Here is a 543,272-nt window from a genome sequence, read left to right on the forward strand (position 1 = left end):
CGCCCACTAAATCGGACCGCGAGTGGCCCCGCCCACCAAATCGGACCCAGAGGTGCCCCGCCCACCAAATCGGCCCCTGAGGGGCCCCACCCACCAAGTCAGACCCAGAGTGACCCCGCCTACCAAATCGGACCTAGAGTGACCCCGCCCACCAAATCTGACCCAGAGTGACCCCAACCACCAAACCAGTGCCTGAGGGGCACCCAAGTGTGAAAGTCTTGCAGGGGCAGCCCGGGCACCATTCCAAAGCACTATCTGTAGTTCCTTCAGGAAATACCCATCTAGTTATAGTGCTTTGGGACAAAGCACTATATTGTTATTCCACCGTAGTCAACTTATTCTTCTTATTATTATTCAGTCCGCAATTAATGCGGCCCGAACCGCTGCACGCACAGACTCCAGTGAGGTGTCATTTCGAAGCCAGCGTTCCTGGCAGGTGTGCTAAGTATTTTTCGTGTCGATCGGATTTGTAGTTTTGGCGCAATTGGCGTTTGAAAATTTCGTCTCAATGCATTTCAATGGGAAATTGTTCCAACAATAAGGGATAATGGCTGATTTCTGAGGCAATTTCAAAATAACTGCCAACTGCCACCTGGCTGATTAGCTCATTGCGATGTGCAGTCAGACCCAGTTACTATGCCAACGCCTACGAACTCTACATGACCCCACCAGGACACAGTTTTGCCAGATAATATCAGCTCTTAAAGTGACCCGCGCACCAAATTGGCACCTGAGGTGCGCAGCCCACCAAATCGGACCCGAGTGGCCCCGCCCACCAAATCGGACCCCGAGTGACCCCGCCCGCCAAATGTGACCCAGAGTGACCCCGCCCACCAAATGTGACCCAGAGTGACCCCGCCCACCAAATGTGACCCAGAGTGACCCCGCCCACCAAATGTGACCCAGAGTGACCCCGCCCACCAAATGTGACCCAGAGTGACCCCGCCCACCAAATGTGACCCAGAGTGACCCCGCCCACCAAATGTGACCCAGAGTGACCCCGCCCACCAAATGTGACCCAGAGTGACCCCGCCCACCAAATGTGACCCAGAGTGACCCCGCCCACCAAATGTGACCCAGAGTGACCCCGCCCACCAAATGTGACCCAGAGTGACCCCGCCCACCAAATGTGACCCAGAGTGACCCCGCCCACCAAATGTGACCCAGAGTGACCCCGCCCACCAAATGTGACCCAGAGTGACCCCGCCCACCAAATGTGACCCAGAGTGACCCCGCCCACCAAATGTGACCCAGAGTGACCCCGCCCACCAAATGTGACCCAGAGTGACCCCGCCCACCAAATGTGACCCAGAGTGACCCCGCCCACCAAATGTGACCCAGAGTGACCCCGCCCACCAAATGTGACCCAGAGTGACCCCGCCCACCAAATGTGACCCAGAGAGACCCCGCCCACCAAATGTGACCCAGAGTGACCCCGCCCACCAAATGTGACCCAGAGTGACCCCGCCCACCAAATGTGACCCAGAGTGACCCCGCCCACCAAATGTGACCCAGAGTGACCCCGCCCACCAAATGTGACCCAGAGTGACCCCGCCCACCAAATGTGACCGAGTGACCCCGCCCACCAAATGTGACCGAGTGACCCCGCCCACCAAATGTGACCGAGTGACCCCGCCCACCAAATGTGACCGAGTGACCCCGCCCACCAAATGTGACCCAGAGTGACCCCGCCCACCAAATGTGACCCAGAGTGACCCCGCCCACCAAATGTGACCCAGAGTGACCCCGCCCACCAAATGTGACCCCGCCCACCAAATGTGACCCCGCCCACCAAATGTGACCCCGCCCACCAAATGTGACCCCGCCCACCAAATGTGACCCCGCCCACCAAATGTGACCCAGAGTGACCCCGCCCACCAAATGTGACCCAGAGTGACCCCGCCCACCAAATGTGACCCAGAGTGACCCCGCCCACCAAATGTGACCCAGAGTGACCCCGCCCACCAAATGTGACCCAGAGTGACCCCGCCCACCAAATGTGACCCAGAGTGACCCCGCCCACCAAATGTGACCCAGAGTGACCCCGCCCACCAAATGTGACCCAGAGTGACCCCGCCCACCAAATGTGACCCAGAGTGACCCCGCCCACCAAATGTGACCCAGAGTGACCCCGCCCACCAAATGTGACCCAGAGTGACCCCGCCCACCAAATGTGACCCAGAGTGACCCCGCCCACCAAATGTGACCCAGAGTGACCCCGCCCACCAAATGTGACCCAGAGTGACCCCGCCCACCAAATCGGACCCAGAGTGACCCCGCCCACCAAATCGGACCCAGAGTGACCCCGCCCACCAAATCGGACCCAGAGTGACCCCGCCCACCAAATCGGACCCAGAGTGACCCCGCCCACCAAATCGGACCCAGAGTGACCCCGCCCACCAAATCGGACCCAGAGTGACCCCGCCCACCAAATCGGACCCAGAGTGACCCCGCCCACCAAATGTGACCCTGAGTGACCCCGCCCACCAAATCGGACCCTGTGGGGCCCCGTCCACCGAATCGGACCCAGAGTGACCCCGCCCACCGAATCGGACCCAGAGGTGCCCCGCCCACCGAATCGGACCCAGAGGTGCCCCGCCCACCGAATCGGACCCAGAGGTGCCCCGCCCACCGAATCGGACCCAGAGTGACCCCGCCCACCAAATCGGACCCAGAGTGACCCCGCCCACCAAATGTGACCCTGAGTGACCCCGCCCACCAAATCGGACCCAGAGTGACCCCGCCCACCAAATCGGACCCAGAGTGACCCCGCCCACCAAATCGGACCCTGTGGGGCCCCGTCCACCAAATCGGACCCTGAGGGACCCCGTCTACCAAATCGGACCCTGAGGGACCCCGTCCACCAAATCGGACCCTGAGGGACCCCGTCCACCAAATCGGACCCTGAGGGGCCCCGTCCACCAAATCGGACCCTGAGGGGCCCCGCCCACCAAATTGGACCCTGAGGGGCCCCGCCCACCAAATCAGCACCTGAAGGGCACCCAAGTGTGAAAGTCTTGCAGGGGTAGCCCGGGCACCATTCCAAAGCACTATCTGTAGTTCCTTCAGGAAATACACATCTAGTATTATTATTGTAATCCGAACGTGGTAAACTTATTCAGTGTTTTTCCGCAATTAATGCGGCCCGAACCGCTGCACGCACAGACTCCAGTGAGGCGTCATTTCGAAGCCAGCGTCCACGAGAGGTGTGCTAAGTATTTTTCGTGTCGATCCGATTTGTAGTTTTTTTTAAAAATTGCATTTTTAAAAAAAAAAAATTCCCATAGGAAATAATGGCGAATTTCCATTACCCCCAACTTGACCTTCCAAAGATGGCAGCTATGCAAATGTATGGTGTCCATTTAAGGACATGATCATTTATCAAAGTCAAACATCAGAATAATGTGACTATGACACCCTCTCATCCCATGTGTGAAAAGTAAGTGCACCCCCGGTCCCGTGGGTGAAAAGTAAGTGCACCCCCGGTCCCGTGGGTGAAAAGTAAGTGCACCCTCGGTCCCTTGGGTGAAAAGTAAGTGCACCCCCGGTCCCGTGAGTGAAAAGTAAGTGCACTCCCGCTGCCATATGTGAAAAGTAAGTGCACCCCCGATCCCGTTTGTGAAAAGTAAGTGCACCCCCGGTCCCGTGGGTGAAAAGTAAGTGCACCCCCGGTCCCGTGGGTGAAAAGTAAGTGCATCCTCGGTCCCGTGGTTGAAAAGTAAGTGCACCCCCGGTCCCGTGGGTGAAAAGTAAGTGCATCCCCGGTCCCGTGGGTGAAAAGTAAGTGCACCCCCGCTGCCATATGTGAAAAGTAAGTGCACCCCCGGTCCCGTGGGTGAAAAGTAAGTGCACCCCCGGTCCCGTGGGTGAAAAGTAAGTGCACCCTCGGTCCCGTGGTTGAAAAGTAAGTGCACCCCCGGTCCCGTGGGTGAAAAGTAAGTGCACCCCTGGTCCCGGACCTAGAGTGGCCCCGCCCACCAAATCGGACCCAGAGTGGCCCCGCCCACCAAATCTGACCCAGAGCGACCCCGCCCACAAAATCGGACCCAGAGCGGCCCCGCCCACCAAATTGGCCCCTGAGGGGCCCCGCCCACCAAATCGGCCCCTGAGGGGCCCCGCCCACCAAATCGAACCCTGAGGGGCCCCGCCCACCAAATCGGACCCAGAGATGCCCCGCCCACCAAATTGGACCCTGAGGTGCCCCGCCCACCATTCAGATCCAGAGTGATCCCGCACACAAAATTGGCCCCTGAGGGGCCCTGCCCACCAATTCGGCCTCTGAGAGGCCCCGTCCACCAAACCTGCACCTGAGGGGCACCCAAGTGTGAAAATCTTGCAGGGGCAGCCCGGGCACCATTCCAAAGCACTATCTGTAGTTCCTTCAGGAAATACCCATCTAGTTCTTCTTATTCTTATTATTATTAGGCTTTTTTCCGCAATTAATGCGGCCCGAACCGCTACACGCACAGACTCCAGTGAGGTGTCATTTCGAAGCAAGCGTCCATGAGAGGTGTGCTAAGTATTTTTCGTGTCGATCGGATTTGTAGTTTTGGCGCAATGTGCGTTTAAAAATTGATTCCCCCTCATTGGAAAGCATTGCCGCTATGCATTTCAATAGAGAAATTTTGACATAAGGTATAATGGCTGATTTCTGAGGCAATTTAAAAATAACTGCCAACTGCCACGTGGCTGATTAGCTCATTGATATGCGAAGTCAGATCCAGTTACTATGCCAACGCGTACGAACTCTACATGACCCCACCAGGACACAGTTTTGCCAGATAATATCAGCTCTTAAAGTGACCCGCGCACCAAATTGGCACCTGAGGTGCGCAGCCCACCAAATCGGACCCGAGTGGCCCGCCCACCAAATCGGACCCCGAGTGGCCCCGCCCACCAAATCTGACCCCGAGTGACCCCGCCCACCAAATCGGACCCCGAGTGACCCCGCCTACCAAATCGGACCCAGAGTGACCCCGCCCACCAAATCGGACCCAGAGTGACCCCACCCACCAAATGTGACCCAGAGTGACCCCGCCCACCAAATGTGACCCAGAGTGACCCCGCCCACCAAATGTGACCCAGAGTGACCCCGCCCACCAAATGTGACCCAGAGTGACCCCGCCCACCAAATGTGACCCAGAGTGACCCCGCCCACCAAATGTGACCCAGAGTGACCCCGCCCACCAAATGTGACCCAGAGTGACCCCGCCCACCAAATGTGACCCAGAGTGACCCCGCCCACCAAATGTGACCCAGAGTGACCCCGCCCACCAAATGTGACCCAGAGTGACCCCGCCCACCAAATGTGACCCAGAGTGACCCCGCCCACCAAATGTGACCCAGAGTGACCCCGCCCACCAAATGTGACCCGGAGTGACCCCGCCCACCAAATGTGACCCGGAGTGACCCCGCCCACCAAATCGGACCCAGAGTGACCCCGCCCACCAAATGTGACCCAGAGTGACCCCGCCCACCAAATGTGACCCAGAGTGACCCCGCCCACCAAATGTGACCCTGAGGGGCCACGACCACCAAATCGGACCCTGAGGGGCCCCGACCACCAAATCGGACCCTGAGGGGCCCCGACCACCAAATCGGACCCTGATGGGCCCCGACCACCAAATCGGACCCTGAGGGGCCCCGACCACCAAATCGGACCCTGAGGGGCCCCGACCACCAAATCGGACCCTGAGGGGCCCCGACCACCAAATCGGACCCTGAGGGGCCCCGACCACCAAATCGGACCCTGAGGGGCCCCGACCACCAAATCGGACCCTGAGGGGCCCCGACCACCAAATCGGACCCTGAGGGGCCCCGACCTCCAAATCGGACCCTGAGGGGCCCCGACCACCAAATCGGACCCTGAGGGGCCCCGACCACCAAATCGGACCCTGAGGGGCCCCGACCACCAAATCGGACCCTGAGGGGCCCCGACCACCAAATCGGACCCTGAGGGGCCCCGACCACCAAATCGGACCCTGAGGGGCCCCGACCACCAAATCGGACCCTGAGGGGCCCCGACCACCAAATCGGACCCTGAGGGGCCCCGACCACCAAATCGGACCCTGAGGGGCCCCGACCACCAAATCGGACCCTGAGGGGCCCCGACCACCAAATCGGACCCTGAGGGGCCCCGACCTCCAAATCGGACCCTGAGGGGCCCCGACCACCAAATCGGACCCTGAGGGGCCCCGACCACCAAATCGGACCCTGAGGGGCCCCGACCACCAAATCGGACCCTGAGGGGCCCCGATCACCAAATCGGACCCTGAGGGGCCCCGACCACCAAATCGGACCCTGAAGGGCCCCGACCACCAAATCGGACCCTGAGGGGCCCCGACCACCAAATCGGACCCTGAGGGGCCCCGACCACCAAATCGGACCCTGAGGGGCCCCGACCACCAAATCGGACCCTGAGGGGCCCCGTCCACCAAATCGGACCCTGAGGGGCCCCGACCACCAAATCGGACCCTGAGGGGCCCCGACCACCAAATCGGACCCTGAGGGGCCCCGACCCCCAAATCGGACCCTGAGGGGCCCCGACCCCCAAATCGGACCCTGAGGGTCCCCGACCCCAAATCGGACCCTGAGGGGCCCCGACCACCAAATCGGACCCTGAGGGGCCCCGACCACCAAATCGGACCCTGAGGGGCCCCGCCCACCAAATCGGACCCAGGGTGTCCCCACCCACCAAATCGGACCCAGGGTGGCCCCGCCCACCAAATCGGACCCAGGGTGTCCCCGCCCACCAAATCGGACCCAGAGTGTCCCCGCCCACCAAATCGGACCCAGGGTGTCCACGCCCACCAAATCGGGCCCACGGTGTCCCCGCCCACCAAATCGGACCCAGGGTGTCCCCGCCCACCAAATCGGAGGCCGAGGGGCCCCGCCCACCAAATCGGAGGCCGAAGGGCCCCGCCCACCAAATCGGACCCAGGGTGTCCCCACCCACCAAATCGGACCCAGAGTGGCCCCGCCCACCAAATCGTCCCCTGAGGGGCACCGCCCACCAAATCGTCCCCTGAGGGGCCCCGCCCACCAAATCGGCCCCTGAGGGGCCCCGCCCACCAAATTGGCCCGAGGGGCCCCGCCCACCAAATCGGACCCAGAGTGTCCCTGCCCACCAAATCGGACCCAGAGTGTCCCCGCCCACCAAATCGGACCCAGGGTGGCCACGCCCACCAAATCGGACCCAGGGTGGCCCCGCCCACCAAATCAGACCCAGGGTGGCCCCGCCCACCAAATCAGACCCAGGGTGGCCCCACCCACCAAATCGGACCCAGGGTGGCCCCGCCCACCAAATCGGACCCAGGGTGGCCCCGCCCACCAAATCGGACGGAGGGTGTCCCTGCCCACCAAATCTGACCCAGGGTGTCCCCGCCCACCAAATCGGACCCAGTGTCCCTGCCCACCAAATCGGACCCAGAGTGTCCCCGCCCACCAAATCGGACCCAGAGTGTCCCCGCCCACCAAATGGGACCCAGAGTGTCCCCGCCCACCAAATCGGACCCAGAGTGTCACCGCCCACCAAATCGGACCCAGAGTGTCCCCGCCCACCAAATCGGACCCAGAGTGTCCCCGCCCACCAAATCGGACCCAGAGTGTCCCCGCCCACCAAATCGGACCCAGAGTGTCCCCGCCCACCAAATCGGACCCAGAGCGTCCCCGCCCACCAAATTGGGCCCAGAGTGTCTCCGCCCACCAAATCGGACCCAGAGTGTCCCCGCCCACCAAATCGGACCCAGGGTGTCCCCGCCTACCAAATCGGACCCACGGTGTCCCCGCCCACCAAATCGGACCCAGGGTGTCCCCGCCCACCAAATTGGAGGCCGAGGGGCCCCGCCCACCAAATCGGAGGCCGAAGGGCCCCGCCCACCAAATCGGACCCTGAGGGGCCCCGCCCACCAAATCGGCCCCTGAGGGGCCCCGCCCAACAAATCGAAACATGAGGGGCCCCGCCCAACAAATCGGAACCTGAGGGGCCCCGTTGTTATGGCTGGTAATTCAGTACCACAATGGACATAGAAGTCAGAGCACATACAGTCATCTGACAATAACCCAAAAACAGAACGAGCTCTGAGATGTGGGAACTCTGCTGACCGCAATCCCTAATCCTCTCCAACCACACTAGAGGCAGCTGTGGATTGCGCCTAATGCTCCCTATGCAACTCGGCACAGCCTGAGAAACTAGCTAGCCTGAAGATAGAAAATAAGCCTACCTTGCCTCAGAGAAATACCCCAAAGGAAAAGGCAGCCCCCCACATATAATGACTGTGAGTTAAGATGAAAAGATAAACATAGAGATGAAATAGATTTAGCAAAGTGAGGCCCGACTTTCTGAACAGAGCGAGGATAGGAAAGGTAACTTTGCGGTCAACACAAAACCCTACAAACAACCACGCAAAGGGGGCAAAAAGACCCTCCGTACCGACTAACGGCACGGAGGTACACCCTCTGCGTCCCAGAGCTTCCAGCAAGCAAGAAAAACCAAATAAACAAGCTGGACAGAAAAAACAGCAAACAAAAATGACACAAGAGCAACTTAGCTATGCAGAGCAGCAGGCCACAGGAACGATCCAGGAGGAAGCAAGTCCAATACTAGAACATTGACTGGAGGCCAGGATCAAAGCACTAGGTGGAATTAAATAGAGCAGCACCTAACGACTTCACCTCATCACCTGAGGAAGGAAACTCAGAAGCCGTAGTACAACTCTCCTCCACCAACGGAAGCTCATAGAGAGAATCAGCCGAAGTACCACTTGTGACCACAGGAGGGAGCTCTGCCACAGAATTCACAACAGTACCCCCCCCCTTGAGGAGGGGTCACCGAACCCTCACCAGAGCCCCCAGGACGACCAGGATGAGCCATATGAAAGGCCCGAACAAGATCGGGAGCATGGACATCAGAGGCAAAGACCCAGGAATTATCTTCCTGAGCATAACCCTTCCACTTAACCAGATACTGGAGTTTCCGTCTTGAAACACGAGAATCCAAAATCTTCTCCACAATATACTCCAACTCCCGCTCCACCAAAACCGGGGCAGGAGGATCAACAGATGGAACCATAGGTGCCACGTATCTCCGCAACAATGACCTATGGAATACGTTATGGATGGAAAAAGAATCTAGAAGGGTCAAACGAAAAGACACAGGATTAAGAACCTCAGAAATCCTATACGGACCAATGAAACGAGGTTTAAACTTAGGAGAGGAAACCTTCATAGGAATATGACGAGAAGACAACCAAACCAAATCCCCAACACGAAGTCGGGGACCCACACAGCGTCTGCGATTAGCGAAACGTTGAGTCTTCTCCTGGGACAAGGTCAAATTGTCCACTACATGAGTCCAAATCTGCTGCAACCTGTCCACCACCGTATCCACACCAGGACAGTCCGAAGACTCAACCTGCCCTGAAGAGAAACGAGGATTGGACCCAGAGTTGCAGAAAAACGGCGAAACCAAGGTAGCCGAGCTGGCCCGATTATTAAGGGCGAACTCAGCCAAAGGCAAAAAGGACACCCAGTCATCCTGATCAGCAGAAACAAAGCATCTCAGATATGTTTCCAAGGTCTGATTGGTTCGTTCGGTTTGGCCATTAGTCTGAGGATGGAAAGCCGAGGAAAAAGACAAGTCAATGCCCATCCTTGCACAAAAGGCTCGCCAAAACCTCGAAACAAACTGGGAACCTCTGTCAGAAACGATATTCTCTGGAATGCCATGTAAACGAACCACATGCTGGAAGAACAATGGCACCAAATCAGAGGAGGAAGGTAATTTGGACAAGGGTACCAAATGGACCATCTTAGAGAAGCGATCACAAACCACCCAAATGACTGACATTTTTTGAGAGACGGGAAGATCTGAAATAAAATCCATAGAGATATGTGTCCAAGGCCTCTTCGGGACCGGCAAGGGCAAAAACAACCCTCTGGCACGAGAACAGCAGGGCTTAGCCCGAGCACAAATCCCACAGGACTGCACAAAAGAACGCACATCCCGCGACAGAGATGGCCACCAAAAGGATCTAGCCACTAAATCTCTGGTACCAAAGATTCCAGGATGACCAGCCAACACCGAACAATGAACCTCAGAGATAACTTTATTCGTCCACCTATCAGGGACAAACAGTTTCTCCGCTGGGCAACGATCAGGTTTATTAGCCTGAAATTTTTGCAGCACCCGCCGCAAATCAGGGGAGATGGCAGACACAATTACTCCCTCTTTGAGAATACCCGCCGGCTCAGATAAACCCGGAGAGTCGGGCACAAAACTCCTAGACAGGGCATCCGCCTTCACATTTTTAGAGCCCGGAAGGTACGAAACCACAAAGTCAAAACGGGCAAAAAACAGCGACCAACGAGCCTGTCTAGGATTCAACCGCTTGGCAGACTCGAGATAAGTCAAGTTCTTATGATCAGTCAAGACCACCACACGATGCTTAGCTCCTTCAAGCCAATGACGCCACTCCTCGAATGCCCACTTCATGGCCAGCAACTCTCGATTGCCAACATCATAATTTCGCTCAGCAGGCGAAAACTTCCTGGAAAAGAAGGCGCATGGTTTCATCACCGAGCAATCAGAACTTCTCTGCGACAAAACAGCCCCTGCTCCGATCTCAGAAGCATCAACCTCGACCTGGAATGGAAGCGAAACATCTGGTTGACACAACACAGGGGCAGAAGAAAACCGACGCTTCAACTCTTGAAAAGCTTCCACAGCAGCAGAAGACCAATTGACCACATCAGCACCCTTCTTGGTCAAATCAGTCAATGGTTTAGCAATACTAGAAAAATTGCAGATGAAGCGACGATAAAAATTAGCAAAGCCCAGGAACTTTTGCAGACTTTTCAGAGATGTCGGCTGAGTCCAATCATGGATGGCTTGGACCTTAACAGGGTCCATCTCGATAGTAGAAGGGGAAAAAATGAACCCCAAAAATGAAACCTTCTGAACACCAAAGAGACACTTAGATCCCTTCACAAACAAAGAATTAGCACGCAGGACCTGAAACACCGTTCTGACCTGCTTCACATGAGACTCCCAATCATCCGAGAAGATCAAAATATCATCCAAGTATACAATCAGGAATTTATCCAGGTACTCTCGAAAGATGTCATGCATAAAGGACTGAAACACTGATGGAGCATTGGCAAGTCCGAATGGCATTACTAGATACTCAAAATGGCCCTCGGGCGTATTAAATGCAGTTTTCCATTCATCGCCTCGCTTAATACGCACAAGATTATACGCACCACGAAGATCTATCTTGGTGAACTAACTAGCCCCCTTAATCCGAGCAAACAAATCAGATAACAGCGGCAAGGGGTACTGAAATTTAACCGTGATCTTATTTAGAAGGCGGTAATCTATACAAGGTCTCAGCGAACCTTCCTTCTTGGCCACAAAAAAGAACCCTGCTCCTAATGGCGACGATGACGGGCGAATATGCCCCTTCTCCAAGGACTCCTTCACGTAACTCCGCATAGCGGCGTGCTCAGGCACAGATAAATTAAACAGTCGACCTTTTGGGAATTTACTACCAGGAATCAAATCGATAGCACAATCACAATCCCTATGCGGAGGTAGGGTATCGGACTTGGGCTCATCAAATACATCCCGGTAATCAGACAAGAACTCTGGAACCTCAGAAGGGGTGGATGACGAAATAAACATCACCATGTACCCCCTGACAACCCCAGCTGGACACAGACATGGATTTCCAATCTAATACTGGATTATGGATTTGTAGCCATGGCAACCCCAACACGACCACATCATGCAGATTATGCAACACCAGAAAGCGAATAACCTCCTGATGTGCAGGAGCCATGCACATGGTCAGCTGGGTCCAGTATTGAGGCTTATTCTTGGCCAAAGGCGTAGCATCAATTCCTCTCAATGGAATAGGACACTGCAAGGGCTCCAAGAAAAACCCACAACGCCTAGCATACTCCAAGTCCATCAAATTCAGGGCAGCGCCTGAATCCACAAATGCCATGACAGAATAAGATGACAAAGAGCAGATCAAGGTAACGGACAAAAGAAATTTTGACTGTACCGTACCAATGGTGGCAGACCTAGCGAACCGCTTAGTGCGCTTAGGACAATCAGAGATAGCATGAGTGGAATCACCACAGTAGAAACACAGCCCATTCTGACGTCTGTGTTCTTGCCGTTCAACTCTGGTCAAAGTCCTATTGCACTGCATAGGCTCAGGTTTATGCTCAGATAATACCGCCAAATGGTGCACAGATTTACGCTCACGCAAGCGTCGACCGATCTGAATGGCCAAAGACATAGACTCATTCAGACCAGCAGGCATAGGAAATCCCACCATGACATCCTTAAGGGCTTCAGAGAGACCCTTTCTGAAAATAGCTGCGAGCGCACCTTCATTCCATTGAGTGAGTACGGACCACTTTCTAAATTTCTGACAATATACCTCTATCTCATCCTGACCCTGACACAGAGCCAGCAAATTTTTCTCTGCCTGATCCACTGAATTAGGTTCATCGTACAGCAATCCGAGCGCCAGGAAAAACGCATCAATATTACTTAATGCAGGATCTCCTGGCGCAAGAGAAAATGCCCAGTCCTGAGGGTCGCCACGTAAAAAAAGAAATAATGATCCTAACTTGTTGAACTGGGTCACCAGAGGAGCGAGGTTTCAAATCCAGAAATAGTTTACAATTATTTTTGAAACTCGAAATTTAGTTCTATCTCCAAAAAAACAAATCAGCAATAGGAATTCTTGGTTCTAACAGAATTCTGAACCACAAAGTCTTGAATATTTTGTACTCTTGCAGTGAGCTGATCCACACATGAAGACAGACCTTTAATGTCCATTGCTACACCTGTGTCCTGAACCACCCAAATGTCTAGGGGAAAAAAAAGGCAAAACACAGTGCAGAGAAAAAAAAAAGGTCTCAGAACTTCTTTTTTCCCTCTATTGGGAATCATTAGTACTTTTGGCCTCCAGTACTGTTATGGCTTGTAATTCAGTACCACAATGGACATAGAAGTCAAAGCACATACAGTCATCTGACATTAACCCAAAAACATAGAACGAGCTCTGAGACGTGGGAACTCTGCTGACCGCAATCCCTAATCCTCTCCAACCACACTAGAGGCAGCCGTGGATTGGGCCTAACGCTCCCTATGCAACTCGGCACAGCCTGAGAAACTAGCTAGCCTGAAGATAGAAAATAAACCTACCTTGCCTCAGAGAGAAATACCCCAAAGGAAAAGGCAGCCCCCCACATATAATGACTGTGAGTTAAGATGAAAAGACAAACGTAGAGATGAAATAGATTTAGCAAAGTGAGGCCCGACTTTCTGAACAGAGCGAGGATAGGAAAGGTAACTTTGCGGTCAACACAAAACCCTACAAACAACCACGCAAAGGGGGCAAAAAGACCCTCCGTACCGACTAACGGCACGGAGGTACACCCTCTGCGTCCCAGAGCTTCCAGCAAGCAAGAAAAACCAAATAAACAAGCTGGACAGAAAAAACAGCAAACAAAAATGACACAAGAGCAACTTAGCTATGCAGAGCAGCAGGCCACAGGAACGATCCAGGAGGAAGCAAGTCCAATACTAGAACATTGACTGGAGGCCAGGATCAAAGCACTAGGTGGAGTTAAATAGAGCAGCACCTAACGACTTCACCTCATCACCTGAGGAAGGAAACTCAGAAGCCGCAGTACCACTCTCCTCCACCAACGGAAGCTCATAGAGAGAATCAGCCGAAGTACCACTTGTGACCACAGGAGGGAGCTCTGCCACAGAATTCACAGCAACCCGCCCACCAAATCGGACCCAGGGTGGCCCCGCCCACCAAATCGGACCCAGGGTGGCCACGCCCACCAAATCGGACCCAGGGTGGCCACGCCCACCAAATCGGACCCAGAGTGTCCCCGCCCACCAAATCGGACCCAGAGTGTCCCCGCCCACCAAATCGGACCCAGGGTGTCCCCGCCCACCAAATTGGACCCAGGGTGTCCCCGCCCACCAAATCGGACCCAGAGGGGCCCCGCCCACCAAATCGGAGGGCGAGGGGCCCCGCCCACCAAATCGGAGGCCAACAGGCCCCGCCCACCAAATCGGAGGCCGAGGGGCCCCGCCCACCAAATCGGACCCTGAGGGACCCCGCCCACCAAATCGGCCCCTGAGGGGCCCCGCCCAACAAATCGGAACCTGAGGGGCCCCGCCCAACAAATCAGAACCTGAGGGGCCCCGCCCACCAAATCAGACCCAGGGTGGCCCCGCCCACCAAATCGGACCCAGGGTGGCCCCGCCCACCAAATCGGACCCAGGGTGGCCCCGCCCACCAAATCGGACCCAGGGTGGCCCCGCCCACCAAATCGGACCCAGGGTGGCCCCACCCACCAAATCGGACCCTGAGGGGCCCCACCCACCAAATCGGCCCCTGAGGGGCCCCGCCCAACAAATTGGCCCCACCCAACAAATCGGAACCAGAGGGGCCCCACCCACCAAATCAGCACCTGAAGGGCACCCAAGTGTGAAAGTCTTGCTGGGGCAGCCCGGGCACCATTCCAAAGCACTATCTGTATTTCCTTCAGGACATACCCATCTAGTATTCTACAATGTGACTGCGGCCAGTGATTGTCAGCAACTCCTCTCCTGCCTGCTCCATAATATTCTACAATGAGACTGCGGCCAGTGATTGTCAGCAGCTCATCTTCTGCTTGCTCCATAATATTCTGCAATGTGACTGCGGCCAGTGATTGTCAGCAGCTCCACTCCTGCCTGCTCCAGAACATTCTACAATGTGACTGCGGCCCGTGATTGTCAGCAGCTCATCTCCTGCCTGCTCCATAATATTCTACTTTTGGGGTCCATTTTCTCCTGTTACCCTTTGGTAAAATAAAACAAATTGGAGCTGAAATAAATTTTTTGTGAAAAAAAGTTAAATGTTCATTTTTATTTAAACATTCCAAAAATTCCTGTGAAGCACCAGAAGGGTTAATAAACTTCTTGAATGTGGTTTTGAGCACCTTGAGGGGTGCAGTTTTTAGAATGGTGTCACACTTGGGTATTTTCTATCATATAGACCCCTCAAAATGACTTCAAATGAGATGTGGTCCCTAAAAAAAAAGGGTGTTGTAAAAATGAGAAATTGCTGGTCAACTTTTAACCCTTATAACTCTTTAACAAAAAAATTTGGTTCCAAAATTGTGCTGATGTAAAGTAAACATGTGGGAAATGTTACTTATTAAGTATTTTGTGTGACATATATCTGTGATTTAAGGGCATAAAAATTCAAAGTTGGAAAATTGCAAAATTTTCAAAACATTTTGCCAAATTTCTATTTTTTTCACAAATAAACACAGGTAATATCAAATAAATTTTACCACTATCATGAAGTACAATATGTCACGAGAAAACAATGTCAGAATCATCAGGATCCGTTGAAGCGTTCCAGAGTTATAACCTCATAAAGGAACAGTGGTCAGAAGTGTAAAAATTGGCCCGGTCATTAACATGCAAACCACCCTCGGGGGTAAAGGGGTTAACCTGCAAAGGATGTACCTTGCCATATTTCCCAGCAAAGCCCGTTTTGGTTTCATATTAATGTGTTTTTTGTGGCACCGGGAAAAATGGCAGAATCTCGGAAAAAATTGATTAAAGCTGTAAACTAGGAGTCAGGAATGCTTCCAGGGGCGATCCCCATGATGTTCCTGTGTCATTTGAGCAGTGTTTCCATCATTTTCAGATGTTTTTAGACCTTAAAGGGACCCCCGGGGGACCGCGGTAAAAATACTCAGGTCTCCCATAGACTTACATTGGGCTCGTTGTTCTGGCCGAGTACCCAAGTATTCCAATCTGCTCGACCCGAGCAACGAGCACCCGAGCATTTTAGTGCTCGCCCATCACTAGTCCTCAGTCCAGTGTACCAAGTACAGGGTAGCTGTGGTCCGGCCAGCTTAGAGGCAATAAGACATCCCTTTACCAGGGGAGGTCCGTAAGCCTTTCCTGCTAGCGCCTTTGAGTAAATTAGGTCCCTGCTGCTTGAAGCTCAGTGCAAGTCCTCTCTCTCCTGTCCTAAGACGGATGTCTGTATGATAGGCAGTTTGAGCCTATCTATAGGGTCTCTTAGATCAGGGGTCCCCAACTCCAGTCCTCGAGGCCCACCAACAGGTCATGTTTTCAGGATTTCCTTTGCATTGCACAGGTGATGCAATTATTACCTGGGCAAGACTAAGGAAATCCTGAAAACATGACATGTTGGTGGGCCTTGAGGACTGGAGTTGGGGACCCCTGTCTTAGATGACCCGGCTCTCACGATCACTGCTACACCTCAGACTTGTTTCGGGCAATTGACATATAGTGCTTTGCCCTCCTATTCTGTTGTGCGTCCAGCAGAACAACACGACCTCGGGCTCCTGGTACCCGGCGTCTACGCTCTGACTCTGAGGGTGTCCTTCCTCTGTTCCCCTCCTGAGCCCTTTCCTCCTCTATGCTTCTTTCCTCTAAGCTCCTCCACAATTCAACTGTACTTCCGCTTGTCTTTCCAGGGGTAGCAGCTCCCTTGTGGCTGTTCGGCCCCCACGTCTGCTCCAGACGTCCTTCAGCTACTGGAAACCAACAGTCTCACTCCACTGTCTTTCTTAGACTCCCTGAGACTGACTGGCTCCTCCTCCAGACCAGGATACATAAAGTGTAAGGGAGCTCCCTGGAATCTGGGTCCTGAGCTCCCCCTCCTGGCCTAGATTCAGATTGTGTTGAATGCAAGTGCCTTACCTGATAGGATCCCCTTTGCCTCCAAGCGTGACATCACCCTCCTCGAAGGGAAGGCAACATCACTGCAGCAATCCGTTACCTGGGGGTGCTGCATCTTCCTGCAGCCAACACCCGCATGTGTACTAGCAGGACTTGTGGTGATGTCACAATCATGTGATCATCACATGGTCCTGGCTAAATCCCTGGACATCTTACAGATGTGCCATTTCTGGGGCGGCTGGGAGCTGGTATTTGTAGCCGGGGTATCCAATATCCATGGCCCCTCTCTAGGCTATTAATATCAGCCCGCATCTGTCTGTATAGCCTTTCTGGCTATAAATTATAGGGGGGGACCCTACGTCATTTTTTGGGGGGTCCCCCCATTTTAATAGCCAGTAAAAACTAAATATACAGCTGCAGGCTGATATTCATAGCCTGGGAAGATCCATGGGTATTAACCCCTTCCCAGGCTATAAACATTAGCCCCTGGCCATCAGCTTTTACTCTCTGGCGCAGAAAATTGCACGGGAGCCTACGCCATTTTTTTTTCTTTTTTTTTAATAAAAAGATATTGCGTCTAATAACGCAGATTTTGTGTGTGTCTTTATTCCGGTGAAAAAAGTAGTAGATTTTATTCAGACCAACATGTCTGGGCAACGTTTCAGCTTCTACTGAGCCTTTGTCAAGCAGTGGGAGTTACAAACAGGTGTGCTTTATAGTCATATTCAACAACACATGCATCTACAATAATGTGTATAAAATTTAAAAAGTGATATTTTTCAATACATATGTGATTTTGCTAAAAAGAGACTCCATATCTTTGTCATCTTATATAAAGTGCCTTTGGGCCAAAGTGTCACAGATATTTATCTACTATATTGTTATCATGTGATCAGTGCAATCTAATCAAAATATTACACTATTACAGCTGCGTATCTAATGTTTATAGTGTCTTACTGAAGATCACACGTTTCACAAGCAGGACGCCATTATCGCTGTTCTCAGCGTTCATCTATGCCTATTGTGCGTGTTCATTAACATCTCATAAGCTATCGGCCAATCAAAAGTAATGTGTGGCATTTTCTCGGGCCGCGCATGTGCACTCCCGTTTTACCGAAAAGATGGACGGTAATCCAAAATTTAAAATAATTAAGGAGATTGAACATTTCGAGCCGCCATGTAGGTCTGAATTAAACCACTTTTTTTTTCACTTTAATAGTGGAGTGCTGCCTTCTTTTTCTGATTTTGTTGGATTTTTGTCATACTGGATTGATTGTTGTGAAGGCTTGTGCCCCCATCAATAGACATTGTGCTGTTCCATTTTTTTTACTTAGATCGATATAGATAGATAGATAGATAGATAGATAGATAGATAGACACATATAGATAGACCTATAGATATATATCTATACATCTATCTATACATCTCTGTGTGTAAACATTATTCTTCAATGGAGTATGTAAATAAAGAGGTTGGACAAGAAATGACATCACAATTCTTTTATTTGTTCAATAATAGATCTTTATTAAGCTTTCAAAAACGCATACAAATCTGCATGAAAAAAAAGCATTAAAAAACGCATCATATCTGCACCTGCGTTTTCTGCCAAGAGAGGAAGAATCTGCAGAAAATTCCACAGGCAAATCTGCAACGTGTGCACATACCCTAATAGAAATCCCCTTTGAGAGCATTGCCATGGACTTGGTAGGCCCCCTAGCTAAATCTGCATGCGGCGATCAATACAACCTAGTGGTCATGGACTACACGACCCTCTATTACATGTGACCCCTCCCCTATTATATATGTGAGGATAATGTATAAGTTTTACTCTCATTACCAGCACCTATAGGGTGGGCGTTGACTGTTGTGAATTCTGTGGTCAAGCTCCCTCCTGTGGTCACAAGTGGTACTTCGGCTGATTCTGTTTATGGGCTTCCGTTGGTGGATGTGAGTGGTACTGCGGCTTCTGAGTTTCCTTCCTCAGGTGAGAGGTTAAGTCGTTAGGTGCTGCTCTATTTAACTCCACCTAGTGCTTTGATCCTGGCCTCCAGTCAATGTTCTAGTATTGGTCTTGCTTCCTCCTGGATCGTTCCTGTGACCTGTCTGCCCAGCATAGCTAAATTCTGCTTGTGTTACTTTTGTTTGCTATATTTTCTGTCCAGCTTGCTTTATTGTTTTTTCTTGCTTGCTGGAAGCTCTGAGACGCAGAGGGAGCACCTCCGTACCGTTAGTCGGTGCGGAGGGTCTTTTTGCCCCTCTGCGTGGTTGTTTGTAGGTTTTTGTGTTGACCGCAAAGCTATCTTTCCTATCCTCGGTCTATTCAGTAAGTTGGGCCTCACTTTGCTAAATCTATTTCATCTCTGTGTTTGTATTTTCATCTTAACTCACAGTCATTATATGTGGGGGGCTGCCTTTTCCTTTGGGGAATTTCTCTGAGGCAAGGTAGGCTTATTTTTCTATTTTCAGGGCTAGCTAGTTTCTCAGGCTGTGCCGAGTTGCATAGGGAGCGTTAGGCGCAATCCACGGCTACCTCTAGTGTGGTGTGATAGGATTAGGGATTGCGGTCAGCAGAGTTCCCACGTCTCAGAGCTCGTTCTATGTTTTTTGGTTATTGTCAGGTCACTTTGTGTGCTCTGAACTTCAAGGTCCATTGTGGTTCTGAATTACCTATTCATAACAGTACTGGAGGCCCAAAGTACTATGCTTCTCAATAGAGGGAAAAAAAGAAGTTCTGAGACCATTTTTTTTTCTTTGCACTGTGTTTTGCCTTTTTTTTCCCCTAGACATTTGGGTGGTTCAGGACACAGGTGTAGTGATGGACATTAAAGGTCTGTCTTCATGTGTGGATCATCTCACTGCAAGAGTACAAAATATTCAAGACTTTGTGGCTCAGAATTCTATGTTAGAACCAAGAATTCCTATTCCTGATTTGTTTTCTGGAGATAGAGCTAAATTTCTGAGTTTCAAAAATAATTGCAAACTGTTTCTGGCGTTGAAACCTCGCTCCTCTGGTGACCCAGTTCAACAAGTTAAGATCATTATTTCTTTATTACGTGGCGACCCTCAAGACTGGGCATTTTCCCTTGCACCAGGAGATCCTGCATTATGTAATATTGATGCGTTTTTTCTGGCGCTCGGATTACTGTACGATGAACCTAATTCAGTGGATCAGGCAGAGAAAAATTTGCTGGCTCTGTGTCAGGGTCAGGATGAAATAGATTTAGCAAAGTGAGGCCCGACTTACTGAATAGACCGAGGATAGGAAAGATAGCTTTGCGGTCAACACAAAAACCTACAAACAACCACGCAGAGGGGCAAAAAGACCCTCCGCACCGACTAACGGTATGGAGGTGCTCCCTCTGCGTCTCAGAGCTTCCAGCAAGCAAGAAAAACCAATAAAGCAAGCTGGACAGAAAATATAGCAAACAAAAGTAACACAAGCAGAACTTAGCTATGCTGGGCAGACAGGTCACAGGAACGATCCAGGAGGAAGCAAGACCAATACTAGAACATTGACTGGAGGCCAGGATCAAAGCACTAGGTGGAGTTAAATAGAGCAGCACCTAATGACTTAACCTCATCACCTGAGGAAGGAAACTCAGAAGCCGCAGTACCACTCACATCCACCAACGGAAGCCCATAAACAGAATCAGCCGAAGTACCACTTGTGACCACAGGAGGGAGCTTGACCACAGAATTCACAACAGTTGACCCCCCTTTACTTCAGGGTTTAGCTTTTCTTTTCAATGGGTGTAGAAGAGCTTTTATTGCTTCTTGCTGCAAATTCCTGACTTTGAGCAACTTACTCCTCATGCCCCTCCCAAAAGAATTCTTACGATCGCTGGTGTCGGCTCAAACCTTCCTCCAGCAGAAACTGGTCTGATCTCCTTCTTTAAAGGCAAGAAGTTCTTTGTTCCATTATAGTGAGATATTGGGCCCACGGTTTAGGCTAGGAAAATAATAAGTCCAGTTTGTGAATCTCCATCAACACATTTATCAGCCACGGTAAGCGCGGGCTTCTAGTTCAAACAGGGACAGAGTATGGATTTCTCTGGAACTATGCATCCCTTCAAGCCCAAATTTGGTCTCATTACAACGCCAATGTTAATACAAGATGAATGCTGGGTGTGTTATGATTCTGACATGTTCTGTAGCGATGATACAGGCATTAGACAAACTTGTGTGAAATTTAGTAAGACTGAAGAGATAAGAGGGTCTGAGGAAACCAGCCCTGTTAGTGATGTCACGAGGCTGTGGATATTTAAGTGACTCCACTTTACCCAGCCTTCAGTCTTAGTCCGAGTCTTACCAGAGGAGCCCTCACTGCCAGTCCTGATGCATTGGGACATTTGGGAGTTCCGCCCACTAGCCTGGTTCTGCCTGCCATGATCTGAACACATGCAAGTGTTGATTTTTTATTTAATCCCTGTTATTTTTATAATTACCTTTGTACATATTTTCAATTGTCTCATATTGTAACATCTTTATATGCCTTTTTATAAACACTGCCTTCTTTCGGAGTAAAATACATAAATTACTAGTTTTTGTTCTTCCTGCTCTAAAACGTACCCTAAGTCTTCTGAAGGGAATTACGCTGTTTTGGGTTAGCTTCGGACTCGTTTAATCGAAGCTGGTGGCAGCATACCGTGTGCTGTGCCTTTGGGAGTCGTTGTAGCGACTGCGGCGTTGATAATGATTGTTCCTGCCTGAGTGGGAGTAGTTAAATCGCCTCACTGCAGCGTGCCCAATAGCCAGTACATAGCAGGCAGCCTTTCTGGCGACTAATTACCCTAGGTGCAGTACCGAATCTGACCTGCAGGTAAGGGGGGCACCAGAGAGCTGCAAGTTCAAGCGGAACTGTAAAGCGGGATAGTGGTTAGTCACAGAATCCAATAAAAAATACTTTTATTATAAATTGATCTAAAAGTTTACATAGAAAAAACCAAACAGATAGTGTACAATGAAACTAGCAGATGACACAACTCATGCCACAGGCAACATGAAACAAGCAGTCGCCCAAGGTATGGTAACCCAAGCAATGGTCCAGATACGACCAGCAGGCGTATAAAAGCAAACCACATGTCAACTACCTACTGCTCTGAGAATAACAAGCAGCGCTGCCATATAGGGCCAAAAGTATCCAAGGCAATTACCAGTAATATGGCAGCAGACATGTGAGAAACAACAATCCACTATGCATATTACCTGCTGCAGTAGATCTGGGCCAGCGCAGGGGACACCGGACCACCCCGACGCGCGTTTCAGTAAGTGTACCTTCCTCAGGGGACGTATAACAGCATATGGGCATAGCACAGCTATTTATAGCGGACCATTTGTATGAAAAAAGCGCTCAACCGTACAGCGCAGCTTCCGTCCGCCCAAACGCCTAATCAGCCAAAACCGGAAGTACGCGGGGCCCCACACAATCCGGAAATGCATGACCAGTGGCCGGGGCCGACAGAAAGCAAGCGGCGCATGCGCAAATGTGCATTGAATGTACGGCGGCCATATGTAAAGTGGGCAGGGAAGAGGGCAGGAGCATATGAAATACAAATAAACGAGCGGACACCAGATAAAGTGCAGCAGCATAAATCAAACGGCCTGAATGGACCCAAGGGCACAGGGTACATATAGAGATACAATTAAAATGTACATGGCTAAATATGTTTTCGTTGCTGCATAACAATATGTGAGAAGTCCCCTTATGGCGGTATATAGGTGCACAAAAAGACTAGCCCTGATTCGAAAGTTCGTATATATTACTAATTGCACTGCCCGTAATCTCAACCGTAACCATACAGCATAAACATAATATATCTAATAGAACACCTAGTGGTCAAACATGGTAATAACAACATGGTCACAAAAAGTAAACACAGGAACATGTGCAAGTAGAACATATGCTAAATGGGACATGTTACAGACATCAAAAATTGATTATATATAGAAAATAAAAAAGTAGGAGTTCCCACAGAGTTTTCATGACCGCTTGAAGTTCCGCACTTCTTCCTTCATAAACTTGCCAATTCCATACGAGCAACCAACATTCAGAATACTAGTGTATGGGAGTACAGGTCCTAAATAGCAAAAGAATAAAACAAGAATTAAAATCTAATAAAATGTCATGATGCGGGGAGGCAAGGACAGGCACAGCAGTGTGACGACTACAGAAAAGGAGCATAACTTATGTTCTCATTTAAGCCCAGTGGATGCACTGTATTTAGTGACCAAATCCAGCGCGTCTCTAATTGGCCGAGACGCTTAAATAAATTCCCCCCGCGGATATTGACATTCAACATGTCAATACCGCGGATCCTAAGCAACGAACTATCACTGTGATGTAGGGCTAAAAGATGCCTTGGAATAGTTTTCAATAGGGATGTATCGTTCTGGGTAGCAGCCGCCTCAATCCCCAGGACATGCTCCCTAATCCTGACCTTAAGTTGCCTAGAGGTCATCCCGACGTAGATCAATCCGCACGGGCAGGTAGCATAATAAATTACATATCTGGAGGTGCATGTAATGCGTCTCCTGATAGTATACTCTTTGGACCCACTAGAATTCAAAAATTTATCACACCTATCCATGTTAGGGCATGCGACACAGCAGCCACACGGGGCAGAGCCCCCCGGGGCCGGTATGTCATCTAAAAATGTTCTGAGTCCCTGCCCAGCATAGTGGCTCTTAGTTAAGAGATCTCTCAGGTTCTTTGCCCACCTAAACGTAAGGAGAGGTCTCTTCGGGAGAAATTTGCCAATGATGGGGTCGGTTTGAAGGATAGGCCAGGCTTTAGTGAGTGCCGATCTCACTCTATCAGCCTGGGGATTGAACGTTGTAATAAACCGAAGCTGATCACCACCATTAGTCCTATCCTCACCCTGGGGTTTATATAGCAGACGATTCCGCGTGGAATATTTAGCCCTATGATAGGCTTTTTTTATATTATGTCTGCTACAACCCCGTTCAGTAAACCGAGTAGTAAGTTCCATAGCACGTTTCTCAAAGTCAACATCTGTTGAGCAGATCCTCCGTAATCGGAGGAACTGCCCAACAGGTATGGAAGATACCATGTGCCGGGGGTGGCAAGATGATGCATGCTGTTGTGAATTCCGCCCTTGGGCTCCCTCCGGTGGTTGTAAGTGGCACTTTTGTGAGTTCTGCTCTTGGGCTCCCTCCGGTGGTTTTAAGTGGAATGGCTGCTCCTTGGATTTAGCAGTCTGCAGCTGCTTCCACTGATTGTCTTTCTGCTCGGCTATTTATGTCTGGCTCTTCCCTTCAGCCAGTGCCACTTGTCAATGGTTCCTGGTTGGATTTACATCTTTGCTTGGATTTCCCTGATATCCTGACCAGTTCAGCAAAGATAAGTCCTTGCTTTGCTCTTTTCTGTCCACATGTTGTGGACTTATTCGTTCTGTGCATTCTATGTTTTGTCCAGCTTGTTAGTATGGATTAATTCAGTTAAGCTGGAAGCTCTGGGAAGCAGAGTTACCCTCCACACCTTTAGTCAGGTGTGGAGATTTTTGTACTACAGTGCTACATCCTGGTTTCATTCTGTGTATGTCTTTTCCCTCTCCACTCACAGTCATTACTTGTGGGGGGCTATCTATCCTTTGGGGATTTTCTCTGAGGCAAGATAGTTTTCCTGTTTCTATCTTTAGGGGTAGTTAGTTCTCAGGCTGTGAAGAGGTGCCTAGGGAGTGACAGGAGCATCCCACGGCTACTTCTAGTGTTGTGTTGAGCTTAGGGACTGCGGTCAGTACAGGTACCACCTCCTTCAGAGCTCGTCCCATGTTGCTCCTAAACCACCAGTTCATAACAGTACAAGTGGCCAAAAATGAATTAAATGCATCTCAAAAGAAGGAAAAAACAATTCTGAGCCATTTTTTTTTCTGTGCTCTGTTTTGTCTTTTTTTTCCTCTTGATCTCTGGGTGGTTCAGGATTTATGCTCTGGCATGGATGTTCAAGGTTTTTTGTCTCGTGTGGATCAACTTGCTGCAAGAGTACAGAGTATCCAAGATTATGTTGTCCAGACTCTGGCTTTGGAGCCTAAAATTCCTACTCCTGATTTGTTTTTTGGGGACAGATCCAGGTTTTTGAACTTTAAAAATAACTGCAAATTGTTTTTTGCTTTGAAACCCCGTTCTTCTGGTGATCCCATTCAGCAAGTTAAAATCATCATATCCTTGCTGCGTGGTGACCCTCAGGACTGGGCATTCTCTCTTGAATCAGGGGATCCGACATTGCTGAATGTAGACGCATTTTTTCAAGCGCTCGGATTATTGTATGACGAACCTAATTCTGTGGATCATGCAGAAAAAACCCTGTTGGCCTTGTGTCAAGGTCAGGAAGTGGCAGAATTATACTGCCAGAAATTTAAGAAATGGTCTGTGCTCACTAAATGGAATGAGGATGCTCTGGCTGCTATTTTCAGAAAAGGTCTTTCTAAAAGCCCTTAAAGATGTTATGTGTTGTGAATTCTGTGGCTGAGTTCACTTCTGTGGTCACAAGTGGTATTGCAGTCTCTGGGCTTCCTCCCTCAGGTGTTTTGGTGAGCTCGTTGGCTGCCTTGCTATTTAGCTCCACCTGAGTCTGTCTTCCTTGCTCCTTGTCAATGTTCCAGTGTTGGATCTGAGCTACTGCATCTTTCCTTGGGCCTGCTGCTCTGCTAGATAAGTGCTTCTAGTTTGTTTTCTGTTTTTTTCTGTCCAGCTTGCTATTGTCTTTTGCTGGAAGTTCTGAGAAGCAGAGGGGTGCACCGCCGTGCTGTTAGTTCGGCACGGTGGGTCTTTTTGCCCCTTTGCGTGGTTTTCGTTTTAGGGTTTTTTGTAGACTGCATAGTTCTCTTTGCTATCCTCGCTCTGTCTAGAATATCGGGCCTCACTTTGCTGAATCTATTTCATTCCTACGTTTGTCTTTTCATCTTGCTAACAGTCATTATATGTGGGGGGCTGCCTATTCCTTTGGGGTATTTCTCTGAGGTAAGTCAGGCTTGTATTTCTATCTTCAGGCTAGTCAGCTCCTCAGGCAGTGCCGAGTTGCATAGGTAGTTGTTAGGCGCAATCCACTGCTGCTTATAGTTGTGTGAGGATAGATCAGGTACTGCAGTCTACAGAGATTCCACGTCTCAGAGCTCGTCCTATTGTTTTTGGTTATTGCCAGATCTCTGTATGTGCGCTGATTACTGCACGCTGTGTTGCCTGATTGCCGGCCATAACAGTACAAGGAGCCACACCAATGATTCCCAATAGAGGGAAAAAAGAAATCCTGACATCATTTTTTTTTCTTAGCTCTGTCTTCAGTCTTTTTTTTCCCCTAGACATTAGAGTGCTTCAGGACACAGCTGTGGACATGGATATTCAGGCTCTGTGCTCCTCAATGGATAATCTCGTTGTAAATGTACAAAAGATTCAAGATACTATTGATCAGAAATCGATGCTAGAACCAAGAATTCCGATTCCTGATTTGTTTTTTGGTGACAGAACTAAGTTCCTGAGCTTCAGAAATAATTGTAAGCTATTTTTGGCCTTGAAACCTCATTCTTCTGGTAATCCTATTCAACAGGTTTTGATTACTATTTCTTTTTTGCGCGGCGACCCACAGGACTGGGCGTTTTCTCTTGCACCAGGAGATTCTGCATTGAGTAATGTTGATGCATTTTTCCAGGCGCTGGGATTGCTTTACGATGAGCCTAATTCAGTGGATCAGGCTGAGCAAAATCTGCTGGCTTTATGCCAGGGTCAGGATGATGTAGAAGTATATTGTCAGGAATTTAGGAAATGGTCAGTACTCACTCTGTGGAATGAATCTGCACTAGCGGCTTTGTTCAGAAAGGGTCTCTCTGAAGCTCTTAAGGATGTAATGGTGGGATTTCCTATGCCTGCTGGTTTGAATGAGTCTATGTCCTTGGCCATTCAGATCGGTCGTCGCTTGCGCGAGCGTAAATCTGTGCACCATCTGGCGGTACTGCCTGAGAGTAAACCTGAGCCTATGCAGTGCGACAGGACTATGACTAAAGTAGAACGGCAAGAACACAGACGTCTGAACAGACTGTGTTTCTATTGTGGTGATTCTACTCATGCTATTTCTAATTGTCCTAAACGCACTAGGCGGTTCGATAGCTCTGCCGTTATTGGTACTGTACAGTCCAAATTCCTTTTGTCCATTACCTTAATGTGCTCTTTGTCATCGTATTCTGTCATGGCGTTTGTGGATTCAGGCGCTGCCCTGAATCTGATGGATTTGGATTATGCTAAACGTTGTGGATTTTTCTTGGAGCCTTTGCGGTGTCCTATTCCGTTGAGAGGAATTGATGCTACACCTTTGGCCAAGAATAAGCCTCAGTACTGGGCCCAGCTGACCATGTGCATGGCTCCTGCACATCAGGAAGTTATTCGCTTTTTGGTACTGCATAATTTGCATGATGTGGTCGTGTTGGGGTTGCCATGGCTACAAACCCATAATCCAGTATTGGATTGGAACTCTATGTCGGTAACCAGCTGGGGTTGTCAGGGAGTACATGGTGATGTTCCATTTTTGTCTATTTCGTCATCCATTCCTTCTGACATCCCAGAGTTCTTGTCGGACTTTCAGGATGTATTTGAAGAGTCCAAGTCTGATGCCCTACCTCCGCATAGGAATTGTGATTGTGCTATCGATTTGATTCCTGGTAGTAAATTCCCTAAGGGTCGTTTATTTAATTTGTCCGTACCTGAACACACCGCTATGCGCAGTTATGTGAAGGAGTCCCTGGAGAAGGGACATATTCGCCCATCGTCGTCACCATTGGGAGCAGGGTTCTTTTTTGTAGCCAAGAAGGATGGTTCGCTAAGACCGTGTATTGATTACCGCCTTCTTAATAAGATCACTGTTAAGTTTCAGTATCCCTTGCCATTGATTTCTGACTTGTTTGCTCGGATTAAGGGGGCTAGTTGGTTTACTAAGATTGATCTTCGTGGTGCGTATAATCTGGTGAGAATCAGGCAGGGAGATGAATGGAAAACGGCATTTAATACGCCCGAGGGTCATTTTGAGTATCTGGTGATGCCGTTCGGACTTGCCAATGCTCCATCTGTTTTTCAGTCTTTTATGCATGACATTTTCCGTGAGTATCTGGATAAATTCTTGATTGTTTACTTGGATGACATTTTGATCTTCTCAGATGATTGGGAGTCTCATGTGAAGCAAGTCAGAATGGTTTTCCAGGTACTGCGTGCTAATTCCTTGTTCGTGAAGGGATCAAAGTGTCTCTTCGGTGTGCAGAAAGTTTCATTTTTGGGGTTCATCTTTTCCCCTTCTACTATCGAGATGGATCCGGTTAAGGTTCAGGCCATCCAGGATTGGACTCAGCCGACATCTCTAAAAAGTCTGCAGAAATTCCTGGGCTTTGCTAATTTTTATCGTCGCTTCATCTGTAATTTTTCTAGCATTGCCAGACCATTGACCGATTTGACCAAGAAGGGTGCTGATTTGGTTAATTGGTCTTCTGCTGCCGTGGAAGCTTTTCAGGAGTTGAAGCGTCGTTTTTGCTGTGCCCCTGTGTTGTGTCAACCTGATGTTTCTCTTCCGTTCCAGGTCGAGGTTGATGCTTCTGAGATTGGTGCAGGGGCGGTTTTGTCACAGAGAGGTTCTGGTTGCTCAGTGTTCAAACCATGTGCTTTCTTTTCCAGGAAATTTTCTGCTGCTGAGCGTAATTATGATGTGGGCAACCGAGAGTTGCTGGCCATGAAGTGGGCATTCGAGGAGTGGCGTCATTGGCTTGAGGGTGCTAAGCATCGCGTGGTGGTATTGACTGATCATAAGAACTTGACTTATCTCGAGTCTGCCAAGCGCTTGAATCCTAGACAGGCCCGTTGGTCGTTATTTTTTGCTCGTTTTGATTTTGTGATTTCATACCTTCCGGGCTCTAAAAATGTGAAGGCGGATGCTCTGTCTAGGAGTTTTGTGCCCGACTCTCCGGGGTTATCTGAGCCAGCGAGTATCCTCAAGGAAGGAGTCATTGTGTCTGCCATCTCCCCTGATTTGCGGAGAGTGTTGCAGAAATTTCAGGCTAATAAACCTGATCGTTGTCCGGCCGAGAAACTGTTCGTCCCTGATAGGTGGACTAGTAAAGTTATCTCTGAACTTCATTGTTCGGTGCTGGCCGGTCATCCAGGAATCTTTGGTACCAGGGAGTTGGTTGCTAGATCCTTCTGGTGGCCATCTCTGTCACGGGATGTGCGTGCTTTTGTGCAGTCCTGTGGAATTTGTGCTAGGGCTAAGCCCTGCTGTTCACGTGCCAGTGGGTTGCTTTTGCCCTTGCCGGTCCCGAAGAGGCCTTGGACACATATTTCGATGGATTTCATTTCTGACCTTCCCGTTTCTCAAAAAATGTCGGTCATTTGGGTGGTCTGTGATCGCTTTTCTAAAATGGTCCATCTGGTGCCCTTGGTTAAATTGCCTTCCTCCTCTGATTTGGTGCCTTTGTTCTTCCAGCATGTGGTTCGTTTACATGGCATTCCTGAGAATATTGTTTCTGACAGAGGTTCCCAGTTTGTCTCGAGGTTCTGGCGAGCCTTTTGTGGTAGGATGGGCATTGACCTATCTTTCTCCTCGGCCTTCCATCCTCAGACTAATGGCCAGACCGAACGAACCAATCAGACCTTGGAAACATATCTGAGATGTTTTGTTTCCGCTGACCAGGATGATTGGGTGTCATTTTTGCCGTTGGCTGAGTTCGCCCTTAATAATCGGGCCAGCTCGGCTACCTTGGTCTCTCCATTTTTCTGCAATTCTGGGTTCCATCCTCGTTTCTCTTCAGGACAGGTTGAGTCTTCGGACTGTCCTGGTGTGGATTCTGTGGTGGACAGGTTGCAGCAGATCTGGACTCAGGTAGTGGACAATTTGACCTTGTCCCAGGAGAAGGCTCAGCTTTTCGCTAATCGCAGACGCCGTGTGGGACCCCGACTTCGTGTTGGGGATTTGGTTTGGTTATCTTCTCGTCATATTCCTATGAAGGTTTCCTCTCCTAAATTTAAACCTCGTTTTATTGGTCCGTATAGGATTTCTGAGATTCTCAATCCGGTGTCTTTTCGTCTGACCCTCCCAGACTCCTTTTCCATACATAATGTATTCCATAGGTCGTTGTTGAGGAGATACGTGGCACCTATGGTTCCATCTGTGGAGCCTCCTGCCCCTGTTTTGGTGGAGGGGGAATTGGAGTATATTGTGGAGAAGATTTTGGATTCTCGTGTCTCTAGACGGAAACTCCAGTATCTGGTCAAATGGAAGGGTTATGCTCAGGAAGATAATTCCTGGGTTTTTGCCTCTGATGTCCATGCCCCAGATCTTGTTCGTGCCTTTCATGTGGCTCATCCTGGTCGGCCTGGGGGTTCTGGTGAGGGTTCGGTGACCCCTCCTCAAGGGGGGGGTACTGTTGTGAATTCTGTGGCTGAGTTCACTTCTGTGGTCACAAGTGGTATTGCAGTCTCTGGGCTTCCTCCCTCAGGTGTTTTGGTGAGCTCGTTGGCTGCCTTGCTATTTAGCTCCACCTGAGTCTGTCTTCCTTGCTCCTTGTCAATGTTCCAGTGTTGGATCTGAGCTACTGCATCTTTCCTTGGGCCTGCTGCTCTGCTAGATAAGTGCTTCTAGTTTGTTTTCTGTTTTTTTCTGTCCAGCTTGCTATTGTCTTTTGCTGGAAGTTCTGAGAAGCAGAGGGGTGCACCGCCGTGCTGTTAGTTCGGCACGGTGGGTCTTTTTGCCCCTTTGCGTGGTTTTCGTTTTAGGGTTTTTTGTAGACTGCATAGTTCTCTTTGCTATCCTCGCTCTGTCTAGAATATCGGGCCTCACTTTGCTGAATCTATTTCATTCCTACGTTTGTCTTTTCATCTTGCTAACAGTCATTATATGTGGGGGGCTGCCTATTCCTTTGGGGTATTTCTCTGAGGTAAGTCAGGCTTGTATTTCTATCTTCAGGCTAGTCAGCTCCTCAGGCAGTGCCGAGTTGCATAGGTAGTTGTTAGGCGCAATCCACTGCTGCTTATAGTTGTGTGAGGATAGATCAGGTACTGCAGTCTACAGAGATTCCACGTCTCAGAGCTCGTCCTATTGTTTTTGGTTATTGCCAGATCTCTGTATGTGCGCTGATTACTGCACGCTGTGTTGCCTGATTGCCGGCCATAACAGTTATGGTGGGCTTCCCTACGCCTGCTGGTTTGAGCGAATCTATGTCTCTAGCCATTCAGATTGATCGGCGTCTGGGCGAGCGCAAAGCTGTGCACCATATGGCAGTGTCCTCTGAGCAGAGTCCTGAGCCTATACAATGTGATAGGATTTTGACTAGAACAGAACGGCAGGAATTCAGACATCAGAATAGGCTGTGTTTTTACTGTGGTGATTCTGCTCATGTTATTTCTGATTGCCCTAAGCGTACTAAGAGAGTCGCTAGGTCTGTTACCATCAGTACTGTGCAGCCTAAATTTCTTTTATCTGTGACCCTGATTTGCTCATTGTCGTCCTTTTCTGTCATGGCATTTGTGGATTCAGGCGCTGCCCTGAACTTAATGGACTTAGAATTCGCCAGGCGCTGTGGTTTTTCCTTGCAGCCTTTGCAGAGCCCTATTCCTTTGAGGGGCATTGATGCTACACCATTGGCCAAGGATAAACCTCAGTACTGGATGCAGATGACCATGTACATGGCTCCAGCACATCAGGAAGATTGCCGTTTTCTGGTGTTGCATAACCTGCATGATGTTGTTGTACTGGGTTTTCCATGGTTACAGGAACATAATCCGGTGCTGGATTGGAAAACTATGTCTGTGACTAGTTGGGGTTGTCAAGGGGTACATAGTGACGTTCCTTTGATGTCAATTTCCTCTTTCCCCTCTTCTGAGGTCCCTGAGTTTTTGTCGGATTTCCAGGATGTATTTGATGAGCCCAAGTCCAGTTCCCTTCCTCCACATAGGGACTGTGATTGTGCTATTAACTTGATTCCTGGTTGTAAGTTCCCTAAGGGCCGACTTTTCAATCTGTCTGTGCCAGAGCATGCCGCCATGCGGAGTTATGTTAAGGAGTCTTTGGAGAAGGGGCATATTCGGCCATCTTCGTCACCATTGGGAGCGGGTTTCTTTTTTGTTGCTAAGAAGGATGGCTCCTTGAGACCCTGTATAGATTATCGTCTTCTTAATAAGATCACGGTCAAATTCCAATACCCCTTGCCTTTGCTTTCTGATTTGTTTGCTCAGATTAAGGGGGCTAGTTGATTTACTAAGATTGACCTTCGAGGGGCATATAATCTTGTTCGTATTAAACAGGGTGACGAATGGAAAACTGCATTTAATACGCCCGAAGGCCATTTTGAATACCTGGTGATGCCATTCGGGCTCTCTAATGCTCCATCTGTGTTCCAATCTTTCATGCATGATATTTTCCGCAATTACCGTATATACTCGAGTATAAGCCGACCCGAGTATAAGCCGACCCCCCTAATTTTGCCACAAAAAACTGGGAAAACTTATTGACTCGAGTATAAGCCTAGGGTGGAAAATGCAGCAGCTACTCGTAAATTTCAAAAATAAAAATAGATGCTCCATACCGTTCATTATTGCCCCATAGATGCTCCATATACAACTGTGCTATATAGAATGCTCTGCGCCGTTCATTATGGCCCCATAGATGCTCCTTATAAAGCTGTGCCATATAGAATGCTCTGCACCGTTCATTATGGCCCCATAGATGCTCCTTATAATGCTGTGCCATATATGCTCTGCACCGTTGATTATGGCCCCATAGATGCTCCTTATAATGCTGTGCCATATATGCTCTGCACCTTTGATTATGGCCCCATAGATGCTCCTTATAATGCTGTGCCATATATGCTCTGCACCTTTAATTATGGCCCCATAGATGCTCCTTATAATGCTGTGTCATATATGCTCTGCACCTTTGATTATGGCCCCATAGATTCCCCTTATAATGCTGTGCCATATATGCTCTGCACCTTTGATTATGGCCCCATAGATTCCCCTTATAATGCTGTGCCATATATGCTCTGCACCGTTGATTATGGCCCCATAGATGCTCCTTATAATGCTGTGCCATATATGCTCTGCACCTTTGATTATGGCCCCATAGATGCTCCTTATAATGCTGTGCCATATATGCTCTGCACCTTTAATTATGGCCCCATAGATGCTCCTTATAATGCTGTGCCATATATGCTCTGCACCTTTGATTATGGCCCCATAGATTCCCCTTATAATGCTGTGCCATATATGCTCTGCACCTTTGATTATGGCCCCATAGGTGCTCCTTATAATGCTGTGCCATATAGAATGCGGCTGCAATAAAAAAAAAATCACATACTCACCTCTCTTCTCAGGACGCCGGCGCTTTCAATAATTACCTGCTCCTCTGCGGCTCCGTCTCCAGCACTGACGCTCAGCAGAGGGCGCGCACTGACTACGTTACAGCGCCCTCTAACCTGAGCGTCACTGCTAGAGGACGCTGCAGACGGAGCCGCACCAGAGCGAGGAGCAGGTAATTATAGCGCTGCGCTCCCCTTACCTGCTGCGGCGCGGTCCCTGCAGTCCCTGGCTTCTCCGGCGCTGCAGCTTCTTCCTGTAATTGAGCGGTCACATGGCACCGATCATTTACAGCAATGAATATGCGGCTCCTCCCCTATGGGGGTGGAGCCGCCTATTCATTTCTGTAATGAGCGGTGCCATGTGACCGCTCAGTACAGGAAGAATCTGCAGCGCCGGAGAAGCCAGGGACTGCAGGGACCGCGCCGCAGCAGGTAAGTATGACTACACAGCCCCCGCTCCCCCTCCCCTGCCGACACCCGGGTATATGACTCGAGTATAAGCCATGAGGGGGACTTTCAGCCCAAAAAAATGGGCTGAAAATCTCGGCTTATACTCGAGTATATACGGTATCTTGATAAATTCATGGTTGTATATTTGGATGATATTTTGATTTTTTCCGATGATTGGGAGTCTCATGTGAGGCAGGTCAGGATGGTATTCCAGATCCTTCGTGATAATGCTTTATTTGTGAAGGGGTCTACGTGCCTATTCGGAGTTCAGAAGGTCTCTTTTTTGGGTTTTATTTTTTCTCCCTCTTTAATGGAAATGGATCCTGTTAAGGTCCAAGCTATTCATGACTGGATTCAACCCACATCTGTGAAGAGCCTTCAAAAATTTTTGGGCTTTGCTAATTTCTATCGCCGTTTCATTGCCAACTTTTCCAGTATGGCTAAGCCCCTTACTGATTTGATGAAGAAAGGCGCTGATGTGACGAATTGGTCCTCTGCAGCTGTTGAGGCCTTTCGGGAGCTTAAACGCCGATTTACTTCTGCCCCTGTGTTGCGTCAGCCGGATGTTTCTCTTCCTTTTCAGGTTGAGGTTGACGCTTCGGAGATTGGGGCAGGGGCCGTTTTGTCTCAGAGGGATTCTGATGGTTCTTTGATGAAACCGTGTGCTTTTTTTTCCAGAAAGTTTTCGCCTGCGGAACGCAATTATGATGTCGGCAATCGGGAGTTGCCTTTACATGTGAGGAGGGGTAAACATAATAAAAACAAGTACAATAACCTTAAACAATACAAGTCATAACTGGTACAGGAGGAGGGAGGACCCTGCCCGCGAAGGCTCACAGTCTACAAGGGATTGGTGAGAATACAGTAGGCGAGGATAGAGCTGGTCACGCAGCGGTTTGGTCGATCGGTGGTTACTGCAGGTTATAGGCTTGTCGGAAGAGGTGGGTCTTCAGGTTCTTTTTGAAGGTTTCGATGGTAGGCGAGAGTCTGATGTGTTGTGGTAGAGGGTTCCAGAGTAGGGGTGATACACGAGAGAAATCTTGTATGCGATTGTGGGAAGAGGAGATAAGAGAGGAGTAGAGTAGGAGATCTTGTGAGGATCGGAGGTTGCGTGTAGGTAAGTACCGGGAGATGAGGTCACAGATGTATGGAGGAGACAGGTTGTGGATGGCTTTGTACGTCATGGTTAGGGTTTTGTAGTGGAGTCTCTGGGCAATGGGGAGCCAGTGAAGGGATTGACAGAGGGGAGAGGCCGGGGAATAGCGGGGGGACAGGTGGATTAGTCGGGCAGCAGAGTTTAGAATAGATTGGAGGGGTGCGAGAGTGTTAGAAGGGAGGCCACAGAGCAGGAGGTTGCAGTAGTCAAGGCGAGAGATGATGAGGGCATGGACTAGGGTTTTTGCAGATTCATGGTTGAGGAATGAATGGATTCGTGAAATATTTTTGAGTTGAAATCGGCAGGAAGTGGAAAGGGCATGGATATGTGGTTTGAAGGAGAGATCAGCATCAAGGATTACCCCGAGGCAGCGAGCTTGTGGGACCGGGGAGAGTGGGCAGCCATTTACTGTAATGGATAGGTTCGTTGGGGGGGTCGCGTGAGATGGGGGAAAGATGATGAATTCTGTTTTGTCCATGTTAAGTTTCAGAAATCTAGCGGAGAAGAAGGATGAAATAGTGGACAGACATTGAGGGATTCTGGTTAGAAGGGAGGTGATATCGGGTCCAGAGATGTAGATCTGTGTGTCATCAGCATAGAGGTGATACTGAAAGCCATGAGATTCTATGAGCTGTCCCAGGCCAAAGGTGTAAATGGAGAAGAGCAGGGGCCCAAGGACTGAACCTTGTGGGACTCCGACAGATAGGGGGCGAGGTGAGGAGGTGGTGTGTGAGTGGGAGACGCTGAATGTCCGGTCTGTTAGGTATGATGAGATCCAGGATAGGGCCAAGTCTGCGATGCCAAGGGATGAGAGGGTCTGTAATAGGGAATGGTCCACTGTGTCAAAGGCAGCCGACAGGTCGAGGAGGAGGAGGAGGACAGAGTAGTGTCGCTTGCTCTTGGCGGTTAAGAGGTCATTGGTGACCTTAGTTAGGGCAGTTTCAGTGGAATGGTGTGACCAGAAGCCAGATTGTATGCGGTCAAAGAGGGAGCAAGAAGAGAGATGGGAGGACAGTTCAAGGTAGACGTGTTGTTCCAGTAGTTTGGAGGCATAGGGGAGAAGTGATATAGGGCGATAGCTAGATACTGAGGATGGGTCAAGAGAGGGCTTTTTGAGGATAGGTGTGATTGAGGCATGTTTAAAGCTTGAGGGGAAAACACCAGTTGTTAGTGATAGGTTGAAGAGATGGGTTAGAGTTGGGATGAAGACTGTGGTGAGGTTTGGGATGATGTGGGAAGGGAGTGGGTCAAGTGCACAGGTGGTGAGATGTGATCTTGAGAGTAGAGTGGAGAGTCGATCTTCTGTAATGGTGGAGAAGTTGGTTTTGGAGGTGGAGGGCTGGGAAGTCAGGAGGAAGGGCTCTGGGGGTTGTTGACCAAAACTGTCTCTGATGCTATCAATCTTCTGCTTGAAAAATTAGGCAAAGTCTTCAGCGAAGATGAGTGGGGAGGGAGGAGGTGCTGGGGGACGGAGGAGAGAATTGAAGGTGTTGAATAACTGTTTAGGGTTGTGAGACAGAGAGGATATGAGAGATGAGAAGTAGGTTTGTTTAGCTGAGGCGAGTGTGGTCTTGAAAGTAGTGAGGGACTGTTTGAATGCGATGAAGTGCTCGTTAGAGTGGGATCTTTTCCATCTGCGCTCAGCAGCCCTGGAAGCTCGCCTCAGTTCTTTGGTCAGGCTGGTGTGCCAGGGCTGTCTGTTGATTTTGCGAGCTTTGGTATGTGTAAGTGGGGCAGCAGATTCCAAGGCTACAGCTATTGTGGTGTTATATAGAGCGGCAGCGTCATCCACATTGTGTATGGAACTTATGTCTGTGAGAGGGAAGAGGGATTCAGAGAATGAATGTAGGTCAAGATGTTTAAGATTTCTGCGAGGGTGTGAAAGTTTGTGGGGTGGGGATTGTAGACATGGAGTGGAGAGAGATGAGAATGTGAGAAGGTTGTGGTCAGAGAGTGGAAGAGGTGAGTTAGAGAGGTTAGATAGAGAGCAGAGGCGGGTGAAGATGAAGTCCAGTGTGTGACCATCTTTGTGAGTGGCTGCAGAAGACCATTGAGTGAGGCCGAAGGAGGAAGTGAGAGTTAGAAGTTTAGTGGCAGCTGAGAGGGAAGTGTCAATGGGGATGTTGAAGTCACCCATGATGATAGTGGGGATGTCCGCAGAAAGGAAATGAAGTAGCCAGGTGGTGAAGTGGTCAAATGATGCCTCCATTCTTTGAAAGCCGCAATAATAGCCAGCAATTCCTTGTCTCCCACGTCGTAATTCTTCTCTGCTGAGGTTAGTCTACGGGAAAAGAAAGCACAAGGATGTAGCAGATTCTTCTCTCCAGTTCTTTGGGAGAGAATAGCCCCCAAAGCATTATCAGAAGCGTCCACCTCCACAATGAAAGGATGTGTTGTATATGGGTGTATCAACAGCAGTGCTGATGTGAAACAGATCTTCAGCCGATCAAAAGCTTCTTGAGCCTGTGATGACCACTTAAAGGGTTTTTCCTTCTTTGTCAAGGAAGTAATGGGACGGACAATATCAGAAAAATTTCAAATGAAACGTCTGTAGAAATTTGCAAAACCAATAAAACGTTGGACCTCCGTTCTTGGGTGCCGGCCAGTCAATGATAGCCTGAATCTTACCAGATTCCATGTTCAGCCCCTGGGGAGAGATGATATAACCCAAGAACTGTATCTCAGAACGATGGAACTCGCATTTTTCCGGCTTGATATACAGTTGGTTCTCTTTCAGATGTCTTAAAACAGTTTGGACATGTTCTTCATGTTCCTGTAGAGAGTCAGAAAAGATTAGTATGTCGTCCAAATAGATCACCACAAACTGGTCCAACAAATCTCTGAAAATGTCATTAACAAGGTGTTGAAATGCTGCAGGGGCGTTACAAAGCCCGAAGGGCATCACAGGAGATTCAAAGTGTCCATACCAGCATCTGAATGCTGTCTTCCACTCATCCCCTGGATGAATACGCACCAAATTATAAGCCCCACGAAGATCCAGTTTAGAGAATACCTTAGCGTGGCGGACTCTTTCCAGTAATTTGGGAATCAGAGGCAAAGGGTAATGGTTTCGTACGGTTACCTTATTGAGTTCCCGAGAGTTAACACAGGGTCTCAGGGTCCCATCCTTCTTCTTTACAAAAAAATGGGTGCCCCTGCTGGTGAGGAAGAAGGACGTATAAAGCCTTTGGCCAGATTTTCATCAATATACTCCTTTAAGGCTTGAAGCTCCGGTGCCACCAAAGGGTATACGTGACCAAAAGGAATATCTGCCCCAGGAAGCAACTCAATGGAACAGTCATAGTGCCTGTGTGCAGGAAGTTGATCTGCATTCTTCTTGTCACAGAGGTCAGAGAACTCTTTATATGCTGGAGGTAAAGAAGATACCTGTACATGTGGTTCCGTAGCCGTGGACTCCGGGACAGCTTCTGTTAACGCTGAGTTGCTCCTTGTTGGAAAGATAATCTCCTTTGTCTCCCAGTTGATAATTAGGTTCTGAGAACGCAACCAAGGAATGCGTAAAATCACAGAAAAATGAAAAGAAGAAATTAGCAAGGAAGAAAGTTGCTCCTGATGATTAGGCTCCAACAAAATTTCAAGGGGTACGGTCTCCTGATCCACAGGCCAAAGATAAAAGGTGACCCATCCACTGTTTCCATGGTAATTGGAGAGGCTCTTTGCTGAATTTTAATACCATGTTCCTTGGCAAATGCGATATCCGTGAAATTGCCACCTGCACCAGAGTCAATCATAGCTGAACTGGAAATCCACTTTCCTGAACACAGGATCTTAATAGGGAGAGAACAGTGAGAGTTCTTTTCCTTCAGCTCCTTGGGGGGTGAAGTCATAGAAAGTGAATGGAATACAGCGTTTAAAGGCAGGCTACATTCAGAGATGTCAGCCTCATCATCACAGTTGTCATACTCCCCTACTGCTGCTAGCACCTTGTTAGGCTGTCTAGAACACTTAGGACAATTGATCAAGAAGTGGTCAGACTGGCCGCAGTAGAAACATAGACTTTCACGAAGGCGATGCTCCCGGCGCTCATTGATCTCGCGTCTCTGAACAGAATCAATTTGCATGGGCACCTCCTCCACTTCCCGAGATGTTTTACCTACAGGCGCTTTGGAAGGAAGGGAAAAGTTAGAAATACGGTTATACGGCAGCAAATTTCTCCTGCCTACGCTCAGTAAGGCGAATGTCTATGCGCACACAATGCTGTATAAATGTCTCTAGTTCTTGTGGTGACTCTGAGCGGGCTAGTTCATCTTTTATAATACTAGACAAACCCCTCTTAAAAATAGGCAATTGTGCATAACTGTTATGATTAGGTAATTCAGAACCACAATGGACCTTGAAGTTCAGAGCACACAAAGTGACCTGACAATAACCAAAAGACATAGGACGAGCTCTGAGACGTGGGAACTCTGCTGAGCGCAATCCCTAATCCTATCCAACCACACTAGAGGCAGCCGTGGATTGCGCCTAACGCTCCCTATGCAACTCGGCACAGCCTGAGAAACTAGCTAGGCCTAAGATAGAAAAACAAGCCTACCTTGCCTCAGAGAAATACCCCAAAGGAAAAGGCAGCCCCCCACATATAATGACTGTGAGTAGAGATGAAAATACAAACGCAGAGATGAAATAGATTTAGCAAAGTGAGGCCCAACTTACTGAACAGACCGAAGATGGGAAAGATAACTTTGCGGTCAACACAAAACCCTACAAACAACCACGCAGAGGGGCAAAAAGACCCTCCGCACCGACTAACGGTACGGAGGTGCTCCCTCTGCGTCCCAGAGCTTCCAGCAAGCAAGAAAAACCAATTAAGCAAGCTGGACAGAAAAAGTAGCAAAACAAAAATAACACAAGCAAAACTTAGCTTATGCAGAGCAGACGGCCACAGGAACGATCCAGGAGGAAGCAAGACCAATACTAGAACATTGACTGGAGGCCAGGAGCAAAGCACTAGGTGGAGTTAAATAGAGCAGCACCTAACGACTTCACCACATCACCTGAGGAAGGAAACTCAGAAGCCGCAGTACCACTCGTGACCACAGGAGGGAGCTCTGCCACAGAATTCACAACACATACAGTGGGGCAAAAAAGTATTTAGTCAGTCAGCAATAGTGCAAGTTCCACCACTTAAAAAGATGAGAGGCGTCTGTAATTTACATCATAGGTAGACCTCAACTATGGGAGACAAACTGAGAAAAAAAAATCCAGAAAATCACATTGTCTGTTTTTTAACATTTTATTTGCATATTATGGTGGAAAATAAGTATTTGGTCAGAAACAAAATTTCATCTCAATACTTTGTAATATATCCTTTGTTGGCAATGACAGAGGCCAAACGTTTTCTGTAAGTCTTCACAAGGTTGCCACACACTGTTGTTGGTATGTTGGCCCATTCCTCCATGCAGATCTCCTCTAGAGCAGTGATGTTTTTGGCTTTTTGCTTGGCAACACGGACTTTCAACTCCCTCCAAAGGTTTTCTATAGGGTTGAGATCTGGAGACTGGCTAGGCCACTCCAGGACCTTGAAATGCTTCTTACGAAGCCACTCCTTCGTTGCCCTGGCGGTGTGCTTTGGATCATTGTCATGTTGAAAGACCCAGCCACGTTTCATCTTCAATGCCCTTGCTGATGGAAGGAGGTTTGCACTCAAAATCTCACGATACATGGCCCCATTCATTCTTTCATGTACCCGGATCAGTCGTTCTGGCCCCTTTGCAGAGAAACAGCCCCAAAGCATGATGTTTCCACCACCATGCTTTACAGTAGGTATGGTGTTTGATGGATGCAACTCAGTATTCTTTTTCCTCCAAACACAACAAGTTGTGTTTCTACCAAACAGTTCCAGTTTGGTTTCATCAGACCATAGGACATTCTCCCAAAACTCCTCTGGATCATCCAAATGCTCTCTAGCAAACTTCAGACGGGCCCGGACATGTACTGGCTTAAGCTGTGGGACACGTCTGGCACTACAGGATCTGAGTCCATGGTGGCGTAGTGTGTTACTTATGGTAGGCCTTGTTACATTGGTCCCAGCTCTCTGCAGTTCATTCACTAGGTCCCCCCGCGTGGTTCTGGGATTTTTGCTCACCGTTCTTGTGATCATTCTGACCCCATGGGGTGGGATTTTGCGTGGAGCCCCAGATCGAGGGAGATTATCAGTGGTCTTGTATGTCTTCCATTTTCTAATTATTGCTCCCACTGTTGATTTCTTCACTCCAAGCTGGTTGGCTATTGCAGATTCAGTCTTCCCAGCCTGGTGCAGGGCTACAATTTTGTTTCTGGTGTCCTTTGACAGCTCTTTGGTCTTCACCATAGTGGAGTTTGGAGTCAGACTGTTTGAGGGTGTGCACAGGTGTCTTTTTATACTGATAACAAGTTTAAACAGGTGCCATTACTACAGGTAATGAGTGGAGGAAAGAGGAGACTCTTAAAGAAGAAGTTACAGGTCTGTGAGAGCCAGAAATCTTGATTGTTTGTTTCTGACCAAATACTTATTTTCCACCATAATATGCAAAAAAATTGTTAAAAAAACAGACAATGTGATTTTCTGGATTTTTTTTTCTCAGTTTGTCTCCCATAGTTGAGGTCTACTTATGATGTAAATTACAGACGCCTCTCATCTTTTTAAGTGGTGGAACTTGCACTATTGCTGACTGACTAAATACTTTTTTGCCCCACTGTAACTGTCCCAATTGGTATCTAATCTCCTGAATTCAGTAGCATACTCAATAACAGAATGTTTAGCCTGGCGTAAAGACAACAAAGCAGATTCAGCGGTTGCACGGCGATTAGGGTCATCAAACATTAATGCCATAGCGGCCAAGAAATCATCCAAGTCATTTAACCATGAGTCACGAGACTCAATCATCGGATTCGGCCGGGCGAGTGCTCGTGAGGTCAGTAGCATTATTACACACAATACTGTGGATCTATCAGTAGGAAAACGGTCAGCATGCACATCAAAATATAGCATACATTGATTCACAAAGCCACAAAATTTGTCGCGATCACCATTAAATCTGAATGGGGGCAACTTAGGTGGGCTAGCTGGTGGCGGTTGCCCAGAGGGTAAGTGTTGTGAATTCTGTTGTCAAGCTCCCTCCTGTGGTCATGAATGGTACTTCGGCTGGTTCTGTCCATGGGCTTCCACTGGTGGTTGTGAGTTGAGCTGCGGCTTCTGAGTTTCCTTCCACAGGTGACGAGGTTAATTCGTTAGCTGGCTGCTCTATTTAACTCCACTTAGATCATTGCTCCATGCCACCTGTCAATGTTCCAGTATTGGTCTAGTTCTCTCCTGGATCGTTCTTGTGACCTGTCTTCCGAGCAGAAGCTAAGTTCCTGCTTGTTTTTCTCTGGTTTGCTATTTTCCTGTCCAGCTTGCTATTTTGATTTTTGTCTTGCTTGCTGGAAGCTCTGGGACGCAGAGGGAGCGCCTCCGCACCGTGAGTCGGTGCGGAGGGTCTTTTTGCACCCTCTGCGTGGTCTTTTTGTAGTTTTTTGTGCTGACCGCAAAGTTACCTTTCCTATCCTCTGTCTGTTCAGTAAGTCGGGCCTCACTTTGCTAAATCTATTTCATCTCTGTGTTTGTAATTTTCATCTTTACTCACAGTCATTATATGTGGGGGGCTGCCTTTTCCTTTGGGGAATTTCTCTGAGGCAAGGTAGGCTTTTTTTTTCTATCTCTAGGGCTAGCTAGTTTCTTAGGCTGTGTCGAGTTGCATAGGGAGCGTTAGGAGCAATCCACGGCTGTTTCTAGTGTGTGTGATAGGATTAGGGATTGCGGTCAGCAGAGTTCCCACATCTCAGAGCTCGTCCTATATTATTAGTAACTATCAGGTCATTCCATGTGCTCTTAACCACCAGGTCCATTATTGTCCTTACCACCAGGTCATAACAGTACAGGTGGCCCAAAGTATTAATGCATCTCAATAGAGGGATAAGAGAAGTTCTGAGACCATTTTTTTTTCTTTGCAGTGTGTTTTGTCTCTCTTTTCCCCTTTACCTCTGGGTGGTTCAGGATACAGGTGTAGATATGGACATTCAAGGTCTGTCCTCTTGTATGGATAATCTCACTGCAAGGTGTTGTGAATTCTGTGGCTGAATTCACTCCTGTGGTCACAAGTGGTACTGCAGCTTCTGAGCTTCCTCCCTCAGGTGTTCTGGTGAGCTCGTTGGCTGCTTTGTTATTTAACTCCACCTGATTCTGTCTTCCTTGCTCCTTGTCAATGTTCCAGTGTTGGATCTGAGCTTCTGGATCTTTCCTGTGGCCTGCTGCTCTGCTTAGATAAGTGCTTCTTTGCTTTTGTTGCTACTTTTTCTGTCCAGCTTGTCATTTCGTTTTGCTGGAAGCTCTGAGACGCAAAGGGTGTACCGCCGTGCCGTTAGTTCGGCACGGTGGGTCTTTTTGCCCCCTTTGCGTGTTTTTTTGCTTTAGGGTTTTTTGTAGACTGCAAAGTTCTCTTTGCTATCCTCGCTCTATCTAAAATATCGGGCCTCACTTTGCTGAATCTATTTCATCCCTACGTTTGTCTTTTCATCTTGCTAACAGTCATTATATGTGGGGGGCTGCCTTTTCCTTTGGGGTATTTCTCTGAGGCAAGTCAGGCTTGTTTTTCTATCTTCAGGCTAGTCAGCTCCTCAGGCTGTGCCGAGTTGCATAGGTAGTGCCAGGCGCAATCCACAGCTGCCTTTAGTTGTGTTTAGGTTAGGTTCAGGTATTGCGGTCTACAGAGATTCCACGTCTCAGAGCTCGTTCTATTGTTTTTGGGTTATTGTCAGATCACTGTATGTGCTCTGATTGCTGGCACACTGTGTCACTGGATTGCCTTCATAACAGCAAGGGTACAAAACATTCAAGATTTTGTGGTTCAGAATCCGATGTTAGAGCCTAGGATTCCAATTCCTGATTTGTTTTTTGGGGATAGATCTAAGTTTCTGAATTTCAAAAATAATTGTAAATTGTTTCTTGCTTTGAAACCTCGCTCCTCAGGTGACCCTGTTCAACAAGTGAAAATCATTATTTCTTTGTTGCGTGGTGACCCTCAAGACTGGGCATTTTCCCTTGCGCCAGGAGATCCGGCATTGCCTGATGTTGATGCGTTTTTTCTGGCGCTCGGATTGCTTTATGATGAACCTAATTCAGTGGATCAGGTAGAGAAAATATTTGCTGGCTCTGTGTCAGGGTCAGGATGAGGTAGAGATATATTGTCAGAAGTTTAGGAAGTGGTCTGTACTCACTCAGTGGAATGAATGTGCCCTGGCAGCAATTTTCAGAAAGGGTCTCTCTGAAGCCCTTAAGGATGTCATGGTGGGATTTCCCATGCCTGCTGGTCTGAATGAGTCTATGTCTTTGGCCATTCAGATCGATCGACGCTTGCGTGAGCGTAAAGCTGTGCACCATTTGGCGGTATTATCTGAGCATAGACCTGAGCCTATGCAATGTGATAGGACTTTGACCAGAGCTGAACGGCAAGAACACAGACGTCGGAATGGGCTGTGTTTTTACTGTGGTGATTCCACTCATGCTATCTCCGATTGTCCTAAGCGCACTAAGCGTTTCGCTAGGTCTGCTACCATTGGTACGGTACAGTCGAAATTTCTTTTGTCCGTTACTCTGATTTGCTCTTTGTCATCCTATTCTGTTATGGCATTTGTGGATTCAGGCGCTGCCCTGAATTTGATGGACTTGGAGTTTGCTAGGCGCTGTGGTTTTTTCTTGGAGCCCTTGCAGCATCCTATTCCATTGAGAGGAATTGATGCTACGCCTTTGGCCAAGAATAAGCCTCAGTACTGGACCCAATTGACCATGTGCATGGCTCCTGCACATCAGGAGGATATTCGCTTTTTGGTGTTGCATAATCTGCATGATGTGGTCGTTTTGGGGTTGCCATGGCTACAGGTCCATAACCCAGTATTGGAGTATGTCTGTGTCCAGCTGGGGTTGTCAGGGGGTACATGGTGATGTTCCATTTTTGTCTATTTCGTCATCCACCCCTTCTGAAGTCCCGGAGTTTTTGTCGGATTACCGGGATGTATTTGATGAGCCCAAATTCAGTGCCCTACCTCCTCATAGGGATTGCGATTGTGCTATCAATTTGATTCCTGGTAGTAAGTTTCCTAAGGGCCGACTGTTCAATTTATCTGTGCCAGAGCACGCCGCTATGCGGAGTTATGTAAAGGAATCCTTGGAGAAGGGTCATATTCGCCCGTCGTCGTCACCATTGGGAGCAGGATTCTTTTTTGTGGCCAAGAAGGATGGTTCTTTGAGACCTTGTATTGATTACCGCCTTCTTAATAAGATCACAGTCAAATTTCAGTACCCTTTGCCGCTGCTGTCGGATTTATTTGCTCGGATTAAGGGGGCTAGTTGGTTCACCAAGATAGATCTTCGTGGTGCGTATAAGCTTGTGCGTATTAAACAGGGCAATGAATGGAAAACAGCATTTAATACGCCCAAGGGCCATTTTGAGTATCTGGTTATGCCATTCGGGCTTTCCAATGCTCCATCAGTATTTCAGTCCTTTATGCATGACATCTTCCGAGAGTACCTGGATAAATTCCTGATTGTATATTTGGATGATATTTTGGTCTTCTCGGATGATTGGGAGTCTCACGTGAAGCAGGTCAGAATGGTGTTCCAGGTCCTTCATGCGAATTCTTTGTTTGTGAAGGGGTCAAAGTGTCTCTTTGGAGTTCAGAAGGTTTCATTTTTGGGTTTAATTTTTTCCCCTTCTACTATTGAGATGGACCCTGTTAAAGTCCAGGCCATTTATGATTGGACTCAGCCGACATCTGTGAAGAGTCTGCAAAAGTTCCTGGGCTTTGCTAATTTTTATCGTCGCTTCATCAGTAATTTTTCTAGTGTTGCTAAACCGTTGACTGATTTGACCAAGAAGGGTGCTGATGTGGTCAATTGGTCTTCTGCGGCTGTGGAAGCTTTTCAGGAGTTGAAGCGTCGTTTTTCTTCTGCCCCTGTGTTGTGCCAGCCAGATGTTTTGCTTCCGTTTCAGGTCGAGGTTGATGCTTCTGAGATTGGAGCAGGGGCTGTTTTGTCGCAAAGAAGTTCTGATGGCTCGGCGATGAAACCATGTGCCTTCTTTTCTAGAAAGTTTTCGCCTGCTGAGCGCAATTATGATGTTGGCAATCGAGAGTTGTTGGCCATGAAGTGGGCATTCGAGGAGTGGCGTAATTGGCTTGAAGGAGCCAAGCATCGCGTGGTGGTCTTGACGGATCACAAGAATTTGACTTATCTCGAGTCTGCCAAACGGTTGAATCCTAGACAGGCTCGTTGGTCGCTATTTTTCTCCCGTTTTGATTTTGTGGTTTCGTACCTTCCAGGCTCTAAGATTGTGAAGGCTGATGCCCTGTCAAGGAGTTTTGTGCCCGACTCTCCGGGTGTTTCTGAGCCGGCGGGTATTCTCAAAGAGGGGGTAATTTTGTCTGCCATCTCCCCTGATTTGCGGCGGGTGCTGCAAAAATTTCAGGCTGATAGACCTGACCGTTGCCCAGCGGAGAAACTGTTTGTCCCTGATAAATGGACTAGTAGAGTTATCTCTGAGGTTCATTGTTCAGTGTTGGCTGGTCATCCTGGAATCTTTGGTACCAGAGATTTGGTGGCTAGATCCTTTTGGTGGCCGTCTTTGTCGCGGGATGTGCGTTCTTTTGTGCAGTCCTATGGGACTTGTGCTCGGGCTAAACCCTGCTGTTCTCGTGCCAGTGGGTTGCTTTTGCCCTTGCCGGTCCCGAAGAGGCCCTGGACGCATATCTCTATGGATTTTATTTCGGATCTCCCTGTCTCTCAAAAGATGTCGGTCATTTGGGTGGTTTGTGATCGCTTCTCTAAGATGGTCCATTTGGTACCCTTGTCTAAATTGCCTTCCTCCTCTGATTTGGTGCCATTGTTTTTCCAGCATGTGGTTCGTTTACATGGCATTCCGGAGAACATCGTTTCGGACAGAGGTTCCCAGTTTGTTTCGAGGTTTTGGCGAGCCTTTTGTGCTAGGATGGGCATTGATTTGTCTTTTTTCTCGGCTTTCCATCCTCAGACAAATGGCCAAACCGAACGAACTTAATCAGACTTTGGAAACATATCTGAGATGCTTTGTTTCTGCTGATCAGGATGATGGGGTGTCCTTTTTGCCTTTGGCTGAGTTCGCCCTTAATAATCGGGCCAGCTCGGCTACTTTGGTTTCGCCGTTTTTCTGCAATTCTGGTTTCCATCCTCGTTTCTCTTCAGGGCAGGTTGAGTCTTCGGTCTGTCCTGGTGTAAATACTGTTGTGGATAGGTTGCAGCAGATTTGGACTCATGTGGTGGACAATTTGACATTGTCCCAGGAGAAGGCTCAACGTTTCGCTAACCGCCGGCGCTGTGTGGGTCCCCGACTTCGTGTTGGGGATTTGGTTTGGTTGTCGTCTCGTTATGTTCCTATGAAGGTTTCCTCTCCTAAGTTTAAGCCTCGTTTCATTGGTCTGTATAAGATTTCTGAGGTTCTCAATCCTGTGTCGTTTCGTTTGACCCTTCCAGCTTCTTTTGCCATCCATAATGTATTCCATAGGTCATTGTTGCGGAGATACGTGGCACCTGTGGTTCCATCCGTTGATCCTCCTGCCCCGGTGTTGGTTGAGGGGGAGTTGGAGTATGTGGTGGAGAAGATTTTGGATTCTCGTATTTCGAGACGGAAACTCCAATACCTGGTCAAGTGGAAGGGTTATGGTCAGGAAGATAATTCCTGGGTCTTTGCCTCCGATGTTCATGCTGCCGATCTGGTTCGTGCCTTTCATTTGGCTCGTCCTGGTCGGCCTGGGGGCTCTGGTGAGGGTTCGGTGACCCCTCCTCAAGGGGGGGGTACTGTTGTGAATTCTGTTGTCAAGCTCCCTCCTGTGGTCATGAATGGTACTTTGGCTGGTTCTGTCCATGGGCTTCCTCTGGTGGTTGTGAGTGGAGCTGCGGCTTCTGAGTTTCCTTCCACAGGTGACGAGGTTAATTCGTTAGCTGGCTGCTCTATTTAACTCCACTTAGATCATTGCTCCATGCCACCTGTCAATGTTCCAGTATTGGTCTAGTTCTCTCCTGGATCGTTCTTGTGACCTGTCTTCCCAGCAGAAGCTAAGTTCCTGCTTGTTTTTCTCTGGTTTGCTATTTTCCTGTCCAGCTTGCTATTTTGATTTTTGTCTTGCTTGCTGGAAGCTCTGGGACGCAGAGGGAGCGCCTCCGCACCATGAGTCGGTGCGGAGGGTCTTTTTGCGCCCTCTGCGTGGTCTTTTTGTAGTTTTTTGTGCTGACCGCAAAGTTACCTTTCCTATCCTCTGTCTGTTCAGTAAGTCGGGCCTCACTTTGCTAAATCTATTTCATCTCTGTGTTTGTATTTTTCATCTTTACTCACAGTCATTATATGTGGGGGGCTGCCTTTTCCTTTGGGGAATTTCTCTGAGGCAAGGTAGGCTTTATTTTTCTATCTCTAGGGCTAGCTAGTTTCTTAGGCTGTGTCGAGTTGCATAGGGAGCGTTAGGAGCAATCCACGGCTATTTCTAGTGTGTGTGATAGGATTAGGGATTGCGGTCAGCAGAGTTCCCACGTCTCAGAGCTCGTCCTATATTATTAGTAACTATCAGGTCATTCCGTGTGCTCTTAACCACCAGGTCCATTATTGTCCTTACCACCAGGTCATAACAGTGAATCCTCCAAAAACAATGGACAACTGGCACTGACTAAAGGATCAAGCAGGACTTAAATAGCTGAGTTCAAATTGCAAAAAGTGAACACACCAGATAGATGCTGTGATCCACAGACAGCCGCACTACCACTCATAACCACCGGAGGGAGCCCAAGAGCAGAATTCACAACATATGGGCATAAAAGGAGATAAACTCATGGACTGGCCACCATCATCCCCTGACCTCAACCCTACAGAGAACCTTTGGAGAATCATCCAGCACAAGATCTAAGAGGGTGGGAGGCCGTTCACATCAAAACAGCAGCTCTGGGAAGCTATTCTGACTTCATGCAAAGACGTACAAGCAGAAACTCTCCAAAAACTCAAGAATGCAAGATTTGTGAAGGTGATATGTTTCCACGTTCAGGAAACGCTGCTTTTTTGATGTGAAGGTATGTTTCCACGTTCAGGAAACGCTGCGTTTTTGACGCTGCGTTGAGCCGCAGCATCAAAAACGCAGCGTCCAGATGTTACAGCATAGTTGAGGGGATTTAATGAAATCCCGTCTCCACTATGCATTAAAAGACGCATGCGGCATACCCGCGGAAACGGACATGCGGCGCGTCTTTTAAGAATGCAGCATGTCCTTGCATTGCTGAAACAAGCAATTGCTGAAGACAATGCAGGTGACCTGCCAGTGACCTCAGGTGCAGATTTGCTCAGGATTTTACCTGCATAAAATCCTGACCAAATCCTGAGGCAATCCTGAACGTGGACACATACCCTTAGAAGGAGGGATCGGGGGAGAGTCAGGTTAGTGAGTTGAGGTGATCGGCTTGTCTAAACAGATGTGTTTTTAAAGCACGTGTAAAAACTTGGGGACTAAGTATTAGTTGGATCGTTTGGGATAGTGCCTTCCAGAAATCTGGTGCAGCAAATGAGAAGTCTTGGAAATGGAGGTGCAAGGTTCAGATTATGGAGGATGTTAGTCTTAGGGCTCCTTTCCACTTGCGAGATAAACGTCCGTGTCTCTCATGTGAAAACCAAGCTCTGGCGCTGGCACTTGGGAGCGGAGCGTGCGGCTGCATGTATTGCTATGCAGCCACACTCTCCGCTCTGGAGTGCCGGCACCACAACTTGGTTTTCACATGCGAAACACGGACGTTTATCTCACAAGTGGAAAGGAGCCCTTAGATCAGTTTCAGGATGGAGGGCACAGGTAGGGTGATAGACAGAAATGAGGGAGTAGATATAGGGCAGTGCAGAACTGTGGAGAGCTTTGTGGGTGAGAGATGAGTTTGTATTGTATTCTGTAGCAAGTGGGTAACCAGTGCAATGACTGGCACAGGGTAGAGGCATCAGTGAAGTGGCTAGACAGGAATACGACCCTGACTGCTGCATTCAGGACAGATTGGAGAGGAGTTTGGTTAAAGGGAGACCGACCAAAAGAGAGTTGCAGTAGTCCAGACAAAAATGAATAAGAGCAACAGTAAGAGTTGTTGCAGTTTCAAAGGTGAGAAAAGGTCGGTGTCACGATATGTATCGACCAAACCGGGGGGTCAGTCAGTGGACGGCACGACACAATGGGATGGAACTGGGGAGAGGAAGGCCCTACTGATAGGGATGGACACCTCCTGCTCAAACCTGAGCCTGTCCCTGCACTCCCCTAATGCCCTAAGTGGGTCCTTTCCCCACCGCCGTCAGGAACCTCATCCTTCACTGTCACCTAGCAGTGCCCTGGCTAGTGCACTGGCCGGCAAGGATGCTAGCCTTACCACTGCAGATGGAACAACACGAGGGGGTGACACACACGAGAAAAAAACTTAGCTTAATAGCCTTCTCTGCTACAAAGCACCGACAGCAGAAGAAAGGCACCCAGTAGTGATGAGCGAGTGTACTCATTGCTTGGGTTTTCCCGAGCACGCTCGGGTGGTCTCCAAGTATTTGTAACTGCTTGGAGATTTAGTTTTCATCGCCTCAGCTGCATGATTTACAGCTGATAGCTTGAATACATGTGGGGATTCCCTAGCATCCAGGCAACCCCCACATGTACTCAGGCTGGCTAGCAGCCATAAATCATGCAGCTGCGTCAACAAAAACTAAATCTCCGAGCAGTTACAAATACTCGGAGACCACCCGAGCGTGCTCGGGAAAACCCAAGCAATGAGTACACTCACTCATCACTAGCACCCAGACTACGAACTCCACAAAACCAGCTGATTCACCACAGCAGCCAGAGAGCTCCTTACTCCAGGCTTGGTCAACATAGTTTGCGCTATCACTGACAGACGATGCATTAGGTGACTATTTAAAGGATGGTGAAAGTGGCCACCAGCCAGATCAGCTGACCTAGCCACTCTGCAGTTAAAAAAAAGATTGCCAGCAAGGGAAACTGACATTAAATCCCGCTTGGTCTGAAAGGAAAAACTACCTTTAAAACATAGTGGAACCAGAGCTGCCACAAATCCAAAAGTGGATCGTGACAATCAGATTCTGGAGATATTTTTCAGGTGCAGGTGACACCAGAGAGTGAGAAATCGGATAAGGGAATTAAAAGAAAGTTCTCTATTAAATATAACCCCAAGACAGTGGGCATGCTGCTGCGAGTTATGGTTGAACCCGTCAAGGTAATTTTAATGTCAGGTCGAGTAAGGTTAGTAGAAGGAAGAAACACAAGAAGTTCAGTTTTGGAGAGACTAAAGTTTCAGATAGAGGGAGGACATGATGATAGAGACGGCGGGCAGACAATCCCTAGTATGTTGTATTAGGGTGGGGGTGATAACAGGAGTAGAAGTGTATAATTGGTGTCATCAGCATAGAGATGGTACTCGAAACCAAATCTGATGGTTTGTCAAACAGTGGTAGTATATAGGGAGAAGTGAGAGGGCCTAGGACTGATCCTTGAGGAACCCGTTGGTATTGTGAACATTAGAGGAAGAGAAGCCAGCAAAATATACCGTAAGGGAGCGGTCAGAGAGGTAGGAGGAGAACCAGGAGAGAACGGTGTCCTTGAGGCCAATGGAGCGGAGCATAGTGAGGATGAGCTGATGATCAACAGAGTCCAATGCTGCAGAGATTCAGGAGATCACCAGGTAGCAGGGACCATTAAATTTAGCTGTTAGTAGGTCATTAGAGACTTTAGTGAGGGCAGTTTCAGTAGAGTGTGAAAAGTGAAAAGCGGATTGTAGAGGGTCAAGAAGAGAGTGATCTGAGAGATAGCAGATTAGATGGGAGTGGACCAAGCGTTCCAGGAGTTTAGAGATAAAGGGAAGATTAGAGACAGGTCTATAGTTAGCAGCACAGTTTTGGTCGAGGGATTTTTTTTAAGTAAAGGGGTTTTCATTGCATGCTTATTTAACCACTCTTCTGGTATCTTTCCTTCCTAATTTAGTTACTTGAGTGGTGGCAACTGGTGAGAGAGACTGATGGAGATGCGAGAGAATAGGGTCAATGGTGCAGGTTGTAGGCCAAGAAGAAGAGAGGAGCTGGGTATCTTCTTCTGTAACAGCCTCAAAGATGGCAAGTGAGCTTGAAGTGCAGCAGGGAAGGGGATCCAGGCTCTGCGGAGATTGGGCAGAAATGTCCTGATGGATGTGGTTGATTTTTTTTAAAGAAATGAGTAGCCAGATAATCACCGCTGAGGTTGGTGACAGGGGCCTGTGCTTTAGGGCTCAGGAGGGAGTCTAGGGTTCAAAAAGCCATTTTGGGTTGTTGGATAGTGAAGTGATGAGGGTGGTGAAGTAGGATTTTTTGGCCAGATGAAGGGCAGAGTTATAAGTTTTGAGCATGAACTTATAGTGGATGAAATCCTCTGCTAAAAGCGATTTTCTCCACTGACGCTCAAAGCACCTTGAGCAACACTGTACAAAGCGTGCTTGCATCGTGTGCCAGGGTTGCCATTGTCTGTGTCGTGTCTTTCTGTGTGTAGCAGGTGCTGCTTAATCCAGGGCGTTCTGCAATATATTATTGTAGTATGACAATGGTAAGTTTGTATAGGAGACGGATGAGATGGGAGCTAAAGATGTGTAGATTGTCCATAAGCTGCTGGGTATTAATGTATTTCTATAAGTATGGTAAGTGGAGTATCCCGGGTGGTTCTTGAAGGAAAGAAGGTTGTGGTCAGAGCACAGGGAGAGGAGGCGGGAGAAGACCAGGTCCAGAGTATTCCCATCTTCATGCGTAGGAGAGTAAGTAAACTGTGAGAGGCCAAATGAGGAGGTTAGAGAAAGTAGATTAGAGACAGATTGGGAGACGGGATGTTACTGAACTGCACCAAGAATATGTTGTGCAGTTATATGTATGTATAATAGGTTCCATGTGAGATGCATGTCCCTAATGCATCAGCCCACAGGCTGCACCCTGGGCAGAGGGGACACGATATTCCCCTTTTGTCCTCCCCCCCACCTTTGTAATTCCCACAGTAAATATCGGCAGGCTCCGGCCACCTGCGGCTATTGTAATGTATGTCTGGCCTGCCGCTTTTCTATTGGCCTGCCCTCTGTATCTGTGTGATATATTCTGTGTCCTGTGAGTAAAGTGTTGTCAGACTGGAAATACATGGAGAAGCAGTGATCTTTTATATGCGCCCATGTAACCAAGCAATTCCAGCCAGCGTCCTTCATTCAGACTCCAGCCAAAGCACAGTGGACCTCCTGAAACACGGGGTGGTACTGAAAGAGGCACCCCAGCTAGGTAAACCCCGTTACAGGGATCATCTATGGGGATATTCACCCCTTTCTGTCCTCAGACGGCATAGTACGTCTGAGAACAGAACCCCCGCTTTGATGCGCGCTCCGGCGGTGAGCCCGCATCAAAGCCGGGACATGTCAGCTGTTTTGCCATCGGGCCGGAGATGCACGCATCGCTGACCCCCGTCAAGGCATGACAACCAGAGGTCTCCTGAAGACCTCTATGGCTGTTGATGCCAGATTGCTGTCAGCGCCACCCTTTGGTCGGTGTTCATAGCAATGCAGCAATTCTACTACATAGGAGCGATCTGAGCATCGCTCATATGTAGCAGAGCCAATCAGGCTATGCTAGCTTCTAGCCTCCAATGGAGGCTATTGAAGCATGGCAAAAGTTAAAAAAAATGTTTTAAAAAATATGATAAAAATAAAAAAATATATAAATCACCCCCCTTTCGCCCCATTCAAAACAAAACAATAAAAAACAAACATACACATATTTGGTGTTGCTGCGTTTAGAATCGCCTGGTCTATTAATAAATGGCCATATTGATGGAAAAATAAAAAAGATATGGCTCTGGGAAGAAGGGAAAACGAAAATGCAAAACAGAAAAAGGCTGGGGTCATCAAGGGATTAAAGTCTCTCATGATGAGACTGGGAATGCCACAAGATAGAAAGTGAGAAAGCACGGTGGGAAAGTGATCCAGGAACTGACGGGAGAAGCCCAGAGGGCGATACATAACCACAACTCGCAGGGAGAAGGGTTTGAAGAGTCCAACGGTGTGGACTTCAAAGGAAAGAAACATAAGTGAGGGTACCGGTGGCGGTGGTGGGGTTACCTGGAAAGCACATTGTGATGAAAGGAGCAGCCCAACACCTCCATCTTGTGTGTTCTCAGGTCTGGCGGTATGAGAAAATTTCAGCCCTCCAAACAAGAGAACAGCAGCAGGGGCTGTAGCGTTCGACTGCTGGATCCATGTTTCTGTAAGAGCCAGAAAGTTAAGGGAATTAGGAAGGAAAAAATTATGAATGTAAGTTAACCCTGCTGTTCTGTTCGGGTCATAGTGACCCGAACAGACTTTTTGCGGCCCTGTAGATTTTTTTCTGTAAGTCTATAAAACTTGAGACTCCTTGACTTTTCCTCATTTGGGGGGTCCTACCTATGAGTATTTTTTTTTTTTTGTTTTCGTTTACTTTTTGCTACAAAAAAAAGTTACACTTGTTGTGTTCGGGTCATAGTGACCCGACATCGTTTTTTACAGCTTTGAGGCCATATTTTCAGTGAAATAAAGGAGTTATAACCTCAGTTGGGTCTATTTATTGCATCTACTATTGTATATCAATTGATTTATTTCCTAAATTATTTCAATGGGGTCGTACACGCGCTCTACCGGGGGCATGCATTGAGATCTGCGCACCATTAAAATGACTTTATATTGATTATTTTTGGTGCGCAGTCTATTCTAAAATGTAGAGTGCATCCAGAGAGATCACTAGGTGTGCACTACACGTGTATATTATGCGCAGAACGGACTGCTCAGAACGCGCTGTCTAAGACGTTTTTTTTTTGTAAAGCTGAGCTGTAAAGTCTTGCAAATAATTTTTTTTTGCTAAGTAAGTCTGTCTTCCTGGCTTATCTGCTTGTATTCAGAAGGGTTCTTATCTTCTCTGCTCTTATCAGTACACATATGCTAGCCCAGACATGTTACCTTTCAGTTTCTTTGGAGAGCAGCTGTGTGCTTCTACCCCCATGGCCTCTTCCGGCATCAAAAGAAAAAGATGCAGCTATTGCCCTTCTACTTGTGACAACAAGACGAGTATAACATGTTCTGGCTGTAAAACATTTCTAGGCAAAAATCATGTGTATTGTTTTTCATGCAAGAATCCGTAAATTTATATGATCATGTAAATATATTCACATTGTAATGTTTATTATCTTTAACTTTTTATCACAAAATGTTTGATTTGATTTTTTTTTTTTTTACAAAATATGTGTAGTTTTCTATTTCTAAAAAGATTTCTAGTTCATTTTTCTTTTTTTTTTACTACCAAACATGTTCACAAACAGTCTAGTAAGCAAAAAGTATAAAAAAAAATGGAGTTAGAGTGTCTAAAATCAAGGTTTAATAAGCCGGGTCATAGTGACCCGGAACACTACAAGTGTATAGTAAATGCGAACAAAACAGCAGGGTTAATTACATACTGACCGTGCGTTCCAGAGGCCGTGCGATAGGCGAGGGCATGCACTGAATATTAATAAGATTAGCAGGGCTTCTATATAGAACTGAAAGAGAATTATGCATACTAGTGGAGGGAGGACCAGAATTGGGGGAGATATCACCAGTGACTAAGAGAAGGAGAAAAAAGAGAGAGTAGGTGCTGAAACTATTATTATTTATTTGATTCCATGGCACTGTACATGAGAAGGGGTTACATCAAAATATAAATATCACTTACAGTAGACAAATTAACAAAGGTAGTCTGGTACAGAGGGGAGAGGACCCTGTGGGGCTTACAATCTACAGGATGATGGGGATGATGGGGAAGGAGACAGTAGGTTGGGGGTTGCAATGGTTCCAGGTTGAGGGTGCAGCGGGGTCATTGCAGGTTGTAAGCTTTCTTGAAGAGATGGGTTTTCAGGTTCCATCTGAAGGATCAAGTGTTGTGGATAATCGGATGTTTTGGGGCACAGAACTCCAGACGATGGAGGATATTCTGGAGAAGTCTTGGAGACGATTGGGTGAGGAGCGAACATGTGTGGTAGAAAGAAGGAGGTCTTGGGAGGACCATAGACATCGATGAGTCTGTTCTCTCTCCGTATTACCCCAGGACCATAGACATTGATGAGTCCGTGCTCTCTCTATATTACCCCAGGACCATAGAAATCGATGAGTCCGTGCTCTATATAACCCCAGGACCATAGACATCCTCAGTCCCTGCTCTCTCCATATTGCCCCAGGACCATAGATATCAATGAGTCCATGCTCTCTCCATATTACCCCAGGACAATAGACATCGATCAGTCAGTGTTCGCTTCATATTACCCGAGAACCATAGACATTGATGAGTCCATGCACTCTCCATATTACCCCAGGACCTTAGACATTTATCAGTCCATGCTCTCTCCACATTACCCCAGGACCATAGACATCGATGAATCCATGCTCTCTCCTTATTAGCCCAGGACCACAGACATCGATGAGTCCGTGGTCTCTTTATATTACCCCAGGACCATAGAGATCAATCAGTCCCTTCTCTCTCCATATTATCCAAGGATATCGGAAGGAGATATAAAAGGGGAGACAAGGGGCGCAGAGTCTAAGTGTAGGTGTATATTCACAGCAAGCGATATATATTGTTGCACTCACCCTTTGGATGTCTTGTATGTACATTCAATTGATCCGTATGATGGATCCACGCCTTATAATATTCCGGTATGCAGCACTATTGCAGGAACTATGCCAGCCTTGATCCAAGGATTGCACGTGAATACAATGGTTAGAGAAAAAAAATTCCTTTCTTGGCGCTTCCGGAAGACAAGGATAGTTTGAAGGTTGAGATAATTTGCTCAGTACCAAATTTATTAGGACACTTTAATAAGAACAAAACAACGCCGTTGCCGTTGTGGGCTGAAACGCGTTGTTTTGTTCTTATTAAAGTGTCCTAATAAATTTGGTACTGAGCAAATTATCTCAACCTTCAAACTATCCTTGTCTTCCGGAAGCGCCAAGAATGGATTTTTTTTTCTTTCTCTAACCATATTATCCAAGGACCATATATATTGATTAGTCTGTTCTTTCTCCATTTTACCCCAGGAGAAAATGTTAATTATGGTTATTTTGTGATAACCATCGAGGCATCTCCCTTCTGTCCACTGCAGGAAAGATATTGGCTCGTCTCTTGCTCAACCGCCTGCTACATCACCTTGAGCAAGGCCTACTACCTAAAAGCCAGTGTGGTTTCCGTGCTAAACGTGGAACAGTAGATATGGTCTGTGCAGCACGTAAACTCCAGGAAAAGTGACAGGAGCAATACAGTGATCTTTTCGTGAATTTTGTTAATTTGACCAAGGCTTTCGACACAGTCAGTAGAGACGGCCTGTGGAAGATCATGGCAAAATTCAGCTGCCCAAGCAAGTTCATCTCAGTCATCCGGCAGTTCCATGATGGCATGATAGTGAAGGTTCTGAATGATGGAGACGAATCAGAGGCTTTCCCAGTAACAAACGGCGTAAAACAAGGCTGTGTGCTTGATCTCACCCTGTTCAGTATGCTGTTCTCTGCGATGTTAAGTGATGCCCCTTTAACAACTTTGAAGATGGAATTCAGGTTAGGTATAGGACTAATGGCAAGCTATGCAACACAAAACGATTGAAGTCAGTTACGAAGGTGCATGAGATCGTTATCCGTGAATTATTATTTGCTGATGACTGTGCGCTTATGCTAGCACGGAACAACAGATGCCGCATGAAACGGACTGTTTTTCTCAAGCCTGCGACAATTTTGGTCTCGAGATCAACATTAGAAAAACCAAAGTCATGTATCAATCTGTTCCAGGGAAACCATATAAGGCTGTGACGAGGTGTCTAGGTTTTGTTAGGTACATCCCACGGCTACTTCTAGTTGCGGTGTTAAGATCAGGATTTGCGGTCAGTATAGTTACCACTTACTCCAGTGTAGGTTCTCATGTTTGTTGGCATATGCAACAGATTAGGACTTATTATAGGTGAAATGAGGACTTTATACTAACCAGACAGCAGATGGCGATAGTGTGTAAAGTTATATACTTGCTGTAATGTGGGGAGGGAAGCTCTCAGTCGTTGGCTGTTTTCTTACTTTCGGTTTTGCTTTTCTTCATGAATGTGTTGTCTTCAGTGCACGGACTGTGTGACACTGAATTGTATCTCATGTTTATCCAGTATGAAGTAAATACTGTTTACTCAAGATATCTTGCTGATTGAAGCTCTCCTAAGTACAGTGGTGACTGCAAGAAGACGCACTCTGCAACAGGTTATGGGCCCAGGCATCCCAGATAAGCCCAGGCAACCCCAGATAACCCCAGATAACTCCAGGCAACCCAGGCACCCCAGACACTACAGGTCTGCACTACAAGCTCAGGCAGAAGGATCCTGGTTTATATCCCAGATAACGGAGCACACAGGTAAGCTCTGTAAACAGAAGGAACTGAATCCAGATACAGAGTGACAGAGGAATTCAGCATCCCAGGAGCTGGATATAATTGCAGAGAATTCACAAGACATACAGGAGAATATCTTCAGTACAACTCTCTAAACAAGTAAGACTATATAAAGATGATGAGTAACACAGAACTGAAATTTACAGTAGCTAAACTGAATAGTGAAAATTATCAGTTATGGAAATTCAAAGTAGAGATGTTGTTATCTAAGGATGATCTATGGGAAGTAATTGTTACAGCAAGACCAGATCAAGATAATCAGACATGGGATAAGAAGGATATACAAGCGAGAGCCACCATTAGCTTATTAGTGGATGATGCTCAATTAATACATATAAGAAATGAAGAAACAGCTAAGGGAATGTGGGAAGCATTAAGAAAACTGTATGAAAGACCTAGCTTGAATCACAAGTTATTTTTATTAAGAAAGCTGTACAGTATGAGATTGAGTGCAAATGACGATATCCAGAAGCACATATTCTCAATGATGGAAGTGATATCACAGCTAAGATTTATTGGTGAAGATATTAGAGAAAGTCATGTAGCAGCTATATTGTTGTGCAGTTTACCAGATTCGTATACAGCCTTGATAAATGCCCTTGAGACGAGACCATAAACTGACATTACATTAGATTTTGTGAAAACAAGACTAATAGATGAATATCAGAGAAGAAAAGAACAAAGAAATGATTCTTCTACTGAAAAGGACAGTGAAAACGCTCTTAAAGCTACAGAATTCCAAAAACCCTATAATAAAGAGACAAGAGAATGCTTCAGATGTAAGAAAAAAGGTCATTTAAAGAAAGACTGTACCATATGGAAAGCAGAACAACAAAAATTACAACATAAAAAGCATACAGAGAAAGTAAAAAAACACAATTTCCGATTCATGTGAGAATAATTGGAATGGCACATTTAAAGTAACAGACAAGAAATCATCACTTGGTTGGTTTATTGATTCAGGAGCAATGAGTCATATGACAAGTGACAAGAATTTCTTTACTGATCTTGATTTAGATAAGAAAGAAGCCATTTATCTCGCAGATGGAAGCAAAATAACCGCAGAAGGTATCGGACAAGGTATGCTAAATTGTTCAATCAAGTTCGGGCAAGATTCAAAGATACTTGTACAAGATGTGTTGTATGTTCCAAAATTGGAAGGCGGATTATTATCTGTGAAACGTTTAACAGCAAAAGGACTTACAGTGAAACTCAAAGACAATGAGTGTGCAATTATTGCAGGAAACAAAGTGATAACCAAAGTCAAGGCAGATGAACAATTATATCATTTTGACACACCATAGGAACAGATGAAGGTTTGTGCACATGATCACAAAAACTGTATTCACATGTGGCATAGACGTCTAGGACATAGACACCCTGACAGTATAAGGGAACTACAGAGAAAAGAATTGACAAAAGATTTAAAGATATCAGATTGCTCAATTACCATAAGATGTGATTGTTGTATAAAATCCAAAGCCACAAGGATATCTATTCCAAAAGAAAGTGAGATGAAAAGCGAAAGACCACTTGATTTGGTGCATACTGACGCATGTGGACCCATGAAAGTGACTACATCAGGAGGCAATAGATACATGTTGACTTTTATAGATGATTACTCAAGATACACAGTCACATACTTAATTAAAAACAAAAGTGAAGTTTTTGATAAACTTGTAGACTATGTAACAAGATCAAGTAACAAATTTCAAAGGAAGCCAATTGTCATCAGAAGTGATAATGGAGGTGAATTTACAAGTCACAGAATAGAAGACTACTTAAGACAAAATGGGATAGAACACCAGAAAACTGTTCCATACACACCTGAACAAAATGGAGTAGCAGAAAGAAAAAACAGAACTCTAAGGCTGGGTTCCCATTGCGTTATGGGACCGCGTTTAACGGACAGCGTTGCACGGCGAAATTAACGCCGTGCAACGCGTCCGTTAACGCGCCCATTGAAGGCAATGGGAACGCGCTTCACTAGCGCGTGCCATGTTCGGCACGCGCTAGCGACGCGCCGGTGATTCCTGGCACCCGCGGTCCGTTCTCCGCTCTCGCAGATCGGGGATCTGCGAGAGCGGGGACGTTACCGCGACCCCGACCGCAGCCCCATAGAAAACATTGCGTTAGCGCAATCCGCTAGCGCTAAACGGATTGCACTAACGCAATGTGACCCTAGCCTTACAGAGATGATAAGATGTATGCTGACGGATTCCAAACTACCAGAGAAATATTGGGGTGAGGCAGCAATGACAGCTACTTATCTACAGAACCGACTTTTTTGCAGAAAACTGACGAAAACTCCATATGAACTGTGGCAAGGTATGAAACCAAGTGTCAATCATTTAAAAGTTTTTGGATGTAAAGTTTTCATATTCATTCCAACAGAAAAACGTTCCAAACTTCAAAACAGATCTATGGAAGGAATATTTGTTGGATATAGTGAAAATTGCAAAGGATACAGAATCCTAGATCCCAAAACAGACAGAGTTACGGTGAGTAACAGTGTGACATTCATTGAAGATTTGAATGAAGACATTATGATTTCAGTTGAAACAAAAAATGAGAAAACCAATAATGACACAACTGAAGAAATATCTGATGAGAAAGAAGTAGAAATTAATGAAGAACAAAATACTGAAAGTGAAGAATCACAACTACAAACAGACACAGAACCAAGACGTTCAATGAGAGAGAACAAAGGAAAACCACCAAAACGTCTCTCATACAAGACAAGCACAAGAAAAATCTATGAGCCTACTTCTTGGGAAGAAATATCTAAACTGCCTGTAGGAGAAGACTATGATGAGACATTTGCTCCAGTTGTCAAACACACTACAATAAGAACTTTACTTACAGTTGCAGCAAGGAAACAGATGCAACTGAGACATCTGGATGTAAAGACAGCTTTTCTGAATGGAGATTTAACAGAAGACATTTATATGGAACAACCTCCAGGATTCAAAGATGAAAGAAATCCAAACAAAGTTTGTAAACTACAGAAAAGCATATATGGTTTAAAGCAAGCAGCTAAAGCGTGGAATGACAAAATCACGGAAGTACTTACAAATGAAAAATTTCAAAGAAGCAAAGCTGATCCATGCTTATACACAAAAAGGCTGATTAATAGATGGATTTATATACTCATATATGTAGACGATATTTTGATTTGTTTTGAACAAGAAAGGGATAACGAAAACATTCTAAAAATCCTGAAGCAACATTTCGAAATCAAAGACTTGGGAAATGTAAAACAATACCTAGGAATACAAGTAGAAAGAGAAGAAGATGGAAGTTTCCTACTGAATCAAAATCACATGATTCAAGACATAACAGAAAAATTTGGATTAAAAGATGCAAAAAACAGTAAAGTCTCCAATGGAAACTAATTATCTCAAAGAGATGAACAGTGAACAAAATATGCTACCAAATAATGAAGAATACAGAACAGCAATAGGAAAACTACTGTATCTAGCAACCGTTACAAGACCAGACATCGCAGCAGCAGTAGGAATCCTTAGTAGAAAGGTATCAAAACCAAATAAAGCTGATTGGAATGCCGTGAAGAGAGTAATACGTTATTTGAAAGGAACTAGCAATGTTAAACTGAAATTACCCACAAGCGATGATTGCATTTTAACAGGATATGTTGATGCAGATTGGGCTGGAGATCCAACTGACAGAAGATCTACCAGTGGACATATTTTTTTTCCTCTCAGGTGGACCAATAAGTTGGACAAGTAAGAAACAGTCAATTGTGACACTATCTTCAACAGAAGCAGAATATGTTGCAGCAGCACATGCGAGTCAAGAAGTACTGTGGTTAAGACAATTGTTGACAGAATTAGGACAACCACAGTTGGCACCAACAAAACTAAAAGAGGACAATCAAGGATGTCTTGTTCTTGCTCAGATGGAAAGAGTCAATCCAAGAACCAAACATATTGATGTGAAATATCATTTCTTGAGAGATCATCAGGAACAAGGAGTCTTGAAGTTAGAGTACTGTCCTACTGAAGAAATGACAGCAGACATTTTCACGAAGGCGTTGAATGCTGATAAACATCAGAGACTAATAAAAAAGTTGGGTTTGATTGAATAAGTCCTTACTGTTGAGAAAGGGTGTTGGCATATGCAACAGATTAGAACTTATTATAAGTGAAAGGAGGACTTTATACTAACCAGACAGCAGATGGCGATAGTGTGTAAAGTTATATACTTGCTGTAATGTGGGGAGGGAAGCTCTCAGTGGTTGGTTGTTTTCTTACTTTCGGTTTTGCTTTTCTTCATGAATGTGTTGTCTTCAGTGCACGGACTGTGTGACACTGAATTGTATCTCATGTTTATCCAGTATGAAGTAAATACTGTTTACTCAAGATATCTTGCTGATTGAAGCTCTCCTAAGTACAGTGGTGACTGCAAGAAGACGCACTCTGCAACAATGTTGCTCCAAGGTCACCGGATCATAACAGAGAACTATCCCGTGGTGCTCAGCAGGGAAGGACTACAACACACAGGCGCTAGTAGGTAGGCACTGATTTCCACCTGCAAAGGGAACTCTGGATGTGCCTTCGGACCGGCCGATCTCAGCCAGCCCTGTTAGCAGTGCTCTGGATTGCGGATCCCGAAACCTTCAGTAAAAAGGTAAAGAGACTGCAACCCTGTGTCCTCGTTATTCCTCGTGTCTTGCACCACGCACCAGCACCTCTCATTGGACGCCCCTTAGCAGGGTCACGGACCGGGTCTAGCCACCGTGACAACCCCAGGACTGAGACAGAGAAGGCTCGGTACCGAGTACCCCGCGGCCCTGCGTCTGGGGGCGCTCCAACATCATGGATGCATCCAAGCTCGAGGCATTGGCATCTTATTGATTGCATCATTGCCAGAAAAAGGGATTAGATGGACTTTAGAGTGACAAAGGCCATGTGTGGTGCAGACTGCTAGACTGACCATCGCCTCATTGTGTCTAAGTGCAGGCTCCACATCCTGCCTGCAAGGAGACCCCAAGGGCACAAAACTATAAAGAGGCTAAATGTCTATAAGCTGCAAAATAAAAGAATTGCAGGGGAATTTGCCAATGACCTTGATGGCAGACTGTTATATATACACTGCAGGCAGAGGAGACCGGCGTTGAGGAACAGTGGACAATTCTGAGAGTTGTTGTTTACAATACTGCCCTGGAGCATCACGGATCAGTAGCCAGAAATATCCAAGACTGGTTCCATGAAAATGATGAGGAAATAAAGACACTCCTACAAGAGAAACATCAGCGGTACAAGGTGTATCAAAATGACCCCACGTCCCTAGCTAAGAAAGATGCCTTTATCAACGTAAAAAGAAAGGTACAGGTCAAGCTACACGAGATGCAGGATAACTGGTTTAGCAAGAAGGCTAGTGAAATTCAGGGCGATGCAGGTACCCATGACCAGAAACGCTTCTATGATGCGCTCAAAGCTGTATATGGACCCCAGTCATCAAGCTCTTCATCTCTGCTTAATGCAGATGGAACTAAGCTGCTGACAGAAAATAAATTCTGGAACGGTGGGCTAAGCACTTTAATAATATTCTTAATCGCCCTGCCAATATCAATGATGAGGCTATTGCTCGCCTGCCCCAGGTAGAAATCAACAAGGAGCTTGATGTTCTTCCAAGTTCCAAGTTCCAAGTGCATGCTCGCAAACGCCAGAAGCCTGACAAACAAGATGGAAGAACTAGAAGCAGAAATATCTACAGGTAACTTTGACATAGTGGGAATAACCGAGACATGGTTAGATGAAAGCTATGACTGGGCAGTTAACTTACAGGGTTACAGTCTGTTTAGAAAGGATCGTAAAAATCGGAGAGGAGGAGGGGTTTGTCTCTATGTAAAGTCTTGTCTAAAGTCCACTTTAAGGGAGGATATTAGCGAAGGGAATGAGGATGTCGAGTCCATATGGGTTGAAATTCATGGAGGGAAAAATGGTAACAAAATTCTCATTGGGGTCTGTTACAAACCCCCAAATATAACAGAAACCATGGAAAGTCTACTTCTAAAGCAGATAGATGAAGCTGCAACCCATAATGAGGTCCTGGTTACGGGGGACTTTAACTACCCGGATATTAACTGGGAAACAGAAACCTGTGAAACCCATAAAGGCAACAGGTTTCTGCTAATAACCAAGAAAAATTATCTTTCACAATTGGTGCAGAATCCAACCAGAGGAGCAGCACTTTTAGACCTAATACTATCTAATAGACCTGACAGAATAACAAATCTGCAGGTGGTTGGGCATTTAGGAAATAGCGACCACAATATTGTGCAGTTTCACCTGTCTTTCACTAGGGGGACTTGTCAGGGAGTCACAAAAACATTGAACTTTAGGAAGGCAAAGTTTGAACAGCTTAGAGATGCCCTTAATCTGGTAGACTGGGACAATATCCTCAGAAATGAGAATACAGATAATAAATGGGAAATGTTTAAGAACATCCTAAATAGGCAGTGTAAGCGGTTCATACCTTGTGGGAATAAAAGGACTAGAAATAGGAAAAACCCAATGTGGCTAAACAAAGAAGTAAGACAGGCAATTAACAGTAAAAAGAAAGCATTTGCACTACTAAAGCAGGATGGCACCGTTGAAGCTCTAAAAAACTATAGGGAGAAAAATACTTTATCTAAAAAACTAATTAAAGCTGCCAAAAAGGAAACAGAGAAGCACATTGCTAAGGAGAGTAAAACTAATCCCAAACTGTTCTTCAACTATATCAATAGTAAAAGAATAAAAACTGAAAATGTAGGCCCCTTAAAAAATAGTGAGGAAAGAATGGTTGTAGATGACGAGGAAAAAGCTAACATATTAAACACCTTCTTCTCCACGGTATTCACGGTGGAAAATGAAATGCTAGGTGAAATCCCAAGAAACAATGAAAACCCTATATTAAGGGTCACCAATCTAACCCAAGAAGAGGTGCGAAACCGGCTAAATAAGATTAAAATAGATAAATCTCCGGGTCCGGATGGCATACACCCACGAGTACTAAGAGAACTAAGTAATGTAATAGATAAACCATTATTTCTTATTTTTAGTGACTCTATAGCGACAGGGTCTGTTCCGCAGGACTGGCGCATAGCAAATGTGGTGCCAATATTCAAAAAGGGCTCTAAAAGTGAACCTGGAAATTATAGGCCAGTAAGTCTAACCTCTATTGTTGGTAAAATATTTGAAGGGTTTCTGAGGGATGTTATTCTGGATTATCTCAATGAGAATAACTGTTTAACTCCATATCAGCATGGGTTTATGAGAAATCGCTCCTGTCAAACCAATCTAATCAGTTTTTATGAAGAGGTAAGCTATAGGCTGGACCACGGTGAGTCATTGGACGTGGTATATCTCGATTTTTCCAAAGCGTTTGATACCGTGCCGCACAAGAGGTTGGTACACAAAATGAGAATGCTTGGTCTGGGGGAAAATGTGTGTAAATGGGTTAGTAACTGGCTTAGTGATAGAAAGCAGAGAGTGGTTATAAATGGTATAGTCTCTAACTGGGTCGCTGTGACCAGTGGGGTACCGCAGGGGTCAGTATTGGGACCTGTTCTCTTCAACATATTCATTAATGATCTGGTAGAAGGTTTACATAGTAAAATATCGATATTTGCAGATGATACAAAACTATGTAAAGCAGTTAATACAAGAGAAGATAGTATTCTGCTACAGATGGATCTGGATAAGTTGGAAACTTGGGCTGAAAGGTGGCAGATGAGGTTTAACAATGATAAATGTAAGGTTATACACATGGGAAGAGGGAATCAATATCACCATTACACACTGAACGGGAAACCACTGGGTAAATCTGACAGGGAGAAGGACTTGGGGATCCTAGTTAATGATAAACTTACCTGGAGCAGCCAGTGCCAGGCAGCAGCCGCCAAGGCAAACAGGATCATGGGGTGCATTAAAAGAGGTCTGGATACACATGATGAGAGCATTATACTGCCTCTGTACAAATCCCTAGTTAGACCGCACATGGAGTACTGTGTCCAGTTTTGGGCACCGGTGCTCAGGAAGGATATAATGGAACTAGAGAGAGTACAAAGGAGGGCAACAAAATTAATAAAGGGGATGGGAGAACTACAATACCCAGATAGATTAGCGAAATTAGGATTATTTAGTCTAGAAAAAAGACGACTGAGGGGCGATCTAATAACCATGTATAAGTATATAAGGGGACAATACAAATATCTCGCTGAGGATCTGTTTATACCAAGGAAGGTGACGGGCACAAGGGGGCATTCTTTGCGTCTGGAGGAGAGAAGGTTTTTCCACCAACATAGAAGAGGATTCTTTACTGTTAGGGCAGTGAGAATCTGGAATTGCTTGCCTGAGGAGGTGGTGATGGCGAACTCAGTCGAGGGGTTCAAGAGAGGCCTGGATGTCTTCCTGGAGCAGAACAATATTGTATCATACAATTATTAGGTTCTGTAGAAGGACGTAGATCTGGGTATTTATTATAATGGAATATAGGCTGAACTGGATGGACAAATGTCTTTTTTCGGCCTTACTAACTATATGTTACTATATGTTACTATACAAGTGGAGATGAAGTCAGGAAAGCAGTAAAACAACTTTCTTGTGGAAAAACACCCGGAAATTATGCTATACCTGCTGAGGTATATAAAGCTGGCGACCCTGTTCTGATGCAAACGGTGACCAAACTATTCCAATATATGTGGACAAAGGAACAGGTTCCACAACAGATGAAAGATGCCAGCATAATCCACATATACAAGAGGAAAGGTAATCGCCAATCTTGTGATAACCATCGAGGCATCTCCCTTCTGTCCACTGCAGGCAAGATATTGGCTCGTCTCTTGCTCAACCACCTTTTACATCACCTTGAGCAAGGCCTATTACCGAAAGCCAGTGTGGTTTCCGTGCTAAACGTGGAACAGTAGATATGGTCTGTGCAGCACGTAAACTCCAGGAAAAGTGACAGGAGCAATACAGTGATCTTTTCGTGAATTTTGTTAATTTGACCAAGGCTTTCGACACAGTCAGTAGAGACGGCCTGTGGAAGATCATGGCAAAATTCAGCTGCCCAAGCAAGTTCATCTCAGTCATCCAGCAGTTCCATGATGGCATGATAGTGAAGGTTCTGAATGATGGAGACGAATCAGAGGCTTTCCCAGTAACAAACGGCGTAAAACAAGGCTGTGTGCTTGCTCTCACCCTGTTCAGTATGCTGTTCTCTGCGATGTTAAGTGAAGCCCCTTTAACAACTTTGAAGACGGAATTCAGGTTAGGTATAGGACTAATGGCAAGCTATGCAACACAAAACGACTGAAGTCAGTTACGAAGGTGCATGAGATCGTTATCCGTGAATTATTATTTGCTAATGACTGTGCGCTTATGCTAGCACGGAACAACAGATGCAGCATGAAATGGACTGTTTTTCTCAAGCCTGCGACAATTTTGGTCTCGAGATCAACATTAGAAAAACCGAAGTCATGTATCAATCTGTTCCAGGGAAACCATATAAGGAGCCACGTATCACGGTGAAGGAGCAAAACCTCAAAGCAGCTGAATAATAACAGAATTGCCAAAGCCAGTGCCACCTTCGGAAGACTGCGTAAGAACGTCTGGGAATGAAGGGGACTCAGCCTTACCACTAAGTTGAAGGTCTACTGCGCGGTGGTTATCACCACACTTCTTTATGCTAGCAAGACCTGGACATTCTACAGCCAGCATGCCAAACAACTTAATCATTTTCACATGAGCTGCCTCTGTAGACTCCTCCATATTAGGTGGCAAGACAATGTCTTGGACACTGCAATTCTGGAACAAACTGGGCTCTGCAGTGTTTACACTCTTGTACTGAAAGTCCAAGCCAGGGGGGCTGGACATGTGGTCATAATGCCTGATAGTCGACTACCAAAACAACTGCTGTATGGAGAACTGTGTCAAGGAAAGCGAGCAGTTGGGGGGCAAAAGAAGCGCTATAAGGACTGCCTTAAGGTGTCTCTCAAAAACCTGGAAGTTAACATCAATGAATGGGAAGAGCTTGCCCTGGATCGTCCAGGTTGGCGGGACAGGATCACCTCAGGAGAATGTGCAGCTGAAGCTAGGAAAATCCTGGACACAAAAAGAAAGCGTGCTGTCTGCAAGGCACCAGCAGAATCCAGTGTACTGACAACATCTTCTTCCTTATGTCAAGCATGTGGGCGAAACTTCAGGGCCCGGATTGGCCTCATCAGCTACCTCCAGACTCATAACTATTAATTCTCTTTTAATCCTGAAGTCACGGTCATCTTTGACCACGAAGGACAAACTAACATCATCATGTGGTAAAGGTATTATATCCACTTGAGCAGCAGTTAGTTGGGACAGGGTTAACTGTAGCTGCCAGCTCAGTTTGGGAGAGGGAACTGAGTGTTAGTGGCAAGTGCAGGAAGTGATAGTCAATCTGTGTGAGGGCAACAGTGAGTAATGTAGCAGGGCTGGGCTGCTAGGGACAGCATGAGCCTAATATTCGGAGCAGTGGATTACTGAAAATACGCTTCCGTGTGATTCCGTCCAAATGGCCTGGGGCAACCTTGAGATGGACGTCAGGGACCTGGGGCACACTCAGCTTGTGAAGCTACGGGGAAAGATGGACTCAGACTACATGGGATGGAAGATATTTCAATCTGAATATACTGCTAGAGGTGAGGAAGATTCCCTAGGGCTAGGAAAACGAGCAAGAGAACATGCCACCTATGCCAAGAAATAGGGCTGAAGTTGTATCTGGTACCTGTGGAAAAGATGACAACTTGTTGGGCCGTATCCTCTTTATCTACCTGTAAATACTGTGCAGACTTCCATTCACAAAGTAAACGTTTGGTTGTTTTTATGAACCTCGTGTCTTCTGGATTAATTGCTGCCCTGTTCCAGTAGAAGGATTCCTGGAGTCACAAGAGGCCTGCAGGCCAAAAGTAAGTGTGATGCCCGCACACACAGCAGCAAACCGGGACTGGGACACAAGATGTCTGTAGGATGTCAAAACGAGAGGGAACAGAAGCTCGCCCACGACTACCTCACTTGGGCATCTTACAGGGCAATATCAGATCAGTACGGGTCCAACACCTGGCAGCACCAACCAACATGTATTGGCTCTGGCGGAGGACCATTATTCGGAGTGTACAGAGTTCCATTCTCCGTGTAACGAACGCTGCCGGGCACTGCAGATCAGCATCTATTCAGTGCAATTCTCAGCAGGGAGAACAGAAAGGCACAGAACCTTGCGGTCTTGCTCCATACACTGTGCATCTCGCCACCACTGAGGCTGAAAGCCGAGTGTCGGAGCCGCTCTCGTCTCAGATGATTGATTACTGACCCTTAGGGCTCATACCCATTTGCGAGAAATACGGATGAGTGCAATCCAATAAAAAATCGGATTGACCATTGTTATTCTATGGGTTACATCCCATCTGCGATTTTTTTCTCAGCCGAAATCGCAGCCAATGTAAGTCAATAGGTGCGAGAAAAAAAAAAAAAATCACAAAGCACTCTCACCATGGGAGTGTTGTCCGTTCTTTACACACCGGTGCCCTTTGAAAAGCTGGCAATTCATATGCGGCTACTGTAAAATCAGGGTCTTGGGAGGACCATAGACATCGATGAGTCTGTTCTCTCTCCGTATTACCCCAGGACCATAGACATTGATGAGTCTGTGCTCTATATAACCCCAGGACCATAGACATCCTCAGTCCCTGCTCTCTCCATATTGCCCCAGGACCATAGATATCAATGAGTCCATGCTCTCTCCATATTACCCCAGGACAATAGACATCAATCAGTCAGTGTTCGCTTCATATTACCCGAGAACCATAGACATTGATGAGTCCATGCACTCTCCATATTACCCCAGGACCTTAGACATTGATCAGTCCATGCTCTCTCCACATTACCCCAGGACCATAGACATCGATGAGTCCATGCTCTCTCCTTATTAGCCCAGGACCACAGACATCGATGAGTCCGTGGTCTCTTTATATTACCCCAGGACCATAGAGATCAATCAGTCCCTTCCTTCTCTCTCCATATTATCCAAGGACCATAGATATTGATTAGTCTGTTCTTTCTCCATTTTACCCCAGGACCATAGACATCGATGAGTCCGTGCTCTCTCCATATTATCACAGGACCATAGACATCGATGAGTCAGTGTTCGCTTCATATTACCCGAGGACTATGGACATTGATCAGTCCGTGCTCTCTCCATATTACCCCAGGACCATAGACATCAATCAGTCAGTGTTTGCTTCATATTACCCGAGAACCATAGACATTGATGAGTTCATGCACTCTCCATATTACCCAGGACCTTAGATATTGATCAGTCCATGCTCTCTCCACATTACCCCAGGACCATAGACATCGATGAGTTCATGCTCTCTCCTTATTAGCCCAGGACCACAGACATAGATGAGTCCGTGGTCTCTTTATATTACCCCAGGACCATAGAGATCAATCAGTCCCTTCCGTCTCTCTCCATATTATCCATGGACCATAGATATTGATTAGTCTGTTCTTTCTCCATTTTACCCCAGGACCATAGACATCGATGAGTCCGTGCTCTCTCCATATTACCCCAGGACCATAGACATTGATGAGTTAGTGTTCGCTTCATATTACTCGAGGATCATAGACATCGATGAGTCCGTGATCTCTCCATATTATCAAAGGACCATAGACATTGATCAGTCCGTGCTCTCTCCATATTATCCCTGGACCATAGACATTGATCAGTCCGTGCTCTCTCCATATTACCTCATGACCATAGACATTGATGAGTCCGTGCTCGCTTCATAGTACCCCGAGGATCACAGACATCGATGAGTCCATGATCTCTCCATATTACCCCAGGACCTTAGACATCAATGAGTCCATGCTCTCTCCATATTGCCCCAGGACCATAGACATCAATGAGTCCATGCTCTCTCCATATTATCACAGGACCATAGACATCGATGAGTCCGTGCTCTCTCCATATTACCCCAGGACCATAGACATTGATGAGTTAGTGTTCGCTTCATATTACTCGAGGATCATAGACATCGATGAGTCCGTGATCTCGCCATATTATCAAAGGACCATAGACATTGATCAGTCCGTGCTCTCTCCATATTATCCCTGGACCATAGACATTGATCAGTCCGTGCTCTCTCCATATTACCTCATGACCATAGACATTGATGAGTCCGTGCTCGCTTCATAGTACCCCGAGGATCACAGACATCGATGAGTCCATGATCTCTCCATATTACCCCAGGACCTTAGACATCGATCAGTCCATTCTCTCTCTCCATATTATCCCAGGACCATAGACATCAATGAGTCCATGCTCTCTCCATATTGCCCCAGGACCATAGACATCAATGAGTCCATGCTCTCTCCATATTATCACAGGACCATAAAAAAATATTTAGAATTGTAAATCCTCAGTGGTTGATACCTTTTAATGGCTAACTAAAAAGATGGTAACAAATTGCAAGCTTTCGAGACTACTCTGGTCCCTTCATCAGGGATAGACTAATAGAAATTGTGAAGAATCACATATTTATGCACAACACAGCAAAGAAAAATGCCATAGATAAGACAGGTGACGTGAAGCAGAACTGTTATGATGCGGTGGTCTAGGAGCAACATGGAACGAGCTCTGAGGGAAGTGGTAACTGTACTGACCGCAGACCCTAAGCTCAACACAACACTAGAAGCAGCCGTGGAATGCTCCTAACTCTCCCTAGGCACCTCGTCACAGCCTAAGAGCTAACTACCCCTGAAGATAGAAGCAGGAAAACTATCTTACCTCAGAGAAAATCCCCAAAGGATAGATTAGCCCCCCACAAATAATGACTGTGAGTGGAGAGGGAAAAGACATACACAGAATGAAACCAGGATGAGCACAGGAGGCCAGTCTAGCTTGATAGATAGGACAGGATGGAATACTGTGCGGTCAGTATAAAACACTACAAAAATCCACGCAGAGTTTACAAAAAATCTCCACACCTGACTAAAGGTGTGGAGGGTCACTCTGCTTCCCAGAGCTTCCAGCAAGACAGAAAATACTTCAAACTGATAATGCTGGACAAACAAAGAAAGCACAGAATGGATAAGACCACAAACTATGGACAGAAAAAGTAAGCAAAAACTAAGCTTTGCAGAACTGGTCAGGATAACAGGGAACTCCAAAGAGATGTGAATCCAACCAGGAACCATTTACAAGTGGCACTAGCCGAAGGAACAGCCAGGCTAAAATAGGCGAGAGAGGAGATGATAAATGGAGACAGCTGACCACAGCTAACTCCAAGGAGCAGCCATACCACTTGAAACCACAAGAGGGAGCCCAAGAGCAGAACTCACAAAAGTGCCACTTACAACCACCGGAGGGAGCCCAGGAGCAGAATTCACAACACAGAACTACCATTATGTGAGTGATAAACAGTTATGTCCATAAATATTGGAACAGTTCATAGATAAGGAGCGTGAATGTTTTATTGTCCTCTGATTGGGGTCTGGTTCTATGTTATGATGCTCCTACATGGTCTGAAGAGCAAATTCCTTAGTTGATGTAAAAAGACATAAACCCATGCGACACATTCATGCCTGCACAGAGAGTGTCAAAGGTCATCATCAGCTTAAATTCCCAGACTCTTCTGTCTCTCTAAGATTAGAAGTTACCTTTTAATACAAATAATTTCATGTCCATAATGCTATGATCAGGGAGACAAAAATGTATTGCCACAGGTAGATCCATTCTTTTTTCTCTTATTGTATGGCGATGAGAGTTCATCCTTGTTCTCAGTTTCTGCCCTGTCTCCCCCACATACAGACCCCCAGTTGGACACATTTAGTACAAATAATTAGGTACACCACATTAGATGTGATGCAGCTGAAAGTTCCTAAGATCTTGTAGTCCTGATGTGAATTGGGGATCTTTATCTTGTCCGTGGTCATTATAAATGGACAGCTTTTAAATTTTTTCGGGTTGCAAGGAAGGGTTCCTGCAGCTGTTTGAGAGGACAGGGAGCTTCTGACAATGATACTTCGATACTTCTTAGATTTGGGGGCTGCCTAAAACACAGTAGTGGGGGGTCTGGAAAAATGGATTGTAAGCAGGCATCTTTTTGTAGTAAAGGTTGTAATTTCCATGCAGCTCCCCTTAGCAGAAGCTCCCTGTCCACTCAAACAGTTGCAGGAACCCTTCCTTGCAACCAGAAAAAAATGTAAAACCTGTCCATTTCTAAAGACCACGGACAAGATAAAGATCTCCAATTTACATCAGGACTACCATATCCCAGGAACTTTCAGCTGCATCAGATCTAATGTGGTGTACCTAATTATTTGTACTAAATGTCCAACTGGGGGTCTGTATGTAGGGGAAAAAGGCAGGAACTGAGAAAAAGGATGAACTCTCATTACCATTCAATAAGAGAAAAAAGAATGGATCTACCTGTGGCAATACATTTTTGTCTCCCTGATCATAGCAATATGGACATGAAATTACTTGTATTAAAAGGTAACTTCAAATCTCAGAGAGACAGAAGAGTCTAGGAATATAAGCTGATGATGACCTTTGACACACTCAGTGCAAGAATGATTGTGTCGCATGGATTTATGTCTTTACATCAATTAAGGAATTTGCTCCTCAGACCGTGTGCATCAAAACAGAACCAGACCCCAATCAAAGGACAATAAAACATTCACACTCCTTATCTATGAACTGCTCCAATATTTATGGACATAACTGTTTATCACTCACATAATGGTAGTTCTGCTTCACGTCACCTGTCTTATCTATGGCATTCTTCTGTGCTGTGTTGTGCATAAATATGTGATTCTTCACAATTTCTATTAGTCTATGCCTCATGAAAGGACCGGAGTAGTCTCAAAAGCTTGCAATTTGCTACCATATTTTCAGTTAGCCATTAAAAGGCATCAACCACTGAGGACTTTCAATTCTAAATATTGTTCGATCCACTGGCTAACACAGTACCAAGACACAGGACCATAAACATTGATCAGTCCGTGCTCTCGCCATATTACCCCACGACAATAGACATCAATGAGTCCATGCTCTCTCCATATTACCCCAGGACCATAGACATCGATCAGTCCGTGCTATCTCCATATTATCACAGGACCATAGACATCAATGAGTCCGTGCTCGGTGCCGTTGTGCCCAGGAGATTTGACATTGAAGACTCGCTCTCCATTGAGGCCACCAAATCTCATTGAAGCTTCAGGGTGAAATGTTCCTCTTGTGTCTGCAGATTGTATGTCACCTCACATGTGATTGTGCAGTCTCTGTCCGTCTCTTGTGCAGTGAAGGTGACTGTGGAGGAGCTGCCAGATCCCACCGTCATGTTCTGGATCTCACCATCAATAGGAAACATCCCTTTACTCCAGGAGAATACAGAATCAGCCACGCAACATCCGTCCACATAGCATGTGAGAGTGACGTTCTCTCCCACCCGGGGACTCTCCGGCAGGCACTGGATGCCTCTCGTCTTCACTGTGGAAAGAAGATAATGGACAATAAACTGCTTCATGTCCTCATTATTGCACAATGTTATTATTGAGCCCACACCCTGAAAAGCAGAGACTCCCCAACAAGTATAAATCCTTCACACAAGATCTTCATCTTTTGACAGGTGTGTGACAGTCCTGCGAGAACTACATGTATGGCCTAAAACCACTTCCATCATTGGAGATTTCTATTGTGCGACCATCATGGTGCATTGTGTGGACTTTCCCTTTAATCATAGACCTGTGGTTTCTTTTCTGATTATCTCTTCATGTCTGTCTGAAAAAAGCCCCAGAAGTTGAGTAATAGGTGAACTCTATATTTTATGAAATTCTGCTGCTGTCCCTCACATAGGTCCAACAGATTGAGGATCTAAGCTTATGGCTTCTTCCTCTCCCGACTCCTATCTGTTCAGTGATTTCAGTGACTCTGATGGCGCCTTCCAACTGGTCGCGGCTATGTCATTGTGCCCAGATGCCCGTCACGTACCGGAGACTGGAAGTCTGGCAGGAGGATGTCGTTCGTGCTCAGAGGTCCTTCCTAAAAACAGAGCAATGTGAGAGAAGTGTTATTGTACCTGAGCAGAGTCAGTCGGTGGCTGTACAGAGACATTGTGAGTACACAGCGCTCTCCAGGACCTCATGTATGTCTCGCGAGGGAGTCTCGTACCTGACAGGCGCAGGGTGTACAGCTGCTCATACACTTTCTTAGTGACAGAATGTGTCGCCTCACAGCGGATGGACGTCAGATGGTCACTGTCCTGCGGAGTAAACTTCAGGCTGCTGGGACAACGACATAGAAAGTCCTTCCCAATCTCAGGATCTCTCGTGGTCACGACATCACTAGGAAATGGGATGAATTCTTTATACCATTTCACGCGAATGTCTGGTGTGAATCCAGATATCATTGTTGTAAATATAGCTTCCTTCCCGGCGACAAGTGTCTCCGGCAGCACCGTTATGTCTGAAAATGCCGGAGCTTTATCTGCAGAAGAAAGCAAGAAAGAGGGAAATTACTCAGATCCCTGTGCACCATGCAGAGCGGAGACCCCACAAGCTTCCTGGACCCATCTGGCTGCTGCCAGCTTCATACATCATTCGTTCACTCATTGTATAGGACATAATTCTCATACGCCTCATACTGTATTGTAATCTACTGCACCTCATGTATTGTCAGTAACATAGTTAGTAAGGCCGAAAAAAGTCATTTGTCCATCCAGTTCAGCCTATATTCCATCATAATAAATCCCCAGATCTACGTCCTTCTACAGAACCTAATAATTGTATGATACAATATTGTTCTGCTCCAGGAAAACATCCAGGCCTCTCTTGAACCCCTCGACTGAGTTCGCCATCACCTCCTCCTCAGGCAAGCAATTCCAGATTCTCACTGCTCTAACAGTAAAGAATCCTCTTCTATGTTGGTGGAAAAACCTTTTCTCCTCCAGACGCAAAGAATGCCCCCTTGTGCCCGTCACCTTCCTTGGTATAAACAGATCCTCAGCGAGATATTTGTATTGTCCCCTTATATACTTATACATGGTTATTAGATCGCCCCTCAGTCGTCTTTTTTCTAGACTAAATAATCCTAATTTCGCTAATCTATCTGGGTATTGTAGTTCTCCCATCCCCTTTATTAATTTTGTTGCCCTCCTTTGTACTCTCTCTAGTTCCATTATATCCTTCCTGAGCACCGGTGCCCAAAACTGGACACAGTACTGCATGTGCGGTCTAACTAGGGATTTGTACAGAGGCAGTATAATGCTCTCATCATGTGTATCCAGACCTCTTTTAATGCACCCCATGATCCTGTTTGCCTTGGCAGCTGCTGCCTGGCACTGGCTGCTCCAGGTAAGTTTATCATTAACTAGGATCCCCAAGTCCTTCTCCCTGTCAGATTTACCCAGTGGTTTCCCGTTCAGTGTGTAATGGTGATATTGGTTCCTCCTTCCCATGTGTATAACCTTACATTTATCATTGTTAAACCTCATCTGCCACCTTTCAGCCCAAGTTTCCAACTTATCCAGATCCATCTGTAGCAGAAAACTATCTTCTCTTGTATTAACTGCTTTACATAGTTTTGTATCATCTGCAAATATCGACATTTTACTGTGTAAACCTTCTACCAGATTATTAATGAATATGTTGAAGAGAACAGGTCCCAATACCGACCCCTGCGGTACCCCACTGGTCACAGCGACCCAGTTAGAGACTATACCATTTATAACCACCCTCTGCTTTCTATCACTAAGCCAGTTACTAACCCATTTACACACATTTTCCCCAGACCAAGCATTCTCATTTTGTGTACCAACCTCTTATGCGGCACGGTAGAGGTGTACTTTGGAGGGTGGCAAGGTGCCCAGCACTGCCCTGTGGACAGCCTTTTATCTATAGTGTGGTGGGAGCTGATGGATTGCTCCTTGACACTTAAAGGTTAAATGTATTTGATACTCATGTATGTGGTGTTTGGAGTAACTAGTTAGAGATAGCACCTCTGATGGAGGGCTTGCCGTGTCCTTTCTGTACAGCTCTTCCATCTTTGGTCCTCCTCTGATGCCCACTTCTCACCTGTACCCCCTGTGATTTTTAAGGGTTTGCCTATCCTGCATGCGAAGACTGGATATAGCATACTGTGCTTAAGAAACCATTCAAGATTCAACGGACAGACATTAAATTCCCAGTACAGCGTTGTGGAGCTCTGAGAGGGCACAGAGAAGCACATCTAGGATACTGTTGGCCATCCACTGCACCCTGACCTATCTCCAGTTGTCTCGCCTAGTTCTTGCCACTGGGGCACAATAGGTACGGGCAAGAGAGTGAGGTTGACGATCTGCGCAACTCTTCCTCACTTAAATCCAAGTCAAGCGCAAGTCGTGACTTCAACCACTGCGTGTCTAAAATCCTGTGGCAATGGGACAGTGGCAAAGAAGCAGGTGTGGAGTCACTGGAAGCTGTAGTCACGAACCTGCACGCAGGTGGCCCAGGCCATATGGTCGCTCCCCACTGGACCGAAGCAGCAGTGGAGTTTGGCAGCCTCCTGGGTGTCTGAGCAGTCCTCTTTAGGATCACTCTGCTCACCTCTATCGAGGACGGGGCTAGAAAAAGTGCTTTAAACATAGTCTGCTTCATTTCATCTGGCCAGCCTACCAGTAGACACGCAATAAAGAAAAAGAAAACGATTGTACTCAACCTTGGTACATGGAATGTGAAAACTCTGCTGGATAATACTAAGGCAGACAGACCAGAGAGAAGAACGGCATTGGCTGCTCGGGAGCTAGCTCGTAACAACGTTGATATAGCAGCTCTCAGCGAAACACGCCTGGCAGACAAGGGTCAATTGACAGAGCATATTGGTGGATATACATTTTTCTGGAGTGGTCGAGGCAGCACTGAAAAACGAGAAGCAGGAGTGGGATTTGCTATCAAAACTCATCTTGTTCGTAAACTTACCAGGCTTCCGGAGGGCATCAACGACCGTCTGATGACATTTCAGCTTCCACTTACAAACAAGAAACATGCAACTTTGATCAGTGCCTATGCCCCCACTATGACTAACCCGGATGACATTAAAGATAAGTTCTATGATGAACTTGACAAACATGTTTCAGCGATCCCACAGGCAGACAAGCTCATCATACTTGGAGACTTTAATGGCAGAGTGGGAACAGGCCGTCAAAACCGGGAAGGGGTCATTGGGAAACACGGCACTGGCAAGTGTAACAGTAATTGCCTGCTGCTCCTCAAGATGTGTGACACACATGACCTTGTCATCACCAACACCCTATTCCGTTTACCTACACGCAAGAAGACATTGCAGCGCCCCAGAGTCCTGGTCGTTGCAGTAATGTCGCTCTGCCACTAAGGGGAGTGATGTTATGTCTGATTGCACTAAAGGAGTTCACCTGACCAGGTATCACAGTCACACATCACACTTCACACTCCGGCCACCAGGGGGAGCAAAAGGCACTATGTACTAGGCCACTCCTCACACTCTGGTAAAACTGGGGGTTGGACAGGTAGTTAAGGAGAAGTAGCCTGGGAGAGCTCCAGGGAGGACCTGTCAGGGGTGGGTTCCTGGCAGGTACCTGAGAGAAAGGACAGATCGTACGGAGCCACGCCTGCACTACCTTGCGGCGGCATCCCAAGAAAGGACACTAAGCATAGTATATTGTGGAGAGGTGAGCAGCGAGATCGTAGCACAAAGGAGATAGAGCCAGTAGGAGCCATGCCCGAGATCGGCAACATCGAGGAAGTAACAGGCTTCAAGCATTACTTCAGACAGCGGCAGGACAGTTAACTACAGGTCGGCTGTCCGACATAAATCACCTAAGCGGACATAGGAGGCAATCGTGGGAGAGGGGCGTCTCTAGGGTCCCAGAATAACTCCAGGCCTACCTGTCATATGGGTGCGTCCCAGCCACATCATCTGGGGGACGGAGAGAGAAAGAACAGATACGAAAGTTGTGAGAACTGTTGTGAATTCTGCTTCTGGGCTCCCTCAGGTGGTTGCAAGTGGTAATGCAGTTGTGCCTGGGCTGCAGTCCTGGACAGGTGTATCTGCTAATTGCAATTCTGACTGGGGTATTTAGGTTTGCTGGACTCATTAGTCCTTGTCAGTTGTCAATGTTCCTTGTGAAGTGTTGGATACCTGTTTGGCTTCTCCTGCTTGCTGCCAATTCAGCAAAGATAAGTGTCTGTTTCTTTTTCCATGGCACACAAGCTGTGTGCTTGTTTTTTTATTGCATTCTTGCTCTGAGTGTATTTTTCTCTGGAGTTGCAGATATACGCCCCACGTCTTTAGTTGGATGGTGGGATTTTTGTATGTTCTGCTGTGGATATTTTTGGAAGGGTTTTAATACTGACCGCACAGTACTCTGTCCTATCCTTTCCTATTTTAGCTAGAGCGGCCTCCTGTGCTAAATCCTGTTTTCTGCCTGTGTGCGTCTTTTCCTCTCCTACTCACAGCCAATATTTGTGGGGGGCTGCCTATAATTTGGGGTTCTGCTCTGAGGCAAGATAGTTTTCCTATTTCCATCTTTAGGGGTATTTAGTCCTCCGGCTGTGACGAGGTGTCTAGGTTTTGTTAGGTACATCCCACGGCTACTTCTAGTTGCGGTGTTAAGATCAGGATTTGTGGTCAGTATAGTTACCACTTACTCCAGTGTAGGTTCTCATGTTGCTCCAAGGTCACCGGATCATAACAGAGAACTATCCCGTGGTGCTCAGCAGGGAAGGACTACAACACACAGGCGCTAGTAGGTAGGCACTGATTTCCACCTGCAAAGGGAACTCTGGATGTGCCTTCGGACCGGCCGGTCTCAGCCAGCCCTGTTAGCAGTGCTCTGGATTGCGGATCCCGAAACCTTCAGTAAAAAGGTAAAGAGACTGCAACCTTGTGTCCTCGTTATTCCTCGTATCTTGCACCACGCACCAGCACCTCTCATTGGACGCCCCTTAGCAGGGTCACGGACCGGGTCTAGCCACCGTGACAACCCCAGGACTGAGACAGAGAAGGCCCGGTACCGAGTACCCCGCGGCCCTGCGTCTGGGGGCGCTCCAACATCATGGATGCATCCAAGCTCGAGGCATTGGAATCTCATTGATTGCATCATTGCCAGAAAAAGGGATGAGATGGACTTTAGAGTGACAAAGGCCATGTGTGGTGCAGACTGCTGGACTGACCATCGCCTCATTGTGTCTAAGTGCAGGCTCCACATCCTGCCTGCAAGGAGACCCCAAGGGCACAAAACTATAAAGAGGCTAAATGTCTATAAGCTGCAAAATAAAAGAATTACAGGGGAATTTGCCAATGACCTTGATGGCAGACTGTTATATATACACTGCAGGCAGAGGAGACCGGCGTTGAGGAACAGTCGACAATTCTGAGAGTTGTTGTTTACAATACTGCCCTGGAGCATCACGGATCAGTAGCCAGAAATATCCAAGACTGGTTCGATGAAAATGATGAGGAAATAAAGACACTCCTACAAGAGAAACATCAGCGGTACAAGGTGTATCAAAATAACCCCACGTCCCTAGCTAAGAAAGATGCCTTTATCAACGTAAAAAGAAAGGTACAGGTCAAGCTACGCGAGATGCAGGATAACTGGTTTAGCAAGAAGGCTAGTGAAATTCAGGGCGATGCAGGTACCCATGACCAGAAACGCTTCTACGATGCGCTCAAAGCTGTATATGGACCCCAGTCATCAAGCTCTTCATCTCTGCTTAAGGCAGATGGAACTAAGCTGCTGACAGAAAAGAAACAAATTCTGGAACGGTGGGCTAAGCACTTTAATAATATTCTCAATTGCCCTGCCAAAATCAATGATGAGGCTATTGCTCGCCTGCCCCAGGTAGAAATCAACAAGGAGCTTGATGTTCTTCCAAGTGGAGATGAAGTCAGGAAAGCAGTAAAACAACTTTCTTGTGGAAAGGTATATAAAGCTGAGGTATATAAAGCTGGTGGCCCAGAAAGGCCGTACTGGGCCTCTGGCCCTTGGGGGAGGCCGCCATGATAGGGTGACGTGGGACAATAGGGAGCTCATAGGAAGTTGGGGGGTTATAGGGTTAACAGAAGCTAAGGGGAGGGACGGAGTTTTTTGAATTTGAAAAAGGAAGGAGGGGTCGGAGACAGGGCAGGGGGGGCGGCTATATAAAAGGGGGTGGCCACGTGGAGGGGGCAACCATTTGGGTACTCACCAGCCACAGAAGAGAAGCTCCTTGTACCCAAGCGATGGATGTTGAGGCCTTGCTTCAGCAGCTCCGGGTGGAAGCAGCCGCCCAAGGAACAGATTGGCTGCAGGCTTCAGTGAATAGCCTGCTTCAGGGGTCGGTAGCCGGAGCCTCCATCGCCCCTCCAACAGGACTCCGGCCGCGGAGGTCCCGTCCTCCGGCGCGCCTTAGCCCTGAGGCTACCCCCCGGGTCCGGCACCGCATACGGAGCCCCTCCAGGGACCCTCCAGCCAGGGCCGGTGGACGCGTTCCCCCTGCTCCCCGCCCGCAGGCTGGGAGGAATCCATCTCACAGGCGGGACCTACAACAGGGGCCGGGTTCCCCCCCCCCGCGGCACAGAGGCGACGGAGTTCCGGACCAGGAGCGGCGGGTGTCGGCGTCCCTGCAGGCCCCGCTCGGCGTGGAGGAGCACGAGGAGCCAGGGGGCGGGCCCCTGTGCGGCGACAACCCAGCGGCCGGCAGCCGGCCGGCCTGTCTTCTGGCACGCCGGATGGAGCGGCGCATCGCCGATCTTCAGCCCAGGGGGCGACTCCGGTGAGCAGCGGGCAGCGTCCGGCTGCCTCGGTCGACAGCGCTGCAGCGTCGCCACCCACCCGGGACTTCTTTCAAGATGGCGCCGCTGCAGGAAGTGTGGCGCCGCATGCCACAGGTCTCCGGCAAGATGGCACCGGAGCTGGGAGTCCGGCGCCTGCGCACCAGCATCGAGGACTTCATCAAGATGGTGGCGCCCTGTGGAGACCTCCCCAAGATGGCGGCGCCCTGCAGATCACGGCGGCAGCTCCGAGGGGCCCTGCAATTCTTGCCGGTTCGCCTGCTTCTGGCGGTGGGCAGCCGGTGAGGCAGGTTGACCCGGGAGCTGCGGAGCCACCAGCAGACAGAGCCAGCATGGGACCAGCGCTCATCCGTCAGGACCCAGGACCTTCGGCTGCTGGGTTCACAGCGCCCAGGCAGCCAGGGGAGAGCCGGCAACTTTCTAATTTTAACCCCTTCGTAGCTTCCAGTGAGAATAGGGAACGGGAGTCATTTATGGGGGAGGCTAGCGGGGGGATGGGCCTAATATTGCATGGCCTTAGAGACTTAGCGAGAATATGGTACGGGGGTCCTCAAGGGGGGGGGGTCACCTTCAGCGGCGTGGTTAGGAATCGCGGAAGGGCCAGCGGGGATAGGCGGGTTAACAAGGTCTGAGGTAGTGTCGCAGTGTGGGGGCCAGGGGACAACGGTCTCAGCTGCGTCAGGGGGGGTGGCAGTGAAGCAGGAAGGGGGACGGGGTCAGCCGACGCGGGAGGCCATAATGAGGGGGCTAGCAAAGATAAGGAGAATGAGGACACGGTGCGTCTGGATGATTCCGCTAGGAGCGAAGTATACGTTTGCTTTGAGGGACCGCTGGGGTCTCACTTGAGGGAGGAGGTGAAGGAAAAGATCTGGAAGGGGGATTACGTAGATATTTTTTCATTATTACCGTTGGAAAGATTTAATCTGGATAGGTTAAGAAGGGACGATTCCAAAAAAGATGACGAGGAGAGGAGGAGGTACCGTCTGATCCCTCGTTCATTCTCCAATTGGTTGCAGGCGTTTGCTATATTAGCGAGTGTGATAGGCGAAAAGGCACCTGAAAATTGTTCGGGACTTTTTTGCTATATGGACGCAATTGGGGAGGCTTACAGGGTATATGGCGGTTTGGGATGGTTAAGGTACGACGAGCAGTTCAGGCAGCGCAAAGCGGTACGTCCAGGTATACATTGGGATCATAACGATATAGCGTTGTGGATGAGAGTTATGGCACCGGTTAGAGCGAATCAGAGAACCCAGCCATTTCAAGGGGGCGCCGGGAATTCAGGACAGTCAGGACACTCGGTCGCAATGCAGAAGGGACTGTGTTTCTCCTTTAATGAGGGGACATGTAGGTTTGGGAGCAAGTGTAAGTTCAAGCACGAATGCTCAAGTTGTGGGGGCACACACGGGGCGGCTAGATGTTTTAGAGGGGGAAAAACGAGAGGGGGAGACGGTGCTGAAAAAAGGGGAGACGCCGGTGCGGCTGGACGCGATGGAAGCGTATCTAAATAGATACCCAGATGTAGCAGCAGCATCACTTTTGAGAGAAGGTTTTGGTCATGGTTTTAAAATTCCGTTTATTGCGCATGATGTTTGCTTGTCTAGAAAGAATTTAAAATCGGCATTGCAGTTTCCTAGTGTTGTTTCTGAAAAATTAAAAAAAGAGGTGGATCTGGGTAGGATGGCCGGACCTTTTCCAGCGGCTCCAATCAATAATTTGAGGGTGTCACCGCTGGGAGTGGTTCCGAAGAAGGAGCCTAACAAACTTAGGCTTATTCATCATTTATCCTTCCCAAAAGGTCTGTCAGTAAACGACGGTATTGATCCTCAACTGTGTGCAGTTTCTTACATGTCTTTCGATGCAGCGATTAATCTGATACGGTTGTGTGGTAGGGGTGCTGTGATGGCGAAAACGGATATCGAGGTGGCGTTTCGCCTGTTACCAGTGCACCCGGAGAGCATGCACCTGTTAGGCTGTTTTTGGGATGGAGGTTTTTTCATTCATCGTTGTCTTCCCATGGGCTGTTCGCTATCATGCGCCTATTTTGAAACGTTTAGTACATTCTTGGAATGGGTTGTTAAGGATGTATCTGGTTTGAATTCTTCTTTGCATTATCTTGACGATTTCTTGTTTGTAGGCCCGCCACAGTCCGCGGCTTGCTCGATTCTACTGCACACAATGGAGAGGGTAGCAAAAGGTTTCGGAGTTCCATTAGCGGCTGATAAAACGGTTGGGCCGGTGACGACACTAAGTTTTCTAGGCATAGAAATTGATACCGTTGCAATGGAATGTAGATTGCCTGGTGACAAATTAGTTGCTTTTCGGGAAGAAGTTAGAAAAGCAAGTATCCAGCGCAAGATAACGCTGCACGATTTGCAATCTTTATTGGGCAAGCTGAACTTTGCTTGCAGAATGATGCCGATGGGCCGCGCATTTTGTCGCCGTCTATCTTTGGCGACGGTGGGGGTAAATTCTCCCCTGCATTTCATCAGACTGACTAAGGAGTTGAAACAGGATTTGAGGGTGTGGGCTCTTTTCCTGGAAGAATACAATGGCCAAACCATTTGGATTCAAATAGTTGAAAACGCAGTAGATCTAGGTTTTAGCATTAACGTGATTGAAAAGCGTGGTTTCAATTTGCTGTATCGCGGTCAGGTGTTGGTGGCGGAGTGGCCACTCAATTGGCGCGAACGAGGTTTATTACAAAACCGGGTCCTACTACAGTTATTTCGAGTTGTGGCGTTGTCAGTGTGGGGCGAGTCAGTGATGAATAAAAAGATCTGTTTTTCTTGCGAAAATGTGACTGTCGTGGAAGCCATCAATACGCTGTCTGCAGCGTCTCAAGAAGTAGTTAGGGTACTGCAGCACTTGGTTTTCTTGGGGCTAAAGCTTAACTTGTGGATTGTAGCGGATTGCAAGGCAATTGAGCTTACTCATGCTGATGATGTCCTTTTCCATTCACAGTGGCATCAGTCTCAAGGGCCGAGGCCCTACTTGGACTCAGCGTGCCGGGAATGTCCAGTGGAGCTGTGGAACCTGCTATTTGCTAGATCACTGTCAGAAAGGTCTTGGCTGCAGTACGAGCAGGCCTGGAGTACATGGGAAAGTTGGAAGGTGTCTTACGGGTCCGGTATGGACGACGAGAGCAAGCTGTTGTTGCTAGTAGGTCATGTGAATCGGGTTGGTCGGTGTCCAAAGTGAGTAAGTTTCTAGCTGGTTTAGCATTTGGTTTCAAGGCTAGAGGTTTAAAGGATGAGACGAAATCATTTATGGTAAAGCAAGTGGTAAAGGGTTTGAAAAAAGGGCAGAAGTCGTTCGATGGTAGACGACCGGTCTCCTTTGAGGTGCTGTTAACAATCGGAAGGCAATTACGAGTGGTTTGTTTTTCGGATTGGGAGGTAATTTTATTCCAAGCGGCTTTTGCGTTGGCGTTTTTTGGGGCATTTCGCTTGGGGAGTTGGTTAGCCCTTCAAGATATAAGGGAGGGGGATTACGGAGAGAAGACGTGGATGTTACGTCTGACAAGGTGGTGGTGTTTATTAGGTCGTCAAAAACGGACGTAACTGGCAAAGGGTGCAAATTAGGCTACGTTCACACTAGCGTTGTGCGCCGCTGCGTCGGCGACGCGACACACAATGCACCGAAAAACGCGTGCAAACGTTTTTCGACGCGTGCGTCGTTTTTGACGAAAATCGGACGCAAGAAAAATGCAACTTGTTGCGTTTTCTTGGTCCGACGCTAGCGTAAAAAAAGACGCACGTGTCGGAAAACGCAACAAGCAAAAACGCATGCGTCCCCCATGTTAAACATAGGGGCGCATGACGCGTGCGTCGCCGCTGCGTCGCCCGACGCTAGCACGACGCACACTAGCCAAACGCTAGTGTGAACGTAGCCTTAGTGTTATTTCAAGTTCCAAATTGTCCATTGTGCCCGGTAATCTGCGTGGATAGGTTGATGAGAAGAGGGGGTGTATTATCCGACCCACTGTTGGTTCATGCAGATGGTTCGTTCTTGTCGCGCTACCAATTTGTTTCAGTTTTTCGGAAGTGTTTGGAGACAGGGGGGATTTCGCCAGCGAAGTATAGCGGCCATTCATTCCGGATAGGGGCTGCAACGGAAGCAGCCAGGAGAGGGTTGGGGGATGAAGTGGTTAAAAGAATTGGGCGGTGGGAATCAGAAAGGTTCCGGTCTTATGTTCGCCCGGATCTGGTTTAATTTTTACATGGTCACGTATTCGATGGGTTTTCTCGAAATGATCGGTGTTAATGTTTATTCTCTTACAGAACACGATAGAAGGCTGGTGTGGATAATGGGACACTCGTTCGTGTTCTGGGCTGCGGAGAGGGCAGCGGTTCGCCCGGATGGCCGCCAATTGGGTTTTTCGCAGGACGTCGCAACGCTGAGATGGATCGGGAAAAGGGGAATGACTTGGAGTCAATTTTTACTGGAATTCCATCGTTTCGTGCGTTGGGACCAGGTCCCACAAATTTTAGTTATTCACCTAGGGGGTAATGACTTGGGGAAGAGGCCATGCAGGGAACTTATAAAAGATATTAAGTTCGACGTATTGAGGTTATGGGCGATGTTTCCAAAGGTCTTGGTGGTTTGGTCGGACATCGTACCGCGGAAGGTTTGGCGGGGTGCTAGGTCACCAGAAGGGGTGAACAGGGCAAGGATTAAGGTGAACAAAGCAAAGGCAGATGCCAAATGGGACCTAGTACAGCCAGACAATTTCTATTTACTATCTATCTTTGAGAACTTACACAAAGAACTTCAGAGAAAATAATATATTCATTGGTGGAGAGGCCATGGTGCAGTCAAAAACAAGTAATTTTAATATCAACCTGACAGGTTGGTCTAGAAATCTGACCTCCAAGTTAACTCTATATATTATGCCTGTACACATAGAACATTGTTCACAGACTGAGGGACAGCCAAGCTGATGTGTTCCATTCCATATTCGTCCCCCCCTCAAGGAGCAGAAAGCAGACTACAAAGTTAGATATTTCTGTAAGTTTTCTCCCGTTTATTTTTATAACTGATTTGAAAATATGTCTAAGTAAGCACTGAGTTGAACCTTGTAGAACTTGTGCACTCCTCGCAAGATTACCAATTCTTTAGTACAGGGAATAATTGCTTAAACCATGCACTAATGCTCTAATAGAAATAATTCTATCCCACCGCTGCCACCAATTTGTCACGTACCCGCTCCTCGGCACGTGACTTGGAGTTGCGCCTGCAAGTGATAATCTATCTCCTCTCTCTCAGTCCAGCATTCAACCTCTGTCCTATGCTGTAAAGGGAGCATAAATCACACCCCGACACAGTCCACACACCCCGCTTATACACGCTGCCACCAATCACCGAAGACACAGGCGATGAGTTCCGGAAATATTACTACTACTGTCTGCCAATCAAAAGGCTATGGATTCTTTTAGAGCATACAAGGTTCAAACTTATTAAAGTTTTAAGCTTTCAGAGAAAAGGTACAGTGCTTACAATAAAAATGGTATAAAAATATGGGAATAAAAAGTGACAAACAAATATGCAAAACAGTTATAAAAAAAACGGGAGAAAACTTACAAAAGTATCTAACTTTGTAGTCTGCTTTCTGCTCCCTGAGGGGGGGACAAATATGGAATGGAACACATCAGCTTGGCTGTCCCTCAGTCTGTGAACAACGTTTTATGTGTACAGGCCTAATTTATAGAGTTAACTTGGAGGTCAGATTTCTAGACCAGCCTCTCAGGTTGATATTGCTTGTTTTTGACTGGACCATGGCCACTCCACCAATGAATATATTATTTTCTCTGAAGTTCTTTGTGTAAGTTCTCAAAGATAGATGGTAAATAGAAATTGTCTGGCTGTACTAGGTCCCATTTGGCATCTGCCTTTGCGGCCTCTGAGGTGTTAAATGTTTCCAATTCTGTCTTTCCAGGAAGGCCCCCCCTGTGGTCTGAGAGCAGGAAAACTACCTTTTCTCAGGATAACACATATTATTACCTTGGTGAGACCTGCAGCTTTCAGGACAGATGTTAAATTACTGCTAGTCACACATTCATACCTATACGTATATTACAACAGGGGACCCCCCAAAAAATGACCTGGGTCCCCCTATAATTAATAACCTGCAAAGACTATGCAGACAGCTGCGGGCTGATATTAATAGTGCAGCGCCCCAGAGTCCTGGTTTGTTGCAGTAATGTTGTTCTTCCACCAGGGGGAGTGATGTTACGTCTGAAGGCAATGAAGGAGATCTGCTGTCCAGGTATCACAGCCACACACACACTTTACACGCCAGTCCACCAGGGGGTGCTAAGGGTTCTATCTATTAGGCCACGCCTCACATAGGGTAAAACTGGAGGGTTGGTTAGGAAGTTAGTCAGTATCAGAAGGAGGAGAGGAGAGTTCCTGGCTGGGGACCGACGAGGAAAGGTCTCCCGGTCGAGCTGGCTGGGGTGATCCCTGGTCAGATCCAGACTGAAGTCTGAGTAGGAAGGAAAGAAGGACACGGAGCTGCGCCTGCAACCCATGCGGCAGCATCCTAAGAAAGGACAAGAAAGGAATAGTGCTGTAGTGAGTGAGAAAAGAAGTCATAGCAACAGGAGTGAAACATCAGTGAAAGACCAGCTAGAAGCAGGCTGCCTCCATCTGAAGCGCAGATCCGGTGGCCAGAATACCGAGGGAGTAAAGAACTCTATGCCGTTACTTCAGATACTGGCAGGGCAGTTGATTCCAAGTTGGCTGTCCGACCTTTATACTTAAGAAGACACAGTGGCAACTTGTGGGGATTGGGCATCTCTAGGGTCCCTATAAACAAGCCTCAGGCCATCAGTCACACGGGTTTTGTCCTATCCGTACCATCTGGGGGACAGAGAGAGAGAAGTAACAACAGTGAGGACCTTATGGTAGCTTATGCAAGTAGGGACCTACTACGCTACTGTGCACAAGGGGAAGGCTATTGAATTCCTCCTGGACAAGGGGACTCTGGATTTGCCTTCAGACCGGCCAGACTCTGCCTACCCTGTGGTCCCTACTCTGGACTGTGGATGCTGAACCTTCAGTAAAAGGTAAAGAGACTGCAACCCTGTGTCCTCGTTATTCACTGCGCCTTGCACCATCCACCACCTACACTCTGGGAAGCCCTGGGGACATACTTCACCTGTAGGAAGGTATAGCATCTAGCTGCCATAACATCACCCCAGCGGACCACTAAACAGCATTGGTCACCATGACCGAATACCAAAGGTGGCGTCACGAACACTATCTCTATAAACTGTCCACCTTATATTGGACGCCCCTCAAAGGGCCACGGACCGGGTCAGGCCACCGTGACATCCCATTCCCCGAACCGAGGGACCCGGTACCGAGTGCCCCATTGCCCTTACCCTGGGGGCGATCTAATAGCCTAGGAAGGGACCATGGATATTGGCATCCTCCCCCGCTAAAAACATCAGCACTCAGCCACCCCAGAAAAGGTGCATCTGTAAGATGCGCTGATTCCAGCACTTAGCCTCTTCCCACTTGCCCTGTAGCGATGGCAAGTGGGGTAATAGTTTGGGGGTTAATGTCACCTTTGTATTGTAAGGTGACATCAAGCCCGTCTTAGTAATGGAGAGGTGTCAAGAAGACACCTATCCATTACTAATCCTATAGTTGTTACAGGTTAAATAAAGAGACAGCTAGAATAAAGTATTTTAATTAAATAAAACACTACACAGTTTCCCATCTTTATTGTACTCCTAATTCCTGTGACACCCTCAATCTCCTGTAATAAACATAAAATAAAAAAGCAACAATATACCATACCTGTCCGTCACTGTGTCCTACGCCGTAATCCATATCTGGGGAATATACAGTTTACAACCAGGACCGTGCCAAGATGCGACCGCCCCAGCTGTAAACCACTGATGAATGAATGAGATGCTGGGAGCGCAGCTTCAGTGACTGACGCTGACGTCACTGAAGCTGCGCTCCCTCACAGCCTGGCCCGCACTGAACTCTGGAGCGTGGGAAAATTAACTGGTAATCGCAATGCACTCGGATGTAAATCGGATGCTAGGTGTGAAAATCACATTGTACTGACATGACACTCGCTTGGCACTCGTCCGTTTTTTCATCCCAGATTACGGGTATGAGTCCTTACAACTATTCTCTGTATTTATATAAAACGTTACCTGCTGTAAGCATAGCAATCGCTCCTGATGTCGATGTCCAGGCACCTTTTACTCTACCTAAGATGTGCATACAGTAGTTTAAGACCCTCCCTTGCAGATTGGTGAAGTGGTGCTTATGACAAGATCTTAGACACAGTATGGGGAGAGGAGAGTGGATCCTGGCAGCACCAGCCACATTAGAGACCACCATGTTCACTGCGTTCCCAGCCAATGTTTAGGCCACGTTCCCATGATGAGTTTGTGGTGAGTTTTTTATGCTGTGTATTTTCAAAAAAATCAGGTAACCTATTTTACTTAATAGGTGTAAAAAATCTGCAACAACAAAAGCTCATTGTGAGAACATAGCCTTAAGGGAATTTTTCTGAACAAACTGTCCTGTGTGTGCACTTGAGGAATGACAACATTTCTGGACATTATGTGACTGGTCTTTTCTGGACAAAATAATGTAGTTACTAAGTTAAATGTTTGTTAAACTGCAGGTCACCATAAGTTTCCTCTGCTTGTCCACCTTTACACCTCTGGGACTGCTATCTGATACCACACACAGGCTCAGCGCGGGCGTGGCACCCTTTACAGTTGGGAAGGTGTAATGTCCATTGTTCTATCATGTATTAGATTCCATCTCTGAGCGATTTCTTACCTGGGAGCGGTAGGTAATGGCTCTTCTTCAGGGTCACGCTCTGGTAGGTCACGGAGCAGCTGTAGACTTTGCCGTAGTCCAGAGCTGTGGCCGTTATCTGGAGGGAGCAGGATATTGACCCGTCCATCTCGGTGATTTGCTTCTGGATTCCTGCTCTCTTCTCCAGAGGTTTCTCACCCTTCAGCCATGTCACCGTTATGTGTTGAGGATGAGAGTTGGTCACCTGGCAGCGCAAAGTCACAGGCTGTCCATAGCGGGGGACACTGGGTTCGCTGAGGAGGTCACCAAGGACGGGGAGCCCTGAGGATGCTGAGGAAACACGTTATGTCATAATGGGACAACTGCATGAAACATCGAGGAGTGTTATATAAGGGCCGTTGATTCCTCTGGACAGAACATTGGAGGTTACAGATTAATGAGTGATAACGTGGAGAATCGGTGGAGAAAGGTGGACCTCGATGTAACTAGGAGTGTTCCCTGAATGTTACATGGCTGCTGCTCCTCACCCTGCCTGAACACATGGCCCATTCTTACTGACTGACAAGATGATGGGCTCCAGTGAGACGGACATTCTCCTCATGAGAAACAAGAGTGGTAACAGAGGTTAGGATGGCTTGTCGGAGGGCAGTGACAGAGGGCACACAGAGATGGCTAACCGGCAGCGCCGTATCCAGCTCTATTGTGCTACTTTTTTTTTTTTGTATCTGCCTAACTATTTTTCAAATAAAAGTGATCCCCACACCCTGCCTTCATTGTATGTAAAACACATTCAATTTTGAATCTTCAGTAACATAGTAACATAGTAACATAGTTAGTAAGGCCGAAAAAAGACATTTGTCCATCCAGTTCAGCCTATATTCCATCATAATAAATACCCAGATCTACTTCCTTCTACAGAACCTAATAATTGTATGATACAATATTGTTCTGCTCCAGGAAGACATCCAGGCCTCTCTTGAACCCCTCGACTGAGTTCGCCATCACCACCTCCTCAGGCAAGCAATTCCAGATTCTCACTGCCCTAACAGTAAAGAATCCTCTTCTATGTTGGTGGAAAAACCTTCTCTCCTCCAGACGCAAAGAATGCCCCCTTGTGCCCGTCACCTTCCTTGGTATAAACAGATCCTCAGCGAGATATTTGTATTGTCCCCTTATATACTTATACATGGTTATTAGATCGCCCCTCAGTCGTCTTTTTTCTAGACTAAATAATCCTAATTTCGCTAATCTATCTGGGTATTGTAGTTCTCCCATCCCCTTTATTAATTTTGTTGCCCTCCTTTGTACTCTCTCTAGTTCCATTATATCCTTCCTGAGCACCGGTGCCCAAAACTGGACACAGTACTCCATGTGCGGTCTAACTAGGGATTTGTACAGAGGCAGTATAATGCTCTCATCATGTGTATCCAGACCTCTTTTAATGCACCCCATGATCCTGTTTGCCTTGGCAGCTGCTGCCTGGCACTGGCTGCTCCAGGTAAGTTTATCATTAACTAGGATCCCCAAGTCCTTCTCCCTGTCAGATTTACCCAGTGGTTTCCCGTTCAGTGAGTAATGGTGATATTTTTTTTCATTTTTTTCATTTTTTTTCCCCCACTAAAATGTACTAGACTCAATTTTTTTTCCCAAGGGGTACGAGAACACTATGCACCCCACCATCTGTTTTGCATTGGCCAAGTACAGCAATACTCTAAGGCTATGTGCACACGTTCAGGATTTCTTGCAAAGATTTCCTGAGAAAAACCTGAAATTTTCTGCAAGAAATCTGCATGCGTTTTTACCGCGTTTTTGGTGCGTTTTTTTGCGGATTTTTCTGGAAATTTCCCAATGCATTATATAGTGGGAAATCCGCAAAACATCTGCAAAATTAATGAACATGCTGCGTTTTTTACTGCGATGCGCTTTTTTCGCAGAAAAAAAAGCATCATATGCACAAAAATTGTGGAATTCATTCTAAATGATGGGATGCACAATTTATGCTTTTTTTGCAGTTTTATAGCATTTTTATAGCGAAAAAGACACGAAAAATCAGCAACGTGTGCACACAGCCTAAATGTAGTCAGGAATACATCCACCTGGGGTGTGAGCATTTTGATGGATGGATGTCCTGAATTGGAATTTGTTCTTTTTCCACAAATACACCACTTAGGTGTCTAATTTCTTTGTTTGTTTTTCTTTTTATGAAATTTGTTAAAAAAAAAATGTACCACTTAAAAGAAAAAGAAGAATCTTTTGAAGTCTAGTATCGCCCTAATCTCATGGACCTGGAGAGTTTTATTACCGGCTACTTTTTCTGCACAATCAATGCCATTAAAAATAAGCGCCAAAATCCCTATGGTAGAATTACCGTACTTTCTTTTTCATCAATTCATCCCTGTTGGATTTTTTTCTCATTTGTCTGTACATGACACTGACTGTGACCAATGGATGGTCAAAAAAAAAACTATCACTCATCCCAGAAAAAACAAACTTTTAGGCCGGCGTCACACTACCGTATTTTACGGACGTAAGAGAGGTATAGAAAATACGGATTGCATATGGTACAATGCTTCTCTATGCCCCTGCTCCTGTCAGCCGTATTTTACTGATCCGTATTATACAGTCTTCTACGGCCGTAGAAAATCGCAGCATGCTGCGTTTGTCACCATATTGCGCAAAAAAATCGCCAATGAAAGTCTATGGGGGCGAGAAAAATATGGATTACACACGGACCAGCAGTGTGACTTGCGAGAAATACGCAGCGGTGTTAGAGAGAAAAGCCGGCAATTCAGTGCGGTGTACAGTAAAATCACACTGACAGGTTACAATAGAATAGCTAAAATAAATGTGTACACATAGAATAGGTGTATATATATATATGTCAGTAGACACATATATGTATATATATTATTACTTCAAACAGTGCTAGATAGCTTTAAAGCCGGTAATTCAATTGCCGGCTTTTGCTTTCTCCTTCCTAAACCCGACATGATATGAGACATAGTTACATACAGTAAACCATCTCATATCCCCATTTTTTTTTGCATATTCCACACTACTAATGTTAGTAGTGTGTATATGCAAAATTTGGCCGTTCTAGCTAGTAAATTAAAGGGTTAAATGGCGGAAAAAATTGGCGTGGGCTCCCGCGCAATTTTCTCCGCCAGAATAGTAAAGCCAGTGACTGAGGGCAGATATTAATAGCCTGGAGAGGGTCCACGGTTATTGGCCTCCCCCGGCTAAAAACATCTGCCCCCAGCCACCCCAGAAAAGGCACATCTGGAAGATACGCCTATTCTGGCACTTGGCCACTCTCTTCCCATGTAGCGGTGGGATATGGGGTAATGAAGGGTTAATGCCACCTTGCTATTGTAAGGTGACATTAAGCCAAATTAATAATGGAGAGGCGTCAATTATGACACCTATCCATTATTAATCCAATACTAGTAAAGGGTAAAAAAAATACACAAACACATTATTAAAAATTATTTTATTGAAATAAAAACAAAGGTTGTTGTAATAATTTATTCTATGCTCAATCCTTCTGAAGACCCTCAATCTGTAACAAAGTAAAAATAATAAACCAACAATATACATACCTTCCGAAGATCTGTAAGGTCCCACGATGTAAATCCATCTGAAGGGGTTAAAATATTTTACAGCCAGGAGCTCTGCTATAATGCAGCTGTGCTCCTGCCTGTAAAACCCTGGGGAATGAAGGTAATGTAGGTTAATGACCTGTAGTTACCTTCATTCGCGGTGATGCGCCCTCTGCTGGTCAGATCAACGAAAGGTATGTATATTGTTGGTTTATTATTTTTAATTTGTTACAGAGCGAGGGTCTTCAGGTGGATTGAGAGAGCAATAAAATATTAAAACAAATTGTGTGTTTATTTCATTAAAATACTTTGTAATAATGTGTGCGTTTGTGTTTTTTAACCATTTCATACAATTGGATTAATAATGGATAGGTGTCATAATTGACACCTCTCCATTATTAATCTGGCTTAATGTCACCTTACAATAGCAAGGTGACATTAACCCTTCATTACCCCATATCCCACCACTACACGGGAATGGGAAGAGAGTGGCCAAGTGCCAGAATAGGCGCATCTTCCAGATGTGCCTTTTCTGGGGTGGCTGGGGGCAGATGTTTTTAGCCAGGGGGGGGGCAATAACCGTGGACCCTCTCCAGGCTATTAATATCTGACCTCAGTCACTGGCTTTACTACTCTGGCGGAGAAAATTGCATGGGAGCCCACGCCAATTTTTCCCGCCATTTAACCCTTTAATTTAATAGCTAGAGAGCCCAAATTTTGCACATACACACTACTAACATTAGTAGTGTGGAATATGCAAAAAAATGGTGATATGAGATGTTTTACTGTATTTAATCATGTCTCATATCATGTCGGGTTTAGGAAGGAGATAGCAAAAGCCGGCAATTGAATTACCGGCTTTAAAGCTATCTCGCGCTGGATGAAATATTAATATATACTGTATACATATATGTGTCTACTAACATATATATATATATATATATATATATAGACAGTATATATGTTTTTATGATTTTTTGAGCCCATGGATGCATTGTATGTCCGTATGTCCGTTTTGCAAGCCTGCGAGAAAAACACACAGTACGGATGCCATACGGATTACATACGGAGGATGCCATGCGCAAAATACGCTGACACACCCTGCCTACGGAGGAGATACGGACCACTATTTTGGGGACTTTTCTGCGTATTACAGCCGTAATTTACGGACCGTATTTTTATACGCTGAGTGTGAGGCTGGCCTTATACAGCAATGTACGGAACTCTAAAAAAAAGGCTTAGGCGTTAATAGAAGAGGATGACAACGCAAAGGTGCAAAAAACAAGGGTTGTGGTGGTGAATGTCTTCTGCAGTTGGACCCCGGCGCTGTGCGGGGAATATCACCTGTGTGTCCGACACCACAGGACCGCACAGTCCATGGCTACACAGCTGATGGTCTCGGGGTGGCTGTAACCTTGTGGCTGATCAGAACATGCATTTCCCGACATTCCAAGGACACAACCACTCGGGTAATTACCTCCCAGGATCAGTCTGAGATGCTTCTCAATGGTCTTTCCGCAGTGAATCAGCTCCAGGCGGAAGTTCTCCTGATGACAGGTGTGATCAGCAGTAAAGTGCAGCTCTATGGCTCCCCAAAATGTCGCCGACTCCAGATCTTCCTGAAAAGTCTCCTTCCACTTGTTTGATGGCAACTTAATCCGACCTTTATACCACTGAACGGTGCATTCTCTGGGATACAAGTGACTGACGTCACAGGATAAGGTCACCGCCGAGCCGGACTCCGGAGTATGAGGACGACAGCGAATATCAGAGACCTGAGGTTCAGACACTGCAAGACAGAAGGTAGAGCTGTATGAACAGTACAAGAACGTGTCATATACTGTACAAGGACGTGTCATATACAGTACAAGGACGTGGCGTATACAGTACAAGGACGTGTCATATACAGTACAAGGATGTGGCGTATACAGTACAAGGACGTGACGTATACAGTACAAGGACGTGACGTATACAGTACAAGGACGTGGCGTATACAGTACAAGGACATGGTCTATTCAGTACAAGGATGTGGTGTATACAGTACAAGAACGTGTCATATACAGTACAAGGACGTGTCATATACAGTACAAGGACGTGTCATATACAGTACAAGGACGTGACGTATACAGTACAAGGACGTGGCGTATACAGTACAAGGACATGGTCTATTCAGTACAAGGATGTGGTGTATACAGTACAAGGACGTGTCATATACAGTACAAGGACGTGGCGTATACAGTACAAGGACGTGGCGTATACAGTACAATGACATGTCATATACAGTACAAGGACGTGTCATATACAGTACAAGGACGTGGCGTATACAGTACAAGGACGTGGCGTATACAGTACAAGGACATGTCATATACAGTACAAGAACGTGGCATATACAGTACAAGGACGTGGCGTATACAGTACAAGGACACGGCGTATACAGTACAAGGACGTGGCGTATACAGTACAAGAACGTGTCATATACAGTACAAGGACGTGTCATATACAGTACAAGGACGTGTCATATACAGTACAAGGACGTGGCGTATACAGTACAAGGACGTGGCGTATACAGTACAAGGACATGGTCTATTCAGTACAAGGATGTGTCATATACAGTGGGGCAAAAAAGTATTTAGTCAGTCAGCAATAGTGCAAGTTCCACCACTTAAAAAGATGAGAGGCGTCTGTAATTTACATCATAGGTAGACCTCAACTATGGGAGACAAACTGAGAAAAAAAAATCCAGAAAATCACATTGTCTGTTTTTTTATCATTTTATTTGCATATTATGGTGGAAAATAAGTATTTGGTCAGAAACAAAATTTCATCTCAATACTTTGTAATATATCCTTTGTTGGCAATGACAGAGGTCAAACGTTTTCTGTAAGTCTCCACAAGGTTGCCACACACTGTTGTTGGTATGTTGGCCCATTCCTCCATGCAGATCTCCTCTAGAGCAGTGATGTTTTTGGCTTTTCGCTTGGCAACACGGACTTTCAACTCCCTCCAAAGGTTTTCTATAGGGTTGAGATCTGGAGACTGGCTAGGCCACTCCAGGACCTTGAAATGCTTCTTACGAAGCCACTCCTTTGTTGCCCTGGCGGTGTGCTTTGGATCATTGTCATGTTGAAAGACCCAGCCACGTTTCATCTTCAATGCCCTTGCTGATGGAATGAGGTTTGCACTCAAAATCTCACGATACATGGCCCCATTCATTCTTTCATGTACCCGGATCAGTCGTCCTGGCCCCTTTGCAGAGAAACAGCCCCAAAGCATGATGTTTCCACCACCATGCTTTACAGTAGGTATGGTGTTTGATGGATGCAACTCAGTATTCTTTTTCCTCCAAACACGACAAGTTGTGTTTCTACCAAACAGTTCCAGTTTGGTTTCATCAGACCATAGGACATTCTCCAAAACTCCTCTGGATCATCCAAATGCTCTCTAGCAAACTTCAGACGGGCCCGGACATGTACTGGCTTAAGCAGTGGGACACGTCTGGCACTGCAGAATCTGAGTCCATGGTGGCGTTGTGTGTTACTTATGGTAGGCCTTGTTACATTGGTCCCAGCTCTCTGCAGTTCATTCACTAGGTCCCCCCGCGTGGTTCTGGGATTTTTGCTCACCGTTCTTGTGATCATTCTGACCCCACGGGGTGGGATTTTGCGTGGAGCCCCAGATCGAGGGAGATTATCAGTGGTCTTGTATGTCTTCCATTTTCTAATTATTGCTCCCACTGTTGATTTCTTCACTCCAAGCTGGTTGGCTATTGCAGATTCAGTCTTCCCAGCCTGGTGCAGGGCTACAATTTTGTTTCTGGTGTCCTTTGACAGCTCTTTGGTCTTCACCATAGTGGAGTTTGGAGTCAGACTGTTTGAGGGTGTGCACAGGTGTCTTTTTATACTGATAACAAGTTTAAACAGGTGCCATTACTATAGGTAATGAGTGGAGGAAAGAGGAGACTCTTAAAGAAGAAGTTACAGGTCTGTGAGAGCCAGAAATCTTGATTGTTTGTTTCTGACCAAATACTTATTTTCCACCATAATATGCAAATAAAATGTTAAAAAAACAGACAATGTGATTTTCTGGATTTTTTTTCTCTCAGTTTGTCTCCCATAGTTGAGGTCTACCTATGATGTAAATTACAGACGCCTCTCATCTTTTTAAGTGGTGGAACTTGCACTATTGCTAACTGACTAAATACTTTTTTGCCCCACTGTACAGTACAAGGACTTGGCGTTTACAGTGCTAGGACATGGTATATACAGTACAAGGATGTAGCGTATACAGTACAAGGACATGTCATATACAGTACAAGGACGTTTCGCATACACAGTAAAAGGACATGGCATATACAGTGCTATGACATGGCATATACAGTACAAGGACATAGCGTATACAGTAAAAGGACGTGGCGTATACAGTACAAGGAAGTGTCATATACAGTATCACGATTCACACCGTGACCTTCACCCCCACGTCACGGATTGGGGTGACTTTAGGTCAACAGACGACTATCACATGTGCAGGGGGGCTTATCTTAGTTATCCCTCCACTGCTACAATGTGATGAAAAAAAACACACAAGGCTATGGACCGCTTAGTTTACAGCAGGGGCGTATTCTAGGTATCCCACTGCTCTTCAATATACCACGAACTGCACGGATTTATGTATATCCCGCTTTACAGTTCTGCTTGAACTTGCAGCTCTCTGGCGCCCCCCTTACCCTCAGGTCAGATTAGGTACTGCACCTAGGGTAATTAGTCACCAGAAAGTCTGCCTGCTATGTACTGGCTATTGGGTACCCTGCAGCGACGCAATATAACTACTCCCGCTCAGGCAGGAACAATAATTATCAACGTCGCAGTCGCTACAACGACACCCAAAGGCACCGCAAACGGTGTGCTGCCACCAGCTTTGATTAAACGGGTCCGAAGCTAACTCAAAACAGTAGCGTAATTCCCTTCAGAAGACTTAGGGTACGTTTTAGAGCAGGAAGAACGAAAACTAGTAATTTATATATTTTACTCCGAAAGAAGGCAGTGTTTGCAAAAAGGCATATAAAGATGTTACAAAAGAGAGAATTGGAAATATGTACAAGGTAATTATAAAATAAAGGGATTAAATGAGAAAAGGTAAAACTCACATGTTCTCAGGTCATTTCAGGCAAAACCATGCTGCTGGCAGAGCTCCCAAATGTCCCAATGCAAAGTACAGCTCCTCAGGCAAAAAAAACTCAGACCCCTCGGCTGGGTTAAGTGTGGGGGCTTATATACTCCAGCCTTGGGACATCACTAAAGGGCTGATTAATGATATTCACTGAGGTCAGAGATCTTTACGTTTTCTGACCCTGGAGACAAAGAAATTCCTGACTGAGAAGGGAGGGACCACAGGTGGCTTTGCAGGATTGGTCACCTGCAGTTTTAAACCACACCCTGCTCACACACTAGCTTCAAATTACCCAGTGTCTGCCATAGGGCTGGTTTGTTTTATTCAGGTGGGGGGGAAGAGAGGGGAGTTTTACAGCTGCCATGCTTTTGGGACCATGGTCAGAAGTGCAAAAATCCCTCAGCTATGGTTTTTACATTATCGTGACATACATTTTCCTCACATACAGTACAAGGACATGTTGTATACAGTACAAGGATGTAGCGTATACAGTACAAGGACATGGTGTATACCAGGGGTGTTAAACTGCATTCCTCGAGGGCTGCAAACAGGTCATGTTTTCAGGATTTCCTTGTACTGCACAGGTGATAATTTAATCACCTACACAAATAATGAGTTGGTGATTAAATTATCACCTGTTCAGTACAAGGAAATCCTGAAAACATGACCTGTTTGCAGCCCTCGAGGAATGCAGTTTGACACCCCTGGTGTATATGGTACAGAGCGAGCAACGTCATAAACAGTACAGTACAGGGATATGACGTATACAGTACAAGGGTGTGGCATATACAGTACAAGGACGTGTCGTATACAGTACAAGGACATGGCGTATACAGTACAGAGCCAGCAACGGCGTAAACAGTACAGTACAAGGATATGACGTATACAGTACAAAGGTGTGGTGTATACAGTACAAGGACGTGATGTATACAGTACAGAGCCAGCGACTGTGTAAACAGTACAGTACAAGGACATGATGTATACAGTACAAGGCAGTGTCATATACAGTACAATGATGTGTCGTATACAGTACAAGATTTTCTCTTTATTTTTCTAGAATCGTTGATCTTCCACTATATGTCTCTCTCTTGGCACTCCGTGCTTTACACGGTATAGTATATTAGTCGCTATGGTTTGTATTATCATTTCACACCCAGTGCCTCCCCTCAATCACGCATTCACATCTTGGCACTATATGTACTCCACCCATTTGTTTAGTGCTTTACATATTACATCCCTAGGATCCGGTGCGCAAACTTATTAAACATTTTTACCCCTCCCCGGGGTTTCTTAGTTATTTCCCACTATGGGCAGGCCCCCAGGACTGAAAATGTCCACTACGTAGCCGCTGTCTTAGTACACAGCTCCCTGCTATGTTAGGTAACTCCGTACTGTGGGCAGGTTGCCAGGACTTAACATGTCCATTACAGAGCCGAGATCTCAGTGCACAGCTCCCCGCTCACATGACCGCAAGGAAGTGCGGCGTCACGTGATGCACGATCCCCTTTATCAACCCGGAAGTAGATTCCGGCTTGTCAGTGCATCTGTCTCTCTGGCGGAGTACCACCGCTCTCGCTGCTTCTCTTCTGACCGGTAAGCTCTTATCTCATTATCCTGCAGCGGTCACGCTCACTACATTGATAGTGAGTTGTTTTTTTTTGACATTCTGCCTTTTTACCATGTAGAGTTTGGGCCACAGCCTTCCATAGCAAACCAAGTTTGCCTAGGAGCCCTCGCACCAGCATATTGGTAATCGCCTCTTTCCCTTTTTGGACACCTAGCGTCCTTTCAGTGTATTCTCCTAGTACTTACACCATCCTTGTTTTTTGCCCCTTACAGTACCGCCCCACAGCATTACTTCAGTAAGGTGTTTTTTCGCCTCCTACTTTGTTTTACTCGGCAACACCAGGTGAACCTATATATGCCTCATTACCCATGTAGCATACAGCACCATACTACTCCTAATTAGGCTGGTAACACCTCCACTGGGTTTTATTATTTTCCATCTACTGTTATAGCCATTGGTTGTTGATTGTGTGCATCTCAACACTATATATGCTTTTTTCTTCAGGCACGTTTCACTGAGCACTAGCACTTCTTATGTATTTATAAGGATGAACTCCATCGTCACCTCAACTCCAACCCACGTGGGAGCTCCACCTTCCTTTTTTTCCAGGATCACATATATCCTTTTATTGCATAGCACATACTATATCCGCACAACTCATTTTTTCTTTTTCCTTTAAGTCCATACAGTGGTATATAGGATACTTACCCCCTGGATAGATTCAACCACTGCGGTAGTGCCCGTATAAATTTTCTATATACTCATTATGCAACCTTTGTATATACTTCTTTTATTTGTGTATTGAGACACTTTATGTTTTCCTTTTGATGTGATGTTGCAATTGTACTGTGACACCAGACAGAGACTAAAATATTTGTTCTGTATTCTCTCTTGATATTTCTGTATCAGATAAAATGGAAGAGCCAGCGACTGCTTAAACAGTACAGTACAAGGACATGACGTATACAGTACTAGGACGTGACGTATACAGTACAAGGGCATGACGTATACAGTACAAGGGCATGACGTATACAGTACAAGGGCGTGACGTATACAAGGTCGTGAGTGGTGACGTATACAGTACAGAGCCAGCGACTGCTTAAACAGTACAGTACAAGGACATGACGTATACAGTACAAGGACATGACGTATACAGTACAAGGGCATGACGTATACAGTACAAGGACATGACGTATACAGTACTAGGACGTGACGTATACAGTACAAGGGCATGACGTATACAGTACAAGGGCATGACGTATACAGTACAAGGGCGTGACGTATACAAGGTCGTGAGTGGTGACGTATACAGTACAGAGCCAGCGACTGCTTAAACAGTACAGTACAAGGACATGACGTATACAGTACAAGGACATGACGTATACAGTACAAGGGCATGACGTATACAGTACAAGGGCATGACGTATACAGTACAAGGACATGACGTATACAGTACAAGGGCATGACGTATACAGTACAAGGGCATGACGTATACAGTACAAGGGCATGACGTATACAGTACAAGGGCGTGACGTATACAAGGTCGTGAGTCATGACGTATACAGTACAAGGACATGACGTATACAGTACAAGGTCGAGACGTATACAGTACAAGGTCGTGAGTCGTGACGTATACAGTACAGAGCCAGCGACTGCTTAAACAGTACAGTACAAGGGCATGACGTATACAGTACAAGGACGTGACGTATACAGTACAAGGACATGACGTATACAGTACAGAGCCAGCAACGGCGTAAACAGTACAGTACAAGGTCGTGACGTATACAGTACAGAGCCAGCGACTGCTTAAACAGTACAGTACAAGGACATGACGTATACAGTACAAGGACGTGACGTATACAGTACAAGGACGTGACGTATACAGTACAAGGACGTGACGTATAAAGTACAAGGACGTGACGTATACAGTACAGAGCCAGCGACTGCTTAAACAGTACAGTATAAGGACATGACGTATACAGTACAAGGGCATGACGTATACAGTACAAGGTCGTGTCGTAGTGTAGAGTACAAGGATGTGGTGTATACAGTGCAAGGTCGTGTCGTATACAGTACAAGGACATGACGTATACAGTACAAGGACATGACGTATACAGTACAAGGACGTGTCGTAGTGTACATTACAAGGACATGACGTATACAGTACAAGGACGTGTCGTAGTGTAGAGTACAAGGATGTGGTGTATACAGTGCAAGGTCGTGTCGTATACAGTACAAGGACATGACGTATACAGTACAAGGACATGACGTATACAGTACAAGGACGTGTCGTAGTGTACATTACAAGGACATGACGTATACAGTACAAGGGCATGACATATACAGTACAAGGACATGACGTATACAGTACAAGGACATGACGTATACAGTACAAGGACGTGTCGTAGTGTACATTACAAGGACATGACGTATACAGTACAAGGACGTGTCGTAGTGTAGAGTACAAGGATGTGGTGTATACAGTACAAGGACATGTCGTATACAGTACAAGGACATGACGTATACAGTACGAGGACGTGTCGTAGTGTACAGTACAAGGACATGACGTATACAGTACAAGGACATGACGTATACAGTACGAGGACGTGTCGTAGTGTACAGTACAAGGACATGACGTATACAGTACAAGGACATGACGTATACAGTACAAGGACATGACGTATACAGTACAAGGACGTGTCGTAGTGTACATTACAAGGACATGACGTATACAGTACAAGGGCATGACGTATACAGTACAAGGACGTGTCGTAGTGTAGAGTACAAGGACGTGACGTATACAGTACAAGGTCGTGTCGTATACAGTACAAGGACGTGACGTATACAGTACAAGGACATGTCGTAGTGTACATTACAAGGACATGGCGTATACAGTGCAAGGACATAATGTATACAGTAGAAGAACGTGGCGTATACAGTACAAGTACATGTAGTCTACAGCACAAGAATGTGGCGTATACAGTACAAGGACATGACGTATACAGTACAAGGACATGGCGTAGTGTACATTACAAGGATGTGGCGTATACAGTGCAAGGACATAATGTATATGAGAAATCGCTCCTGTCAAACCAATCTAATCAGTTTTTATGAAGAGGTAAGCTATAGGCTGGACCACGGTGAGTCATTGGACGTGGTATATCTCGATTTTTCCAAAGCGTTTGATACCGTGCCGCACAAGAGGTTGGTACACAAAATGAGAATGCTTGGTCTGGGGGAAAATGTGTGTAAATGGGTTAGTAACTGGCTTAGTGATAGAAAGCAGAGGGTGGTTATAAATGGTATAGTCTCTAACTGGGTCGCTGTGACCAGTGGGGTACCGCAGGGGTCGGTATTGGGACCTCTTCTCTTCAACATATTCATCAATGATCTGGTAGAAGGTTTACACAGTAAAATATCGATATTTGCAGATGATACAAAACTATGTAAAGCAGTTAATACAAGAGAAGATAGTATTCTGCTACAGATGGATCTGGATAAGTTGGAAACTTGGGCTGAAAGGTGGCAGATGAGGTTTAACAATGATAAATGTAAGGTTATACACATGGGAAGAGGGAATCAATATCACCATTACACACTGAACGGGAAACCACTGGGTAAATCTGACAGGGAGAAGGACTTGGGGATCCTAGTTAATGATAAACTTACCTGGAGCAGCCAGTGCCAGGCAGCAGCTGCCAAGGCAAACAGGATCATGGGGTGCATTAAAAGAGGTCTGGATACACATGATGAGAGCATTATACTGCCTCTGTACAAATCCCTAGTTAGACCGCACATGGAGTACTGTGTCCAGTTTTGGGCACCGGTGCTCAGGAAGGATATAATGGAACTAGAGAGAGTACAAAGGAGGGCAACAAAATTAATAAAGGGGATGGGAGAACTACAATACCCAGATAGATTAGCGAAATTAGGATTATTTAGTCTAGAAAAAAGACGACTGAGGGGCGATCTAATAACCATGCATAAGTATATAAGGGGACAATACAAATATCTCGCTGAGGATCTGTTTATACCAAGGAAGGTGACGGGCACAAGGGGGCATTCTTTGCGTCTGGAGGAGAGAAGGTTTTTCCACCAACATAGAAGAGGATTCTTTACTGTTAGGGCAGTGAGAATCTGGAATTGCTTGCCTGAGGAGGTGGTGATGGCGAACTCAGTCGAGGGGTTCAAGAGAGGCCTGGATGTCTTCCTGGAGCAGAACAATATTGTATCATACAATTATTAGGTTCTGTAGAAGGACGTAGATCTGGGTATTTATTATGATGGAATATAGGCTGAACTGGATGGACAAATGTCTTTTTTCGGCCTTACTAACTATGTTACTATGTTACTATGTATACAGTAGAAGGACGTGGCGTATACAGTACAAGTACATGGCGTATACAGTACAAGGACGTGTCGTATACAGTACAAGCTGTTAGGATTGGCGGAACGCACCGAATATATTTATTAAGTAAGATTGGTGCGTTCGCCAGCCGGGATCCACCGTGCAGGAAAGAACCTGCTGCTAAGTGAATGGCGGCACTATATGGTGGTACAATGTGATTACACACATGGGTTAACTCCACCCTGTGTGAAGGAAGCGATCCCTGTTAAGTCACAGGGTCGCGGTACCGCACAGAGAGCGCAAGCAAGAAACCACAGAACTCTATCCCAGGACACAGGATTAGAGTTAGTGTAGACCTCTTGCGATCGACACCACAATAGGGGCATCTGAGGTAACTATTATGCACAGAAGTCTATGCTGTGCCACACTAGCGGACGCCACTAACCACCCAGACTTGGGTAAGGTAAGCGCACTAATAGCGCACGGCGCTGCACTGGCGGTCACAGCAGTTAGACGCTGCTTCGTGTGTTTAGGCTGTGAGTTCGGCCGGGCGCTAGATTGCAACCATACACCTTACGCGAACAGTCATACACAAGGGATGGGTTTTTTAAGGAACGACTTGCACTCATCAACACACACACACACGATAACAAAAGTATACTAGCGCATGGCTGAGCGGTCATGCGAAGCTTATATAGCTGCAGCACGTTCAGGACCCTTCAAAGAAGGACCAATGGATTTGCAGCAGTACCTGAGCATGTGACCCTAGATCTCCATTGAGAGATCTTGCCCTGGGCATGCTCAGTGTGTGCAAAGCAGGACTAAGTCCTAGTACCTACAGGACCTTCCTGAGCATGTGACCCTAGATCTCCACTGAGAGATCTTGCCCTGGGCATGCTCAGTGTGTGCAAAGCAGGACTACGGATCGAGATTCCCCCTGTGCAGCAGAGGAAACTCGACTCCTAACAGGGCCCCCCCGAGCCCCACCACGCTCAAAAGCTGCAATGAGCAGCGAAGCCCGAATGTGCTCCACAGGCTCCCAGGTTCTATCCTCTGGGCAGTGACCCCTCCAGTCCACCAGATAAAATTTCTTGCCACGTACCACCTTGCACCCCATGATAGCATTCACCTCAAACTCATCCGTGGATGAACCCGATGTCCCGGCAGATGACTCAGAAAACCGGGACAAATGAACGGGCTTTAAGAGGGAAACGTGAAAAGTATCGGTGATACCAAGGCGTGGAGGAATAGCCAAACAGTAGACCACAGGGTTGACCTGTTCCAGAACCTTGAACGGGCCAATGTAGCGAGGCGCAAACTTAGTGGACTCAACTCGCAGCCTGATGTTACGGGCGGAGAGCCACACTAAGTCGCCAGGAGCAAAGGTCGGAGCGGGGCGCCGATGTGTATCAGCCGAAACCCTCATTCTCTCCTTGGAGGCCCGGATGGCATCCTGAGTGCGGTCCCAGATGTCACTTGCCTCCACCGCCCAGTCTGCCACCCTAGAGTCGGTGGATGACACGGGCATGGGCACAGAGACACGCGGATACTGGCCGTAACAAGGAGAAAAGGACTCTGACCAGTGGAATCAGCTACGGCATTGTTCAATGCAAATTCCGCCCAAGGTAGCAAAGATGCCCAGTAACATACATAGTAACATAGTTAGTAAGGCCGAAAAAAGACATTTGTCCATCCAGTTCAGCCTATATTCCATCATACAGTAATAAATCCCCAGATCTACGTCCTTCTACAGAACCTAATAATTGTATGATACAATATTGTTCTGCTCCAGGAAGACATCCAGGCCTCTCTTGAACCCCTCGACTGAGTTCGCCATCACCACCTCCTCAGGCAAGCAATTCCAGATTCTCACTGCCCTAACAGTAAAGAATCCTCTTCTATGTTGGTGGAAAAACCTTCTCTCCTCCAGACGCAAAGAATGCCCCCTTGTGCCCGTCACCTTCCTTGGTATAAACAGATCCTCAGCGAGATATTTGTATTGTCCCCTTATATACTTATACATGGTTATTAGATCGCCCCTCAGTCGTCTTTTTTCTAGACTAAATAATCCTAATTTCGCTAATCTATCTGGGTATTGTAGTTCTCCCATCCCCTTTATTAATTTTGTTGCCCTCCTTTGTACTCTCTCTAGTTCCATTATATCCTTCCTGAGCACCGGTGCCCAAAACTGGACACAGTACTCCATGTGCGGTCTAACTAGGGATTTGTACAGAGGCAGTATAATGCTCTCATCATGTGTATCCAGACCTCTTTTAATGCACCCCATGATCCTGTTTGCCTTGGCAGCTGCTGCCTGGCACTGGCTGCTCCAGGTAAGTTTATCATTAACTAGGATCCCCAAGTCCTTCTCCCTGTGAGATTTACCCAGTGGTTTCCCATTCAGTGTGTAATGGTGACATTGATTCCTTCTTCCCATGTGTATAACCTTACATTTATCATTGTTAAACCTCATCTGCCACCTTTCAGCCCAAGTTTCCAACTTATCCAGATCCATCTGTAGCAGAATACTATCTTCTCTTGTATTAACTGCTTTACATAGTTTTGTATCATCTGCAAATATCGATATTTTACTGTGTAAACCTTCTACCAGATCATTAATGAATATGTTGAAGAGAACAGGTCCCAATACTGACCCCTGCGGTACCCCACTGGTCACAGCGACCCAGTTAGAGACTATACCATTTATAACCACCCTCTGCTTTCTATCACTAAGCCAGTTACTAACCCATTTACACACATTTTCCCCCAGACCAAGCATTCTCATTTTGTGTACCAACCTCTTGTGCGGCACAGTATCAAACGCTTTGGAAAAATATAGATAGACTACGTCCAATGACTCACCGTGGTCCAGCCTATAGCTTACCTCTTCATAAAAACTGATTAGATTGGTTTGACAGGAGCGATTTCTCATAAACCCATGCTGATATGGAGTTAACAGTTATTAAACAGATACAAAATGTCACAAGTAAGTCACCAGAGTCTGGTTGGTTCTCTCTACCAACCCATTCGTCTCGGGATGATATGCAGAGGAGAGATTCAGCTCTATGCTGAGTAAACGGCAGAGCTCTCTCCAAAACCGATACGCAAACTAGGGACCCCGGTCGCTGACAATTTTATCAGGCATGCCATGTAAACGGAAAATATGTTTTATGAACAACACCGCCAAGGCCCGTGCAGAAGGTAACCGTGGAAGCGGCACCAAATGCACCATCTTAGAAAAATAATCGGTGACTACCCAGATAATGGTGCAGCTACGAGACTTGGGTAAGCCCACCACGAAGTCCATCCCGACCATCTCCCAGGGCCTGTCTGCCACCGGCATGGGGTAAAGCAACCCAGCAGGCCGTTGCCGAGGAGACCGATTCTGGGCGCAGGAGACACACGCCCGAATATAGTTCCCGACGTCACGGGCCATATGCGGCCACCAGTACGTCCTCTGTTATGAAAGGCAATTCAGTACTACAATGGACATAGCGGTCAGAGCACATACAGTGATCTGACAATAACCCAAAATCATAGAACGAGCTCTGAGACGTGGGAACTCTGCAGACCGCAATCCCTAAACCTCTCCAAACAACACTAGAGGCAGCCATGGATTGCGCCTAACTCTGCCTATGCAACTCGGCACAGCCTGAGAAACTAACTAGCCTGAAGATATAAAATAAGCCTACCTTGCCTCAGAGAAATACCCCAAAGGAAAAGGCAGTGCCCCACATATAATGACTGTAAGTAAAGATGAACAGACAAACGTAGAGATGAAATAGATTCAGCAAAGTGAGGCCCGACTTTCTTAACAGATCGAGGATAGAAAAGGTAACTTTGCGGTCTACACAAAACCCTAAAGAAAACCACGCAAAGGGGGCAAAAAGACCCTCCGTACCGAACTAACGGCACGGAGGTACACCCTCTGCGTCCCAGAGCTTCCAGCAACAAATTAGACAAGCTGGACAGAAAAAATAGCAAACAAATAGCAAAGAAGAACTTAGCTATGCAGAGCAGCAGGCCACAGGAATGATCCAGGGAAAAGCAAGTCCAACACTGGAACATTGACAGGAAGCCAGGATAAAAGCATTAGGTGGAGTTAAGTAGAGAAGCACCTAACGACCTCACCAGATCACCTGAGGGAGGAAACTCAGAAGCCGCAGTACCACTTCCCTCCACCAACAGAAGCTCACAGAGAGAACCAGCCGAAGTACCACTCGTGACCACAGGAGGGAGCTCTGCCACAGAATTCACAACAGTCCTCGCCAAAAGCTCAGATGTCCTCTTGGTCCCAAAATGTCCACCCACTCTGGACGAGTGAGCCCAAGAGAGAACCTCCGGTCGCAAATTCGCTGGCATGAAAATCTTGCCCGGGGGCACGGACTCAAGCGAAACCAGAGCCACAGTTCTCAGGCTCTCAGAAGGGACAATAAGCCGAGGCTCCTCCTCCTCAGATGACACTACGGAGCGGGAGAGAGCATCGGCACGAATGTTCTTCTCCCCAGAGAGAAAATGGAGAGTAAAATGGAACCGGGAGAAGAACAGGGACCATCTAGCCTGGCGAGAATTCAGCCGCTGGGCCGTCTGTATATATACCAAGTTCTTGTGGTCAGTGAACACTTGGAAGGGAAAGCGAGCTCCCTCCAAGAGATGTCTCCACTCAGATAAAGCCAACTTCATGGCTAGCAACTCCCTGTCCCCGATGGAATAATTCCTCTCCGCTGGTGTGAAGGTCTTGGAGAAGAAGAAGCAAGGATGCTTCCGACCTTGAGCATCCTTTTGGAAAAGGACTGCTCCAGCACCAACGGATGAGGCATCCACCTCCAAGATAAATGATTTATCTACATCGGGGCGATGTAGGATGGGAGCACTAGCAAAGTGTGACGTAATCGAGAGAAAGGCTTTGGAGACCTCCTCTGACCACAACTTGGGATTTGCTCCCTTCTTGGTGAGGGCAACCAAAGGAGCCACCAAAGTTGAGAAGTGTGGAATGAACTGGCGATAGTAATTAATGAACCCCATAAAGCGCTGCACCGCTTTAAGAGAATGGGGTTCTTGCCAGTCCATCACAGCCTGTAGCTTGGCAGGATCCATAGCCAATCCCTGGGCAGAGATGATATAACCTAGGAAAGGCAAGGACTCCTGCTCAAACACACACTTCTCCAACTTGGCATAGAGGGAGTTTACCCGTAAGAGGTCGAAGACTTTGGGAACATCTCTCCGATGGGAGTCAATATCTGGAGAGTAGATGAGAATATAATCCAGATAGACTACGACCGAGGTGGTGAGCATATCCTGGAAAATGTCGTTCACAAAGTCTTGGAAAACGGCTGGAGCATTACAAAGCCCGAAGGGCATCACCAGATATTTATAGTGCCCATCCCTGGTGTTAAAAGCCGTCTTCCATTCATCCCCCTCACGGATGCGAATCAGGTTGTAGGCACCCCGCAGATCTAATTTTGTAAATACCCTTGCTCCCCATAGCCTATCAAAAAGCTCAGATATCAGGGGTAATGGGTACTTGTTCTTAACGGTGATGGCGTTAAGACCCCTGTAGTCTATGCATGGACGTAAGTCTCCAGTCTTCTTCTGTACGAAGAAGAACCCAGCCCCTGCAGGTGACACTGACTCCCTAATGAATCCTCTAGCCAGATTCTCTTGAATGTACTGAGACATTGCCTCCATCTCCGGGAGAGATAACGGATAGACTCGACCCCGGGGAGGCTCAGCACCAGGCAAGAGGTCAATAGGACAGTCGTAGGGGCGGTGAGGCGGAAGAGTCTCCGCAGCCCTTTTGGAGAACACGTCTGCATAGGGCCAATAGTGCTTGGGGAGAGAGGAAAGATCTGCGGGTACCTGTGTTGTAGCAACCTGAACGCACTCCCTCTGACATCTACCCTCGCAGGATTTACTCCATCCCAAAATTCTCCCTGAGGACCACTCTATATGAGGAGAATGATAACGTAGCCATGGTATCCCCAACAGGACCTCATCAATTCCCTCAGGAATGACTAATAGGGAGATAATCTCCTGATGTGATGAAGACACAGAAAGCGTGATAGGAATGGTTTGGAGGGTAATCTGTGAGGGTAGTGTCGACCCATTTACCAATCGAATGGTTACTGGCTTGGTGAGCATCACCAGGGGTATTGCATGACGCTGGGGGAAAGCGGATGACATAAAATTACCCTTCGCCCTAGAATCCACGCATAGCTCTACCATAAGAGTGGATGGGCCTATGGTAATTGTCCCCTTGAAAGACAACTTTGAGGCAAACGTCGCCGTGTCTAGTGTACCTCCTCCTACTGCCACTAGACACTGACGTTTCCCCGACCGCTGAGGACACTTGGAGACAAGATGTCCTGACTGCCGGCAAGCATGACAAACCATATGTAACTCGGATGCCTGGACTGGGGATTCCAAAGGTTTGGCGAAGGTGGGAGCCAGCCGAAACCTCTGCCTACACTGGGCTCGCTCCAACCCTTGCTCGTGAAAACGAAGGTCTATGCGAGTTGATACAGCTATGAGCTCCTCCAGTGTAGCTGGAATCTCCCTAGTGGCCAAAGCGTCCTTCACATGGTCAGCCAGCCCCCTCCAAAATACGGGAATGAGGGTTTTGTCTGGCCATTCCAACTCAGACGCTAATGTCCAGAAGTGAACAGCAAAATGGCTGACCATGGTTGAACCCTGGAGGAGCGCTGTATCATGGGTGACTTGAGGTCCTACAAAGACCTGTTTCAGAGTGTCCAGAAACCGAGGAATACTCCGTACCACATGATCGTTGCGCTCCCACAGCGGCGTAGCCCACTCCAACGCCCTGTCCGACAAGAGAAATATTATGAATCCCACCTTTGCCCGCTCTGTGGGAAAACGTGCAGCCAGGAGCTCGAGGTGTATACCACACTGGCTCACGAAACCCCTACAGGACTTACTGTCCCCAGAGTATTTCTCAGGCAAAGGGAGGTGAGAGAGAGTCGGAACAGGGGTGGCAGTGGGCAAAGCTGCTGCAGCCACGCTAGCAGCCTGAACAGCAATTGCGGTAACATCCACCGCCGAGGTTGCACGCTCAAGAGACGCCCACCTGCCCTCCAGCAGCTGGATGTACCCCTGCAATCGCTGTTTATCCGCCATTACTTAGCCAGATCCTGGCGCTAGTATAATGTTAGGGTTGGCGGAACGCACCGAATATATTTATTAAGTAAGATTGGTGCGTTCGCCACCCGGGATCCACCGTGCAGGAAAGAACCTGCTGCTAAGTGAATGGCGGCACTATATGGCGGTACAATGTGTGTTACACACACGGGTTAACTCCACCCTGTGTGAAGGAAGCGATCCCTGTTAAGTCACAGGGTCGCGGTACCGCACAGAGAGCGCAAGCAAGGAACCACAGAACTCTATCCCAGGACACAGGATTAGAGTTAGTGTAGACCTCTTGCGATCGACACCACAATTGGGGTATCAGAGGAAACTATTATGCACAGAAGTGCATGCTGTGCCACACTAGCGGACGCCACTAACCACCCAGACTTGAGTAAGGTGCGCGCACGGCGCTGCATTGGCGGTCACAGCAGTTAGACGCTGCTTCGTGTGTTAAGGCTGTGAGTTCAGCTGGGCGTTAGATTGCAGCCATACACCTTACGCGAACAGTCATACACAAGGGATGGGTTTTTTAAGGAACGACTTGCACTCATCAACACACACACGATAACAAAAGTATACTAGTGCATGGCCGTGCGGTCATGCGAAGCTTATATAGCTGCAGCACGTTCAGGACCCTTCAAAGAAGGACCAATGGATTTGCAGCAGTACCCGAGCATGTGACCCTAGATCTCCACTGAGAGATCTTGCCCTGGGCATGCTCAGTGTGTGCAAAGCAGGACTTAGACTCAGAAAAGCCTGCTCCCTGCAGTTCAGTGCAGGGTACCATAGCGGAGCCTGGAGAGGCAGTAGTAACCCTTGCACAGTACCAGTCTCAGTGAGACGCTGGGAGAGACGTCTCCGCTGAGCAGGCTCCACTGCGGCCGATGCAGAATGGGAAACTGCAGCAGACACGGATCGAGATTCCCCCTGTGCAGCAGAGGAAACTCGACTCCTAACACAAGGACATGACGTATACAGTACAAGGACGTGTCAAAGTGTACATTGCAAGGATGTGGTGTATACACTGCAAGGACATAATGTATACAGTAAAAGGACGTGGTGTATACAGTACAAGGACATGTAGTCTACAGTACAAGGACGTGGCGCATACAGTACAAGGACGTGTCGTAGTGTACAGCACAAGAACGTGGCGTATACAGTACAAGGACGTGCCATATACAGTACAAGGACATGACGTATACAGTACAAGGACATGTCATATACAGTACAAGGACGTGTCGTATACAGTACAAGGATATGACGCTACAAGGATGTGTAGTAGTGTACAGTACAAGGACGTGTCGTATACATTGTAACAGCGTGTCCCTCCCCCGGCCTGTGTCCCTGAACTGCCATGTAATCAGGCTTGAGTCAACAACCAGTGGGGGGAGCCCAATAGACTCATGTGTTGGCTGATTCAGTTGTGAGGTGACTTGGGAAGGGCTGGGATGTTATGCTGAGGCGATATCCTGGTGCCAGAGTGTGGAGGATTAAAAGCTGCCACGTTGGACTGTGTTGTGGCCCTCATCTGCTGGAGCCATTGAATTCACTCAAGGACTATTTCTATTTCCCTGGTATCGGATTGCTGGGTTGAGCCCCCGGATCTGCTATCTTTGTGTGGATTCATTGTGGACTACTTACGGACGATGCAGAACTACTTTCATTTGTGTTATCCCAGTTCCCTGTTCAAATAAATCTTGTTTGATTGATTATCGGCCTGGTGTCTCTTGCTGCTCTGTCGCAAACCCTGTCACATACATTACAAGGACGTGGCGTATACACTACAAGGGCTTGTCGTATTGTCCAGTACAGAGCCAGCGACGTCGTATACAGTACACTCAAAGGATACGATGGCTAGCACTCAACTTAAAGAATAGAATGACGGTGCTAGTGAAAGGGGCCAGTGGTCCCATAAACTATAGTTCAAAAAAATCACTGCACACGTACGAGTTGAAAATTATGCTTCAAGTGAGGATTTATTAATAGTGATTGCTGAAGCGACAGGCAAAATGACGTTTTGGCCAATTAATAGCCCTTGTACTGCATATGGAACGTCCTTGTTATATCTCGGCCTATGGGCTTCATAGAAGGACGACACATTTATCATTATACTCAGCGTGACATGGGGTTCATTTAAGTATAAACACGAAGTGGATACATGATCTGCTTACGGAGAAATCCATTCCTTCAATTTTGTTGGGTTTTGATCCTAGAGATTTCAGTGGGGTATAGATCTATCGGTGGACATCCAAAATATCTAACTTTTTTATCTATCACTGATCAGTGCCATTATACGTACCTTTTCAAGAACAAAGAAGTCCCCATGTGGTTTCGACTTTGCTCACCTTGGGGAAGGGGAGAGAAGGACCCAGCACCCCTTGCCTCAGGTCAGTCAAGGAACTGCACCGAGGCCAAATAGTCGCCGGAAAGGCTTCCATTATAGGTACGAGTTAGTGAGGCGCTCCCAGTGAGGGGGGTATATATCACCAGTACAGCCTAGGGATATATATCTAAATCTCCCGGCCGTCACTGCCAGAGCTCCTCACTAAAACAGTACGGTATTCTGCCACCAGTTCCTCATTTAAAATAAGCTGTGTCCGATAGAAGGCTTATATCGGGTCAGGCACCAACCCTGGGGTCGCGTATAATAACCAACGGACCGTGCCGACATGGGGATTCCTCGATCGAGATAAAAGAGCAGCCCAAGATTAATTTTATATTTAATCGCTGAGGAGGCGCACTAGGAGATACAGCTATACATACAAGAGCAAATATATACAGTCAATATTACAGTACAAGTAGTACAAGAATAGGGTATAAATAGGATGCAATTACAGTGTTATGTAGCATGTGACCACAGGGAGGCGCTGATGGATCACAGGTCCAAATCTTAGTTACAGGCTTTCCGGGCTGCATCAGCAAACAATTCCTCCAGCCATCAGAAAAAAAAACAGTCCCAAATGAGGGGCTGCCTTATATCTCCTAGGCTGCTACCTCACACATCTGCTCCCACCCCTGGGTGGTGCAGCCTCTCTCCTCCCATGTCTGAGAATTTGGTTTTCTGCCTAGAATTGTGGCTGGACAAAAAACACCAGTGCACAAGCAGAGATGTCTACCTGTCCAGTGCCTCCAAACAATTGCACTAACCAAGGTGCAGCAGACCCAAATAGAGATGGCCATCTTTATTTGGGTCCGCTGCACCTTGGTAAGTGCAATTGTTTGGAGGCACTGGACAGGTAAACATCTCTGCCTGTGTACTGGTGTTTTTGTCTAGAATAGTGGAGATTTTTCCTCTTATGGTTTTTTTTTGCTAAAACTGTGGCTGGCCCATAACTTTGCGTCTGAAGCTCTGAATGGGTTGGTTGTACTGCCAATGGATTCCGCTGGATTTTATCTGCGCATAGAGACTAAATATGACTACCGTATGTAATTCCTGTTAGCTATGCTTTATAACTCCATAATCCAGAGTGCTACAGGTGGCTGTTATGACCTGGTGGTCAGGACAATAATGGACCTGGTGGTTAAGAGCACACGGAATGACCTGATAGTTACTGATAATAAGGACGAGCTCTGGGACGTGGGAACTCTGCTGACCCTAATCCCTAAACTTATCAAACACACTAGAAATAGCCGTAGATTGCGCCTAACGCTCCCTATGCAACTCGGCACAGCCTAAGAAATTAGCTAGCCCTGAAGATAGAAAAATAAAGCCTACCTTGCCTCAGAGAAATTCCCCAAAGGAAAAGGCAGCCCCCACATATAATGACTGTGAGTAAAGATGAAAATACAAACACAGAGATGAAATAGATTTAGCAAAGTGAGGCCCGACTTACTGAACAGACCGAGGATAGGAAAGGTTACTTTGCGGTCAGCACAAAAACCTACAAAAAGACCGCGCAGAGGGCGCAAAAAGACCCTCCGCACCGACTCACGGTGCGGAGGTGCTCCCTCTGCATCCCAGAGCTTCCAGCAAGCAAGACAAAAAATTAAATAGCAAGCTGGACAGAAAAATAGCAAACCAAAGAAATACAAGCTGGAACTTAGCTTCTGATGGGAAGACAGGTCACAAGAACGATCCAGGAGTGAACTAGACCAATACTGGAACATAGACAGGTGGCATGGAGCAAAGTTGAGTTAAATAGAGCAGCAGCTAACGAATTAACCTCGTCACCTGTGAAACTCAGAAACACCCACCAGAGGAAGTCCATGGACAGAACCAGCTGAAGTACCATTCATGACCACAGGAGGGAGCCCGACAACAGAATTCACAACAGTACCCCCCCTTGAGGAGGGGTCACCGAACCCTCACCAGAGCCCCCAGGCCGACCAGGATGAGCCAGATGAAAGGCACGAACCAGATCGGCAGCATGAACATCAGAGGCAAAAACCCAGGAATTATCTTCCTGACCATAACCCTTCCACTTGACCAGGTACTGGAGTTTCCGTCTCGAAACATGAGAATCCAAAATCTTCTCCACCACATACTCCAACTCCCCCTCAACTAACACCGGGGCAGGAGGATCAACGGATGGAACCACAGGCGCCACGTATCTCCGCAACAACGACCTATGGAACACATTATGGATGGCAAAGGAAGCAGGAAGGGCCAAACGAAATGACACAGGATTGATAACCTCAGAAATCTTATACGGACTAATGAAACGAGGCTTAAACTTAGGAGAGGAAACCTTCATAGGAACATAACGAGATGACAACCAAACCAAATCCCCAACACGAAGTTGGGGACCCACACAGCGCCAGCGGTTAGCGAAACGTTGAGCCTTCTCCTGGGACAATGTCAAATTGTCCACCACATGAGTCCAAATCTGCTGCAACCTATCCACCACAGTATCTACACCAGGACAGTCTGAAGACTCAACCTGCCCTGAAGAAAAACGAGGATGGAAACCAGAATTGCAGAAAAACGGCGAAACCAAAGTAGCCGAGCTGGCCCGATTATTAAGGGCGAACTCAGCCAACGGCAAAAAGGACACCCAATCATCCTGATCAGCAGAAACAAAGCATCTCAGATATGTTTCCAAAGTTTGATTAGTTCGTTCGGTTTGGCCATTTGTCTGAGGATGGAAAGCCGAGGAAAAAGACAAATCAATGCCCATCCTAGCACAAAAGGATCGCCAAAACCTTGAAACAAACTGGGAACCTCTGTCAGAAACGATGTTCTCCGAGATACCATGTAAACGAACCACATGCTGGAAAAATAATGGCACCAAATCAGAGGAGGAAGGCAATTTAGACAAAGGTACCAAATGGACCATCTTAGAAAAGCGATCACAAACCACCCAAATGACCGACATCTTTTGAGAGACGGGGAGATCCGAAATAAAATCCATAGAAATATGCGTCCAGGGCCTCTTCGGGACTGGCAAGGGCAAAAGCAACCCACTGGCATGAGAACAGCAGAGCTTAGCCCGAGCACAAGTCCCACAGGACTGCACAAAAGAACGCACATCCCGCGACAAAGACGGAAACCAGAAGGATCTAGCCACCAAATCTCTGGTACCAAAGATTCCAGGATGCCCAGCCAACACTGAACAATGAATCTCAGAGATAACTCTACTAGTCCATCTATCAGGGACAAACAGTTTCTCCGCTGGGCAACGGTCAGGTCTATCAGCCTGAAATTTTTGCAGCACCCGCCGCAAATCAGGGGAGATGGCAGACAAAATTACCCCCTCTTTGAGAATACCCGCCGGCTCAGGAACACCCGGAGAGTCAGGCACAAAACTCCTTGACAGGGCATCAGCCTTCACATTCTTAGAGCCCGGAAGGTACGAAACCCCAAAATCAAAACGGGAGAAAAATAACGACCATCGAGCCTGTCTCGGATTCAACCGTTTGGCAGACTCAAGATAAGTCAAATTCTTGTGATCTGTCAAGACCACCACGCGATGCTTGGCTCCTTCCAGCCAATGACGCCACTCCTCGAATGCCCACTTCATGGCCAACAATTCACGATTACCAACATCATAGTTACGCTCAGCAGGCGAAAACTTTCTAGAAAAGAAAGCACATGGCTTCATCACCGAGCCATCAGAACTTCTTTGCGACAAAACAGCCCCTGCTCCAATCTCAGAAGCATCAACCTCAACCTGAAACGGAAGCGAAACATCTGGCTGGCACAACACAGGGGCAGAAGAAAAACGACGCTTCAACTCCTGAAAAGCCTCTACAGCCGCAGAAGACCAATTGACCACATCAGCACCCTTCTTGGTCAAATCAGTCAACGGTTTAGCAACAGTAGAAAAATTAGCGATGAAGCGCCGGTGTCACGATATGGTATGAAATATCATAAGTAGTTCTCTAGCCTGTGTGGGCTAAGCCCCCCTTCTTGGAGTAACAGTTTGTAGCTGCAAATTCCTGGCTTTCCTTCTCAGAGAGTGTGGGGGTTAGAAGTTTTATGGCCGAACGGAATTTACGACTGGCATTTCCTGTGTAAGCTCTTGTCCAGCTAGAACAGGAAAAATGGCTCCAAAAATTCATGAAAGATTCTTTGTTTAGTTTTTGTTAGATATTAGGCAAACGATTTAAGCTAGAAATACGAAAATATATATTCGTAGTCCCACTCGGTGTAGGTACCCATCCCTTTAAACTCGGGTTTCTAACTCCATCTGGTAAAGAAGTAGGGATTTCTCTGTAAATAGGTATCACAGATAGGACATATTTGATCTCATTAGAATGCTCACGTTAATCTGAGATGAATGATGAGCTTTTTAGGACGCTGACATGTTTTGTAGTGAAGTTATAGAAATCAGAGGAAATAGTTTAAAGTTTCCTCAGAATGTAGAGAGAGGAGGGTCTGGATAAGCCAGCCTTTCTGTGATGTCACAGCCTTAATGTTTAAGTGTCTGGCAGGCTCTGAGGAGTCTTTTTCTGCTGATTTCTCCTTCTGGACTGCTTTGTCCTATTGTCCTGGAAGAGCTGAGTACATCCCATGGACTGGGATGTATGGAAACTGCACTAGCCTGGATGCCTGCAATGCTTTTAATATGTGAGTGTTATCTTTTCTCATTTATTCCCTTTATGTTATAATTACCCTTGTACATATTTGCAATTGTCTCATGTATAACATCTTTATAAACTATTTTTGATAAGGCACTGCCTAGTTATTTTGAATGGGATATACTATTATATATTAGTTCTTCTCCATGCTCTAAAAGCCGTACCCTGTCTCTGAAGGGAAATACGCTACTGTTACTGTTGTGTTGGGTTAGCTTCGGACCCGTTTAATCGAAGCTGGTGGCAGCGAAAGTGTGCTGACGGTTGGATTATGCTGAAGCAACTGCGGGTTTGATAATTATTGTTCCTGCCTGTGTGGGAGTAGTTATCGCGTCGCTGCAGCGTGCCCAATAGCCAGTACATAGCAGGCAGCCTTTCTGGCGACTAATTACCCAGGGTGCAGTACCTAATCTGACCTGAGAGTAAGGGGGGCGCCAGAGAGCTGCAAGTGTTAAGTGGAACTGTAAGCGGGATATACATAAATCCCTGCAGTTCGTGGTATATAGAAAAGCAGTGGGATACCTAGAATAAGCCCCTGCTGTAAACTAAGAGGTCCATAGCCTTGTGTGTGGTTTTTCATCACAGCGTGGAGTGGAGGGATAACTAAGATAAGCCCCCTGCACATGTGATAGCCGTCTGTTGGCCTAAAGTCACCCCAACCCGTGACGTAGGGGTGACGGTCACGGTGTGACTCCTGACCCATTGGTGACAGCGGTCAGGGGAATCGTGACAGCCGGTAAAAATTAGCAAAGCCCAGGAACTTTTGCAGGCTCTTCACAGATGTCGGCTGAGTCCAATCGTAAATGGCCTGGACTTTAACAGGGTCCATCTCGATAGTAGAAGGGGAAAAAATGAACCCCAAAAATGAAACCTTCTGTACTCCAAAGATACACTTTGACCCCTTCACAAACAAGGAATTCGCACAAAAGGACCTGGAACACCATTCTGACCTGCTTCACATGAGACTCCCAATCATCCGAAAAGACCAAAATATCATCCAAATACACAATCAGGAATTTATCCAGGTACTCTCGGAAGATGTCATGCATAAAGGACTGAAATACTGATGGAGCATTGGAAAGCCCAAATGGCATAACCAGGTACTCAAAATGGCCCTCGGGCATATTAAATGCTGTTTTCCATTCATCGCCTTGTTTAATACGCACAAGATTATACGCCCCTCGAAGATCTATCTTGGTGAACCAACTAGCCCCCTTAATCCGAGCAAACAAATCAGACAGCAGCGGCAAAGGATACTGAAATTTGACTGTAATTTTATTAAGAGGGCGGTAATCAATACAAGATCTCAAAGAACCATCCTTCTTGGCCACAAAAAAGAACCCTGCTCCTAACGGTGATGACGACGGGCGAATATGGCCTTTCTCCAAGGATTCCTTTATATAACTCCGCATAGCGGCGTGTTCTGGCACAGATAAATTGAACAATCGGCCCCTTAGGAAACTTACTACCAGGAATCAAATTAATTGCACAATCGCAATCCCTATGAGGAGGTAGGGCACTGGCTTTGGGCTCATCAAATACATCCCGATAATCCGACAAAAACTCTGGAACTTCAGAAGGAGTGGAAGACGAAATAGACAAAAATGGAACATCACCATGTACCCCCTGACAACCCCAGTTGGACACAGACATAGATTTCCAGTCCAATACTGGATTATGAACCTGTAGCCATGGCAACCCCAAAACGACCACATCATGCAGATTATGCAACCCCAAAAAGCGGATATCCTCCTGATGTGCAGGCTTATTCTTGGCCAAAGGCGTAGCATCAATTCCTCTCAATAAAATAAGATACTGCAAGGGCTCCAAGAAAAAACCACAGCGCCTAGCATACTCCAAGTCCATCAAATTCAGGGCCGCGCCTGAATCCACAAATGCCATAACAGAATAGGATGACAAAGAGCAAATCAGAGTAACAGACAATAGAAATTTAGACTGTACCGTACCAATGGTGGCAGACCTAGCGAACTGCTTAGTGCGCTTAGGACAATCGGAGATAGCATGAGTGGAATCACCACAGTAAAAACATAGCCCATTCCGACGTCTGTGTTCTTGCCGTTCAGCTCTGGTCAAAGTCCTATCACATTGCATAGGCTCAGGCCCATGCTCAGATAGTACTGCCAAATGGTGCACAGCTTTACGCTCACGCAAGCGTCGATCGATCTGAATGGCCAAGGACATAGACTCATTCAGACCAGCAGGCATGGGAAACCCCATCATGACATCCTTAAGGGCTTCAGAAAGACCCTTTCTGAAGATTGCTGCCAGGGCACATTCATTCCACTGAGTGAGCACAGACCACTTTCTAAACTTCTGACAATATATCTCCGCTTCATCCTGACCCTGACACAGAGCCAGCAAGATTTTCTCTGCCTGATCCACTGAATTAGGTTCGTCATAAAGCAATCCAAGCGCCAGGAAAAACGCATCAACATCACGCAATGCCGGATCTCCTGGCGCAAGGGAAAATGCCCAGTCTTGAGGGTCACCACGTAACAAAGAAATAATGATCTTTACTTGTTGAACAGGGTCACCTGAGGAGCGAGGTTTCAAGGCAAGAAACAATTTACAATTATTTTTGAAATTCAAGAACTTAGATCTATCACCAACAATCAAATCAGGAATTGGAATCCTAGGCTCTGACATCGGATTCTGAACCACAAAATCTTGAATGTTTTGTATCCTTGTAGTGAGATTATCCATCCAAGAGGACAGACCTTGAATGTCCATGTTTACACCAGTGTCCTGAACCACCCAGAGGTAAAGGGGAAAATAGAGACAAAACACACTGCAAAGAAAAAAAAATTGTCTCAGAACTTCTCTTATCCCTCTATTGAGATGCATTAGTACTTTGGGCCACCTGTACTGTTATGACCTGGTGGTCAGGACAATAATGGACCTGGTGGTTATGAGCACACGGAATGACCTGATAGTTACTGATAATAAGGACGAGCTCTGGGACGTGGGAACTCTGCTGACCGCAATCCCTAAACCTATCAAACACACTAGAAATAGCCGTGGATTGCGCCTAACGCTCCCTATGCAACTCGGCACAGCCTAAGAAACTAGCTAGCCCTGAAGATAGAAAAATAAAGCCTACCTTGCCTCAGAGAAATTCCCCAAAGGAAAAGGCAGCCCCCCACATATAATGACTGTGAGTAAAGATGAAAATACAAACACAGAGATGAAATAGATTTAGCAAAGTGAGGCCCGACTTACTGAACAGACCGAGGATAGGAAAGGTTACTTTGCAGTCAGCACAAAAACCTACAAAAAGACCACGCAGAGGGCGCAAAAAGACCCTCCGCACCGACTCACGGTGCGGAGGTGCTCCCTCTGCGTCCCAGAGCTTCCAGCAAGCAAGACAAAAAATTAAATAGCAAGCTGGACAGAAAAATAGCAAACCAAAGAAATACAAGCTGGAACTTAGCTTCTGATGGGAAGACAGGTCACAAGAACGATCCAGGAGTGAACTAGACCAATACTGGAACATAGACAGGTGGCATGGAGCAAAGATCTAAGTGGAGTTAAATAGAGCAGCAACTAACGAATTAACCTCGTCACCTGTGAAACTCAGAAACACCCACCAGAGGAAGTCCATGGACAGAACCAGCTGAAGTACCATTCATGACCACAGGAGGGAGCCCGACAACAGAATTCACAACAGGTGGCTAATTAATATGGGCGTGTGGGGAAAGGAACCCTGATTCGGAATATGTGCTCAGCTCAAATTAGAGATATTGCATTCTATTGTTATAGGTCATTTTCCAGATTCCATACCTCAGTCTGCTGTGACGTGTTGTACACAAAGAGATTCAAGTTGCTATAGCTGCAGAAGAGTTCGCACCCTTGTGTTAAGAGCTTCAAAAAGCTTGAGTTAATTAAAGGTAAACACTGCATGGCATGTTATGGCCTTGAGGGATGCCAACGGAGGGGGCACATTTCAGGAGTGGAGAGACATTTACTTTGTCCCTCACAGGGGGTCAGAAAGCCCACAGCGTGTGGGCATGTCACTTACAAAGGCAGGAAGATGCAGCCGCCATGAATGTGTGTGAGTATATTCATGACACTTGTTATGAGCATTTTTGCTCCTTTCAATGAATCCCATTATTTTATTTGCTGTGGCAGCAGCCGCCTAGCACTGTTTAATAAATTTCCTCTGCCCAAGTGCATGATGGATGTTACCTTTAGTAGCCATTCAAAGCCATTTTTGTCAACTTCTGTGCATGTTATCAGGCCAAAATCACCGGGGTATGTGAATTTTTGATCAGGATCATTTGGATGTTTTCGGTTGTCATTATGATTGAAAAAGAGAAAACACAGTAGTTTGACAAAATTTGGCTTCACCCAACCACTAACCATAAGTGGAGAAAAAGTTTGATGTTTTCTTTCATATTCTCTGAAATAGGCGAAGAAAGCAAAAATTCTGCCAGGGTATGTAAACTTTTGAGCACAACTGTATCTACTTTATGCTTCAATTGTCATTTCTCAGCCTAAGTCTCCAGCTTATACAAATCCTTCTGTAACATAGTAACATAGTAACATAGTTAGTAAGGCCGAAAAAAGACATTTGTCCATCCAGTTCAGCCTATATTCCATCATAATAAATACCCAGATCTACGTCCTTCTACAGAACCTAATAATTGTATGATACAATATTGTTCTGCTCCAGGAAGACATCCAGGCCTCTCTTGAACCCCTCGACTGAGTTCGCCATCACCACCTCCTCAGGCAAGCAATTCCAGATTCTCACTGCCCTAACAGTAAAGAATCCTCTTCTATGTTGGTGGAAAAACCTTCTCTCCTCCAGACGCAAAGAATGCCCCCTTGTGCCCGTCACCTTCCTTGGTATAAACAGATCCTCAGCGAGATATTTGTATTGTCCCCTTATATACTTATACATGGTTATTAGATCGCCCCTCAGTCGTCTTTTTTCTAGACTAAATAATCCTAATTTCGCTAATCTATCTGGGTATTGTAGTTCTCCCATCCCCTTTATTAATTTTGTTGCCCTCCTTTGTACTCTCTCTAGTTCCATTATATCCTTCCTGAGCACCGGTGCCCAAAACTGGACACAGTACTCCATGTGCGGTCTAACTAGGGATTTGTACAGAGGCAGTATAATGCTCTCATCATGTGTATCCAGACCTCTTTTAATGCACCCCATGATCCTGTTTGCCTTGGCAGCTGCTGCCTGGCACTGGCTGCTCCAGGTAAGTTTATCATTAACTAGGATCCCCAAGTCCTTCTCCCTGTCAGATTTACCCAGTGGTTTCCCGTTCAGTGTGTAATGGTGATATTGATTCCCTCTTCCCATGTGTATAACCTTACATTTATCATTGTTAAACCTCATCTGCCACCTTTCAGCCCAAGTTTCCAACTTATCCAGATCCATCTGTAGCAGAATACTATCTTCTCTTGTATTAACTGCTTTACATAGTTTTGTATCATCTGCAAATATCGATATTTTACTGTGTAAACCTTCTACCAGATCATTAATGAATATGTTGAAGAGAACAGGTCCCAATACTGACCCCTGCGGTACCCCACTGGTCACAGCGACCCAGTTAGAGACTATACCATTTATAACCACCCTCTGCTTTCTATCACTAAGCCAGTTACTAACCCATTTACACACATTTTCCCCCAGACCAAGCATTCTCATTTTGTGTACCAACCTCTTGTGCGGCACGGTATCAAACGCTTTGGAAAAATCGAGATATACCACGTCCAATGACTCACCGTGGTCCAGTCTATAGCTTACCTCTTCATAAAAACTGATTAGATTGGTTTGACAGGAGCGATTTCTCATAAACCCATGCTGATATGGAGTTAAACAGTTATTCTCATTGAGATAATCCAGAATAACATCCCTCAGAAACCCTTCAAATATTTTACCAACAATAGAGGTTAGACTTACTGGCCTATAATTTCCAGGTTCACTTTTAGAGCCCTTTTTGAATATTGGCACCACATTTGCTATGCGCCAGTCCTGCGGAACAGACCCTGTCGCTATAGAGTCACTAAAAATTAGAAATAATGGTTTATCTATTACATTACTTAGTTCTCTTAGTACTCGTTAACCCCTTAACCCCCAAGGGTGGTTTGCACGTTAATGACTGGGCCAATTTTTACAATTCTGACCAGTATGCTGATACCCCATATGTGGGGGTAAACCACTGTTTGGGCGCATGGCAGAGCTCGGAAGGGAAGGAGCGCCGTTTGACTTTTCAAGGCAAAATTGACTGGAATTGAGATAGGATACCATGTCGGGTTTGGAGAGCCGCTGATGTGCCTAAACATTGAAAACCCCCACAAGTGACACCATTTTGGAAAGTAGACCTCCTAAGGAACTTAACTAGATGTGTGATGAGCACTTTGACCCACCAAGTGCTTCACAGAAGTTTATAATGTAGAGCCGTAAAAATAAAAAATCATATTTTTTCACAAAAATTATCTTTTCACCCAATTTTTTATTTTCCCAAGAGTAAAAGAAGAAATTGGACCCCAAAAGTTGTTGTGTAATTTGTCCTCAGTATGCGGATATCCCATATGTGGGAGTAAACCACTGTTTGGGCGCATGGCAGAGCTCGGAAGGGAAAGAGCACCGTTTGACTTTTCAATGCAAAATTGACTGGAATTGAGATTGGAGTTTGGAGAGCCACTGATGTGCCTAAACAGTGGAAACCCCACACAATTGACACCATTTTGGAAAGTAGATCCCCTAAGGAACTTCTCTAGATGTTTTGTGAGAACTTTGAACCTCAAGTTTTTCACTACAGTTTATAACGCAGAGCCGTGAAAATAAAAATTATTTTTTTCCACAAACATTATTTTTAAGCCCCCAGTTTTGTATTTTCCCAAGGGTAACAGGAGAAATTGGACCCCAAAAGTTGTTGTCCAATTTGTGCTGTGTATGCTGATACCCCATATGTGGGGGGGAACCACCGTTTGGGCGCATGGCAGAGCTCGGAAGGAAAGGAGCGCCATTTGGAATGCAGACTTAGATGGAATGGTCTGCAGGTGTCACATTGCGTTTGCAGAGCCCCTGATGTACCTAAACAGTAGAAATCCCCCACAAGTGACCCCATATAGGAAACTAGACCCCCCAAGGAACTTATCTAGATGTGTTGTGAGAACTGTGAACCCCCAAGTGTTTCACTACAGTTTATAACGCAGAGCCGTGAAAAGAAAAAATCTTTTTTTCCCCACAAAAATGATTTTTAGCCCCCAAATTTTTATTTTCCCAAGGGTAACAAGAGAAATTGTACCCCAAAATTTGTTGTCCAATTTGTCCTGAGTGCGTTGATACCCCATATGTTGGGGTAAACCCCTGTTTGGGCACACGGGAGAGCTTGGATGGGAAGGAGCACTGTTTTACTTTTTCAACGCAGAATTGGCTGGAATTGAGATCAGACGCCATGTCACATTTGGAGAGTCCCTGATGTGCCTAAACAGTGGAAACCCCCCAGTTCTAACTGAAACCCTAACCCAAACACACCCCTAACCCTAATCCCAACCCTAATCACAACCCTAACCACACCTCTAACCCGAACAAGCCCCTAACCCTAATCCCATCCATAACCCTAACCCCAACACACCCCTAACTGTCATGATCCCAATGGCAGGGGATCACAAAAGGACAAGCACACAAAAAACAGAACAAGCTCTAAGGTGATGGAAACTGAGCTGACCGCGATCCTGAACCTAATTCACAACACTAGCAGTAGCCGGGGAACGTGCCTACGATGATTCTAGAAGTCTCGCGCCAGCCGAAGGACTAGCTTCCCCTATTAGAAGAAACAAAGACCTCTCTTGCCTCCAGAGAAACACCCCACAGAAATAGCAGCCCCCCACATGTAATGACGGTGAAATGAGAGGAAAGCACATACGTAGTAATGAAAACAGATTCAGCAAAATGAGGCCCGCTAAAACTAGATAGCAGAGAATACAAAAGTGAACTGCGCGGTCAGCGAAAAACCCTACAAAAAACCATCCTGAAATTACCTGAATTCATGTGCCAACTCATGGAACATGAGGAGTAATATCAGCCCACTAGAGCAACCAGCAACAAGGAATCACATAACTGCAAGCTGGACTAAAACAAAAATAAAGCAAAACGTGGAACAGGAAAATCAAAAACTTAGCTTATCCTGAAGATTACAGAAGCGGGAAGCAGAGGTAGCAAGACACAATGATTACATTGGTCGCCGGCGAGGAAATGACAAGAAAGCCAGGTTAAATAGGAAACTCCCATATCCTGATAGAACAGGTGGACACCAGAGACCGCAGAGAACACAAGTCACCCAGTACCATCTGTAACCACCAGAGGGAGCCCAAAAACAGAATCCACAACACCTAACCCTAATCCCAACCCTAACCACACCCCTAACTCTAACACACCCCTAACCCTAATACCAACGGTAAATGTAATAGAAAACCCTAACCCTCACCCTAACTTTAGTCCCAACCCGAATCCTAACATTAGCCCCAACCCTAACCCTGCCAAGTACTGGAGTGCTGCTTATCTCTTACCACGTCACAGCCCCACAGGATCACATTAGCTTTCCCCCTCCTGGGCATCCCTACTGAAGGGCGAGCTTGCCATATGACTTACCGAGGCACTCAGGTAACATAACTGGAGATCAGGGTGTTTCAGCCTACTCTCAGTATCTTCCTTGTTATTATATCTTTCTGCCTTATTTGCAGCACCATTCCTGTCGCTAGTCTTTTGCATATTCAAATAGCGCTGTTCCTCTCCGGTTATGTGAATAGCCCCACCAGGTCCAGGTATACTATTAACTAAGCTCATGTAAGGTGTTTCATATATACCTTGATTTCCTTACCCTTTCAATTCCTACAGTTGGCATTACCATCACCAGACCGCATACAGCCGCCTTTATTCTCATAATTTCATATTACATCCAGGTATGTATCTCTCATAATTATTTTTACAGCTACCTTAAGGTCACTAGTCACAGCATAACTGCCATTTACCCTTTCTTAGGCTACTTTCACACTAGCGTTTTTCTGCAAACGTCGAAAAGCGTCGTTTTGTGCAAAAAACGGATGCGTCAAAAAAGGTGAAAAACGGATGCAACGCATACACTATTTCGACGGATCCGTCGCGAATCTGCCAAACGGTTCCGTCGAAATGCTGTATGCGTTGCATCCGTTGCATCCGTTTTTACCATCCGTTTTCATGACGGATCCGTTTTTTAAAATGGGAGTCTCCCAAATGTGATTGGCTACTGGAAAATAGGGAAAACTATGTACTGACTGTACTTACAGCCCATCTTTGAAAGGGTTTAGAGAAAGTTGGAGAGATGGAAGGAGTACTTGGGAGGATTGCGAGTGTGGTAAATGATGTTATTTTTGAGACAAATCGCCTGGATATTATAGTGCGGGAGAAGGAGGAACAAGCGAGACGGAGTCTTCTTCTTCAGCAACGCCGATGGAGAAGACTATGGATACATCCGATTAATGAACTGCGGATGACCCGGGGCGTTCAGTCAACCCTCTATCTGGAGTTGCGGCAGAACCCAGACAAATTCTACAACTACGTTCGGATGAGGCAGGAGCATTTCGACTATTTGCTGGAATTACTTGGGGATGCCATCATGAAGCAGGACACACGGATGAGGCTTGTCATCACACTGGCAGAGCGGCTCCTGGTGACACTGCGGTAATCCTTTTTTTAATGTTATTGCTCAGATTTAATGTCATGTAACATGCTGCAGAAAATACTGCGCTGAAACATTTGCGTAGTATTTTCTGCAGCATGTATTTTTTTTTTTATTGTTTCTGGCCATTACACTGCCTCTTTTTTTAATTTCATTGCTCATATTTAATGTAACATGCTGCAGAAAATACTGCGCTGAAACATTGTGTTGCATTTTCGGCAGCATGTAATTTTTTTTATTGTTTCTGGCCATACAACTGTTTTCTGTTCAATGCATTTTTTATTGTGCGTCCCGGCAGAACAACACTTTCCACAGTGCCATTTATTGAAACTTTTAAACCAGAAAAAGTAAAAAAAACGGTTGGTCTGTGCAATTTAATTTTAACATGTTTTTTTTTTTCACAGCTTCCTTGCTACGGGTGAATCCTTGACGTCACTCCATTACCAATTCCGGCTTGGGATTTCTACTATTTCCGGAATAGTGAAAGAGACCTGTCGGGCGATCTGGGACACTTTGCAGCCGGAGTATATCCCCCAACCAACACTGAACATCTGGCTGACAAGCGCAGACCTGTTTGAGAAAATTTGCCATTTCCCAAATTGTGTTGGTGCCGTTGATGGGAAACACATACGGATTGCAAAACCGGCAGGATATGGATCACAGTACTACAATTATAAGAAGTACTTCTCTATCGTCCTAATGGCTATTGCAGACGCCAACTGCAGATTCCTGGCTGTCGACGCAGGAGCCTATGGCCGGTCCAACGACACCCAAGTGTTCAAAAACTCTCCGATGGGATGTTGCTTGTATGGAGATGCATACGATTTCCCGCCAGCCAGACCACTCCCAGGAACAACAGAACCACCCATGCCATACCTGTGTGTTGGTGATGAGGCTTTCCAATTATCGCCACACCTCCTTAAACCATATGGTAGCAGAGACTTAAAAAGGTTAAAGACTTAAAAGGGTATTTAATTACCGCCTCACTCGAGCCAGATGCGTGGTCGAGTGTGCCTTTGGATTATTGACTGCAAAGTGGAGAGTTCTGCTCACTGCCATTAAACTGCACACCCAAACCATTGACGAGGTGGTGAAGGTCTGTGTGGTGCTCCATAACTTTGTACTTTCAAAGGCGCCAGTGTTGGTTGATGATGATGAAGAATTGGAGACAACCTTGTGGGATTACCGCAGCAGCTCCGTTCGCTCCGCTGGTTCTGTGACAAGAATGAGGGACCAGTTTGCGGAGTATTTTGTGTCGCCTGTTGGTCAGGTTCCATGGCAAGACCAAATTGTGTGACTTCTTTTTGTAATGTTTCATGGATGTGTTTCTGTAACAATTGTGTTGACATACCCCCAAAAAAACAGTTTCTACAAAGTGTGGTTTTCTTGGTAATAAAACCAATATGTTTATACCGTGTGGTGTTGTTTTTTTTTTACCTTTGCTTACTTACACTAGGTTACCTAAATGAATGCACAGACACAAAGAGTTGAGTTTGAAATCAAAAAAACAATTTTTTTTTTTTTTTTTTTTTTTTTTTGCAGTAGTGATCAAATTTTCACTTTTTTTTTGTAGTGAAAAAATAAAAATGTTTATAAAAAAAAAAAGTTTAACACAAAAACTTTTTATAAACCTTTTTAACAAAAAATTTTTTTTAAAGGTCTTGATAGTGGGGGGTGGAGATAGTAGCGGAGGTAGTAGTGGAGGTGTCAGAAGTTTGGACCACGTCGATAGGTTGGGAAATCCTGCTTGTTTGGGGTGCAGTGGAAGGGGGGGGGAGTAGTAAGCTGAGCAGAGGGGGGGGAGTAGTAAGCTGACCAGAGGGGGATGGTGTTGGAGTAGTTGGTATGCTTAATGGGGAAGAAAAGCTGGGCAAGGAAGAAAACAGTGGGGAAGGCATTTGGTTTGTGGAACGGAATGGGTATTGTGACTGGGGTGGATATTGGGACTGGGGTGGATATGGAGAATGGGGAGACTGGGGTGGATATTGGGATTGGGTTTGGTAATGGGGGGACTGGGGTGGAAATCGGGCCTGGGATGGGGTGTGGTGTGGTGTGGAGATGGGGTCGGGGGTGGCAATGTACTAGTGGCTGTGTGGGGAGGTGCGTGGGTAGTTTGGGGTTCATTCAGGGCCTTAAGAAGAGCATTATGGCAGCTATTCATTACCTGCATCTGCTGCTCAAAAGTTAGCTTTTCCATGCTCCTGAGCATGGATTGAAAAGAAAGGTTGGCTGGAGATTGACTTACATCTGAATGCAGCCTATCCAAGCGACTGCTGGTTTCACTGATACGAGCTTGCACCATGTTGAAACCAGCAGTCACTTGTTCTCCCAAAATCTTGAAAGATCCTTGAAAGGATGCATTCAGATGTAAGAATTCAGGAGCATAGCTCCTTTCCTGACCCCTCTGTCGCTGCCGCCACGAACCTAATGGTGGTCTAGAGGTGGCAGGATAAGAGGGGTGGAGTAAAGGGAACGCTAACTGTTGAGCATCAGATGCAAGTAAGGAATGCTGCAACGATGCTCCAGTGTTTGTGGCGGTGGAAGTGGATGGGGCGGTGGAAGTGGATGGGTCAGATGGGTCAGAGGTGTGGGGCCTACCGACGTGGCCCTCGGTGGCGGAGTCAGAGATCGCTCCAGAGGGTGCCGAGGTCAATGCAGGTGCCCGATGGCTGCTGAAGGTGCTGTGAAAGAAAAAACAAAAACAATTAATATATTGATAGGAAAAAGCCCTGACTGAAACCAAACAAAGTTAGACAGATTAACATGGTTATTTAATGGGCTGTTGAATACTTACACTCGTTCCAGCATGGTTTGCCTGAGGAAGAACAGGGCAGGGCCATATTTATAACGAGCCTTTTTCCTCCCTGATGAGCCACTCGGGGCCTGCATATCCTCGTTAAATTCCCTCTTGTAGCGATCTCTGAGTGACCGCCACCGCTTCTTTACCTTTTCACCTGTGAAGACAAGAATGAATAAAAAAAAAATTGTTACTTACAATACATTACATTCAGCTCAAAACATCACTGACAAGTGAATACTTACATTCTTTGCTCTGCTGCCTTGGATGAAGGTCCTCCCACCTTGGAAACAGGTTCTGACACACTTCTTCCCAGAGCCGACGGGTGACATGGGTATCAGCATGCCTGCGGTCAGCCATGTTCCACAGCGGCTCCCGCTCGCGGACCTCCTCAATGAGGCTATCCACATTTATCCCCTCCTCCTCATCTGTTTCAGGAGCACGCCGTGAAGACTGTAAAAATTGAAACAAAAAAAATAATTAGAACACTGAAACACAAAACTTCCAATACAAGAAAAAAAAACAAAAAAACAACTCACCGATGGCCGACCGCGGCGGCGATTACGTCGACTCTGGGAGCGGCTGGGAGGACCTTCACGCTGTTCTGGTTCGGCAGCAGCAGCAGACTGAAAAAAAAAGGAAAATAATCTTTAATGTAGGTACATGTTTATGTGTACAGTGATGTCTGAAGATCATTTTTTGTGTTGGGTGCACTGTGATGTGTGAAGCAACTTTCACCACTACTTACACTCTGTTCCTCCGCTATCTGCATCTCTCCACCCGTCTCGTCCCCTTCTGACAGCTCCTCGGCCGCTTCAGTTTCCTGTTTAAACATAATGCATGTAGTGCTGTAACAGAAATTTAAAGTGTAAAAATACATTTTTGAATTTTTGGTAACTTACCGATACATGCTGTTGCTCTGGTGGGGAGCTGTCAGAAGAGGACATTGTGGCTGTGGTCCCTGGGCCTGTGCTTCTCTTGGCTCTGTAAAAAGACACTTGTAATCTGCTATACACATTGATTTGGCAGATTCAGGGTCTTTAATACTTAAGGTAGAAGATGTGGGCGTGTGGACGTCGGGGTGGTCCCTGTGTGCAGGGTACCTGGTGGATCTGTAGGTATAAGGAATTTTTAGTTAGATCCACCACCCGAACTAGGTAATGTTAACGATAACCACCCTGCTCAAATTTTGTGAGATTTGTTCATGCAGGCCAACACCCAAAACAAATACACCACATGCACCTAACCATTTACACCCACCCCAAATAAAAAATAAAAATGTTATTGAAATGTCACCCCACCATTTAAGAAAGGTATTATCCACAGATGTGATTTTCAAAGATCCCTTGAAAAATTCCCCCCACCCAAAAAAAAACCTTTTCCAAAATAACTTTTTTTTTTTTAAACAGCAACCAACTCTGTATTGTTTGTGTTGTCATTTGTACATACACCAGTTTTAAATTTACCTTTACCTGAAATGATACAGCGGACGTTTTTTTTTAAAACACCTTTTATTAATTTTTTTTATTTATTTTTTTTAACATCACAATTAGGAGCTAAAATGCTCTTTATTTTAAATACAAGTACATCAACAGTGAATGGTTTCAACAGTAAAAAATCAAGTGTAAACTGGGAAAAACACACACAACACACGCTCACATGCAGCACAGACCACTAAAATACAACAAAAACAACAATTTTAAACTGAAAAAAAAAAACTCACACAATGAAACCACATGCTGCACAGACCACTAAAATACATCTGATTTACAATAAAAAAACAATTTTAAACTGGAAAAAAAACAAACAACACACGCTCACACATGGAAACCACATGCAGCAGCACAGACCACTTTTAAATGCATCAGATTTAGGGCTTGTTTTCACTTGCGAGGAACACGTCCGTGTCTCGCATGTGGAAACGAAGCTCTGGCGCCGGAACTCCGGAGTGGAGCATGCGGCTGCATGTGTTGCTATGCGGCCGTACGCTCTGCTCCGGAGTGCCGGCGCCAGAACTTCGTTTCCACATGTGAGACACGGACGTGTTTCTCGCATGTGGAAACAAGCCCTTAACATTTAAAAAAACAACAATTTTAAATTGAAAAAAAACAAAAAACACGCTCACGCAATGAAACCACATGCTGCACGGACGCATGCACATGCAATGAAAGACGCGCACACACACATGCATAACAGCACACAGGTTGCACATACACAAACGCACATTCATGCAAACACACAGGCACATAGGCAGACCCAAACTGAAGACACATACAAACACGCACACATACAAAAGGCACAAATCACACTGTTTGGGATGCTGGCAGGCCTCCGGCTGGAGATGGATCTCTTCAGTGGCAGGCCTCAGGGTGGATCTGGACGCTGGCAAGACGCTGGCTGTTGCAGGACGATGGCAGGCCTCTGGCTGTATTTTGGTTTTTAGCTCTTGCTGAAGTCAGTACGTCATATGCACACGCACACATGGACATGCAGACACATGCACACAGACGCACACAAAAAGGGCAATACTCACACTGGCTCTATGGTGGCTGTAGTCTCACTGGCAGGCCGGGGTCTCGCTGGCAGGCTGGGTCTTGCTGGCAGGCTGGCTGGGTCTTGCAGGCTGGGTCTTGCTGGGCAGGCTGGAGTCTGGCTGGAGGCTTCTTCTCTGTGTCTTCTTGCTGGCATATGTGGGGTTGAAGGCCCAGGCCTGGTTTATATAGATTTGGGGGTCGTCTGGTGATTAGCTACAAAATCCCGAATCTGAGCATGCTCAGTGCAAAAAAACGCATTGCATCGTACGACGTGTCTTGAGTCGACGCATCCTGCGTCCATAGGCTTCCATTGTAGCCAACGACGCATGCCGCAGGATGCGTCGCGACACGTTTTTTAGGCGGAGACAAAAAACGTTACAATCTACGTTTTTTCCAGATGATGTGTTGCCAAATTTCGACGCATCCGTCGTACGACGTATGGCAATCTGTCGCAATGCGTCGCCAATACAACTATGAGAAAAAAACGCATCCGTCGGGAGATTTTGCAGGATGCGTTTTTTGCACAAAACAACGCTTTTCGACGTCTGCAGAAAAACGCTAGTGTGAAAGTAGCCTTACTAAGATTATTTTAGGAAGGTTATTTTTCTACAGCACAAAACTGGTTATTTCTCTTACAGCACAAAACTGTTAACTGTAGATTAACTTTCTTCAAACGGGATATTATAGCAAAATATTTATTTTCTAGGTATTTCCATGCTTCCACACCTAGTTCACCTTACTTTTACAGAAACCGACTTTATTACCCATGGTTGGGGACAAACTACTATATCCTTTTCCAATATCTGAGAGTTCCACAGTCTTCAAATAATACGATCTACTTTATATGCTCTTACATAACGTTGGTCATTGCTCTTATCCTTCCTTAACTGCTAGTAACAGCACAGATGGAGTCACCACCGGACTTCTCGTTCACTTTAAGCACCCTTGGATAGAATATCTTCTGTCACCTCCTATCACGTCAAATCGTTTGACAAGTTGAATTGTACTAAAATATTACCATGTATTTTGTATTCCATTGTTTTTCTATTTTATGTATATGTTCTGTCTCCGCCATCAAATATTGTTACCCTGATTATCTGTTTGCATAATTGCAGGTTTCTCAGTATGGATATATTTATACCTTTATTTGTTTGTGATGCTTTGGCTCCCTCTAGCGGTCAGAGTTATGTTGGCAGTTCAATCTTCTGTTTTTGTATTATCCATGTCTGATTCTCCTCCTCCTTTGCAATGCATTATGGTAGCTCAGCCTCCATTTCCCTCCATTTTTCCTTTCACTTTCTTCAGTTTGCCTTCAAGGAAAGACACTTCACTTCATCCCCCTTGCGATTGCATTGCCGGTATGTCTTTATGCTTTCTGTAGATATTTCTGCTCCATATTAGCCTAGCCTAGCCAGTTGTACTCCCAGTTCAGTTACTAGCTTTCTAAATGTTATGCATAATGTATATCATGTGCATTATGTATCTGTTCTATGCCATGCACTGATTCTATGTATATCATTGTTCACAGTTTCACCGCATCAATATACCACTACGTTTAATAAAGCACAGACTCAACCACAGTCTCCTTATTGGACCCCGGTATAGCGGTTTAGCTGACTGTATAGCTACGTATGAGCCTGCCTCAGCTAGTGAGGACAGAACAGTGAAACGGCAGCCATCCAACTAGTGGGATTCAAGTCACTGGCTAGTCAGAGACTAAATACAGCTACAGCAATCTCTGCATAGCCAAGCACTTTCCCAAGACACCATGTCTCACAAATCGCATAGGACAAGATCTGTTACTTCCGTCTCCTCAAAGACAACATCCATCAGCAGCGCGGTCGCCATTGCCCACGCTAATGCTGAAGCCGCCAAAATACGAGCGAGCTTTGCTGACCAAGAGATGCAACTTAAATTAGAAAAAGCACGCCCAGATGACGAAGAGAGGAGGTCGCGCTTAGAGAAGGCACGTGTGGATGCCGCCTTAGAAAGCCTAGCAGCAAAAAGGAAAGCTGCCGCAGCCCTCGCTGAAGCAGAATCGCTAGAGGCCGTGCAAAACCCCAAGCTGCAGAGCCGAAGCAGTATGTCGAGTCTGGAGTTTCCACTACAAGACTCACCACAACGCACATCTCAGCATGTTAATGACCTTCCTGATCCAAACTATAACCCTGAACCAGTACCAAAACAAGAATACGACGTCTCCAGCGAAGTGAGCGAGAGTCATCACGAGGCTCAGCTCCAGGACAGAAACAAACTCGAAAATGTGAGGCAAAACAACTCTGCTAATGACTACCTTGCCCCTCACCAGGTAACCAACGTGGATCACCCTGCTGACACTCCGTACATCAGGCCGAAGCAATACGACACCGGCTGGCGCCACCCTGAGGACACTAACAGGTACGAACGCACCTCACATTATTATCAGGGCGACCCATCACCAGTATACTCTGCTGACAACCGGTTCACGACAGAATTTGCCAAGATCTTCACACGACGTGAACTGGTTGCCAAGGGACTCATGAAATTCACTGACCGAGCTGAAGGTTACAGAGCTTGGAAAGCTTCCTTCCAAAATGTCATTAGAGACTTGGGGCTACAACACAGGGAAGAGATAGACCTGTTAGTCAAATACCTGGGAGAAGGGTCAGTCAAACACGCAGTAAGGATCAGAGACATTAATATAAACCTGTTATGACCTGGTGGTCAGGACAATAATGGACCTGGTGGTTAAGAGCACACGGAACGACCTGATAGTTACTGATAATAAAGGACGAGCTCTGGGACGTGGGAACTCTGCTGACCGCAATCCCTAATACTATCAAACACACTAGAAATAGCCGTGGATTGCGCCTAACGCTCCCTATGCAACTCGGCAAAGCCTAAGGAACTAGCTAGCCCTGAAGAAAGAAAAATAAAGCCTACCTTGCCTCAGAGAAATTCCCCAAAGGAAAAGACAGCCCCCCACATATAATGACTGTGAGTAAAGATGAAAATACAAACACAGAGATGAAATAGATTTAGCAAAGTGAGGCCCGACTTACTGAACAGACCGAGGATAGGAAAGGTTACTTTGCGGTCAGCACAAAAACCTACAAAAAGACCACGCAGAGGGCGCAAAAAGACCCTCCGCACCGACTCACGGTGCGGAGGCGCTCCCTCTGCGTCCCAGAGCTTCCAGCAAGCAAGACAACAATAAAAATAGCAAGCTGGACAGAAAAATAGCAAACCAAAGAAATACAAGCTGGAACTTAGCTTCTGTTGGGAAGACAGGTCACAACGATCCAGGAGTGAACTAGACCAATACTGGAACATTGACAGGTGGCATGGAGCAAAGATCTAAGTGGAGTTAAATAGAGCAGCCTGCTAACGAATTAACCTAGTCACCTGTGGAAGGAAACTCAGAAACACCCAACAGAGGAAGTCCATGGACAGAACCAGCCGAAGTACCATTCATGACCACAGGAGGGTGCCCGACAACAGAATTCACAACAGTACCCCCTCCTTGAGGAGGGGTCACCGAACCCTCACCAGAGCCCCCAGGCCGACCAGGATGAGCCAAATGAAAGGCACGAACCAGATCGGCAGCATGAACATCAGAGGCAAAAACCCAGGAATTATCTTCCTGACCATAACCCTTCCACTTGACCAGGTACTGGAGTTTCCGTCTCGAAACACGAGAATCCAAAATCTTCTCCACCACATACTCCAACTCCCCCTCAACCAACATCGGGGCAGGAGGATCAATGGATGGAACCACAGGCGCCACGTATCTCCGCAATAACGACCTATTAACACATTATGGATGGCAAAAGAAGCAGGAAGGGCCAAACGAAATGACACAGGATTGATAACCTCAGAAATCTTATACGGACCAATGAAACGAGGCTTAAACTTAGGAGAGGAAACCTTCATAGGAACATAATGAGACGACAACCAAACCAAATCCCCAACACGAAGTCGGGGACCCACACAGCGCCGGCGGTTATCGAAACGTTGAGCCTTCTCCTGGGACAATGTCAAATTGTCCACCACATGAGTCCAAATCTGCTGCAACCTATCCACCACAGTATCTACAACAGGACAGTCCGAAGACTCAACCTGCCCTGAAGAGAAACGAGGATGGAAACCAGAATTGCAGAAAAACGGCGAAACCAAAGTAGCTGAGCTGGCCCGATTATTAAGGGCGAACTCAGCCAACGGCAAAAAGGACACCCAATCATCCTGATCAGCAGAAACAAAGCATCTCAGATATGTTTCCAAAGTTTGATAAGTTCGTTCGGTTTGGCCATTTGTCGGAGGATGGAAAGCCGAGGAAAAAGACAAATCAATGCCCATCCTAGCACAAAAGGATCGCCAAAACCTCGAAACAAACTGGGAACCTCTGTCAGAAACGATGTTCTCCGGGATACCATGTAAACGAACCACATGCTGGAAAAATAATGGCACCAAATCAGAGGAGGAAGGCAATTTAGACAAAGGTACCAAATGGACCATCTTAGAAAAGCGATCACAAACCACCCAAATGACCGACATCTTTTGAGAGACGGGGAGATCCGAAATAAAATCCATAGAAATATGCGTCCAGGGCCTCTTCGGGACCGGCAAGGGCAAAAGCTACCCACTGGCACGAGAACAGCAGGGTTTAGCCCGAGCACAAGTCCCACAGGACTGCACAAAAGAACGCACATCCCGTGACAAAGACGGCCACCAAAAGGATCTAGCCACCAAATCTCTGGTACCAAAGATTCCAGGATGCCCAGCCAACACTGAACAATGAATCTCAGAGATAACTCTACTAGTCCATCTGTCAGGGACAAACAGTTTCTCCGCTGGGCAACGGTCAGGTCTATCAGCCTGAAATTTTTACAGCACCCGCCGCAAATCAGGGGAGATGGCAGACAAAATTACCCCCTCTTTGAGAATACCCGCCGGCTCAGGAACACCCGGAGAGTCAGGCACAAAACTCCTTGACAGGGCATCAGCCTTCACATTCCTAGAGCCCGGAAGGTACGAAACCACAAAATCAAAACGGGAGAAAAATAACGACCATCGAGCCTGTCTCGGATTCAACCGTTTGGCAGACTCAAGATAAGTCAAATTCTTGTGATCTGTCAAGACCAGCACGCGATGCTTGGCTCCTTCAAGCCAATGACGCCACTCCTCGAATGCCCACTTCATGGCCAACAACTCACGATTACCAACATCATAATTACGCTCAGCAGGCGAAAACTTTCTAGAAAAGAAAGCACATGGCTTCATCAACGAGCAATCAGAACTTCTCTGCGACAAAACAGCCCCTGCTCCAATCTCAGAAGCATCAACCTCAACCTGAAACGGGAGCGAAACATCTGGCTGGAACAACACAGGGGCAGAAGAAAAACAACGCTTCAACTCCTGAAAAGCCTCTACAGCTGCAGAAGACCAATTGACCACATCAGCACCCTTCTTGGTCAAATCAGTCAACGGTTTAGCAACAGTAGAAAAATTAGCGATGAAGCGCCGATAAAAATTAGCAAAGCCCAGGAACTTTTGCAGGCTCTTCACAGATGTCGGCTGAGTCCAATCGTAAATGGCCTGGACTTTAACAGGGTCCATCTCGATAGTAGAAGGGGAAAAAATGAACCCCAAAAATGAAACCTTCTGAACTCCAAAGAGACACTTTGACCCCTTCACAAACAAGGAATTCGCACGAAGGACCTGGAACACCATTCTGACCTGCTTCACATGAGACTCCCAATCATCCGAAAAGACCAAAATATCATCCAAATACACAATCAGGAATTTATCCAGGTACTCTCAGAAGATGTCATGCATAAAGGACTGAAATACTGATGGAGCATTGGAAAGCCCGAATGGCATAACCAGGTACTCAAAATGGCCCTCGGGCGTATTAAATGCTGTTTTCCATTCATCGCCTTGTTTAATACGCACAAGATTATACGCCCCTCGAAGATCTATCTTGGTGAACCAACTAGCCCCTTTAATACGAGCAAACAAATCAGACAGCAACGGCAAAGGATACTGATATTTGACTGTAATTTTATTAAGAAGGCGGTAATCAATACAAGGTCTCAAAGAACCATCCTTCTTGGCCACAAAAAAGAACCCTGCTCCTAACGGTGATGACGAAGGGCGAATATGACCCTTCTCCAAGGATTCCTTTATATAACTCCGCATAGCGGCGTGTTCTGGCACAGATAAATTGAACAGTCGGCCCTTAGGAAACTTACTACCAGGAATCAAATTAATTGCACAATCACAATCCCTATGAGGAGGTAGGGCACTGGCTTTGGGCTCATCAAATACATCCCGATAATCCGACAAAAACTCTGGAACTTCAGAAGGAGTGGAAGACGAAATAGACAAAAATGGAACATCACCATGTACCCCCTGGCAACCCCAGCTGGACACAGACATAGATTTCCAATCCAACACTGGATTATGAACCTGTAGCCATGGCAACCCCAAAACGACCACATCATGCAGATTATGCAACACCAGAAAGCGGATATCCTCCTGATGTGCAGGAGCCATGCACATGGTCAGCTGGGCCCAGTACTGAGGCTTATTCTTGGCCAAAGGCGTAGCATCAATTCCTCTCAATGGAATAGGATACTGCAAGGGCTCCAAGAAAAAACCACAGCGCCTGGCATACTCCAAGTCCATCAAATTCAGGGCAGCGCCTGAATCCACAAATGCCATAACAGAATAGCATGACAAAGAGCAAATCAGAGTGTACCGTACCAATGGTGGCAGACCTAGCGAACCGCTTAGTGCGCTTAGAACAATCGGAGATAGAATGAGTGGAATCACCACAGTAAAAACATAGCCCATTCCGACGTCTGTGTTCTTGCCGTTCAGCTCTGGTCAAAGTCCTATCACATTGCATAGGCTCAGGCCCATGCTCAGATAGTACCGCCAAATGGTGCACAGCTTTACGCTCACGCAAGCGTCGATCGATCTGAATGGCCAAAGACATAGACTCATTCAGACCAGCAGGCATGGGAAATCCCACCATGACATCCTTAAGAGCTTCAGAGAGACCCTTTCTGAAGATTGCTGCCAGGGCACATTCATTCCACTGAGTGAGCACAGACCACTTTCTAAACTTCTGACAATATATCTCCGCTTCATCCTGACCCTGACACAGAGCCAGCAAGATTTTCTCTGCCTGATCCACTGAATTAGGTTCGTCATAAAGCAATCCAAGCGCCAGAAAAAACGAATCAACATCACGCAATGCCGGATCTCTTGGCGCAAGGGAAAATGCCCAGTCTTGAGGGTCACCACGTAACAAGGAAATAATGATCTTTACTTGTTGAACAGGGTCACCTGAGGAGCGAGGGTTCAAGGCAAGAAACAATTTACAATTATTTTTGAAATTCAAGAACTTAGATCTATCACCAAAAAAACAAATCAGGAATTGGAATCCTAGGCTCTGACATCGGATTCTGAACCACAAAATCTTGAATGTTTTGTACCTTTGTAGTGAGATTATCCATCCAAGAGGACAGACCTTGAATGTCCATGTTTACACCTGTGTCCTGAACCACCCAGAGGTAAAGGGGAAAAGAGAGACAAAACACAGTGCAAAGAAAAAAAATGGTCTCAGAACTTCTCTTATCCTTCTATTGAGATGCATTAGTACTTTGGGCCACCTGTACTGTTATGACCTGGTGGTCAGGACAATAATGGACCTGGTGGTTAAGAGCACACGGAACGACCTGATAGTTACTGATAATAAAGGACGAGCTCTGGGACGTGGGAACTCTGCTGACCCAGAGGCGTAGCTAGAGCTTTTGCCGCCCGGGGCTGTTCCCGAGTTTGGCGCCCCTCCCCCCCCGGCTCAATACACACAAAGGTTACCAAAAATGGTTTTCCTGTTTTGTAGAACTTAAACTGGGCCTAATGGTGTCACCCCCACATGCCACACCTGTGACTTAATACCACCACACCATGACCAGGCCACATAGTAACCGAATAATACTACATACAAGGGACAAATACCACAACACCATTTCCAGACCACATATTACCACCACATAGTGACTGAATACTACAATACTGATCAGTAATAAAAAAAAAAAACACAATACTATCACCATAAGTGCCAGTATTCACAGGAGATCTGTACTTAGTATGCAGTGTCTGTGTAGAGGTAATACAGAGATCACTGGTGACATTATACACAGGACCTCTATATAGTATACAGTGTATAGTGTCAGTGTATAGGTAACACTGACTCACCAGTGACGTCTCTAGGTGAAGTCCTTCATCTTTCATCCAGCACAGACCGCCATCATTCCTTCCAGCCAGGACTCGTTTCTGCAGGAAATAACACAGTTATCCCGAGCTCCGCTTGCAGAACACATTACTTAATTTTTCACAACTTCTACATTACATCACATGAAGAAAAAAAGGTGATATAGTGTCACTCTGCACAGTAACAGGACCGCCCCCCCATTTAAAACAGTATACTCAAAAAATAAAATAAATACATCACTGCAGTAATAATATCCCTTAATTAGCCCCTATGGTAATAATATTCCCCACCCTGGCCCCGTTTCTCATTCCTGGCTCCAGCCATATGTTCTCGCATCCTGCCCTCATGAGTATCCATTCTACCCCATATGATCTCCACATCCTGCCCCACCAGCCTCCATCGTATCCGTCCTGCCCCATGATCCAATCCTGCCCCGTGTCTCCAATCATGCCCCGTATCTACATTCTGCCCATGCCTCAAGTCCTGCCCCCAGTGTGTCCAGCATATTACCCCCATGTTGTCCAGCAATCTGCCCCAGTGTGTCCAGCATATTACCCCCATGTTGTCCAGCAATCTGCCCCAGTGTGTCCAGCATATTACCCCCAGTGTGTCCAGCAATCTGCCCCAGTATGTCCAGCACTGCCCCCAGTGTGTCCAGCAATCTGCCCCAGTGTCCAGCCTTTCCCCAGTGTGTCCAGCAGTCTGCCCCAGTGTGTCCAGCATATTACCCCCAGTGTCCAGCATTGCCCCAGTGTGTCCAGCATATTACCCCCAGTGTGTCCAGCAATCTGCCCCAGTGTCCAGCATTGCCCCAGTGTGTCCAGAAGTCTGCTCCAGGGTCTCCAGCATTGCCTCAATGTGTCCAGAAATCTGCCCCAGGGTCTCCAGTATTGCCCCAGTGTGTCCAGCAATCTGCCCCATGGTCTCCTGTATTGCCCCAGTGTGTCCAGCATTCTGCCCCATGGTCTCCAGTATTGCCCCAGTGTGTCCAGCAATCTGCCCCATGGTCTCCTGTATTGCCCCAGTGTGTCCAGCAATCTGCCCCATGGTCTCCTGTATTGCCCCAGTGTGTCCAGCATTCTGCCACATGGTCTCCTGTATTGCCCCAGTGTGTCCAGCATTCTGCCCCATGGTCTCCAGTATTGCCCCAGTGTGTCCAGGAATCTGCCCCATGGTCTCCAGTATTGCCCCAGTGTGTCCAGCAATCTGCCCCATAGTCTCCTGTATTGCCCCAGTGTGTCCAGCAATCTGCCCCATGGTCTCATGTATTGCCCCAGTGTGTCCAGCAATCTGCCCCATGGTCTCCAGTATTGCCCCAGTGTGTCCAGCATTGCCCCAGCCCCAGACAGTCAGACATAAAGAAAAAAAAAAAAAAGTAAAATCCTCACCTCTCCCGTTCCTAGCGCAGGTCCGGTGCAGTCAGCGTCTCTCCGGCTCTGCGACGCTCAGGACAGAGAGGCAGAGAGGCGCGCACAGTAGTTACGTCATCGCGCCCTCTGCTCTGAGACGTCGCAGAGTCAGAGGACGCTGAAGCCGCAGGAACCAGGAGAGGTGAGTATTAGAGCGGGGGGCGGGGACGGGGGGCGGGGGGAGCTGGCCCTGGTCGTGGCGGCGGACGGTGCCGCCCGAAGATTTAAAGGGGCGTCTTTTTTTTTTTTTTTCTTCTCCTGCAGCGCCGGCCGCCCCCCGCATTGTGCCGCCCGGGGTGGACCGCCCCCCCCGCACCCTCCTTCCTACGCCACTGTGCTGACCGCAATCCCTAATCCTATCAAACACACTAGAAATAGCCGTGGATTGCGCCTAATGCTCCCTCTGCAACTCGGCACAGCCTAAGGAACTAGCTAGCCCTGAAGAAAGAAAAATAAAGCTTACCTTGCCTCAGAGAAATTCCCCAAAGGAAAAGGCAGCCCCCCACATATAATGACTGTGAGTAAAGATGAAAATACAAACACAGAGATGAAATAGATTTAGCAAAGTGAGGCCCGACTTACTGAACAGACCGAGGATAGGAAAGGTTACTTTGCGGTCAGCACAAAAACCTACAAAAAGACCACGCAGAGGGCGCAAAAAGACCCTCCGCACCGACTCACGGTGCGGAGGCGCTCCCTCTGCGTCCCAGAGCTTCCAGCAAGCAAGACAACAATAAAAATAGCAAGCTGGACAGAAAAATAGCAAACCAAAGAAATACAAGCTGGAACTTAGCTTCTGTTGGGAAGACAGGTCACAAGAACGATCCAGGAGTGAACTAGACCAATACTGGAACATTGACAGGTGGCATAAAGCAAAGATCTAAGTGGAGTTAAATAGAGCAGCCTGCTAACGAATTAACCTCTTCACCTGTGGAAGGAAACTCAGAAACACCCACCAGAGGAAGTCCATGGACAGAACCAGCCGAAGTACCATTCATGACCACAGGAGGGAGTCCGACAACAGAATTCACAACATAAACCGCCCTGAGACTGGCCTCAAAGAGATCTGGAAAAGGCTGGATGAGTGTTACGGCTCAGCAGAAGTAATAGAAAGAGCCTTGTTCAAAAGAATCAATGACTTTCCTAAACTATCTAACAAAGGTCTCCAGAAACTTAGAGAGCTAAGCGACCTGCTGAAGGAAGTCCAAGTTGCCAAATACGAGGACGACCTACAGGGACTTGCATTTCTCAACACAGCCAGAGGTGTTAACCCTATAGTCCAGAAGTTGCCCTACAATCTACAGGAGAGGTGGCTCACACATGGTTCCACGTACAAATACAAACACAGCGTTCCATTCCCTCCCTTCTCCGTTTTTGTAGACTTCATACACCAACAAGCGAGAATTAGAAACGATCCCAGCTTTGACTTTGCAATACCATATGCCACACCGTCACCACCTGCAAATCCACGCAGAACATCTGTGGCAGTACACAAGACTTATGTTTCTTCTTCAGATTCTAATTACAGGTCTGCTGGCTGCTCTCAATCAGAGACAAAGGTGCAGGACCCTGACAAGCAGTGCCCACTTCATCAGAAGCCTCATCCTCTCCTGAAATGCAGAGCCTTCAGAGGAAAATCTATGCCAGATCGCAGAAGCTTCCTGAAAGAAAACGGTATCTGCTACAAGTGCTGCTCGTCCACAGCTCATCTCGCCAAGGATTGCAAGGTCAGTGTAAAATGCACAGAATGTGGCACCACAGACCATAACACCGCTCTACACCCTGGCCCAGCTCCATGGAGTACACAAAACATGCCAGCTGACAGTGAGCATGGCGGGGAGGAAAGGAGCACTGATACAGCTACGCCAGAGATCACTTCACAATGTACCGAGGTCTGCAAAGAGACAATAGACAGTAGGTCGTGTTCAAAAAATATGCCTCGTCAGAGTATACCCGAAGGGCCATAGAGACCAAGCTGTAAGACTGTATGCTATCTTGGATGATCAAAGTAATCGATCCTTGGCTAGATCAACGTTCTTTGACCTATTCAACATCAAAGGGCCAAGCACTCCCTACTCCTTAAAGACGTGTGCAGGTACTGTGACAACAGCAGGCAGGAAAGCTACGGACTACCAGATCAAGTCTTAAGACGGAAAATTCTGCCTACCGCTACCTACGATCATCGAATGTAACCAGATCCCAGAAAACAGATCTGAAATCCCTACACCAGATGTAGCAATCCATCACGCTCACTTAAGATGAATAGCACACCTTATACCGGAACTCGACCATAAGTGTTGTGAATTCTGTGGTCAAGCTCCCTCCTGTGGTCATGAGTGGTACTTCGGCTGGTTCTGTCTATGAGCTTCCTCTGGTGGATGTGAGTGGGTCTGCGGCTTCTGAGTTTCCTTCCTCAGGTGACGAGGTTAAGTCGTTAGGTGCTGCTCTATTTAACTCCACCTAGTTCTTTGTTCCTTGCCTCCAGTCAATGTTCCAGTATTGGTCTTGCTCTCTCCTGGATCGTTCTTGTGGCCTGTCTTCACCGCAAAAGCTAAGTTCTGCTGGTGTTACTTTTGTTTGCTATTTTTTCTGTCCAGCTTGCTATATTGGTTTTTCTTGCTTGCTGGAAGCTCTGGGACTCTACTAACGGTACGGAGGGTCTTTTTGCGCCCTCTGCGTGGTTGTTTGTAGGTTTTTGTGCTGACCGCAAAGCTATCTTTCCTATCCTCAGTCTATTCAGTAAGTCGGGCCTCACTTTGCTAAAATCTATTTCATCTCTGTGTTTGTATTTTCATCTTTACTCACAGTCATTATATGTGGGGGGCTGCCTTTTCCTTTGGGGAATTTCTCTGAGGCAAGGTAGGCTTATTTTTCTATCTTCAGGGCAAGCTAGTTTCTCAGGCTGTGCCCGAGGCGCCTAGGTCTGGTCAGGAGCGCTCCACGGCTACCTCTAGTGTGGTGTGATAGGATTAGGGATTGCGGTCAGCAGAGTTCCCACATCTCAGAGCTCGTCCTATGTTATCAGTAGCTATCAGGTCACTTTGTGTGCTCTTAACCACCAGGTCCATTGTGGTTCTGAATCACCAATTCATAACAGTACTGGAGGCCCAAAGTACTAATGCTTCTCAATAGAGGGAAAAGAAGTTCTGAGACCACTTTTTTTTTCTCTGCACTGTGTTTTGTCTTTCTTTTCCCCTAGACATTTGGGTGGTTCAGGACACAGGTGTAGTGATGGACATTAAAGGTCTGTCTTCTTGTGTGGATCATCTCACTGCAAGAGTACAAAATATTCAAGACTTTGTGGTTCAGAATTCTATGTTAGAACCAAGAATTCCTATTCCTGATTTGTTTTCTGGAGATAGAGCTAAGTTTCTGAGTTTTAAAAATAATTGTGAACTGTTTCTGGCTTTGAAACCCCGCTCTTCTGGTGACCCAGTTCAACAAGTTAAGATCATTATTTCTTTATTACGTGGCGACCCTCAAGACTGGGCATTTTCCCTTGCGCCAGGAGATCCTGCATTATGTAATATTGATGCGTTTTTTCTGGCGCTCGGATTGCTTTATGATGAACCTAATTCAGTGGATCAGGCAGGGAAAAATTTGCTGGCTCTGTGTCAGGGTCAGGATGAGGTAGAGATATATTGTCAGAAGTTTAGGAAGTGGTCTGTGCTCACTCAATGGAATGAATGTGCGCTGGCAGCAATTTTCAGAAAGGGTCTCTCTGAAGCCCTTAAGGATGTCATGGTGGGATTTCCTATGCCTGCTGGTCTGAATGAGTCTATGTCTTTGGCCATTCAGATCGATCGACGCTTACGTGAGCGTAAAACTGTGCACCATTTGGCGGTATTATCTGAGCATAAATCTGAGCCTATGCAATGTGATAGGACTTTGACCAGAGCTGAACGGCAAGAACATAGACGTCGGAATGGGCTGTGTTTTTACTGTGGTGATTCCACTCATGCTATCTCCGATTGTCCTAAGCGCACTAAGCGGTTCGCTAGGTCTGCCACCATTGGTACGGTACAGTCGAAATTTCTTTTGTCCGTTACTTTGATCTGCTCTTTGTCATCCTATTCTGTCATGGCATTTGTGGATTCAGGTGCTGCCCTGAATTTGATGGACTTGGAGTATGCTAGGCGCTGTGGATTTTTCTTGGAGCCCTTGCAGTATCCTATTCCATTGAGAGGAATTGATGCTACGCCTTTGGCCAAGAATAAGCCTCAGTACTGGACCCAATTGACCATGTGCATGGCTCCTGCGCATCAGGAGGATATTCGCTTTTTGGTGTTGCATAATCTGCATGATGTGGTCGTGTTGGGGTTGCCATGGCTACAAGTCCATAACCCAGTATTGGATTGGAAATCAATGTCTGTGTCCAGCTGGGGTTGTCAGGGGGTACATGGTGATGTTCCATTCCTGTCTATTTCATCATCCACCCCTTCTGAGGTCCCAGAGTTCTTGTCGGATTACCGGGATGTATTTGATGAGCCCAAGTCCAGTGCCCTACCTCCGCATAGGGATTGCGATTGTGCGATCGATTTAATTCCTGGTAGTAAGTTTCCTAAAGGTCGACTGTTTAATTTGTCTGTGCCTGAGCATGCCGCTATGCGGAGTTACGTAAAGGAATCCTTGGAGAAGGGTCATATTCGCCCGTCGTCGTCGCCATTGGGAGCAGGGTTCTTTTCTGTGGCCAAGAAGGATGGTTCGCTGAGACCTTGTATTGATTACCGCCTTCTAAATAAAATCACGGTCAAATTTCAGTACCCCTTGCCGCTGCTGTCTGATTTGTTTGCTCAGATTAAGGGGGCTAGTTGGTTCACCAAGATAGATCTTCGTGGTGCGCATAATCTTGTGCATATTAAACAGGGCGATGAATGGAAAACAGCATTTAATACGCCCGAGGGCCATTTTGAATACCTGGTTATGCCATTCGGGCTTTCCAATGCTCCATCAGTATTTCAGTCCTTTATGCATGACATCTTCCGAGAGTACCTGGATAAATTCCTGATTGTATACTTGGATGATATTTTGGTCTTCTCGGATGATTGGGAGTCTCATGTGAAGCAGGTCAGAATGGTGTTCCAGGTCCTTCGTGCGAATTCCTTGTTTGTGAAGGGGTCAAAGTGTCTCTTTGGAGTTCAGAAGGTTTCATTTTTGGGGTTCATTTTTTCCCCTTCTACTATCGAGATGGACGCTGTTAAAGTCCAGGCCATTTACGATTGGACTCAGCCGACATCTGTGAAGAGCCTGCAAAAGTTCCTGGGCTTTGCTAATTTTTATCGGCGCTTCATCGCTAATTTTTCTACTGTTGCTAAACCGTTGACTGATTTGACCAAGAAGGGTGCTGATGTGGTCAATTGGTCTTCTGCAGCTGTAGAGGCTTTTCAGGAGTTGAAGCGTCGTTTTTCTTCTGCCCCTGTGTTGTTCCAGCCAGATGTTTCGCTCCCGTTCCAGGTCGAGGTTGATGCTTCTGAGATTGGAGCAGGGGCTGTTTTGTCGCAAAGAAGTTCTGATGGCTCGGTGATGAAACCATGTGCCTTCTTTTCCAGGAAGTTTTCGCCTGCTGAGCGTAATTATGATGTTGGCAATCGAGAGTTGCTGGCCATGAAGTGGGCATTCGAGGAGTGGCATCATTGGCTTGAAGGAACCTAAGCATCGCGTGGTGGTCTTGACTGATCACAAGAACCTGACTTATCTCGAGTCTGCCAAACGGTTGAATCCTAGACAGCCTCGTTGGTCGCTGTTTTTCTCCCGTTTTGACTTTGTGGTTTCGCACCTTCCGGGCTCTAAAAATGTGAAGGCGGATGCCCTGTCTAGGAGTTTTGTGCCCGACTCTCCGGGTTTGCCTGAGCCGGTGGGTATTCTCAAAGAGGGGGTAATTTTGTCTGCCATCTCCCCTGATTTGCGGCGGGTGCTGCAAAAATTTCAGGCTAATAGACCTGACCGTTGCCCATCGGAGAAACTGTTTGTCCCTGATAAATGGACGAGTAGAGTTATCTCTGAGGTTCATGGTTCGGTGTTGGCTGGTCATCCTGGAATCTTTGGTACCAGAGATTTGGTGGCTAGATCCTGATGGTGGCCGTCTCTGTTGCGGGATGTGCGTTCGTTTGTGCAGTCCTGTGGGATTTGTGCTCGGGCTAAGCCCTGCTGTTCTCGTGCCAGTGGGTTGCTTTTGCCCTTGCCGGTCCCGAAGAGGCCATGGACACATATCTCTATGGATTTTATTTCGGATCTCCCCGTCTCTCAAAAGATGTCGGTCATTTGGGTGGTTTGTGATCGCTTCTCTAAGATGATCCATTTGGTACCCTTGTCTAAATTGCCTTCCTCCTCTGATTTGGTGCCATTGTTTTTCCAGCATGTGGTTCGTTTACATGGCATTCCGGAGAACATCGTTTCTGACAGAGGTTCCCAGTTTGTTTCGAGGTTCTAGCGAGCCTTTTGTGCTAGGATGGGCATTGATTTGTATTTTTCCTCGGCTTTCCATCCTCAGACAAATGGCCAAACTGAACGAACCAATCAGACTTTGGAAACATATCTGAGATGTTTTGTTTCTGCTGATCAGGATGATTGGGTGTCCTTTTTGCCTTTGGCTGAGTTCGCCCTTAATAATCGGGCCAGCTCGGCTACTTTGGTTTCGCCGTTTTTCTGCAATTCTGGTTTCCATCCTCGTTTCTCTTCAGGGCAGGTTGAGTCTTCCGACTGTCCTGGTGTGGATACTGTGGTGGATAGGTTGCAGCAGATTTGGACTCATGTGGTGGACAGTTTGACATTGTCCCAGGAGAAGGCTCAACGTTTGGATAACCGCAGGCGCTGTGTGGGTCCCCGACTTCGTGTTGGGGATTTGGTCTGGTTGTCGTCTCGTTATATTCCTATGAAAGTTTCCTCTCCTAAGTTTAAACCTCGTTTCATTGGTCTGTATAGGATTTCTGAGGTTCTTAATCCTGTGTCTTTTCGTTTGACCCTTCCAGCTTCCTTTTCCATCCATAATGTATTCCATAGGTCATTGTTGCGGAGATACGTGGCACCTGTGGTTCCATCCGTTGATCCTCCTGCCCCGGTTTTGGTTGAGGGGGAGTTGGAGTATATAGTGGAGAAGATTTTGGATTCTCGTATTTCGAGACGGAAACTCCAGTACCTGGTTAAGTGGAAGGGTTATGCTCAGGAAGATAATTCCTGGGTCTTTGCCTCTGATGTCCATGCTCCCGATCTTGTTCGTGCCTTTCATATGGCTCATCCTGGTCGTCCTGGGAGCTCTGGTGAGGGTTCGGTGACCCCTCCTCAAGGGGGGGTACTGTTGTGAATTCTGTGGCAGAGCTCCCTCCTGTGGTCACAAGTGGTACTTCGGCTGGTTCTCTCTGTGAGCTTCCGTTGGTGGAGGAAAGTGGTACTGCGGCTTCTGAGTTTCCTTCCTCAGGTGATGAGGTTAAGTCGTTAGGTGCTGCTCTATTTAACTCCACCTGTTGTGAATTCTGTGGCAGAGCTCCCTCCTGTTGTCACAAGTGGTACTTCGGCTGGTTCTCTCTGTGAGCTTCCGTTGGTGGAGGAAAGTGGTACTGCGGCTTCTGAGTTTCCTTCCTCAGGTGATGTGGTGAAGTCGTTAGGTGCTGTTCTATTTAACTCCACCTAGTGCTTTGATCCTGGCTTCCAGTCAATGTTCTAGTATTGGACCTGTTTCCTCCTGGATCGTTCCTGTGGCCTGCTGCTCTGCATAGCTAAGTTCCTCTTTGCTATTTGTTTGCTGTTTTTTTCTGTCCAGCTTGTCAATTTGTTTTTTTCTGCTTGCTGGAAGCTCTGGGACGCAGAGGGTGTACCTCCGTGCCGTTAGTTCGGTACGGAGGGTCTTTTTGCTCCCTTTGCGTGGTTGTTTGTAGGGTTTTGTGTTGACCGCAAAGTTATCTTTCCTGTCCTCGCTCTGTTCAGAAAGTTGGGCCTCACTTTGCTAAATCTATTTCATCTCTACGTTTGTCTTTTCATCTTAACTCACAGTCATTATATGTGGGGGCTGCCTTTTCCTTTGGGGTATTTCTCTGAGGCAAGGTAGGCTTATTTTCTATCTTCAGGCTAGCTAGTTTCTCAGGCCGTGCCGAGTTGAATAGGGAGCGTTAGGCGCAATCCACGGCTGCCTTTAGTGTGTTGGAGAGGATTAGGGATTGCGGTCAACAGAGTTCCCACGTCTCAGAGCTCGTTCTTGTTTTTTGGGTTATTGCCAGGTCACTGTATGTGCGCTGACCTCTATGTCCATTGTGGTACTGAATTACCTTTCATAACAGTACTGGAAGCCCAAAGTACTAATGATTCCCAATAGAGGGAAAAAAGAAGTTCTGAGACCTTTTTTTTTTCTTTGCACTGTGTTTTGCCTTTTTTTTCCCCTAGACATTTGGGTGGTTCAGGACACAGGTGTAGCAATGGACATTAAAGGTCTGTCTTCATGTGTGGATCAGCTCACGGCAAGCGTACAAAGTATTCAAGACTTTGTGGTTCAGAATTCTATGTTAGAACCGAGAATTCCTATTCCTGATTTGTTTTTTGGAGATAGAACTAAATTTCTGAGTTTCAAAAATAATTGTAAACTATTTCTGGCTTTGAAACCTTGCTCCTCTGGTGACCCAGTTCAACAAGTTAGGATCGTTATTTCTTTTTTTGCGTGGCGACCCTCAGGACTGGGCATTTTCTCTTGCGTCAGGAGATCCTGCATTAAGTAATATCGATGCATTTTTCCTGGCGCTCGGATTGCTGTACGATGAGCCTAATTCTGTGGATCAGGCAGAGAAGAATTTGCTGGCTCTGTGTCAGGGTCAGGATGAAATAGAGGTATATTGTCAGAAATTTAGAAAGTGGTCCGTACTCACTCAGTGGAATGAAGGTGCGCTCGCAGCTATTTTCAGAAAAGGTCTCTCTGAATCCCTTAAGGTTGTCATGGTGGGATTTTCTATGCCTGCTGGTGTGAATGAGTCTATGTCTTTGGCCATTCAGATCGGTCGACGCTTGCGCGAGCGTAAATCTGTGCACCATTTGGCGGTATTACCTGAGCTTAAACCTGAGCCTATGCAGTGCGATAGGACTTTGACCAGAGTTGAACGGCAAGAACACAGACGTCTGAATGGGCTGTGTTTCTACTGTGGTGATTCCACTCATGCTATCTCTGATTGTCCTAAGCGCACTAAGCGGTTCGCTAGGTCTGCCACCATTGGTACGGTACAGTTAAAATTTCTTCTGTCTGTTACCTTGATCTGCTCTTTGTCATCGTATTCTGTCATGGCATTTGTGGACTCAGGCGCTGCTCTGAATTTGATGGACTTGGAGTATGCTAGGCGTTGTGGGTTTTTCTTGGAGCCCTTGCAGTGTCCTATTCCATTGAGAGGAATTGATGCTACGCCTTTGGCCAAGAATAAGCCTCAGTACTGGACCCAGCTGACCATGTGCATGGCTCCTGCACATCAGGAGGTTATTCGCTTTCTGGTGTTGCATAATCTGCATGATGTGGTCGTGTTGGGGTTGCCATGGCTACAAGTCCATAATCCAGTATTAGATTGGAAATCCATGTCTGTGTCCAGCTGGGGTTGTCAGGGGATACATGGTGATGTCCCATTTCTGACTATTTCGTCATCCACCCCTTCTGAGGTTCCTGAGTTCTTGTCTGATTACCGGGATTTATTTGATGAGCCCAAGTCCGATACCCTACCTCCGCATAGGGATTGTGATTGTGCTATCGATTTGATTCCTGGTAGTAAATTCCCAAAAGGTCGACTGTTTAATTTATCTGTACCTGAGCACGCCGCTATGCGGAGTTATGTGAAGGAGTCTTTGGAGAAGGGGCATATTCGCCAGTCATCGTCGCCATTAGGAGCAGGGTTCTTTTTTGTAGCCAAGAAGGATGGTTCATTGAGACCTTGTATAGATTACCGCCTTCTAAATAAGATCACGGTTAAATTTCAGTACCCCTTGCCATTGTTATCTGATTTGTTTGCTCGGATTAAGGGGGCTAGTTGGTTCACCAAGATAGATCTTCGTGTTGCGTATAATCTTGTGCGTATTAAGCGAGGCGATGAGTGGAAAACTGCATTTAATACGCCCGAGGGCCATTTTGAGTATCTAGTAATGCCATTCGGACTTGCCAATGCTCCATCAGTGTTTCAGTCCTTTATGCATGACATCTTCCGAGAGTACCTGGATAAATTCCTGATTGTGTACTTAGATGACATTTTGATCTTCTCGGATGATTGGGAGTCTCATGTGAAGCAGGTCAGAACGGTGTTTCAGGTCCTGCGTGCTAATTCTTTGTTTGTGAAGGGATCAAAGTGTCTCTTTGGTGTTTAGAAGGTTTCATTTTTGGGGTTCATCTTTTCCCCTTCTACTATCGAGATGGACCCTGTTAAGGTCCAAGCCATCCATAATTGGACTCAGCCGACATCTCTGAAAAGTCTGCAAAAGTTCCTGGGCTTTGCTAATTTTTATCGTCGCTTCATCTGCAATTTTTCTAGTATTGCTAAACCATTGACCGATTTGACCAAGAAAGGTGCTGATTTGGTCAATTGGTCTTCTGCTGCGGTGGAAGCTTTTCAAGAGTTGAAGCGTCGTTTTTCTTCTGCCCCTGTGTTGTGTCAACCAGATGTTTCGCTTCCGTTCCAGGTCGAGGTTGATGTTTCTGAGATTGGAGCAGGGGCTGTTTTGTCGCAGAGAAGTTCTGATTGCTCGGTGATGAAACTATGCTCCTTCTTTTCCAGGAAGTTTTCGCCTACTGAGCGAAATTATGATGTGGGCAATCGAGAGTTGCTGGCCATGAAGTGGGCATTCGAGGAGTGGCGTCATTGGCTTGAAGGAGCTAAGCATCGCGTGGTGGTCTTGACTGATCATAAGAACTTGACTTATCTCGAGTCCGCCAAGCGGTTGAATCCTAGACAAGCTCGTTGGTCGTTGTTTTTTGCCCATTTTGACTTTGTGATTTCATACCTTCCGGGCTCTAAAAATGTGAAGGCGGATGCTCTGTCTAGGAGTTTTGTGCCCGACTCTCCGGGTGTATCTGAGCCGGCGGGTATCCTCAAAGAGGGAGTAATTGTGTCTGCCATCTCCCCTGATTTGCGGCGGGTGCTGCAAAAATTTCAGGCTAATAAACCTGATCGTTGCCCAGCGGAGAAACTGTTTGTCCCTGATAGGTGGATGAATAAAGTTTTCTCTGAGGTTCATTGTTCGGTGTTGGCTGGTCATTTGGAATCTTTGGTACCAGAGAGTTAGTGGCTAGATCCTTTTGGTGGCCATCTCTGTCGCGGGATGTGCGTACTTTTGTGCAGTCCTGTGGGATTTGTGCTCGGGCTAAGCCCTGCTGTTCTCGTGCCAGTAGGTTGCTTTTGCCCTTGCCGGTCCCGAAGAGGCCTTGGACACATATCTCTATGGATTTTATTTCAGATCTTCCCGTCTCTCAAAAGATGTCAGTCATTTGGGTGGTCTGTGATCGCTTCTCTAAGATGGTCCATTTGGTACCCTTGTCTAAATTGCCTTCCTCCTCTGATTTGGTGCCATTGTTTTTCCAGCATGTGGTTCGTTTACATGGCATTCCAGAGAATATCGTTTCTGACAGAGGTTCCCAGTTTGTTTCGAGGTTTTGGCGAGCCTTTTGTGGTAGGATGGGCATTGACTTGTCTTTTTCCTTGGCTTTCCATCCTCAGACTAATGGCCAGACCGAACGTACCAATCAGACCTTGGAAACATATCTGAGATGCTTTGTTTCTGCTGATCAGGATGACTGGGTGTCCTTTTTGCCTTTGGCTGAGTTCGCCCTTAATAATCGGGCCAGCTCGGCTACCTTGGTTTCACCGTTTTTCTGCAACTCTGGGTTCCATCCTCGTTTCTCTTCAGGGCAGGTTGAGTCTTCGGACTGTCCTGGTGTGGATACTGTGGTGGACAGGTTGCAGCAGATTTGGACTCATGTAGTGGACAATTTGACTTTGTCCCAGGAGAAGGCTCAACGTTTCGCTAATCGCAGACGCTGTGTGGGTCCCCGACTTCGGGTTGGGGACTTGGTTTGGTTATCTTCTCGTCATATTCCTATGAAGGTTTCCTCTCCTAAGTTTAAACCTCGTTTTATTGGTCCGTACAGGATTTCTGAGGTTCTTAATCCTGTGTCTTTTCGTCTGACCCTTCCAGATTCTTTTTCCATACATAACGTATTCCATAGGTCATTGTTGCGGAGATACGTGGCACCTATGGTTCCATCTGTTGATCCTCCTGCCCCGGTTTTGGTGGAGGGGGAGTTGGAGTATATTGTGGAGAAGATTTTGGATTCTCGTGTTTCAAGGCGGAAACTCCAGTATCTGGTTAAGTGGAAGGGTTATGCTCAGGAAGATAATTCCTGGGTCTTTGCCTCTGATGTCCATGCTCCCGATCTTGTTCGTGCCTTTCATATGGCTCATCCTGGTCGTCCTGGGAGCTCTGGTGAGGGTTCGGTGACCCCTCCTCAAGGGGGGGTACTGTTGTGAATTCTGTGGCAGAGCTCCCTCCTGTGGTCACAAGTGGTACTTCGGCTGGTTCTCTCTGTGAGCTTCCGTTGGTGGAGGAAAGTGGTACTGCGGCTTCTGAGTTTCCTTCCTCAGGTGATGTGGTGAAGTCGTTAGGTGCTGTTCTATTTAACTCCACCTAGTGCTTTGATCCTGGCTTCCAGTCAATGTTCTAGTATTGAACCTGTTTCCTCCTGGATCGTTCCTGTGGCCTGCTGCTCTGCATAGCTAAGTCCCTCTTTGCTATTTGTTTGCTGTTTTTTTCTGTCCAGCTTGTCAATTTGTTTTTTTCTGCTTGCTGGAAGCTCTGGGACGCAGAGGGTGTACCTCCGTGCCGTTAGTTCGGTACGGAGGGTCTTTTTGCCCCCTTTGCGTGGTTTTTGTAGGGTTTTGTGTTGACCGCAAAGTTACCTTTCCTATCCTCGCTCTGTTCAGAAAGTTGGGCCTCACTTTGCTAAATCTATTTCATCTCTACGTTTGTCTTTTCATCTTAACTCACAGTCATTATATGTGGGGGATGCCTTTTCCTTTGGGGTATTTCTCTGTGGCAAGGTAGGCTTATTTTCTATCTTCAGGCTAGCTAGTTTCTCAGGCCATGCCGAGTTGCATAGGGAGCGTTAGGCGCAATCCACGGCTGCCTTTAGTGTGTTGGAGAGGATTAGGGATTGCGGTCAACAGAGTTCCCACGTCTCAGAGCTCGTTCTTGTTTTTTGGGTTATTGCCAGGTCACTGTATGTGCGCTGACCTCTATGTCCATTGTGGTACTGAATTACCTTTCATAACATCCACCTAGTTCTTTGTTCCTTGCCTCCAGTCAATGTTCCAGTATTGGTCTTGCTCTCTCCTGGATCGTTCTTGTGGCCTGTCTTCACCGCAAAAGCTAAGTTCTGCTGGTGTTACTTTTGTTTGCTATTTTTTCTGTCCAGCTTGCTATATTGGTTTTTCTTGCTTGTTGGAAGCTCTGGGACGCAGAGGGAGCACCTCCGTACCGTTAGTCGGTACGGAGGGTCTTTTTGCGCCCTCTGCGTGGTTGTTTGTAGGTTTTTGTGCTGACCGCAAAGCTATCTTTCCTATCCTTAGTCTATTCAGTAAGTCGGGCATAACTTTGCTAAAATCTATTTCATCTCTGTGTTTGTATTTTCATCTTTACTCACAGTCATTATATGTGGGGGGCTGCCTTTTCCTTTGGGGAATTTCTCTGAGGCAAGGTAGGCTTATTTTTCTATCTTCAGGGCTAGCTAGTTTCTCAGGCTGTGCCCGAGGCGCCTAGGTCTGGTCAGGAGCGCTCCACGGCTACCTCTAGTGTGGTGTGATAGGATTAGGGATTGCGGTCAGCAGAGTTTCCACGTCTCAGAGCTCGTCCTATGTTATCAGTAGCTATCAGGTCACTTTGTGTGCTCTTAACCACCAGGTCCATTGTGGTTCTGAATCACCAGTTCATAACACATAAGGCCCAGATAATTCTACTGTTGGGGAGAGATATCCTGCAGGTTCATAAAGTGAGATGTCATATCAATGGACTCCACAATGCTCCCTATGCCCAAAGGCTAGACCTAGGATGGGTCATAATTGGCAACGTATGCTTGGGACGCATGCACGCCCCATCTTCTGTGACAAGCATGCTGACAAATACATTGGAGAAAGGACGTCCATCTCTGTTTCAACCTTGTAACAATGAGTTCCATGTCAGGGAACTGCCACACAGCATCCAACTACCTGATCATTTAATAGACTTTACTCACGACAGCAATATAGTGTCGGGAAGCTATGAGGATCAGTTAGGGTGCACAGTCTTACAGAGAACTAAACAGGACAACCAAGTGGCAATGTCGGTAGAGGACAAGTTGTTCTTAGAGGTAATGGACAAGGGACTCGTTAAAGATGAGACCAACAGCTGGGTCGCACCTCTTCCCTTCAAAACCCACAGACCACGTCTACCGAACAACAGAAATCAGGCATTACAACGTTTCTCCACTCTCAAACGTAATCTGCAAAAGAAACCAGAGATGAAAGATCACTTTTTCTCCTTCATGTCAAAGATTTTTGAAAACTGTCATGCAGAACTAGCTCCCACTCTCAAAGACTCTGAAGAATGCTGGTTCCTACCCATGTTCGGAGTTTACCACCCTAAAAAACCAGGCCAGATCAGAGTTGCGTTTGTTTCCAGTGCTAAATTTAATGATGTCTCCCTGAATGACGTTCTACTGACAGGACCAGACCTCAATAACAAACTATTGGGTGTACTTATGCGCTTCCGTAAGGATTCCATTGCCTTCATCGCTGACATCCAGCAAATGTTCCATTGTTTCCTTGTGAGAGAGAGAGACAGGAACTTCCTAAGATTCTTCTGGTACAGAGACAATGATCCTACTAAAGAAGTCACAGAGTATCGCATGAGAGTGCACATCTTTGGCAACAGTCCTTCACCTGCAGTCGCCATTTACGGACTCAAAAGGTCGGCTCAGGAAGGAGAAGCAGAATACGGAGCAGATGTCAGACAATTCATAGAAAAGGACTTTTATGTTGACGATTGTCTAAAAGCCATGCCTTCAAATGAGACTGCCATCAGTCTTCTCAGGAGAGCCCAGGACATGCTTGCCTGCTTGAACCTTAGGCTTCATAAAATAGCCTCAAACAGCCAAGAACTCACGGAAGCGTTCCCTTCTCAGGACCTATGTAATGGTCTCAGAGACCTGGACCTGGGGTCAGACCCCGCACCAATGCAACGCAGCCTTGGGCTTCTCTGGAATCTACAATCAGACACTTTCACCTTTCAGGTCAGCCAGGAAGAAAGGCCTTTCACACGTAGAGGCGTCCTGTCTACCATCAACAGTCTGTACGATCCCTTGGGTTTCGCAGCTCCTGTTACTATACAAGGCAAGGCCCTACTAAGAGACTTAACTAGGGAAACATTAACTGGGATGCACCTCTGCCACCTGATAAGAGGATCCAGTGGGAAGAGTGGAAGAACTCGTTAGCAGCACTCTCCAACCTGCATGTGCCGAGACCATACACCCCTGTGCCATCTACTGAGATACAGAGCCAAAGACTGTCTGTATTTGCAGATGCTTCTGTCAAAGCAATTGGCGCTGTTGCCTACCTCAAAACTGTAGACTCCAAATGTCAGTGCCACATTGGTTTCATTATGGGAAAGCACAAACTCGCACCACAACCAGAGCACACTATACCCAGGTTAGAGCTTTGTGCCGCAGTCCTAGCTGTTGAGTTAGCGGAGTTCATCACATCCGAAATGGATATCGACCTGACACAGGCCAAGTTCTACTCAGACAGCAAAGTAGTCCTGGGATATATCCACAACGAAACCAGGCGATTCTACGTTTATGTCAATAACAGAGTGCTACGAATCAGGAGATCAGTTCATCCAAAGCAGTGGCATTACGTACCCACAGACCAGAATCCCGCAGATCATGCAACTAGAGCAGTTGACGCAAGTCGACTAGGAAGCACAACGTGGCTCTCAGGACCAAAACTATTGTACATTGAGGAATGTTTTCCAGACACCTTCGAACTGGTAGGAGAGGACTCAGATGCTGAAATCCGCCCTCAGGTGTCTACACTACATACAATGACCTCTGTTATCCAGCTTGGATCTTGCAGGTTCGACAGATTCTCAAGTTGGAAGTCACTTACTCGAGCCATTACCTGCCTGACTCATATAGCTCGCTCATTCAGGACCACCAGAACTCGTGACATGGAAAAATGTAAAGGAGCAGCGAGGCTTACCCACGAAAGCCTAATCACCTTCATGGCTGAAGCTGCAGCTATAATCAACGCAAGACCCCTGGTTCCAGTTCCTAACGACCCTGAGGAGCCCTTGTTATTGACTCCAGCTACTTTACTTACCCAGAAAACAGGACTGTCCAGTGCCCCTCCAGGAGGATTCGACGCTAAGGACCTCTACAAGCGCCAATGGAGACAGGTACAAAGTCTTGCAAATACTTTCTGGGACAGGTGGCGCAAACAATATTTGTCTACCCTGCAGCCACGGACGAAGTGGCAATCTACTAAACCTAATCTGAACATAGGTGACCTTGTTCTTGTGAAAGACTGTCAAATTCATCGGAACCAGTGGCCACTTGGTCTAGTTACCGCAATGTTCCCGAGCAAGGACGGCAACGTCCGCAAAGTTGAGCTAAGGATGACCAAAGGGAATGAACCTAAGACATTTTCCAGACCGGTATCTGAACTGGTCCTATTGTTGCCTTCGGAATAAGGAGTAGTGACATCCGTTGATGCCAGACGGGGAGTGTTCTGTCTCCGCCATCAAATATTGTTACCCTGATTATCTGTTTGCATAATTGCAGGTTTCTCAGTATGGATATATTTATACCTTTATTTGTTTGTGATGCTTTGGCTCCCTCTAGCGGTCAGAGTTATGTTGGCAGTTCAATCTTCTGTTTTTGTATTATCCATGTCTGATTCTCCTCCTCCTTTGCAATGCATTATGGTAGCTCGGCCTCCATTTCCCTCCATTTTTCCTTTCACTTTCTTCAGTTTGCCTTCAAGGAAAGATGCTTCACTTCATCCACCTTGCGATTGCATTGCCGGTATGTCTTTATGCTTTCTGTAGATATTTCTGCTCCATATTAGCCTAGCCTAGCCAGTTGTACTCCCAATTCAGTTACTAGCTTTCTAAATGTTATGCATAATGTATATCATGTGTATTATGTATCTGTTCTATGCCATGCACTGATTCTATGTATATCATTGTTCACAGTTTCACCGCATCAATATACCACTACGTTTAATAAAGCACAGACTCAACCACAGTCTCCTTATTGGACCCCGGTATAGCGGTTTAGCTGACTGTATAGCTACGTATGAGCCTGCTTCAGCTAGTGAGGACAGACCAGTATACTCTAGTTTTTTCCAATAAGGATATTCTGATGAAGGTCCTATGACGGACCGAAAACGTTTAATTTAATTTATTTGATCTGGATGTACAAAAAAGAAGGAATCAATTTTTAAAAAATATTGAGTGCCAAGTAATTTTTTTGCCTAATTGTATGGGTTGGACAGCAGTATTATTCCAGAGTGCCTTGTTATTTGTTTCCACAACCCTAACTCCAACACACCCCTAACCCTAATCCCAACCTTAAATGTAATCCAAACCCTAACCCTAACTTTAGTGCAGCACCCCAGAGTCCTGGTCGTTGCAGTAATGTCGTTCTTCCACCAGGGGGAGTGATGTTACGTCTGATGGCACCAAAGGAGTTCACCTTGCCAGGTATCACAGCCACACACACACTTCACACTCCAGTCCACCAGGGGGAGCTAAGGGTTCTATCCACTAGGCCACTCCTCACATAGGGTAAAACTGGTGGGTTGGTTAGGAAGTTAGTCAGAGTCAGAGTCAGAAGGAGTCGGAGGAGAGGAGAGTTCCTGGCTGGGGACCGACGAGAAAAGGTCTCCCGGTCGAGCTGGCGGGGGTGATCCCTGGTCAGATCCAGACTGAAGTCTGAGGAAGAAGGAAAGAAGGACACAGAGCTGCGCCTGCAACCCATGCGGCAGCATCCTAAGAAAGGACAAGAAAGGAATTGTGCTGTAGTGAGTGAGAAAAGAAGTCGTAGCAACAGGAGTGAAACATCGGTGGGAGACCAGCTAGAAGCAGGCTGCCTCCTTCTGAAGCGCAGACCCAGTGGCCGGAACACCGAGGGAGTAATAGACTCTATGCTTTACTTCAGAGACCGGCAGGGCAGTGAATTCCAAGTTGGCTGTCCGACCTAAGAGACTGTACCCATTGTGTCCTCGTTATTCACCACGCCTTACATCATCCACCATCATCATCTACACTTCTGGGAAGCCCTGGGGACTTACTTCACCTGTGGGAAGGTACACCATCTAGCTGCCATAACATCACCCCAGTGGACTCCTAAGCAGCGTCGGTCACCTTGACCGAATACCACAGGTGGCGTCACGAACCCTACCGTTATCTACAAACTCTGCCTTTTATTGGGTGCCCCTCATAGGGCCACGGTCCGGTTCGGGCCACCGTGACATCCTCGCTGAGGGAACTGAAGGACCCGGTACCGAGTACCCCATTGCCCTTACGTGGGGGCGACTCATTAGCCCCAACTCTCATCCTAACTTTAGCCCCAACCCTAACCCTAACTTTAGCCCCAACCCTCATCCTAACTTTAGCCCCAACCCTAACCCTAACTTTAGCCCCAACCCTAACTTTAGCCATAACCCTAAATTTAGCCCCAACCCTAACCCTAACCCTAATGGGAAAATGGAAATAAATACATTTTTTTTTTCTTATTTTTCCCTAACTAAGGGGGTGATGAAGGGGGGTTTGATTTACTATTTATAGCGGGGGGGGCGGGGTTAGCGGATTTTTATGATTGGCAGATGTCACACTGTTGTGAATTCTGTGGCAGAGCTCCCTCCTGTGGTCACAAGTGGTCCTTCGGCTGGTTCTCTCTGTGAGCTTCCGTTGGTGGAGGAAAGTGGTACTGCGGCTTCTGAGTTTCCTTCCTCAGGTGATGTGGTGAAGTCGTTAGGTGCTTCTCTATTTAACTCCACCTAGTGCTTTGATCCTGGCTTCCAGTCAATGTTCTAGTATTGGACCTGTTTCCTCCTGGATCATTCCTGTGGCCTGCTGCTCTGCATAGCTAAGTTCCTCTTTGCTATTAGTTTGCTGTTTTTTTCTGTCCAGCTTGTCAATTTGTTTTTTTCTGCTTGCTGGAAGCTCTGGGACGCAGAGGGTGTACCTCTGTGCCGTTAGTTCGGAGCTCCCTCCTGTGGTCACGAGTGGTACTTCGGCTGGTTCTCTCTGTGAGCTTCTGTTGGTGGAGGGAAGTGGTACTGCGGCTTCTGAGTTTCCTCCCTCAGGTGATCTGGTGAGGTCGTTAGGTGCTTCTCTACTTAACTCCACCTAATACTTTTATCCTGGCTTCCTGTCAATGTTCCAGTGTTGGACTTGCTTTTCCCTGGATCATTCCTGTGGCCTGCTGCTCTGCATAGCTAAGTTCTTCTTTGCTATTTGTTTGCTATTTTTTCTGTCCAGCTTGTCTAATTTGTTGCTGGAAGCTCTGGGACGCAGAGGGTGTACCTCCGTGCCGTTAGTTCGGTACGGAGGGTCTTTTTGCCCCCTTTGCGTGGTTTTTGTAGGGTTTTGTGTTGACCGCAAAGTTACCTTTCCTATCCTCGCTCTGTTCAGAAAGTTGGGCCTCACTTTGCTAAATCTATTTCATCTCTACGTTTGTCTTTTCATCTTAACTCACAGTCATTATATGTGGGGGCTGCCTTTTCCTTTGGGGTATTTCTCTGAGGCAAGGTAGGCTTATTTTCTATCTTCAGGCTAGCTAGTTTCTCAGGCCGTGCCGAGTTGCATAGGCAGCGTTAGGCGCAATCCACGGCTGCCTTTAGTGTGGTTGGAGAGGATTAGGGATTGCGGTCAACAGAGTTCCCACGTCTCAGAGCTCGTTCTTGTTTTTTGGGTTATTGCCAGGTCACTGTATGTGCGCTGACCTCTATGTCCATTGTGGTACTGAATTACCTTTCATAACAGTACTGGAAGCCAAAGTACTAATGATTCTCAATAGAGGGAAAAAAGAAGTTCTGAGACCATTTTTTTTTTCTTTGCACTGTGTTTTGCCTTTTTCTTCCCCTAGACATTTGGGTGGTTCAGGACACAGGTGTAGCAATGGACATTAAAGGTCTGTCTTCATGTGTGGATCAGCTCACGGCAAGAGTGCAAAGTATTCAGGACTTTGTGGTTCAGAATTCTATGTTAGAACCGAGAATCCCTATTCCTGATTTGTTTTTTGGAGATATAACTAAATTTCTGAGTTTCAAAAATAATTGTAAACTATTTCTGGCTTTGAAACCTCGCTCCTCTGGTGACCCAGTTCAACAAGTTAGGATCGTTATTTCTTTTTTGCGTGGCGATCCTCAGGACTGGGCATTTTCCCTTGCGCCAGGGGATCCTGCATTAAGTAATATCGATGCATTTTTCCTGGCGCTCGGATTGCTGTACGATGAGCCTAATTCTGTGGATCAGGCAGAGAAGAATTTGCTGGCTCTGTGTCAGGGTCAGGATGAAATAGAGGTATATTGTCAGAAATTTAGAAAGTGGTCCGTACTCACTCAGTGGAATGAAGGTGCGCTCGCAGCTATTTTCAGAAAAGGTCTCTCTGAAGCCCTTAAAGATGTCATGGTGGGATTTCCTATGCCTGCTGGTCTGAATGAGTCTATGTCTTTGGCCATTCAGATCGGTCGACGCTTGCGCGAGCGTAAATCTGTGCACCATTTGGCGGTATTACCTGAGCTTAAACCTGAGCCTATGCAGTGCGATAGGACTTTGACCAGAGTTGAACGGCAAGAACACAGATGTCGGAATGGGCTGTGTTTCTACTGTGGTGATTCCACTCATGCTATCTCTGATTGTCCTAAGCGCACTAAGCGGTTCGCTAGGTCTGCCACCATTGGTACGGTACAGTCAAAATTTCTTCTGTCCGTTACCTTGATCTGCTCCTTGTCATCGTATTCTGTCATGGCATTTGTGGACTCAGGCGCTGCTCTGAATTTGATGGACTTGGAGTATGCTAGGCGTTGTGGGTTTTTCTTGGAGTCCTTGCAGTGTCCTATTCCATTGAGAGGAATTGATGCTACGCCTTTGGCCAAGAATAAGCCTCAGTACTGGACCCAGCTGACCATGTGCATGGCTCCTGCACATCAGGAGGTTATTCGCTTTCTGGTGTTGCATAATCTGCATGATGTGGTCGTGTTGGGGTTGCCATGGCTACAAGTCCATAATCCAGTTTTAGATTGGAAATCCATGTCTGTGTCCAGCTGGGGTTGTCAGGGGGTACATGGTGATGTCCCATTTCTGTCTATTTCGTCATCCACCCCTTCTGAGGTTCCTGAGTTCTTGTCTGATTACCGGGATTTATTTGATGAGCCCAAGTCCGATACCCTACCTCCGCATAAGGATTGTGATTGTGCTATCGATTTGATTCCTGGTAGTAAATTCCCAAAAGGTCGACTGTTTAATTTATCTGTGCCTGAGCATGCCGCTATGCGGAGTTATGTGAAGGAGTCTTTGGAGAAGGGGCATATTCGCCCGTCATCGTCGCCATTGGGAGCAGGGTTCTTTTTTGTAGCTAAGAAGGATGGTTCACTGAGACCTTGTATAGATTACCGCCTTCTAAATAAGATCACGGTTAAATTTCAGTACCCCTTACCATTGTTATCTGATTTGTTTGCTCGGATTAAGGGGGCTAGTTGGTTCACCAAGATAGATCTTCGTGGTGCGTATAATCTTGTGCGTATTAAGCGAGGCGATGAGTGGAAAACTGCATTTAATACGCCCGAGGGCCATTTTGAGTATCTAGTAATGCCATTCGGACTTGCCAATACTCCATCAGTGTTTCAGTCCTTTATGCATGACATCTTCCGAGAGTACCTGGATAAATTCCTGATTGTGTACTTGGATGACATTTTGATCTTCTCGGATGATTGGGAGTCTCATGTGAAGCAGGTCAGAACGGTGTTTCAGGTCCTGCGTGCTAATTCTTTGTTTGTGAAGGGATCAAAGTGTCTCTTTGGTGTTCAGAAGGTTTCATTTTTGGGGTTCATCTTTTCCCCTTCTACTATCGAGATGGATCCTGTTAAGGTCCAAGCCATCCATAATTGGACTCAGCCGACATCTCTGAAAAGTCTGCAAAAGTTCCTGGGCTTTGCTAATTTTTATCGTCGCTTCATCTGCAATTTTTCTAGTATTGCTAAACCATTGACCGATTTGACCAAGAAAGGTGCTGATTTGGTCAATTGGTCTTCTGCTGCGGTGGAAGCTTTTCAAGAGTTGAAGCGTCGTTTTTCTTCTGCCCCTGTGTTGTGTCAACCAGATGTTTCGCTTCCGTTCCAGGTCGAGGTTGATGCTTCTGAGATTGGAGCAGGGGCTGTTTTGTCCCAGAGAAGTTCTGATTGCTCGGTGATGAAACCATGCGCCTTCTTTTCCAGGAAGTTTTCGCCTGCTGAGCGAAATTATGATGTTGGCAATCGAGAGTTGCTGGCCATGAAGTGGGCATTCGAGGAGTGGCGTCATTGGCTTGAAGGAGCTAAGCATCGCGTGGTGGTCTTGACTGATCATAAGAACTTGACTTATCTCGAGTCCGCCAAGCGGTTGAATCCTAGACAAGCTCGTTGGTCTTTGTTTTTTGCCCGTTTTGACTTTATGATTTCATACCTTCCGGGCTCTAAAAATGTGAAGGCGGATGCTCTGTCTAGGAGTTTTGTGCCCGACTCTCCGGGTGTATCTGAGCCGGCGGGTATCCTCAAAGAGGGAGTAATTGTGTCTGCCATCTCCCCTGATTTGCGGCGGGTGCTGCAAAAATTTCAGGCTAATAAATCTGATTGTTGCCCAGCGGAGAAACTGTTTGTCCCTGATAGGTTGACGAATAAAGTTATCTCTGAGGTTCATTGTTCGGTGTTGGCTGGTCATCCTGGAATCTTTGGTACCAGAGAGTTGGTGGCTAGATCCTTTTGGTGGCCATCTCTGTCGCGGGATGTGCGTACTTTTGTGCAGTCCTGTGGGATTTGTGCTCGGGCTAAGCCCTGCTGTTCTCGTGCCAGTGGGTTGCTTTTGCCCTTGATGGTCCCGAAGAGGCCTTGGACACATATATCTATGGATTTTATTTCAGATCTTCCCGTCTCTCAAAAGATGTCAGTCATTTGGGTGGTCTGTGATCGCTTCTCTAAGATGGTCCATTTGGTACCCTTGTCTAAATTGCCTTCCTCCTCTGATTTGGTGCCATTGTTTTTCCAGCATGTGGTTCGTTTGCATGGCATTCCGGAGAATATCTGACAGAGGTTCCCAGTTTGTTTCGAGGTTTTGGCGAGCCTTTTGTGGTAGGATGGGCATTGACTTGTCATTTTCCTCGGCTTTCCATCCTCAGACTAATGGCCAGACCGAACGAACCAATCAGACCTTGGAAACATATCTGAGATGCTTTGTTTCTGCTGATCAGGATGACTGGGTGTCCTTTTTGCCTTTGGCTGAGTTCGCCCTTAATAATCGGGCCAGCTCGGCTACCTTGGTTTCACCGTTTTTCTGCAACTCTGGGTTCCATCCTCGTTTCTCTTCAGGGCAGGTTGAGTCTTCGGACTGTCCTGGTGTGGATACTGTGGTGGACAGGTTGCAGCAGATTTGGACTCATGTGGTGGACAATTTGACTTTGTCCCAGGAGAAGGCTCAACGTTTCGCTAATCGCAGACGCTGTGTGGGTCCCCGACTTCGGGTTGGGGACTTGGTTTGGTTATCTTCTCGTCATATTCCTATGAAGGTTTCCTCTCCTAAGTTTAAACCTCGTTTTATTGGTCCGTATAGGATTTCTGAGGTTCTTAATCCTGTGTCTTTTCGTCTGACCCTTCCAGATTCATTTTCCATACATAATGTATTCCATAGGTCATTGTTGCGGAGATACGTGGCACCTATGGTTCCATCTGTTGATCCTCCTGCCCCGGTTTTGGTGGAGGGGCAGTTGGAGTATATTGTGGAGAAGATTTTGGATTCTCGTGTTTCAAGGCGGAAACTCCAGTATCTGGTTAAGTGGAAGGGTTATGCTCAGGAAAATAATTCCTGGGTCTTTGCCTCTGATGTCCATGCTCCCGATCTTGTTCGTGCCTTTCATATGGCTCATCCTGGTCGTCCTAGGAGCTCTGGTGAGGGTTCGGTGACCCCTCCTCAAGGGGGGGTACTGTTGTGAATTCTGTGGCAGAGCTCCCTCCTTTGGTCACAAGTGGTACTTCGGCTGGTTCTCTCTGTGAGCTTCCGTTGGTGGAGGAAAGTGGTACTGCGGCTTCTGAGTTTCCTTCCTCAGGTGATGTGGTGAAGTCGTTAGGTGCTTCTCTATTTAACTCCACCTAGTGCTTTGATCCTGGCTTCCAATCAATGTTCTAGTATTGGACCTGTTTCCTCCTGGATCGTTCCTGTGGCCTGCTGCTCTGCATAGCTAAGTTCCTCTTTGCTATTTGTTTGCTGTTTTTTTTCTGTCCAGCTTGTCAATTTGTTTTTTTCTGCTTGCTGGAAGCTCTGGGACGCAGAGGGTGTACCTCTGTGCCGTTAGTTCGGTACGGAGGGTCTTTTTGCCCCCTTTGCGTGGTTTTTGTAGGGTTTTGTGTTGACCGCAAAGTTACCTTTCCTGTCCTCGCTCTGTTCAGAAAGTTGGGCCTCACTTTGCTAAATCTATTTCATCTCTACGTTTGTCTTTTCATCTTAACTCAAAGTCATTATATGTGGGGGCTGCCTTTTCCTTTGGGGTATTTCTCTGAGGCAAGGTAGGCTTATTTTCTATCTTCAGGCTAGCTAGTTTCTCAGGCCGTGCCGAGTTGCATAGGCAGCGTTAGGCGCAATCCACGGCTGCCTTTAGTGTGGTTGGAGAGGATTAGGGATTGCGGTCAACAGAGTTCCCACGTCTCAGAGCTCGTTCTTGTTTTTTGGGTTATTGCCAGGTCACTGTATGTGCGCTGACCTCTATGTCCATCGTGGTACTGAATTACCTTTCATAACATCACACACTAAAAGATGCTTTTTATTGCAAAAAATAGTTTTTGCGTCTCCACATTTTGAGAGCTATAATTTTTCCATATTCTGGTCCACAGAGTCATGTGAGGTCTTGTTTTTGGCAGGACGAGATGACGTTTTTATTGGTTGCATTTTTGGGCACGTGACATTTTTTGATTGCTTTTTATTCAGATTTTTGTGAGGCAGAATGACCACAAACCAGCTATTCAGAATTCCTTTGGGGGGGGGGGGGCGTATATACTGTTCCACGTTTGGTAAAATTGATAAAGCAGTTTTATTCTTCGGGACAGTACGATTACAGCGACACCTCATTTATATCATTTCTTTATGTTTTGGTGCTTTTATACGATAAAAACTATTTTAAAGAAAAAATAATTATTTTTGCATCGCTTTATTCTGAGGACTATAACTTTTTTATTTTTTTGCTGATGACGCTGTGTGGCGGCTCGTTTTTTGGACAAGATGACGTTTTCAGCGGTACCATGTTTATTTATACCAGTCTCTTCAATTCCACTGTTATTTGATTCCATGGTTATTCCACTTTTTGTTCAGCAGTATCATAATAAAGGGTTGTTTTTTGCCTCGTTTTTTTTTTTTTTTTTTTTTTTTTAACGGTGTTCACTGAAGGGGTAACTAGTGGGACAGTTTTATAGGTGGGGTCGTTACGGACGCGGCGATACTAAATATGTGTACTTTTGTTGTTTTGTTTGTTTTTTATTTAGATAAAGAAATTTATTTATTGGAACAATATTTTTTTTCTTTATTTAGTTTTTTTTTCTACACATTTTTTTAATTTACTTTTTTTACTTTGTCCCAGGGTGGGACACTTTGCAAAGCACTGTGTCAGATCAGCGACCTTACAGGCAGGGCTGCAGGCTTGCATGTGATCGCAGTGTGCCGGGGGTTAATGTGCTGTCAGCGGTCTGTGACCACTCCTGGCACATAGTGACGGATGTCAGCTGTAATAATCAGTTGACACTCGGTGCTATTGGCCGCGCTCCCTCCTTGAGCGCAGCAGATCGCCCATGACATACTATCCCGTCACTGGGAATTAAGTCCCAGGTCACCTCGACGGGATAGTGCGTCATATGGCAGAAAGGGCTTAACTTATCCCTTTTTGTGTTAAATACTATGAAAAGTTTAGGATCATCTGCAAATATTGAAATTCTACTCTGTATGCCCTCTGCAAGGTTATTTATAAATAAGCTAAAAAGGAGAGGGCCCTATGCAGACCCTTGTTGGAGCACGCTGTTACCGGTGACCCAATCCCAGTGTGTTCCATTAATAAGCCTCTATTTCCTATCACTGTCAGTTGTTATCCCAGTGACACATATGTTTACCTAGACCCATTACTCTCATTTTATGGATTGTCACAATAATGCAAAAAATGCCATATTTTATTGTGAGTTTAGTTTAAAAAGGACATGGCTTCCTACACCCACACTCACAATGCAGCTGCGACCCTCCTTGTTCTCCCCCCCTGCATTCCTCTACCCACAGGCAAAGCCTAGAGCAGAGGCACTGTGTAACTTGAAGCTAGTGTGTGAGCAGGGTGTGGCTTTAAACTGCAGACGGGTGCATTAAATGGGGTGCATTAAAAGAGGTCTGGATACACATGATGAGAGCATTATACTGCCTCTGTACAAATCCCTAGTTAGACCGCACATGGAGTACTGTGTCCAGTTTTGGGCACCGGTGCTCAGGAAGGATATAATGGAACTAGAGAGAGTACAAAGGAGGGCAACAAAATTAATAAAGGGGATGGGAGAACTACAATACCCAGATAGATTAGCGAAATTAGGATTATTTAGTCTAGAAAAAAGACGACTGAGGGGCGATCTAATAACCATGTATAAGTATATAAGGGGACAATACAAATATCTCGCTGAGGATCTGTTTATACCAAGGAAGGTGACGGGCACAAGGGGGCATTCTTTGCGTCTGGAAGAGAGAAGGTTTTTCCACCAACATAGAAGAGGATTCTTTACTGTTAGGGCGGTGAGAATCTGGAATTGCTTGCCTGAGGAGGTGGTGATGGCGAACTCAGTCGAGGGGTTCAAGAGAGGCCTGGATGTCTTCCTGGAGCAGAACAATATTGTATCATACAATTATTAGGTTCTGTAGAAGGACGTAGATCTGGGGATTTATTATGATGGAATATAGGCTGAACTGGATGGACAAATGTCTTTTTTCGGCCTTACTAACTATGTTACTATGTTAATCCGGTAAAGCCACCCGTTGTCCCTCCCTTCTCACTCAGGAGTTTCTTTGTCTCCAGACTCTAAAAAAGTAAATATCTCTCAGATCAGTGCATATCTGTTATGTCTGCTAATGAAAGGTGTAATGAAGGCAATCCAGAGACACAGTGTGCCTAGCGATCAGAGCGCACACAGTGATCTGACAAATACCCAAAAACAAAAGAACGAGCTCTGAGACGTGGAAACTCTGTAGACTGCACACCTGATCCTATCCTAAACACAACTAAAAGTGGCTGTGGATTGCGCCTAACCACTACCTATGCAACTCGGCACAGCCTAAGAAACTAGCTAGCCTGAAGATAGAAAAATAGGCCTGACTTGCCCCCAGAGAAATACCCCAAAGGAAAAGGCAGCCCCCCACATATAATGACTGTGAGTAAGATGAAAAGACAAAACGTAGGGATGAAATAGATTCAGCAAAGTGGGGCCCGATATTCTTAGACAGAGCGAGGACAGTAAAGCGAACTTTGCAGTCTACAAAAAACCCTAAAGCAAAACCCACGCAAAAGGGGGCAAAAAAGACCCACCGTGCCGGACTAACGGCACGGCGGTACACCCTTTGCGTCTCAGAGCTTCCAGCAAAACAAAAGACAAGCTGGACAGAAAAAAGGCAACAAAATAGCAAAAAAGCACTTAGCTATACAGAGCAGCAGGTCACAGGAACAATCAGGAGAAGCTCAGATCCAACACTGGAACATTGACTAGGAGCAAGGATAGCAGCATCAGGTGGAGTTAAGTAACGAAGCAGCTAATGAGCTCACCAGAACACCTGAGGAAGGAAGCTCAGAAGCTGCAGTACCACTTGTGACCACAGGAGTGAATTCAGCCACAGAATTCACAACAGTACCCCCCCCTTGAGGAGGGGTCACCGAACCCTCACCAGAGCCCCCAGGCCTACCAGGATGAGCCGCATGAAAGGCACGAACTAGATCGGGAGCATGAACATCAGAGGCAAAAACCCAGGAATTATCTTCCTGAGCATAACCCTTCCATTTAACCAGATACTGGAGTTTCCGTCTAGAAACACGAGAATCCAAAATCTTCTCCACAATATACTCCAATTCCCCCTCCACCAAAACCGGGGCAGGAGGCTCAACAGATGGAACCATAGGTGCCACGTATCTCCGCAACAATGACCTATGGAATACATTATGTATGGAAAAGGAGTCTGGGAGGGTCAGACGAAAAGACACAGGATTGAGAACCTCAGAAATCCTATACGGACCAATAAAACGAGGTTTAAATTTAGGAGAGGAAACCTTCATAGGAATATGACGAGAAGATAACCAAACCAGATCCCCAACACGAAGTCGGGGACCCACACGGCGTCTGCGATTAGCGAAAAGTTGAGCCTTCTCCTGGGACAAGGTCAAATTGTCCACTACCTGAGTCCAGATCTGCTGCAACCTGTCCACCACAGAATCCACACCAGGACAGTCCGAAGACTCAACCTGTCCTGAAGAGAAACGAGGATGGAACCCAGAATTGCAGAAAAATGGAGAAACCAAGGTAGCCGAGCTGGCCCGATTATTAAGGGCGAACTCAGCCAACGGCAAAAAGGACACCCAATCATCCTGGTCTGCAGAAACAAAACATCTCAGATATGTTTCCAAGGTCTGATTGGTTCGTTCGGTCTGGCCATTAGTCTGAGGATGGAAAGCCGAGGAAAAGGATAGGTCAATGCCCATCCTACCACAAAAGGCTCGCCAGAACCTTGAAACAAACTGGGAACCTCTGTCAGAAACAATATTCTCAGGAATGCCATGCAACCGAACCATATGCTGAAAGAACAAAGGTACCAAATCAGAGGAGGAAGGCAATTTAGCCAAGGGCACCAGATGGACCATTTTAGAAAAGCGATCACAGACCACCCAAATGACTGACATCTTTTGAGAAACGGGAAGGTCAGAAATGAAATCCATCGAAATATGTGTCCAAGGCCTCTTTGGGACCGGCAAGGGCAAAAGCAACCCACTGGCACGAGAACAGGAGGGCTTAGCCCTAGCACAAATCCCACAGTACTGCACAAAAGTACGTACATCCCGTGACAGAGATGGCCACCAGAAGGATCTAGCCACTAACTCTCTGGTACCAAAGATTCCAGGATGACCAGCCAACACCGAACAATGAAGTTCAGAGATAAGCTTATTAGTCCACCTATCAGGGACGAACAGTTTCTCCGCTGGACAACGATCAGGTTTATTCGCCTGAAATTTTTGCAGCACCCGCCGCAAATCAGGGGAGATGGCAGACACAATGACTCCTTCCTTGAGGATACCCGCTGGCTCAGATAAACCCGGAGAGTCGGGCACAAAACTCCTAGACAGAGCATCCGCCTTCACATTTTTAGAGCCCGGAAGGTACGAAATCACAAAGTCGAAGCGGGCAAAAAATAACGACCAACGGGCCTGTCTAGGATTCAAGCGCTTGGCAGACTCGAGATAAGTCAAGTTCTTATGATCAGTCAATACCACCACGCGATGCTTAGCTCCTTCAAGCCAATGACGCCACTCCTCGAATGCCCACTTCATGGCCAGCAACTCTCGGTTGCCCACATCATAATTACGCTCAGCGGGCGAAAACTTCCTGGAAAAGAAAGCACATGGTTTCATCACTGAGCAATCAGAACCTCTCTGTGACAAAACCGCCCCTGCTCCAATCTCAGAAGCATCAACCTCGACCTGGAACGGAAGAGAAACATCTGGCTGACACAACACAGGGGCAGAACAAAAACGACGCTTCAACTCCTGAAAAGCTTCCACAGCAGCAGAAGACCAATTGACCAAATCAGCACCCTTCTTGGTCAAATAGGTCAATGGTTTGGCAATGCTAGAAAAATTACAGATGAAGCGACGATAAAAATTAGCAAAGCCCAGGAACTTTTGCAGACTTTTCAGAGATGTCGGCTGAATCCAATCCTGGATGGCTTGGACCTTAACTGGATCCATCTCGATAGTAGAAGGGGAAAAGATGAATCCCAAAAATGAAACTTTCTGCACACCGAAGAGACACTTTGATCCCTTCACAAACAAAGAGTTAGCACGCAGGACCTGAAAAACCATTCTGACCTGCTTCACATGAGACTCCCAATCATCTGAGAAGATCAAAATGTCATCCAAGTAAACAATCAGGAATTTATCCAGGTACTCACGGAAGATGTCATGCATAAAGGACTGAAACACTGATGGAGCATTGGCAAGTCCGAACGGCATCACTAGATACTCAAAATGACCCTCGGGCGTATTGAATGCAGTTTTCCATTCATCTCCTTGCCTGATTCTCACCAGATTATACGCACCACGAAGATCTATCTTAGTGAACCAACTAGCCCCCTTAATCCGAGCAAACAAGTCAGATAACAATGGCAAGGGATACTGAAATTTAACAGTGATCTTATTAAGAAGGCGGTAATCAATACACGGTCTCAGCGAACCATCCTTCTTAGCTACAAAGAAGAACCCTGCTCCCAGTGGTGATGACGATGGGCGAATATGTCCCTTCTCTAGGGATTCCTTCACATAACTGCGCATAGCGGCGTGTTCGGGCACGGATAAATTAAATAATCGACCTTTAGGGAATTTACTACCAGGAATCAAATTGATAGCACAATCACAATCCCTATGCGGAGGTAGAGCATCGGACTTGGGCTCTTCAAATACATCCTGATAATCAGACAAGAACTCTGGGACCTCAGAAGGGGTGGATGACGAAATCGACAAAAATGGAACATCACCATGTACCCCCTGACAACCCCAGCTGGATACCGACATGGAATTCCAATCCAATACTGGATTATGGGTTCGTAGCCATGGCAACCCCAACACGACCACATCATGCAGATTATGCAACACCAGAAAGCGAATAACTTCCTGATGTGCAGGAGCCATGCACATGGTCAGCTGGGCCCAGTACTGAGGTTTATTCTTGGCCAAAGGTGTAGCATCAATTCCTCTCAATGGAATAGGACACCGCAAAGGCTCCAAGAAAAACCCACAACGTTTAGCATAATCCAAATCCATCAGATTTAGGGCAGCGCCTGAATCCACAAACGCCATGACAGAAAACGACGACAAAGAGCATATCAAGGTAATGGACAGAAGGAATTTGGACTGTACAGTACCAATGACGGCAGACCTAGCGGACCGCTTAGTGCGCTTAGGACAATCAGAAATAGCATGAGTGGAATCACCACAGTAGAAACATAGCCCATTCAGACGTCTGTATTCCTGCCGTTCCACTCTGGTCATAGTCCTATCGCACTGCATAGGCTCAGGTTTAACCTCAGGCAATACCGCCAAATGGTGCACAGATTTACGCTCGCGCAAGCGTCTACCGATCTGAATGGCTAAAGACAAAGACTCATTCAAACCAGCAGGCATAGGAAATCCCACCATGACATCCTTAAGAGCCTCAGAGAGACCCTTTCTGAACAAAGCTGCCAGCGCAGATTCATTCCACTGAGTGAGTACTGACCATTTCCTAAATTTCTGACAATATACTTCTATATCATCCTGACCCTGGCACAAAGCCAGCAAATTTTTCTCAGCCTGATCCACTGAATTAGGCTCATCGTACAGTAATCCGAGTGCCAGGAAAAACGCATCGACACTACTCAATGCAGGGTCTCCTGGCGCAAGAGAAAATGCCCAGTCTTGAGGGTCGCCGCGCAAAAAAGAAATAATAATCAAAACCTGTTGAATAGGATTACCAGAAGAATGAGGTTTCAAGGCCAGAAATAGCTTACAATTATTTTTGAAACTTGGAAACTTAGTTCTATCTCCAAAAAACAAATCAGGAATAGGAATTCTTGGTTCTAACATAGATTTCTGATCAATAGTATCTTGAATCTTTTGTACATTTATAACGAGATTATCCATTGAAGAGCACAGACCCTGAAAATCCATGTCCACACCTGTGTCCAGAAACACCCAAATGTCTAGGGAAAAAAAAAAAAAAAAAAAGTGAACACAGAGCAGAGAAAAAAAAAAAATGATGTCAGAACTTTTTCTTTCCCTCTATTGAGAATCATTAGTTGGCTCCTAGTACTGTTATGTCTGCTAATGAAAGGTGTAATGAAGGCAATCCAGAGACACAGTGTGCCTAGCGATCAGAGCGCACACAGTGATCTGACAAATACCCAAAAACAAAAGAACGAGCTCTGAGACGTGGAAACTCTGTAGACTGCACACCTGATCCTATCCTAAACACAACTAAAAGTGGCTGTGGATTGCGCCTAACCACTACCTATGCAACTCGGCACAGCCTAAGAAACTAGCTAGCCTGAAGATAGAAAAATAGGCCTGACTTGCCCCCAGAGAAATACCCCAAAGGAAAAGGCAGCCCCCCACATATAATGACTGTGAGTAAGATGAAAAGACAAAACGTAGGGATGAAATAGATTCAGCAAAGTGGGGCCCGATATTCTTAGACAGAGCGAGGACAGTAAAGCGAACTTTGCAGTCTACAAAAAACCCTAAAGCAAAACCCACGCAAAAGGGGGCAAAAAAGACCCACCGTGCCGGACTAACGGCACGGCGGTACACCCTTTGCGTCTCAGAGCTTCCAGCAAAACAAAAGACAAGCTGGACAGAAAAAAGGCAACAAAATAGCAAAAAAGCACTTAGCTATACAGAGCAGCAGGTCACAGGAACAATCAGGAGAAGCTCAGATCCAACACTGGAACATTGACTAGGAGCAAGGAAAGCAGCATCAGGTGGAGTTAAGTAACGAAGCAGCTAATGAGCTCACCAGAACACCTGAGGAAGGAAGCTCAGAAGCTGCAGTACCACTTGTGACCACAGGAGTGAATTCAGCCACAGAATTCACAACACATATCATTAACCAGCCCTTTAGTGATGTCACAAGCTGAGAAGTATAAGTGACTATAATCTTAGCCCAACTGTTATGGCTGGCAATCAGGCAACACAGCGTGCAGTAATCAGCGCACATACAGAGATCTGGCAATAACCAAAAACAATAGGACGAGCTCTGAGACGTGGAATCTCTGTAGACTGCAGTACCTGATCTATCCTCACACAACTATAAGCAGCAGTGGATTGCGCCTAACAACTACCTATGCAACTCGGCACTGCCTGAGGAGCTGACTAGCCTGAAGATAGAAATACAAGCCTGACTTACCTCAGAGAAATACCCCAAAGGAATAGGCAGCCCCCCACATATAATGACTGTTAGCAAGATGAAAAGACAAACGTAGGAATGAAATAGATTCAGCAAAGTGAGGCCCGATATTCTAGACAGAGCGAGGATAGCAAAGAGAACTATGCAGTCTACAAAAAACCCTAAAACGAAAACCACGCAAAGGGGCAAAAAGACCCACCGTGCCGAACTAACAGCACGGCGGTGCACCCCTCTGCTTCTCAGAGCTTCCAGCAAAAGACAATAGCAAGCTGGACAGAAAAAAACAGAAAACAAACTAGAAGCACTTATCTAGCAGAGCAGCAGGCCCAAGGAAAGATGCAGTAGCTCAGATCCAACACTGGAACATTGACAAGGAGCAAGGAAGACAGACTCAGGTGGAGCTAAATAGCAAGGCAGCCAACGAGCTCACCAAAACACCTGAGGGAGGAAGCCCAGAGACTGCAATACCACTTGTGACCACAGAAGTGAACTCAGCCACAGAATTCACAACACCCAACCTTCAGTCTTGGTCCAGGAAGCCAGCTAGCAACAGCTTTTCAAGCTGTTTCCATGCATCTGGATGTATTTATCCTCCTAAGCCACAGGCCAGCCAAGATGATACCATGACATAACCTGTAAGTGTGTTTTCTTCCGTTAATCCTATTTAATTTTGTAACCTGTAATGTATATAGGAATCGTCTCCTTTCTAATATCTTTTTATACTTTGTAAACACTGCCTAATTTTTAATGGAGTAAAATATTTAATTGGTAGCTTGTCTCTTCTGCTCTATACAACTGTGCGTCCTCTGAAGTGAATTACGCTACTGATTTGGGTTGGCTCCGGACCTGTTAACCTTTGGTTGAATCAGAGCTGGTGGCAGCATACTTTGTTTGGTGTGTTTGGGAAACTGCATAGTGACATTGGCGTTGTTAATTATTGTTCCCGCCTGAATGGGAGTAGTTAATCGTCCTCGCTGCAGTAAGCCCAATAGCCAGTACATAGCAGGCAGCCTTTCTGGCGACTAATTACCCTAGGTGCAGTACCTAATCTGAGGGTAAGGGGGCACCAGAGAGCTGCAAGTTCCAAACCGGAAGTGGGATATAGATAAATCCCCTTCAGAAGGAACCAGGGGCAATTAAACAACCCCTGTTTCGTGACAAATTGGTGTGAGTAGTGGGGACGATAAAGATATTCTCCCCAGGATCCATGACATACTGCTGGGATGTGTGACATAGTGTTGGCAGCACGGTGTGAACCGTGACATGGATCAACCTCTTATGTGGCCCTATATGAAACGCATTAGAAAACTCCAGATGGACATCATCCGCAGTGTTTCCCTACCTCCTCATAAAAGCTGATCAGATGAGTCTTACAGGACTGATCAAGAGAGGCCTGGATGTCTTCCTGGAGCAGAACAATATTGTATCATACAATTATTAGGTTCTGTAGAAGGACGTAGATCTGGGGATTTATTATGATGGAATATAGGCTGAACTGGATGGACAAATGTCTTTTTTCGGCCTTACTAACTATGTTACTATGTATGTTACTATGATCCCTCATGAACCCATGCTTACGCTGGGTGGTCATGAAGTTATTCTTAGTGAGATCCTCCAGGATGGCCTCTCTTAGGAAACTCTCAAGGATTTTACCCACAATGGAGGTTACACTTACTGGCCTGGAATTTCCAGACTCAGATTTTGGCCCCTTTGCCCATCCTGTGGTAAATACCCAGTTAGAATGGGATCCCTGAATATTCAACATAATTTTATGTCTATCATGGTATTAATTCCTGCAGTACTCGAGGGTGTAGATAGCAGATGCCCCTGAGCAAGAAATATGCCTGCCCCCCCTCCATTCCACAATGTTATCTACACATGTACAAGGACACATCTACAGGATAAAACAACAATTAAACCACATCAATAAACTGAAGTTCCATTTTAACAATTGAATATAACAGACAACCCTCAAGTAACTGAGATGTAATCTGTAACTGTACTAACTGTCAATCACATAGCGGAGGGTGCGGAGATAAGCAGAGAATGCAGCTGGGCGCTGAGGCAGTGGAAGTGCGCTGTGCCGCCCTGGCTTTCCTGCCTCAGATCAGTGCTTTTGTTTAATACAGGTGTGGATTCATAACCCGCACGTACGTTACCAGTTTGGTAGAGGCAGATTCCCGTTTAGAGGCTATGCCTTTAAACATTTATTGTATGATAAGGTTGTAAAGTCTAAAATAACAAGCAGAGCCGTTAGGCCTCAGCTGCCATGGAAGCCACCGACTGCCTGCAGTCATATCAGGAGGACACCGCTTGGGTTACAAAGGTACAGTATTAGGCCTCTTTCACATTTCCGTCTTTTTGAAGATGTTGCAATGCATTGTCCTGTGCAAAAAAAGCATCTTGCAAAGTTGCACGCAGGATGCTTTTTTTGCACATAGAGTTGTATTACCGACATATCGCGACGTATGGGCACACGTTCCATATGTCGTGCACTGGATGCGTCAGTAATTGGTGGACCGTCGTCACAAAAAAAGTTCAATACAACGTTTTTTTGTGCAACGCGTCCGCCATTTTCGACCGCACATGCTTTGCTGAAACTCCGCCCCCCTCCTCCCCAGACTGCAGAGTGGGCAGCGGATGCGTAGAAAAACTGCATCCGCTGCCCACTTTGTGCAAACAATTCACAACTTCCGTCGGTATGTCAGCCCGACGCATTGCGACGGGCCCGTACCGAGGGAAATGTGACAGAGGCCTTATGCACGAAACTCACTCATACAAGGGTAGCTGGAATAATAAAGCCTACAACACAAAGAAGCCGCATTCACACCCTACTGGTCCCTGAACACATTGCACAACCCTTAGCTGCACAACTAAACACACCAACTCGGACCTGGCTTCCTAAAATTCCATTGAAGGTGTTATGTCTTCCTCCACGTAGGATGCTGTGTGGATTCCAACATACGGCTAAACCTTCATCCACATCCCAGTAAACAGACTGTGTTGATGCTTAAGTCTTATTTATTAGGGTGATGATAACCAAAACTATAACGTTGAACAACAATGGTGGACAGTATTCATAGTAGATGATCGAATAGTGAATGATGTTGATGTACAAAGTGGATGTTCAGTGAATAATCATAGTGGATGACTGATCATAGTGGATGACTGGTGAAAAACGAGATCCGTTAGGACAGGGGTAAGAAAGTAAGCGAGACAGGAGCACGTGTGCCTCTCTGCAGATCTCAGGAAAAATGGCTACTGAAGCTTGTCTTCACAAGAAGAATGTGGGCGGAACTAACCCATAAGACATTGCTCTTAGGAGGGAAAGGTTGGTAAACAACATGAAAAGTAGGCAACTGATGACCTCCAGTGGCCACAACTTGAATAACATGATAATTAACTCTTTGCACATTAAGATGGGCAGAACACTCCCCGCTTGGCGTCAACAGATGCCACAATTAGGTTCTTTTGGGGAAAATAATAATACAAGCTCGGTAACGGGTCTGAGGAACAGTTTGTTTTCTCCAAGCTTGCACACTCTGACCTCTACTTTCCGCACTTTCCCATTTTTACTGGGCAGGGTCTTAATGACTAGGCCGAGTGGCCACTTGTTCCGATGTGACTGACTGTCTTTGACGAGTACAACATCGCCAGATTGAATGTTTGGGCGGTCTTTCTGCCACTTTGTCCTGCTTTGCAGAGTGGAAAGATACTGTTTCCTCCATCTATCCCAGAAGACGTTGGACACGCTTTGTACCTGCCTCCATTGACGTCTGTAGAGGTCTTTGTCATTGAATTCTCCGAGTGGAGCTTTCGGGACACAGGTTTTCTGTGTGAGTAACATTGCAGGAGTAAGGATGGATAGATCTCCAGAATCACTAGAAAGTGCTGTCAGTGGCTTGGCATTCATGATGGCTGAGACCTCTGCCAAGAACGTGGATAAACTCTCTTGTGTAAGTCTGGTGTTAGCTTGCAAGAAGATAGAGTCTAATATTCTGCGTGCTATCCCTATCATCCTTTCCCACGCACCTCCCATGTGCGAAGAGTGTGGTGGATTGAAGGTCCAGGTACATCCTTGCTCACCTAGATACCTTTCCACATTATCGATGTCCATATTGGAAGGGATTTGGAGTTCTCTTGCCGCTCCGACGAAATTCGTACCTCGGTCAGAACGAATATGCTTCACAGGTCCTCTGATTGCGATGAAGCGTCGAAGTGCGTTTATAAAACTTGATGTGTCCATCGATTCGATTACTTCGATATGAACGGCTCTGACGGACAGACACATGAATAGAACCGCCCAACACTTTGCTTCAGTAAGTATTTTTCTAGTCCGTCGTGTAGCCACAGACCAAGGACCGAATGCATCTAGTCCAACGTTGGTGAAGGGAGGTTCAGAACTGAGTCTGTCGGGTGGAAGATTGGCCATCTTCGGATTTTGTAATGTGCCCCGGAGTTTGCGACACGTAACACAGTCGAAGATGAGTTTGCTCACTCTTCTCTTAGCTCCAACTATCCATAGTCCAGCTGCCCTTAGGTTTCCTTCAGTGAACAAACGGCCTTGGTGTCTCACCAAGACATGATGGTGTTGAATCAGCAGGGTTGTTACGTGATGACATCCAGGAATTATCACCGGGTGCTTCTCTGAAACTTCTACCTCAGCTTCTTGAAGACGACCACCGACTCTCAGCAGCCCTTCTTGATCGACAATCGGATCGAGCTTCCTCAGCCCACTGACCTCAGGAATGGGTTGTCCCTCGTTGAGGTTGTCTATTTCTCTGCCATAGGTTTCTCTTTGTACGGCACGAAGTATTATAACCTTGGCTCTTTCCAGGTCGGGAGCAGTAAACGCAAGCCTGCAGTGATGCCAACCTTTACAACGTCTCTGGCTATCAGGTAGTGCTGACTTGTAGGACTGGGTTACATGAAATAGACAAGCTATAGCTCGAACAAGTGACTTCCATGTGGAGAACCTGCTGAACCGGTGAGATTCGAGGTGGCAGCTTGAAATCTCTGTATGTAGAGCAGACACTTGAGGTCGGATCTCTTCGTCTGTGTCTGGACCCACTAGTTCGAAAGTTTCAGGCCTGCTGATGTGGGACATCGAACGGTACAAAGAGGTAGGACCTGTGAACCATGAAGTGTCCTTCAGATGACTGGGTGCAACGGATCTAGTCGCGTGGTCCGCAGGATTGTGATGAGTAGGTACGTAGTGCCACTGATTAGGGTCGGTGGATCTTCTTACCCGAAGTACCCGGTTGCTGACGTAGACGTAGAAGCGTCGTGTCTCGTTACAGATGTACCCCAGTACCACCTTGCTATCGGTGTAGAACTCTGCATCCCCGATCTTCAGGCCCATCGCATCCGAGACCAGCTCGGCCAACTCAACTGCGAGGACAGCAGCACAGAGTTCCAGTCTGGGTATCGTGTGTTCACGAAGTGGCGCCAATTTCGTCCGGCTCATAACGAATCCGATATGGCATTGTCCGCTTACGTCTGTGGATTTGAGGTACGCTACTGCTGCAATCGCTTTGACTGATGCATCACAGAAAATACAAAGTGTTTGCGTTTTGACCTCTGTGGATGGCACAGGAGCATACGGTCGTTTCACACGAAGGTTGGTCAGGGCTTCAAGAGACTTCCTCCACTCTGCCCACAGGTCAGCCTTTCCCGCTGGAAGTGGATCATCCCAATCAGTAGTGTCTTGGGTGAAGTCCCTGAGCATCAGCTTTCTTTGGATGGTTACTGGAGCTACGAACCCCAAGGGGTCGTATAAACTATTCACGAAGGAAAGAACTCCTCTGCGCGTGAAGGGTTTCTCATCCTTGCTGATCTGAAAGGTGAAGGTATCTGTCTTCAGGTCCCACAGCAATCCAAGGCTCCGCTGCATAGGAAAGGGGGTCGATGCTGAGGTCTAAATCCTTTAGATCGCTGCAATAGTCTTCAGAGGGAAAGGCTTCCATCAACTCTCGGCTGTTGGAAGAAATCTTGTGTAACCTTAGGTTAGACTGAGCGAGCATGTCACGAGTCCTCTTTAGTAGACTGATTGCGGCCTCACTTGTCGGTGTGGACTTCAAACAGTCATCCACGTAAAAATCCTTTTCCACAAAGGACCTGACGTCCGAGCCATACTCTTCTTCACCTTTTGGCAGAATGTCGGAGGCCGTAGATTGCGACCGCTGGGGAAGGACTGTTCCCAAAGATGTGTACCCTCATCCGGTACTCTGCGATGTCTTCGTCCGGGTCGTTGTCACGGTACCAGAAGAACCTCAGGTAGTTTCTGTGTTCCTCTTTGACGAGAAAACAGTGGAACATCTGTTGTATGTCGGCCATAAATGCCACTGAATCTCTACGGAAACAGAGTAATACTTCCAGAAGTCTGTTGTTGAGGTCTGGGCCCGACAGTAAGACATCATTCAATGACACGTCTTCGCATTTGGCACTTGAGTCGAATACCACTCTAATTTGACCTGGCTTCTTAGGATGGTACACTCCGAAGATGGGCAGGTACCAACACTCCTCTCCGTGTCGAAGTGCAGGTGCAATCTCTGCGTGGTTGTTCTGGAATATCTTTCCCATGAAGGTAAAGAAATGTTCCTTCATCTCAGGTGACTTCTGAAGCTTGTGTCTTAGGGAGATGAATCTGCTGTAGACCAATTCCTTGTTGTTGGGTAGGCGTCTCCTCTGAGGTCTAAATGGTAGAGGTGCGACCCAACTATTCGCCGTATCCTTGACTATTTGTTCGTCCATGATGTCCAGGAATATCTTGTCTTCTATAGACATCGCTACCTTGTTGTCTTCCTTCGTCCTGTGGAAGACTGTACATCCTATGTGGTCTTGTTCACCTTCACAGGCGTGGTCTTCGTTGATAGGAACTGAGAAAGGGCAAGGTAGGGGAGTGCTGCTAGGTAGTTCCTTTACCAGCAGACTATTGTGACACGGCTGGAAGAGAGATGGATGTCCATTTTCTAGCGTGCTGGTAAGCATACTGTTGACTGAGACCGGCTTGTGTGCTCCTCCTAGACAGACATCTCCTACAATGACCCATCCAAGGTCTTGCCTCTGCGCGTATGGAGCATTCCGTGAGCCGTTGATATATTCTCTAGTCTTGTGGACTCGTAGTATATCTCTTCCCAGAAGTAAAGCTATTGGCGCTTCTGGTTCCAACTTAGGTGTCAGGTGGGCTATACGCTTCAGGTGGGGGTGATACGTTGCCACCTCTGGTGAAGGTATCTCAGACCTGTTGTCAGGAATCTGGTTGCACTCCAGGATGGTCGGTAGTGACAGACAGGTCTGGCCATCCATGGACTCCACTTTGTATCCGGTTGCTTTCCTCCCCGCCGTCTCGACGGTACCTGAACATGTCCTAAGGGAGTAGGGAGAACTGGGGCCTACAATGCTGAAGTTGTCAAAGAAGATGGACCTGGCTAAAGACCTATTACTTTGGTCATCTAGGATTGCATATATCTTGAGCGCTTTGTCTCTGTGGCCTGTTGGATAGACTCGGACAAGGCAGATTTTTGAGCAGGATCTTCCTCCCTTGAGTCCCTTACAGATCTCCGTACATTGAGAGGTGACCGCAGGGGTGTCTTCGACGGTGTTCTTCTGTTTCTCATCGTGCTCCTCTGCTTGTGACAACACTCCTGGAGGTGGTCCAGGATGCAAGGCTGTATTGTGATCCGTGCTGCTGCATTCTGCACATTTCACGCTAGCTCCACAGTTCCTGGCGAAGTGAGAGGTCGTAGCACAGCATTTGAAGCAGATGTTGTTTTCCTTGAGGAAACCTTTGCGATCCTCTAAAGTCTTCTCCCTGAAGGCTCTGCACTTTAGTAGAGGATGTGGTTTCCTGTGTAGAGGACACTGCTTACTGACATCCTGAGGTTTGCTCTCTTCCGTAGGGGGCTTAGTTGTCTTGTGTGGAGGACCTGTGGAATCAATATCAGTTTTATGGACTGCCACGGGTGTCTCACTGGGTTTGACACCAGGGGTAGTGGAACATGACAGAGTGAAATCAAAACTAGGGTCATTTCTGATCTTGGCTTGCTGGGTGACAAACTCAACAAATACAGTAAAAGGAGGGAATGGTACGTTATGAATTTGTTTATACCGTGAACCATGTATAATCCACCTTTCTTGAAGATTGTAAGGAAGTTTTTGTACTATTGGATTGACACCCCTAGCAGTGTCTAAGAATGCCAATCCAGCCAAGTGACCTTCCTTCTGGGCGACCCGTAACTCTATCAATAAATCACTCAATTCTCTAAGTCTTTGATAACCCTTGGGCCCTATCTTAGGGAAATCATCAATTCTTTTGAATAAAGCATTCTCTATTACTTCTACGGACCCATAGCATTCGTCAAGTCTTTCCCACACTTTACGTAAACCTATGTGTGGGTATTCTATGTTAATGTCTCTTAGTCTTTTAGCATGCTCGACCGATTCAGTTCCAAGCCACTTTACCAGGAGATCTAACTCCTCACTACTAGAAAGGTCCAGTCCCTGAATGGCGTTCTGGAACGAAGCTCGCCATGACCTGTAGTTTTCGGCTTTGTCAGTGAACTTTACAAGTCCTTTTGTTACCAGTTCTCGGCGGGCAAAGAACTTTGCCAAGTCTATGGTGGCTTGATCAGTGTTGGTACGAGCCGGTATGTTATAGCCATGTCTAGTGTGTGGTGCATCACCATACCTGTGAGACGCTCTTGGCTTCGGACAGTCTGCATAGTACCTTTCTGGTGAAGAAGATGTCTCTTTAAGGTGAGGTGGGAGCTGTACCTTCTTCTCAGTGGAACGATAGCTGTGGCCGACTCCTCTGTGTTGGACGTCTTCTTGTTTGTAGTAGCGAAGTTCGGGGTTAGATCGATGATAATCGGCGTAGGCTGATCGTTGTAGTCTGTCGAGGGTGTTGTCCATGCTGGAGTGTCGATGAACGTACTCTGCGACGCGCTGAGCTGGATCTTGCTGCTCTAGATCTGTTCCAAGAACGTTGCTGCGTCCCTCATAATCAGGATCCCTCATGGCTTAGCTATTGCAGCTGCTGCCTCTTTGTCTACCATAAGTCTTTCTAGAGACACTTGCAGGCGCGCACCTTCTGCTTCTTGCTCTGCCCGCAAACGTGCGGTTTCAGCCTGCAAACGTGCATTTTCTGCTTCATGCTCTGCTTGTCTCAGCTTTAGATGCATTTCTTTCTCGGCAAAGGAGGACCTCGCTTTGGCTGCTTCAGCTTCAGCACGAGCGACAGCGGCCAGCTCTGCTAATGATGACCTGTTAGAGCTTGCTCGTGACCTCGTCTTGAGTGAGGATGTGCTGTTTCGAGACATTGTGCGCTTAGCTGCGTACTGCTGAGTGTTTTGGCGGGAAACTGAGTCTAGGTGCGGTGAGCTTCCGCGTGGCGGGAATGATGTAGCTTCTCTTGGCGGGCTGCAGTATAGTCCCACGGCTGTATGGCGGCTGCTGTGATACCCGAATGCGGAGCAGTGTGGGTGTTAGCGGTTCCGTACAGTCTGAACAACAACAGCCTGCGACCGGCTATCAGTTTCGCTGAAGGCAGCTAATCTGTTCTTACTTTACAATCACCGCCTGCGACTGGCGGTCTCGTTTTTCACTGTTCTGTCTTCCTCCACGTAGGATGCTGTGTGGATTCCAACATACGGCTAAACCTTCATCCACATCCCAGTAAACAGACTGTGTTGATGCTTAAGTCTTATTTATTAGGGTGATGATAACCAAAACTATAACGTTGAACAACAATGGTGGACAGTATTCACAGTAGATGATCGAATAGTGAATGATGTTGATGTACAAAGTGGATGTTCAGTGAATAATCATAGTGGATGACTGATCATAGTGGATGACTGGTGAAAAACGAGATCCGTTAGGACAGGGGTAAGAAAGTAAGCGAGACAGGAGCACGTGTGCCTCTCTGCAGATCTCAGGAAAAATGGCTACTGAAGCTTGTCTTCACAAGAAGAATGTGGGCGGAACTAACCCATAAGACATTGCTCTTAGGAGGGAAAGGTTGGTAAACAACATGAAAAGTAACATAGTAACATAGTAACATAGTAACATAGTTAGTAAGGCCGAAAAAAGACATTTGTCCATCCAGTTCAGCCTATATTCCATCATAATAAATACCCAGATCTACGTCCTTCTACAGAACCTAATAATTGTATGATACAATATTGTTCTGCTACAGGAAGACATCCAGGCCTCTCTTGAACCCCTCGACTGAGTTCGCCATTACCACCTCCTCAGGCAATCAATTCCAGATTCTCACTGCCCTAACAGTAAAGAATCCTCTTCTATGTTGGTGGAAAAACCTTCTCTCCTCCAGACGCAAAGAATGCCCCCTTGTGCCCGTCACCTTCCTTGGTATAAACAGATCCTCAGCGAGATATTTGTATTGTCCCCTTATATACTTATACATGGTTATTAGATCGCCCCTCAGTCGTCTTTTTTCTAGACTAAATAATCCTAATTTCGCTAATCTATCTGGGTATTGTAGTTCTCCCATCCCCTTTATTAATTTTGTTGCCCTCCTTTGTACTCTCTCTAGTTCCAAGTAGGCAACTGATGACCTCCAGTGGCCACAACTTGAATAACATGATAATTAACTCTTTGCACATTAAGATGGGCAGAACAGAGGGGTTTCTCGTACCTCCTGAGGAACCAGAGGAAGGCCACTGAGCACAGATAACCAGGAAAGTGAAGGTGTGCAGACGAATATGAGGACCCTGAGTAAGGTAACTTAATGCACGTACACGAAGGAGAAGTAAAGAGAATAATAAATTAAACAAAAATAATCTCCCACCAACCTAACTAAGGAGAAAGGTGCTAGGAAGGCAGACAAACACACAACAGGAACAAAAGCGGTGCTTGCCTACCAGGGAGAATGCCTTTGCGGAAGAGCTGGACCTACAATATGCGCTCCTGAAGGATGATGATGGAACTCGATATTCTGATTCAAGGATGATTTTTATTTCAAACTAAAATACAACCGGTTTCGACTTCTTAGAGTCTTCCTCAGGTATAATGTCATGCATATAAACAGATCTATCTGAACACATTTTATAGCAGATATCCCTGCATGTAAATTTGGGTGGGGGCTGTCAGACACACCCAGGTGCTCAGATATGCAAGAATTTGCACTCTGAGGAATCCAACAAAATAATAAAACAAAAAAAAAAATTCCACACTAAAATTTCTTTTTTTTTTTTCTTTTCTCCTTTTTCTTTTTCTTTTCCTTTTCCCCTTCTTTTACACAAATTCTTCACTAAAATTATTCACTAAAATTATTTTTTCTTTTCTAAGAGCACTATAAATATAATTATACTATATATAAAATTTCTGTTAAAATGTTATTAAATATACTGAAGTGTGATTTCATACTAAAATGTAAAATCCTACAATTATATACGTTATAACAAAAAAAAAAACTTGCTTTTTCATTTTGGGACTTTTTCCATATGCCAAATTCAAATTTTCGAAATTTCATTCATATTAAAACTGAAAAAAACTAATATGTGATCTTGTACCTGTCAATTTATTTGCTTTGTACATCATATACCTTCTATAACGTCATTTAATCCATCTGGGTATAATGTACCCAGACGGAAGATCCAATATGATTCTTTCCAGTGTAACTTTTGTACCCTATTAGTACAATTCACAGGTATTTGCTCCAACGGGGTTACAGAAATATTGAATGTTTTGTTATGCTTCAAACATAGATGCCGGGATAAGCTCTGTTTTAAAAAGCCATTTTTTGTATTGTGTCTGTGGCCATTCATACGGGATCGTAAGGACTGAATAGTCCGACCCACGTATTGCAGGCCACAGGTACAGGTAATAACATATATCACAAAATCACTATCACACGTTTGGTTTCACCCGTACTATACGACGTGATGTGATGAGTCATATGTGTGATAATTTTGCAGGTACAACATTTTCGGGAACCACATCGATAAATACCCGGTTTGGAAGCATCCGTTTTGTTTATCCTAATTTTTTCTTTTCTCTTTATACATTCACATTCCTCACCTTTGGTCATTCTGAGATTACTAGGGGCAATTATACCCTTCACTGTTTGGCCCCTACGAAAAGTAATATTGGGTTTGTCTGGTAAAAGTTTCTTCAAAAATGTATCTTTTTTCAATAAGTACCAATATTTATTTAAAATGTTTCTTATCTCTGTATTACTACTATTAAAAGCAGTGATAAAATTATACTGCCACCCATCTTTTTTTCTATCCTTATTCTTATTTTTGTTTTTATTATCTGCTCAGGTGTTTCTCCTCCTTCCTTAGTTATCCCCTCTTCCACTTCCTTATTTTCATTATTCTCTCTGGATAAGCACTCCTGCTGAGTTCTTTCTAGATTGGTTCTATATGCTGCCATAATTAATCGCTTTGGATATTTCTTATCCGTAAACCTATCGATCAAAATTTTCGATTGTTGACAGGTACAAGATCGCATATTCGTTTTTTCAGTTTTAATATGAATGAAATTTCGAAAATTTGAATTTGGCATATGGAAAAAGTCCCAAAATGAAAAAGCAAGTTTTTTTTTTTGTTATAACGTATATAATTGTAGGATTTTACATTTTAGTATGAAATCACACTTCAGTATATTTAATAACATTTTAACAGAAATTTTATATATAGTATAATTATATTTATAGTGCTCTTAGAAAAGAAAAAATAATTTTAGTGAATAATTTTAGTGAAGAATTTGTGTAAAAGAAGGGGGAAAGGAAAAGAAAAAGAAAAAGGAGAAAAGAAAAAAAAAAGAAAAGAAAGAAATTTTAGTGTGGATTTTTTTTTTTTTTTTTTATTTTAACACTTTTTTTCTTCCTTGTGTGGAAGAAAAGTAAGTATAAAATGTGTTTGTTATATGAATTTTGTTGGATTCCTCAGAGTGCAAATTCTTGCATATCTGAGCACCTTAGGGTGTGTCTGACAGCCCCCACCCAAATTGACATGCAGGGATATCTGCTATAAAATGTGTTCAGATAGATCTGTTTATATGCATGACATTATACCTGAGGAAGACTCTAAGAAGTCGAAACCGGTTGTATTTTAGTTTGAAATAAAAATCATCCTTGAATCAGAATATCGAGTTCCATCATCATCCTTCAGGAGCGCATATTGCTGGGAAAACATTCACAAAGTGTTATCGCCTATGAAAGCACTGGTCAGTGCGCTCATCAGTTCCCAGATCTTTTGCAGCAAACTGAGTGGAAAGAGGAATGGAGTGATCCATGGATTGGATCTATACACAGTATATCAAGACACCAAAAAGGTGAGTGGATTCACCCTGAGTACACACCTTGGGAAACGAACTACTACACTCAGAAGTCTGCGCTTCCCATTTCTCTCCCTATAATCCCCTCTTGTTTTACATACGTGCCTCACTCATGTACAGTATAAATATATAACTTGGCACTCAACTTATGTTTAATTTTAAGATTTTTTTAGTGCAGTCCAGAAAAAATAAACAACGTTTTGGTCCTCACCAGACCTTCATCAGGTATGTTGCTATAGTAAGGATTACCACTGCGTACTTGCGAGTACTCTAGTGGGTATGTGACCTTTGCATAGAGCCGAAAACTCAAAGTGAGGCAAAAGGTCACCATATTGCTTTATACTGTGTCCAGAAGAGCTTGTAGGGATCTGGTGCCAGAGTGAAGCCGCTCACTCTGTGTTTAGTGGATACACTCTCACAGACCGTCTGTTTGGGAGTATAAACGACAGCTATGTGGCCCCAAGATTTTTCTATGTCCTTGGTGTTAACGACGGGTCCTCCTAGTTGTGACACAACAAGCGGTGGATGCCGCGTTGGAGACACAGTCACGCCGTCCACAGAATCACCACAGGGCGGACCCATCGTTAACACCAAGGACATAGAAAAAACATCCATTATTATTTATTATTATTTATTATTATAGCGCCATTTATTCAATGGCGCTTTACATGTGAGGAGGGGTATACATAATAAAAACAAGTACAATAATCTTGAACAATACAAGTCATAACTGGTACAGGAGGAGAGAGGACCCTGCCCGCGAGGGCTCACAATCTACAAGGGATGGGTGAGGATACAGGAGGAGAGAGGACCCTGCCCGCGAAGGCTCACAATCTACAAGGGATGAGTGAGAATACAGTAGGTGAGGATAGATCTGGTCGTGCAGCGGTTTGGTCAATCGGTGGTTACTGCAGGTTATAGGCTTGCCGGAAGAGGTGGGTCTTCAGGTTCTTTTTGAAGGTTTCGATGGAAGGTGAGAATCTGATGTGTTGTGGTAGAGGGTTCCAGAGTAGGGGTGATACGTGAGAGAAATCTTGTATGCGATTGTGGGAAGAGGAGATAAGAGGGGAGTAGAGGAGGAGATCTTGTGAGGATCGGAGGTTGCGTGCAGGAGAGTACTGGGAGACGAGGTCACAGATGTATGGAGGAGACAGGTTGTGGATGGCTTTGTACGTCATGGTTAGGCTTTTGAACTGGAGTCTCTGGGTAATGGGGAGCCAGTGAAGGGATTGACCAATGGGAGAGGCCGTGGAATAGCAGGGGGACAGGTGGAATAGTCGGGCAGCAGAGTTTAGAATAGATTGGATGGGTGCGAGAGTGTTAGAGGGGAGGCCACAGAGCAGGAGGTTACAGTAGTCGAGGTGGGAGATGATGAGGGCATGAACTAGGGTTTTTGCAGATTCTTGGTTTAGGAATGTGCGGATCCGTGAAATCTTTTTGAGTTGAAGGCGGCAGGAAGTAGAAAGGGCTTGGATATGCGGTTTGAAGGAGAGATCAGTGTCAAGGATTACCCCGAGACAGCGAGCTTGTGGGACTGGGGAGAGTGGGCAGCCGTTTACTGTAATGGATAGGTTCGTTGGGGGCGTCGCGTGAGATGGGGGAAAGACAATGAATTCTGTTTTGTCCATGTTAGGTTTTAGAAATCGCGGAGAAGAAGGATGAAATAGCGGATAGACATTGAGGGATCCTGGTTAGTAGGGTGGTGATATCTGGTCCAGAGATGTAGATCAGTGTGTCATCAGCATAGAGATGATACTGAAAACCGTGAGATTCTATGAGCTGTCCCAGGCCAAAAGTGTAAATGGAGAAGAGCAGGGGCCCTAGAACTGAACCTTGCGGGACTCCGACAGATAGGGGGCGAGGTGAGGAGGTGGTGTGTGAATAGGAGACGCTGAATGTTCAGTCAGTTAGACGAGATCCAGGATAGGGCCAAGTCTGTGATGCCAAGGGATGAGAGGGTCTGTAGTAATAGGGAATGGTCCACTGTGTCAAAGGCAGAGGGCAGGTCCAGGAGGAGGAGGTTAGAGTAGTGTCGCTTGCTCTTGGCGGTTAATAGGTCATTGGTGACCTTAGTTAGGGCAGTTTCAGTGGAGTGGTGTGACTGGAAGCCTGATTGTAAGCGGTCGAAAAGGGAGCAGGAAGATAGATGGGAGGACAGGTCAAGATGGACGTGTTGTTCCAGTAGTTTTGAGGCATAGGGGAGAAGTGATATAGGGCAATAGCTAGATACAGAGGATGGGTCAAGAGAGGGCTTTTTGAGGATAGGTGTGATTGAGGCATGTTTAAAACTTGAAAGGAAAACACCAGTTGTCAGTGATAGGTTGAAGAGATGGATTAGAGTTGGGATGAAGACTGTGGTGAGGTTTGGGATGAAGTGGGAAGGGATTGGGTCAAGTGCAGAGGTGGTGAGATGCGATCTTGAGAGTAGAGTGGAGAGTCGATCTTCTGTAATGGTGGAGAAGTTGGTTTTCGAGGTGGAGGGCTGGGTAGTTGGGAGGAAGGGTTCTGGGGGTTGTCGACTAAAACTGTCTCTGATGTTCTCAATCTACTGCTTGAAAAATGAGGCACAGTCTTCAGCTGAGATGAGTGGGGAGGGAGGAGGTGCTGGGGGATGGAGGAGAGAGTTGAAGGTGTTGAATAACTGTTTAGTGTTTTAGCCTTTAGCATTCTTACACAGTTATCAAACACATAGTACCATAAGAACACTGGAGTGATGGTTGTTGGAAATGGGCCTCTATACACCTAGAATATGGATGGTTAGAATACCCTTGAAAACCGTTGTGCAAGTATGTTTTTTTTTTTAAATCAGATATTTTTAATTAAACCATAAATATTGCACATAAACAATAAAAGGAATACTTTGTTATCAGCAATATACCAGTGTACAATACTTTTTTTTTTTAAAAAAAGGAAAACATATTTAGTCCCAAACCAAACTCCCACCCTTTCCCCCCCCCTCTAGAGACCTGTCAAGAGTCGACCCCCCCTACTTTGTCATATATAAAAGTACAAGAAAAGGAATATGATTTGTCAATAAACCTCCCAATGGAGCACAAGGTCTTTTAAATCACATTGATTCAAGCCACGGGTTCCACAGCCTGTCAAAGAGGTCCGCCTTGCTCCTCCTAACGTAGATACTCCTCTCCAAAGCAATGATATGGTCCACTTGCTTCATAAAGTCTCTTCTTGTTGGTGGCTCTTCTCTAATCCAGAATTTGGCAATCAACTTTCGCGCGATAAATAACAGTCTGGCAATAACCACTTTATACATCTTATCAGTTATGATCTCCTCAACATAGCCCAAAACACATACCAGGGGATCACGCGGCACAGTGCAACCATATGCCAGTCCCACTTTATTCAGCACCACCACCCAGAAGGAGGACAACCTGGGGCACTGCCATAACATATGAAGGATGCCCGCATCGGACTGCGAGCATCTGGGGCATTCTGAACTAGATCTCAATCCAGCTTTGAATAACATATCCGGAGTTCTATATGCCCTATGAATAACAAATAATTGTGATAGCCTCCCAGGCTCGCTCATTGATATTTTGGGCACATAGTCCAGTACTGATTCCCAATGATCATTATCAATTGCCCCAAGGTCCACCTCCCATTTCGCCCTTGCTCTAATAGGGTGTTCCTCCAAGAAAGAGAACAAAAGGAATTCGTATATTCCCGAGATCACCCCCTTCGTGCCACCCCCTACAAGGATAAAATCTAGCATTAGGTCCACCTGTATTTCAACGGGTCCTCTCCTACACTGTGCCCGATGCGCATGTGAAAGACGGCGGTATTGAAACAACTCAGAGTCCGGTAGTAAAAACTCCTCCTGCAATGCCTCAAAATCTCTAATTCTGCCCTGATGTAGAATCTGGCCCATCCGAGAGATGCCTGCCTCCCTCCAATTATGAAATCCCTCCATCTGTCTAAACTCCTGTAGGACACAGTTATTCCAAATGGGTGAGAATCTAGTGAGTGCGTGCACACCCCTAATCCTCTTAACTTTGTCCCAAACCTTATGGATGAGCCTAATAGTACAAAATTTAGAGCCCTTCTCTCGGAAATGTCCCCCCTCCAGACCCTCACTCAACACCTTCGTCCCAATCAGTGATCTCAGGCTGCAAGGTGCCCGCGTCCCACCTACCACATCTCCCCATCCCTTGAAATGCTGGCACTGTGAAGCCAAAAAATACAACCACGGATTAGGCAATGCCACCCCTCCCTCCGTCTTTGGTCTCTGTAGAGTTTCCTGTTTAAATCTGGGGCTCTTTCCACCCCAAATCAATTCCCCAAACAAAGATCTAATCCTCCGAAACCTATTCTGCGATATCCATATAGGGGAGTTGTGCAGCACATAAAGTAGTTGTGGCATCACAATCATCTTTATCAAGTTTATCCTGCCGATTACTGATAAATGTAACTTCCTCCACGCCTGGACCTTAGTACGTATCCTCCGCAGAAGAGGTGCCAAATTCAGTTCCTCAAAGCTAGTCAAAGGGAGAGTGATCTGAATCCCCAGGTATTTAAATTTATCAACTAGCTTCAACCTTGTAGAAGAAACCTCCCCACCACCGTCCCCGCTATCCCCATCTATCAACATCATATTCGATTTGTCCCAATTGATCCTTAGGCCCGAGTAACTACCAAATTCCTCAATAATGGCTTCCGTCTTAACCAGGGTCTCCTCAGAATCCTCCAAGAATAGCAGAATATCATCAGCGTACAACGCTACTTTTTCCTCTGCCTCCCCGTATATAAAACCCCTCACCTCCCGGGAACCTCTGATCTTCGCAGCAAGGGGTTCCACCGCCAACGCAAAGAGCAGCGGGGACAAAGGGCAGCCCTGTCTAGTACCTCTAGACAATGAAAAGGTCTCAGAGAGAGCGTTATTCACTCTAATTTTGGCTACCGGAGAAGAGTACAACAGCTGCACCCATGAAATAAATTTAGGTCCAAACCCCATTCGTTCCAGTACTGACCACAAATAGCTCCACTCCACGCAATCAAAAGCCTTATGGGCGTCTAAGGATACCACAACCCGTCTTCCGACATTGTCAGAGGGGATTTGCAAATTTAAAAATAACCTTCTCAGATTGAGTGCCGTTGATTTGTTGGGCATAAAGCCTGACTGATCCGGGTGAACCAGTCTGTCAATCACCCTGGATAACCTATTTGCCAGAGCTTTTGCCAGAATCTTGATGTCGGCCGTCAAAAGTGAGATTGGTCTATAGGATTCTGGTAGTTGTGGGTCCTTATCGGCCTTAGGTATAACGACCACAATAGCCTCTCTCATTGATGAAGGTAGCTCCCCTCTTTCCAGTGAACTATTATACACCTCCGACAATCTGGCCAACAATGTTTCTTTCAGTACCTTGTACACCTCGGCTGGAATACCGTCCGCCCCCGGGGCCTTACCCCCAGCAACCCCCGCCAAAGCAGCTCCCAATTCTTCCTCCCCAATCGGCTCCTCCAACTCCTCACATTCTTCTCTGCTCAACCTAGGCAGGTCAATCCCCTCCAAGTAACCCATCATGTCCTCAGCCCCCCTCTCCACACTAGAAGTATATAGTTTATCATAGAATTTCCCAAACACTTCCAGAATCTGCTCCCCCCGAGTAGCCAATGTTCCATCCTCCCTCTTAATGGAGTAGACGTGCGAGGAATGCCTTTGTGCGGATGCCACTACCGACAGTAAATGCCCCACCTTTTCCCCCTCCGAATAGAAAGATGCTCTTTGAAAAGCCCGCAATCTCTCCGCCTTTCTCAGATACAATTGATTGACCTCCTGTTGAGCCTTCCTCATCCGACTCTGAGACTCCCTAGAGCAATGGGCCCCCAATGCCGCCTCAGCTTCCTTCAGTTCCTCCAGGACAGCTTGATCCTGTGTTCTAGTCCTAGTCTTGTGTCGGGATATGTCCCGAAACAAAATACCCCTCAAATACGCCTTCATAGTGTCCCATACTACATGGCATTCTGCACTACCCTCATTGATCTTAAAGAACTCCTCTATCTCAGCCCCCACACTTTCCATGTCCAGGAGTTGTAGCCAGGAGGGGTGAACCTTCCATCCCATCTTCCGTGACCCAACCTGTTCTGATAGCTTTAATGAGACCCGCACCGGACTATGATCTGATAGAATCCTAGGATTATATTCCACCCCACTTAGTAATTCGTTCATCCCATCATTACCCAAGGCGACATCGATTCGAGACATAGAACCGTACGTGGTCGAGTAGCAAGAATAAGAATATGTGCTAAAATTGCGAACCCGCCATAAGTCAATCCAGCCTATTTCTCTAAGATAGTTCCCGAAAGGGGTGCCATTCCCATCCCCGCGTAGCGGAGCGTGATTACTCTTATCCCAATGGTCATCAGCAATGTTGTTCACATCTCCCACCACCAAAAAGGGAACCCCGACCCACCCTCTCATATGCTCCAAAATCTCTTGAATTTTCTTGCCAGAATACGGCGGGGGTATATATAGTGAAACAATGCAAATCAAGCGGTTAAAAATTTTACACACTAAAAAAACATACTGACCATCCTTATCAATTTTTACTTCAATTTCCTCAAATGGAGTACTTGTATGGACCAAAACAGACACCCCCCTTGCATAATTAGAGAACGTCGAGTGATATGCCCTGCGCACCCATTTTTTCTGTAACATATCAACTTTTTCCTCAACTAAATGAGTTTCTTGCAGGCATATCACCGAGGGCCTCTGTTTCAATAGGTACTGGAATATTGCCGCCCGCTTAGTGGCATCTGCTAGCCCCCTAACATTCCAACTTATAATATTAACATTCCCTCCCATTTCCTTAAAGAAAGATATAAGATGAGAGTCACCTCTCCCAGGTCTCCACCAATGCCCTCCTCCCCCCCCTTCCCACCCCCCACCCCAACAACTAAACCAACCTTCCCCATCTGGAATTCAAAATAACTCAGATACTCCGAACTTTCTTTCTCTATATGAGAATTGAGGGCACTTGATATACCCTAGAGCTAGTTCCTTTACCGTCCATCTCTCCCCCACCCACCGCGATCAATATGAACTATTCATTGCGCCGCCGAACACAATACTGTAATCGTTAGGTATAATTAGGCCAACTTCAACAGTAACATTCAAACAGAGCCCCTCCCCCAAAGAGAGGCAGATCCAGTAGAGTTATGGATCTTCAGAATCAGTCTCAACGGTTCCGATCAGCGCCAATTTTCTTGGCATTGGTGTCCAGCCATTGCGTCGCCTCCTCCGGATTTTGAAAAAATTGAACACGATCCATCGCCACCACCCTGAGCTTGGCTGGGTAGAGCATTGAGTATTTTAGGTCCAGTTCACGGAGCCGTCGCTTGACTTCACCAAACTTCATTCTAAGTTTCTGCACCGATGCCGAGTAATCCGGATAAATGGAGATCCGACTTCCGTTTATGCTCAGGCCATCACTCAGCCTAGCCTTCCTCAGTAGAGTTTCCCGATCCCGGTAGTCCAAAATTTTTGCCAATATAGCTCGAGGGGCAGATCCAGGCGGCAGAGGACGAGTGGGGACCCGATGAGCCCTCTCCACCGAGAAATGGTTGGTAAGGTCTGCTCCTCCCACCGAGTTCTTAAGCCATGCCTCAATATATTCAGTGGGGTTGTTTCCCTCCACCTTCTCCGGCACCCCGATTATTCTTAAATTGTTTCTCCGGGATCGATTTTCCAAATCATCTGTCTTAAATTCTAACTCTGCGATTCGTTGAATATATTTCTTTTCTCTTTTTAACAGTTCGTTTGTCTGGTCCTCCACACTGCCCACACGCTCCTCCACCACCTCCACTCTTTTTTCCACTTTGCGCATAGCAGAATTAAGGGACTTCATTTCAACTGTGAGATCATCCACCCTTAGGTTCAGCGCAGCCAAAGCAGATTTGCAGTGTATAACGACAGAGAAAATGTCCTGCAGTGTTGGTTCCCCCGTACTTGGCTGCTGCACTTCATTAGAATCATTGGTCTGCACAGGGCTATCAGCAGGTGTCACATTTTCTGCACTGTGCACTCCCTGCGCCCTCCCTGGGGAACGCTGCACCTCCACTTCACTGGCCCTGACTTCCCCTCCACCTTTCTGCCTCATCAGGGCTTCCACCTCATCAAGTCCTTCTGGACCCAACAGCAGGGCTCCCCCCTCCTCCGTACGGGCAAAGCGCTCCAGCCAGGCTATTACCTCCAGCCTCCGGCGGTATGAAACGCTGGCTCTGGCCGCCTCCTCCTCAGCCACGGCGCCATCTTGAATTTTCGCGCCGGCTGCTGGCGCCACCTGCTTGCGGCGCGGCATCTCCGCTTCTCCCCGCTCGTTAACAGCGGTGCTTTCTCCCCCTCGCCGGGTACTTGCGGGACCTCTCTGGCCGGTTTTTGGCGTTCGGCGGCGCCTTCAAAGGCCACTTTTCAGAGCGGTGCGGTGAGAGAGATCAGCCGCACGTCCGCTCACATTCCTCGCTAGGCCACACCCCCTTGTGCAAGTATGTTAGCTCAGCTGAAAGCAGTTTGGCTGATAAGAGAACCTGTGAACCCGACCTTTCTTTGAGCTAGTTGAAAATCTGGAGCATTACATTTGTTGGTTCCATTAAACTCTCAAAATGGCTAGAAAAAAAGAACTTTCATGTGAAACGCGACAGTCTATTCTTGTTCTTAGAAATGAAAGCTATTCCATGCGAGAAATTGAAGATTTCCTACAACGGTGTTTACTACTCCCTTCAGAGGAGAGCAGAAACAGGCTCTAACCAGAGTAGAAAGCGAAGTGTGAGGCCGCGCTGCACAACTGAGCAACAGGACAAGTACATTAGAGTCTGTAGTTTGAGAAATCGATGCCTCACGGGTCCTCAACTGGCAGCTTCATTAAATAGTACACGCAAAACCCCAGTGTCAACATCTACAGTGAAGAGGCGACTCCAGGATGCTGGCCTTCAGGGCAGAGTGGCAAAGAAAAAGCCACATATGAGACTGGCTAATAAAAGAAAAAGCTTAATATAGGCAAAAGAACACAGACATTGGACAGAGGAAGATTGGAAAAAAGTCTTATGGACAGACAAATCCAAGTTTGAGGTGTTTGGATCACACAGAAGAACGTTTGTGAGACGCAGAACAACTGAAAAGATGCTGGAAGAGTGTGACACCATCTGTCAAGCATGGTGGAGGTAATGTGATGGTCTGGGGTTGCTTTGGTGCTGGTAAAGTGGGAGATTTGTACAAGGTAAAAGGGATATTGAATAAGGCTATCACTCCATTTTGCAACGCCATGCCATACCGTGTGCACAGCGCTTGATTGGAGCCAGTTTCATCCTACAACAGGACCATGACCCAAAGCCACCTCCAAATTATACAAGAACTATTTAGAGAAGAAGCAGGCAGCTGGTATTCTATCTGTAATGGAGCGGCCAGCACAACCACCAGATCTCAACCCCACTGAGGTGTCGTGGGAGCAGCTTGACCGTATGGTGCAAAAAGTGCCCATCAGCCAAACCAACTTGTAGAGGGGATTCTGGAAGCATGGGGTGAAATTTCTCCAGATTACCTCCGCAAATTAACTGCTAGAATGCCAATGGTCTGCAATGCCGGAATCGCTGCAAAGGAGCATTCTGTGACGAAAGCAACATTTGAAGGAGAAAATTATTATTTCGACTAAAAATCTTTTTTTCGAACCTTGTCAATGTCTGGGCTACATTTTCAATTAATTTGGCAACTCATTTGATTAATAAAAGTATGAGTTTTCATGGAAAACACAAAATTGTCTGGGTGACCATAAAGTTTTGAACGGTAGTGTATGTTTTCACCCCTAAAGTCAGTACTTTATAGAGCCTCCTTTTTGTGGTAATTACAGCTGCAAGTCGCTTTGGATAAGTCTCTATGAGCTGTCCACATCTGACCACTGGGATATTCGCTCAAAGCAAAACTGTTCCAGCTCCATCTAGCTAGATGGTTTCCTCTGATGAACAGCAATCTTCACGTGTGACCACAGATTCTCCAGTGGATGAAGGTCGGGGCTGTGACTCGGCCGCTCCAGAACATTAAGGGTATGTGCACACGTCAGGATTTCTGGCAGAAATTTTCCTGACAAAAACCGGACATTTCTGCCAGAAATCCGCATGCGTTTTTTTTTGTGTTTTTCATGCACTTTTTGCACGGTTTTGAAGCGTTTTTGATGCAGTTTCTTTACATTTTTTCCAAATGCATAAAATAGCAGGAAAAACGTGAAAAAACTGCAAAATTAATGAACATGCTGCTTTTTTTTACCGCGATGCGTTTTTTTCGCGGAAAAAAACGCATCATGTGCACAAAAATTGCAGAATGCATTCTAAATGATAGGATGCATATGTCTGCGGTTTCTAATGCGGTTTTATCGCATTTTTATCACGAAAAAAACCGCGAAAAAACCTGAACGTGTGCACATAGCCTTACACTACGTCACTACGCCCAGGAATAGTGCACAAGCTGCGTCTTTTCCCCATGTACAGTTAATAGCCGCGGAGTGGATGCAAATAACCTGCCAGTACACCATCATCCTCAGGTGTGGCCAGTAGAGATATGACCTCCCTAGTCCTGTAGGGTGATCATTGCCCTCACTGCTAAACTCTGGAATCCCCCAAAAACTAACATTTAGAAAGCGCCTTAAGGGTATCCAGGAGAAATACAGTATTGGGCCTCATGGGATGACCTGGTCTTGGTCATTTTACAGAAAGGAAGTAACCCCTTACTCAGGTACGAGTGTAATGATGATAAAGATCGTAGATTATTGCTGCAATGTTTCATGAGTGGCCTTCACTGGTCACCAGGAGTAGCGCAATATGCAATGGGTTGATTTGAAGGAAATTGCCCAGGGTGCTGAACTGGAGAGCATATAAAACAAAAAAAGGTAAATGAATTCCCATTGCTGCCCAGAAAGTTATGTTGGAGGGGAAAGTTGCTGCCAAGGAAGAAATAGAGAGGACAGCAATATAGAGTGTTAGTCTTTTGGGCAAAAGGACATATTTCAGCCAAATGTCCCACAAAATCCACAACTACTATCCTGACCCCTCAGCCTATGCCCCGATGTCAACCCTCCAGTGACCCAACACTCATGTCCCAGTCTCCCTGGGGAAGGGACAGATTGTTTCCTTCATGACACTGGAGCAGCCTGTACAGGATTAATGGAGGAATATGTTCCAGAGGACATACTGCATTGTCCCCCGAATACGTGACTTGTGAAGGGGTAGAGGGACGACCTACTAAATTATGAATGACAATTGAATGTTTTAGTTTCCCCTGATGTACCTTCCAATTTCTTAGGGACATACGTGTTGTGGAAAATTGGGGCTGCACAGAATTGACTCCAAATGGCCCCAAAATGACCACCCCAGTAGATAAAAGCACCCTGTGCAGTCTCCTGTCCCTGACAATTCCCACATCCATACAGTAGATGCTCCAAACACCATTCCCTACCTATTGGGCTCAAGTATATACCCAGCCAGTAAAACTTAAACCAGGTGCCCAACCCCCTGTATAAAGTAGGACCCTTTGAATGTTGCCCAAGATGCAGCAATACATAATAATGTCCAAGAGCTCCTGACAAAAGGCCTTATTGTCCTTTACTCTCCTTTCAACAGTCTCTGTACCCAGTCAAAAAGAAAACCCCACCTGGACCTGCCCGTAGCTTATTACATACATAGTAACATAGTTAGTAAGGCCGAAAAAAGACATTTGTCCATCCAGTTCAGCCTATATTCCATCATAATAAATCCCCAGATCTACGTCCTTCTACAGAACCTAATAATTGTATGATACAATATTGTTCTGCTCCAGGAAGACATCCAGGCCTCTCTTGAACCCCTCGACTGAGTTCGCCATCACCACCTCCTCAGGCAAGCAATTCCAGATTCTCACTGCCCTAACAGTAAAGAATCCTCTTCTATGTTGGTGGAAAAACCTTCTCTCCTCCAGACGCAAAGAATGCCCCCTTGTGCCCGTCACCTTCCTTGGTATAAACAGATCCTCAGCGAGATATTTGTATTGTCCCCTTATATACTTATACATGGTTATTAGATCGCCCCTCAGTCGTCTTTTTTCTAGACTAAATAATCCTAATTTCGCTAATCTATCTGGGTATTGTAGTTCTCCCATCCCCTTTATTAATTTTGTTGCCCTCCTTTGTACTCTCTCTAGTTCCATTATATCCTTCATGAGCACCGGTGCCCAAAACTGGACACAGTACTCCATGTGCGGTCTAACTAGGGATTTGTACAGAGGCAGTATAATGCCCTCATCATGTGTATCCAGACCTCTTTTAATGCACCCCATGATCCTGTTTGCCTTGGCAGCTGCTGCCTGGCACTGGCTGCTCCAGGTAAGTTTATCATTAACTAGGATCCCCAAGTCCTTCTCCCTGTCAGATTTACCCAGTGGTTTCCCGTTCAGTGTGTAATGGTGATATTGATTCCCTCTTCCCATGTGTATAACCTTACATTTATCATTGTTAAACCTCATCTGCCACCTTTCAGCCCAAGTTTCCAACTTATCTAGATCCATCTGTAGCAGAATACTATCTTCTCTTTTATTAACTGCTTTACATAGATTTGTATCATCTGCAAATATCGATATTTTACTGTGTAAACCTTCTACCTGATCATTAATGAATATGTTGAAGAGAACAGGTCCCAATACTGACCCCTGCGGTACCCCACTGGTCACAGCGACCCAGTTAGAGACTATACCATTTATAACCACCCTCTGCTTTCTATCACTAAGCCAGTTACTAACCCATTTACACACATTTTCCCCCAGACCAAGCATTCTCATTTTGTGTACCAACCCCCTGTGCGGCACGGTATCAAACGCTTTGGAAAAATCGAGATATACCACGTCCAATGACTCACCGTGGTCCAGCCTATAGCTTACCTCTTCATAAAAACTGATTAGATTGGTTTGACAGGAGCGATTTCTCATAAACCCATGCTGATATGGAGTTAAATCATTGAGATAATCCAGAATAACATCCCTCAGAAACCCTTCAAATATTTTACCAACAATAGAGGTTAGACTTACTGGCCTATAATTTCCAGGTTCACTTTTAGAGCCCTTTTTGAATATTGGCACCACATTTGCTATGCGCCAGTCCTGCGGAACAGACCCTGTCGCTATAGAGTCCCTAAAAATAAGAAATAATGGTTTATCTATTACATTACTTAGTTCTCTTAGTACTCGTGGGTGTATGCCATCCGGACCCAGAGATTTATCTATTTTAATCTTATTTAGCCGGTTTCGCACCTCTTCTTGGGTTAGATTGGTGACCCTTAATATAGGGTTTTCATTGTTTCTTGGGATTTCACCTAGCATTTCATTTTCCACCGTGAATACCGTGGAGAAGAAGGTGTTTAATATGTTAGCTTTTTCCTCGTCATCTACAACCATTCTTTCCTCACTATTTTTTAAGGGGCCTACATTTTCAGTTTTTATTCTTTTACTATTGATATAGTTGAAGAACAGTTTGGGATTAGTTTTACTCTCCTTAGCAATGTGCTTCTCTGTTTCCTTTTTGGCAGCTTTAATTAGTTTTTTAGATAAAGTATTTTTCTCCCTATAGTTTTTTAGAGCTTCAATGGTGCCATCCTGCTTTAGTAGTGCAAATGCTTTCTTTTTACTGTTAATTGCCTGTCTTACTTCTTTGTTTAGCCACATTGGGTTTTTCCTATTTCTAGTCCTTTTATTCCCACAAGGTATAAACCGCTTACACTGCCTATTTAGGATGTTCTTAAACATTTCCCATTTATTATCTGTATTCTCATTTCTGAGGATATTGTCCCAGTCTACCAGATTAAGGGCATCTCTAAGCTGTTCAAACTTTGCCTTCCTAAAGTTCAATGTTTTTGTGACTCCCTGACAAGTCCCCCTAGTGAAAGACAGGTGAAACTGCACAATATTGTGGTCGCTATTTCCTAAATGCCCAACCACCTGCAGATTTGTTATTCTGTCAGGTCTATTAGATAGTATTAGGTCTAAAAGTGCTGCTCCTCTGGTTGGATTCTGCACCAATTGTGAAAGATAATTTTTCTTGGTTATTAGCAGAAACCTGTTGCCTTTATGGGTTTCACAGGTTTCACTTTCCCAGTTAATATCCGGGTAGTTAAAGTCCCCCATAACCAGGACCTCATTATGGGTTGCAGCTTCATCTATCTGCTTTAGAAGTAGACTTTCCATGGTTTCTGTTATATTTGGGGGTTTGTAACAGACCCCAATGAGAATTTTGTTACCATTTTTCCCTCCATGAATTTCGACCCATATGGACTCGACATCCTCATTTCCTTCGCTAATATCCTCCCTTAAAGTGGACTTTAGACAAGACTTTACATAGAGACAAACCCCTCCTCCTCTCCGATTTTTACGATCCTTTCTAAACAGACTGTAACCCTGTAAGTTAACTGCCCAGTCATAGCTTTCATCTAACCATGTCTCGGTTATTCCCACTATGTCAAAGTTACCTGTAGATATTTCTGCTTCTAGTTCTTCCATCTTGTTTGTCAGGCTTCTGGCGTTTGCGAGCATGCAGTTTAGAGGATTTTGTTTTGTTCCAATCTCCTCGCTGTGGATTGTTTTAGAAATGTTCTTACCTCCCATCTTATTGTATGGTCCATGATCTTAGGGCAGTTAATGCAGGATTGTAGTGGATTCTCCCCTTGTGCCCAACCCCCATACGCTCCTGAATCAGGTCTCCACTACAGCTACTGTAACAACTCTGCTGGCATCACAGCATGGCCTCACATCTCTCACACTATCTTACCCACTGCTCCAGGCCATGATGTGCTTTCTCTTTAATGCCAGCTCCATGTTCTGTGTCTCTGCTCTCTGCATGCCTCATGGCTGTGTGTATAGGGGGCCGGCGCCTGAACTCTCTGGTTCTTATAGGAATCAGGTGCATCTGTCTAATCAGTTCCTGACCAATTACCAAGAGGCCTCCTGTATATAGTGCAGCTCCACCCTGTGGTCTGGGCCTGTGCAATGTGTTAGCTCAGTTAGTGTTTAGCTGCTGAGTTTGCCTGGCCTTGCTCTGAGTTACTCCCTCTCTGGAGGCTTTTCTCTGTGCTATTGCCTTGATCTTGTAGTCCGCCCTCCAGGAGGCTGAATATCCTGGTCCCTGTGTCTTTGTCCCTGTGTCTTCTTCTATTGCCTTGTCTGTACTTCGTCTTTTCTCGGTCTTCTTGTCTGTGGCTTTCTTCCCTGTTTTCTTTCCTTGTGTTTTCTGTCTGCTTACACTCAGCACTCTTGCGGCTCTGCACTCAGATCTTGCTTCGCACTCTCTGGCTTTGCTCTGTGGCTCCGCTCTTTGCGGTTCTATCTGGCTCCGCTCTTTGCGGTACTATCTGGCTCCGCCTCCTGTGTTTCTGCACTTTGCTCCGTCTCTGCTCTTGGCGTTACCTTCAGTGTCTCCGCTCTTGGCTCCGCCTCCAGCATCTCCACTCTTGGCTCCGCCTCCAGCATCTCCGCTCTTGGCTCCGCCTCCAGCGTCTCCGCTCTTGGCTCCGCCTCCAGCGTCTCTGCTCTTGGCTCCGCCTCCAGCGTCTCCGCTCTTGGCTCCGCCTCCAGCATCTCCGCTGATGGCTCCGCCTCTTGCGGCTCCGCCCTTGGCTCTGCCTTCTCCTTCTCTTAGTTCCACCTTCTACTTGTTACTTGGTCCTCCTGTGTGAACAGGTTCCTACCTGTTTCTTCATACCTCATTCCTTTCTGCTTGTTTCCTTTCCTGCACCTCCTGTGTGAACAGGTCCCTACCTGTTCATTCATTCTCCTTTCCTTCTGGCTTGTTTCCGTACCTGCATCTTCTGTGTGTACAGGTCCCTACCTGTTCCTTCATCACTCTCACAATAGGACTGCACTCGGGTGTCATCTGAGTGCAGCCTGATTCATACATCACATCAACCCGTCCTGTGTAACCTGTGTTCCTGCCAGTCCTGCCGTTCCTGCCCTGCCTTCCAGTCCTGTGTTCTCTGCAGTGCCTCCCAATCCTGTGTTCCTGCCAGTCCTGCCCTGCCTTCCAGTCCTGTGTTCCTGCTGTCCTAGCCAGACCTGTTTCCTGCCGTGTCTCTGCCAGCCCTGAGTTCTCTGCCGTGTCTCTGCCAGCCCTGTCTCAGCCGTGCCAGCCTACTCGTCTGTGTTCCAGCCGTGCTCTTCTGCCAGTCCTGCCTAATGCCCGCACCAATCCAGGTGTTCCTGTCTCCCAAGTGGGATCAGCAGCCACAGCCAGACACCACCCTGGAGTAGCACCTGGCAGCTGCCTGCTGCACAAGCCTGTCCTCACCATCAGAGGCTCCAGTGAAAACCCAGGCAGCTGTCATAGTCAGGCCCCTTCCAGGGTAGTCTGGTTTGTGGCACAGTGGGGCCACAAACCCCCCGAGCTCACGCCCACCAGTCAGGGCGTGAGCGTGACAGCTACCTTGTCACAACTCTGTTGTCGGGTGACCTGGGACCAGGGTCTCCTTAGCTGTCCCTAACACTAGGTGCGCCCTAGCTCACCCTGTTCCCTGGATTACTTCTGATGGAGAAGACACCGGGGCCACGTACCTTGCCTTAGCTCCTGATTCTGCCCTCAGTCTGTACCCTTCCCGCACACAGGGAACAGGGGAGTAGTAGTGTACAGTAATACACCAACCAGACTAACAAGGTAACACGAAAGGGTTAAAAGAAAATACAAATATACACACACCAACAATAGAGAAATGTATCGGGGTGTGGAGGATGGTATTAAACCAAAGTAGAAGAAGAAAGGGAATTATAACACTCTCAAAACCTAGCAACAGTCACAGACAAAGCTACCAAATGCCTTCTCCAATTAGACCACCAACAACCTCCAGCCATGCAAAATAAGCTTTCTGACAATGAGTGCTAGCCAGGGCCCAGATTATATAGGAGTGGCTTAGCTCCCATAGCACTCAACAGAGCAAATTAACCCCTGCACTGCCCAAAGCAATTAACACCATTTAATAAGAAGGTGAAGTTTTTCTAATCAGTGCAGGAGTAGGAGAACTCATACGCTGCGGTCTTCTGGCTCCTCTCTGTTGCAGTGACCCCTGTTTCACAATGATCTGGCCAAAGCCTTTATCTCTGTCTCCCGGTCCACAGAGTGCACCTCTTATTTTGCCTTCACCCACAGAGGATCCCAATATGCATGGGCAGTCTTTGCTCAGGAAGCCGCTAACTCCCCTTCCTTGTTTTCCACATCCTTAAAGACTGTGCTAGATAAGTGACACCCCCTTGATTTGTCCACCATACTCTTACAATACATGGATGAGCTTCTTTGCTGCATCACGGATCAGTTATGCCCCACTGAATCCCAATCTCTGCTGATATTCCTAGTAAGTCCACAGTCATCTACCTTGGGCATTGCCTGTTTCCGGGCACTAAACATCTCAAAATTGAGGCTATACAAAAAGTACCCCTCACTAGATCTAATACATCCCAGGCATTCTTGGGCCTGCCCAGTGCTACCGTCTCTGGATTCCAAATGTCTCTAGTGTCATGGCCCCATTATTCCAATGCCTCAAAAATGAGCCATTTCCTGTCATTCCCGAGGCAGTTGATGCATTGCACACTCTCATGTCTAAAGCCCAGTGCATGTAAGGCAGAAGTCAGTCAAGGCGCTATACGTAGACATGAGCGTATGTTTGCTCTGAATCAATAGACTGATGATTTCATCTGAAACAACACCTGGCAACGTGCAGACTCTTTTACATCTACCCTGTAAGATCTCCGTAAAAAAGGGTTTCCATCACAATTAATTTTACTTTTTTTGGCAAAGACTTAGCCCTGATTTTTCATCCGTTTTCATTATATTCGGAGCCTTCTAATAATCCTCTATCAGTATTTTATTATTCTGTCTTCCCCCTTATCTCCACTCACAGGGACTCAACATTTTCATTGTCTTCATAAACCGGCAGCACCATTCCTTACCCACTTTCTGTCAGCGATTCTTGTGGCTGACTGGAAGTTTGGGTGCAGCTGCCGTACCGGTAGCAGCACATCCTCATAAAGTGAGCATAATACCTTATATCGTTGGAGGTTTTGCCATTGCCAACCATAAAGACATCTGCACTATGGCGTGACTGTTTTTCTCTTTCATTTGATCTCTGAAAAAGTACAGGGAGGCTCGGAAGACTTCTTTGATAATAGAATATCACAGGCTGTGATGGACGTGGATGAACTCGTCTAATCGCCATAAGTGGAGTCAGAAGGAATTTTCCCCTAATATGTGGCTATTAGCATCTGCCCCATGGGGGTTTTGCCTCCGCTGCATCAACAAGTCCGGCTATAGGTTGTACTCAATGGGTTATGTTTATTGTCAACCTTTATAATACTGAATATACTGTAACACCCGAGTACTGCAGGATACATATGAACTGAGCCTGCGGTCAAGCGTCACATAAGTTGTCACTCAAAAATATTGCCAGAATCCGTTCCTTCCTCAGCCCACAATCTACCAAACCTCTTGTGCATGCCCGCATCATCTCCTGCCTCGATTACTGCAACACCCTCCTCTGTGGCCTCCCTGCTAACTCTCTTGCACCACTCCAGTCTGTCCTCAACTCTGCTGCCCGGCTAATCCACCTCTCTCCTCGCTACTCCCCTGCTTCTCCCCTCTGCAGATCCCTCCACTGGCTCCCAATTCCCCAACGAATCCAGTTCAAACTACTAACACTGACCTACAAAGCCATCCACAACCTGTCCCCACCCTATATCTCTGAACTAATCTCCCAATGTCTTCCCTCCTATTCTCCTCCACACTTTTTCGTTCCTCACACAACCGCCTCCAAGATTTCTCAAGAATATCTCCTATTCTCTGGAATTCCACAACTCAACACGTCCGATTATCTACCACCCTCGGATCCTTCAGACGGAACTTGAAAACTCATCTCTTCAGGAAAGCCTACAGCCTGCAATAACCATTCTGCCGCCTCACCAACCAACCGAACTGCTGCCTCACCACCACCAGAGCTGCTGCTTCACCAACCACCCAAGCTGCTGCCTCACCACCGCCAGAGCTGCCGCCTCACCACCACCAGAGCTGCCGCACCCCTACCTTCTGTCTATTCCCCATTATCCCATATAATGTAAATCCGCAAGGACAGGGTCCTCTCCCCTCTGTACCAGTCTGTCATTGTAAATTTGTTTACTGTAAACGATATCTATAACTCTGTATGTAACCCCCTTTTCTCATGTACAGCACCATGGAATTAATTGTGCTATATAGATAAATAATAATAATGATAAGTTGTCATACGTACCAAAGTGGCAGCGACAAGGGCCTTCAGCAAATATGTAGTGCGATGGGAGATTATGCACAAAGCACAGGCAACTGCTTCATATAAATGCTGCCATTGAGGGACTGACAGCAGAATCTTAATGGATAACAGCAGCGATCAGACCTCCCTCCGGCCTTGGCCCTATGTAACATGTAACCGGCTGTAGAGGGAGCGCAGCTCCTAAGACACCTCCACACATGGAGATCGCAGTGGTGACATACTGTACATGTACGTCATTTGGCACTAAGGGTTAACTAATGTGAATGCCCCTTGGTGGGCCCCTGTGGAGCTTTGATTCCTTCTTAGGACTGAGCCCAAAGGCTAAAATTTTTCAACACAATTCCAGAGCTTCTTTATTAGAATTTTACTGACTCTTTATCATATGTTGAAAATACCAGGATTTCTGGACCTGACCAGTAGAAATACTGCTGCTGAGATGCCCCTAAAAATGATGGCACAAGAGGCTGAACGCAGCATGTTATCGTTCATCCCCATGATCTACATGAAATATTTGGCCGTGCAATGATGCAAGGTTCAACTGACAACTCCAAGTCAGTTTCCAGCTTGATGGAGGGCCCCTGCATAAGACAGAGAACATTCAGGCTGCTTACAGTGTTACTTTCCATCACTACCACACTAGGGCAATCAATCCAGTAATCAGACCCTGATTCCATACTCGTTGTGGTCAGGTCATCGACATGCCACTGAAAGCCACATACAAAGGTGATAGGACAGACCGTGACATGCGAATGGTTGGCCGCCACGAAGGCCCCAGCCATGCTGCAGTCAGCATTGGAGTTCTTGGTAGGCCCCTGTGCAGGACATTTCAGTCGTTTTCCTTGACTTAAAAGTAGTGAAAGAACAATGTAACACCCCAGGGTCCTGGTTGTTACAGTGGCATTGCTTTCCTCACGGGGAGAGGGATGTCACGCTTGGAAACGAGCGAGGATCTTCTTTATCAGGTAAACACAAGCATACAACTTGTTCACACTCCAGGCCAGAAGGGGGAGCTCTAAACCCGGTTGAAGGGGAAGTTCCCTATTTATACATTCTGGTCTGGAGGGAAAGTCAGTTTGTGAGAGGACAGTGAAGCAGGAAGATTTGCTAGAGGGAGTTCCCTGTCAGAGGGGGGCTAGAGAGAGATTGCCAGAAGGGACCTTGTTGGGGAACATCAGCTAGTACGAGAGGAGTGCAGTTGATCAGACTTGGGAGTCTGCAGCTCCTGGCAGAAAGAGAGATAAAGGACTACGAGGGCGCTGAAGCTCGTAAAGGACAGAGAAACTGAGAAGGAAGAACAGATTGTAGTGAGCGTGCAGGAGAGCGAAGCACAGGCAAGTGACAACTGGGGAGGACAGCTGCAATTGAGCTATCTCCCTACAGTGCGCAGACACTGGTAGCCAGATGACCGAGGTTGTGAGGAACTCTTAAGACTTACAACAGAATCTGGCAGGACAGCTGGATTATTACAAGTAACCCGATCGTCCTAATACCCAAGATGCACAGTGGCACATAGAGCCCGGGTCGTGATAGAGACCCTATAAAAAGGCTTGAGCCACCTGTCATACAGGTTTGTGTCCTAACCTTCATGGAGGACAGAGAGAACTGTGAGGACCTTGCCAGAAGCCATAGGCAGTAAGGGACTACAACTGTTGTGAATTCTGTGGCAGAGCTCCCTCCTGTGGTCACAAGTGGTACTTCGGCTGATTCTCTCTGTGAGCTTCCGTTGGTGGAGGAAAGTGGTACTGCGGCTTCTGAGTTTCCTTCCTCAGGTGATGTGGTGAAGTCGTTAGGTGCTGCTCTATTTAACTCCACCTAGTGCTTTGATCCTGGCCTCCAGTCAATGTTCTAGTATTGGACCTGTTTCCTCCTGGATCGTTCCTGTGGCCTGCTGCTCTGCATAGCTAAGTTCTGCTTTGCTATTTTGTTTGCTGTTTTTTCTGTCCAGCTTGTCTATTTGTTTTTTCCTGCTTGCTGGAAGCTCTGGGACGCAGAGGGTGTACCTCCGTGCCGTTAGTTAGGTACGGAGGGTCTTTTTGCCCCCTTTGCGTGGTTTTTGTAGGGTTTTGTGTTGACCGCAAAGTTTTCTTTCCTATCCTCGCTCTGTTCAGAAAGTCGGGCCTCACTTTGCTAAATCTATTTCATCTCTACGTTTGTCTTTTCATCTTAACTCACAGTCATTATATGTGGGGGCTGCCTTTTCCTTTGGGGTATTTCTCTGAGGCAAGGTAGGCTTATTTTCTATCTTCAGGCTAGCTAGTTTCTCAGGCTGTGCCGAGTTGCATAGGGAGCGTTAGGCGCAATCCACGGCTGCTTCTAGTGTTGTTGGAGAGGATTAGGGATTGCGGTCAGCAGAGTTCCCACGTCTCAGAGCTCGTTCTATGTTTTTGGGTTATTGTCAGGTCACTGTATGTGCTCTGACCTCTATGTCCATTGTGGTACTGAATTATCTTATCATAACAGTACTGGAGGCCGAAAGTACTAATGATTCTCAATAGAGGGAAAAAAGAAGTTCTGAGACCATTTTTTTTTCTCTGCACTGTGTTTAGCCTTTTTTTTTTCCCTAGACATTTGGGTGGTTCAGGACACAGGTGTAGCGATGGACATTAAAGGTCTGTCTTCATGTGTGGATCAGCTCACGGCAAGAGTACAAAATATTCAAGACTTTGTGGTTCAGAATTCTATGTTAGAACCGAGAATTCCTATTCCTGATTTGTTTTTTGGAGATAGAACTAAATTTCTGAGATTCAAAAATAATTGTAAACTATTTCTGGCTTTGAAATCTCGCTCCTCTGGTGACCCAGTTCAACAAGTTAGGATCATTATTTCTTTTTTACGTGGTGACCCTCAGGACTGGGCATTTTCTCTTGCGTCAGGAGATCCTGCATTAAGTAATATCGATGCGTTTTTCCTGGCGCTCGGATTGCTGTACGATGAACCTAATTCAGTGGATCAGGCAGAGAAAAATTTGCTGGCTCTGTGTCAGGGTCAGGATGAGATAGAGGTATATTGTCAGAAATTTAGAAAGTGGTCCGTACTCACTCAATGGAATGAAGGTGCGCTTCCAGCTATTTTCAGAAAAGGTCTCTCTGAAGCCCTTAAGGATGTCATGGTGGGATTTCCTATGCCTGCTGGTCTGAATGAGTCTATGTCTTTGGCCATTCAGATCGGTCAACGCTTGCGTGAGCGTAAATCTGTGCACCATTTCGCGGTATTACCTGAGCTTAAACCTGAGCCTATGCAGTGCGATAGGACTTTGACCAGAGTTGAACGGCAAGAACACAGACGTCTGAATGGGCTGTGTTTCTACTGTGGTGATTCCACTCATGCTATCTCTGATTGTCCTAAGCGCACTAAGCGGTTCGCTAGGTCTGCCACCATTGGTACGGTACAGTCAAAATTTCTTCTGTCCGTTACCTTGATCTGCTCTTTGTCATCATATTCTGTCATGGCATTTGTGGATTCAGGCGCTGCCCTGAATTTGATGGACTTGGAGTATGCTAGGCGTTGTGGGTTTTTCTTGGAGCCCTTACAGTGTCCTATTCCATTGAGAGGAATTGATGCTACGCCTTTGGCCAAGAATAAGCCTCAGTACTGGACCCAGCTGACCATGTGCATGGCTCCTGCACATCAGGAGGTTATTCGCTTTCTGGTGTTGCATAATGTGGTTGTGTTGGGGTTGCCATGGCTACAAGTCCATAATCCAGTATTAGATTGGAAATCCATGTCTGTGTCCAGCTGGGGTTGTCAGGGAATACATGGTGATGTCCCATTTCTGACTATTTCGTCATCAACCCCTTCTGAGGTTCCAGAGTTCTTGTCTGATTACCGGGATGTATTTGATGAGCCCAAGTCCGATACCCTACCTCCGCATAGGGATTGTGATTGTGCTATCGATTTGATTCCTGGTAGTAAATTCCCAAAAGGTCGACTGTTTAATTTATCTGTGCCTGAGCACGCCGCTATGCGGAGTTATATGAAGGAGTCCTTGGAGAAGGGGCATATTCGCCCGTCATCGTCGCCATTAGGAGCAGGGTTCTTTTTTGTAGCCAAGAAGGATGGTTCACTGAGACCCTTGTATAGATTATCGCCTTCTAAATAAGATCACGGTTAAATTTCAGTACCCCTTGCCGTTGTTATCTGATTTGTTTGCTCGGATTAAGGGGGCTAGTTGGTTCACCAAGATAGATCTTCGTGGTGCGTATAATCTTGTGCGTATTAAGCGAGGCGATGAATGGAAAACTGCATTTAATACGCCCGAGGGCCATTTTGAGTATCTAGTAATGCCATTCGGACTTGTCAATGCTCCATCAGTGTTTCAGTCCTTTATGCATGACATCTTCCGAGGGTACCTGGATAAATTCCTGATTGTGTACTTGGATGACATTTTGATCTTCTCGGATCATTGGGAGTCTCATGTGAAGCAGGTCAGAACGGTGTTTCAGGTCCTGCGTGCTAATTCTTTGTTTGTGAAGGGATCAAAGTGTCTCTTTGGTGTTCAGAAGGTTTCATTTTTGGGGTTCATCTTTTCCCCTTCTACTATCGAGATGGACCCTGTTAAGGTCCAAACCATCCATGATTGGACTCAGCCGACATCTCTGAAAAGTCTGCAAAAGTTCCTGGGCTTTGCTAATTTTTATCGTCGCTTCATCTGCAATTTTTCTAGTATTGCTAAACCATTGACCGATTTGACCAAGAAGGGTGCTGATGTGGTCAATTGGTCTTCTGCTGCTGTGGAAGCTTTTCAAGAGTTGAAGCGTCGTTTTTCTTCTGCCCCTGTGTTGTGTCAACCAGATGTTTCGCTTCCGTTCCAGGTCGAGGGTGATGCTTCTGAGATTGGAGCAGGGGCTGTTTTGTCGCAGAGAAGTTCTGATTGCTCGGTGATGAAACCATGCGCCTTCTTTTCCATGAAGTTTTCGCCTGCTTAGCGAAATTATGATGTGGGCAATCGAGAGTTGCTGGCCATGAAGTGGGCATTCGAGGAGTGGCGTCATTGGCTTGAAGGAGCTAAGCATCGCGTGGTGGTCTTGACTGATCATAAGAACTTGACTTATCTCGAGTCTGCCAAGCGGTTGAATCCTAGACAGGCTCGTTGGTCGCTGTTTTTTGCCCGCTTTGACTTTGTGATTTCGTACCTTCCGGGCTCTAAAAATGTGAAGGCGGATGCTCTGTCTAGGAGTTTTGTGCCCGACTCTCTGGGTTTATCTGAGCCGGCGGGTATCCTCAAAGAGGGAGTAATTGTGTCTGCCATCTCCCCTGATTTGCGGCGGGTGCTGCAAAAATTTCAGGCTAATAAACCTGATCGTTGCCCAGCGGAGAAACTGTTTGTCCCTGATAGGTGGATGAATAAAGTTATCTCTGAGGTTCATTGTTCGGTGTTGGCTGGTCATCCTGGAATCTTTGGTACCAGAGAGTTAGTGGCTAGATCCTTTTGGTGGCCATCTCTGTCGCGGGATGTGCATACTTTTGTGCAGTCCTGTGGGATTTGTGCTCGGGCTAAGCCCTGCTGTTCTCGTGCCAGTGGGTTGCTTTTGCCCTTGCCGGTCCGAAGAGGCCTTGGACACATATCTCTATGGATTTTATTTCAGATCTTCCCGTCTCTCAAAAGATGTCAGTCATTTGGGTGGTCTGTGATCGCTTCTCTAAGATGGTCCATTTGGTACCCTTGTCTAAATTACCTTCCTCCTCTGATTTGGTGCCATTGTTCTTCCAGCATGTGGTTCGTTTACATGGCATTCCAGAGAATATCGTGTCTGACAGAGGTTCCCAGTTTGTTTCGAGGTTTTGGCGAGCCTTTTGTGGTAGGATGGGCATTGACTTGTCTTTTTCCTCGGCTTTCCATCCTCAGACTAATGGCCAGACCGAACGAACCAATCAGACCTTGGAAACATATCTGAGATGCTTTGTTTCTGCTGATCAGGATGACTGGGTGTCCTTTTTGCCTTTGGATGAGTTCTCCCTTAATAATCGGGCCAGCTCGGCTACCTTGGTTTCGCCGTTTTTCTGCAACTCTGTGTTCCATCCTCGTTTCTCTTCAGGGCAGGTTGAGTCTTCGGACTGTCCTGGTGTGGATACTGTGGTGGACAGGTTGCAGCAGATTTGGACTCATGTAGTGGACAATTTGACCTTGTCCCAGGAGAAGGCTCAACGTTTCGCTAATCGCAGACGCTGTGTGGGTCCCCGACTTCGTGTTGGGGATTTGGTTTGGTTATCTTCTCGTCATATTCCTATGAAGGTTTCCTCTCCTAAGTTTAAACCTCGTTTCATTGGTCCGTATAGGATTTCTGAGGTTTTTAATCCTGTGTCTTTTCGTCTGACCCTTCCAGATTCTTTTTCCATACATAACGTATTCCATAGGTCATTGTTGCGGAGATACGTGGCACCTATGGTTCCATCTGTTGATCCTCCTGCCCCGGTTTTGGTGGAGGGGGAGTTGGAGTATATTGTGGAGAAGATTTTGGATTCTCGTGTTTCAAGACGGAAACTCCAGTATCTGGTTAAGTGGAAGGGTTATGCTCAGGAAGATAATTCCTGGGTTTTTGCCTCTGATGTTCATGCTGCCGATTTAGTTTGTGCCTTTCATTTGGCTCATCCTGATCGGCCTGGGGGCTCTGGTGAGGGTTCGGTGACCCCTCCTCAAGGGGGGGGGGTACTGTTGTGAATTCTGTTGTCGAGCTTCCTCCTGTGGTCGTGAATGGTACTTCGGTGAGTTCTGTCCGTGGGCTCCCTCTGGTGGCTGTGAGTGGAGCTGCTGCTTCTGAGGTTCCTTACACAGGTGACGTGGTTTATCCTTTGGTTGGCTGCTCTATTTAACTCCACTTAGATCGTTACTCCATGCCAGCTGTCAATGTTTCTGCATTGGTTCAGTTCGCTCTTGGATCTTTCTGGTGACCTGTCTCTGATGTCCATGCTCCCGATCTTGTTCGTGCCTTTCATATGGCTCATCCTGGTCGTCCTGGGGGCTCTGGTGAGGGTTCGGTGACCCCTCCTCAAGGGGGGGGTACTGTTGTGAATTCTGTGGCAGAGCTCCCTCCTGTGGTCACAAGTGGTACTTCGGCTGATTCTCTCTGTGAGCTTCCGTTGGTGGAGGAAAGTGGTACTGCGGCTTCTGAGTTTCCTTCCTCAGGTGATGTGGTGAAGTCGTTAGGTGCTGCTCTATTTATCTCCACCTAGTGCTTTGATCCTGGCCTCCAGTCAATGTTCTAGTATTGGACCTGTTTCCTCCTGGATCGTTACTGTGGCCTGCTGCTCTGCATAGCTAAGTTCTGCTTTGCTATTTTGTTTGCTGTTTTTTCTGTCCAGCTTGTCTTTGTTTTTTCCTGCTTGCTGGAAGCTCTGGGACGCAGAGGGTGTACCTCCGTGCCATTAGTTCGGTACGGAGGGTCTTTTTGCCCCCTTTGCGTGCTTGTTTGTAGGGTTTTGTGTTGACTGCAAAGTTACCTTTCCTATCCTCGCTCTGTTCAGAAAGTCGGGCCTCACTTTGCTAAATCTATTTCATCTCTACATTTGTCTTTTCATCTTAACTCACAGTCATTATATGTGGGGGCTGCCTTTTCCTTTGGGGTATTTCTCTGAGGCAAGGTAGGCTTATTTTCTATCTTCAGGCTAGCTAGTTTCTCAGGCTGTGCCGAGTTGCATAGGGAGCGTTAGGCGCAATCCACGGCTGCCTCTAGTGTTGTTGGAGAGGATTAGGGATTGCGGTCAGCAGAGTTCCCACGTCTCAGAGCTCATTCTATGTTTTTGGGTTATTGTCAGGTCACTGTATGTGCTCTGACCTCTATGTCCATTGTGGTACTGAATTATCTTATCATAACATACAACATCACCGCGCTAATAGGAAGGCTTCTAACTCCACCTGGTAAAGGGGACTTGTCACGATACTGTTTGAAATGTGATATGATTTTGTAGCTTTGCCTGTTAGACCCATGCTGCGGGCTAAAAAAAACCCCTTCTCTCTCTGTCTCTCTTTGCTTCTATGTGTGTGTGAAGCTATTCTTCTCAATGCTCTGCCCTGCCCCCAAGCCAGGAAGGTTTATTGCGCTTGTAGCGGCACAAATCTCCCTCCAGCTGAAACTGGTCTGATATCCCTCTTAAGACACGTGGTTCTTTGTCCTGTTTTAGTGAGATATTGGGCCACCGATTTGGGCTAGGAAAATAATAAGTCCATTTTGCGAATCTCCATCGGCGGATCTATCGGTCACTGTGAACACGAGCATCTAATTCCACCAGGTAAAAAAAGTATGGATTTCTCTGGAACTGCATGTCCCAACTAGCCCAAATTTGGTTTCATTAGAAAGCCAATTTTAAAATAAGCTGAATGAGGGGTGTGCTGGGATTTTGGCATGTTCTGGAGCGGAGATACGAGCATTATAAAACTTTGTGTTAAATTTGGTAAGTTTGAGGAGATGGGAGGGTCCGAGGAAACCAACCCCTTTAGTGATGTTACGAGACTGGGGTTTAAAAGTCTCTACACTTAACCCAGCCTTCAGTCTGAGTCTTACCTGAGGAAATGTTCCTACCCAGACCTCCTGATGCACTGGGACATTTGGGGTTCCGCCTACCAGCATGGTTTTGCCTTGAAATGACCTGAACACATGTAAGTGTTAACTTCTCATTTAATCCCTGTTATTTTTATAATTACCCTTGTACATATTTTCAATTGTCTCTTTTGTAACATCCTTGTAATATTGTGATAAAACACTGCCTAATTTTATGGAGTAAAATATTTAAAATACTAGATTCGTTCTTCCTGCTCTAAAACGTACCCTAAGTCTTCTGAAGGGAATTACGCTACTGTTTTGGGTTAGCTTCGGACCCGTTAATCGAAGCTGGTGGCAGCATACCGTGTTCTGGGTATTTGGGAGTTGTTGTAGCGACGGCAGCGTTGATAATTATTGTTCCTGCCTGAGTGGGAGTAGTTATATCGCCTCGCTGCAGCTTGCCCAATAGCCAGTACATATCAGGCAGCCTTTCTGGCAACTAATTACCCTAGGTGCAGTACCTAATCTGACCTGAGGGTAAGGGGGCGCCAGAGAGCTGCAAGTTCAAGCGGAACTGTAAAGCGGGATATACATAAATCCCTGCAGTTCGTGGTATATTGAAGAGCAGTGGGATAACTAGAATAAGCCCCTGCTGTAAACTAAGAGGTCAATAGCCTTGTGTGTGTTTTTCATCACATTGCAGCAGTGGAGGGATAACTAAGATAAGCCCCCTGCACATGTGATAGCCGTCTGTTGGCCTAACGTCACCCCGATCCGTGACGTAGGGGTGACAGTCACGGTGTGAATCGTGACTGACAGGACTCTGAATTTGCTTCCAAGCCGGCCGGACCCTGCCTGTAGCTGTGATTTGGTGCCCTGGACTGCAGTTGCCTGAAGCCTTCAGTAAACCAGGTAGAGACTGCAAACCTGTGTCCTCCGATTCTTACCGCACCACTCACCATCTACACACCGGGAGCCCTGGGGACCCAACTTCACCTGTGGGTAGTTATACCACCTAGGTGCCATAACATCACCCCAGAGGACCCCTTTAAGCAGCGTCGGTCCCCACTGACCGAACACCACAGGTGGCGTCACAAACACAAACTTTATTCATAAAACCCCTTAAAGACCTTTCCCCTCTATTTGGGCACCCAGGGCCATGGACTGGGTCGCAGCCACCGTGACATCCCCTTTAAGTACCGGAAGCGTTATAGAGTACCCCACAGCCCTGGTGGGAGACTCAACAATATGCCTAATCCCAAGAAATATTAAGTTTTCAACCATTTTTTCATTATATAAAGCAGAATAAATTAGTCAGTGCAGTGTGTTATTAGATAGGCTGTCACAATATGAAGAGATCTTGTTCTGCGCCACTCACCCAGATGCTCCATGTCCCATGTCTCCATCTTCAGGACTCCAGAACTTTGATGTTTCACCTCACACCTGAATGTCCTTCTCCGATCCTTCAGTGCTGGTGTGTAACTCATGGAGCTGGTGGCATGGAACAGACCAGACTGGTCAGGGAGGATATCAGTGGTGACCGAGGGCAGGATGCGGCCATCGTCTGTGTGCCAGGTAGCCTCTATGGTGGCCGGGTAAAACGAATGGATCTTACAGGACAGCTTCATGGTGCCCCCCACATGAACCGTCTCCTCGGTCTGCTTTATGGCGTCCAGCACAGGAACAGCTGAGGAAACAGGACACATCAGACACAACATCAACAACATTTCCCAAGACTCTTTCTATGACCAGTCAACTATTTGTGTGACAGGTAAAACTGCTGCAAGTCATAATTATGGCTATAACAGGGAACATGCAATGAAAGCGTCTCCTCTGAAGAACACAAGTCACAGATCAACCTGAGCACAATGCATTAAACAAGGCGCATGACTGAGATAAATGGAGTCTAATAATGACACAAAATGTGCCAGTATCAGGCTGCAGACAAATAATCCCCCATTGTTTAGGACTGTGGGAGAAGCTGACAGAGCCGACAATAAGTGTTGCTTGTACAGTATATCTCTAGTCTACACATGGATCTCTTCTGTGGCATTTATCTTGTCTTTCCATTTTTCAGAAAAATGTCAGCTGTTTGTGACAAGTTGTGCACAAGGACATAACATTGGCTTCAATGTCCCTAGTCCCGAAGCTGAGTGATTGCATTCAGAGTGCCAATGGTTAACACGAGAGATGGAGAATGGACATGCAGGACTCCAGCCACGAGCCATCAGTCATGTGCACACCATATTGCTGACATTACACCAGCCCGGGAGTGCCGGGAGGTAAGGAGATTTGCAGGGCTCCCGTCCTGTGTTTATAGGGTCCTGGCTGATGGCCGGAGACCTGCACATCCATTTTCCATCTCTAGTCAGTAGTACAGCTTTACAATCACCGGTGGATGGGTGGGAGGACGGCATTGTAGTCACAGCATGGTCAATGAGGTCCCCCATTGCTTGGTAGTCGTAGGAGTCTGTCATGGACTCTGTGGACATCCTTCCTTTATCATTTGCCATGAGCCCCGTGAAGATTGGCTACCTATAACCCGTCTTCTGTCTCTCCCCGGCCCCGAGGGGTAATATCACTCTTATGTCATTATCTAACATCTAGGAATGTTCTCAACACTAAAGGTACCGTTACACTAGACGACTTACCAACGATCACGACCAGCGATACGACCTGGCCATGATTGTTGGTAAGTCGTTGTATGGTCGCTGGGGAGCTGCCACACAGACAGCTCTCTTCAGCGACCAACGATCAGGGGAACGACTTCGGCATCGTTGAAACTGTCTTCAACGATGCCGAAGTCCCCCTGCAGCACCCGGGTAACCAGGGTAAACATCGGGTTACTAAGCGCAGTGCCGCGCTTAGTAACCCGATATTTACCCTGGTTACCATTGTAAAAGTAGAAAAGAAAAAAAAACACTACATACTTACATTCCGATGTCCGTCACGTCCCCCGCCGTCAGCTTCCCGCACTGACTGTGTCACCGCTGGCCGTAAAGCAGAGCACAGCAGTGACGTCACCACTGTGCTCTGCTTTACGGCCGGCACTGACAGTCAGTGCAGGGAAGCTTTCGGCCGGAGCGCATGCATTAGAAGCGCTCTTGCCGAAAACAGTTTTAACCATGTGGACTCCGGGGGACGATACAGACATTGGAATGTGAGTATGTACTGTTCTTTTTTTTTTACTTTTACAATGGTAACCAGGGTAAATATCGGGTTACTAAGCGCGGCCCTGCGCTTAGTAACCCGATATTTACCCTGGTTACAAGTGAAGACATCGCTGGATCGGCGTCACACACGCCGATCCAGCGATGACAGCGGGTGATCAGCGACCAAAAAAAGGTCCTGATCATTCCCCACAACCAACGATCTCCCAGCAGGGGCCTGATCGTTGGTCGCTGTCACACATAACGAGATCGTTAGCGGGATCGTTGCTACGTCACAAAAAGCGTGACGTTGCAACGATATCGTTAACGAAATCGTTATGTGTGAAGGTACCTTAAGCCAAGAAAAAGTCTGGTGCATGAGCAGCAAACTCTGTGTGTGACCCCAGCCCCATGACATGCAGCCAGCTGTGTCATGCAACATGCAGTTTTTGCAGATGCCGACACAGTTTTGACTATGCATTTTCTGACTGCATGGTGTTTAGTTTGATCATTACCACAGGAGTTTCATGGGATCTCAGATGGTTTACTTCTACTAGGCTATGAGCACCTGACTGTGTCTGAGAGCAGATTGATTGTCTACATCCATTGTCTGAATGCTGATCCATGTCCATTCCTGATGTATGTGAGATAGTTATGGTGGTGTATGGGGTCCCATAATGCCTGGACCCCCAGTGCTCTCACCTGTAACATTCATGACCATTGCTTGTTCTGCCCTCTTCTCGGTGGCCGGGTGATAGGCTCTACAGATGTACGTGACACCATCATCTTTCTGGACACATGGTCTCATCATTAAGGCACTTAGGTTACAGTAGGACTTGTCCTCAAGCTCATGCTCGGTTATTTCGTGGTTTCGTCTGGTGTTTTTCTCGTCAATAGAATTCCAGGTTACAATTTCTGTCTCTCGACCTCCCTGATCCACCTTCAACCATGTTACCTGCAAAGTCCTGGGCTTAAACCCCATAATTGGACAAGTCAGGGTGGTCTGCTCCTCGTGGGTCACATACGCTGGGCGGACAATCTTTAGTAAAGTCGGAGCAACTACAAGAGGATAAAAGGAGAATTTTCTGATGAAATCATAAAAGCTGAAGCCGAATCCTATGCAAGCACTGTACATGGGTGATGTGTCCATTATGGCAGGCAGCGCAGTGCACTACTGGCATTGACAAGCATGACTATGGCTGTAAGATGCTCCATGGCCAAGACCCTATGCACCCTATATCCTATGTGTGCACATGTACACTTCACCTGCTGTCACTCTCAGACAATCTGCCATAACTTGGAGGAAGTCGGGGCCTTTGTTGTCATGAATAATGAGCCAGGAGTTAGTAATAAACTCTTGTTTACTGGGTCATGGAACGATGGCCGACAGATAGCAGGTAAAACCCTTGAACTTTTCATTTGCATTACATGACTGTTTACGATAATGCAAAAATGTCATATTGTGGGTACAGTTAAAGAAGGTTCCATGGCATACACACACTGTGGACCATTCTGACCCCACACTCTTCTTACTCTGCCTGCTGCCTGTGTGTGTGAATTCTAAGCCCCTCATTTCACACCTCCCACAAGAATTTATATGGTTCTAAGTGGCAGCAGATAAATCTCCCTACCCCATTCATTCCCCCCTCCCACCTGGTACTGGTTAAAACTGGTGTAGAAACCATGAGCTTCTATTGTTCTATTAAAGTGATATATGTGGGCACCGATCTGGGCTAGAGCTATAAGAATTATATATTATGTCCATCGCTAGATCCAGAACTCACTGAAAGCGCTAGCAGCTAAATGCAACAAGTGTAAAGTGAGGGTTTCTCCATAAGCGGCTCACGTAAGTACGCCGTGTTTACACTTAAAAGAATCTCCCCAATGTGGTGTACCTCGTGAGCCTAGTGTATTTCTTATACGAGGTTCATACAGCGAGATATGCATAAAAATTGCATTTCATACCTCTAAGAAAAGGGGAGGTTTCAGCCTCTAAGTGAGGTCACCACAAGGGGAGTGCCTGGGTTTTAGGCTAGGGAATAAGTAGTGAACCAAGCAGTCTTCACATGTCTTTTGTCCGGTGTCTAGATGCTATACAGGGGTGATGCATCTGGATATATGTAGCCCCTCCTCCTCAGCACACGGCCAGCCATGATGATGCAATGACATAACGACCTGTAAGTGTTCTTTTCTACTGTAATCCTTTTTTATTTGTAATTGTTTTGTACATATAATTTGTCTCCTTTATAATATATTTTTATACTTTGTAAACACTGCCTACCTTTTTTGGAGTAAAATATAAAACTACTAGCTTGTCTTTCCATGCTCTATAACAAACTGTTGCGTCCTTTGAAGTAAATTACACTACTGATTTGGGTTGGCTCCGGACCCATTAATAATTAGAAATTCGGAGCTGGTGGCAGATGATTTGTCCTGTGTGTTCGGAAACTTTGTAGCGACAGCGGCTCACACTAAGACCTCCAGGGCTCACACTAAGACCTCCAGGGCTCACACTAAGACATCCAGGGCTCACACTAAGACCTCCAGGGCTCACACTAAGACCTCCAGGGCTCAAACCAAGACCTCCAGGGTTCAAACCAAGACCTCCAGGGCTCACACCAAGACTGCCAAGGCTCACATTAAGACCACCAGGGCTCAAACTAAGACCTTCATATCTGGCGAACACTACGACCACCAGGGCTCACACTAATACCTCCAGATCTGCCTAACACTAAGACCTCCAAGGCTCACACAAAGACATCCAGGGTTCTCACTAAGACCTCCAGATCTGTGGAACACTAAGACCTCCAGGACTCACACTAAGACATCCTTGACTCACACTAAGACCTCCAGGGCTCACACTAAGACCTCCAGGGTAAACACTAAGTCCTCCAATGCTGGCTAACACTAAAACATCCAGAGCTCACACTAAGACCTCCAGATCTGGCTAACACCAAGACCTTCAGATCTGTCTAACACCAAGACCTCCAGATCTGGCTAACACCAAGACCTCCAGATCTGGCTAACACCAAGACCTCCAGATCTGGCTAACACCAAGACCTCCAGATCTGGCTAACACCAAGACCTCCAGATCTGGCTAACACCAAGACCTCCATATCTGTCTTACACCAAGACCTCCAGATTTGGCTCACAGCAAGACCTTCAGATCTGGCTCACACTAAGACCTCCAGGGCTCACACTAAGACCTCTAAGGCTTCCACTAAGACCTCCAGGGCTCACACTAAGGCCTCTAAGGCTCACACTAAGACCTCTTATGCTCACATTGAGACCTCCAGGGCTCACACTAAGACCTCCAAAATTTACACTAAGACCTCCAGGTCTGGCTAACACTAAGACCTTCAGGGCTCATACTACGGATGAACTGCTAGCTCTGTGTAAAAGCCAGATGGAGTTCAAGGTATGCAGTCTCATGTGTTTACAGAAACCTGTTACATGGGGAGGTCCCTGATTCAAGTGTCTGGATTCCAGGGTTTCACATGGTCCAGGCTGATAGAGACATAGCTAAGTGTGTTAGAAGAAGGGTGGTGGGGTGATATTATACATTAAGAACAGATGGTGTAATTGGCGGCATATTACTGCTAAGGAAAGTCACTGCAGTCAAAACATTGAACTCTTAGCAGTTGGCCTTAGGCCTTACTATCTACCAAGAGAATTCTCAATTTGCATTGCAGTAGTCATGTATATACCTCCATGTGCCTGCCAAGAGGCAGCTGGGGAAATATTGTCAGGGGTGTTGGCTCGCCTTCAGACAAAGCACCCAAACTCGTTAATCGTAATGTCTGGGGATTTTAACAGAGTCATGATCTCAAAGGCTCTTCAAAAGTTCTATCAATATGTTAAATGTGCAACAAAGGACAAGATTATATTGGATCTCCTCTATGCAAACGTTAAAGACGCCCATTCATCGTCTGCACTATCCCCTTGGGGAAATCTGACCACAACCTCATACTACTGTCTCCATCTTATCAACCAGTTGTCAGCAAACAACCAGCGACTATAAAACTAATCAGGAGGTGGTCTCCTGCAGCTGGGGAGGCCCTGCAAGACTGCTTTGACCTCACAGACTGGGCGGTGATATGCGACATGGGAGAGCATGATGATGTAAATTATATTGTCGGGAGAGGAACTGATTATATAAATTTTTGTACTGATACTGTAGTACCAGTTAAAAAGATTTGATGTTATGCAACTAACAAGCCTTGGATTACAAAGGAAAAATAAACACTGTTGTGAATTCTGCTCTTGGGCTCCCTCCGGTGTGTTATGACCTGGTGGTTAGGAGCACCCGGACTGACCTGATAGTTAAACCTCATACAGGACGAGCTCTGGGATGTGGGAGCTCTGCTGACTGCAAGCCCTAATCCTATCACACACACTAGAAATAGCCGTGGAGCGCTCCTGACCAGACCTAGGCGCCTCGTCACAGCCTAAGAACTATCTAGCCCTAGAGAAAGAAAATAAAGCCTACCTTGCCTCAGAGAAATTCCCCAAAGGTAAAGGAAGCCCCACACATATATTGACTGTGAGTAAAGATGAAAGTCACAAACGCAGAAATGAAACAGGTTTCAGCAAAGGGAGGCCAGACTTACTAAATAGACAGAGGATAGGAAAGGTAACTTTGCGATGAGCACAAAAACCTACAAAAGACCACGCAGAGTGTGCAAAAAAGACCTCCGCACCGACTCACGGTGCGGAGGGGCCACTCTGCATCCCAGAGCTTCCAGCTAGCAAGACAAAATCATGAAAACCAGCTGGACAAGAAAACAGAGAACAAAATAAGACTATAAGGAACTTAGCTTCTGCAGGAGAAGGCAGGTCACCAGAGAGATCCAGGAGCGAACTGAACGAATGCAAAAACATTGACAGCTGGCATGGAGTAACGATCTGAGAGGAGTTAAATAGAGCAGCCAACCAAAGGATAAACCACGTCACCTGTGTAAGGAACCTCAGAAGCAGCAGCTTCACTCATAGCCACCAGAGGGAGCCCATAGACAGAACTCGCCGAAGTACCATTCACGACCACAGGAGGGAGTTCGACAACAGAATTCATAACACCGGTGGTTGTTTATGGTAATGCAGTTGTTCTTGAGCAGCAGTCTTGGACAGGTGTTTCTGCTAATTGCAATGCTGACTGGGGTATTTAGCTGTGCAGGACTCATTAGTCCATGCCAGTAGTCAATGTTCCTTTGGAAGTGTTGGTCCTCTGCCTGGCCTCTCCTGCTTGCTGCCAACTCAGCAAAGATAAGTGTTTGCTTCATTTTTTAGACACACGGCTTTGTGTTTATTTTTGTGCTGACCTTGTTTCTATTTTGTTCCTGCTGGACTGTACCTGTTGTTTTTCTCAGTCTAGTTGGACTCGCTGGAGTCGCAGATATACTCTCCACATCTTTAGTTGGGTGGTGGAGTTTTTGTATTTTTCTGCTGTGGATATTTTGTAGTGTTTTATGCTGACCGCATAGTATCCTGTACTTTCCGTTCCTATCTAGGTAGAAGTGGCCTCCTTTGCTTATCCCTGTTTTCTGTCTGTGTGTGTCTTTTCCTCTCCTACTCACAGTCATTATTTGTGGGGGGGGGGGGCTACCTATCCTTTGGGGATCTTCTCTGAGGCAAGAGAGTTTTCCTAGTTCCATCTTTAGGGGTATTTAGTCCTTAGGCTGTGTCGAGGTGTCTAGGTCTTGTTAGGCACACCCCACGGCTACTTCTAGTTGCGGTGATAGGATCAGGGTTTGCAGTCAGTAAAGTTACCACTGCTCCAGCGAAGGTCATTTCATGCTGCTCCAAGGCCACCTGATCATAACAAAACTCCAAGCAAATGTGGTGCTAAGCACCTACGGATTTTTCGAATGCATCCACTTCTAATGAAAAAATGTTAATAAAAATTAATTTATTTTCTCAAAATAAAAAAATAAAATATATTTGTAAAATATTTTTAAAATACAGTACAACGCGTTTCGGCTGCTAATATTACAGTGGAGCCTTCATCAGGTAGCAAAAAAAAAACAAAAAAAAAAAACAGACATACAATAAGCACTATAAAGTGATGTTACAACCTCCAAGTTTTCTTATTTATGAGGGTTCCTAGAAGGGATTAGCAGGGCGGGACCAGGGATCAGGTTCTCCTTTCCTGACGAATAACTACATGGTAGCCTATAAAGAGACTCATTATTCTTATATATATAAAAGAGCAATTTAGTACTTCTATTCTATCCAAAATGAGCTTTTAAATACATGGTGTTACATTGTTGCGAACAAACATAACATCATAAGTAAAGGTATACAAATAATTATAAATATGATTCACTCTGATACTTTATCAATTTTACTGCTATCGTCTCTACCTGAATCAATTCATCCCATAAAAAATACATGTTTTACAAATATATTTTATTTTTTTATTTTGAGAAAATAAATGAATTTTTATTAACATTTTTTCACTGGAAGTGGATGTATTCAAAAAATCCGTAGGTGCTTAGCGCCACATTTGCTTGGAGTTTATTTCTCCTTTAAAGTCGCCACCTATGTGGATCTGAAGCAGGATCAACACAATAGTTCTCCACAGTGATGCGCACACCTTATTGGATTATACAACATACGGAGAAGAGTTGTCTAAAGAATTGATTCCTTGAGAATCTCAACGTGCATTTCTTACCAATAAAAGATGAGCATTACCACAATTAAAATAATTTTTTTTAACTGTTGGTAAAAACGTATTACGCTCAGAGGAAGCGCCGCACTTGTTTCTTTTTCCTCTTTCGCTAAACCAGGGTATTTCTAGAGCCTTGGATTACAAAAAAATTGAAATACTTACTAAACAAGAAAAAACTGGCATTTAAAATGAAGGATACAAAGGAAATTAAACTGATACAAAGTGACTTAAAGGGGAAAATTATGAATGCCCGTGAGGTGTTCCGAATTAGGTAACCCTAAGGGAACCTGTCACCCCCCAGGCATTCTTAACTAAAAAAGCCACCTTGTGCAGCACTAATGCTCCATTCTGACAAGGTGGCTCTTTTAGTTCGGGTCCCTGCAAACACTGAAATAATCGCTTTATCAATTTGTCCATGATTCCTCGAATTAGACCTGGGGGAATGTCTTTTCCCCCGGACAGAAACGCCTCCCAGCTGTCACTCAATACTCTGTGGGCAGGGCTCGGTCTCCTCTGCTTTTATTAATGTGTCACTGGGGCTCCCGGATTTACCACCTTATCAGTGACCACCGCGGTGCGCCCTTGTTTCCCAGACGACCTTCTGTGGGGGGAGCAGCAGCAGCCGCAACAGCGACCACTTTGAGGAAGTCAACACGCAGCAGTCGCCCGTGTGTTGTGCTGCGGCCCCGGTGCCTGCGCTGTAAGTTCGAAGGTTCCTTTTAAATTAGAAAAGAAATTGTCACACAACAATTCCATGGAGGTGTGGTCGGGCAAGGCCGCAGCATGGGGAAGTGGATCTGCCCTTGGCTAATGAAATTAACGAGTTTTTCAACAGATTAGTACTTGTCTACTTGTGCCCGAGTGTGAGGGCCTATTCTGACCCCCTACAGTTTGTGTACCAGCAGAGATTGGGGGTGGATGATGCTGTAGTGTCTCTGCTACATACAGTACATTCATTCTTGGACAATGATGGAACTGTAGTGCGCGCAATGTTCTTTGTCTTCTCAAGTGCTTTCAATACCTTACAGCCGCTCTTACTAGGTAATAAGCTGACTGATAAGGCGGTAGATCAGGGGATGGTGTAATGGATGACTACCTGATGGACAGGCCGCAGTTTGTAAGGATGTGGGAGGTGGTATCTAGCAGTGTACGGAGCAGTGATGGAGCCCATCAGGGTACAGTGCTGTCGCCCTTCCTCTTCACATTGTATACAACTGACATTCCGTGTAAATCAGATCTGTCACCTCCAAAAATGCTCAGATGACTCAGTGATTGTAGGGGGCATTGTGGGGGGCCGGGCGGAGGAGGAATATAGAAGGGTGGTTTCTGAATGTGCATTGGTGCTAACTGTCTAGAACTAAATGTAAAGAAAACCAAGGAGTTGGTGGGGAGTTATAGAAGGAAAAAGGAGGATTACTTACTAGTGATGAGCGAATATACTCGTTACTCGAGATTTCCCGAGCACGCTTGGGGGTCCTCCGAGTATTTTTTAGTGCTCGGAAATTTAGTTTTTATTGCCGCAGCTAAATGATTTACATCTGTTAGCCAGCATAAGTACATGTGGAGATTCCCTAGGAACCAAGCAACCCCCACATGTACTTATGCTGGCTAACAGATGTAAATCATTCAGCTGTGGCAATAAAAACTAAATTCCGGAGCACTAAAAAATACTCGGAGGACCCCCGAGCGTGCTCGGGAAATCTCGAGTAACGAGTATATTCGCTCATCACTATTACTTACCGATCAATATTGCTGGCCAGGAAGTGGAGATGGTTGAGAGCTACAAATATTTGGGGGTTCACCTTGACAGTAAACTCGATTGGAGGTGTCATACAGAGGAGGTTTACAAGAAGGGAATGAGCAGACGGTACTTTCTTCGGAAGCTCAAGTCGTTCAATGTGTGCAGTAAAATGCTGGAAATGTTCTACCAGTCAGTTGTGGCAAGCGCCATCTTTTTTGCTATCATTTGCTGGGGCAGTAGTGTGCGAGTAGCTGACGCTAATAAGCTCCACAAACTTATCAAGAAGGTAAGAGCGGCTGTTGGCCTCCATCTGGCCGCTTCTGAGGAGGTATTGGAGGATAGGATTCAGAAGAAGTGTACTGTAGGGCTATAATAATAATACACCCACTATACGGGCAGAAGAGCACATTCAGCAGACGCCTAATTCTACTAAGGTGCAAGAAGGAGAAATTCAGGAAATTGCTTGTGCCTACTGCTATGGGGATGTATAACAATTTCCTAAACGTGAAAGAGGACAATGACCTGTTGGTGCACTAATGGCAATGATCAGAGATTTAAGTACCTGCATTCACCCAAATTTGTTTGTAATGTAATGTGGTTACTCATGCGCAAGATCTGTGACTAGTAATTACTTTATGTAATAATGTTTGTAATGTTGTAATGTTTGACATGCTATTTGTAATGCTGCTGTAATACCATAATTTCCCTATGGATCAATAAAGTGTATCATATCGCATTAAGACCTCCAGGTCTGACTCACACGAAGACCTCCAGGGCTCCCACTAAGGCTTGTGCCTACAGTCTCTATCACTAGGTGCCCTGACTTGCAACACTCTACTATGAACACACCCAGTATGGCTGGCAATGCTCAGAGTAATCTTCCTTATCTGTATCTAAGCTGGAAAAAAAGCCCCCAGCCATGAATTGCCCCCAGAAAAACTGCATATAAGGAAAGTTAAGGTACTGTGACATTTAGCGACGCTGCAGCGATATAGACAACGATGTCGATCGCTGCAGCGTCGCTGTTTGGTCGCTGGAGAGCTGTCACACAGACAGCTCTCCAGCGACCAACGATCCCGAGGTCCCCGGGTAACCAGGGTAAACATCGGGTTACTAAGCGCAGGGCCGCTCTTAGTAACCCTATTCTGACACCGATATATGTGGATGATGTATCTGAGGGATGTGATCACGAATCGCTATATAAACAATGGCGGACAGCGTTACTCACTAACTGGGCTCCTAGTCCTTATCAGCTGTGCGTGGTGATCCGGAAGGATGATGCAGTGATTCATTCAACAGGTTTATTTACAGTACCTTGGTGAGAGTGAGGACTGTAGGTTAGAGCTGTTACAGAATCACCAGATAGAGAGAATAGAAGCTTCAGGTTAGAGGTAACAAGAGAATCCTTTCTCCAGCTCTGCAGCACATGTGGGATCCAAGATGGCACGGAGTACAAAACAGGAAGAGAAGGAAAAAGATAGGAGGAGCTAAAGACAGAAAGGTGTTGTGGGAAAGTACCACAACAAATATTACAGTGTGATATAGCAACGGCCAGTAGATGGCAGCAAAGTATAACAAATACAATAAATGATAGAACTGAGTATATTACCATTACATAAATGTCCATGTATGGCTGAAAGTCTATCTGAACAAACTGAACAGCACAAACCCGATGTTTACCCTGGTTACCATTGTAAATGTAAAAAAAAACACTACATACTTACATTCCGGTGTCTGTCGCGTCCCCCGGCGTTCTGCTTCCCTGCACTGTGTCAGCGCCGGCCGTAAAGCAGAGCACAGCAGTGACGTCACCGCTCTGCTTTACAGCCGGCGCTCAGTCAGTGCGGGAAGCTGACGGCGAGGGACGTGACAGACACGGAATGTAAGTATGTAGTGTTTTTTTTTACATTTACAATGGCAACCAGGGTAAACATCGGGTTACTAAGCGCGGCCCTGCGCTTAGTAACCCGATGTTTACCCTGGTTACCAGTGAACACATCGCTGAATCGGCGTCACACACGCCGATTCAGCGATGTCAGCGGGGAGAGCCAGCGACGAAATAAAGTTCTGGACTTTCAGCTCCGACCAACGATCTCCCAGCAGGATCCAGATCGCTGCTACGTGTCAAACACAACGATATCGCTATCCAGGACGCTGCAACATCACGGATCGCTATCGTTATCGTTGTAATGTTGCTGAGTGTGACGGTACCTTTACCCACATGGGCAAAATCACGAGTTATCACATCCAGAGCATGTGTACAATGTGCCCCCCTGCTGTACTGATATAACGTTCTTATCACCTCCCTACTCCCCCTGACCTGTAATATGTTATATCACTCCGGAGTCTGTGTACAGTGTGACCCCGGCTGTACTGATATAATGTTATTATCCCCTCCCCCGACCTGTAATATGTTATATCACTCCGGAGCCTGTGTACAGTGTGACCCCGGCTGTACTGATATAATGTTATTATCACCTCCCCCGACCTGTGATATGTTATATCACTCCGGAGTCTGTGTACAGTGTGACCCCGGCTGTACTGATATAATGTTATTATCCCTTCCCCCGACCTGTAATATGTTATATCACTCCGGAGCCTGTGTACAGTGTGACCCCGGCTGTACTGATATAATGTTATTATCACCTCCTCCCTGTGATATGTTATATCACTCTGGAGCCCTTGTACAGTGTGACCCCGGCTGTACTGATATAATGTTATTATCCCCTCCCCCGACCTGTGATATGTTATATCACTCCGGAGTCTGTGTACAGTGTGACCCCGGCTGTACTGATATAATGTTATTATCCCCTCCCCCGACCTGTAATATGTTATATCACTCCGGAGCCTGTGTACAGTGTGACCCCGGCTGTACTGATATAATGTTATTATCACCTCCCCCGACCTGTGATATGTTATATCACTCCGGAGTCTGTGTACAGTGTGACCCCGGCTGTACTGATATAATGTTATTATCCCCTCCCCCGACCTGTGATATGTTATATCACTCCGGAGTCTGTGTACAGTGTGACCCCGGCTGTACTGATATAATGTTATTATCCCCTCCCCCGACCAGTAATATGTTATATCACTCCGGAGCCTGTGTACAGTGTGACCCCGGCTGTACTGATATAATGTTATTATCACCTCCCCCGACCTGTGATATGTTATATCACTCCGGAGTCTGTGTACAGTGTGACCCCGACTGTACTGATATAATGTTATTATCCCCTCCCCCGACCTGTAATATGTTATATCACTCCGGAGCCTGTGTACAGTGTGACCCCGGCTGTACTGATATAATGTTATTATCCCCTCCCCCGACCAGTAATATGTTATATCACTCCGGAGCCTGTGTACAGTGTGACCCCGGCTGTACTGATATAATGTTATTATCCCCTCCCCCGACCTGTGATATGTTATATCACTCCGGAGTCTGTGTACAGTGTGACCCCGGCTGTACTGATATAATGTTATTATCACCTCCCCTGTAATATGTTATATCACTCCGGAGCCTGTGTACAGTGTGACCCCGGCTGTACTGATATAATGTTATTATCCCCTCCCCCGACCTGTGATATGTTATATCACTCCGGAGTCTGTGTACAGTGTGACCCCGGCTGTACTGATATAATGTTATTATCCCCTCCCCCGACCTGTGATATGTTATATCACTCCGGAGCCTGTGTACAGTGTGACCCCGGCTGTACTGATATAATGTTATTATCACCTCCCCTGTAATATGTTATATCACTCCGGAGCCTGTGTACAGTGTGACCCCGGCTGTACTGATATAATGTTATTATCACCTCCCCTGTGATATGTTATATCACTCCGGAGCCTGTGTACAGTGTGACCCCGGCTGTACTGATATAATGTTATTATCACCTCCCCTGTGATATGTTATATCACTCCGGAGCCTGTGAACAGTGTGACCCCGGCTGTACTGATATAATGTTATTATCACCTCCCCCGACCTGTGATATGTTATATTACTCCGGAGTCTGTGTACAGTGTGACCCCGGCTGTACTGATATAATGTTATTATCCCCTCCCCCGACCTGTGATATGTTATATCACTCCGGAGTCTGTGTACAGTGTGACCCCGGCTGTACTGATATAATGTTATTATCCCCTCCCCCGACCTGTAATATGTTATATCACTCCGGAGTCTGTGTACAGTGTGACCCCGGCTGTACTGATATAATGTTATTATCACCTCCTCCCTGTGATATGTTATATCACTCCGGAGTCTGTGTACAGTGTGACCCCGGCTGTACTGATATAATGTTATTATCACCTCCTCCCTGTGATATGTTATATCACTCCGGAGTCTGTGTACAGTGTGACCCCGGCTGTACTGATATAATGTTATTATCACCTCCTCCCTGTGATATGTTATATCACTCCGGAGCCTGTGTACAGTGTGACCCCGGCTGTACTGATATAATGTTATTATCCCCTCCCCCGACCTGTGATATGTTATATCACTCCGGAGTCTGTGTACAGTGTGACCCTGGCTGTACTGATATAATGTTATTATCACCTCCCCCGACCTGTGATATGTTATATCACTCCGGAGTCTGTGTACAGTGTGACCCCGGCTGTACTGATATAATGTTATTATCACCTCCCCTGTAATATGTTATATCACTCCGGAGTCTGTGTACAGTGTGACCCCGGCTGTACTGATATAATGTTATTATCCCCTCCCCCGACCTGTGATATGTTATATCACTCCGGAGCCTGTGTACAGTGTGACCCCGGCTGTACTGATATAATGTTATTATCACCTCCCCTGTAATATGTTATATCACTCCGGAGTCTGTGTACAGTGTGACCCCGGCTGTACTGATATAATGTTATTATCCCCTCCCCCGACCTGTGATATGTTATATCACTCCGGAGTCTGTGTACAGTGTGACCCCGGCTGTACTGATATAATGTTATTATCACCTCCTCCCTGTGATATGTTATATCACTCCGGAGCCTGTGTACAGTGTGACCCCGGCTGTACTGATATAATGTTATTATCACCTCCCCCGACCTGTGATATGTTATATCACTCCGGAGTCTGTGTACAGTGTGACCCCGGCTGTACTGATATAATGTTATTATCACCTCCCCTGTAATATGTTATATCACTCCGGAGTCTGTGTACAGTGTGACCCCGGCTGTACTGATATAATATTATTATCCCCTCCCCCGACCTGTGATATGTTATATCACTCCGGAGTCTGTGTACAGTGTGACCCCGGCTGTACTGATATAATGTTATTATCACCTCCCCCGACCTGTGATATGTTATATCACTCCGGAGTCTGTGTACAGTGTGACCCCGGCTGTACTGATATAATGTTATTATCCCCTCCCCCGACCTGTGATATGTTATATCACTCCGGAGTCTGTGTACACCGTCCACCCATTTCTTCTGATACATGTTGGCACCAATGACACGGCAAGGAAGGACCTACCGACAATCTGCAAGGACTTTGAAGATTTGGGGAAGAAAGTAAAGGAACTGGATGCACAGGTAGTTTTTTCTTCTATCCTTCCAGTAGACGGGCATGGCACCAGGAGATGGAACAGGATCCTTGATGCAAACAACTGGCTAAGACGATGGTGCAGACAACAAGGATTTGGATTCCTGGACCACGGTGTGAATTACTGGTATGATGGACTCCTCGCCAGAGACGGACTACACCTCAACAAACCTGGGAAACACACATTCGCCAGAAGACTCGCTACACTCATCAGGAGGGCGTTAAACTAGAAGAAGAGGGGACGGGAAGAAAAACATTAGACTTGAACAAAGACGACCCAGGAAAACATACTCAGAAGGGAGGTAAGAACATTTCTAAAACAATCCACAGTGAGGAGATTGGAACAAAACAAAATCCTCTAAACTGCATGCTCGCAAACGCCAGAAGCCTGACAAACAAGATGGAAGAACTAGAAGCAGAAATATCTACAGGTAACTTTGACATAGTGGCAATAACCGAGACATGGTTAGATGAAAGCTATGACTGGGCAGTTAACTTACAGGGTTACAGTCTGTTTAGAAAGGATCGTAAAAATCGGAGAGGAGGAGGGGTTTGTCTCTATGTAAAGTCTTGTCTAAAGTCCACTTTAAGGGAGGATATTAGCGAAGGGAATGAGGATGTCGAGTCCATATGGGTTGAAATTCATGGAGGGAAAAATGGTAACAAAATTCTCATTGGGGTCGGTTACAAACCCCCAAATATAACAGAAAGCATGGAAAGTCTACTTCTAAAGCAGATAGATGAAGCTGCAACCCATAATGAGGTCCTGGTTATGGGGGACTTTAACTACCCGGATATTAACTGGGAAACAGAAACCTGTGAAACCCATAAAGGCAACAGGTTTCTGCTAATGACCAAGAAAAATTATCTTTCACAATTGGTGCAGAATCCAACCAGAGGAGCAGCACTTTTAGACCTAATACTATCTAATAGACCTGACAGAATAACAAACCTGCAGGTGGTCGGGCATTTAGGAAATAGCGACCACAATATTGTGCAGTTTCACCTGTCTTTCACTAGGGGGACTTGTCAGGGAGTCACAAAAACATTGAACTTTAGGAAGGCAAAGTTTGAACAGCTTAGAGATGCCCTTAATCTGGTAGACTGGGACAATATCCTCAGAAATAAGAATACAGATAATAAATGGGAAATGTTTAAGAACATCCTAAATAGGCAGTGTAAGCGGTTTATACCTTGTGGGAATAAAAGGACTAGAAATAGGAAAAACCCAATGTGGCTAAACAAAGAAGTAAGACAGGCAATTAACAGTAAAAAGAAAGCATTTGCACTACTAAAGCAGGATGGCACCATTGAAGCTCTAAAAAACTATAGGGAGAAAAATACTTTATCTAAAAAACTAATTAAAGCTGCCAAAAAGGAAACAGAGAAGCACATTGCTAAGGAGAGTAAAACTAATCCCAAACTGTTCTTCAACTATATCAATAGTAAAAGAATAAAAACTGAAAATGTAGGCCCCTTAAAAAATAGTGAGGAAAGAATGGTTGTAGATGACGAGGAAAAAGCTAACATATTAAACACCTTCTTCTCCACGGTATTCACGGTGGAAAATGAAATGCTAGGTGAAATCCCAAGAAACAATGAAAACCCAATATTAAGGGTCACCAATCTAACCCAAGAAGAGGTGCGAAACCGGCTAAATAAGATTAAAATAGATAAATCTCCGGGTCCGGATGGCATACACCCACGAGTACTAAGAGAACTAAGTAATGTAATAGATAAACCATTATTTCTTATTTTTAGGGACTCTATAGCGACAGGGACTGTTCCGCAGGACTGGCGCATAGCAAATGTGGTGCCAATATTCAAAAAGGGCTCTAAAAGTGAACCTGGAAATTATAGGCCAGTAAGTCTAACCTCTATTGTTGGTAAAATATTTGAAGGGTTTCTGAGGGATGTTATTCTGGATTATCTCAATGAGAATAACTGTTTAACTCCATATCAGCATGGGTTTATGGGAAATCGCTCCAGTCAAACCAATCTAATCAGTTTTTATGAAGAGGTAAGCTATAGGCTGGACCACGGTGAGTCATTGGACGTGGTATATCTCGATTTTTCCAAAGCGTTTGATACCGTGCCGCACAAGAGGTTGGTACACAAAATGAGAATGCTTGGTCTGGGGGAAATTGTGTGTAAATGGGTTAGTAACTGGCTTAGTGATAGAAAGCAGAGGGTGGTTATAAATGGTATAGTCTCTAACTGGGTCGCTGTGACCAGTGGGGTACCGCAGGGGTCGGTATTGGGACCTGTTCTCTTCAACATATTCATTAATGATCTGGTAGAAGGTTTACACAGTAAAATATCGATATTTGCAGATGATACAAAACTATGTAAAGCAGTTAATACAAGAGAAGATAGTATTCTGCTACAGATGGATCTGGATAAGTTGGAAACTTGGGCTGAAAGGTGGCAGATGAGGTTTAACAATGATAAATGTAAGGTTATACACATGGGAAGAGGGAATCAATATCACCATTACACACTGAACGGGAAACCACTGGGTAAATCTGACAGGGAGAAGGACTTGGGGATCCTAGTTAATGATAAACTTACCTGGAGCAGCCAGTGCCAGGCAGCAGCTGCCAAGGCAAACAGGATCATGGGGTGCATTAAAAGAGGTCTGGATACACATGATGAGAGCATTATACTGCCTCTGTACAAATCCCTAGTTAGACCGCACATGGAGTACTGTGTCCAGTTTTGGGCACCGGTGCTCAGGAAGGATATAATGGAACTAGAGAGAGTACAAAGGAGGGCAACAAAATTAATAAAGGGGATGGGAGAACTACAATACCCAGATAGATTAGCGAAATTAGGATTATTTAGTCTAGAAAAAAGACGACTGAGGGGCGATCTAATAACCATGTATAAGTATATAAGGGGACAATACAAATATCTCGCTGAGGATCTGTTTATACCAAGGAAGGTGACGGGCACAAGGGGGCATTCTTTGCGTCTGGAGGAGAGAAGGTTTTTCCACCAACATAGAAGAGGATTCTTTACTGTTAGGGCAGTGAGAATCTGGAATTGCTTGCCTGAGGAGGTGGTGATGGCGAACTCAGTCGAGGGGTTCAAGAGAGGCCTGGATGTCTTCCTGGAGCAGAACAATATTGTATCATACAATTATTAGGTTCTGTAGAAGGACGTAGATCTGGGCATTTATTATGATGGAATATAGGCTGAACTGGATGGACAAATGTCTTTTTTCGGCCTTACTAACTATGTTACTATGTTACAGTGTGACCCCGGCTGTACTGATATAATGTTATTATCCCCTCCCCCGACCAGTAATATGTTATATCACTCCGGAGTCTGTGTACAGTGTGACCCCGGCTGTAATGATATAATGTTATTATCACCTCCTCCCTGTGATATGTTATATTACTCCGGAGTCTGTGTACAGTGTGACCCCGGCTGTACTGATATAATGTTATTATCACCTCCCCCGACCTGTGATATGTTATATCACTCCGGAGTCTGTGTACAGTGTGACCCCGGCTGTGCTGATATAATGTTATTATCCCCTCCCCCGACCTGTGATATGTTATATCACTCCGGAGCCTGTGTACAGTGTGACCCCGGCTGTACTGATATAATGTTATTATCACCTCCCCTGTAATATGTTATATCACTCCGGAGCCTGTGTACAGTGTGACCCCGGCTGTACTGATATAATGTTATTATCCCCTCCCCTGTAATATGTTATATCACTCCGGAGTCTGTGTACAGTGTGACCCCGGCTGTACTGATATAATGTTATTATCCCCTCCCCCGACCTGTGATATGTTATATCACTCCGGAGTCTGTGTACAGTGTGACCCCGGCTGTACTGATATAATGTTATTATCACCTCCCCTGTAATATGTTATATCACTCCGGAGTCTGTGTACAGTGTGACCCCGGCTGTACTGATATAATGTTATTATCCCCTCCCCTGACCTGTGATATGTTATATCACTCCGGAGTCTGTGTACAGTGTGACCCCGGCTGTACTGATATAATGTTATTATCACCTCCTCCCTGTGATATGTTATATCACTCCGGAGCCTGTGTACAGTGTGACCCCGGCTGTACTGATATAATGTTATTATCACCTCCCCCGACCTGTGATATGTTATATCACTCCGGAGTCTGTGTACAGTGTGACCCCGGCTGTACTGATATAATGTTATTATCACCTCCCCCGACCTGTGATATGTTATATCACTCCGGAGTCTGTGTACAGTGTGACCCCGGCTGTACTGATATAATGTTATTATCACCTCCCCCGACCTGTGATATGTTATATCACTCCGGAGTCTGTGTACAGTGTGACCCCGGCTGTACTGATATAATGTTATTATCCCCTCCCCCGACCTGTGATATGTTATATCACTCCGGAGTCTGTGTACAGTGTGACCCCGGCTGTACTGATATAATGTTATTATCACCTCCCCTGTAATATGTTATATCACTCCGGAGTCTGTGTACAGTGTGACCCCGGCTGTACTGATATAATGTTATTATCCCCTCCCCCGACCTGTGATATGTTATATCACTCCGGAGCCTGTGTACAGTGTGACCCCGGCTGTACTGATATAATGTTATTATCACCTCCCCTGTAATATGTTATATCACTCCGGAGTCTGTGTACAGTGTGACCCCGGCTGTACTGATATAATGTTATTATCCCCTCCCCCGACCTGTGATATGTTATATCACTCCGGAGCCTGTGTACAGTGTGACCCCGGCTGTACTGATATAATGTTATTATCCCCTCCCCTGTAATATGTTATATCACTCCGGAGCCTGTGTACAGTGTGACCCCGGCTGTACTGATATAATGTTATTATCCCCTCCCCCGACCTGTGATATGTTATATCACTCCGGAGTCTGTGTACAGTGTGACCCCGGCTGTACTGATATAATGTTATTATCACCTCCTCCCTGTGATATGTTATATCACTCCGGAGCCTGTGTACAGTGTGACCCCGGCTGTACTGATATAATGTTATTATCACCTCCCCCGACCTGTGATATGTTATATCACTCCGGAGCCTGTGTACAGTGTGACCCCGGCTGTACTGATATAATGTTATTATCACCTCCCCTGTAATATGTTATATCACTCCGGAGTCTGTGTACAGTGTGACCCCGGCTGTACTGATATAATGTTATTATCCCCTCCCCTGTAATATGTTATATCACTCCGGAGTCTGTGTACAGTGTGACCCCGGCTGTACTGATATAATGTTATTATCACCTCCTCCCTGTGATATGTTATATCACTCCGGAGCCTGTGTACAGTGTGACCCCGGCTGTACTGATATAATGTTATTATCACCTCCCCCGACCTGTGATATGTTATATCACTCCGGAGTCTGTGTACAGTGTGACCCCGGCTGTACTGATATAATGTTATTATCACCTCCTCCCTGTGATATGTTATATCACTCCGGAGTCTGTGTACAGTGTGACCCCGGCTGTACTGATATAATGTTATTATCACCTCCCCCGACCTGTGATATGTTATATCACTCCGGAGTCTGTGTACAGTGTGACCCCGGCTGTACTGATATAATGTTATTATCACCTCCTCCCTGTGATATGTTATATCACTCCGGAGTCTGTGTACAGTGTGACCCCGGCTGTACTGATATAATGTTATTATCACCTCCCCCGACCTGTGATATGTTATATCACTCCGGAGTCTGTGTACAGTGTGACCCCGGCTGTACTGATATAATGTTATTATCACCTCCCCCGACCTGTGATATGTTATATCACTCCGGAGTCTGTGTACAGTGTGACCCCGGCTGTACTGATATAATGTTATTATCACCTCCTCCCTGTGATATGTTATATCACTCCGGAGTCTGTGTACAGTGTGACCCCGGCTGTACTGATATAATGTTATTATCACCTCCCCCGACCTGTGATATGTTATATCACTCCGGAGTCTGTGTACAGTGTGACCCCGGCTGTACTGATATAATGTTATTATCACCTCCCCCAACCTGTGATATGTTATATCACTCCGGAGTCTGTGTACAGTGTGACCCCGGCTGTACTGATATAATGTTATTATCACCTCCCCTGTAATATGTTATATCACTCCGGAGTCTGTGTACAGTGTGACCCCGGCTGTACTGATATAATGTTATTATCACCTCCCCTGTAATATGTTATATCACTCCGGAGTCTGTGTACAGTGTGACCCCGGCTGTACTGATATAATGTTATTATCACCTCCCCTGTAATACGTTATATCACTCCGGAGCCTGTGTACAGTGTGACCCCGGCTGTACTGATATAACGTTATCACCTCCCCTGTAATATGTTATATCACTCCGGAGTCTGTGTACAGTGTCACCCCGGCTGTACTGATATAATGTTATTATCACCTCCCCCGACCTGTGATATGTTATATCACTCCGGAGTCTGTGTACAGTGTGACCCCGGCTGTACTGATATAATGTTATTATCACCTCCCCCGACCTGTGATATGTTATATCACTCCGGAGTCTGTGTACAGTGTGACCCCGGCTGTATTGATATAATGTTATTATCACCTCCCCCGACCTGTAATATGTTATATCACTCCGGAGTCTGTGTACAGTGTGACCCCGGCGGTACTGATATAATGTTATTATCCCCTCCCCCGACCTGTGATATGTTATATCACTCCGGAGTCTGTGTACAGTGTGACCCCGGATGTACTGATATAACGTTATTATCACCTCCCCTGTAATATGTTATATCACTCCAGAGCCCGTGTACAGTGTGACCCCGGCTGTACTGATATAATGTTATTATCACCTCCTCCCTGTGATATGTTATATCACTCTGGAGTCTGTGTACAGTGTGACCCCGGCTGTACTGATATAACGTTATTATCACCTTCCCCCGACCTGTAATATGTTATATCACTCTGGAGCCCTTGTACAGTGTGACCCCGCTGTACTGATATAACATTATTTTCACCTCCTCTGACCTGTAATATGTTATATCACTCCGGAGCCTGTGCATAATGTGGCCCTGCTGTACTGATATAACATTATTATCACCTCCCCCCTGTAATATGTTATATCATTTCGGAGCTCACAGCAGGAGCCTCACGTCAGGAACCCATGCCGGGAGCCCCACACAAGGAGCCCACGGCAGGAGCCCATGCCAGAAGCCAGGAGCCCCACGCCAGGAACCCCACGGCAGGAGCCCATGCCAGTAGACCCACACCAGGAGCCACACGGCAGGAGCCCAAGCCAGGAGCCCCACACCCGGAGCCCATGCCAGAAGCCCACACCAGGAGCCCATACCAGGAGCCCCAAGGCAGGACCCCCACACCAGGATCCCTACGCCAGGAGCCCCACACCAGAATCCCCATGCCAGGTGCCTCACCCCAGGAGCCCATGCTAGGACCCCCACACCAGGATCCTCACGCCAGGAGCCCATGCCAGAAGCCCACACCAGGAGCCCCACGGCAGGACCTCCACACCAGGATCTCCACACAAGGAGCCCATGCAAGGATCCACACACCAGGAGCCCATGCCAGGGGCCCCACACCAGGAGCCCCACGCCAGGAGACCAAACCAGGAACCCCACACAAGGAACCCCACACCAGGAACCCCACACAAGGAACCCCACACCAGGAGCCCCACACCAGGATCACCATGCCAGGAGCCCAAAGCAGGAGCCCATGCTAGGACCCCCACACCAGGATCCCCACGCCAGGAGCCTCACACCAGGATCCCCACACCAGGAGCCCAAGCCAGGAGCCCCACATCAAAAGCCCAAGCCAGGAGTCCAACGCCAGGAACCTCACACCAGGAGCCCACAGCAGGAGCCCCACACCAGGAGCCCAAGCCAAGAGCTCCACGTTAGAAACCCATGCCAGAATCCCATAGCAGGAGACTACGCCAGAGCCCACACCAAGAGCCCCACACCAGGAGCCCCACACCAGGAGCCCCACACCAGGAGCCCAAGCCAGGAGCCCAAGCCAGGAGCCCATAGCAGGAGACCATGCCAGAGCCCATGGCAGGAGCCCACACCAAGAGCCCCACCCTGGTAGCCCTATGCCAGGAGCCTACCCCAGGAGCTAGGAGCCCCACACCAGGAGCCCCACAGCAGTAGCCCAAGCCAGGAGCCCCATGCCAGGATCCCCATGGCAGGAGCCCATGCCAGAAGCCCACACCAGGAGCCCCAAGGCAGGAGCCCATGCCAGAAGCCCACAGCAGGAGACCATGCCACAGCCCACACCAGGAGCCCCATGCCAGGAGCCTCACCCCAGGAGCCCATGCTAGGACCCCCACACTAGGATCCCCACGCCAGGAGCTTCACACCAGGGGCACCACAGCAGGAACCCAAGACAGGAGCCCAACGGCAGGAGCCCAAGCCAGGAGCCCCACACCAAAAGCCCAAGCCAGGAGTCCCACGCCAGGAACCCCACACCAGGAGCACACAGCAGGAGCCCAAGCCAGGAGCTCCACGTTAGGAACCCATGCCAGAAGCCCACAGCATGAGACTATGCCAGAGCCCACACCAGACGCCCCTCACCAGGAGCCCGACACCAGGAGCTGTTATGAAAGGCAATTCAGTACCACAATGGACATAGCGGTCAGAGCACATACAGTGATATGACAATAACCCAAAATCATAGAACGAGCTCTGAGACGTGGGAACTCTGCAGACCGCAATCCCTAATCCTCTCCAAACACCACTAGAGGCAGCCGTGGATTGCGCCTAACTCTGCCTATGCAACTCGGCACAGCCTGAGAAACTAACTAGCCTGAAGATAGAAAATAAGCCTACCTTGCCTCAGAGAAATACCCCAAAGGAAAAGGCAGCCCCCCACATATAATGACTGTGAGTTAAGATGAAAAGACAAACGTAGAGATGAAATAGATTCAGCAAAGTGAGGCCCGACTTTCTTAACAGAGCGAGGATAGAAAGGTAACTTTGCGGTCTACACAAAACCCTAAAGAAAACCACGCAAAGGGGGCAAAAAGACCCTCCGCACCGAACTAACGGCACGGAGGTACACCCTTTGCGTCCCAGAGCTTCCAGCAACAAATTAGACAAGCTGGACAGAAAAAATAGCAAACAAATAGCAAAGAAGAACTTAGCTATGCAGAGCAGCAGGCCACAGGAATGATCCAGGGAAAAGCAAGTCCAACACTGGAACATTGACAGGAAGCCAGGATAAAAGCATTAGGTGGAGTTAAGTAGAGAAGCACCTAACGACCTCACCAGATCACCTGAGGGAGGAAACTCAGAAGCCGCAGTACCACTTCCCTCCACCAACAGAAGCTCACAGAGAGAATCAGCCGAATTACCACTTGTGACCACAGGAGGGAGCTCTGCCACAGAATTCACAACAGTACCCCCCCTTGAGGAGGGGTCACCGAACCCTCACCAGAGCCCCCAGGCCGACCAGGATGAGCCACATGAAAGGCACGAACAAGATCGGGAGCATGGACATCAGAGGCAAAAACCCAGGAATTATCTTCCTGAGCATAACCCTTCCATTTAACCAGATACTGGAGTTTCCGTCTAGAAACACGAGAATCCAAAATCTTCTCCACAATATACTCCAATTCCCCCTCCACCAAAACCGGGGCAGGAGGATCAACAGATGGAACCATAGGTGCCACGTATCTCCGCAACAATGACCTATGGAATACGTTATGTATGGAAAAATAATCTGGAAGGGTCAGACGAAAAGACACAGGATTAAGAACCTCAGAAATCCCATACGGACCAATAGAACGAGGTTTAAACTTAGGAGAGGAAACCTTCATAGGAATATGATGAGAAGATAACCAAACCAGATCCCCAACACGAAGTCGGGGACCCACACGGCGTCTGCGATTAGCGAAACGTTGAGCCTTCTCCTGGGACAAGGTCAAATTGTCCACTACATGAGTCCAAATCTGCTGCAACCTGTCCACCACCGTATCCACACCAGGACAGTCCGAAGACTCAACCTGTCCTGAAGAGAAACGAGGATGGAACCCAGAATTGCAGAAAAATGGCGAAACCAAGGTAGCCGAGCTGGCCCGATTATTAAGGGCGAACTCAGCCAAAGGCAAAAAGGACACCCAGTCATCCTGATCGGCAGAAACAAAGCATCTCAGATATGTTTCCAAGGTCTGATTGGTTCGTTCGGTCTGGCCATTAGTCTGAGGATGGAAAGCCGAGGAAAAAGACAAGTCAATGCCCATCCTACCACAAAAGGCTCGAAAAAACCTTGAAACAAACTGGGAACCTCTGTCAGAAACGATATTATCTGGAATGCCATGTAAACGAACCACATGCTGGAAGAACAATGGCACCAAATCAGAGGAGGAAGGCAATTTAGACAAGGGTACCAAATGGACCATCTTAGAAGAGCGATCACAGACCACCCAAATGACTGACATCTTTTGAGAAACAGGAAGATCAGAAATAAAATCCATAGAGATATGTGTCCAAGGCCTCTTCGGGACCGGCAAGGGCAAAAGCAACCCACTGGCACGAGAACAGCAGGGCTTAGCCCGAGCACAAATCCCACAGGACTGCACAAAAGTACGCACATCCCGTGACAGAGACGGCCACCAAAAGGATCTAGCCACTAACTCTCTGGTACCAAAGATTCCAGGATGACCAGCCAAAACCGAACAATGAACCTCAGAGATAAATTTATTGGTCCACTTATCAGGGACAAACAGTCTCTCCGCTGGACAACGATCAGGTTTATTAGCCTGAAATTTTTGCAGCACCCGCCGCAAATCAGGGGAGATGGCAGACACAATTACTCCCTCTTTGAGGATACCCGCCGGCTCAGATACACCCGGAGAGTCGGGCACAAAACTCCTAGACAGAGCATCCGCCTTCACATTTTTAGAGCCCGGAAGGTACGAAATCACAAAGTCAAAACGGGCAAAAAACAGCGACCAACAAGGTCTCAGCGAACCATCCTTCTTGGCTACAAAAAAGAACCCTGCTCCTAATGGTGACGATGACGGGCGAATATGCCCCTTCTCCAAGGACTCCTTCACATAACTGCGCATAGCGGCGTGCTCAGGCACGGATAAATTAAACAGTCGACCTTTTGGGAATTTACTACCAGGAATCAAATTGATAGCACAATCACAATCCCTATGCGGAGGTAGGGCATCGGACTTGGGCTCATCAAATACATCCCGGTAATCAGACAAGAACTCTGGAACCTCAGAAGGGGTGGATGACGAAATTGACAGAAATGGAACATCACCATGTACCCCCTGACAACCCCAGCTGGACACCGACATGGATTTCCAATCTAATACTGGATTATGGGCTTGTAGCCATGGCAACCCCAACACGACCAGATCATGCAGATTATGCAACACCAGAAAGCGAATAACCTCCTGATGTGCAGGAGCCATGCACATGGTCAGCTGGGTCCAGTATTGAGGCTTATTCTTGGCCAAAGGCGTGGCATCAATTCCTCTCAATGGAATAGGACACTGCAAGGGCTCTAAGAGAAACCCACAACGCTTAGCATACTCCAAGTCCATCAAATTCAGGGCAGCGCCTGAATCCACAAATGCCATGACAGAATACGATGACAAAGAGTAGATCAAGGTAACAGACAGAAGAAATTTTGACTGTACCGTACCAATGGTGGCAGACCTAGCGAACCGCTTAGTGCGCTTAGGACAATCAGAGATAGCATGAGTGGAATCACCACAGTAGAAACACAGCCCATTCAGACGTCTGTGTTCTTGCCGTTCAACTCTGGTCAAAGTCCTATCGCACTGCATAGGCTCAGGTTTAAGCTCAGGTAATACCGCCAAATGGTGCACAGATTTACGCTCACGCAAGCGTCGACCGATCTGAATGGCCAAAGACAGACTCATTCAAACCAGCAGGCATAGGAAATCCCACCATGACATCCTTAAGGGCTTCAGAGAGACCCTTTCTGAACATAGCTGCCAGCGCAGATTCATTCCATTGAGTGAGCACGGACCACTTTCTAAATTTATGACAGTATACCTCTATCTCATCCTGACCCTGACAAAGAGCCAGCAAATTTTTCTCTGCCTGATCCACTGAATTAGGTTCATGGTACAGCAATCCGAGCGCCAGGAAAAACGCATCGATATTACTCAATGCAGGATCTCCTGGCGCAAGAGAAAATGCCCAGTCCTGAGGGTCACCGCGCAAAAAAGAAATAACAATCAAAACCTGTTGAACTGGATCACCAGAGGAGCGAGGTTTCAAGGCCAGAAATAATTTACAATTATTTTTGAAACTCAGAAACTTAGTTCTATCTCCAAAAAACAAATCAGGAATAGGAATTCTTGGTTCTAACAGATTTCTGATCAATAGTGTCTTGAATCTTTTGTACTCTTGCCGAGAGCTGATCCACAGATGAAGACAGACTTCTAATGTCCATCGCTACACCTGTGTACTGAGCCACCCAAATGTCTAGGGGAAAAAAAAAGCAAAACACAGTGCAAAGAAAATAAAATGGTCTCAGAACTTCTTTTTTCCCCTCTATTGAGAATCATTAGTACTTTTGGCTTCCTGTACTGTTATGAAAGGCAATTCAGTACCACAATGGACATAGCGGTCAGAGCACATACAGTGATATGACAATAACCCAAAATCATAGAACGAGCTCTGAGACGTGGGAACTCTGCAGACCGCAATCCCTATTCCTCTCCAAACAACACTAGAGGCAGCCATGGATTGCGCCTAACTCTACCTATGCAACTCGGCACAGCCTGAGAAACTAACTAGCCTGAAGATAGAAAATAAGCCTACCTTGCCTCAGAGAAATACCCCAAAGGAAAAGGCAGCCCCCCACATATAATGACTGTGAGTTAAGATGAAAAGACAAACGTAGAGATGAAATAGATTCAGCAAAGTGAGGCCCGACTTTCTTAACAGAGCGAGGATAGAAAGGTAACTTTGCGGTCTACACAAAACCCTAAAGAAAACCACGCAAAGGGGGCAAAAAGACCCTCCGCACCGAACTAACGGCACGGAGGTACACCCTTTGCGTCCCAGAGCTTCCAGCAACAAATTAGACAAGCTGGACAGAAAAAATAGCAAACAAATAGCAAAGAAGAACTTAGCTATGCAGAGCAGCAGGCCACAGGAATGATCCAGGGAAAAGCAAGTCCAACACTGGAACATTGACAGGAAGCCAGGATCAAAGCATTAGGTGGAGTTAAGTAGAGAAGCACCTAACGACCTCACCAGATCACCTGAGGGAGGAAACTCAGAAGCCGCAGTACCACTTCCCTCCACCAACAGAAGCTCACAGAGAGAATCAGCCGAAGTACCACTTGTGACCACAGGAGGGAGCTCTGCCACAGAATTCACAACAAGGAGCCCCATGACAGGAGCTCATGCCAAAAGCCCAAACCAGGAGCCCCATGCCAGGAGACCACACCAGGAGCCCCACGCCAGGAACCCGACACCAGGAACCCACGGCAGGGGCCCCACGCCAGGAGCCCATGCCAGAAGCCCACAGCAGAAGACTATGCCGGAGCCCACACCAGGAGCCCCACATCTGGAGCCCCATGCCAGGAGCCCCACGCCAGGAGCCCAAGCCAGGAGCCCCACGGCAGAAGCCCATGCCAGAAGCCCACAGCAGGAGACCATGCCGGAGTCCACGGCAAGAGCCCACACCTGTAACCTCACACCAGGAGCCCTATGCCAGGAGCCCACCCCAGGAGCCCACAGAAGGAGCACATGGCAGCAGCCTCACACCAGGAGCCCAAGCCAGGAGCCCCCCGGCAGGAGCCCACGGCAGAAGCCCACGCCAGGAGTCCACCCCAGTAACCCACAGCAGGAACCCATGCCATAAGCCCCACACCAGGAGCACGATGGCAGGACCTCCACACCAGGAGCCCCATGGCAGGAGCCCAAGCCAGGATCCCCATGCCAGGATCTCCACTGCAGGAGCCCACGCCAGAAGCCCACAGCAGGAGCCCCACGGCAGGAGCCCATGCCAGAAGCTCACGGCAGGACCTCCACACCAGGAGCTCCAAGCCAGGAGACCACAGCAGGAGCCCACGCCAGGTGCCCACAGCAGGAGCCCCATGCCAGATGCCCCACCCCAGGAGCCCCACACCAGGAGCCCACAGCAGGAGCCGACGCCAGGAGCCCCACGCCAGCAGCCCCAAGCCAGGAGCCCCATGTCAGGAGCCCACAGCAGGATCCCACATCAGAAGCCTCACACCAGGAGCCCCACGCCAGGAGCACAAGCCAGGAAGCCCCACACCAGGAGCCCCACGCCAGGAGCACAAGCCAGGAAGCCCCACACCAGGAGCCCCACGCCAGGAAGCTCACACCAGGAGCCGCACAGCAGAAGCCCACGCCAATTCACACTAAACTGTGCCCACTTTTACAGTGTAGCAGAAGTTGTAAAAAATAGGCAAAAAGTCACAAATTACTCTAAGTATGGAGTGTGTCTTAGTTTGCCACTATTTTTACATCCGTGGCAAAAGACTGATAATGCCGAAACCCAACAAGCATTCACCTTCTGCTGCTGCTTTGTCTTTCCTCCATACTTTACACTGCAGATCCTCATGTTTTAGCTTTATACTGTATGACCATAAACTACAAGTAACCACTGGTGAATAAAAATCAATGAGGTAACCAGCGTATAAAGACTGATGGAGGACGTCAGCAATAACCGGAGGAGGAACCCATCGTGAGCGACCCCATATAACTCTGGCAGGTGATCTTACCTCCGGTGACCCGCAGGGTCCTGCTGATGCAGGCAGCTTCTGTCAGAGCCGGGTGAAACACATGGACGGACAGTTCTGCTCCGTTGTCCTCAGCATAGCTGGGAGTGATGTGAGCAGAACATTGACAGCTGTAAGTGGAAAGTCTCTGCCAGCGAATGAAGCGAAGCAGCCCGGGTCTACTGGGGGCCAGCACGGCCGCCATGTCCAGGTGTAGGGGCCCCTGTGTTTGACTGACAGCCCCATTCAGCAGACTCTGACGCTCTACGTCTATATTCACACTACTACCCCCAGCATCCTCATCCCTCATGGCTCGGGCTGAGGGAGCGGGAGCTCTGGATCTCCAGGTGTGGATGGTCTTCATCTCCTCTCCTCGTCTCCTCAGACGTACAGAGATCTCCAGGTCGTTAGGCTTGAAGTTCTGAACATAAAACGTCAGTGTGGTCCTGGTCATGTCAGTCAGCAAATCGCTGCCGGTGATCTCAGAAAGGACTGGAGGATCTACAGGAAGGAGACACAACCGAAATCAGGAGGTATAACAACTAGGGAGCACATCCTGACTGGGAATCCTGCCCGATAATAATAATAATTTTTATTTATATAGCGCCAACATATTCCGCAGCGCTTTACAAATTATAGAGGGGACTTGTACAGACAATAGACATTACAGCATAACAGAAATACAGTTCAATACAGATACCAAGAGGAGTGAGGGCCCTGCTGCTCGCAAGCTACAAACTATGAGGAAAAGGGGAGACACGAGAGGTGGATGGTGACAATTGCTTTAGTTATTCGGACCGGCCATAGTGTAAGGCTCGTGTGTTCATGTAAAGCTGCATGAACCAGTTAACTGCCTAAGTATGTAGCAGTACAGACACAGAGGGCTATTAACTGCATAAAGTGAATGAGAACATGATGCGAGGAACCTTTTTTTTTTTTTTATAAATAGGCCACACAGGGATCGTTAGGTTAATGCATTGAGGCGGTAGGCCAGTCTGAACAAATGAGTTTTTAGGGTACGCTTAAAACTGTGGGGATTGGGGATTAATCGTATTAACCTAGGTAGTGAATTAAAAAGAATCGGCGCAGCACGTGTAAAGTCTTGGAGACGGGAGTGGGAGGTTCTGATTATTGAGGATGCTAACCTGAGGTCATCAGCGGAGCGGAGGGCACGGGTAGGGTGGTAGACTGAGACCAGGGAGGAGATGTAGGGTGGTAATCCATCCCAGCATAACCAGTGATAATCCATCCCAGTATAACCAGTGATAAACCATCCCAGTATAACCAGTGCCCACATCCTGAATGGGAAACCTGCCCGATAATCCATCCCAGTATAACCAGTGATAAACCATCCCAGTATAACCAGTGCCCACATCCTGACTGGGAAACCTGCCCGATAATCCATCCCAGTATAACCAGTGATAAACCATCCCAGTATAACCAGTGATAAACCATCCCAGTATAACCAGTGCCCACATCCTGACTGGGAAACCTGCCCGATAATCCATCCCATCATAACCAGTAATAATCCATCCCAGTATAACCAGTGATAAACCATCCCAGTATAACCAGTGCCCACATCCTAACTGGGAATCCTGCCCAATAATCCATCCCAGCATAACCAGTGATAATCCATCCCAGTATAACCAGTGATAAACCATCCCAGTATAACCAGTGCCCACATCCTGACTGGGAAACCTGCCCGATAATCCATCCCATCATAACCATTAATAATCCATCCCAGTATAACCAGTGATAAACCATCCCAGTATAACCAGTGCCCACATCCTGACTGGGAAACCTGCCCGATAATCCATCCTATCATAACCAGTAATAATCCATCCCAGTATAACCAGTGATAAACCATCCCAGTATAACCAGTGCCCACATCCTGACTGGGAAACCTGCCCGATAATCCATCCCAGTATAACCAGTGATAAACCATCCCAGTATAACCAGTGATAATCCATCCCATCATAACCAGTAATAATCCATCCCAGTATAACCATTGACCACATCCTGACTGACTGGAAAACTTGCCCGATAATCCATCCCAGCATAACCAGTAATAATCCATCCCAGTATAACCAGTAACCACATCCTGACTGGGAAACCTGCCTGATAATCCATCCCAGTATAACCAGTGATAATTCATCCCAATATAACCAGTGACCAGATCATAACTGGTAAATCTGCCAGATAATCCATCCCAGTATAACCAGTGACCACATCCTGACTGCCTGGTACACTGATTGGGAGAGTAGCGGCGCCATGTAATATGGTGTGTCTTGATTGTAATTTCAGCCTGTTGCATGCGTAAGGGGGTGTCATACCTCTACCCCCTTAAGAGTGTATAGTTGTATAAAAAGTCATGATGTTATATGTACTGTATTTATTACACTTAGTTATATGTACTGTATGTGATAGGGTTAGTGCAATACCCTTAGTCGGACACTAGATGGGCAAAATATTATACATAGTTATGTAGGAGGGGCTGTCTGTGTCAAGAGGAAAGTGTCTTCCTGTTTAGAGTTAGTGAGGGCCTAGTGCCTGTGCTGGGCAGATAGCTCTGCAACGTTAAAGTGTTATACCCAGCCATTAAGAGTTCCGGATGGATAACAAGTACAGCTGAGGCAGCAGTGTAAACACAGTTCGGGACAGAAGCTAGAGAAGTGGTCCTTGACCAGTACAGGAACTTAGGTCGCTCACCATGTGGCAGATCATTGCTTGGGCTGATGACCTCCGTACAAGGGCGAAACGGCCAAGGGAATCCTCAAGTGTCATGAGCTCACACAGGGAGGAAGCTGTGTTATCGCAGGAGGCCATACGACCCCGTAATGTACTGCAGGACGTAGGTGAAAGCATAGGGAGAGTGGAGAATGGGAACTGTGTGGAACCTAATGTTGATGATGTAACTGTCAAGAATGTGCTGCGACAAGCAAATAGTAAAGTTCATCATTTTAAGTTTGAAAAGGACTCTGCCTCTTATTGTACAACAGAAGCAGTGGAACTTCAGCCAGCCCGATGGGACCCAGATGATGCAGAGGGTGAAGCGAAAGGTATGCTGCAGAAGGGACATTGTTTACATGTTACTGGGGGCCAGGGCACGCGTAACCAGTTCTTCTCAGCCACGACTACGGCTCTGGCCCTGCCTTTTACACATGTGCTATCTATATATATAATTGTCTAAGGGTTTTTCCGTCTGTCTGTCCTGGAAATCCCGCGTCTCTGATTGGTCGAGGCCGCCAGGCCAGGCCATGTATGACGATGATGTCATAAAGGACGTAGACATCCCGCGTCTCTGATTGGTTGAGGCTGCCAGGCCTCGACCAATCAGCAACGGGCACAGCGACGATGATGTCATAATGGTTGCCATGGCGACGATGATGTCATAAAAGTTGCCTCGACCAACCAGCAACGGGCACAGTGACGATGATGTCATAATGGTTGCCATGGCGACGATGATGTCATAAAGGTTGCCTCAACCAATCAGCGACGGGCACAGTCTGCCGCGAATTCTGGAATCATCATTGTCCATATACTACGGGGACATGCATATTCTAGAATACCCGATGCGTTAGAATCGGGCCACAATCTAGTATCTATATATATAATTGTCTAAGGGTTTTTCCGTCTGTCTGTCTTTCTGTCTGTCTGTCCTGGAAATCCCGCGTCTCTGATTGGTCGAGGCCGCCAGGCCTCGACCAATCAGAGACCGGCACAGCATCGACGTAGAAATCCCGCGTCTCTGGTCGAGGCCTGGCGGCCTCGACCAATCAATCAGCGACGGGCACAGCGACGATGATGTCATAAAGGACGTAGACATCCCGCGTCTCTGATTCAGCGACGGGCACAGTATCAACGTAGATGTCATAATGGTTTCCATGGCGACGATGATGTCATAAAGGTTGCCTCAACCAATCAGCGACGGGCACAGTCTGCCGCTAATTCTGGAATCATCATTTTCCATATACTATGGGAACATGCATATTCTATAATACCCGATGCGTTAGAATCGGGCCACAATCTAGTATATATATATATACCGTATATATATATATATATATATATATATATATATATATATATATATATATATATATATATATATATATACCCACCCACTTCCCCTCCACACGCTTTGGAGGAGTGGGCAGGGACCAGTGGTGTGGGGGGACCAGTAGTGTGAGGGAAGCAGTGGTGGGCGGGAACCAGTGATGGGCAGGGACCAGTGGTGTGAGGGGACCAGTAGTGTGAGGGAAGCAGTGGTGGGCGGGAACCAGTGGTGTAAAGGGACCAGTAGTGTGAGGGGACCAGTGGTATGAGGGGACCAGTGGTGTGAGGGAACCAGTGGCGTGAGGGAACCAGTGGTGTGAGGGGACCAGTGGTGTAAAGGGACCAGTAGTGTGAGGGGACCAGTGGTGTGAGGGAACCAGTGGTGTGAGGGGACCAGTGGTGTGAGGGGACCAGTGGTGTAAAGGGACCAGTAGTGTGAGGGGACGAGTGGTGTGAGGGAACCAGTGGCGTGAGGGGACCAGTGGTGTGAGGGAACCAGTGGTGTGAGGGGACCAGTGGTGTGAGGGGACCAGTGGTGTAAAGGGACCAGTAGTGTGAGGGGACCAGTGGTGTGAGGGAACCAGTGGCGTGAGGGGACCAGTGGTGTGAGGGAACCAGTGGTGTGAGGGAACCAGTGGTGTGAGGGGACCAGTGGTGTGAGGGGACCAGTGGTGTGAGGGGACCAGTGGTGTAAAGGGACCAGTAGTGTGAGGGAACCAGTGGCGTGAGGGAACCAGTGGCGTGAGGGAACCAGTGGCGTGAGGGAACCAGTGGTGTGAGGGAACCAGTGGTGTGAGGGGACCAGTGGTGTGAGGGGACCAGTGGTGTGAGGGGACCAGTGGTGTAAAGGGACCAGTAGTGTGAGGGGACCAGTGGCGTGAGGGAACCAGTGGCGTGAGGGAACCAGTGGCGTGAGGGAACCAGTGGCGTGAGGGAACCAGTCGCGTGAGGGAACCAGTGGTGTGAGGGGACCAGTGCTCACTATATGGCTTTTGGATGAGTATTGCTCGTTGAGGCTGCTGTCTTTGGGAATATTTCTCTATTTTTCCTTATTCATCCCATCATATATTTGGATTGGACATAAATTATATAATCATTATATCTATTATATCAATATAGGGAGTTTCACATTTTGAATTGAAGAACTGAAATAAAATCACTTTTTGATGATATTCTAATTTTGTGAGAAGCATTTGGTGTAGGAACAAGGGGTTTGGGCTCCTGCAGAACTGGGCCGACTTCTCAGTTGGCTACAGGCTCTACGCTAGGGACGGGCTGCACCTCAATGGGGAAGGTGCAGCTGTGTTGGGGGAGAAAATGGCTAGAAGGTTGGAGGAGTGTTTAAACTAGGAATTGGGGGGGGAGGGTATTCAATTTAAAGGAGGGGAAGATAGTGCAGATAGAGACCTGGGCACAAATAAGGAAGTTGGGGGTGGCGGTGGCATGGGGGGTGGGGTTAGAACAGTTAATAATTTAAGAAAGAATAGAGGTACAGAGAGGAACATCAAGTGCATGTATACTAATGCCAGAAGCCTCGCCAACAAAACGAACGAATTAGAACTAATGTTGTTGGAGCATAATGATGACATGGTGGGGATATCTGAAACGTGGCTGGATGAGAGCCATGACTGGGCTGTTAACTTGCAGGGCTATAGTCTGTTCAGAAATGACCGTACAGATAGGCGAGGGGGTGGGGTGTGTCTATATGTAAAATCGTCCTTAAAACCCATCCTGCGTGATAATATAGGTGAATTTAATGAAAATGTAGAATCCCTGTGGGTGGAGATAAGGGGAGGGGGAAAAAATAATAAATTACTGATAGGGGTTTGTTATAAATCTCCAAAAATAATGGAAGCAATGGAGAATATCCTCGTAAAGCAAATAGATGAAGCTGCGACTCAAGGAGAAGTCATTATTATGGGGGACTTCAACTACCCTGAAATAGATTGGGGAACAGAAACCTGCAGTTCCAGCAAAGGTGATCGGGGTCTGACAACTATGAGAGACAATTACCTCTGACAACTGGTTCAGGACCCAACAAGAAGGGGGGCACTGCTAGACCTAATATTAACCAACAGGCCAGACCGCATAGCAAATATAAGGGTTGGGGGTCACTGGGGGAATAGTGATCACAAAATAATAAGTTTTCATGTCTCCTTTAATAAGATGTGTAATAGAGGGGATACAAAGACACTAAACTTCAGGAGGGCAAATTTCCAACGGATGAGAGAGGATCTTGGTGCAATTAACTGGGACGATATCCTGAGATATAAAAATACACAAAGAAAATGGGAGACGTTTATTAGCATCCTGGCTAGGACCTGTGCACAGTATATACTGTATGGGAATAAACATACTAGAAATAGGAAGAAACCAATATGGCTAAATAGAGCTGTAAGGAGCGCAATAAGGGACAAATAGAAAGCATTTAGAGAATTAAAGGAAGTAGGTAGTGAGGAGGCATTAAATAAATACAGAAAATTACATAAATTCTGTAAGTCTACGTTCACATTAGCGTCGGCGACGCAGCGGCGACGCACGGAAAAACGCGTGCGTTGTTTTTGACAAAAATCTGACGCACAGAAAATGCTACATGTAGCGTTTTCTTGCGTCCGACGCTAGCGTCGGAAACGACGCACGTGGCGAAAAACGCCACCAAAACAACGCACGCGTCCCCTATGTTAAACATAGGGGCGCGTCGCCGCTGCGTCGCCGCTGCGTCGCCGACGCAACAGCGACGCACATTAGCGTAACGCTAATGTGAACGTAGCCTAAAAAGCAAATCAAGGCAGCAAAGATTGAGACAGAGAGACTCATTGCCAGAGAGAGTAAAAATAATCCTAAAATATTCTTTAACTACATAAATAGTAAGAAACTAAAAAATGATAGTGTTGGCCCCTTAAAAATAGTCTGGGTGAGATGGTGGATGAGGATGAGGAAAAAGCCAATATGCTAAATGACTTTTTTCATCAGTATTTACACAAGAAAATCCCATGGCGACAAAATGACTAGTGATAAAAATTCCCAATTAAATGTCACCTGCTTAACCCAGCAGGAAGTGCGGCGGCGTCTAAAAATCACTAAAATTAACAAATCTCCGGGCCCGGATGGGATACACCCTCGAGTATTGCAGGAATTAAGTACAGTCATTGATAGACCATTATTTTTAATCTTTAAAGACTCCATAATAACAGGGTCTGTACCACAGGACTGGCGTATAGCAAATGTGGTGCCAATATTCAAAAAGGGGACAAAAACTGAACTCGGAAATTATTGGCCAGTAAGCTTCACCTCTACTGTGGGTAAAATCCTGGAGGGCATTCTAAGAGACGCTATACTGGAGTATCTGAAGAGGAATAACCTCATGACCCAGTATCAGCACGGGTTTACTAGGGACCGTTCATGTCAGACTAATCTGATCAGCTTCTATGAAGAGGTAAGTTCCGGATTGGACCAAGGGAAACCAGTGGATGTAGTGTATATGGACTTTTCAAAAGCTTTTGATACGGTGCCACACAAAAGGTTGATACATAAAATGAGAATACTGGGGATAGGGGAAAATATGTGTAAGTGGGTTGAGAGCTGGCTCAGGGATAGGAAACAAAGGGTGGTTATTAATGGAACACACTCGGACTGGGTAGCGGTTAGCAGTGGGGTACCACAGGGGTCAGTATTGGGCCCTCTTCTTTTTAACATATTTATTAATGACCTTGTAGGGGGCATTCAGAGTAGAATTTCAATATTTGCAGATGACACTAAACTCTGCAGGGTAATCAATACAGAGGAGGACAATTTTATATTACAGGATGATTTATGTAAACTAGAAGCTTGGGCTGATAAATGGCAAATGAACTTTAATGGGGATAAATGTAAGGTCATGCACTTGGGTAGAAGTAATAAGATGTATAATTATGTGCTTAATTCTAAAACTCTGGGCAAAACCGTCAATGAAAAAGACCTGGGTGTATGGGTGGATGACAAACTCATATTCAGTGGCCAGTGTCAAGTAGCTGCTACAAAGGCAAATAAAATAATGGGATGCATTAAAAGAGGCATAGATGCTCATGAGGAGAACATAAATTTACCTCTATACAAGTCACTAGTGCGACCACACTTAGAATACTGTGCACAGTTCTGGTCTCCGGTGTATAAGAAAGACATAGCTGAACTGGAGCGGGTGCAGAGAAGAGCGACCAAGGTTATTAGAGGACTGGGGGGTCTGCAATACCAAGATAGGTTATTACACTTGGGGCTATTTAGTTTGGAAAAACGAAGACTAAGGGGTGATCTTATTTTAATGTATAAATATATGAGGGGACAGTACAAAGACCTTTCTGATGATCTTTTTAATCATAGACCTGAAACAGGGACAAGGGGGCATCCTCTGCGGTTGGAGGAAAAAAGGTTTAAGCATAATAACAGACGCGGATTCTTTACTGTAAGAGCAGTGAGACTATGGAACTCTCTGCCGTATGATGTTGTAATGAGTGATTCATTACTTAAATTTAAGAGGGGACTGGATACCTTTCTGGAAAAGTATAATGTTACAGGGTATATACAATAGATTCCTTGATAGGGCTTTGATCCAGGGAACTAGTCTGATTGCCGTATGTGGAGTCGGGAAGGAATTTTTTTCCCCAATGTGGAGCTTACTCTTTGCCACATGGTTTTTTTTTGCCTTCCTCTGGATCAACATGTTAGGGCATGTTAGGTTAGGCTATGGGTTGAACTAGATGGACTTCTAGTCTTCCTTCGACCTTAATAACTATGTAACTATGTATTAAATAAGGAAATGAATCTGTGTAGACCGCTACATATGAGAGGTATATAATGAATAGGAATACAAAATCATAAATGTAAATAAGGTGCAATAGCACTGTATTTAATATTTATGATTTTGTATTCCTATTCATTATATACCTCTTATATGTAGCGGTATATGTACACAGATTCATTTCCTTATTTAATACAAATGCTTCTCACAAAATTAAAATATCATCAAAAAGTGATTTTATTTCAGTTCTTCAATTCAAAATGTGAAACTCCTATATTCTATTGAGTAATTACACAGAGTGATCTATTTCATGTGTTTATTTTATGTTAATGTTGATAATTATGGCTTACAGCCAATGAAAACCCAAAAGTCATTATCTCAGTAAATTAGAATACTTTATAACACCAGCTGGAAAAATGATTGTAAAATCTGATATGTTGGCCTACTGAAATGTAGGTTAAGTAAATGCACTCAATGCTTGGTCAGGGCTCCTTTTGCATCAATTACCGCATCAATGTGGCGTGGCATGGAGGCGATCAGCCTGTGGCACTGCTGAGGGTTTATGGAAGCCCAGGTTGCTTTGATAGCAGCCTTCAGCTCGTCTGCATTGTTGGGTCTGGTGTCTCATCTTCCTCTTGACAATACTCCATAGATTCTCTATGGGGTTAAGGTCAGGCGAGTTTGCTGCTAATCAAGCCCAGTGATACTGTTGTGTTTACACCAGGTACTGGTACTTGTGGCAGTGTGGACAGGGGCCAAGTCTTGCTGGAGAATTAAATTTCCATCCCCAAAGAGCTTGTCGGCAGAGGGAAGCATGGGGTGCTCTAAAATTTCCTGGAAGATGGCTGCGCTGACTTTGATCTTGATAAAACACAATGGACCTACACCAGCAGATGACATGGCTCCCAAACCATCACTGATTGTGGAGACCTCACACTAGACCTCCAGCAGCTTGGATTGTGGCCTCTCCACTCTTCCTCCAGACTCTGGGACCTTGGAGCACTGAGCAACAGTCCAGTTCTTCTTCTCCTTGGCCCAGATAAGAGGCTTCTGGCGTTGTCTATTGGTTATGAGTGGCCGGACACAAGGAATGTGACACTTGTAGTCCATGTCCTGGAGACGTCTGTGTGTTGTGAAGCAATTACCCCAGCAGCAGTCCGCTCCTTGTGAATCTCCCCCACATTATTGAATGGCCTTTGCTTAACAATCCTTTCCAGGCTGTGGTTATCTCTGTTGCTTGTGCACCTTCTTCTACCACACGTTCTCCTTCCACTCCACTTTCTGTTAATAGGCTTGGATACAGCACTGTGTGAACAGCGGCTTCTTCTACCTTTTGTGTCTTCCCCTCCTTGTGGAGTGTGTCAGTGGCGCCTTCTGGACATCTGTCAGGTCAGCAGTCTTCCCCATGATTGTGGAGCTACTGAAACAGACTAAGGACCTTTATAAACACTCAGGAGCCTTTACAGGTGTTTATTGTTAATTATTCTAATTTACTGAGATAATGACTTGTGTTTCATTGGCTGTAAGCCATAATCATCAACATTAACAGAAATAAACACGTGAAATAGATCACTTTGTGTGTAATGACTCTATATTATATATAAGATTCATTTTTTGTATTCAAGAACTGAAATAATATCACTTTTTGGTGATATTCTAATTTTGTGAGAAGCACGTTTATTTATCCATAGGGAACAACTATCTATACAAATTACTAGATGGTGGCCCGATTCTAACGCATCGGGTATTCTAAAATATGTATGTATGTATGTATGTATGTATGTATATAGCAGCCATGTAGTATATGGCACAGCCCACGTAGCACAGACAGCCACATAGTATATAGCACAGCCACGTAGTATATAGGAGCCACGTAGTATATAGCACAGTCCATGCAGTTTATAACACAGACCACGTAACACAGACAGCCACATAGTATAAAGCACAGCTACGTAGTATATAGCATAGCCACGTAGTATATAGCAGCCACTTAGTATATACCACTGCCCACGTAGTATATAGCACAGCCGAATAGTATATAACACAGCCCACGTAATATATAATACAGCCCACATAGTATATAACACAGCCCACGTAGTATATAACACTGCCCCCGTAGTATATAACACTGCCCCCGTAGTATATAACACTGCCCACGTAGTATATAACACTGCCCACGTAGTATATAACACTGTATATAATCGTATGCAATCCCTAAAAAACTATAAATCTTTATTAAGAACCCACATATTGGTTCACACCACAAAAAATGTCCACAAAATCAAAAAACATACACTGTGCTCACACGAAACACTTAATAAAAATGGGATAACTAGGTGTCCCTAATATATGCTATTCTCGCACCTTCCTACCTGTGGGGGTTGGCACCCTATAGGGGAAACGATATGGCGCCCCCACTCCACGGCGGCTGTCCCTAGGGGCTCTGTAGTACCCTATATCCCCTAGGGAAACCCACTACCCACAGATTAGGGAAACCGCTGTAGATAGACAGAGGTGCTCCTATGCTAAAGGAACCCTAGATCCCCACAAATATAAAAAACAAAATAAGGAACACAGTAGGCAAAAAATGTTGGCATTATTGGCGATAAAGGAGAGGGATATTTAGCCTAAATGCTTATAGGGCCATAATATCTGTGATAGGAGAGTCAATTATAGTGCCCCAATACAGCCACAGACATGTCCATATATTAAATATCACCACTATAGCAAAGGACTGAAAGCACTTATCTCCCTTCGCCTGCCAATTGCCATACAGATGAACAGCGCCTCTACGCGTTTCGCCCAATTGGGCTCCTCAGGAGGCTCGATAGTACGATAGGTAGTGTCCTGATGCGGTGTGATAGTAATGAATAACTCTGATACCTACTTCTCTTTAAAGCCTACCGCCATGTGTGCGCTTGGAGGCGTGTGACGTCACTGCCCGGCTCACTTCCGGGTACCTGCCGCACATCATATTCCTACAGCGCATGCTCCCGCTGAGCCGCAATTTTCAGTCGGTGGATATCCCCTGTCTCACCTTGCTGACTCATTTCCGGGTACTGTTTACATACATCGCTTATGCTCCTCCTGACCCACACAGCCATACCGGGTGTAATAGCGGCACCATACCTCTTGCGCCGAAGTGCCATGTGCGGCTACAGCAACCCCGAACTACTTCCGGGTGATGTCACCACAATAAAGAGCCTATGCGCATGCCCAACCTTCACAACCTACAGCGCATGCCCGAAACTAACATTCCCAAACTCAGAATGCAGCAATACCACCGCGCGTGCGCCTTCCCACCTCACAGCCCCTTTCTTCTCCCCTTGACTCCGGCATCACATCACCGGCACCCAAAGTAGATCAATCTCTACATCACCCCCATAGCATATCATTCTAGATAGATAACACGATGTACACATGAGGTATAGCACGGAGTCCCACACAGTACTGTGCTCCATGGAACATATGATAGCGTCAAGTGCTTGAAAATGTAAAAAGTCTATCAACCCTTGGTCTCATAATAATTTTTAATAAAGATAAATAAAGATGGTACTTTCTATTGTTTTACAGTACTGTGCTCTATGGAACATATGATAGCGTTGGGTACTTGAGAGTGTAACAAGTCTACTGGCACTTGGACTAATAATAATTTTTGATAACGATATATAAATATGATACTTTCTACTGTTTTGGTAGAGATAATATCCACTACAGATAGGGGGCGGGGAACCGGGGAAGGAGATTGACTACGGGGAGAGAGGGGGGGGGGGAAATGGTTTCGAGGGCATAAAATCTGACGGTAGGATTAAAGAACAGTGATGCCATAACTAATCTCTTACAGTAATCTGTAATCCCCAATTTCCCTCTGGGAGAATAAAGACAAAAAATTGGAACTAACGCCGACATTTCCCAAGAGTTGTCCTCTTTTATCTCCAAATATATAGGCTTCCCTTCCCTTCCCACAAGACCATTCTGAGGAGAGAATGTGAATGGATCTTCAGAATGGATAGCATGGAGCCAAAAGGAATGAATGAACAACTGTCATTTGCCTGCTTTTTGTAAGGGAAGCCTATATATTTGGAGATAAAAGAGGACAAGTCTTGGGAAATGTCGGCGTTAGTTCCAATTTTTTGTCTTTATTCTCCCAGAGGGAAATTGGGGATTTACAGATTACTGTAAGAGATTAGTTATGGCATCACTGTTCTTTAATCCTACCGTCAGATTTTATGCCCTCGAAACCATTCCCCCCCCCCTCTCTCCCCGTAGTCAATCTCCTTCCCCGGTTCCCCGCCCCCTATCTGTAGTGGATATTATCTCTACCAAAACAGTAGAAAGTATCATATTTATATATCGTTATCAACAATTATTATTAGTCCAAGTGCCAGTAGACTTGTTACACTCTCAAGTACCCAACGCTATCATATGTTCCATAGAGCACAGTACTGTAAAACAATAGAAAGTACCATCTTTATTTATCTTTATTAAAAATTATTATGAGACCAAGGGTTGATAGACTTTTTACATTTTCAAGCACTTGACGCTATCATATGTTCCATGGAGCACAGTACTGTGTGGGACTCCGTGCTATACCTCATGTGTACATCGTGTTATCTATCTAGAATGATATGCTATGGGGGTGATTTAGAGATTGATCTACTTTGGGTGCCGGTGATGTGATGCCGGAGTCAAGGGGAGAAGAAAGGGGCTGTGAGGTGGGAAGGCGCACGCGCGGTGGTATTGCTGCATTCTGAGTTTGGGAATGTTAGTTTCGGGCATGCGCTGTAGGTTGTGAAGGTTGGGCATGCGCATAGGCTCTTTATTGTGGTGACATCACCCGGAAGTAGTTCGGGGTTGCTGTAGCCGCACATGGCACTTCGGCGCAAGAGGTATGGTGCCGCTATTACACCCGGTATGGCTGTGCGGGTCAGGAGGAGCATGCGCGATGCAAGCGATGTATGTAAACAGTACCCGGAAATGAGTCAGCAAGGTGAGACAGGGGATATCCACCGACTGAAAATTGCGGCTCAGCGGGAGCATGCGCTGTAGGAATATGATGTGCGGCAGGTACCCGGAAGTGAGCCGGGCAGTGACGTCACACGCCTCCAAGCGCACACATGGCGGTAGGCTTTAAAGAGAAGTAGGTATCAGAGTTATTCATTACTATCACACCGCATCAGGACACTACCTATCGTACTATCGAGCCTCCTGAGGAGCCCAATTGGGCGAAACGCGTAGAGGCGCTGTTCATCTGTATGGCAATTGGCAGGCGAAGGGAGATAAGTGCTTTCAGTCCTTTGCTATAGTGGTGATATTTAATATATGGACATGTCTGTGGCTGTATTGGGGCACTATAATTGACTCTCCTATCACAGATATTATGGCCCTATAAGCATTTAGGCTAAATATCCCTCTCCTTTATCGCCAATAATGCCAACATTTTTTGCCTACTGTGTTCCTTATTTTGTTTTTATATTTGTGGGGATCTAGGGTTCCTTTAGCATAGGAGCACCTCTGTCTATCTACAGCGGTTTCCCTAATCTGTGGGTAGTGGGTTTCCCTAGGGGATATAGGGTACTACAGGGTCCCTAGGGACAGCCGCCGTGGAGTGGGGGCGCCATATCGTTTCCCCTATAGGGTGCCAACCCCCACAGGTAGGAAGGTGCGAGAATAGCATATATTAGGGACACCTAGTTATTCCATTTTTATTAAGTGTTTCGTGTGAGCACAGTGTATGTTTTTTGATTTTGTGGTAATTTTTTTGTGGTGTGAACCAATATGTGGGTTCTTAATAAAGATTTATAGTTTTTTAGGGATTGCATACGATTATATATTTTTGAGACCCTAGTTATACAATTTCTTTTTCTAAATAGTATATAACACTGCCCACGTAGTATAACACTGCCCACGTAATATACACCATGTTCCAAATTATTATGCAAATGACATTTTTCTCGGATTTTCCTAAATGGTCGGTGCAAATGACAGTCGGTCTAATAAAAGTCATCACCCGTTAGAGTATATGCAGCGCCCCAGAGTCCTGGTCGTTGCAGTGATGTCGTTCTTCCACCAGGGGGAGCGATGTTACGTCTGATGGCACCAAAGGAGTTTACCCTGCCAGGTATCACAGCCACACACACACACTTCACACGCCGGCCACCAGGGGGAGCTAAGGGTTCTATCTATTAGGCCACTCCTCACACTTGGGTAAAACTGGGGGTTTGGTTAGGAAGTGAGGCAGACGGAGGCAGTTCGTTGGAGAAGGAGTAAGGAGGAGGAGAGGAGGCGACTGAGCTCGGCTGTTGTGAATTCTGTTGTCGAACTCCCTCCTGTGGTCGTGAATGGTACTTCGGCGAGTTCTGTCTATGGGCTCCCTCTGGTGGCTATGAGTGAAGCTGCTGCTCCTGAGGTTCCTTACACAGGTGACGTGGTTTATCCTTTGGTTGGCTTCTCTATTTAACTCCACTCAGATCGTTACTCCATGCCAGCTGTCAATGTTTTAGCATTGGTTCAGTTCGCTCCTGGATCTGCCTGGTGACCTGTCTTCTCCTGCAGTAGCTAAGTTCCTTATTGTTATTTTTGCTCATTGTTTCTTTGTCCAGCTGGTTATCCTGATTTTGTCTTGCTAGCTGGAAGCTCTGGGATGCAGAGTGGCCCCCCCCCCCCCCGCACCTTGAGTCGGTGCGGAGGTCTTTTTTGCACACTCTGCGTGGTCTTTTGTAGGTTTTTGTGCTGACCGCAAAGATTCCTTTCCTATCCTCTGTCTATTTAGTAAGTCTGGCCTCTCTTTGCTGAAACCTATTTCATTTCTGCGTTTGTGACTTTCATCTTTTCTCACAGTCATTATATGTGGGGGGCTGCCTATTCCTTTGGGGAATTTCTCTAAGGCAAGGTAGGCTTTATTTTCTATCTCTAGGGCTAGCTAGCTCTGAGGCTGTGACGAGGTGCCTAGGGAGCGTCAGGAGCGCTCCACGGCTATTTTTAGTGTGTGTGATCGGATTAGGGCTTGCGGTCAGCAGAGCTCCCACATCCCAGAGCTCGTCCTGTATGAGTTTAACTATCAAGTCGGGTGCTCCTAACCACGAGGTCCATAACAGTACAGCTGGCCCAAAGTATTAATGCATCTCAATAGAGGGATAAGAGGACTTCTGAGACCATTTTTTTTTCTTTGCACTGTGTTTTGTCTTTCTTTTCCCCTAGACCTTTGGGTGGTTCAGGACACAGGTGTAGAGATGGACATTCAGGGTCTGTCCGCTTGTGTGGATCATCTCACTGAAAGGGTACAAAACATTCAAGATTTTGTGGTTCAGAATCTTATGTTAGAGCCTAGAATTCCTATTCCTGATTTATTTTCTGGGGATAGATCTAGATTCTTGAATTTCAAAAATAATTGTAATCTGTTTCTAGCTTTGAAACCCCGCTCCTCTGGTGACCCCGTTCAACAAGTAAAAATTATTATTTCTTTGTTGCGTGGTGACCCTCAAGACTGGGCATTTTCCCTTGCGCCAGGAGATCCTGCATTGCGAGATGTAGATGCGTTTTTTCTGGCGCTTGGATTGCTTTATGATGAACCTAATTCAGTGGATCAGGCAGAGAAAGTCTTGCTGGCTTTGTGTCAGGGTCAAGATGAAGCGGAGGTGTACTGTCAGAAGTTTAGAAAGTGGTCTGTGCTTACTCAGTGGAATGAGTGTGCCCTGGCGGCAATTTTCAGAAAGGGTCTTTCTGAAGCCCTTAAGGATGTCATGGTGGGATTTCCCACGCCTGCTGGTCTGAATGAGTCTATGTCCTTGGCCATTCAGATCGATCGGCGCATGCGTGAGCGCAAAGCTGTGCACCATCTGGCGGTATTCTCTGAGCATAGGCCTGAGCCTATGCAATGTGATAGGACTTTGACCAGAGCTGAACGGCAAGAACACAGACGTCGGAATGGGCTGTGTTTTTACTGTGGTGAATCCACTCATGCTATCTCCGATTGTCCTAAGCGCACTAAGCGATTCGCTAGGTCTGCCACCATTGGTACGGTACAGTCTAAATTTCTTCTGTCCGTTACTCTGATTTGCTCTCTGTCGTCCTATTTTGTAATGGCATTTGTGGATTCAGGCGCTGCCCTGAATTTGATGGACTTGGAGTTTGCCAGGCGCTGTGGTTTTTTCTTGGAGCCCTTGCAGTATCCTATTCCATTGAGAGGAACTGATGCTACGCCTTTGGCCAAGAATAAGCCTCAGTACTGGACTCAATTGATCATGCACATCAGGAGGATATTCTCTTTTTGGTGTTGCATAAGCTGCATGATGTGGTCGTTTTGGGGTTGCCATGGCTACAGGTCCATAATCCAGTATTGGATTGGAAATCTATGTCTGTGTCCAGCTGGGGTTGTCAGGGGGTACATGGTGATGTTCCATTGCTGTCAATTTCGCCTTCCACTCCTTCTGAAGTCCCTGAGTTTTTATCAGATTACCGGGATGTATTTGAAGAGCCCAAATCTGGTGCCTTACCTCCTCATAGGGATTGCGACTGTGCTATTAATTTGATTCCTGGTAGTAAGTTTCCTAAGGGCCGTCTGTTTAATTTATCTGTGCCAGAGCACGCCGCTATGCGGAGTTATATAAAGGAATCATTGGAGAAGGGTCATATTCGTCCGTCGTCGTCACCATTGGGAGCAGGGTTCTTTTTTGTGGCCAAGAAGGAGGGTTCTTTGAGACCTTGTATTGATTACCGCCTTCTTAATAAGATCACAGTCAAATTTCAGTATCCTTTGCCGCTGCTGTCTGATTTATTTGCTCGGATTAAGGGGGCTAGTTGGTTCACCAAGATAGATCTTCGAGGGGCGTATAATCTTGTGCGAATTAAACAGGGCGATGAATGGAAAACAGCATTTAATACGCCCGAGGGCCATTTTGAGTACCTGGTTATGCCATTCGGGCTTTCTAATGCTCCATCTGTGTTTCAGTCCTTTATGCATGACATCTTCCGAGAGTACCTGGATAGATTTATGATTGTATATTTGGATGACATTTTGGTCTTTTCGGATGATTGGGAGTCTCATGTGAAGCAGGTCAGAATGGTGTTCCAGGTCCTTCGTGCGAATTCCTTGTTTGTGAAGGGGTCAAAGTGTCTCTTTGGAGTTCAGAAGGTTTCATTTTTGGGTTTAATTTTTTCCCCTTCTACTATCGAGATGGACCCTGTTAAAGTTCAGGCCATTTACGATTGGACTCAGCCGACATCTGTGAAGAGGTTGCAGAAGTTCCTGGGCTTTGCTAATTTTTATCGTCGCTTCATCGCTAACTTTTCCAGTATTCCTAAACCGTTGACTGATTTGACCAAGAAAGGTGCTGATGTGGTCAATTGGTCTTCTGCGGCTGTAGCGGCTTTTCAGGAGTTGAAGCGTCGTTTTGCTTCTGCCCCTTTGTTGTGCCAGCCAGATGTTTCGCTCCCTTTTCTGGTGGAGGTTGATGCTTCTGAAATTGGAGCAGGGGCTGTTTTGTCGCAAAGAAGTTCTGATGGCTCCCTGTGCCTTCTTTTCTAGAAAATTCTCGCCTGCTGAGCGCAATTATGATGTGGGCAATCGGGAGTTGTTGGCCATGAAGTGGGCATTTGAGGAGTGGCGACATTGGCTTGAAGGAGCTAAACATCGCATGGTGGTCTTGACGGATCACAAGAATTTGACTTATCTCGAGTCTGCCAAACGGTTGAATCCTAGACAGGCTCGATGGTCGCTCTTTATCTCCCGTTTTGATTTTGTGGTTTCATACCTTCCGGGATCTAAGAATGTGAAGGCTGATGCCCTGTCAAGGAGTTTTGTGCCTGACTCTCCGGGTGTTCCGGAGCCGGCGGGTATTCTTAAAGAAGGGGTAATTTTGTCTGCCATTTCCCCTGATTTGCGGCGTGTGCTGCAAAAGTTTCAGGCTGATAGACCTGACCGTTGTCCTACGGAGAAACTGTTTGTCCCTGATAGATGGACTGGTAGAGTTATCTCGGAGATTCATTGTTCAGTATTGGCTGGTCATCCTGGAATCTTTGGTACCAAAGATTTGGTGGCTAGATCTTTTTGGTGGCCTTCTTTGTCACGGGATGTGCGTTCTTTTGTGCAGTCCTGTGGGATTTGTGCTCCGGCTAAGCCCTGCTGTTCTCGTGCCAGTGGGTTGCTTTTGCCCTTGCCGATTCCGAAGAGGCCCTGGACGCATATTTCCATGGATTTTTATTTCTGATCTCCCTGTTTCTCAAACGATGTCGGTCATTTGGGTGGTTTGTGATCGCTTCTCTAAGATGGTCCATTTGGTACCCTTATCTAAACTGCCTTCCTCCTCTGATTTGGTGCCATTGTTTTTCCAGCATGTGGTTCGTTTGCATGGCATTCCGGAGAACATCGTCTCGGACAGAGGTTCCCAGTTTGTTTCGAGGTTTTGGCGGTCCTTTTGCGCTAAGATGGGCATTGATTTGTCTTTTTCTTCGGCTTTCCATCCTCAGACTAATGGCCAAACCGAACGAACTAATCAGACTTTGGAGACATATCTGAGATGCTTTGTTTCTGCTGATCAGGATGATTGGGTGTCCTTCTTGCCTTTGGCTGAGTTCGCCCTTAATAATCGGGCCAGCTCGGCTACTTTAGTTTCTCCTTTTTTCTGCAATTCTGGTTTCCATCCTCGTTTCTCTTCAGGGCAGGTTGAGCCTTCGGACTGTCCTGGTGTGGATGTGGTGGTGGACAGGTTGCAGCCGATTTGGACTCATGTGGTGGACAATTTGACATTGTCCCAGGAGAAGGCTCAACGTTTCACTAACCGCCAGCGTTGTGTTGGTCCCCGACTTCGTGTTGGGGATTTGGTTTGGTTGTCATCTCGTCATGTTCCTATGAAGGTTTCCTGTCCTATGTATAAGCCTCGTTTCATTGGACCATATAAGATTTCTGAGGTTCTTAATCCTGTATCATTTCATTTGGACCTTCCAGCTTCAGTTGCCATCCATAATGTGTTCCATAGGTCGTTGTTGCGGAGATATGGTTCCCTCCGTTGATCCTCCTGCCCCGGTGTTGGTCGAGGGGGAGTTGGAGTATGTGGTGGAGAAGATTTTGGATTCTCGTGTTTCGAGACGGAAACTCCAGTACCTAGTCAAGTGGAAGGGTTATGGTCAAGAAGATAATTCCTGGGTTTTTGCCTCTGATGTTCATGCTGCCGATCTTGTTTGTGCCTTTCATTTGGCTCATCCTGATCGGCCTGGGGGCTCTGGTGAGGGTTCAGTGACCCCTCCTCAAGGGGGGGGTACTGTTGTGAATTCTGTTGTCGAACTCCCTCCTGTGGTCGTGAATGGTACTTCGGCGAATTCTGTCTATGGGCTCCCTCTGGTGGCTATGAGTGAAGCTGCTGCTCCTGAGGTTCCTTACACAGGTGACATGGTTTATCCTTTGGTTGGCTTCTCTATTTAACTCCACTTAGATCGTTACTCCATGCCAGCTGTCAATGTTTTAGCATTGGTTCAGTTCGCTCCTGGATCTGCCTGGTGACCTGTTGTCACCACCTCGCAGTCCGGGGCGCCTTCTTTCTCTTCCCCGCCTGCTCTTACCTCTTCTGGTCCTGTCCTTTGCCAGCAGGGTCACGCTCTGGTCGTCCGCCGGCGCTCCGGGGTCCGTCCCTGCAGACATGCTGCCCGGGTCCTTGCTCCCATGTCTGCGGCACTTCCTCCTTTCTCTCCCTCTCCTAGGGAGTGCATAGGGGGCGGGCAGGTGAGCTCTCTGGCTTCTTAAAGGGTCAGCCCCTCCCTACTCACTGCCCTTCCTCCCGGCCTATCACCTGAAGGCTGGAGGTTTATAAGGATCTCAGTCACTCCTGGACGCCGCCTGGGCAACTTCTATTATCCTGAAGTTGCTGCTCCAGGTCTTAAGGTACCTTCACACATAACGATATTGTTAACGATATCGTTGCTTTTTGTGACGTAGCAACGATATCGTTAATGAAATCGTTATGTGTGACAGCGACCAACGATCAGGCCCCTGCTGGGAGATCGTTGGTCGCTGAATAAAGTCCAGAACTTTATTTCGTCGCTGGACTCTTGCTGACATCGCTGGATCGGCGTGTGTGACACCGATCCAGCGATGTCTTCACTGGTAACCAGGGTAAACATCGGGTAACTAAGCGCAGGGCCGCGCTTAGTAACCCGATGTTTACCCTGGTTACCATCCTAAAAGTAAAAAAAAACAAACGCTACATACTTACCTACAGCCGTCTGTCCTCCAGCGCTGTGCTCTGCACTCCTCCTGTACTGGCTGTGAGCGTCGGTCAGCCGGAAAGCAGAGCGGTGACGTCACCGCTCTGCTTTCCGGCCGCTGTGCTCACACAGACAGTACAGGAGGAGTGCAGAGCACAGCGCTGGAGGACAGACGGCTGTAGGTAAGTATGTAGCGTTTGTTTTTTTTTACTTTTAGGATGGTAACCAGGGTAAACATCGGGTTACTAAGCGCGGCCCTGCGCTTAGTTACCCGATGTTTACCCTGGTTACCGGCATCGTTGGTTGCTGGAGAGCGGTCTGTGTGACAGCTCTCCAGCGACCAAACAGCGACGCTGCAGCGATCCGGATCGTTGTCGGTATCGCTGCAGCGTCGCTTAATGTGAAGGTACCTTTATCCTGCTAGGCTTATCAGTCCAATTTGCCTGTCTTACTCTGTGTTCCTTTTTCCCTAGGATCTAGTCTGGTCTCCACAGCATCCGGAGTCCAGTATCCTGTGTGGTTCCCTGCAGTCTTCTTCCTGCTTCCAAGTTCCACATTCAGCCCTGTTTTGTTTATTAATTTCTTCCTACCTCCTAGGTCGGTTTAACACAGGTGTCTGCCTCATCGGACCCTCTATTGGTGGCCTAGGGGAAATCCCTGTATAGGGGTCACTCCAAGCCTTGGTCTCCTTAGAGGCTTTCTGGTGTTGTGGTCCTGTGGCCTTCCTTTGGGGTGTCTCCCCTAGTGTTTGTATTACTGTACAATAAAGCGTTTGAACCTGCTTTCCTGGTCTGGTTCTCCCTTCCTGGTATCAGTAACCGCTGTATTTGCGGTCCAGTGGGTCCACCTGATAGACACGTCTGTAGGGCGTGACAGATTTTGCTCAGGCCATGGACCCCGCTGATGCCAGGTTCGATGCTCAGAGGGAGCTTGCTAGTCTCCGCCAGAGCCAGGAACAGGTAGTTGCGTTCATGCGTACCCTTGAGGCCCGTCTAGCTTCCCCTCAGGGGGTAGATGCATCTTTCTCCTCATCTTGCAGATCTCCATCAGGAGTTGGATCAACAAGGACGGATGCAGACCCAGATGCTGAGTTACATGACGTCTGTGGATGAGCGGCTTTCGAATCTGCAGCGATCTCCTTCTGCTCTGGTTGCCGCACCCGTGTTGGATCCCAGTGCCGTAGGAGGCGTCTACTCTTCCCCTCGCCTCTGCAAACCCACCAGGTACTCTGGGGATCCAAAGATGTGCAGGGGTTTCATCAACCAATGCCAGCTGCATTTCAGGCTTCTCCCTCATCAATACCCTACGGATGTGGCAAAAGTGGCCTTTCTGGCATCACACCTGGAGGGCGAGGCCTTGGCCTGGTTCAACCCACTACTGGAGAGGACCCCATTGTATCCGATTTGCGGGCCTTTTTGGACACCTTTCGGAAGATCTTTGATGAGCCAGGTCGGGTGGCTTCTGCCATGGAGGAGTTGTTCAACTTACAACAAGGTACTCTGTCGGTTGGCCAATACGCCATACAGTTTCGCACTTTGGCTTCTGAGCTTCGCTGGTCTGACGAGCCCCTGATCGGTGTCTTTCGGAGAGGGTTATCCAGTCGCCTGAAGGACGAGCTCGCCGTACGAGATCTTCCCGGTACCCTGGATGAATACATCTCCCTTGCCGTCCGGATAGATCGCCGCCTACAAGAACGCACCAAGGAGAGAACCCAGGAGAAAAGACCACCTCGATTGGCTCCCTCTTTTCTGAGGCCCCTGCTTCTTCTGCTGAAGCACCCGAACCCATGGAGGTGGATCGTCTCCGGCTGAGTCCCCGGGAGCGTGAGGAGAGAGTCGCCCGGAGGTTGTGTCTCTATTGTGGTGGCTCCAACCATTTCCGCCGGCAATGTTCCAGAAGACCGGAAAACTTCTCCACCTAGGACAGGTAAGAGAGGCCATCCTAGGTGAGAGTGATACCTCTCTACCGTTAACTGTTTCCATACAGGTGAAAGTCGGTGACAGGCGATTCTCAGAGTTGGCGTATTTGGACTCGGGATCTGCAGGTAACTTTATTCAGCGAGACATGGCTCTCCGCCTCGGCATTCCTATACACCCCCTGCAGCATCCCCGCATCATCACCACCATAGATTGGAGACTCCTACTAGATTCCGTTGAGGGCATTACCAGTGAGGTGGAGCTTCAGATCGGAGCTCTCCATGCTGAGAGGATTGCCTTTTACGTGCTACCCACTCTCTCTCCGCCTTTCATGCTCGGTCTGCCATGGCTGCGTACGCATGAGCCAGTCATAGACTGGCGAAGTGGGGAGATCCAGCGTTGGGGTTCGGCCTGCCATAGCCGTTGCCTGCTGTCCATCCGGCCTATCCGTTTGCCTCCCTCACCTACGTCCTTGCCCGGACTTCCAAAGGCCTACTGGGCATTTGCGGATGTCTTCGATAAACGAGAAGCAGAGGTCTTGCCCCCGCACAGGCCTTATGATTGTCCAATCGATTTGGTTCCAGGTGCTTCTTTTCCTACAGGACGAATCTACCCTCTGTCCCCTGCTGAGACTCAGGCGATGTCAGAATACGTCACAGACAGCTTGGCCCGGGGATTCATCCGGAGGTCCACATCCCCTGTGGGAGCCGGGTTCTTCTTCGTGAAAAAGAAGGACGGGTCCTTGCGTCCTTGCATTGACTACCGCGGATTAAACGCTATCACGGTAAAGAATAAGTACCCACTGCCTCTTATTCCAGAACTCTTCGATCGGCTCCGGGGAGTCCGGATCTTCACCAAGCTGGACCTGCGAGGGGCTTACAACCTTGTCCGCATCCGGGCCGGTGACGAGTGGAAAACCGCCTTCAACACCCGTGATGGTCACTTCGAGTACCGGGTGATGCCCTTCGGACTGTGCAACGCACCAGCCGTTTTCCAGGAGTTCGTGAACGACGTCTTCAGTGACATGCTGTACGTATGTGTAGTGGTATACCTGGATGACATCTTGGTTTTCTCCCCAGACCTACCCACACACAGAAGAGACGTCCGACGAGTTCTCCTTCGATTACGGGAGAACCGCTTGTATGCCAAGTATGAGAAATGCCTCTTCGAGCGGTCTTCTCTGCCGTTCCTTGGATACATCGTCTCTGACTCTGGGCTGGAGATGGATCCTAACAAGGTGTCGGCCATCATGAACTGGCCTCGGCCGGTCGGGATCAAAGCCATCCAGCGGTTCGTAGGATTCGCCAACTACTACCGGCAGTTTATCCAGCACTTCTCGGATCTGGTCAAGCCTCTCACAGCACTCACACGCAAGGGAATACCTGCTAATGGATGGACTCCAGAGGCCGAGTGTTCCTTCCAGGCACTCAAACGGGCCTTCTCCTCCGCACCAGCCCTGCACAGGCCCGTCGCTGAGAAGCAGTTCTTTCTGGAGGTGGACGCATCCTCCACAGGTGCCGGGGCCGTCCTCACGCAGAAAGCCGCCTCCGGACGCATGGTATCTTGCGGCTTCTTTTCGAAGGCCTTTACCCCCTGTGAGCGGAATTACTCCATTGGTGACCGTGAGTTGCTTGCCATCAAGATGGCCTTGGAGGAGTGGCGTTACCTCCTAGAGGGAGCGGTGCACCCGGTGGTGATCTACACCGACCACAAGAACTTGGCCTTTCTCCAGTCTGCCCAGAGGCTCAATCCTCGTCAGGCCCGTTGGTCTTTATTCTTTGCTCGGTTTGACTACAGTCTTCATTTTTGTCCCGCAGATAAGAATATCAAGGCTGACGCCCTCTCCCGGTCTTTTCTTACCAACGATCAGGAGGAGGAACCTCGTCCCATCATCGATCCATCCAAGGTGATCATGGTTGCCCTGCTTTGACTGTCACAGGTACCTCCTGGTAAGACGCTGGTGCCCGAACTGAGTCGAGAACGCATCCTTCGCTGGGGACATTCCTCCTTACTAGCCGGCCACGCGGGTCTGACAAAGACTCTACAGTTGATCGGTCGGCACTACTGGTGGCCTGGGATGCGTTAAGAGGTGTCAGACTATGTCTCAGCCTGTTCTTCCTGTGCTCGCAACAAGACCCCCAAACGGCTTCCCACCGGTCAACTCTTGCCCTTGCCTATACCATCAAAACCATGGCAACACATTGCGATGGACTTCATCACGGATCTCCCTACATCCTCTGGGAATACAGTCATCTGGGTCGTGGTGGACAGATTTTCCAAGATGAGTCACTTCGTTTCTCTGCCTGGTCTTCTTTCGGCACCCAAGCTGGCCGAGTTGTTTGTTCAACATATCCTCCGGTTGCATGGGTTACCCTCCAACATTGTTTCCGATAGGGGAGTACAATTCGTGTCCCGATTCTGGCGGTCTCTCTGCAGGAAACTCGATATTGCCTTGGACTTCTCTTCGGCTTATCATCCACAGTCTAACGGACAGGTGGAACGGGTAAACCAGGTGTTGGCAGGTTTTCTACGACACTTTGTCAACGCACACCACGACAACTGGACATCCCTACTGCCTTGGGCGGAGTTCTCGTACAATAATCATGTTGGTGAGTCCTCTCGTAACACTCCATTTTTTATTGTATATGGGCAACACCCGAGGATCCCGACTCCCTTGGACATCGCGACTCCCAATCCTGCAGCAGAGGCCGTGGCTCGCGACTTCGCCAACATCTGGAACAAGACTCGTGAGGCTCTTGTGAAAGCATCCCAGCGCATGAAGGACCATGCCGACAAGAGAAGACTTGATGCCCAGATGTTTCAACCGGGAGACAAGGTATGGTTATCAGCCAAGTACGTCCGCCTTAAGGTGCCCTCCTTCAAGCTCGGACCTCGGTACATCGGACCGTTCGAGGTGTCCCGGAGACTCAACGATGTGTGCTATCGGCTACTACTGCCTCCTTCTTTGCGAATACATAATTCTTTCCACCGTTCCCTCCTCAAACCTGTGATCCTCAACCGCTTCTCCCAGGATCCGGGAGAGCATCCTCCTCTGATTTCGGCCAATGACGAGTATGAAATCAGTGCCATCCTGGACGTGAAGAAGAGAGGGCGTGCCACATGGTACCTGGTCGACTGGAAGGGGTTTGGTCCTGAGGAGAGGTCCTGGGAGCCGGAGGGCAACGTCCATGCTCCTCGTCTCCTACGGCGGTTCTTTGCCAGTCGCCTCCCGGGGGGGCCTGGAGGAGGGGGGTACTGTCACCACCTCGCAGTCCGGGGCGCCTTCTTTCTCTTCCCCGCCTGCTCTTACCTCTTCTGGTCCTGTCCTTTGCCAGCAGGGTCACGCTCCGGTCGTCCGCCGGCGCTCCGGGGTCCGTCCCTGCAGACATGCTGCCCGGGTCCGTGCTCCCATGTCTGCTGCATAGGGGCGGGCAGGTGAGCTCTCTGGCTTCTTAAAGGGTCAGCCCCTCCCTACTCACTGCCCCTCCTCCCGGCCTATCACCTGAAGGCTGGAGGTATATAAGGATCTCAGTCACTCCTGGATGCCACCTGTTATGATCTGGTAATTCAGTACCACAATGGACATAGAAGTCAGAGCACATACAGTGACCTGACAATAACCCAAAAACATAGAACGAGCTCTGAGACGTGGGAACTCTGCTGACCGCAATCCCTAATCCTCTCCAACCACACTAGAGGCAGCCGTGGATTGCGTCTAACGCTCCCTATGCAACTCGGCACAGCCTGAGAAACTAGCTAGCCTGAAGATAGAAAATAAGCCTACCTTGCCTCAGAGAAATACCCCAAAGGAAAAGGCAGCCCCCACATATAATGACTGTGAGTTAAGATGAAAAGACAAAAGTAGAGATGAAATAGATTTAGCAAAGTGAGGCCCGACTTTCTGAACAGAGCGAGGATAGGAAAGGTAACTTTGCGGTCAACACAAAACCCTACAAACAACCACGCAAAGGGGGCAAAAAGACCCTCCGTACCGAACTAACGGCACGGAGGTACACCCTCTGCGTCCCAGAGCTTCCAGCAAGCAAGAAAAAACAAATAAGCAAGCTGGACAGAAAAAAACAGCAAACAAATAGCAAAAGCGGAACTTAGCTATGCAGAGCAGCAGGCCACAGGAACGATCCAGGAGGAAACAGGTCCAATACTAGAACATTGACTGGAGGCCAGGATCAAAGCACTAGGTGGAGTTAAATAGAGCAGCACCTAACGACTTCACCACATCACCTGAGGAAGGAAACTCAGAAGCCGCAGTACCACTCTCCTCCACCAACGGAAGCTCACAGAGAGAATCAGCCGAAGTACCACTTGTGACCACAGGAGGGAGCTCTGCCACAGAATTCACAACAGCCGCCTGGGCAACTTCTATTATCCTGAAGTTGCTGCTCCAGGTCTTATCCTGCTAGGTTTATCAGTCCAATTTGCCTGTCTTACTCTGTGTTCCTTTTTCCCTAGGATCGAGTCTGGTCTCCACAGCATCCGGAGTGCAGTATCCTGTGTGGTTCCCTGCAGTCTTCTTCCTGCTTCCAAGTTCCACATTCAGCCCTGTTTTGTTTATTAATTTCTTCCTACCTCCTAGGTCGGTTTAACACAGGTGTCTGCCTCATCGGACCCTCTATTAGTGGTCTAGGGGAAATCCCTGTATAGAGGTCACTCCAAGCCTTGGTCTCCTTAGAGGCTTTCTGGTGTTGTGGTCCTGTGGCCTTCCTTTGGGGTGTCTCCCCTAGTGTTTGTATTACTGTACAATAAAGCGTTTGAACCTGCTTTCCTGGTTTGGTTCTCCCTTCCTGGTATCAGTAACCGCTGTATTTGCGGTCCAGTGGGTCCACCTGATAGACACGTCTGTAGGGCGTGACACCTGTCTTCTCCTGCAGTAGCTAAGTTCCTTATTGTTATTTTTGCTCATTGTTTCTTTGTCCAGCTGGTTATCCTGATTTTGACTTGCTAGCTGGAAGCTCTGGGATGCAGAGTGCCCACAACCCCCCCCCCCCCCCCCGCACCGTGAGTCGGTGCGGAGGTCTTTTTTGCACACTCTGCGTGGTCTTTTGTAGGTTTTTGTGCTGACCGCAAAGATTCCTTTCCTATCCTCTGTCTATTTAGTAAGTCTGGCCTCTCTTTGCTGAAACCTATTTCATTTCTGCGTTTGTGACTTTCTTCTTTTCTCACAGTCATTATATGTGGGGGGCTGCCTATTCCTTTGGGGAATTTCTCTTAGGCAAGGTAGGCTTTATTTTCTATCTCTAGGGCTAGCTAGCTCTGAGGCTGTGACGAGGCGCCTAGGGAGCGTCAGGAGCGCTCCACGGCTATTTTTAGTGTGTGTGATAGGATTAGGGCTTGCGGTCAGCAGAGCTCCCACATCCCAGAGCTCGTCCTGTATGAGTTTAACTATCAGGTCGGGTGCTCCTAACCACCAGGTCATAATACTCGGCCCAGGAAGGAAAGAAGGACACGGAGCTGCGCCTGCATCCCATGCGGCAGACTCATAAGAAAGGACAAGAAAGGAAGTGTGCCGTAGTGAGTGAGCACCGAAGTCGTAGCAACAGGAGTAAAACACCAGTGGGAGACCAGGTAGAAGCAGGCTGCCTCCCACTGAGCGCAGAGTCGGTAGCCGGAACACCGAGGGAGTAATAGACTTAACGCTTTACTTCAGAGACCGGCAGGACAGTCGATTTCAAGTTGGCTGTCCGACAAAGAGAACCTAAGCAGACAAGGTGGCAACGTGGAGGAGGGGGCGACACTAGGGTCCCTATAAAATAGCCTCAGGCCACGACCGTCATACGGGTTTGTCCTATCCATCTGGGGGACAGAGAGAAGAGTAACAAGAGTGAGGACCCTATGGGAGCTAATGCACGTAGGGACCTACCACGTTACTGTGCGCAAGGGGAAGGCAGTAGCCTGATTTCCACCTGAATAAGGGGACTCTGGAATTGCCATCAGACCGGCCGGACTCTGCTTGCCCTGTGATCCGGCACCCTAAACTGTGGATGCTGAAGCCTTCAGTAAAGGTAAAGAGACTGCACCCTGTTATGATCTGGTGGCCTTGGAGCAGCATGAGACGTACTCTGGAGAAGGTGGTCCCTGTACTGACCGCAAACCCTGAACCTAGCAGCGCAACTAGAAGCAGCCGTGGGGGGTACCTAACACTCCCTAGACCCCTCGGCACAGCCTAAGATCTAACTACCCCTAAAGACAGAAACAGGAAACCTATCTTGCCTCAGAGAAAATCACCAAAGGATAGATAGCCCCCCACAAATATTGACTGTGAGAGGAGAGGGAAATAACATACGTAGATATGAAATCAGATTTTAGCATAGGAGGCCATACTAGCTAAAAAGAAAGAATAGAACAGAGTACTATGCGGTCAGTATAAAAACACTAGAAAATATCCACCGCAGAAAATACGGATCACCACATCTGACTAAAGACATGGGGGGTATATCTGCATCTCCAGAGAAATAGCTAGGCTGCAAAAAATCCTTCACAGACCAAGCTAGACAAGACAAAAACATGAAAATGCACAGAACTATAAAGGTCCACTGCAGGTGGACAGCAAAAACAAAGCCAGGACTTATCTTTGTAGAAAAACACAGCAAACTGGAGAGACCAGCAGGGAAGTGAATCCTTCAAGAACAATGGACAACTGGCACTGACCAAAGGATCCTGCAAAGCTATATACCCCAGTCAGTCCTGCAATTAGTAGATACACATGTCCACTCCTGCAATCCAGGCCCAACTGCATTACCCTCTACAACCACCGGAGGGAGCCCAAAAGCTGAATTCACAACAGCACCCATCGTGTTCTCGTTATTCACCGCGCCTTGCACCACCCACCATCACCAACTACACTTCTGGGAAGCCCTGGGGATACACTTCACCTGTGGGAAGGTATACAGCTAGCTGCCATTCCATCACCCCAGCAGACACCCTGACCGAATACCACAGGTGTCGTCACGAACACTTGACAAACTTATATCACCTTTAATTGGGCGCCCCTTAGCAGGGCCACGGACCGGGTCGGGCCACCGTGACATCCCCGCAGAAGGGACTGAAGGACCCGGTACCGAGTACCCCACTGCCCTTGAGTCTGGGGGCGATCCATATACATCGAATTTTATTGAAGAAACCTCCCAATGATAACAGTATAATCTCCAAAATGAATAAAACCTCACAATGCACTGCTCCAAATTATTAGGCACAGTAGAATTTCTATACATTTGATATGTTTTAAAGAACTGAAAATGCTCATTTGTGGAATTTGCAGCATTAGGAGGTCACATTAACTGAAAAAAAAAGCTATTTAACTCTAAAACCTCCTAACAGGCCAAGTTACATGTAACATAGAAGCCTTCTCTGCTGTCACCTTCACAATTCTTGTATCCATTCAGCTTGTGAGTTTTTGGAGAGTTTCTGCTTGTATTTCTTCCCTCCCAGAGCCGCTGTTTTGATGTGATCGGCCTCCCACCCTCATAGATCTTGTGCTGGATGATTCTCCAAAGGTTCTCTGTACGGTTGAGGTTGGGGGAAGATGGTGGCCGCACCATGAGTTTATCTCCTTTTATGCCCATAGCAGCCAATGACTCAGAGGTATTATTTGCAGCATGAGATGGGGCATCATCAGCATGAAGATGATTTTGCTCCTGAAGGCACGTTTCTGCTTTTTAGACCATGGAAGAAAGTTGTCAATCAGAAACTCTATATACTTTGCAGAGGCCATTTTCACACCTTCATGAACCTTATAGGGCCCTACCAGCTGTTTCCCCATAATTCCGGCCCAAAACATGACTCCACCTCCTTGCTGATGTCGCAGCCTTGTTGGGATATGGTGGCAATCCACCAACCATCCACTACTCAATCCATCTGTACCATCCAGGGTTGCTCCACACTCATCAGTAAACAAGACTGTTTGACAATTAATCTTCATGTACAGTCATGGACAAAAATTTTGAGAATGAGACAAATATTAATTTTTCCAAAGTCTACTGCTTCATTTTTTCTAATGGCAATTTGCATATACTCCTGAGTGTCAGAGTGATCAGCTTAACAGCAATTACTGTACTTGCAAAGTCAATATTTGCCCAGAAAATGAACTTTAACCCCCAAAACACATTTCAACATCATTGCAGTCCTGCCTTAAAAGGAGCACCTAACATCGTTTTAGTGATTGATCCATTAACACAGGTGTGGGTGTTGATGAGGACAGGGCTGGCGATCAATCAGTCATGATTAAGTAAGAATGAAATCACTGGACACTTTAAAAGGAGGCTGGTGCTTGGTATCATTGTTTCTCTTCAGTTAACCATGGTCATCTCTAAAGAAACACGTGCAGCCATCATTGCACTGCACAAAAATAGCCTAACAGGGAAGAGTATCGCAGCTACAAAGATTGCACCTCAATCAACAATCTATCGCATCATCAAGAACTTCAAGGAGAGAGTTTCCATTGTTGTCAAAAAGGCTCCAGGGCGCCCAAGAAAGACCAGCAAGCGCCAGGACCGTATCTTAAAACTGTTTCAGCTGCGGGATCGGACTACCAGCAGTGCCGAGCTTGCTCAGGAATGGCAGCAGGCTGGTGGCAGTGCTTCTGCACGCACTGTGAGGCAGAGACTCTTTGAGCAAGGCCTGGTTTCAAGGAGGGCAGTAAAGAAGCCACTTCTCTCCAGAAAAAACATCAGGGACCGACTGATATTCTGCAAAAGGTACAGGGAGTGGACTGCTGAGGACTGGGGCAAAGTCATTTTCTCTGATGAATCCCCTTTTCGATTGTTTGGGACATCTGGAAAACAGCTTATTTGGAGAAGAAGAGGTGAGCGCTACCACCAGTCTTGTCTCATGCCAACTGTAAGGCATCCTGAAACCATTCATGTGCGGGGTTGCTTCTCAGCCAAGGTAATCGGCTCACTCACAGTCTTGCCTAAAAACACAGCCATGAATAAAGAATGGTACCAGAATGTCCTCCAAGAGCAACTTCTCCCAACCGTCCAAGAGCAGTTTGGCGCCCAACAATGCCTTTTCCAGCATGATGGAGCACCTTGCCATAAAGCAAAGGTGATAACTAAATGGCTCATGGAACAAAACATAGAGATTTTGGGTCCATGGCCTGGAAACTCCCCAGATCTTAATCCCATTGAGAACTCGTGGTCAATCATCAAGAGACGGGTGGACAAACCAAAACCAACAAATTCTGGCAAAATGCAAGCATTGATTATGCAAGAATGGACTGCTATCAGTCAGGATTTGGTCGTCCAGAAGTTGATTGAGAGCATGCCAGGGAGAATTGCAGAGGTCTTGAAGAAGAAGGGTCAACACTGCAAATATTGACTTGCTGCATTAACTCATTCTAACTGTCAATATAACCTATTGGTACTCATAATATGATTGCAATTATATTTCTGTATGTGATATAAACATCAGACAAACACTAATAAAAACCAGAGGGCAGCAGATCATGTGAAAATATAATTTTGGTGTCATTCTCAAAAATTTTGGCCATGACTGTATGTCTGGGCCCACTGCACCCGTTTGTGCTTGTGAATACTGTTTAGGGGTGGCCGAATAGTAGGTTTATGCACCACAGCAAGCCTTTGAAGGATCCTACACCTTGAGGTTCCAGGGACTCCAGAGGCACCAGCAGCTTCAAATAACTGTTTGCTGCTTTGTAATGGTATTTTGGCAGCTGCTCTCTTAATCCAATGAATTTGTCTGGCATAAACCTTCCTCATTATGCCTTTATCTGCATGAACTCTGTCTGTGCTCTGTTTCAGTCACAAATCTCTTCACAGTATGATGATCACTCTTTTAAGTTTTCGTGAAATATCTAATTTTTTCATACCTTGTCCAAGGCATTGCACTATTTAACACTTTTCAGCAGCAGAGATCCTTTTTATTTCCCATATTGCTTGAAACCTGTGGCCTGCTTAATAATGTGGAACATGATTTTTAAGTAGTTCTCCTTTAATTAGAATCACCTGGAAAAGTAATTATCACATGTCTTTAAGATTGATTTCAGTGATGCATTGATCCCTGAGACACAATAACATCCATGAGTTTATTTGAAAAACAAAACAATTAAATCTTTATGACACTTAAATCCAATTTGCATAATAATTTGGAACACAGTGTATAGCACTGCCCATGTAATATATAGCACAGCCCACATAGTATATAACACTGCCTATGTAGTATGTAGCAGTGTGGACACTATATCCCCATTAAAAAAAAAAAAAAAAAAAATAGTTATATACTCACCCTTCGGTGGCCCCCGGATCCAGGCAAGGCGTTTAGCGATGCTCCTCGTGACGCTCCGGTCCAAGAATGCATTGCGGTCTCGCGAGATGATGGCGTAGCGGTCTCGCGAGACCGCAATGCATGGCCCAGAGCGTCGCGTAGGCAGCATCAATAGTAAAAAGTTCATCACATAGGGTTAATAGCAGCGTTAACAGACTGCGTTACACCGCAGTGTAACACAGTAGGTTTAACGGACTGCTACAACGCTATGTGGGTGGTGGGCGCTGACTTGGAGGGGGAGGGGGAGGGGGAGTGGGAGTAAGAAGGGGGCACTGAGTGCAGGGGAGTAGGGAGCGGACATTTCGGCCGCGACCAATCAGCGACTTGGGATTTCCGTGACAGACAGACAGAAAGATGGAAGTGCCCCTTAGACAATTATATAGTAGATAACCTCTGATTTTTATGTAATGCTTATAAATGAAATGTGATTAGTCCGTGTGATATTACGTCTTGCACACCCTGCTCCCCTCATACACAGATGGTGGCTCGATTCTAATGCATCAGGTGTTCTAGAATATGTATGTATGTATGTACGTCGCGCTGTGAGTGGGGGTTAAATTCCTCGCCAATATCGCTGATTGGTCGCACCCGGCTGGCCGATAAGCGAAGCGTGGTTCAAATCTGGTGCCAATTCATGGCCGGACTGAGCCTGTCGCTGATTGGTCGCGGCCGGACGTGCGTGACCAATCACTGAAGAAGTGTTTAAATCCCGTGCCAATATCGCTGATTGGTCGCGTCCGGCCGGCCGCGACCAATCAGCGAAGCGTGGTTTAAATCCTGTGTCAATTCGCGGCTGGACTGCGTCTGTCGTTGATTGGTCGCAGTATGTCGGGGGTTCGGGGCGCTGGATGTCGGGGGTTCGGGGTGCAGGATATAGTACAGCCACGTAGTATATAACACAGCCACAAAGTATATAGCACAGCCACTTAGTATATAGCACATCCACGTAGTATATAGCACAGTCACGTGGTATATAGCACAGCCACGTAGTATATACCAGCCCGTAGTATATAGCACAGTCACGTAGTATATAGCAGCCACATAGTATATAGCAGCCACATTGTATATAGCACAGCCACGTAGTATATAACACAGCCACATAGTATATAACACAGCCACGTAGTATATAGCACAGTCACATGGTATATAGCACAGCCACGTAGTATATAGCACAGCCACGTAGTATATAGCACAGCCACGTAGTATATAGCACAGCCACGTAGTATATAGCACAGTCACATGGTATATAGCACAGCCACGTAGTATATAGCACAGCCACGTAGTATATAGCACAGCCACGTAGTATATAGCACAGCCACGTAGTATATAGCACAGCCACGTAGTATATAGCACAGACAGCCACGTAGTATATAGCAGAGCCACGTAGTATATATCACAACCATGTAGTATATAGCACAGCCACGTAGTATATAGCACAGCCACGTAGTATATAGCACAGCCACATAGTATATAGCACAGCCACATAGTATGTAGCAGCCACATAGTATGTAGCAGCCACATAGTATGTAGCAGCCACATAGTATGTAGCAGCCACATAGTATGTAGCAGCCACGTAGTATGTAGCAGCCACGTAGTATATAACAGAGCCCACGCAGTATATATCAGTCACGCAGTATATAACATAGCCCATGTAGTATACAGCAGTGTATCTCTGTTAAAAAAAAAAGAATTAAATAAAAAATAGTTATATACTCACCCTCCGGCGTCCACCGATGTGCTCGAGCGACGAGGCTACCACCAGCTTCCGTTCCCAGTGTGGTCTCGCGAGACTGCTAAGTCATCTGGGTAATTTCGCAATGCATCACTGGGAACGGAAGCTGGCGGCAGCCTCGCCGCTCGCGCGCATCGGTGGATGACGGAGGGTGAGAATAGCACCATTTTTTATTTTTTTATTATTTTTAACATTATATCTTTTTACTATTGATGCTGCATAGGTAGCATCAATAGTAAAAAGTTTGTCACACAGTGTCAATAGCAGTGTTAACAGACCGCGTTATGCCGCGGTGTAACGCAGTCAGTTTAACGGGCTGCTACAACGCTAAGTGGGTGGCGGGCGCTGTCTGGGAGGGGAGTATGGAGGGGGCACTGACGGGGGGAGTAGGGAGCGGCCATTTCGTGGCCGGACTGTGCCCCTTGCTGATTGGTCGCGGCCAGGTGGCCGTGACCAATCAGCGACTTGCAGTTTCCGTGACAGACAGACAGAAGTGCCCCTTAGACAATTATATAGTAGACTAGATTGTGGCCCGATTCTAACGCATCGGGTATTCTAGAATATGCATGTCCCCATAGTATATGGACAATGACGATTCCAGAATTCGCGGCAGACTGTGCCCGTCGCTGATTGGTCGAGGCAACCTTTATGACATCATCGTCGCCATGGCAACCATTATGACATCTACGTCGATACTGTGCCCGTAGCTGAATCAGAGATGCGGGATGTCTACATCCTTTATGACATCATCGTCGCTGTGCCCGTCGCTGTGCCCGTCGCTGATTGGTCAAGGCCTGGCGGCCTCGACCAATCAGAGGCGCGCGATTTCTACGTTGATGCTGTGCCCGTCGCTGATTGGTCGAGACCTGGCGGCCTCGACCAATCAGACGTGGTATTTCCATGACAGACAGACAGACAGAAAGACAGACAGACGATTCTAACGCATCGGGTATTCTAGAATATGCATGTCCCCGTAGTATATGGACAATGATGATTCCAGAATTCGCGGCAGACTGTGCCCGTCGCTGATTGGTCGAGGCAACCTTTATGATATCATCGTCGCCATGGCAACCATTATAACATCTACGTCGATACTGTGCCCGTCGCTGAATCAGAAACGTGAGATGTCTACGTCCTTTATGACTTCATCGTCGCTGTGCCCGTTGCTGATTGGTCGAGGCCGCCAGGCCACCCTGCTCCCCTCATACACATATATATTCATATATTTTATATTTCGTTTTTTAATTATGTGTTGTGTAATCGTGTGCTTTAATTATGTTTTTGTGATTAATAACTAATGTGGTCACTGGATATACTGGGATGGATAATCAGGCAGGTTACCAGTCAGGATGTGGTCACTGGTTATACTGGGATGGATTATCGGGCAGGTTTCCCAGTCAGGTTGTGGTCACTGGTTATACTGGGATGGATTATCGGGCAGGTTTCCCAGTCAGGTTGTGGTCACTGGTTATACTGGGATGGATTATCAGGCAGGTTTACTAGTCAGGATGTGGTCACTGGTTATACTGGGATGGATTATCAGGCAGGTTTACTAGTCAGGATGTGGTCACTGGTTATACTGGGATGGATTATCAGGCAGGTTTCCCAGTCAGGTTGTGGTCACTGGTTATACTGGGATGGATTATCAGGCAGGTTTCCCAGTCAGGTTGTGGTCACTGGTTATACTGGGATGGATTATCGGGCAGGTTTCCCAGTCAGGTTGTGGTCACTGGTTATACTGGGATGGATTATCAGGCAGGTTACCAGTCAGGATGTGGTCACTGGTTATACTGGGATGGATTATCAGGCAGGTTACCAGTCAGGATGTGGTCACTGGTTATACTGGGATGGATTATCAGGCAGGTTACCAGTCAGGATGTGGTCACTGGTTATACTGGGATGGATTATCGGGCAGGTTTACCAGTCAGGATGTGGTCTGTTATGGACCTGGTGGTTAAGAGCACCAGGAACGACCTGGAACGTTGTGTTGTGTAATCGTGTGCTTTAATTATGTTTTTGTGATTAATAACTAATGTGGTCACTGGATATACTGGGATGGATAATCAGGCAGGTTACCAGTCAGGATGTGGTCACTGGTTATACTGGGATGGATTATCGGGCAGGTTTACCAGTCAGAATGTGGTCACTGGTTATTATCAGGCAGGTTTCCCAGTCAGGTTGTGGTCACTGATTATTCTGGGATAGATTATCGGGCAGGTTTCCCAGTCAGGTTGTGGTCACTGGTTATACTGGGATGGATTATCGGGCAGGTTTCCCAGTCAGGTTGTGGTCACTGGTTATACTGGGATGGATTATCAGGCAGGTTTACTAGTCAGGATGTGGTCACTGGTTATACTGGGATGGATTATCAGGCAGGTTTACTAGTCAGGATGTGGTCACTGGTTATACTGGGATGGATTATCAGGCAGGTTTCCCAGTCAGGTTGTGGTCACTGGTTATACTGGGATGGATTATCAGGCAGGTTTCCCAGTCAGGTTGTGGTCACTGGTTATACTGGGATGGATTATCGGGCAGGTTTCCCAGTCAGGTTGTGGTCACTGGTTATACTGGGATGGATTATCAGGCAGGTTACCAGTCAGGATGTGGTCACTGGTTATACTGGGATGGATTACACATGATGAGAGCATTATACTGCCTCTGTACAAATCCCTAGTTAGACCGCACATGGAGTACTGTGTCCAGTTTTGGGCACCGGTGCTCAGGAAGGATATAATGGAACTAGAGAGAGTACAAAGGAGGGCAACAAAATTAATAAAGGGGATGGGAGAACTACAATACCCAGATAGATTAGCGAAATTAGGATTATTTAGTCTAGAAAAAAGACGACTGAGGGGCGATCTAATAACCATGTATAAGTATATAAGGGGACAATACAAATATCTCGCTGAGGATCTGTTTATACCAAGGAAGGTGACGGGCACAAGGGGGCATTCTTTGCGTCTGGAGGAGAGAAGGTTTTTCCACCAACATAGAAGAGGATTCTTTACTGTTAGGGCAGTGAGAATCTGGAATTGCTTGCCTGAGGAGGTGGTGATGGCGAACTCAGTCGAGGGGTTCAAGAGAGGCCTGGATGTCTTCCTGGAGCAGAACAATATTGTATCATACAATTATTAGGTTCTGTAGAAGGACGTAGATCTGGGTATTTATTATGATGGAATATAGGCTGAACTGGATGGACAAATGTCTTTTTTCGGCCTTACTAACTATGTTACTATGTTACTATGTATGTTATTATCAGGCAGGTTACCAGTCAGGATGTGGTCACTGGTTATACTGGGATGGATTATCGGGCAGGTTTACCAGTCAGGATGTGGTCTGTTATGGACCTGGTGGTTAGGAGCACCAGGAACGACCTGATGGTTAAACTCACACAGGACAAGCTCTGGGAAGTGGGAGCTCTGCTGACCGCAAGCTCTAATCCTATCACACAACTAGAAATAGCCGTGGAGCGTACCTAACACGGCCTAGATGCCTCTTCACAGCCTAAGAGCTAACTAGCCCTAGAAATAGAAAATAAAGCCTACCTTGCCTCAGAGAAATTCCCCAAAGGAAAAGGCAGCCACCCACATATATTGACTGTGAGTAAAGATGAAAGTCACAAACACAGAAATGAAACAGGTTTCAGCAAAGAGAGGCCCGACTTACTAAACAGACAGAGGATTGGAAAAGTATCTTTGCGGTCAGCACAAAAAACTACAAAAAGACCACGCAGAGTGTGCAAAAAGACCTCCGCACCGACTCACGGTGCGGAGGTGCCACTCTGCATCCCAGAGCTTCCAGCTAGCAAAACAAAATCATGATAGCAAGCTGGACCAGAAAACAATGAACGAATTAGATACTATCAGGAACTTAGCTTCTGCTGGAGTAGACAGGTCACCAGAAAGATCCAGGAGCGAACTGAACCAGTACAAGAACATTGACAGCTGGCATGGAGTAACGATCTGAGTGGAGTTAAATAGAGCAGCCAGCCAACGAATAAACTCCATCACCTGTGGAAGGAACCTCAGAAGCAGCAGCACCACTCACAGCCACCAGAGGGAGTCCATGGACAGAACTCGCCGAAGTACCATTCATGACCACAGGAGGGAGTTCGATAACAGAATTCACAACAGTACCCCCCCCCTTGAGGAGGGGTCACCGAACCCTCACCAGAGCCCCCAGGCCGATCAGGACGAGCCAAATGAAAGGCACGAACTAGATCGGCAGCATGAACATCAGAGGCAAAAACCCAGGAATTATCTTCCTGACCATAACCCTTCCACTTGACCAGGTACTGGAGTTTCCGTCTCGAAATACGAGAATCCAAAATCTTCTCCACCACATACTCCAACTCCCCCTCGACCAACACCGGGGCAGGAGGATCAACGGAGGGAACCATAGGCGCCACGTATCTCCGCAATAACGACCTATGGAACACATTATGGATGGCAAAAGAAGCTGGAAGGACCAAACGAAATAACACAGGATTGAGAACTTCAGAAATCTTATACGGACCAATGAAACGAGGCTTAAACTTAGGAGAGGAAACCTTCATAGGAACATGACGAGACGACAACCAAACCAAATCCCCAACACGAAGTCGGGGACCAACACAGCGTCGGCGGTTAGCGAAACGTTGAGCCTTCTCCTGGGACAATGTCAAATTGTCCACCACATGAGTCCAAATCTGCTGCAACCTGTCCACCACAGTATCCACACCAGGACAGTCTGAAGACTCAACCTGCCCTGAAGAGAAACGAGGATGGAAACCAGAATTACAGAAAAAGGGCGAAACCAAAGTAGCCGAGCTGGCCCGATTATTAAGGGCGAACTCAGCCAAAGGCAAGAAGGACACCCAATCATCCTGATCAGCAGAAACAAAGCATCTCAGATATGTTTCCAAAGTCTGATTAGTTCGTTCGGTTTGGCCATTTGTCTGAGGATGGAAAGCTGAAGAAAAAGACAAATCAATGCCCATCTTAGCACAAAAGGACCGCCAAAACCTCGAAACGAACTGGGAACCTCTGTCCAAGACGATGTTCTCCGGAATGCCATGCAAACGAACCACATGCTGGAAAAACAATGGCTCTAAATCAGAGGAGGAAGGCAATTTAGACAAGGGTACCAAATGGACCATCTTAGAGAAGCGATCACAAACCACCCAAATGACCGACATCCTTTGAGAGACAGGGAGATCTGAAATAAAATCCATGGAAATATGCGTCCAGGGCCTCTTCGGGACCGGCAAGTGCAAAAGCAACCCACTGGCACGAGAACAGCAGGGCTTAGCCCGAGCACAAGTCCCACAGGACTGCACAAAAGAACGCACATCCCGTGACAAAGAAGGCCACCAAAAGGATCTAGCCACCAAATCTCTGGTACCAAAGATTCCCGGATGACCCGCTAACACCGAACAATGAACCTCAGAGACAACTCTACTAGTCCATCTATCAGGGACAAACAGTTTCTCCGCTGGACAACGGTCAGGTCTATCAGCCTGAAATTTCTGCAGCACACGCCGCAAATCAGGGGAAATGGCAGACAAAATTACCCCCTCTTTGAGAATACCCGCCAGCTCAGGAACATCCGGAGAGTCAGGCACAAAACTCCTTGACAGGGCATCAGCCTTCACATTCTTAGAGCCCGGAAGGTATGAAACCACAAAATCAAAACGGGAGAAAAAGAGCGACCATCGAGCCTGTCTAGGATTCAACCGTTTGGCAGACTCGAGATAAGTCAAATTCTTGTGATCCGTCAAGACCACCACGCGATGCTTGGCTCCTTCAAGCCAATGTCGCCACTCCTCGAATGCCCACTTCATGGCCAACAACTCTCGATTGCCAACATCATAATTGCACTCAGCAGGCGAAAATTTTCTAGAAAAGAAGGCATATGGTTTCATCACCGAGCAATCAGAACTTCTTTGCGATAAAACAGCCCCTGCTCCAATTTCAGAAGCATCAACCTCGACCTGAAACGGAAGTGAAACATCTGGCTGGCACAACACAGGGGCACAAGAAAAACGACGCTTCAACTCCTGAAAAGCCTCTACAGCCGCAGAGGACCAATTGACCACATCAGCACCTTTCTTGGTCAAATCAGTCAATGGTTTAGCAACACTAGAAAAATTAGCGATGAAGCGACGGTAAAAATTAGCAAAGCCCAGGAACTTCTGCAGGCTCTTCACAGATGTCGGCTGAGTCCAATCATAAATGGCCTGAACTTTAACAGGGTCCATCTCGATAGTAGAAGGTGAAAAAATGAAACCCAAAAATGAAACCTTCTGAACTCCAAAGAGACATTTCGACCCCTTCACAAACAAGGAATTTGCATGAAGGACCTGGAACACCATTCTGACCTGCTTCACATGAGACTCCCAATCATCCGAAAAGACCAAAATATCATCCAAATATACAATCATGAATCTATCCAGGTACTCTCGGAAGATGTCATGCATAAAGGACTGAAACACAGATGGAGCATTAGAAAGCCCGAATGGCATAACCAGGTACTCAAAATGGCCCTCGGGCGTATTAAATGCTGTTTTCCATTCATCGCCCTGTTTAATTCGCACAAGATTATACGCCCCTCGAAGATCTATCTTGGTGAACCAACTAGCCCCCTTAATCCGAGCAAACAAATCAGACAGCAGAAGCAAAGGGTACTGAAATTTGACTGTGATCTTATTAAGAAGGCGGTAATCAATACAAGGTCTCATAGAGCCATCCTTCTTGGCCACAAAAAAGAACCCTGCTCCCAACGGTGATGACGACGGGCGAATATGACCTTTCTCCAAGGATTCCTTTATATAACTCCGCATAGTGGCGTGCTCTGGCACAGATAAATTAAACAGACGGCCCTTAGGAAACTTACTACCAGGAATCAAATTAATAGCACAATCGCAATCCCTATGAGGAGGTAGGGCACCGGATTTGGGCTCTTCAAATACATCCCGGTAATCTGACAAAAACTCAGGGACTTCAGAAGGAGTGGAAGACGAAATTGACAGCAATGGAACATCACCATGTACCCCCTGACAACCCCAGCCGGACACAGACATAGATTTCCAATCCAAAACTGGATTATGGACCTGTAGCCATGGCAACCCCAAAACGACCACATCATGCAGATTATGCAACACCAAAAAGCGAATATCCTCCTGATGTGCAGGAGCCATGAACATGGTCAATTGAGTCCAGTACTGAGGCTTATTCTTGGCCAAAGGCGTAGCATCAAATCCTCTCAATGGAATAGGATGCTGCAAGGGCTCCAAGAAAAAACCACAGCGCCTGGCAAACTCCAAGTCCATCAAATTCAGGGCAGCGCCTGAATCCACAAGTGCCATAACAGAATAGGACGACAGAGAGCAAATCAGAGTAACGGACAAAAGAAATTTAGACTGTACCGTACCAATGATGGCAGACCTAGCGAACCGCTTAGTGCGCTTAGGACAATCGGAGATAGCATGAGTGGAATCACCACAGTAAAAACACAGCCCATTCAGACGTCTGTGTTCTTGCCGTTCAGCTCTGGTCAAAGTCCTATCACATTGCATAGGCTCAGGCCCATGCTCAGAGAATACCGCCAAATGGTGCACAGCTTTGCGCTCACGCAAGCGCCGATAGATCTGAATGGCCAAAGACATAGACTCATTCAGACCAGCAGGCGTGGGAAATCCCACCATGACATCCTTAAGGGCTTCAGAAAGACCCTTTCTGAAAATTGCCGCCAGGGCACACTCATTCCACTGAGTAAGCACAGACCACTTTCTAAACTTCTGACAGTACACCTCCGCTTCATCCTGACCCTGACACAAAGCCAGCAAGATTTTCTCTGCCTGATCCACTGAATTAGGTTCATCATAAAGCAATCCAAGCGCCAGAAAAACGCATCTACATCACGCAATGCAGGATCTCCTGGTGCAAGGGAAAATGCCCAGTCTTGAGGGTCACCACACAACAAAGAAATAATGATTTTTACTTGTTGAACGGGGTCACCAGAGGAGCGGGGTTTCAAAGCTAGAAACAATTTACAATTATTTTTGAAATTCAGGAACTTAGATCTATCCCCAGAAAACAAATCAGGAATTAGAATTCTAGGCTCCAACATCGGATTCTGAACCACAAAATCTTGAATGTTTTGTACCCTTGCAGTGAGATGATCTACACAAGAGGACAGACCTTGAATGTCCATATCTACACCTGTGTCCTGAACCACCCAAAGGTTAAGGGGAAAAGAAAGACAAAACACACTGCAAAGAAAAAAAAAAATGGTCTCAGAACTTCTCTTATCCCTCTATTGAGATGCATTAATACTTTGGGCCAGCTGTACTGTTATGGACCTGGTGGTTAGGAGCACCAGGAACGACCTGATGGTTAAACTCACACAGGACAAGCTCTGGGAAGTGGGAGCTCTGCTGACCGCAATCCCTAATCCTATCACACAACTAGAAATAGCCGTGGAGCGTACCTAACACGGCCTAGACGCCTCTTCACAGCCTAAGAGCTAACTAGCCCTAGAAATAGAAAATAAAGCCTACCTTGCCTCAGAGAAATTCCCCAAAGGAAAAGGCAGCCCCCCACATATATTGACTGTGAATAAAGATGAAAGTCACAAACACAGAAATGAAACAGGTTTCAGCAAAGAGAGGCCAGACTTACTAAACAGACTGAGGATAGGAAAGGTATCTTTGCGGTCAGCACAAAAAACTACAAAAAATCCACGCAGAGTGTGCAAAAAGACCTCCGCACCGACTCACGGTGCGGAGGTGCCACTCTGCATCCTAGAGCTTCCAGCTAGTAAAACAAAATCATGATAGCCAACTGGACAAGGAAACAATGAACAAATAATAACTGGCAGGAACTTAGCTTCTGCTGGAGTAGACAGGTCACCAGAAAGATCCAAGAGCGAACTGAACCAGTACAAGAACATTGACAGCTGGCATGGAGTAACGATCTGAGTGGAGTTAAATAAAGCAGCCAGCCAACGAATAAACTCCATCACCTGTGGAAGGAACCTCAGAAGCAGCAGCACCACTCACAGCCACCAGAGGGAGTCCATGGACAGAACTCGCCGAAGTACCATTCATGACCACAGGAGGGAGTTCGATAACAGAATTCACAACAGTGGTCACTGGTTATACTGGGATGGATTATCAGGCAGGTTTCCCAGTCAGGTTGTGGTCACTGGTAATACTGGGATGGATTATCAGGCAGGTTTCCCAGTCAGGTTGTGGTCACTGGTTATACTGGGATGGATTATCAGGCAGGTTTCCCAGTCAGGTTGTGGTCACTGGTAATACTGGGATGGATTATCAGGCAGGTTACCAGTCAGGTTGTGGTCACTGGTTATACTGGGATGGATTATCAGGCAGGTTTACCAGTCAGGTTGTGGTCACTGGTTATATTGGGATGGATTATCGGGCAGGTTTACCAGTCAGGTTGTGGTCACTGGTTATACTGGGATGGATTATCAGGCAGGTTTACCAGTCAGGTTGTGGTCACTGGTTATATTGGGATGGATTATCGGGCAGGTTTACCAGTCAGGTTGTGGTCACTGGTTATATTGGGATGGATTATCGGGCAGGTTTACCAGTCAGGATGTGGTCACTGGTAATACTGGGATGGATTATCAGGCAGGTTACCAGTCAGGATGTGGTCACTGGTTATACTGGGATGGATTATCAGGCAGGTTTCCCAGTCAGGTTGTGGTCACTGGTTATACTGGGATGGATTATCAGGCAGGTTTCCCAGTCAGGTTGTGGTCACTGGTTATATTGGGATGGATTATCAGGCAGGTTTACCAGTCAGGATGTGGTCACTGGTAATACTGGGATGGATTATCAGGCAGGTTACCAGTCAGGATGTGGTCACTGGTTATACTGGGATGGATTATCAGGCAGGTTTCCCAGTCAGGTTGTGGTCACTGGTTATACTGGGATGGATTATCAGGCAGGTTTCTGTTGTGAATTCTGTTATCGAGCTCCCTCCTGTGGTCGTGAATGGTACTTCGGTGAGTTCTGTCCGTGGGCTCCCTCTGGTGGCTGTGAGTGGAGCTGCTGCTTCTGAGGTTCCTTACACAGGTGACGTGGTTTATCCTTTGGTTGGCTGCTCTATTTAACTCCACTTAGATCGTTACTCCATGCCAGCTGTCAATGTTTCTGCATTGGTTCAGTTCGCTCTTGGATCTTTCTGGTGACCTGTCTACTCCAGCAGAAGCTAAGTTCCTGATAGTATCTAATTCGTTCATTGTTTTCTTGTCCAGCTGGATATCATGATTTTGTCTTGCTAGCTGGAAGCTCTGGGATGCAGAGTGGCATCTCCGCACCGTTAGTCGGTGCGGAGGTCTTTTTTGCACACTCTGCATGGTCTTTTGTAGTTTTTTGTGCTGTTCGCATAGCTACCTTTCCTATCCTCTGTCTATTTAGTAAGTCTGGCCTCCCTTTGCTGAAACCTGTTTCATTTCTGCGTTTGTGACTTTCATCTTTACTCACAGTCAATATATGTGGGGTGCTGCCTTTTCCTTTGGGGAATTTCTCTGAGGCAAGGTAGGCTTTATTTTCTATCTCTAGGGCTAGCTAGGCTCTTAGGCTGTGACGAGGCATCTAGGGAGCGTCAGGAGCGCTCCACGGCTATTTCTAGTGTGTGTGATAGGATTAGGGATTGCGGTCAGCAGAGCTCCCACATCCCAGAGCTTGTCCTGTGTGAGTTTTAACTATCAGGTCATTCCGGGTGCTCCTAACCACCAGGTCATAACAGTACAGCTGGCCCAAAGTATTAATGCATCTCAATAGAGGGATAAGAGAAGTTCTGAGACAATTTTTTTTTCTTTGCATTGTGTTTTGTCTTTCTTTTCCCCTAAACCTTTGGGTGGTTCAGGACACAGGTGTAGATATGGACATTCAAGGTCTGTCCTCTTGTGTGGATCATCTCACTGCAAGGGTACAAAACATTCAAGATTTTGTGGTTCAGAATCCGATGTTAGAACCTAGAATTCCTACTCCTGATTTATTTTCTGGGAATAGATCTAAGTTTCTGAATTTCAAAAATAATTGTAAACTGTTTCTAGCTTTGAAACCCCGCTCCTCTGGTGACCCCGCTCAACAAGTAAAAATCATTATTTCTTTGTTGCGTGGTGACCCTCAAGACTGGGCATTTTCCCTTGCGCCAGGAGATCCTGCATTGCGAGATGTAGATGCGTTTTTTCTGGCGCTTGGATTGCTTTATGATGAACCAAATTCCGTGGATCAGGCAGAGAAAATCTTGCTGGCATTGTGTCAGGGTCAGGATGAAGCGGAGGTGTACTGTCAGAAGTTTAGAAAGTGGTCTGTGCTTACTCAGTGGAATGAATGTGCCCTGGCGGCAATTTTCAGAAAGGGTCTTTCTGAAGCCCTTAAGGATGTCATGGTGGGATTTCCCACGCCTGCTGGTCTGAATGAGTCTATGTCCTTGGCCATTCAGATCGATCAGCGCTTGCGGGTGCACCATTTGGCGGTGTTCTCTGAGAATAGGCCTGAGCCTATGCAGTGTGATAGGACTTTGACCAGAGCTGAACGGCAAGAACACAGACATCGGAATGGACTGTTTTTACTGTGGTGAATCCACTCATGCTATCTCTGATTGTCCTAAGCCCACTAAGCATTTCGCTAGGTCTGCCACCATTGGTACGGTACAGTCGAAATTTCTTTTGTCCGTTACTCTGATTTGCTCTCTGTCGTCCTATTCTGTTATGGCATTTGTGGATTCAGGCGCTGCCCTGAATTTGATGGACTTGGAGTTTGCCAGGCGCTGTGGTTTTTCCTTGGAGCCCTTGCAGTATCCTATTCCATTGAGAGGAATTGATGCTACGCCTTTGGCCAAGAATAAGACTCAGTACTGGACTCAATTGACCATGTGCATGGCTCCTGCACATCAGGAGGATATTCGCTTTTTGGTGTTGCATAATCTGCATGATGTGGTCGTTTTGGGGTTGCCATGGCTACAGGTCCATAATCCAGTATTGGATTGGAAATCTATGTCTGTGTCCGGCTGGGGTTGTCAAGGGGTACATGGTGATGTTCCATTGTTGTCAATTTCGCCTTCCACTCCTTCTGAAGTCCCTGAGTTTTTATCAGATTACCGGGATGTATTTGAGGAGCCCAAATCCGGTGCCCTACCTCCTCATACATAGTAACATAGTAACATAGTTAGTAAGGCCGAAAAAAGACATTTGTCCATCCAGTTCAGCCTATATTTTCCATCATAATAAATTCCCAGATCTACGTCCTTCTACAGAACCTAATTGTATGATACAATATTGTTCTGCTCCAGGAAGACATCCAGGCCTCTCTTGAACCCCTCGACTGAGTTCGCCATCACCACCTCCTCAGGCAAGCAATTCCAGATTCTCACTGCCCTAACAGTAAAGAATCCTCTTCTATGTTGGTGGAAAAACCTTCTCTCCTCCAGACGCAAAGAATGCCCCCTTGTGCCCGTCACCTTCCTTGGTATAAACAGATCCTCAGCGAGATATTTGTATTGTCCCCTTATATACTTATACATGGTTATTAGATCGCCCCTCAGTCGTCTTTTTTCTAGACTAAATAATCCTAATTTCACTAATCTATCTGGGTATTGTAGTTCTCCCATCCCCTTTATTAATTTTGTTGCCCTCCTTTGTACTCTCTCTAGTTCCATTATATCCTTCCTGAGCACCGGTGCCCAAAACTGGACACAGTACTCCATGTGCGGTCTAACTAGGGATTTGTACAGAGGCAGTATAATGCTCTCATCATGTGTATCCAGACCTCTTTTAATGCACCCCATGATCCTGTTTGCCTTGGCAGCTGCTGCCTGGCACTGGCTGCTCCAGGTAAGTTTATCATTAACTAGGATCCCCAAGTCCTTCTCCCTGTCAGATTTACCCAGTGGTTTCCCATTCAGTGTGTAATGGTGACATTGATTCCTTCTTCCCATGTGTATAACCTTACATTTATCATTGTTAAACCTCATCTGCCACCTTTCAGCCCAAGTTTCCAACTTATCCAGATCCATCTGTAGCAGAATACTATCTTCTCTTGTATTAACTGCTTTACATAGTTTTGTATCATCTGCAAATATCGATATTTTACTGTGTAAACCTTCTACCAGATCATTAATGAATATGTTGAAGAGAACAGGTCCCAATACTGACCCCTGCGGTACCCCACTGGTCACAGCGACCCAGTTAGAGACTATACCATTTATAACCACCCTCTGCTTTCTATCACTAAGCCAGTTACTCATAGGGATTGCGATTGTGCTATTAATTTGATTCCTGGTAGTAAGTTTCCTAAGGGCCGTCTGTTTAATTTATCTGTGCCAGAGCACGCTGCTATGCGGAGTTATATAAAGGAATCCTTGGAGAAAGGTCATATTCGCCCGTCGTCGTCACCATTGGGAGCAGGGTTCTTTTTTGTGGCCAAGAAGGATGGTTCTTTGAGACCTTGTATTGATTACCGCCTTCTTAATAAGATCACAGTCAAATTTCAGTACCCTTTGCCGCTGATGTCTGATTTGTTTGTTCGGATTAAGGGGGCTAGTTGGTTCACCAAGATAGATCTTCGAGGGGCGTATAATCTTGTGCGAATTAAACAGGGCGATGAATGGAAAACAGCATTTAATACGCTCGAGGGCCATTTTGAGTACCTGGTTATGCCATTCGGGCTTTCTAATGCTCCATCTGTGTTTCAGTCCTTTATGCATGACATCTTCCGAGAGTACCTGGATAGATTCATGATTGTATATTTGGATGACATTTTGGTCTTTTCGGATGATTGGGAGTCTCATGTGAAGCAGGTCAGAATGGTGTTCCAGGTCCTTCGTGCGAATTCCTTGTTTGTGAAGGGGTCAAAGTGTCTCTTTGGAGTTCAGAAGGTTTCATTTTTGGGTTTAATTTTTTCCCCTTCTACTATCGAGATGGACCCTGTTAAAGTTCAGGCCATTTACGATTGGACTCAGCCGACATCTGTGAAGAGCCTGCAGAAGTTCCTGGGCTTTGCTAATTTTTACCGTCGCTTCATCGCTAATTTTTTTAGTATTGCTAAACCGTTGACTGATTTGACCAAGAAAGGTGCTGATGTGGTCAATTGGTCCTCTGCAGCTGTAGAGGCTTTTCAGGAGTTGAAGCGTCGTTTTTCTTCTGCCCCGGTGCTGTGCCAGCCAGATGTTTCGATCCTGTTTCAGGTCGAGGTTGATGCTTCTGAGATCGGAGCAGGGGCTGTTTTGTTGCAAAGAAGTTCTGATGGCTCGGTGATGAAACCATGTGCCTTCTTTTCTAGAAAATTCTCGCCTGCTGAACGCAATTATGATGTTGGCAATCGAGAATTGTTGGCCATAAAGTGGGCATTCGAGGAGTGGCGACATTGGCTTGAAGGAGCTAAACATCGCGTGGTGGTCTTGACGGATCACAAGAATTTGACTTATCTCGAGTCTGCCAAACGGTTGAATCCTAGACAGGCTCGATGGTCGCTCTTTTTCTCCCGTTTTGATTTTGTGGTTTCATACCTTCCGGGATCTAAGAATGTGAAGGCTGATGCCCTGTCAAGGAGTTTTGTGCCTCACTCTCCGGGTGTTCCGGAGCTGGCGGGTATTCTCAAAGAGGGGGTAATTTTGTCTGCCATCTCCCCTGATTTGCGGCGCGTGCTGCAGAAGTTTCAGGCTGATAGACCTGACCGTTGTCCAACGGAGAAACTGTTTGTCCCTGATAGATGGACTAGTAGAGTTATCTCTGAGGTTCATTGTTCGGTGTTGGCTGGTCATCCTGGAATCTTTGGTACCAGAGATTTGGTGGCTAGATCCTTTTGGTGGCCTTCTTTGTCACGGGATGTGCGTTCTTTTGTGCAGTCCTGTGGGACTTGTGCTCGGGCTAAGCCCTGCTGTTCTTGTGCCAGTGGGTTGCTTTTGCCCTTGCCGGTCCCGAAGAGGCCCTGGACGCATATTTCCATGGATTTTATTTCTGATCTCCCTGTTTCTCAAAGGATGTCGGTCATTTGGGTGGTTTGTGATCGCTTCTCTAAGATGGTCCATTTGGTACCCTTGTCTAAATTGTCTTCCTCCTCTGATTTGGTACCATTGTTTTTCCAGCATGTGGTTCGTTTGCATGGCATTCCGGAGAACATCGTCTCGGACAGAGGTTCCCAGTTTGTTTCAAGGTTTTGGCAGTCCTTTTGTGCTAAGATGGGCATTGATTTGTCTTTTTCTTCGGCTTTCCATCCTCAGAGTAATGGCCAAACCGAACGAACTAATCAGACTTTGGAAACATATCTGAGATGCTTTGTTTCTGCTGATCAGGATGATTGGGTGTCCTTCTTGCCTTTGGCTGAGTTCGCCCTTAATAATCGGGCCAGCTCGGCTTTGGTTTCTCCTTTTTTCTGCAATTCTGGTTTCCATCCTCGTTTCTCTTCAGGGCAGGTTGAGCCTTCGGACTGTCCTGGTGTGGATACTGTGGTGGACAGGTTGCAGCAGATTTGGACTCATGTGGTGGACAATTTGACATTGTCCCAGGAGAAGGCTCAACGTTTCGCTAACCGCCGGCGCTGTGTTGGTCCCCGACTTTGGGTTGGGGATTTGGTTTGGTTGTCATCTCGTCATGTTCCTATGAAGGTTTCCTCTCCTAAGTTTAAGCCTTGTTTCATTGGGCCATATAAGATTTCTAAAGTTCTTAATCCTGTGTCATTTCGTTTGGACCTTCCAGCTTCTTTTGCCATCCATAATGTGTTCCATAGGTCGTTGTTGCGGAGATACGTGGTGCCTATGGTTCCCTCCGTTGATCCTCCTGCCCCGGTGTTGGTCGAGGGGGAGTTGGAGTATGTGGTGGAGAAGATTTTGGATTCTCGTGTTTCAAGACGGAAACTCCAGTACCTGGTCAAGTGGAAGGGTTATGGTCAGGAAGATAATTCCTGGGTTTTTGCCTCTGATGTTCATGCTGCCGATTTAGTTTGTGCCTTTCATTTGGCTCATCCTGATCGGCCTGGGGGCTCTGGTGAGGGTTCGGTGACCCCTCCTCAAGGGGGGGGGGGTACTGTTGTGAATTCTGTTGTCGAGCTTCCTCCTGTGGTCGTGAATGGTACTTCGGTGAGTTCTGTCCGTGGGCTCCCTCTGGTGGCTGTGAGTGGAGCTGCTGCTTCTGAGGTTCCTTACACAGGTGACGTGGTTTATCCTTTGGTTGGCTGCTCTATTTAACTCCACTTAGATCGTTACTCCATGCCAGCTGTCAATGTTTCTGCATTGGTTCAGTTCGCTCTTGGATCTTTCTGGTGACCTGTCTACTCCAGCAGAAGCTAAGTTCCTGATAGTATCTAATTCGTTCATTGTTTTCTTGTCCAGCTGGATATCATGATTTTGTCTTGCTAGCTGGAAGCTCTGGGATGCAGAGTGGCATCTCCGCACCGTTAGTCGGTGCGGAGGTATTTTTTGCACACTCTGCGTGGTCTTTTGTAGTTTTTTGTGCTGATCGCAAAGCTACCTTTCTTATCCTCTGTCTATTTAGTAAGTCTGGCCTCCCTTTGCTGAAACCTGTTTCATTTCTGCGTTTGTGACTTTCATCTTTACTCACAGTCAATATATGTGGGGGGCTGCCTTTTCCTTTGGGGAATTTCTCTGAGGCAAGGTAGGCTTTATTTTCTATCTCTAGGGCTAGCTAGCTCTTAGGCTGTGACGAGGCGTCTAGGGAGCGTCAGGAGCGCTCCACGGCTATTTCTAGTGTGTGTGATAGGATTAGGGATTGCGGTCAGCAGAGCTCACACATCCCAGAGCTTGTCCTGTGTGAGTTTTAACTATCAGGTCCTTCCGGGTGCTCCTAACCACCAGGTCATAACAGGTTTCCCAGTCAGGTTGTGGTCACTGGTTATATTGGGATGGATTATCAGGCAGGTTTACCACTGGATATAATCCATCCTAGCACTGCTCCCCAACCACACACGCCTCACTGATCTCCCAATCTTGGGCCTCACCTTTCTTCACCGCTTCATGGTAAAGGAGACCAGTGAAGAGGAGCACCGTAGCGAGTAACGTCCCGACCAGGGCTCCAACAACTGTTCCAGAATTTTCTTTTCTTTCTGTAATCACAAGGAATAACACACAGATCTATCATCAGTGTGAGGACCTCAGGCATCGGTGAATGATTAATAATTATAATTTTTATTTCTATGGTGCCAACATATTTCGCAGCACTTTACATTATAGAGGGGATTTGTACAGACAATAGACATTACAGCATAAGAATAATCACAGATCAGAACAGATACAGGAGCAGTGAGGGCCCCGATCACCAGATACAGGAGGAGTGAGGGCCCGGATCACCAGATACAGGAGGAGTGAGGGCCCCGATCACCAGATACAGGAGGAGTAACATAGTAACATAGTAACATAGTTAGTAAGGCCGAAAAAAGACATTTGTCCATCCAGTTCAGCCTATATCCCATTATAATAAATAAATACCCAGATCTACGTCCTTCTACAGAACCTAATAATTGTATGATACAATATTGTTCTGCTCCAGGAAGACATCCAGGCCTCTCTTGAACCCCTCGACTGAGTTCGCCATCACCACCTCCTCAGGCAAGCAATTCCAGATTCTCACTGCCCTAACAGTAAAGAATCCTCTTCTATGTTGGTGGAAAAACCTTCTCTCCTCCAGACGCAAAGAATGCCCCCTTGTGCCCGTCACCTTCCTTGGTATAAACAGATCCTCAGCAAGATATTTGTATTGTCCCCTTATATACTTATACATGGTTATTAGATCGCCCCTCAGTCGTCTTTTTTCTAGACTAAATAATCCTAATTTCGCTAATCTATCTGGGTATTGTAGTTCTCCCATCCCCTTTATTAATTTTGTTGCCCTCCTTTGTACTCTCTCTAGTTCCATTATATCCTTCCTGAGCACCGGTGCCCAAAACTGGACACAGTACTCCATGTGCGGTCTAACTAGGGATTTGTACAGAGGCAGTATAATGCTCTCATCATGTGTATCCAGACCTCTTTTAATGCACCCCATGATCCTGTTTGCCTTGGCAGCTGCTGCCTGGCACTGGCTGCTCCAGGTAAGTTTATCATTAACTAGGATCCCCAAGTCCTTCTCCCTGTCAGATTTACCCAGTGGTTTCCCGTTCAGTGTGTAATGGTGATATTGATTCCCTCTTCCCATGTGTATAACCTTACATTTATCATTGTTAAACCTCATCTGCCACCTTTCAGCCCAAGTTTCCAACTTATCCAGATCCATCTGTAGCAGAATACTATCTTCTCTTGTATTAACTGCTTTACATAGTTTTGTATCATCTGCAAATATCGATATTTTACTGTGTAAACCTTCTACCAGATCATTAATGAATATGTTGAAGAGAACAGGTCCCAATACTGACCCCTGCGGTACCCCACTGGTCACAGCGACCCAGTTAGAGACTATACCATTTATAACCACCCTCTGCTTTCTATCACTAAGCCAGTTACTAACCCATTTACACACATTTTCCCCCAGACCAAGCATTCTCATTTTGTGTACCAACCTCTTGTGCGGCACGGTATCAAACGCTTTGGAAAAATCGAGATATACCACGTCCAATGACTCACCGTGGTCCAGCCTATAGCTTACCTCTTCATAAAAACTGATTAGATTGGTTTGACAGGAGCGATTTCTCATAAACCCATGCTGATATGGAGTTAAACAGTTATTCTCATTGAGATAATCCAGAATAACATCCCTCAGAAACCCTTCAAATATTTTACCAACAATAGAGGTTAGACTTACTGGCCTATAATTTCCAGGTTCACTTTTAGAGCCCTTTTTGAATATTGGCACCACATTTGCTATGCGCCAGTCCTGCGGAACAGACCCTGTCGCTATAGAGTCACTAAAAATAAGAAATAATGGTTTATCTATTACATTGCTTAGTTCTCTTAGTACTCGTGGGTGTATGCCATCCGGACCCGGAGATTTATCTATTTTAATCTTATTTAGCCGGTTTTGCACCTCTTCTTGGGTTAGATTGGTGACCCTTAATATAGGGTTTTCATTGTTTCTTGGGATTTCACCTAGCATTTCATTTTCCACCGTGAATACCGTGGAGAAGAAGGTGTTTAATATGTTAGCTTTTTCCTCGTCATCTACAACCATTCTTTCCTCACTATTTTTTAAGGGGCCTACATTTTCAGTTTTTATTCTTTTACTATTGATATAGTTGAAGAACAGTTTGGGATTAGTTTTACTCTCCTTAGCAATGTGCTTCTCTGTTTCCTTTTTGGCAGCTTTAATTAGTTTTGGCCCCGATTAGTTTGGCCCCCGAGTGAGGGCCCCGATCACCAGATACAGGAGCAGTGAGGGCCCCGATCACCAGATACAGGAGGAGTGAGGGCCCCGATCACCAGATACAGGAGGAGTGAGGGCCCCGATCACCAGATACCAAGAGGAGTGAGGGCCCCGATCACCAGATACAGGAGCAGTGAGGGCCCCGATCACCAGATACAAGAGGAGTGAGGGCCCCGACCACCAGATCCCAAGAGGAGTGAGGGCCCCGATCACCAGATATAGGAGGAGTGAGGGCCCCGACCACCAGATACAGGAGGAGTGAGGGCCCTGCTCACCAGATACAGGAGGAATGAGGGCCCCGATCACCAGATACAGGAGGAGTGAGGGCCCCGATCACCAGATACAGGAGGAGTGAGGGCTCCGATCACCAGATACAGGATGAGTGAGGGCCCCGATCACCAGATACAGGAGGAGTGAGGGCCCCGATCACCAGATACAGGAGGACTGAGGGCCCCGATCACCAGATACAGGAGGAGTGAGGGCCCCGACCACCAGATACCAAGAGGAGTGAGGGCCCCGATCACCAGATACAGGAGGAGTGAGGGCCCCGATCACCAGATACAAGAGGAGTGAGGGCCCCGATCACCAGATACAGGAGGAGTGAGGGCCCCGATCACCAGATACCAAGAGTGAGGGCCCCGGTCACCAGATACCAAGAGGAGTGAGGGCCCCGACCACCAGATACAGGAGGAGTGAGGGCCCCGATCACCAGATACAGGAGGAGTGAGGGTCCCGACCACCAGATACAGGAGCAGTGAGGGCCCCGATCACCAGATACAGGAGCAGTGAGGGCCCCGATCACCAGATACCAAGAGGAGCGAGGGCCCCGATCACCAGATACAGGAGGAGTGAGGGCCCCGATCACCAGATACCAGGAGGAGTGAGGGCCCTGATCACCAGATACCAAGAGGAGTGAGGGCCCCGATCACCAGATACCAAGAGGAGTGAGGGCTCCAATCACCAGATACAGGAGCAGTGAGGGCTCCGATCACCAGATACAAGAGGAATTAGGGCCCCGATCACCAGATACAGGAGGAGTGAGGGCCCCGATCACCAGATACAGGAGCAGTGAGGACCCCGATCACCAGATACAGGAGGAGTGAGGGTCCCGATCACCAGATACAGGAGGAGTGAGGGCCCCGATCTCCAGATACAAGAGGAGTGAGGGCCCCGATCACCAGATACAGGAGGAGTGAGGGCCCCGACTGTTATGATCCGGTGACCTTGGAGCAGCATGAAAACTTTGGAGTTGGTGGTAACTATACTGACCGCAAATACATAGTAACATACATAGTAACATAGTTAGTAAGGCCGAAAAAAGACATTTGTCCATCCAGTTCAGCCTATATTCCATCATAATAAATCCCCAGATCTACGTCCTTCTACAGAACCTAATAATTGTATGATACAATATTGTTCTGCTCCAGGAAGACATCCAGGCCTCTCTTGAACCCCTCGACTGAGTTTGCCATCACCACCTCCTCAGGCAAGCAATTCCAGATTCTCACTGCCCTAACAGTAAAGAATCCTCTTCTATGTTGGTGGAAAAACCTTCTCTCCTCCAGACGCAAAGAATGCCCCCTTGTGCCCGTCACCTTCCTTGGTATAAACAGATCCTCAGCGAGATATTTGTATTGTCCCCTTATATACTTATACATGGTTATTAGATCGCCCCTCAGTCGTCTTTTTTCTAGACTAAATAATCCTAATTTCGCTAATCTATCTGGGTATTGTAGTTCTCCCATCCCCTTTATTAATTTTGTTGCCCTCCTTTGTACTCTCTCTAGTTCCATTATATCCTTCCTGAGCACCGGTGCCCAAAACTGGACACAGTACTCCATGTGCGGTCTAACTAGGGATTTGTACAGAGGCAGTATAATGCTCTCATCATGTGTATCCAGACCTCTTTTAATGCACCCCATGATCCTGTTTGCCTTGGCAGCTGCTGCCTGGCACTGGCTGCTCCAGGTAAGTTTATCATTAACTAGGATCCCCAAGTCCTTCTCCCTTTCAGATTTACCCAGTGGTTTCCCGTTCAGTGTGTAATGGTGATATTGATTCCCTCTTCCCATGTGTATAACCTTACATTTATCATTGTTAAACCTCATCTGCCACCTTTCAGCCCAAGTTTCCAACTTATCCAGATCCATCTGTAGCAGAATACTATCTTCTCTTGTATTAACTGCTTTACATAGTTTTGTATCATCTGCAAATATCGATATTTTACTGTGTAAACCTTCTACCAGATCATTAATGAATATGTTGAAGAGAACAGGTCCCAATACTGACCCCTGCGGTACCCCACTGGTCACAGCGACCCAGTTAGAGACTATACCATTTATAACCACCCTCTGCTTTCTATCACTAAGCCAGTTACTAACCCATTTACACACATTTTCCCCCAGACCAAGCATTCTCATTTTGTGTACCAACCTCTTGTGCGGCACGGTATCAAACGCTTTGGAAAAATCGAGATATACCACGTCCAATGACTCACCGTGGTCCAGTCTATAGCTTACCTCTTCATAAAAACTGATTAGATTGGTTTGACAGGAGCGATTTCTCATAAACCCATGCTGATATGGAGTTAAACAGTTATTCTCATTGAGATAATCCAGAATAACATCCCTCAGAAACCCTTCAAATATTTTACCAACAATAGAGGTTAGACTTACTGGCCTATAATTTCCAGGTTCACTTTTAGAGCCCTTTTTGAATATTGGCACCACATTTGCTATGCGCCAGTCCTGCGGAACAGACCCTGTCGCTATAGAGTCACTAAAAATAAGAAATAATGGTTTATCTATTACATTACTTAGTTCTCTTAGTACTCGTGGGTGTATGCCATCCGGACCCGGAGATTTATCTATTTTAATCTTATTTAGCCGGTTTCGCACCTCTTCTTGGGTTAGATTGGTGACCCTTAATATAGGGTTTTCATTGTTTCTTGGGATTTCACCTAGCATTTCATTTTCCACCGTGAATACCGTGGAGAAGAAGGTGTTTAATATGTTAGCTTTTTCCTCGTCATCTACAACCATTCTTTCCTCACTATTTTTTAAGGGGCCTACATTTTCAGTTTTTATTCTTTTACTATTGATATAGTTGAAGAACAGTTTGGGATTAGTTTTACTCTCCTTAGCAATGTGCTTCTCTGTTTCCTTTTTGGCAGCTTTAATTAGTTTTTTAGATAAAGTATTTTTCTCCCTATAGTTTTTTAGAGCTTCAATGGTGCCATCCTGCTTTAGTAGTGCAAATGCTTTCTTTTTACTGTTAATTGCCTGTCTTACTTCTTTGTTTAGCCACATTGGGTTTTTCCTATTTCTAGTCCTTTTATTCCCACAAGGTATAAACCGCTTACACTGCCTATTTAGGATGTTCTTAAACATTTCCCATTTATTATCTGTATTCTCATTTCTGAGGATATTGTCCCAGTCTACCAGATTAAGGGCATCTCTAAGCTGTTCAAACTTTGCCTTCCTAAAGTTCAATGTTTTTGTGACTCCCTGACAAGTCCCCCTAGTGAAAGACAGGTGAAACTGCACAATATTGTGGTCGCTATTTCCTAAATGCCCAACCACCTGCAGATTTGTTATTCTGTCACGTCTATTAGATAGTATTAGGTCTAAAAGTGCTGCTCCTCTGGTTGGATTCTGCACCAATTGTGAAAGATAATTTTTCTTGGTTATTAGCAGAAACCTGTTGCCTTTATGGGTTTCACAGGTTTCTGTTTCCCAGTTAATATCCGGGTAGTTAAAGTCCCCCATAACCAGGACCTCATTATGGGTTGCAGCTTCATCTATCTGCTTTAGAAGTAGACTTTCCATGCTTTCTGTTATATTTGGGGGTTTGTAACAGACCCCAATGAGAATTTTGTTACCATTTTTCCCTCCATGAATTTCAACCCATATGGACTCGACATCCTCATTCCCTTCGCTAATATCCTCCCTTAAAGTGGACTTTAGACAAGACTTTACATAGAGACAAACCCCTCCTCCTCTCCGATTTTTACGATCCTTTCTAAACAGACTGTAATCCTGTAAGTTAACTGCCCAGTCATAGCTTTCATCTAACCATGTCTCGGTTATTGCCACTATGTCAAAGTTACCTGTAGATATTTCTGCTTCTAGTTCTTCCATCTTGTTTGTCAGGCTTCTGGCGTTTGCGAGCATGCAGTTTAGAGGATTTTGTTTTGTTCCAATCTCCTCACTGTGGATTGTTTTAGAAATGTTCTTACCTCCCTTCTGAGTATGTTTTCCTGGGTCGTCTTTGTTCGAGTCTAATGTTTTTCTTCCCGTCCCCTCTTCTTCTAGTTTAACGCCCTCCTGATGAGTGTAGCGAGTCTTCTGGCGAATGTGTGTTTCCCAGGTTTGTTGAGGTGTAGTCCGTCTCTGGCGAGGAGTCCATCATACCAGTAATTCACACCGTGGTCCAGGAATCCAAATCCTTGTTGTCTGCACCATCGTCTTAGCCAGTTGTTTGCATCAAGGATCCTGTTCCATCTCCTGGTGCCATGCCCGTCTACTGGAAGGATAGAAGAAAAAACTACCTGTGCATCCAGTTCCTTTACTTTCTTCCCCAACTCTTCAAAGTCCTTGCAGATTGTCGGTAGGTCCTTCCTTGCCGTGTCATTGGTGCCAACATGTATCAGAAGAAATGGGTGGACGTCCTTGGAGCTGAAGAGCTTTGGTATCCTATCGGTCACATCCTTGATCATCGCACCTGGAAGGCAGCATACTTCTCTTGCAGTTATGTCCGGTCTGCAGATGGCTGCTTCGGTGCCTCTCAGTAGTGAGTCTCCCACCACCACCACTCTTCGTTGCTTCTTGGCTGTACTTTTTGCTGTCACTTGTTGCTGTGTGCCCTTTTCTTTTTTGCTTGCTGGTATTGCTTCATTCTTAGGTGTGCCATCTTCATCCTCTACAAAGATTTGATATCGGTTCTTCAGTTGTGTGGTTGGTGATTTCTCCATGGTCTTCTTGCTTAACACTCATCTTAACACTGCAACTAGAAGTAGCCGTGGGGTGCACCTAACAAACCCTAGACACCTCATCACGGCCGGAGGACTAAATACCCCTATAGATGGAAATAGGAATTCTACCTTGCCTCAGAGCAGAACCCCAAAGGATAGGCAGCCCCCCACAAATATTAGCTGTGAGTAGGAGAGTAAAGACACACACAGGCATAAAACAGGATTTAGCACAAGAGGCCACTCTAGCTAAAATAGGAAAGGATAGGACAGAGTACCGTGCGGTCAGTATTAAAACCCTTCCAAAAATATGCACAGCAGATTATACAAAAATTCCTCCATCTAACTAAAGATGTGGAACGTATATCTGCAACTCCTGAGAATTCTACACTCAGAGCAGGAATACAATCACAAAACAAGCACACAGCTTGTGTGCCATAGAAAAAGAAACAGACACTTATCTTTGCTGAATTGGCAGCTAAGCAGGAGAAGCCAGACAGAGGTCCAACACTTCCCAAGAAACAGATAACTGGCAAGGACTAATGAATCCTGCAAACCTAAATACCCCAGTCAGAATTGCAATCAGTAGATACACCTGACCAGGACTGCAGCCCAGGGACAACTGCATTACCACCTACAACCACCGGAGGGAGCGCAAAAGCAGAATTCACAACACCCGACCACAAGATACAGGAGCAGTGAGGGCCCCGATCACCAGCTACAGGAGGAGTGAGGGCCCCGATCACCAGATACAAGAGGAGCGAGGGCCCTGATCAACAGATACAGGAGCAGTGAGGGCCCCGACCACCAGATACAGGAGCAGTGAGGACCCCGATCACCAGATACAAGAGGAATGAGGGCCCTGCTGCTCGCAAGCTTACAATCTATGAGGAAAATGGAAAACACGAGAGGTGGATGGTAACAATTGCTTTAGTTATTCGGAGCAGCCATAGTAGAAGCCAGGTGCCTTCTGGGAGAAGCGAAGTCTCCCTAAGCTAGAAGATCGTTGGGTACAGCCGGGACCAGCTGCTTCGAAAGCATCACCAAACCAGGGATTCAAGCTTCAGGAGGCTAATTTGCATATTCCAGGTGCCTTCTGGGAGAAGCGAAGTCTCCCTAAGCTAGAAGATCGTTGGGTACAGCCGGGACCAGCTGCTTCGAAAGCATCACCAAACCAGGGATTCAAGCTTCAGGAGGCTAATTTGCATATTCCAGGTGCCTTCTGGGAGAAGCGAAGTCTCCCTAAGCTAGAAGATCGTTGGGTACAGCCGGGACCAGCTGCTTCGAAAGCATCACCAAACCAGGGATTCAAGCTTCAGGAGGCTAATTTGCATATTCCAGGTGCCTTCTGGGAGAAGCGAAGTCTCCCTAAGCTAGAAGATCGTTGGTTACAGCCGGGACCAGCTGCTTCGAAAGCATCACCAAACCAGGGATTCAAGCTTCAGGAGGCTAATTTGCATATTCCAGGTGCCTTCTGGGAGAAGCGAAGTCTTTTTGCCTGTAGGACATTATTGCAAGAGGGCTTGGCTGAGTAGATTACACAAGAAGGAAAACACACAGCAAGTCAGCAGGATCTAGGAGCAACATGGCAGATGTGACAACCTACATGGTGAGCTGCAGCATGTGCTACATGTTCACAGATCGACCAGAAGAAGAATCCAATTTCACCTGTCAGAAGTGTAGACTAGTGGCCCTTTTAGAAGAAAAGGTGCGGGGTCTGGAAGAAAGAATAGCAACTTTGAAACTCATCAAAGAGAATGAAGACTTTCTAGACAGAACAGAAGCATCTCTACTGGTCACAGAAGGTGCAAAAAGTGTCAGAGAACCTCCAAAAGCAGATGAGTGGAAGCATGTGACCAAAAGAAGCAAGAAGACCATGGAGAAATCACCAACCACACAACTGAAGAACCGATATCAAATCTTTGTAGAGGATGAAGATGGCACACCTAAGAATGAAGCAATACCAGCAAGCAAAAAAGAAAAGGGCACACAGCAACAAGTGACAGCAAAAAGTACAGCCAAGAAGCAACGAAGAGTGGTGGTGGTGGGAGACTCACTACTGAGAGGCACCGAAGCAGCCATCTGCAGACCGGACATAACTGCAAGAGAAGTATGCTGCCTTCCAGGTGCGATGATCAAGGATGTGACCGATAGGATACCAAAGCTCTTCAGCTCCAAGGACGTCCACCCATTTCTTCTGATACATGTTGGCACCAATGACACGGCAAGGAAGGACCTACCGACAATCTGCAAGGACTTTGAAGAGTTGGGGAAGAAAGTAAAGGAACTGGATGCACAGGTAGTTTTTTCTTCTATCCTTCCAGTAGACGGGCATGGCACCAGGAGATGGAACAGGATCCTTGATGCAAACAACTGGCTAAGACGATGGTGCAGACAACAAGGATTTGGATTCCTGGACCACGGTGTGAATTACTGGTATGATGGACTCCTCGCCAGAGACGGACTACACCTCAACAAACCTGGGAAACACACATTCGCCAGAAGACTCGCTACACTCATCAGGAGGGCGTTAAACTAGAAGAAGAGGGGACGGGAAGAAAAACATTAGACTCGAACAAAGACGACCCAGGAAAACATACTCAGAAGGGAGGTAAGAACATTTCTAAAACAATCCACAGTGAGGAGATTGGAACAAAACAAAATCCTCTAAACTGCATGCTCGCAAACGCCAGAAGCCTGACAAACAAGATGGAAGAACTAGAAGCAGAAATATCTACAGGTAACTTTGACATAGTGGGAATAACCGAGACATGGTTAGATGAAAGCTATGACTGGGCAGTTAACTTACAGGGTTACAGTCTGTTTAGAAAGGATCGTAAAAATCGGAGAGGAGGAGGGGTTTGTCTCTATGTAAAGTCTTGTCTAAAGTCCACTTTAAGGGAGGATATTAGCGAAGGGAATGAGGATGTCGAGTCCATATGGGTCGAAATTCATGGAGGGAAAAATGGTAACAAAATTCTCATTGGGGTCTGTTACAAACCCCCAAATATAACAGAAACCATGGAAAGTCTACTTCTAAAGCAGATAGATGAAGCTGCAACCCATAATGAGGTCCTGGTTATGGGGGACTTTAACTACCCGGATATTAACTGGGAAACAGAAACCTGTGAAACCCATAAAGGCAACAGGTTTCTGCTAATAACCAAGAAAAATTATCTTTCACAATTGGTGCAGAATCCAACCAGAGGAGCAGCACTTTTAGACCTAATACTATCTAATAGACCTGACAGAATAACAAATCTGCAGGTGGTTGGGCATTTAGGAAATAGCGACCACAATATTGTGCAGTTTCACCTGTCTTTCACTAGGGGGACTTGTCAGGGAGTCACAAAAACATTGAACTTTAGGAAGGCAAAGTTTGAACAGCTTAGAGATGCCCTTAATCTGGTAGACTGGGACAATATCCTCAGAAATGAGAATACAGATAATAAATGGGAAATGTTTAAGAACATCCTAAATAGGCAGTGTAAGCGGTTTATACCTTGTGGGAATAAAAGGACTAGAAATAGGAAAAACCCAATGTGGCTAAACAAAGAAGTAAGACAGGCAATTAACAGTAAAAAGAAAGCATTTGCACTACTAAAGCAGGATGGCACCATTGAAGCTCTAAAAAACTATAGGGAGAAAAATACTTTATCTAAAAAACTAATTAAAGCTGCCAAAAAGGAAACAGAGAAGCACATTGCTAAGGAGAGTAAAACTAATCCCAAACTGTTCTTCAACTATATCAATAGTAAAAGAATAAAAACTGAAAATGTAGGCCCCTTAAAAAATAGTGAGGAAAGAATGGTTGTAGATGACGAGGAAAAAGCTAACATATTAAACACCTTCTTCTCCACGGTATTCACGGTGGAAAATGAAATGCTAGGTGAAATCCCAAGAAACAATGAAAACCCTATATTAAGGGTCACCAATCTAACCCAAGAAGAGGTGCGAAACCGGCTAAATAAGATTAAAATAGATAAATCTCCGGGTCCGGATGGCATACACCCACGAGTACTAAGAGAACTAAGTAATGTAATAGATAAACCATTATTTCTTATTTTTAGTGACTCTATAGCGACAGGGTCTGTTCCGCAGGACTGGCGCATAGCAAATGTGGTGCCAATATTCAAAAAGGGCTCTAAAAGTGAACCTGGAAATTATAGGCCAGTAAGTCTAACCTCTATTGTTGGTAAAATATTTGAAGGGTTTCTGAGGGATGTTATTCTGGATTATCTCAATGAGAATAACTGTTTAACTCCATATCAGCATGGGTTTATGAGAAATTGCTCCTGTCAAACCAATCTAATCAGTTTTTATGAAGAGGTAAGCTATAGACTGGACCACGGTGAGTCATTGGACGTGGTATATCTCGATTTTTCCAAAGCGTTTGATACCGTGCCGCACAAGAGGTTGGTACACAAAATGAGAATGCTTGGTCTGGGGGAAAATTTGTGTAAATGGGTTAGTAACTGGCTTAGTGATAGAAAGCAGAGGGTGGTTATAAATGGTATAGTCTCTAACTGGGTCGCTGTGACCAGTGGGGTACCGCAGGGGTCAGTATTGGGACCTGTTCTCTTCAACATATTCATTAATGATCTGGTAGAAGGTTTACACAGTAAAATATCGATATTTGCAGATGATACAAAACTATGTAAAGCAGTTAATACAAGAGAAGATAGTATTCTGCTACAGATGGATCTGGATAAGTTGGAAACTTGGGCTGAAAGGTGGCAGATGAGGTTTAACAATGATAAATGTAAGGTTATACACATGGGAAGAGGGAATCAATATCACCATTACACACTGAACGGGAAACCACTGGGTAAATCTGACAGGGAGAAGGACTTGGGGATCCTAGTTAATGATAAACTTACCTGGAGCAGCCAGTGCCAGGCAGCAGCTGCCAAGGCAAACAGGATCATGGGGTGCATTAAAAGAGGTCTGGATACACATGATGAGAGCATTATACTGCCTCTGTACAAATCCCTAGTTAGACCGCACATGGAGTACTGTGTCCAGTTTTGGGCACCGGTGCTCAGGAAGGATATAATGGAACTAGAGAGAGTACAAAGGAGGGCAACAAAATTAATAAAGGGGATGGGAGAACTACAATACCCAGATAGATTAGCGAAATTAGGATTATTTAGTCTAGAAAAAAGACGACTGAGGGGCGATCTAATAACCATGTATAAGTATATAAGGGGACAATACAAATATCTCGCTGAGGATCTGTTTATACCAAGGAAGGTGACGGGCACAAGGGGGCATTCTTTGCGTCTGGAGGAGAGAAGGTTTTTCCACCAACATAGAAGAGGATTCTTTACTGTTAGGGCAGTGAGAATCTGGAATTGCTTGCCTGAGGAGGTGGTGATGGCGAACTCAGTCGAGGGGTTCAAGAGAGGCCTGGATGTCTTCCTGGAGCAGAACAATATTGTATCATACAATTATTAGGTTCTGTAGAAGGACGTAGATCTGGGTATTTATTATGATGGAATATAGGCTGAACTGGATGGACAAATGTCTTTTTTCGGCCTTACTAACTATGTTACTATGTTACTATGTATAAGGCTCAGGTGTTCATGTAAAGCTGCATGAACCAGTTAACTGCCTAAGTATGTAACAGTACAGACATAGAGGCTAATAACTGCATAAAGTATATGAGAACCCTAACCCTAACCTGATTATGGTTTAAGTTTTTTGAATGGGCCACACAGGGATAGTTAGGTGAATGCGTTGAGGCGATGGTTAGGAGTCGAGTTCCCGCCGTTGCACAGGGGGAATCTCAATCCGTGTCTGCTGTGGTCTCCCATTCTACATTGACCGCAGTGGAGCCTGCTCAGCAGAGACATCGGTCCCAGCATCTCGCTCAGTTTGATACTGTGCAAAGGGTTACTGCTGCCTTTCCAGGCTCTGCTGTTGTAGCCTGCACTGGTCAGCGGTGAGTGTTATGACCTGGTGGTTAGGAGCACCCGGCACGACCTGATAGTTAAACTGACACAAGACAAGCTCTGGGATGTGGGAGCTCTGCTGACCGCAATCCCTAATCCTATCACACACACTAGAAATAGCCGTGGAGCGTTCCTGACTCTCCCTAGACGCCTCTTCACAGCCTAAGAGCTAGCTAGCCCTAGAGATTGAAAATAAAGCCTACCTTGCCTCAGAGAAATTCCCCAAAGGTATAGGAAGCCCCCCACATATATTGACTGTGAGTTAAGATGAAGTCACAAACATAGAAAAGAAACAGATTTCAGCAAAGGGAGGCCAGACTTACTAAACAGACAGAGGATAGGAAAGGTATCATTGCGGTCAGCACAAAAAACTACAAAAGACCACACAGAGTGTGCAAAAAGACCTCCGCACCGACTAACGGTGCGGAGATGCCACTCTGCATCCCAGTGCTTCCAGCTAGCAAGACAAAATCATGATAACCAGCTGGACAAGGAAACAATGAACAAATAAACTATCAGGAACTTAGCTTCTGCTGGAGAAGACAGGTCACCAGAAAGATCCAAGAGCGAACTGAACCAATGCAGGAACATTGACAGCTGGCATGGAGTAATGATCTGAGTGGAGTTAAATAGAGCAGCCAACCAAAGGATAAACCACGTCACCTGTGTAAGGAACCTCAGAAGCAGCAGCTTCACTCACAGCCACCAGAGGGAGTCCATGGACAGAACTCGCCGAAGTACCATTCACGACCACAGGAGGGAGCTCGACAACAGAATTCACAACAGGTGACCAGGCTTTTCTGGGACTAAATTCTGCCTTGCACACACTGAGCAAGCCCAAGGTAAGACCTCTCATTAGAGGTCAGGGGTCACATGCTCAGGTACTGCATCAGCTATCATTGGTCCTCTAGGAAGGTCCTGAAGTTGCTCTGGTATTGTTGCATCTTCCATTGGTTCCCTAGGAAGGTCCTGAAGCTGCTGCAGCTATAAAAGGTTTGCATGGCCACACGGCCATGCGCTAGTATCACCTCATGTCATGAGCTTTTTATTTGTGGTCGCGCCTGTATGTGTGTATTCAGGGACCCGGCTGAAATAAGCCCCTAGAATACCGGCACATCCGGTGAGGACTGTTTGTGTGCTTTTCTGGGTGCGTGACCACTGACTGCCATCCGCTCAGCAGTTAGCTGTGTTCCCCTGTGACGCTAACAGGGCACATCATCTTATTTCTAGCGACTCTGTGGAGTTAACAGAGTTCGCTTATACCGCCATATAGCACCGCCATTTGACAGCAGCAGGTTTCTCTTCTGCACGGTGGACCCCGAGTTGCGAACGCACCTATTTATGTGTATATATATATATACACTCGGTGCCTTACGCCAACCCTAACAGCGGTAGGCCAGTCTGAACAAATGCGGGTTTTTTTACACGCTTAAAACTTTGGGGATTAATCGTATTAACCTGGGTAGTGCATTCCAAAGAATTGACGCAGCACGTGAAAGTCTTTGAGACGGGAGTGGGAGGTTCTCATTACTGAGGATGTTAACCTCAGGTCATTAGCAGAATGGAGGGCACGGGTAGGGTGGTAGACTGACACCAGAGAGGAGATGTAGGGTGGTGCTGAGCCATGGAGTGCTTTGTGGATGAGGGTAGTAGTCTTGTACTGGATTCTGCAGTGGATGGGTAACCAGTGTAATGACTGGCACAAGGTAGAGACATCGGTGTAACGGTTGGTGAGGAATATGATCCTGGCTGCAGCATTCAGGACAGATTGGAGCGGGGAGAGTTTGGTAAGAGGGAGGCCGATTAGTAGAGAGTTACAATAGTCCAGACGAGAATGAATAAGAGAAACAGTAAGAGTTTTTGCAGAGTCAATAGTAATAAAAGGTCGAATTCTAAAAATATTTTTGAGGTGCGGATAACAAGAGCGAGCCAGTGATCGGATGTGGGGATGAATGAAAGCTCGGAATCAAGTATGAACCCAAGGCAGCAGGCATGTTGCTTGGGAGTAACGGAGATGGCAATGTCAGGCAAAGGTAGGTTAGTAGACAGAGAAAACATGAAGAGTTCAGTTTTTGACAGGTTCAGTTTCAGATAGAGGGAGGACATGATGTTAGAGACAGCGGTAAGACAATCACTGGTGTTTTCTAGAAAGGCAGGCGTGATATCAGGAGCAGAAGTGTATAATTGGGTGTTATCAGCATAGAGATGGTACTGGAACCCAAATCGACTGATTGTTTGTCCAATAGGGGCAGTATACAAAGAGAAGAGGAGGGGGCCTAGGACTGATCCTTCAGGAACCCCAACAGTAAGGGGAAGATGAGAGGAGGAGGAACCAGCAAAAGATAAAGTGAAGGACCGGTCAGAGAGATAGGAGGAGAACCAGGAGAACGGTATCCTTGAGGCCCATGGAGTGTAGCATAGTGAGGAGGAGCTGATGATCCACAGTATCGAATGCTGTGGAGAGATCCAAGAGAATTAGCATGGAGCAGTGACCATTAGATTTAGCTGTTAGTAGGTCATTAGAAACTTTTAAGTAATGGATGTATGATGGCATGCTTAAATGAGGAGGGAAAGATACCAGAAGAAAGAGAAAGGTTGAATATTTTTGTTAGGTGAGTGGTGACAGCAGGTGAAAGGGACTGGAGGAGATGTGATGGAATGGGATCACTGGTGCAAGTGGCGGGCAAGAAGATGCAAGGAGCCTGATTACTACTTCTTCTGTGACTTGCTAAAAGTCAGAGAGTGAGCTAGATGCAGTGGGGGAGGGAGGAGAGTGCATGATATGAGGGGATTGGAAGATAATTTCCTGTCGGATATGGTTAATTTTTTCTTTGAAATAATTGGCCAGATCGACAGCATGGAGATCCGTGGTTGGGGCCTGCACTCTTGGGTTGAGTAGGGAATGAAAAGTGTCAAAGAGACGTTTAGGGTTATTGGACAGTGAGGTGATGAGGGTGTTGAAATAGGTTTGTTTTTAGAGGTGAAGGGCAGACTTGTATGTTTTAAGCATAAACTTATAATGATTTGATTGTACCTACATCTGGATATGTGGCTTGCTGTACATCAGGAATCTGTAAGGCCCCATACACACAGAGCTGGCTCCTGTGTATGAGGCATCTACATAGACTGGTGGGAGGGTGACTGTCTGGGGTCCCCAGTTATAGTGCAGATGACGACATAGTGACCAATGTGTGTCCCCCAACTCACCAAAATATACATAAAGGATAATTGGCTTCCTGTGAACATGACCGAAATCTATTTTTGAGGCTGTTCCTCTCATCAGGTGTGGAGCTGAGGGGCCATCTTTTCTTTCTTATTGTTGTGCTTGATTTCCCTTATGTACACATGTGGTCAAAATTGTTGGTACCCCTCGTTTAGTGACAGAAAAACTCACAATGGTCACAGAAATAACTTGAATCTGAAAAAAGTAATAATAAATAACAAATCTATGAAAATTGATAAATGAAAGTCAGACATTTCTTGTCAACCATGTTTCCACAGAATTAAAAATATATATAACTCGGCCTGGACAGAAATTATGGCAACCCTAAATGGGAACCTGTCACCCCCAAAATCGATGGTGATGTAAGCTCACCGTCATCAGGGACTTATCTCCAGCATTCTGTAATGCTGTAGATAAGCCGCCGATGTTACCTGAAAGAGGACAACAAGAGGTTAGATTATACTCACCCAGGGGCGGTCCTGCTCCGATGGGTGTCTCAGGTCCGGTACAGCGCCTCCCATCTTCATTCCATGACGTCCTCTTCTGGTCTTCACGCCGCAGCTCCGGCGCAGGCGTACTTTGCCCTGTTGAAGGCAGAGCAAAATACTGCAGTGCGCAGGCGCTGGGCCTCTCTGACCTTTCCGGCGCCTGCGCACTGCAGTATTTTGCTCTGCCCTCAACAGGGCAGACAAAGTACGCCTGCGCCGGAGCCGCGGCGTAAAGACCAGAAGAGGACGTCATGGAATGAAGATAGGAGGCGCCGGAGCGGACCTGAGACGCCTATTTGACCGGACCACAGCGGGACCGCCCCTGGGTGGTAACATCAGGTAACATCGGGGGCTTATCTACAGCATTACAGAATGCTGTAGATAAGTCCCTGATGACGGTGGGCTTACCTCACCATCGATTTTGGGGGTGACAGGTTCCCTTTAACTTAATATTTTGTTGCACAACATTTTGAGGCAGTCACTGCAATCAAACAATTCTTGTAACTGTCAATGAGACTTCTGAATCTCTCGACAGGTATTTTGGCCCACTCCTCAAGAGCAAACTGCTCCAGTTGTCTCGTGTCTGAAGTTTGCCTTTTCCAGACGCCATGTTTCAGCTCTTTCCAAAGATGCTCAATAGGATTTAGGTCAGCGCTCATAGAAGGCCACTTCAGAATAGTCCAGTATTTTCCTCTTAGCCATTCTTGGGTGTTTTAGCTGTGTGTTTTGGGACATTATCCTGTTGCAAGACCCATGACTTGCGACTGAGACCAAGCTTTCTGACACTGGGCAGCACATTTCTCTCTAGAATCCCTTGATAACCTTCAGATTTCATTGTACCCTGCACAGATTCCTGACACCCTGTGCCAGAGCAGCCCCAGAACATAACAGAGCCTCCATGTTTCACAGTAGGGACAGTGTTCTTTTCATGATATGCTTCATTTTTCCGTCTATGAACATAGAGCTGATGCGCCTTGCCAAAAAGTTCCATTTTTGTCTCATCTGTCCATAGGACATTCTCCCAGAGGCTTTGTGGCTTGTCAACATGTAGTTTTTTTAAATTCCAGTCTGGCTTTTTAATGATTTTTTTTCCACAATGGTGTCCTCCTTGGCCTTCTCCCATGAAGTCCACATTGACTCATACAACGTCGGATGGTGCGATCTGACACGGATGTTCCTTGAGCTTGAAGTTCACCTTCAATCTGTTTAGAAGTTTTTCTGGGCTCTTTTGTTACCATTCGTAGTATCCATCTCTTTGTTTTGTCATCAATTTTCCTCCTGCGGCCACATCCAAGGAAGTTGGCTACAATCTCATTGATCTTACATTTCGGAATAATATGTGCAACATGGAGAGACTGTGGACCTGGATGGTCGCTGTGTTGGAAGGTCCTGCGGGTGGACTGGATTCCTGAATACCACAGGGTGAGACCATGTACTCGCAGAGTCTGTGAGGGCACTGCGCTGGGGAAGCTACAGATCTTCTGAGGGTCTGGACTGTCGGGAGTGCTCTTATCCCAAGATGAGACGGCGATTCCAGTAAGGCAGCTTCCCTAGTTATTCTGCCACCGATATACGTGGATGAGATGTGTCTGAGGGATGTGATCACAAATCGCTATATAAACAATGGCAGGTAGCGTTACTCACTAACTGTGCCACCAGTCTCTATCAGCCGCGCGTGGTGATCCGGAAGGATGATGCAGTGATACATTCAACAGGTTTATTTACAGTACCTTGGTGAGAGTGAGGACTGTAGGTTAGAGCTGTTACAGAATCACCAGATAGAGATAATAGAAGCTTCAGGTTAGAGATAACAAGAGAATCCTTTCTCCAGCTCTGCAGCACATGTGGGATCCAAGATGGCATGGAGTACAAAACAGGAAGAGAAGGAAAAAGATAGGAGGAGCTAAAGACAGAAAGGTGTTGTGGGAAAATTCCATAACAAATATTACAGTGATATAGCAAACGGCCAGTAGATGGCAGCAAAGTATAACAAATGATAGAACCAGGCTTATTAGCACTACATAATGTCCATGTATGGCTGAAAGTCTATCATAATAAACTGAGCAGCACACTCCCCGTCTGAAATCCTTGGATTTCACTATACCATAAGTCTCGAATTGGGAGTGTTCACCAGAAGTGCATGGAGGGATACCTCAACCTGTAAGATAAAAACAACGCATGCAATGCAACAATAACATATTGAATAACAAGATAGACAAATGTCTATAACGAGTTCTTGAAGTAATCCAACGGATAACCCATCTTCGGATTGGAGAAGCCGCGCTAGGCCAAACTGTCTCCAACCCATTTGTAATCCAAAGGTTGAAGTTCCTTGAAAGAGTTCCTACTGATTGGATGGATAATCAATCCTCAACCGGTATGAGTAAAATAATCTCTGATATAGGCCTAATGAAAGTTTTGGGGTCACCTTGCTTAGTTACTGTCACTTCTACCTTGCGTACCTTGCCATCGTCACTTGGAAAGGTTTTAGAGATAAGTCCCATAGGCCATGTGCTTCTTTCCTCCTTCTGGTCTTTCATGAGGATAATATCTCCTACTTGTAAATTTGGCTTTACGTGTTGCCATTTTCTTCGTTTTTGGAGAAGTGTCAGGTACTCCCTCGTCCATCTATTCCAGAAACAATTAGCCAGATGTTGCACATATTTCCACCGTCTCTGATATTTGTTACCGGACACAGAGTGTTCAGGCGGGTTAGGAACAGTTCCAAGTTTCTGGGTGAGGAGAGTTGCCGGAGTGAGAATTGTAGGAGATTCTGGATCCGTAGATATGGGTACAAGAGGTCTTGAGTTTACTATAGCAGAGACTTCTGCTAAGAAAGTGGTCAAGGTCTCGTGAGTGAGTCTTGAAAGATTTGAGTCCATCAGCATAGATTCCAGTTCCTTGTGAAAAACATTCTGCTGCACATTGCGTATCACAATGAGTTCACTCAGAGCAATGTCTTCTGCAGAGAGAGGCTTATGGCAGATATGCCAACCGTGACAATCAGTGTTACTGTCCTTATTGCGATAGCATTGTACAATGTGTACTAACCTTGCAATGGCACGAACCAGCCTCGTCCATCTTGAGAAGCGATCAAAACGCCGACAGTCCAAGCCAACCTCCTCCTTGAGTTTGGTGATGAAGGTGCTGACATCAGGACGGATCTCTGGGTCGACATCTGGATCCTCAAGGTTGAAGCTGTCTTCAACGGCAGTCTCTTTGCACTGTTCGTGAAGGAACTCCGGTCCTGTCAACCAAGAAGAGCTTGGAAGGCACCAATAGACACTGGTCTAGTAGCAAGGTCCGCAGGGTTAAGATGGGATGGGACGTGTGGCCATTGCTGGGGTTTGGAGGATTTCCTGATCCTTTCCACTCGGTTACTGACATAGACGTAGAAGCGTTTCGTCTGGTTGTATATGTAGCCCAGAACTACCTTACTGTCTGTGTAGAATTTTGTGTCATCCACGTGAATAGCTAGTTCGCTCTGTATGAAGTCTGCAATCTCTATGGCTAGTACAGCCCCACAGAGCTCGAGTCTGGGTATGGTGTGCTCGGGTTTAGGAGCCAGTTTAGCCTTTCCAAACAGAAATCCAACATGGGCTTCATTATTAGAGTCTACAACCTTCAAGTAAGCGACAGCGGCAATAGCTTCAGTGGAGGCATCAGCGAATACATGAATCTCCTTCCTTTGACTTGTAGTTAGGGATGCTGGAGTGTAACAACGTGGTATGTGGATCTTATCCAAGGCACAAAGAGATTCTCTCCATGACTTCCACTTTAGTTGTTTGTCTGCAGGGAGTGGTATATCCCAGTCCTTAATGTACTCTGAGAGTTGTCTCAGTAGGAGCTTGCCTTGTATAGTCAGGGGTGCGACAAACCCAAGTGGATCATATAGACTGTTCACCACTGACAGAACCCCACGCTTAGTAAATGGTTTTTCTGCACCACTAACCTGAAAGCTGAAGGAGTCATTTAGCAAGCTCCACCTCAGGCCTAGACTTCTCTGTACTGGTGGATTGTCTGAGCCTAGGTTCAAGTCCCTAAATTCTGCGGCATGATCATTAGGGTGAAAGGCCTTCATGACAACAGCACTATTGGAGGCAATTTTATGCAATCTTAAATGAGCTTTAGAAAGCATACCTTGTGTCCGTTTGAGCAGATCTGTGGCTTCTTCCGCCGTGGGCAGGGATTTAAGACCGTCGTCCATGTAGAAGTCCTTTTCAACGAACTGTTGGGCATCCTTCCCGAACTCTGCTGCACCATCGGAGGCCGTCCTACGTAGGCCGTAGGTAGCGACTGCAGGAGGACTGTTTCCGAAAACGTGCACCTTCATGCGGTATTCGATCATTTCCTTGTTGGTGTCGTTGTCTCGGTGCCATAGAAAACGGAGATAATTTCTGTGATCTTGTTGCACGATGAAACAATAGAACATTTGTTCGATGTTGGCGGTAATGGCGACCGGTTCCTTTCTGAATCTCATGAGCACTCCAACCAGGTTGTTAGTCAGGTTCGGACCAGTGAGGAGAACGTCATTCAGAGATACGCCGTCATGTTTGGCGCTTGAATCGAACACCACCCTGATTTGTTTCGGCTTTCTTGGATGATACACTCCAAAGGAAGGTAGATACCAGCATTCTTCATCAGCTTGCAATGGTGGAGCTGGCTCTGCGTGATCATTGCGAAATATCTTGTCCATAAAAGCTATGAAATGTTCCTTCATTTCAGGCTTGTTCCTTAATGTTCTCTGCAGTGAGATGAATCTAGATAAGGCCTGTTCTCTGTTGTTAGGAAGCCTGGTCCTTGAAGCCTTGAAGGGTAAGGGAGCAACCCAGCGGTCCGATTCATTTTTGAAGAATCCACTGTCCATAATTTTAAGAAACTCCTTTTCTTCTATGGATAAGGCGACTTTGTTGTCATCTTTTGTTGTGTGAAACACTGTTCTCCCTAAGTCATCACCGTAGGGAGTGGGAATGATGTCAGGCTCCTGGATGCAATCAGAGAACCTCTCTTTCACTTCGTAGTGATGAAGGCATGGCTTAAAGTGAGTTGCGCGACCATTTTGGAGCACATACGTTTTACAGGCGTTGACTTCGGATGCCTTGTGACTCCTTTTTTTTTCCAATAATGCTTTTATTAAACTTTTTTGACAATACAGATATAAAATTTAGATAAAACACACACAAAAAAAAAAAAAAAAAAAAAAAAAGGGAATACAATTTGCACATTCTTGTATCAATCAGTAAGTAAATAAAATAATTTGCCTAAACATAACAAAGAAATAAAAAAAAAAAAAAAAAAAAAAAAGGGGGGGGGGAGGGGGAGAAGAACACATGAGGGAAATGAAGGAAGGGGGAAGGGGGAAGAGCACACGGCTTCCACTCCTACATCCTCAGGTTTATATGTCTCAATCCGCGAATCATCCTCACAGAGGCGGACGACCTGCTATTGTTTGTTCCAAGAACCAAGTAGTCATCTTAAAACAATCTCTGATTCCTTGCTTAGTGTGAGCCGGAAGAATCGCTATAAATGGTTCCCATGTGTCAAAGAATGTCTGAGTCCTTCTCTCTTTCTGGAGGGAAGCCTCTATCCAGTCCATTCTAAACAAAAAAGCAAGTTTCTCTAGGAAAAGTCGCAATGTGGGCACTTTAGGCGCCAACCAGTTTTGCAGAACTGTTTTACGAGCTGCAGCTGAGATAATAAAAAGGAATTTTTTACCATGATATGGTATATGGACATCACTATCTGTAATATGACCAAAGAGAGCCCAGGCTGAAGTAAGTGTGATGTTATATGAGGTGTGCGTCAACACGAAGGTATGTATACGCTGCCAGAACAATTGAATTTGTGGACAAGCCCAAAAGCAGTGATAGTGGTCCGCTTCAAATTCCCCACATCTAGAACAGGCCGGGCTCGCCAGATTCCCCATCAGATAACTACGTTTTGGTGAAACATAGGTTTTGTGCAGGATCTGTAACGCCATTTCCCAATAAGAGACAGAAGGTATATATTTGAGTGCTTTCTGTAATGCCCGCAAGATAAAAGATGGTGTAAAGGAGACATCATCCACCTGCCATTTTGTAATTCCCACCCCTACGGCATCATACTGCATCAGAGGACGAAGGAATGTATAGTACCCCGAGACCAGACCCTTGTTCTGAGTGCATGTATTTAACTTGCTCAGTAACTCGTCCTGCCAGTCATTGTCGTTGAAAGCATGTATGACACTATGTGCGTAGCTTTGCAGCTGCATGTAGTGAAAAGGGTGTGCGCGTATATAGTCGAACAAAGTGCATGCCTGAGCAAATGAAATGACGGTTCTTGTCTGTGTGTCAACTATGTCCCTAATGGACTGTAAACCCCCTCTCTGCCATCTAGAGAAGATGGGGTGTGCCTTTCCATCCTGAAAACTAGGATTATTGGAAAATGATTGTGCAAGCGAAACACCACTGGACAAGTGTAGCCTCCTACGCACCACCACCCACGTCCTCCACATTGACATGAATAAGGGGTTATTTTCGTGGTCTGATGATAATGAGGGATAAGGGGAATGTAATAAGCTTACCAGGGACCCATTACCTATCAGAGATGATTCTACGGTAATGGATGAATACGTGGATGTACCGTTCAGCCAGTCCCTAAGGATCCGCATATTGGCTGCCAGATTATATAATTTAACATCTGGGAAATTGATTCCCCCATTAGTCTTAGGCTGCTGGAGGATGTACAGTCCAATTCTAGGTCTCCTTCCCTGCCATATGAAATTGCGGAATAGTCTATTGATGTTGCGTTCATCTACAGGTCTTAAATAGAACGGCAGGACATTAAACAGGTATAACAACCGCGGGAAAGAGATCATTTTTATTAGGTTTGCCCGACCTATAAAAGATAGGGTGAACCTGCTCCATGCATTCAAGTCATCTTGCAATGACCTGATAAATGCCTGCAGGTTGGTCCGCTGTAGTTCTACTGGAGATCTAGTAATTTGAACACCCAGATATGTAATAGATTGGGTTTTCCACTGAATAGGGTACTTTTGAGCCCACGTAGGTTTTGCGGGTCCCGAGAGCATCAAAGCTTCAGATTTTGTCACATTTATTGAGAAACCCACTAGTGCTCCCTTTTGCTCTACTATTGAAAGCAAAGGGCCCAGATTGACCCGAGGTCTTGACATAAAGATTAAAATATCATCTGCGAAAGCCATCATTTTAATTTCTGTGTTCCCAAATTGTAATCCCTGAAGGCCTGGCCACTCCTGCAGGTACCTTAATAGTGGGTCTAATGCCAAATTAAAAAGTATCGGTGAGATTGGGCATCCCTGTCTTGCTCCCCTTTCCAAAGTGATTGGAGGAGATAATAAATTATTTATGGATAATTTAGTGGTTGCGTTATGTTGTATGATGTATAAAAGTCTAAGAAAGATGTCGCCAAAGCCTCTGTACCTTAAAACCGTGTTCAGAAAGCTCCATGATATTGAGTCAAATGCCTTCTCAGCATCAAGGCTGAGTAGCAGTGTGGGAGGACAATTTTGTTGTTTAGCAAGAACTGTTGCGGCTACAGCCGTCCTAACCCCCAGAGCAGAGTGACGGCCTCTTGTAAAACCCAGTTGTGAAGGTATGAGTAAATCTGGCAGAAACTCTTGCAAGCGATCCGCCAGGATTTTAGTGAGTATTTTATAGTCTACATTTAGTAGGGATATCGGACGATATGAGCCTACCTCAAGAGGGTCTTTATTTGGTTTGGGTAGAAGAATTGTGTGGGCTTCATGAAAGCCTTCCACTTGTTCCCCCTGTGTGTATATGGTATTAAGTAAGTCCACCATCGTGGGGATGATATTTGGCTGCAGCATCTTGTAATACTCAGCAGTTAGACCATCAGGTCCTGGTGATTTGTTATTGTGTAGGGACTCAATCGTCGACCGCACCTCCTCAGTAGTTATTGGAGCTGACAACTGCTCCCTTTGGTCTCTCGTTATTTTTGGAAGTGCGGTCGAGGATATAAGATCCCACGTGTCCTGTGAGCTATATGGTCGTTCTCTGTATAGTTCAGTGTAATATTTTAGGAAGGCCTGTTGTTTGTCCCTTTCTGATGTGACCACTTGATGGTTCTCTGGGTGTCTCACCTGTACAATTGTGCGTCTAGAGTGGAACGGCTTAGTTAGACGTGCCAATAAGCTGCCAGTCCTTCCGCCCCACCTATAATAATGGTTCTTTGTGAAATCTATACTTCTTGTAGCCTGGGCAATAGTGAAAGTATCGATGAGTCGTTTGGCTTCTAGATAATTTTGTTTTTTAAGTGTGTCTGTGGGATCAATCAGATAGGCTTGGTGAGCAGTCAATAGGTCCATGTGTAAAAGTTGGTATTTTGCCCTTTTTTCCCTCTTTTGATGTATCAGGTAGGAAGTAATATGGCCTCTCATCACTGCCTTAGAGGTGCGCCACAATAGGGACGTGTCTGAGGAAGATGACATGTTATCATCTAGGAAGTTGTTCCAGTGTGTCTGAAGAAATCCCCTAAAATCCTCTGAATTAAACAAATATGATGGAAATCTCCAATGCCTCAAGGGATATCTTGGTGGGTTCAGAAAGAGCCGTAATGTAATTGGCGCATGATCCGACACCTCGATGGTTTCTATTGTTGTATTTTCCACCTTTTCAAACAGGGTATCAGTAAGTAGAAAATAATCTATTCTTGAATGCACATCATGCACCCGTGAATAGAATGTATAGTCTTTCTCCGTGGTGTGGAGCACGCGCCAAGGATCGCACAAACCAATGTGCTGCATTATTTTTACAATAATTTGGGCAGTCTGATTGTCATGAGGCGAGTTGGATGACCTGTCCAGATGTGGGGAAAGAGCGACATTGAAATCTCCACCCAGGATAAGGTTGTCTATACGTTTAGATAATAAAAATTGATATAGATTAGAGAAAAAAGTGCTGTTAGGGCTGTTTGGAGCGTAGATATTAAGCAGTGTGTAAACAGTGTCTCCAATCTGGAGTAAGAGATATAGAAATCTTCCCTCTGCGTCAGAGTATTCCTCCAGCAACGTGTAAGATAACGAAGTCCCCAGCAAAATTGCCACGCCCCTCGATTTGGTGGTATGTGTGGCCGTGTAGCACCCTTGAATCCAAGAAGCTCGTAGAGAATTACCCTCTCCCTGTTTCCAATGGGTTTCCTGAAGGAAAACAACATCGGGTTTAAATCTATTCAAATGGGTTAAAACGCGCTTGCGCTTCACCGGGGAGTTCAATTCCGCCACGTTCCAAGAAATGAATGTATGTGGTTGTGTATGTATTGGTGTAATTTGTGTGGATGCGGTACTCATCCCACTCCAGCTCTGGGCATCTTGATTATCGGAAATATTTGCTTCTGGATCTCTCGGGTCCTGTCCCAGCGAGCAGGTCCCTCAAGGTAGGCAGGACATGGTAAGAAGCCGTGTGCCCTCGGGGAGAAGGGGGAAGGTTGAAGCTGATGGGAAAAACGCAACAAGTTAACTTTCCCAGAATGGGAGACATAAACTTTTAAACATATAAACATTAACATGGATAATTGACAGATAAAGTAACGTTCTGCCATAACACAAATGAGGGGGTCAATATCATCTTAATTGACTCTCCTAGTCAGCATCATTTTGAGGGAGGAAGTGCGCTTTCGCTGCATCCGGGTCTGTATATACGGTTGTTCGGCCATTCTCTGTCACCTTGAGTTTGGCCGGAAATAGCAACTGGAACCTGATGTTCTTCTCTACCAGTTGACTGCAGATTGGGGTAAATAACTTTCTCCTGGCAGTCACTGTTGGTGAGAAGTCCTGAAATATTAAGACCCGAAAGTCTCTGATAATAAGTGAACGCCGCTGTCTATATGCTTTAAGAATGGCCTCTTTAGCCGTGTAGTATAGAAATTTAGCGATCGCTGGTCTTGGTCTCCTTTTATCATCAGGGATCTGGTCTCCCAATCGGTGTGCTCTTTCGATCAAAGGAGGATTCTGTGGGAAAGATAAGTCTAGGGCCTTAGGTAAGTCCTTTGTTAACAAAGTGATGAGATCCTCTCCCTTTATCGATTCGGGTATGCCCACGAACCGCAGGTTACTCCTTCGGCTCCGGTTCTCCAAGTCATCGACCTTGTCTTTCAAGTAGTCAATGGTGGTTTGTTGGCGTGTAAGGATTGAGCGGATATCTGAGGTGGAGGTCTCGCAGTCCACCACACGATTCTCCAGTTCCCCTATTTTTTGTGTCAGCGTGGTAATTTGTGTGAGCACTGAATTAATAGAGGTCTGCAGTTGGTTGAATTTTGAGTCAAACATTGGCATGAGGATCTTAGAGACTTTTATTGCTAGTGTCTCCATCTGGGTATCATCAAAGTCCCCCTGGGTAGCTGAGTCATCAGACTTATTCGGAGAAGGTGAGCCTTTCCCGGCTTGCATTTTTGGTGCCGAAGGGGTCTTATTTATATTTTTATCTTTATTTGTTCCCGTTGTTCTTTTGGGAGGATTTTTGTTGGCCATATTTGTTTTAGGTGTGGTGAGATATTTTTCCATCAGAATGTCTGTAAAAATGGATGCAGCAGAAGTGTTAACTAGGGAGTCATGCAATAAGGAAGATTACATTTTTCTTTTTTCCCCTTTTTCTCTCTCCTTCCTTTGTATAATTATCTTGCAGTTATTTTAAATGGTGGAGTGTTGGCTCCCTCTGGTGGTCAATTTTGGAAGTGCAGCCTGTATTAACAGTCTGTAAAATTCAATCTCCTGACGAGGGTTTTGTGGAAGGAAACCTGGGGAGATAATGATCTCTCCCCAAGTACTTTGCAAACGCTGGAGCAGTTGCAGTCTCCCAGGAGCAACTTCCCCCTTACTGGGCTGAGCGGTGTGTTGATGGAGCATGAAAGTATGTCGGCGGAGGGGAGGGGGGGCGGGGGATGCAGTCTCTCGGGTGCCGCTGGCTACTGCTGTCTGTGTATGGTCTCTTTTGCCGGCAGAAGCACACACTGTTTGGAGGCCTCTATGTTGCGGGGTTCCGCTCCTACCTGGCTCCTGTCTTCAGTAGGAGTCCCCTGGCAGCGGGGTGAAAAGCTCCCACACCCAGGCCTCCAAGATGGCGGGCGGGAGAGCACGTGCGGCGGCCGGGAGGTTAATTTCAGGCTCGTGCAGCCCTTGATTCCGGGAGAAGAAGGCAGGTGGTGATGCCTGGCCCCTGCAGTGAGCCTCCGGTTATTTGTCTGGTACAAATGCGGCGTCTGTGGGCACCGTAGGGTGCACTTTAGGTCCCGCCAGCAGAGAGCTGATTAAGATGCGGCCATCTATGTGTCCCGCCTCCCGGAAGTCGCCTTGTGACTCCTATCCAGACATACATCGCCCACGATTACCCAGCCTAGGTCGAGTCTTTGGGCGTATGGAGCATCATCTGGGCCGTTGCATTGTTGGCGTACCTTGTGGACCTTCAGAATGTCCCTTCCGAGTAGGATTAGAATATCAGCATTCATGTCCAGAGGAGGAATTTCATTAGTCAGGTGCCTCAAGTGGCGATGATGAAGTGCGGCTTCCGGAGTGGGAATCTCCTCCCTGTTATCAGGTATCTGGTCACATTCAATTAGGGTTGGCAAGGGTATATGCACGTTTCCCTTGATTGAAGAGACTATGTACCCAGAGGCTCTCCTGCCAGAAGTCTCAACACGACCAGAGCAGGTGTTGAGGATGTATGGAGTCGTTTGTCCCTTTATGTTGAAGATCTCAAAGAATTTGGGCCTTGCTAGAGATCGGTTACTTTGCTCATCTATTATGGCATACATTTTGGAGGCCTTGTCGGGTTGTCCTTCTGGATAGACCTCAATCAGACATACCTTGGCATAGCATTTAGGATCAGTCCCTTCTCCACATACCTCAGTACATGAGGAGGAAACAGCGGTTGCAGTTGGGTCAGGGACCTGTGGCTCCCCGCCATGCTTTTGAGCAGGGTTAGATGCTGCAGAAGGTTGTGAGTTGTATGGAGCTGGCGTGGGATGCATGGCTGTGACGTGTTTATCACTGCTGCATTCAGTGCACTTAATGGCGGCCTTACACTCCTTAGCGAGGTGGTCTGAGGAGGTGCAACACTTATATCCCAAGCTCCTTGAGGGTATCTATACGCTCCTGCAAAGTCCTTGCTCTGAATCCACGGCATTCTTTAAGTGGGTGAGGCCTTTTGTGGATAGGGCACATACGGTTACTGTCCATGACTTTAGGAGCAACATTATTTGTCTTAGTGAAGGCAGGTGTAGTAAGTGGAACGTCAGTCTTTCTCACAGATACTGTGTTCCTTGAATCTCTACGTTTGGCAATGTTATCATACCTTGTAGATGATGATGATGCTGGTGGAGTAGGCTCAGTGAAGTCGAAGCTGGGATCATTCTTCTTCCGAGCTTGGTCACTGATGAACCTGGAAAAATATGAAAAGGGGGGAAAGGACACATCATGCTGCCTTTTATACCGTGAGCCTTGGTCTGCCCATTTATCCTGCATGCCGTGTGGCAACTTGGACACTATTGGATTAATGCCACGAGCAGTGTCTAGGTAGCTCAGTCCTGAGAGACGTGGGTCTAATTTTGCCAATTCTATTTCCTTTAGCGGGTCGCTCAGATCTTGAAGTTTTCTATTGTCCTTGTTAGTTATCTTTGGGAAGGTTTGCAGTCTTTTAAATAAGGCACATTCTATAGCTTCTGAGCTGCCATAGGTTTGTTCTAGTCTCTCCCAGGCTGCAATAAGACCTGCATCTGAATAGTCCACATGAACTGCCCTTATTGTCTTTATGCGCTCTGCTGATTCAGGGCCTAACCAGTTAACAAGCAAATCCAGTTGTTCCTTGCCGGTGAGATTAAGGTCTTGGATCACTGCTTGAAAGGTGGATTTCCAGGCTCTATAATTCTCAGCACGATCATCAAACTTTGAGAGACTAATGTTTATTAACTCCCGGCGAATCATGTATCTGGCGAAGTCAGACATATCCGATCTCCCGGTCATTGTTGCAGGATGAACTTGTGGTATCCGTAGGGAATGTAAGTTCTCTGGCTTATATGACTGCGACAAATCAGGACGAAATGATGCGGCATAAGGGTTAAACTGCGGTTTAGTCTCTATAGGTTCTGCTGGCTGTGGCCTAAATTGTGAGTTAGTGCTGGAAGTTACCTTGTCGGCAGTAGGTGGCGACATTTCTTGACTTGCGGGCGCATCCGTGTTAGAAACTGGAGGTGGTGCTGGTGCAGATGTTACATGTCTTAGCACGTAGTCTGAAGTTCGATCAGCTGCGTCTTCCATTTCTTCTGGAATAAGACAGTCCGGATTATCATCTTGTCCCAGTGCTTGTTCAAGGACCTTCAGTTTAGCAAGGGCTGTTGCTTCTTCCCTTTCTGCTTGGAGTATTTTTAATTTCCTTTGAGCTTCCATCTCATTTCTTTGAGCTTCCACTTCAGCCTCCCTTTTAGCAAAGGAGCTTTTTACTCTAGCTTCCTCTGCAGCTGCACGGATCTCCAGTAGCTTGTCGGACAATGTTGACTTCCTGGAGTGAGATGATCTGGAAGACCGAGCTGTGATTTTGGTCGATGTTGTGTGATGTGACCTAACCTCTTGGAGGTGAGCAATGCGGAGTTCTGCTTTATCCTGGGCATCTCGCACTAATGAGGTCTTTTCTTGGAGAAGAGTTTCCCTTTCAGTTACTTTTGCTGGGGCATCTTCTATGTCACAGTTACTCAGGAATGTGATGTACTTTGCAGACAGTCTCTGGTAGCGATCATAGGCGGCAGATAAACTCTTCAATGTGGCGGTTAAACCTGCAGCGTCACTGTGATAGCGTGGAAGAGCTGCTAAATAGTGATCAACTCTGCCCCATAAATGTTCTAGGTTATCATGGAACTCGTCTCTAGTAGTCTCAAAGTTCTATCTGGCCTTTTGTGTCGGCTTGGTTACACGTTTGGGTCGTACGTCCTGCTCTGCAGTAAGTGTGGACTCTGCTCCTGCAGCATCTATGGTGTCGGGAACCTGATGTGCTTCACTTGCAGATGGGTCCACGGTGCCCTTTGTGGACATGTTTTAGCTAAGATGGCGGACGGTTAAGACTTGCTAGCAGACAATGCATATGCACACAGACACTGTAGACTTAGGTCTCTTGTTACTATTCTGCCACCGATATATGTGGATGAGATGTGTCTGAGGGATGTGATCACAAATCGCTATATAAACAATGGCAGGTAGCGTTACTCGCCAACCTGTGCCACCAGTCTCTATCAGCCGCGCGTGGTGATCCGGAAGGATGATGCAGTGATTCATTCAACAGGTTTATTTACAGTACCTTGGTGAGAGTGAGGACTGTAGGTTACAGCTGTTACAGAATCACCAGAGATAATAGAAGCTTCAGGTTAGAGGTAACAAGAGAATCCTTTCTCCAGCTCTGCAGCACATGTGGGATCCAAGATGGCACGGAGTACAAAACAGGAAGAGAAGGAAAAAGATAGGAGGAGCTAAAGACAGAAATGTGTTGTGGGAAAATTCCATAACAAATATTACAGTGATATAGCAAACGGCCAGTAGATGGCAGCAAAGTATAACAAATAATAGAACCAGGCTTATTAGCACTACATAATGTCCATGTATGGCTGAAAGTCTATCATAATAAACTGAGCAGCACACTAGTAGTCACAGGAACATCAAGCTGCTTGGAGATGGTCTTGTAACTTTTACCTGTAACATGTTTGTCTATAATTTTCTTTCTAATCTCCTGAGAAAACTCTTTCCTTTGCTTCCTTTGGTCCATGTTGAGTGTGATACACACCATGTCACCAAACAGCACAGTGAGGATCTGTAGCCTGTAGTGCAGCGCTTACAGCATGTGTTGGGGGACACTTGCTTGGCAACGGGATGAAGGAACACATGCACATTTTTCAGACAAAACAGTCTGTACGGTTTATTATGCAACTCATATACCTCTGTAGGCCATGTTACACATCACAGTGTAGAGGAAAACCGCGTGCACTATCTGGAAATGGTGCCTTAGTAGGGTCCAAATCCGTATCTAGTGAAAGATAAACTTAGGCACTCAACTTAAATGGAGTTTTTTTGTAATTTATTGTGGTCATCAAAATAAACGTTTCGGCCTCAATGCTTGGCCTTCTTCAGTAACTACATGCAAAAGAGAGTGTATTTACAAAATATAACAAAACTGTTGGTCAACCAACATATAGGCGGTGTATGACAAAATAAAGTATATACAAAGAATGGGGGAAGGGGAGAGGGAGGAGAGATATATTTAACAATAAGGCCTAATAGTATTTAGGACACCTAGAAAGCAGGGAAAATAGCGTACTATGCTCAGTCAAAATGCACTCACTGAACAATCGGTACAGCTGGAATATGCACCTTAGACAAAGTGAACCCCGTTGATAGACAAGGTAAGCTTGCCTAATTGTCAACATACCAATTTCCATAAGGAAGATATAGAAGCGTCCCTTGGACGTGATGTGGGATGTACGCAGGGGTGGATTAAGGGTAGCCAGGGCCCCGGGCTGTTCACACACTGTGGGCCCCCGGGGTCATGTGACGGGGGTCATGTGACGGGGGTCATGATATACCCGAACCAGATTATTCCAGAAACATGGCCGAGCCCTACTCTACTGTAACCTATTCAATATTTGTTAAAATCTGCAATACAAATTAGGTATATCTTGACCAATAATATCACATACAAGGAACAAATACCACCGCACCATGACCAGACCACAAATTACAACCACAGTGATCGAATAATATCACATACAAGGAACAAATACCACCGCACCATGTCAAGACCACATATTACCACCACTTGGTGACCAAATAGCACATACAAGGGACAAATACCACAACACCATTTCCAGACCACATATTACCACCACATAGTGACTGAATACTACAATACTGATCAGTAAAAAAAACAATAAAAAAAACACAATACTATCACCATAAGTGCCAGTATTCACAGGAAATCTGTACTTAGTATGCAGTGTCTGTGTAGAGGTAATACAGAGATCACTGGTGACACTGTACACAGGACCTCTGTATATAGTATACAGTGTATAGTGTCAGTGTATAGGTAACACTGACTCACCAGTGACGTCTCTAGGTGAAGTCCTTCATCTTTCATCCAGCACAGACCGCCATCATTTCTTCCAGCCAGGACTCGTTTCTGCAGGAAATAACACAGTTATCTCGAGCTCCGCTTGCAGAACACATTACTTAATTTTTCACAACTTCTACATTACACCACATGAAGAAAAAAAGGCGACATAGTGTCACTCTACACAGTAACAGGACCGCCCCCCCCCCATTTAAAACAGTATACTCAAAAAATAAAATAAATACATCACTGCAGTAATAATATCCCTTAATTAGCCCCTATGGTAATACTAATACCCACCCCATGTATCTCATTCCTCGCTCCAGCCATATGTTCTCCCATCCTGCACTCATGAGTATCCATCCTGCCCCATATGATCTCCCCATCCTGCCCCATCTGTCTCCATCGTATCCATCCTGCCCCATGATCCAATCCTGCCCCATGTCTTTCATTCTACCCCGTGTCTCCAATCATGCCCCGTGTCTACATTCTGCCCATTCCTCCAGTCCTGCCCCCAGTGTGTCCAGCAATCTGCCCCAGTGTGTCCAGCATATTACCCCCAGTGTCTCCAGCAATCTGCCCCACTGTCTCCAGCAATCTTCCCCACTGTCTCCAGCATTGCCCCCCAGTGTGTCCTCCAGCACTGCCCGCCAGTGTGTCCTCCAGCATTGCCCGCCAGTGTGTCCTCCAGCAATCTGCCCCACTGTCTCCAGCATTGCCCCCCAGTGTGTCCTCCAGCATTGCCCCCCAGTGTGTCCTCCAGCAATCTGCCCCACTGTCTCCAGCATTGCCCCACTGTCTCCAGCATTGCCCCACTGTCCCCAGCATTGCCCCACTATCCCCAGCATTGCCCCACTGTCCCCAGCATTGCCCCACTGTCCCCAGCATTGCCCCACTGTCCCCAGCAATCTGCCCCATTGTCTCCAGCAATCTGCCCCACTGTCTCCAGCAATCTGCCCCCAGTGTGTCCTCCAATCTGCCCCAGTGTCTCCAGCATTTCCCCCCAGTGTGTCCTCCAGCATTGCCCCCCTGTGTGTCCTCCAGCAATCTGCCCCACTGTCTCCAGCATTGCCCCCCAGTGTGTCCTCCAGCAATCTGCCCCACTGTCTCCAGCATTGCCCCACTGTCTCCAGCATTGCCCCACTGTCCCCAGCATTGCCCCACTGTCCCCAGCATTGCCCCACTATCTCCAGCATTGCCCCACTGTCTCCAGCAATCTGCCCCACTGTCTCCAGCAATCTGCCCCACTGTCTCCAGCAATCTGCCCCACTGTCTCAAGCATTGTCCCCAGTGTGTCCTCCAATCTGCCCCAGTGTGTCCAGCATTGCCCCCCAGTGTGTCCTCCCGCATTGCCCCCCAGTGTGTCCTCCAGCATTGCTCCCCAGTGTGTCCTCCAATCTGCCCCAGTGTCTCCAGCATTGCCCCCCAGTGTATCCTCCCTCCAGCATTGCCCACCAGTGTGTCCACCGCTTAACTGATCAAAAAAAACCAAAACAGTCTCCTCACCTGTCCGTGCTCCCGGCGGCGAGCTCCCTTCAGCAGCGCACACTCGCCAGCGACTGACAATGACGTCAGACGCCGGCGACGTGTGCGCTGCGGCCGACATCAGCTGCCAGCCTCCAATTGGCTGGCGGCTGTTGTTGTTAACTATTGACGTGCGGGCGCGCGCCCGCACATCAATAGGAAACCGCCGCAGCGCCGGAAAGGGCCCGGTGAGCAGATGAGAAGGGGCCCAATGCGGGCCCCCTCTCTCTGCCCACCGGGTCCGGGGGCACACAAACGCCGCCCGGCGGGCAGTCACAGACGATTATCAGAGGGTTAATCTGTGCGGTAGCCCAGGGCCCCCCCCAGACCACTGGGCTACCGCCCATATTGACCTTCTGATAATCCGCCCCTGGATGTACGGCACTAGTGCTGTAATAAGGTGAAAACATTCAGGAACAGCGAGTGCCATATACAGTCTACTATATGGGGTGTATAGGTAGCCGCAAAATCGAAGGTATGATTACCAGTACGAGCTGCTCGAGGTAATGAAGTCCGGGTTATAGTGTCCACAGTTATCTGCAAGGAAATGTGATGGGTCCTTATACAGCAGGTTCTGGAGGAAAATGTGGGAGGTAGTGTCACAGTAAATCATGGCAGCCTTAACTCACCAAGAGACCGGTGCCGGCGTGTGCTAGTGCGACGCGGTGTCCACCGCTGGTCTGCGATAGTCAGCAGGATGTGACGTGCATAAGTGCAGGATGGGCGGGACTAAACCGGTCATGTGATCGGCACAGCTGTGCTGGGAAGCGGCTAGGCTGTGCGGTCCACAGTGGAAGTATTCGCGTCCCAGCACACATATAGAGAGAGGCTGATGATGATCTTACAGGCTCCTGAGTCATTCAAGTACCCTGATCTCACAGGCGTCAATTGGCTCATATAGAGAATGTATCAAGATAATATGCCGTGATTATTATGCATGATTCTAATTATTGCATTCTTATTTGCAGAGTCGTTTGTACTGAGAACGTTTATGATACTGACTGCTTGTCCATCTTCACCCTGTGTGCACCTCTGTTTATAAGCGATACATCACAATGACTCAGGAGCCTGTAAGATCATCATCAGCCTCTCAATATGTCTGCTGGGACCGCACAGCCTAGCCGCTTACAGGAGCTCCTCATCAGTCCTGGCTTCTAGGGAAGCTGGCTTACTGGAATCACCGTCTCATCTGATGCCTTGGGACAAAGGCACTCCCGACAGTCCAGACCCTCAGAAGATCCATAGCTTCCCCAACACAGTGCCGTCATAGACTCTGCGAGTACATGGTCTCACCCTGTGCTATTTAGGAATCCAGTCCACCCACAGGACCTTCCAACACAGCGACCATCCAGGTCCACGGTCTCTCCATGTGCTATTCAGGAATCCGGTCCACCCACAGGACCTTCCAACCCAGAGACCTTCCAGGTACACGGCCTTTCCACGTGCTCTTCAAGAAATCCGTTCCCTCATACAACCTTCCAACACACAGGCCTGACCTTATACAGGACCTTATAACCTCGAACATGTGACCCAAACCAAGGTCATATTATGTAGCTGAAACCACCCCCATGGGTGGGAGGTGAGTGTGGTTAGCCACTCCTGCCCAGTTCTCCGACTAACCCTGTAAGCCCCCCTTTATAAACAAAAATAAGGCTCATGGAACTACAGGTCCCAGAGCAACATTTCAGGCTTACAGCGCAGAGGACCTCCTCCTCTGCGACACACACCGGCCATTTACAACAATGCCGGTCACTGTCTCACAAGCCCTATATACAGGCCCACTCACTGATTCCAAGATTACAGACACCTGTGAAGCTACTTAGTGGACACACCGCGATTTATCATGTCCCTTTTGTCACATTATTTTCAGGGGTACCACCATTTCTATCCAGGCCTATTTCATGAGTTATATTTTGTTTTAAATTCTGTGGAAGCATTGTAGAAAAGTAATGTCTGACTTTTATTTGTTCATTTTCATAGATTTTTTATTTACTATTACTTTTGTCAGATTCAGGTTATTTCTGTGACCATTGTGGGTTTGGCTGTCATTAAACGAGGGGCACCAACAATTTTGACCACGGGTGTGCATGGTGTTTGGATGACTGAAGATATTTTATGCCTGTATCAGTCTTTGTGGCGGAGTCTGCCTGTTTGTCTAATACAGTATATAAAGGCTCTCCTGGTAGAAGCGCCCATCGGTACCGTGGCGAGCACACATTCATGAAGAACCCCTGTCCTACACCAGCAGTAGCATAGTCATCCTGTACTACTGACAAGACGCCAATGTGTCCAGTGTGACCTCATTGCATCCAGTCGTGGTTTGTAGCTAATCACTGTGTTTGTGCACCAGGAGAACTGCATCATGTGAACGGTGCTATAGTATCGCCGCTAGTCACATAATTAATGCTGCTGGCTGGCTAGTAAGTGACACATCACTGGAATCAGGCTCTCTGCCCGTTCTGTCCTAGCAGTATAATTGCTGTCTAGATTTTAGTCATTTTTGTGTCTCAGTTATTACAGACATGTATTTTCTCTGTGTCCTTCCTAGATGTTTATATTGTAAGGTAACAGCACCATCTGCTGGCAGTTTAATGTATACATTCTAGATCAGTTTGCAATGTGTTATGGGAAGTTCCTGTTGCATTGTGGTCTTATGACACTGTGAAAGGAAGAGCAGCCATTGTTCCTGTGTGTTTCTGAGGAGAATCTACACCACTCCTTCTGTCATGCTCCTTGTAAACAGCCTAAGCACAGTTGGTAAGTCACTATATCTCACAGTCCTGTGTTTATTAGTACTTTTGCTGTATTAAATAGGTAATCATCGCCTGTATATTACCCCATGTTACTGTGTATTACACACTGCCTGTATTTTATGCACTGTACAGTTATACAGTGGGGCAAAAAAGTATTTAGTCAGTCAGCAATAGTGCAAGTTCCACCACTTAAAAAGATGAGAGGCGTCTGTAATTTACATCGTAGGTAGACCTCAACTATGGGAGACAAACTGAGAAAAAAAAATCCAGAAAATCACATTGTCTGTTTTTTTTAACAATTTATTTGCATATTATGGTGGAAAATAAGTATTTGGTCAGAAACAAACAATCAAGATTTCTGGCTCTCACAGACCTGTAACTTCTTCTTTAAGAGTCTCCTCTTTCCTCCACTCATTACCTGTAGTAATGGCACCTGTTTAAACTTGTTATCAGTATAAAAAGACTCCTGTGCACACCCTCAAACAGTCTGACTCCAAACTCCACTATGGTGAAGACCAAAGAGCTGTCAAAGGACACCAGAAACAAAATTGTAGCCCTGCACCAGGCTGGGAAGACTGAATCTGCAATAGCCAACCAGCTTGGAGTGAAGAAATCAACAGTGGGAGCAATAATTAGAAAATGGAAGACATACAAGACCACTGATAATCTCCCTCGATCTGGGGCTCCACGCAAAATCCCACCCCGTGGGGTCAGAATGATCACAAGAACGGTGAGCAAAAATCCCAGAACCATGCGGGGGGACCTAGTGAATGAACTGCAGAGAGCTGGGACCAATGTAACAAGGCCTACCATAAGTAACACACTACGCCACCATGGACTCAGATCCTGCAGTGCCAGACGTGTCCCACTGCTTAAGCCAGTACATGTCCGGGCCCGTCTGAAGTTTGCTAGAGAGCATTTGGATGATCCAGAGGAGTTTTGGGAGAATGTCCTATGGTCTGATGAAACCAAACTGGAACTGTTTGGTAGAAACACAACTTGTCGTGTTTGGAGGAAAAAGAATACTGAGTTGCATCCATCAAACACCATACCTACTGTAAAGCATGGTGGTGGAAACATCATGCTTTGGGGCTGTTTCTCTGCAAAGGGGCAAGGACGACTGATCCGGGTACATGAAAGAATGAATGGGGCCATGTATCGTGAGATTTTGAGTGCAAACCTCCTTCCATCAGCAAGGGCATTGAAGATGAAACGTGGCTGGGTCTTTCAACATGACAATGATCCAAAGCACACCGCCAGGGCAACGAAGGAGTGGCTTCGTAAGAAGCATTTCAAGGTCCTGGAGTGGCCTAGCCAGTCTCCAGATCTCAACCCTATAGAAAACCTTTGGAGAGAGTTGAAAGTCCGTGTGGCCAAGCGAAAAGCCAAAAACATCACTGCTCTAGAGGAGATCTGCATGGAGGAATGGGCCAACATACCAACAACAGTGTGTGGCAACCTTGTGAAGACTTACAGAAAACGTTTGACCTCTGTCATTGCCAACAAAGGATATATTACAAAGTATTGAGATGAAATTTTGTTTCTGACCAAATACTTATTTTCAACCATAATATGCAAATAAAATGTTAAAAAAACAGACAATGTGATTTTCTGGATTTTTTTTTCTCAGTTTGTCTCCCATAGTTGAGGTCTACCTATGATGTAAATTACAGACGCCTCTCATCTTTTTAAGTGGTGGAACTTGCACTATTGCTGACTGACTAAATACTTTTTTGCCCCACTGTATATTGTGACATTTTCCTGTTATTGCATCTTATAGTTTCACCCTTTCCTGTCACATTTACAATCAATAAAAGGTTACAACTTTACAGCCTTTTTTTCTTAAAGAAGACGAGGGTTTAGCTACGTGTCTCATTGCACACCCTGCTAACGTGTATGAGGAGAACATACTGCCTCTACATCATGCTGCTGTCAGATTATATAGCAAAGTCTGCTGACAGATTCATTTTAAGAAGGTGCCATATTAATATTTATGAGAGGAATTTTGCAGGTTGTACATTTTGCAGTTAGCTATGGGAGAAAACCTAGAATAATGGCCACAGAAGCAGATGATGGTGAGGTCTCCATTGCCTCTGCCCACACCTAACCCTAAGGTTATGTGCACACGTTGCGGATTGCCTGCGGATTATCTGTGGATTTTATGCAGATTTTGTGCGGAATCTGCCTGTTTTTACACCTGCGAATTACTATTATGAAATAGGTGTAAAACGCCGTGGAATCCTCACAAAGAATTGACATGCTGCGGAAAATAAACTGCAGCGTTTCCGCGCTGAATTTTCCGCAGCAGGTGCACAGCGGATTTGGTTTCCATAGGTTTACATGGTACTGTACAATGCACGGAAAACTGCTGCGGATCCGCATCCAAATCCGCAACATGTGCACATACCCTCAAACATTACATTTCGGGGAGGATTTATTTGCTGTGTGAATAGCGTCCTATGTAAGCCCTATCTGTGTGCATTTTTGCTACTAGGCAACCACCCCTCCATTATTTAGGTGAGTGGGTGGTTGTTCTCAGCAGTAGCTGGCACCTGTGCTGCTCCAGCCTATATCAGTGGGGGCCTGCTGCATCCCGCTAGTACTTTTGTCATTTAAAGGGACACTGTCACCTGGATTTGGAGGGAACAATCTTCAGCCATGGAGGCGGGGTTTTTGGGTGTTTGATTCACCCTTACCTTACCCGCTGGCTGCAATATTGGATTGAAGTTCATTCTCTGTCCTCCATAGTACACGTCTGCGCAAAGCAATCTTGCCTTGTGCAGGCGTGTACTATGGAGGACAGAGAATGAACTTCAATCCAATACTGCAGCCAGCGGGTAAGGAAAGGGTGAATCAATAACCCCAAAACCCCGCCTCCATGGCTGAAGATTGTTCCCTCCAAATCCAGGTGACAGTGTCCCTTTAACAAGGTTTTGATGAGGCTACTTTTTATGATGGAAGGATTTAGGAATCACCTGTGACCGTCAGGGTGAAGTTCGTCATCAGCTCCTGGTGCAGAGATCGGTGCTTCACCAGACATGAGTATTTGAAGCCGGTGTCCTGCAGGGTGGGATACAAGGTCAGGTGACTGGTGACATTGAATGTCCCATCCGGGTTACTGACGGCGTCACCGATGCAGGTTCCTCGCTCCAGGGCCACACATCTCGAATCTTTCTCATGTCGCACCCAATGAATAGTAACATCTTTAGGATAAAAGTTGGTGACTTCACACAACACGACTTTCTCACTTCCCAGCTCCACAGTGACGGCATCTCCAGGTGTCAGGACAGCGGAGGGTACAGCTGTAAAAGAGATAATAACCGTGACATTGGTATAGTCGATCATATATGGATGACTAGGTTTTGCCCAACCTCCCCCTGGACCCAGGGGTCCCCCTTCTGGACCCAGAAACGACACCAAAGCCAATGATGGATAAACTTGGCCACAGCAGCCTTTATTTAAACGAACAATATTAAACATTACATAAATAACCATAAATAATATCGGGGATGGGTCCTTGAAGCTTGAAATCTGGTGAATAAACAAACCGTAAAAGCAGTGGACAAACCGACCATAACTTACTCCCAGCCGTTACCCCCTGGCTCGGGAGCACCAAATAACCCCGAAGGGTGCCATTGTCCACTGAACCCCTGAGGAACAGGCCAACGCTGGGCAAAATCCCCCCAAAATCACCAGACCAAATAACCACAACATAACACCAACTGAGGAATCCATATACCCACGGACCCCCAGAGCAATTTAGCACCAAGTTCAAGGATCCCTCCCAACCGCCACAACGAGGGTCTTTTGACCACCTCAAAGACCCGAGACCCCACCACACCGAACCGCCATGGCCCTCTCGATACCCTATTGTAAACCGAGTGCCCATAAGTCAATGCCCACTGCATTCAAGTGCACACCATTGCCCAACAGAAATTTCTCACCCCCGTCAAGTTCAAAATGCAGAACAGCCACACCCCCATTCCGCAGGACAAAACCAGACACTGCCCGATTAAGTTTGATTCGGGCCTTATTAATCCTTACAACCGATTTTGCGTGGTGCCAACACCTGCGTGGCACAGTGTCCGACCAAACCACCGTTATGCCACTATACGACAGCCACAACCGTAACAGGTCATGTTTTATGTCCCTTACCAATTGTAACAACTATAGGGGATAATTCAGGAGACTCTTTGCATGGAACAAGACAACAGGACACAGTTTATAAGTGGTAAAGTTATATTAAACACGGTGATACAAACAGGTGCAGAGAGAAACTCAAGTCCAACACTTGGTGCAAATATCAAACGCAGCTCAGCAGTCTATAGGAAACTTGACACGAATATGTCCATGGTAGTCCAAACACAGATAGAAATGCTTATAAGGCAGTTCAAAGCAAATCTTAGCTCAACCAATGAGGCCTGATTAAAAGTCTCTGAATTTTGCAGAGCAGAAACAGCTAAGGCTACGTTCACATTAGCGTTTTGCGTGTTTGCGTCGGGCGACGCATGCGTCATGCGCCCCTATATTTAACATGGGGGACGCATGGACATGCGTTCTGCTGCGTTGTGCGACGCATGCGTTTTTTTTGCCGCAAGCGTCGGGCGCAGAAAACGCAACAAGTTGCATTTTTCTTGCGTCCAAATTTTGGCAAAAAACGACGCATGTGTCGCAAAACGCAGTGTTTTTGCATGCGTTTTGGTGCGTTTTTATTTGCATTGTGCGTTGCGTCGTCGACGCAGCGGTGCACAACGCAAATGTGAACGTAGCCTAACATGTCCAGCAAATGCAGATGGTAGTAACAGGAGCAGCAGATGAAGGAGGATTACTGAACACTGTAAAGCAGCAGGAACTCAGAGCAGAATGGAAGGATCTCCAACACAGGTTCACAGGAGCAGGTGCAAGGCCAGGGAGCAATCAGGAGCTGGCTGCAAAGCAGAATACTCTAGCACAGACTGAAGGCAGGGGTGGAGTTTTATAGCAGGAAAACAAGTGCACATGAGACCAAGGACGCCATGTTGGAAAAGGGCAGTAATGCACAAAAGTAAAAAATGTTCAGAGTCCTGACACCAATTCACGGAAAGGACGAACTCCCAAATCGTTACCTCCCGCATGAAGCACCAGAATATCTGGAGGCCTGTCAAGCCTAGCACTGTTATGCACCTCCTGGGTGACCCTGCTCCATTCCATGCCCCGGAAACCCAACCAGCGAACGACCGCCACGTCCCGATGGAAACCGAGCTGCCGTCTGTCTGGCCGCATATCCGCCCGCTGAGCACCCCAATGGACATAGGAATGGCCCAAGATCCAGACCAAGAGGGGTTTGGCACCTAGAACAAAAAGGGAAAACTTAACAGCGAACACCGCAAAGCAAAACACCCTATACCTCTGTACACACCCTGCTTTTTAGGGCCTAATGTAGCTCATGTAACGGTTAGACTCCCATCTCCCAATTCTCTGCACCACTTCAGGCGGCAAACCACCCGAAGCCGCCTCGGTCGCCGCCCCGATCCGAAATGAATGAGAGGCAAACTGGGACGTGTCCAATCCCAACAGCGCCAAGCCCTGGTGAAAAACTGCTACAAACTGTAACTTTGAAAGAAACGAGCCATCCGCATGGCACAACAAAGGACCCGTCTTCTCCGGCTCGAAATTAAGAAACCCCTGAAAACAACGCACGTGGCACATCAAAGAATCAACCACTGTGCCCAACACCACCCTTCGTACCCTTCCCAGCAGATCCATTTTACACCGCCGAATCCAAAATTCTACCTGACCATTAGCCAGCACCACATCCTTGGCCAGCAAACCTCCTCGCCTGCACCTGCTCGGAGCCACCAGTTCCCCGATACGTAATGCCCCAATGAAAGATAAGGAAAAAGCCAGACAAAAAAGTGCGACTTTAAAATCCTAAACGCAGACCTCCGACAAACGCTCCCCCAGCGATTCCAACATTTGAAAAGAAACCGGGCGTCTGTGGTCCCAAAACCGTTCCGTCGACCGAACCCCTTAAAAGCCTGCCGGACCAGAAACACTTTAGTCAAATCTCTAAGCCCTCGCATTCTAAAGCCGAAAGCCAAACCTGCACAAATACGCCCTGCCTTAGCGGCAGACCACCTATCCCTGGCCCCGTTACTCAGCCACAGCAATAAAGCTCCCACCTGATCATCCGCGGAACTGACAAACCTGCATGATTCCAACCACCCTTCCCATAACCCTGAAACTGACTGATAAGCGGCCCAAGTGCTGGGGGCCAAGGAAGCCCATATCAATTGTTCTGCTGCCCTGAGACCACACTCCAGAGTTCCGGTGGGCATTCCAAACCCAGTTCCTCTGCTGCTGGAGCCAGCAAACGAAATCGCTCCCACTGTAAACGAGACAAGGAATCAGCAATGGAATTCTGAACTCCAGGAACATGAGAGGCAGTAACATGTGCATTTAATGACAGGCAAGACAACACCAGCCACCGCAGGACCCGTATCACTTGAGGTGAAGATGCCGATAGGCTATTGATAGCGCAAACCACACTCATATTATTGCAATTGAACCGGACTCTCCTATTTCGAAACTCGGCCTTCCACAAGTGCACCGCCACCAGAATGGTCTCCAGCAGGGTCACATTTTTTACCCAACCATTCGTGAACCATTCAGCAGGCCACCACATAGCGCACCATTGTCCTCTGAAGTAGGCACCAAAACCTATGCCACCAGAAGCATCCGTAAACAGATCCAAATCCGCGTTGCCCACTACATCATCCATGAGCATGAATCCATGAGCAAAGATCTACAATTGTAATCTGCCAAAAACTGATCCCAAACCTCCAGATCCGCCCTGTGTTCAGCTGTCAAGCGTACAAAATGATGCAGTGCGCGGACCCCGCTTGTGGCGGCGGCCAACCTACGGGAAAAATCCCTCCCCATTGGAATAATGCGGCACGCAAAATTCAATTTAGCAAGAAGTGACTGAACCTCACGTAACTGCAACTTCTTCACCCGCCTCGCCCTCGTGAACTCGATCCATAACGCAACAACCTTCTCCTCTGGTAACCGACATTGCCAGTTCACCGTGTCAATAACAATGCCTAAAAAGAAAAGGCACATACAAGGCCCCTCAGTCTTACCCGGAGCCAAAGGCACGCCAAAACACTCTGCCACCCAACAAATCTGCAAAATTAACTTGCAGCATCTGGATTCCGCAGGACCAATACACAAAAAATCATCCAAGTAATGAGTCACAGAATCAAAACCAGACGTGTCCCGGACGACCCACTCAATGAAAGAACTAAACGCTTCGAAATACGAACAAGACAGGGAACAGCCCATAGGCAAATATCTGTCAACAAAAAACCCGCCGTTCCAAAAACACCCCAATAACCTCGAACTCTCAGGGTGGACCGGTAATAAACGGAAAGCGTATTCAATGTCAGTTTTCGCCAAAAGGGCTCCCCTACCACAACAACGTACCCAACGAGCAGCTTCATCAAAAGACGTGTAAACAACCGAGCAGAGTTCAGGGTAAATCCCGTCATTTACCGATCTGCCCCGAGGATACGACAAATGGTGAATCAGCCTGAACTTATTAGGTTCTTTCTTAGGCACAACACCCAAAGGTGAGACCACCAAGTCCACCAAGGGCGGGGGGCCTGAAAAGGTCCTGACATTCTGCCCAACGCAACTTCTTTCATCAATTTCTCTGTAACAATGCCAGCATATTCCTCAGCGGACCTGAGTTTTTTTAAAAACCTAGGAATAACAAAGGGGGGAACCGGTATCTTAAAGCCATCCTGAAAACCAGACCGTATAAGTTCGGCCCCCTTCCTGTTCGGATACCTATTTAGATAAGGGGCCATCGCGCCCAGCTGCACTGGCGTCACCCCCTTTTGAAGTACCAGATTCGGGCTTTGACTTGTTCTTTTTGAAACATCTCGCATCACCATGGGAGGAACCATTGCAGTGCGAACACACATGCTTGAACTTGCACGTGGATCTGAATTTGCACTGGCCCTCATTGAATTGCCAGCATAAGCCGTGTTTCTGCACCACCGCCTGACCCTCGGCCCCTGCAGCAGTCCCTTGTAACGCAGACTGGCCGGTGTCCCCGGCCCCGCCCTGAAAGGGGTGGCCCAACCGCTTTGGCGCCATCACCCGCAGCCATAAACCAATGTCCTTTTGATCCCAGCATATAGCCGGCTGGATCGCCTTTCTCTGCCTAAACTGCTCATCGTATCGCAGCCATGCCTGGCCGTCATACACTCTGTGTGCCTCCCCGATCAAATCCTTATAGCAAAAAAGGCCAGAGCAATTTTCAGGCGCTTTCTCACCCACTACGCTCGCCAGGATGGCGAACGCCTGCAACCAATTAACGAAAGTCTGCGGTATAAGGCGCCACCTATGCTTCTCCTCCCCTTCCTTCTTAGGCCGGCATCACACTCAGCGTATAAAAATACGGTTTAGAATTTACGGCCGTAATACGCAGAAAAGTCCCCAAAATAGTGGTCCGTATCTCCTCCGTAGGCAAGGTGTGTCAGCGTATTTTGCGCATGGCATCCTCCGTATGTAATCCGTATGGCATCCGTACTGCGAGATTTTCTCGCAGGCTTGCAAAACCGACATACGGACATACAATGGATCCATGTGCTCCCAAAAACATAAAAATATATGTACTGTGTGTATATATATATATATATATATATATATATATATATATATATATATATATATATATATATACACAGTTATATGAAAAAGTTTGGGCACCCCTATTAATCTTAAGCTTAATGTTTTATAAAAATTGTTTTTTTTTGCAACAGCTATTTCAGTTTCATATATCTAATAACTGTTGGACACAGTAATGTTTGTGCCTTGAAATGAGGTTTATAGTACTAACAGGAAATGTGCAATCTGCATTCAAACAAAATTTGACAGGTGCATAGGTATGGGCACCCTTATCATTTTCTTGTTTTAAATACTCCTACCTACTTTTTACTGACTTACTAAAGCACTTTTTTTGGTTTTCTAACCTCATTGAGCTTTGAACTTCATAGCCAGGTGTATGCAATCATGAGAAAAGCTACTTAAAGTGGCCACTTGCAAGTTGTTCTCCTGTTTGAATCTCCTCTGAAGAGTGGCATCATGGGCTCCTCAAAACAACTGTCTAATGATCTTAAAACAAAGATTATTCAACATAGTTGTTCAGGGGATGGATACAAAAAGCTGTCTCAGAGATTTAACCTGTCAATTTCCACTGTGAGGAACATAGTAAGGAAATGGAAGAACACAGGTACAGTTCTTGTTAAGGCCAGAAGTGGCAGGCCAAGAAAAACATCAGAAAGGCAGAGAAGAAGAATGGTGAGATCAGTCAAGGACAATCCTCAGACCACCTCCAGAGAGCTGCAGCATCAACTTGCTGCAGATGGTGTCACTGTGCATCGGTCAACTATACAGCGCACTTTGCACAAGGAGAAGCTGTATGGGAGAGTGAAGCAAAAGAAGCCGTTTCTGCAAGCACGCCACAAACAGAGTCGGCTGAGGTATGCAAAAGCACATTTGGAGAAGCCAATTTCTTTTTGGAAGAAGGTCCTGTGGACTGATGAAACCAAGATTGAGTTGTTTGGTCATACAAAAAGACGTTATGCATGGCGGCCAAAAAACACAGCATTCTAAGAAAAACACTTGCTACCCACAGTAAAATTTGGTGGAGGTTCCATCATGCTTTGAGGCTGTGTGGCCAATGCCGGGAATCTTGTTAAAGTTGAAGGACGCATGAATTCCTCTCAGTATCAGCAGATTCTTGACAATAATGTTCATGAATCAGTGACAAAGTTAAAGTTACGCAGGGGATGGATCTTTCAGCAAGACAATGATCCAAAACACCGCTCCAAATCTACTCAGGCATTCATGCAGAGGAACAATTACACTGTTCTGGAATGGCCATCCCAGTCCCCAGACCTGAATATCATTGAACATCTGTGGGATCATTTGAAGAGGGCTGTCCATGCTCGGCAACCATCAAACTTAACTGAATTGGAATTGTTTTGCAAAGAGGAATGGTCAAAAATACCTTCATCCAGGATCCAGGAACTCATTAAAAGCTACAGGAAGCGACTAGAGGCTGTTATTTTTGCAAAAGGAGGATCTACTAAATATTAATGTCACTTTTCTGGTGGGGTGCCCATACTTATGCACCTGTCAAATTTTGTTTGAATGCAGATTGCACATTTTCTGTTAGTACAATAAACCTCATTTCAAGGCAGAAACATTACTGTGTCCAACAGTTATTAGATATATGAAACTGAAATAGCTGTTGCAAAAAAAACAATTTTTATAAAACATTAAGCTTAAGATTAATAGGGGTGCCCAAACTTTTTCATATAACTGTGTATGTATATGTATATATATATATATATATATATATACATATATATATATATATATTTCATCCAGCGCGAGATAGCTTAAAAGCCGGTAATTCAATTGCCGGCTTTTGCTATCTCCTTCCTAAACCCGACATGATATGAGACATGATTACATACAGTAAACCATCTCATATCCCCATTTTTTTTTTGCATATTCCACACTACTAATGTTAGTAGTGTGTGTGTGTGTGTGCAAAATTTGGCCGTTCTAGCTATTAATTTAAAGGGTTAAATCGCGGAAAAAATTGGCGTGGGCTCCCGCGCAATTTTCTCCGCCAGAGTGGTAAAGCCAGTGACTGAGGGCAGATATTAATAGCCTGGAGAGGGTCCATGGATACTGCCCCCCCCCCCCAGCTAAAAACATCTGCCCCCAGCCACCCCAGAAAAGGCACATCTGGAAGATACGCCTATTCTGGCACTTGGCCACTCTCTGCCCATTCCCGTGTAGCGGTGGGATATGGGGTAATGAAGGTTTAATGCCACCTTGCTATTATAAGGTGACATTAACCCCTTCCCGACCTGTGACACAGCGTATGCGTCATGAAAGTCGGTGCCAATCCGACCTGTGACGCATATGCTGTGTCACAGAAAGATCGCGTCCCTGCAGGCCGGGTGAAAGGGTTAACTCCAATTTCACCCGGCCTGCAGGGACAGGGGGAGTGGTAGTTTAGCCCAGGGGGGGTGAAGCTTCACCCCCCCGTGGCTACGATCGCTCTGATTGGCTGTTGAAAGTGAAACTGCCAATCAGAGCGATTTGTAATATTTCACCTAAAAAACTGGTGAAATATTACAATCCAGCCATGGCCGATGCTGCAATATCATCGGCCATGGCTGGAAACACTTATGTGCACCCACCCCACCCCACCGATCGCCCCCCCCAGCCCCCCGATCTGTGGTCCGCTCCCCTCCGTCCTGTGCTCCGCTCCCCCGTCCTCCTGTCCGCTCCCCCCGTGCTCCAATCACACCCCCCGTGCTCCAATTAAACCCCCCGCACTCCGATCACCCCCCCGCACAGCGATCCCCCCCGTGCTCCGATTCCCCCCCCCATGCTCCGATCCACCCTCCTGCACAGCGATCCCCCACCCCGTGCTCCAATCCACCCCCCCGTGTTCCGATCCACCCCCCCATGCTCCGATCCAAACCCCCCCACCCCCCCCCCCCCGTGCTCCAACGCTCCCCCCGTGCCCTGATCTCCCCCCCCCTTATACTTACCTCCCGGGATCCGTCCGTCTTCTTTCCTGGGCGCCGCCATCTTCCAAAATGGCGGGCGCATGTGCAGTGCGCCCGCCGAATCTGCCGGCCGGCAGATTCGTTCCAAAGTGAGTTTTGATCACTGAGATAGGTTATATCTCAGTGATCAAAATAAAAAAAAAAATAGTAAATGACCCTCCCCCCTTTGTCACCCCCATAGGTAGGGACAATAAAAAAAATAAAGAATTTTTTTTTTTTTTTTACACTAAGGTTAGAATAGGGTTAGGGTTAGGGGTAGGGTTAGGGTTAGGGGTAGGGTTAGGGCTAGGGTTAGGGTTAGGGGTAGGGTTAGGGCTAGGGTTAGGGTTAGGGTTAGGGTTTCGGTATGTGCACACGTATTCTGTTCCTCTGCGGATTTTTCCGCTGCGGATTTGATAAATCCGCAGTGCTAAACCGCTGTGGATTTATCGCGGATTTACCGCGGTTTTTCTGCGCATTTCACTGCGGTTTTACAACTGCGATTTTCTATTGGAGCAGTTGTAAAACCGCTGCGGAATCCGCAGAAAGAAGTGACATGCTGTGGAATGTAAACCGCTGCGTTTCCGTGCAGTTTTTCTGCAGCATGTGTACAGCGATTTTTGTTTCCCATAGGTTTACATTGAACTGTAAACTCATGGGAAACTGCTGCGGATCCGCAGTGTTTTCCGCAGCGTGTGCACATACCTTTAGAATTAGGCTATGTGCACACGGTGCGGATTTTGCTGCGGATCCGCAGCAGTGTTCCATCAGGTTTGCAGTTCCATGTAAACATATGGAAAACCAAATCCGCTGGGCCCATGGTGCGGAAAATACCACGCGGAAATGCTGCGTTGTATTTTCCGCAGCATGTCAATTCTTTGTGCGGATTCCGCAGCGTTTTACACCTGTTCCTCAATAGGAATCCACAGGTGAAATCCGCACAAAAAACACTGGAAATCCACGGTAAATCCGCAGGTAAAACGCAGTGCCCTTTACCCGCGGATTTTTCAAAAATGATGCTGAAAAATTTCACACGAATCCGCAACGTGGGCACATAGCCTTAGGGTTAGGGTTGGAATTAGGGTTGTGGTTAGGGGTGTGATTAGGGTTATGGCTACAGTTGGGATTAGGGTTAGGGGTGTGGGGGGGTTAGTGTTGGAGGTAGAATTGAGGGGTTTCCACTGTTTAGGCACATCAGGGGTCTCCAAACGCAACATGGCGCCACCATTGATTCCAGCCAATCTTGTATTCATAAAGTCAAATGGTGCTCCCTCAATTCCGAGCCCCGACGTGCGCCCAAACAGTGGTTTACCCCCACATATGGGGTATCAGTGTACTCAGGACAAACTGCGCAACAATTACTGGGGTCCAATTTCTCCTGTTACCCTTGTGAAAATAAAAAAATGCTTGCTAAAACATCATTTTTGAGGAAAGAAAATTATTTTTTATTTTCACGGCTCTGCGTTGTAAACGTCTGTGAAACACTTGGGAGTTCAAAGTGCTCACCACATATCTAGATAAGTTCCTTGCGGGGTCTAGTTTCTAAAATGGGGTCACTTGTGGGGGGTTTCTACTGTTTAGGCACACCAGGGGCTCTGCAAACGCAACGTAACGTCCGCAGACCATTCCATCAAAGTCTGCATTTCAAAAGTCACTACTTCCCTTCTGAGCCCCGACGTGTGCCCAAACAGTGGTTTACCCCCACACATGGGGTATCAGCGTACTCAGGAGAAACTGGACAACAACTTTTGTGGTCCAATTTCTCCTGTAACCCTTGGGAAAATAAAAAATTCTGGGCTAAATAATTATTTTTGAGGAAAGAAAACGTATTTATTATTTTCACGGCTCTGTGTTATAAACTTCTGTAAAGCACTTGGGGGTTGAAAGTGCTCACCACATATCTAGATAAGTTCCTTTGGGGGTCTAGTTTCCAAAATGGGGTCACTTGTGGGGGGTTTCTACTGTTTAGGCACACCAGGGGCTCTGCAAACGCAACGTGACGCCCGCAGACCATTCCATCAAAGTCTGCATTTCAAAAGTCACTACTTCCCTTCGGAGCCCCGACGTGTGCCCAAACAGTTTTTTACCCCCACACATGGGGTATCAGCGTACTCAGGAGAAACTGGACAACAACTTTTGTGGTCCAATTTCTCCTGTAACCCTTGGGAAAATAAAAAATTCTGGGCTAAATAATTATTTTTGAGGAAAGAAAACGTATTTATTATTTTCACTGCTCTGTGTTATGAACTTCTGTGAAGCACTTGGGGGTTCAAAGTGCTCACCTCACATCTAGATAAGTTCCTTTCGGGGTCTAGTTTCCAAAATGGGGTCACTTGTGGGGGGTTTCTACTGTTTAGCCACATCAGGGGCTCTGCAAACGCAACGTGACGCCCGCAGAGCATTCCATCAAAGTCTGCATTTCAAAACGTCACTACTTCACTTCCGAGCCCCAGCATGTGCCTAAACAGTGGTTTACCCCCACATAAGGGGTATCAGCGTACTCAGGAGAAACTGGACAACAACTTTTGGGGTCAAATTTCTCCTGTTACCCTTGGGAAAATAAAAAATAGCGGGCTAAAAAATCATTTTTGAGAAAAGAATTTTTTTTTTAAATTTTCATGGCTCTGCGTTATAAACTTCTGTGAAGCACTTGAGGGTTCAAAGTGCTCACCACACATCTAGATTAGTTCCTTTGGGGGTCTAGTTTCCAAAATGGGGTCATTTGTGGGGGATCTCCAATGTTTAGGCACACAGGGGCTCTCCAAACGCGACATGGTGTCCGCTAATGATTGGAGCTAATTTTCCATTTGAAAAGCCAAATGGCGTGCCTTCCCTTCTGAGCCCTGCCGTGCGCCCAAACAATGGTTTACCCCCACATATGGGGTATCTGCGTACTCAGGACAAACTGGACAACAACATTTGTGGTCCAATTTCTCCTATTACCCTTGGCAAAATAGGAAATTCCAGGCTAAAAAATCATTTTTGAGAAAAGAAAAATTATTTTTTATTTTCATGGCTCTGCATTATAAACTTCTGTGAAACACCTGGGGGTTTAAAGTGCTCAGTATGCATCTAGATAAGTTCCTTGGGGGGTCTAGTTTCCAAAATGGGGTCACTTGTGGGGGAGCTCCAATGCATAGGCACACAGGGGCTCTCCAAACGCTACATGGTGTCCGCTAACAATTGGAGCTAATTTTCTATTCAAAAAGTCAAAAGGCGCGCCTTCCCTTCCGAGCCCTGCCGTGTGCCCAAACAGTGGTTTACCCCCACATATGATGTATCGGCGTACTCGGGAGAAATTGCTCAACAAATTTTAGGATCCATTTTATCCTATTGCCCATGTGAAAATGAAAAAATTGAGGCGAAAATAAATTTTTTGTGAAAAAAAAAAGTACTTTTTCATTTTTACGGATCAATTTGTGAAGCACCTGAGGGTTTAAAGTGCTCACTAGGCATCTAGATAAGTTCCTTGGGGGGTCCAGTTTCCAAAATGGGGTCACTTGTGGGGGAGCTCCAATGTTTAGGCACACAGGGTCTCTCCAAATGCGACATGGTGTCCACTAACGATGGAGATAATTTTTCATTCAAAAAGTCAAATGGCGCTCCTTCCCTTCCGAGCCTTACCATGTGCCCAAACAGTGGTTTACCTCCACATGTGAGGTATCAATGTACTCAGGAGAAATTGCCCAACAAATTTTAGGATCCATTTTATCCTGTTGTCCATGTGAAAATGAAAAAATTGAGGCTAAAAGAATTTTTGTGTGAAAAAAAAGTACTTTTTCATTTTTACGGATCAATTTGTGAAGCACCTGGGGGTTTAAAGGGCTCACTATGCATGTAGATAAGTTCCTTGGGGCGTCTAGTTTCCAAAATGGGGTCACTTGTGGGGGAGCTCCAATTTTTAGGCACACGGGGGCTCTCCAAACGTGACATGGTGTCCGCTAAAGAGTGCAGCCAATTTTTCATTCAAAAAGTCAAATGGCGCTCCTTCCCTTCCAAGCCCTGCCGTGCGCCCAAACAGTGGTTTACCCCCACATATGAGTTATCAGCGTACTCAGGACAAATTGGACAACAACTTTCGTGGTTCAGTTTCTCCTTTTACCATTGGGAAAATAAAAAAAATTGTTGCTTAAAAATCATTTTTGTGACTAAAAAGTTAAATGTTCGGGACTTCCGGGAGGCGGGACACATAGATGGCCGCATCTTAATCAGCTCTCTGCTGGCGGGACCTAAAGTGCACCCTACGGTGCCCACAGACGCCGCATTTGTACCAGACAAATAACCGGAGGCTCACTGCAGGGGCCAGGCATCACCACCTGCCTTCTTCTCCCGGAATCAAGGGCTGCACGAGCCTGAAATTAACCTCCCGGCCGCCGCACGTGCTCTCCCGCCCGCCATCTTGGAGGCCTGGGTGTGGGAGCTTTTCACCCCGCTGCCAGGGGACTCCTACTGAAGACAGGAGCCAGGTAGGAGCGGAACCCCGCAACATAGAGGCCTCCAAACAGTGTGTGCTTCTGCCGGCAAAAGAGACCATATACAGACAGCAGCAGCCAGCGGCACCCGAGAGACTGCATCCCCCGCCCCCCCTCCCCTCCGCCGACATACTTTCATGCTCCATCAACACACCGCTCAGCCCAGTAAGGAGGAAGTTGCTCCTGGGAGACTGCAACTGCTCCAGCGTTTGCAAAGTACTTGGGGAGAGATCATTATCTCCCCAGGTTTCCTTCCACAAAACCCTCGTCAGGAGATTGAATTTTACAGACTGTTAATACAGGCTGCACTTCCAAAATTGACCACCAGAGGGAGCCAACACTCCACCATTTAAAATAACTGTAAGATAATTATACAAAGGAAGGAGAGAGAAAAAGGGGAAAAAAGAAAAATGTAACCTTCCTTATTGCATGACTCCCTAGTTAACACTTCTGCTGCATCCATTTTTACAGACATTCTGATGGAAAAATATCTCACCACACCTAAAACAAATATGGCCAACAAAAATCCTCCCAAAAGAACAACGGGAACAAATAAAGATAAAAATATAAATAAGACCCCTTCGGCACCAAAAATGCAAGCCGAGAAAGGCTCACCTTCTCCGAATAAGTCTGATGACTCAGCTACCCAGGGGGACTTTGATGATACCCAGATGGAGACACTAGCAATAAAAGTCTCTAAGATCCTCATGCCAATGTTTGACTCAAAATTCAACCAACTGCAGACCTCTATTAATTCAGTGCTCACGCAAATTACCACGCTGACACAAAAAATAGGGGAACTGGAGAATCGTGTGGTGGACTGCGAGACCTCCACCTCAGATATCCGCTCAATCCTTACACGCCAACAAACCACCATTGACTACTTGAAAGACAAGGTCGATGACTTGGAGAACCGGAGCCGAAGGAGTAACCTGCGGTTCGTGGGCATACCCGAATCGATAAAGGGAGAGGATCTCATCACTTTGTTAACAAAGGACTTACCTAAGGCCCTAGACTTATCTTTCCCACAGAATCCTCCTTTGATCGAAAGAGCACACCGATTGGGAGACCAGATCCCTGATGAGAAAAGGAGACCAAGACCAGCGATCGCTAAATTTCTATACTACACGGCTAAAGAGGCCATTCTTAAAGCATATAGACAGCGGCGTTCACTTATTATCAGAGACTTTCGGGTCTTAATATTTCAGGACTTCTCACCAACAGTGACTGCCAGGAGAAAGTTATTTACCCCAATCTGCAGTCAACTGGTAGAGAAGAACATCAGGTTCCAGTTGCTATTTCCGGCCAAACTCAAGGTGACAGAGAATGGCCGAACAACCGTATATACAGACCCGGATGCAGCGAAAGCGCACTTCCTCCCTCAAAATGATGCTGACTAGGAGAGTCAATTAAGATGATATTGACCCCCTCATTTGTGTTATGGCAGAACGTTACTTTATCTGTCAATTATCCATGTTAATGTTTATATGTTTAAAAGTTTATGTCTCCCATTCTGGGAAAGTTAACTTGTTGCGTTTTTCCCATCAGCTTCAACCTTCCCCCTTCTCCCCGAGGGCACACGGCTTCTTACCATGTCCTGCCTACCTTGAGGGACCTGCTCGCTGGGACAGGACCCGAGAGATCCAGAAGCAAATATTTCCGATAATCAAGATGCCCAGAGCTGGAGTGGGATGAGTACCGCATCCACACAAATTACACCAATACATACACAACCACATACATTCATTTCTTGGAACGTGGCGGAATTGAACTCCCCGGTGAAGCGCAAGCGCGTTTTAACCCATTTGAATAGATTTAAACCCGATGTTGTTTTCCTTCAGGAAACCCATTGGAAACAGGGAGAGGGTAATTCTCTACGAGCTTCTTGGATTCAAGGGTGCTACACGGCCACACATACCACCAAATCGAGGGGCGTGGCAATTTTGCTGGGGACTTCGTTATCTTACACGTTGCTGGAGGAATACTCTGACGCAGAGGGAAGATTTCTATATCTCTTACTCCAGATTGGAGACACTGTTTACACACTGCTTAATATCTACGCTCCAAACAGCCCTAACAGCACTTTTTTCTCTAATCTATATCAATTTTTATTATCTAAACGTATAGACAACCTTATCCTGGGTGGAGATTTCAATGTCGCTCTTTCCCCACATCTGGACAGGTCATCCAACTCGCCTCATGACAATCAGACTGCCCAAATTATTGTAAAAATAATGCAGCACATTGGTTTGTGCGATCCTTGGCGCGTGCTCCACACCACGGAGAAAGACTATACATTCTATTCACGGGTGCATGATGTGCATTCAAGAATAGATTATTTTCTACTTACTGATACCCTGTTTGAAAAGGTGGAAAATACAACAATAGAAACCATCGAGGTGTCGGATCATGCGCCAATTACATTACGGCTCTTTCTGAACCCACCAAGATATCCCTTGAGGCATTGGAGATTTCCATCATATTTGTTTAATTCAGAGGATTTTAGGGGATTTCTTCAGACACACTGGAACAACTTCCTAGATGATAACATGTCATCTTCCTCAGACACGTCCCTATTGTGGCGCACCTCTAAGGCAGTGATGAGAGGCCATATTACTTCCTACCTGATACATCAAAAGAGGGAAAAAAGGGCAAAATACCAACTTTTACACATGGACCTATTGACTGCTCACCAAGCCTATCTGATTGATCCCACAGACACACTTAAAAAACAAAATTATCTAGAAGCCAAACGACTCATCGATACTTTCACTATTGCCCAGGCTACAAGAAGTATAGATTTCACAAAGAACCATTATTATAGGTGGGGCGGAAGGACTGGCAGCTTATTGGCACGTCTAACTAAGCCGTTCCACTCTAGACGCACAATTGTACAGGTGAGACACCCAGAGAACCATCAAGTGGTCACATCAGAAAGGGACAAACAACAGGCCTTCCTAAAATATTACACTGAACTATACAGAGAACGACCATATAGCTCACAGGACACGTGGGATCTTATATCCTCGACCGCACTTCCAAAAATAACGAGAGACCAAAGGGAGCAGTTGTCAGCTCCAATAACTACTGAGGAGGTGCGGTCGACGATTGAGTCCCTACACAATAACAAATCACCAGGACCTGATGGTCTAACTGCTGAGTATTACAAGATGCTGCAGCCAAATATCATCCCCACGATGGTGGACTTACTTAATACCATATACACACAGGGGGAACAAGTGGAAGGCTTTCATGAAGCCCACACAATTCTTCTACCCAAACCAAATAAAGACCCTCTTGAGGTAGGCTCATATCGTCCGATATCCCTACTAAATGTAGACTATAAAATACTCACTAAAATCCTGGCGGATCGCTTGCAAGAGTTTCTGCCAGATTTACTCATACCTTCACAACTGGGTTTTACAAGAGGCCGTCACTCTGCTCTGGGGGTTAGGACGGCTGTAGCCGCAACAGTTCTTGCTAAACAACAAAATTGTCCTCCCACACTGCTACTCAGCCTTGATGCTGAGAAGGCATTTGACTCAATATCATGGAGCTTTCTGAACACGGTTTTAAGGTACAGAGGCTTTGGCGACATCTTTCTTAGACTTTTATACATCATACAACATAACGCAACCACTAAATTATCCATAAATAATTTATTATCTCCTCCAATCACTTTGGAAAGGGGAGCAAGACAGGGATGCCCAATCTCACCGATACTTTTTAATTTGGCATTAGACCCACTATTAAGGTACCTGCAGGAGTGGCCAGGCCTTCAGGGATTACAATTTGGGAACACAGAAATTAAAATGATGGCTTTCGCAGATGATATTTTAATCTTTATGTCAAGACCTCGGGTCAATCTGGGCCCTTTGCTTTCAATAGTAGAGCAAAAGGGAGCACTAGTGGGTTTCTCAATAAATGTGACAAAATCTGAAGCTTTGATGCTCTCGGGACCCGCAAAACCTACGTGGGCTCAAAAGTACCCTATTCAGTGGAAAACCCAATCTATTACATATCTGGGTGTTCAAATTACTAGATCTCCAGTAGAACTACAGCGGACCAACCTGCAGGCATTTATCAGGTCATTGCAAGATGACTTGAATGCATGGAGCAGGTTCACCCTATCTTTTATAGGTCGGGCAAACCTAATAAAAATGATCTCTTTCCCGCGGTTGTTATACCTGTTTAATGTCCTGCCGTTCTATTTAAGACCTGTAGATGAACGCAACATCAATAGACTATTCCGCAATTTCATATGGCAGGGAAGGAGACCTAGAATTGGACTGTACATCCTCCAGCAGCCTAAGACTAATGGGGGAATCAATTTCCCAGATGTTAAATTATATAATCTGGCAGCCAATATGCGGATCCTTAGGGACTGGCTGAACGGTACATCCACGTATTCATCCATTACCGTAGAATCATCTCTGATAGGTAATGGGTCCCTGGTAAGCTTATTACATTCCCCTTATCCCTCATTATCATCAGACCACGAAAATAACCCCTTATTCATGTCAATGTGGAGGACGTGGGTGGTGGTGCGTAGGAGGCTACACTTGTCCAGTGGTGTTTCGCTTGCACAATCATTTTCCAATAATCCTAGTTTTCAGGATGGAAAGGCACACCCCATCTTCTCTAGATGGCAGAGAGGGGGTTTACAGTCCATTAGGGACATAGTTGACACACAGACAAGAACCGTCATTTCATTTGCTCAGGCATGCACTTTGTTCGACTATATACGCGCACACCCTTTTCACTACATGCAGCTGCAAAGCTACGCACATAGTGTCATACATGCTTTCAACGACAATGACTGGCAGGACGAGTTACTGAGCAAGTTAAATACATGCACTCAGAACAAGGGTCTGGTCTCGGGGTACTATACATTCCTTCGTCCTCTGATGCAGTATGATGCCGTAGGGGTGGGAATTACAAAATGGCAGGTGGATGATGTCTCCTTTACACCATCTTTTATCTTGCGGGCATTACAGAAAGCACTCAAATATATACCTTCTGTCTCTTATTGGGAAATGGCGTTACAGATCCTGCACAAAACCTATGTTTCACCAAAACGTAGTTATCTGATGGGGAATCTGGCGAGCCCGGCCTGTTCTAGATGTGGGGAATTTGAAGCGGACCACTATCACTGCTTTTGGGCTTGTCCACAAATTCAATTGTTCTGGCAGCGTATACATACCTTCGTGTTGACGCACACCTCATATAACATCACACTTACTTCAGCCTGGGCTCTTTGGTCATATTACAGATAGTGATGTCCATATACCATATCATGGTAAAAAATTCCTTTTTATTATCTCAGCTGCAGCTCGTAAAACAGTTCTGCAAAACTGGTTGGCGCCTAAAGTGCCCACATTGCGACTTTTCCTAGAGAAACTTGCTTTTTTGTTTAGAATGGACTGGATAGAGGCTTCCCTCCAGAAAGAGAGAAGGACTCAGACATTCTTTGACACATGGGAACCATTTATAGCGATTCTTCCGGCTCACACTAAGCAAGGAATCAGAGATTGTTTTAAGATGACTACTTGGTTCTTGGAACAAACAATAGCAGGTCGTCCGCCTCTGTGAGGATGATTCGCGGATTGAGACATATAAACCTGAGGATGTAGGAGTGGAAGCCGTGTGCTCTTCCCCCTTCCCCCTTCCTTCATTTCCCTCATGTGTTCTTCTCCCCCTCCCCCCCCCCCCCTTTTTTTTTTTTTTTTTACTTCTTTGTTATGTTTAGGCAAATTATTTTATTTACTTACTGATTGATACAAGAATGTGCAAATTGTATTCCCCTTTTTTTTTTTTTTTTGTGTGTGTTTTATCTAAATTTTATATCTGTATTGTCAAAAAAGTTTAATAAAAGCATTATTGGAAAAAAAAAAAAAAAATGTTCATTTTTTCCTTCCATGTTGCTTCTGCTGCTGTGAAGCACCTGAAGGGTTAATAAACTTCTTGAATGTGGTTTTGTGCACCTTGAGGGGTGCAGTTTTTAGAATGGTGTCACTTTTGGGTATTTTCAGCCATATAGACCCCTCAAACTGACTTCAAATGTGAGGTGGTCCCTAAAAAAAATGGTTTTGTAAATTTCGTTGTAAAAATGAGAAATCGCTGGTCAAATTTTAACCCTTATAACTTCCTAGCAAAAAAAAATTTTGTTTCCAAAATTGTGCTGATGTAAAATAGACATGTGGGAAATGTTATTTATTAACTATTTTGTGTCACATAACTCTCTGGTTTAACAGAATAAAAATTCAAAATGTGAAAATTGCGAAATTTTCAAAATTTTCGCCAAATTTCCGTTTTTATCACAAATAAACACAGAATTTATTGACCTAAATTTACCACTAACATGAAGCCCAATATGTCACGAAAAAAACAATCTCAGAACCGCTAGGATCCATTGAAGCGTTCCTGAGTTATTACCTCATAAAGGGACACTGGTCAGAATTGCAAAAAACGGCAAGGTCTTTAAGGTCAAAATAGGCTGGGTCATGAAGGGGTTAAGCCAGATTAATAATGGAGAGGCGTCAATTATGACACCTATCCATTATTAATCCAATAGCATGAAATGGTTAAAAAAACACACACATAATATTGCAAAGTCTTTTAATGAAATAAACACACAGGTTGTTGTAATATTTTATTCCACTCTCAATCCACCTGAAGACCCTCGACCTGTAACAAATTAAAAATAATAAACCAACAATATCTCATACCTTCCATCGATATGTCCAACGATGTAAATCCATCTGAAGGGGTTAATTTATTTTACAGGCAGGAGCTCTGCTATAATGCAGCTGTGCTCCTGCCTGTAAAACGCCGGGGAATGGATGGAAAGTAGGTCAATGACCTGTAGTTACCTTCATTCGCAGTAATGCGCCCTCTGCTGGATGTCCTCATATGACCTCGAGGCTGGGAAAATATTCAGAAAAGTTTCCACAGGACGAGAAGGTCCGCATGACGCTGTAGGCCTCAGCCTGGCCGGCAGATTCCTTCCGGATCGGGACCTGCTGGGATGCTTGCATGCAGGCACCCGGCTCGGAGGGTCCCCGGAGGGGCTCCTGCGCCAGCACTGAGGCCTGGGAGGCACGTCGGGAGACATGTTATGATCTGGTGGCCTGGGAGCAGCATGAGACGTACTCTGGATAAGATGGTACCTGTACTGACCGCAGACCCTGAACTTAACAACGCAACTAGAAGTAGCCATGGGATGTACCTAACACTCCCTAGACACCTCGACACAGCCGGAGGACTAAATACCCCTAAAGATAGAAACGGAAAACTATCTTGCCTCAGAGAAAATCCCCAAAGGATAGACAGCCCCCCACAAATAATGACTGTGAGAGGAGAGGGAAATAACATATGCAGACTGAAATCAAGATTTAGCAAAGGAGGCCATACTAGCTAAACAGACAGAATAGGACAGAGTACTATGCTGTCAGTATTAAAACACTAGAAAATATCCACCACAGAAAATACAAAATCTCCACATCTGACTAAAGACATGGAGGGTATATCTGCATATCCAGAGATTCCAGCTTGGCTGCAAAAATCCTTGCACAGACAAAGCTGGACAAAACAAAACATGTAAATGCACAGAACTATTAAGCCCACAGCATGTTGACTGCAAAGACAAAGCCAGAACTTATCTTTGTAGAAATGAACAGCAAACTGGAGAGACCAGGCAGGGATGTGAATCCTCCAAAAACAATGGACAACTGGCACTGACTAAAGAATCAAGCCAGGCTAAATAGCCCAGTCCGAATTGCAATAAGTGGACGCACCTGATGAATGCTGCGATCCAAAGACAGCAGCACTACCACTCATAACCACCGGAGGGAGCTCAAGAGCAGAATTCACAACAGTACCCCCCCCCCTTGAGGAGGGGTCACCGAACCCTCACCAGAGCCCCCAGGCCGATCAGGACGAGCCAAATGAAAGGAACGAACACGTCAGCATGAACATCGGAGGCAACAACCCAAGAATTATCCTCCTGGCCATAACCCTTCCATTTGACCAGATACTGAAGCTTCCACCTCGAAAAACGAGAATCCAAAATCTTCTCAACCACATACTCCAACTCCCCATCAATCAACACCGGGGCAGGAGGATCAACAGAGGAAACAACGGGCACCACATATTTCCGCAACAAAGATCTATGGAAAACATTATGGATGGAAAAAGAGGCTGGAAGGGCCAAACGAAAAGACACTGGATTGATAATCTCAGAAATTCTATAAGGACCAATAAACTGAGGCTTGAACTTAGGGGAAGAAACCTTCATAGGAACATGACGGGAAGACAACCAGACCAAATCCCCAACCCGAAGCTGGGAACCCACACACCGACGACGGTTAGCAAAACGCTGAGCCTCCTCCTGAGACAACACCAAATTGTCCACCACATGAGCCCAAATTTGCTGCAACCTGTCAACCACAGAATCCACACCAGGACAATCAAGAGCAGAATTCACAACAGAGACAGCCGTTCAGGGGGACGTACCTGTCGGGACCGCCGCGAACCTCCGGAATCCCCCGCTGTTGACCCGCTGCCGCCTCCAATGATCCTGGCCACTTGAGATTGCAGCCAACCAGGTGGCTGGGGCCTCAAGTACCTGTGTCACCAAACTCATGGAAAGTAACACAGCGAGGGAAACTACTCGCTGCGCTCTGAGTGAGAAAGTGCCTGGCTCCACCCCAACTAGCCCTATAAACCGCTCCCCCATCTACATAAACTCACCCCCTTAAGGTGACTCACCCCCCCCTCTCCAAACCCCTGTCATGGCGGCCTTCGCTTAGCGCCGCGTGGGGGGAGGGGCGCTTGCTACAGCCTGGGCTTTCTCTTCAATCTAAAGACTGTTGCATCATATGCAGAGCAGAACATATTCAGAAATAATAACTAGTGATGAATGAGCACGCTGCCACTGCTCGAATCTGAATCGCGTATCCCAGGTGCTTGAGCGCCATGCTTGAGTCCCCAACACGTTTGTTTGGTGCCTGTTACCCAATGAACATGCAGGTATTGCCTGCCATGCACAGTAATGCCATAGTCATGTTGGCTACTGGCATTACTGTGATTGGCTGGCCGAATCCCGTCATGGGGTCTTATATAAGATCCGGTGATGCGATGCTTGACACACAGTGCCAGGAAGCAGTTCAGGAAGCGTTATTGGGGGGAGAGCTGACATTAGAGCAGGTATATAGGCAGGGTTTAATAATATTACTATAGGGGTACTTATATACCGCTCCTCCAGCATTGGACCATCCTTTTCAGAGCTAAATATTTTCCTTTCTTTATTAAAGCCGCTGTTACCTGCATTCATTGGAGCGAAAGTTTAGGATTAGCGGCATCTAGCCTGTGTTTAACATTACTATTGCAGTACTTGTATACCACCGCTGCTGCTGTACTGTTAAAACAAGATGGAAGAACTAGAAGCAGAAATATCTACAGGTAACTTTGACATAGTGGGAATAACCGAGACATGGTTAGATGAAAGCTATGACTGGGCAGTTAACTTACAGGGTTACAGTCTGTTTAGAAAGGATCGTAAAAATCGGAGAGGAGGAGGGGTTTGTCTCTATGTAAAGTCTTGTCTAAAGTCCACTTTAAGGGAGGATATTAGCGAAGGAAATGAGGATGTCGAGTCCATATGGGTCGAAATTCATGGAGGGAAAAATGGTAACAAAATTCTCATTGGGGTCTGTTACAAACCCCCAAATATAACAGAAACCATGGAAAGTCTACTTCTAAGGCCGGGGTCACACTAGACCGTAATACGGACGAGTGCAATGCGATAAAAAAATCACATAGCACTCGTCCCAATGTTAATCTATGGGGCAGCTCCCATCATCCGATATTTTCTCGGCCGTATTCAGGATCCGAGTGAAATCGCAGCATGCTGCGATTGTCAGCGTTTCTCGGCCGAGAATCTCCAATGAAAGTCTATGGGGGTGAGAAAAAATAGCACAGCACACGGACCATCAGTGTGACTTGCGAGAAATTCTCAGGCATTGGGCAGGTGACAGGAATGGCTCAGCCATTATTTGCTCATTTTGCAAGTGTGTGAGAAAATCTCACCATACGGATGCCATACGGATGTCACACGGATCATTTGATGCGAGAAAATCGCATCCTCGCACTGCACACGGATCACTGTTTTGGGAACATTTGTGCGATTCTCGTCCGTCAAAAACAGACCGTTTTTTTATACGTTGTGTGTGTCCCCGGCCTAAAGCAGATAGATGAAGCTGCAACCCATAATGAGGTCCTGGTTATGGGGGACTTTAACTACCCGGATATTAACTGGGAAACAGAACCCTGTGAAACCCATAAAGGCAACAGGTTTCTGCTAATAACCAAGAAAAATTATCTTTCACAATTGGTGCAGAATCCAACCAGAGGAGCAGCACTTTTAGGCCGGGGTCACACTAGACCGTAATACGGACGAGTGCAATGCGATAAAAAATCGCATAGCACTCGCCCCAATGTTAATCTATGGGGCAGCTCCCATCATCCGATATTTTCTCGGCCGTATTCAGGATCCGAGTGAAATCGCAGCATGCTGCGATTGTCAGCGTATCTCGGGCGAGACTCGCCAATGAAAGTCTATGGGTGCGAGAAAACATCGGATTACATACGGACCATGCGTGTGCATTGCGAGAAATACGGAAGACTTCTCCAGGTGACAGGAAATTGAATCATCCATTATCAGGAAGCTTTGGAATGCTAATTTAAGGCCCACGCTGGATTGCAAACCAGGAAGCACGCCTCCACGGAGTGTTCTGTAGTAGCAGCATGGCCAGGCATATTAATGTGGAGATGCTCATTGCTCTGGTCCATGATAGGCCCGAATTATGGGACCAACGCGACGCACATTATGCAGACCGTGCACGTAAAGACGCAGCATGGAGGGCAATATGTCGCCACATGTTCCCCGATTTTGATGAGCGACCTCAAGAGGTTCAGCAAGAAATATGTAAGTACCATTCTTCAAATTTTTTTTTTTTCATGTAAGCCTGAAAGCATCATATGTGTTTTGCTTATGATGTTAGTAAATCATCCATGCTCTTGGTTGAAGATGCCAAAACATTCCCAAGAGACACAAATATGGCTTTAAATTAATTTAGCTATAGTCCGTTAATATAGGGCCAAAGGAATTTTATGTCCCCCTAGCCCATGTGTTTTTGCAAAGCCTGTAACTGTTTGTGTGTGATATTTATCTCAAATGTTTTGTATATTTGCTGTCAATGATGTAAATAGACGCTGGCGGAGTTGCCGGGACCAATACCGGCGTGAGCGTCAAGTTCATGGGCGGAGTGGTGATGCAGCCCCCAAAAAAAGGAAATACCTTTATTATGACCGCCTAAATTTTCTTGCCCCGGTGATGGAGCTACGACCGTAAGTGCATGCATGTGTACAAATATTTAACACATTTTATGATGTGAATATGTATGTATTTTTTAATATAAATAATGTTTTGTGAAATACAGAACAGAGTCAAATCTGACTGAAAGAGAGACTGGATCTGACTCTGAGTTGCTGATTGACCCTGTTGCTGAAGATGCAGAATTGGCTGGACCATCTGGGCAAGCAACAGGCAGCAACCACCCTCCCCCACCACCACAACCAGCAGCAGCGTCTACCGCTCCACAGGAGGCAAATCCTGAGGTTGATGAAGGAGGCCAGAGCAGCAGTCCAACATTGGCTCTGGATACATCACCACAGCCTACTACCAGACCAAACCGTGGTCGTCGCAGAAGGGTGGCTTTGAACATTGGCACCAGGAGGCAAGTTGATACCGGGGTGTTGGACTATTTGTCCCGAGCTGCCAATGATGATGGGGAGGAAGCTTACTTCCGCAGTCTTGCCCGCTATTTACGTCCCATTCCCCGCTCGCTCAGGCTGCGGACCAGAGGTTGCATCCTAATTTTGCTAGATGCGGCAACACCCCCAAACAGCCCAACTAATATCTTTAATTATCTTGAACGGTGGCAAATGTCATCTACCAACCTTCTGGCGGTGCAAGACCTTCCACAGGACCAATCACAAACTGTGTCAGCACCACCCCCGCAACCTATAGCTCCACAGCCTGCACAAACCACACAACAAGGCCAAAACAGGGGTATTTATGATTTTGCAGCACATCCCCAATCTGACCACTTGAACAGACACATGTTTGGAGGCTGGTCCCAACATGTGTCTGCTCGACATGGTCATATTGGGGGTTCGGAACAAATGGGTCAAGCCAGTAGCCAGGACTTGATGCCCTTCTACCCTCCACATCAAGTGTTAGGTCATACACATGATCGCAGCTTGCAGCAACACCCGCAATTTCTATCTGCAATAACACAGGTAGACAGAGTGGTTGGTCAACCACCCAGGCCAAGTTCCGCACATGCTGGACACCCGCCATCACCATCACCACCCCCAACCTACCATAACCTGTAATGTTTTGGATGTTAGATTTTGCCTGTCATTTTGGCCTTTTGTTGGCCTTAGTTTTTTGTGACCATGGCATGTAAAGCTGTGTTGTTTGTTTTGTTTAAATTACATATGAAAATTGAAATATGTTTTGGGAATGCATATATATATGCGCAGAACAGTAAAAATTTGTTCTGAAAACAGAGTCTTATGTCTTGGTCCAGCTACATACATGATTTGTCAGCTTTACACACTTACATCTTTTCATCATCAGATACATATTACACCAATTTCTGAAGGAAATTATGTGATTTATTAACTTAGAATCTAAACAAAAATTAAGGCAAAACAGCATTGTCTTGCCAAACCGTAGATCCCTCTGGTGACACAAAAAAATTGGTTAAAACATCACGAACTTTTAGGCCAGAGGGCTGACGACGTGAAGGACGAACACGTGTAGTTGTCAAGACAGTATTTGCATAATCAATGTCATCTGCAGCAGATGATGGGCAATCATGGTCTCTTGTAAAGTTGTGAAGAACAACACATGCTTTTATCACACCATTTACATTGCCTTCACTCAGTTGGATTGCAGACTGAAGGACCCACCATTTTGCACTGAGAATGCCAAATGAACACTCGACCAGACGGCGGGCACGGGAAAGACGCAAATTAAAGATTCTGCGCCGGTAGTCCAGGCCTCTCCGTGGATAGGGTCTCATGACGTTCCTTGATAATTGAAAGGCCTCATCTGCTACCATCATGTAAGGCACCGCATCCAAATTAGCACCTGGTATGTGACTTGGGGGTGGGAGATCCAATTCATTGTTGCGCAGCCGCCGACCCATAATGGAAGAACTGAAGACTCTAGAGTCTCCAGTTCTCCCATAGGCCCCAATATCTACAATTATAAACCTGTAGTTGCTGTCGACTAGGGCCAACAGCACTACAGAGAAAAACTGTTTATAATTATAGAATTGGGTCCCTGAACCTGGCGGCTTACGCACACGGATGTGCTTTCCGTCAAGAGCCAAAATACAGTGCGGAAACTGGCATGTGTCCTGAAATCCTTGAGCAATACGTAACCAGTCTGCAATTTTTGGTTCAGGCATCACCTCTTGATGGAGTCTTCTCCAGATTTCCGTGCATGTATCCCGCACAATCCCAGAAATTGTAGATTTGCCCAATAAAAACTCTAAATGCAGGGCCGCATATGATAGGCCAGTGGCAAGGAAGCTAAAAGACAGAATAATATTTTTATCAAAGACAAAATTAACACAATACAGGGTGATATGGGGCAATCAAACACTTTTTTTAAATTTAAAAAAAAAAAAAAGCTATGGCTTTGATCTTTTTAAAAAATTACATTAAGAAAATAAATAAAAATTATGTTGAAGTTACTTAACCATTTAAGTATATAATTTGAAGAAGGGGTATCGACAAAAAAATGAGTAACATATTGGGTCAATTAGTATTAAGGCATACCGCAAGGTAAGGATAAGGCGCTCCTCAGCTGAAATAGATTTGCGCATCCTGGTGTCCTTCTTCGTGATCCCTGGACGTAAAATCTCCAACAAAATGTCAAAGGTTTGAATCCTCATCCGACAATAGTTGAAGAACTTGTCCGGATTAGTCCTCAGAGCAGCATACAGACGGCTGAAATGGCCTTTATTGATACGTTGTTTGATAAGTGGATGTACCCACATCCGTCTCCGCCTCCTCGGATCTACAATAACTGGGTATGGCTGGCCAAAACGTTGGGAAAGTACCCAGTTGAAAAGCACACGCTCTGTGGTGTTGAAAGTCAGTCGATCAGACATGTTGCTCATCAATCCGAAGTGCATCAACACAAGCAGGGACTCTACTGCATAGATTGGTGGGTGGCACCTGTGTTTTGGCCCATTAAATAATGTTCTTGGTGATGATTTAAATTTTTTTCAGGTGGAAAAACCGTTATATGTCCATTTTGCAAGCCTGCGAGAAATTCTCGCCATACGGATGTCACACGGATGTCAAACGGATCATTTGATGCGAGAAAATCGCATCCTCGCACTGCACTCGGATCACTGTTTTGTAAAAATTTGTGCGATTCTCGTCCGTCAAAAACGGACCGTTTTTTTATACGTTGTGTGTGTCCCCGGCCTTAGACCTAATACTATCTAATAGACCTGACAGAATAACAAATCTGCAGGTGGTCGGGCATCTAGGAAATAGCGACCACAATATAGTACAGTGTCACTTGTCTATCACTAGGGGACTTGTCAGGGGGTCACAAAAACACTGAACTTTAGGAATAATAATAATAATAATTTTATTTATATAGCGCCAACATATTCCGCAGCGCTTTACAATTTATAGAGGGGAATTGTGCAGACAATAAACATTACAGCATAAGGCTACGTTCACACTAGCGTTATGCTAGTGTGCGTCGGGTTAGCGTCGGGCGACGCAGCCGCGACGCACGCGTCATGCGCCCCTATATTTAACATGGGGGACGCATGCGTTTTTGTTAGTTGCGTTGTGCGACGCACGCGTCTTTTTTGCCGCAAGCGTCGGACCAAGAAAACGCAACAAGTTGCATTTTTCTTGCGTCCGATTTTCGGCAAAAAATGACGCATGCGTCGCAAAACGCAGCGTTTTTGCGTGCGTTTTGCCGCGTTTTTGCGTGCGTTGTGCGTTGCGTCGCCGACGCAGTGGCGCACAACGCTAGTGTGAACGTAGCCTAACAGAAATCACAGTTCAAAACAGATACCAGGAGGAATGATGGCCCCGCTGCTCGCAAGCTACAAACTATGAGGAAAAGGGGAGACACGAGAGGTGGAGGGTAACAATTGCTTTAGTTATTCGGACCAGCCATAGTGTAAGGCTATGTGCACACGTTGCAGATTTGCGTTTTTTTTAGCGTTTTTGCGCTATAAAACCGCAAATAATCTGCATACATTAAGCATCCCATCATTTATAATGGAATCCGCAATTTCTGTGCACATGATGCGGAAAAATAATGAACCTGTTCATTAATTTTGCGTTTTTTTTTGCGGATTTCCCACTGTCTAATGCATTGGGAAATGTCCGGGAAAAACCGCGTCAAAACCGCATCAAAACTGCGCAAAAAACGCGCAAAAAAAGCATGCGGATTTCATCCGGATTTTCACAGGAATTTTCTGCATGAATTCAATTCCTGAACGTGTGCACATAGCCTAAGGCTCAGGTGTTCATGTAAAGCTGCATGAACCAGTTAACTGCCTGAGGCCATGTTCACACAGTGCGTTTTTTTCTGCGGAACCGCAGCGTTTTTGCCGCTGCGGTTCCGCAGCTGTTTTCCATACAGGGTACAGTACAATGTACCCTATGGAAAACAGGAACCACTGTGCACACGATCCTGAAATTCAGAAAAAAAGCCGCGCTGAATAGCTGCGGGAAAAAAGAAGTACCATGTCACTACTTTTTTCGGAGCCGCAGCGGTTCTACACCCATAGACCTCCATTGTGAGGTCAAACCCGCAGTAAAACCCGCAGATCAAAAATATATCTGCGAGTTTTATTGCGGTTTGTGGTGCCGAACCGCTGCAGCAGGAAGTGCGGGGAAGCGGGCGGAAGTGCGTGGGCGGAGTGTGGCTGCCCCGATCCCACCCCCCCATGCTCCGATGCCCCACCCCCGTGCTCCGATGCCCCCCCCCCGTGCCCTAATCTCCCCCCCTTATACTTACCGGGACTCCCGGTGTCCGTCCGGCCGTCTTCTCCCTGGGCGCCGCCATCTTGCAAAATGGCGGGCGCATGCGCAGTGCGCCCGCCGAATCTGCCGGCCGGCAGATTCGTTCCAAAGTGCATTTTGATCACTGAGATAGGTTATATCTCAGTGATCAAAATAAAAAAAATAGTAAATGACCCTTTGTCACCCCCATAGGTAGGGACAATAAAAAAATTAAGAATTTTTTTTTTTTCCCACTAAGGTTAGAATAGGGTTAGGGGTAGGGTTAGGGTTAGGGGTAGGGTTAGGGGTAGGGTTAGGGTATTTTCAGCCATTTTAACCCTAAAAAACTTCCTAGAAAACACAGACTCTGCATAGAAAACTGCATAAAAAAACGCATCAAAAAAACGCATCAAAAAACGCACCAAAAAAAGGACCTGCGTTTTCTGCAAAGAGCTGCGGTTTTTAGTCCAGAAAAAAAGGATGGAAATCAGGAACGTGTGAACATACCCTAAGTATGTAGCAGTACAGACACAGAGGGCTAATAACTGCATAAAGTGTATGAGAACATGTTGCGAGGAACCTGATTATGTTTTGTTTTTTTTTATATGGGCCACACAGGGATAGTTAGGTTAATGCGTTGAGGCGGTAGGCCAGTCTGAACAAATGAGTTTTTAGGGCACGCTTAAAACTGTGGGGATTGGGGATTAATCGTATTAACCTAGGTAGTGCATTCCAAAGAATCGGCGCAGCACGTGTAAAGTCTTGGAGACGGGAATGGAGGGCACGTGTAGGGTGGTAGACTGAGACCAGAGAGGAGATGTAGGGTGGTGCTGAGCCATGGAGGGCACGGGTAGGGTGGTAGACTGAGACCAGAGAGGAGATGTAGGGTGGTGCTGAGCCATGGAGTGCTTTGTGGATGAGGGTAGTAGTTTTGTACTGGATTCTGGAGTGGATGGGTAGCCAGTGTAATGACTGGCACAAGGTAGAGGCATCGGTGTAATGGTTGGTGAGGAATATGATCCTGGCAGCGGCATTCAGGACAGATTGGAGCGGGGAGAGTTTGGTAAGAGGGAGGCCGATTAGTAGACAGTTACAATAGTCCAGACGAGAATGAATAAGTGAGACAGTAAGAGGTTTTGCAGAGTCGAAAGTAAGAAAAGGGCGAATTCTAGAAATGTTTTTGAGATGCAGGTAAGAAGAGCGAGCCAGTGATCGGATGTGGGGCGTGAATGAAAGCTCGGAATCAAGGATGACCCCAAGGCAGCGGGCATGTTGCTTTGGAGTAATGATGGACCCGCACACGGAGATGGCAATGTCAGGCAAAGGTAGGTTAATAGAGGGAGAAAACACGAGGAGTTCAGTTTTTGACAGTGTCACGATTCCCCTGACCGCTGTCACCAATTGGTCAGGATTCACACCGTGACCGTCACCCCTACGTCACGGGTTGGGGTGACTTTAGGCCAACAGACGGCTATCACATGTGCAGGGGGGCTTATCTTAGTTATCCCTCCACTCCACGATGTGATGAAAAAACCACACACAAGGCTATTGACCTCTTAGTTTACAGCAGGAGCTTATTCTAGGTATCCCACTGCTTTTCTATATACCACAAACTGCAGGGATTTATGTATATCCCGCTTACAGTTCCACTTAACACTTGCAGCTCTCTGGCGCCCCCTTACTCTCAGGTCAGATTAGGTACTGCACCCTGGGTAATTAGTCGCCAGAAAGGCTGCCTGCTATGTACTGGCTATTGGGCACGCTGCAGCGACGCGATAACTACTCCCACTCAGGCAGGAACAATAATTATCAACCCCGCAGCCGCTTCAGCATCACCCAAAAGTCTGCACACTCTCGCTGCCACCAGCTTCGATTAAACGGGTCCGAAGCTAACCCAACACAACAGTAACAGTAGCGTATTTTCCCTTCAAGAGACTTAGGGTACGGTTTAGGACAGGAGAAAGAACTGGTATTAAATAATATACCCCATCAAAAGTTTCAGGCAGTGTTTTATCAAAATATTTTCCAAAGATGTTACAAATGAGACAATTGCAAATATGTACAAGGGTAATTATAACATAAAGGGAATAAATGAGAAAAAGCAACACTCACATGTTTAAAGCATGACAGGCAACCATACGTCCCAGCTCATTTGGACGTGTGCAGGGCTCTTCCAGGAGAAAACAAGAAATCAAGCAGAAAGTGACTCCTCAGAGCCTGCCAGACACTTAAAACATTAAGGCTGTGACATCACAGAAAGGCTGGCTTATCCAGACCCTCCTCTCTCTACATTCTGCCTAAACTTTAAACTATTTTCTCTGATTTCTATAACTTCACTACAAAACATGTCAGTCCTAACATACTCCTCATTCATCTCGGATTAACGTGAGCATTCTAATGAGATCAAATATGTCCTATCTGGGATACATATTTACAGAGAAAACCCTACTTCTTTACCAGACGGAGTTAGAAGCCCGTGTTTCGGGGAATGGGTAGGTACACCGAGTGAGAATAAGAATATATATTTTCGTATGTCTAGCTTAAATCGCTTGCCTAATATCTAACAAAAACTAAACAAAGAATCTTTCATGGATCCTCGAAGTTTCTACTTCACTTATAGCTGAACAAGAGCTTACACAGGAAATGCCGGTCGTAAATAACTTTGGCTCGCCTATCCCCCACACTCTCTGAGAAGGAAAGCCAGGAATTTGCAGCTACAACTGTTGCAGTATCACTCCAAGAAGGGGGGCTTAGCCCACGCAGGCTAGCAAGAGAACTACTTATGATATTTCATACCATATCGTGACACCTCCCCCTTTTGGTGTGCGCTAGGGAGGCAGTACCCCACGGTATGCCTCCATGGGCACCTCAGTAGGTTCACCCTGGCGGGAGAGTCCATCAGCATTCCCATGCTCTTTGCCCGTTTTGTGTTCAATGGTGAAGTCAAACTGCTGAAGGGCAAGGCTCCAGCGTAGCAACCTGCCGTTGGTTCCACACATGGCGTTTAGCCAGCACAGAGGGTCGTTGTCGGTCACCACAGTGAAGGTGCGACCGTACAAGTAGGGCTGCAAGCGCTGCAGGGTCCAGACTATGGCCAGGCACTCATTCTCGATGGTGGAGTAGGCCACTTCCCTCGGTAAAAGCTTCCGGCTCAGGTATAACACGAGGTGCTCTTGGTCCTCCGAGTCAACCTGGCTGAGCACAGCACCAAGGCCAAACTCGCTGGCGTCGGTCTGCACCAAGTACGGTCGACTGCTGTCGACTGCTTTCAACACAGGGGCATTGCACAGTGCGGTTTTCAACGCCTGGAAGGGCCCCCTCACAACCATCTGTCCAGTTGACGATGTGGGGTAGCTTCTTCCTGGTGAGGTCCGTCAAAGGTTTTGCCAGGCTACTATAGTGCTGTACGAAGCGCCTATAGTACCCTGCAGTGCCCAAGAAGGACATCACCTGTTTCTTGGTCACAGGAGTGGGCCAGTTCACGATCACTCCCACTTTGTCAGGCTCTGGTTTCAGGGTGTTCCCGCCTACCCGGTGCCCCAGGTAGTGAACCTCCCTCATGCCCATCTGACACTTTCCCGGCTTGATAGTCAGTCCTGCTTGGTGCATTCGCCTGAGCACCTCCTCGAGATGCTGCAGGTGTTCCTCCCAGGAGGAACTGAAGATGGCAATGTCATCCAAGTACGCCACGGCGTACTTCTCCAGTCCCTGAAGCAGGAGGTTGACCATCCGCTGGAAAGTGGCAGGGGCATTCTTCATGCCGAAGGGCATGACCGTGGACTCGTACAGTCCAAAGGGTGTGATAAAGGCGGACTTCTCCTGCGCCTCGGGGCTCAGGGGGATCTGCCAGTATCCTCGACTCAGATCCATTATTGTTAGGTAATCTGCGCCAGCTAACTTCTCAAGCAGCTCCTCGATGCGCGGCATTGGGTGCGCATCCGAGGCTGTGATGGCGTTGAGCCCCCTGTAGTCCACGCAGAACCAGGTGGTCCGGTCCTTCTTTGGCACGAGAACTACAGGTGATGCCCACGCGCTCTTTGACCGTCGAATCACCCCCAGCTGTAACATCTCATCGATCTCTTGGCGCATAGTCTGCTGCACCTGGTCAGAGATTCGATAGGGTGTTCGCCGTAGTGGGGTGTGATTCCCGGTGTCCACCTCGTGGACTGCTAGCTGAGTCCTCCCAGGTTGATTGGAGAACACGACCCGGAAGGGTTCCAGTGTGGTTTGCAACTGCAACCGCTGGGATTCAGTTAACGAGGCGCTTACCTCCACGTCCTCGATGGACCCATTGGCCTTGGCTTGGGCCAGCATTTCCAGGAGGGTGTCTTCCTCACCGTCTTCGGGCAAGCTGCAGACCGGTAGGACGAAAGGTTCACGTTCGTGATGAGCCTTCATCATGTTGACATGAAAGGCCTTTCGCCTACCCCGAGCGTAGTCAAGCGTGACCACGTACGTGACCGGGTTGAGCTGTTGGTGGACGACGTACGGGCCCTCCCAGGCTGCCTGAAGCTTATCCGTTGGTACGGGGACCAGCACCCACACCTTTTGACCCACGTGGTAGGTCCGCTCCCGGGCGTTCTGGTCGTACCAGTGCTTCTGATCAGCCTGAGCCTGCGTCATGTTGTCATGCACCAACTGCGTCAAGGTCTGCATCTTGTCACGGAAGCGTATGACATACTCCACTAGGGACACTTCAGAAGAGTTCGGCTCCTCTTCCCAGGATTCTCTTACCAACCCAAGGGGTCCTCGGACTTGCCTGCCGTACAGGAGCTCGAAGGGGGAGAACCCCGTCGAGGCCTGCGGAACCTCTCGGTAAGCGAACAGCAGGTGTGGGAGGTACCGCTCCCAGTCGCGCCCTTGAGCCTCAACCAGCATGCATAGAATCTGTTTGAGGGTACCATTGAAGCGTTCACACAGGCCATTGGTCTGTGGGTGATACGCACTCGATACCAGGTGCTTCACTTGCATTCTCTTACAGAGAGCCTCCATTAGGCGAGACATAAATTGGGTCCCTTGATCAGTAAGCATTTCCCTGGGAAATCCTACACGTGAAAAGATGGCCAACAGGGCATCCGCCACCTTATCTGCCCTAGTTGACGACAGAGCTACTGCCCCTGGGTACCGGGTAGCATAGTCTACCACAGTAAGGATGTATTGCTTTCCAGAGCTGCTGGGGACGGCCAGCGGGCCCACAATGTCCACCGCGATCCTCTGGAAAGGCTCCTCTATCACTGGTAAAGGGATCAGGGGAGCCTTAAGAGCAGGCCCCGCCTTCCCCACTCTTTGACAAGTGATACAGGAGCGGCAGTAGTTTGACACATCTGTCCCCATGTTAGGCCAATAGAAGTGTTGAGACAGCCGGGCCTTAGTTTTGCTGATCCCCAAGTGTCCAGCTAGCGGGATCTCATGGGCAATCCGCAACAACTCACCCCGGAATTGCTGCGGGACGACCAGCTGTCTTTCCCTCAACCACTTCTTTTGTGATTCTCCGGGTACGGTCTCCCGGTACAACCTTCCTCGTTCCCAGAACACCTTCTCCTTATCAGTCTCGGAGAAGCGCGTCCCGGCGAGTTGTCTCAAACTCTCTAGGCTCGCATCTGTGTGCAGAGCGGCCTGAAACTCCTGGCTAGGGGAAGCCAAAAGCAACGTCAGGATCCCTTCCCCACGGGAACCCTCTTGGACCTGCTCTGGGTCCACCTCTGGTTCAGTCACAGTGGTGACTGAGGAGGGTCTGGAAGGCTGACAGTTATCTGCGTTCCGAGCACTCTGACTGCGGGTGACAGCAGCTACGTAGGCTGTCTCCCCAGGGATTTCTAAAGACCCATCAGCCGGCGCTGCTATGGGCTCTACCTCCCCATCCACCCCCAACACTCTAGGGGCAGTGCTACTTATGGGCCAGTTACCTTCCTCGGTGGCACTGGTCACTTTCATGGCATCACCTTCCTCACGGTTCCCATGCATCTCCCCATTTCCTGTAGCACCGACACTTGCCCCTGTTAGGGGTTCCTCAGCCGTCTCACTCCGCAGAGCGACGTGGCTGGGCACGCCTGTACCTATGGACACATTAACCTTCACAGAAAAATCATTATCAGGTTCAGCTGGCACAGGTACAACATTTTCACCATCAATCCTAGGAAAATGCATCATTACAAGATAAAGCATGGTCAGGTAACACATGCGATCTCCCATCATCATCAGGGTTAACGTTACCCTTATTAGTAGATTGGGGAGGGGTATCAGTGACGTAGTGGGCAACCAACCTCCCCAAATCAGTCCCCAACAAAACATCAGTGGGCAAATTATCAGACAGCCCCACTTCCTTCACCCCGCTCCCGGCACCCCAATCAATAAAAACCTGGGCCATCGGTAAGGGACAGCTGATGCCCCCAATCCCAGTGACAGTTAGGGTTTTCCCCGGAATGATTTCTTCAGGGGCCGCCAGTTCGGGTCGGATGAGGGTTCGTTCAGCCCCGGTGTCTTTGAGGCCTGTAGCAACATGGCCTCCCACAGTGAAGGGCTGTACGTTGTCACACACCCTCCCAACCACACCACCCACCAAAAGAACTGCTGCATTAGGCCCTGGGGCCTTGGCTGGGGTGTTCTTCTGCTTGGTTGGGCAGGAGGGACTGATATGACCAGTCTGATGGCAGGTGAAACACTTGCGAGGTTCGGTGGTAGGTCTGGTGCTGTTGGCTATGGGGACAGGACCTCTGGTGTGCTGGCTGGCAGGGGAACTGGCGTTGGATGCAGGCTTACCCCCTCTCCAGCTGGTGGTGACTGGCTTCCGCACTTCCGATCTACGGTTGGCCTCATAGGCATCGGCAATCTGCGCTGCTTTCGTCACATCTTTGGGTTCTCTGTCCATCACGAACTGTCGCACCTCAGCTGGGCAAAGATGAAAGAACTGGTCTTTCATCATCAGGTCTCGCAGCTGTGCAAAGGTGGTCACTGACAGTCCTTGGGTCCACTGGTCAAAGTGGGTCCCCAGTCCATGCACCACATCACTGTAACTGTCGTGTGGGCCACGTTGGAGGGTCCGGAACTTTCTACGGTACACCTCGGGTGTAAGCTGGTACTTGGCTATCAGAGCCTGCTTGATGGCCTCATAGTCACCATCTTGTTCTTGAGGGAGGGCAGCAAACGCCTCCAGAGCTTTACCTCTCAGCCCTGGTGTCAGGTATCGGGCCCATTCATCTGTAGGCAGCCGGTACTGTCTGCAGGCTTTCTCAAAGGCCCGCAGAAACGTGTCCAAGTCTCCGTCCTTCTCCATAACAGGGAAGTGATCGGGCCGGGGCTTAGGTATCTGAGCGCTGCTGGGCTCACATCTCTGAGCGGTGGAGGGCACCCCCCCCCCTGTCGGAGCATCTCCAGTTCATGTTCTCGCTGGGCTTGGCGCTCGGCTCTCTCAGCCTCCCGCTCGGCTCTCTCAGCCTCCCGCTCGGCTCGCTCAGCCTCCCGCTCGGCTCGCTCAGCCTCCCGCTCGGCTCAGGCCTCTCTCTCAGCTCGGGCCTCTCTCTCGGCTTGCTGGGCCTGGGCCTCCTGCCGGTATTGCTGAATCAGCTGCCGACGTCCCTCATGGTCGTCAGTGGGGAGTTCTTCCAAGGCCGCCTGCAGGTGGGGGTCCAATTCGCCCGGATTGCTAACAGGGCCAGCATTCAGTGGTTGGACCTCTGCTGCAGCACCACGTTCGCTGGTGCTGGCTTCTGCGGCCTCTGTGACCTGGCTTGGTCGGCTTCCCATTGCACCAGAACTGCGACCAGTTGGGCTTTGTTTTTGCCCGCAAAGTCAATGTGCTGTGACTTGCATAAGGCAACAAGGGTGTCTCTCGTCTGCTGCTCATAGAAGGTTTCTCCCCGCACAACCATGGTTGCCAAATAAAAGATAGGATAGAAAAACGAAGAGAAAGGGAGGGGATAATTACCCGTACACAATTGTCTCAAGACTAATAAAACACTGAGTTCGTTCTCCAAACTTATTTGCGCAGAGTCCTCGCAAGAACTTTCTGCAAGTTTTTAGTGAGAGGAATGATTACTCAAACCAAATCACTAATGCTCTAAGATATCCCACCGCTGCCACCAATTGTCACGATTCCCCTGACCGCTGTCACCAATTGGTCAGGATTCACACCGTGACCGTCACCCCTACGTCACGGATTGAGGTGACTTTAGGCCAACAGACGGCTATCACATGTGCAGGGGGGCTTATCTTAGTTATCCCTCCACTCCACGATGTGATGGAAAAACCACACACAAGGCTATTGACCTCTTAGTTTACAGCAGGGGCTTATTCTAGGTATCCCACTGCTTTTCTATATACCACAAACTGCAGGGATTTATGTATATCCCGCTTACAGTTCCACTTAACACTTGAAGCTCTCTGGCGCCCCCTTACTCTCAGGTCAGATTAGGTACTGCACCCTGGGTAATTAGTCGCCAGAAAGGCTGCCTGCTATGTACTGGCTATTGGGCACGCTGCAGCGACGCGATAACTACTCCCACTCAGGCAGGAACAATAATTATCAACCCCGCAGCCGCTTCAGCATCACCCAAAAGTCTGCACACTCTCGCTGCCACCAGCTTCGATTAAACGGGTCCAAAGCTAACCCAACACAACAGTAACAGTAGCGTATTTTCCCTTCAAGAGACTTAGGGTACGGTTTAGAACAGGAGAAAGAACTGGTATTAAATAATATACCCCATCAAAAGTTTCAGGCAGTGTTTTATCAAAATATTTTACAAAGATGTTACAAATGAGACAATTGCAAATATGTACAAGGGTAATTATAACATAAAGGGAATAAATGAGAAAAAGCAAGAGAACTACTTATGATATTTCATACCATATTGTGACAGACAGGTTCAGTTTCAGATAGAGGGAGGACATGATGTTAGAGACAGTGATAAGACAATCACTGGTGTTTACTAGGTTGGCGTGATATCAGGAGAAGAGGTGTATAATTGGGTGTCATCAGCATAGAGATGGTACTGGAAACCACGTCCGGACTGCCCATCGGGCACTTCTGGCAAATGCCAGAAGGGCCGGTGTCTGTAGTGGGCCGCTCGATCCGCCCTGGCCCGGATTGCTAATCTGCCACGTCTTGGGGGGCCGCCAGCCCATTTTCCAGCTGCTGGCCCCCTAACTTTTTCAGGCACAGCATGACGAGGGAGGGGGCGGGACGAGCAGCGTGCACATGTAATTGCAGCCATGGCCAGCCTCAGCGATGTGCACGCAGTGGTGAGAAGGCAGCTCCTGGCACACAACTTATAGAAGTGGAGGAGGGTGCATTAGTTACACAGATCTCTGAATCTGACCGATCTGCCAGGACCTGGAGGGGGAGAAGCATCAGCGTACAGAGCAGCAGCACAGGACAGAAGAGATGAGAGAACTGCAGGGTACAGTATATGAGTATTCCTATGTATGTGATCTTGCTTTTCTGTGCATCTTTTGCAGTGTGTGTGTTTTGCAGTGTGTGAGTGAACATGTGTGCTTGTGTGTGTATTTTCCAATGTGTGTGTATTTTGCAGTGTGTGCGAGTGTATAGGTATGTCTTTTGCAATGGTGTGTGTGTTGTGCAATGTGTGTGTTGTGCAATGTGTGTGTGTGTGTATTTTCCAATGTGTGCTTGTATTTTGCAGTGTGGGTAAACGTGCATGTATGTTTTCATATACAGTATATGTGTATGTGTAGGCAACTCATAATTTCACTTTTAAAAAACACATATGTAACGTATATATATCTGCCCCAGCATATCCTGTGTGGCGGATACACGTCCGCCCTGGCGTGTCACGTGTGGCAGATTCTCGTCAGCCCCAGTGTGTCCCATGTGGCAGGTACTCTTCGGTGTGTCCCATGTGGCGGATACTCGACGGCCCTGGTGTGTCCCATGTGGCGAGTACTCATGGTGCATACTAAAACCCTATGTGGCAAATTTACCTATGCCTATGGTAGATATTTTAGTCGTATTCATCTACACCTCTGCCTATTTTAGATTTTTTTTTACCGTTTCATTTTCTTAATTTAGTTTTCCTTTCCACTTCACTCCATTTGAAGCAGAGTAACCAATTTATTTACATATGTATTTATTTGACATAAAGTTGCAATACATGAATGTAGGGGTCAAATTTTTTGGAAACGGAAAAACGGTTTTGAGCTCCGTTTTTTTTATTGGAATATGTTCATATTAGTACAACAACGTTATCTTCCAAGTTTCATTAGGATCTTTTTAGGGATTCAGTCTTTATGCGCCATATTCTGCCATACCTATGCCTAGTGTGTTATCATGGTTGGAAACGGGAAAACCGGTTTTGAGCTCCGTTTTTTTATTGGAATTAGTTCATATTAGTACAACAACGTTATCTTCCAAGTTTCATTAAGATCTTTTTAGGGATTCAGTCGTTATGCGCCATTTTCTGCCATACCTATGCCTAGTGTGTTATCACGGTTGGAAACGGAAAAACGTTTTTGAGCTCCGTTTTTTTAATTGGAATTAGTTCATATTAGTACAACAACGTTATCTTCCAAGTTTCATTATGATCTTTTTAGGGATTCAGTCTTTATGCGCCATTTTCTGCCATACCTATGCCTACAGTGTTATCATGGTTGGAAACGGAAAAACGGTTTTGAGCTCCGTTTTTTTTATTGGAATTAGTTCATATTAGTACAACAACATTATCTTCCAAGTTTCATTAGGATCTTTTTAGGGATTCAGTCGTTATGCGCCATTTTCTGCCATACCTATGCCTATGGTAGTTTTTTTTCTAAAGTTGAATTTTTTGAATCTATTTTTTCTTTCCACTTCACTCTATTTAAAAATAAATTAGCGGAGGTTAAACTTTAATTGCGTTTTCAACAAGGCAAACCCATACATTTCTATATAGTAACTTTACATTTGAAATAAACAGTGAATCCCTAAGTAGATCTTTATCGAAAATGTTTGCCTTAAGGTACCTTCACACACAACGATATCGTTAAGGATATCGTTGCAACGTCACGCTTTTTGTGACGTAACAACGATCCCGCTAACGATCTCGTTATGTGTGACAGCGACCAACGATCAGGCCCCTGCTGGGGGATCGTTGGTCGTTGGGGAATGATCAGGACCTTTTTTTGGTCGCTGATCACCCGCTGTCATCGCTGGATCGGCGTGTGTGACGCCGATCTAGCGATGTGTTCACTGGTAACCAGGGTAAATATCGGGTTACTAAGCGCAGGGCCGCTATGGGGGCAGAAAAATACGGATTACACACGGACCAGCAGTGTGACTTGCGAGAAATACGCAGCGGTGTTCTATAGAAAAGCCGGCAATTCAGTGCGGTGTACAGTAAAATCACAGTGACAGGTTAGAATAGAATAGCTAAGATAAATGTCTACACATAGTATGTGTATGTGTGTGTGTGTGTATGTATATATATATATACACACACACACACACACACACACACACACACACACACACTAGATGGTGGCCCGATTCTAACGCATCGGGTATTCTAGAATATGCATGTCCACGTAGTATATTGCCCAGCCACGTAGTATATTGCCCAGTCACGTAGTATATTGCCCAGCCACGTAGTATATTGCCCAGTCACGTAGTATATTGCCCAGCCACGTACTATATTGCCCAGCCCACGTAGTATATTGCCCAGTCACGTAGTATATTGCCCAGTCACGTAGTATATTGCCCAGCCACGTAGTATATTGCCCAGCCACATAGTATATTGCCCAGCCACATAGTATATTGCCCAGTCACGTAGTATATTGCACAGCGATGTAGTATATTGCCCAGTCACGTAGTATATTGCCCAGCCACGTAGTATATTGCACAGCGATGTAATATACAGCACAGAGCCACGTAGTATATTGCCCAGCCACGTAGTATATTGCCCAGCCCACGTAGGATATTGCACAGCCATGTACTATATTAGCCAGCCATGTACTATATTGGCCAGCCATGTACTATATTGCCCAGTCACGTTGTATATTGCCCAGTCACGTACTATATTGCCCAGCCCACGTAGTATATTGCCCGGCCACGTAGTATATTGCCCAGCCACTTAGTATATTGGCCAGTCACGTAGTATATTGCACAGCGACGTAGTATACAGCACAGAGCCACGTAGTATATTGCCCAGTCACGTAGTACATTGCCCAGCCACGTAGTATATTGGCCAGTCACGTAGTATATTGCACAGCGACGTAGTATACAGCAAAGAGCCATGTAGTATATTGGCCAGTCACGTAGTATATTGCCCCGCCAGGTTTGTCACATTTAAAAAAATAAAAATATACTCACCTTTCTGAGGGCCCCTTGTAGTCCACGGCAGCTTCCGGTCCCAGGGTTGGTATGAGCGCAGGACCTGTGATGACGTTGCGGTCACAGGCAATATACTACGTGGGCTGGGCAATATAGTACGTGGCTGGGCAATATAGTACGTGGCTGGGCAATATAGTACGTGGCTGGCCAATATAGTACGTGGGCTGGGCAATATACTACATGGCTGGGCAATATACTACGTGACTGGGCAATATACTACGTGGCTGGGCAATATACTACGTGGCTGGGCAATATACTACGTGACTGTGCAATATACAACGTGACTGGGCAATATACTACGTGGGCTGGGCAATATACTACGTGGCTGGGCAATATACTACGTGGCTGGGCAATATACTACGTGACTGGGCAATATACTACTTGGGCTGGGCAATATACTACGTGACTGGGCAATATACTACGTGGCTGGGCAATATACTACGTGGACATGCATATTCTAGAATACCCGATGCGTTAGAATCGGGCCACCATCTAGTATATCTACATCTATATATATCTATTCTACGTGTAGACATTTATTCTACCTATTCTACTGTAAGCTGTCAGTGTGATTTTACTGTACACCGCACTGAATTGCCGGCTTTTCTCTCTAACACCGCTGCGTATTTCTCGCAAGTCACACTGTTGGTCCGTGTGTAATCCGTATTTTTCTGGCCCCCATAGACTTTCATTGGCGTATTTTTTGCGCAATACGGTGACAAACGCAGCATGCTGCGATTTTCTATGGCCGTAGAAGACCGTATAATACGGATCAGTAAAATACGGCTGATAGGAGCTGGGCCATAGAGAATCACTGTACCGTATGGAATCCGTATTTTATGAACCGCTCATACGTCCGTAAAACTCGCTAGTGTGAGGTCGGCCTAAGGCAAAAATTTTCGATAAAGATCTTCTTAGGGATTCAGTGTTTATTTCAAATGTAAAGTTACTCTATAGGAATGTACGGGTTTGCCTTGTTGAAAACGCAATTAAAGTTTAACCTCCGCTAATTTATTTTTAAATAGAGTGAAGTGGAAAGAAAAAATAGATTCAAAACATTCAACTTTAGAAAAAAAACTACCATAGGCATAGGTATGGCAGAAAATGGCGCATAACGACTGAATCCCTAAAAAGATCTTAATGAAACTTGGAAGATAACGTTGTTGTACTAATATGAACTAATTCCAATAAAAAAAACGGAGCTCAAAACCGTTTTTCCGTTTCCAACCATGATAACACACTAGGCATAGGTATGGCAGAAAATGGCGCATAACGACTGAACCCCTAAAAAGATCATAATGGAACTTGGAAGATAACGTTGTTGTACTAATATGAACTAATTCCAATAAAAAAAAACGGAGCTTAAAACCGTTTTTCCGTTTTCCAACCGTGATAACACTGTAGGCATAGGTATGGCAGAAAATGGCGCATAACGACTGAATCCCTAAAAAGATCATAATGGAACTTGGAAGATAACGTTGTTGTACTAATATGAACTAATTCCAATAAAAAAAAACGGAGCTTAAAACCGTTTTTCCGTTTTCCAACCGTGATAACACTGTAGGCATAGGTATGGCAGAAAATGGCGCATAACGACTGAATCCCTAAAAAGATCATAATGGAACTTGGAAGATAACGTCGTTGTACTAATATGAACTAATTCCAATAAAAAAAACGGAGCTCAAAACCGTTTTTCCGTTTCCAACCGTGATAACACACTAGGCATAGGTATGGCAGAAAATGGCGCATAACGACTGAATCCCTAAAAAGATCCTAATGAAACTTGGAAGATAATGTTGTTGTACTAATATGAACATATTCCAATAAAAAAAACGGAGCTCAAAACCGTTTTTCCGTTTCCAACCATGATAACACTGTAGGCATAGGTATGGCAGAAAATGGCGCATAACGACTGAATCCTTAAAAAGAACCTAATGAAACTTGGAAGATAACGTCGTTGTACTAATATGAACATATTCCAATAAAAAAAAGGAGCTTAAAACCGTTTTTCCGTTTCCAACCATAACACTGTAGGCATAGATATGGCAGAAAATGGCGCATAACGACTGAATCCCTAAAAAGATCCTAATGAAACTTGGAAGATAACGTTGTTGTACTAATATGAACATATTCCAATAAAAAAAACGGAGCTCAAAACCGTTTTTCCGTTTCCAACCATGATAACACACTAGGCATAGGTATGGCAGCAAATGGCGCATAAAGACTGAATCCCTAAAAAGATCATAATGAAACTTGGAAGATAACGTTGTTGTACTAATATGAACATATTCCAATAAAAAAAACGGAGCTCAAAACCGTTTTTCCGTTTCCAACCGTGATAACACTGTAGGCATAGGTATGGCAGAAAATGTTGCATAAAGACTGAATCCCTAAAAAGATCTTAATGAAACTTGGAAGATAACGTCGTTGTACTAATATGAACATATTCCAATAAAAAAAAACGGAGCTCAAAACCGTTTTTCCGTTTCCAACCATGATAACACTATAGGCATAGGTATGGCAGAATATGTCGCATAAAGACTGAATCCCTAAAAAAGATCTTAATGAAACTTGGAAGATAACGTTGTTGTACTAATATGAACATATTCCAATAAAAAAAACGGAGCTTAAAACCGTTATTCGTAATTCTTACCAAAGTGATGATGGGAGAGCCTGGTGTTGCAGCTTGACTTCAGTAAGGTACAGTCACACATAGCGACGCTGCAGCGATATAGACAACGAGCCGATCACTGGAGCGTCGCTGTAGAGACGTCAAACAGAACGATGCAGGAGCGATCCAGTGACGTAACGGCGACTCACTTATTGTTCTCGCTCCATGTAAAACATTGCTGGCGTAGTTGTTTTTGATGTCAAACATGACGATACGCGCCGATCTAGCGATCAAATAAAGTTCTGGACTTCTAGCTCCGACCAGCGATGGCACAGCGGGATCCTGATCACTGCTGCGTGTCAAACACAACGAGATCGCTAGCCAGGACGCTGCAACGTCACAGATTGTTGTCGTTCTCGTTGCAAAGTTGCTGAGTGTGACGGTACCTTAAGATATGCCCCAGGCAGCATGTCCACTTACTCTGCATTCTATGCCCCAGCTAGCATGTCCACTTACTCTGCATTCTGTGCCCCAGCTAGCATGTCCACTTACTCTGCATTCTATGCCCCAGCTAGCATGTCCACTTACTCTGCATTCTGTGCCCCAGCTAGCATGTCCACTTACTCTGCATTCTATGCCCCAGCTAGCATGTCCACTTACTCTGCATTCTGTGCCCCAGCTAGCATGTCCACTTACTCTGCATTCTATGCCCCAGCTAGCATGTCCACTTACTCTGCATTCTATGCTCCAGCCAGCATGTCCACTTACTCTGCATTCTATGCCCCAGCTAGCATGTCCACTTACTCTGCATTCTATGCTCCAGCCAGCATGTCCACTTACTCTGCATTCTATGCCCCAGCTAGCATGTCCACTTACTCTGCATTCTATGCCCCAGCTAGCATGTCCACTTACTCTGCATTCTATGCCCCAGCTAGCATGTCCACTTACTCTGCATTCTGTGCCCCAGCTAGCATGTCCACTTACTCTGCATTCTATGCCCCAGCTAGCATGTCCACTTACTCTGCATTCTGTGCCCCAGCTAGCATGTCCACTTACTCTGCATTCTATGCCCCAGCTAGCATGTCCACTTACTCTGCATTCTATGCTCCAGCTAGCATGTCCACTTACTCTGCATTCTGTGGTTGCTAGGGTACTGGATGTGTGAGAGGAGGGTTTATAAACTATCTCAAGGTAGACAATATTAGGCTAGGTTCTCATTGCGTTAGGGCAATCCGTTTAGCGCTAAGCGCTAGTGGATTGCGCTAACGCAATGTCTTTTTAGGGGTCGCGTTAAATGTCCCCGCTAGCTCTAGCTGCAAGCAGCGTCCGAGGCGCGCCACAAAAGAACGGCACATCGCTAGCACGTGCCGAAAATGGCACGCACTAGCAATGCGCTTTAACATTGCTGGCAATGGGAGCGCTAACGGACGCGTTGCACGGCGTTAATTTCGCCGTGCAACGCTGTCTGTTAGCGCTCACCCGAAAACGAAATGAGAACCTAGCCTTAATATTATCTTACTCAAAACATCCCCCTCCCTCTCTCAGTTCAGGTACACAGAGAAGGGAGTTGTAAGGCTATGTGCACACGTTCAGTAAAAACGTGAAAAAAACGCTTACATATGGTTCCCAATCATTTCAATGTAATCCGCAAAACTTGTGCAAATGTTGCGATTTTTTTCTTGTGCAAATGTTGCGATTTTTTTCCGTGAAAAAAAAAACAAATCGCGGAAAAAAAAGCAACATGTTCATTAATTCTGCGGAATCGCTGATTTCCCGCACACTGTAAAAAATCTACCATAAGTATAGACAAATATGACACATAGGGTTTTAGTATTTTCTAGTACTCATCGGCGTGTCCCGTGTGGTGGGTATTCGTCGACCCCGTCATGTCCCGTGTGATGGGTACACGTCCGCCTCAGCGTGTCCCGTGTGGTGTGTACATGGCGGCCTCAGCGTGTCCCGTGTGGTGTGTACATGTCTGCCTCAGCGTGTCCCGTTTGGTGTGTACTTGTCTGCCTCAGCGTGACCCGAGTGGTGTGTACGTGTCCGTCTCAGCGTGTCCCGTGTGGTGTGTATGTATCCGCCTCAGCGTGTCCCGTGTGGTGTGTACATGGCGGCCTTGACGTGTCCTGAGTAGTGTGTACATGTCCGCCTCAGTGTGACCCGAGTGGTGTGTACATATCCGCCTCAGCGTGTCCCATGTGGTGTGTACATGGTGACCTTGGCGTATCCTGAGTGGGGTGTACATGTCCGCCTCAGCATGACCCATGTGGTGTGTATATGTCCTCCTCAGCGTGTTCCGTGTGGTGTGTACATGTCCACCTCAGCGTGACCCGTGTGGTGTGTACATGTCCGCCTCAGCGTGACCCGAGTGGTGTGTACATGTCCACCTCAGCGTGTCCCGTGTGGTGTGTACATGTTCGCCTCAGCGTGTCCCATGTGGTGTGTATATGTCTGCCTCAGCGTGTCCCGTGTGGTATGTACATGTCCGCCTCAGCGTCACCCGAGAGGTATGTACATGTTCGCCTCAGCGTGTCCCGTGTGGTGTGTACATGTCCACCTCAGCGTGTCCCGTGTGGTGTGTACATGTCCGCCTCAGCGTGTCCCGTGTGGTGTGTACATGTCCGCCTCAGCGTGTCCCGTGTGGTGTGTACATGTCTGCCTCAGCGTGTCCCGTGTGGTGTGTACATGTCCGCCTCAGCGTGTCCCGTGTGGTGTGTACATGTCCGCCTCAGCGTGTCCCGTGTGGTGTGTACATGTCTGCCTCAGCGTGTCCCGTGTGGTGTGTACATGTCCGCCTCAGCGTGTCCCGTGTGGTGTGTACATGTCTGCCTCAGCGTGTCCCGTGTGGTGTGTACATGTCTGCCTCAACGTGTCCCGTGTGGTGTGTACATGTCTGCCTCAGCGTGTCCCGTGTGGTGTGTACATGTCTGCCTCAGCGTGTCCCGTGTGGTGTGTACCTGTCCGCCTCAGCGTGTCCCGTGTGGTGTGTACATGTCAGCCTCAGCGTGTCCCGTGTGGTGTGTACATGTCTGCCTCAGCATGTCCCGTGAACATAGTAACATAGTTAGTAAGGCCGAAAAAAGACATTTGTCCATCCAGTTCAGCCTATATTCCATCATAATAAATCCCCAGATCTACGTCCTTCTACAGAACCTAATAATTGTATGATACAATATTGTTCTGCTCCAGGAAGACATCCAGGCCTCTCTTGAACCCCTCGACTGAGTTCGCCATCACCACCTCCTCAGGCAAGCAATTCCAGATTCTCACTGCCCTAACAGTAAAGAATCCTCTTCTATGTTGGTGGAAAAACCTTCTCTCCTCCAGACGCAAAGAATGCCCCCTTGTGCCCGTCACCTTCCTTGGTATAAACAGATCCTCAGCGAGATATTTGTATTGTCCCCTTATATACTTATACATGGTTATTAGATCGCCCCTCAGTCGTCTTTTTTCTAGACTAAATAATCCTAATTTCGCTAATCTATCTGGGTATTGTAGTTCTCCCATCCCCTTTATTAATTTTGTTGCCTTCCTTTGTACTCTCTCTAGTTCCATTATATCCTTCCTGAGCACCGGTGCCCAAAACTGGACACAGTACTCCATGTGTGGTCTAACTAGGGATTTGTACAGAGGCAGTATAATGTTCTCATCATGTGTATCCAGCCCTCTTTTAATGCACCCCATGATCCTGTTTGCCTTGGCAGCTGCTGCCTGGCACTGGCTGCTCCAGGTAAGTTTATCTGTTGTGAGTTCTGCTCTTGGGCTCCCTCTTGTGGTTTCTAGTGGTGTGGCTGCTCCTTGGAGTTAGCTGTCTTCAGCTGCTTCCACTGATCGTCTCTGCTCTGCTATTTAGGCCTGGCTCTGTCCTTCAGCTGGTGCCACTTGTAAATGGTTCCTGGTTGGATTCACATCTGTTTGGATTTCCCTGTTATCCTGACCGGTTCAGCTAAGCTAAGTTTTTGCTTGCTCTTTTCTGTTCACAGATTGTGGACTTATCCATTCTGTGTTTTCTATGTTTATCCAGCGTTATCAGTATGAATTAATTCTGTCTTGTCAGGTGTGGAGATTTTTAGTAAACTCTGCGTGGATTTTTGTAGAGTTTTAATACTGACCGCACAGTATCCTTTCCTGTCCTATCTATCAAGCTAGACTGGCCTCCTATGCTAAAATCTGATTTCATTTCTGCGTATGTTATTTTCCCCTCCTCTCACCGTCAATATTTGTGGGGGGCTATCTTTCCTTTGGGGATTTTCTCTGAGGCAAGATAGGCTTCCTGTTTCCATCTTTAGGGGAAGTTAGATCTTAGGCTGTGCCGAGGGGTCTAGGGAGCGTCAGGTACCCCCCACGGCTATTTTTAGTTGCGCTGCTAGGTTCAGGGTTTGCGGTCAGTACAGATACCACCTCCTTCAGAGCTTGTCTCATGTTGCTCCTAAACCACCAGATCATAACAGTACAAGTGGCCAAAAATGAATTAAATGCATCTCAAAAGAAGGAAAAGAAAGTTCTGAACCATTTTTTTTTTCTGTGCTTTGGTTTGTCTTTTTTTTTTTCCTCTTGATATCTGGGTGGTTCAGGATATATGTTTTGGCATGGATGTTCAGGGTTTGTTTTCTCGTGTGGATCAACTTGCTGCAAGAGTACAGAATATCCAGGACTATGTTGTCCAGACTCCAGCTTTAGAGCCCAGAATTCCTACTCCTGATTTGTTTTTTGGGGACAGATCCAAGTTTTTGAACTTTAAAAATAACTGCAAATTGTTTTTTGCTTTGAAACCCCGTTCTTCTGGTGATCCCATTCAGCAGGTGAAAATCATCATATCCTTGCTGCGTGGTGACCCTCAAGACTGGGCTTTTTCTCTTGAAACAGGGGATCCGGCATTATTGAATGTAGATGCATTTTTTCAAGCGCTCGGATTATTGTATGACGAACCTAATTCTGTGGATCATGTGGAAAAAACCCTGTTGGCCTTGTGTCAAGGTCAGGAAGCAGCAGAGTTATACTGCCAGAAATTTAGAAAATGGTCTGTGCTCACTAAATGGAATGAAGAGGCTCTGGCTGCTATTTTCAGAAAATGTCTTTCTGAAACCCTTAAAGATGTTATGGTGGGCTTTCCTACGCCTGCCGGTTTGAGCGAATCTATGTCTCTAGCCATTCAGATTGATCGGCGTCTGCGCGAGCGCAAAGCTGTGCACCATATGGCAGTATCCTCTGAGCATAGTCCTGAACCTATGCAATGTGATAGGATTTTGACTAGAATAGAACGGCAGGAATTCAGACGTCAGAATAGGCTGTTTTTACTGTGGTGATTCGGCTCATGTTATCTCTGATTGCCCTAAGCGTACTAAGAGAGTCGCTAGGTCTGTTACCATTAGTACTATACAGCCTAAATTTCTCTTATCTGTGACCCTGATTTGCTCATTGTCGTCCTTTTCTGTCATGGCATTTGTGGATTCAGGCGCTGCCCTGAACTTAATGGACTTAGAATTCGCCAGGCGCTGTGGTTTTTCCTTGCAGCCTTTGCAGAGCCCTATTCCTTTGAGGGGCATTGATGCTACACCCTTGAGCAAGGATAAACCTCAGTACTGGACACAGATGACTATGTACATGGCTCCTGCACATCAGGAAGATTGCCGTTTTCTGGTGTTGCATAACCTGCATGATGTTGTTGTACTGGGATTTCCATGGTTACAGGAACATAATCCGGTGCTGGATTGGAAAACTATGTCGGTGACTAGTTGGGGTTGTCGAGGAGTACATAGTGACGTTCCTTTGATGTCAATTTCCTCTTCCCCCCTCTTCTGAGGTCCCTGAGTTTTTGTCGGATTTCCAGGATGTATTTGATGAGCCCAAGTCCAGTTCCCTTCCTCCACATAGGGACTGTGATTGTGCTATTAACTTGATTCCTGGTTGTAAGTTCCCTAAGGGCCGACTTTTCAATCTGTCTGTGCCAGAGCATGCCGCCATGCGGAGCTATGTTAAGGAATCTTTGGAGAAAGGGCATATTCGGCCCTCTTCGTCACCATTGGGAGCGGGTTTCTTTTTTGTTGCTAAGAAGGATGGCTCCTTGAGACCCTGTATTATCATCTTCTTAATAAGATCACGGTCAAATTCCAATACCCCTTGCCTTTGCTTACTGATTTGTTTGCTCAGATTAAGGGGGCTAGTTGGTTTACTAAGATTGACCTCCGAGGGGCATATAATCTTGTTCGTATTAAACAGGGTGACGAATGGAAAACTGCATTTAATACGCCCGAAGGCCATTTTGAATACCTTGTGATGCCATTTGGGCTCTCTAATGCTCCATCTGTGTTCCAGTCTTTCATGCATGATATTTTCCGCAATTATCTTGATAAATTCATGGTCGTATATTTGGATGATATTTTGATTTTTTTCCGATGATTGGGAGTCTCATGTGAAGCAGGTCAGGATGGTGTTCCAGAACCGTCGTGATAATGCTTTATTTGTGAAGGGGTCTAAGTGACTATTCGGAGTTCAGAAGGTCTCTTTTTTGGGTTTTATTTTTTCTCCCTCGTCTATAGAAATGGATCCCGTTAAGGTCCAAGCTATTCATGACTGGATCCAACCCACATCTGTGAAGGGTCTTCAAAAATTTTTGGGCTTTGCTAATTTCTATCGCCGTTTCATTGCCAACTTTTCCAGTGTGGTTAAGCCCCTTACTGATTTGACGAAGAAAGGCGCTGATGTGACGAATTGGTCCTCTGAGGCTGTTGAGGCCTTTCAGGAGCTTAAACGCTGATTTACTTCTGCCCCTGTGTTGCGTCAACCGGATGTTTCTCTTCCTTTTCAGGTTGAGGTCGACGCTTCTGAGATTGGGGCAGGGGCCGTTTTGTCTCAGAGGGAGTCTGATGGTTCTTTGATGAAATCGTGTGCTTTTTTTTCCAGAAAGTTTTCGCCTGCGGAACGCAATTATGATGTCGGCAATCGGGAGTTGTTGGCTATGAAGTGGGCGTTTGAGGAGTGGCGTCATTGGCTTGAGGGAGCTAAACACCGTGTTGTGGTCCTGACCGATCATAAGAATCTGATTTACCTCGAGTCAGCCAAGCGGCTGAATCCTAGACAGGCTCGATGGTCCCTGTTTTTCTCCCGTTTTGATTTTGTGGTCTCGTATCTTCCGGGATCTAAGAATGTTAAGGCTGATGCCCTCTCTAGGAGTTTTTTGCCTGATTCTCCTGGAGTCCTGGAGCCGGTTGGCATTCTTAAGGAGGGGGTGATTCTTTCTGCTATCTCCCCTGATTTGCGGCGGGTGCTTCAGGAATTTCAGGCTTATAGGCCTGACCGCTGTCCAGTGGGGAAGCTGTTTGTTCCTGATAGATGGACAAGTAAGGTAATTTCTGAGGTTCATTGTTCAGTGTTGGCTGGTCATCCTGGGATTTGGTTGCTAGGTCCTTTTGGTGGCCTTCCTTGTCTCGCGATGTGCGTGCTTTTGTGCAGTCCTGTGGGACTTGCGCCCGGGCCAAGCCTTGCTGTTGCTAGTGGGTTGCTTTTGCCTTTGCCGGTCCCTGAGAGTCCCTGGACGCATATTTCCATGGATTTTATTTCAGATCTTCCTGTTTCCCAGAAGATGTCTGTTATCTGGGTTGTTTGTGACCGGTTCTCTAAAATGGTCCATCTGGTACCTTTGCCTAAGTTGCCTTCCTCCTCAGATCTGGTTCCATTGTGTTTTCAGCATGTGGTTCGTTTGCATGGCATTCCGGAGAATATTGTGTCTGACAGAGGTTCTCAGTTTGTCTCTAGATTTTGGCGGGCCTTTTGTGCTAGGAAGGGCATTGATTTGTCTTTTTCTTCGGCGTTTCATCCTCAGACTAATGGACAAACTGAGCAAATTAATCAGACCTTGGAGACCTATTTGAGATGCTTTGTGTCTGCTGATCAGGATGATTGGGTGTCTTTCTTGCCGTTGGCCGAGTTTGCCCTTAATAATCGGGCTAGTTCGGCTACTTTGGTTTCACCTTTCTTTTGTAATTTTGGTTTTCATCCTCGTTTTTCTTCTGGGCAGGTTGAGCCTTCTGATTGTCCTGGTGTTGATTCTGTGGTGGACAGGCTGCAGCAGATTTGGACTCATGTGGTGGACAATTTGACGTTGTCTCAGGAAAGGGCTCACGTTTTGCTAACCGCCGTTGGCGTGTTGGTCCCCGGCTTCGTGTGGGGGATTTGGTTTGGTTGTCTTCTCGTCATGTTCCTATGAAGGTTTCTTCTCCTAAGTTTAAGCCTCGGTTTATTGGTCCTTATAAGATTTCTGAAATTATTAATCCGGTGTCTTTTCGTTTGGCTCTTCCTGCCTCTTTTGCCATTCATAATGTTTTCCATAGATCTTTGTTGCGGAGATATGTGGTGCCCGTTGTTCCCTCGGTTGACCCTCCTGCCCCGGTGTTGGTTGAGGGAGAGTTGGATTATGAGGTTGAGAAGATTTTGGATTCTCGTTTTTCGAGGCGGAGGCTTCAGTACCTTGTCAAGTAGAAGGGTTATGGCCAGGAGGATAATTCTTGGGTTGTTGCCTCCGATGTCCATGCCACCGATTTGGTTCGTGCTTTTCACTTGGCTCGTCCTGATCGGCCTGGGGGCTCTGGTGAGGGTTCGGTGACCCCTCCTCAAGGGGGGGGTACTGTTGTGAGTTCTGCTCTTGGGCTCCCTCTTGTGGTTTCTAGTGGTGTGGCTGCTCCTTGGAGTTAGCTGTCTTCAGTTGCTTCCACTGATCGTCTCTGCTCTGCTATTTAGGCCTGGCTCTGTCCTTCAGCTGGTGCCACTTGTAAATGGTTCCTGGTTGGATTCACATCTCTTTGGATTTCCCTGTTATCCTGACCAGTTCAGCTAAGCTAAGTTTTTGCTTGCTCTTTTCTGTTCACAGATTGTGGACTTATTCGTTCTGTGTTTTCTATGTTTATCCAGCGTTATCAGTATGAATTAATTCTGTCTTGCTGGAAGCTCTGGGAATCAGATTTACCCTCCACACCATTTATCATTAACTAGGATCCCCAAGTCCTTCTCCCTGTCAGATTTACGCAGTGGTTTCCCGTTCAGTGTGTAATGGTGATATTGATTCCTTCTTCCCATGTGTATAACCTTACATTTATCACTGTTAAACCTCATCTGCCACCTTTCAGCCCAAGTTTCCAACTTATCCAGATCCATCTGTAGCAGAATACTATCTTCTCTTGTATTAACTGCTTTACATAGTTTTGTATCATTTGCAAATATCGATATTTTACTGTGTAAACCTTCTACCAGATCATTAATGAATATGTTGAAGAGAAGAGGTCCCAATACCGACCCCTGCGGTACCCCACTGGTCACAGCGACCCAGTTAGAGACTATACCATTTATAACCACCCTCTGCTTTCTATCACTAAGCCAGTTACTAACCCATTTACACACATTTTCCCCCAGACCAAGCATTCTCATTTTGTGTACCAAGCTCTTGTGCGGCACGGTATCAAACGCTTTGGAAAAATCGAGATATACCACGTCCAATGACTCACCGTGGTCCAGCCTATAGCTTACCTCTTCATAAAAACTGATAAGATTGGTTTGACAGGAGCGATTTCTCATAAACCCATGCTGATATGGAGTTAAACAGTTATTCTCATTGAGATAATCCAGAATAACATCCCTCAGAAACCCTTCAAATATTTTACCAACCATAGAGGTTAGACTTACTGGCCTATAATTTCCAGGTTCACTTTTAGAGCCCTTTTTGAATATTGGCACCACATTTGCTATGCGCCAATCCTGCGGAACAGACCCTGTCGCTATAGAGTCCCTAAAAATAAGAAATAATGGTTTATCTATTACATTACTTAGTTCTCTTAGTACTCGTGGGTGTATGCCATCCTGACCCGGAGATTTATCTATTTTAATCTTATTTAGCCGGTTCCGCACCTCTTCTTGGGTTAGATTGGTGACCCTTAATATAGGGTTTTCATTGTTTCTTGGGATTTCACCTAGCATTTCATTTTCCACCGTGAATACCGTGGAGAAGAAGGTGTTTAATATGTTAGCTTTTTCCTCGTCATCTACAACCATTCTTTCCTCACTATTTTTTAAGGGGCCTACATTTTCAGTTTTTATTCTTTTACTATTGATATAGTTGAAGAACAGTTTGGGATTAGTTTTACTCTCCTTAGCAATGTGCTTCTCTGTTTCCTTTTTGGCAGCTTTAATTAGTTTTTTAGATAAAGTATTTTTCTCCCTATAGTTTTTTAGAGCTTCAATGGTGCCATCCTGCTTTAGTAGTGCAAATGCTTTCTTTTTACTGTTAATTGCCTGTCTTACTTCTTTGTTTAGCCACATTGGGTTTTTCCTATTTCTAGTCCTTTTATTCCCACAAGGTATAAACCGCTTACACTGCCTATTTAGGATGTTCTTAAACATTTCCCATTTATTATCTGTATTCTCATTTCTGAGGATATTGTCCCAGTCTACCAGATTAAGGGCATCTCTAAGCTGGTCAAACTTTGCCTTCCTAAAGTTCAATGTTTTTGTGACTCCCTGACAAGTCCCCCTAGTGAAAGACAGGTGAAACTGCACAATATTGTGGTCGCTATTTCCTAAATGCCCAACCACCTGCAGATTTGTTATTCTGTCAGGTCTATTAGATAGTATTAGGTCTAAAAGTGCTGCTCCTCTGGTTGGATTCTGCACCAATTGTGAAAGATAATTTTTCTTGGTTATTAGCAGAAACCTGTTGCCTTTATGGGTTTCACAGGTTTCTGTTTCCCAGTTAATATCCGGGTAGTTAAAGTCCCCCATAACCAGGACCTCATTATGGGTTGCAGCTTCATCACGCCTCAGCGTGTCCCGTGTGGTGTGTACATGTCGGCCCCGGTGTGTCCCATGTGATGTAAACGGTATAATTGAAGGATTGTGCTGAGTAACTTACATACACAGTGTCAGATCGGCGCTGGCGGTAGCCCCCGCCCTGCAGTCTGATAGCATATGTGATGTGTATATAATTAATTTGTTTAAGGTTATCCTGAAATTCCTAAAAAAAAGGAAAAAAAATCCATTTGAAAATGGCGCCGGCCGTGCCTATGCAGTGATCCGACAGCTGCTACTGTGCAGGTAGCGCCATCTTTGTAGAGAAAAAAAAAATTCCTTCTCCAAATGGCGCCGCCGGTGCCTGCACAGTAGCAGTTATTTGATCACCTCTATATACACTAATAGCTGCTACGGTGCGCGGCGCCATTATGAAACAAATTTTTTTTTAATGAATTTCAGGATTACATCAAACAATTTAAACAAGCACAAAATGAATTCCTTCACCCCAGGTATCATTGTAATCAGTATAGCGGCGCCGACCTGTCTGTGTGTAGGTTACCATGCACAATCCTGCTGACAGGTTTCCTTTAAGTATATAGCGAGGACATCTGTATATAGCATATAATAAAGTGCTGTCTGTGTATATTTACCTGCGGATCCGCAGCATTTTTGATGCTGCGGATCTGCATCAGTTTTCCATGCGTTTTACAGTAGCATGTAAACCTATGGAAAACCGCAGTGCACATGCTGCAGAAAAAAAAATGCTCGGAAACGCAGCGGTGTATTTTCCACAGCATGTCAATTCTTTTTGCGGATCTGCAGCATTTCAGCACCCATTGACTTGCATTGAGTCAGGCACATCCGCAGCAAAACCGCAGATGTAAGGCCGGTTTCACACGTCAGTGGCTCTGGTACGTGTGGTGACAGTTTCCTCACGTACCGGAGACACTGACTCACGTAGACACATTAAAATAAATGTGTCTCTGCACATGTCAGCGTGTTTTCATGGACCGTGTGTCCGTTTGAAAAACACGGAGACATGTCAGTGTTCGTGGGAGCGCACGCATTACACGGACCCATTAAAGTCAATGGGTCCGTGTAAACACGTACCGCACACGGATGCTGTCCGTGTGCCATCCGTGTGCCGACTGAGGACCACACGGACCGTGCAGGAGACAGCGCTAGAGTTAAGCGCTGTCCCCTGCTTTAGGTGCTGAAGCCGGCATTCATTCCTTCTCCCCAGCAGCGTTCGCTGGAGAGAAGGAATGAAAAAAAAAGGTTTTTTTATTTTTTTTGTGTTTAAAATAAAGTTCCTGGTCACCTCCCACTTCCCACCCCCTGTGCGCCCCCAGCTGGCATTAAAGTACTCACCTAGCTCCCGCGAAGCCTCCTCTCAGCGCCGCAGCTTGTCCTGTGTGAGCGGTCACGTGGTTCCGCTCATTACAGTGGTGAATGTGCGGCTCCACCTCCCATACAGGCTATGCCTGTGACAGTGATTGACACATTAGCCAATAATGGGACATATTGTTCATTAATAAACATCGGCCTTGCTATTATAAATCTATCCATATATCTATCTACATCTGTCCATAGATACATGAAGATATATCTATGTATCATTCCTTCTACTATCTATCTCTTTCCTTCTACCTATCTATCTATGTATTATCTGTTGTGAATTCTGTGGCAGAGCTCCCTCCTGTGGTCACAAGTGGTACTTCGGCTGATTCTCTCTGTGAGCTTCCGTTGGTGGAGGAGAGTGGTACTGCGGCTTCTGAGTTTCCTTCCTCAGGTGATGTGGTGAAGTCGTTAGGTGCTGCTCTATTTAACTCCACCTAGTGCTTTGATCCTGGCCTCCAGTCAATGTTCTAGTATTGGACCTGTTTCCTCCTGGATCGTTCCTGTGGCCTGCTGCTCTGCATAGCTAAGTTCCGCTTTTGCTATTTGTTTGCTGTTTTTTTCTGTCCAGCTTGCTTATTTGTTTTTTCTTGCTTGCTGGAAGCTCTGGGACGCAGAGGGTGTACCTCCGTGCCGTTAGTTCGGTACGGAGGGTCTTTTTGCCCCCTTTGCGTGGTTGTTTGTAGGGTTTTGTGTTGACCGCAAAGTTACCTTTCCTATCCTCGCTCTGTTCAGAAAGTCGGGCCTCACTTTGCTAAATCTATTTCATCTCTACGTTTGTCTTTTCATCTTAACTCACAGTCATTATATGTGGGGGCTGCCTTTTCCTTTGGGGTATTTCTCTGAGGCAAGGTAGGCTTATTTTCTATCTTCAGGCTAGCTAGTTTCTCAGGCTGTGCCGAGTTGCATAGGGAGCGTTAGGCGCAATCCACGGCTGCCTCTACTGTGGTTGGAGAGGATTAGGGATTGCGGTCAGCAGAGTTCCCACGTCTCAGAGCTCGTTCTATGTTTTTGGGTTATTGTCAGGTCACTGTATGTGCTCTGACTTCTATGTCCATTGTGGTACTGAATTACCAGATCATAACAGTACTGGAGGCCAGAAGTACTAATGATTCTCAATAGAGGGAAAAAAGAAGTTCTGAGACCATTTTTTTTTCTCTGCACTGTGTTTTGCCTTTTTTTTTCCCCTAGACATTTGGGTGGTTCAGGACACAGGTGTAGCGATGGGCATTAAAATTCTGTCTTCATGTGTGGATCAGCTCACGGCAAGAGTACAAAATATTCAAGACTTTGTGGTTCAGAATTCTATGTTAGAACCGAGAATTCCTATTCCTGATTTGTTTTTTGGAGATAGAACTAAATTTCTGAGTTTCAAAAATAATTGTAAACTATTTCTGGCTTTGAAACCTCGCTCCTCTGGTGACCCAGTTCAACAAGTTAGGATCATTATTTCTTTTTTACGTGGCGACCCTCAGGACTGGGCATTTTCTCTTGCGTCAGGAGATCCTGCATTAAGTAATATCGATGCGTTTTTCCTGGCGCTCGGATTGCTGTACGATGAGCCTAGTTCAGTGGATCAGGCAGAGAAGAATTTGCTGGCTCTGTGTCAGGGTCAGGATGAGATAGAGGTATATTGTCAGAAATTTAGAAAGTGGTCCGTACTCACTCAATGGAATGAAGGGTCTCTCTGAAGCCCTTAAAGATGTCATGGTGGGATTTCCTATGCCTGCTGGTCTGAATGAGTCTATGTCTTTGGCCATTCAGATCGGTCGACGCATGCATGAGCGTAAATCTGTGCACCATTTGGCGGTATTATCTGAGCATAAACCTGAGCCTATGCAGTGCGATAGGACTTTGACCAGAGTTGAACGGCAAGAACACAGACGTCTGAATGGGCTGTGTTTCTACTGTGGTGATTCCACTCATGCTATCTCTGATTGTCCTAAGCGCACTAAGCGGTTCGCTAGGTCTGCCACCATTGGTACGGTACAGTCAAAATTTCTTTTGTCCGTTACCTTGATCTGCTCTTTGTCATCTTATTCTGTCATGGCATTTGTGGATTCAGGCGCTGCCCTGAATTTGATGGACTTGGAGTATGCTAGGCGTTGTGGGTTTTTCTTGGAGCCCTTGCAGTGTCCTATTCCATTGAGAGGAATTGATGCTACGCCTTTGGCCAAGAATAAGCCTCAGTACTGGACCCAGCTGACCATGTGCATGGCTCCTGCACATCAGGAGGTTATTCGCTTTCTGGTGTTGCATAATCTGCATGATGTGGTCGTGTTGGGGTTGCCATGGCTACAAGTCCATAATCCAGTATTAGATTGGAAATCCATGTCTGTGTCCAGCTGGAGTTGTCAGGGGGCACATGGTGATGTCCCATTTCTGTCTATTTCGTCATCCACCCCTTCTGAGGTTCCAGAGTTCTTGTCTGATTACCGGGATGTATTTGATGAGCCCAAGTCCGATAACCTACCTCCGCATAGGGATTGTGATTGTGCTATCGATTTGATTCCTGGTAGTAAATTCCCAAAGGGTCGACTGTTTAATTTATCTGTGCCTGAGCACGCCGCTATGCGGAGTTACGTGAAGGAGTCCTTGGAGAAGGGGCATATTCGCCCGTCATCGTCGCCATTAGGAGCAGGGTTCTTTTTTGTGGCCAAGAAGGATGGTTCGCTGAGACCTTGTATAGATTACCGCCTTCTAAATAAGATCACGGTTAAATTTCAGTACCCCTTGCCGTTGTTATCTGATTTGTTTGCTCGGATTAAGGGGGCTAGTTGGTTCACCAAGATAGATCTTCGTGGTGCGTATAATCTTGTGCGTATTAAGCGAGGCGATGAATGGAAAACTGCATTTAATACGCCCGAGGGCCATTTTGAGTATCTAGTAATGCCATTCGGACTTGCCAATGCTCCATCAGTGTTTCAGTCTTTTATGCATGACCTCTTCCGAGAGTACCTGGATAAATTCCTGATTGTGTACTTGGATGACATTTTGATCTTCTCGGATGATTGGGAGTCTCATGTGAAGCAGGTCAGAACGGTGTTTCAGGTCCTGCTAATTCTTTGTTTGTGAAGGGATCAAAGTGTCTCTTTGGTGTTCAGAAGGTTTCATTTTTGGGGTTCATCTTTTCCCCTTCTACTATCGAGATGGACCCTGTTAAGGTCCAAGCCATCCATGATTGGACTCAGCCGACATCTCTGAAAAGTCTGCAAAAGTTCCTGGGTTTTGCTAATTTTTATCGTCGCTTCATCTGCAATTTTTCTAGTATTGCTAAACCATTGACCGATTTGACCAAGAAGGGTGATGTGGTCAATTGGTCTTCTGCTGCTGTGGAAGCTTTTCAAGAGTTGAAGCGTCGTTTTTCTTCTGCCCCTGTGTTGTCAACCAGATGTTTCGCTTCCATTCCAGGTCGAGGTTGATGCTTCTGACATTGGAGCAGGGGCTGTTTTGTCGCAGAGAAGTTCTGATTGCTCGGTGATGAAACCATGCGCCTTCTTTTCCAGGAAGTTTTCGCCTGCTGAGCGAAATTATGATGTTGGCAATCGAGAGTTGCTGGCCATGAAGTGGGCATTCGAGGAGTGGCGTCATTGGCTTGAAGGAGCTAAGCATCGCATGGTGGTCTTGACTGATCATAAGAACTTGACTTATCTCGAGTCTGCCAAGCGGTTGAATCCTAGACAGGCTCGTTGGTCGCTGTTTTTTGCTCGTTTTGACTTTGTGATTTCGTACCTTCCGGGCTCTAAAAATGTGAAGGCGGATGCTCTGTCTAGGAGTTTTGTGCCCGACTCTCCGGGTTTATCTGAGCCGGCGGGTATTCTCAAAGAGGGAGTAATTGTGTCTGCCATCTCCCCTGATTTGCGGCGGGTGCTGCAAAAATTTCAGGCTAATAAATCTGATCGTTGCCCAGCGGAGAAACTGTTTGTCCCTGATAGGTGGACGAGTAAAGTTATCTCTGAGGTTCATTGTTCGGTGTTGGCTGGTCATCCTGGAATCTTTGGTACCTGAGAGTTAGTGGCTAGATCCTTTTGGTGGCCATCTCTGTCGCGGGATGTGCGTTCTTTTGTGCAGTCCTGTGGGATTTGTGCTCGGGCTAAGCCCTGCTGTTCTCGTGCCAGTGGGTTGCTTTTGCCCTTGCCGGTCCCGAAGAGGCCTTGGACACATATCTCTATGGATTTTATTTCGGATCTTCCCGTCTCTCAAAAAATGTCAGTCATTTGGGTGGTTTGTGATCGCTTCTCTAAGATGGTCCATTTGGTACCCTTGTCTAAATTACCTTCCTCCTCTGATTTGGTGCCATTGTTCTTCCAGCATGTGGTTCGTTTACATGGCATTCCAGAGAATATCGTTTCTGACAGAGGTTCCCAGTTTGTTTCGAGGTTTTGGCGAGCCTTTTGTGCTAGGATGGGCATTGACTTGTCTTTTTCCTTGGCTTTCCATCCTCAGACTAATGGCCAGACCGAACGAACCAATCAGACCTTGGAAACATATCTGAGATGCTTTGTTTCTGCTGATCAGGATGACTGGGTGTCCTTTTTGCCTTTGGCTGAGTTCGCTCTTAATAATCGGGCCAGCTCGGCTACCTTGGTTTCGCCGTTTTTCTGCAACTCTGGGTTCCATCCTCGTTTCTCTTCAGGGCAGGTTGAGTCTTCGGACTGTCCTGGTGTGGATACTGTGGTGGACAGGTTGCAGCAGATTTGGACTCATGTAGTGGACAATTTGACCTTGTCCCAGGAGAAGGCTCAACGTTTCGCTAATCGCAGACGCTGTGTGGGTCCCCGACTTCGTGTTGGGGATTTGGTTTGGTTATCTTCTCGTCATATTCCTATGAAGGTTTCCTCTCCTAAGTTTAAACCTCGTTTCATTGGTCCGTATAGGATTTCTGAGGTTCTTAATCCTGTGTCTTTTCGTCTGACCCTTCCAGATTCTTTTTCCATTCATAATGTATTCCATAGGTCATTGTTGCGGAGATACGTGGCACCTATGGTTCCATCTGTTGATCCTCCTGCCCCGGTTTTGGTGGAGGGAGAGTTGGAGTATATTGTGGAGAAGATTTTGGATTCTCGTGTTTCAAGACGGAAACTCCAGTATCTGGTTAAGTGGAAGGGTTATGCTCAGGAAAATAATTCCTGGGTCTTTGCCTCTGATGTCCATGCTCCCGATCTTGTTCGTGCCTTTCATATGGCTCATCCTGGTCGTCCTGGGGGCTCTGGTGAGGGTTCGGTGACCGCTCCTCAAGGGGGGGGTACTGTTGTGAATTCTGTGGCAGAGCTCCCTCCTGTGGTCACAAGTGGTACTTCGGCTGATTCTCTCTGTGAGCTTCCGTTGGTGGAGGAAAGTGGTACTGCGGCTTCTGAGTTTCCTTCCTCAGGTGATGTGGTGAAGTCGTTAGGTGCTGCTCTATTTAACTCCACCTAGTGCTTTGATCCTGGCTTCCAGTCAATGTTCTAGTATTGGACCTGTTTCCTCCTGGATCGTTCCTGTGGCCTGCTGCTCTGCATAGCTAAGTTCTGCTTTGCTATTTTGTTTGCTGTTTTTTTCTGTCCAGCTTGTCAATTTGTTTTTTTCTGCTTGCTGGAAGCTCTGGGACGCAGAGGGTGTACCTCTGTGCCGTTAGTTCGGTACGGAGGGTCTTTTTGCCCCCTTTGCGTGGTTTTTGTAGGGTTTTGTGTTGACCGCAAAGTTACCTTTCCTATCCTCGCTCTGTTCAGAAAGTCGGGCCTCACTTTGCTAAATCTATTTCATCTCTACGTTTGTCTTTTCATCTTAACTCACAGTCATTATATGTGGGGGGCTGCCTTTTCCTTTGGGGTATTTCTCTGAGGCAAGGTAGGCTTCTTTTCTATCTTCAGGCTAGCTAGTTTCTCAGGCTGTGCCGAGTTGCATAGGGAGCGTTAGGCGCAATCCACGGCTGCCTCTAGTGTGGTTGGAGAGGATTAGGGATTGCGGTCAGCAGAGTTCCCACGTCTCAGAGCTCGTTCTATGTTTTTGGGTTATTGTCAGGTCACTGTATGTGCTCTGACTTCTATGTCCATTGTGGTACTGAATTACCAGATCATAACAATTATCTAACTATCCCATGTCTATCTATCTATGTGTCTGTCTGTCTATCTATCTATATCTATCTATTTATCTATCTCTGTGTGTAATGGGAGTGTGGGTTGGACAAATGTAAAAGAGGAGGTTGGACAAGAAATTACATCACAAATCCTTTTTGTTCAGTAATAGATCTTTATTTAGCTTTCAAAAACGCATCAAAGCCGCACCTGGATTTTCTACCAAGAGATGTCCTCTAAACTGCATGCTCGCAAACGCCAGAAGCCTGACAAACAAGATGGAAGAACTAGAAGCAGAAATATCTACAGGTAACTTTGACATAGTGGGAATAACCGAGACATGGTTAGATGAAAGCTATGACTGGGCAGTTAACTTACAGGGTTACAGTCTGTTTAGAAAGGATCGTAAAAATCGGAGAGGAGGAGGGGTTTGTCTCTATGTAAAGTCTTGTCTAAAGTCCACTTTAAGGGAGGATATTAGCGAAGGGAATGAGGATGTCGAGTCCATATGGGTTGAAATTCATGGAGGGAAAAATGGTAACAAAATTCTCATTGGGGTCTGTTACAAACCCCCAAATATAACAGAAAGCATGGAAAGTCTACTTCTAAAGCAGATAGATGAAGCTGCAACCCATAATGAGGTCCTGGTTATGGGGGACTTTAACTACCCGGATATTAACTGGGAAACAGAAACCTGTGAAACCCATAAAGGCAACAGGTTTCTGCTAATAACCAAGAAAAATTATCTTTCACAATTGGTGCAGAATCCAACCAGAGGAGCAGCACTTTTAGACCTAATACTATCTAATAGACCTGACAGAATAACAAATCTGCAGGTGGTTGGGCATTTAGGAAATAGCGACCACAATATTGTGCAGTTTCACCTGTCTTTCACTAGGGGGACTTGTCAGGGAGTCACAAAAACATTGAACTTTAGGAAGGCAAAGTTTGAACAGCTTAGAGATGCCCTTAATCTGGTAGACTGGGACAATATCCTCAGAAATAAGAATACAGATAATAAATGGGAAATGTTTAAGAACATCCTAAATAGGCACTGTAAGCGGTTTATACCTTGTGGGAATAAAAGGACTAGAAATAGGAAAAACCCAATGTGGCTAAACAAAGAAGTAAGACAGGCAATTAACAGTAAAAAGAAAGCATTTGCACTACTAAAGCAGGATGGCACCATTGAAGCTCTAAAAAACTATAGGGAGAAAAATACTTTATCTAAAAAACTAATTAAAGCTGCCAAAAAGGAAACAGAGAAGCACATTGCTAAGGAGAGTAAAACTAATCCCAAACTGTTCTTCAACTATATCAATAGTAAAAGAATAAAAACTGAAAATGTAGGCCCCTTAAAAAATAGTGAGGAAAGAATGGTTGTAGATGACGAGGAAAAAGCTAACATATTAAACACCTTCTTCTCCACGGTATTCACGGTGGAAAATGAAATGCTAGGTGAAATCCCAAGAAACAATGAAAACCCTATATTAAGGGTCACCAATCTAACCCAAGAAGAGGTGCGAAACCGGCTAAATAAGATTAAAATAGATAAATCTCCGGGTCCGGATGGCATACACCCACGAGTACTAAGAGAACTAAGTAATGTAATAGATAAACCATTATTTCTTATTTTTAGTGACTCTATAGCGACAGGGTCTGTTCCGCAGGACTGGCGCATAGCAAATGTGGTGCCAATATTCAAAAAGGGCTCTAAAAGTGAACCTGGAAATTATAGGCCAGTAAGTCTAACCTCTATTGTTGGTAAAATATTTGAAGGGTTTCTGAGGGATGTTATTCTGGATTATCTCAATGAGAATAACTGTTTAACTCCATATCAGCATGGGTTTATGAGAAATCGCTCCTGTCAAACCAATCTAATCAGTTTTTATGAAGAGGTAAGCTATAGACTGGACCACGGTGAGTCATTGGACGTGGTATATCTCGATTTTTCCAAAGCGTTTGATACCGTGCCGCACAAGAGGTTGGTACACAAAATGAGAATGCTTGGTCTGGGGGAAAATGTGTGTAAATGGGTTAGTAACTGGCTTAGTGATAGAAAGCAGAGGGTGGTTATAAATGGTATAGTCTCTAACTGGGTCGCTGTGACCAGTGGGGTACCGCAGGGGTCAGTATTGGGACCTGTTCTCTTCAACATATTCATTAATGATCTGGTAGAAGGTTTACACAGTAAAATATCGATATTTGCAGATGATACAAAACTATGTAAAGCAGTTAATACAAGAGAAGATAGTATTCTGATACAGATGGATCTGGATAAGTTGGAAACTTGGGCTGAAAGGTGGCAGATGAGGTTTAACAATGATAAATGTAAGGTTATACACATGGGAAGAGGGAATCAATATCACCATTACACACTGAACGGGAAACCACTGGGTAAATCTGACAGGGAGAAGGACTTGGGGATCCTAGTTAATGATAAACTTACCTGGAGCAGCCAGTGCCAGGCAGCAGCTGCCAAGGCAAACAGGATCATGGGGTGCATTAAAAGAGGTCTGGATACACATGATGAGAGCATTATACTGCCTCTGTACAAATCCCTAGTTAGACCGCACATGGAGTACTGTGTCCAGTTTTGGGCACCGGTGCTCAGGAAGGATATAATGGAACTAGAGAGAGTACAAAGGAGGGCAACAAAATTAATAAAGGGGATGGGAGAACTACAATACCCAGATAGATTAGCGAAATTAGGATTATTTAGTCTAGAAAAAAGACGACTGAGGGGCGATCTAATAACCATGTATAAGTATATAAGGGGACAATACAAATATCTCGCTGAGGATCTGTTTATACCAAGGAAGGTGACGGGCACAAGGGGGCATTCTTTGCGTCTGGAGGAGAGAAGGTTTTTCCACCAACATAGAAGAGGATTCTTTACTGTTAGGGCAGTGAGAATCTGGAATTGCTTGCCTGAGGAGGTGGTGATGGCGAACTCAGTCGAGGGGTTCAAGAGAGGCCTGGATGTCTTCCTGGAGCAGAACAATATTGTATCATACAATTATTAGGTTCTGTAGAAGGACGTAGATCTGGGGATTTATTATGATGGAATATAGGCTGAACTGGATGGACAAATGTCTTTTTTTCGGCCTTACTAACTATGTTACTATGTTACTATGTAGATTCAGTGCGGAAAAAACCACAGGCAAATCCACAATGTGTGCACATACCCTTATAGTGTAGAAACGTGTATATAATACGGTGCTGTGTGTATTATATGGTGTGGACTCTATACTATATGCACAGTCACATCTCTACACTATATAATATACACACCGCTCCATACCACACTTTATAACACAGCATATAGTGTGGAGCTCTGTATATAGTGTGGACTGCCCATTACAAAATATATCCACAGGCGCAGCACACACTAAATAACCATATCACAGCTCCATAGGGCATTCTACAATATAGTCCACGTATTGGTACAGTACACATGTAGTAAATAGTGTGGCGCCACTATACACCCACACACATACACACTCCGCACAGTGCCACTTCTCCTGTCCTGAATAATGGGTGTAAGCCCGGGGTCACACTTGTGAGTGCAATGCGAGAAACACCTCAATACCCGGCACTTTGGACCGGAGGGAGCGGCTGCATGTATTTCTATGCAGCTCAACGCTCCGGTCCGAGTGCCGGCGGCAGTGCCGGGTATTGAGGTGCGATACTCGTGCGAGTTTCTCACAAGTGTGACCCCGGCCTAACGCAGATTTTGTGTGTATGTGTCTTTATTTAACTCTTTATGTACCATTGTATTATGTTTATTACTAAACATCGGGCTTGGTATTATCTATCTGTCTATAGATATATCTATTTATAGATCTATATCTCTATCATGTATCTATAGATCTAAATATCTATCATCTATCTATTATCTATCTATAGATCTATCTATCTGTGTATAAAAATTCTTCAATGGAGTATGTAAATAAAGAGGTTGGACAAGAAATGACATCACAATTCTTTTTTTTGTGTTTAATAATAGATCTTTATTTAGCTTTCAAAAATGCTTACAAATCTGCATGAAAAAATGCATCAAAAACACTCGGACTTTTACCTGCGTTTTCTGCCAAGAGAGGAAGAATCTGCGCGGAAAATTCCACAGGCAAATCCGCAACATGTGCACATACACTAATGGTTTATAGGGTTGATGTCAGCTGCGTAATGTCAGCTGCCATCAAACCTTGGTGTAAGTAATGGTGTAAGTAACTACTAACCCAGACCTGGCGAGACCCAGCGACTCTGAAGAGCGGTGACAGTAGTAACAATATCGCTCTTCACAGTCGCCGAGCTCAGCGCAAGACCCAGAATATCTGAAGAGCGGTGACGTTACTGATGTCACCGCTCTTCAGAGTCACCGGGTGTTGAGCTGCGCAGCGGAACCAAAAGTGGCTGTAGGCAACTTTTATGGAGCATCAGAATGAGGTTCCACAATCCCTCCATTATCTACGAGATCCAGTTATGTAGGTAAAGTAGCGGCTTTTCTTGGTACTGCAACTAAAAGCCATAAATAGGACTGAGCTGTAATGCTGGATACAGCTGTGATTATATGTTATATAGTCGTGCTACACTCCCCTCACTTCTTGTAACCTACAAGTGTACAGAGATATTATACATTCACCATGTGAGAAGTGGGCCAGTGTAACTTCAAATGCCAGGGCTGAATTTTAGTCCCAGTCCGGCCCTGCTGGAAACCAAATCTACTGATTGTTTGTCCAATGGGGCAGTATACAACGAGAAGAGGAGGGGACCTAGGACTGATCCTTGAGGAACCCCAACTGTAAAGGTACCGTCACACTAGACGATGTCGCTAGCGATCCGTGACGTTGCAGCGTCCTCGCTAGCGATATCGTCCAGTGTGACAGGCAGCAGCGATCAGGCCCCTGCTGTACTGTCGCTGGTCGGGGAAGAAAGTCCAGAACTTTATTTGGTCGCTGGACTCCCCGCAGACATCGCTGAATCGGCGTGTGTGACACCGATTCAGCGATGTCTTCACTGGTAACCAGGGTAAACATCGGGTAACTAAGCGCAGGGCCGCGCTTAGTAACCCGATGTTTACCCTGGTTACCATCCTAAAAGTAAAAAAAACAAACACTACATACTTACCTACAGCCGTCTGTCCTCCAGCGCTGTGCTCTGCACTCCTCCTGTACTGGCTGTGAGCGTTGGTCAGCCGGAAAGCAGAGTGGTGACGTCACCGCTCTGCTTTCCGGCCGCTGTGCTCACAGCCAGTACAGGAGGAGTGCAGAGCACAGCGCTGGAAGACAGACAGCGGTAGGTAAGTATGTAGTGTTTGTTTTTTTTTACTTTTAGGATGGTAACCAGGGTAAACATCGGGTTACTAAGCGCGGCCCTGCGCTTAGTTACCCGATGTTTACCCTGGTTACCGGCATCGTTGGTCGCTGGAGAGCTGTTTGTGTGACAGCTCTCCAGCGACCAAACAGCGACGCTGCAGCGATCCGGATCGTTGTCGGTATCGCTGCAGCGTCGCTTAGTGTGACGGTACCTTAAGGGGAAGGTGAGAGGAGGAACCAGCAAAAGATACAGTGAACGAGCGGTCAGAGAGCTAGGAGGAGAACCAGGCGAGAACGGTGTCCTTGAGGCCGATGGAGCGGAGCATATTGAGGAGGATCTGATGATCCACAGTGTCGAATGCTGCGGAGAGATCCAAGAGAATTAGCATGGAGTAGTGACCATTAGATTTAGCTGTTAGTAGGTCATTAGAGACTTTAGTGAGGGCAGTTTCAGTAGAGTGTAAAGAGCGGAAGCCAGATTGAAGAGGGTCGAGAAGAGTTATCTGAGAGATAGCGGGTAAGACGGGAGTGGACCAGGCGTTCGAGGAGTTTAGAGATGAAGGGAAGATTAGAGACCGGTCTATAATTAGCGGCACAGTTTTGATCGAGGGATGGTTTTTTAAGTAATGGATGTATGATGGCATGCTTAAATGAGGATGGAAAAATACCGGAAGTGAGAGAAAGGTTGAATATTTTTGTTAGGTGAGAGGTGACACCTGGGGAAAAGGACTGGAGGAGATGTGACGGAATAGGGTCACTGGTGCAATTGGTTGGGCGAGAAGATGCAAGGAGCCTGATTACTTCTTCTTCTGCAACTGGTTCAAAATCAGAGAGTGAACTAGATGCAGTGGGGGAGGGAGGACAGTGCTTGGTATGAAGAGATTGGGAGATGATTTCCTGTCGAATGTGGTCAATGTTTTCTTTGAAGTAATTGGCCAGATCGTCAGCGCGGAGATCCGTGGTTGGGGCCTGCACTCTTGGGTTGAGTAGGAACTGAAAAGTGTCAAAGAGACGTTTAGGGTTATTGGACAGTGAGGTGATGAGGGTGTTCAAATAGGTTTGTTTGGAGAGGTAAAGGGCAGAGTTGTATGTGTCATGCCGCTGCTGCCGCCGCCTCTCCCCACTGCAGCTCGCCGGGTGCGCGCGTCGCATTCAGCTCTGCGCGTGCGCACATCTGATTCCTCTGTTGGCGCTCTTTCCTGTCCTCTCTGTCATCCTGGAGGACTGTAACCCGGAAGTAGCTCCCAAGCTGCTATGTAAACTGCTTCCTGCTGCTCCTCTGTGCCTGATGTTCATTTGTGTTTACAAGTGCTTCTGGTCGCCTGTGGTCTCTGTGCGTTCCTAGCTCTCTGATCTTGGGTCTCCTCCGCCCTCTGCAGTGCCTGCCTGTTTCCTGTGTTCCTGCCGTGTTTCTTCAGTTCCTTTTCCTCTGCGGTACCTGCTTGGCTCCTATATCCTTTCCTTGCTCCCGTAAGCCTCAGTGTCTCCATATTGTCCTGCCAGCCTCCATATCTCCGTAGCGTTCCCATTTTCTCCCTCGTCTCAGTAGTTCCTTTCTCTTCCCTCTGTCCCTTTTTGCCTACAGTGTACCCGCCTATCCCAGTCGATCCTCCAGCTTCCGTGGCGATAGTCCCTCACGGGCCTGCCCCTAACTCTCCCTTTATAGGGGGCTGTACACCTGGTCAGCTCGTCCGAGAGGGGTTCGTCATCACGGTCCAGTGGGTCCACTCTCCCTTTTCCCTGTTTGAATTGACACGCTCAAACAGGACTGCACTCGGGTGCCATCCGAGTGCAGCCCGGTTCTTACAGCATCACAGTAACATCAGGCCATGGACCCCGCTGGAGTCTCCGCCACTCTAAAAGAGTTACTCTTTTTGCGTGAAAACCAGACTAGGATCATGTCGTTTTTAAAGAATATGGAGTCTCGCCTAGCGGCTTTACAGCCTTCTGATCCTGGTATTGCTCCTCAGTTGGTTGCCCTTCAGCAGGAGCTAGGTCAACAATGGGACACTCAGTCCCATATTTTGAATTTTATGGCCTCCATTAATGATCGGCTTCTCTCCCTCCAGAATGTGACCTCTGTTTCCACTCCTGTCTCTGCGCCACAACCCTCGCCCCAACTTGCTCGACCTCCTCGGTATGGTGGGGATCCTAAAGCGTGCCGCGGCTTTCTTAGTCAATGCCAGTTGCATTTTGAATTGTCTCCGCTACTTTATCCTACCGACCAAGCTAAGGTTGCTTTTATAGTATCCCATTTGGAGGGTGAGGCTTTGGCGTGGGTTAATCCCATCCCACTCGCGAGCTTGTCAGAGAGAAGAGACCTCTTCGCCAGATCACTGTTGCTAGAGGGTCTTCTTTTTCTCAAGCAGCCCCAGTGGCCTCTTCATCTTCTCCTGAACCCATGCAGGTCGATCGCCTTAAGTCTTCTGAGCAACGCCGCAAGGAGAGACTCGCACAAGGTCTTTGTTTTTACTGGGGCAGTGCCTCTCATCTCTTACGCGCCTGTCCTCAGAAGCCGGGAAACGCCTCCGCCTAGGACAGGTAAGAGAGGCCTTCCTAGGTGGTTATGATTCCTCTCCGCCTCTGGTTATGTCTGTTATTCTACATTTAGGTTCCCGTCACTTTTCTCTGGAGGCTTATGTTGATTCTGGAGCGGCTGGGAACTTTGTTCAGCTCGAGGTTGTTAACAGGCTTGGGATACCTGTTAGACCCTTGGAGACTCCTAGACAAATAGCTTCCGTCGATGGTCAGCCTTTGCGGGAGACCGTCAACTTGGTTACGGAGGAAGTCGAACTTCAGATTGGATTTCAAAAACCTGACCTGCACATCCAAACATAGACTCAGTGTGAACAGGTGCTGAACCTAGAGTCGCCAACTCGTATATAGTTAAGTAAATAAGGCAGCACATAAAAATGGCCAATTTTATGTGTACCTGGTAGCCTCTTTACGGCATCTCTCTTATACCAGGTCCCACGCTTGCCTTACCTCGCTGAGAATAAACGTCTCCATCTGAATGGGTGCATGTGAAACCTCTTCTTAGACTAAAATTCTCTCTCTCTGTGGAGGGGTATTGGACCTGCTGTAATTAAAACACCTGAAGCTAGGAGGCGGAGTGCACGATCAGAAGGCTAGAGAATACATTTCAAAAACATGCACATGCACATACATTTCACATGCACCCATTCAGATGGAGACGTTTATTCTCAGCGAGGTAAGGCAAGCGTAGGACCTGGTATAAGAGAGATGCCGTAAAGAGGCTACCAGGTACACATAAAATTGGCCATTTTTATGCGCTAAAAGCTCTCATTTTTCATATTTCTAGTGCAGTAATGTAGTTCAAATTTCGTGTTTTCAAGTTTGCATGTTTTAGCGCTGCAGTGTGCTGCCTTATTTACTTAACTATATACGAGTTGGCGACTCTAGGTTCAGCACCTGTTCACACTTAGTCTATGTTTGGATGTGCAGGTCAGGTTTTTTAAATGTATTCTCTAGCCTTCTGATCGTGCACTCCGCCTCCTAGCTTCAGGTGTTTTAATTACAGCAGGTCCAATACCCCTCCACAGAGAGAGAGAATTTTAGTCTAAGAAGAGGTTTCACATGCACCCATTCAGATGGAGACGTTTATTCTCAGCGAGGTAAGGCAAGTGTAGGACCTGGTATAAGAGAGATGCCGTAAAGAGGCTACCAGGTACACATAAAATTGGCCATTTTTATGCGCTAAAAGCTCTCATTTTTCATATTTCTAGTGCAGTAATGCAGTTCAAATTTCGTGTTTGCATGTTTTAGCGCTGCAGTGTGCTGCCTTATTTACTTGAACTTCAGATTGGAGCTCTTCATCGTGAGAAACTGGCCTTTTATGTTTTACCTTCTTTGTCTCATTCTTTCCTGTTGGGTCTTCCTTGGTTGAGAGATCATGAACCCACTCTGGACTGGCGTACTGGAGATGTTCTACGGTGGGGACAGTCTTGTCTGAACAGGTGCCTGCTTCCTGTCAAGCCTGCGTCCTCCTCTCGGTCTGCTTCGGAATCCGTGGGAATTCCTCCAGCCTATTGCGCTTTCTCGGACGTCTTTAACAAGAAGGAAGCCGAGATTTTGCCGCCGCACCACGCTTATGACTGCCCGATAGACCTTGTTCCTTGTTCTACTCCACCTAGAGGTCGTATTTACCCATTGTCTCCTACCGAGACTCAAGCCATGTCCGAATATATCCAAGAGAATCTGGCCAGAGGCTTCATTCGAAAGTCTTCCTCACCTGCAGGAGCTGGGTTCTTCTTCGTTAAAAAGAAGGACGGTTCTCTTCGCCCATGTATAGACTACCGGGGTCTCAACACTATCACGATCAAAAACAAGTACCCACTTCCTCTCATACCAGAACTCTTTGATAGTCTACGTGGAGCACGAATCTTTACCAAATTGGATCTCAGAGGAGCTTATAATTTGATCCGTATCCGTTCCGGTGACGAGTGGAAGACTGCGTTTAATACCAGAGATGGTCATTATGAATATTTGGTTATGCCATTCGGTTTATGCAATGCACTCGCAGTCTTCCAGGAGTTTGTAAATGATGTTTTTCGGGATCTACTTTACACCTGTGTTGTGTACTTGGACGATATCCTTGTGTTCTCTCCAGATCTGTCTACTCACAGAAGAGATGTACGGCAAGTACTTCAGCGTTTGAGAGAGAATCGGCAGTACGCTAAACTGGAAAAATGTGTCTTCGAACAGTCATCTCTGCCCTTCTTGGGTTTCATCATTTCTGACGCTGGTTTGTGTATGGATCCGGGAAAAGTTTCTGCCGTGCTCAACTGGCCACGTCCTCTTGGAGTGAAAGCAATTCATCGATTTCTTGGATTTGCTAACTACTATCGGCAGTTTATCCCTCACTTTTCCTCTTTCAGCTCCAATCTCCTCCATGATTCGGAAGGGTGCCAATCCTCATCAGTGGTCGTCTGAGGCCGAAGAGGCTTTCCGGTCCATCAAGCAAGCCTTTGCCTCCGCTCCTATTCTTCATCGTCCTGTGGCCAATAAACCCTTCATCCTTGAAGAAAATGCTTCTGCAATTGGAGCTGGAGCTGTGCTCTCGCAAAAATCCTCTTCTGGTCTTCTTGTGCCCTGTGGTTTTTTTCTCATAGATCTTCTCCTCCTCAGAAAAAAAATTATTCCATCAGTGATAAAGAACTTTTGGCAATCAGGTTGGCATTAGAGGAGTGGCGGTAACTCTTAGAGGGGGCTTTACATCGTTTTATAATCTACACAGATCACAAGAATCTGGCGTATATTCGTTCTGCGCAAAGACTTAATCCTCGGCAGGCCAGGTGGGCCTTGTTTTTCGCCAGGTTTGACTTCGAACTTCGTTTCTTGCCAGGAAATAAAAACTCCAGAGCCGACGTTCTGTCTAGGTCATTCCAGGCGGTGGATATGGAGGAAGAGCCTGCGCACATCATCGATCCTGCCAGAGTCATCACAGTTGCTCCAGTCTCTCTCACTTCTTTGCCTCCGGGTAAGACCTTTGTCGCTGAAGGAAACAGGAGACGTGTCTTACTATGGGGTCACGCCTCCAAACTGGCTGGACATGTTGGTTTAAAAAAAAACTTTTGTTTGATCTCTCGTTTTTACTGGTGGCCAACGTTGTCTAAGGATGTCCAAAGTTTTGTCGCCTCTTGTCCTTCCTGTGCCAAGAATAAGATTCCCAGGCAACTACCTACCGGGCTTTTACATCCTTTGCCAGTACCTTCCACTCCGTGGCAACATTTATCGATGGATTTCATCACTGATCTGCCTCATTCTTCTGGTTGCACCGTCATCTTCGTGGTCATGGACAGTTTCTCCAAGATGGCTCATTTCATCGCTCTTCCAGGTTTACCTTCTGCTCCCGGATTGGCAAAGATTTTTGTTCACCATATTTTTCGTCTTCATGGTCTTCCTTTACATATTGTTTCTGACCGAGGTGTTCAATTCCCCGCCCACTTCTGGAGATCCCTCTGCAAATCTATGAACATTTCGCTTGAGTTTTCTTCGGCCTACCATCCGCAGTCCAATGGCCAGGTGGAACGTAGTAATCAGACCTTGGTAACTTATCTCCGTCATTTTTCCAATTCTCATCAGAATGATTGGTCTGACTTACTGCCATGGGCTGAGTTTTCTTACAATAACCATCCCAGCGAAGCCACTAACAAATCTCCATTTTTCATCATCTACGGTCAACATCCTGGTCTTCCTCTTCCGGTTCCTCCTGTCTCTACTGTACCAGCGGCTGATCTTCTGTCTAGAGAGTTCTCCAGGGTCTGGCAGGAGACCAAGTCCGCCCTTGAGTTGGCTCAAGTTAGGATGAAGAGACATGCGGACAAAAGACGTCTCGATTCTCCTATATTCCATCCTGGGGACAAGGTTTGGGTTTCTTCTAAATTTATCCATCTCAAAATCCCTTCACATAAGCTGGGTCCTCGCTATATCGGTCCATTCGAAGTTTTGTCTCGTATTAATGACGTTTCTTACAAACTTAAGTTGCCTGCCTCTCTGCGTATTTCTAATTCTTTTCATGTGTCTCTCCTTAAACCTGTAGTTTTCAATCAGTTTCATTCTTCTAACCTTTGTTCTCCTCCGCCTGTTTCCGAGGATGATGTCTTTGAAGTTAGGGACATTTTAGCCATGAAAAAACTTAGAGGGAGTATTTTGTTTTTGGTTGACTGGAAGGGTTTTGGTCCTGAGGAGAGATCCTGGGAGCCTCGAGAGAACATTCAAGCTCCTCGTATTTTGTCCCGGTTTCTTTCTAGTCTTAAAAAGGAGGGGCGTAAAGACTGGGGTACTGTCATGCCGCTGCTGCCGCCGCCTCTCCCCACTGCAGCTCGCCGGGTGCGCGCGCGCGTCGCATTCAGCTCTGCGCGTGCGCACATCTGATTCCTCTGTTGGCGCTCTTTCCTGTCCTCTCTGTCATCCTGGAGGACTGTAACCCGGAAGTAGCTCCCAAGCTGCTATGTAAACTGCTTCCTGCTGCTCCTCTGTGCCTGATGTTCATTTGTGTTTACAAGTGCTTCTGGTCGCCTGTGGTCTCAGTGCGTTCCTAGCTCTCTGATCTTGGGTCTCCTCCTCTCTCTGCAGTGCCTGTCTGTTTCCAGTGTTCCTGCCGTGTTCCTCTGCGGTACCTGCTTGGCTCCTATATCCTTTCCTTGCTCCCGTAAGCCTCAGTGTCTCCATATTGTCCTGCCAGCCTCCGTATCTCCATAGCGTTCCCATCTTCTCCCTCGTCTCAGTAGTTCCTTTCTGTTCCCTCTGTCCCTTTTTGCCTACAGTGTACCCGTCTATCCCAGTCGATCCTCCAGCTTCCGTGGCGATAGTCCCTCACGGGCCTGCCCCTAACTCTCCCTTTATAGGGGGCGGTACACCTGGTCAGCTCGTCCGAGAGGGGTTCGTCATCACGGTCCAGTGGGTCCACTCTCCCTTTTCCCTGTTTGAGTTGACACGCTCAAATAGGACTGCACTCGGGTGCCATCCGAGTACAGCCAGATTCTTACAGCATCACAGTATGTTTTTAGCATGAACTTATAATGGATGAAATCTTCGGGTAGAGGGAGGCAAAGTTTGACAAACGCCATGACAGAAAATGATGAAAATGAGCAGATCAAGGACACAGATAACAGAAATTTAGGTTGTACAGTACTGATAATAAATGAACTAGCGATCCTCTTTGCCCGCTTAGGGCAGACAGAAATGACATGAGAAGCTTCGCCACAATAATAACACAACCTATTCTGACGTCTGAATCCTTGTCCCGTTTTAGACAGAATCCTATCATACTGCATTGGCTCAGGAATCTGCTCTGAGGACAACGCCACAGCGCGCACAGTTCTGCGCTCCCGCAAGCGCCGATCAATCTGAATGGCCAGAGACATAGAATCACTCAGACCGAAAGGCGTGGGAAACCCCACCATAACATCTTTAACGGATTCAGAAAGACCCTTTCTGAAAATTGCCGCCAAAGCATCATCATTCCATTTAGTCAACACAGATCATTTTCTGAATTTCTGACAATACAATTCTGCCGCCTCTTGACCCTGAGACAGGGCCAACAAGGTCTTCTCAGCTTGATCCACAGAATTAGGTTCATCATATAATAGTCCTAAAGCCTGAAAAAAGGAATCAATATTAAGCAAAGCCGGATTCCCAGATTCCAGGGAAACTGCCCAATCCTGTGGATCGCCACGCAGCAGGGAGATGATGATTTTAACCTGCTGAATGGAATCACCGGAGGATCGAGGTCTCAGAGCAAAAAACAGTTTACAGTTGTTTTTAAAACTCAAAAATTTGGACCTCTCACCAAAAAACAAATCAGGAGTAGGAATCTTCGGCTCTAAAACAGGAGTCTTAAATAGTGTAGCCTGAATAATAAAACGCCATTTATGTGTGATACAAAAATAAAATGTTCATGAGAACAGCCGTGACACATACAGTGTGCTGTCCCACGCTACCAAGATACCACTAGTTATTAACGTAAGCACGCATAGGTGCAAAAAATGTTCAGCCGGGTAAGCTTGTGTGTACAAATATTGGCAGGTATCAAAGACAAATTAATGAAGCAGGTGGGAGGGGATAAGGCAAAAGAAAGGGGATATCATGTAACAACAAAGGTAGTTAAAACAGGAATGATCTCACCAATTGCCATAAACGGCGATGCCGGGAGACAATGCCCTGTCAATCCCTGAGGGGCTATTCATAAACCTACAATCCCAAACTCCCGCCCTTACAAGGGCAGTCCACAGCTACCCCTGGACATATCATGCCCTGCACTCTCCCTATTGAGATGTCCCGACGCGTTTCTTTGCAGGCCGATTCGTCAGGGGACTTGCCTGCCTGGGAGATAAAGTGCACGAGTGCTTAGAAAAAAGGACATAAGGACCTGCCACCCTCCATGTAACACTGAGGAGAGTGGAAACAATCACATGGTCCACTTAAGTAGTATACTGGCGGGCATAATTAACCTATCACATGCCAAACACAGATGATGTGATAGGCGAAAGTGAGTAAGTGCTGTGTGCAGCAGTATTAGTGGCTAAACTGATCGGCAGGAAAGCGACAAAAGTCAATCAAAGACCACGAGTTATTAGAGTCACACAATACCTGTACGATTATGCTAGAGAATCTGAACGCCATAGATCCAATGAGGGAACATGAGGACAACACTTCCGGGGTGATGGCGGAAGCCAATGTTGCTAGGATACCAGGACGCAAGAGCGTGCCTATGTGAAGGAACAAATTATGAAAGATTCTCCATTTTGTGCTTTGACTCCATTTTGTTGTTGGTTAAAGATAAATTCTGTTATTTACTTAGGGTACCGTCACACAGTGCAATTTTGATCGCTACGACGGCACGATTCGTGACGTTCGAGCGATATAGTTACGATATCGCAGTGTCTGACACGCTCCTGCGATCAGGGACCCCGCTGAGAATCGTACGTCGTAGCAGATCGTTTGAAACTTTCTTTCGTCGTCTAGTGTCCCGCTGTGGCGGCATGATCGCATGGTGTAACATATATCGTATAAGATGTGCGCATAGTAACCAACGGCTTCTACATCGCACATACGTCATGAAATTATCGCTCCAGCGTCGTAAATTGCAAAGTGTGACAGCAGTCTACGACGCTGGAGCGATATTGTTACGATGCTGGAGCGTCACGGATCGTACCGTTGTAGCGATGAAAATTGCACTGTGTGACGGTACCCTTAGGTAGAAGGTTACAGCTGCTATGAAATAACTCTGTCCTGTTTCTCACGAAGATAACATTTTGTTATTCAGCTAGTCTATGGTTCATAATTGGTATAAACACCTTGAGTATTCTAACTCGAGTGAGCCAGATAAGAGACTCGTGGGTGTATCGCTATACAAGACTGAGTCATCTGTTAACATGTTTTTCTATGCCAAAAAGACATGACCATATCTGTAGTTTCCATTTTTCCTGTATCCTCATCGGTTAAGTTTTTCCTGTATTCTTATAGGTTAAGAACTGTGAGCGTATTCTTATGCTGATTGGTTGAAGTATAATTTCTATGACTATGAAAACTCATACACAATAAACGGGGGCCCAGAGATCTGCTCGATCCCCCACACAGATGCACGAGTCTCCGTCTGGTCATTTTCAGTTGCCGGCAACGCCCTTTAGATTAATTTAGAATCACTGAGTCAACCGTGAAGGATCACTTTAGATCCTCCCTCAACACCTAGACCTAGAAGCTTCCTGTTATGGCGGAAGTGACGATTACTAGGACGCTCCGGCGTTACCATGGCAGCGAAGTACCTCCTGCTCAAGAGTCGCCGAATAGGCGTAAAAAATATAACGAAAATTGGACGCTGCGGCGTTACTATAGCAGTGAAGTACCTCCTGCTCAAAAGGATCGCCAAATAGGCGTAAAAAGTATAGCTAATATAGTTAGTGTAACTTATCCGGGCACAAGCCCCGCGCTATAATAAAGATGACCGTGAGGGTCAAATGACGTCTGAAAACACTGAGGAGCTAGAAAGACGCGAGAGCGTCACCACTACATAATGACGCTGTCCCGTTGCGTCAGGATCCTTGTAGGAAACTGAGACGCTAAAACGTCACCACCATGATCACTGAAATACTAAAACGCCACCGCTACACGATATTAAACAGAACGCTAAAGCGCCATGGCCAAGTCATAAATGCTGTCTCACAGACTAGGGCGGCACCAATATACACTGGTTACTAAGACCCTAAGGTGCCACAGCTGCGTTATAGTCTCCTTAACACCAGCCCAACATCAGTGGGCATAGGGGATAAAGATATATCTTTATTGAGAAAATATATCAATCTGTGTTTCCCATACCATATCAAAAAGGGACCACATAATCAAAAAGGTTACCCCACTGGAGACTTCACACTGACTCACATGAATGACCCCACATAAAAGATAGCTAGGGGATAGTGATGATAACAAACAATACTTATACAGGAAAAACAAAAACAAAACAAGGGGCGACAAGGAAGGATTTACAAAAGGGCATATAAAATATGAATCGGCAACCTAGCTATCAAAAAAGAGAGAACAAGGCAGGCCCTATCAGAGAAAACATCCATAATTATTTTGGTCATTGAGGCCATGGGGTGAAACGGTATTCAAATAGAAAATCAATTTTGCCTCCTTCTGTAGCAGCAACTGATCCCAGTTGCCTCCTCGAACGGGCATGGTAACTTTCTCGATCGCTACAAACCGTAGGTTGTTGACTTGACCGTTATGCAGCTGGTTGACATGTCGAGAAACAGATGTGTCCCTATTATGCAACACATCGCCCACATGTACCCCAATTCTCTTCTTAAATTCCCTAATCGTCTAACCTATATACTCCATGCCACAGGTGCAAGAGGCCCTATAAATGACCTCTTTGGTGCTGCAGTTAATGAATTGCTTAATGCGGTACTCTTTGCCAGTTACATTACTCACAAAAGACTTGCTGATGTCAACAAATTGGCATACCGTACAATGCCCACACTTATAGCACCCCGTGATGTTACTTTTAAGCCGCGTGTCCCTGGAAACGTTAGTGAAGTGACTATGGACAATTCTATCCTGTAGCGATCTGGATTTTTTTACAGGTGATTGTAGGGACCTCCCCCAGGTGGTCAGCAATAACTGGGTCCATTTGAAGAATGGACCAGTGTCTTTTGAGAATATCTCTAACTCGATTGGCCCCATTGTCATAGGTGGTAATGAAACGGACCGAGTTATCATCCTGTCTTCTAGGGGCAGGATTCAGCAACTCACCGCAGTCTCTCCTCTTTGCCTCATAATATGCCTTGCTGAGGACACCCTGGGGATAACCCCTCGCCAGGAAACTCTCTCTCTCTCAATTCACGGGACTGTATCTCAAAGACATGATTGTCGGAGTAATTTCTCCGAACCCGAAGGTATTGCCCATTCGGGATCCCCCTTTTAAGGTGCGCCGGATGATGACTTTCCCAATGTAGGAGCGAATTAGTGGCTGTGGGTTTTCTAAATGTGGAAGTAAGTAACCACCTCTCCCCTTTCTAATCAGGATGTCCAGAAATGGCAAAGAACGAGTGTCAAAAACAGATGTAAAGAAGAGACCAATATCATTGTGGTTCAGAGAGTTCACAAACGCGGTGAATTCCTCCTCTGTACCCCGCCAGACAATTAGAATGTTGTCAATGTATCGTGTCCACAGTTCGGATACACGATACAGAGACAAATCACTTTCCTCAAGTTCATTACCCAGGACCAGGGTTGTTATGACCTGGTGGTCAGGACAATAATGGACCTGGAGGTTAAGAGCACACGGAATGACCTGATGGTTACTGATAATATAGGACGAGCTCTGGGACATGGGAACTCTGCTGACCGCAATCCCTAATCCTATCAACCACACTAGAAATAGCCGTGGATTGCTCCTAACGCTCCCTATGCAACTCGGCACAGCCTAAGGAACTAGCTAGCCCTAAAGATAGAAAAATAAAGCCTACCTTGCCTCAGAGAAATTCCCCAAAGGAACAGGCAGCCCCCCACATATAATGACTGTGAGTAAAGATGAAAATACAAACACAGAGATGAAATAGATTAAGCAAAGTGAGGCCCGACTTACTGAACAGACTGAGGATAGGAAAGGTAGCTTTGCGGTCAGCACAAAAACCTACAAAAAGACCACGCAGAGGGCGCAAAATGACCCTCCGCACCGACTCACGATGCGGAGGCGCTCCCTCTGCGTCCCAGAGCTTCCAGCAAGCAAAACCACAATCCAAATAGCAAGCTGGACAGAAAAATGGCAAACCAGAGAAAAACAAGCAGTCACTTAGCTTCTGCTGGGAAGACAGGTCACAAGAACGATCCAGGAGTGAACTAGACCAATACTGGAACATTGACAGGTGGCATGGAGCAAAGATCTAAGTGGAGTTAAATAGAGGAGCCAGCTAACGAATTAACCTCGTTACCTGTGGAAGGAAACTCAGAAACACCCACAGCCACCAGAGAAAGTCCATGGACAGAACCAGCTGAAGTACCATTCATGACCACAGGAGGGAGCCCGACAACAGAATTCATAAAAAGTACCCCCCCCCCCTTGAGGAGGGGTCATCGAACCCTCACCAGAGCCCCCAGGCCGACCAGGACGAGCCAAATGAAAGGCATGAACATCAGAGGCAAAAACCCAGGAATTATCTTCCTGACCATAACCCTTCCACTTGACCAGGTACTGGAGTTTCCGTCTCGAAATACGAGAATCCAAAATCTTCTCCACCACATACTCCAACTCCCCCTCAACCAACACCGGGGCAGGAGGATCAACTGATGGAACCACAGGCGTGGCGTATCTCCGCAACAACGACCTATGGAACACATTATGGATGGCAAAAGAAGCAGGAAGGGCCAAACGAAATGACACAGGATTGATAACCTCAGAAATCTTATACGGACCAATGAAACGAGGCTTAAACTTAGGAGAGGAAACCTTCATAGGAACATAATGAGACGACAACCAAACCAAATCCCCAACACGAAGTTGGGGACCCACACAACGCCGGCGGTTAGCGAAACGTTGAGCCTTCTCCTGGGACAATGTCAAATTGTCCACCACATGAGTCCAAATCTGCTGCAGCCTATCCACCACAGTATCTACACCAGGACAGTCCGAAGACTCAACCTGCCCTGAAGAGAAACGCGGATGGAAACCAGAATTGCAGAAAAACGGCGAAACCAAAGTAGCCGAGCTGGCCCGATTATTAAGGGCGAACTCCGCCAACGGCAAAAAGGACACCCAATCATCCTGATCAGCAGAAACAAAGCATCTCAGATATGTTTCCAAAGTCTGATTAGTTCGTTCGGTTTGGCCATTTGTCTGAGGATGGAAAGCCGAGGAAAAAGACAAATCAATGCCCATCCTAGCACAAAAGGATCGCCAAAACCTCGAAACAAACTGGGAACCTCTGTCAGAAACGATGTTCTCCGGGATACCATGTAAACGAACCACATGCTGGAAAAATAATGGCACCAAATCAGAGGAGGAAGGCAATTTAGACAAGGGTACCAAATGGACCATCTTAGAGAAGCGATCACAAACCACCCAAATAACCGACAACTTTTGAGAGACAGGGAGATCCGAAATAAAATCCATAGAAATATGCGTCCAGGGCCTCTTCGGGACCGGCAAGGGCAAAAGCAACCCACTGGCACGAGAACAGCAGGGCTTAGCCCGAGCACAAGTCCCACAGGACTGCACAAAAGAACGCACATCCCGTGACAAAGACGGCCACCAAAAGGATCTAGCCACCAAATCTCTGGTACCAAAGATTCCAGGATGCCCAGCCAACACTGAACAATGAATCTCAGAGATAACTCTACTAGTCCATCTATTAGGGACAAACAGTTTCTCCGCTGGGCAACGGTCAGGTCTATCAGCCTGAAATTTTTGCAGCACCCGCCGCAAATCAGGGGAGATGGCAGACAAAATTACCCCCTCTTTGAGAATACCCTCCGGCTCAGGAACACTCGGAGAGTCGGGCACAAAACTCCTTGACAGGGCATCAGCCTTCACATTCTTAGAGCCCGGAAGGTACGAAACCACAAAATCAAAACGGGAGAAAAATAGCGACCAACGAGCCTGTCTAGGATTCAAGCGTTTGGCAGACTCGAGATAAGTCAAATTCTTGTGATCCGTCAAGACCACCACGCGATGCTTGGCTCCTTCAAGCCATTGACGCCACTCCTCGAATGCCCACTTCATGGCCAACAACTCTCGATTGCCAACATCATAATTGCGCTCAGTAGGCGAAAACTTTCTAGAAAAGAAGGCACATGGTTTCATCACCGAGCCATCAGAACTTCTTTGCGACAAAACAGCCCCTGCTCCAATCTCAGAAGCATCAACCTCGACCTGAAACGGAAGCGAAACATCTGGCTGGCACAACACAGGGGCAGAAGAAAAACGACGCTTCAACCCCTGAAAAGCTTCCACAGCCGCAGAAGACCAATTGACCACATCAGCACCCTTCTTGGTCAAATCAGTCAACGGTTTAGCAACACTAGAAAAATTACTGATGAAGCGACGATAAAAATTAGCAAAGCCCAGGAACTTTTGCAGACTCTTCACAGATGTCGGCTGAGTCCAATCATAAATGGCCTGGACTTTAACAGGGTCCATCTCGATAGTAGAAGGGGAAAAAATGAAACCCCAAAATGAAACCTTCTGAACTCCAAAGAGACACTTTGACCCCTTCACAAACAAAGAATTGGCACGAAGGACCTGGAACACCATTCTGACCTGCTTCACGTGAGACTCCCAATCATCCGAGAAGACCACAAAAAAGAACCCTGCTCCCAATGGTGACGACGACGGGCGAATATGACCCTTCTACAAGGATTCCTTTACATAACTCCGCATAGCGGCATGCTCTGGCACAGATAAATTGAACAGTCGGCCCTTAGGAAACTTACTACCAGGAATCAAATTGATAGCACAATCGCAATCCCTATGAGGAGGTAGGGCACTGGATTTGGGCTCATCAAATACATCTCGGTAATCCGACAAAAACTCCGGGACTTCAGAAGGGGTGGATGACGAAATAGACAAAAATGGAACATCACCATGTACTCCCTGACAACCCCAGCTGGACACAGACATAGATTTCCAATCCAATACTGGATTATGGTCATGTAGCCATGGCAATCCCAAAACGACCACATCATGCAGATTATGCAACACCAGAAAGTGAATATCCTCCTGATGTGCAGGAGCCATGCACATGGTCAATTGGGTCCAGTACTGAGGCTTATTCTTGGCCAAAGGCGTAGCATCAATTCCTCTCAATGGAATAGGACACTGCAAGGGCTCCAAGAAAAACCCACAGCGCCTAGCAAACTCCAAGTCCATCAAATTCAGGGCAGCGCCTGAATCCACAAATGCCATGACAGAATAGGATGACAAAGAGCAGATCAAAGTAACGGACAAAAGAAATTTCGACTGTACCGTACCAATGGTGGCAGACCTAGCGGACCGCTTAGTGCGCTTAGGACAATCGGAGATAGCATGAGTGGAATCACCACAGTAAAAACACAGCCCATTCCGACGTCTGTGTTCTTGCCGCTCAGCTCTGGTCAAAGTCCTATCACATTGCATAGGCTCTGGTCTACGCTCAGATAATACCGCCAAATGGTGCACAGATTTACGCTCACGTAAGCGTCGATCGATCTGAATGGCCAAAGACATAGACTCATTCAGACCAGCAGGCATGGGAAATCCCACCATGACATCCTTAAGGGCTTCAGAGAGACCCTTTCTGAAAATTGCTGCCAGGGCACATTCATTCCACTGAGTGAGTACAGACCACTTCCTAAACTTCTGACAATATACCTCTACCTCATCCTGACCCTGACACAGAGCCAGCAAGATTTTCTCTGCCTGATCCACTGAATTAGGTTCATCATAAAGCAATCCGAGCGCCAGAAAAAACGCATCAACATCACGCAATGCCGGATCTCCTGGCGCAAGGGAAAATGCCCAGTCTTGAGGGTCACCACGCAACAAAGAAATAATGATTTTCACTTGTTGAACTGGGTCACCTGAGGAGCGAGGTTTCAAAGCAAGAAACAATTTACAATTATTTTTGAAATTCAGAAACTGAATTGGATATCCACTTGCGAGAGCCTCGCATTACTTCACCCTGCACAGCCACCCGTTCTTTGGACAGGAGTGTGCAGCTGCATAGAAATACGGACATTTCGGGTGATGCAATGCAAAGCTCGCGCATCGCTCTCGCATAATTGGCATATAAGGGGTTGACTTATATAAAGCCCCTCTGCTGTATGGTATTGTGGAATTTACAATAGCTATCACTCATGTAAGAAGTGAAATCTGGCATTGTACTATACCTGTATTTCTCTGCTGTACCTGTGCACCATGAATCGTGGTATGTATTTAAGGGGGGGCCCACTGAGACTCTTTCGCCCGGCGCCATTAAAAACCTGGAGCCGGCCCTGCAGCCGGTGTATGATGCTGCTCGTGGATCGTACAGCCGATGTATGATACTTGCCGCCCGTGGATCATACAGCTGGTTTACACTTGCAGCCCATGGATCGTACAGCTGCTGTATGATACTTGCTGCCCGTGGTCGTACAGCTGGTGTATACTTGTCGCTCGTGGATCGTACAGCCAGTGTATGATGCTGCTGGTGGATCGTACAGGTGTATGATACTTGCCGCCCGTGGATTGTGCAGCCGGTGTATGCTACTTGGCGCTCGTGGATCGTACAGCCAGTGTATGATGCTGCTGGTGGATCGTACAGGCGGTGTATGATACTTGCCGCCCGTGGTCGTACAGCTGGTGTATGATACTTGCCGCCCGTGGATTGTACAGCCGGTGTATGCTACTTGCCGCTCGTGGATCGTACAGGCGGTGTATGATGCTGCTAGTGGATCGTACAGGCGGTGTATGATACTTGCCGCCCGTGGTCGTACAGCTGGTGTATGATACTTGCCGCCCGTGGATTGTGCAGCCGGTGTATGATGCTTGCCGCTTATGGATCGTACAGCCCGTGTATGAGACTAGCCGCCCTTGGATCGTACAGGCGGTGTATGATACTTGCCGCCCGTGGATCGTACAGGCGGTGTATGATGCTGCTGGTGGATCGTACAGGCGGTGTATGATACTTGCTGCCCATGGATCGTACAGCTGATGTATGATACTTGCCCTCCGTGGATCGTACAACTGGTGTATGCTACTTGCCGCTCGTGGATAGTACAGGCGGTGTATGATGCTGCTGGTGGATCGTACAGGTGGTGTATACTTGCCGCTCGTGGATCGTACAGCCCGTGTATACTTGCCGCCCGTGGATCGTACAGGCGGTGTATGATACTTGCCGCTCGTGGATCGTACAGCCCGTGTATACTTGCCGCCCGTGGATCGTAGAGGCGGTGTATGATGCTGCTGGTGGATCATACAGGTGGTGTATGATTCTTGCCACCCGTGGATCGTACAGCCCGGTTATGAGACTAGCCACCCTTGGATCTTACAGTTGGTGTATGATTCTTGCCACCCGTGGATTGTACAGCCGGTGTATGATACTTGCTGCCTGTGGATGAGGCAGGATTTGTCCACTTTCAGGTTCCCTTTATAAATGCTTTTTTAATTTTCCCTTTATTTTATAGCTCCCTTAGGGCACTTGATCAGCTGATCGCTTTTGCTGTATACAGCAGTACCCCAGCACAATGTTGCTGTACATGGCAGAAGTCATGGTCTCCTATGAATGTGAGCCTAAAGCTGGCATTCAGAGTAGTACCATCAGAAAAGGTTTAAGGATCTTTAGCAGACCTTGGCTGTCATGAAAATGCATTGGTGCTCCACGATTACATAACGAGGGTGTGATGGGCAGTTAGAACAGTGCGCACACCCAAGACATGCGATGTAAAGGCCGCTGTCACAGATTGACAGCGGCACGTAACTGACGCAGCTCCACCATGGCTGTTAGAGGCCGATGATGGCTGACTATAACAATCTTCATCTGCCAGCAAAAAAAAAAGGATAAGCCAGCTTCAAAGTCAAGGAGCCGGCAGTGGACGTAGTGTTCATCGCCGGTCTCATGGACGATCACTAGCCGTTCACAATGATGTCTTCCTTCTGGCTCATCGCACTAGGACAAGCGCTGGCCGGGTTCTCCTTAGTAATATGTCTTCACGTCTGATGATTCCTGTTGTACTTTGTATTACATGACTCCCTGGAGAAACACGAGGAGGAGGTGACAGCAACCTGAGAGCCTGATGTTCAAAGGTCAGAGGGCTGAAGAACATGAAGAGACTTTGCCATGGAGCATGTGGGTGAAGGCTCATCACCAAGAATGTGCTGTCTTCTGAATGAGGCTGAGCAGCAGAACAAGGGGACAACAAAATGCAAGAAAAACCCCAGTCACCGCTTCTCACCCATTAAAGAAGAGTAGTGTGTGATACAGCCTTCCTCTGTAATACCCCCTATAATCCTGAGGTGGTCACACTCCTGCCATGTGCCTTCTGAGGCAGTAACTGCCATCTTTATGCCACAGAATGACTACACGTGTCGCCTGTTCATTACGGTGTGCAGTGGAGGCAGGAGGTGGTGTCTGAGCCGCGGTAAATCGCCGATACCATTGTAGTTTGTTTAGAATTCAAGTTACAGAATTTATTAAGTGTAAACACTCCCCTGACACACCCATGGCTCCCCTGACACCCGCGCACACATGGCTCCCCTGACACACCCATGGCTCCCCTGACACCCGCGCACACATGGCTCCCCTGACACACCCATGGCTCCCCTGACACCCGCGCACACATGGCTCCCCTGACACACCCATGGCTCCCCTGACACACCCATGGCTCCCCTGACACCCGCGCACACATGGCTCCCCTGACACCCACGCACACAAGGCTCCCCTAACACCCATGGCTCCCCTGACACCCGCGCACACATGGCTCCCCTGACACACCCATGGCTCCCCTGACACCCGCGCACACATGGCTCCCCTGACACCCACGCACACAAGGCTCCCCTAACACCCATGGCTCCCCTGACACCCGCGCACACATGGCTCCCCTAACACCCACGCACACAAGGCTCCCCTGACACCCGCGCACACATGGCTCCCCTAACACCCACGCACACAAGGCTCCCCTAACACCCATGGCTCCCCTGACACCCGCGCACACATGGCTCCCCTGACACACCCATGGATCCCCTGACACCCGCGCACACATGGCTCCCCTGACACCCGCGCACACATGGCTCCCCTGACACCCGCGCACACATGGCTCCCCTATCACCCACGCACACATGGCTCCCCTGACACACCCATGGCTCCCCTATCACCCACGCACACAAGGCTCCCATAACACACACGCACACATGGCTCCCGACACCCGGGCACACATGGCTCCCCTGACACACCCATGGCTCCCCTATCACCCACGCACACATGGCTCCCATACCACCCACGCACACATGGCTCCCCTGACACCCGCGCACACATGGCTCCCCTGACACCCACGCACACATGGCTCCCCTGACACACCCATGGCTCCCCTATCACCCACGCACACAAGGCTCCCATAACACCCACGCACACATGGCTCCCCTGACACCCGCGCACACATGGCTCCCCTGACACCCACGCACACATGGCTCCCCTGACACACCCATGGCTCCCCTATCACCCACGCACACATGGCTCCCATAACACCCACGCACACATGGCTCCCCTGACACCCGCGCACACATGGCTCCCCTGACACCCACGCACACATGGCTCCCCTGACACACCCATGGCTCCCCTATCACCCACGCACACAAGGCTCCCATAACACCCACGCACACATGGCTCCCCTGACACCCGAGCACACATGGCTCCCCTGACACCCACGCACACATGGCTCCCCTGACACACCCATGGCTCCCCTATCACCCACGCACACATGGCTCCCATAACACCCACGCACACATGGCTCCCCTGACACCCGCGCACACATGGCTCCCCTGACACCCGCGCACACATGGCTCCCCTGACACACCCATGGCTCCCCTGACACCCGCGCACACATGGCTCCCCTGACACCCGCGCACACATGGCTCCCCTAACACCCACGCACACAAGGCTCCCATAACACCCGCGCACACATGGCTCCCCTGACACCCGCGCACACATGGCTCCCCTAACACCCACGCACACAAGGCTCCCATAACACCCGCGCACACATGGCTCCCCTGACACCCGCGCACACATGGCTCCCCTGACACACCCATGGCTCCCCTGACACCCGCGCACACATGGCTCCCCTGACACACCCATGGCTCCCCTGACACCCGCGCACACATGGCTCCCCTGACACACCCATGGCTCCCCTGACACCCGCGCACACATGGCTCCCCTGACACCCACGCACACAAGGCTCCCCTAACACCCATGGCTCCCCTGACACCCGCGCACACATGGCTCCCCTGACACACCCATGGCTCCCCTGACACCCGCGCACACATGGCTCCCCTGACACCCACGCACACAAGGCTCCCCTAACACCCATGGCTCCCCTGACACCCGCGCACACATGGCTCCCCTAACACCCACGCACACAAGGCTCCGCTAACACCCATGGCTCCCCTGACACCCGCGCACACATGGCTCCCCTAACACCCACGCACACAAGGCTCCCCTAACACCCATGGCTCCCCTGACAACCGCGCACACATGGCTCCCCTGACACACCCATGGCTCCCCTGACACCCGCGCACACATGGCTCCCCTGACACCCGCGCACACATGGCTCCCCTGACACCCGCGCACACATGGCTCCCCTATCACCCACGCACACATGGCTCCCCTGACACACCCATGGCTCCCCTATCACCCACGCACACAAGGCTCCCATAACACCCACGCACACATGGCTCCCGACACCCGCGCACACATGGCTCCCCTGACACACCCATGGCTCCCCTATCACCCACGCACACATGGCTCCCATACCACCCACGCACACATGGCTCCCCTGACACCCGCGCACACATGGCTCCCCTGACACCCACGCACACATGGCTCCCCTGACACACCCATGGCTCCCCTATCACCCACGCACACAAGGCTCCCATAACACCCACGCACACATGGCTCCCCTGACACCCGCGCACACATGGCTCCCCTGACACCCACGCACACATGGCTCCCCTGACACACCCATGGCTCCCCTATCACCCACGCACACATGGCTCCCATAACACCCACGCACACATGGCTCCCCTGACACCCACGCACACATGGCTCCCCTGACACACCCATGGCTCCCCTATCACCCACGCACACAAGGCTCCCATAACACCCACGCACACATGGCTCCCCTGAGACCCGCGCACACATGGCTCCCCTGACACCCACGCACACATGGCTCCCCTGACACACCCATGGCTCCCCTATCACCCACGCACACATGGCTCCCATAACACCCACGCACACATGGCTCCCCTGACACCCGCGCACACATGGCTCCCCTGACACACCCATGGCTCCCCTGACACCCGCGCACACATGGCTCCCCTGACACCCGCGCACACATGGCTCCCCTAACACCCACGCACACAAGGCTCCCATAACACCCGCGCACACATGGCTCCCCTGACACCCGCGCACACATGGCTCCCCTGACACCCGCGCACACATGGCTCCCCTGACACCCGCGCACACATTGCTCTCATAACACCCACGCACACATGGCTCCCCTGACACCCGCGCACACATGGCTCCCCTGACACACCCATGTGTGCGCGGGTGTCAGGGGAGCCATGTGTGCGTGGGTGTCAGGGGAGCCATGTGTGCGCGGGTGTCAGGGGAGCCTTGTGTGCGTGGGTGTTAGGGGAGCCATGTGTGCGTGGGTGTCAGGGGAGCCATGGGTGTGTCAGGGGAGCCATGTGTGCGCGGGTGTCAGGGGAGCCATGTGTGCGCACACATGGCTCCCCTGACACACCCATGGCTCCCCTGACACCCGCGCACACATGGCTTTCCTAACACCCACGCACACAAGGCTCCCATAACACCCACGCACACATGGCTCCCCTGACACCCGCGCACACATGGCTCCCCTGACACCCGCGCACACATGGCTCCCCTGACACCCGCGCACACATGGCTCCCCTGACACCCGCGCACACATGGCTCCCATAACACCCGCGCACACATGGCTCCCATGACACCCGCGCACACATGGCTCCCATAACACCCGCGCACACATGGCTCCCCTGACACCCGCGCACACATGGCTCCCCTGACACACCCATGGCTCCCCTGACACCCGCGCACACAAGACTCCCCTGACACCCGCGCACACATGGCTCCCCTGACACCCGCGCACACATGGCTCCCCTGACACCCGCGCACACATGGCTCCCCTGACACACCCATGGCTCCCCTGACACCCGCGCACACATGGCTCCCCTAACACCCACGCACACATGGCTCCCCTGACACACCCATGGCTCCCCTGACACCCGCGCACACATGGCTCCCATAACACCCACACACACATGGCTCCCCTGACACACCCATGGCTCCCCTGACACCCGCGCACACATGGCTCCCCTGACACCCACGCACACAAGGCTCCCATAACACCCACACACACATGGCTCCCCTGACACACCCATGGCTCCCCTGACACCCGCGCACACATGGCTCCCGACACCCGCGCACACATGGCTTCCCTGACACCCGCGCACACAAGGCTCCCATAACACCCACGCACACATGGCTCCCCTGACACCCGCGCACACATGGCTCCCCTGACACCCGCGCACACATGGCTCCCATAACACCCACGCACACATGGCTCCCCTGGCACCCACGCACACAAGGCTCCCATAACACCCACGCACACATGGCTCCCCTGACACCCGCGCACACATGGCTCCCCTGACACCTGCGCACACATGGCTCCCATAACACGCACGCACACATGGCTCCCCTGACACCCGCGCACACATGGCTCCCATGACACCCGCGCACACATGGCTCCCATAACACCCACGCACACATGGCTCCCCTGACACCCACGCACACAAGGCTCCAATAACACCCACGCACACATGGCTCCCCTGACACCCGCGCACACATGGCTCCCCTGACACCCACGCACACAAGGCTCCCCTGACACACCCATGGCTCCCCTGACACCCATGCACACATGGCTCCCCTGACACCCACGCACACAAGGCTCCCCTGACACCCACGCACACATGGCTCCCCTGACACCCATGCACACATGGCTCCCCTGACACCCACGCACACATGGCTCCCCTGACACACCCATGGCTCCCCTGACACCCACGCACACATGGCTCCCCTGACACACCCATGGCTCCCCTGACACCCGCGCATGGCTCACCTGACACCCGCGCACACATGGCTCCCATGACACCCGCGCACACATGGCTCCCATAACACCCACGCACACATGGCTCCCCTGACACCCACGCACACAAGGCTCCCATAACACCCACGCACACATGGCTCCCCTGACACACCCATGGCTCCCCTGACACCCATGCACACATGGCTCCCCTGACACCCACGCACACAAGGCTCCCATAACACCCACGCACACATGGCTCCCCTGACACACCCATGGCTCCCCTGACACCCGCGCACACATGGCTCCCCTGACACCCACGCACACAAGGCTCCCATAACACCCACACACACATGGCTCCCCTGACACACCCATGGCTCCCCTGACACCCGCGCACACATGGCTCCCGACACCCGCGCACACATGGCTCCCCTGACACCCGCGCACACAAGGCTCCCATAACACCCACGCACACATGGCTCCCCTGACACCCGCGCACACATGGCTCCCCTGACACCCGCGCACACATGGCTCCCCTGACACCCGCGCACACAAGGCTCCCATAACACCCACGCACACATGGCTCCCCTGACACACGCGCACACATGGCTCCCATAACACCCACGCATACATGGCTCCCCTGACACCCACGCACACATGGCTCCCCTGACACCCGCGCACACATGGCTCCCATAACACCCACGCCCACATGGCTCCCATAACACCCACACACACATGGCTCCCCTGACACCCTTGCGCACATGGCTCCCATAACACCCACGCACACATGGCTCCCCTGACACCCACACACACATGGCTCCCATAACACCCACGCACACAAGGCTCCCATAACACCCACGCACACATGGCTCCCATAACACCCACGCACACATGGCTCCTCTGACACCCACGCACACATGGCTCCCCTGACACCCGCGCACACATGGCTCCCATAACACCCACGCACACATGGCTCCCCTGACACCCGCGCACACATGGCTCCCCTGACACCCACGCCCACATGGCTCCCCTGACACCCACGCACACATGGCTCCCCTGACACCCACGCACACATGGCTCCCATAACACCCACGCACACAAGGCTCCCATAACACCCACGCACACATGGCTCCCATAACACCCACGCACACAAGGCTCCCATAACACCCACGCACACATGGCTCCCCTGACACCCGCGCACACATGGCTCCCCTAACACCCACGCACACAAGGCTACCATAACACCCACGCACACATGGCTTCCCTGACACCCGCGCACACATGGCTCCCCTGACACCCGCGCATACATGGCTCCCCTGACACCCGCGCACACATGGCTCCCCTGACACACCCATGGCTCCCCTAACACCCACGCACACATGGCTCCCATAACACCCACGCACACATGGCTTCCCTGACACCCACGCACACAAGGCTCCCATAACACCCACGCACACATGGCTCCCCTGACACCCGCGCACACATGGCTCCCCTGACACCCGCGCACACAAGGTTCCCATAACACCCACACACATGGCTCCACTGACACCCGCGCACACATGGCTTCCATAACCCCCACACACACATGGCTCCCATGACACCCACGCACACATGGCTCCCATAACACCCACGCACACATGGCTCCCATAACACCCACGCACACATGGCTCCCTGACATTCATGCACACAAGGCTCCCATAACACCCACGCACACATGGCTCCCCTGACACCCGTGCACACATGGCTCCCCTGACACCCGCACACACATGGCTCCCCTGACACCCGCGCACACAAGGTTCCCATAACACCCACGCACAAATGGCTCCCCTGACACCCGCGCACACATGGCTTCCATAACCCCCACACACACATGGCTCCCCTGACACCGGCGCACACATGGCTCCCCTGACACCCGCGCACACATGGCTCCCCTGACACCCGCGCACACATGGCTCCCATAACACGCACGCACACATGGCTCCCCTGACACCCACGCACACAAGGCTCCCATAACACCCACGCACATATGGCTCCCCTGACACACCCATGGCTCCCCTGACACCCGCGCACACATGGCTCCCCTGACACCCACGCACACAAGGCTCCCATAACACCCACGCACACATGGCTCCCCTGACACACCCATGGCTCCCCTGACACCCGCGCACACATGGCTCCCCTGACACCCGCGCACACATGGCTCCCCTGACACCCGCGCACACATGGCTCCCATAACACCCACGCACACATGGCTCCCCTGACACCCGCGCACACATGGCTCCCCTGACACCCACGCACACATGGCTCCCATAACACCCATGCACACATGGCTCCCCTGACACCCGCGTACACATGGCTCCCCTGACACCCGCGCACACAAGACTCCCATAACACCCACGCACACATGGCTCCCATAACACCCACGCACACATGGCTCCCCTGACACACCCATGGCTCCCCTGACACCCGCGCACACATGGCTCCCCTGACACCCGCGCACACATGGCTCCCCTGACACCCGCGTACACATGGCTCCCCTGACACCCGCGCACACATGGCTCCCCTGACACCCACGCACACATGGCTCCCATAACACCCACGCACACATGGCTCCCATAACACCCACGCACACATGGCTCCCATAACACCCACGCACACATGGCTCCCCTGACACCCGCGCACACATGGCTCCCCTGACACCCGCGCACACATGGCTCCCCTGACACCCGCGCACACATGGCTCCCCTGACACCCGCGCACACAAGGTTCCCGTAACACCCACGCACACATGGCTCCCCTGACACCCGCACACACATGGCTCCCATAACACCCACGCACACATGGCTCCCCTGACACCCGCGCACACAAGGTTCCCATAACACCCACGCACACATGGCTCCCCTGACACACCCATGGCTCCCCTGACACCCGCGCACACATGGCTCCCCTGACACCCACGCACACAAGGCTCCCATAACACCCACGCACACATGGCTCCCCTGACACCCGCGCACACATGGCTCCCCTGACACCCGCGCACACAAGGTTCCCATAACACCCACGCACACATGGCTCCCCTGACACCCACGCACACATGGCTCCCATAACACCCACGCACACATGGCTCCCCTGACACCCACGCACACATGGCTCCCCTGACACCCGCGCACACATGGCTCCCATAACACCCACGCACACATGGCTCCCATAACACCCACGCACACATGGCTCCCCTGACACCCGCGCACACATGGCTCCCATAACACCCGCGCCCACATGGCTCCCATAACACCCGCGCCCACATGGCTCCCATAACACCCACGCACACATGGCTCCCATAACACCCACGCACACATGGCTCCCATAACACCCACGCACACATGGCTCCCCTGACACCCGCGCACACATGGCTCCCCTGACACCTGCGCACACATGGCTCCCCTGACACCCGCGCACACATGGCTCCCATAACACCCACGCACACATGGCTCCCCTGACACCCGCGCACACAAGGTTCCCGTAACACCCACGCACACATGGCTCCCCTGACACCCGCGCACACAAGGCTCCCATAACACCCACGCACACATGGCTCCACTGACACCCGCGCACACATGGCTCCCCTGACACCCACGCACACATGGCTCCCCTGACACCCGCGCACACAAGGTTCCCATAACACCCACGCACACATGGCTCCCCTGACACCCGCGCACACATGGTTCCCATAACACCCACGCACACATGGTTCCCCTGACACCCACGCACACATGGCTCCCCTGACACCCGCGCACACATGGCTCCCCTGACACCCGCGCACACATGGCTCCCATAACACCCGCGCCCACATGGCTCCCATAACACCCACGCACACATGGCTCCCCTGACACCCACGCACACATGGCTCCCATAACACCCACGCACACAAGGCTCCCATAACACCCACGCACACAAGGTTCCCATAACACCCACGCACACATGGCTCCCCTGACACCCGCGCACACATGGCTCCCATAACACTCGCGCACACAAGGCTCCCATAACACCCACGCACACATGGCTCCCCTGACACCCGCGCACACATGGCTCCCCTGACACCCACGCACACATGGCCCCCCTGACACCCGCGCACACATGGCTCCCATAACACCCACGCACACATGGCTCCCATAACACCCACGCACACATGGCTTCCCTGACACCCGCGCACACATGGCTTCCATAACACCCACGCACACATGGCTCCCCTGACACCCCCACACACATGGCTCCCATAACACCCACGCACACATGACTCCCATAACACCCACGCACACATGGCTTCCCTGACACCTGCGCACACATGGCTCCCATAACACCCACGCACACATGGCTTCCCTGACACCCGCGCACACATGGCTTCCATAACACCCACGCACACATGGCTCCCCTGACACCCCCACACACATGGCTCCCATAACACCCACGCACACATGGCTTCCCTGACACCCGCGCACATATGGCTCCCCTGACACCCGCGCACACATGGCTCCCATGACACCCACGCACACAGCAGCCCTGACACCCCCTCGGCTACCCTGACGCGCGCACACATGGCTCTCCTGACACCCCCGCACACATGGCTCCCCTGACACCTGCATGGCTCCTATGACACCCCCACACACATGGCTCCCTTGACACCCCCGCACACATGGCTCCAATGACACCCCTCACACGTGGCTCACCTGACACCTGCAGGATGCTTCTCCCTTCCCTGGACTCTGGGGTCACTATAACAGTACAGGTGTACTCTCCGTCATCACTGAACTGTGCCTGTGGGATGTGCAGTGCGGCGTTTCCTCGCTGTATGTTGCCCTCCTCCATGCGGGCCCCATCCCTGAAGGCCACAGCCCGGCCGGGGATGAAGCTGTACACCTCGCTCTTATGTCCACCCTCTGACTTGCTCCAGGTAACGGTGATAATTCTTCCCAGTGTAAAGTCTGAAATGTCGCAGGGGATCGTCACGTCTGCGCCTCTCACTGCCGAGATCAGGGGCTTTTTCATAGTGACTGTGAGGCCATCTAAAAGAAGAAAGGTATATATGTCACAAAGAAGACGAAGGAGCAAAGAATAAACCATGGGGGTCACAAATCCAAACCCGCTGAGCCATGGGAGGACGGAGAAATATTCCTTGTTCTGTGCAGCGCTCCGCTACCTCCGTCAGCTCCATCCTTCCTTGGGGGGGCGACTCACCCTCTGGTCACTGACAAATCATCCTATCCAATCACCGAAGCCACATATACTGAAGCCATGATGCCCAGAATAGGGCCACACTGCAGCCAGTCATGTGACGGACAACGTGGGGGCATCTTGTAGGAAATCAGAGAACCAAGATGGCAGAATCCGGATCTCCTAGGAGCCCACCAAGATCCGGGCGGCCGCCGCTGTCACTACTGCAACTGCTGTCACCGCTATTACTGCTGCAACTGCTGTCACCGCTGTCACTGCTGCACCTGATGTCACCGCTATCACTGCTGTCACCGCTGCAACCGATGTCACTGACGTCATTGCTGCAACTGCTGTCACCGCTGTCACTTCTGCAACTGCTGTCATTGCTGTTATCGCTGTCACTGCTACAACTGCTTCCTGTCTTAGCAGTGGACACTGCAGACTTCCACACAGCACCCTGCCACACAGATCTCCTCTATCCAGATGACTGATGAAGGTCAGGTACTGACCGTAACGTCTCATTTATGTCTGGAAATTCTTTACTCAATAAATAAGTGCCAAGTATTTCTACATCATTGCTGCAACCGCTGTCACATCTATCACCGCTGTCACTGCTGCAACTGATGTCACTGATTTCACTGCTGCAACTGCTGTTACCGCTATCACCGATGTCACCGATGTCACTGCTGTCACCACTATCACTGCTGCAACTGCTGTCATTACTGCAACTGCTGTCACTGATTTCACTGCTGAAACTGCTGTCACCGCCATCCCCGACATCACTGCTCTCACTGCTGCAACTGCTGTCATTACTGCAACTGCTGTCACTTCTGCAACTGCTGTCACCGCTATCACCGGTGTCACTGCTGTCACCACTATCACTGCTGTCACTTCTCTCACTGCTGTCACCGATGTCACCACTGCAACTGTCAGGCCGAGCTCATCCCAGACCTGCAGGTAATGGCTGTGACACACAGGACTTGCCAACAACTGTCTTTTAACCCATTAAAAACTGCTCTCATAGTCTGACATTGAGACTGACTACATCATTAAAAATTTTCACCCTAAATGTGCAATCACTAGAAACGATTGTGTCCAATAAGTGTTATCAGAGGGTCAATCAGCCCTTAGCCCCCAATTAACCATTATGGACGCTTCTCCAGCAATCCATCCATGTCCCAATGAAAAGTATTTACTGCCCCAGTGATGCAGAGCTGCTGCAGAGAAGCTGAGCTCCCACCTGCAGTCGCCTCTGTGCCTCATCACCCGAGGAACACAGCATTAGGTACAGCAGGCTGTACCGCAATGCATCTAATCCCATCTTCAGCGAGTCTGGGGTAGCAATGCAGATGACGAGGCTGTGACAGGGTCTACTGTTTCAAACCATTGAATTGCGGGGTCTTCATAGGATTACATATGCTATAACATTACAAATCAAAGACTCCTGATACCAAACACCGGATGGCAAAATGTTCATCATAATGTGAAAATGCAGAATCCATCACCCGGCACTGACACTAACCTGAGGTCACCAGTAATGACCCAGCACTGACACTAACCTGAGGTCACCAGTAATGACCCAGCACTGACACTAACCTGAGGTCACCAGTAATGACCCAGCACTGACACTAACCTGAGGTCACCAGTAATGACCCAGCACTGACACTAACCTGAGGTCACCAGTAATGACCCAGCACTGACACTAACCTGAGGTCACCAGTAATGACCCAGCACTGACACTAACCTGAGGTCACCAGTAATGACCCAGCACTGACACTAACCTGAGGTCACCAGTAATGACCCAGCACTGACACTAACCTGAGGTCACCAGTAATGACTCAGCACTGACACTAACCTGAGGTCACCAGTAATGACCCAGCACTGACACTAACCTGAGGTCACCAGTAATGACCCAGCACTGACACTAACCTGAGGTCACCAGTAATGACCCGGCACTGACACTAACCTGAGGTCACCAGTAATGACTCAGCACTGACACTAACCTGAGGTCACCAGTAATGACCCAGCACTGACACTAACCTGAGGTCACCAGTAATGACCCAGCACTGACACTAACCTGAGGTCACCAGTAATGACCCGGCACTGACACTAACCTGAGGTCACCAGTAATGACCCGGCACTGACACTAACCTGAGGTCACCAGTAATGACCCAGCACTGACAGTAACCTGAGGTCACCAGTAATGACCCGGCACTGACACTAACCTGAGGTCACCAGTAATGACCCAGCACTGACACTAACCTGAGGTCACCAGTAATGACCCGGCACTGACACTAACCTGAGGTCACCAGTAATGACCCGGCACTGACACTAACCTGAGGTCACCAGTAATGACCCAGCACTGACACTAACCTGAGGTCACCAGTAATGACCCGGCAATGACACTAACCTGAGGTCACCAGTAATGACCCAGCACTGACACTAACCTGAGGTCACCAGTAATGACCCGGCACTGACAGTAACCTGAGGTCACCAGTAATGACCCAGCACTGACACTAACCTGAGGTCACCAGTAATGACCCGGCACTGACAGTAACCTGAGGTCACCAGTAATGACCCGGCACTGACACTAACCTGAGGTCACCAGTAATGACCCGGCACTGACAGTAACCTGAGGTCACCAGTAATGACTCAGCACTGACACTATCCTGAGGTCACCAGTAATGACCCAGCACTGACACTAACCTGAGGTCACCAGTAATGACCCGGCACTGACACTAACCTGAGGTCACCAGTAATGACCCGGCACTGACACTAACCTGAGGTCACCAGTAATGACCCAGCACTGACACTAACCTGAGGTCACCAGTAATGACCCGGCAATGACACTAACCTGAGGTCACCAGTAATGACCCAGCACTGACACTAACCTGAGGTCACCAGTAATGACCCAGCACTGACACTAACCTGAGGTCACCAGTAATGACCCGGCACTGACAGTAACCTGAGGTCACCAGTAATGACCCAGCACTGACACTAACCTGAGGTCACCAGTAATGACCCGGCACTGACAGTAACCTGAGGTCACCAGTAATGACTCAGCACTGACACTATCCTGAGGTCACCAGTAATGACCCAGCACTGACACTAACCTGAGGTCACCAGTAATGACCCGGGACTGACAGTAACCTGAGGTCACCAGTAATGACTCAGCACTGACACTAACCTGAGGTCACCAGTAATGACCCAGCACTGACACTAACCTGAGGTCACCAGTAATGACCCAGCACTGACACTAACCTGAGGTCACCAGTAATGACCCAGCACTGACACTAACCTGAGGTCACCAGTAATGACCCGGCACTGACACTAACCTGAGGTCACCAGTAATGACCCGGCACTGACACTAACCTGAGGTCACCAGTAATGACCCAGCACTGACAGTAACCTGAGGTCACCAGTAATGACCCGGCACTGACACTAACCTGAGGTCACCAGTAATGACCCGGCACTGACACTAACCTGAGGTCACCAGTAATGACCCAGCACTGACACTAACCTGAGGTCACCAGTAATGACCCGGCAATGACACTAACCTGAGGTCACCAGTAATGACCCAGCACTGACACTAACCTGAGGTCACCAGTAATGACCCGGCACTGACAGTAACCTGAGGTCACCAGTAATGACCCAGCACTGACACTAACCTGAGGTCACCAGTAATGACCCGGCACTGACACTAACCTGAGGTCACCAGTAATGACCCAGCACTGACACTAACCTGAGGTCACCAGTAATGACCCAGCACTGACACTAACCTGAGGTCACCAGTAATGATCCGGCACTGACACTAACCTGAGGTCACCAGTAATGACCCGGCACTGTCACTAACCTGAGGTCACCAGTAATGACCCGGCAATGACACTAACCTGAGGTCACCAGTAATGACCCAGCACTGACACTAACCTGAGGTCACCAGTAATGACCCGGCACTGTCACTAACCTGAGGTCACCAGTAATGACCCGGCACTGACACTAACCTGAGGTCACCAGTAATGACCCAGCACTGACAGTAACATGAGGTCACCAGTAATGACCCAGCACTGACACTATCCTGAGGTCACCAGTAATGACCCGGCACTGACACTATCCTGAGGTCACCAGTAATGACCCAGCACTGACAGTAACATGAGGTCACCAGTAATGACCCAGCACTGACACTATCCTGAGGTCACCAGTAATGACCCAGCACTGACACTATCCTGAGGTCACCAGTAATGACCCGGCACTGACAGTAACCTGAGGTCACCAGTAATGACCCAGCACTGACACTAACCTGAGGTCACCAGTAATGACCCAGCACTGACACTAACCTGAGGTCACCAGTAATGACCCAGCACTGACACTAACCTGAGGTCACCAGTAATGACCCAGCACTGACACTAACCTGAGGTCACCAGTAATGACTCAGCACTGACACTAACCTGAGGTCACCAGTAATGACCCAGCACTGACACTAACCTGAGGTCACCAGTAATGACCCAGCACTGACACTATCCTGAGGTCACCAGTAATGACCCGGGACTGACAGTAACCTGAGGTCACCAGTAATGACTCAGCACTGACACTAACCTGAGGTCACCAGTAATGACCCAGCACTGACACTAACCTGAGGTCACCAGTAATGACCCAGCACTGACACTAACCTGAGGTCACCAGTAATGACCCAGCACTGACACTAACCTGAGGTCACCAGTAATGACCCAGCACTGACACTAACCTGAGGTCACCAGTAATGACCCAGCACTGACACTATCCTGAGGTCACCAGTAATGACCCAGCACTGACACTAACCTGAGGTCACCAGTAATGACCCAGCACTGACACTATCCTGAGGTCACCAGTAATGACTCAGCACTGACACTATCCTGAGGTCACCAGTAATGACCCAGCACTGACACTAACCTGAGGTCACCAGTAATGACCCAGCACTGACAGTAACATGAGGTCACCAGTAATGACCCGGCACTGACACTAACCTGAGGTCACCAGTAATGACCCGGCACTGACACTAACCTGAGGTCACCAGTAATGACCCGGCACATACTCTAACCTGAGGTCACCAGTAATGACCCGGCACTGACACTAACCTGAGGTCACCAGTAATGACCCGGCACTGACACTAACCTGAGGTCACCAGTAATGACCCGGCACTGACACTAACCTGAGGTCACCAGTAATGACCCGGCACTGACACTAACCTGAGGTCACCAGTAATGACCCGGCACTGACACTAACCTGAGGTCACCAGTAATGACCCGGCACTGACACTAACCTGAGGTCACCAGTAATGACCCAGCACTGACAGTAACATGAGGTCACCAGTAATGACCCAGCACTGACACTAACCTGAGGTCACCAGTGATATCAGCAGTATATAGAGGGGATTTTTGAGATCCTTCATTTTCTTTACAGATTTGTGATCCGGAGAGCAGCAGATTCCTCCCTGTGTAGTCGCCTCCCTCACATGCTGTGGTTTCAATTTCACTTTTGCACATTGACTCTTCAGAGAGGAAGAGGACTAGAACTCTAGTGCCACCTATTGGAAGTAGCAATCCTAACAGTCAATGTCAACCCTTTAACGAGCCTTGTCACATGACTTCGGATAAGAGCCAAACCACTTCTAAACACAAGACCAAGTCGGCCATCTACTGATACCGACAACACACACACACACACTGCTATATACCGACACTACACATGCCGCTATATACCGACACTACACACACCGCTATATACCGACACTACACACACCGCTATATACCGACACTACACACACCGCTATATACCGACACTACACACACCGCTATATACCGACACTACACACAGCGCTATATACTGACACTACACACCGCTGTATACCGACACTACACACACCGCTATATACCGACACTACTGTCAGGATTCCCCTGACCACTGCCCCCAATTTCTCACGATTCACACCGTGACCGTCACCCCTACGTCACGGGTCGGGGTGACTTTAGGCCAACGGACGGCTATCACATGTGCAGGGGGGCTTATCTTAGTTATCCCTCCACTGCTAACAATGTGATGAAAAAACACCCACAAGGCTATTGACCTCTTAGTTTCCAGCAGGGGCTTATTTTAGGTATCCCACTGCTTTTCAATATACCACAAACTGCAGGGATTTATGTATATCCCTATTACAGTTCCACTTAACACTTGCAGCTCTCTGGCGCCCCCCTTACTCTCAGGTCAGATTAGGTACTGCACCCTGGGTAATTGGTCGCCCGACAGGCTGCCTGCTATGTACTGGCTATTGGGCACGCTGCAGCGACGCGATAAACTACTCCCACTCAGGCAGGAACAATAATTATCAACGCCGCAGTCGCTACAACATAATCCAAAAGTCAGCACACTATCGCTGCCACCAGCTTCGATTAAACGGGTCCGAAGCTAACCCAACACAACAGTAGCGTATTTCCCTTCAGAAGACTTAGGGTACGGTTTTTAGAGCATGGAGAATGAACTAACATATAATATTATATCCCATAGAAATTAGGCAGTGCTTTATCAAAAATATTTTATAAAGATGTTACAAATTAGACAATTGCAAATATGTACAAGGGTAATTATGAAATAAACAGGGATTAAATGAGAAAAGGTAACACTCACATGTTCAAAGCATGGCAGGCAACCATACGTCCCAGCTCATTGGACGTGCGCAGGGCTCTTCCAGGAGAAGAAGCAAGCAAGCAAGCAGGAAGAAGAAGAGACTGAGCTGAGAGCCTGCCACAAACTTAAGACCTGCAGCTAGTGACATCACAGAAAGGCTGGCTTATCCAGACCCTCCTCTCTCTACATTCTGACTAAACTTTAAACTATTCTCTCTAATTTCTATAACTTCGCTACAAAACATGTCAGTCATAACAAAAACGAAAAGAGAATGGTTCCAGCTTCAGTAAAATCATGAAAATTTATTCCAACTTTTAAAATGGAGAAACAACTCCTGGGACAGCACCATAGCACATGCGAGGTAGGCCAGATGGAGTTAGAAGCCCGTGTTTCGCGGGATGGGTAGATCCACCGAGTGTGACCAAGGATATATATTTTCGTGTTCGTAACGTAAACATTGTGCTTAATATCTTACAAAAACAAAACAAAGAACTTTCATGAATCCTAGAAGTTTCTAGTTCACTTATAGCTGGACAAGAGCTTACACGGCAGGAAATGCCGGTCGTAAATACCTTTCGGCCATAAAACTCCCCCAGTACATTGGCAAAGCAGCTCTTGGCTGAGTGAAAGGGAAGGAGGGCTTGTTAGCCCACAGCCTTGAGCAAGAGAGCTACTTATATGATATTTCATACCATATCGTGACACCTCCCCCTTTTGGTGTGCGCTAGGGAGGCAGAACCCCATGGTATGCCTCCATGGGCACCTCAGTAGGTTCACCCTGGCGGGACAGTCCATCTGCATTCCCATGCTCTTTGCCCATTTTGTGTTCAATGGTGAAGTCAAACTGCTGAAGGGCAAGGCTCCAGCGTAGCAACCTGCCGTTGGTTCCACACATGGCGTTTAGCCAGCGCAGAGGGTTGTGGTCGGTCACCACAGTGAAGGGGCGCCCGTACAAGTAGGGCTGCAAGCGCTGCAGGGCCCAGACAATGGCCAGGCACTCCTTCTCGATGGTGGAGTAGGCCACTTCCCTCAGCAAAAGTTTCCGGCTCAGGTATAACACGGGGTGCTCTTAGTCCTCCGAGTCAACCTGGCTGAGCACAGCACCAAGGCCAAACTCGCTGGCGTCGGTCTGCACCAAGAACAGTCGACTGCTGTCGACTGCTTTCAACACAGGGGCGTTGCACAGTGCGGTTTTCAACGCCTGGAAGGCCCCCTCACAGCCATCTGTCCAGTTGACAATGTGGGGTAGATTCTTCCTGGTGAGGTCCATCAAAGGTTTTGCCAGGCTACTATAGTGCTGTACGAAGCGCCTATAGTACCCTGCAGTGCCCAGGAAGGACATCACCTGTTTCTTGGTCACGGGAGTGGGCCAGTTCACGATCGCGCCCACTTTCTCCTGCTCTGGCTTCAGGGTGTTCCCGCCTACCCGGTGCCCCAGGTAGTGAACCTCCCTCATGCCCATCTGGCACTTTCCTGGCTTGATAGTCAGTCCTGCTTGGTGAATTCGCCTGAGCACCTCCTCGAGATGCTGCAGGTGTTCCTCCCAGGAGGAACTGAAGATGGCAATGTCATCCAAGTACGCCACGGCGTACTTCTTCAGTCCTTGAAGCAGGAGGTTGACCATCCTCTGGAAAGTGGCAGGGGCATTCTTCATGCTGAAGGGCATGACCGTGGACTCGTACAGTCCAAAAGGTGTGATAAAGGCGGACTTCTCCTGCGCCTCGGGGCTCAGGGGAATCTGCCAGTATCCTCGACTCAGATCCATTATTGTTAGGTAATCTGCGCGAGCTAACTTATCCAGCAGCTCCTCGATGCGCGGCATTGGGTGCGCGTCGGAGGCTGTGATGGCGTTGAGCCCCCTGTAGTCCACGCAGAACCGGGTAGTCCGGTCCTTCTTTGGCACGAGAACTACAGGTGATGTCCACGTGCTCTTTGACCGTCGAATCACCCTCAGCTGTAACATCTCATCGATCTCTTGGCGCATAATCTGCTGCACTTGGTCAGAGATTTGATAGGGTGTTCGCCGTAGTGGGGCGTGATTCCCGGTGTCCACCTCGTTGACTGCTAAATGAGTCCTCCCAGGTCGGTTGGAGAACACGACCCGGAAGGGTTCCAGTGTGGTTTGCAACTGCATCCGCTGGGGTTCAGTTAATGAGGCGCTAACCTCCACGTCCTCGATGGACCCATTGGCCTTGGCTTGGGCCAGCATGTCCAGGAGGGTGTCTTCCTCCCCGTCTTCGGGCAAGCTGCAGACTGGTAGGACGAAAGGTTCACGTTCGTGATGAGCCTTCATCATGTTGACGTGAAAGGCCTTTCGCCTACCCCGAGTGTGGTCAAGCGTGACCACGTACGTGACCGGGTTGAGCTGTTGGTGGACGACGTACGGGCCCTCCCAGGCTGCCTGAAGCTTATCCGTTGGTACGGGGACCAGCACCCACACCTTTTGACCAACGTGGTAGGTCCGCTCCCGGGTGTTCTGGTTGTACCAGTGCTCCTGGTCAGCCTGAGCCTGCGTCATGTTATCATGCACCAACTGCGTCAAGTTCTGCATCTTGTCACGGAAGCGCATGACATACTCCACTATGGACACTTCAGAATGGTTCGGCTCCTCTTCCCAGGATTCTCTTACCAACCCAAGGGGTCCCCGGACTCGCCTGCCGTACAGGAGCTCGAAGGGGGAGAACCCCGTCGAGGCCTGCGGAACCTGTTATGACCTGGTGGTTAGGAGCACCCGGAATGACCTGATAGTTAAACTCATACAGGACAAGCTCTGGGATGTGGGAGCTCTGCTGACCGCAAGCCCTAATCCTATCACACACACTAGAAATAGCCGTGGAGCGCTCCTGACCAGACCTAGGCGCCTCGTCACAGCCTAAGAACTATCTAGCCCTAAAGATAGAAAATAAAGCCTACCTTGCCTCAGAGAAATTCCCCAAAGGTAAAGGAAGCCCCCCACATATATTGACTGTGAGTAAAGATGAAAGTCACAAACGCAGAAATGAAACAGGTTTCAGCAAAGGGAGGCCAGACTTACTAAATAGACAGAGGATAGGAAAGGTAACTTTGCGATCAGCACAAAAACCTACAAAAGACCACGCAGAGTGTGCAAAAAAGACCTCCGCACCGACTCACGGTGCGGAGGAACCACTCTACATCCCAGAGGTTCCAGCTAGCAAGACAAAATCATGAAAACCAGCTGGACAAGAAAACAGAGAACAAAATAAGACTATAAGGAACTTAGCTTCTGCAGGAGAAGGCAGGTCACCAGAGAGATCCAGGAGCGAACTGAACGAATGCAAAAACATTGACAGCTGGCATGGAGTAACGATCTGCGAGGAGTTAAATAGAGCAGCCAACCAAAGGATAAACCACGTCACCTGTGTAAGGAACCTCAGAAGCAGCAGCTTCACTCATAGCCACCAGAGGGAGCCCATAGACAGAACTCGCCGAAGTACCATTTACAACCACAGGAGGGAGTTCGACAACAGAATTCACAACAGTACCCCCCCCTTGAGGAGGGGTCACCGAACCCTCACCAGAGCCCACAGGCCGATCAGGATGAGCCAAATGAAAGGCACGAACTAGATCGGCAGCATGAACATCAGAGGCAAAAACCCAGGAATTATCTTTCTGACCATAGCCCTTCCACTTGACCAGGTACTGGAGTTTCCGTCTCGAAACACGAGAATCCAAAATCTTCTCCACCACATACTCCAACTCCCCCTCGACCAACACCGGGGCAGGAGGATCAACGGAGGGAACCATAGGCCTCACGTATCTCCGCAACAACGACCTATGGAACACATTATGGATGGCAAAAGAAGCTGGAAGGTCCAAACGAAATGACACAGGATTAAGAATTTCAGAAATCTTGTATGGCCCAATGAAACGAGGCTTAAACTTAGGAGAGGAAACCTTCATAGGAACGTGACGAGATGACAACCAAACCAAATCCCCAACACGAAGTCGGGGACCAACACAACGCCGGCAGTTAGCGAAACGTTGAGCCTTCTCCTGGGACAATGTCAAATTGTCCACCACATGAGTCCAAATCTGCTGTAACCTGTCCACCACCGCATCCACACCAGGACAGTCCGAAGGCTCAACCTGCCCTGAAGAGAAACGAGGATGGAAACCAGGATTACAGAAAAAAGGAGAAACCAAAGTAGCCGAGCTGGCCCGATTATTAAGGGTACCGTCACACTATACGATTTAGCTACGATCACGACCAGCGATATGACCTGGCCGTGATCGTAGGTAAATCGTAGTGTGGTCGCTGGGGAGCTGTCACACAGACAGCTCTCCAGCGACCAATGATGCCGAGGTCCCTGGGTAACCAGGGTAAACATCGGGTAACTAAGCGCAGGACCGCGCTTAGTTACCCGATGTTTACCCTGGTTACAAGCGTTAAACTAAAAAAAAACAAACAGCACATACTTACATTCTGGTGTCCGTCAGGTCCCTTGCAGTCTGGTTCCCGCACTCAGTGACTGCCGGCCGTAAAGTGAAAGTGAAAGCACAGCCGCTGTGCTCTGCTTTCACTTTACGGCCGGCAGTCACAGTGCGGGAAGCAGACGGCAAGGGACCTGACGGACATCAGAATGTAAGTATGTGCTGTTTGTTTTTTTTTAGTTTAACGCTTGTAAACAGGGTAAACATCGGGTAACTAAGCGCGGTCCTGCGCTTAGTTACCCGATGTTTACCCTGGTTACAAGCGAACGCATCGCTGGATCGCATCGCTAGATCGCTAGATCGGTGTCACACACACCGATCTAGCGATGACAGCGGGAGATCCAGCGATGAAAGAAAGTTCTAAACGATCTGCTACGACGTACGATTCTCAGCAGGATCCCTGATCGCTGCTGCGTGTCAGACACAGCGATATCGTAACGATATCGCTGGAACGTCACGAATCGTACCGTCGTAGCGATCGAAATGTTATAGTGTGACGGTACCCTAAGGGCGAACTCAGCCAAAGGCAAGAAGGACACCCAATCATCCTGATCAGCAGAAACAAAGCATCTCAGATGTTTCCAAAGTCTGATTAGTTCGTTCTGTTTGGCCATTAGTCTGAGGATGGAAAGCCGAAGAAAAAGACAAATCAATGCCCATCTTAGCGCAAAAGGACCGCCAAAACCTCGAAACAAACTGGGAACCTCTGTCCGAGACGATGTTCTCTGGAATGCCATGCAAACGAACCACATGCTGGAAAAACAATGGCACCAAATCAGAGGAGGAAGGCAATTTAGACAAGGGTACCAAATGGACCATCTTAGAGAAGCGATCACAAACCACCCAAATGACCAACATCTTTTGAGAAACAGGGAGATCAGAAATAAAATCCATGGAAATATGTGTCCAGGGCCTCTTCGGGATCGGCAAGGGCAAAAGCAACCCACTGGCACGAGAACAGCAGGGTTTAGCCCGAGCACAAGTCCCACAGGACTGCACAAAAGAACGCACATCCCGTGACAAAGAAGGCCACCAAAAGGATCTAGCCACCAAATCTCTGGTACCAAAGATTCCAGGATGACCAGCCAACACTGAACAATGAATCTCAGAGATAACGCTACTAGTCCATCTATCAGGGACAAACAGTTTCTCCGTAGGACAACGGTAAGGTCTATCATCCTGAAACTTTTGCAGCACACGCCGCAAATCAGGGGAAATGACAGACAAAATTACCCCTTCTTTAAGAATACCCGCCAGCTCCGGAACACCCGGAGAGTCAGGCACAAAACTCCTTGACAAGGGCGTCAGCCTTCACATTCTTAGATCCCGGAAGGTATGAAACCACAAAATCAAAACGGGAGAAAAAGAGCGACCATCGAGCCTGTCTAGGATTCAACCGTTTGGCAGACTCGAGATAAGTCAAATTCTTGTGATCCGTCAAGACCACCACACGATGTTTAGCTCCTTCAAGCCAATGTCGCCACTCCTCGAATGCCCACTTCATGGCCAACAACTCCCGATTGCCCACATCATAATTGCGCTCAGCAGGCGAGAATTTTCTAGAAAAGAAGGCACAGGGTTTCATCACCGAGCCATCAGAACTTCTTTGCGACAAAACAGCCCCTGCTCCAATTTCAGAAGCATCAACCTCAACCTGAAAAGGGAGCGAAACATCTGGCTGGCACAACACAGGGGCAGAAGCAAAACGACTCTTCAACTCCTGAAAAGCCTCCACAGCCGCAGAGGACCAATTGACCACATCAGCACCTTTCTTGGTCAAATCAGTCAACGGTTTAGCAATACTGGAAAAATTAGCGATGAAGCGACGATAAAAATTAGCAAAGCCCAGGAACTTCTGTAAGCTCTTCACAGATGTCGGCTGAGTCCAATCGTAAATGGCCTGAACCTTAACAGGGTCCATCTCGATAGTAGAAGGGGAAAAAATGAAACCCAAAAATGAAACCTTCTGAACTCCAAAGAGACACTTTGACCCCTTCACAAACAAGGAATTCGCACCAAGGACCTGGAACACCATTCTGACCTGCTTCACATGAGACTCCCAATCATCCGAAAAGACCAAAATGTCATCCAAATATACAATCATGAATCTATCCAGGTACTCTCGGAAGATGTCATGCATAAAGGACTGAAACACAGATGGAGCATTAGAAAGCCCGACAGGCATAACCAGGTACTCAAAATGACCCTCGGGCGTATTAAATGCCGTTTTCCATTCATCACCCTGTTTAATTCGCACAAGATTATACGCACCACGAAGATCTATCTTGGTGAACCAACTAGCCCCCTTAATCCGAGCAAACAAATCAGACAGCAGCGGCAAAGGATACTGAAATTTGACTGTGATCTTATTAAGAAGGCGGTAATCAATACAAGGTCTCAAAGAACCATCCTTCTTGGCCACAAAAAAGAACCCTGCTCCCAATGGTGACGACGACGGATGAATATGACCCTTCTCCAAGGATTCCTTTATATAACTCCGCATAGCGGCGTGCTCTGACACAGATAAATTAAACAGTCGGCCCTTAGGAAACTTACTACCAGGAATCAAATTAATAGCACAATCGCAATCCCTATGAGGAGGTAGGGCACCGGATTCGGGCTCTTCAAATACATCCCGGTAATCTGATAAAAACTCAGGGACTTCAGAAGGAGTGGATGGCGAAATTGACAGCAATGGAACATCACCATGTACCCCCTGACAACCCCAGCTGGACACAGACATAGATTTCCAATCCAACACTGGATTATGGACCTGTAGCCATGGCAACCCCAAAACGACCACATCATGCAGATTATGCAACACCAAAAAGCGAATATCCTCCTGATGTGCAGGAGCCATGCACATGGTCAATTGATTCCAGTACTGAGGCTTATTCTTGGCCAAAGGCGTAGCATCAATTCCTCTCAATGGAATAGGATACTGCAAGGGCTCCAAGAAAAAACCACAGCGCCTGGCAAACTCCAAGTCCATCAAATTCAGGGCAGCGCCTGAATCCACAAATGCCATAACAGAATAGGACGACAAAGAGCAAATCAGAGTAACGGACAAAAGAAATTTAGACTGTACCGTACCAATGGTGGCAGACCTAGCGAACCGCTTAGTGCGCTTAGGACAATCGGAGATAGCATGAGTGGAATCACCACAGTAAAAACACAGCCCATTCTGACGTCTGTGTTCTTGCCGTTCAGCTCTGGTCAAAGTCCTATCACACTGCATAGGCTCAGGCCTATGTTCAAAGAATTCCGCCATATGGTGAACAGCTTTGCGCTAACGCATGCGCCGATCGATCTGAATGGCCAAAGACATAGACTCATTCAGACCAGCAGGCGTGGGAAATCCCACCATGACATCCTTAAGGGCTTCAGAAAGACCCTTTCTGAAAATTGCTCCCAGGGCACATTCATTCCACTGAGTAAGCACCGACCACTTTCTAAACTTCTGACAGTACACCTCCGCTTCATCCTGACCCTGACACAAAGCCAGCAAGATTTTCTCTGCCTGATCCACTGAATTTGGTTCATCATAAAGCAATCCAAGCACCAGAAAAAACGCATCAACATCACGCAATGCAGGATCTCCTGGCGCAAGGGAATATGCCCAGTCTTGAGGGTCACCACGTAACAAAGAAATAATGATTTTTACCTGTTGAACGGGGTCACCAGAGGAGCGGGGTTTCAAAGCTAGAAACAGTTTACAATTATTTTTGAAATTCAAGAACCTAGATCTATCCCCAGAAAATAAGTCAGGAATAGGAATTCTAGGCTCTAACATAGGATTCTGAACCACAAAATCTTGAATGTTTTGTAACCTTGCAGTGAGATGATCCACACAAGAGGACAGACCTTGGATGTCCATATCTACACCTGTGTCCTGAACCACCCAAAGGTCTAGGGGAAAAGAAAGACAAAACACAGTGCAAAGAGAAAAAAAATGGTCTCAGAAGTTCTCTTATCCCTCTATTGAGATGCATTAATACTTTGGGCCAGCTGTACTGTTATGACCTGGTGGTTAGGAACACCCGGAATGACCTGATAGTTAAACCTCATACAGGACTCTGGGATGTGGGAGCTCTGCTGACCGCAAGCCCTAATCCTATCACACACACTAGAAATAGCCGTGGAGCGCTCCTGACCAGACCTAGGCGCCTCGTCACAGCCTAAGAACTATCTAGCCCTAAAGATAGAAAATAAAGCCTACCTTGCCTCAGAGAAATTCCCCAAAGGTAAAGGAAGCCCCCCACATATATTGACTGTGAGTAAAGATGAAAGTCACAAACGCAGAAATGAAACAGGTTTCAGCAAAGGGAGGCCAGACTTACTAAATAGACAGAGGATAGGAAAGGTAACTTTGCGATCAGCACAAAAACCTACAAAAGACCACGCAGAGTGTGCAAAAAAGACCTCCGCACCGACTCACGGTGCGGAGGGACCACTCTGCATCCCAGAGCTTCCAGCTAGCAAGACAAAATCATGAAAACCAGCTGGACAAGAAAACAGAGAACAAAATAAGACTATAAGGAACTTAGCTTCTGCTGGAGAAGGCAGGTCACCAGAGAGATCCAGGAGCGAACTGAACGAATGCAAAAACATTGACAGCTGGCATGGAGTAACGATCTGCGAGGAGTTAAATAGAGCAGCCAACCAAAGGATAAACCCCGTCACCTGTGTAAGGAACCTCAGAAGCAGCAGCTTCACTCATAGCCACCAGAGGGAGCCCATAGACAGAACTCGCCGAAGTACCATTCACGACCACAGGAGGGAGCTCGACAACAGAATTCACAACAGGAACTTCTCGGTAAGCGAACAGCAGGTGTGGGAGGTACCGCTCCCAGTCGCGCCCTTGAGTCTCAACCAGCATGCGTAGCATCTGTTTGAGGGTACCATTGAAGCGTTCACACAAGCCATTGGTCTGTGGGTGATACGCACTCGATACCAGGTGCTTCACCTGCATTCTCTTACAGAGAGCCTCCATTAGGCGAGACATAAATTGGGGCCCTTGATCAGTAAGCATTTCCCTGGGAAATCCTACACATGAAAATATGGCCAACAGGGCATCCGCCACCTTATCTGCCCTAGTTGACGACAGAGCTACTGCCTCTGGGTACCGGGTAGCGTAGTCTACCACAGTAAGGATGTATTGCTTTCCAGAGCTGCTGGGGACGGCCAGTGGGCCCACAATGTCCACCCCGATCCTCTGGAAAGGCTCCTCTATCACTGGCAAAGGGATCAGGGGAGCCTTAAGAGCAGGCCCCGCCTTCCCCACTCTTTGACAAGTGATACAGGAGCGGCAGTAGTTTGACACATCTGTGCCCATCTTAGGCCAATAGAAGTGTTGAGACAGCCGGGCCTTAGTTTTGCTGATCCCCAAGTGTCCAGCTAGCGGGATCTCATGGGCAATCCGCAACAACTCACCCCGGAATTGCTGCGGGACGACCAGCTGTCTTTCCCTCAACCACTCCTTTTGTGATTCTCCGGGTACGGTCTCCCGGTATAACCTTCCTTGTTCTCAGAACACCTTCTCCTTATCAGCCTCGGAGAAGTGCGTCCCGGCAAGTTGTCTCAAACTCTCTAGGCTCGCATCTGTGTGCAGAGCGGCCTAAAACTCCTGGCTAGGGGAAGCCAGAAGCGACGTCCGGGTCCCTTCCCCACGGGAACCCTCTTGGACCTGCTCTGAGTCCACCTCTGGTTCAGTCACAGTGATGACTGAGGAGGGTTCGGAAGGCTGACAGTTATCTGCGTTCCGGGCACTCTGACTGCGGGTGACAGCAGCTACGTAGGCTGTCTCCCCGGGGGTTTCTACAGGCCCATCAGCCGGCGCTGCTATGGGCTCTACCACCCCATCCACCCCCAACACTCCAGGGGCAGTGCTACTTATGGGCCAGTTACCTTCCTCGGTGGCACTGGTCACTTTCATGGCGTCACCTTCCTCACGGTTCCCATGCATCTCCCCATTTCCTGTAGCACCGACACTTGCCCCTGTTAGGGGTTCCTCAGCCGTCTCACTCCGCAGAGCGACGTGGCTAGGCACGCCTGTACCTATGGACACATTAACCTTCACAGAAAAATCATTATCAGGTTCAGTTGGCACAGGTACAACATTTTCACCATCAATCCTAGGGAAAAACTGGTTATTAGATGCATCATTACAAGATAAAGCATGGTCATGTAACACATGCGATTTCCCATCATCATCATCATCATCATCATCATCATCAGGGTTAACGTTACCCTTATTAGTAGATTGGGGAGGGGTGTCAGAGACGTAGTATGCAACCTTCCTCCCCAAATCAGTCCCCAACAAAACATCAGTGGGCAAATTATCAGACAGCCCCACTTCCTTCACCCCGCTCCCAGCACCCCAATCAATATAAACCCAGGCCATTGGTAAGGGACAGCTAATGCCCCCAATCCCAGTGACAGTTAGGGTTTTCCCCGGAATGATTTCTTCAGGGGTCGCCAGTTCGGGTCGGATGAGGGTTTGTTCAGCCCCGGTGTCCTTGAGGCCTGTAGCAACATGGCCTCCCACAGTGACGTGCTGTACCTTGTCACACACCCTCCCAACCACACCACCCACCAAAAGAACTGCTGCATTAGGCCCTGGGGCCTTGGCTGGGGGGTTCTTCGGCCTGTCTGGACAGAAGGTACTGATATGCCCAGGCCGCTTGCAGTAGTAACACTGGCAAGGTTCGGTGGTAGGTCTGGTGTTGTTGGCCACAGGGCCAGGACCTCTGGTGTGTTGGCTGGCAGGGGTACTGGTGTTAGGTGCAGGCTTACCCCCTCTCCAGCTGGTGGTGACTGGTTTCCGCGCTTCTGATCTACGGTTGGCCTCATAGGCATCGGCAATCTGCGCTGCTTTCGTCACGTCTTTGGGTTCTCTGTCCATCACGAACTGCCGCACCTCAGCTGGGCAAAGATGAAAGAACTGGTCTTTGATCATCAGGTCTCGCAGCTGTGCAAAGGTGGTCACTGACAGTCCTTGGGTCCACTGGTCAAAGTGGGTCCTGTTGTGAATTCCGCTCTTGGGCTCCCTCCGGTGGTTGTAAGTGGCACTTTTGTGAGTTCTGCTCTTGGGCTCCCTCTTGTGGTTTCTAGTGGTATGGCTGCGCCTTGGAGTTAGCTGTCATCAGCTGCCTCGACTTATCGTCTCTTCTGCTCGGCTATTTAAGTCTGGTTCTTTCTTCAGCCTGTGCCACTTGTCATTGTTTCCTGGCTGGATTCACATCTATGCTTGGATTCTCCTGGTTTCCTGACCAGTTCTGCAAAGATAAGTTCTGGCTTTGCTCATTTCAGTCCACATGTTGTGGACTTATTGTTCTGTGCATTCTATATTTGTCCAGCTTGTCAGTATGGATATTTTCTGTTAGCTGGAAGCTCTGGGAAGCAGATTTACCCTCCACACCTTTAGTCAGGTGTGGAGATTTTGTAAACTCTGTGTGGATTGTTTTGTGGTTTTTATACTGACCGCACAGAATCCTTTCCTGTCCTATCTATCAAGCTAGACTGGCCTCCTATGCTAAAATCTGATTTCATTTCTGCGTATGTTATTTTCCCCTCCTCTCACCGTCAATATTTGTGGGGGGCTATCTTTCCTTTGGGGATTTTCTCTGAGGCAAGATAGGTTTCCTGTTTCCATCTTTAGGGGAAGTTAGATCTTAGGCTGTGCCGAGGGGTCTAGGGAGCGTCAGGTACCCCCCACGGCTATTTTTAGTTGCGCTGCTAGGTTCAGGGTTTGCGGTCAGTACAGATACCACCTCCTTCAGAGCTTGTCTCATGTTGTTTCTAAACCACCAGATCATAACAGTACAAGTGGCCAAAAATGAATTAAATTTATCTCAAAAGAAGGAAAAGAAAGTTCTGAACCATTTTTTTTTCTGTGCTTTGGTTTGTCTTTTTTTTTTTCCTCTTGATATCTGGGTGGTTCAGGATATATGTTTTGGCATGGATGTTCAGGGTTTGTTTTCTCGTGTGGATCAACTTGCTGCAAGAGTACAGAGTATCCAGGACTATGTTGTCCAGAATTCCTACTCCTGATTTGTTTTTTTGGGGACAGATCCAAGTTTTTGAACTTTAAAAATAACTGCAAATTGTTTTTTGCTTTGAAACCCCATTCTTCTGGTGATCCCATTCAGCAGGTGAAAATCATCATATCCTTGCTGCGTGGTGACCCTCAAGACTGGGCTTTTTCTCTTGAAACAGGGGATCCGGCATTATTGAATGTAGACGCATATTTTCTGGCGCTCAGATTATTGTATGACGAACCTAATTCTGTGGATCATGCAGGAAAAACCCTGTTGGCCTTGTGTCAAGGTCAGGAAGCGGCAGAGTTATACTGCCAGAAATTTAGAAAATGGTCTGTGCTCACTAAATGGAATGAAGAGGCTCTGGCTGCTATTTTCAGAAAAGGTCTTTCTGAAACCCTTAAAGATGTTATGGTGGGTTTTCCTACGCCTGCCGGTTTGAGCGAATCTATGTCTCTAGCCATTCAGATTGATCGGCGTCTGCGCGAGCGCAAAGCTGTGCACCATATGGCAGTATCCTCTGAGCATAGTCCTGAACCTATGCAATGTGATAGGATTTTGACTAGAATAGAACGGCAGGAATTCAGACGTCAGAATAGGCTGTTTTTACTGTGGTGATTCGGCTCATGTTATCTCTGATTGCCCTAAGCGTACTAAGAGAGTCGCTAGGTCTGTTACCATTAGTACTATACAGCCTAAATTTCTCTTATCTGTGACCCTGATTTGCTCATTGTCGTCCTTTTCTGTCATGGCAATTGTGGATTCAGGCGCTGCCCTGAACTTAATGGACTTAGAATTCGCCAGGCGCTGTGGTTTTTCCTTGCAGCCTTTGCAGAGCCCTATTCCTTTGAGGGGCATTGATGCTATACCCTTGAGCAAGGATAAACCTCAGTACTGGACACAGATGACTATGTACATGGCTCCTGCACATCAGGAAGATTGCCGTTTTCTGGTGTTGCATAACCTGCATGATGTTGTTGTACTGGGATTTCCATGGTTACAGGAACATAATCCGGTGCTGGATTGGAAAACTATGTCGGTGACTAGTTGGGGTTGTCGAGGAGTACATAGTGACGTTCCTTTGATGTCAATTTCCTCTTCCCCCTCTTCTGAGGTCCCTGAGTTTTTGTCGGATTTCCAGGATGTATTTGATGAGCCCAAGTCCAGTTCCCTTCCTCCACCCAAGAAGAGGTGCGAAACCGGCTAAATAAGATTAAAATAGATAAATCTCCGGGTCCGGATGGCATACACCCACGAGTACTAAGAGAGCTAAGTAATGTAATAGATAAACCATTATTTCTTATTTTTAGGGACTCTATAGCGACAGGGTCTGTTCCGCAGGACTGGCGCATAGCAAATGTGGTGCCAACATTCAAAAAGGGCTCTAAAAGTGAACCTGGAAATTATAGGCCAGTAAGTCTAACCTCTATTGTTGGTAAAATATTTGAAGGGTTTCTGAGGGATGTTATTCTGGATTATCTCAATGAGAATAACTGTTTAACTCGATATCAGCATGGGTTTATGAGAAATCGCTCCTGTCAAACCAATCTAATCAGTTTTTATGAAGAGGTAAGCTATAGGCTGGACCACGGTGAGTCATTGGACGTGGTATATCTCGATTTTTCCAAAGCGTTTGATACCGTGCCGCACAAGAGGTTGGTACACAAAATGAGAATGCTTGGTCTGGGGGAAAATGTGTGTAAATGGGTTAGTAACTGGCTTAGTGATAGAAAGCAGAGGGTGGTTATAAATGGTATAGTCTCTAACTGGGTCGCTGTGACCAGTGGGGTACCGCAGGGGTCAGTATTGGGACCTGTTCTCTTCAACATATTCATTAATGATCTGGTAGAAGGTTTACACAGTAAAATATTGATATTTGCAGATGATACAAAACTATGTAAAGCAGTTAATACAAGAGAAGATAGTATTCTGCTACAGATGGATCTGGATAAGTTGGAAACTTGGGCTGAAAGGTGGCAGATGAGGTTTAACAATGATAAATGTAAGGTTATACACATGGGAAGAAGGAATCAATATCACTATTACACACTGAATGGGAAACCACTGGGTAAATCTGACAGGGAGAAGGACTTGGGGATCCTAGTTAATGATAAACTTACCTGGAGCAGCCAGTGCCAGGCAGCAGCTGCCAAGGCAAACAGGATCATGGGGTGCATTAAAAGAGGTCTGGATACACATGATGAGAGCATTATACTGCCTCTGTACAAATCCCTAGTTAGACCGCACATGGAGTACTGTGTCCAGTTTTGGGCACCGGTGCTCAGGAAGGATATAATGGAACTAGAGAGAGTACAAAGGAGGGCAACAAAATTAATAAAGGGGATGGGAGAACTACAATACCCAGATAGATTAGCGAAATTAGGATTATTTAGTCTAGAAAAAAGACGACTGAGGGGCGATCTAATAACCATGTATAAGTATATAAGGGGACAATACAAATATCTCGCTGAGGATCTGTTTATACCAAGGAAGGTGACGGGCACAAGGGGGCATTCTTTGCGTCTGGAGGAGAGAAGGTTTTTCCACCAACATAGAAGAGGATTCTTTACTGTTAGGGCAGTGAGAATCTGGAATTGCTTGCCTGAGGAGGTGGTGATGGCGAACTCAGTCGAGGGGTTCAAGAGAGGCCTGGATGTCTTCCTGGAGCAGAACAATATTGTATCATACAATTATTAGGTTCTGTAGAAGGACGTAGATCTGGGGATTTATTATGATGGAATATAGGCTGAACTGGATGGACAAATGTCTTTTTTCGGCCTTACTAACTATGTTACTATGTTACTATGTTACATAGGGACTGTGATTGTGCTATTAACTTGATTCCTGGTTGTAAGTTCCCTAAGGGCCGACTTTTCAATCTGTCTGTGCCAGAGCATGCCGCCATGCGGAGCTATGTTAAGGAATCTTTGGAGAAAGGGCATATTCGGCCCTCTTCGTCACCATTGGGAGCGGGTTTCTTTTTTGTTGCTAAGAAGGATGGCTCCTTGAGACCCTGTATTATCGTCTTCTTAATAAGATCACGGTCAAATTCCAATACCCCTTGCCTTTGCTTACTGATTTGTTTGCTCAGATTAAGGGGGCTAGTTGGTTTACTAAGATTGACCACCGAGGGGCATATAATCTTGTTCGTATTAAACAGGGTGACGAATGGAAAACTGCATTTAATACGCCCGAAGGCCATTTTGAATACCTTGTGATGCCATTTGGGCTCCCTAATGCTCCATCTGTGTTCCAGTCTTTCATGCATGATATTTTCCGCAATTATCTTGATAAATTCATAGTCGTATATTTGGATGATATTTTGATTTTTTCCGATGATTGGGAGTCTCATGTGAAGGAGGTCAGGATGGTGTTCCAGATCCTTCGTGATAATGCTTTATTTGTGAAGGGGTCTAAGTGCCTATTCGGAGTTCAGAAGGTCTCTTTTTTGGGTTTTATTTTTTCTCCCTCGTCTATAGAAATGGATCCTGTTAAGGTCCAAGCTATTCATGACTGGATCCAACCCACATCTGTGAAGGGTCTTCAAAAATTTTTGGGCTTTGCTAATTTCTATTGCCGTTTCATTGCCAACTTTTCCAGTGTGGTTAAGCCCCTTACTGATTTGACGAAGAAAGGCGCTGATGTGACGAATTGGTCCTCTGAGCCTGTTGAGGCCTTTCAGGAGCTTAAACGCCGATTTACTTCTGCCCCTGTGTTGCGTCAACCGGATGTTTCTCTTCCTTTTCAGGTTGAGGTCGACGCTTCTGAGATTGGGGCAGGGCCCATCTTGTCTCAGAGGGAGTCTGATGGTTCTTTGATGAAACCGTGTGCTTTTTTTTCCAGAAAGTTTTCGCCTGCGGAACGCAATTATGATATCGGCAATCGGGAGTTGTTGGCTATGAAGTGGGCGTTTGAGGAGTGGCGACATTGGCTTGAGGGAGCTAAACACCGTGTTGTGGTCCTGACCGATCATAAGAATCTGATTTACCTCGAGTCGGCCAAGCGGCTGAATCCTAGACAGGCTCGATGGTCCCTGTTTTTCTCCCGTTTTGATTTTGTGGTCTCGTATCTTCCAGGATCTAAGAATGTTAAGGCTGATGCCCTCTCTAGGAGTTTTTTGCCTGATTCTCCTGGAGTCCTGGAGCCGGTTGGCATTCTTAAGGAGGGGGTGATTCTTTCTGCTATCTCCCCTGATTTGCGGCGGGTGCTTCAGGAATTTCAGGCTGATAGGCCTGACCGCTGTCCAGTGGGGAAGCTGTTTGTTCCTGATAGATGGACAAGTAAGGTAATTTCTGAGGTTCATTGTTCAGTGTTGGCTGGTCCTCCTGGGATTTTTGGTACCAGAGATTTGGTTGCTAGGTCCTTTTGGTGGCCTTCCTTGTCTCGCGATGTGCGTGCTTTTGTGCAGTCCTGTGGGACTTGCACCCGGGCCAAGCCTTGCTGTTCCCGCGCTAGTGGGTTGCTTTTGCCTTTGCCGGTCCCTGAGAGGCTCTGGACGCATATTTCCATGGATTTTATTTCGGATCTTCCTGTTTCCCAGAAGATGTCTGTTATCTGGGTTGTTTGTGACCGGTTCTCTAAAATGGTCCATCTGGTACCTTTGCCTAAGTTGCCTTCCTCCTCAGATCTGGTTCCATTATTTTTTCAGCATGTGGTTCGTTTGCATGGCATTCCGGAGAATATTGTGTCTGACAGAGGTTCTCAGTTTGTCTCTAGATTTTGGCGGGCCTTTTGTGCTAGGAAGGGCATTGATTTGTCTTTTTCTTCGGCGTTTCATCCTCAGACTAATGGCCAAACTGAGCAAACTAATCAGACCTTGGAGACCTATTTGAGATGCTTTGTGTCTGCTGATCAGGATGATTGGGTGTCTTTCTTGCCGTTGGCCGAGTTTGCCCTTAATAATCGAGCTAGTTCGGCTACTTTGGTTTCACCTTTCTTTTGTAATTTTGGTTTTCATCCTCGTTTTTCTTCTGGGCAGGTTGAGCCTTCTGATTGTCCTGGTGTTAATTCTGTGGTGGACAGGCTGCAGCAGATTTGGACTCATGTGGTGGACAATTTGACGTTGTCTCAGGAAAGGGCTCAACGTTTTGCTAACCGCCGTCGGCGTGTTGGTCCCCGGCTTCGTGTGGGGGATTTGGTTTGGTTGTCTTCTCGTCATGTTCCTATGAAGGTTTCCTCTCCTAAGTTTAAGCCTCGGTTTATTGGTCCTTATAAAATTTCTGAAATTATTAATCCGGTATCTTTTCGTTTGGCTCTTCCTGCCTCTTTTGCCATTCATGATGTTTTCCATAGATCTTTGTTGCGGAGATATGTGGTGCCCGTTGTTCCCTCGGTTGACCCTCCTGCCCCCGGTGTTGGTTGAGGGAGAGTTGGAATATGAGGTTGAGAAGATTTTGGATTCTCGTTTTTCGAGGCGGAGGCTTCAGTATCTTGTCAAGTGGAAGGGTTATGGCCAGGAACATAATTCTTGGGTTGTTGCCTCCGATGTCCATGCCACCGATTTGGTTCGTGCTTTTCACTTGGCTCGTCCTGATCGGCCTGGGGGCTCTGGTGAGGGTTCGGTGACCCCTCCTCAAGGGGGGGGGGGTACTGTTGTGAATTCCGCTCTTGGGCTCCCTCCGGTGGTTGTAAGTGGCACTTTTGTGAGTTCTGCTCTTGGGCTCCCTCTTGTGGTTTCTAGTGGTATGGCTGCTCCTTGGAGTTAGCTGTCATCAGCTGCCTCCACTTATCGTCTCTTTTGCTCGGCTATTTAAGTCTGGCTCTTTCTTCAGCCTGTGCCACTTGTCAATGTTTCCTGGCTGGATTCACATCTCTGCTTGGATTCTCCTGGTTTCCTGACCAGTTCTGCAAAGATAAGTTCTGGCTTTGCTCATTTCAGTCCACATGTTGTGGACTTATTGTTCTGTGCCTTCTATATTTGTCCAGCTTGTCAGTATGGATTATTTCTGTTAGCTGGAAGCTCTGGGAAGCAGATTTGCCCTCCACACCTTTAGTCAGGTGTGGAGATTTTTGTAAACTCTGTGTGGATTGTTTTGTGGTTTTTATACTGACCGCACAGTATCCTTTCCTGTCCTATCTATCAAGCTAGACTGGCCTCCTATGCTAAAATCTGATTTCATTTCTGCGTATGTTATTTTCCTCTCCTCTCACCGTCAATATTTGTGGGGGGCTATCTTTCCTTTGGGGATTTTCTCTGAGGCAAGATAGGTTTCTTGTTTCCATCTTTAGGGGAAGTTAGATCTTAGGCTGTGCCGAGGGGTCTAGGGAGCGTCAGGTACCCCCCACGGCTATTTTTAGTTGCGCTGCTAGGTTCAGGGTTTGCAGTCAGTACAGATACCACCTCCTTCAGAGCTTGTCTCATGGGGATGGGAGAACTACAATACCCAGATAGATTAGCGAAATTAGGATTATTTAGTCTAGAAAAAAAGACGACTGAGGGGCGATCTAATAACCATGTATAAGTATATAAGGGGACAATACAAATATCTCGCTGAGGATCTGTTTATACCAAGGAAGGTGACAGGCACAAGGGGGCATTCTTTGCGTCTGGAGGAGAGAAGGTTTTTCCACCAACATAGAAGAGGATTCTTTACTGTTAGGGCAGTGAGAATCTGGAATTGCTTGCCTGAGGAGGTGGTGATGGCGAACTCAGTCGAGGGGTTCAAGAGAGGCCTGGATGTCTTCCTGGAGCAGAACAATATTGTATCATACAATTAGGTTCTGTAGAAGGACGTAGATCTGGGGATTTATTTTGATGGAATATAGGCTGAACTGGATGGACAAATGTCTTTTTTCGGCCTTACTAACTATGTTACTATGTTACTATGTTGTTCCTAAACCACCAGATCATAGCAGTATCCATCCACAGACAGCTGTTTCGGGGTATTGTACATGGTACCATGTTTTGGCATAGGTGGTTTTCCTTTTTGGATGCTGCCCTTCCCATGGTTGTGCCAATATAAATTTCCCTTTTTTGGGGGGGAGACTGCACCAAAACTCAGGCCCAGTGTATTACACTAAACAATGTAAGTGGCAGAACGTGGCTGGAAGATATACGACAAACGAACAGAACTGACGTAGATCCAGTTAGTGCCAATTTAAATCTCCCTTTTCTTTTGGGGAGACTGCACCAAAACTCAGGCCCAGTGTATTACACTACACAATGTAAGTGGCAGAACGTGGCTGGAAGATATATAAAAAATACAAGGACTGTAGTACAATTTCAATCTCCCTACAATGATCTCAAGTATGGCAGCAATAAAAAGGACTGCTGCACACAAAAGTGTGGACAAATAAACAAGATAACTGTGCAGAAAGGAGCAACAGGATTTTTGCTTTTAAAAAAGCAGTTGGTTTGCACAGCGGCGTACAAACAGCAATGCAGCTATCAGGGAGCCTTATAAGGCAGCCTAATAAGCTACAGAGCTGATGCACAAAAATATAAACTCCACTGTCCCTGCAAAGAAAAGGTGGTGTTGGACAGTGGAAATCGCTACAGCACAAGCTGTTTGGGGGTTAATGTACCCTGCCTAACTATATCCCTTCTTTTGATGCAGCTGCAGCAACCTCTCCCTATGCTACGATCGGCAGAAGTAAGATGGCGGTCGCCGTGCACGCACCTTTATAGCCCCTGTGACACCGCAGAAAGCAAGCCAATCACCGTCATGCCCTTCTCTAAGATGGTGGGGACCGAGACCTATGTCATCACGCTGCCCACACTCTGCGTCCTCCTTCATTGGCTGAAAAATGGCACTGAAAACGTCATACGAAACGCGACTTTGGCGCGCTGATCGCCGACCTCATGGCCGATCCCACACTAGGTTCAGGTCGGGTTTCACGAAACCCGACTTTGCCGAAAGTTGTCGATTTTTGAATTTGTCCGATCTGTTTCGCTCAACCCTACTTCTGAGCATGCCCAAGGTAAGACCTCTCATTGGAGGTCAGGGGTCACATGCTCAGGTACTGCTGCAGATCCCATTGGTCCTCTAGGAATGTCCTGAAGTTGCTCTGGTATTGTAGCAGCTTCTTTGGTCCTCTAGGAAGGTCCTGAAGCTGCTGCAGCTATAAAAGGTTTGCATGGCCGCACAGCCATGCGCTAGTATCACTTCATGTTATGAGCTTGTTATTTGTGGTTGCGCCTGTATGTGTGTATTCAGGGACCCGACTGAAATAAGCCCCTAGAATACTGGCACCTCCGGTGAGGAGTTTGTATGATTGTATTCAGGGACCCGGCTGAAATAAGCCCATAGAATACCGGCACCTCCGGTGAGGAGTTTTTGTGTGCTTCTCTGAATGCATCACCACTGACATGGTTAGACATGGTTAGATGAAAGCTATGACTGGGCAGTTAACTTACAGGGTTACAGTCTGTTTAGAAAGGATCGTAAAAATCGGAGAGGAGGAGGGGTTTGTCTCTATGTAAAGTCTTGTCTAAAGTCCACTTTAAGGGAGGATATTAGCGAAGGAAATGAGGATGTCGAGTCCATATGGGTCGAAATTCATGGAGGGAAAAATGGTAACAAAATTCTCATTGGGGTCTGTTACAAACCCCCAAATATAACAGAAATCATGGAAAGTCTACTTCTAAAGCAGATAGATGAAGCTGCAACCCATAATGAGGTCCTGGTTATGGGGGACTTTAACTACCCGGATATTAACTGGGAAACAGAAACCTGTGAAACCCATAAAGGCAACAGGTTTCTGCTAATAACCAAGAAAAATTATCTTTCACAATTGGTGCAGAATCCAACCAGAGGAGCAGCACTTTTAGACCTAATACTATCTAATAGACCTGACAGAATAACAAATCTGCAGGTGGTCGGGCATCTAGGAAATAGCGACCACAATATTGTGCAGTTTCACCTGTCTTTCACTAGGGGGACTTGTCAGGGAGTCACAAAAACATTGAACTTAGGAAGGCAAAGTTTGACCAGCTTAGAGATGCCCTTAATCTGGTAGACTGGGACAATATCCTCAGAAATGAGAATACAGATAATAAATGGGAAATGTTTAAGAACATCCTAAATAGGCAGTGTAAGCGGTTTATACCTTGTGGGAATAAAAGGACTAGAAATAGGAAAAACCCAATGTGGCTAAACAAAGAAGTAAGACAGGCAATTAACAGTAAAAAGAAAGCATTTGCACTACTAAAGCAGGATGGCACCATTGAAGCTCTAAAAAACTATAGGGAGAAAAATACTTTATCTAAAAAACTAATTAAAGCTGCCAAAAAGGAAACAGAGAAGCACATTGCTAAGGAGAGTAAAACTAATCCCAAACTGTTCTTCAACTATATCAATAGTAAAAGAATAAAAACTGAAAATGTAGGCCCCTTAAAAAATAGTGAGGAAAGAATGGTTGTAGATGACGAGGAAAAAGCTAACATATTAAACACCTTCTTCTCCACGGTATTCACGGTGGAAAATGAAATGCTAGGTGAAATCCCAAGAAACAATGAAAACCCTATATTAAGGGTCACCAATCTAACCCAAGAAGAGGTGCGAAACCGGCTAAATAAGATTAAAATAGATAAATCTCCGGGTCCGGATGGCATACACCCACGAGTACTAAGAGAACTAAGTAATGTAATAGATAAACCATTATTTCTTATTTTTAGTGACTCTATAGCGACAGGGTCTGTTCCGCAGGACTGGCGCATAGCAAATGTGGTGCCAATATTCAAAAAGGGCTCTAAAAGTGAACCTGGAAATTATAGGCCAGTAAGTCTAACCTCTATTGTTGGTAAAATATTTGAAGGGTTTCTGAGGGATGTTATTCTGGATTATCTCAATGAGAATAACTGTTTAACTCCATATCAGCATGGGTTTATGAGAAATCGCTCCTGTCAAACCAATCTAATCAGTTTTTATGAAGAGGTAAGCTATAGGCTGGACCACGGTGAGTCATTGGACGTGGTATATCTCGATTTTTCCAAAGCGTTTGATACCGTGCCGCACAAGAGGTTGGTACACAAAATGAGAATGCTTGGTCTGGGGGAAAATGTGTGTAAATGGGTTAGTAACTGGCTTAGTGATAGAAAGCAGAGGGTGGTTATAAATGGTATAGTCTCTAACTGGGTCGCTGTGACCAGTGGGGTACCGCAGGGGTCGGTATTGGGACCTGTTCTCTTCAACATATTCATTAATGATCTGGTAGAAGGTTTACACAGTAAAATATCGATATTTGCAGATGATACAAAACTATGTAAAGCAGTTAATACAAGAGAAGATAGTATTCTGCTACAGATGGATCTGGATAAGTTGGAAACTTGGGCTGAAAGGTGGCAGATGAGGTTTAACAATGATAAATGTAAGGTTATACACATGGGAAGAAGGAATCAATATCACCATTACACACTGAACGGGAAACCACTGGGTAAATCTGACAGGGAGAAGGACTTGGGGATCCTAGTTAATGATAAACTTACCTGGAGCAGCCAGTGCCAGGCAGCAGCTGCCAAGGCAAACAGGATCATGGGGTGCATTAAAAGAGGTCTGGATACACATGATGAGAGCATTATACTGCCTCTGTACAAATCCCTAGTTAGACCGCACATGGAGTACTGTGTCCAGTTTTGGGCACCGGTGCTCAGGAAGGATATAATGGAACTAGAGAGAGTACAAAGGAGGGCAACAAAATTAATAAAGGGGATGGGAGAACTACAATACCCAGATAGATTAGCGAAATTAGGATTATTTAGTCTAGAAAAAAGATGACTGAGGGGCGATCTAATAACCATGTATAAGTATATAAGGGGACAATACAAATATCTCGATGAGGATCTGTTTATACCAAGGAAGGTGACGGGCACAAGGGGGCATTCTTTGCGTCTGGAGGAGAGAAGGTTTTTCCACCAACATAGAAGAGGATTCTTTACTGTTAGGGCAGTGAGAATCTGGAATTGCTTGCCTGAGGAGGTGGTGATGGCGAACTCAGTCGAGGGGTTCAAGAGAGGCCTGGATGTCTTCCTGGAGCAGAACAATATTGTATCATACAATTATTAGGTTCTGTAGAAGGACGTAGATCTGGGGATTTATTATGATGGAATATAGGCTGAACTGGATGGACAAATGTCTTTTTTCGGCCTTACTAACTATGTTACTATGTTACTATGTTACTGACTGACATCAGCTCAGCAGTTAGCTGTGTTCCCCTGTAATGCTAACAGGGCACAGCGTGTTCTTTTCTGTGTGACTCAGTGAAGTAACTGAGTTCACTTATATCGCCATATAGTGCCATCATTTTCTAGCAGCAGGTTGTCTCCTGCACAGTGGACCCCAGGCTGCGAACGCACCAATCATAACATCCATATTAACTTGGTGCGTTCCGCCAGTCCTCACATAATACTAGTGCCAGGGTCTGGCTAGGAAATGACGGATGATCAGCGTCTACAGCGGTACATCCAGCAGCTGGAGGGTAGGTTGGCGGCTCTTGAGCCCACAACCTCAGCTGTGGATGTTACCGCAATCACTGTTCAGGCTGCTAGTGTAGCTGCAGCCAGTTTGTCCTCTTCCCCCCCTGCTCCGACTTTATCCCATCTCCCGCTACCAGACAAGTTTGCTGGTGACAGCAAGCTATGTCGAGGATTCCTGAGCCAGTCCACCATAAATCTTGAGTTTCTGGCTGCACGTTTTCCTACGGAATGGGCTAAGGTGGGATTTATCATATCCCTTCCAGGGCGTTGGAATGGGCTACGCCACTGTGGGAGCGTGATGATCGTGGGATGCAGAGTGCTTATCTCTTTCTGGACACTTTGAAACAGCTCTTTTTAGGACCTCGCGTCACCCACGATACGGCACTCCAACTGTTGGCAATTACACAGGGTTCGTCCATGGTCAGCCAGTTCGCCATCCAATTCCGGACTCTGGCATCAGAGCTGGAGTGGCCGGATAAAGTCCTTATTCCGGTGTTCTGGAAAGGACTGGCAGACCATGTGAAGGATGCCTTGGCCATCAAGGAGATTCCTGCCACACTGGAGGAGCTCATTACTATCTCTACCCGCATCGACGTCCATTTTAACGAGCGGAGGTTAGAGCGGACCCAGTGTAGGCAGAGGTTCCGGTTGGCTCCTACCTTCGCCAGCCCTCTGGAATCTCCTGTTCAGGCGTCCAACGCCCTTGAGGCCATGGAGGTTTCTCGAGCGGGACCTAAGTCCCGGGCTGTTCGAGTACCAGTGGTTTGTAATATTTGCCAACAGTTAGGACATTATGCCAATAAATGTCATCAGCGGTCAGGAAATTATCGCATCTATTAACCATTGGAGGAAGTTCACTAGACATAGCGGCACTTTCATCCAAGTTGTCCTTTAAAGGGACAATCACTTTAGGCTCTTCCACTCTCACATTCGAGCTTTGTGTGGACTCTGGGTGTTCTGCCCTCACTAGCTGAGGCAGGCTCATACGTAGATATACAGTCAGCTAAACCGCTATACCGGAGTCCAATAAGGAGACTGTGGTTGAGTCTGTGCTTTATTAAACGTAGTGGTATATTGATGCGGTGAAACTGTGAACAATGATATACATAGTATCAGTGCATGGTATAAAACAGATACATAATACACATGATATACATTATGCATAACATTTAGAAGGCTAGTAACTGAACTGGGAGTACAACTGGCTAGGCTAGGCTAATATGGAGCAGAAATATCTATAGGAAGCATAAAGACATACCAGCAATGCAATCGCAAGGGGGATGAAGTGAAGCGTCTTTCCTTGAAGGCAGACTGAGGAAAGTGAAAGGAAAAAATGGAGGGAAATGGAGGCTGAGCTACCATAATGCATTGCAAAGGAGGAGGAGAATCAGACATGGATAATACAAACACAGAAGATTGAACTGTCAACATAACTCTGACCGCTAGAGGGAGCCAAAGCACTAAAAACAAATAAAGATATGAACATCTATACTGAGAAACCTGCAATTACGCAAACAGATAATCAGGGTAACAATATTAGATGGCGGAGACAGAACACTGGGGCAGAGGGGAATTTTATGTCCTCTGCCTTCGCCCAACTTCACGCCATACCCCTGGTCATGCTCGTCAGGCCAGTGACTGTTAGAGTGGTAAATGGGTCAACACTGCACACACAAATTACACATCAGTCCATCCCTTTCACATTATCTATGTTTCCTTCCCATCAGGAGATTATCTCCCTGCTTGTCCTTCCCGAGGGGATGGATGAGATTCTACATGGGATGCCCTGGTTACGTTTTCACTCTCCTCTTATAGAGTGGTCCTCAGGGAGAATTTTGGGTTGGTGCGAATCTTGTAAGGGCAGATGTGTGAGGGAGTCCGTTCAGGTTTCCACTACAGAGATACCCACAGATCTCACTTCCCTACCCAAGTGCTATTGGTCCTATGCAGATGTGTTCTCCAAGAAGGCTGCAGAGACCCTTCCATCTCACTACCCATATGACTGTCCTATTGACCTCATGCCTGGAGCTGAACCTCCTCAGGGACGGGTCTATCCCCTCTCTCTCCCGGAGAAAGAGGCTATGTCCCAATACATCCAGTAGAATTTGGCAAGGGGGTTCATTAGGAAGTCAGTGTCACCTGCAGGGGCGGGGTTCTTCTTTGTGCAGAAGAAGAACGGAGAACTACGTCCATGCATAGATTACAGGGGTATTAACGCCATCACCGTTAAGAATAAGTACCCGTTGCCCCTGATATCTGAGCTCTTCGATAGGCTACGGGGAGCAAGGGTATTTACCAAATTAGACCTGCGGGGTGCTTACAACCTGATTCACATCCATGAGGGGGATGAATGGAAGGCAGCTTTTAATACCAGGGATGGGCATTATGAATATCTGGTGATGCCCTTTGGGCTCTGTACTGCCCCAGCCGTTTTCCAAGACTTTGTGAATGACATCTTCCGGGATATGTTCTTCACCTCGGTCGTAGTCAATCTGGATGATATACTCATCTACTCTCCAGATATTGACTCCCACCGGAGAGAGGTTCACAAGGACTTCGACCTCTTACGGGCAAATTCTCTTTATGCCAATTTGGAGAAATGTGTGTTTGAGCAGGAGTCCTTACCTTTCCTTGGTTATATCATCTCCGCCCAAGTATTGGCTATGGATCCTGCCAAACTACAGGCTGTGATGGACTGGCAGGAACCTCATTCTCTCAAAGCGGTGCAGCGTTTTATGGGGTTCATTAATTATTATGGTCAGTTCATTCCGCATTTCTCGACTTTGGTAGCTCCCTTGGTAGCCCTCACCAAGAAGGGAGCAAATCCCAAGTTGTGGCGGAGGAAGTCTCCAAGGCCTTCCTCTCTATAAAATCTCATTTTGCTAGCGCTCCCATCCTACATTGCCCCAATGTAGATAAGCCGTTCATAATGGAGGTGGATGCCTCATGTGTTGGTGCTGGTGCAGTCCTCTTCCAAAAGGATGCTCAAGGTGGGAAGCATCTCTGTTTCTTCTTTTCCAAGACCTTCACACCAGCAGAGAGGAATTATTCCATTGGGGGACAGGGAGTTGTTAGCTATGAAGTTGGCTTTCTCTGAGTGGAGACACCTTTTGGAAGGGGCTCGCTTTCTCTTCCAAGTCTTCACCAACCACAAAAGTTTGGTGTACCTGCAGACAGCTCAGCGTCTAAATTCTCTCCAAGCCAGATGGTCCTTATTCTTCTTCCGGTTCCATTTTACCCTCCATTATCTCTCTGGGGAGAAGAACATTCGCGCTGACGCTCTCCCTCGCTCCGTTGTGTCTTCTGTGGAGGAGGAAGAGGAGCCTCGGCTTATTGTTCCTTCTGAGAGCCTGAGAACCGTGGCTCCGATTTCGCTAGAATCGGTACCTCCGGGCAAGACGTTTGTACCTACTAATTTGCGACCAGAGGTTCTCTCTTGGGCTCATTCATCCAGGGTGGGTGGACATTTTGGGACCAACAGGACATCTGAGCTGTTGGCGAGGATGTACTGGTGGCCACATATCGCCCGTGACGTCGGAGACTACATTCGGGCGTGTGTCTCCTGCGCCAAAAATAAGTCTCCTTGACAACGGCCGTTGTTATGACCTGGTGGTCAGGACAATAATGGACCTGGTGGTTAAGAGCACACGGAATGACCTGATAGTTACTGGTAATATAGGACGAGCTCTGGGACGTGGGAACTCTGCTGACCGCAATCCCTAATCCTATCAACCACACTAGAAATAGCCGTGGATTGCTCCTAACGCTCCCTGTGCAACTCGGCACAGCCTAAGGAACTAGCTAGCCCTGAAGATAGAAAAATAAAGCCTACCTTGCCTCAGAGAAATTCCCCAAAGGAAAAGGCAGCCCCCCACATATAATGACTGTGAGTAAAGATGAAAATACAAACACAGAGATGAAATAGATTAAGCAAAGTGAGGCCCGACTTACTGAACAGACTGAGGATAGGAAAGTAAACCTATACAAAGAGCAAACAGCATATATGCTCCGCCATATTAAATATAATAGATACCCAAAAAGATAATGGACACCAGAGCTAAAAAATAACAATTTTATTGAGAGACAAATTTCTAAAATATTACACATAAATGTAAAAAACACAAGTACAAAAAAAGATGCAATGGAAAAGAGAAGGGTAAACCTAGTTCCACGCACGGGTACAGCTCATAATAATGGAGCAAATCGACAATGCTGAGTAAGCAGACCGTACATACACACATATAAATAAATAAATCAGCTCCCAGGCATAGTAACTCCAAGCTAAGGGTACCGAACATCAGATAGTTACACAAAATAGTGATAATTAGGAATGGGCAACTATGCCGGGGGGAAAAAACTCCAAGCTAAATATTTAAGCAGACAGCAGGGTGGTACAGATGATGATATAAGTAATATGAACCGAATACTCAAGTGCAGGTATAGAAAGAGGTCTAACCATAACCTGGCATGAACAATAGATACACTAAGGAATTAATCCTAGAGAATCCCCTGTGAGAAAAAAGCAAATAGGATCAGTGCCACAACCTATGCCTGCCAAGTGGCTAAAGGGGATAAAGGTTACAAAGAATCCGGTATGATGAGAATCATATACCAACCTGCTGCTGCTGCCGTGCGTGGATAAGAGGCCCCGACGCGCGTTTCGCAATGTGGCTTCTTCGGGGGGCGCGCTCCCCAAAGAAGCCACATTGCGAAACGCGCGTCGGGGCCTCTTATCCACGCACGGCAGCAGCAGCAGGTTGGTATATGATTCTCATCATACCGGATTCTTTTGTAACCTTTATCCCCTTTAGCCACTTGGCAGGCATAGGTTGTGGCACTGCTCCTATTTGCTTTTTTCTCACAGGGGATTCTCTAGGATTAATTCCTTAGTGTATCTATTGTTCATGCCAGGTTATGGTTAGACCTCTTTCTATACCTGCACTTGAGTATTCGGTTCATATTACTTATATCATCATCTGTACCACCCTGCTGTCTGCTTAAATATTTAGCTTGGAGTTTTTTCCCCCAGGCATAGTTGCCCATTCCTTATTATCACTATTTTGTGTAACTATCTGATGTTCGGTACCCTTAGCTTGGAGTTACTATGCCTGGGAGCTGATTTATTTATTTATATGTGTGTATGTACGGTCTGCTTACTCAGCATTGTCGATTTGCTCCATTATTATGAGCTGTACCCGTGCGTGGAACTAGGTTTACCCTTCTCTTTTCCATTGCATCTTTTTTGTACTTGTGTTTTTTACATTTATGTGTAATATTTTAGAAATTTGTCTCTCAATAAAATTGTCATTTTTTAGCTCTGGTGTCCATTATCTTTTTGGGTATCTATGAGGATAGGAAAGGTAGCTTTGCGGTCAGCACAAAAACCTACAAAAAGACCACGCAGAGGGCACAAAAAGACCCTCCGCACCGACTCACGGTGCGGAGGCGCTCCCTCTGCGTCCCAGAGCTTCCAGCAAGCAAGACAACAATCAAAATAGCAAGCTGGACAGAAAAATAGCGAACCAGAGAAAAACAAGCAGTCACTAAGCTTCTGCTGGGAAGACAGGTAACAAGAACGATCCAGGAGTGAACTAGACCAATACTGGAACATTGACAGGTGGCATGGAGCAAAGATCTAAGTGGAGTTAAATAGAGCAGCCAGCTAACGAATTAACCTCGTCACCTGAGGAAGGAAACTCAGAAACACCCACAGCCACCAGAGAAAGTCCATGGACAGAACCAGCCGAAGTACCATTCATGACCACAGGAGGGAGCCCGACAACAGAATTCACAACAGTACCCCCACCTTGAGGAGGGGTCACCGAACCCTCACCAGAGCCCCCAGGCCGACCAGGATGAGCCAAATTAAAGGCACGAACCAGATCGGCAGCATGAACATCAGAGGCAAAAACCCAGGAATTATCTTCCTGACCATAACCCTTCCACTTGACCAGGTACTGGAGTTTCCGTCTCGAAATACGAGAATCCAAAATCTTCTCCACCACATACTCCAACTCCCCCTCAACCAACACCGGGGCAGGAGGATCAACGGATGGAACCACAGGCGCCACGTATCTCCGCAATAGCGACCTATGGAACACATTATGGATGGCAAAAGAAGCAGGAAGGGCCAAACGAAATGACACAGGATTGATAACCTCAGAAATCTTATACGGACCAATGAAACGAGGCTTAAACTTAGGAGAGGAAACCTTCATAGGAACATAACGAGACGACAACCAAACCAAATCCCCAACATGAAGTCGGGCACCCAGACAACGCTGGCGGTTAGCGAAACGTTGAGCCTTCTCCTGGGACAATGTCAAATTGTCCACCACATGAGTCCAAATCTGCTGCAAGCTATCCACCACAGTATCTACACCAGGACAGTCCGAAGACTCAACCTGCCCTGAAGAGAAACGCGGATGGAAACCAGAATTGCAGAAAAACGGCGAAACCAAAGTAGCCGAGCTGGCCCGATTATTAAGGGCGAACTCAGCCAACGGCAAAAAGGACACCCAATCATCCTGATCAGCAGAAACAAAGCATCTCAGATATGTTTCCAAAGTCTGATTAGTTCGTTCGGTTTGGCCATTTGTCTGAGGATGGAAAGCCGAGGAAAAAGACAAATCAATGCCCATCCTAGCACAAAAGGATCGCCAAAACCTCGAAACAAACTGGGAACCTCTGTCAGAAACGATGTTCTCCGGGATACCATGTAAACGAACCACATGCTGGAAAAATAATGGCACCAAATCAGAGGAGGAAGGCAATTTAGACAAAGGTACCAAATGGACCATCTTAGAAAAGCGATCACAAACCACCCAAATGACCGACATCTTTTGAGAGACAGGGAGATCCAAAATAAAATCCATAGAAATATGCGTCCAGGGCCTCTTCGGGACCGGCAAGGGCAAAACCAACCCACTGGCACGAGAACAGCAGGGCTTAGCCCGAGCACAAGTCCCACAGGACTGCACAAAAGAACGCACATCCCATGACAAAGACGGCCACCAAAAGGATCTAGCCACCAAATCTCTGGTACCAAAGATTCCAGGATGCCCAGCCAACACTGAACAATGAATCTCAGAGATAACTCTACTAGTCCATCTATCAGGGACAAACAGTTTATCCGCTGGGCAACGGTCAGGTCTATCAGCCTGAAATTTTTGCAGCACCCGCCGCAAATCAGGGGAGATGGCAGACAAGATTACCCCCTCTTTGAGAATACCCGCCGGCTCAGGAACACCCGGAGAGTCAGGCACAAAACTCCTTGACAGGGCATCAGCCTTCACATTCTTAGAGCCCGGAAGGTACGAAACCACAAAATCAAAACGGGAGAAAAATAACGACCATCGAGCCTGTCTCGGATTCAACCGTTTGGCAGACTCAAGATAAGTCAAATTCTTGTGATCCGTCAAGACCACCACGCGATGCTTGGCTCCTTCAAGCCAATGACGCCACTCCTCGAATGTCCACTTCATGGCCAACAACTCTCGATTACCAACATCATAATTGCGCTCAGCAGGCGAAAACTTTCTAGAAAAGAAAGCACATGGCTTCATCACCGAGCCATCAGAACTTCTTTGCGACAAAACAGCCCCAGCTCCAATCTCAGAAGCATCAACCTCAACCTGAAACGGGAGCGAAACATCTGCCTGGCACAACACAGGGGCAGAAGAAAAATGACGCTTCAACTCCTGAAAAGCCTCTACAGCTGCAGAAGACCAATTGACCACATCAGCACCTTTCTTGGTCAAATCAGTCAATGGTTTAGCAACACTAGAAAAATTAGCGATGAAGCGCCGATAAAAATTAGCAAAGCCCAGGAACTTTTGCAGGCTCTTCACAGATGTCGGCTGGGTCCAATCGTAAGTGGCTTGGACTTTAACAGGGTCCATCTCGATAGTAGAAGGAGAAAAAATGAACCCCAAAAATGAAACCTTCTGAACTCCAAAGAGACACTTTGACCCCTTCACAAACAAGGAATTCGCACGAAGGACCTGGAACACCATTCTGACCTGCTTCACATGAGACTCCCAATCATCCGAAAAGACCAAAATATCATCCAAATACACAATCAGGAATTTATCCAGGTACTCTCGGAAGATGTCATGCATAAAGGACTGAAATTCTGATGGAGCATTGGAAAGCCCGAATGGCATAACCAGGTACTCAAAATGGCCCTCGGGCGTATTAAATGCTGTTTTCCATTCATCGCCTTGTTTAATACGCACAAGATTATACGCCCCTCGAAGATCTATCTTGGTGAACCAACTAGCCCCTTTAATACGAGCAAACAAATCAGACAGCAGGATCGATTGTCCACTGGGGTTTTTGGAAATGGAGAGGGTCGGTGTTCCCCGTTTGCTTCCTTTGCTTCGGTTGGCAAGATCAATATGGAGTCAAATAAAAAAAATAACCAAATTTGTTGATATAGTGGCTGAAATGCCACTGTGGAATAACAGTTATCTCCCGGGATTGTTGGGCCACCCATCCACAGAATTTTGGATATCACACGGTGTTCTCTCAGTGGGAAATGTACACAACCAGGGTTTTTTTACCTCCTTTGAACAATTACAAAATACTTATAACATCCCAAGGTCCCAGTTTTTCCGCTATCTGCAGTTGAGATCAGCCTTTCAATCACACAAGCGAAATGTGGGTACGGGTCGAGCTATTTCATCTCTTCCACTGATAGGTATTCTCAATTCACAAGGCCCTCAAGGACTTATCTCCTCCTTATACACTTATCTATTATCCATAGGAGAGGGGTCTACTATAGATTCTATTAAGAAAAGGTGGGAGGGGCTTCTTCCGGATACGTTGGGGGAAGAATGGGAAGACATTTTGGAATCTCCAACTAAGGTTTCCCCATCAATTAACAATAGGATGACTCAGCTCTACATAATATATCAATCCTATTTGACCCCGACTCGTCTTTTCAAGATGGGACGTCTCCATTCGTCAGATTGTCTGAGATGTCACTTAAGTGATGCGGATTTTATTCATATGATATGGAGATGTCCCATTATCTCTCATTATTGGAAAGAGGTGACAACATTGTTGACATCCTTGCTGTTGATCCCTGTCCCACTTGAGCCATTGACTTGCTTATTTGGGGTGTGGGATGTGGGAATTTGGGACCACCACAATGGGATTTTTTTGCGAGAGACACTGTTCCTGGCGCGAAAAGTACTGGCGCTGAGATGGATGGGTGGTTCTTGCCCATCTCTTAGAGCTTGGGTGGATTTAGTGAACTCAATTATCCCATATGAGCGGACACTGTATCAGAATAGAGGATGTCCAGATAAATTTGAGAAAATATGGGGTAAATGGAACTCCTCTCATCTTACTCTATAACCTATAATACCCTAATATACATGGGAGGTGAGGCCTGTGGTTTTGGAGACATTACTTACAGGGTGAAATCTATACGGAATTTTCTTTTGGCGGCGTTTTCTTTCTTTTAGTTCTTTTTGTTCTTTTAGTAGTTGAGGTAGTTAAGGTTTTACAATAAGATACTTGTGATTGACATGCACTGTTTATTACTTTTGTAATACTATGCATTGTAACGATTCACATTGTATGTCATAATGGATAATGATAGAATCAAATGCAAATGTGTGTATTGTATGATTTATTCTGCAATTAATAAACGAATTTAAAAAAAAAAAAAAAAAAAAAAAAAACAAATCAGACAGCAACGGCAAAGGATACTGAAATTTGACAGTAATTTTATTGAGAAGGCGGTAATCAATACAAGGTCTCAAAGAACCATCCTTCTTGGCCACAAAAAAGAACCCTGCTCCTAACGGTGATGACGACGGGCGAATATGGCCTTTCTCCAAGGATTCCTTTATATAACTCCACATAGCGGCGTGTTCTGGCACAGATAAATTGAACAATCGGCCCTTAGGAAATTTACTACCAGGAATCAAATTAATTGCACAATCACAATCCCTATGAGGAGGTAGGGCACTAGCTTTGGGCTCATCAAATACATCCCGATAATCCGACAAAAACTCTGGAACTTCAGAAGGAGTGGAAGACGAAATAGACAAAAATGGAACATCGCCATGTAACCCCTGGCAACCCCAGCTGGACACAGACATAGATTTCCAGTCCAATACTGGATTATGAACCTGTAGCCATGGCAACCCCAAAACGACCACATCATGCAGATTATGCAACACCAGAAAGCGGATATCCTCCTGAGCCATGCACATGGTCAATTGGGTCCAGTACTAAGGCTTATTCTTGGCCAAAGGCGTAGCATCAATTCCTCTCAACGGAATAGGATACTGCAAGGGCTCCAAGAAAAAACCATAGCGCCTAGCATACTCCAAGTCCATCAAATTCAGGGCAGCGCCTGAATCCACAAATGCCATAACAGAATAGGATGACAAAGAGCAAATCAGAGTAACGGACAATAGAAATTTAGACTGTACCGTACCAATGGTGGCAGACCTAGCGAACCGCTTAGTGCGCTTAGGACAATCGGAGATAGCATGAGTGGAATCACCACAGTAAAAACATAGCCCATTCCGACGTCTGTGTTCTTGCCGTTCAGCTCTGGTCAAAGTCCTATCACATTGCATAGGCTCAGGCCCATGTTCAGATAGTACCGCCAAATGGTGCACAGCTTTACGCTCACGCAAGCGTCGATCGATCTGAATGGCCAAAGACATAGACTCATTCAGACCAGCAGGCATGGGAAATCCCACCATGACATCCTTAATGGCTTCAGAGAGACCCTTTCTGAAGATTGCTGCCAGGAAACATTCATTCCACTGAGTGAGCACAGACCACTTTCTAAACTTCTGACAATATATCTCCGCTTCATCCTGACCCTGACACAGAGCCAGCAAGATTTTCTCTGCCTGATCCACTGAATTAGGTTCGTCATAAAGCAATCCAAGCGCCAGGAAAAACGCATCCACATCACGCAATGCCGGATCTCCTGGCGCAAGGGAAAATGCTCAGTCTTGAGGGTCACCACGTAACAAAGAAATAATGATCTTTACTTGTTGAACAGGGTCACCTGAGGAGCGAGGTTTCAAGGCAAGAAACAATTTACAATTATTTTTGAAATTCAAGAACTTAGATCTATCACCAAAAAACAAATCAGGAATTGGAATCCTAGGCTCTGACATCGGATTCTGAACCACAAAATCTTGAATGTTTTGTACACTTATCGTGAGATTATCCATCAAAGAGGACAGACCTTGAATGTCCATGTCTACACCTGTGTTCTGAACCACCCAGATGTAAAGGGGAAAAGAGAGACAAAACACACTGCAAAGAAAAAAAAAATGGTCTCAGAACTTCTCTTATCCCTCTATTGAGATGCATTAGTACTTTGGGCCACCTGTACTGTTATGACCTGGTGGTCAGGACAATAATGGACCTGGTGGTTAAGAGCACACGGAATGACCTGATAGTTACTGATAATATAGGACGAGCTCTGGGACGTGGGAACTCTGCTGACCGCAATCCCTAATCCTATCAACCACACTAGAAATAGCCGTGGATTGCTCCTAACGCTCCCTATGCAACTCGGCACAGCCTAAGGAACTAGCTAGCCCTGAAGATAGAAAAATAAAGCCTACCTTGCCTCAGAGAAATTCCTCAAAGGAAAAGGCAGCCCCCCACATATAATGACTGTGAGTAAAGATGAAAATACAAACACAGAGATGAAATAGATTAAGCAAAGTGAGGCCCGACTTACTGAACAGACTGAGGATAGGAAAGGTAGCTTTGCGGTCAGCACAAAAACCTACAAAAAGACCACGCAGAGGGCGCAAAAAGACCCTCCGCACCGACTCACGGTGCGGAGGCGCTCCCTCTGCGTCCCAGAGCTTCCAGCAAGCAAGACAACAATCAAAATAGCAAGCTGGACAGAAAAATAGCGAACCAGAGAAAAACAAGCAGTCACTTAGCTTCTGCTGGGAAGACAGGTCACAAGAACGATCCAGGAGTGAACTAGACCAATACTGGAACATTGACAGGTGGCATGGAGTAAAGATCTAAGTGGAATTAAATAGAGCAGCCAGCTAACGAATTAACCTCGTCACCTGAGGAAGGAAATTCAGAAACACCCACAGCCACCAGAGAAAGTCCATGGACAGAGCCAGCCGAAGTACCATTCATGACCACAGGAGGGAGCCCGACAACAGAATTCACAACAGGCCGTCTGGGTTACTCTATCCCCTGCCAGTGGCTGACAGGCCCTGGGAGATGGTCAGGATGGACTTTGTGGTGGGCTTACCCAAGTCTCGTGGTTGCACCATCATTTGGGTAATCACCGACCATTTTTCTAAAATGGTGCACCTGGTGCCGCTTCCATGGTTACCTTCTGGTGAAGTCATTGGACGTGGTATATCTCGATTTTTCCAAAGCGTTTGATACCGTGCCGCACAAGAGGTTGGTACACAAAATGAGAATGCTTGGTCTGGGGGAAAATGTGTGTAAATGGGTTAGTAACTGGCTTAGTGATAGAAAGCAGAGGGTGGTTATAAATGGTATAGTCTCTAACTGGGTCGCTGTGGCCAGTGGGGTACCGCAGGGGTCGGTATTGGGACCTGTTCTCTTCAACATATTCATTAATGATCTGGTAGAAGGTTTACACAGTAAAATATCGATATTTGCAGATGATACAAAACTATGTAAAGCAGTTAATACAAGAGAAGATAGTATTCTGCTACAGATGGATCTGGATAAGTTGGAAACTTGGGCTGAAAGGTGGCAGATGAGGTTTAACAATGATAAATGTAAGGTTATACACATGGGAAGAGGGAATCAATATCACCATTACACACTGAACGGGAAACCACTGGGTAAATCTGACAGGGAGAAGGACTTGGGGATCCTAGTTAATGATAAACTTACCTGGAGCAGCCAGTGCCAGGCAGCAGCTGCCAAGGCAAACAGGATCATGGGGTGCATTAAAAGAGGTCTGGATACACATGATGAGAGCATTATACTGCCTCTGTACAAATCCCTAGTTAGACCGCACATGGAGTACTGTGTCCAGTTTTGGGCACCGGTGCTCAGGAAGGATATAATGGAACTAGAGAGAGTACAAAGGAGGGCAACAAAATTAATAAAGGGGATGGGAGAACTACAATACCCAGATAGATTAGCGAAATTAGGATTATTTAGTCTAGAAAAAAGACGACTGAGGGGCGATCTAATAACCATGTATAAGTATATAAGGGGACAATACAAATATCTCGCTGAGGATCTGTTTATACCAAGGAAGGTGACGGGCACAAGGGGGCATTATTTGCGTCTGGAGGAGAGAAGGTTTTTCCACCAACATAGAAGAGGATTCTTTACTGTTAGGGCAGTGAGAATCTGGAATTGCTTGCCTGAGGAGGTGGTGATGGCGAACTCAGTCGAGGGGTTCAAGAGAGGCCTGGATGTCTTCCTGGAGCAGAACAATATTGTATCATACAATTATTAGGTTCTGTAGAAGGACGTAGATCTGGGTATTTATTATGATGGAATATAGGCTGAACTGGATGGACAAATGTCTTTTTTCGGCCTTACTAACTATGTTACTATGTTACTATGTTCTGCACGGGCCTTGGCAGCGTTAATAATAAATAAATAATTATCTTTATATAGCGCTAACATATTACGCAGCGCTTTACAGTTTTTCACACATTATCATCACTGTCCCCCGATGGGGCTCACAATCTAAAATCCCTATCAGTATGTCTTTGGAATGTGGGAGGAAACCGGAGTGCCCGGAGAAAACCCACGCAAACACGGAGAGAACATACAAACTCTTTGCAGATGTTGTCCTTGGTGGGATTAGAACCCAGGACCCCAGCGCTGCAAGGCTGCTGTGCTATCCACTACGCCACCGTGCCGCCCACGCATTGTTTATAAGACACATTTTCCGCCTACACGGTATGCCGGACATAGTTGTCAGTCCCCGGCCAGTTTGCGTCTCGGTTCTGGAGAGAGCTTTGTCGTTTACTTAGCATTGAGTTAAATCTCTCTTCAGCATATCATCCCGAGACAAATGGATTGGTAGAGAGGACCAATCAGACCTTGGTCACATATTTGCGACATTTCGTTTCTGCCAGACAGGATGACTCGGCATCTTTGCTACCGTGGGTGGAGTTTGCGCTTAACAACGCCGTAGCCGACTCCACTGGTCAGACTCCATTCCTCCTTAATTATGGTGAGCATCCGCGGGTTCCTGTGCCTATGCCATGTCTTCCGCCGACTCCAGGGTGGCAGACTGGGCTGTGGAGGCACGGGACATTTGGGACCGCACTCAGGATGCCATCCAGGCCTCCAATGAGAGAATGAGGTCCTCCGCCGATGCACATCGGTGCCCCGCTCCGACATTTGCTCCTGGCGACTTAGTGTGGCTCTCCGCCCGTAACATCAGGCTGCGAGTTGAGTGCACTAAGTTTGCTCCTCGCTACTTGGGACCTTTCAAGGTCCTCGAGCAGGATAACCCTGTGTTCTACCATCTGGCTCTTCCTCCACGCCTAGGTATCACCGACACCTTTCATGTGTCCCTCTTAAAACCCGTACACATGTCCCGGTTTTCCAAGTCATCTGCCGGGAAATCAGGTTAGTCTTCGGACGATTACGAGGTGAACGCTATCTTGGGGTGCAAGGTGATAAGTGGGAAAAAGTTTTATTTGGTGGACTGGAAGGGTTATGGCCGAGAGGACAGGTCCTGGGAGCCTGTGTTGAGGGAGGATCTAAAGTGATCCTTCACGGTTGACTCAGTGATTTCCAAATTAATCTACAGGGCGTTGCCGGCAACTGAAAATGACCAGACGGAGACGCGTGCCTCTGTGTGGGGGATCGAGCAGATCTCTGGGCCTCCGTTTATTGTGTTGCAGTTTTATCATATTAGCAAATTCTACTTCAACCAATCAGCATAAGAACACGCTCACAGTTCTTAACCTATAAGAATGCAGGAAAAACTTAACCCATAAAGATACAGGAAAAAACGGAAACTACAGATATGGTCATGTCTTTTTGGCATAAAAAACATATTAACAGATGCCTCAGTCTTGTATAGCGATACACCCCCGAGTCTCTTATCTGGCTCGGCTCGAGTTAGAACACTCAAGGTCTTTATACAAATTATGAACCATAGCCTAGTTGAATAACAGGCTTGTGAAAAACAAGATAAAATTACTTCATGGCAGCTGTAACCTTCTACCTAATTAAATAACAGAATTTATCTTTGACCAACAAAAAAATGGAGTCAAAGCACAAAATGGAGAATCTAGCACAAAATGGAGAATCTTTCATAATTTGTTCCTTCACACCTGTTGAGAACATTTGAGCTCCGCTGCTCATTGCTGCCTTCGAGCGTAGTGAAGCCCAAGGAGGGGGGGTAATGTTAGGGGTCGAGTTCCCACCTCTGCACAGGGGGAATCTCGAGCCATCTCCTCTCCATTCCAGTGGAGCCTGCTCGGCGGAGACGTCGGTCCCAGCATCTGGCTCAGCCTGATACTGTGCAGATGGTTTCTGCTGCTTTCCCAGGCTCAGCCATTGTAGCCAGTACTGGTCAGCAGCAAGCACACGTCTCTGGGACTAAGTCCTGCTTTTTCCCTTCTGAGCATGCCCAAGGTAAGACCTCTCATTGGAGGTCAGGGGTCACATGCTCAGGTACTGCTGCAGCTCCCATTCGTCCTCTAGGAAGGTCCTGAAGTTGCTCTGGTATTGTAGCAGCCTCCATTGGTCCTCTAGGAAGGTCCTGAAGCTACTGCAGCTACAGTATAAAAGGTTTGCATGGCTGCACGGCCATGCGCTAGTATCACTTCATGTTATGAGCTTGCTAATTGTGGTCGCGCCAGTATGATTGTATTCAGGGACCCAGCTGAATTAAGCCCCTAGAATACCAGCACCTCCGGTGAGGAGTTTTTGAGTGCTTTTCTGTGTGCGTGACCACTGACCGCCATTAGCTCAGCAGTTAGCTGTGTTCCCCTGTAACTCTAACAGGGCACAGCGTATTCTTTTCTGTGTGACTCAGTGGAGTAACTGAGTTCACCTATACCGCCATATAGTGCTATCATTTTCTAGCAGCAGGTTGTCTCCTGCACAGTGGACCCCAGGGTGCGAACCAATTATAACATCCGTATTAACTCAGTGCGTTCCGCCAGTCCTCACACACACACCGCTATATACCGACACTACACATACACCACTATATACTGACACCACACACACACACATATCGGCACTACACAGAATGCTATATATGGACTGGTCCCACAATCCATCTCTTCTGACCCAGCAGTCTGGACTATAAATTTAGAACCATCCTTAGGGGTGTACGCATGTGGGGGTGCACGCAAGCATCCCAGAAGCAAAGCGTCAGGAAAGTAAGCGTTGTGATACAGCAGTTATTCCATGGCATTTAGTCAGGGCAGGAGTCAGGTAACCCACACTCTGTTCTCCCTTTTATCCATGTGCTTTATTCCTGTCCTCCTATGCTCCCTTGCAAAACACTTTCACCGCCCAATCCCCCCTCCATCAAGACTCATATACATCAGTTCCTCTCTCCTTCCCTCTCCCATGTACAGCTCCCATGCACTCCTCACCTTCCTGAAAAACCTCAGTCCATCTTGCCCAAACACACTGCACAAAAAAACTTCATACAATTCCAAAAACTACTTACTTTTTATCTTCTTACTCCTACTGATTTTGGGGGACATCTCCCCCAACTCCGGTCCCCCATCCCCCAACCTCAACCGCTACCCTACCTCATATCAAAACCATACTAACCTTATTAATATTACTTGCACTCCCTCATCTCTCTCTTTCAATTGTGCCCTTTAGAATCCACGGTCTGTATGTAACAAGCTTCCTTTCCTGCACAACTACTTTCTGAACAACTCTCTGAATCTGTTGGCCCTCACTGAAACCTGGATCCAGGACTCTGACACTGTCTCTCCTGCTGCCATTTCCCATGGTCGCTTACAATTCTCCCATTCCCCGAGACCCACAAACAGACCTGGTGGTGGAGTCGGCATACTCTTGTCCCCACAATGCACGTTCCAGGTTATACCCCCAGTTCCATCACTCTCATCCCCTTCTTTTGAGGTCCACACCATCAGGCTCTTTCGTCCCCTCTCCCTCAGAGTAGCGGTCATATAACGGCCCCCAGGCTCACCCACCCACTTCCTGGACCACTTCTCAGCCTGGCTGCCGCACTTCATGTCCTCAGACCTATCAACTGTCACGGTGTCCTACTCCGGTACCACACAATCAACAGAGCCAGCGAAGAGTGAACAATCCCAAGACCTTTAGTTAGGCAAAAGTACAAAAGGTCCATATACGATCCACCACACAAAGGATAAAATATTCCAGAACACGAATGCAGTTCAGTTACAGCATAAAAGTCCAACAATCCAGCACAGAGGATAACAGTCCATATTCCCTTCTTTCTCTCTCTGATGTGCTGTCTTCACTTCATGGTTCCACACAGGATCTGATCTGTGTCTCACTCCCCTGATATTTACAAGTCCCTCTCCTCATTCACAGGTTAGGGGGGTGGGTGGCAGGGGCTCCATTGTTTCAACAAGCTAGGTCAACATGTCATTAACATACAATACAGTACTGTGGGGGCTGATAACAGATTGCAGCAACAGCCATTCATCAATTAGCAAATAATTCCTTCTACAAAAGAACACCATGAAAATAAGTAAAATAGAAATATACACAAAAATGATACCCACATAGCATATCACACCAACCCTTATCCTGGGAGACTTCAACAGCAAAATGTCATGGTGACCACTCTCTGCTCATTCTTCTCGATCTTTCGACACTGTTGACCACCCTCTCCTACTCTCTAGGCTCCAGTCACTAGGCATTAAGGACACTGCTCTCTCCTGGTTCTCCTCCTATCTTTCTGACCGCTCCTTCAGTGTTCTGTTCTCTGGCTCCACTTCATCTCCTCTTCCTCTCACTGTGGGGGTACCTCAGGGCTCAGTCCTTGGCCCCCTTCTCTTCTATCTCTACACGGCCCCAATTGGACAGACCATCAGCAGATTTGGCTTTCAGTACCATCTTTATGCTGATGACACACAACTATACACATCATCCTCTGACCTTACCCCCGCCGTACTACAGAACGCCACTGACTGTCTGTCCGCAGTCTCCAACATCATGTCCACTCTCTATCTGAAACTCAACCTCTCCAGACTGAACTTCTTCTGCTCCCGCCATCTACTAACCTCCCTAAACCTGACATTTCCCTCTCTGTGGGTGGCACCATAATAACACCCCGGCAGCAGGCGCGCTGTCTGGGTGTTATGTTTGACTCCGATCTCTCCTTCACCTCCCATATACAATCTCTTGCCCGCTCGTGCCGCTTACACCTAAAGAACATCTCTAGAATCTGCCCTTTTCTCACCATGGAAACAACTAAATCCCTCACTGTCGCCCTGACCCACTCCCGCCTGGACTACTGTAACGCTCTATTAATTGGCCTCCCTCTCACTCAACTTTCCCCTCTCCTGTCTATCCTTAATGCAGCAGCCAGGGTCGTCCATCTGGCTAATCGTTACTCGGACGCGTCCGCTCTTCGCCAGTCATTACACTGGCTGCCCATTCATTACAGAATACAATTCAAAGTACTTGTTCTCCCCCACAAAGCTCTCCACAGTGCTTCACCCCCTTACATCTCCTCCCTCATTTCTGTCTATCGGCCTAACCGACCACTGCGCTCTGCAAATGACTTCCGAATAACCTCTGCACTAATCCGTACCTCCCACTCCCGACTCCAAGACTTCTCCCGTGCTGCACCAATCCTCTGGAATGCTCTACCCCAAGATATTAGGACCATCCACAACTTGCATAGTTTTAGGAGCTCCCTCAAAACACATTTGTTCAGAGCGGCCTATCACATTCAGTAATCAAAGTCATGTTATGTTTGGGTGTGTGTAGCCCATTCACTATCCCCATTTATCCCACACCCTCTGAAGATGGCCGGACCATCATTGTAAATACACACCTGTACTTTGTATCTCCCCCACCTCACTGTAGATTGTAAGCTCTCACGAGCAGGGGCGGATTATTTTGGTTTAATTATTGTATTGTTAACGTTGTTACTTATGACTGTTGTGTTTGAAACTGTTAAACTGTAAAGCGCTGCGGAATATGTTGGCGCTATATAAATAAAGATTATTATTATTATACTGTATGGACACTACACACACACCGCTATATACTGACACTACACATAGTAACATAGTAACATAGTTAGTAAGGCCGAAAAAAGCCATGTGTCCATCCAGTTCAGCCTATATTCCATCATAATAAATCCCCAGATCTACGTCCTTCTACAGAACCTAATAATTGTATGATACAATATTGTTCTGCTCCAGGAAGACATCCAGGCCACTCTTGAACTCCTCGACTGAGTTCGCCATCACCACCTCCTCAGGCAAGCAATTCCAGATTCTCACTGCCCTAACAGTGAAGAATCCTCTTCTACGTTGGTGGAAAAACCTTCTATCCTCCAGACGCAAAGAATGCCCCCTTGTGCCCGTCACCTTCCTTGGTATAAACAGATCTTTAGCGAGATATTTGTATTGTCCCCTTATATACTTATACATGGTTATTAGATCGCCCCTCAGTCGTCTTTTTTCTAGACTAAATAATCCTAATTTCGCTCCCCCTTTATTAATTTTGTTGCCCTCCTTTGTACTCTCTCTAGTTCCATTATATCCTTCCTGAGCACCGGTGCCCAAAACTGGACACAGTACTGCATGTGCGGTCTAACTAGGGATTTGTACAGAGGCAGTATAATGCTCTCATCATGTGTATCCAGACCTCTTTTAATGCACCCCATGATCCTGTTTGCCTTGGCAGCTGCTGCCTGGCACTGGCTGCTCCAGGTAAGTTTATCATTAACTAGGATCCCCAAGTCCTTCTCCCTGTCAGATTTACCCAGTGGTTTCCCGTTCAGTGTGTAATGGTGATATTGATTCCTTCTTCCCATGTGTATAACCTTACATTTATCATTGTTAAACCTCATCTGCCACCTCTCAGCCCAAGTTTCCAACCTATCCAGATCCATCTGTAGCAGAATACTATCTTCTCTTGTATTAACTGCTTTACATAGTTTTGTATCATCTGCAAATATCGATATTTTACTGTGTAAACCTTCTACCAGATCATTAATGAATATGTTGAAGAGAACAGGTCCCAATACCAACCCCTGCGGTCCCCACTGGTCACAGCGACCCAGTTAGAGACTATACCATTTATAACCATCCTCTGCTTTCTTATCACTAAGCCAGTTACTAACCCATTTACACACATTTTCCCCCAGACCAAGCATTCTCATTTTGTGTACCAACCTCTTGTGCGGCACGGTATCAAGCGCTTTGGAAAAATCGAGATATACCACATCCAATGACTCACCGTGGTCCAGCCTAATAGTCAGCCTGCGGAAGCCGGCGGAGGGCTTAATAGTCGGCCTGCGGAAGCCGAAGAGACTCTCCAAGGTGGGGGTACAGTGTGAGTACCATGGTCGGAAAGTTGAATTTTGAGCGAAAAAACATATTTTCACACTGAAAAAGTGTCATACTTCAAGGCGGGGGAAACCGCTGGAGGTGTACCGAGGAGGCTTCCAGGAGCCTGGGGAAGCTTTTCTGGAAGAGTCCTTGACACTTAGAAAAATTTTGAGAATTTTCTGATTTTGTGAAAAATGACCCATTTCCCCTCCTTCCACCCCAGGGGGGCGTCAATATGTTGTGAGGTACCCCAAAGCAGTCACCTGAGTGTGGGTGAAGTGTGCGGGTCATGGGCGGAAAGTCCAATTTTGGGTGCAAAACAGTATTTTCATACTCTAAAAATTTCAAAGTGTCATACTTCCAGGCGGGGGAAACCACTGGAGGTGTAGCGAGGAGGCTTCCAGGAGCCTGGGGAAGCTTTTCTGGAAGAGTCCTTGACACTTCGAAATTTTTTTGCAATTTTCTGATTTTTGTGCAAAAATCACATTTCCCCTTACCCCACCCAAGATGGGCTTGAATATGTTGCGGAGTACCCCGAGAGGGTCCCCAAAGTGGGGGAGAAGTGATTTTGTACCCGCTGAGTCAAAAGGCAAATATGCACTACATTTGAATAATTTTATTAATGACATATCAAAATTGACAGATTCGCATGGGCTTTGTTCTCCTGATTGGGATGAGTCGAATATTCTCGAGTCTATACTCCTCAGCAGACTCGGGTGACTCGGTAGCACTTTCCGTGATATCTACCACCTCGTTATCCAGTTCACTGGTTGATGCCATTACCGGTGACATAATCTCGGCGTCATCACAATTTCCTGCGTTGTACACCAGCTCTTGGGCACGGCACATATTTGTCAGGGTCTTCTCCCGGTAAACTCTATCAGCCACATCGTTTGTATGTGCCAAGTAGCGTGCAAACAAGCGCTGTTCGCTATCCGTGTATTGTGACAAAGTCCATGTCTCGCATACCCGCCGTACAAGGTGGCTGGTGATGTTTGGGAGGTTGTAGCTACGGAGGAAAGCACATTGTTAGTACCGGTTGCTACTTATGGCTGTGGGTCGCAGCAAACAAGAGCAAGTGTATGCATAAAAATAGGGATCACCACAAATAACTAAGAGTAACAAAAGTCTTTATTCAGAGAACAACATACAAAAAACATTTAAAAACATAGATAGAGATAATGGGTCCACCATAATAATAGATGAATGCTGACAAACATATGCACCTTACACAGCTAATTCAAATATTCTGTTACCATTAAGTATAAACAACATCTGATCCAGGTAGCCTGCATAATGCAAAATGTGCGCACTGTATGAATAACTACTCCAAAATACCGGGCAGTCGGATTAATACAGGTGGGCCACTAAATAACGTGGTCCCACAAACACACAGTCTCTAGGTGGGGATATGGTAGAGAGACACCGGTCCCCAATAGTTACCACCAATTTACCCTCCTAATCAATCCTAGGGTGTCCCTTATCTGACCCAGTGCAAACACCTCTAAAGACGGTCCTAAACCAGCAGGCATACCAGGTCAGTGAAGCTGTGTAGGAGCCAAGACCCACGCGTATCGACGCTCAAGGCGTCTTTCTCAAGGTCAGTATAATAATCCTCATGTTGTTCCCAGGTATTTATAATCACAAATATTATCAAAAGCACCTACCAGCTGTGCAGGGGCATGGCGGCGCCAGTGATTCAGCTTGGCGTGGTGGTAGGTTAACTGCGCAGGCGTTAGGAAAAAGTCCCACAGGGCTACTCGCGATAGTCCAGACATGCGCAGAAAGACTATGTCTCAGGTCCGGTAACCATAGGAACCGCCAGCGTTAATCATGTTAGTGGCGTCCATAGGTAATAATATAGAAGTCCAACAGCGCCGGTGCGGCACTTGGACGTACGAGCAACTATGTCCAACAGGTCTGAGGGGATTTCGGCGTATCCCTCATCATGGTGAGCCGCGCATGCGCCCAAAAGGGGAGCTTCCACCCCCATTCACAAAGTACGCTCCGGCTAGGAAATATCCCAATGGGCTGTACACAGATTAGTGCGCAGGCGTCAAATAAGTGTGTGGTTGCTCTGGTAACCATGGGAAAGGTCAGTGCCAATTGTATTAGCGGCGCCCATGGACACCAATAGACATCTACCACGTGCGCAAAGATCCAGTAACATAGGATCTCAGGCATAATGTAACTTCACCCTAAAAACATATTGGAGCTTTCACCCATTCCACACCGCGACGATAACAAGGAGGATGTAGAATATAGGAGCATGATAACACATACGCGCATCCATCCAACCACGCTGGCCAGGGTACAAATTCCAACACATACACGTTCGCATTCCTAGAATTTATATGGCAAAACAAGTCGTTAAGTGCAACCACTACATCCACCCAATAAATGAGCAAGGGGCTATAGCAAAATTGACACCACAAAAATATCCTGCCATATAGCAGTAGTGTCATGCAAGAGACCCTGCTCACCCACATCTGAAGGTATGCTGAAAACCCCCATACGGAATGTATAAGGGGGTCAAGAGGGATTTACCCAATATCACGAACACCACCAGACCAGCCTTTGGTCCAAGTAGTGTCAATAGTGACATTTTAATAAGCCCCAAAAAGGGGAAATGTAAGCAGTGTAAACATTGAGCCGAAACATTTTAGCTAGTGTGGTTTCAAATTGTATTAGAGAACATACAAAGCTCTAATGTCCGAAATATACCCATAGTGTATCACTGTAATCATGATACCCAGGGGAGAGAAGAAATGCTTATCTCAGGGCAAGAGAGGGGGCGTATGTGGACAAACCCAGCCCCCCATCATTGTCTTAGTACGGGGCAAAACGGAAACCCCTCATTCAATACCATTAAACCAAACTACAGTCAACCATAATGATTAGAAGGTATTTGTTATGGGAGAACTGTTTAGCTGGTTTCCTCATTCATAGATCAACAAGCAATAAATGTTAAACATGTTGATAAGTGAGGGAGGACAGAAGATAAGGTATTAAAGCAGCACAAACACCACTTATAAACGTCCCACAAATCAAGCAATTAGAAACTTTCATTCCTCCATGGTTCTTCAGAGTTTCTTCTCCAAAGGGTCTCAGTTCAAATTGGGGCTAGAGATCAGTAAAGGTACCTTCACACATAACGATATTGTTAACGATATCGTTGCTATTTGTGACGTAGCAACGATATCGTTAATGAAATCGTTATGTGTGACAGCGACCAACGATCAGGCCCCTGCTGGGAGATCGTTGGTCGCTGAATAAAGTCCAGAACTTTATTTCGTCGCTGGACTCCCTGGAGACATCGCTGGATCGGCGTGTGTGACACCGATCCAGCGATGTCTTCACTGGTAACCAGGGTAAACATCGGGTAACTAAGCGCAGGGCCGCGCTTAGTAACCCGATGTTTACCCTGGTTACCATGCTAAAAGTAAAAAAAACAAACACTACATACTTACCTACAGCCGTCTGTCCCCCAGCGCTGTGCTCTGCTCTCCTCCTGCACTGGCTGTGAGCCGGAAAGCAGAGCGGTGACGTCACCGCTCTGCTTTCCGGCTCACAGCCAGTACAGGAGGAGAGCAGAGAAGCAGAGCGCAGCGCTGGAGGACAGACGGCTGTAGGTAAGTATCTAGTGTTTGTTTTTTTTTACTTTTAGCATGGTAACCAGGGTAAACATCGGGTTACTAAGCGCGGCCCTGCGCTTAGTTACCCGATGTTTACCCTGGTTACCGGCATCGTTGGTCGCTGGAGAGCGGTCTGTGTGACAGCTCTCCAGCGACCAAACAGCGACGCTGCAGCGATCCGAATCGTTGTCGGTATCGCTGCAGCGTCGCTAAATGTCAAGGGGCCTTTAGATCCAGTCAGGCAACCGATCACCAATTGGACCACCTATATCACCTAAAATAAGACCAGGGATCAGTTAAACATATATTGGTACCCACAACCACCCCACACCAACAGAGCAAAGTACACGGAAAACCACAAGACAGCCATAGGTCACAGGGTCTAGATCTTTTTGTAGAAACCCGTGTACAATAGTTCCTCATTCAATCCACCCGGTGCCAGGCTTTTTAGTTCAAAAATTAGACGGGATTCCTTTCTTAACAATTCATCCGTAAGCCTACCACCCCTGATACTGGAGGTCACCCCCTCAAGGCCCATGACACGAAGGGTCCTATGGCTGCCATTATAATGTTCTAAAAAATGGGTTGCCACCGAGGTAATCTGTTCCCCTTCTCCCTGTCACTTTTAGCCATAGTGATGTTTGAAATGTGCTGTTGCACCCTGCGGCGCAATTCTTGGGTGGTTTGGCCAACATAGATTTTTTTACATCCACAAATTAGGGTGTAAACCAGATTCCTCGTACGATAGTTAAAATATGCTTTTGATTTAACCAGAAAAGGCAGAGACGGGATATGGGTCCCCACCTCGGCCAGCATGAGAGGGCAAATCGAACAGCTACCACACGGGTAAGACCCAATAATGGTTTTACCTGTACATGTTCTAGTCGTCGGTCGCTTGTAGTGGCTCCTAGTCAGGCAGTCCTTTAGGTTAGATGCTCTCCTCGCCACCACACTTGGTCTATTCGGGATAATGGTCTTCAATCTCATGTCACTAAGTAAGATCCCCCAGTTGGACTCCATTATATGGTATACATCTTTCCACTGGTTGTTAAACCTTGTGATTAGACTAAGTTGGTTCTTGTTGCTTCTCTGCTGAGTCTTGAGGACCTCTTCCCTTGGTTTTTGCCGAGAGAACTCGAATGCTCTCGAGACCACTCTCCGTGGGTACCCCCATTCTTGGAAGCGTTTAGTAAGCAGTTTTGATTGTTCCTGAAAACTTGCCATAGTACTACAGTTCCTCCTAGCACGCAGGAACTGACCCTTTGGGATACTATTTCGTAGATGTTTTGGGTGGAAACTGGAGTAGTGCAAGATGTTATTGGTGGCCGTCTTCTTCCGGAAGAGGGTCGTGGTAATCCGATGGTCCTTGATCATGATTCTCAAGTCCAAAAAATCCACCGTCCTATTAGAATAACATGATGTCAACCGGATGCCACATTGATTGGTGTTCAACCCATTAACGAAGTCCTCTAAAGCTTCCGCTGTACCTGTCCATAAGACAATAATGTCGTCAATGAAACGGTACCATTTTAAGACGTGCTCCCGGTAATCACAGTTCTTATATACCTGAGTCTCCTCCCACCACCCCATAAAGAGGTTTGCATAAGGGGGCGCACACCTCGCCCCCATGGCTGTACCAGATACCTGTTTGTAATAGACCCTGTCAAAAATAAAGTAGTTTTTTCTAAAATAATTTTGAGGAGGTCTAGAACAAACGAGTCATGGCCCCTACTCCCCGTTGAAAATTTGTCCAAAAAGTATCGCACGGCTGCAATACCTAGGTCGTGGTTGATGTTTGTATATAACGCTTCCACATCAAGTGTGGCCAGGATGATGTCATCAGGTAACATCAGGGGGTCCAACTGTTGAATGAGAAATGAAGAATCCCGTATATAGGAGTCCAGTTTGAGCACAACGGGCTGCAAAAAAAAGTCCAGATAAATACACGACTTTTCATAAAGCCCCCCAATCCCCGAAACGATGGGTCTACCCGGTGGCTCCGACAAAGATTTATGTATTTTCGGTAACATATAGAACGTCGGAACCACCGGGTGTCTCACCGTCAGGAAATCCAATTCCCTTTTGTTAATGATGCCCTGATCATAAGCACAATTCAAAAGTCCATCCAAGCTGGACTTAAAGACTGGGGTTGGGTCAGAGGGCAGAGCAACATAGTGCCGTGGATTGCCCAATTGTCTCCTTGCCTCCCTGCAATACATATCCTTGGGCCACAGCACTATGTTGCCCCCCTTATCTGCCTCCTTGATCTCAAAGGCCTCATTGGTTCTCAGTCCCTTGAGCGCCCATTTTTCCTCCCCTGATAGGTTATTGTGGCCCAGTCTGTCCAGCCTCAGATTCTGGATATCTCTGCTAACTTTTTCAAAAAAGATGTGAATAGCGGGGAACAGGGTAAGAGATGGAGTTGCTTGTGAGGGCAGCCTTCCATCGAACTTCCGCCTACCTTGGTAGTTTTCACTTTCTTCTAGTAGGTCTGTAAGGTCCCGTCATGTTATGTTTGTGTGTGTGTAGCCCATTCAGTATCTCCATCTACCCCCACCCCCTGAAGATGGCTGGACCATCATTGTAAATACATCATTGTAAATACACACCTGTACTTTGTATCTCCCCCTCCTCATTGTAGATTGTAAGCTCTCACGAGCAGGGGCGGCTTATTTTGCTTTAATTATTGTATTGTTAACGTTGTTACTTATGACTGTTGTGTTTGAAACTGTTAAACTGTAAAGCGCTGCGGAATATGTTGGCGCTATATAAATAAAGATTATTATTATTATTATACTGTATGGACACTACACACACACACCGCTGTCTCGATATGGTATGAAATATCATATAAGTGTAGTTGCTCGTCAGCTCATGAGGTGGGCTAAACCCCCCCTTCACTAGCTGACTCTACTTGTTTCTCTCTGCAGACTTGTTCACTGTGCAAGTAGCCCATGTGTTCCTGTTTCCATAATTGTTCTCTTGTGTCTACAAGACTGGGGAGTTCCACCACTCCTCTTGGGCTATCTGCACAATAGCTGTTCTACCCTGTATGCACACATGGATTTTTCCTCTCTGAACCCTGTTCACACAGGTTATATACAGATGATCAGGTTTTTAAATACATCAGATAGGGATTGCATACATTAGTTAGGACTGCTCTGATAAGGGTATACCGTGAAGATTGGTAGAGCAGCTTAGTATGCATTTTTTGCAAAAAACGTATCAACCAAATACCCTGTTTTTTACATCTTTTACTAGCACTTGCGGATTACTGCAACATTTTTTCAAACTGAGTGTTTTTGGTTTTACTATTCTCTTTTGTGTCTTCAGGTTTCTTGGTGGTGTGTGAACATGATTCTACAGACTTGTTCACTGTGCAAGTAGCCCATGTGTTCCTGTTTCCATAATTGTTCTCTTGTGTCTACAAGACTGGGGAGTTCCACCACTCCTCTTGGGCTATCTGCACAATAGCTGTTCTACCCTGTATGCACACATGGATTTTTCCTCTCTGAACCCTGTTCACACAGGTTATATACAGATGATCAGGTTTTTAAATACATCAGATAGGGATTGCATACATTAGTTAGGACTGCTCTGATAAGGGTATACCGTGAAGATTGGTAGAGCAGCTTAGTATGCATTTTTTGCAAAAAACGTATCAACCAAATACCCTGTTTTTTACATCTTTTACTAGCACTTGCGGATTACTGCAACATTTTTTCAAACTGAGTGTTTTTGGTTTTACTATTCTCTTTTGTGTCTTCAGGTTTCTTGGTGGTGTGTGAACATGATTCTACAGACTTGTTCACTGTGCAAGTAGCCCATGTGTTCCTGTTTCCATAATTGTTCTCTTGTGTCTACAAGACTGGGGAGTTCCACCACTCCTCTTGGGCTATCTGCACAATAGCTGTTCTACCCTGTATGCACACATGGATTTTTCCTCTCTGAACCCTGTTCACACAGGTTATATACAGATGATCAGGTTTTTAAATACATCAGATAGGGATTGCATACATTAGTTAGGACTGCTCTGATAAGGGTATACCGTGAAGATTGGTAGAGCAGCTTAGTATGCATTTTTTGCAAAAAACGTATCAACCAAATACCCTGTTTTTTACATCTTTTACTAGCACTTGCGGATTACTGCAACATTTTTTCAAACTGAGTGTTTTTGGTTTTACTATTCTCTTTTGTGTCTTCTTGTTTCTCTCTGGGCTACAGACTGTATGCTAGAAGGGGTTTTTATTGCCCTGGGGTCGTAAATTCCAGGCTCAGAGGAAAGTCCCTCACCCCTCCCACCTTCACCAGTTAGAAGTGGAAAAGTGGCTCCAAAAATTCATGAAAGATTCTTTGTTTAGTTTTTGTTAGATATTAGGCAAACGATTTAAGCTAGAAATACGAAAATATATATTCTTATCCTCACTCGGTGTATCTACCCATCCCTTGAAACTCGGGCTTCTAACTCCATCTGGTAAAGAAGTAGGGTTTTCTCTGTAAATATGTATCCCAGATAGGACATATTTGATCTCATTAGAATGCTCACGTTAATCCGAGATGAATGATAGGTTTGGTCTGACTCTGTCATGTGTTGTAGCGAAGTTATAGCAAGTAGATAAATTTAAGATTGAAGTACTCAGAATGTAGAGAGAGGAGGGTCTGGATAAGCCAGCCCTTCTGTGATGTCAAAGCCTTAAGGTATTAAGTTGTGGCAGGCTCCCCAGCTCAGTCTCTCTGCTTGATTTTTTCTTCTGGACTTCTTGTCCTATTGTCCTGGAAGAGCTGAGTACATCCCATGGACTGGGATGTATGGAAACTGCACTAGCCTGGGGTGTCCGCCATGCTTTTAACATGTGAGTGTTATCTTTTCTCATTTATTCCCTTTATGTTATAATTACCCATGTACATATTTGCAATTGTCTCATTTGTAACATCTTTATAAAATATTTTTGATAAAGCACTGCCTAATTTGTTAATGGGATATACTATTATATGTTAGTTCAGTTCTCCATGCTCTAAAAGCCGTACCCTGTCTCTTGAAGAGAATTACGCTACTGTGTTGGGTTAGCTTCGGACCCGTTTAATCGAAGCTGGTGGCAGCGAGAAGTGTGCAGACTTTTGGGTTATGTTGTAGCGGCTGTGGCGTTAATAATTATTGTTCCTGCCTGAGTGGGAGTAGTTATCGCGTCGCTGCAGCGTGCCCAATAGCCAGTACATAGCAGGCAGCCTTTCTAGCGACTAATTACCCAGGGAGCAGTACCTAATCTGACCTGAGAGTAAGGGGGCGCCAGAGAGCTGCAAGTGTTAAGTGGAACTGTAAGCGGGATATACATAAATCCCTGCAGTTCGTGGTATATAGAAAAGCAGTGGGATACCTAGAATAAGCCCCTGCTGTAAACTAAGAGGTCAATAGCCTTGTGTTTGGTTTTTCATCACATCGTGGAGTGGAGGGATAACTAAGATAAGCCCCCCTGCACATGTGATAGCCGTCTGTTGGCCTAAAGTCACCTCAATCCGTGACGTAGGGGTGACGGTCACGGTGTGAATCCTGACCCATTGGTGACAGCGGTCAGGGGAATCGTGACAACCGCTATATACTGACACTACACACACCGCTATATACTGACACTACACATAGTAACATAGTAACATAGTAACATAGTTAGTAAGGCCGAAAAAAGCCATGTGTCCATCCAGTTCAGCCTATATTCCATCATAATAAATCCCCAGATCTACGTCCTTCTACAGAACCTAATAATTGTATGATACAATATTGTTCTGCTCCAGGAAGACATCCAGGCCACTCTTGAACCCCTCGACTGAGTTCGCCATCACCACCTCCTCAGGCAAGCAATTCCAGATTCTCACTGCCCTAACAGTAAAGAATCCTCTTCTATGTTGGTGAAAAAACCTTCTCTCCTCCAGACGCAAAGAATGCCCCCTTGTGCCCGTCACCTTCCTTGGTATAAACAGATCCTCAGCGAGATATTTGTATTGTCCCCTTACATACAGTACTTATACATGGTTATTAGATCGCCCCTCAGTCGTCTTTTTTCTAGACTAAATAATCCTAATTTCGCTAATCTATCTGGGTATTGTAGTTCTCCCATCCCCTTTATTAATTTTGTTGCCCTCCTTTGTACTCTCTCTAGTTCCATTATATCCTTCCTGAGCACCGGTGCCCAAAACTGGGCACAGTACTCCATGTGCGGTCTAACTAGGGATTTGTACAGAGGCAGTATAATGCTCTCATCATGTGTATCCAGACCTCTTTTAATGCACCCCATGATCCTGTTTGCCTTGGCAGCTGCTGCCTGGCACTGGCTGCTCTGTTATGACCTGGTGGTCAGGACAATAATGGACCTGGTGGTTAAGAGCACACGGAATGACCTGATAGTTACTGATAATAAGGACGAGCTCTGGGACGTGGGAACTCTGCTGACCGCAATCCCTAAACCTATCAAACACACTAGAAATAGCCGTGGATTGCGCCTAACGCTCCCTATGCAACTCGGCACAGCCTAAGAAACTAGCTAGCCCTGAAGATAGAAAAATAAAGCCTACCTTGCCTCAGAGAAATTCCCCAAAAGAAAAGGTAGCCCCCCACATATAATGACTGTGAGTAAAGATGAAAATACAAACACAGAGATGAAATAGATTTAGCAAAGTGAGGCCCGACTTACTGAACAGACCGAGGATAGGAAAGGTCACTTTGCGGTCAGCACAAAAACCTACAAAAAGACCACGCAGAGGGCGCAAAAAGACCCTCTGCACCGACTCACGGTGCGGAGGCGCTCCCTCTGCGTCCCAGAGCTTCCAGCAAGCAAGACAACAAATTAAATAGCTAGCTGGACAGAAAAATAGCAAACCAAAGAAATACAAGCTGGAACTTAGCTTCTGATGGGAAGACAGGTCACAAGAACGATCCAGGAGTGAACAGACCAATACTGGAACATTGACAGGTGGCATGGAGCAAAGATCTAAGTGGAGTTAAATAGAGCAGCAGCTAACGAATTAACCTCGTCACCTGTGAAACTCAGAAACACCCACCATAGGAAGTCCATGGACAGAACCAGCCGAAGTACCATACATGACCACAGGAGGGAGCCCGACAACAGAATTCACAACACTGCTCCAGGTAAGTTTATCATTAACTAGGATCCCCAAGTCCTTCTCCCTCTCAGATTTACCCAGTGGTTTCCCGTTCAGTGTGTAATGGTGATATTGATTCCTTCTTCCCATGTGTATAACCTTACATTTATCATTGTTAAACCGCATCTGCCACCTTTCAGCCCAAGTTTCCAACTTATCCAGATCCATCTGTAGCAGAATACTATCTTCTCTTGTATTAACTGCTTTACATAGTTTTGTATCATCTGCAAATATCGATATTTTACTGTGTAAACCTTCTACCAGATCATTAATGAATATGTTGAAGAGAACAGGTCCCAATACCGACCCCTGCGGTACCCCACTGGTCACAGCGACCCAGTTAGAGACTATACCATTTATAACCATCCTCTGCTTTCTATCACTAAGCCAGTTACTAACCCATTTACACACATTTTCCCCCAGACCAAGCATTCTCATTTTGTGTACCAACCTCTTGTGCGGCACGGTATCAAACGCTTTGGAAAAATCGAGATATACCACATCCAATGACTCACCGTGGTCCAGCCTAATAGTCAGCCTGCGGAAGCCGGCGGAGGGCTTAATAGTCGGCCTGCGGAAGCCGAAGAGACTCTCCAAGGTGGGGGTACAGTGTGAGTACCATGGGCGGAAAGTTGAATTTTGAGCGAAAAAACATATTTTCACACTGAAAAAGTGTCATACTTCAAGGCGGGGGAAACCGCTGGAGGTGTACCGAGGAGGCTTCCAGGAGCCTGGGGAAGCTTTTTTGGCAGAGTCCTTGACACTTAGAAAAATTTTGAGAATTTTCCGATTTTGTGAAAAATTACCTGTTTCCCCTCCTTCCACCCCAGGGGGGCGTCGATATGTTGTGAGGTACCCCAAAGCAGTCACCTGAGTGTGGGTGAAGTGTGCGGATCATGGGCGGAAAGTCGAATTTTGTGTGCAAAACAGTATTTTCATACTCTAAAAATTTCAGTGTCAGACTTCCAGGCGGGGGAAACCGCTGGAGGTGTACCGAGGAGGCTTCCCGGAGCCTGGGGAAGCTTTTCTGGAAGAGTCCTTGACAGTTAGAATTTTTTTTGCAATTTTCTGATTTTTGTGCAAAAATCACATTTCCCCTTACCCCACCCAAGATGGGCTTGAATATGTTGCGGAGTACCCCGAGAGGGTCCCCAAAGTGGGGGAGAAGTGATTTTGTACCCGCTGAGTCAAAAGGCAAATATGAACATACATTTGAATAATTTTATTAATGACATATCAAAATTGACAGATTCACATGGGCTTTGTTCTCCTGATTGGGATGAGTCGAATATTCTCGAGTCTATACTCCTCAGCAGACTCGGGTGACTCGGTAGCACTTTCCGTGATATCTACCACCTCGTTATCCAATTCACTGGTTGATGCCATTACCGGTGACATAATCTCGGCGTCATCACAATTTCCTGCATTGTACACCAGCTCTTGGGCACAGCACATGTTTGTCAGGGTCTTCTCCCGGTAAACTCTATCAGCCACATCGTTTGTATGTGCCAAGTAGCGTGCAAACAAGCGCTGTTCGCTATCCGTGTATTGTGACAAAGTCCATGTCTCGCATACCCGCCGTACAAGGTGGCTGGTGATGTTTGGGAGGTTGTAGCTACGGAGGAAAGCACATTGTTAGTACCGGTTGCTACTTATGGCTGTGGGTCACTTGACTTGTGGCCACCTTACCTTGAATGGTATCTTTTGAGGCCCACGGATGGATTTTCTATGACCTTCCCGATACACGTCACAAAAAAGTTTGTGATGATCTTTCGGCCAGCGGTAAAGATCGGTCTGACATATTCCGCATACACTTTAAACCACTGAAAAAGAAGAAAACATGTTAATCTCCAGCCAGAGGGCACCCCTCCAAAGGTTTTACATGGGGGTAAGAGACGGTTTTGCTACCCACAATGAGTGGAGTTGCCTGGATTCCCTAGCTTTGAGAAAAACTTACCGATTCCTCTTCCTCTGAAAGTACGAAAGTTGCTACCTGAGAGGTGGAACACTTGTGAGTCTTCACACCCACAATTGTCTTGCGTCTTCCGTGGTACAAGTGATGGATCCTCTCATTCCACTCTGAAACCTACGATGTGAAAAAAAAAAGGTGGAAAATATTGAACCGGTTCAGCAAATACCGCTGACCCACAGGGCCTGACGACTTACCGTCATGTTACGAACAACACCCGGTCTTTGGAGATGTTTTAGAATCAGAAGGGCCTCGAGGTACAGTACGACTTCCCGGCGATCTTCTTCCGATCCGCCATCTTTCACAGCCTCGACGCTAGCAAGAAATGTTGGCCTTGCCTCCTCCAGTATGATCTGGCAGTCCTTGGGCGACTTTGAGGGCTTCATCAACATATCGTACCTGCGGGTAAAAATAAAGGCAATTAACCAACATCCGAGGTTTGGTAACAATCCACTTAATATTGGATCTTTTGAATGGTTTATCTTTTACTTACAGACTCTCGGCGGGCTCCCTTGTACAATGTTTTCTGAAGGTCAGTTGTAAAATTCATAAATACTTCACATGCCTTATAAAGTTTAGGATTCTCTAGTCTCAGTTTGGTGGCCCTCATCTGATAGATTGTAAATCTCCGTATAAGAATAGAAACCGTGCTACGTTTGATACCTCCTGTTGACAGTTTGGGACCCCACGGGTAACTGTTAGGTATGAGTGGAACCCCTTTAACATGGGGTGATTCAATGAGTGACGCTTGTACAATCCGGCTGCCTTGGTGGCCGTGCGTTTTTTGTCTTTCCATTCCCTTTTCTGAATAGTGAAATCGCTGCCATCCACGACCTCCTCATCGCCTACGGGGTCAGAAACGCTCAGGGCACGGGTCTCCCTCCGGACTGTCTACCGGCCGTAAAATGAAAGGCACATCCATCTCATCCGAATCTAGCTCTGCCAGGGGCGGGGGGCACGGGTCTCCCTCCGGACTGTCTACCGGCCGTAAAATGAAAGGCACATCCATGAAATCTGAATCTAGCTGTGACAGGGGCATGGAGCCTGGGCGGGGCTCCGTATTGTCAGTTGGTACCTGAGTGGGCCCTTCTGAGGTCAGTGGCGTGTTTTGTGACTCAAACCTAGGCTTGTTTGCTATTAAAAAGCCGCGACCTTCTAAGAAGGCGACAGTCTCCTCCAAGGATTGGAGGGGCTTGAGCTCTCTGAATTGGATCGTTGTCCCCTTGTTAGCGATACAGCGAAGTTGATACTTGGCCGAAGCTATGGCGGTTTTTATCTCCGAATCACCGTGGGACCTCATGCATACCCTTCTCAGATGTGTGGATATATATTTGGTTGCCCTGTGGCACACGGGGCATGTAAGCGGTTTCTGTGGGTGCATGCGGGGACACAAGCAATAAAACCGGTCACCTTGCCAGCAAGCGTACGACTCCGCTACAAGGTACATTCATATATCTCTATGTGGCCAACGAATGTCTTCTACTCACCGGTCCATTGCGAAGGGTTTCCCGCAGTCAAACGGAGCGTTCCGTAATGGTTGATTAAAGCGCTGCGTTTCTCTGTGTCTTGAACGGTGGCAAACTGCTTTTCCTCCACATGAGTCAGCCGCCCAGGTGAAGACGCCAGCACAGGTGATTGGAATTGACCGGATGTGTTTTGCCGTACTCTGATATACGTCACCACGGGGGTTGAGTCAGCCCCAAGGGTGGTACCTACACAGCTGAGAAACATCCGTAGGGTTGCTGATATATCCCTAACCCTAACCCCTAACCCCTAACCCCTAAACCTTCGGATTGGCACCAACTTTCATGACGCTTACGTGTTATCATGGGTCGGGAAGGGGTTAATAAACAATGTGTTTTGATACCTGTACCAAGTCTCCTATGTCTTTCCTCTCAAAACCACTTATGATGTCAGTGGTATGGTAGTTGACATCATTACATCCTGCATCTCTTCTGCATTATCTATTGAACGCAGACTGAGGAGAAGATGGAGGTATAATACAAAGCAGATCTAGACTCACCAGGTCAGGTGTCAGAAATAATGAGTTCATGATGCAGAAAACCCAGCATCATAAATTCACTATTTCTGACACCTGTCCTGGTGAGTATAGATATGCCTTGTATGACATCCATCGTCTCTTCAGTTTGTGTGAAATAGATTACGTAGACCGAAGAGAAAATGGAGGTAATACAAGGCATATCTATACTCACCATGCCATTTTTTTTAGAAATAGTGAGTTAAAGATGCTGGGTTTTGTGCATCCTGAATTCACTATTTCTGCCAGCTGGTCAGGTGAGTATAGCTATGCCTTGTATTGCCTCCATTGTCTCTTCAGCCTGCGTCACATAGATTAAGCAGACTGAAGAGATTATGAACAAAATTACAAGTCTTATTAGTTTGTGACAATTCATAGCTCCATAACAAACACAGGAAGCAAAGCTGCAGTGTTCTACTTGTCTCACTCCTGGAGCTATGAGGTGGTAAAAACACAAAGTGTACGGCGAAGTGTGTTTAGTTGGCGTATGGTGTGTGTTGCCGGTGGCGAAAAACACAAAGAACCAAACAGTCTTTGGGGAAAAAAAAATAACATTTATTTTTAACAACAAAAATTGTTTTGAACTGCGGCGGCTTGGGGTAGATTGACTGAACTGGGGGGTGTAGCTGTGAGGCCTGGCTGTCCGAAGACGACGCAGGGGTTGCAGGGGTCATCACTGAAGGGAGCAGCCGCAGACCGCACCGCTTAACTTTTGAAAAACACATGCGTTCACAAACATAAACAAATGCGTGTCCTTGCGAAGGCATGCGTTCTCATAGACTGAAATGCATTTTTTCGCCGCATTCCTTCCGCAAACAACTGCATACATTTCTAGGTGGCAAATTCATGCCTCCAAAATTGCAACATGTTGCGTTTACCGCGCCAAGCCGCAGACAACGAAATGACGCATGCGTCCTCAAACGCGGCAAAAAGCATCCAATCGCATGTACCTGCGTCCCTAATGTTAAAGATAAGAAAACATGACACATGCAGAAGTATGCGGCATAAACGCTGCGGACACAACCGCAAATGTGAAACCAGCTTTAGTGAAGCTGCTCCTCCAAAGATGAGTGCTGCAGCTCATTTGCACACTGCGCAGAGGAGAGCGGAGCAGCTGATAGGAGCAGCCACAAACTGCACCGCTCATCCCTGACGGGAGCAGCCAAAGACCGCACCGCTCATCACTGACGGGAGCAGCCGAAGACCGCACCGCTCATCACTGACAGGAGCAGCCGCAGACCGCACCGCTCATCACTGACGGGAGCAGCTGCAGACCGTGCCGCTCATCACGGACGGGAACAGCCGCAGACCGCACCTCTCATCACGGACGGGAACAGCCGCAGACCACACCTCTCATCACTGACAGGAGCAACCGCAGACTGCACCTCTCATCACTGACGGGAGCAGCCGCAGACCGCACCTCTCATCACGGACGGGAACAGCCGCAGACCGCACCACTCATAACTGACGGGAGCAACCGCAGACTGCACCGTTCATCATTAACGGGGGCAGGCGCAGATCGCACTGCTCATCACTGACGGGAGCAGCCGCAAACCGCACCACTCATCTCTGACAGGAGCAGCCGCAGACCGCACCTCTCATCACTGACGGGAGCAGCCGCAGACTGCACTGCTCATCACTGACGGGAGCAGCCGCAGACTGCACCGCTCAGGCGCCAAAACTGTCGTAGCTGTTTGCGTTCTGACCCAATGTCAGAGATGCCAGCTCACCAGTGATGCCAAATCTGAGTTTACGTCCTTAATTGACAAACGCGCTTGGAGAAAAAGGAAACTGCACACAGATTGTGAGCAAAATCACTTTATCTGATCTAATGGAGCAAGAGGCAGTATTTTATACCGTTTACAACAAATGTAACTCAATGTAATTCATGTAGCCCCCACTGTTACCCCGGGTCATGCTGACCTTTATTTCCCACGTACCCAGACCATGTTGTGGCTTACTATTGAGAACGTACTGTATATGATAAGAAGTATAGTCTCCTGGTAGAAGAGACCACCAGACTACTGCATCATGGCTAAACACATACTAAACACATTCTAGGAATTAAATGCAAATTAAATGCAAAACATTAACCCTTCTTTAGCAGTCATCATGGTGGTTTCCATGGTTTTCATCATCATTTTCTTAAGGCATGGAGCCATGTAGCATACAATTAATGCTAGTATCATCAAAACAAATAGAATAGCTATTGCAAATTTAATGGGCCAATAAGTCCCTATATGGCATCCTCAGTGTATTCTGTGAACCGTTGTTGATTATAGTATAGGTAGCTTATCCATTTCGCATTGTTGCCTATCCCAATCAAGGGGATGATGGATTCAAATCCAACTTCTATCTTGTTTTTGGCTTTGAATTCATCAGATCCTCCCTGTGAGACCCCAATGGCGTCTATGTTTCTTAACCAGAATTTACCCATTTTATCACCATTCCTCTCCCTCCCATGTTTAGTACTTGAGCCTAGTACATATAACCCTTGGTCATTCTCTGAGGGGTTGTCAATGGTGAGGGTCGTAGAGGAAGACCTGTCTGTCCCTATTATACTATTTCTACTGTGGTGAAATTTATGCCACTTTGATATTCTCTGACAATAATTTTTGGAAATGTGAACACTCCTGGTTGGGTGTCCATTTGCTGGATTGGGTGTAGTGGAAGACCTGTCTGTCCCTACTATAATAGTTCTACTGTGGTGTAAGGCCCCTAAAGTGTGAACATTCCTGGTGGGGTCTCCTTCAAGCGTGTTGCCTGTAGCAGTAGGCTTCTGAGACTCAACTACTCGTGTTACTATCCTTAAATTTTTCTGACAATAGTAGTCATCGAAGCTGATATTTGTGCCATCTGAGTGTGGCTCAGCATGAAAGCAGGTGGAGGTGTTGCATGTGGTGTCAAGGCTCCCAGCTAGTGATGAGCAAGTACCGTGATATTCGTAATCGCTATACTCGTAACGAGTACTTTTTAACCCCTTCCTGACCTTTGGCGCCACGTAGGCGTCATGAAAGTCGGTGCAAATCCGACCTGTGACGCCTATGTGGCATCATGGAGGGATCACGTCCCCGCAGATCGGGTGAAAGGGTTAACTCCAATTTCACCCAATCTGCAGGGACAGGGGGAGTGGTAGTACAGCCCAGGGGGGGTGGATTCACCCCCCCCCTTCCCGTGGCTACGATCGCTCTGATTGGCAGTTTCACTTTCAACAGCCAATCAGAGCGATTTGTAATATTTCACCTATTAAAACTGGTGAAATATTACAATCCAGCCATGGCCGATGCTGCAATATCATCGGCCATGGCTGGAAACCCTGATCTGCCCCCCCCCCCACCGTCACCGAACTCCTCCCCAGTCCTCCGTCCTGTGCTCCGCTCCCCTCCGTCGTCCTGTCTTACCGAGCCTCTCGGCGTCCGTCCATCTTCTCCATGGGCGCTGCAATCTTCTAAAATGGCGGGCGCATGCGCAGTGCGCCCGCCGAATCTGCCGGCGGGCAGATTCGTTCCAAAATGAAACAAATGCAAGTTTATTTACAAAAATCATTTATGCAGAGTAATTCAAGTAAAATCATTCATTTTTTACAATCCGGGCACATTCCTTGATTTTCGTTCTGCAAAATCACTAATAATGTCACTAAAGTCCAAATCACACAGTACAGTACATTTGACCTTGTCAGCCCTTGAAGTCCTGAAAGGGCGTTAAAGATTAAAATATGTACATATGTATGTATGTATATTGTAGAAGTTTGGGCTTTCTATATCAAAGACTGCTGCTGGGCTCTATATGTCAGAGGCTTCTGCTGGGCTGTATATATACAAGGGGCTTCCGCTGAGCTGTATACAGTGGGGCAAAAAAGTATTTAGTCAGTCAGCAATAGTGCAAGTTCCACCACTTAAAAAGATGAGAGGCGTCTGTAATTTACATCATAAATAGACCTCAACTATGGGAGACAAACTGAGAAAAAAAAATCCAGAAAATCACATTGTCTGTTTTTTTTAACAATTTATTTGCATATTATGGTGGAAAATAAGTATTTGGTCAGAAACAAACAATCAAGATTTCTGGCTCTCACAGACCTGTAACTTCTTCTTTAAGAGTCTCCTCTTTCCTCCACTCATTACCTGTAGTAATGGCACCTGTTTAAACTTGTTATCAGTATAAAAAGACACCTGTGCACACCCTCAAACAGTCTGACTCCAAACTCCACTATGGTGAAGACCAAAGAGCTGTCAAAGGACACCAGAAACAAAATTGTAGCCCTGCACCAGGCTGGGAAGACTGAATCTGCAATAGCCAACCAGCTTGGAGTGAAGAAATCAACAGTGGGAGCAATAATTAGAAAATGGAAGACATACAAGACCACTGATAATCTCCCTCGATCTGGGGCTCCACGCAAAATCCCACCCCGTGGGGTCAGAATGATCACAAGAACGGTGAGCAAAAATCCCAGAACCACGCGGGGGGACCTAGTGAATGAACTGCAGAGAGCTGGGACCAATGTAACAAGGCCTACCATAAGTAACACACTACGCCACCATGGACTCAGATCCTGCAGTGCCAGACGTGTCCCACTGCTTAAGCCAGTACATGTCTGGGCCCGTCTGAAGCTTGCTAGAGAGCATTTGGATGATCCAGAGGAGTTTTGGGAGAATGTCCTATGGTCTGATGAAACCAAACTGGAACTGTTTGGTAGAAACACAACTTGTTGTGTTTGGAGGAAAAAGAATACTGAGTTGCATCCATCAAACACCATACCTACTGTAAAGCATGGTGGTGGAAACATCATGCTTTGGGGCTGTTTCTCTGCAAAAGGGCCAGGACGACTGATCCGGGTACATGAAAGAATGAATGGAGCCATGTATCGTGAGATTTTGAGTGCAAACCTCCTTCCATCAGCAAGGGCATTGAAGATGAAACGTGGCTGGGTCTTTCAACATGACAATGATCCAAAGCATACCGCCAGGGCAACGAAGGAGTGGCTTCGTAAGAAGCATTTCAAGGTCCTGGAGTGGCCTAGCCAGTCTCCAGATCTCAACCCTATAGAAAACCTTTGGAGGGAGTTGAAAGTCCGTGTTGCCAAGCGAAAAGCCAAAAACATCACTGCTCTAGAGGAGATCTGCATGGAAGAATGGGCCAACATACCAACAACAGTGTGTGGCAACCTTGTGAAGACTTACAGAAAACGTTTGACCTCTGTCATTGCCAACAAAGGATATATTACAAAGTATTGAGATGAAATTTTGTTTCTGACCAAATACTTATTTTCCACCATAATATGCAAATAAATTGTTAAAAAAACCAGACAATGTGATTTTCTGGATTTTTTTTTCTCAGTTTGTCTCCCATAGTTGAGGTCTACCTATGATGTAAATTACAGACGCCTCTCATCTTTTTAAGTGGTGGAACTTGCACTATTGCTGACTGACTAAATACTTTTTTGCCCCACTGTATATATACAGCGTCGGACTGGAGCACCTTGGGCCCACCAGAGAAAATCATTCTTGGGGCCCACTATGTAGCTACATAGAAATAGATACAAGACCACCAATTGTGCTGTAAAAAGCGCTAATATCAGGGTATAATATAAGGTAGTTCACGTCTTAATAATGTAGCAAGGGTTGGGGTAGCCCCCTCACAGAATATAATGTAGCCCCCTCATAAAATATAATGCAGTCCCCTCTCATAGAATATAATGCAGCACCCCACAAAATATAATGCAACCCCCTCAGGTATGACACAGTCCCCACCATAGAATATAATGTAGCACCCCATAGGGTATAATGCAGCCCCCCATATAGTATAATGCCACCCACCACAGAATATAATGTAGTCCCAAGAGAATGCAGTTCCACCACAGAATATAATGCAGCCCCCCCATAGAGTATACTGTAGCCCCCTCATATTGTATGATGTAGCCCCCATAATATTATGTAGTACCTTGAGTATAATGCAGTCCCCCCACAGAATATAATGTAGCCCCCCAGGGCCGTATTTAGAGTTTCTGCTGCCCTAGGCACTTTTAGTGCTGCCTCCCCCTTTGGTGAGTATGACACTATCGGCATAGACTTTGGCAAGAATCGCTGATGTGAAAGTCGCCTTTTGCAGCAGATCCGGTAGTTTTTCTGCATCTGCCGCGTAACGGATTACTTACGGCAACACTGCGTTTGGCCTCATTCATTCCCTATGGGATTTGCGGCACTTCCCCGTGATCTGGCAAATGTGGTGCCATACCTCCCAACTTTTGAAGAAGGGAAGGAGGTATAACGTTTGCGGCGCGCGTAGTGCGCCGTGGCAAATTTTAGGCCACGCCTCTGACCACACCCATTTCACAACTAGTCACACCCATATCCACGTCCCAACCGCAGCCGTTTAGCACTGCTGATCACACTGTTTGCTTATAATTATTGTATATAAAGCAAAAATATGGCCACACAGTGCTCCATACTGTATAATGGCCACACATGATGCTCAATACTGTATAACGGCCACCACACATGATGCTCCATACTGTATAATGGCCACACATGATGCTGCATACTGTATAATGGCCACACACAGTTCTTCATACTGTATAACGGCCACACATGATGCTCCATAGTGTATAATGGCCACACATTGCTCCATACTGTATAATGGCCAGACAGTGCTCCATACTGTATAATGATCCCACATAATGCTCAGTACTGTATAATGGCCACAAATGATGCTCCATACTGTATAATGGCCACACATGATGCTCCATACTGTATAATGGCCACACATGATGCTGAATACTGTATAATGACCCCCCTCCTGTATGCATGGCTCATCTCCCTCCTATCCCATATACATAGCTCATATTACCCCCCCCCCCTGTGTGCATGGCTTATATTCCCCCCTGTATGGCTCATATTCCCCCCCCGTATGCATGGCTCATTCCCCCCTGTATGGCTTATATTCCCCCCTGTATGGCTTATATTCCCCCCTGTATGGCTCATACTCCCCCCGTATGCATGGCTCATTCCCCCCTGCATAGCTTATATTCCCCCCTGTATGGCTTATAGTCCCCCCTGTATGGCTCATATTCCCCCCCGTATGCATGGCTCATTCCCCCCTGTATGGCTTATAGTCCCCCCTGTATGGCTCATATTCCCCCCCGTATGCATGGCTCATTCCCCCCTGCATGGCTCATATTCCCCCCTGTATGGCTTATATTCCCCCCTGTATGGCTCATATTCCCCCCTGCATGCATGGCTCATTCCCCCCTGCATGGCTTATATTCCCCCCTGCATGGCTTAGATTCCCCCCTGCATGGCGGCTTATCTCTCTGCACCCGCACCTGCTCCTGCTCAGCGCGCCGGCTTATGTCCTCCTTCCTCCCCCCCGTCCCCCCGTCCCCCCCGTCCCTCATACTCACCTATTCCACTGCACGGCCGTGCCGACATCCCTCGCGCTCTGTCCAGACTCCAGGCGGTGGCGCCGGCGCAGCAGCTTCTTCCTGCTTGAGCGGTCATGTGACACCGTTCATTAAGATCATGAATATGCGCATATTCATTATCTTAATGAGCGGTGTCACGTGACCGCTCGTTCAGGACGCGCTGCAGTGCAGACGCCGAGACCATCGCTGGAGCCGGGTGAGTATTCAAGGCGGGCGGCGGGGGGGGGCCCTGGAGCGGGGGGAGGGCCCTGGAGCAGTGGGGGCCCTGCCAGTAGGTGTCAGTGCCAGGGCCCACCGGAGGATCCTCCGGTTCCCCGGTGGGCCAGTCCGAGCCTGTATATATACAGTATAGATCAAAAGTTTGGACACACCTTCTCATTTAAAGATTTTTCTGTATTTTCATGACTATGAAAATTGTACATTCACACTGAAGGCATCAAAACTATGAATTAACACATGTGGAATTATATACTTAACAAAAAAGTGTAAAACAACTGAAAATATGTCTTATATTCTAGGTTCTTCAAAGTAGCCACCTTTTGCTTTGATGACTGCTTTGCACACTCTTGGCATTCTCTTGATGAGCTTCAAGAGGTAGTCACCGGGAATGGTTTTCACTTCACAGGTGTGCCCTGTCAGGTTTAATAAGTGGGATTTCTTGCCTTATAAATAGGGTTGGGACCATCAGTTGTGTTGAGCAGAAGTCTGGTGGATACACAGCTGATAGTCCTACTGAATAGACTGTTAGAATTTGTATTATGGCAAGAAAAAAGCAGCTAAGTAAAGAAAAACGAGTGGCCATCATTACTTTAAGAAATGAAGGTCAGTGAGTCTGAAAAATTGGGAAAACTTTGAAAGTGTCCCCAAGTGCAGTGGCAAAAACCATCAAGCGCTACAAAGAAACTGGCTCACATGAGGACCGCCCCAGGAAAGGAAGACCAAGAGTCACCTCTGCTTCTGAGGATAAGTTTATCCGAGTCACCAGCCTCAGAAATCGCAGGTTAACAGCAGCTCAGATTAGAGACCAGGTCAATGCCGCACAGAGTTCTAGCAGCAGACACATCTCTACAACAACTGTTAAGAGGAGACTTTGTGCAGCAGGCCTTCATGGTAAAATAGCTGCTAGGAAACCACTGCTAAGGACAGGCAACAAGCAGAAGAGACTTGTTTGGGCTAAAGAACACAAGGAATGGACATTAGACCAGTGGAAATCTGTGCTTTGGTCTGATGAGTCCAAATTTGAGATCTTTGGTTACAACCACCGTGTCTTTGTGTGATGCAGAAAAGGTGAACAGATGAACTCTACATGCCTGGTTCCCACCGTGAAGCATGGAGGAGGAGGTGTGATGGTGTGTGGGGGGAGGGGGGTGGGGGCTTTGCTGGTGACACTGTTTGGGATTTATTCAAAATTGAAGGCATACTGAACCAGCATGGCTACCACAGCATCTTGCAGCGGCATGCTATTCCATCCGGTTTGCGTTTAGTTGGACCATCATTTATTTTTCAACAGGGCAATGACCCCAAACACACCTCCAGGCTGTGTAAGGGCTATTTGACCAAGAAGGAGAGTGATGGGGGCTACACCAGATGACCTGGCCTCCACAGTCACCAGACCTGAACCCAATCGAGATGGTTTGGGGTGAGGTGGACCGCAGAGTGAAGGCAAAAGGGCCAACAAGTGCTAAGCATCTCTGGGAACTCCTTCAAGATTGTTGGAAGACCATTCCCGGTGACTACCTCTAGAAGCTCATCAAGAGAATGCCAAGAGTGTGCAAAGCAGACATCAAATGTTGTGAATTCTGTGGCAGAGCTCCCTCCTGTGGTCACAAGTGGTACTTCGGCTGATTCTCTCTGTGAGCTTCCGTTGGTGGAGGAAAGTGGTACTGCGGCTTCTGAGTTTCCTTCCTCAGGTGATGTGGTGAAGTCGTTAGGTGCTGCTCTATTTAACTCCATTTAGTGCTTTGATCCTGGCTTCCAGTCAATGTTCTAGTATTGGACCTGTTTCCTCCTGGATCGTTCCTGTGGCCTGCTGCTCTGCATAGCTAAGTTCTGCTTTGCTATTTTGTTTGCTGTTTTTTTCTGTCCAGCTTGTCAATTTGTTTTTTCCTGCTTGCTGGAAGCTCTGGGACGCAGAGGGTGTACCTCCGTGCCGTTAGTTCGGTACGGAGGGTCTTTTTGCCCCCTTTAAGTGGTTTTTGTAGGGTTTTGTGTTGTCACTGTATGTGCTCTGACCTCTATGTCCATTGTGGTACTGAATTACCTTATCATAACAGTACTGGAGGCCAAAAGTACTAATGATTCTCAATAGAGGGAAAAAAGAAGTTCTGAGACCATTTTTTTTTCTCTGCACTGTGTTTTGCCTTTTTTTTTCCCTAGACATTTGGGTGGTTCAGGACACAGGTGTAGCGATGGACATTAAAGGTCTGTCTTCATGTGTGGATCAGCTCACGGCAAGAGTACAAAATATTCAAGACTTTGTGGTTCAGAATTCTATGTTAGAACCGAGAATTCCTATTCCTGATTTGTTTTTTGGAGATAGAACTAAGTTTCTGAGTTTCAAAAATAATTGTAAACTATTTCTGGCTTTGAAACCTTGCTCCTCTGGTGACCCAGTTCAACAAGTTAGGATCATTATTTCTTTTTTACGTGGCGACCCTCAGGTCTGGGCATTTTCTCTTGCATCAGGAGATCCTGCATTAAGTAATATCGATGCTTTTTTCCTGGCGCTCGGATTGCTGTACGATGAACCTAATTCAGTGGATCAGGCAGAGAAAAATTTGCTGGCTCTGTGTCAGGGTCAGGATGAGATAGAGGTATATTGTCAGAAATTTAGAAAGTGGTCCGTACTCACTCAATGGAATGAAGGTGCGCTCGCAGCTATTTTCAGAAAGGGTCTCTCTGAAGCCCTTAAGGATGTCATGGTGGGATTTCCCATGCCTGCTGGTCTGAATGAGTCTATGTCTTTGGCCATTCAGATCGGTCGACGCTTGCGTGAGCGTAAATCTGTGCACCATTTGGCGGTATTACATAGTAACATAGTAACATAGTAACATAGTTAGTAAGGCCGAAAAAAGACATTTGTCCATCCAGTTCAGCCTATATTCCATCATAATAAATCCCCAGATCTACGTCCTTCTACAGAACCTAATTGTATGATACAATATTGTTCTGCTCCAGGAAGACATCCAGGCCTCTCTTGAACCCCTCGACTGAGTTCGCCATCACCACCTCCTCAGGCAAGCAATTCCAGATTCTCACTGCCCTAACAGTAAAGAATCCTCTTCTATGTTGGTGGAAAAACCTTCTCTCCTCCAGACGCAAAGAATGCCCCCTTGTGCCCGTCACCTTCCTTGGTATAAACAGATCCTCAGCGAGATATTTGTATTGTCCCCTTATATACTTATACATGGTTATTAGATCGCCCCTCAGTCGTCTTTTTTCTAGACTAAATAATCCTAATTTCGCTAATCTATCTGGGTATTGTAGTTCTCCCATCCCCTTTATTAATTTTGTTGCCCTCCTTTGTACTCTTTCTAGTTCCATTATATCCTTCCTGAGCACCGGTGCCCAAAACTGGACACAGTACTCCATGTGCGGTCTAACCAGGGATTTGTACAGAGGCAGTATAATGCTCTTATCATGTGTATCCAGACCTCTTTTAATGCACCCCATGATCCTGTTTGCCTTGGCAGCTGCTGCCTGGCACTGGCTGCTCCAAGTAAGTTTATCATTAACTAGGATCCCCAAGTCCTTCTCCCTGTCAGATTTACCCAGTGGTTTCCCATTCAGTGTGTAATGGTGATATTGATTCCTTCTTCCCATGTGTATAACCTTACATTTATCATTGTTAAACCTCATCTGCCACCTTTCAGCCCAAGTTTCCAACCTATCCAGATCCATCTGTAGCAGAATACTATCTTCTCTTGTATTATCTGCTTTACATAGTTTTGTATCATCTGCAAATATCGATATTTTACTGTGTAAACCTTCTACCTGATCATTAATGAATATGTTGAAGAGAACAGGTCCCAATACTGACCCCTGCGGTACCCCACTGGTCACAGCGACCCAGTTAGAGACTATACCATTTATAACCACCCTCTGCTTTCTATCACTAAGCCAGTTACTAACCCATTTACACACATTTTCCCCCAGACCAAGCATTCTCATTTTGTGTACCAACCTCTTGTGCGGCACGGTATCAAACGCTTTGGAAAAATCGAGATATACCACGTCCAATGACTCACCGTGGTCCAGCCTATAGCTTACCTCTTCATAAAAACTGATTAGATTGGTTTGACAGGAGCGATTTCTCATAAACCCATGCTGATATGGAGTTAAACAGTTATTCTCATTGAGATAATCCAGAATAACATCCCTCAGAAACCCTTCAAATATTTTACCAACAATAGAGGTTAGACTCACTGGCCTATAATTTCCAGGTTCACTTTTAGAGCCCTTTTTGAATATTGGCACCACATTTGCTATGCGCCAATCCTGCGGAACAGACCCTGTCACAATAGAGTCCCTACAAATAAGAAATAATGGTTTATCTATTACATTACTTAGTTCTCTTAGTACTCGTGGGTGTATGCCATCCGGACCCGGAGATTTATCTATTTTAATCTTATTTAGCCGGTTTCGCACCTCTTCTTGGGTTAGATTGGTGACCCTTAATATAGGGTTTTCATTGTTTCTTGGGATTTCACCTAGCATTTCATTTTCCACCGTGAATACCGTAGAGAAGAAGGTGTTTAATATGTTAACTTTTTCCTCGTCATCTACAACCATTCTTTCCTCACTATTTTTTAAGGGGCCTACATTTTCAGTTTTTATTCTTTTACTATTGATATAGTTGAAGAACAGTTTGGGATTAGTTTTACTCTCCTTAGCAATGTGCTTCTCTGTTTCCTTTTTGGCAGTTTTAATTAGTTTTTTAGATAAAGTATTTTTCTCCCTATAGTTTTTTAGAGCTTCAATGGTGCCATCCTGCTTTAGTAGTGCAAATGCTTTCTTTTTACTGTTAATTGCCTGTCTTACTTCTTTGTTTAGCCACATTGGGTTTTTCCTATTTCTAGTCCTTTTATTCCCACAAGGTATAAACCGCTTACACTGCCTATTTAGGATGTTCTTAAACATTTCCCATTTATTATCTGTATTCTTATTTCTGAGGATATTGTCCCAGTCTACCAGATTAAGGGCATCTCTAAGCTGGTCAAACTTTGCCTTCCTAAAGTTCAATGTTTTTGTGACTCCCTGACAAGTCCCCCTAGTGAAAGACAGGTGAAACTGTACAATATTGTGGTCGCTATTTCCTAGATGCCCGACCACCTGCAGATTTGTTATTCTGTCAGGTCTATTAGATAGTATTAGGTCTAAAAGTGCTGCTCCTCTGGTTGGATTCTGCACCAGTTGTGAAAGATAATTTTTCTTGGTTATTAGCAGAAACCTGTTGCCTTTATGGGTTTCACAGGTTTCTGTTTCCCAGTTAATATCCGGGTAGTTAAAGTCCCCCATAACCAGGACCTCATTATGGGTTGCAGCTTCATCTATCTGCTTTAGAAGTAGACTTTCCATGCTTTCTCTTATATTTGGGGGTTTGTAACAGACCCCAATGAGAATTTTGTTACCATTTTTCCCTCCATGAATTTCGACCCATATGGACTCGACATCCTCATTTCCTTCGCTAATATCCTCCCTTAAAGTGGACTTTAGACAAGACTTTACATAGAGACAAACCCCTCCTCCTCTCCGATTTTTACGATCCTTTCTAAACAGACTGTAACCCTGTAAGTTAACTGCCCAGTCATATCTTTCATCTAACCATGTCTCGGTTATTCCCACTATGTTAAAGTTACCTGTAGATATTTCTGCTTCTAGTTCTTCCATATTGTTTGTCAGGCTTCTGGCGTTTGCGAGCATGCAGTTTAGAAATTTTGTTTTGTTCCAATCTCCTCGCTGTGGATTGTTTTAGAAATGTTCTTACCTCCCTTCTGAGTATGTTTTCCTGGGTCTTCTTTGTTCCAGTCTAATGTTTTTCTTCCCGTCCCCTCTTCTTCTAGTTTAACGCCCTCCTGATGAGTGTAGCGAGTCTTCCGGCGAATGTGTGTTTCCCAGGTTTGTTGAGGTGTAGTCCGTCTCTGGCGAGGAGTCCATCGTACAAGTAATTCACACCGTGGTCCAGGAATCCGAATCCTTGTTGTCTGCACCATCGTCTTAGCCAGGTGTTTGCATCAAGGATCCTGTTCCATCTCCTGGTGCCATGCCCGTCTACTGGAAGGATAGAAGAAAAAACTACCTGTGCATCCAGTTCCTTTACTTTCTTCCCCAACTCTTCAAAGTCTTTGCAGATTGTCGGTAGGTCCTTCCTTGCTGTGTCATTAGTGCCAACATGTATCAGAAGAAATGGGTGGACGTCCTTGGAGCTGAAGAGCTTTAGTATCCTATCGGTCACATCCTTGATCATCGCACCTGGAAGGCAGCATACTTCTCTTGCAGTTATGTCCGGTCTGCAGATGGCTGCTTCTGTGCCTCTCAGTAGTGAGTCTCCCACCACCACCACTCTTCGTTGCTTCTTGGCTGTACTTTTTGCTGTCACTTTTTGCTGTGTGCCCTTTTCTTTTTTGCTTGCTGGTATTGCTTCATCCTTAGGTGTGCCATCTTCATCCTCTACAAAGATTTGATATCGGTTCTTCAGTTGTGTGGTTGGTGATTTCTCCATGGTCTTCTTGCTTCTTTTGGTCACATGCTTCCACTCATCTGCTTTTAGAGGTTCTTTGACACTTTTTTCACCTTCTGTGACCAGTAGAGATGCTTCTGTTCTGTCTAGAAAGTCTTCATTCTCTTTGATGAGTTTCAAAGTTGCTATTCTTTCTTCCAGACCCCGCACCTTTTCTTCTAAAAGAGCCACTAGTCTACACTTCTGACAGGTGAAATTTGATTCTTCTTCTGGTCGATCTGTGAACATGTAGCACATGCTGCAGCTGACCCTGTAGGTTGTCACATCTGCCATGTTGCTCCTAGATCCTGCTGACTTGCTGTGTGTTTTCCTTCTTGTGTAATCTACTCAGCCAAGCTCTCTTGCAATAATGTCCTACAGGCAAAAATTCGGTGATGCTTTCCAAGCAGCTGGTCCCGGCTGTACCCAACGATCTTCTAGCTTAGGGAGACTCCTCGCTTTTCCCAGAAGGCACCTGGAATATGCAAATTAGCCTTCTCAAGCTTGAATCCCTGGTTTGGTGATGCTTTCCAAGCAGCTGGTCCCGGCTGTACCCAACGATCTTCTAGCTTAGGGAGACTCTTCGCTTTTCCCAGAAGGCACCTGGAATATGCAAATTAGCCTCCTCAAGCTTGAATCCCTGGTTTGGTGATGCTTTCCAAGCAGCTGGTCCCGGCTGTACCCAACGATCTTCTAGCTTAGGGAGACTCTTTGCTTTTCCCAGAAGGCACCTGGAATATGCAAATTAGCCTCCTCAAGCTTGAATACCTGAGCTTAGACCTGAGCCTATGCAGTGCGATAGGACTTTGACCAGAGTTGAACGGCAAGAACACAGACGTCTGAATGGGCTGTGTTTCTACTGTGGTGATTCCACTCATGCTATCTCTGATTGTCCTAAGCGCACTAAGCGGTTCGCTAGGTCTGCCACCATTGGTACGGTACAGTCAAAATTTCTTCTGTCCGTTACCTTGATCTGCTCTTTGTCATCGTATTCTGTCATGGCATTTGTGGATTCAGGCGCTGCCCTGAATTTGATGGACTTGGAGTATGCTAGGCGTTGTGGGTTTTTCTTGGAGTCCTTGCAGTGTCCTATTCCATTGAGAGGAATTGATGCTACGCCTTTGGCCAAGAATAAGCCTCAGTACTGGACCCAGCTGACCATGTGCATGGCTCCTGCACATCAGGAGGTTATTCGCTTTCTGGTGTTGCATAATCTGCATGATGTGGTCGTGTTGGGGTTGCCATGGCTACAAGTCCATAATCCAGTATTGGATTGGAAATCCATGTCTGTGTCCAGCTGGGGTTGTCAGGGGGTACATGGTGATGTCCCATTTCTGAATATTTCGTCATCTATCCCTTCTGAGGTTCCTGAGTTATTGTCTGATTACCGGGATTTATTTGATGAGCCCAAGTCCGATACCCTACCTCCGCATAGGGATTGTGATTGTGCTATCGATTTGATTCCTGGTAGTAAATTCCCAAAGGGTCGACTGTTTAATTTATCTGTACCTGAGCACGCCTCTATGTGGAGTTATGTGAAGGAGTCCTTGGAGAAGGGGCATATTCGCCCGTCATCGTCACCATTAGGAGCAGGGTTCTTTTTTGTAGCCAAGAAGGATGGTTCACTGAGACCTTGTATAGATTACCGCCTTCTAAATAAGATCACGGTTAAATTTCAGTACCCCTTGCCGTTGTTATCTGATTTGTTTGCTCGGATTAAGGGGGCTAGTTGGTTCACCAAGATAGATCTTCATGGTGCGTATAATCTTGTGCGTATTAAGCGAGGCGATGAATGGAAAACTGCATTTAATACGCCCGAGGGCCATTTTGAGTATCTAGTAATGCCATTCGGACTTGCCAATGCTCCATCAGTGTTTCAGTCCTTTATGCATGACATCTTCTGAGAGTACCTGGATAAATTCCTGATTGTGTACTTGGATGACATTTTGATCTTCTCGGATGATTGGGAGTCTCATGTGAAGCAGGTCAGAACGGTGTTTCAGGTCCTGCGTGCTAATTCTTTGTTTGTGAAGGGATCAAAGTGTCTCTTTGGTGTTCAGAAGGTTTCATTTTTGGGGTTCATCTTTTCCCCTTCTACTATTGAGATGGACCCTGTTAAGGTCCAAGCCATCCATGATTGGACTCAGCCGACATCTCTGAAAAGTCTGCAAAAGTTCCTGGGCTTTGCTAATTTTTATCGTCGCTTCATCTGCAATTTTTCTAGTATTGCTAAACCATTGACCGATTTGACCAAGAAGGGTGCTGATGTGGTCAATTGGTCTTCTGCTGCTGTGGAAGCTTTTCAAGAGTTGAAGCGTTGTTTTTCTTCTGCCCCTGTGTTGTGTCAACCAGATGTTTCGCTTCCGTTCCAGGTCGAGGTTGGTGCTTCTGAGATTGGAGCAGGGGCTGTTTTGTCGCAGAGAAGTTCTGATTGCTCGGTGATGAAACCATGCGCCTTCTTTTCCAGGAAGTTTTCGCCTACCGAGCGAAATTATGATGTGGGCAATCGAGAGTTGCTGGCCGTGAAGTGGGCATTCGAGGAGTGGCGTCATTGGCTTGAAGGAGCTAAGCATCGCGTGATGGTCTTGACTGATCATAAGAACTTGACTTATCTCGAGTCTGCCAAGCGGTTGAATCCTAGACAGGCTCGTTGGTTGCTGTTTTTTGCCCGTTTTGACTTTGTGATTTCGTACCTTCCGGGCTCTAAAAATGTGAAGGCGGATGCTCTGTCTAGGAGTTTTGTGCCCGACTCTCCGGGTTTATCTGAGCCGGCGGGTATCCTCAAAGAGGGAGTAATTGTGTCTGCCATCTCTCCTGATTTGCGGCGGGTGCTGCAAAAATTTCAGGCTAATAAACCTGATCGTTGCCCAGCGGAGAAACTGTTTGTCCCTGATAGGTGGACGAATAAAGTTATCTCTGAGGTTCATTGTTCGGTGTTGGCTGGTCATCCTGGAATCTTTGGTACCAGAGAGTTAGTGGCTAGATCCTTTTGGTGGCCATCTCTGTCGCGGGATGTGCGTACTTTTGTGCAGTCCTGTGGGATTTGTGCTCGGGCTAAGCCCTGCTGTTCTCGTGCCAGTGGGTTGCTTTTGCCCTTGCCGGTCCCGAAGAGGCCTTGGACACATATCTCTATGGATTTTATTTCAGATCTTCCCGTCTCTCAAAAGATGTCAGTCATTTGGGTGGTCTGTGATCGCTTCTCTAAGATGGTCCATTTGGTACCCTTGTCTAAATTACCTTCCTCCTCTGATTTGGTGCCATTGTTCTTCCAGCATGTGGTTCGTTTACATGGCATTCCAGAGAATATAGTTTCTGACAGAGGTTCCCAGTTTGTTTCGAGGTTTTGGCTAGCATTTTGTGGTAGGATGGGCATTGACTTGTCTTTTTCCTCGGCTTTCCATCCTCAGACTAATGGCCAGACCGAACGAACCAATCAGACCTTGGAAACATATCTGAGATGCTTTGTTTCTGCTGATCAGGATGACTGGGTGTCCTTTTTGCCTTTGGCTGAGTTCGCCCTTAATAATCGGGCCAGCTCGGCTACCTTGGTTTCGCCGTTTTTCTGCAACTCTGGGTTCCATCCTCGTTTCTCTTCAGGGCAGGTTGAGTCTTCGGACTGTCCTGGTGTGGATACTGTGGTGGACAGGTTGCAGCAGATTTGGACTCATGTAGTGGACAATTTGACCTTGTCCCAGGAGAAGGCTCAACGTTTTGCTAATCGCAGACGCTGTGTGGGTCCCCGACTTCGTGTTGGGGATTTGGTTTGGTTATCTTCTCGTCATATTCCTATGAAGGTTTCCTCTCCTAAATTTAAACCTCGTTTCATTGGTCCGTATAGGATTTCTGAGGTTCTTAATCCTGTGTCTTTTCGTCTGACCCTTCCAGATTCTTTTTCCATACATAACGTATTCCATAGGTCATTGTTGCGGAGATACGTGGCACCTATGGTTCCATCTGTTGATCCTCCTGCCCCGGTTTTGGTGGAGGGGGAGTTGGAGTATATTGTGGAGAAGATTTTGGATTCTCGTGTTTCAAGACGGAAACTCCAGTATCTGGTTAAGTGGAAGGGTTATGCTCAGGAAGATAATTCCTGGGTCTTTGCCTCTGATGTCCATGCTCCCGATCTTGTTCGTGCCTTTCATATGGCTCATCCTGGTCGTCCTGGGGGCTCTGGTGAGGGTTCGGTGACCCCTCCTCAAGGGGGGGTACTGTTGTGAATTCTGTGGCAGAGCTCCCTCCTGTGGTCACAAGTGGTACTTCGGCTGATTCTCTCTGTGAGCTTCCGTTGGTGGAGGAAAGTGGTACTGCGGCTTCTGAGTTTCCTTCCTCAGGTGATGTGGTGAAGTCGTTAGGTGCTGCTCTATTTAACTCCACCTAGTGCTTTGATCCTGGCTTCCAGTCAATGTTCTAGTATTGGACCTGTTTCCTCCTGGATCGTTCCTGTGGCCTGCTGCTCTGCATAGCTAAGTTCTGCTTTGCTATTTTGTTTGCTGTTTTTTTCTGTCCAGCTTGTCAATTTGTTTTTTCCTGCTTGCTGGAAGCTCTGGGACGCAGAGGGTGTACCTCCGTGCCGTTAGTTCGGTACGGAGGGTCTTTTTGCCCCCTTTAAGTGGTTTTTGTAGGGTTTTGTGTTGACCGCAAAGTTACCTTTCCTATCCTCGCTCTGTTAAGAAAGTCGTGCCTCACTTTGCTAAATCTATTTAATCTCTACGTTTGTCTTTTCATCTTAACTCACAGTCATTATATGTGGGGGCTGCCTTTTCCTTTGGGGTATTTCTCTGAGGCAAGGTAGGCTTATTTTCTATCTTCAGGCTAGCTAGTTTCTCAGGCTGTGCCGAGTTGCATAGGGAGCGTTAGGCGCAATCCACGGCTGCCTCTAGTGTGGGTTGGAGAGGATTAGGGATTGCGGTCAGCAGAGTTCCCACGTCTCAGAGCTTGTTCTATGTTTTTGGGTTATTGTCAGGTCACTGTATGTGCTCTGACCTCTATGTCCATTGTGGTACTGAATTACCTTATCATAACAATCAAAGCAGAAGGTGGCTACTTTGAAGAACCTAGGATATAAGACATAATTTCAGTTGTTTCACACTTTTTTGTTAAGTATATAATTCCACATGTGTTAATTCATAGTTTTGATGCCTTCAGTGTGAATGTACAATTTTCATAGTCATGAAAATACAGAAAAATCTTTAATGAGAAGGTGTGTCCAAGCTTTTGGTCTGTACTGTATATATATGAGGGTCTTCTGCTGGGCTGTATATATACATATGAGGGGCTTCTGCTGGGCTGTATATATCAGAGGCTGTTTACCTGTATATATCAGAGGCTGTTGCTGTGCTGGCTGTATATATATGAGGGGCTTCTGCTGGGCTCTATATGTCAGAGGCTTCTGCTGGGCTGTATATGTATGAGAGGCTTCTGCTGGGCTGTATATGTATGAGAGGCTTCTGTTGGGCTGTATAAATATGAGGGGCTTCTGCTGGGCTGTATATGTAGGATAGGCTTCTGCTGGGCTGTATATATATGAGGGGCTTCTGCTGGGCTCTATATGTCAGAGGCTTCTGCTGGGCTCTATTTGTATGAGAGGCTTCTGCTGGGCTGTATATATGGAGCGCCCCCAGACACAGGGCCACAAGTCACTCGGTACCGGTCCCTTCTTTCTTCAGTTCTGCGGTTGTCACGGTGGCTGGACTCGGTCGTGACCCTGTTAAGGGGCGTCCAATAAAGATGGTGGTGCGGAGTGCGAGGAATAACGAGGACACAGAGTTCAGTTTCTTTACCTTTCACTGAAGGTTTTAGCATCCTCAATCCAGGGCACTTTCACCAGGGCTGTCTGAGACCGGCCGGTCCGAAGGCACATCCAGGGTTCCCTTTGCAGGTGAAAATCAGTGTCTACCCACTAGCGCCTGTGTGTTGTAGTGCTTCCCTGCTGAGCATTCAGGATAGTCCTCACAACTGCTGTTTTCATCCGTTTTAGATCTTTTTCTTCTCCGTCCCCCAGGTATGATATGGCTAGGACGCACCTTTATGACAGCTAGACCTGGAGTTATTCTGGAACCCTAGTGTCGCCCCTCTCCCACGATTGCCTCCTATGTCCTTCTTAGGTGTTGTATGGTAGACAGCCAACCTCTAGTTAACTGTCCTGCCGCTGTTTGAAGTAATGCGTGGAGACTGTTACTTCCTCGGTGCTCCGGCCACCGACTATGCGCCTCAGTAAGATGTTGCCTCTCTCTCTCGGCACGACTCCTACTGGATCTCCTTTGTGCTGATCTCGTTTACACTGCTCCACAATATCCTTCCTTTCTTGTCTCTTTCTTAGGGTACCGCCGCAAGGTAGTGCAGGCGCGGTCCTGTAACCATCTGTCCTTTCTCTAGGTACCTGCCAGATTTCCCAGGTCTGACAGATCCTCCCTGGAACTCTCCTAGGCTTCGTTCTGCCTAACTTCCTGTCCGACCCCTATGTCTCACCAATGTGAGAAGTGGCCCAATAAATAAGCCTTTTGCTCCCCCTAGTGGCCGGAGTGTGAAGTGTAGTGTGTGCTTGGTGATACCTGGTCAGTAGAACTCCTTTAGTGCAGTCAGACGTACCATCACTCCCCTTAGTGGCAGAGCGACACTACTGCAACGACCAGATCTCTGGGGCGCTGCACTCCCCCCCGGTTAAATCCAGTACTCCCGGACTGGGAAAGGAAGAACAACAATACATGTTAATAGAAAACACACAAAAATTCTTATATATATACTATGAACAAATAAACATAATAGTGCTTTCCGTTATGGAAGGTAAGGACGCTTGAACGTTGCAAAAGATTGGTCATGCATAGTTCATGACTCCCAGTTCTGTAGGTGTAACCATAGAATAGCAGGGACCCCGGGTAAACAAAGGGGCCCCTGTGAAAGTTTTGGAGTGATTCACTGTCCATCACACCATTGTCCATTTTTAACCTATGACACAATTATTTACACAAGCATTTTCATCCAAATAACAACTATCGTTAATATCGCCAAGGTCTATAATGAAGTGGAGTCTGGTTCTTGGTGCTACACGTGGACCTCCGCAGCGCAGGGGTTGCTACTGGCCTGACAGGGCCCGCTACGCTTGCTATCGCTAGTGTAGTGCACTGTCTTCTAGCTACACTTCTAGTGATTCTAGGCAGCACTGGCATACTGGCGTCCTCAGTGCTACCGCTATTAGTGGTGGGCATGGCAGATTCACCGATGACAGAGGGAGGACCCGCTGGTTCGACCGTTGGCATCGCATCTTCTGGTGGGGTCGGCTGCGCTGGCGGGTCCAGCTGCCCTGGCACCACATTTAGTTCTGGCGGTCTCGGTTGACGGAACGTTAGGACAGGTACCACAATGGCCTGATTTATTTGAGTCCAGGACTGGGGAAAATCGCCAAGAACAGTGTGTATCATCTTCTCTTCTTCCACAGGCGGAGAAATCCTGGGATCTGTTTCCCCATCTTTCAGCTTATCCGGGCATATTTTCAGGTGGTCTCTGGATATGGCCGCTGAGGTCTCTCCTCCGTCCTTACTGATGAGACAGACCTTTGTATTGTCGAAGTCGGAGGGGAGAATAGTATACGGTTCCGCTTCCCATTGATCATCAAGCTTGTGTAGACTCCTCTTTCTTTTGAGTACTTGCTCACCAGGTGCCAATGGAGCCGTGGGAGCACGCTGGTTGTAGTCCCTCTCTTGCTTCTGTCTGGCCTGAGCGAGACGCTTTTCCACACATTCCTGTACTTTGCGGTACTTCTGCTGCCTCTCGGTATCCCAATCCGCATCTGGTGATATATCTTCGGGGGTCAGAACCCCCATGTCCAGATCGACGGGTAACTTGCTAGACCTTCCTCGCATCAGGTACACTGGGGTGCAGTTGGTGGAATTCACCGGGATGTGGATGTACATGTCCACCAAGTCTGGTAACTTTGTAGGCCACAAGTTCCGCTCCTCTACAGGTAAGGTTTTCAGTAAGTCGATCACCACTTGATTCATCTTTTCACACATCCCATTGGTCTGCGGATGGTACGGCGTGGTTCTGATCTTCTTACACCCGTACAAATTGCAGAACTCCTGGAACACCTCCGCTTCAAATGCCGGCCCCTGATCGGTCAACACCTTCTCTGGGTACCCATGGGGTCTACAGAAGTACTGCTGGAAGGTTTTGGCAGCCGTCCTAGCCGTCAGATCTTTGACTGGTACGACTACCAGGAACTTGGAATAGTGGTCCACCATGGTGAGAGCATAGATATACCCTGACCGGCTAGGTGTTAGCTTTACGTGATCCAGCGCGACCAACTCGAGCGGTCGTTTGGTGATGATGGTTGGTTGTCACGATCCTTCCGGCGTAGGCCACAGGGGCCACACTCTCGACACCACTTCTCGATAGCCTTCTTCATGCCGACCCAGTAGAACCTCCCACGGAGTAGCCTCTCTAGCTTTCTTCATCCGAAGTGTCCTGCCCCATCGTGGTATGCTCCCAGGACCATGGGCACATCTTGTCTGGGGACCACAATCTGCCACACTAATTCGAGAGTGCGAGGGTCGATGTTCCTTCGGCACAGCTTGCCATCGTGAAGAAACAGCCTGCCCCTCTCCTTCTACAACTGTAATGTCTCCGGTGGATCATCCGGGCCAGGATGCAAACCTGCCTGCGTCAAGAGCTCCTTCACCCGACGGATCGCAGGGTCACCATCCTGGTTCTCTGTCCACCCGTGGTGGGGCAGGGGATTCAACGGGGCGCCCTGTTCGTTTCCGTGCCTGTTCTCCACCTGATGGGAACACTGAGTTGCCTTGGGACGATGGAAAGCGGGCAGTTCCACTTCTTCAAATGATTCTGGGTCTTCCTCCGATTCGGGTAGGTGAGGCATTCGGGACAATGCATCGGCATTCGCATTCTTGTGCCCCGCCCGGTACTTGATGGTAAAATCGTAATTAGACAAGCGGGCCATCCACCGCTGCTTCAAGGCGCCGAGTTTTGCTGTATCCAAGTGCGTAAGTGGATTATTATCCGTGAAGACGGTGAATTTCGCTGAGGCCAGATAGTGCTTTAACCTCTCCGTCACGGCCCAAACGATTGCGAGGAACTCCAGCTTAAAGGAACTGTAGTTGTCTGGGTTCCTTTCAGTGGGGCGAAGCTTCCTGCTGGCATAGGCGATTACTCGTTCCTTGCCCTTCTGGACCTGGGACAGCACCGCTCCCAGCCCCACGTTGCTGGCGTCCGTGTACAATACGAATGGTTGGTCGTATTCCGGGTAGGCTAGTACTTCCTCTCCCGTTAATGCCGATTTTAAGCAAGTGAACGACCCTTCCAGTCCGTCGTTCCAATCCAGTGGGGTATTCTTACCCTTGGGTTTCTTGGGCTGGCCCATCAACAGGTCTTGCAACGGCGCGGCCTTCTTCGTGAAGTCCTTGATAAACCTCCGGTAGTAACCCACCAACCCGAGGAACTGCCGGACCTCATGAATGTTACTGGGCTGCGGCCAGTCCCTTATCACCGTGACCTTGTCGGGGTCTGGGGCCACTCCTTCGGCACTCACCACATGGCCCAGGTACTGTACTTTGGGTTTGAGCAGATGGCACTTGGATGGTTTCACCTTTAAGCCAAAGTTGGACAGCGCTTCAAAGACCTCGGCCAGGTGCTTCAGATGGTCTTCATAGGTCTTAGAGAAGACAATGACATCGTCCAGATACAGCAGCACGGTCTCAAAGTTCTTGTGTCCCAAACAGCACTCCATCATCCTCTGGAACGTCCCTGGGGCGTTGCACAATCCGAAGGGCATGTAGTTGAACTCGCAGAGACCCATCGGCGTCGTGAAGGCCGTCTTTTCTTTGTCCGCCTCTGCCACGGGAACCTGCCAATACCCACTGGTGAGATCTAAAGTAGAAAAGTAATTAGCAGACTTTAACGCAGCCAAGGACTCCTCTATCCTAGGCAGGGGGTATGCGTCCTTATGTGTTATGCGGTTTAATTGCCTATAATCCACACACATCCGCATGGTGCCATCCTTCTTTCTAACGAGGACTAATGGAGCTGCCCAGAGGCTACAGCTGTCTCTCACTACCCCAGCCTCCTTCATCTCTCGCAACATGTCCTTGGCACACTGATAATGAGCTGGGGGTACAGGACAGTATCTTTCTTTTACGGGCGGGTGGTCTCCTGTGGGGATGTGATGTTGAATCCCTTTTACCCGCCCAAAATCAAGGGGGTGTTTGCTGAATACCCGCTCATACTCGTGAACCACCCTGTAGGCCCCCTGTATCTGGTGAGATGGAGTAGCATCAGTGCCCACATGTAATTCTTGGCACCAATCTTTTGATTGCTCTGCAGAGCCGTTGTCCTCCGCCGACTTGGACGGAGCCAAGGGCTCGGGTGCGTGTATCACTCTGTTATTAACAGTAAACAGCTTGGCAAGTGTGACATATTTAGTGAGGTGGACTTCCTCCTCCCCGCAGTTAAGAACACGTACCGGCACCCTCCCCTTGCGGACATCAACCACCCCTCTGGCTGTCAGGATGGTAGGCCTATTCTCTGAATACACGGGTTCTACCAGGGCCTGATAGTCTTTACCCCCGAGACCTATGGCTGCCCGACACCATATTAACATTTCACTCCTGGGGGGTATTGCAATGGGGTTCGAATCACTCACTGTGACCCGGCCAATTTCACCACCAGTCAGTTCCACTTGCTGTCTCTGGAACGCCCCCAGACACAGGGTCACGCGTTTCGGTACCGGGCCTCTCTGGTTCGGTTCTGAGGCAGTCACGGTGGCTAGACCCGGTCCGCGACCCTGCTAAGGGGCGTCCAATGAAAGTGGTACAGTCTGTCAGGAGTTCGTGACGCCACCTGTGGTGTTCGGTCAGGGTGACCGACGCTGCTGTGGGGTCCGCTGGGGTGATGGAATGGCAGCTGGATGGTATACCTTCGCACAGGTGAAGTAAATCCCCAGGGCTTCCCAGTAGTGTGGATGGAGATGGTGTGAGGTGCAGGCAATAACGAGGACACAGGGTTGCAATCTCTTTACCTTTTACTGAAGGCTTCAGTACACTCAGTCCAGAGCACGTTCAACCGGGCTATCAGAGACCGGCCGGTCCGATGGGCACATCCAGAGTTTCCCTCGCAGATGGAAATCGTTGCCTACCAATAGCGCCTGTGTGTTGTAGTCCTACACTGCTGAGCATTCGGCATAGTCCTCACAACTGCTGTTCTCCTTCGTTCGTTCTCTACAGCTTTCTCTCTCTCTCTTGTTCTTTGGTTCCAGATGTTGCTAGTTTCTAACGTCCCCCAGATATGTTATGGCTAGGACGCCACCCGTTTGATGGGAAGGCTTGGAGGTCTTCCGAGACCCTAGAGACGCCCCTCTCCCAATGTTGCCCCCTATGTCTTCGTAGGTGTAAAAGGTAGACAGCCAACTTATAATCAACTGTCCAGCGGAATTTGAAGTAAGGCCTGAAGTCAGTTACTCCTACGGTGATCCGGCCACCGACTACGCGCCTCAGTAAGATGTTGCCTTCCTCTCTCGGTACGACTCTTACTGGCTCTCCTTTGTGCTGATCTCGTTTACACTGTTCCACAATATTCTTCCCTTCATGTCTCTTTCTTAGGATACCGCCGCAAGGTGTGCAGGCGCGGTTCCGTAACGTTCTCTTCTGTTCGCTAGGCACCTGCCAGGTTCCCACGCCTGACAGGGACCCCCTTGTGCCTTCTCCCTGCAACACCCCCTGCCACAGGATGTTGCCTGGTTCCAACCCAGTCAGCTTCTGACTAACTTCCTCCCCAGCCCCTAGTTTTACCAGTGTGAGGAGTGGCCCAATAAATAAAGCCTTTTGCTCCCCCTAGTGGCCGGAGTGTGAAGTGTAATGTGTTCTGGTGATACCTAGTCAGGAGAACTCTTTAGTGCCATCGGACGTACCGCTACTCACCTTGTGGCCATACTGCAACGACCAGGTCTCTGGGGCCCTGCACCTCCGCATTAGGGCTCTGATTTCTTTCTGTAAGGCATGTTGTTCACTGTGACCAGCTGTCTCTGCTACTTGCTGCAACATAACAATAACTTCTGCAAGACAATTTTGTATGACATTAGTACCGATGGTCATCATGGGGTGACGTTCACGCCGGTCAATATCAACAATGACAATTCCTTGGGCCTCCAATTCTACCTGCCCCACCTTAATAGTGACCTCTTTGTATCCCACTTGCGGCAGTGGCTGACCATTGCTAGCTATTATGGTGAAATCATCATCAGGGGCACGGGTGATGTCAGTGTCCTCCCAATAACGTTTATAAAGGACTAGCTGAAGAGCCCGGCGTTGCCTGGGCATAGTAAATATCTGTGGTTAGTTATAGCACGTCACTTCTCTTATTTTCCCATCACGCCTCTCATTTTCCCCCTCACATCTCTCATTTTCTCCCTCACACCTCTCATTTTCTCCCTCACTCCTCTCATTCTCCCCTAACACTTGTCATTTCGACCTCACATCTGTCATTTTCCGATCACTACACTATTTTCCCTCACTCCTCTCATTTTGCACTCACACCTTTTCATTTTCACCTCAGTATATACATGTTTGTCATCTCCCTTATATATAGTATACACCTGTATGTCATCTCCTGTATATAGTATATACCTGTATGTCATCTCCCCTGTATATAGCATATACCTGCTGTGTGTCATCTCCCCTGTATATAGTATATACTTGTATGTCATCTCCTCCTATATATAGTATATACCTGTATGTCATCTCCTCCTATATATAGTATATACCTGTGTGTCATCTCCTCCTATATATAGTATATACCTGAATATCATCTCCTTCTATATATAGTATATACCTGTATGTCATCTCCTCCTGTATATAGTATATACCTGTGTGTCATCTCCCCTGTATATAGTATATATCTGTGTGTCATCTCCTCCTGTATATAGTATATACCTGTGTCATCTTCTATATAGAGCATATACCTGTATTTCATCTCCTCCTGTATATAGTATATACCTGTAGGTAATCTGCTCCTGTATATAGTATATACCTGTGTGTCATCTCCTCCTGTATTTAATATATACCTGTATGTCATCTCCTCCTGTATATAGTATGTACCTGTAACATAGTAACATAGTAACATAGTTAGTAAGGCCGAAAAAAGACATTTTTCCATCCAGTTCAGCCTATATTCCATCATAATAAATCCCCAGATCTACGTCCTTCTACAGAACCTAATTGTATGATACAATATTGTTCTGCTCCAGGAAGACATCCAGGCCTCTCTTGAACCCCTCGACTGAGTTCGCCATCACCACCTCCTCAGGCAAGCAATTCCAGATTCTCACTGCCCTAACAGTAAAGAATCCTCTTCTATGTTGGTGGAAAAACCTTCTCTCCTCCAGACGCAAAGAATGCCCCCTTGTGCCCGTCACCTTCCTTGGTATAAACAGATCCTCAGCGAGATATTTGTATTGTCCCCTTATATACTTATACATGGTTATTAGATCGCCCCTCAGTCGTCTTTTTTCTAGACTAAATAATCCTAATTTCACTAATCTATCTGGGTATTGTAGTTCTCCCATCCCCTTTATTAATTTTGTTGCCCTCCTTTGTACTCTCTCTAGTTCCATTATATCCTTCCTGAGCACCGGTGCCCAAAACTGGACACAGTACTCCATGTGCGGTCTAACTAGGGATTTGTACAGAGGCAGTATAATGCTCTCATCATGTGTATCCAGACCTCTTTTAATGCACCCCATGATCCTGTTTGCCTTGGCAGCTGCTGCCTGGCACTGGCTGCTCCAGGTAAGTTTATCATTAACTAGGATCCCCAAGTCCTTCTCCCTGTCAGATTTACCCAGTGGTTTCCCGTTCAGTGTGTAATGGTGACATTGATTCCTTCTTCCCATGTGTATAACCTTACATTTATCATTGTTAAACCTCATCTGCCACCTTTCAGCCCAAGTTTCCAACTTATCCAGATCCATCTGTAGCAGAATACTATCTTCTCTTGTATTAACTGCTTTACATAGTTTTGTATCATCTGCAAATATCGATATTTTACTGTGTAAACCTTCTACCAGATCATTAATGAATATGTTGAAGAGAACAGGTCCCAATACTGACCCCTGCGGTCCCCACTGGTCACAGCGACCCAGTTAGAGACTATACCATTTATAACCACTCTCTGCTTTCTATCACTAAGCCAGTTACTAACCCATTTACACACATTTTCCCCCAGACCAAGCATTCTCATTTTGTGTACCAACCTCTTGTGCGGCACGGTATCAAACGCTTTGGAAAAATCGAGATATACCACGTCCAATGACTCACCGTGGTCCAGCCTATAGCTTACCTCTTCATAAAAACTGATTAGATTGGTTTGACAGGAGCGATTTCTCATAAACCCATGCTGATATGGAGTTAAACAGTTATTCTCATTGAGATAATCCAGAATAACATCCCTCAGAAACCCTTCAAATATTTTACCAACAATAGAGGTTAGACTTACTGGCCTATAATTTCCAGGTTCACTTTTAGAGCCCTTTTTGAATATTGGCACCACATTTGCTATGCGCCAGTCCTGCAGAACAGACCCTGTCGCTATAGAGTCCCTAAAAATAAGAAATAATGGTTTATCTATTACATTACTTAGTTCTCTTAGTACTCGTGGGTGTATGCCATCCGGACCCGGAGATTTATCTATTTTAATCTTATTTAGCCGGTTTCGCACCTCTTCTTGGGTTAGATTGGTGACCCTTAATATAGGGTTTTCATTGTTTCTTGGGATTTCACCTAGCATTTCATTTTCCACCGTGAATACCGTGGAGAAGAAGGTGTTTAATATGTTAGCTTTTTCCTCGTCATCTACAACCATTCTTTCCTCACTATTTTTTAAGGGGCCTACATTTTCAGTTTTTATTCTTTTACTATTGATATAGTTGAAGAACAGTTTGGGATTAGTTTTATACATACCTGTATGTCATCTCCTCCTCTATATAGTATATACCTGTGTGTTATCTCTCCTGTATATAGTATATACCTGTGTGTCATCTCTCCTTTATATAGGATATATCTGTGTGTGATCTCCTCCTGTATTAGACCTCGTTCACACGTTATTTGCTCAGTATTTTTACCTCAGTATTTGTAAGATAAATTGGCAGCCTGATAAATCCCCAGCCAACAGGAAGCCCTCCCCCTGGCAGTATATATTAGCTCACACATACACATAATAAACAGGTCATGTGACTGACAGCTGCCGTATTTCCTATATGGTACATTTGTTGCTCTTGTAGTTTGTCTGCTTATTAATCAGGTTTTTATTTTTGAAGGATAATACCAGACATGTGTGTGTTTTAGGGCGAGTTTCGTGTGTCAAGTTGTGTGTGTTGAGTTGCGTGTGGCGACATGCATGTAGCGACTTTTGTGAGATGAGTTTTGTGTGGCAACATGCGTATAGCAACTTTTTGTGTGTCGAGTTGCATGTAACAGGTTAGTGTAGCAAGTTGTGTGCAGCAAGTTTTGCGCATGGCGAGTTTTGCGCGTGGTGAGTTTTATGTCTGGTGCCTTTTGAGTAAGTGCAAGTTTTGTGTGAGGCAACTTTTGCATGTGTTGCAAATTTTGTGCATGTGGCAATTTTTCCGCGTGTGCAAGTTTTGCGTGTGGCGAGTTTTCCATGAGGTGAGTTTTGCACTTGTGGCGAGTTTTGCGTGAGCCTAGTTTTTGCATGTGGCTAGTTTTGCGCGTGGCGAGTTTTGAGCGGCGACTTTTGTGTTTCGACTTTTATGTGGCGAGGTTGGTGTATTTGTGGTGAAATATGTCCTGAGGGTGGTATATGTGTTCAAGCACGTGGTAGTGTGTGGCGCATTTTGTGTGTGTGTTCATATCCCCGTGTGTGGTGAGTATCTCATGTCGGGGCCCCACCTTAGCAACTGATCGGTATATACTCTTTTGCGCCATCGCTCTCATTCTTTAAGTCCCCCTTGTTCACATCTGGCAGCTGTCAATTTGCCTCCAACACTTTTCCTTTCACTTTTCCCCATTATGTAGATAGAGGAAAAATAGTTTGGTGAATTGGAAAGCGCGGGGTTAAAATTTCACCTCACAACGTAGCCTATGACGCTCTCATGGTCCAGACGTGTGACTGTGCAAAATTTTGTTTCTGTAGCTGCGACGCCTCCAACACTTTTCCTTTCACTTTTTTCCCCATTATGTAGATAGGGGCAAAATTGTTTGGTGAATTGGAAAGCGCGGGGTTAACATTTCACCTCACAACATAGCTTATGATGCTCTCGGGATCCAGACGTGTGACTGTGCAAAATTTTGTGGCTGTAGCTGCGACGGTGCAGATGCCAATCCCGGACATACACACACACATACACACATTCAGCTTTATATAGTAGATGTAGGGCATAGTTGTCACCTGGGAGCCGGTGTCCAGCAAAGCGTTCATGGGGATAGCGTCGATCACAATAGGGAGAACAGGATGCCCCCCCCCCTGTATTTGGCTCTCCAATTTTGCGGGCCTGGGCGTTCTACTCCTGGGGGTTGGCCCTTGGCCCCAGGGGTTGCTCGTTTAACTGACAGTACCTTGCAAGATGGCCCGCCTGGTGGCAGCGGCGGCAGATAGGTCGTCCATCCTGATGCAAACGATCGTCGTCTCTGCCCCTGGTCGATGGAACCCTCCTTGGTCGTTGCCAGGGGACATCCTCCGGTCTGGAAGCCAGCTGGATCTTCTCCTTGGGGGCCTCCTGTAGGGACTGGACGGTCCGGGCTATGGCAGCAACGCTCCTGGTCAGTTCCTGTACTTGGAGACGCAGTCCTGCAGGTGAGTCGTTGTCCAGGATCTGGGCATCGGCCTCGGGGGAGACAGGTGCGTCCGGCGCCACCTCCTGGTGGTACGTGAGGGCTTGCCGCCTGGGAAGTGTCGCACGGCTGGGCTGCCACTCCGATAGCGCCTGGATAGCTTTATCTTTGAATTGCGCAACGGTCAGGTCTGGATTTTGCATGGCCAGGAAGTGTAGCTGGGCCCTTTGATTACTGCACAGGAGCCCTTCGATGAACCGCTCTTTCAGGAGTTTATCTTCATCTTGCATGCTGTTTCGGTCACTTTGCTTGATGGCCCGCAGCGCCTCCTGCAGATTAAGGGCATAGTCCCATAAGCTATCCTGCGGCCGCTGGTTGCACCCATAGAACGTCAATTTAATTTCCGTAGCGGTGCGGGTGTCAAAGGTGGCTTTAAGCTTGGCAAATAATTGTTGCGCAGTTTTCTTGTCCGCAGCGGGCCAGGACTTTACTTCCCTCAATGCCGCTCCAAAGAGTTGGCCGATTATCATATGAACCTTCTGAGGCTCCGTCAAGGGATAAAACTCAAGCAGGCTACAAATCCCTTCTTTAAAGTCAGTTAACGTATGAGCTTCTCCAAAGTATCGCGGGAGCCAGGCGGCCCCTGGTAGGTACGGCATAGAGAAGGGCATTATGGCTGCTGTAGCGGCAGCACTATCCGGCTGGTTGGTGGAAGCTGTAAGCCCCGCGGCCTCTAGCGGTGATACCGGGTTTGTGGCTGCACTTACCGCGGAATCCGGAAGTGTTCCCGAGTCTGCAGCTGTGGCCGCCGCCTCTGCTCCTCCGGGGTCCGACATGGCCGTTCCTCCCGCTTGCTACTCGGTCGTGGTCGGGGTTCTCCTTCCTGGGTCTGCGCCTCAACTTGTCTTCTGCCCCGCGTGCTTGTCCAGCCAGCTCCACCCACGAAGCTATGACTCCTCCCTTCGTGCTCCACACGGCGCGGCAATGGCGGATTTTTGGCGGCAAATAACGGTACACAGTCTTTGCAATAAGTCACAGTTCCAAGGCACACATGACCCGATTCCTCAGGCTTAAGTACAATCCTGTTCATGACGCCAAGTTGGAGCGCCCCCAGACACAGGGCCACAAGTCACTCGTTACCGGTCCCTTCTTTCTTCAGTTCTGCGGTTGTCACGGTGGCTGGACCCGGTCGTGACCCTGTTAAGGGGCGTCCAATAAAGATGGTGGTGCGGAGTGCGAGGAATAACGAGGTCACAGAGTTCAGTTTCTTTACCTTTTACTGAAGGTTTCAGGATCCTCAATCCGGGGCACTTTCACCAGGGCTGTCTGAGACCGGCTGGTCCGAAGGCACATCCAGGGTTCCCTTTGCAGGTGAAAATCAGTGTCTACCCACTAGTGCCTGTGTGTTGTAGTGCTTCCCTGCTGAGCATTCAGGATAGTCCTCACAACTGCTGTTCTCATCCGTTTTAGATCTTTTTCTTCTCCGTCCCCCAGGTATGATATGGCTAGGACGCACCTTTATGACAGGTAGGCCTGGAGGTATTCTGGAACCCTAGTGTCACCCCTCTCCCACGTTGCCTCCTATGTCCTTCTTAGGTGTTGTATGGTAGACAGCCACCTCTTATTAACTGTCCTGCCGCTGTTTGAAGTAATGCGTGGAGACTGTTACTTCCTCGGTGCTCCGGCCACCGACTATGCGCCTCAGTAAGATGTTGCCTCTCTCTCTCGGCACGACTCCTACTGGATCTCCTTTGTGCTGATCTCGTTTACACTGCTCCACAATATCCTTCCTTTCTTGTCTCTTTCTTAGGGTACCGCCGCAAGGTAGTGCAGGCGCGGTCCCGTAACCATCTGTCCTTTCTCTAGGTACCTGCCAGATTTCCCCGGTCTGACAGATCCTCCCTGGAACTCTCCCAGGCTTCGTTCTGCCTAACTTCCTGTCCGACCCCTAGTTTTACCAATGTGAGAAGTGGCCCAATAAATAAGCCTTTTGCTCCCCCTAGTGGCTGGAGTGTGAAGTGTAGTGTGTGCTTGGTGATACCTGGTCAGTAGAACTCCTTTAGTGCCATCAGACGTACCATCACTCCCCTTAGTGGCAGAGCGACACTACTGCAACGACCAGATCTCTGGGGCGCTGCATATATATGAGAGGCATCTGCTGGGCTGTATATATTTGAGGGGCTTCTGCTGGGCTGTATATGTAGGAGAGGCTTCTGCTGGGCTGTATATGTATGAGAGGCTTCTGCTGGGCTGTATATGTATGAGAGGCTTCTGTTGGGCTGTATAAATATGAGGGGCTTCTGCTGGGCTCTATATGTAGGATAGGCTTCTGCTGGGCTGTATATGTATGAAAGGCTTCTGCTGGGCTGTATATATATGAGGGACTTCTGCTGGGCTCTATATGTCAGAGGCTTCTGCTGGGCTCTATTTGTATGAGAGGCTTCTGCTGGGCTGTATATATATGAGAGGCTTCTGCTGGGCTGTATATATATGAGAGGCTTCTGCTGGGCTGTATATACTGTATATGAGGGGCTTCTGCTGGGCTGTATATGTAGGAGAGGCTTCTGCTGGGCTGTATATGTATGAAAGGCTTCTGTTGGGCTGTATAAATATGAGGGGCTTCTGCTGGGCTCTATATGTAGGATAGGCTTCTGCTGGGCTGTATATATATGAGGGGCTTCTGCTGGGCTGTATATATATGAGGGGCTTCTGCTGGGCTCTATATGTCAGAGGCTTCTGCTAAGCTCTATTTGTATGAGAGGCTTCTGCTGGGCTGCATATATATGAGAGGCTTCTGCTGGGTTGTATATGTATGAGGGGCTTCTGCCGGGCTGTATATATGAGGGGCTTCTGCTGGGCTCTATATGTCAGAGGCTTCTGCTGGGCTGTATATGTATGAGAGGCTTCTGCTTGGCTGTATATGTATGAGGGGCTTCTGCTGGACTCTATGTATATGAGGGGCTTCTGCTGCGCTGTATATATATATATGAGGGGCTTCTGCTGGGCTGTATATGTAGGAGAGGCTTCTGCAGGGTTGTATATATATGAGGGGCTTCTGCTGGGCTCTATGTCAGAGGCTTCTGCTGGGCTCTATATGGATGAGAGGCTTCTGCTGGGCTGTATATGTATGAGAGGCTTCTGCTGGGCTCTATATATATATATGAGGGGCTTCTGCTGGGCAGTATATGTATGAGAGGCTTCTGCTGAGCTGTATATATATGAGGGGCTTCTGCTGGGCTGTATATGAGAGGCTGCTGCTGGGCTGTATATATATGAGAGGCTTCTGCTGGGCTGTATATATATGAGAGGCTTCTGCTGGGCTGTATATATATGAGAGGCTTCTGCTGGGCTGTATATGTAGGAGAGGCTTCTGCTGGGCTGTATATGTATGAGAGGCTTCTGCTGGGCTGTATACAGTGGGGCAAAAAAGTATTTAGTCAGTCAGCAATAGTGCAAGTTCCACCACTTAAAAAGATGAGAAGCGTCTGTAATTTACATCATAGGTAGACCTCAACTATGGGAGACAAACTGAGAAAAAAAAATCCAGAAAATCACATTGTCTGTTTTTTTAACATTTTATTTGCATATTATGGTGGAAAATAAGTATTTGGTCAGAAACAAAATTTCATCTCAATACTTTGTAATATATCCTTTGTTGGCAATGACAGAGGTCAAACGTTTTCTGTAAGTCTTCACAAGTTTGCCACACACTCTTGTTGGTATGTTGGCCCATTCCTCCATGCAGATCTCCTCTAGAGCAGTGATGTTTTTGGCTTTTCGCTTGGCAACACGGACTTTCAACTCCCTCCAAAGGTTTTCTATAGGGTTGAGATCTGGAGACTGGCTAGGCCAGTCCAGGACCTTGAAATGCTTCTTACGAAGCCACTCCTTCGTTGCCCTGGCGGTGTGCTTTGGATCATTGTCATGTTGAAAGACCCAGCCACGTTTCATCTTCAATGCCCTTGCTGATGGAAGGAGGTTTGCACTCAAAATCACACGATACATGGCCCCATTCATTCTTTCATGTACCCGAATCAGTCGTCCTGGCCCCTTTGCAGAGAAACAGCCCCAAAGCATGATGTTTCCACCACCATGCTTTACAGTAGGTATGGTGTTTGATGGATGCAACTCAGTATTCTTTTTCCTCCAAACACGACAAGTTGTGTTTCTACCAAACAGTTCCAGTTTGGTTTCATCAGACCATAGGACATTCTCCCAAAACTCCTCTGGATCATCCAAATGCTCTCTAGCAAACTTCAGACGGGCCCGGACATGTACTGGCTTAAGCAGTGGGACACGTCTGGCACTGCAGGATCTGAGACCATGGTGGCGTAGTGTGTTACTTATGGTAGGCCTTGTTACATTGGTCCCAGCTCTCTGCAGTTCATTCACTAGGTCCCCCCGCGTGGTTCTGGGATTTTTGCTCACCGTTCTTGTGATCATTCTGACCCCACGGGGTGGGATTTTGCATGGAGCCCCAGATCGAGGGAGATTATCAGTGGTCTTGTATGTCTTCCGTTTTCTAATTATTGCTCCCACTGTTGATTTCTTCACTCCAAGCTGGTTGGCTATTGCAGATTCAGTCTTCCCAGCCTGGTGCAGGGCTACAATTTTGTTTCTGGTGTCCTTTGACAGCTCTTTGGTCTTCACCATAGTGGAGTTTGGAGTCAGACTGTTTGAGGGTGTGCACAGGTGTCTTTTTATACTGATAACAAGTTTAAACAGGTGCCATTACTACAGGTAATGAGTGGAGGAAAGAGAAGACTCTTAAAGAAGAAGTTACAGGTCTGTGAGAGCCAGAAATCTTGATTGTTTGTTTCTGACCAAATACTTATTTTCCACCATAATATGCAAAAAAAATGTTAAAAAAACAGACAATGTGATTTTCTGGATTTTTTTTTCTCAGTTTGTCTCCCATAGTTGAGGTCTACCTATGATGTAAATTACAGACGCCTCTCATCTTTTTAAGTGGTGGAACTTGCACTATTGCTGACTGACTAAATACTTTTTTTATATATGAGAGGCTTCTGCTGGGTTGTATATGTATCAAAAGCACCAACCACCAGAGCCAAGGACCCAATCCCAAAACAAGAGACGTGGCACGGGTATATATATGGTATAACAATCTTTTATTACGTAATGGTGATAACAAATAATTATGTGCACATATGGAAGGATATCAAAAACATAATTACAATAAAATCAATAGATTATAAATGACAAATATATATCAGTAGATATGTGGTATGCCAAAAAATAGTTAATAACAGGTCTCTCATACGGATGAACAGTGATGGAAAAAGTAATGAAAGTGTATATCACTAGTGTAAAAAATCACAAAAATATCCGTAAAAAAACTGAAAAAATTAAAAAGTCACTGACCCTTGATGTAATATATTCTGGCCATATGGCCAGCACCTTATAAAAAAGTGCAATAGTGCAAAAAAGTATGGTACAAAAAAAGGGGGTGGGATCGGAAAGCACACTGTGCAGGACCATAGGGGATAACCAAAGAAAGTTAGTGACCCTTAATGTAATATATTCAGGCCATATGGCCTCATAACAAAGTGCAAAAAGTGCAAAAAATAGGCTATATATAGAGGGGCCAAAGAGCACACTGTGCAAAGACCGCAAAAAGTAAAAAGATGAACCAGAGATGACAAAAAACGATAAAATGAGAGTACCTGTATCTGGAATGGCAACACACAGTCCGACCAAAGCGCACCCCGATGCGCGTTTCGGATGTATAATCCTTCGTCAGGGGGTGGCAGACATAATATCCAAGGGGTTTATATAGTGTACTGACATCGGACGCCATTGTATTAGGCGGCGCAGGCGCCGACAGTCAGACCCGGAAGTCCCCGCCCACGACGTCACATGGCCGGACGCACAGGAACAGAGTGCCCGGCGTTGCCAAGGCCACAGTGACGCTAGGAGCAGGGACAGGCGAACCGCCGAAGACGCATGCGCACAACTCCGGCATGCGATGTGAGTAGAAGGGAAGGGAGTCCAGGATGACTCACCAAAAGGGGATGTGGCTTACCATGGAATCGTAATAAGGGGAAGAAAGGAGCTACCAACATGGTGGTAACCTATGGCCATGTTTAATGTATCAACCGGCATCAAGGCATATAGTGGGATGTCAAACAGATTAGTAACTAATAAGGGCCTGGACCGGAAAGAATAGGAGCACATAATCGCGCAAACACAGAGCGCTATGATTATATGCATCAGGAGGCGCTGGATGTGCATGTTGCTCACAGAAGAAAAGAGGGGGGATATAGCATGGAAAATGATGCTTTAAACAATAAAACGTATAATAATATAAAAAAATGTGCATATATATACCGATGTATCATTTACTAAAATAGAAATAAATATATTTAAAGCTACCAACCCAATGAAGGTGCATAATCATGCATCAGGAGTTGCTGGATGACCATGAGATTACAATGAGGTGGAAGAGTATAATAAAGGTTCACAAAATATGTTGGTAGTATAAAAAATAAATATATATGTGTATGGTGGCTCAATGTACATACATAACAATACATTATGATACATCAGGAGGTACTAAATGAGTATAAGATGAAAAAGTATATCCCCACATTAATAATAGAA

General features: G+C 46.9%; 2 protein-coding genes across 2 annotated transcripts; both read right to left on the reverse strand.

The window, feature by feature from the left end:
- Positions 1 to 74,498: 74,498 nt before the first annotated feature.
- LOC138671500 (uncharacterized) lies at positions 74,499 to 91,469 on the reverse strand. Its single transcript, XM_069759676.1, has 5 exons — positions 91,433 to 91,469; positions 90,899 to 91,207; positions 75,464 to 75,778; positions 75,284 to 75,334; positions 74,499 to 74,782 (listed from the first exon to the last, which is right to left on the reverse strand). Exons 1-5 carry the CDS (start codon positions 91,467 to 91,469, stop codon positions 74,499 to 74,501), a joined length of 996 nt encoding a protein of 331 aa, XP_069615777.1.
- Positions 91,470 to 220,357: 128,888 nt separating this feature from the next.
- On the reverse strand, positions 220,358 to 445,331 carry LOC138671501 (uncharacterized; the record flags this gene model as incomplete). Its single annotated transcript, XM_069759677.1, has 9 exons — positions 445,226 to 445,331; positions 439,372 to 439,707; positions 343,059 to 343,385; positions 329,392 to 330,236; positions 328,842 to 328,866; positions 302,704 to 302,808; positions 250,763 to 251,260; positions 222,791 to 223,147; positions 220,358 to 220,626 (listed from the first exon to the last, which is right to left on the reverse strand). Coding segments are annotated over exons 1-9 (2,817 nt in total), but the record flags the coding sequence as incomplete, so codon positions are not given.
- Between the last annotated feature and the right edge of the window lie 97,941 nt (positions 445,332 to 543,272).

Source organism: Ranitomeya imitator, chromosome 3, assembly GCF_032444005.1.
Source record: "Ranitomeya imitator isolate aRanImi1 chromosome 3, aRanImi1.pri, whole genome shotgun sequence".
Taxonomy (NCBI): Eukaryota; Metazoa; Chordata; class Amphibia; order Anura; family Dendrobatidae; genus Ranitomeya; species Ranitomeya imitator.

Bases quoted from the DNA above. Each gene is read 5' to 3' on its own strand.
- LOC138671500 (XM_069759676.1), bottom strand. From the start codon at position 91,469: ATGTCCGTCTCACTGGAGCCCATCATCTTGTCAGTCA. The intron at 75,779-90,898 runs GTAAGAAATCGC...TTTCTTCTGCAG, and splicing joins CCATTACCTACCGCTCCCAG to ATAAAGCTCCGGCATTTTCA. The intron at 75,335-75,463 runs GTACGAGACTCC...CTCTGTTTTTAG, and splicing joins GTACACCCTGCGCCTGTCAG to GAAGGACCTCTGAGCACGAA.